The 576,716-nt window shown below is 40.3% G+C and overlaps 11 protein-coding genes and 1 long non-coding RNA gene across 36 annotated transcripts; 6 read left to right on the top strand and 6 right to left on the bottom strand.

The window, feature by feature from the left end:
- Positions 1 to 169,409: 169,409 nt before the first annotated feature.
- LOC135419315 (E3 ubiquitin-protein ligase RNF144B-like) lies at positions 169,410 to 174,268 on the bottom strand. The gene is made up of 4 exons (XM_064665592.1): positions 172,616 to 174,268; positions 171,648 to 171,792; positions 169,859 to 169,948; positions 169,410 to 169,660 (listed from the first exon to the last, which is right to left on the bottom strand). Exons 1-4 carry the CDS (start codon positions 172,870 to 172,872, stop codon positions 169,520 to 169,522), a joined length of 633 nt encoding a protein of 210 aa, XP_064521662.1. The 5' UTR covers positions 172,873 to 174,268; the 3' UTR covers positions 169,410 to 169,519.
- Positions 174,269 to 181,788: 7,520 nt separating this feature from the next.
- On the bottom strand, positions 181,789 to 270,537 carry LOC135419237 (E3 ubiquitin-protein ligase RNF144B). 9 transcript variants are annotated; one of them, XM_064665539.1, is made up of 9 exons: positions 270,214 to 270,537; positions 233,356 to 233,490; positions 211,044 to 211,232; positions 197,688 to 197,792; positions 189,719 to 189,779; positions 184,987 to 185,191; positions 184,020 to 184,164; positions 182,238 to 182,327; positions 181,789 to 182,039 (listed from the first exon to the last, which is right to left on the bottom strand). In XM_064665539.1, the coding sequence occupies exons 3-9, from the start codon at positions 211,206 to 211,208 to the stop codon at positions 181,899 to 181,901; spliced, it is 912 nt and encodes a 303-aa protein (XP_064521609.1). In that variant the 5' UTR covers positions 211,209 to 211,232; positions 233,356 to 233,490; positions 270,214 to 270,537; the 3' UTR covers positions 181,789 to 181,898. The 9 variants fall into 9 exon arrangements, with proteins under 9 accessions (XP_064521609.1, XP_064521578.1, XP_064521601.1 ...); XM_064665508.1 differs by lacking the exon at positions 233,356 to 233,490 and having other exon boundaries at positions 270,214 to 270,536; XM_064665531.1 differs by lacking the exons at positions 233,356 to 233,490; positions 270,214 to 270,537 and adding an exon at positions 265,772 to 265,998.
- An 820-nt stretch (positions 270,538 to 271,357) lies between these two features.
- DEK (DEK proto-oncogene) lies at positions 271,358 to 289,656 on the top strand. Of its 2 annotated transcripts, none has more exons than XM_064665462.1 (11): positions 271,358 to 271,568; positions 273,269 to 273,418; positions 275,108 to 275,209; positions 275,720 to 275,829; positions 277,750 to 277,844; positions 279,707 to 279,827; positions 280,892 to 281,074; positions 283,204 to 283,336; positions 285,600 to 285,748; positions 287,032 to 287,100; positions 288,069 to 289,656. In XM_064665462.1, the coding sequence occupies exons 2-11, from the start codon at positions 273,280 to 273,282 to the stop codon at positions 288,078 to 288,080; spliced, it is 1,113 nt and encodes a 370-aa protein (XP_064521532.1). In that variant the 5' UTR covers positions 271,358 to 271,568; positions 273,269 to 273,279; the 3' UTR covers positions 288,081 to 289,656. The 2 variants fall into 2 exon arrangements, with proteins under 2 accessions (XP_064521532.1, XP_064521521.1); XM_064665451.1 differs by lacking the exon at positions 271,358 to 271,568 and adding an exon at positions 272,028 to 272,052.
- A 3,698-nt stretch (positions 289,657 to 293,354) lies between these two features.
- On the bottom strand, positions 293,355 to 320,299 carry KDM1B (lysine demethylase 1B). The gene is made up of 22 exons (XM_064665393.1): positions 320,224 to 320,299; positions 319,973 to 320,039; positions 317,271 to 317,373; positions 316,302 to 316,429; positions 314,839 to 314,928; positions 313,954 to 314,065; positions 313,110 to 313,226; positions 312,075 to 312,113; positions 310,758 to 310,962; positions 309,464 to 309,648; positions 308,413 to 308,589; positions 307,434 to 307,508; positions 306,726 to 306,863; positions 305,100 to 305,271; positions 304,009 to 304,136; positions 302,436 to 302,567; positions 301,971 to 302,045; positions 300,961 to 301,077; positions 300,000 to 300,125; positions 298,409 to 298,531; positions 296,717 to 296,869; positions 293,355 to 296,550 (listed from the first exon to the last, which is right to left on the bottom strand). The coding sequence occupies exons 3-22, from the start codon at positions 317,358 to 317,360 to the stop codon at positions 296,467 to 296,469; spliced, it is 2,466 nt and encodes an 821-aa protein (XP_064521463.1). The 5' UTR covers positions 317,361 to 317,373; positions 319,973 to 320,039; positions 320,224 to 320,299; the 3' UTR covers positions 293,355 to 296,466.
- On the top strand, positions 320,288 to 332,805 carry TPMT (thiopurine S-methyltransferase). 3 transcript variants are annotated; one of them, XM_064665584.1, is made up of 10 exons: positions 320,288 to 320,400; positions 320,836 to 320,997; positions 321,746 to 321,838; positions 322,908 to 323,040; positions 323,526 to 323,578; positions 327,378 to 327,452; positions 328,183 to 328,268; positions 329,268 to 329,312; positions 330,965 to 331,091; positions 332,062 to 332,805. In XM_064665584.1, the coding sequence occupies exons 2-9, from the start codon at positions 320,858 to 320,860 to the stop codon at positions 331,048 to 331,050; spliced, it is 711 nt and encodes a 236-aa protein (XP_064521654.1). In that variant the 5' UTR covers positions 320,288 to 320,400; positions 320,836 to 320,857; the 3' UTR covers positions 331,051 to 331,091; positions 332,062 to 332,805. The 3 variants fall into 3 exon arrangements, with proteins under 3 accessions (XP_064521654.1, XP_064521653.1, XP_064521651.1); XM_064665583.1 differs by having other exon boundaries at positions 330,965 to 332,805; XM_064665581.1 differs by lacking the exons at positions 330,965 to 331,091; positions 332,062 to 332,805 and adding an exon at positions 330,095 to 330,229.
- Positions 332,806 to 333,616: 811 nt separating this feature from the next.
- Positions 333,617 to 337,225, top strand: NHLRC1 (NHL repeat containing E3 ubiquitin protein ligase 1). Its single transcript, XM_064665437.1, has one exon. The coding sequence runs from the start codon at positions 333,710 to 333,712 to the stop codon at positions 334,856 to 334,858; it is 1,149 nt and encodes a 382-aa protein (XP_064521507.1). The 5' UTR covers positions 333,617 to 333,709; the 3' UTR covers positions 334,859 to 337,225.
- A 14,303-nt stretch (positions 337,226 to 351,528) lies between these two features.
- KIF13A (kinesin family member 13A) lies at positions 351,529 to 458,284 on the top strand. 9 transcript variants are annotated; one of them, XM_064665310.1, is made up of 41 exons: positions 351,529 to 351,661; positions 351,860 to 351,950; positions 392,096 to 392,108; positions 398,734 to 398,794; positions 406,738 to 406,830; positions 407,341 to 407,521; positions 408,523 to 408,610; positions 409,837 to 409,971; positions 410,484 to 410,596; positions 416,167 to 416,278; positions 416,665 to 416,877; positions 417,929 to 418,039; positions 419,165 to 419,299; positions 420,214 to 420,344; positions 422,068 to 422,154; positions 422,261 to 422,427; positions 423,897 to 424,019; positions 427,793 to 428,003; positions 432,712 to 432,874; positions 433,513 to 433,653; positions 435,329 to 435,478; positions 435,996 to 436,160; positions 436,731 to 436,904; positions 437,434 to 437,585; positions 437,700 to 437,832; positions 437,923 to 438,069; positions 439,030 to 439,068; positions 440,379 to 440,478; positions 440,570 to 440,696; positions 441,714 to 441,769; positions 442,803 to 442,927; positions 443,925 to 444,101; positions 444,497 to 444,589; positions 445,425 to 445,577; positions 445,971 to 446,048; positions 446,579 to 446,626; positions 447,070 to 447,181; positions 448,139 to 448,290; positions 448,855 to 448,959; positions 454,770 to 455,874; positions 456,733 to 458,284. In XM_064665310.1, exons 1-41 carry the CDS (start codon positions 351,607 to 351,609, stop codon positions 457,017 to 457,019), a joined length of 6,102 nt encoding a protein of 2,033 aa, XP_064521380.1. In that variant the 5' UTR covers positions 351,529 to 351,606; the 3' UTR covers positions 457,020 to 458,284. The 9 variants fall into 9 exon arrangements, with proteins under 9 accessions (XP_064521380.1, XP_064521434.1, XP_064521407.1 ...); XM_064665364.1 differs by lacking the exon at positions 456,733 to 458,284 and adding an exon at positions 449,341 to 449,385 and having other exon boundaries at positions 454,770 to 454,828; XM_064665337.1 differs by lacking the exon at positions 423,897 to 424,019.
- On the bottom strand, positions 451,870 to 460,686 carry LOC135419326 (uncharacterized). Its single transcript, XR_010432925.1, has 2 exons — positions 460,602 to 460,686; positions 451,870 to 456,981 (listed from the first exon to the last, which is right to left on the bottom strand). It is a non-coding gene; the product is annotated as an uncharacterized LOC135419326 (long non-coding RNA).
- An 18-nt stretch (positions 460,687 to 460,704) lies between these two features.
- SIRT5 (sirtuin 5) lies at positions 460,705 to 471,328 on the top strand. 3 transcript variants are annotated; one of them, XM_064665476.1, is made up of 9 exons: positions 460,705 to 460,816; positions 461,313 to 461,443; positions 463,879 to 464,012; positions 465,525 to 465,750; positions 467,353 to 467,440; positions 468,398 to 468,451; positions 469,343 to 469,466; positions 470,620 to 470,735; positions 471,112 to 471,328. In XM_064665476.1, the coding sequence occupies exons 2-9, from the start codon at positions 461,329 to 461,331 to the stop codon at positions 471,185 to 471,187; spliced, it is 933 nt and encodes a 310-aa protein (XP_064521546.1). In that variant the 5' UTR covers positions 460,705 to 460,816; positions 461,313 to 461,328; the 3' UTR covers positions 471,188 to 471,328. The 3 variants fall into 3 exon arrangements, with proteins under 3 accessions (XP_064521546.1, XP_064521556.1, XP_064521565.1); XM_064665486.1 differs by lacking the exon at positions 460,705 to 460,816 and adding an exon at positions 460,991 to 461,007; XM_064665495.1 differs by lacking the exons at positions 460,705 to 460,816; positions 461,313 to 461,443 and adding an exon at positions 462,562 to 462,675.
- Positions 471,329 to 471,410: 82 nt separating this feature from the next.
- NOL7 (nucleolar protein 7) lies at positions 471,411 to 475,925 on the top strand. The gene is made up of 8 exons (XM_064665579.1): positions 471,411 to 471,635; positions 472,055 to 472,115; positions 472,201 to 472,283; positions 472,428 to 472,459; positions 473,344 to 473,458; positions 474,558 to 474,679; positions 474,760 to 474,837; positions 475,539 to 475,925. The coding sequence occupies exons 1-8, from the start codon at positions 471,451 to 471,453 to the stop codon at positions 475,604 to 475,606; spliced, it is 744 nt and encodes a 247-aa protein (XP_064521649.1). The 5' UTR covers positions 471,411 to 471,450; the 3' UTR covers positions 475,607 to 475,925.
- Positions 475,926 to 476,305: 380 nt separating this feature from the next.
- Positions 476,306 to 517,304, bottom strand: RANBP9 (RAN binding protein 9). 3 transcript variants are annotated; one of them, XM_064665415.1, is made up of 14 exons: positions 516,474 to 517,301; positions 507,913 to 508,024; positions 495,824 to 495,876; positions 493,894 to 494,061; positions 490,782 to 490,804; positions 488,640 to 488,824; positions 487,762 to 487,874; positions 486,331 to 486,439; positions 484,751 to 484,941; positions 482,573 to 482,720; positions 480,824 to 480,897; positions 478,500 to 478,651; positions 477,696 to 477,807; positions 476,306 to 477,279 (listed from the first exon to the last, which is right to left on the bottom strand). In XM_064665415.1, exons 1-14 carry the CDS (start codon positions 516,940 to 516,942, stop codon positions 477,149 to 477,151), a joined length of 2,040 nt encoding a protein of 679 aa, XP_064521485.1. In that variant the 5' UTR covers positions 516,943 to 517,301; the 3' UTR covers positions 476,306 to 477,148. The 3 variants fall into 3 exon arrangements, with proteins under 3 accessions (XP_064521485.1, XP_064521475.1, XP_064521494.1); XM_064665405.1 differs by having other exon boundaries at positions 480,776 to 480,897; positions 516,474 to 517,300; XM_064665424.1 differs by lacking the exons at positions 476,306 to 477,279; positions 477,696 to 477,807 and having other exon boundaries at positions 478,508 to 478,651; positions 480,730 to 480,897; positions 516,474 to 517,304.
- Positions 517,305 to 555,784: 38,480 nt separating this feature from the next.
- MCUR1 (mitochondrial calcium uniporter regulator 1) lies at positions 555,785 to 571,683 on the bottom strand. Of its 2 annotated transcripts, XM_064665261.1 has the most exons (9): positions 571,110 to 571,683; positions 569,983 to 570,096; positions 568,513 to 568,616; positions 566,941 to 567,042; positions 566,191 to 566,232; positions 563,856 to 563,927; positions 560,343 to 560,396; positions 559,193 to 559,307; positions 555,785 to 557,279 (listed from the first exon to the last, which is right to left on the bottom strand). In XM_064665261.1, exons 1-9 carry the CDS (start codon positions 571,672 to 571,674, stop codon positions 557,224 to 557,226), a joined length of 1,224 nt encoding a protein of 407 aa, XP_064521331.1. In that variant the 5' UTR covers positions 571,675 to 571,683; the 3' UTR covers positions 555,785 to 557,223. The 2 variants fall into 2 exon arrangements, with proteins under 2 accessions (XP_064521331.1, XP_064521339.1); XM_064665269.1 differs by lacking the exons at positions 555,785 to 557,279; positions 559,193 to 559,307; positions 560,343 to 560,396 and adding an exon at positions 561,700 to 563,200.
- Positions 571,684 to 576,716: the final 5,033 nt, after the last annotated feature.

Here is a 576,716-nt window from a genome sequence, read left to right as displayed (position 1 = left end):
ATCCCTCAGTCCTGTCTGCTCTGCAAGCTGATGCTCAAGTGGCTGCTTCTTTATTTTAAAGTTGATAACACAATTTTTAAATGCAGAGCCTTCACAGCAGGCAGCTGAATGGCTGGACAGATGGCTGGGTTGTTATTTGGGAGTCCCTGAGCTAGCAACTCCTTAGTCATCAAGGTTCTCCAGTTATTGTCATCTCCCACTTACATGTGTCTCCATTGATTCATATCAGTATCACAAAGGGCCATTTCTTGGACTTAACCCTAAGAAACAACAACAACAAAAATACATGGGAATAGCAATTCACAATGTCCAGAAGTGGCCCCTACCATTGCAACCAAGGTTTGCTGTTGCTTTTGTCATTGCAGGTTCAGCAGTTCACAGTAAATGGCATTCAGTATCACCAGGGACCAGGAAAAGAAAAATCATCAGTAAGGCATTAGTACAGACTTCTATAAGCAAGACTGTCAGGGAACCACTTCTTAATCTCATTTGAATTCAAATGCGGCTTTACATGTGTTGGATGCATATGGTTTTTTACATTAAGATGTAAAGTTTATACAAATCCGAGGTGTGAATGGTTCCCCTGAGTGCTGATGACAAATATTCCAGGATCAACACTTAGCTGCTAAGCTTACCTTAAAACTTGCTGGGGTGATAAGCTGCTGGTAATTTCTCTGCCAGCATTAGATGGAAACAGCAGAGCTTCTGTGCACTTCTCACAGCGACTAACTGAAGCACAGGGCATGTATGAACTTTCCTTCTCCTGCAGTTCCAGCTGGCTGGTAATTTGTGATTAAAGATCTACAACATGAGAAGCTGGAGCCTAGAATCAATGAAGGAAGTTGAAAACAACCAGCTTGAGAGTCCTCTGAGTAGATAGCCATCATCTTATGCAAAGGAACCATAAAAGTCAATTAATCCTCCTTGACTGATTGAGAGTTTTTAAAAATTTTTCTCGTATACTGTCACTTAGAAAAGTTCCAACAAGATTTCTATAAAAGAAATGGCAAAAGAAGTGAGGCAGAAAAAAAATATTAACTTATCTCTACTTTTAAATGTCTCCTAGGTATCTTGGTATTTCACTGATGGGCGTTGGAGAGATAAGAGAATGTCCAGTTTCCACAGATAACTTTATCTGGTATAGTCCCCACAGTGATCTCAGAGCAAACAAGGAGAATAAACAATTGAACTAATAGGGCTCTTCCTTCTGCAACTCCTTTAACTCCTGATGAGCCATAACATTCCAGTGGGAATGACAAGGGGTTTTTTTTGATGGAAATATAAGACAGCTTTGTGAATTAAAACATAGGGGATTTTAGCCAGAATCACAAGAACCCAAATTAATTCTCTGTATCAGATTTCATAACAGGAAAGCTTAGGGAATTTCCACAGTGAAACGTGAAAGAATGAGTCCAAGCAACTGTTTAATATCAAAATGACAGTAGAAGAGGTTTTAAAATAGATCATCAAAATTAATAGTTAATTGCTACATTCATGTGGTGTTACCAACAGCTCCAAAGAAACTCAAATATTCAAAACTGGTCTCGATATCAGAGATGAAGATAGCAGAACTGATGCCGCTATTTAAAAAGAGGCTCTGAAGGGGAGCTGGTCCAGGAAACTAAAGACAATTTGTCTGACCTCCACACCAAATAAATTAGTTGTGACTGTGAATAAGGAAGTAATCAGTTTACATATAGATAAATTTAATATAGTGGCATGGTCAACGAAGCTTTTGAGGAAGGAAGTCACACCACCTATGAAGGTCTTCAAAGCATGAACAGATAGAGAAGGACAATGTCACTGATAAAAAGTTTATTTGCATATCCAAAAAGTTTTTGATGAAATCTTATATCAAAGGATAAGATTCTTATGTGGAATGGTAACTTGGTAAAAGATAGGAAGCAAAGGAATATATGACCAATTTTCACAGTGCAGGGAATTTAAGTGGAATCACACAGTGGTGTCTACTGGAACTATATTCATAAAATAGGATGAAAACCTCAGTAAATAATAAAAGGTGTTGATGTTACTGAATAATTCAAGGCAGCAAAAATGCAATTTGTCTACTAAGAGTTCCGAAAAAACTCATGATATTGAGTGACTGGAAAATAGCTAGGCAAAGTAAAATCTGATTCTGACAGTTGTGAAATACCATGCATTAAGAAAACAACATCTATACACACATCTATACATACACACAGTGTGTTCTGATTAAACTCTAGCCACTCAGGAAAGACATGTTGTGTCATGTGGACAAGACTCTGAAAACATTAGTTCAGTGTCTATCATCTACTAAAACTGCATATAACTGTTATTAATTAGAAGGAAAGAAATCAAGAGCAAAAAAGGAGAAAGCATCAATATGGCATTGTATAAATGTTTTGTGTTGCTCCCACCACCACAAAGAGGAATTACTAGACTGAGACAAAGCACAGACCAGGCAACTGGGATAACTGGGGTTTAGATAAAGCGTCCATATAGGAAGAATAAGGTCACATCTACATTAGGAAGTAATTGGGTGCTGAAGGGTGGACTGACAGATCAAAGCAATTGCTGTTGAGATCTCTACTCCTGAAGGGAAATCATTTCAGGCTAGATTTAGTTCAGTCACCCAGCCTGAATGTCCTTCCCAGAAATGGGAGCCAAAGCTGACTGCAGAATCAGTCACCGGTCAGACCCTTCTCTTACTGGTAGGACTTGGAGCATGTTTACAGCAATCCTGGAGCAAAGCCTCTAATTTGGTACAACTAGAGGCAATCAAGCAATGAACAGTACATGAAGGCAGTTGCTTCAGATCTCACTTTGAACAAAAATAAAAATGTAGATGCAAAGTGGTTGGGTTTTCATTTCTTTGGGTGTTTGCATTTTTAGTTGCATAGGATTTTCTTGTTCAAATCAGAAGAAATGAGGTTGGAAAAGGCTATTAAAGGAGCCTATAAAATTAAAGACTACTTGAGAAAGATAAACAAGGAACAACAATTCCCTCTCTCTACTTCTTCTACCAGAAGTAAAGATACCAAATGAAAGTATCAGGCAACAGGCTTAAAGCAAAAGGAAGTACTTTTTTACACACTGCATAATGAAATTGTGGAACACATTACCCAGGATGTTTGCAAGATCTAAACCATAAATGAGTTCGAAAAGAAATTATACAAATCAATGGAAGTTCCATGATGGGTTAAAATTCATGATGTAGATGCAATTTACAGGTCAGAAAGTCTCAGATTTTCTGAAGCTACAACCACAGTGTATGTTCCTTATTCTTTCTCCTCTACCAGGCACATGATAGTGCACTGAATGTTTTTTCTGGCCTTATTTTCTTCTCAGGAAACTATATCTCAAAGTTGCTGGGAGCCTGGAAAACCCAGTCTGCAAAGTTCAGGCACAAAAATGTCATCAGATTTAACCCCTCAGACATTTGTGATCTCTTGTTGGCAACTCAGGTCTCCTTTTTAGCACCTTCTGATTTTAAGCTCTCTCTGATTTTCACTGATGAGTGTGCAACAGCTACCGTGTGCATGGTCATGGGGACTAACTTGGGCTTCACTTTGGCTGAAACACCCTTCAGATACCTCCATTCAGTTGAACCTTCTGAGCCTGAGAAGCAGTCTCTGAGAAGACTGAAAACAGAGGAAAAAGTAGTAGCAAGCACCTTGGCTGTTCAGTAACAAGTATTGTGGCCGAAAGAGCATCTACAGAGCGAAATAAATGGTGCTGAGCATCCCACATCTGCACCAAATGCCTTTTTGTGGGGTTTAATTTAAACTAGCTTTAGTTTGATCCCAGGGATATGAATATTACAGACAGTAGGATCACACTAAGTGCACTGCTGGAGCACATACTGCAAGTGAGTTTCATTCAAATGGAACCCAGTTTGCACACTCCAAGACCACTCCACAGTAAGAACCAAAGCATAGTATGTGGGCAGTCAGGAGATTTATTGCAGAAATGCATGCCTGATCCAAACTGAAATACTAAAGTGGTACACACACTGACTACTATGAGAAGGCTTTGTAAGGGGTTATTGTCAATGTGCCATAGGGTAAGAATTTAACCTACTGTGAACAATTAAAGTTTTCCAAATTATTCCCCTTCTTCTCCTTTCCCCTCCCTACAATTTGCATTCTGATTGTGTCAACCCATTTACTTAGCAGTTAATTCACTGCTTTTAAGTCAAAAATATGGCTCATTGAGCTTACAGACAATGTCATTTATTTTTCCATTTTTTTTTAAGCAAGAGCTTGAACTGTTTTGTCATCTCTTTAAATAAAGCTTCCTAGACATCATCAAGAAGTCGTATGTGGCAGGGGCACACCCATGAGATTACATGCTGCCATGACCACAACATGTAGCTCACAACAACGTTTGTGCTAGACCCATAAGGCCCTGGAATTCTTGTATATCTTTGCATTGAAAATGTTGGCCCTGTCATGCAAACTGCTATATACATAGGATATATATATATATGTAATAGGAATATGTCTGCTTTCCAGAATTAGGAAGGTGGGGCAAGATACGGGCTGAGCAGCCGGAGCGGAGATGCACCACATTGCCTTAAAGAGCCAGTGTTTGTGCTTGACAAGAGTTTAAACTGGGTCCTGTGGATGAAACTCTTACTGACAATATTTATTACCAACAGCAAACCCTAACAGATCCTGATAAACCACTGGGAATCTGCCCAGAGGTAAATTAACAACATCAAGTTTTAGACCCTATACCAGCAGCATTTTCTCTTTCTTTGCATGCACCGGCCAATACACAACCTCTGTGTCCCAACCTAGTCTTAGAAACAAACAAACAAACAAAAAAATCACCAAATGAAAAGCAAAATAAATGCCAGACTGGCACGATTTCTGCTTTTGATTATAAATGCAATATAGACCAATCATAAGTGCAATATAGACCAATCATCCATGTATTTATTTTTCATGGAAGAAGGAATAAGAAAAACAGATACCCATGTAAGGAAAACATAATCCATAATTTCCTAGTTTGTAATATTTAATATTTCCTAGAAAGGGTAAAATGTGACCAGCATGCCTATATGACATAAACAGTGGTGGGAACTTCAGTTCTGTAATTCAGTACAAATGAGCCTAGATGAGAGGAAATCAACAGCCTCATGAGCTGCAGTTGACAGAGTAGAAGTCAGAGCAACCAATGGGATTTAATAGAATAATTGAAAAAAAATGCTTAACCTTGCTATGCCTCCTCTTCATCTGAATGTAAACACATTCATATACTGAATTGAACAAATGAGCACATCTTTATCGGTGGCTTACACCATAATTCCTAATAGTTCCTCAGCAGCGCACCAGGATATGCAAGCTGAAGACCAGGAGAGGAAAGTTACTAATGCTTCTATGCTCCAAGCAAGGTAAGATGCTGAATTTTCTTTTAAGGTACCATTAGGTGAAGTAAATCACGTTGCAACTGCATTCTTGTGAAGACGAAAAAATTCTCTCTCTTAGCTTAAAAGTCATCACAGTTCTATTAAAATTTTCACAACAAATATAAAATCATTTGCTATGTTAGTGATAATTCAAAGTTCTGATTGAATCTAATTTGAACACTTCCTCGCAGCTGTACATCTGAGTTTCTTATATTTACAGTAGTTCATACTATCACATCAACCTACAATTCAGGTAAAACTAAAGTGGTGGAGCTCAGGTACAGCTAGTCTTCGTTATTTAAAAAAAAATCCAGCTATGAATGATAGCCATGAAAAAAAACTACTGTGGTTTAATAAAAGGGTTGTTTCACAAACTGTTTCTCAGGAGGTGCATTGAGTTGCGGTTTGACATTTTCTAGGATAATAAGTAACAAACTGCCTCATCCAACAGGATTTCAGAGCAAATAAGGGTATACCCATATCATTCAAGCACAGAGAGTAGGAGCTTTCTCTCAATGTATCCTACTGTGATTTCACTTGCAACTGAAGGCTGAGTGTTTCTTGATGCGGAGGACGGCATTTTAACAGTGCTCAGTGTTTACAATACTACGCTAATATCCCGGTCACAGATATGAGAGTTGTGAAACTGAAAATTTGAATAACACTTTGATAATGCAGTAAAATGCTTAGGATGTTGTGATATTTAATTTACATCAAGAACAAAAGCTGCTCTGAGACCGGGTTAGTGATTATCTGCTTCCATAATTTGCTTCCTCCTTTTTCAACCCCTTTCGACCCCAAACCTGCATCTTAACTGAAGGTCAGGTGTTGAATCTGCTCCGTTTTCCTTCTCCTTTTGAAAGTAAATTCTCTTCTGCATGATGTCTAAGTAGATAGCACCAGCCTAAATACCTTCAGCTTTATTATCTCCCTTCTCTTGTTATAGCCTGATCATAAATGTTCACAACAGTGTACTGCAAAAAGGTTGAGTCTTAATGACACTCTGAGGCTATGATATAGGATCACTGATCCCACAGTACACGTGTTTCTACAAATAGCCTTGCAAATAGCCCCAGTGTTAAACATAAACCTTTATATTAGAGCACTACGTTCAGTAATTCCTCAAGGAAGAGAACTCCACAAAATCTCTTACAGAAGTAATGATAATATCCAGGGTCTGACCTGGAGAAAACATCCATTTATGAGAATAACCTAACTCCATGTTGCAAGTAATAGTAAGGGATGGTACACACTCTTTCTCCCATTTCTACATGCAAGTGCCCACATGGAGACAAGTAAATAAAATGGAGACTTACCAAAAACCCACTGCTTCAAGCCTACATCTTATCAATGCTACAGTATACTTGTCTTCCTATGCAGCCAGGTATTTACATGTTTTCAAAAGGCAACATTCTTTTTGCTGTAGATCCTATGGATCTTTTAAAATTTGCAAAGAGATTATTTAAGTTTATTCTTTTTTGCATCTCTGACCAATAAGGCTCTTAATATAACCTAAACTTTTAAATCTATGAAGCAAAGTAAAAAAACCCCAAACAATTAGAACAAAAACACTACCCCATCAGGATTCCCATGCAAGGGTAGTATCCACAACTGTATTCAAAGCTGGCTGGAAGGAAGACCAGCTCATGAAAAATCCAAAGAGAAATGAGTCTAGCAAGCTTGCTTCCTTTCTCATTTCTTATTTTTCGTAATTGACATCGATTAGATTGGATTATAAAGTATACTCAAATTACTGACTCACCAATCCCAAGAAGGTAAGTCTTCAAAGTAATGAGATCAACAACTGTTGCTCAAAGAAAATCACCGTAGATGCAAGGCTCTGCATTCGTTGGTGAAATGTATTGTCAGAGGTCTGGCTGGATCAATGGATAGTTCAGGCTGGCCACCACAGACAGCTTCATGTAGGAGGATTGCTCCTAAAGCAACAGTGACTCCCGCCCATAGGAGAACACTTGGTGGAAGTTCAAAGGTTTCTTCATCTCTTCTTTTAAGGATACTAGACATTGTATTAAAAATAGGCAAGTAACTTCCCATAATAAGCACACTTTATTAAACTAAGCTCATCTCCTTTATTGTTCCAGAAGCTCTGCAAAGGTCTCTGGGCCTACTGGGAAGTTCCATGGTAATATGGGGGGAATTAAAGGAAATGTTCTTTGAAGGCTGTCATCTGTCCCAGAGTTTTTGTCAAACATGCCACAGTAGCTGTGCTAGAGCATCCCCAGGAAGGGGTAGTTCACGGGGTTTCCTGAAACCAGTTTGAATGTCTCCATAGAAAAAGAAACATGAAAATTTTTCCACTATTTTCAGGTCAAATGCCAACATTTCATTTAAGTGTAAGGAAAAGAAAAGGGTCAAGGTGGAATGGGTGCTCTTGGGGTTAAGGAGTTATGGGGAAATGGACAATAAACAAAGCAACCAAGTGAGATTAATTTGAACCCCTTTAGCTGGATGGTGATTAGACTGAACGCATTCTATACACTCATACTTACTGGGCAATAAGTCAATTTGTTGCTCCACATAGCTATTAGCAGGATAGATTAGCTTCATGGAAATACAGGCTGTAAGGTTTGGGATAAGTTTTCCTGGATACAGATAATCTTTAATACTGCTCTCCTGTTTCCATTCTCTTTCCAGAGAAAATTAAGTTAGGCTGGCATACTATATAAACTGTGTGTGTGTAACAGAGAAGTGCAGGGACATTTTGCCTTAGTCCTACTTATATCCACTTTCAGATCCCTCAGTGGAAAAAAAAAGAAATAGAGAAGAAACACAGTTTGAACAAAACGGAATAAAAAGGTCATCTCTAGTATCTAGGTGATTGTTTTTACACTCAGTCTACTTTGACCTTTGCTGATGGGACAGACTCCTCACCAGCAAATGCTGGGAGCAGACCTTTTTAAGGACTGTAAGCGTTCACAGTGTGATGGTGGTAAGGAATTGCGAGGCCCCATTAGAAAGCACTCCATGAGGCAGAGCTTCAAGTGGCTGAATTGCCCTTGCCACAGATTACATTTCCCTATAGCTCAAAGATCAATGTCTGTTTGCTTTCAGTGTGCATTAGAATTCCCCTTTTCTGAAGAAACAAAAGAAATTTTGGGGCAGGCTGTATCCAGAACTGCAAGTATTTTTGATGGAGAAAGAAAGCAAACTAATGACACTGTCCCATCACATATATGCAGACCATATAAACTACAGGAAGAGTGGCAGCTCTCAGTAAATGATATGCTACAGAGAAGCTTATTTTATCATGGCTCCCTCACAGTCTGTGGGGCTGAGAATGAAGAACTCTTATCTCCAGATCTGACTGAAACTTAACTGAGTGCAAATCAAACCATTAATGGACTTCAAAAGTGGAGAATGGTTCTTTTTACCACTAGCTTCTTATCTTTGTCCTCTTGATTTCCATTCAAAAATAAACATTTTTAAACATCAGAATGTTTCTTGAAGTGACCAACATTGGGAATGCTGGGAATATAGATAAGTGACACCCAAAACCAGTTTCTCATACCCATACTATTCAAATTATTTGAATTTCTTTCAAATAAGCATTTAAAAAGCAAAATTCACACCACCCAAATGGATCCAACTTAGATCATCCTTATAATAAATACTTGAGAGAAATATTTACATAGTAGTGTTCCTTCCCCGAGGTCAGTGTTGTTGGTACAAAGTGGAGGCAGATACCATTACCAAGAAGCAAGGGTGATCTTGACCCTCTCTGGAACAGGCTAGGCTATAGCACTTCCTGGCTGGATAGAGCTCTCTAATTCCATTAAGCTAATTCCCATTGTAATGCAGCCTCCTGATCTTACATAGTGCTGCAGAGAGCTTGTACCCAGAGCACAGAGAGTAACCTGAACCCAAAGGCAAGAGTGCACCTAACTGGGTTGTTGCGACCACTGAGTGGTCACTTTCCTATCCACTTCTCTGCAAATCACAAGCACTGAGAATCTTGCACAAAGAAAATCTGTTTTTCTGTCATGGCTGGAGTTACTTTCGTTTCATAAATCTTCCCTTGATCAAGTTACTCTCTGCTATTATAAAGATTTTAAAAGGTTTCAGGCTGTACAATTTTATATGTTTTAGAACAGCACGATCATGAAGGAAGTGACTTGAAGCAGTCGCTTGAATTTTTAAGCATGAATTTTAGCACAGCGATTTCCACATTCATGTCCAGAGAAAGACTGGAACTAGAATCTCCAAATATCAAGCTCACGAAAGCATTAAAAAAAACCCCAACCCAACAAAAAATAAGACACATCAAGAGCAACAGCAGAATCTCAAAGTCTTCCACTCCCGCCCCCATCAAAAGAGGTGAACTCAGCAAAAGGAAATATGACAGCAGGTTATGCTGCTTCAGTTGCAAGTTCACTAGGAGATCCTGAATAAACTTCATTAAGATCTCACATTAACAGGACTTCTGGGCTGAGAGCTTAAAAATAATTTTGTGCACTTCTTATGATGAGATTTGCACCTATTCACACTTAGGCCTCGGTTTGACTTCAGGAAAGACCTGAGCAGAGAGATGAAGAAGAATGCTTAGTTATTGGAGTAGTAAAACTTGGTTGTCAGAAAGAGGGTTCAGATTTCATTTTCCCACTTTGTGTGACTCCTGCCCCATATCTTTAAACACAATAAAATGTCTTGGCCATAACAAGAAAAAAAATTCCAAGTTTAAAAATTCTCTTAAGTACATCTGAAATATGGAAACAAAGGAATTTTTTATTTCCAAAGAGCTGAAAATAAGGCCTGTGTATGTGGAGGAAGAAAAAAAAGACCAGGAATTCTGGGAGTGAGAGGAGAGGCATGTGCAGTGACCTGCAGAAAGTTAGAGAGATGATTTGGAAATATAGGTCACGTTATTGCAGTATCAGCCAGTCCTACTGATGGACTAATCACCAGGTAGGTCCAGTGAGGCTTGGTTCTCTGCTCCATAGTGAAGCTTTATAAAATGATTTCTAAAAAAAATTGCCTGAATACTTAGCAAAAGGCAGGAAAATTCACCTGCAAATGAACCATTTCATGCCAGAGACTCAGTACGTACTTTTGTAAATCACAAACCTTTGCTATAGGCAATGCGTGTGCTCTCCGGGAGTGTAGCTCTGGTTGACAGCCAGGGCAGAGGGCAAGCCATGGAATAAAGCTAAGAAAAATCCTCCCAAAGAGAGCAAAATGGAAAAGAAAAAAACACCAAAAAAACCGCCATCCAATAAAAAACCCCAAACCACACCAACAGATCCCAAATACATCTCTAATTTTATGTTATTACCTGCCTCCATGAGGCTTTGGTCAAGGAAATGAAAAAGTGGCAGTAAGTTTCTATTTGCTGGTCAAGATGTAACTGAGCAAGAGCACTGTCTCAATAGTTTCAGATGCTCTTTTGGGCAATTTGAACACTAAGTCCAGATTCAGCCTCAGGATCGAGCCTTACACTGAGCCTTGTGTGCCTGCTGGCACCACTGACTCTGAGTATTCCTCATGAAATACTATAGGGTCAAAGTACAAGAGAATTCAGCTGAAAGAACTGTTCTGGAGCTCTGTGTGGGAAGTGAAAGCCTCCTGAAGACTGCAATTTCCTTCAATGATTTTGGTGCTATTATATGCTCAATTTCTGCCAGAAATTTGTCTTCTGGCAAGCTCCTAGCTAGCTAGCTAGTATGAGAAGGGGGGAAGATATTTCTTTAACGGATTTGTTTCCTGAATTATACATCACTGAAGAACCTTGTGACAAATTATTTTGCAGAGCATGTTAAATAATATAAAAAGGGGGTTCCAACACATGATCACAGATAATTATGTTAAGAGTAGCTTAACAAGCAACCCTTTCTCAATCTTGCTACTGTAATTCCCTATGTGCACTTAACCTGCCTACAGTGGAGAGGCAAAATGTATCATTTAGACCTTTACTCTAACTTAGGGTATCAAATAAAACCCAATTTTTGTGAAGAGAGCTGGCACTTTTACAGAGAATTCATTTGAAGAACAATTGAGACAGCATATTTCGTACCAGTATAATTTCTGTCATTAATCAAGAGAAGGTATAAAAAAGAAAAAAGAGGAAACCCACCCCTGACCTGGAATTTTTGGTGAATGCTGAAGTAAAAAATGGTGAGCACATGCTGCTTTAAGCAGTGAACAGAGGATATGAGGGAGAAACTGGAATTGCTGGGGTAGCAGAGGGGAAGAGGGAAGGACAAAGGTGTTTCCATAGGAGAAGGCTGTAAGGACACAGGGCACAAATCCATAAAAAGACAGGCTTCGCTGACTCCTATGCTCATACAGCAACTTGTTTTTTGAGGGAGAAGCCATTTCACTATTAGGTCCCATTGTGCTATTTTGAACAAGAAAACTACTTTTCATTACCAGGAACCAACATTAGCCCTCTTCATGTCTGTCAGACTCAATCTCAGATGTCTGGCAATTACTTGAAATTGAACTCAAAACAATACTGAGGTTTTATTGATAGCTTCTCATCAGTTCCTTGCTGTTTCTTGCCTTTCAGCCGATAGCCTGGAGAGCATCCAATTCTCCTACACCATGCCCAACAGGGTCAAATTTCAGAGAGGTTATTGATTGGGACTTGACATTTAAGGAACATTCAACCACTGTGGCATGAACAGCTTTTTACCAGCTCATAAATATTGCTAGGCTGAGACGTCCCCTTTCTCATACTGAAAATTGAAACATTATTTTCCTGTTTTATTTCTGGCTCAGCATTTTAATACTGTAATTTGCAGTTTCCCTGGATTTCCAAACTGTGCAGGGATAAATGCTGCTGTGAGAGTTATTTCACGTAGCCAATCCTGCAGCCTCCACCAGCTGGACTAAACAAAATCAGTCAGATCTTGTCTAGCAAGAATTTCAAAGAGAAGAAGCAATAGATATGTCAATACTTCATGGATTTTTTAATGAAATCTCTCACCAACTGAAAAACTATTGAGTTTTTGTTGTTGTTGTTGGTATTTTGATCAGGGTCTGGCCTTTTGCTTCCTAGGAGGATGGAGGGGTTCTGTCAAGAGAAGGTCTACATCTTGAAGATGTCACTTATTTGTGGTGAAACTGTCCTTTGCAAGGGTAAACCAGTGCTATTGTATTCCCCTGATCCCCACTTTTTAGGACGCCACTTTAAATCAAATGTTAAAGCTTATGGTTTGTTGGCTGATTTTTGTGCTAAACCCTGAATTTCCCAGTGACTTGGAAATTATGTGCCTCCTTAAAAACTGGACACTAAATGAAAAGAGAAAAAACCCCATGAGTTTCACACACTTGTTTTCATCTAAAATTCAACTGTAAGACTTCACTTGCTAGAAATCTGAGATGAGGTCCAGGACAATCCCAAAGACAATGTCCCAAAAGAGGGTAGGACTACTAGGGACCTCTTGGTTCCAAATGTAAGCAGAAGTTAACAGTGATTCTGAGCAAATTAAAATGGTTTTATAATTGTTTCTAGAGTTTTTATTAATAACTGCAATATAAGGCAATTATAAGGCTTTGCCACCTCTTTCACACAAGTCTCATCAAATTCATAAGCTGCATTCATCTAAGATGCACAAAAAAGAGAGCTGGTTAGAAGGACATCACACATACTCTTCCATCAGAAAATGTATTTATGTTAAAATAATAATTAAAAAACCAAATCCACACAAAATCTAATTACATTTCTAAAAGAAAAATGTCATTTTGGCATTTTTGTTTTGTTTTTGTTTTTTTTTTTTTTCACTTATGGTAGAACAAATTATTCCAAGAATATAAAATAGTTTGAGATTATTTTTCACTCTCTGTTACTGTATAGCATGTGTTATTTTCCTTATCTATTAAAAATATCCATAGATCAAGCATCTATTTGGTTCTAACATCTCAATGTTAAAAAAGATAAATATTTTTACCTTATAAAAGAAGATATTCCATGTCTCCAAAAGTAGAAACAAAACATTTTGATGTTTTCTATTTGCTCTTTTCACAGCATTGGTTTCCTGGAAATTTCAAACTTTTGACTTGGAATTCAGATTCAGAGCACCAATCAATTTGAAAAGGTTGCCATTCCCTGAGCAAAAGAGATTATCTACTGTATGTGGGTGTAGTTGTAACCTCTGCACAGAAAACTCCAGCATAAGGGAGATGTCACAGCCAGGTAAGAAAGCTGATGACAGGAATGGCACTTCACAGAGGGTTGGAATTTTAGCTGTACTCCAAGCCTAACAGTCAGTGTGTGGTATCCACCATTCTTATGAATGAGACCTGTAACCTTTAATCAGTGATGAGACTTCCGAAATGAGAAAAAAAAAATCAACCATGAAAATAAGTAAATAAACATCAATCATTAGAAAAACTTGAGTTCACTGCAGTGCTAAATGTTTCTTCTCGATTTTAGCAGTGTAGCTATGTGTTAATTATATGTATTGCTAAACATTTCTCTGTGTGATAGAGCAAGTGCACAATTCTATTTTAGAATAATATTAGTTAGTAAAAACAGAAGTCTGACTCATTTGAATTGAAATTGAGATTTCAAGGGACCTGCAGTGTTACTACTTGAATCAGATGATTTATGTACTAGCCAGGTGAGAACTAACAAGACCTATATACAGGCAGTCAATTCTGAGACATTTGGTTTCACATAAACTTATAAATATTATTTTTGGATGCTTTTTTCACTCTTTTTGGGTAGCAGAAGTTCCTTGTGGCAAACTGGAAGGACGAGGACTGCTGAAAAGCCAGTAAAGGATTTCCAGATCTTCATATTGGTCAGAAGAAGGAAGAGAGTGGAGATCCTCAGCTGTACTGCCATGGTCTAGTGGATGGGGCAGCAGCTGAAGCGGAAAGAAAAGGAAAGCTGACCAATCCTCAAATTACCCTGACCCTCAAAGCCAGAGGGCTGCTTCATGGGCGATTTCACAACTAAGTCATGAATGATCCCAAAAGCCTTTAAAGATTGTCTCCCACTTGTTTTGCTTGTTCATGAGAATATGTTGCTCCTGGGAAGTGATGTGGCCAGCATGTTGTGAGTCATGAATTGCACTGATTGCAAGCACAGCTGGGAATCCTCTTCAGCCATTCCCAATTGCTTCCTTTCTCTAGCCTATTTTATCATTTGATTTTTTACTGGCAGAAAAAAAGTTATATTAAAAATAGGGCTTTGTTTCTTTTTCTGGCCCCAGCACTCCTTGGCAGCTGATTTCACTCTCTCTTTTTCCCTTTTCTTTTAGTTGTTTAAAATCTTCATTTATTTAGAGAGCACCAGACCACCCTTCTTGGTTCAGAAAGCCTCTGCTCTCGCTGGTCTAGCCACCTTCTGTGGCAATTCTTGTTTGCAGCAGGTTGCCCTGGTATCACAACCCTTTTTTTTTCCATTCTGCCTCCTACCCTGCTCTTGCACAACTACGCATTTTGTATATGGACGTGATGTTGAAAATATCTTTAGTTAAACCCTCTTATTGGCTTTCAAGCAGAAGTGGTAGCTGAAACCCTGGCACTGTAACTCAGTAAAACCTTTTTGTGTTCTTCTTTGCTCCTTTTCATACAAAAGCCTAGAAATTTTCCCTGCAGGCTTATAATTGTGCTGTCATTATAGGATAGCTCTTTTAAACCAATCATCTCAAATGCTCATCTTTCTGTGGTCGGCGATATTTTGTGTCAGAAAAAGCAAATCTCCCTCTCTCCTTGCTGTGCAAATATCCCGATGCAGAAATTAGGCTGTGAAAATCTATCTCCCCACAGCCCAAAATAAGAAATGAGCCTCACATCAAAGTCAGTGAAAAGTCTCCCACGGGCTTCAGATGGCTTTGAGTCAGATCCTGAGGGTGAAGCTGAGGTCTATGCACCATTCAAGTTCTTCTTTAAAGAAACTGATTGATGAGAATAAGTATTAGAAGAGTAGTACCAACTTAGGAAAACTTTTCCTCATTCTGGGAACTGGTCTGCAACAGGGGATTGGAACACTGAAACCTGCTCCCTTTCCCTCTCCCTCACATGTACCCGGCAGCTGCCTCTGACACAAGGAGCCCTGTGCTAAGTGCTGCCTTTCAGCTCAACAGTTATTTTGCCTGCAGCCCAAGCCATATTTGACACATATTGTATCCTGTTTCTGCTGCGTCAGCAGTGTTGTGTAAACACGTTAGCTCATCCAGGCATGAAACTCACAATTGTTTTCCCACTTGCAAAACAAACCACGTCCAATAAACCCAGGGGATGAGGAGGTTATTCAGATTTCTGCTAAAGCTGCTCAACACAACAGAAGTGGTTAATAAAGTTACTACTCTCCTTGGCGATCCATCAGCTGCCTCTGATGAATGAAGTGCTGCTGACATGGCAGGAATAATGACATTGCCTTTCAGCAGCCCCATCCCTTTCCCTCTGAAGGGACTGAGCAGGTTGAGGAGACTGATAGGTTGTCTCTCCTGATGGCAGCAGGGGTCTGGCTCCCTTTCTGTTCAGTGCACAGCAGAGGAAATAAAGCACAACAGCACCGCCTACAAGTCCTTCTTAGCTGTGACCAATTGCTGCTAACGCTTGCTGGATCCCAGGCTTGAATATTGTAGGGCTGATCTCACTGGGAGCAGACAGAGGTGAGGCTAGGCAGATAGCTGGAAGTAACCTGGGGAAGAAGGAGAAAAAGATCCCTCACCTTGGGGAATGTGCACAAAACAAACCTGTTAATTCATGGAGGTCTGTTAGTTAGCAGAGCCTGCTCCAGATAGATTCCTATCCATTTCTGAATGTTGAGGAATAGGAAACAGCAGGAGCAGCCAGGAGATGCATTTATCATTCTGCTATCTTTGATACACCACAGCAGACATAGCATTTCAAAATGCCTTTGAGCCCTGCAGGCAATGAAAGCATAGTGGCCTGAATTCATTCTACATACCTGTAAGCACTGAACCCTTTCCCTGACTTGGGAGGAATGGAGACAGACAATGTGAGCTATGCAGACGTAGGGCAGGAAGAGGTGCCCTCTGCCAGTACCTTCCACTCCATTAACAGACTGAAGTTAGGCAGGACATGTCTCACGGGATAGGCATGAATTTTGTCCTCTGTACCAAGTTCTTTGCTCCTGGATTCTGTTATAGGTTCTCCGTGTCATTTATCACGTGAGGTCTCACACAGACTTTACCGAGGGCAGTAGCTGAGGCAAGCCAAGGTGCTGGTGGCAGCATTCCCTTCACTGCCCCTGCACTCTGTTCATGGTAGAAGGCTGCTGCTGGTGCAGCTCACCTAATCTCCTACCTGTTGTTCCTCACAGGCCCTTCTGCACACTTTCAAATTTTTTGTAAAACAAAGAAACAAAAATACTTTGCCAAAGGGTCTCCATAGTTAAAGAGGTATGGTTGTTGTGCAGCTTCAGCCAGGCTACCTGTCCCCTGCTTTCCCAGTATAGGAAGTGCTGTCACTTGCTATAAGTCTGGTTCTTCTCAAAGCCTATGGAAAATATTCATACTATGCCCAGTAGAATTTAGGATGCATTAATTTGGGTCTGTGTTTTGGAGGAATGGTAAAACTTTTAACTTCTGGAAATTATTCCTTTTGTTAAATCTCTTTTTAAATGTCAACATGTATTCTCTCTTATATCTGTCTCTTTTTTATATCAATAAATATCTTTGTATGTGAGCCATGAATATTGAATGAACACCTTTCACCAAATCAATATGAAATAATATCTTAATAAGATCCATTGGGTCTTTTCCCATTGTAATATTTTAAGCTCTGATACTATGAACTAATGAGTTTTAAACAGCTTGTTTAGATACAATCATATATAATACATAATTCCTTAGGGATGGAGACAGAAGCTGCACCAGGTTATTTTTTATGATCAGAAAGCACAGCCCTAGGGTCTGGCTGAAAGGGGGAAGGAAAAACGCTGAACTGTGACAATGCTGTGTATAGGCAAGCAGTGGTTTTCAGAAATGCTTATCCTGCCTTTATCCTCCCACAGTAAACTATGTTGTACACTGTATATAGACTTTGTGCTCCAAAAGTGGAAGGAAAGTATAAAATCAGTTACCTCCTGGGAAACAGTTGTTTTAAATTCCTTCCTGCTTTTATTAGACATTATTATTTATATATCTGAATCTACACAGTATATAAATTCAAAAGTGGATTGGTTTGATGCATGCCACAAAGCAATTAATGCCAAATGACTGAAATTCAAACTAAAATTTAAAAGCAAAATGAAGTTTTCTAAATTAATCTATGAAGCTTTATACATGTTGGACAGCAACAGAATCGGTAGCTTAGGATAGCAGAACAGTATCTGGACTGAATTTGACACATTATAAAATTATTAATCCAACTACTGTCTAGGACAGCGAAGTTCATCAGAAGAAATCAATTTCTCCAGCTAAGGACCATGAACTAGTGTAAGAAAATGTGAGGATTTACACAGATTTTAATTAGGTTTAGGGTTTAACCCATAGGGGATTTTTTGTTAACTGAAAGATACATGTTGTATTTAAATGCCTTTACAGTAATGAGTAATAGCTCTCTCAGTGAATCTGCTAAAAATACACCAACGTGATTTTAAGAAAATAAATGCTATGTTGCCCTGGAACATAAAGTAAGTTCCCTCTTCTCCTGGAAAGTGGTCTGAAGTCTGAATGCCTGAAGGGGACTAAAATAGGCCTTAAAAGGCTGTTCTAAAGATCTTTACACAATTGCTGTAAAAATGTTGCAGTGTCACTAAGAATCAGGTCCCCTACATTTGACAGATAATTATTGAATACTCTGGGGTGCATTTTCCTTCTAACTCCCAGTTTGTTGACTGAATCCTCCTGGAAAGCCACTGGACAGAATTATCCTGCTATATGAGGTAACTTTTATTTTGGGATCTCAAGGTATGCTTCAGAAAATGTCAGGGGGCTGAGCTTTGGGGATTCAGCCTTTTATAGCAAGCTGCTGGGAAACAGAAACACATTGCAGTCAAGTACTGAATCCCCAGCTAAAGGTGTACAATCTTCTGTGATTCTAGTCTTCTTTTAGCCTCAGGATCAACTTCTGCTTTTAGAAGCACTAATGGTTAAAACTTATTGAATCTCAGATGAACATTTACAAGAAGGGAGCATTTGTCCTTAAATACCAAAGGCTTTTGAAAAGCTCTGTCACTTCTCTCAGATGATAGAAAACAGCGTTTGTGGAAGAAATACTATTCTCTAATGACTGCCTGCTTTAATCCACAGCACACCAGAGGCTAAATAAACTGAGTGGGTTAAGCCAAATGTGCATACAGTTCACATAGACCTTGCTCAGGCTAATGGATCATTGTTATGCCAGGATATAATGGATAGATTGGCAAGTGTCTGTCCCTTGCTTGTTTGATGCAGTCTCTGGATGAGCATGTAAGGTCATATTTGCTTGCTTTCTATGGTATTCTTTCTTACAGTCAAAACTTAATTTGTATTCTCAAAATGGTATAAAAAGTTCCAGAAATAATTCAAAGTAATTAAAAATAAAAGGGCAGGAATCCAGTACCAGGGAGGGGAACATTTTCTCTTTTAGCCTCTGTTTGTGGATCCTGTTGTGCCAAGACAGAAAACAGTGAGATGTTCAAATATTAATAAAGTGGTAGCACAGCCAAATTAAAATGCCCCAATTCTCCTAAGTAATGTTTCCAGCAGAGCACAAAAGAATAATCAAGCCCCCAAACTGGTGAAGGAGAATTCATGACCCACCATCTGAGCTGCCAAGAACTCCCTACATGCCGGCACTGAGGATGGCATGGAAGTGCTCTGCCTTTAAACTTCACCCAGCTCTGTGCTACAGAACAATGCAGTGCCATGAAGAGTCTTCTGCTTGCTTCTTGAGTCAACTGGTCCCTGCTTAGCACGTACCTCCATACCAGCACAAAGACATTCAGCTCAGTTTTTCATTGAAATGGCAACTCTCAGAATCTGAGAAGTGGCTCGAGTTGTGTTCAATGTGCAGTCCCACATGATGATACAGGGAAAACCACTAGGTCCTGAGGCAATTGAAAGTGAAGCTGGACACTGAAATTTGTGCATCAGTAGTGGAAAGTGGGATTTGGTACTGCCTTTTTATTTTATTTTTTTGTTAACAGCAGATTCAAGAGACTTTAAATATCTTGAAAGTGCTGCTTGAACAAATCAGACAGATGGAAGAGCAGAGATACTGACCTAGGCATGTTGCACATGCTCATCCTGTGTGTTATACCTACCTAGGGCACTGAACTGCATGTGGACTGTTTGGGGTTTTTTTCCTATATGGTTCAGGCTAGATGTGAAATCTATGTGCTGGGATATCATAAAGCGTTTTGTGGGGTTTGCGTGAAATGAGGAAGAAACTCCAAACACTGTCTTTCTAATACAGGTCTTCTCTGTGCTACATCTCTCTCTACACTATGACATATTGAGCTAACAGGCAGCCATTATGGTCATCTTATGCCATAGCTCTAATGAATTTGAAACCTGACAGTTTTCTTTACATGCCCTTCCTCTGTCATGCATTCTCGTTCCCATCAACTTCTCACAGTGGCATACTGAAGTTTTATTCAAGTGCCTTTTCTTATTGCATTCAACAGTTAGAAAAAACCAGTATCTTTCTAGACTGTTTTTCCATTCCAAAACCTGTCCTGCGTATATTTCAACTGTGATTTTAGTTCAATTTTTGGCTGCTTGTAGCAGTGTTTCCTGATATCAAGCATCATAATGAAAATTTTGAAAGGCAGCACCTATCATTTTTTCCCTAATCTACCCATGACAAACTTCTGTACCGAAGATCTGATCTCTCTAGCTCAGGCAGAGTTTGCCTTTTGCCAGAATTTTTTTCTAGTGCTAAAGATACATATTATCCCTCACTTTTCATCTTGTATTATTTACACATTTATAAACTGTAGTTCTCTGTGCTTCTCTGTCTCTTCATATATAAAAGGAAATTTCAAAGAATCAAAGCAAATGGGCCTAGATCGGTTTCTAGAAATGTAGATTTAAATTCTTCTACTCACCCTTACCAATCACTGATAGTGAGCATGGAACTAGATACCTCCTCAGCTGAAAAGAGGTTAATGCAGAAGTGGAACAAGTGCACCAAGTACAAAAGTAAATAGTTTCAGCCTGTCCTGCTGTCCCTAGCACGTTCAAGCTCAGAACTCTACAGAAGTAATACAAGAGGCTTGCTTGCTCCTCTTTCAGTTTACTAGAAATTTTAGCTGATTAAAGCTAGAAAAATAGAAAATTTAAGAACTAGTTCAGTTTTGCATATTCCAATTCAGGCAGGCAGCCTGACACAGCCATACATGGACAACATTTACAGAAATGTAAAAAGAAAGGTTCCTGGCCTAAGATTCCAGCCTAATTGAGCCAAACGCAATAAACATGATAATTATTCCTTCTCACAGTGAAGTGAACAATTCAATTTGGAAGGAAAGATGTGCCATTGCTATTCCCCAGTCCTGCTGTTATTTTATTTTATATGCACCGTTACTGCTCATCACAGAGATTTTCTGCGTTTAGTTAGGGAGTACCTTTGCCAGAGAGTTCAATTTATGGCCTAAACTCGGGTTAATGTGGCTTCTGAGGGCTTGCCTACATAGAGTAGTTAGAGTGTTATAATGGAAGCTGTTAATTTCCATCACTAAGCTTTTCTGGACACTCTGGGCCAGACACAGACCATGGTCGCTCACTGGAGCTTCAGCTGGCCAGGTTTGATTGTACTCTGGTCTGACAGCTGTATAGCTGCACAAGTGCAGCCCTCTTCCCAAGCTCTGCGAGACATCTGGCTGTGTCATCCCTGACTTGGCATTCCCAGGCAAAAGACTGTCATTTTCTGGGAGAGCTAGCGGGCCAGCCTCACCGCATGGACAGCAGTCCCTGCCACCCCTCCGACAGCTATGAGGGGCTGCTGACTCCAGCCTGAAGAGCATACCTTCTTCCCTGCATCCCTGCTCCCTGGACAGACAGGACACCATGCATCAGCCTCATTGCAGAGTCGCTGGGAAGGCCCCCAATGTCTGCCACCCCACACTCTTTCCAGATCCTGCTTTTGAATGATTACAACTCTTGCAAAAGCAAAAGGACCCAGTCCAGTGTGGGCATTTTAGGTGGGTGGTGTCAGCTATATCTGCCCAGCTGTCCGCAAAAAAAAAGCACCAAACTGGGACCTGTGTTGCTGCACTATATTTCTTGACACTATAATGCAGAAGTGCTCCAGTCTAATAAAACCACATGGTAGTTTAGCTATTTCCTTTTCTCCACTTAGCACCAAATTGTACCACATCTGAATTTCTTGCAACATTACGTATCAGGTTAGAGGGAAAAGGCAATAAAAGGCTTTACTCCCAGAAGAAATGTGAAGTTAATTGTTAAAATTTGTGCAGTTCTTACTTACTTCAGTGTCATGGCATCTGTTTCTCACTTTAGAGAAATGGCATTGTCTACACTGGTCTGAAAAAATTGCGACTTGCGTGGTTTCTGTCAAGGCTGATGCCACCACTTACCTGCTGTCCTCCAACCTCCCAAGCACAGGCCAGCCTGGCATGCACTGCTGCAAGGGGAGCACACTCAACAGGCAATCTGCACTCACGGCTGCTCTGAGAGAAAAAAAAACGAATAAAAAAACGATCATCAGATCAAAAGGCAGGAGGCAGATGCACAGAAAACATTTACCCTATCACCTCAGCACAGAGCAGGCCTGTTGCAAAAACGTGTTGCTTTCTCAAGCGCAAAGATGGACACAGCTCAGGTTCATCTCCTTTTGGGAGAGAGCATGCCTAGGTCTTTAGCATACACCAAATATCTTGATGCAGCATGGGCAAGTCAGGCACAGTTGAGCGTACCACAGGCTAGTCCGTGAGTAGATATCCCGAACTTCACCTCTCTCAAGCACAGCACAAACCTCAGGTGGATTAAGCCATCACTGCAGGTAGAAACATGTTTTGAGTATATTGCTCATTTCACTGTGCAGAAATACCTGCAGACACCATCTTCCATCTTTTTTTTTTTGCCCCATTGGGTTTTTTAATTCCACTAATTAGGTGGTAATTTTTACATCAAAGAAAAGTTATCTCAGAGGTGAGAATGCTACTCACATTTATGTTACAACGAAGCTGAATGAAAGAATGTGAGAGTGTAATTAGTGATTAATACTCAACCATCTCCTACTTCTTAAGGAAGACTGGTGTCTGTTGTGGAAAGAAATCACCAAATGAACTACAGGTTTAGCAAGGTAGTTAAATAAACTGAACCCAGAAAATTGCAGTTTCTCTAAAGGAAGGTTAATAGCTGGCCTGGAAAACAGTCACTAAAGGAGACTAATTGTGTGCATATGTGTGAAAAAGTAAATAAGAAAGACTGTCTTAGAAATCTTCTTCTACACTTCTGCACCAAAATATCTGTACTTCCTCTCTGATCCAAGCAGCACAGAAAATTCCACAAAAAGCAGAGTAACTACCTCCCCAAAGGACTGATGATCAGATATACATCCATGAAACCTTTGCCTTTTGTTTTATAAAGGCAAGGGACAGGAGGAAGCTTCACTTTAATCAGTTGATCTCTGAGTGGAAGCGGAGAATCCATCTTAAAAACTGTATATAGGTTATGCATATGAATACTGATTAAAACAAGAATAAATGCTACTGAATCGAAGATGGCATAACCCCTTGTGTTTTCTTACCAGGGGACCTAGAGTGCATGTAAACACTTTGCCCACAGGCCATGCCTTCTGGGTAAGGGCGAAACCTTTTATTTTTCTCAGACCCTTCCTGGCTGTGGCCCAATACAGGGCTGCTCTCAGCATACTTGCCCCCCAACTGCAAAAGCCTACAGCAAAACTTATGCCATCATTGCCATGGACGTCTGGTAAAAGAGAGAAGGAAATAAAGTTTGGTAATATTCCTCCCCAAACCAAAGGCTGTGGAGTCTGAGTGCCTGCTGCACATGCAAACAATTCAGCTTCAGTAGTGAAGCTACATCAGACTGACTCCCATTTCTGGATTCCCCCCTGCTGGAACCACTTGGGAACCAGGATATGCCTCCCTTCTCCAAGGTAGAAACAGCCTTGACTGTGTTAAATTGGTTTTGTCTTACTCATTCCCTTTTATATCATGCAAACTTTGGCAGAGGAGATTTGGGTGCAAGGTATGTATTTATAGTGTATTTTTTATGTATTTCTTTGTACCTTTGCCATTGGGATAAATGGAAAAGAAATGCAACTCACAGCATCACAGATGTTTTTTGATTTCCTTTTCTTTTGCATTGTTCAGGTGTCCAAGGGCTTCTAACATATTTCATGTTAGAAGGAACTACAGGACGTGAACTTGACTTCATCAGCTCCATTTTATTTTGAGTTGATACTATGCTTGTAGCAAGAAGTCTCTCTCTACAGGCTGAGTTTTCATTAAATCTTGTGAAGGATTTTTTGTTGGTATGCTCATCTCAGACAAACCATACTGCAATCTATCACAATTCACTGAATGCTTAGCATACTTGCCAAGTTGCTTCACAGTTTTGCCATTCTTAGAGGTGCTGATGAAAATGTATTTTCTGTCTGTTTGCTATTACAGCAATCACACTTATTAAGCTATACCTTTTTTACAGTTAGTATGGAAGAAGGCAAAGAAAAAATCCTTCCTTCAGTCACTGACACCTCAGCTGTTTTGACTGCAGCAATTCAATCCAACAGATTTTTCATTTGAAAATGTGAGTGAAAGTTGTGTTTGGCAGAAAAGGGCACAGCCATTTTGAGACATGTGAGATCCATTCCCTTTTAGTCACAAATTCACAAGCTGTGGATGCTCCAATTTTCAAACACGCTTGTTACAGTTAGCTCAGATCCGAAGTGCTCTGGTGTGTATAGTTCCTGAGAAAGCAGTTCTTTTGGCAGATTAAAGGAACAGTTTGCTTTTGCCTCAGGCCATTAACATTTTAATAAAATGGTCGTCAAATGTGATAACAATTTATCTTTAGGGGATTTTATCTATTATTAACCTTATAAGTAACAAGTTTATTTTTTGCTGACATGTAGATTTTCAAATCTTTGTCAAGACTGATTCTATTTTCTAATTTTTATTTCATGTTCCATTATGTAGTGTTCCTTTGCTAAATGTATGTTTTGCATGTTTGTTTGGTTTACTTTTGCACTGATTTTTCAATGCTTTCCATATCATCAGAGTCAGGAGATGATCTTATCAGAAGTGGTTAGAAACAGCCTTTTACTCTTGTCTATCAGTTATTTTCGTACATGTAAAACTCCAGTTCTTCACACTCTGATTTTGCAGCCACTGGATTATCTGAAAATTATTTCTGTCCATTAAAATCAAAATTCAGAGAATTAAAATTTGTCTAGCAGAAGCTGTAATTATGCAAGGTTTCAGATGTCTGCCAACATACCAGGGTTACTATTATTCAGTGTAATTAATGCATTCTCCAATTTAGAAGACTATACAAACATCATGGCCTCATACTACTAGACAATGAGGACTTTCTGTGAGATTATAAATGCCTTTCCCTCCTATAGATTTATCAATATCTTGCAGATTCAGGATCCATGCTGGTCACATATAGGAAAGGTTGAACTGGTTAAGAAAAAAACAGCTTTCAGCCCCAAGTCTCCAATGTGCCAACTGAGCAGAAAACACAGTCTGTTACTGGAAGTGAACACAATCATGATTTTTTTAATTTATTTTTTATATGTTTCCCAATAATTTAAATAAGGGTTCAGTTCATTCCTTCTTTCTATATACCCTCACATACTCGTGTTATGACTGATCTTGCAATGGAATGCTGTGGAAATTTTGCAAGGAAGAAAAGTCCAAATATATGTTGTGAGTTAAAAATGACTTGTTAAACTTCAGGGTGTTTATCTGCATATACATCACATTATTTCTAGCTTCATTGACAACTACTGCTTCTAAATGCAGCAAAAGGGGAGGAAATAGAGTTTGTGTCCCCACTATAATCTCAAAGGTAACTGTAGTGTAGAGTGGAGATATTGCATCTACTTTTAAGTTAGTTTGCTCGAGAGGCAGGCTGGCTGCAACTGTGCTGGACTTGGTGTCAGTGAGTTTACTCCCTTCCACCTGATTTACAGTTGAATGCACATCACTGGAGTAATGTCTGCTGCATGTCAGACTTGGTTCTTCTGGGTGGAAGTCTACAATCTCTAGTAGGTCTTTCTGCTCATTTGTGGAGCCTGCAGTGTAAATCAAGCAGGCCCTCTATCACAACTGAAAAAAAAGGTAAAAAACATGAGTTTGTGAACAAAATCTGCTCTCCTACACTATTTTAGCTTTTTAAAACCTATTTAATAATAATAATTCATGAATCAAGAACAGTGGAATGAACAAAAACAGTGAACAAGTTCCTCCCCAAATTAAAAATAGAGATGCATTTGAAAAGATTTATGGAGGATTTGGAGCTTAAAAATTCACAGTAATAATGATTTGTTATTAAAAAGCCATAAACTGTGACAAATACACTCATTCAAACACATTCCTTTCAAATCACTCTGCATGAATCACTGACTTTGCAGAAGATGGCCTCTTGAGTCAGTAATAAAAAACTGAAAACTAGGATGGCATTCCTAACTCCACCACAAAATATGTTCCTGGCATTAGCTAAAAATTACTGTGTGAGCTTCCTCATCCATCAGTGTAGGGTGAATAAAGTCTCTGCCAACACTTTTATAAGAATATTAATTCAATTTTGTCATTAAAACCTGATCTAAAACCTGATCCCTGAATGAAAAGCATTTGTGACAGTCCTAAAAATCCAAATTAAAAGCTAAATCTTTTCCTCTAAAAAGATTCCCAGAATTTTTTAGGTCTGAACATGTGCCTGTTCCCTCTCAATCTCGGGAGGCAAGCAATGGGTCAGATCCTCATCAGCTATGAGCTGTGAAGAAGAACAAGTCTATAAGCAACCTCCACGGGCTATCGAAACTGCCTATTTCAGTTCTATTATAAAATTACTAAAAATGAAGAGTCTTCAGGGTCCTCTGTAAGAGGACAATTTAGCAGACAGTCCTCTTGGCAGTGCTGTGCCCTAGGAAAGTCCTCAAAGGGAAGCTGTTGAGACTTGAGTGCTTGGCCTGCTTCAGGAGAGCGATGAGCGGAAGACCTCTCTGCCAATACAATTCCAACCACAATTGCTAATTAATATTATTTGCTCTTTAAAATGCAGTACTAGTGAAGCTGTTCTAACCACCATGAACAGGCAGAACAACCTACATTTAGTTCATCTCCTACTTTATTTCCAACTGAAAGGCAAGGCAGTTTGCCCTAGTGCCGTACAGGTGGCTGTGAGACAGCAACCATCCATTTCTCCACAGCATACAAGTTTGATCCTGCTTGGCTAATTATCCCATTAACCTGTACCTAAAGATCTGATAACTGTAGTGGCAGGTGACAATAAAAGGCAGCAGTAGTGGGCCTGGAGTGTGGGATCTTTGCTAACCTTCTCTGGTGCGTTTGTATCTGTCTGAGCCAAATCGTCCCTTAGAGCCAGCAAAACTTAAATTTTTATTATGATCATGAATAAATAGCATCTTTCTCTCTCTCTTTCCTTTTTTTCTTTTTTTTAGTGAAAACTGTATTAGTGTTGAAGCACTCAAATAAGTTCAAAAACCAGGCTTAAGTTCAAAACCAGTCACAATTGATATGCAAGCATGACCCGAATGGCTTTGTGGCAGGGTCTATTTGTCAATACAACTGGAAAACTCCTAGAGGAATAGAGTTCAACCTGTATAAAATCTACCTCGATCTTCTGCAAGAACACCAGTGCATAGTCTGTTCCCTTCAACCACACAAATCTTGACTTTATCCCTACTTGGATGAATAATGATGTCATACAGCTTTCAGAATAACGTTGATGTCACTTGGATAGTAGATGCTGGTCCCATCACTCACACAGAGATACAGGAGGTAAAATACAACGAAAGCACCATGTCCTTATTTTTACACCAAATTCTAGAAAGATAGTGGAAGACAATACAACCTCAAAATGCATGCACTAAAAATTCCAGTGGTATAAAATATTCATAAACATAACCAGTGCTCAAACCTAACCAGTAACAAAAAGGTGACTGGAGGACATAAAGGGACCGTCTACGAAATTAATGGTAACAAGCAATTATTTTGAGTAACACTAGAAATTATACAGAAGTAAAAGAACTTACACTAATTATAATCTATAAGTTCCTCAGGGAGGGAAAGGTTGATGAACAACCAACATTACCTATAAGGACCTCTCAACCAGAAAAAAACAAGGCTGGCAGAAAAGTAAGCTTGGGGTGTGCTTGAATAGTTTTCGACCTTTCAGGAAATATCTTCAACATCTACCTAAAGAATATTTTGAGATAAGGAATCCTATTTCTCCAGATACTGTTCTCCATTTCAAAGGATATTTATGTCATCCATTCAGTCAGAGACAGAGATTATCACTACCAAAAATTTCACAAAAATGATTCTGGGAAGTATAGCCTGGGTATTCAGAATTTGATGGAGTTTTTCTTATTTGGCAGTAAGCCTACAAGGATCAAATTGTTTCACCCTGCCCTATTCTTAACAGCAGAGAATGAAATCCAGACAAAAAGCAGCCTTCTCCATGAGAAACATTTTCCATCCTTACACTGGGAAATATTTTATTTTCTGCCTAAATAGGGAACGGCAAGGACCCAGAGATCTACATGCCAACAAGCAACTCTTTTAATTAGACTTCTTTCCTGAATATCCTTCTGCATTAGTTTCCAGAAAACTTAGTAGACAGTGTTTTTCATTACTGGTACTCTCCCCATCTGTCCTTGTGAACGGGATATTTGTGTATGAAAAGAATTTACAGGGCTGAAGCCAGCGTAGAGCCTGCCTGAAGATCATTATATTGGCAATTGTGGACAAAGGAGAGGTATAATTCCCTTCTGTAGGGAATTATACTGGGTGCTCACCAACAGTTTGATTGACTGATTGTATTTCTTTTTTGGTAATATTTGGTGTAAGTTCTGTGCAGTGTTTCTAATCTCACGTGATCAGAGACTGGTGATCTTCACCCTTGAGTTTCATTTCTTTTGTCTAGAGGCCATAATGCTGGGCATGTGTTATATTACAAAGCAGCTGAGAAACAGGAATTGCAAATGAAACCTCACCCATTATATCTTGTCTGGGTGCTTTTGCTGGGATGCACACAGTGGTTTTGTGACAGCAGCAGTGATAGCAGCAACTGCATATGACCACCATTCCTGTCTGCCAGGGGCTTCCTGCAAACACGGGTGTCATATTTTTCACTCTCACCCTCACTTTCTGTCCTTTGCTGATCACTGCTCAAGATGTCAGTGATAACCCTGAATTTTTCAGAGCCAGCTGTAGGAAGGACACCACCTTTGTCTATATGTCTGCCACTTTCCCCCTCCAGCCTTCAAGATAAGTGCAGCTGAGTAGCTCTTGCTGTCAGTCCCTAGAGCTGTCAGACTCAGAGGCAGTGCTTCCTTAGGCAAGGACTTTTGTCTGGAAGCCCTCCCTTTGATATGCCTATCGATGCACATCTTCCATGAGATTCAGAGGGCAACTTAAGAGAAGTTTATTTGGTTTAAATTTCCATGATTCTGCAGGCATTTCAAGTTTTTTAGGTTTTATTTTATCTGACTGTAAAGCAAACAAAAGGGGGAGTATTTTAACTGTAGCCATTGTGCGTGGCAAGTTTTTGCACTTCATTATTTTCATGTGAAATATTTATATTCAACTAACTTCTCTGTCAACAGGCACTCCAAATCTTTAAATAGCAGTGCAGCAATATATCCAGGTTTCAAGAGCTCTTGTCTCTTTCTGTTTAGAAGCTGAAGAGGTTGGTATATTGCACAGTGTACCAGGACATATCACATCCTACAGTATGATATCATTTGACTTAATATCATAGAAGCTGTGGAAGCTGTGGCATTATCCATGAGCCAGCACAAAAAATTATATGGGAAATTCTGAGCAGTGCAGGACTCACTGGTCTCATAAGTATTAAAATAAGTATATGATAGACAATAGGTTAATAAGTTTACCAAGTTACTCAGCTATTGCTTTAAAAAGCAACTCTGTAGTTTGCCGTGTCATTCCTCCTTTATCACAGATGAAAGAAAACATGATACAATTTGTAACACAAAAGCTGTTCCTAGGCAGGACAAAGGTGAAGCCTTTTTACTCATGTATTTATATCTGACACTACCTTGAACTTTTCAGATCTGGGTAAACTAGAAGTAGGACTGGTCTTTGATTTTGTTTCCATCAAACGACTACACCTAATTGATATAGTTTTGTTGAACTGTAGTTTAGGCTTTATCATTATGTATTTTCACCCTGGGGCCAACACAAGCCTTTAATATTTTTTTGCCAATTTAATATTGCTTGCTGATACGAGACATGCAATAACACTTCCATGAAACAGCTCATACAATGGTTATGGAAACAATTAAAGAGCCCAGAAATATCAACCACAATGGGACAAGCCCTCTTTCACTGAAGCTACTGGAAATGTTGACCTTAGCCAAGTGAAGGTCACTATTGTGAAGCAACAAATTCATGCAGGTCATCAGCATGTCATGCTGTGCCCAGGTGCTTACAATCCTTACCATGTGTGCTTCCATATCCAGATTACCTCTGCTAGGCTCATGGAAAGGGCTACAGAAACAAGCTTGAGGGAATACAAGAAGCTGCACAACTTGCTTTCCTCATGCTCTCCCCAAACACCTTCCTAACTCACACACTTTTTCATCCTTTAATGTCATGGTGCAATCACAAAGATAAAGAGATTCATTCTCATTTGCCTGGAGACTTTTCTAGGCTCTCCAAATCCAAGCCAAACTGTTGTCTGTTTCAAACAATTGAAAACAAAATCCACTCTGATGGAATATGTTTTTTGGTTCAAACTGAGAGACATCTTGAATAAAAATGTTCACTTCCTTATCTACTATGTAAAATACCCTTCCACAGTTCACTAATGAAATAACAATATATACAGTCTTTTAGGAACTGACAACAGACATGCTATTATGGCAGGAGTTGGTGCTGAACCATGTAAGCAGACACCAGTATGTGCAGCATCAGAAATTTTCTACTGAGCAGTATAGGCAACTGATCTGCTGGACATATTCATGTTTTCATCTATTTGGACCTGGGCCACTGAGTTCAGGTAGCCTTGTTAAAAAGGGATTTGCAGGTCTTTGCAGTGTTACAGCCCTGCCAAGCTGCAAGCTATAGACAAGGTCAGTGTCTAGGACTCTCTTGTATTAAATGAGCAAGTAAGCTTATATGCATTGCAGATTCCCTGCCCATGAGATCTCTTGTCTAAAGCAATCTGCTGAAAGGTGATAGGGTTGAAGTGTAGGCTAGACAACATGCATATGGCAGAGGGTTTCTAATATTCTAAATAGCATCCACTGTGTTTTCTTGGGTCAACATACATAGAGTGTTGGTAAATCAATAGTTTAATCCAAGTGTGACAAGACAATTTATCAAACCTCTTTAAAAATTGCTTCTCTGTGAGACAAAGCAGCACTGCTGGCAGAAGCTGTTTTACACCACATGACATAACTCAGTTGCAGCCAGTGAGAGGTGCCTACAACCTAGCCTTTTTCTGCTCAACGAGGACGAGCTGGGCAACCCTACTGTTTGTGCTTGGGAAACACTATGAAGCACACGGTGACGTCTTGCATTATAATATTATAACACAGAAGGGGTGGAAATAATTACTGTGTGTTCAGCCTTAATTTCAAGGGGGAATTTGTTTTGCTTTTGGTTGAAGAACAGGAGCTATTGTTCCCTGGGATTTATAAAGACACGACTCACAGCCCTAAAAGACTTCAGCTCTTTCAAAGGCATGGTATGGATGCTGTAAGAAAAGGGAAAGATATCACTATGTTACTGTGACACCTACAAGAGAGCAAAAGCACAGGGCACTTGCATTTCGCCATTTGATAACTTTTTGTGAACCAAGGTCAGTGTTTGCCAAGCCTGGGTTTCCTCTAGTTGGGTCCTGAGCTGCGTAATCAGACATTAAATTCCCTTGGCTTCTGAAGTCAAAGGGAACAATAGGTACATGTACAAATTAGGAAACGTGTGTGATCACAAGTGTAAGGCCCGCAGGTTTGAATGATTCAGGCTGAGACTTTGCAGGCGTACATCTCCACATATCAAACAGAGGTGCCCTTCTAAATTCCCAGATTCAAAAATGTTCTCAGAGCCCCCATCAGGATACATATATTAAATGTAAAAATTCTTTGACCTAAGGTCTGAATAAAGCAACGAAATTAAAGCCAAAGGAAAAGAACAGTAGGGGAAAAAAGCCCCTATCCCTTTCAAAAATATGTATAGTCCGATGGAAGCCAAAGCTTTTATTCTGAAACAAGTCTATGTAATATTATTTAACAAGAATTCTTGAAAACACTTGTGTGTGTATTAAAAAGGGGTTATAACTTGTGCACATATAGAATATCCTTATTAAAAATAGCTGTTATAAACACAGAATACTGAGAAAAGCTTTTTGCAAGACCATTAGAGCCTTACAGCTACTTTAACCCCTGGTATAATTGCTCACAGGATAAGAGCCTCTATTCATACAACGCAAATGCCTTGCCTCAGCTGGAGACAGTTGAAAAGAGTACAGTGTGCAACAAGACAGAGTGAATAGATCTAACCTTTCCCCACTGAAGCAGGTACCAAAAGATATCAGGCTTGTTTTACTCTGAGGATAATGAACACAGTTCAATCTCTCATTCACTTACCTTCCTTATAGTCCAGGCTATGAGTCACTGTGCAAAGGCTGATTTTTTTAATTTCTCTTAGTGCTTTTTTCACTTTTTCCCTTAGAGAGAAGGAAAAACTTAACATGTATCAAGAAATATCTATTTTTAGATAGAGAAGGCAGGAACTCCATCTAGGAGTTCCTCTTGGTTCTTCCTGGTTCAGCTTTTTAGTTGGAACAAAGATGTTGCTATTTTAGCATCCTGTACTGGGATCAGCCAGCATCAATACACTTAGTCTGAATGTACTCCACTTAAGTATCTGTGTCCACACTGTGGGACGGGTATGACCTGCCATATTCCCCTCAGGCCTGGTCTCTGATCTCCTGGAGGGTATCACAGTTTTTTCCCTGCTTATTCTGTGAATTTCCTTCCAAAGGAAAGTGGGGTGTGTAAATGGAGGCCGGGCAGCGCAGGGCCCCAGAGCGTGTCTGCAAACACTGCAGGCCATGTGCAACTGAAAGCGAGATGCAGTTGCTCTTTACAGTTACTATCTAAAATTTTATAGCTGGTTAAATCCTAACAACACAATACATAAAAGTTCATGGTAGTGAATCAAGAGGTAATGATTAGGAAAAAAAATCCAGGATGGAGAAAAAAAATGCCCTGCCTTAATTTTTTCACTGAAACTCGAACACCTAGTGTAGACAATTGTGATTATCATGACTTTATACGGCCCATGGAAATGGAGGCAGAGTTTTAGGCTTGGTAAAAGGTTATTAAAAACTTTAAAAATAGATGTTTCTTGATGCATGGTAAGTTTTTCCTCTTCCTTTTAGCTCACAAACTTGTATGGAAATAGCCTCTTAATTATTTCACATCAAATTTTAGTTGGAAAGAACCATTTCCTAAACCATACAGTTCAGCTCAGAGCAGAGATAAGCTCATTATCACTTTCATGCTTTTACACATTTTCTCTATAAAGTCAATTCAACATTCATTGATATTCACTCAGTACTGTAGAATAGCATGCAGGAATTGTACTTTTCTGAAATCAAGAGGACAAATATATTCAGTACTTTATTTTGTACATGTTACATGTCTATCACATTAAAAAAATCATCATTTCCCAACAATTTTCCCTCAGAGAAATTTCCAAATTTTCTAGGCAATTTCTGATTGTTTCTTAGTGAACCTAAATATTTAAGTTCAGCTATACTGAATTTGGTGTTGTTTGTCATTGGGGTTGTGTGGAAAGAACCCAAATTAAAGCATCAAGGAATGGAAATACTTAATTTTTATAATTCCTAGTGCATTCAAATATCATAGAGCAAGTGTTCAAATTGGAAGGTATCAGATTCTCATGCCAGCTGTGAAAATGGAAACAAAAAAATAGGCTGGAGAGAAACAGAAAAAAAAAATGGAAAGGTGACATGAGCAGATAAAATGTAAATGGGGAGAGAAGGAACGACAGGGGAGCATCCCATGAAATGACATGGAATTTTACATAGTGGCCTCAGAGATGACCAAATCTCAAGGATGTTCCTGGGGTACAATTCTTCTACAGCTCCCTGCTACCACAGTCCCCTGATAACATGGTTAGCAAAAGAGTTGATACCCATCATTTTTATTTAGTGGTTTTCCAACTCAGTTTGTACGCAGCTGGACCAAAGAGCAAATTCCCTATGAAGGACATCACTGCAGAAGGGCAGAGAGGACTTTTTGAGGACTTAATTAATTTAATTTAATTTAACTCTCCATTTTTTGGCAATATCTTTCACCCCCTGGGTAAGGTTTCCTAAAGAGCTGCTGGAAAGTTTTGCACACAGTTGCTAATGCTACTAAATAGCTAACAGAAAAAGCCCCAGTCACCTAAATAGATCTTATTCTTGACTAGGAGGTGGCTGAAGAGGAAACCACACCAAGGTAAACCACTCTGTCATATCACTCTGAGCAACCTGATCTAGTGGGTGGCATCCCATGACAGGAGGTTGGATCTTTAAGGTCCCTTCCAACCCAAACCATTCTATGATGCTTCTATGATCGCTCCTGAGTTAAAGGGCTGCACTTTCAGAGTGGTAAAAACAAAAGCAATGCTCCATCAGTAACGAGAATGAGCAAAACGCTATCAAGAGAGTGTGAAACAGCAGAGAGGAGAAGGAGAAAAAAAATACTAATCTGTTTCCCTCTAATAGCTTCAGAGTAGTAGATCTTTTTTAAGGAATAAAATAATTTCTGAAAGTAGTTTTCCCTCAAAAGGTTGCAGTAGAAAAGGAGAAATTCACAAATTTTTTCACTTTGTTAAGTAGGACAGATTTTTTTCCTTTCCCTGGACCCTAAATACCATGCATAGTTTCAGCCCCCATGCCTTCCAGCTCTAGAAGCAGTTACTCTAATCATGGGATGTGCTAGAAACCAAGGTCATCAGCAGTGAAAGCCTGGATCTTTGCACTCCCTCACGTGTGTCCCTCCACCTCCAGTAGTTTCCCTTTCCTGGCAGCAGCTGCTCCTGCTCTTCATGCTGCTTTTTAAAGCAGTAAGGAATGGGAAAGTGGGGGTAACGCTGAGTGACTAGCAACAGCACAATCTTGCAAATGAACCATCACAACATGTCCAGCCATCATCTTCTGTGTAGCTCTGTGTTTGATTTGTCACATCTAACAAATAAACTGGAAAATATCTAGAAATACCTGGGAACTTCAATGCCTATGTCAAATTCACTTGAAATGAGCCGAAGTTATTGGAGGCAGGGATGCACAGACAGGTACACAGATGGAACATGGTCCTATATATTATGTGTGTATATATGCACAAAAGTGCATAAAACCAGTATTTTTGTGGAGCTGTTGAAAGGTACTGTCTTGGTTAAACAAATTCAGCTGGACAGCCTCAAGTGCAGCTTTCCATACACTTCAGTGTGACAGCTTGATTAATGCCAACATTTCCTTCAGAGAGAGCTCAGCATCCTGTGTAATTCTTGTTTTCTTAGCTCATTCTGAAAGGGAGCACAAGACATGGCAGGTTTTTCTCCATTAGGTTACAGCTGAGACAACCTTCCACACCTTCCAAATTAACCTGATCTCAGACTCTTCAAATGGATTGAGGGCAATCTGAAGTGTTGCTGACCTGAAATCCACACTGTGTACCTGTATGACCCACCAGTAACAATTTGCCCCCCTCTGCTAGTTAGAGTTCATGCCTCACCTCTGAGGAGGAGGAGAATGTTAAGATAAGGCTGCCAGATAAGATAGGATATAACTCTGGCCTTTTTTCAGCCTAAATAGTGCAGTTGATGTGATGCCCAGGTTCCCTACATGTATTCCTCAAGTCTTTCAAATAAGTGCTCCTGTAAAGGTACAGCTTTCTGTAGCCTGTGCAATGCATAATACACACATAAGAGTGAGGGGGGAGTAAAGACTACCTCCATGAGAGTTAAAGCCTCACTGCCAAGTTCCTGGAAGTTATAGCTTAACATCCTGAAGATTGTCAAATACTGGCTTGGTAACACTTAGGACCTGCACTGATCATTCTGCAGCACTTCCAGCTTAAACCAAACTGCCTTTTAGCGGCACATTGGCCTCACAAGAGCTCATGCTTCCTGCAATGCCCTGCAGCCTCCTCCTTCAGGGAGAGTATTTTCCATGGTCACTGTGTCCCTACAGGTGCATTATGAGAGCTGTAGCCCAAATAGGGAACAAGGCCCTTGCAGGAAAATTGGGATCATAATGCTCCTCATCTTCGGGTTCACTGTACCATGATCAGAAGACATGTTTTTCTGGTGACCCAGTGTGTTTCAGATTTGTTTAATTTATCTCTCAGCTTGTTGCATGATGATACAAAAAAAAGCTCCAAAAGCACTTTTCCAAGACAATCCTTTTGGACTTTTGATTCCCAAAAAACCTCAGTTTCTCCCCTTTTCTTTGTCCATAATTTTCAACAATCACAAACATTAATATCAGATTTTCCTGTGGGTTTTAAATTCTTCTTTTTTCTCCTGCAACTCTAACTACCTGTAACATTTTCTTGCTATAGTTCCATATACTTGTCTTCCTGTAATTAATTAAAAGATTTTTCCCACGTGAATTATCACTAGGACCTAATCCCAGATCCCCAAATCCCATAGTAAAGATCTGTTCTCTACAAACTGACACAACAGTAGTCAATTCATTGAGCATGGACAGATACATCTTTTCTATGAAGGCATTTAGCATCATTGCTAAAAGTGTCTCACTAACAATTTCAGCTAATAAGAAAATTAAGTTAACACAAAGCTTCTGAAAATAAATTCTGCAGAAGACCTCTCTCTGCTTTAATAGAGATTGAATGCAGTCCATTTCCCTTTCCCTGTGTCCCAAACAGCACATCAAAACAACATTTAGCAAGTAAGCCACTTTTCACAACACACTTGCATCATAGATGGATATAAAATAAGTTGCTTGGCAGCATAAATGCCCTAGAGAGAGGAAAGTTGGTTGTTTGGGGTTTTTTTGGTTTTGTCCAGTCTAATTTCTCCCAGTACTGGATTGCCCAAGTTTATTCCATTATCTCACTTGTGTCTCCTGTGGCTGTTAACCCTCTACTCTGCCTAAGAAGTGCCAACACCAGAAGGCTTTTCCCATACCTTTTGAATTCAGGTTGCAGAAGTGCTGGGCAGTATTGCTATTAATTCTCAAGTAAGTTGGACTCAAATGCCATGAAATCACAGGCAGGAGAGAGGAAGAGAGGTGTTTCAAAAAACAGGTACTCCAAGTTCTGTTTAGCCAAGCAATGGAGAAAAAACTGGAGACGTCACACAGATCAGGTCATTGATTCAGAGATTTTCCTCAAGTTTGCTTAATGGTTTCAAAGATATGATTTTCCCAAGTGCACTGGTGGTTAAATGGTATGTGGAAAATGTTATTTAACTTGAGTTTATTCTCTTCAAATGGTGTGGCCTCCATAAAGTGGGTCTTGCTAAGTTCTTCCTGTGCTCTTTGGCAGGAGTAACTGCGGGACAAGTACCAGCATCTTCAGTGTTGCCCATGAGGATTTATCTCAGAAAATTTGGCCCATAAAACTCCTCTGATTTCCTGACTTCTCTTCCCAAGAATATTAGAAACGTGACACTTGATATCTGTTTTCCCAAAACACATGGTCTAGGCAAGCACCTTTCCACAATGTATGTGGCAAACAGATGCAACAGGGACACAAACATGGCTGAGACAAATGTTTAATGATTCAGCAGAGGACGTTTGGATATTTTTCTTGTTTACCACTGCTAGATAACTCCAAACTCCATACGCTACTGGTAATTACTGTATTTTTGGTTTTTTGTTTGCATGATTACACCTTACCCAGTAGCTTTGGCAATAAAAATATTCCGAACATCTTGGAAAGCTTCCTTTGGTTTGACTTGAAAAGGCTGAATTCAGTTCCCAAGGACCTCAGTGGGAGCTGGATTAAGCTCTTGGCAAAATCCTTTACCTCTTATCATGCTGCTGGTGCAGCAGGTGCTGAATTTCCTTTTACTGATTGGTTAATTTATCTTTTTGTGATTGTAATGTACCGAAATCCTCTGCATTTCTTCCCTTATGTAGGGTTTTACTGAGGTCCTACAACTGAAGAGACCCAGACTTTCTGCTCCTTCTCCAGTCTTTAGCCCTTTCACAGCCACAAAGCTTTAGCCTCCACAGGATTTGTCCTGCACCAAAGAGCTCTCTGTGCTAATCAAGGAGATTTGCAGTATTTCTTACTCCTTTTTTTTTTTTTTTTAATATTCTTCATCTCTGGAGCATGTTTATTCTTCCTCATGAATATCTTGCTCATCCAAATCATAGTTCTTGGTAGGACTAGAAACAAGGACAGCCATGCTCTCTGACAGGCCAAGCGGGAAAGAGGAGGGACAAGGGCTTTTCAGGCAAGGTATTTTTTGGAAAGCTGAAAAAGAAGTGGTGTATTTACCTTAGCTAGCATCCATTTCCAGTTTAATAAATAGGTACAGGACATCAGGTAGTAGACATTCATTAAAAAGAGACAGAAATATGGGTATTTCTTCCTCCATAAGGAGCTCTGCCACCCTTTGTTTTCCCGTCTTTCTTCAAACCCACTAGTTTGGTGTCTTTGATGATTTTTAAAGAAACAGTCTTCTATTTCAAAAAACGATATCAAATTGAAAAAAAGGTAAAGCAACAGGGCTCCCTAGAAAGAGAGTGCTGTTTCTACAGAAATAACTCTGATTGATGAAGTCTACATAAGTCACCAAATAAAAATCCTGTAAGATAATTAGAATGCCAAAGAGTGGCAGCTCCACTTCTGAATTTAATAATTACATCCACAGTGAAGATCCTTAGTGTTCATTGCAAAGACTTCCTGTATTACGTGGTGATGTTCCATAAGACATCCAAATTAAATATGCTTTGGTTTGTTATTCTTTTCAGGACATGGTGGTTAATTTAACTTTTGTTTGATACATGCTGAAGTACCCACATGCAGGCACTCCAATGATTTCTACCCTCTGATAGTAAGATGTGAGACAAGGCATCATAATATTTATAACTTGTTTCTAATCACACCCAGACATTGCTACTGAACTGATTTTGATATGGTTACTCTTGATTTATACTGGTATACATGAAAAAAGAACACCATAATTTTCTGACAAACTTACCATCAAAAATGCAATATCACTTTGAGCAGAGCAGTTGGAATCTGTGTGTTTGAGCTTTCTTTGTTTTACAATATTTTTTATGAATACCATTTAACCACAGGCAGCTGTATATCTAGTCCTGTAAATCATTTCAAAATAATTAAAAGAGAAAAGAAAAGTGCACATGTTCCCAAGTTTTGTCATTTTCCCACCACTGGAGAAAGGATTTTTAAAACAAGCCCTCCATGAACTTTTGAATGCTCAAATACCACAGGGCCAAAACAGAAGTTGTAAGCAGCCACCAAGCCTCAAAATAAAGTGAAAATATTCCATTCAAATGGGAAGAAAAAACCCAACAAAATAGCAAAGGCACTTTCCTTCTATGTTACTGTAAAATAATTTTTGAGATGGGCACAAACCATAAAACTCAGATTCAGACAAAAACCTGGGAGCATACAGCTTGAAATGAAGCTGGGTAATGTATCCAGATCACCACAGTTGCTGGCAAACAGGTAATAACTGATTTGTCAGCAAAGCCCCCTATCTCACAGTATATTTCCTGATACACTAATCATCTTATGTCCTGTATTGATGCACCGCAGATGTTTCTGACTCCTTAAATCCTGTGACAGATATAATTAAAAAAACCCAAACCAAACAAAACAAAAAGCAAACACACAAAAATCCCCAAAACAAGAAACCAAACCAGCAAACAAAACCCCCCCACCAAGAGATATTCTTAAAGTACGGAGCTTAGATAAAAATTTTCACCTAAAATTTGAGTCGCATTTATGGAATTTCCTACAAATTCATCTCATTTAGTGAAAGACAGATTCTAGTTTAAAATCCATCAAGAAAGGACATTTAAATAGAGCAACTCACCCAAAATATGACCAAATCTCAGTCTTCATGTTCACCAGTTCCTGGCAATTCCAGTTTAGTTTGGGACTAAAAACAGAAGCAGACAAATATACAAACACGGGGACTTTTACAGAATGCATTCATCCGGGACAAAGACGAAGAAGTTATAGTCATATTTTTCATTTTAGGAAGAAGCAGTTTATTGAAGACTGTCATTCAGGTAATCTAATGTGTTGCCAATATTTGTTATTTGATACCAAGGAAATAAAAAGACTCAACAGAGCAACCCAGGTGATGACAAGAAATAGGGAGCTAGGTCCTATACTGCCATATTGCCTCCTAAATCATAACAGTTCCTACATTGTTTAAAATATAAATCACACAAAGTGGTCAAAATCCAGCTTTAATTCTCAGTCTAATGATTACATTGGTCAATTTCCAAGACCACAGCTAAAGGCCATGAGAACTTTTAAAATATTTTCCCACCCATATGCAAATTGTCCTAAGAATTAAAAAAAAAAAAAAGGCAAGCAACCAAGAAAGAAAAAGAGCAGCAACCACACAGAAAGCACAGTTGTGAAATAAAACATTCAACATAGAGTTATTGCTCTGCAAGTGAGCTTTGAAATTACAAGGAGACATGAAGATTTTTAATTCAACATCTCACTGAATTCTCAGAATTATTTTGGAAAGTGGCAGGGGCTGCATATAGTATCTTAAATCTCTTTACTGTTGGTTTGAGGAGTTTCAGGTTTCTTTCTTTTTTTTCTTTTTTCCTATGTGAAACAGATTGTTCATATAAAATTTCAAGTTTTCCCTTCACTTTTCTGTGCAGAGCTATCACAGAGTACTATTAGCATCTGGCTCTGCATATGCTTAGAAGCCCATTCATTTCAAGCTACTTTCAGAATCAGGGCCTTGACCTGTAATAATTCAGTACAAATTCTGATAGGTATGGGTTTTTTCCTAAAATGTATTTGGAATTTCAAAATACCCCCAAATCCCTACAAATCTCCTCTCAGGAGACTAACTTCCTGGGGAATCATGACATGTCCCAGTACAGAAGCAGCATGACAAATACCTAGTATGATGAAAAAACCTGAAAGATATCAAAATAAAAATATGAATATAAATTTACAAGCTGTATTAATAATAAGTAACCAGTCAGGAGAAATGGCAGTGTATAACGATCTGCTATGTGAAACGTGTTGAATATTTTAGCAATTCTTTAGGAAGGTACTGAACTTTTCTTGCAATTAATTATTCATCCATAAAACTTTCCTTATTTCCTCCTCAAATTACTGCAGAACATTCTTCTCCTCAGTGAGATCAGGAGTGTACTCACATGCGTGTATACAGTACATAGACAAAAACACATACCCATAAAAAAAGCAGCAACAGATACCACCCCCAACTTTCCCCAGTTGTACATTTGATGCTTGCTGGTGCCATTAAGCAAACACAAAACAACAGTAAGCGCATTCTGTTGAAATGTTTAGCTAAATGGAACCAAAACAGTCACAGTTCACAATTTCATAAATACATTAATTAGAAGTGTCTCCAAATAGCATGTGATTTTGAATTATTAACATAAAACACTGCATTATAAATGACTGCAAATTGCATTCCTTAGTGCTCTCCATGCTTAATTTATTATGCCGTAGGAAAATTTGCAAATTACTTCACTGTTTTATATTTAATGGATAGTTTTATATGTATATTGTTTCATTAAGATAAAATTAAACCACAGTGTACATATTATATGCCTTTCCAGTGACATAAATGTCACTAGAGACCCTCAGACTTTGTCAGAAGGGGAGAGTGCTTTTGTTGTCTCCTGGATTTAATAAAGTGAAGAGCAGTTTCGAGTTTCTGCCCTTTCCATGCCCATCCATAATCCTTCCTTCCAGACAGCCCATTTTTCGAAGTTTGCAGATGGCATTGCAGAAAAGTTTCGTGCCTTTTAAAAGTATGGAGAGGGGCAGTGGAGCTGCTCTGGATTCTCTGCCTCTTTGAAGGCAAAGGAGTCTTTTCAGCAGTGGCCTGCTAGGGCAGTGCAGGTGCTGTGCCAGCCATGCCTTGTGGGTGAGAAAGGAGGTGGCAAGTCAGGTGAGCCTCCTGCCCCAAACCCTACAAACGTAGATGCCTCTGGCAAACCATTTTGGTCTCCCAGGAAGAGGGAAAAATGTCTGGCATGGTCTGGTGTGCTACACTGGCAAGGTTTTTATTGTCGCATCTTCCTGCAGTAGGAAAATGATGGAAACAAAACATTTTAGGAAATCCTGGTGAGACTAGATGGGGATAGATGCCTGGAGAAATGCTAGGGAGGGAAAGTGAAGGACCCTATATATAAAAAGAAAATCAATTAAATATGTAAATATAAGACATCTTCTTTGACAACTTCTTTGCATGCTGTCTGTTCTTAGCCATTTGTCTTCTCTATTTGTAAATTCCTCAGAAGAGGAATTGCCTCTAATTATGTGCTTGTAGAGTGTCTGTTACAATGGGGACTCAACTTCCCTGAAAACCTGAAATGCAAATAGACTGTAAATAATAGATATTATTTATGATACATAAATAACATTGGGCCATGAAGATGCACTTATTTGTGTTTAAACAGGCTGTCCAATTTTCCCTGTTTTCTGAGAACTAATAATATCCCTTTAGTGGATGTGATAGATATATCTTCAAACTCACTTTAAGTCCTTTTTAAAAGATAGCAAAGGTATTGGTTACCTGAGTGCACAGGTTCCACGCAGTTTTCAGATGTGTTTTTGATGAATAAAAATATAGCATAATAAAATATTGCAGGATGAGTAGGAGGTGGAATGATGGCATATTTGGGAAAAGCTATAAATTCTGCTTTAAGATTCTGCTTTTTTAAAATTGTATTAATGAAATTGAAGCTACAAGATGAATACAAGAGAGAGAGACAGCCTTCCAAGCTATTCTTTTCAAGTAATGAAGATGAGACTCTGTCAGAGATTGAGGTGTCAAAACTGGAAGTGCTGGAACCAATTCACAAATTAAAGAGCAACAAGTCACCATGACCAGATGGCATACATCTGAGAGCTCTGAAGGAACTTAAGAATTAAGTGGTTGAGCTGCTAACAGAAAAATATGCAGCCTTTCATTAAACTGTTACCATGCCAGAGGACAGGAGGTAACAAATACCTCGTCTCGCAAAATCTGGAAGGTGTGTTCCTGCAAGCTTGATTAAAGCCACAGATTGCTTTTCTCTTTTAATCATCCTGGCTTCAGAGTGAGGTTCAGCACATGCAGCAAAAAGAGCTAGCCTCAGCCAATTGGGAGCCCCTGGTGAAAGTGAGAGCAAGTATTTTGCTGACTCAGCATACACAGGTGACCATTAACCTGGATATGGCTGGGGGGCCTTGCAAGGACTGACTTCAGTGATAATTAAAAACCAACTGCCCTAATTACCCCCTGCCTCCTTAAACAGCATTCAGGTTCCGCAAGTACCTATCCCTGGCAGTATTTTCAGGATAGCTTAACTCTTTCCTGTGTAAATTATGAATGTGATGAGAGAACAAAGCTATAGCCTTACCAACCCAGGAATATCCTTCAGATTTTATGTTCCACTTCTGTTTCCTTATGATACAAATAAGAAGCTCCTTGTGGTAGCAGTCAGAGGAGAAGGCAGAGAGGAAAAAATTAGCTCAAGATCTACCTGTGTAGCACATACCATGTACTTGTATCTTTGTATAGATTTTAAGGTGTGTGTGTGATCACGTAGTCCTGCAGTGCATAGCTGCTGTGCTGTTACTCAGTGTGCACACAAGCACACAGCCCAGCTGATGCACATGGAGCTGTGCAGTCGTGGGCCCACAGCCTCGGGTACACCCTACATTCACAGATCATCGGTGTGGGACACCTGCCTTTTCCTGCCAGATATGCACAGAGAAGAGTCTTGCCTCCCCGAAGACTAGGCTGGGGGATGCAGACGTCTCCGGTCCCATCTTCTTGGTGTTACAGAACAGAGAGTTTTTGCATTATTATGGTCATACCAGATTGACTAAATATATATTCCTGCTAGATACTTAGCCTGTGTCTGTCTGTGACAGACAATATCAAGGTTTGGGAAAGTCATGTCTACTGGTGAAGGTCTCTACTAGTCATTAGCACTATTAAAAGTGTATGTCTCACTTCTAGAGGGAATACACTTGGCCTTCATGTCCAACCACTTGTTCTTGTTGCACTCTTGTGGTTAATGAAAGCTCTCAGGAAACAAGTTATCACTTTGAAAATTATGAATAGATTTCAAGCTATCAAAACAAGATCTGTGGGAGAACAGCTTAGCCATCCTCCCAAAAAAATATTTTGAGATTTAAAAAAAACCCGCACAAACAGAATAAAAGAAGACAGGGTCCTTCTTCCACAGGGGAATCAACCCACGCCTTGTAAAAGCTTTCATGTGTGGCAGCTAGAGACACTCCTACCATTTCAAAATATTCAGAATTGAAGAACTGTTATCTAGGATGCACAGAAGAGGAGGGAAAATATCCGCTTGAGAATAATGAGCCATTTGGTGCTTCAGACATGTATTTCCAACATATAAGAGTGAGATTCACATCACCACTTTGTGTGAACACCTCAAGCTATTATTAGGGGTGAAAGAAGCTCTCTTTCTAGTTTGTATAAGTTCTACCCATGTTGCAAATAAAACATATACACTTGCAGGAGGTTTGATGTTTTAAAAATATTTTTTCACACTAATTAAATGCTTTGTTAGAGAAGACTCCTGGCCATGAGCACTCTTGCTTGCTTAGGGGCTTCATAGCATCCTGTAACTATTTCTCTCACAGCAGAGGATAGCTGTAAAGCAGATGTTGAGAACCTCTAATTTGGATGCATGGGCTAGGCCCATCTCTTACCTTGACAGTATTGTTCGGTCTAGCAGTCAGACTGGAGGAACAAATGCTTAATGACTTCTTACTGAATGCAGAAGCAAGAAGCATGGGGTTTTTTTCCCTGAAGTGGGTGGTCTAGAGAGCAAATCTTTTTCGTCCACAGATGCAACAGAGAAGGGTTGATTAGATCAACTCTACACTGTAAAACTTTGAGACTATGATGCTTTTTAACCCTGCATCATCTTCCAAGCTAGGGTTGATGCACTGGCACAAAGGAGGAGGAGGACTGTTTTGTGATAACTGTTGACAAACCTGGTTTGTCCTTCCAATGCACATATACTCATATTTTAAAGGAAAACATGGACATTTCTGCAGGGGAAAAAAACCCCAAAACCTTTTTTAAACTTTGACTTCTTTTCTTGATATTCCTACCATACGTATCTGTGAGTGAGCAGCAAGGCATGAGAAGAAGTCTGAAACCCACTAGTAGCAGGCTGAATGGGCTGGAGTAGACCATCATCTTTCATGTTTTCTCCCTCAGATGGATTTGCTGGAAAAGATGACATACTTCTCATGATATCTCAAAAGTCCTTACTTTTCTTTCACTACTAACAAAGGGTCAATTCTTCCTCATCTTTATCTCAGTTTCCACTTTCAGAAAGGTAAGTTCTAGTAGATACATCCAAGTTCTCTGGATGGTCAAAGCCACTCAGTCTTCTGGAATGGACAATTGTAGCTTTTAGGTCATGGTGGAAAGTTTCATCATGAGTGACTTTTTTATTTTCAAAATCCATTGGAGGAACCGCAAACAGATGTTCTTGCAGAAATGTGAAAAACAGGATATATGTGGGAGTCCTTGCTGGGACACATGGTGGCAGTCCTGCAGATTAGGTAATGGCCATAGGACTTACACTCAGCAGAAACCAATGGCTTAAAAATAGCTAACCCTCTCAACATATTCCCTGTGCATTCTTTTCATGGCAGTCACTTCCTTATCCTAAATCAGGAAATAAATATGGACAAATTCACAACTTGCTCTAGTGACATATTCTAGAAATACAAGATGCTTTTATGTTTTATCACAAATTAATTCCATGCACGATTATGAAAAACCAAGATTTCCCATCCCTGAGTCAAAATCAAGGCCTATGCCAACATTTTTGCAGTCCCTAGGCTGGAGTAGTGCAGCTTATTCTTCATGAAGCCAACACTGGAAAACTCCACATGGTTCAGAAAATAGATGTCTTTGAAATATTCTGCAGTGGTCAATGGCTGCTTTCAAACAAAGCTTATAGTGATGACCAAGACTGCCAGATTTCTCCATAGTCAGGGACTCCTTTCACAAAGAAATTACTTTCTTTGTGCCCCATTGCAGCCACTGACCTTTCTGGGCTTCTTGCAGACCCTGATGCTCTCTCAGCAGACAATCTCAACTAGTTGCACATCTCTCTGGCTGCATCTGCTGGCTGTTTCAAAGTCAGGTCAGTCTCTACACTCTTTTGGAACCACCAGAAGCTCAATTTGATAAGCTTCAAGTTGGCCTAAAAACATCTGTTGTTCAGATCTCTAATTGGCATTTGGCAAAATTTACCTCAAGCTCTATCTTTTATAGCATCTTTACTGTTAGTTTATTTTCTTCTGGTTGAAACCAAAGGCAGGCAGGCAAGTGTCACAAAGGTGTGAAACTTTCAGAAAGCAGACAGACACACAATGAAACTGAATTTTTTTCTTTTGTATTGCTAAAACAGACTCAAATAATAAAATCATGTTGACCTTGAGTGAAAACCAAGCTTGATTTCTTGGTTCACAAGCTCAAGTGGCTTCACAACTTCAGCTATGAGCGTGCTAAACCAAAAGCACATCCTTTGTAACACCTAATGAAGGCACAATATCCCTCAATATTCTCTTTCCCTAACAGGGTTTGGACAAAAAGGCTTGATGGATGCAGACCATGGGCCCAAGCAGGCAGTATGAAAGTGAGTTTGGGAAAGCCAATGTAATCTGTCTGTGCTTACCACTGGGACAGCTCCTGCCTGCTGGAGTTAATGGAGGCAGAAGCTCTGGTATGATGCCAGGCTTCTCCCCAACTCCCTATCCTTCTCAATCCAGCTGAAACTGTTCATCTGGAAATTTGGGGGTATGATGGCATTAGCCTAAAGCACTCCTCCAGCCAGTGCAAGAGAATTCCACAGTGGGTGGACCAGCTTGCTTCTGTTCAACGTTGCACAGCACTTAGGGTAAGGTCATTAACTTTTCCAGGATGTAATTTCTTTCATTTTGTAGAAGTCTCAAGTCCCTGAGCTTTGCTCAAGACCCAGAATATAATGTCTTTTTCTGTTTTCTCCCTGACAAGTCTCAGAGATATTAAAAATCAAAAGAAGACTCTAAGGAGCAAATAAAGTCTCTTTAAAGTACTGTTCCACTTTTGTGTTAACTCACAGAAGCTTTTTGCTCTCTGCCTGGCTCCAGTCAGATCTTGCATAAAAGGGAAAAAATGCACTTGAAAGTGCTGTTTTCTTTCCACTTCCCCCTGCGCTTCAAATCATTAGTCTTTCTGCATTTCTCTTTTATTCCCAGACTGGCTTGTGCCGAATCAGATTATAATACATTAAACCTCCAAGAAACACAAAGCTCTCCAAAGTGCTCTTTGGGGTCTACATACATGTGTTCTTTTGCTCTTTCCTGAAATAATTACTGCAATCCCAGGGTCAGCTCCTGCATGTAGGTCCCACTCTGACACGCAGCCTCACCTCCTCTTATTGAAAAATGAGTTCGGGATGGGATTTGTCTGCACATCCCTTCTGCTTTTTTGTGCAGAAACAAGGGAAATGCCTTGTCTGCAAGGAAGCCCTGCCCTACTTTTCCAGGCTCAGTCCCTTTTTGCAGAAAGGGGTTTCTTCATCTTCTTTGGAGAAGTAAGGATGGTGGCCTTCCAACAAACTTCTCTGAACACGTCTTAATTCCCTCTACTAAAGGCAAAGCTATCAAATCACAGCCCTGGCCTGATTGACATCTATGCCAAGGCTCCCCTGATTTCAGTGAGACCATCACCCTCGCACCTGTGGAGTTTCGAGTGATGACAGCCAGTGCTGGGAGAAGTTTGATAGTATTTGTGCTTTTATAAGGAAACACTGCTCTTAGCTTGGCTTTTACCCTGAGCAGGAAGAAAGGTTGTATAGGGGTATCATCGCTGGGCAGGCTCATCTTAGGGCAAAGAGTAGATTATAAGGCTATTGCCAATCACATTAACATCAGTCAGAAAGGAAACAGAAATAAATCACAGTGAGACACTACCCTGAGCGTGATCAACCTCATTAATCACAGGAAAGCAGTATCTCTGGTACTCCCAAGCAGTACTTCCAGATCTCCATAGGAGGGACATAAAGAGCTTCAGGAGGGGCTCAGGGGTACAAATAGCCCTCATCTGTGAGGATGCTTTGTCATGTGGCTGCTAAAGTTCCTGAGGCATCTGCTGCTGCAGAGGAAGTCAAGTGAATGAAATGATCCACAGCCCTGGGTGAACTCTGCAGCTGAAAGCACCTGGGGACCACCTCTGCCCACTCAATGCCATTATGGCTCAGCATACAACAGTGATTATGAACTTACAGCAAATGAGTCATTACAAGTTCTGGAGAAAATTTATTATTGGGAAAAAAAATAGATATCAACCTGAACACTTGACATCCAAAGAAGTGCTCTGAAGCCATGCTAGGGGTCTTTTTTTGGCTTACACACGGGCAGAACAGCCAAAAATCCTTGGTATTATCAAAATTGGCAATGTGTTTTTCATCAGACCCTACTCCCAGAATAAATTTCTTTGGAAAGGAAAATATTTGTCTTCAAGCTACCACCACAGTCCCTTTCTTTCTTCTGGAGAAGGTGAGTCTAGATGTCTCCCGAGGGTGTTGGGACAGCAACAGCAAACCAATAAGCACACGCTTCTACTACAGCTTTGTTAGTAAGCTTGAATTCCCTCATGAACTGCTACTCTCCTGTCAGTGTTGATCTCTTCTTCTGAAATAATGCCTGCTTTCCCTTTTTTGTGGTGGTTTAATAATGTGGGAAAATGGTTCTGTGATGGAAAGAGGGAAGGTTAAAATTCATTTTTACTCTTGTCCTAAGCAGGAAAAGAGCAAATACCTCCCAAACTGAAAGCCTGGTTATCTAGCTTGCTGCAACACCATGCCAATAAAGAAGCCTTTTTTCTATTTAAAGAAGTAATATAATAAAATGTTGGTTCATTTCATTATAATAGCTAGGAAGGATTTGCTAGTTTCACAGCATAAATTTAGATTAATTTTTTAGATTTGACAACGTTATAAAAATTATATTGATTCTGAAATTATAATTTTAGATTGGTTCTGTCATTTTAGCCTATTAGCAGTCTTTAAATGAAGTGATCCAATGTTATAATCAATCTTATCTTCCATTATGCACTTCCTGGTGCTAAAAAGTGAGATCGATTCTAATTAACTACACTAGTTCAGTCATTTGGGTAGTTTGTTTGAGAAAAAAAAAAGTTACTGCCCTAATATCTCTAAACAATTTATTATACATTTATGTACTGAATTTATACCCCAAATGAATGTCACTCCTATGGTAAAAACAATACAGTTGTAACTCTCGAAAATATTAGGATGGCAACGTTAGTGCTGTTGTTTCAGCCAGTGCAGCACGTGAAATACTTTCAGGGTCCACTTGAGGTTTAAGAAGCAAAGCAGGGTCAGCAAAAAATACTTCCTCTGCAGCACAGGCTATAAATCTATATATACATTGAAAGCAACTTGGAAAATGGCATTTCCAACATGCAGCTGTGGCTAAGAGGACAGGTTTAAATGCTGCTTAAGAAGCCATGATGGTGAAAATAATGCCATGAAGTAGGCTGATGTGATTTAAATATTAATCAGCTCAAACTTATTTCTTTCAGCATTTTCTAGCTTCAGTTTGCACTGATGTACTGAGTCTCTGGAGACACTGCTTGCAGAGTCCTCGATAGTCACCTTGCCCTGTGCCAGTCTCAAGCTCTGTAGAACACTAGCCTTCTAATGAACTATGTAGATGGTGGCATAGGTGCAAGGCTATGGGTGAACCAATATGCTGTCATCCTGCCTGATATTAACCTGAAAGTCTGATGAACTCCTGGAGAGAAAAGTGGAATCCAGAAAGGTCTGCACACTGGTTTTAAAACAAAGACTACAAAGGCTGACCTCAGATAAAACTTGAGGGAAAATATACATTGCTTACAATTTTATGCCTAGTATGCTTAAATCATTCTCTTAAGTCAAAAACTATTACCTTAGGTACAAATCTGTTACTTTTCTCATCTATAATGCTTGTGCCTGGAGTCTTTTCAAACTTATTGCTTACTTTTCCCCCCTACAGCTTTCAAGAAATGCAGCATATATACCCTCATCACTAAATCATCTCATCTATCTGTCATATTCAATACAACTTAGAAACAATTTGCAGTTCAAGGGGTGCTACACTTGCTTTTCCAATCACTGCCACTGCATCCTTTTGTGTGGAGTAACATGTTGGGGAATGAGTCAAGAATAATAAATATGAGCCTGGCATCCTGCTGCAGCATATTTCTTGACCTCCCTCCCTTCATACACCCTCACACATGCTTTGTTCCTGTCATCCTAATGGCATCATCTTACTAAGAAGCCAAATTGCTGAAAAGAACTGTGAAAGGGAGCATTAGCTTAAAAATGTTTTATTTATTCTTGTTTCTTTGTTGTTTGTTTTTTATTTAATCTCCTCCTTGGTCATTCAATGGAAAAAGATCACAAACTTACTGTGAGCCCCTATGTTTGCCCCCTTTGAGCTGAAAAACCATTGTGGCTACAACAAGAGAAGTCCTGCAGAGGAAAAACAGCAAAGTGGATGACAGGTGGACCAGCACTGTACTTCCCTGTAGGCCCTTAAGTATTGATGCCAGTTCATGAAGCTTGCCAATAATTCTTAGGAAAGGGAAATCTCAGAACCCATTTCTTGATGGGCTCCTTTTATCCTTTCCTTGAACATGTCTCAGAACTGAAGATGTTCTGGCTCCAAAGATTGACTTTGGATTCTGTGGAAAGCCACTGCAGAAATTACCATGGATGGTACTGGAATATCTGTTTTACACCAATGGTTTGTTACTTAATTGACAGACAACAAGTAAAAGCCTTGATTTCACTCTTCCTGCTCTTGCATTTGTATTGCACACCATCTTTAATTATTTGGCATCTTGTAAGAAGCCCTCAGGAGCCTGATTCTCCACTACCTCACACCTCATGTAATCATTTACAACAGTGCAAAGCAAGTGCAAAACACTATCACACATTTGCATGCAGGGAGATCCAACTCAGGCTGCGTTCCACCAGACAGCGCAATGGAAGATGAGGTCTGAGAGGGTCTGAGGGTACATACACACATCACTCTTTTGTGCACAAAACAAATGGGATTCACCTTTTTGCTTGATGCCATTGGCAAACTGAGAGAACAGGCAGGCTCCTACCTGCCTCCCAGCAGTCCCATGAATTTTCCTGAATCTCACAAGGCACTGTTTTGTAATGTGAGGCTGCTACAGACAGCAGCACACGAGAGATGTACCCTTCCTACGCTGTTTGTTGGCATGGTAGGGGTTCCCCTTCTGCTGCAGCCCTGCAGAACTGCTGGGGTGTGCCAGATCTCCCTCTGTGCCCAGGCCTTCTCCCAGCAGAGCAAAGCACCCCTCACCAGCTAGATTTCTAGGTACAAAGTGGGCATCGCTAGCAGGGCTATGGATGGGGAAGAGTCAGGGCCCCAGGAACCTGAAGGAGAAAATGGCTGGGGGTGATATGGAAGGAGACCATGATGCATGGCCAATGTCAACTGGAAAACAGAGTGTGGGAGCAGAACAAGGTGAGAGATACTGCAAAAAAGAGGATGTGGCATTTCTGCAGAAAAACTGCTTTTATTTCTTTCCCATTTCACAGGCAGCATGTCTATTAAATGTGGCTTTTGCTGCCAAAGGACTTGTCATATTACATTAGGTTTAGCAACTTCTGCTGTGGCAAAGTGTGCAGTGTCTCCCTTCACATAAAGAAAATATTTTCACAAGTCTGTTCAACCTGCTAACTGTGATTACAGACAGTTGGCCCCTGACATGACATTTATTGCTCCAGTTTCCAAGTAAGAACCTCACAGCACTGCCCAGCCAACTACCTGAAGAGCACATATGTGTGTGGAGACCTTAAACAAGTTTCTGCTAATGATTTCATTTTGTACTCTTTTAGTAGGTCTTTAGCAGCTTGATGGAAGAGATTATGCTAGAAAAAACAAGAACATAAAGAGTATGTGCAAGCCCCCTCTTTAATGCTCACCTTGAAATGTATGATATGTTACATCCATTCGCTGCTGCAAGTGCTCTTTGCATGCATATTTCTACTCTGCTCAGCAATATTCCTCATAACTAGGAGTAACTGCAATTGTCCACCTTCACTTCAGAGATGATCTCAAGCAGAGTGAAAATAAAAAACAATGAGAAACAACACCAAAACTAGGAATGTGCAACATGTGCTCACAACAAACACAAACAGGAGGTTGACCTAGTAGGGTCTCTACGTTAAGGAGTCCAAGAGATGACTGGCCAGAGGAAAGTTTGACATGAAATGAAAACAAATGAATCCCAAAAAACCCAAAGCAGAGAAAATAAGCAAAGTACATACCTCCTTGTTCCCTGCAGGATATGCTGATCATGGTTACAGCATCTACCGGAAACAACTGCCAAGAGACCAACTTCTCCATCATTGCATCCAGTAACTGCAGGCTTCTGAAAGACCTATCTATATGTTTTGCTGGCATTTGTGAAGAAAGAAAACATAATGAAGGCTTTGTCAGGACAAAAGAGTATCATCTGGCAATCATTTGGTTATTAATAGTTGGGTTTTTGAGGGGAGTGAGTTTTTTTAGATTGGATTGGTTATTTTAAATATTTTGCAGAAGTTTTAATAATTTAAAAATGTGTTAAATGGCCTGGCTTTTTGCCTTCACTTTCCTTTCCCGCACAAGACATTTGTAGGGCCTGAATTCTTACATGACTTGGCCTATTCTGTCTTACTTTTTGGCAGGTCACTTTGCTTTATTCTTCTCCAAACAGAAATTAAACTTTGGCCAAGGGAGAAGCAGAGCAGAATGCAGCCTGCTGCAACAGCTTGTAGTGAGTTGGAAAGAACTCTGTGTTATAGATGAGAGCCGATCAAATAACCTTTTTTTTTTTTGTTAATTTCAATGTCTTATTTTTAAACTTGCATGTGCATCTGCCAGCAGCACTGCATCTTGTTATAATATTCCTATTAAGCAGGTGGATGAATTTGTGAGCAGTGAGAATTTAGTTCCATTTTGGTTAAGGGTATGCTCTTCAGTGATTAAGCTTCTTCTATATCTTCTGCTGAATTGGGAATTAAATTGATTCTATGGAATCAGTCTGAACAGTCTCCCTCATAATTTTATTTCCATCATGTCAAAAAGTTATTTACAAAAACCCCATATAGTATTCAATATGAGGTGGGCTCTCACAACTTCTTTTGCTGGAGTTGAACCCCCCATTGACAATAAAATAACTCATGCCAGGAAAGGATAAGTCAGAGATATGCAGTTTTATTCTGCCTTTTGCATCTGATCTCTCTTTCTTTTTTAATTTTCCCTAACATTCTCTGCTTCTATAGATATCTGAAGTAATCTGAGGCTGGGTAAGCAACAAGAGGTGAGTGTCAAAATGCAGGGATGGAGAGCTCACAGTCTGAAACAAAATAATTTTTTCTCCTTTTTCTGTCCCCATGGTTCAATTCAAAAAATCGTCTCAGAGCAGTCTACCCTGATGCTGAGATTCTTCCCTGGAGATTTCTAATATACTGCAGTAAAAACCATTTCCCAAGACCCTCCATAAGTCCCCAGGGATTTTTCATAGTCCAGTCTTGGTTAAAATTAAAAGCATATTCAGAGGGAATGACTAAGTCCTTGCCTGAGTGCGACACGTTATTTGGAAAGTTTGTGATCTGGTACACTAACTCTCTGATTTGTTTGGCCTTGTGAAAACCTTTTAAGCTGGCTCTGGAAATTCACCCCTGAAGCCTCTTCTGGGGCCTGTATTTTTTATTTTCCTCCCATTTCCTCAAATCTTTCCCTTGTTTCTAAAGAGTGACATCGTCCGTTCCTGAGCCCTCAAATCCAATTACCAAACAATGTACAAATATATGGCTGAGCGTGGTCTATGGGAACAGCTGCAAAATTGCTAATATTAGGTCTAATTTAGCTACAATAAATTAGCAAGTGTGTGGAAGCAAAATGATGACAGCATAATTATAACAAAAGTCGATGTGTTGAAGTATATGGATGACAATACATACTAATTTTAGCGAAAAAATGCACCAAATGAAATGCATGCAATGAACAGACGGGACTAATAGCTCAGACACATATACTTAATGTGACCAGTCAGTGTAAAAACAAAAAGATAGATGAAGCTGTTCAGAATCTAGTGCTAACAAGCAGTGTAGTCTGAAACCATTAACTGTCAGGGGTAATAACACTCAAAGTACTGAAGTGCAGTAAAACAGCAGCACTTTTCTCGGGTTGATGTGCTGATGTACAAGCACACACCTGTGAAGAGGGTACTAAATCTATCCTCGCGTTTATTACTATGGAGGGAGGAAAAACAACACTAATAATGTAAAGTATAAACGAAAATAGCAGACAGCAGAGAGTGACATTTGCATGGTCCCAGTCAGCTTGTTAGCTGAAGTGGGTTTTAATTAGCTATTTTCCAGCAAGCAAACGAGCAAATTAGTGGCAGCCATAAACAAGCAGAGACAATCAGGCCCAAAGAAAAAAAAAAAAAAGAAAAAAAAGATCGGACCTTTTTCTCTGTGTTTTCCTTTTGGAAATACAATACCTTCATGCTTCAGCTAAATATTTCTATTTAACCAAAAGAATGTGGTAAAACAAAGACCTTGGCAACTGCGCAAGCTACCGAAGTGGCTCAAACCATGATGTCAACAGTACAGTGGGGACACAAAGCCCTGCTCTGAAGAAACATTGCTCTGAAGAAACCTACATCAAGAGCTAAACCTTGGGCCTTCTGTGCAGCTAAACCTTGGAGCCTCAGGACTCCAACACCCCTTGGCTCTAGTGTATACTGCCCTCCTGTTGAATACTGCCCACCCATCCTTGGCTCTTGGGACAACAGGGCTTCAGCATGATCCCTCACTCCCACTCTGGATGTGCAGTAGCAGGTGCTTCAAAAAGTGTGATGCAGCGTGTACGTGCCACCTTCTCCTTTGCCACGCAAGAGATGTAAGATGGTCAATGACCATGTTTTGCCAAAAGGATGCCTGAGCCTACCAGCTGTTCCTTCTGCTGAGGAAGAGGGATATGGCTCTTGAAGGGCTGCAGGAGGTAGACCACCAGGATGAGTGTGAGGAGGAGAGAGAGATGAGCAGCAGGGTGCTAAGATATCTTGCTAAGAGAAGATGTTTATCAGTGTGCGGTGCAGCCCTGGGCAGAAAACATGGATTCAGGCAGTAATGAACAAACCCGCTTTTGGTGCTTCTTTTATTACCATGCTATTACTGGCTGAATAATGAAACCTGCCACACTGTTACAGCACCATGAACACAAGATGAGGATCCTTCAAAGCCTGGTCAAGCAGGGCCCAAGGTTAAGTAATTCATTGTAGTACTTTTGCTACTGAACTGATTATATTAATAATCAGCCATAATGAAAAACATGGAAAGCTTATCCCTTGAGTCAGTCATGTTTACCCTCTTGTTCTCTCTGATTTTAAGAAATGCTGATGTGGCAAAGATCAGAAACCCAATACAAAGGACAGATTGCACACTTGTATCTTATGCTGAACATGACCAAATCCTTCAGGTATAAAACCTGATAGCAGTAGCAAAGTCAGGTATCAGTAAACAACTTTTAGAGGTAGGCGCTGGGTGGGAGAATTTGGTGGTTTGAGCACTAATCTAGACCTTGAGAAAGTTGAGTTCATGTTTCACTCGATCAGAGACTTCTCCTATGACTGTGGGTGACCCAGCTGATCTGTCTGGGGATGAAAGTACTTCTGCCTCAGGAACAAAATGCTCATTAAGTATTGTGTAGGGCTTGGATATTGCGGAGAAGGGGCTAATTAGTTGGAAGGAAGGGAAAACAACTAATAAAATTAATCTTATTTATTCATCAGTATTGGTACATGTGGCACTACAGAAAGACGTTGCAGCAGGCTTTCAGTTGCTATAAATTATCAGAGAGCTGCAGGAGAGACTCTCTTGCCTCCCTGTCCTTGTCTTGTGCCAAGGGTATTACAGTCTAATTAATACAGATAATATGAGTGCAGACGCCTACCTGTTGGGCGCTGTTGGAATATTAACACAAGGGGAGGGCTGGGGGAAGGCTCTTAAAGAAGGCTTATTTTATTTAGTTCATTTGTTTAGTAATGTTTTGATGGTCAGAAAACCCTGGCAATGAGTAGAGCCCAAGAGGCAATTTGTAATGGGGCAGAAAATGTAATGAGCCAAAAAATGAATTAACTTGAGCAGCCTAGGCACAGACACAAGGGGCCAATGCTTTTTTCTGGTTTATAACCCTTACCCCTCTGCTGAATTCAAAAAAGTAGGAGGAGGTGTGATTTAGCATAGAAACAGCCTGCAGGACATTTCCTACCACACTCGGAGTAGCTCTGCTCTTCACAAAGCACCGGCTGATGCGGCAGAGGCAAGCTGGCAGCCTGGATTAGCTCTCGCCTAAAGCGAGCCTCTACCCATAAAGTTTCCTTCCATTACTACCACTCCTGAGGAGGGCAGCACCGACCAGATTGCCACCATGTCCAGGAAGAGCGGGCAGCTAAGAGTGTCCTGCCAGACAGCAGCTCCTAGCAGGGCTAGCAGCAGCATGAATGGGGCTTGTGGAGCCAATTTTTTGCCTCTTCTGAGTTTCTTTTGACCCTTTGTTTATTTTTTTTCTTTGATGGCTTTCTATTTTCGCTATTAGCAAACATACTTGCTTTGTATTAGAATTCATTCTTTTCTTCTAGGTCATGGGCTGATACTGTTTTCAGCTTGCATGAAATTGTAAGCACTTTCACCACATTCAAACTTTAAACATTTTGTTTTTCCAATGAATTTGTTTCCCTGTCTCTCACAGCTGTACATGAAAATCAGAGGGAAAAAAACCCAAGCAATTGCACTTGCAGATACACACGTATGGTGACTATCCAGCATCTGCATGAGGACACAAGAGGTAACTGTCACCCAAATTGTCACGTTAGCCATGCTGCTAGCCATTAGAATGAAAGATAGTGATTTGTAGTTTAGAGAGCTGCTTGACTGAATCACAGGAAAACACAACTGCCCCCAAGTGTGTGCTAGGATGATTTTCATCACATGCTGCAGTTCTGCAATGCTTGATCTTATAGGGCCCATAGGCTTTGTCCTAAGGGAGATTATTCCGGCAAAAAAACTAAAGTTGTTATGTGGAGTTCAGGAAGGGAAACTTTGAGGAGAAAAAAGAATGTTCGCAACATTTTAATTCCCTTCTTGCATGGATAGTTCAATACCCAAGGAAAGGACAGGAAAGCCACCAAGCACACACATTTCAACACCGCTCCTTTCTGCCTGGGTCATGCCCAGTGCTATTTCATTATGGCTAGGGGACTTTGGGGGAAGTGGGAGCAGAAGGGAAAGAAGAAAGATGATCTTTAAAAGAACAGAACTGTTGAAAATGTGGAGCAAAGGAGTAAATTCATAGCTTTATCAGCATATAGCAAGTGGAAAAGCAAGATATTCTTCTTCAAAGAGGAAAGTCCCCAGATGGATAAAGGTTAAGATAAAGGGGCAGAATATCTGCCTAGCTCCATGCAGCTCACAGCTGATCTGACATTGGCTGTATCTTCAGTCTTTTTCGGATGAAGTATCATTGAGCATAGGAAACTTATGACCAGCTTCCTGAGCATCCCAATGGAAAAAAAAAGCAAGGGGTCTAATCCAAACCCTTGACACTTTATATTAACAACTGTAAATCTTTGCCTCAGCTCCTACCATCCTCAGAAGTTAAATGGACAGTGCTGTTCATTTCTTATGCCTACACTGCTCCATTGCTTTTAGTGAAGCTGCAGATTGCAATTGAGAGTCTGGTAAGGATCCCTTTTCACTGAGTGATGTTACTATCTTCCTTGCTGGAACTATTTTAGCCTTGTAATAGTTCTTTTTAAAGAACAGTCTGATCTACTTTCCAAATTCTTCTGCAGAAAATAAGTTGCATTCATAACACAGGAAAGAGGTTGAAATCTGAGGCCTTCACCAGCAATATCTCACTGGCCTCAGGACATGTCCTGACACAAAATCCTGCATGAGGATGCTTCAGCAGCCAGAGAAACAGCTTTCAGAAAGGATCTTGACAGATCAGAGACAAGCTCTCAGCAGCCCAGGGAATTCGGGCAAGCAGGAGACAAACGGACACAAGGTTCAGCCCTGCACAGGTCCAGCCTGGCTGGAGTAGCTGGATTACCCCTCATCTGGGCACAAAAGCAATACCAGCAAAACCCATTCTATTTGGCTTCTTTGCCTAAACCATCCCATACAGAGAATAAAGATTAGATGGGAAGGGTTAATCCGCTCACAGTTCACCCCTGAAGAGCTACTGCTCATCTCTGGGGTCTTGTCTGAACAGTGGCAGTGGCAAGACCCTTGGGTTTTCATTACTGCAACAGAGAGACTGCCTCAAGGCCCACAGCAGAACTATATTTCTCCCCTATTTTTCCCTCCTTGTCTCTCTCACTCCTTTATTTGCAATCCTCTTTTCTTTAAGTTAGTTCTGCCATCATTACTTGTACTGAGTGCATATTAGACACTAGGCTTTCAGGAATTAACGAGAAGGCTCAGCAAATGAAGATAACATAGGGATCAGGTTGGTAGAACTGGGTGCTAAAGAGTAGCTTTTTTATGACTGGATTTTGGAGGCATAAATCTACTTTCAGTTCTCACTGGTTTCAGGAAGAGCTTCAAGAAATGAACTCTTGTGATATGACTTGTTTTTCTCTGGATTGCTGTACGAGAAGCTCCAACAGACAGAAACAAATTAAACTCTAAGCAGGTGCATGCTAAAACAAATGGAGGTAAGGTCACATCACATCTAGCTAGGCAGTACCTAGTTTTGCTAGGCCAGCATGGTCCAGAAGGTCAAGCTATGGTTCTGGTTTAGTTAAAAGAAGCAATCATGTGGTGTCTGCCACAATGACAAGGAAATTGCCATTTTGGAATAGGTAATCTTTTTAATAAGGGTTGCTTTAAGCTAACTCTGCAATATTTTTAACAGTGTTTTGCAATTAATTTCCCTTATAACGAAGCAGAAGCTGTATTTCTGTTGAAAGCGAACTGTGTCCAGTTTGACAGGTTAGAAAGGAAAGCATCTGTATTCCTGCTTTCACTATAATAAGGAAGAATGAATCCAGTCACACATTTTCATAGGACATAGACCAGACTGAACAAGTGTCTCTTCTTTCCCTTTCTGGTAGCTCCCCTTTTGAGAAATAGGGGAAGGACCCAAACTTCTAAATACAAATGTTTCCCAGCAGGTAATGAAGAGAAACTGAACATCTCTTCCTGCATCTTCTCCTCCTCTCTGCCTCTTAAACAGAAAAAAACGGACTCATTTCAGGCATCTTACAGGAAAGTATGGAGGATGCCTCAGGTTGCTAATTTGCAAATGAACAATGAAGCCCAGATATGAACTTAGGATCAGACTGTAGTCATAATAAAACTACAGTCTGCATATGTGATTATTGGTAGCAGTGGGAATATGGGAAATTCATAGGCTGAGAAATGATGATCTCCATTAAAGTCTCAGCATTCTTCTGTAATTTAAATTGATTACGTGTGCAAATCCCCCAGGATGTAATCTTAAAAGTACATTTTCCTGGAACTTAGTCGAGAAGTGCTTCCCAGAGGTACCTTTACCCTTCCCAGTATTTCCATTCCTCTGCATATAGTTCTAGCAGCAAGCATGGGAAGAACTGGGCAAAACCAGAAACTATCTTATTTTGAAACCCAGTGATCTGCTTTGCATCTGAAAAATTGGATCAACTGTATGCTGGGGAAAATTATTGACACTCCTTGTAATTATTTAGTCCAGTCAGTTCACTTTTAATGCTTATCTTTATTTTTTTTTGAGCTTTTATCACAGAAAATACGTTCAAAGTTTTCTTGACATTCAGGTGTAACAGTGATTTCCTCAGACAAGATATATTACACCAAAAGGCAGACAGTTCCTTTTTTCTTTTTTTTTTTTTTCAAATCGTAATACAACTAAAAGAGTTTCCTGAAGAATAAATGCAATGTAGGCACAGAAGCACTTTTTCTACATTGCAAATATGGGAGATCATATTCCAAACTGCTGAATATGATGTAAGTACAGCCTTTTACATATTAAAATTAATGGAAATACATACCCCTGTTGACTTCATTTGGCTTTGGATCAGCCAAATGGGTCACTATACATACATATCCAAAGCAAAGATGATTTTGACATAAGCACAAAATTTTGACACAAGCACAAAGGCTAGCCACAAGAACCAGAAACCTGGAATCTGGAAAACAAATAAGCCATCCATATAAAAATATTCAATGACTTTTCATGCTGCAAATATTTGCAATGATTAATTTTCTTAAGTTTTTCAGATGATCTATATATTCCCTAGGTCTAATCTACTTGTCTGTCACGACCTTAATTTTATTTAAATACAGCACACAGAAAACAAACATTGCCTTTTTCCTTGGCTTGATGATGCCATTATAAAACAGACCAAAACTCATGAAAATAGGAAATGCAGAAGAAAATCCAGACCACAAAAAGCATATGTGCAGGAATGATAAAAAAATCAATTGCTAAAATTACTTTCTTGGTATTAGCGTTTAGGCAGCAGTGGGCAAAGAGAAAAAAAATATCTCTCTAATTCTTATCTGAAGATAAGAATGCCTAAAGTATTTGGATTTGCAAAGCTGTGTTGGCATCTTGTGAATTCAGGTTTGCACAGAGTCAGGCAAATCCGTTCTCTTCTAATATTAATATTTCCCCTCACTTTGTTTAAGTGTGAGGGATGATCAAAAAAACAACCCACTTAGGGAAAACATCAGTGCTGTTCCCTCACCAACTCTCCTGCTGCAACCTGGTGTTCATCACGGCTTTTCTGTAAATTTCCCCTGTAAATGCTGAGCACTCACCCACTGCACTGATGAGGCCACGAGCAATGATGCTCCTGGATCTGTGCACAGATCTAAACAGCATAAACACTGCTGAAGCACATTGCAGGTTGCTTCATTTATCTCCTTTTATTTATTTTTTTCCCTTACACATTCCTTGGCATTCCTATGACATACACAACATGATAGAAAATGTGCATATCATACAAAAATCTCAGAGTAAAGTGAGGCATAAAATTTTAGACATTTTACACTAAATTCATAGTCTTCTGCTGTGGTAAACATTTCTACTATGCTGTGTTGATGATGATTAATAAAGGACTTGACACCAAAACAAACAAGATATAAGAATGGTGCTCACTGTCCTTCTCTCAGCATAATTTTCTATAAGCTCTTTCCAGATTAGAAAATAAATTGTTTTTCAGGATGTAGGTATTTCCAGTTGTAGAATCAAGATTATTATGAATCATATTATTAAGAAATATTGATATGTCTAAGGATACAGGGATTTTCAAGCTATGATTAAAGGCAAGAGAGACTTTCTTGCCTAACAGGAGAGTGTGAAGACACAACCACTTCTTTTGAAGGACAGTGTGAAAATTCAAAGCTTCCATGCTGCTATGAATCAGTGCAAAATTAAGTACACACTCAAGATATTCTTGCGAAAAGTATCAGAAAGAGCTGGAAAAAGACTCATCCTTCTGGAATAGGGATAACTGGCTTTCTGAAGGGGTTTAAAGACAGAGATTGATTCACATCCCAAGGCAGTGCACCTTGACAAAATGTAATTTCCTAGACGTTAACAGTTAATAACACCATTAATAGCATGGCAGTGGCAGATCACATCTGGTCATGTTGGAGTAGCTGTGAAATAGAAGTAACAGGCTTTCAGAGTAAAATTTTTCATTGATATTATGTAAATTGGAGCTAAGAGATGCTGTAAAACACAAGGACTTTGCTGCCAGTGAAAGCACCATCCAAACTGCAACCTCAAGACACCTGGCCTCAGTGGAAGAGCTGTTGTATTTTTGTCTCCCAAAAACTCTGATTCCTTTTGCACAAATTGCTTTAGTGTTCATGGCTCCTGTTCCTCTCTCCTCAAACAAGACAAACTGATACCAGATCTCTCACAACACCTTACCCAACACACTTTAGGAAAGCTGTCATATCAAAGACCACTTTGTTTTTCAGTCCTGACTTCCCTCTCTGCACATGAACACACAGAGTAAGGACAGGGACAAAACAGTTCAGATTTTAAATCACTGCTACAAATGTTCTTAACACAAATAACTTCTGTGAGCCACAAATATCCCCAGATTAATATGCTTTAAATCAAATACTTTCATCCTTAGAGACTTCTAGTGGTGCCTTAATTCTGGAACACTGCAAGCTGCCATTCACAGAGTATTCAGAGTTTGGGATGTAGTCGATCCTTCTCAATAAAGACAACAAGGAGGCAGCTAGAATACTTATGTGATGTTTTTTCCTATACTTCTTTTCTTTTTTCTTTTTTTTTAATTTATTTTCTGTGATGAAAGAGATAACCTGGGAGCTAACAGGAACTGAGGTTGATCCAACAGGCAAACACAACTACATATTTGCCATAGTTGTCATGTTTTATTTCCCATATGCATAATAATGCTCCACTTGCCACCATTTTCAGGGATGGAATGGACAAACTGTTGTCCCACTACGTTGTTATTGCTTTCAGCAGCATAAGCTGAGCTTTTCATTATAAGAAGAAATGATTCACGAATCTGTCTGATTTGTCCTTGGCTTGAATGGGAGAATCTGTCTTTTCACAGCAGAAATAAAATGGTCACTATCCTTATTTTTCACTTCTATTATCGATTGTCTCCTTGCTGGGGAAAGAAAGGGATAGAGCCTTTTCTGCAAAACAAGAAATGACCTGTTGCTGGAAGAACTTAACCCAGGTATAAAACCTTAATTGGCAGAATTTTCTTTATCACTACTTCTTTCCTTTATCACTGTCTTTTCAGACAGTGATCTCCTGAGGGTACCCTCAGAGCTGGCACCTGAACCTGAGACCTCTGGGTGCAAACATATGAGCACTACCTGTTGCATTAATGTAAGATTCCTATCAGCTGTCACTTAGAATAGCCCCAACGTGCTCCTCCAAGACTCCTGGCTCTAGGTTAGACACTGTTGTAGCCCTGAACAACAGGAGTCCATTCCTGCATATTTTATTGATCTCAGTATGCACTTAGGCAACACTTATTTTTTTTCATTTAACATTTATTTTACAATTGCTTTCTCAGTCTGGCACAAAGGTAGAGGCTTGCTCTTGTGTCCCCAAAGCAGAGGGCATTCTGACATGGTAGAGTGGATGTAGTGCTGAGGAAAGAAGGCAAACAGCCCTTCTGCATGCCAGGGGACAGCGGGAAGTCTGGGTGGGTTTTCCAACACCAGAGCAGGTACTGGGAAGGTACTGTCAGATTGGGAAGGCTCAGAAACAAAAACATTTTTCTATTTAAAGAATGATCCCATTAGTGAACTGAGGTTTGCTCTGGTAAAAATCTGTTGGTCTTCTACCTCTGTAGCTGGACTGCAGCCATACAGACATCACGTGCATTTTGTCCCAGCATTTTATTTTCACACATCTTTAAAAAGAGAGCTGCTTTAAACTGTTTTCAAGTTACAGAGTATTTTGCTCCCCAGATAATACTTCCATTTCCTATAATCACAGATAAATGAAGAAATATTCTGGCAATTCTACTAGCAAAGAGCATTCACTTTCAGAGATAGATACAAAAATATTCCGGGAAACTGCAGGTGAAGAAAAGAGAAGCTGTGCTTGGTTTGCTCTCCCCTCCCCAGCTCTGGTGAGGGTTGCAATAGCCCCAAAAGCCAATTGTATCCTAGGCTGCATTAAAAGAAGCCTGGGTAGCAGGTTGAGGGAGGTGATTCTGCCCTTCTATTCTGCTCTGGTGAGAGCCCACCTGGAGTGCTGTGTACAGCTCTGGGGTCCCCGGCACAGGAAGGACATCAACTTGTTGGAGAGTGTCCAGAGGAGGGCCAAAAAGATGATTAGAGGGATGGAGAACCTCTTCTGTGAGGGAAGACTAAGAGAATTGGGATTGTTTAGCCTGGAGAAGAGAAGGCTTCAGGGTGACCTAATTGCAGCCTTCCAGTATGTGAAGGAACCCTACAAGAATCATAGAATCATAGAATCACAGAATCAGACGGGTTGGGAAGGACCTCTGAGATCATCAAGTCCAACCCTTGATCCACTACCACCACAGTTGCTAGACCATGGCACTAAGTGCCACGTCCAGCCTCATCTTAAAAACCTCCAGGGACAGAGAAAGATGGAGAGAGACTATTTACAAGGACATGTAGTGATAGGACAAGGGAGATGCTTCAAACTGAAAGAGATTAGGTTTAGATTAGATATTAGGAAGAAATTCTTATTCTGTGAGGATGGTGAGGCTCTGGCACAGGTTGCCCAGAGAAGCTATGGATGCCCCATCCCTGGAAGTGTTCAAGACAAGGTTGGATGGAGCTTTGAGCATCTTGATCTAGTGGAAGATGTCCCTGCTCATGGCAGGAGGGTTGGAACTAGATGGTCTTTAAGGTTCCTTCCAACCCAAGCCATTCTATGATTCTATGATCTTCCTCAAGAAACGCACTGCAGGATGGGGACCAGCACCTCCCATTGCCTTCAGTGGAGCCAGAGCAGGACTGGGCACGAGAGATGCCTGTGAGTCAGCCAGCGGGGCCAAAGCCCCCACACTGAGATGAGGGAGCAGGAACTTCTTCAAAGAAGTCCCTTTTCAGGTGCTGCTTTGTATATCTGAGCTCACACTGACTTTCATTCTCCCTATTCGAGCCAGTAAAGGCTGGTGCTGCCAGCAAGTCAGTAAGTCAGTTGCCATGAAGACTTCCCCTCAGCTCTTCAGCAACGAGCGTTTTTCTGTCTGCACTACTGGGTAATACGGACCCCTCCCAGGTCTAGGCCTTGATTTGTCCCATTTCCACCCACAAGCAAGTGGCCAATATGGCAGCGTGCCATACCTTAACATACACCTTGCACGAGGGAAGGTGGGAGAGGAAACAAGAAGCAAGCCCAGGCTCCAGCAACCTTCCAGTCAGAGAAGCTACTGGACACAGAAGGCTGCTGATAATCCCTTAGAAAAGCCAAAGCATCGGTTAAAAATGCTCAAAAATTCTGGTTTTGCAGATTTGAAGGAGAAGATGGCAGAGAATTTCTGTTAGTCTCTACAGTGTCTTTGCTAAGACTATCTGTAACAGAGTAAAAAAAGGGAGGGCACATGAGATGCAGCCTGGGTGCAGCATGTTATAATGATGCATCTCCTGGAGACAGCATTGCCTTCAGACGAGACATCTCCCCAAGAACACTGTCACTCACAGCTTACTGCAGGTGTCAGGTGCCCCGACTACTGTTATTATTATTATTAGATATTTACTGAGTGCCAGCAGTGCACCTGGTGCTCATCATCAACTCAAACAAGCTGCCGATTTTTAACAGTGGACTGACTGCATTATCACTTGTGAAAATTTGCCTGTTTGCTTCTTCAGGCACTATCTTCTCCAAGGGAAATTATGCAATATACCTTTATTTCCTTCCTCCAGGACTTTCAGTACTTGCTATTTTTTTAAACACACAACAGCCCAGCTCCTCACCATGGTAAGCCAGTCTTTTTATCCGTCATCTCTTCAGGATCAGATCACTAATTCACGTACAGGATAAGACAACTGCCAAAATATTATACTACAAAGAGAAGATCTTCAGACACCTGTCATCTTGATGAAAGCAGCACCATCAACTGACCTTTGCCAGTTCAAGGTCGATAATGAGACAAGTCAGGCAGGAAGAGCAGCGTGTGCTGACTCCATTAACGCTGGCTGTGTGCACACTCAGTAGCACTGCGTCTCCTGTCAATTAGTGTGGGTAAACTAGGGACTGCTGATTGCCAGAGACATGGCATAGCGAGCTGCTGCTACCTTTACTTCTACACCCTGCTGCATTTTAATTAGCTCCGATCCCCTGACTATTTCTTCAGAGCTTCATTACTGCTGTCTTCAAGGAACTCAAGGCGAGCCTTTTACACTGCACATTACTAATGAGAAGAGATGCAAACACCCTCGCCACGGAGTTTGATAATGCCGGACTGTCTGCATGCGCGCATGAGGGTGCATATGAAGATTTAAAGGGCTTCTCAGCATAACACAGCGTAAACATCGGTCAGAGATGGCAAAAGAATAGAATGATTTGGAGCACACAAGAGAAGGTATTCCCAAAATGAGCAAGAACACGGGATGGAAAAACGATGCACAGTCCATGATGTGTGCAGGTGAACATGTGTGTGCTTGCATAAGGTTTCATTTCAGAAAGGATTTTTAAAGACCACTCACATACACTACAGCTCAATAGCTTGGGGTCACATTTGGAAACAGTGAGTCTCCCCAAGGGACACCGCCTCTGCTTTGCACAGTCCATGCAGAAGCAGCCATACACCAGCCGTGAGAGTTGACAGACAAAGGACTCAGAGCGTCACTCAGTCATTTCCAAGATTTCCCATGGAGCACCTCATGTCAACAGAAAGCCAGGTGTTTGCGAGGGGGGTTTTACTGTCTTTTTAACCTTTTTTGCAGTCATTTTAATAGTATCAGTCTAGCTGTTCTAGTTTCCTTGAGTTGCAATTATATTTGAAGAAAATTGTGGTAGAAAATTGCTGTCTTTACAGCCAAGTGCTGGCCAGAACCACTTACAAATGGCTTCAGGTTAAAATATTAGGGTCTGTACGGCTCTCCCTTCACAATGCACGGATATGCTTGGTGCAGGTCAGCTTGCTGAGGGATTCATGTTGACATTTTGAGTCAAAGTCTTGGTCCTGTTCTGTTTTTCCGGCTTCATCAACTGACAATTCCCTCAGCATATGGGTGGTTCTGCTGCTAATACTTGGCTCAGACATCTATATTTCCCAGTTATAATTCAATAGGAATATTACCCGAGTCCCACTCCCACCCTGTATGACCACCAGCATTCACTCCATCCTCACAACAATAGCTCTTTTAATTAACTTCCCTCATACGTCACTCATGTCCTTATAGACTTGCAGCAATGAGCCAGCAAACCTATGCTGGGATTGTTTTCCTCTGTGAGAGCTGACCCAAGTCTTACAAATGCCACAAAAAGTTGTGATGAGAGCATGCATGCTGGAGACGTGATGGAAAAGTCATGGGATGGTCTGAAGAAATTTTGTTTTCTACATGGCTTCAGCAGGTTTTGGATAAGAGGTGGAAAATTAATTAGTCTGGGATTTTTCTGACAATCATTTTATTCTCAGACACTGTCCAGAAATAAAGGATGTGTCTCCTTCAGTTCAGCAGCTGCTTTTACCGCTTTAGAAGGAAAGGTTCCTCAAAACAATTTGTGCCTGGGAAATCTTCTCTCCAATTTGTGACCCAACTTAATTTGGTGTTTATTGATTTCTCTGCATTGAGCAAATTCAGGTCTAAAGAAGGCTGTGGATTTGAAAGTGGTTTCAAAATCCTCAGTTTTTTCCAAACATGCACCAGCAACATCTGCTGTCCTCTAAGTGACTGCCTGTACAACAAAACAGTCCTTGTGGAGGGGATGCTCCCATGACTGTGACATGGAGGGAAGAAATGAAACCCAGGAAAGCTGCCTGGGCACAGGAGAAAGCTCTCATCATCCTGTATGGAAGTGGTGCAGGACTGTGCCTCTCTGGTGAGCCTTTGGCCTTTGCAAACCAGCTGCCCAACCTCTGAGGCTGTGCAACTTCAACCTTCTGCTCATCACAGAGTTGTTCTACAATGGCACACTCTGGCCTCAGCATGTTTCAATTATAAAAAAAAAAAGGCAAACCAAAAAACCAAAAAACACCTCAAAGCCAAAACACTGCCTTCCCCATACACCTTACACCCATTTCCTTTAATTTCCCTTGAAGGACTAAAAAAAAAACTCACTTTGCATACAGACATGAAATATCATTGCCAAAAAAAAAATCACATCACCAAAAGAGTCTGCTGTCAGCCTCCACACAGCCCTGTGCACTTCCCTAGAGCTCACTGGAAAACACTAGTCCTGTCTTTCTTAAGGCAAATAGCCATTATCCAGAAAAGCCTGGACAGCCAGCACTGCTTCTCCTTCTATTCCTCACCCACGAGTAGTCAGATTGCTTCAGCATTTGTGCTGTGCCATCTAAGAAACGCTTGTTAGCCACCTGTGTGGATATCTTTAAAACAGTAACTTTAAAAAACACCCACCAGCATCCAAACATATGGATATGTGCCTGAGGGTTGAATACATTCTGTACATACAGTTATTCTCGTGCCTGATGCAATCTGATACTCCATCTATGCTATTGCAGGGACACCTCCTTGCATCCTCCTACAGGCTCTTACACACTGGTTCGGGATCAGTCGGTGGGTATCAGTGGTAACTGCAATCTAAATTCACTTTATCATCTCAGTGTTAGCGCTTTATCATGCAACCCTCTTTGATAAAGATATAGCTGACATAAAGGATTTGTATTTCAAAGGAAATGCATGAAGTTGTACAGATGATGGCAAGAATGGGTGCATGCCGGTTGCCACGGGGGAGCATTGCTTCACAAACATCTCAGTGGAGCAGGTGAAACCACTTTTACCAACTCTGGCTACGCTATTAAAAATACATTTTTATTTATTTTTCGTAATGCTCCAGCTGTGCATGCCCGCACAGCATAAGGCTGACTTGAGGAGCCTGAAAATATAAGCTTTAAAGCTCAAAATAGAAGCAAAGCACTCCAGGTCCCAAATCTCTTCTCTACAGGTGACAGGATCGCTGCCTAGAAAAGTGCTTCTTTTCCCACGCTTGATTATAGTTTTTCCATTAGGATGAATTAATTTCTTGACAGAAAATAGTATCACAAATAGAGCTAAGCCTACTCATTCCCCCACAAAATTGCTGCATTTTCACCAGGAAAAAAATAAAAATTCAAAACCAAGAATATTTTTGCCACATACTGCAATGAAAAATACAAAATATTTCTGACACATATTTCATTGAAAACCAAAATTTTTTGACTAGTAATATAGCTGCAGTCCCTCAAGAGATGTTCTAATTCATTGACTCCCTTTTCCACAAGGAGTCTGCACAAAAAGAGTGTAGAAAAAAACAAGCCACTCACATTTGCACAGCCTCTGTATTTTTCCCTGTCCCCACACTTCCTCAGACCACATTTACTCACAAGCCAGATAGTGGGCAAACGACACCCTTTCTCATTCCCCAAGCACAATAAAGTGATGCTCACTATGCATCACAAGGTGTCAAAATGGCCATGACAGTTACACATGAAAGACCAAGAAGTCAGAGGAAATTTTCCCATAACTCTCTTTTAACAGGGCTCTACCAGCCTGCACAACAGCATCTAATTCCCTGCAGCACCGACAGGCAGGACTCTCCTCCGGACAGCAGCTATTTTGCCCAAAGAAAACCATCTTGCAGCTTTTCAAACTCCGCATATAGGTGAAAAATTATGGATGCCCATTACACTCCATGACTCACTTTGGGACTCTGGCACATCCATGAAGTCTACTCAGAAATGCCTGTCACTCTACATCTCCTCTGCTCAGCAGACAGTTTAGTAAGGGTCTGGACTCTAACAAACAGAAGACAGCACAGTGGCAGCAGCATCCAGCCAAGCTAACTATCGTGTCTTTAAAGACAGACATGCATAGAAGGTTCCCCTCTTGATCATAATTAAGAGTCAAAAGACAAGCGGCAACTGAGGTAAAAATTTGCTGTAGTATGCAGGTGTCTAAAAAAGTAAAATAAAAGGATTTTTTAAAGCATGTTGGCACCTACCGCCCCTTAGAAATAAGCGGACAAGAAAAGCAGAAGAAAGACAAAGCAATGCTGATCAAAATAAAGGAAAAGAAGGATTTAGGGATTTATGTTTACCCAGTAGTCAGCTACCTAAACTGCTTGTGAATAAGAGTTTAAAATATTTTAAAATGTGTTTGAGGCATATCTAGGGTTGCTTATTTGCCAGGGAATAATATTTGTTGTGTTTCTCTCTGTCCTGTTCTAAATCTCCCAAAATAGACTATAACGTTGCTAATAAAACAATATGAATCCTAAAAGAGCAGGAGCAGAAGAAAACATTCACAGGTGAGGAAATAAGAAATAAAAGACATGGATATGTTTTGAAGCTGAAAGTAATTATTGCAAACAAACAAATCACTAAATGCATGCCAAAGAAGCAGGAGGGAGAAAACACATGGTGTAGTAACTGCTGTATGTCCATAAGAGAAGTGCCAGTGTTATCTGTCTGCTAGTAGTATACAGATATTTAAGTATCATGAACTGTTAGCAAGGTCTCTCCAAACAAAGAATGAAAGAGGAGAGAGACCAAATGGAAACCTGCATGATTTTCTAGTTTTCCCAAGGTTTACCAAATTCCCTCAGGAACAGAGCTGGGAAAGAAGAAAACACAGTGCTTTCTTAAAGGAAAAACAGAAGCAGAGAAACATCTCACCTAAACTTGAGAGATTGAGGGACAGGTTGTGACCATCATTTCATAGCTTGGTGCCCATGCCAGCTGCCCTCCATCCTGCCAGCCTGTGTGGTTTCACCTCCAGGCTCCCAGCTGCATGCCGTGGCTCTTCCTCAGCTTCTCTTTTCTCCTGCACCACAGTCCTGGCACACCTCATGGGATGAGCCAAAGCTGACCAGGCTTCCACAGGTCAAGATGTAAACAAACCAGCAGCACCCCTGACTGCAACACGTGCTCCATCTGCCCTCAGCAGTAACAACATTGATCAGCAGCCCAGTAACTGCAGAGCTCAAATGCAGTCCTATGTCAACATGGCATTTCACTTGCCAGACCTTTCAAGGTTTTGTCACATTGGAAGAAGTTTCCCCTTAAAGACAAATTCAGTGTTTTGTTAGGTCTTTAGCTACAGTTCAGGTCTAGACTGTGAAAAGCCAGATTTCAGCAAGTATTGAAAATATAAGGGATAATTCGTGACACTCACTTTTCTACCTCAGCCACCAAAATTTCCGCAGGGCTCATGCTACAAACATTGGTTCCTTGCTGTAAGGTTAAAAGTAGCTTCAAATGTTTTGTTCAACTCATATTTCAGTAAGGTAAAGATACTAGACTAACAGACAAGTATAAACCACACTCTGCTTTTCCCTAAACTCACATAAATTAGTATGGAGCATCTCCACTAACATCTCTGCCTGTGCCTGTGCTCTGGGAAGAAGGATTTGGCTTTATGGATTTAAAGTTGCTCATGGGAACCAACATTCTAAAGCAACCTTAGGAAATCTGTGTGTAAGAAATGTCCTTAGCTTCTTTCTTCCCTAGCAACAAGGTAGTAAAATTCACGGACAGTAGTCTCCAAAAAAATAAAATAAAGAGGAAAAAAAACATTAAGAGCTATCAAAGAATAGATAAACCAGCAGGAAATTAGAGGAAAAAAAAGAGAAAACAAAGACCTCAAGACTCTAGCAGTGCTCACTAGGGAAAGTGAGAATGGAATAAGTCTCCATTCTTTTACTTCCCATTAAAATGTGCTTGTTTCCCCCTACTGACCATCTTATTTGATTATTTTTTTTTCTTTACTAGATGAGTTTCTGTGATAATTACTGAAAAAAAACAAGAATAAAGGTCCACTTGGTCTTCTGGGCCTTCACAGAATTATTTTAAATTCTGCAGAGCAAAGGGAAGAAGGAGGGAAGGTTTGCGTTTTCTGTTTGAATCTTAGATCTTCCTCTGCTATATGGCACCCCTGCATGATTTCAAACAAGCTCATTAGATGCTGAGCTAAAGGTAACTATAATTAAATTCACTTTTATATCTACTGCCAAGGTGCATAGGTTTCCGGGCAGCCAGTTCCTTGTCACCTTTTCTATGTACTTGTGGCTAAATATGAATATTAATGAACTCTCAGTTCTCCTCACTCCTCCCTTTTCCAATTTATTCACAACTATTTTGTATTTCTAAAATGAAAAAAAGAAAAAAAAAAGGCAAAATATAATTAGCTTCTCTATGAGAAGCCCTGAGTCTGCTCTGACATCAGTGACCGAGCTTTCCACTTTGCTAGTGGACAACATACTCATGAAGAAAAGGACCTTTAATAAGACAGGGGTTTGATTACCTTCAGAAATCCTGACAACCTTCCGACAGCCATGGAATAAAAATAAGATTTCTTGCTCGTGTTCCAGGCCATGTCACTCAGAAAGGATTTTGCCCTGCTAGAAATAAATGTTTTACCCAACTTTGGTCATACGTTTCTTTATTGAAAATCTTCAGACACTCAGAGGGAGTGAGGACAGAGACTTTGGTCTAAAACTACTGGTGCTAACAAGAATAACGACATCTCCCCTCTGCCAACTCATCACTTCTCTAGAGCTTGCAAATTATCTCTAATACTGGATTGGGAATCCATAATTATCAAGCTACATCCTTGCCACAGGCCACACCACTGCACATACCAGCCCCTTGGGCAAACTCTCCTCTCACCAGTCACAGGCCAGGAGAAGACCCCACACGAGGGCATAGTAAGTCGGTGTGTTCCATCACGAGACGACCCCAGTGAGAGAGACAGAGGCAGAGAGCAGACACAACCTGTTGTCTCCTTCCAAAGTTATACCATCTCAGACAACCAGCACCAGTGAAGGACTTGTCCTCCACCAAGGAGGGCAGGAGAACCTGCAAGGGAAAACAGATCACAGGATAAGGTGCCCCGCCACCAAATGGGAGACAACTTCAATGGGGAGGGAGGGACACCAAGGAGGCAGCTCAAAACACAAGTGGTCGATCTCGCTGGCCTAACCAGGGGCTGCCACCTCAGCAGGAAGGAGAGGTGGCAAGCCTTTCTTTTTTCATCTTGCCCATCTTTCCTGGGCTAGATCACCACAGGATCAGGTTGAGTCCTACCAGCTCTTTGGTTCCCAACCCCAACTCCAGTGGGGCTCAGTGCAGCAAGACCTCACCTTTCCTAACTCCGCTTCATTCCCACAAAAAAGGCTGGTCACAAGGACAGCTGTGAAGACCCTCACAGTTGATTCATCATTCATGCCCAGGCAAGTTAAATGGGCTGGTTCATAGCGCACATAGATACACCACCCACTCTCTAAAAGCACACTCCTCTTTTCAGCCCCAACCCCAAAGGTACAGGCTTGCATGGAGTGTGTCTGGGTTTGGATTGAAGAGTGCTCCCCAAAATAGAAGACAAAAAGCTCATTCCAGCCTTATCCAAATTATTTTATATTAATAAAATTTTGCATTAATTCACTTAGACTGTGTTCACACCTCGCTGGTGTTTACTGACTGAAAACATGCTGGTAAATGTGTTTACTGAAGAAACATTCCCTGCACTGGCAAATTTTAGGCAAATATTTGTGGTAAGCCATTTTCAAAACTGCAAACCCAAATATTTATCACAGAAAAAGGATTCTAGAAGTCCACTCACAAGACAGAACCATACTACGCAACCTCTGTCTCCAGCCAGCCGGACAGGCGCCCAGCAGCTCTGCAGACAAAGAATCCTTCAGCAAGGTACCCTGAAGGACAGGGGGATAGCTGATAAAATACCAACTTGTTTATGAGCAGACCAAAATCCAAAAGAGAGGAAGGACAAAATTTATGAAGCAAGCAACTCCTGGCAATTATTTGCTCAGTGTGCCCATCACATTTTCTGGTATGAGGAAGTACAGTCGGGGCCTGACACAGCTCCACCGAGGTTGAGGTGAAATGGGGTTTATTCCCCTCTGTTTCTGTGGCAAATGAGCAGCAGTGGTGCTCACTCAGATTATGTGTTTGCACATAGGAGGGGCAGCTGGATGGTGGCCACTAGACCTCAATTAGATATGAAAATAGCATGTAGATGGAAAATCGTACATAACTGCAGAAATGCCTTTATGTCTGCATAAATCAGAGGAGAAAAAGGTAGCTTAGGAGGCAAATTTTATACTAGATCCAAACCAAGCAACTGTAATACGTGTTTTGTTTGGTATTTACACAGAATTTATCTGAAAACGAAGGTACCTTTAATTGCCAAGGGTAGCAGATGTTCTTTTCTGCAAACTACTGCCAAAAAATAAGTTAAGAAAGGAGAAGTGAAGAGGTAAGTTCAGTTCCTTCAGCATGGAGAGCCTGGTGTCCAAATACTTCAAGTCAACCCACTTGCAATAAAATTTAAAGTATTTAACTAAGTCAGCTGACAATGGAGCTGTTTATTTTTAATCTTGCCAACAGCATGACACCCAAAGAGTGGCAGCAGAGTTCAGCCTTCCTGAAGTGTACCTTTGCCTGTCACCTACAAGTGATCCATGAGAACTGCTAGAAGACAAACCCTGGGCCAAGCCTGAGAAGCTGCAGAAATAGGTTTTGTTTGAGGAGTTTGTTGCTTCCTCCTCCAAATAAACTGGGTGGTTTAGGCTACTGAACAACTTGATCCTGCAGCCCAGTCCTGCCTGACCAGCCCTCCCCCCTTCTCCTTCTCGTAGGCTCACTACAGAGGAGAGAGCCTGATCCACCTTTGACACAATGTCTTCTGAGCAGTCCACAGCTCCTTCCAGTTCAGTACCTTGATGGGAGGACAGGAGGAAATGTATATTGCTACCAACCCAGTGCAAGAGATATGCAGTACTCTTAAAAAAACAAAGGAGTTTATTTTTTTGAGTTTTCAGGCTTTCAGTCTTTCATGACCTAAAATTTCATTCTCAAAGGACTTCCTTGAAGGTGTTTTAAACAGCTACTCATAAAAAGCCCAAATGGCCAACAAAAGATCAATAGTGCTTTTCCCAATGAGACCTGTGAAAAATTGTATTTTTAACATGCACTTTTAACCTCTCTCAGACTCACTATCTCAGTGACTACCACACAGCATATGGTTCTAACTACCATAAGAATTAAACGTGTATCTACAAAGATAATGAAGCACTAAAACCTGCAATAGAGATTAAACTCTCTGGAAACTTGTGAGTAAGTGGAAAGGGTCTAGAACAATGTTTCACTGCAAATTGGAAAACAAACAGAAGATAATTTTGTTTTAAAGCAGAGCAGAACATGAAGAAACTGGAATTGTAGAAGAATTTCTTATGTACATAAGGCAGAGGAGTTGATCACCAAATATTGAGAGGGTTAAACTTTCCTTGTCAAGGGAGCAGAGAGTGATCAGTACCAGCAGCAAAACCTCCAGCTAGAGCCTGCTGGGGGAACAAACTCTTGAGGCCACAGTAAGAGTTTGCCAAGCAAAGAAAATTGCCCAGTCTGGACCAGAGTTTACACTCCTCCAGAAATGTAAAAAGCTCAATGCACCTAATGGGGAGCAGAAATACAGAGTTCAGAGCTCCCCTCTTCTTTTTTCCTCCATCTCAGTCAGTGCAGAGGGCTGGGCAGTTCTTGCCATTTCATGACCACACCACCATAAGTAGCCAGAGGGGGAGAAAGGTTTGCATCCACAGTGTGGTTTCCAGAGGCAAACATAAGTCACCAGTCAGAGTATCTCAAGGTCACATTTGCCCAAAATACTTGTGGGAGGGAGACAGAGTCTGGCCCCTGCCTATTGTCCCTGCTGCAATCTCATGTGGGAGAGAGCAACCTGAACTCCAACATGACTTGAAGTGGCATGCTTCAGACAGAATGCTGTATCATCTGCTGGGGCAGCCTCCGAGCCACAGCATGGCAGAGAGCATCTCTGAGTCTCTATGGATGATGCTTGGCTGAGAATTGCCCTTGTCCTGTTGGCCCTGGCGAGGGAGACATGCACAAGCATGTCTTTGCGAAGATTTTACAGAAACCTACGCACCAGTTGTGCTGTGTGGAAATTCTTGTGTCAGAGCACTGAAGAGGTTGCTTATTGCTAATTTTGCCAAGACTGAGAAGGAAAAGTCACAGCACCTGAATGATGCAAGAGCCACACAAACTTCCTTACTGCAATGTCCTAAAAGCTGTATTTTAGCCCCTGATAAAGGCTTCCAGTATTGTAAAGCCCTCCATATATTAATAAGCTTAATTATTTGTGAGTCTCTGGAGCCTAATCATTAACATTCCATAATTAATGCAAATGTCAGTCACTGTGGTTGCACCTACCTTACCTGCTGAGCTATCTACCACAGAGTCTGGGGGACCTGGGGGATTGTGGTGTACTCTTCTCTCACTGGGCCTGGGTTTCCCTTGCAGAGATTAGTGTGCACTAGAGTTTCATCCTAAGAAAACATGTCCTCAGGCTCAGGAACCCAGAAGGGCTGCTGCATTCAGAAATATGCTATATTTATATGCACAAGTGATACGCAGAAAACCTTACAATCTGCCCTACAAGCCCACACAGAAAGGTGGACTCTTAAAAATGCCTTCTGTTGGAGATCAGCTTCCACCTCCACCTCACCAAAGCTAATGGAAATGGACAGCACCAGCTATTCAAGAAGCTCTTGTTTCTAGAGAAAGAAAAATTATAGGAGAAACATTTATATCAGCACAATCATTTCTTTGGCTCTTTTGCCCTCCTTCTCTCAATCCCGGCTGTAAAATAGATCACTCTAGCTAGGAAGTTACTCATACAAATTCCTTACCTTACACTACTGCTGATTGTTTGATGATGCTGTCACCATCCCAATGCCAAAATGGGTTGTTTTTTTCTAGAAAAAAATGCAGGTATTTTTTCTGATGACATACCATTTAACAAAAGACAACAAAACTCCAACTTCAGATACAGCGGAAAACCATCATCCTGTGACCAAGGACCACAGAATGCCTGAGGTAGGAAAATACTATTTGTTCTTGTAATGGATTTTATGAACAAATCAAATGAGGTGAGATGTTTCTGAAAATTTGATCATTTATCACCAAGGCCTTTTCCCATCTTGTACTCATCAGTTCTACTACCTGCTGCTGCTGGAAATATGTCCTGTACATAGGAAAAGATACAACACACACACACACTCATGTGCACAGACTCTCAGCAACTGCCTGGCCTTCTTTGGAGAGCAGCAGATTTATAAAGATGCTAGGAACATTTAATCAGTCATTTTTATTTGCTTTTCTTTTAATAAAAAACTACTGCAGCTATGGAATGTAAACTTTTGCCTACTTCTTAAACGTCGGAATTAACTATTCTCCCTTCTTCGTTTTGCCTCCATCTCAGAAATAGCCTTCATAAAGCTGCAAAGGATATGCATCATATTTCTTATGCTTTAATTTGTCTGTCAGAATGGCAATAATTTTATAGTTACAGAGATATAAAAAAATCCTGAAGGCTTGACTAAGCTGATAATTTAGATACCTTCAAGTATTTTCTGAGGCTTTGGGAAAGAAGATGTTGTGGTAGCAAAAAAAAAAAAAAAAAGTGGTTTTAATCCTGGCAAAGTTTTGCATGTGTGTATACATGTTTGTATGCGTATTTCAATGTCATGAAATACCAGAGAGAAGTTTTGGGGTTTGTGGGAATAAATTTTCATCATTTTTGCTCATTTAAGGGAGGGCGGCCAAAAACAGTCTATTCACAGAAGCTTGGCAGCAATCCCTCATGGAGACAAATAAGTCCATTACAAGATAGTGCTGTTCCCTTTCCACTGTGCAGCAATGTAGGATTTCACAACCTGTTCACATTGCAGAAGATTGAATGAAATTTATCAGTGTTCAAAAGGATCATTAAAAAAAAGAGCAAAACCCAATCCTTGCTGCATCAGTACTCAAGGTTATCAACTGCTAGTGTGTGGAGGTGCTGTGATGGGTTCAAAGAACAAAGGGCCGCACCATTACGGACTGGTTTGTCTCTTGATCCAGCAATGCGGTCAGTCCTGGAGTCACTCCATTTGGGAACTTTCCCTCAGATTTTAAGACTGAAGGCATATGGTTTTCTGCTATTTGTGGCTCTTGTGGGAAAAAAAAAATGCAGAATTTCTCTTATTTACTTTTCACTACCCTGGTGGCCAGTGATCAAACATGGCAGTTGATAGAAATGATCTTTGGCTATCTACCATCCATCTTTTTCAAGCTGAATGGAAGCAACGTTGCAACGATAAATAATTTCAAAACAACTTACTTAAAGTATCATGAGACTCCAGATCCAGAATCATTGCCCCAAAAATAAAACCAGTGAGGTTATTTTTCTCCTCCTTTACCCCAACATCCTCTTTCTCCTCTTGCTCTGGAAAATGCTTTTACTGCATCTCTCATTCTTCCTTTCCTCCCACGAGCTGTTTTATCTCTCTGGTGCATGTGAACTCCTTCTCATTATCACCTTATAAATTTTCTCTGTCTGCCTCGAACAGCCTTAAAAGATACTCTCTCAGACATCAGTCTCCCTGGCCAGACCCTCTTCAGCTGTCCTGCCTCTCCAGAGACTCTCTGGACTTCGTGGTGCTTACAGGATGTTTTGAAATTCATGGCATCTTTCTGACCCCCTCAGGAAACCGTTGCAGCTTCTGAGGTAGTAAAAGAGCTGAGCTGCAAAATTTGGGAGGGAGAGCATCCTAGAGGGATGCCAAGGTAGATATATTCCACATCATTCTTTGTATTTAATAAAATTGTCTTTGTTAGAAGTCTCACTAAGTCCTCACCGTCTTTCCAACTTTATTATTATCATTGAGACACACAAAGATCTAAACTGAGAAAGGATTCCAGCTGGACTCCAAAATTGGTCAAACATTTGCAGTCATGGCACTAAAAGATAACACAAGTGTGAAAATTGTTTCAATTAATGAAGTGGATTAAATAAAAAAACCCACAACCCCCTGGGGTGACCATTATGATTCCCTTTAAAATCTCAAAGATATTAATGCCAATGGCCAGCTTGTTTCTAATGAATTGGGAAATGATAAAACAGTATATATAAGTCTTATTGAATTAGAGTAGTTTTAAGAAAATGGACCATATCACTTTCCTGATAAGAGATTTGGCTGTGAAAATACTTCTCTCACTGACCTCATACTGTAATATTATCAGGTAGGCTGGTCTGTTCAGGCAGAATTGAAGTAAGAATTTTTTCCTTTTGTTTAAGTGTAATTCTGAAGTGGTTTCACAGACACACTCAAACATTACCAGAGTGAATGAGAGGCAATTTCCAAAGTATATGTTATTTCCTTCTAGTATTGGTATAAGATGGAGACACGGGTTTGAAAAGGCACATTGCATCCCCCATGTGCCATGCTGAGGCAAAGACCTGACATCACACTTCCACATTGTATTCAGAGCTTAGACCAAAAGGGATTTATCTTCTTTTGTGTGATAGTTTTTGGCTTCATCTCGGTCAGATAGTCTGGAAATGGCCATACAGGTTGGAAAGTTGCTGAGAATCTGCTGAAGCTGACGGAACTTGGGTAATTCACTACTATCACCACGTATTGTTGAAGAGATGAATTGCTGTTCTGGGAATTAAATGGAAGCTTTTTAAGACTGCCTTTTTCTAACTGAAGTCATGCTGATTGTTGGATTGAGCTTGCAGAATCACTGCTCTCATGGCATATCTCCCTACAATAGCAGCTACTGCTTTAGAGGAATTTGCTGGCAAGAGAGGTTACATCAAGGATGAAAAAGAAGGATGACCAGGATCATCCTAGGGCAGTAAGACCAACTGGCAGAGAATAGCCTGTGTCCATGCAATTGAATCTTTTCAAAATGCATCCAGGCTGCCTGTTGCCATGGGGGCGTCCTTAGCAATGTTTGCTTCCCAGTATAAACCCCATTATTTAAAACACTTCTTCCTATTGGCATAACAACATCTACCAAATGACAGGGATAGGCCAGTGATGGGAACCTTGGCTGATGTGTACCCAGTTGCTCTCAAAGACAGGTCACTCACATTGGTTCACCTAATGGGGGTGGTGGAAGGAAAGGCGCAGGAGCAACATTGACTGTAGGATAGCTGCAAAGGAAAGCTGTAAAGGAAAGCTATAACGGAAAAGTTTGTCTACACTAAACATTATAGGGCCATCAAGCAAATAAAAACAACAGTATTAGATGCAGCATAAATATTCTTACAATTTGCCTGCTCAGAGACAGCAGCACAAGGATGGTGGCTCCTCAGAACAATGCCTGTGCAAGAAAGCTCTGGGAAAACCCCAGCAGACTCAAGGGCATCCTTATGACTGCAAATTTTTTTTCTATCACCACAAAGCACAACACCAAAGTGAACTTCTGTAATCCTAAGGTAAATGTTAGAGTGCTGTACTTGCTGGTTGTCAGGGGAGAAATTCTCACTAGCATTAGTGCAGACATAGTAGTGTTGTACAACCAGTTTATCATCTAATCGTCCCATGCTTTCTGCAAGTATGGCATTATTTCTGCAGGTTTCACCAGAATAGATGTAGTAGAATCACAGGAGGCAGAGCTGGAATACACCTTGAGATGTCCCACGGTGGGACAAGCTATATCTCAGTGCCATTCCTAGTGGATGTTTGTCTCCCCTGGTCTGAAAAACAGCCCATCAAGGAGGATGGCTCCCCACCTCCAGAGATGTTCTTGGCCAGTTCCTCAATAGCCTCATATTTTTTTCTTGCCTTCTCTCCGAAGTCCTTCTCTCTGCAGCTCATGATCGCTACTTCTTGCTTTGTCTGCAATGGATGTAGAGAACAGATTAGTCTCCTCTCTTTACACTTGAATACTGTTATCCTGTTCAATTTCCCCCATCAGTCTACTCTCCCTTAGAGCGAATAACCCAAATCTTTGCCTTTTTTCTTCTTAGGCTATGTGTTTAGATCCCATTTTCTGAATATCTTAATCTTCACTTCATCCTCTCCAAGTGATCAGTAGTTTTCTTGAAGCACAGTGCTTGACACTGGACATGAAATAGCTTTAGGAGTGGACAGATTATTTCATGTCTTTGTTGTTTACAGGATGGACTTTTCACGGGAGGCTGACATTGTTCACACCTGCTTGGCTTGTGACCCAATGTCATTCTGAGATTCTTTCTGGAAGAAACCAACAGTTTCTCATCTCTTATTTATTGAATGATATATTTACTTTTTTTTTACCTTTCACCAGGCACTCTGGAATGTCATCCTATTTTTAGTAAAAATCTTCAGTTTTTCAGAATCACTTTTAATTTTAACTCTTTCCCTATTGTACTTGCAGTCTTTCTCAGATTGGTTTTAGCTTCAGGCTTACTAAGCCTCCTGTGATCCAAATCATGAAACTGTATGGAGAACAGGCACTTGTGACCTATCCACAAGGCGAGATTTCTAAAAATTGGCACTTCATCACAATTCCCTAATATATATTTTGACATTCCTTTCCCCCTTTTGCTATCAACCACCACTCTTCTGGGTTGTGAGTTTCAAATTCACTCCTACACAAAGGCTGTGATAAGATCCTAGAAAGCATTTTCTAATTGATAACTCTGAACTTCAGCCAGAAATATAAATCCAAGATCTTCAAATTATCCTTATTCATATCTGGGGAATCATATTTACTACTAGACGTTTTATATCCCTTCCAACTAACAAAATGGTTTGAAAATCCTGTGGCCTCCTTTCTGATGCTCTGCATCTCCTTGCTGAAGGTAAGTTTTGCACACATTTTGGCTTAACAACGTATTATTTATCTCTTGCTTTTTTGACAGACACAAACTTGCTTTTCTTCCTCTGTTGTGTTTCTTGCAATCTGAGTCACTTTTTTTGATAAGGCAGATTTGTATGTTAGAGGTCTGTGACACAGAGGTAGGACATGCCTGGTCTGAGCAGAGCTGTGAGTCAGAAACTCTATAGTTTCAATGCTGATTTTGCTATATAGGCAGCTGCACAGATCTAGGCAGATATTTTAGCTCCCTACCTTGTTTTACTACCAGTCAGTGCTAAAACAACCCAGCAGACAACATTGGTATCCCTTGTTTTCAGTAAAAGTCCAAAATTAATACCCGCAGTGAATTGCACCCAGCTAAATACACTTAGCGACAATTATTCTTTCAGGTTTTCAGTGCATATTTACAAGCAACATCTTGGAAATAGGCTACCAGATCTTCAGCTGGTGTAACCGTGAGGCTACACAGATGGCCAGGAGAACTGTTCATGAAGGCATTATGTTATCGAACTCTATTATGTTATTGGGTTCTGTAAATCCTATTTGACAAGATCTGCTATAAAACCAGTTTCTGCACCCCTGAGCTTTATTGCGAAACACCTGCATTTATACTTCTTTCCTCTGCTGAGGGCAAAAATATTTTAGAAGCTGAATCTCTTAATGGAATTGATGTATCAAGAAGAGCAGGTGGATTTCTTAAAAAAAAAATAAATTTAAAAAGCAAACAAAGGGAAGAGAAGCAAAGGCTTTTTTAGCTTCACTAAAAAAGCCTTTCTGTAACAGAATAGTAAAGAAATACTATGAGAAATCAAACACTGAAAGATTAGGAGTTACAGAAACTGGAGGTAAAGAGAATTAGAAGTAAAAGAAGCAGAGCAGGAATACAATCTCAAAGGTCAATTGATAAAATACTTAACAAGCACTGAACCATCACCAATCAATACCGCTCAGTATGAACTGAATCACAGCCTAATAACCACATCACATTCACTTCATGGCGCTTCACAGCACAGCAGGAGGCACTGTTCATTCCACTTTCTGAACACTCAGAGGGACTGGTCTTGCTCCTTGCTCCTTGTGCTGTCTCATGTTGCCATTAAGGCATCAGGGACTCTCCAGGTGAGGCACCAACACCCTTGAATGGGACAGCAAAGACGGAGTGGGAGATACGCAGGAAGGTGAGAATTGATTGTGCAGCCAATGGGATTTGAGCCTAAGTAAGAAGTGGATCATCACAGATTGCAAGGAATGCAAGGCACAGAGCAACATGCAGGGCCACGGAGGAAAAGTGCAGAGAGGAAAGGTATATGAAGTGTGGAGAAGTGCTCAGTACTGAATGGCTCAAAACACCTTAGTGAGGGGTGGGAAATGGTCTGGAGGAGCAAGGTGGGGTGCATTTTGTTCTTGGTGCTCTGCCTTCAGCAACTGAAAAGTGACTAAGAAATGTAACACCACAGATCTACACTCCCCAAAGCAGGATGTAAACAGGAAGAGCACTGATGAACGTAATGCCTGCCAGACCTTCCAGACAGGAGGCAGTCCACCTAGGAGATCACCCTGGTGCAATTCCCTCCTGTGCACATATGCACGCTGCTGATTGATCACCCCAGGAACAGCAGAACCCCCGGAAAAACCTGTCACTGCCCTCTGAGATGATCCCAGGGTTCCTCTACAGACTCCATCTCCTGAACAACAGTCAGGTTGGCAGGGAAATCCCTAGGCCAACAAGATTTGGTTACAGTGAATCCATGCCCGGATCAGCTCTGGAGTAAAAATTCTGCCTTGTCCTTAGAGGAGGATGAACTCACATAGACAATAAGTAGAGACTAGATTGAGAAGAGGCTTAGCATCAAATGGTGAGATCAAAGTCAAGTCTGACCCATTTTTACAACATATTATGGAAAAATCTTGGCCTCTTTCAAACCAGTAAAAATCTCCAAAGTGTTTCAAAAGGCCCTAGAATACATCTTGAGTTTTGATCTAATGTTTATGATATTTGACCCGCATCAGAGTCTACTGTATCTTCCCCAAATTGCAGGTGGATCTAATTCAAAATTTTTATAAGGAATAATTATCAGCAGTATATGCTCCATGAAGAAACCGCATTAGTGCTTGAATATGAAGCACATTTGGGATAAGTTGCAGTCACTACTGCATGCCAGAAAGGGAACGCTGAAAGAAAGAGATAAAAAAAAAAAAAATCTGGTTTTTTTTTTCACTTACCCTTATTCCAGAGAAGTACTGGATGTTTAATATTTTCTTATCTATGCAAAGCCACAGAAAATCACCTCTTCATCCTAAACTCTGCCCTGAGCCTGGAGGCTCTTTAGGCCACCACCATGCCAGCATGCTGGTGCCTGTTGCTAGCAGCAGGGGCGGGAGGGACAGGGCTGGCACTGCAGCTGCCGCCGCGCACTCCCCTGCCCAAGCAGGGCCCGCGGGCGGCACAGCCAGGCAAGGCACAGGGGCGCCTGGCATGGATCCGGAGTGAGCCTCACGCTCACACACCTGTGGATCCGCTGGAGACGACTGCAGCCCCTCTGGCAGCTCTCCTGCCAACGCAACACGTGCAGATGCTATCGAAGCAGTAGCCCTAGGAAAGACTGGGAACTGATTTCCTTGGTTTTCTCCACAACATTTTCCGGTTTTTCAGCTGGTCCCATGCCTGGGACAACATCTTTTTTTAAAGTGTTGGTTCTCTTTTTGTTTGTTTTGATTTTATATTTTGGAGAGGATAATCATCAGTCTCTGGCAGGTATTCAAAATTCACAATTCTGAGAATTTTTCAGGTTAATTTCTTTAAAATAAAATTAAATGTATTTGACAAATCCATGATGAGATGAACAAGTCTCACATTTTAAAACATTTCATCTCACCAAAAAACCTTTCACAATCTTAACTGGTGAAGCATGACCAACCAGCAAAGCAGACCTACAGCAATCCTAAACTAGTACAGTCCTTCTATGTATCATATCAAACTTTCAAAAAAGATGCTCTACCATATTTTTTTTCCCCACTTTCAGTAGCAATGGTGTTATATAACTTACAGACACATTTGAAGAATACCATGCATTGCTTATCTACTATATATATTGATATTGATATACTTCTACATTGCTTATACCAGTATCTCACAAATGTAAGGAAATAAATCTTGCCACATATATTTACAGAGCTGTTTGCAAGGAGTCTAATTAACCAAAAGTTCTCCCCAGATGAGAAAATTAAGAAATCACAGGGAGATTGAGAAGTGGTACAGGAGTGGAATTGTCTCAGGAAATTAATCAAAATGTGCATAACCAATTATTTGACAGATTTTACTTCTTCTAATTATATCCAGATATTACAGCTGACAGAGAAGGTAAGGTGGCTTTTTACATAACAGTAGAGCACAGGACATCTGTCACCAAAATCTATCCCACAGCTAGTTCTCCTAATATCTCAATTAAAACAGTCTCTGATCAAAATCATAGATAAATAACTCTTTACATTTCCTGTTCTCTGACTTTGTAAGCAAATTACATCCACAAGCTACTAAGTCTGGAAAATACTGCTCTGTGTGCTTGACAACCTGTCAAGATGCATGGAGAAATCCAGCTGAGATTGTTATCTTGACCCATGCCCAGCTTGTGCTTGCAATACGCTTTTGTGCTCAGGTTATCCCATGCTATTTCAAAATACAGAACAACTCTGTTGAGTTTCTAACATCCATTATTTCATCATTCTATGTGCTGTTAATCTTCAGTGCTGAAGACAACTTTGTTTTGTTTCAGTCACCAAACTAAACTCCAGTCCACTGGGGTTAATTCATCACCAGCAATGCTGGCAGGATTTTTATGCTGCTCCAAATACCCTGAATATACAGTTCAAACACACACGTATCTATGTTCACACCTGCCCACACACACTTTAAGGTGTGTGTATATAAATATACGGGTACACACACACACAGAAACAACACAAACATAGTTTCATCATCTTTTTTCTTTAAAAATAATTTCAGCCAGTGGCATTGCAAAATCTGCTTGGCCTATAACCAGGAGCCTGCACCTGCACAGATCCCAGTTGCAGAACTCCTCCTGTAATTGTTAAGCAATTTGCCTGTTAAACACCACTGGCAAGAGTCTGGCAGATATTATGCTCAAAAAAACCTTGTATTTGTTTGGCTCAGATGTTATTAAGACACTGCACTATTCTTCAAACCATCTAGAAAGCTGCTGTTGACATACTGGCAAAAGGTTTTGCTTTCCCCTTCAAGTGAATGAAATGTTCCTTCACACGCAAGGAGCACACCCCAGAGATACCAAATCCTTCCTAAACCAACATTCCTATCCTAGACATTCTTCCTATATTTGAAGACGTAGGAAGGAGCAGGCTTCATTGTTCCCTGCTCCCACTCCTACTCTTCTATAGAAGAGCTGGCTGTGGAAAAGGAGATGAGGAACAGTCCAGGCTTTTCCCCTTGTAAACAGTGATTACTTTCTATTTCTCCTCACTTAACTGTTTTGCCAGACTTTTTAGTTAGTCTTTCACTGATATTAGTATATCCATCCTAGTCCATGCAGCCATGGGCAACAGCAGTGAAAATGCAGTTTTATATTGTAGCCCATGCTACAATACATGACAGCAATCAGATTAAAGATGATCCACAGACTCTTGGTCCACACTGTGGTTCCTGTGGCTCTCTGAAAACCACATTGCTCTGTCTTCATTGCTACTACCCTGCTAACACATGCTACTGGGGGGGTGCAGAAAAACGTATCAAAAACCACTGGCAAAGACATAATCTGCATAAGCACTGGAACAGGACTGCAAATAAGGGCTCTCAGGGAGGCCAGGGAAATGCTGGCAGAAGAGCTACAGAGGTGAGAGCTGAGATACATTTTCCATTCATTTGATTCCCCCAGCTTCCAAAAAAGCAGAACTACTTATTTAGAAAAATGTACACAAAAATTGCACCAAAGATACCCAACTCAATTACTAGTTATTCCACATAATGTCCAAGGCACTAAATTTTGGCTGCCTGCTCAGCTCAAAAATGATCAATAAAAATTAGTCATGTTCTCTGTTTCTTTGAGTTTCCCTTTCTTGATTCCTCCCCTTTGGTCCTGGGTAGAACAGAGAAAGAACTGAAATAAGCAAGTGGACAGATCTCTGTTGAAATATTTTTTTCAAAGTTTTCTAGTGACAAATGCAAAATCCCTTCTTGTAAAATAGTGACTTAACTCTATGTGTCTAGAATCACATCTGCTAACCTGAAACGTTTGTCCTCTGTAGTCAGTGGGGGGCAATAGGTTGACAGATCTACCCTCTAGAGGTGCCAGACTCGGATACCTAACTTGGGCAAGATAAAAGAAAGTTTGGAGATGCCTCTCTCTCTCAAAGTTAGCTGTAGGAGGATCCTGGAAAGCTTTAGTTCATGTACATTTATAAGGGTAGTAATATATGAATGACTGGCAGTGAAAGAGCTGAAGCCAGGTGGGCGGGTTGCTGCCTTTAGTATCTTGTGGCTAGCATAAAGCACACACAGAAAGGCACATCAAGCCTGGTTTGCTGATTGCTATAGAAACTATAGTACCATTTCTGTGGTTTTTACCTCGATTTTTATTTCTCCTGTAAGTTTGGATAAGTAGAATTCTAGACTACCCATCCTTTACTTCATGAATTTTTTTAATAGAACAAATTTCAGGCCATTCTTTGTCTTTCTTTACAATTTCTCCCCACATACACACCAGATGAAAAGCTTTCTAGCCATGCCATTAATCTGCAGGTGCTTTAGTGAGGAGATGATGTGCAGGTTTAACAAACTACTGAAGATCAGTGCTTGAAAAATGAGGACCATTATTATTCCATGGCTTGCAGATTATGAACTGATAGCTGTAGTCTCCATCCTTTGCTTGTGCTTCATAACTTGGAAATCTCTGCACATTCAGAAGAGCATTCAGTTAAAAAGGAAATGGATTTCTCTGTCTAATTAGACTAAGTGCTCTCTCCTAGCCTTTGTCCTTGTCTTTCTGGGATCTCATTTACGGTGCTATTTAAAAGGAGCCACATCTGTTACAATGAGCTGTCTGTCAACTAAACATCCCATATCAGACACAATTTTCTCTCACCTTTTCCTTATACTTTTCAATAACAAGATGATAGATGCAGATTTTAGTCAGCAGTTTTTGAAACTGCTGAAAGGAAAGTTTGCCCTCCTCCTTATCCTCTTCCAGCTTGCAATATGGTCTTGATTTAGAGACACCATGAACACAGAATAGAAAACCTGGATTAGTTTGGCCTCTAAGTTTGCTTTTCTTTAGATCAATAAAATGAAAATCATCTTGGTCTTTGCATGTTTTAATTGGAAATAGTGTTAATCGCTCAGTAGCAATAGACATTTGCCTCACTGTAAATTTTACATTCACCCCTAGCAGCTGCAGCTGGTGTTGATTTAGTGTTACCCTGATAACCCTGCTGGGTGGTTTTTTACTTGATTTACATTCCCTGTGAAGGGTGGAGGTAACATTTCCAAGACTGTGAAAACAAAGTGACCTTACAGCTAAACTTTCCTTCCTACAACCAGCAAAGCCATGTTTTTTACCATCTGACCTTTAAAAGTGAAATTCCAAGGGTCATCCTGAGCAACTCTGCTGCAATGAGTTTTGTTTTAATCTACCAGCCACAAACATTCAGGGTCAGCTTTGAATGTTTGCTCGCTCCTTTGATTTTCTCCATTGGTGTGTTTTGTACATGCATCCAGGAAAGCCAACACAGCCCAAGGGAAGGAGACACCCCCTACATAGCCCACTGGTTGCGTGTGTGGATGTGCTACTCCATATGAAAACCGTGACAATAGCGAGCAGAAACACCGCTCACTCTTTACAAAGACCAAGATATGTCTCTGCCTGAGTAAAACGGCTGTGATAAAAGATGGGACCAATACGCAGGGTTGCTAACTGTTTCTCTGTGTTGTTTTCCACCATTTCCACCATTTCAATTTTAGACAACAAAACTCCATTGGGCCCAACTGCTTTTTAACATCTGATGATTTGAAAGGTTTAGCCTTTTTGATTTCAGTAGGATTTAAATTACATTTGGACACATCATCCTGGCATACCCCTTAATACCTCTAGCTCTAGTTTACACAGTGAGGTGGGCATGATAGATGCAGCCCTTATCTGATCTGAGCCAGCCACAAAGCAGGCAGTCTTTGACTCATTTTATCTTACAATACAGATACCTTCTCTTGGATTGTATTTTGTCTTTGCCAAGTTTAGTGTGAAGCACAGTGTACAGCCAGAGGGAACAAAATCTATGTTTTTAAATTAAACAACAAATTAAAACAGCCTCTGTTATAACTTCAAAAACCTTCCTACTTCTCAAAGATACACTGCATATATCTCAGAAGCAAAGTTCATGCCAAAGGGCTTTTTCATAATTTTTTTTGTTAGCTGCCAAATGTTGCATTAACTCACTAGCTGAAATGCTGACTCATCAGACCCTACTTGTCAGAAACGCCTGTGTGCTCTCAAATAGAGATTGTTTTCTTTTCTGAGAGTTTAGATGCCTCTGCTGTGACGAGTTTCAAGCTTTATGGCCTCATGAGATATTTCATCCTTATTTGGTTCTGGATTGCCACCGTAGATTTAGACCTATTTGCTGTCCTTTTAAACCTTCTTATGGCTAGAGTGGCATGATATTATTATATTATTATAATAACTACTGTTATTATTATAAACATATTTTATTATTTTATTTTATTATTATATTTTTTGTTGAATTAAATTATTTGCTCCATTTTTTTACAAAATATCCTCCTATGAAAGCTGGATCACAAGTGTTTCTATCGGTCCATTTTATGGGGGATATTTTTTTCCTAAGGAACGCTAGCTCAGCAGGCACACATTCTTTAATAGAAACTGATTTATGGTGCTATCAGCTCTCTTAATTTTTCAGTTTCACTGAAATCACAGGTTTTGAGCAGAAAGTTGGAATTTGAGACAAAATTAACTCTAGAGCAGAAATAGAGAAGGGCATAGTGATGCAGAAACTGGAGGAAACAGTATCATTTGGGTAGTTCAGGGCAAAATTAATTGCTGGGAAGAGACAGATAATGTACGTTAAAGTATGTCTAGTAGGGGGTAAAATCATCTTTTCCATAAACATAAGAGAGCTGACAGTACTAATTTTCTCACACATTTAGTAAATGCAGTTTAGAAAGAAAATTACCTTTTTCAACCTCAAAAATGCTATAAAATTTACAATACAGCTTATGAATCTTAAAGGTCTGAGTCTAACAGAATCTTTTTGGGTTACCACTCCTGTCAATGAATCTAGAACAAACAGTTTAGATTAAATTCACTGCTAGGCAGACAGCATGTAAGGCACAGAATCTGACAAGTTTCTTAACATGAAAAAAAAAAAATCCCATCTGATTCACACAAACCTGGTGATGAAGAGATTCCAGCAAAATTTCACTTTTACATTCAGAGATACACAACTTTGGCCTGAATCTCTTTAACTCCAGCTCCTGTTGCTATTTACAATGTTATCAAGTGATAGTGGTTTTTAAAACATTGTAATTCCCCTTACACTGGTATTTTATGGGCTGAAGTCCTACAATCCCTCATGCAGCTGTCAAAACCTCCAACTTTCCCAGGACAACTGTGTCAGTTTATTTAAGTGCTGTCAGTGCCAAAATCTGGGGCATTCTGAAAATTTGATGGTAGCACAAAATAAACTGAAGCTGAGTGTCAGAAAAAATGGAACAGGGAATATATTGCTCACTGACTGAGTTGTTAATAAGAAAATGAATTATATAATGAAAAACCTTCTTTGAAAAGAGGGGGCCACCACCAGAATTTCTGGTTTTACTACAAAACTGAATACTGAAAGACTGCAAAAAAGTAGGCACTTCACCCCAGAACTGAGGGCTGGCTTCGCACCACTGTGCAAACACAGCTTTTACCATAGAACAGGCATGTTCTTTTACAGCTTAATAAACATGGCAGTCATCCAGTCACGTCCCATGGATGCCAAACCTTTGCTTTCCCCAGTCAGCCCTCACTGTCAAAGACTTTTTCTCTGTGGAGACCCCACCTTGAACTGCATCCAGTTCTGGGGTCCCCAGCACAGGAAGGATATCAACCTGTTGAAACAAGTCCAGAGAAGTGACACCAAGTTGATCAGAGGGCTGGAGCACCTCTAGCCTGAGAAAAAGCCTAAGAGAATTGGTATTTTTCGGCCTGGAAAAGAGAAGGCTTCAGGATGACCTAATTGCACCCTTTCAGTACCTGAAGGGAGACTACAAGGAAGATGGAGAGGGACTATTTACAAGAGCATGTAGTGACAGGGTAAGGTGAAATGACTTCAAACTGAAAGAGATTAGGTTTAGATTAGATATTAGGAACCTAATATCTAATTAGACACTGAAGGTGCCTAATCTAGGTGAGGCACTGAAACAGGTTGTCCAGAGTAGTTGTGGATGCCCCATCCCTGGAAGGGTTCAAGGACAGCTGTTTAAAGCCAGGATAGAGCTCTGAGCAACCTGATCTAGTGAAAAGTGTCCCTGCCCCTGGTGAGGGGGTTGGGACTACAGGATCTATAAGACCCCTTCCAATCCAGGCCATTTTATGACTCTGTGACTTCAGGTGACTTCTACAGGGCCATTTGCAAGGATGGGAGAGCTACCAAAATCCGTCCCTAAAGGATCCAGGTAAGACATGAAAAAATGAATAGTTCTGGGAAAGATAAGAAAAGCAAGACAAAGGTAATAAAAAAGTTTACAGAAACCTCTTATTTTTTCTCATCGTATGTTTGCATGTGACTTGGTTGAGAAGAGCCTGCCCATCCCAGTGGGAGAGAGGCACTTTGGAGGTTAGGGCTGGAAGGCAGTGATGGGATCAGCCAAGAGCCCATGTATCATAAGGCTTTTCCAATGCATCTTTCTCTGTAGGTTTGCTGGCCTGCTGGGCTGCATAGCTTTTCTGATACGAGATGTAGTATCCAAAGAGAACATGCTGATCAGTCTTAAGGTAAATGCAGGGTTACAGATTTAGTTTTCAAAGTTTCCTTTCAATTTATTGCAAAAAACACTAAATTGGTGCCACCAAATTTAATGACAAGGCTACCCTGCTGAGTTTGGAGCCCAGAAAGCTATTGTCTCCCTGGTCTATGTATCCTAGACTGTGCTAATGTTTCTTATAATGCAGCTAATAACCAACCATCAGCAATAAATGCCTTGTCATCTCATTGTTGCACACAGCAATAGCTGGAGCAGTGATACTGACAAATGAACCTGTGTAATCACTTTAGATTTCTTTGTTACATTTCACAGTGTGAAGACTGCTTCTGCTCAGCACGTCACAAAAAAACAAACAAGAGCTATAGCTGTCTCTTCCATCAATCTCAGCTTATTTTTGTCAGTCCTCTGCCTGTACAGCCACAACCCCGCCACTGCTTTACAGTGAATGGGAGAGCTGAGGGTTTGCAGAAGGGAAGATGGATGGTGGTCAGAGTGAAACGGATGGACCTCTGCACTCTCCCTTATCCTTTGTAAACAATTTTTGCCTTGAGAGAGGCAAGCAGAAGGGGGAAAGTGAACTTTTTTTATACTTTCCAAGGCTGCTTCATATGGAAAAAGAGAAAAGTGGGAAGGGGGGGGACTCTCATTAAAATCCGGTCGAGTTTGCCATTTTCCCTTTTACCTTTTCAATCTTTTTATAGTTTCAAATCATTAACTATCAGCATGAAGCTCAAAGGTAGTGCTAGCCGTCTATGAAACAGTGACACATTTGACAATAATGCTTTTGAAGAGCTTGTCACATCCTCTTCCCAAATCAGTCTCATTAATGCTCAGACTGTCTTCTCTTTTCTCCCTGCTTCTTTTCTCCTGATTTCTCTCTAATTAGCTTGTTTTTTTGTACTCCCTCGTTCCACAGTTTGAGCTTAAAAAAAAAAAAAAGAAAAAAGAAAAAAAGAAAGGAGGTGGATGTCATTTCCATGAACCCCAAGGCCAAGTTAATCAGCAGAATTAATGACTCTATTACCCATTAGACTTGGGGCTGTGGCGCTTATGTGGCAGCACCCAGTGTTCTCCAATCTCATGCTTCTTCACTTTGCTCTCACAAATGTACACTTTTACTGCCTCCTGCAAGTACACTCCCTGATCCAGCCAGCCCTCCATGCTCCCCGTTAGTCGCAGCAGCTGCTGTGACCCTGGAGGGCAGACTAGGCACAACACTGCTGCCCTCCATTATCTTTGTAACAGGGAAGGTAGCAAAACTTACCACCTGAAATACAGGAGATGGGTAAAAGTGAGGGGGTATTACTTTTTCTTCTCTCTTTCCCACATTTACCTCCCTAGCACTGTGCCCAAGATATGTCAGTCCCACTCCACGCAGATGTTTCGGGCCCCTGATTTGGAAAAGTGGCTGGCAGATCTCAGTACTTCAAATCCAGCATGAGGCACAAGGCTCTGCAAAACAAGATGCCAGCAGGACTTGTCTCCTCCAAAGTGCTTTATCTTCCCGTCTTCACAACCCACCCACTGAATGGGCAAAATAACACCAACCCTTTTGTGGAACAAAAATGGAAGAAAGACAGGCTTCAATGCCAGGAGCAACCAAAGGGAAAGATCTATTGAACCCAGACGTGAGCTCACGATGCCTGTGTCATTAGAGGACATGAGGATGGATGGCAGTGAAGGGCTTGCGGTCCCTCTGAACAGGTAGTGGGTTCCCCAAATGCCATTTGCAGGGATATATTTTGGGAATCCTACTGCAGCACAGAGGATCTGAGCTGCCCTTCTCCTGCTGTGCTGAAGTGGGTCAGCGCTGGTTCCTCCACCACTGAGAACAGCAGATCAGAAGCACCCAAGAACCCTCAGCATGGGCAGCAATGTCGCATTTCAACCTGCTCCTCCAAGACCCCAGTCAGTGCGGCACCACTGTGCAGATGAGGCCAGGTCTCAAACTGAGTCATCAGGGTAGTTTGCTTTCAGTTTGTTCCTCAGTTTTGGGAACTCTTTCACCAGGGACAAAGTACTGACATTGCTTGATTCACTGGAAAGAGAACACGCTCAGGCCCTGAGCTGATGGAGAGTCGCCCTTTTTGTGTCATTGAGTTTTGCATGGAAACTTCAGGTCGTTTTTTCCTCTATTGTTCCAATTGCCTGATTCACAGTTTTTGCAAAATTGCATTGCTACATAGGCAAAATACAGACAGCCCCACTCCCCCATACTCAGCTTCCTCTTTTCAGGAAACACTGAGTAAAAAAACAGATATGGTAAGAAAGGGCTTTGCTTCACTTGAAGAATGAGAGGGGCTTAAAGAAGCTTTCTGAGAGGAATGATGTGAACACCTGTTCTAGTCTGTAGCCATACAGCCGTACAAATCAGTGGCAGCTCTACCTTGATCTCACTAGGAGAGAACTGATTTCTGGGAGGCATCCTGTGTTGAAGCAGCACAGCAGGGCATCATCCACTGGACTCAAACCTCCTAGAAGGCACAGCAGACATTGCAAAAATGTCTGTGCGCTTCTGAAAACACCTCCACCCTTTTTAGCCTGGGTGCTCCCTATACTGTAAAGGAAACAGAAAATTGAGCTTTCCCTCACACCATTTGCACATTGAAGCCATTCTGCCAATGAAAACACAGCCTCTGCACAGAGGTAAAGAGCCTCTCCCAACAGGAAAGCCGTATGAGGTATAAGCTGCACAGCAACTAGTGGGATGTTTTTAACTACCAGAAACAGAAATAAAAGGCAAAAGGCAAGTACTATGTGTCAATACATCTGAGAGAATCTAGAAAAGACAGATATCTTTTCGTATATGTACCCCCATTAAATCCCTACAGAGCTTTTAAGTCTCACACACACAAATTGTGATGTAGCACAGATGCAAACAAGGGTCAGACAAGACTGAACCCTCCCTTCTCCTACTTTGCAGAGCACAACATTTAAATGAAGGGGACAAAAATAGGAAGAAGCCTCAAAGTGTCCATGTGTGGCTCCCTGTTCCAACAGAGAGCAAGAAGGCTGGGAGCACAACCTCTTCCAACTCTGTGGCCTACCATGGATGAGTTCAGTCTTTTGCTAGAGTTTTTATGCAATAGCTTCATTATGGCAAAGCCTGTTTCCAGCTCTGTCCCTGACCATTTTTCTCTCTGGGTACTCAGCCATGCTGAGCTCACCCCTGCACCACATTTTATTCCTCTCAGGTATGAAGGTTCACGCTACACAGTGTAGCCAGCACATGCTAAAGAAGCTGCTTCCACAAGTGCTGAGCAAACGCCACACTGAGCCCCAGCGTGCCAGCTCCTTTCTATCAGTTGCAGCCAGGTGGAGAGTGGTCTTGTCTCCCCAGTGCAAGTGATAGGACAAGAGGAAATGGCCTTAAATTGTGCCAGGAGAGGTTTGAGTTGAATCTGAGGGAAAAAAAAAAATTATCAGGAAGGGCTGTCCAACACTAGAGCAGGCTGCCGAGATAAATGGTTGAGTCACCAACCCTGGAGGTCTTTAAAAGACATATAGATGTGGCATTGAGGGACATGGTTTAGTGATGGGCTTGGCAGTGTTAGGTTAATGGTTGGACTTGGAGATCTTAGAGGTCTTTTTCAACCTAAATGATTGTATGAAAAATTTTCTTACATGAACTTCATAATGCAGCAAAAACATTGGCCTCAAATTTCCCTGCGAAATGGGGAGGAAAGTTACCTTAGTGATCACTGAGGCAGAATAATAATCAGTGAAAAACTCCATGAGTAAAAACCGAGAAGTAGCCTAGCCAGTGATTAGCATTAGCATTTATCCCACATGGAGACATTACTTTGCCACCATATCTTTTCACGCACTGTTGTTTCAGATTCACTGGGTCAATATGACTGAGCTATTGCTCCCTTCACCCAAAACTAAACTGACCTGAGAGAACTTCTTTGATTTTATTACCTTACCTTAAATGCCTGTTCAAAATTCAGTGCTTTTTTACATATGGCTTTAATATGCACTTTTCCAAAGTGCTTTCAACAGTAAATATAGCAGAAAGGGAATAAATTTAGTCCAGTGTGTTTAACCGTATGAAATACAACTAAGGCACAGGGGACATCCTTGAGTTCCAACTCATCTGCCCCCCAAAATCCATAATAATAATATTTTTATTTTAACACTCATATCTGAAGGCCTCTCAGTACTTTAAAAAACATATATAAAGTAGTAGAAGCAATTTAGTCCCCAATACTTTCATATTTTAATTCATGGTAGATTATTATTTCTCTGCACACATATTGCTTTAGTCATCTACACTTTTATACCCTTTCTTTTTACTGTACAACTGAGTTCTTAACTATATTTATGGACTCTTGTATTTTCCCTGTACACCTATGCACCTTATTATTTATTCACAATCTCCCATTTCCTCTTAAGTTATTATTTGCAATATACTTTTAAAATCAATAATAAAGGTTAAACTCCAGGTTTTGACTTTTTAAACTAGCGACTGCACAAGGCTAAGCAGTGTTTGGTTTACACACAAAAGTGAAGACAGGATTTGGCCCAAGAATACATCACTCCAGGTAGGAGGGAAACAATTAGAATTCACACTCCATCCTGCCTCTCTTGCACACAAACAATGGGCAGGCACAAGTACCAGCTGACTCCATGTTCATTGTGAGGAGGATGCATTTTACTAGCACAAACATCTCATTAATAACCAAAATTCCTTGCAGTAGCAGGTTGGCCAAGGCCTTGCCAGTGTGCTACACCATTTCCCAAAGCACCTTCCTGGAAGAAAGAATGCTCTTGGCAAGTCCTTCCGAGGACTGCTGCCCCCTCTGACAGCACCAGTACAGGTAGGTTTGCATTCAGCCATTCAATACAGGAGTGCCATGGCACTAATTAGGTGCTTTGTAATCGGCAGTGTTGGATGTTTAAAAACATTGTACTTCTCAGCCTTCTGGTTTTCCATGTCTTGTTCCCTTGAATATTTTTGCCAGAGAGGAAAACCGAGTACAGTTAATCAGAATTAACTGCCAAAATGGATTAGTTAAAAATGCATTAAATCTCCAAGTACATATTCTCCTTCAGAATTAACTTGGCCTTTATGAGACTTATCTTACTTTACCTTAATTCTGAACAAGGACATCTACACAGAGATTTAATGGAATTTAATCAATCCACTTTAAATTCAGATCATCTAGCTAGCTCGAGTTTCTTTCCTTCCACATGCCTCTGTAGACTAACCTATGACTCAACTTATCTGAGGAATGGCTGAAAGTAGGTAGGAATTTGTACAGCATTGCACCCACTTTCCTGAGACATGGTTCCTACTTTCTATTTTCACATATGTATATGCATTCAAAAAGCCTGGCAAAACATCTGCACGCCCTTGCATTTTTGAAAGAAATTTGCTTCTGAAAACAGTCAGGATCTTCTCCATGATAACTTCACAAAGATGTCAAGCAAAGGCCCTCAGGAAGTCAATGTAGTGTTACCAGGGTTGACACAAGAGTGTCCTCCACACAATATTGAGACTTCAGAATGGGAGGGTGCAGCTCTACCATTTTTTGTTAATTCCCTCCTAAGGACCAAGTCACAAGGAGACACAAACACTATTTCTTATAGAAAATTCTATTCACCAAGCTGTTAATCCCAAGAGGACAATACACAGAGTTTTCCTATCTACCAGCTATTCCAGCAAACCAAAAACAGGTCTCTCCCCGGAGTTACAAGAGATTGGTTGATCCCACTTGACTGTGTGTTTTTGGTGATGCTGAAATGCAGATCATTTAAGCTGCTTAAGAGGAACTACCCTGTTTCTCTGACTTTTCTGTTCCAGAAGGGAAGAGAAATGAGCTGTGAATGCAAAAGCTTGCTGTCTGCCTCACAGCTTTCTCTCTTTCCCCATATATTCATACCAATATATCTAAGCCGTTTTCCTCTCTATTCAGTACATTTCTCTTCAGAAGTCACATACTTCACTGTTCATTTCCTAAGGGCAGCCAGAATATCACATGAAAGGAAGTTGTCATTTCTCCACTATTCCTTTGGGTTTCATATCATAATTCAGAAAGGATTACAACCCTGTAACTTGCAGGATTTTGCAAGTTTTTCCTGCATGCTGTCTTTTCTAAAGACAGTTGAAATCAAATTCTCAGTACCAGTAGACTCGGTACATATGAGAAAAATATTTTTGTTGTTGGGTTTGAGATGCAGGAAGAGACACCAGTGAGAACCAGGAAGATGCTGCATTGGGTTAGAAACAAGTGAGGTATAACCTGCATCACTGCCCTCTCACAACTTAGCCACATGCTCTTGGACTGCATGAGAAGAGGAAAGATGGAATTTTTACATTGCACATGTCCAGTCACCGCCATCTAAAAATAATTGGCTTATCATGAACACCTGGAGAAGTCTCACCAGAACTCTCTGTCAGAGGTAGATAAGATTCATAAGCATATGGGTTTGTTCTCGGTTTGATGCCATTCCTAAGGCAGTGGATCAATGTCTTTCCCTCTTCTCTCTCTCCATATAGAGTCAGGCACCAATTTCTCAATCTATTTACAGCATGGCTCTGTCCCTCTGTCTGTATCCACCCTTACATCTTTGGCTCTACCACCATCTTTCATCAAGCTCTATACACTAGAGGGCATCTTCCATGGATTATCCTTTCTCTGACTTATGTACAGTTTTAAAAAAAATCTATTACTACATTTTCAGGTTTTCCTTTTTTTGTGTTCAAATAATCAAAGCATTTGTTACTTCTCTTCTTGATGCCTACCAGGCTCACTTCTGCAAGGGATATCCATCCTTTGCAGTGGCATCACCGCCTCTTCCTTCTAAGCATGTTGCAATGCTGCTCTCCAGCTTCATGTACCTCACACCTTCCTGTATGAACTCTAGCCTTTTGCTTCATCTCCCACCTAACGTCTCCTCCATGCTGCCACTGACACCAGCTTTGCTGCCTGCATTTCAACTTCCTGTGATATTTCAATGTGCTGACTAGTACAGGTGTTTACACAAACACCCTCTCTACATCTGTCCACCAGGTTTATCCACCAGTGATATCCTCATTCTGCTCCTCTCCACAGGGAGGTCCCATTCGACCAGCCCCTCAGCAATGTCTGGAGCAGACATCAGCCAGCTGAGATAATTTGCAGTATTTTTATTGCAATTGTTTCCAAAGCTTAGAATTACTTTGCTCTTCTTTGCCCTTTCTCCCTTCTCTGAGGCTACACAACTTGTAGCCTAAGAGAAGGGAAGGTTACATACATGACTGTATAGCATCAAGCAAGTGATACTATTCCCAAGGCCCAGTTACTCCTACTGAAATGTAGACATTTAAAGATAGCATCTTTGGACACTGGAAATACCCTGGATGTTAAGATAGGTGTTGCCTTGTCTCACACATGCATACAAACATTAGGTGGTCACGTAGACAGCAAGTGAGAGGCACTATTGAAGATATAGTTAGCAAATTGCCCTTTTGCTTATATCTTTCTGCAGTAGGAATATCTGTCATTCTCTTAGTGGTTTGCTGCTTGGAGGGTGATTTTAATTAAAACGTAAAATGTCAAACATTAGTAAGAAGGAGGATAACCCTGTGGGGAGTGAGGATGAATCAAATTTATTAGTCACTGAGCAGCAGGCTGGTAGCCCTTCACTTGGAGAAATTTTAAAAGGCAGTTAACGCAAAAAAAGAATCAGTCTAATCTCCTCCTATTCTAACTAACCTTCAGTAAAACATTATCACAAGTTTCCACTAATTCCAGATATTAAAGACAAATCTGCTACAGAGATCAAAATAGCCTCATTTTGTATGTGCAGGACACACAAAAAGTAAGTCTCATTTATGAACTGTAAAGGAAAATGTCTCTCTTAGGGGTATTTCTCTCTGTTACAAAGAAATGGCTGTGTTAGCACTGTACACGTTGTCCAATAGGACAGTAAGAGCCACTGGCATTTGGTGGCAAGCATGAAAACCAACCTGGAGGACTGTTTTTTAGGGAACAGTTTCCAAGAGCAGAATTTGCCAGTCCACGCTGCTCAGCAGCAAGGATGATTACAGAACCCTCAGACAGGAGCAGAGAAAGTCAGGACTGCAGCACATACAGGTTTTCACCTGTCCTCATACTGGCACGATATTCTCTGCAGTATTGCTTTACACTGTTACTGAATCCACTGGATCATTCTCTCTTCCTTATCATTGACATTAAAAATAGAACCTCTGTTCCCTTGAAAAACACATTTCCACTGTACTTTTGATTTTGCTAGTATCAAGCTAACAAACATTATTTTCAAGTTTCAAATTTAATAGAATTACAGGAAGAGTAGAATAACATCCTTTCTATCCCATAAACAGATTGTCTTGTGAGTTATTCCCCGTACAGATCCTTGAGAAGCTTTTGGGGATGTTGAGCCTTTTATCTAATGGATGCAGCCAAACGACAAAGTTAATGCTGTCTTGCAAAAGAGGGGTTGTGGGTGGAGGTCTCCAGCTAGATTTTCAGCCCCTCTACAATGGATGGTGGCATTTGCTCTGAGCAGTCCTACACGTAGCAGAAGTTGCATATTTTGGTTGACAGTCATGTCCTTGGGCTTATTTCCAGCCCCTGCACACTGTTTAGTCATAGGGCAGGGTACAAGCACTCCTCCCTGGTCATTCACAGTCCACACTTGGGCTGTGCCCTCATGTTTGGCTGGTCCTTAGTTGCACCACTTTCATGTTAGGGCTAGGCTTCCTTGTGCAAAGGGGGAAATTCTTTCCTTGAGAAGGCATCAGCTGGTATGGAGGAAATCAAGGCGGCCGTCTCAACAGAGATATTAAATAGGGGATAATTTTTGCATCATTCTTTCATAATGCAATGATTTATTTTTTTAAGAAACTTACGATGGGTTACAAATTCTGGTGAAGATTTTGAACAGCTTTTAGTTAAAAGTCCTTAAAATGAAACTGTTTTCTTCAGCTTGAAATCTAATTCTATATGGCAGAAAAGATAGGCAGCATTTGGGAGGTGGGGAAAGAAAAAAAAGAATAGAACAGCAATATAGAGCTTACAAATTACAACCAAGTGGAGCTGTCAATAAGATCTTGCTCACCATATTGTCACAGAATTTTCCTTCTGTGTCATGTTGGTCATTACTGTAACACTACATGAGAAATCACTCCATCTGTTAAAAAGAAAAGAAAAGCAGCTGCTATCCTCCTGCAAAGATGGAACAAACACCCAGTAACTGTATCCCTTTAAATTTTTGCAGCCACAATTTTAGTCTCACTTTATTTGTGTCCACACAAGCCACCAAGTAATTCTACTATCATAGTAATTAGGCCCTCAAGAAGTTCATTAACCAACATGAAAGATGCTACCTATGAAAACTGCAATGACTGTGACAGCTTTAATTCTTGCACTGATTGTTTGGAGTGCTTTGGGTTTTCTCTGGTAGCGGGGAAAGGGATGTTAACATTTTGAGGAGGGGAGCACTAATGCAGGAGAACAGCAGAAATCTTCACAGAGAATCAAGATTATTTTGCTGACTTAGCTTGGCAGTTGAACCAGGTGAGTCCCATTACATCCAACCACATAAAATAAAAGCATTTGAATGTGTTAAGTGGAAGAGCCTGGAGCAAGAGCAGCAGGCTGCCAGCAGAGGCACTCAGGCTCAGGAGGAAGCCTGGGTTAGAATTTTATGACTTGCCATTAACACTAAACAACACATGGACCCCCCCGGGAACAGGCTCCTTCAAGATCACAGCTATGCTGGATATACCAATAAAAGGGCTGGGTGTGATGTGCCATGCTTTTTTCTACTTAAATTAGGCTGGAAGGTAGCCTATAGCTTTTGCAGTTCAGGGTACATTGATCCAAGATCAGGGAGACTCCAAATCAAACACCAAACAGAGACCAAATCCCAACAGTCATATTTCTCCTGTGAAGGGCGAGGTCACTAAAAATGACATAAAGAATCACTAGCAAAACCACCCATGACAACCAGTGTATTTGAAGAGCTATTGAAGAACGAAGGCTGATTGGAGTGTGATCAGGCAGGACTGTACTTGAGACAGTATTTTCCAGGTAGATGGAGCCACCTGTTAAATAATGCCTCAGGCAAGCTCCAGCCTGCCTGGGGGACATGCGCTCCTCACATTTGTGTGTGCCTCTTGCCCTTCCCTCCACCCCTTCAGGCTTGGCTCTGGAGTAACACATCCTGCCAATGGCTGCCTTCACACTGCCAGGTCTTGTCACCAGCTTGAGCCCTGATCAGTCATGGTCAAGAGCCACAGAGCAATAGAAGAGTGTTTGGATGTATATCACTATACTCACCCTTCTTACACTCTTCACCAAGCATTTGCTGTTGGCTAGGAATGAGGATAGGAGCCTTGTTAGAGGCAGAATGTTACAGTGAGTACCGCTGCTACCACGCAAGGGTGGCTTGCTTTTCATCCTGGCAGGTTGTTTCAACAAGCTTGTAGCCACATCTATGCTGGGAGAGAAAATACAAGAGGCAAATAGAGGTCCAGCTATTTGAACAGAAACCTCTTAAATTCAAAGAGAGTTCACTCCGGAGACGTGCCTGATCCATTTGCTATCCTGTAGGACTCTTCAGTTCACTGGGGAGTGATTTGCAGCTATTCTGTGGCAGAAGGAAAATGCCAGTAGGCAGCACCATCCCAACAACCTGCAAGATGGTACTCTAATTTTCTGGAAAGAATGAATTTCATTGTTAAGTGCATAAGTTGTGTCTGTTCATCTGGTCTGTTAATTCACCCAAAGGCTTTGCCATTCTAATAAGCTTAATGGCTACTGTAGCTGGTAGAATACCTCAAAATAATTAGAGGTACTTCATTAAATAGAATATTATTTACATTATAGCAGTACAAAGACCCAAGTGAGAGCAGAGCTCCATTTCCTAGCACAAGTAATAAAAACCTAGTTCCAAGGAATTTTTATGGAGAAGGCAAGTAATGGGAGAAGAGAAATTAAGACGCAGAGATTTGAAGTGCTACTTCAGGAGGGTAGAAAAGCAAAGAATAGAATTACATGTTTTAAGCCCCATTGACGCATTTGTAAATAGGACTTTCATGTTAGTATCCATGTAAGGTACTCAAATAAATTGTTCTGCTAGTAAAAGTCACCTAAAAAACTCAAACAAATCTGTGCCTGCTAAAGATGGTCAGGCATTTTTCAGAGCTTAAATCAAATGTCATTCTTTAAGAAAGTAAGATTTTCTTTGTGAAAACCCATTAGTTTCCAAAAGGAAAAAAAAAAATGAAACAAAGCAGGCAAGAAAACCCTTACTGGGAAGGTTTCCTCAAACTCTGGGCGAAACTTCAGGCCATGCCTAGAGAAAGCCCTAAGCAACTAGAGCAACTCTGAGATGATTCAGACCACAACCTGGTTCAAGGTTTCCCTCACACTGGAGCACCTTGTCACAGCAGGCCAAATACTTCTCATTTTCCCAGCACCCTTTTGCAAGTGAATACAGGTGGGCTCATGCAGGAGGTCAAGTTTCCTGTCCCTACTCTGAACAGGACAAGAAGAAACTTTAAATGGGGACTTCCAACCAAAGGATTCACCCATAGGATTTACCTGAATGGCTCTGGAGCCTCAAAATCAGCAAAGTAGCCTCCTCCTGCCTATCTCTGCTATATGCAGAGGCTGGGGGCAGAGTTACTGTCTTAGCATACATTGTGGGTTTTAAAAAACAAAATATGTTGTAAGGGCTGCCTGACCTTCCAGCCCTATTGTTTTTACCAGGGACAGGCCACAGGGTTTGGAGGCATGCAGGCATTTTAAATACCACAAAGTTTATTACTACCATTTATGTGGCTTTGGTTCAAGCCAACCTCTGTTTTGACAAAAAAGGAAGCTCTGTTTTTCTGAGGCAACACAACATGAAGGCATTCAATGCATCTGCCAGGCTGCCATCATGCAGTTTTTCAGTGTAAAGGGTCAACAAAACCATTGCACCACGCATGAACTTTTACATAGCCATATTTATTGTTCAAATGAAAAACTGTTTTACACAGCATGCCTGACCAAGATCTTGGCACCACTGCAAGAACTAGTCTATACAGCAAACTGGATTTTATCACAGGCTGAAAGACTCTTAAAGTCCTTGAATACAAAGAGCTCCATTTAGAAAGAAATTGCAGTGTGTAAATATAATCCACAATCAAGGCTCTCAGAGTCACAAAATAGCATGACTATATCTCTGATTACTAATTTAATCAGGCACCACAAGCACCTAGGTGAAGAACCCCAACCAGACAAAGGGGGCTCCTTACAGCTGTTTTTAGCAGACTGGATTTTGAAATAGGCATGTGAGCACAGATCTCAGTTTGTAAATGATCCCATGTCTGAGGGGCAACATTTACTAAAATAAAGCAAGATTGCAGTGACGTGAATCATAAGAATCTGCGCAGACCCAATCCCACACTGCTAAACTGCATATTCCCCATGTTATGTGCAAGTACTAGTGTTGGCACCACTCACACTGATTCCCACTTAGTCAAAATGCATCAGAAGCTAGAGCTAGCTCAAACAGCTGAAAAAGGTACTTATATTGGAAAGATCCATCATTACTTTTGCTGATGAAGTAAAAAAATAAATACAGTCAAACTAAAACCAGGTTAAGTGTGTCTGCCACAGACACAAGTGTCATCCCAGACTAAGCAAAAGTCTTTAAGTAACCTACACTCAGTAAAACATCTGAGGAGAGCAAGATCTGGTAAGACTTTTCTGACCTGAGACCTCCATACAAACTCCAGAGACATGAGGGTCACTACTGTCCAGCCCAGGACAACAGCACTTTCCATACAGCAGCTGGAAAGTCCTCCTGACTCCCTTTCCTCCAGGACTCAGAACAGTGTCTGGGGTGAAAATGGGACTTAATGTCTCTTTATTCTTTTTAAACTGCCAAAGAGCACACAGGTCTCTCTAGCTATGTATTAGGTGTCTTAAATATATCTGTGGATCTCTGTGCCAGAGAATAAAACAGTGTGAGTACCCAGGCAGCCTTTGGAGTTTAGCCCACTTCCCTTTCTCCCCTATCCACCTTGTTCTGTCCACTTTCACCAAAACCCTTTGGAGTGACTCACCTACCACATGAGCACCTTTTTGAGGTGTTGTGCCAGGCTGCCAATCCCATATGGACACCTTCAGTATAGCAGGGCAGCCAAAAACAATATAACCTTCACATACCTATTGATAAGTCTTATGACCAGCCTGCTTAAGTCCTATGACCAGCCTGCTGCTGCCTACAGACTTCAATTATATCCATTAACTTAATTTTTTGACAATATCTCAAAGTGATACAAAAATATCTATATGACACATACCTTCTCCTCCTCTCCCCACTCAGCCTTAAGCAATCAACGGGTGAAAAAAAAAATTCACAATGCCACATTATGGGAAATCTCTGCTTAGTTGAATGTATTAATAGCTCAACCTATTTTCTGATGTAATTGTTTTAATTGTTCCCATCCCAACTGGTTTTATAGGAGAAAAAGGAAGGTTCGTTTAAATATTAAACACGGAAAATGTTGGGGTTTTTGTTAGGGCTTTGCGCGCAGATGTGAAGCAGAGTGCTAAATATCAGCACTTTGCCTAGTTGAAGGCTGTTGTGTTAGCAGGAATCCTCACCTATTCGTACAAACTAGCGTGTACCAGATGGCTCCATGGGAGTCAGGAGGCTTGAAATGGAGCAATCATTCAGTCTGCAGATGGAATATACGGTACGTTCCCAGTTAAGTAAGGGGCTCATTTATTCAGATAGATTCTGCATATATGGAGCATGTCTCAGAGGACAAGCCAGCTTCTATCTCCAGATTTCTAGCAAAATTCTAAGCTAAGTCCATCCTCCATGATATTTCTGCTACTAGAGTCCGGAAGACAGAGCTCTCTTATTAAAAAGGTGAAATTTTGCTCAAGCTGTGCCAAAGTATAACACTGAACACAGCATTTACATTTTTTTAAAATCTTCTAAATCTGTAAAATAAAAGGTACTCCAATTTTTTTTTCTGTGGCTCATCACGCAAAAATTTGGAGAGAACCTCCTAATTCAGTGCTCCCATCAGAGCAGGACTACATATTTATAGGCTAGCTATGATTATTTATCACCAAAAAATAAACCAATGACTTAATGGCAATTAAGACTTTCAGTAGCAACAACCACTGTTGCCATGCAGAGTCCCAGCAGAGAGTCAGCCATGCCTGCCTTTGACATCTGCAGTAAATGAAGCACAGAGGCAAGATATATGTGCCTTAAGAGAAAGAGGCGAGAAGGATCTTGCCTCTTGAACAGACATCCAGAGAAGTCCAAGCCAGAAATTTCTGACATGGGACTGTTCTTGCTTGTACAATAATATGAACTAGAAGCTGTCCTGAATAGAATTAGGGTGAGACTCAAGCTATTCAAAGACATTGCTTTGCAACATCACTCTCAAGGACAAAGATGAAACAAGCATTCTAGCCTCAGATTCTCAGTGGTCTACTGAAACTTGTCTAGGCAAATAACTGAAGAAAACAATCAAAAAGCATTTTTAAATGTTGGGGTGAAGAATATTCATTCTTTCATAGTGTAAGGCTTGATAGAGCTGATTCTACAGGGAAAGGAGTATGAGGAGGTGTCTGGGTTTTGGTGTGTTTTAGCTAAAGTCAATGAAAATACAAGAGCTCATTATCCTCACTGAAGGAAAACACCTCCTCTTATGCCTTGGCTTCACAAGCAAAGTGACTAAGAACATGCAAAGCTTTTCTCTCTATACAAAGTCTAAAAGTAGGTTCTGAGAGGTTAGTCATGCTATGACCTAGATCCACACCACAGCGGTCCTTCTGGGACACCAGGTTGCTTCAACACACACAGACCACTTCGCTGCTTCCTAGAAGCACCAGCTCCTCCTGGCATGAGCATTTCCAGCAATTATTGGCAGCCTTCACAGAGATAAAGAAGTATCTTCCAGGGTTTGTTTCTTCTGCCCTCTCCACACCCCATGCTGTAGCTGCCTACAGGGGGACCACTCACTTGATCCTTTATTTGGCTCACCATACCTGACACAGGCAATGTAGCATGTGATAATGGTATAGTTTACAAATGTGAACATCACAGGGTACATATTGATTTATAATAACAAGCTGGAGGAGCAGGAAGAGGGAATTGTTAAGGGACTGTCTTCTATCACTTTCCAAGGATGGGAGGAATTCAATTATACCCAGCAGCCTCACCTAATGTAATTGTATTCGCTGGCTGTTTGCCTTTGAAGTACCTCTCCTGCAGTATGTCTTGGCAGTGTATTCTGCCACATCAAAAAGAGTAAAGTTTTACTACCTGTGCTTTTGGAGGGCTCATTAAAAACACACCAAGTAGAGAGATGGAGCAGAAAATTGTTATCAGATCCTCTGGGGTTTTTTTGTTTTGTGTTGTTTTTCTTCTCAGATCATACAGAAGCCCATGCACTTTGTGGACTCCGTTACAGAAACGTTGATCACACAGAATGTTGTTAATTCATCACAGCTTTGCTAGGCTACTTGTCTTCATTTGCCATGAACACAAACAAATTCTACAGACATACCATATCAAATCTGTTCTCCTGAAAAGGCACATTCACTGGTGAAACAAAGAGAAACGTAATGGCAATTAATAAACTAACATTTACTGCACTAATTAGCATCTCCTAGAGGGCTTGATTATGTGTTTACACCAGTTAGATACAGCTCAGTATGAGAAAATACCCACATTTCATACATCAAAAGACATTTCTTTCATATGTCCTCTTCCATTCTTATAGTAGTGAAATGTGAAGATGAGCATGAAGGAAGGTAGAATAATTCATTACCTTGTCTCCTACTGATTTGTACATTCAACATTTTTTTGGAATAAACACAAAGTCATAAATTAGCTTGTAGCAAAACAGAATTAATTGAATGTCTTAGTAGGATCATCAAACCAAGGTTTAAAGTCAATTTATCTGCCTGGGATATTGCTAATGTAGCTTCAGCTCATTAGGGTGAGAGCTGATGCTGTGGATGGGACACACAGGCTCATGAAAATACAGACCAACCCATGTTTTCCCTCTGTAGGGACAAAAATCTTTCATATATGTCATTCATAAACACATGCATACACATGTGCATGTACTGACATTCACAGAGGAAAATAAGTACTCTCAAGAAAGGGAATTCATATCAAGGATTTCAAATGCCTCCTGAAGACATCTAGTTATATTTGTGACTGTCCCAATTTCCACTGGATCCTTATAAGCACCATTTTATTTCCTTAGCTCATGAACAATGCAGAAGCTACAATGGATACCAAGAGACAGTGTGGTTACATCAGCCCCTCTACCTAAGAATCTGGAAATAGATAGGGACAGTTAGGACACAGAAGCCAGTACCGTGGTTTTGGGAGACATTTTGGGAACAAATACTGTAATAATCTCTGTAAATACTTTATTACAGGGAGAATGTTTCCTGTCAGGAGGGTTTTTGACAATAAATGCACCAGCTAAGCAAGGCAGATGGAGTGTGGCAGGAGTGGCCTGACACAAAGTGTGCCATCAGCTTCTTCAGTCCACTCCTACAGGCAGCAGGTTAGTAGGGTTTCCTGAGCCGGTGTCACAGAAAAACAGGATGTAACAAGCACCTCAGATGCAGATCAGGGCTTGAAGCTTGTCCTGAATGCTCTGTGTTCCCTGATGTGTCCTCCAGCAATGGCAAAAGATCTTTATTGGACTGATGAAAAAAAAACCACCAGAGCTCAAAAGCAGCTCCCAGCTCCACCAGGCTAAAGGAAAACTTCAAGTTGACAAGACAAAGTAAAACCACCACGTGCCATTATGTAGGAGAAGGATCACATGCATAGCAATTCAAACAACTTAAATGTTGAGGAAGGAAAAGACAACACTATGCAGAACTTCAGCGCAATTTCAGATGAAGTCCATGATGGTTTCATAGGCTGATGCCAAAGGCCAAACACAACACCTGGCACGTGAACAAAGTCAGTTCACTGAGACAAGCAGTCAAGAAATAAATGGCATTTCAAATCTACAAACATGTGACATACAACTTGCCAGCTGTGAGCCTCTCACTTCTGTCACTGTGTACATACCTCATGCTCTTATTCGTCTTTACTGTTTGCATTTTGGGAGAACTTACAGTCTCAACCAGCTGTGCTGAGAGCCACATAAGTGTATGATGGTAGGAGGTAGTTCCTCACAATCTAGTAAAAGGAGGAAAGCAGCTGCAACAATGATAAGAAGTTAAATGATGAGACCTCTCATAAAGGGTCTTAAGTGACAGGCTGCTCAAGTTACATCTTTAACATACTCTAAACCCAGCAACACATTACACAGTTTATACACCCAAAGATACAGACAGCAGAATGATTCAGGCAGCAATCTCCAAAAGCACCCATGTTCAGATAGTCCAAAATTGGGTACTCTGAATTTTTTGATAATGCCAGTAGATGCCTATGGGTGGTATGCTGAGTAAACATACTTTAAGAACTTCAGAATGAGAGAGACGCTTCAATCACACATTTAGTCCTTTAGTGTAATCAGACCCTTAATGGCAGCTTTAGTCACAGGCTGTAGATAGAACACTTCATTTACCAGCAGGCCCTGAGAGGTGTTGCCAGTAGCCTTACCTTTCTTCAGGGGGAAAGCAGTTGCTCTAGAAGTCTTCCAGCTTGTCACCACTTGGGTTCAGCATGCCTGCCCTGACACAGACTGTAAGTCTGGTGAGCCTGCCACCTTGTCAGTATGGGGTAGACCACCTCACCCATACCCCAAGCCATGAGATCTAGCTCTGTGAGTGGGTAGGAGCAACTTGTCCTAGGCTTGATCTCCATTAGGTAAAAGCAATGCCTGCATTTGGTTTAAAGCACATCACAAAGGCTGCTGGTGCCCTGGTGACTCCACTGGACGTAAAGGCCTGACATTTTCCAGGCTGCTAATTTTCAACAGAACTGTATCAGTTGCTGCTCTGAGATTCCAGTGGACAATCAGAGTAGGAATATCCTTTTTGCATCTCAGGCTGTCCAGAAACTGTCATCTCTGCTGCAGCAGGTTGGATATTTGCCACTTTGAAATCTTTGAAACTTCAACCCTAAATTTCAGAGATTTCCAAGTACAGCAAGCCAGCCCTGAAGTGCTGTGAGCACTTGGACACACAGCATGGATGCATAAGCATGTTTGCTCTCTCTTCTTCTTGGCCACCTATCTATTATCCTACAGTAGGCTGTCCTTCCTTCCCCATTTACTAATCTGTTTGCTAGAGACAACACAGCAGCATTTTAAATGGGATATATCTAGCTGGGACAGGGAATATAGCTGGCAGCACCACTGTCTTCTTCTAATGGTCCCAGCTTTCAGTTGTCTTCTCCCTCACCAGACATCTGTCCTTCTGTGAGCGTGACTGGCTGCAGACCATCTGATATGAAGATGATGTCTGGCACCTCATGCTCAAAATAGACTCTTTGATGTAGCCCCTCATCCTTGCCAAACACCCCAGCACTAGGCTAAGGAAAAGCCAAGGCTAAATCGTGTATACGACTGTATAATAGAGGACTAACACAAATATTTGGCCAAATATTCAGCCAAATATTCAACTAGCATTGAACCTAGACCACCAGTTGTAATGGACCATGCCATTTCACATCAGTCCTCCTAAACAGGAGCAAGCTGTTCACAGCATGTTTAGCTGTAGATACAACCAAACTTCTAAAAATTCTTTATGAAAGGTCTATTTTCCTAGTACCTTATTCATCCCTTTTTCAGGCAAAATTCCACTTTCATTTTATGGAGGTAAGTTAGGACTAACTAGGCTTAGAAAGAGTCAGCAATAAAGTAGAATCAAGACTGCTCTGAAATCCAGTCCATAAACTGAATTATTCAGACTCCAAACTCTCTCGCATCATATAGACTTCTGACATACATCTATGTGCCTTCATAATAAAATTTACGTTTGCAGTTTCGCCCTCTGTGCACACAAGTTACTGCCTTCCTTCTCCCAGAGAACAGATATTTGCCTTTTGCTATGTCCTCCTCTTCTACAGAGGAAAAGGTCCCTCTGGACCATGGGGTATGGCAGTGCACAGGTTCTGTCTACTTCTTCAGCAGCTAATTTTGCAGCTATTTTGAAAAATAAGAATTTCAAAATCCTGGAAATGTGTCTGCTTGAAGAAAATCAACCTGTTTGTTTCTTGCAGTAGAAATGACCCTGCTTTAGTTAATAAAAAGATTGTTTATTTTTGGTGAATTTACATTCGTTGGCAGCTTGAATGTCACTCCAGCTCCACTGCTTCCCTGTCCCTCTCTTTCATGTGATCTGAAAGCAACTTTGGTTTGTTTCTCACTCACAGCAAAGCAGAGCTGCAATAACAGCAAATGGTCCTTGGAAATCACAGTCACATTAGGCTTCTGTTCAAATAGCTTTTAGGGCTGCGATAATAGGAGGCATTCCTAATAACTGGTGACTCAGTGAGACCCTGCACAGAAGGCCTCCAAATGACAGTACACAATTTAGAATTTAATCTAGAAACAGTGGCGGTGATGAGATTCCAGCTGGGGACCTTCTGGTCTGGAGGCCAGTGCTGTACCAAATAGTCTAAAGCAACTGCTTTATTCGACCAGAAAGGAGATGAATCTCTTCTCTTCCCTTGAACTTCACAACAATTTTCGGGGTGGTGTTTGACCCATGAAGCAGAGAGTGCCTTCATTGCCACCTTGACTCTGGAGACTCACAACCCTGAACCACAGCACATTAAACTGCTGATATGTGGGCAGTGTCCAGTCATGCAGCATTAATACTAAAGTTAGTTCCTGAACACTGAATTTCAGCACACTTTGGTTCACAGGCCACCTGTATTGTGCTTTTGGACTGTCCTTGGTCCACTATAAGTCTAGACTGGATGCTTGTCCAGAGAGAGCAAAAATAGCATTCTCCCTGTGCTCTCATTTTCAGCCAGCACACTGCTTATGTCAAAATCAAACAATGTTAGCATGACCTGTGTTTAGCAACCAAGCATTCATTCAGAAAAGTTTTCTTTTTTGAGAGGAGGAAGCCATGACCCCAGTGGCAAAAGAAGTATATTTTATTTCTTAAAATAAAGCCTTCAAACTTTTAGTCTTTGTGATCTGCAGAGAGGGGAATGTGGCACAGACTTGTCTTTCCAAGATGAGCCATGGTTCTTGAGTGGCCACTGGAAAACAAACTAACACAGTGCTTGGAAAGGGAAAAGATGGATGAGGGCCTTCTGGGTACAGGCATACCCCTCCTATGCTCCTACTTAATGTTCTTCTGATGTACTCTGGTAGCATCCAGAAAGACCAGCAGGAAATCTCTCACAATAGAGAAAGGAAAACTCCACTTCAGGAAAGCAGGTTGAGAGGAAAAGTGATTACACTCAGACGGCTGGGTCCCATTTAGTGAAAAAAAATAACACTATGGACAATAAAACCCAAATATCCAGGACAGCATTTACTGACTGGTGGGCAGACAGAACAAACAGCAGTACTTTGGAATTTATTTTTTTTTTACTATCGGTGGTCTTCCAATGAGGTGTAATATTTGCTAACATAGAGTAATTTGAGTTATTCACGGATAGTTCAAAAATACAAAGAGTGCATTGCCCAGATATCTCTATTTAAAATAGATTTGCTTTTGTTCGTCAGTGTAATGCACATGGCTGAGAAATGGCAAGGTGCCAAAATGAAACTGCTCCTAATTTTCAGAGGAGGCCACCGGCTAATTACACAGACTGCAGGTGTGAAGAGAGAAGCTCAAAGTAATCAATAGTAGTAATTAATCTGCTAGACTGGAGCTAAAGAGCTAACAGCTGGACATCAGAAATGGACACATGCAACAAGATCAGCAATAATTACCTCTTTAAATATTGAATTTCCATAGCAACAATTAAGCATATAAATAAAGGCTTGAAATCAAGGCTCCGAGGCATGATGCTGAATTGCAAACACAACATTCTCCAAATCAACCCTTTTAACAAAACAGTAACAATATGCTTGGGCTGGGTCGACTGGTCTCTGGTGCTAGCAAAATCCCAGCTTCTGCTGCCTCCAGATTTTTTGGCTCTTCCACCTTGTCTGCTTCCAAGCCCTCAGGTTCTGCTGTAACTTCGTTCAACTAGCATCTAAAGAGATCTGGTGCAACACATTCCTGCAACTCAACCCTTCTCTTTAAAGGCTGTCCACTTTACAGCTTTATTTTTTCCACTGTCTGGAGATGGTTTCCCTTCAAAATTCTCTGCTGAGGCACCATTTAGATCAGGCTAGCAGTGCCATCTTGACTGGGCAACATCAAAGCACTGGTATACCAGCTTGTAGGTGACCTTGCCACAACTTTTGCTGGACTATCACGGATGGATTAAATGGGACAGATCTACTGGGAGAAATTTCTCCAAGCATCCTGACACATGGAAAGTACTGCCACCACCTCTCCTAGAAGTACCCACAGATCTCTCCTTATGTGGTCATGTTATAGGTCCACAGCTCACACTACCAGCATCTTTGCGGGGTATCACATGCAGAAATGGGTACTCAGTTTCCCTCTTCGCTTGATAGCACATCTTCCTCACAAGAGCACTGTCTGCCATGGAGGCTGGAAGCCTTCGTTAAGCTCAGACTAATACCAGAGTTCAAGAAGCATTTGGTCAACACTCTCAGGCACATGGTGTGATCCTTGGAGCATCCTGTGCAGGGCCAGGAGTTGAACTTGATAATCCTTGTGAGTGTCTTCCAACCCAGGATATTCTGTGATTCTAATCTTCTCAATAAATGTTACTTTCTGGTGTGTGCAGGCTAAAACCCACCTTTGCTTATCTTGGTGGTGATGCCAAGACCATCTTCTCACTGCTCTAGAATTCAGACCAATTGAAGAAGCATAAATCTGCTCTTCACATGTTCTCATGTGTCTGTGGTGCCAGAGGTGGCTTCCATGTATCTTGTCCTCTGCAGACTGTACCTAACCAAGCAGCAACCACAGATCATATCACTGCAGTTTGGATGAGTTCTAGTATTTAAAATGGAGGAGGCCAATCCAACTCTACCCCACTCATAAGTTTACTGCAGGGATGAGGTACCTTCTGCTTCCCAAGAGTTAGATAGGGTCTTTCCAACATGTTTGACAGGACACATATTAATTCACACCCCAATAATAAGACAGAAGAAAAAAAAATTACACTCAGCAACTATGAGCAAAGGTTATATTGAAACACTGTCAGAAGCATTATCCTCCCTACATCTGCTTTAGCACAAAGAAAACTAAATCACACCTACAGAAATCCCAAGAAAAAAAGAAATCCCAAATTACATACTTCATTTGGATCCCTACATTCCCAGAATCAGCTAGAGGAAAACTTGAAGAAGTGTTTTTATAATTTTTAAGTTTTCTGCATTTTAAATTTTTCTTTCTCCTGTCATTTATCACTTCATTTATCCTACTTTCCAGGATTATTTTTTTTCCTTAAAAGAGCTGGAAGAAAAGGACACATTTCTATAGTCTAATACTGACTTCAGTTATATAACTCAGTTGAGGAACAGAAATGCCTTGAGCTTTCCATTGCTTTCAGTAAAACATTATAAAGGTCCACATATAACAGCTCTTAGGGTACGACAGGGACCTATATTTTTTGCTTCAGAAGGTGGTGGCATTTTGTAATTAGCCTCATGTATTGATTCCCCCAGCCGTGCCAGCAATATTTCTTAATCTTCATGGTCTGTAAATATTTCTACACACTGTATTTCAAACACTTCTGTAGTATTGATTTGTGATGTGCCTGTCATGTTATGATATTTTACCAGTACAGTGCTTTTGCAGCTTTGTTACTGACTGTGTTCTCTGCCTTTCTAATAGGTGTGCAGCAGTTCAACTCTCTGTGAAGAACCTTTGCCAAATATTACCAATACATCTAAGTTGAGTTTTCTTTAAAAATACAATTATGTGCTTGGCTGAGAGACACATTTGACTTTTTATCAGACATATACTATGAGCTCAACCCAAAGCCATTAGCCCAAAAATAGCATGATGAGGGTCTCCTGCTTCTCTCCTACACTTTCATCCTTGGAAGAAGGAGCTCAGCTGTCCATAGGAGGGCAACACACGTCTCTGCCATAGAGAAGTGTTTGGGAGACATAGAAACTTGAAGAAAGCTTCTTCCCAAGCTCCACTCTGAGCAGCAATCCCATCTGCTCTGGGATCTCTGTTGTTGGCAGCTGAGGATCAGCATTCAGGAACCACAGAGGTGCCTGGCCCTGGTGAAGATCCAAGTAAAGAACAGAGCAGACGGCAAACTCAGCTGCCCAATAACAACCAGCTGGAAAAAAAATTGCAGATCCAGCCCTCCAGGGACTCACATCTTACCAAAAATTATGCAGTTACATGGTATGAAATGCTGCCTTTCTGGTTCAGGGATTGAAAACAAGGAACTCACAGGAAGGTCAGTACTATGGGGCTGAAGAGAAGGGTTTGTCCTTAGCTCTGCTACAGCTCTCCTGTGACACTTCAGCTAAATCACTTGCACCTACCTTGCTGTACCCATTCATCACTCTGTTGGATAGACACACAAAGAAATGTCGTTTTCTTTCATGAATCACCTAGATGGTTTTCACAATCGAGGATCTCTTTCTTAGGGAAGTTTGTCTAGATTAGGCAGAGAACTCAAAATTAGCTTACCTTGTCCCAAAATTGGCAGACTACACAAATGGGAGCCAAGGTCTGTGTTAAGGTCCCTCTCTATCACCATACAACATCAGTGCTTGCTAGGTCAGGCACTCATGTCTCCCAGCTGTTAGATGATTCCAAAAACAGTACTTGACCCCAGTCTATCCTCAGAGCCTTTTTCCCAGTGACTTTTCTTGTGTCACAACAACAGTCCCCTTCACATATGGAAGAAAAATTGGGAAAAGCCTGAGAAACACCTTCTCTGTCTCCATCATTTGGAATATACCAGGAATCCCCATCTGCAACCTGAGGAAGCAGGGAAGCAGAGAAACCAGTCATCTCAAGGCACAAACATAATAACCAGCAGCTGTTCACTCGGCCCATCTCTAGGCAGTAAATTTAGGTGCCAACGCTGAAGGAGGCAAGTCATCCTAAACTGCCCATGTACTGAGAGAGAAAGTTACTCATCTAAATTTGTGCTCAGAGGACTATATTAAACTTCTGTTTGTCCTCTTCTACCTGGTGTGCTAGGCCTTCTGAAGTGCATGTTACACATAATTCAGAGGTAGATAGGTTTTAAGTCAATGTTAGCATATACTTAAAGGTGGCATTCAATTATAAGCATTTTGATAGAGCACCAATTATTAAAATACAGAATAGAAAAATAATAGATTTTAATATTAATATGGCTGGAAAACACACTAGGGATGGAAAAGGGATTCTTCAGGTTTTTTTCTATATAACTGTCTTTGAGGGAAGAAACCGCAATAAACTGTCAGGTCAGTGTCAGTTCAACAGAAAAAATGCCAAGGCTGCCTTTCTCAGGATATTTTGAGTGCATTTGCACTGGAAATGCACAAGAATAAGAAGTCTCATGGTATTTCTGCCAATTCACGTCTGGATTGCATTATCATTTGAGAAGAGACTGAGTCCCTCCCAGAACTGGGAGTCATTTCCATGAAGAGCTGTGAAACAGAACCAAGGTTTAGAGGGCACTAAGGGGGTAGCTAATGTGGTGCAGTCCCAGGCCCCCAGGTTGCCCTGAGCAAGCAGGGCAGCCCCTCCACATCATGCTGCTGGCAGATGGGGGCAGAGCTGGGAACCCTCCTTTCTTGATAAGGGACAGGCGTCTGTTTCCAGCACTGAGGTGCGAGTTTAGAAGCTTAACTTTAAAGAAGTTTCTCTTCAATTAAATAAATAAATAAATAAATAGACACCTTGGCCTCCTAGTTTATATCTCCATGTGAAGGACATTCACTCAAGTCTCACAAAAGCCTTGGCCCTTTCTGTCAAGACGAAAGCTCTCCTAAAGGGAAATTACCAGAAAAAAATCTGCTTCTGCTGCTTCAGATTGCACCTGGAAGGAGCTTCTCTCTTCCCTTTGACCAGCGCAGGAGCCTAGAGACATTAACCTTGCTTGGCAAATGATAACTTCTGCAAATATCTCTTCAGCAATATGAAAGAGTTTACAAATCTCCCATTCAGGAAAAGCTTGCACACCACTCTGGAGAATCGACTTGAGTCAGCTATGTATGCATCATGTGCAGATAAATGTATTTGCTCACATGTGTGCATTTATGCACCTACATGTGTACAATAAACAATATCATAATTATTGTATCATTATAAGATAGGCTTTCAGAGAAGCATCTCTTTCTTAAAAAGAAAAAAAAAGAAAACAGGTCAAGCTTAACCATCCTTCCACTCCCTGGTTATTCCTGGTCAGATTATGGCTTGCCACTGCATAGCTATCTCATTAATTCCTTCTGTGCTTTCCATGTATCTTTTGACTTTCTCCTCCCACAGCATGTAAGATCATGCACATACAGAGAAGTGACCTTTGTGTGTATGGTTATTGGTTGTCTGTTAGTGGTGGATCCTGATAAGTACATCCTCTAGCAGGGCCCACATGCTCCCTGTGCTGGCAGCCAGCCAGTAAATTCCAAGTCAGGTTGACCATCTGCATGTAGCATTTCAAGACATGCAGTGGATGAGGAATGACAGTGTTATGTGCCAACAAACATGGACCATGTTTGATGGCATGAGAGACAGAAGTTGGCTGCATAAAAAATTCACATCCGTTTGCCCAGCAAATGCCACCCATAGGGAATAGTACTGACCAGACAAAGATTTGCCAGGTGCTTTTGAAGGCGTCTCCAACTCAAAGAAGACACCAAAATGACCCTACGAATTCGTAAGTATCCTTTAGGTCTATTGCACTGACAATTTCGTACAGTCAGTCATCTCCAGAATAAATGCCTGCAACAGGACATCTGTGGGATACATGTATATTGGGTGGAATAGGCGCTGAAGTTCATATTCCTGCATGCCATCACAAGCCACTCGCACATGACTTTGTGTGAGGATATTCATTTTATCAGACCAGCTAGGCAAAGAGACATAACATTACACAGGCATCCGTCTCCTTGGATATCTGTGAATTAGAAAAGCACTGTCACATCAGGGAGCTGCTGTTGAGTGAGTGTTAAGGTAAAAACGTGTATCAGTGTGACACATCGCAGCCTGTAGATATTAAAGGAGACATTTCAGTAAGGTCACGTGTCTAGTGCCAGCAGACAGGCAAGTCCTTGCAACCCTTGGAAATGACCCAGAGTCTAATACAGACAGCCATTTCAGGGAGACTGACATGATATAATTATCCTCTGTAATGAAGCACAGCTCCACAGCTAAACGCACCACTCAGCTCACAAGAACTGAGAATTGAACTAATTTGTTTCCACATATCCTTAGCTGAAATCATTGCATAGAAGTGGAGGGGTTCTCACTGAAAAAAATCAGGTAGCCAAGTCTTTTCCAGACTCAATAACTTGTAAAACACTTAGACTACCATACTTGGAGATTAAAAACACACAAGAGGAGCATAGGAGTCAGCTACTGTGACCGTGAAAATATCTGGCCTATATAAACCCAAGTCCTCATTATTGGTTTCGTTGTCTTTCTTCCAAGTATTATTACATCTTTTCAGACTTAAACTGTAAAATACCCTGAGAGTGGAACATTTCCTACTTTGGTCTCACACAGAATCTAGTGCAATGAGGCTCAAGGTACTGTGCTACCAATACATAAGTAACATCTTGAATCCTGCTGTTGGGTACATGGTTTGTTGCTGCTGTTCTCATTCATGCTGGCACAGAGGACACCCACTTTAAAACAAGATGATAGCTCTAAAGACTTGGAGGTCTTGATTCTCCAGATCTGTAGCCCGACCCCTCCTGCCCCACATTGCCTTATATGTCCCCATCCCAAATCAGTGGGATGCAGAGCAGGGGCTCAACCTCTCCATCCCACCACATGCCACTCATGTACCCATTTGTGACTGCTTTCTCTTCCCACAGTGTAACATCTTCAGTATTTAGTAAAACTACATGCGTACAATGCTTGCCATGCTGTTCACACAGGAAATCAAAATTGTTTATTTTTGCAACAGGCAAATTGTGGGCTAATTTATACAGATGTATTTATTCAGTGACTCATTAACAGTAAGTATCAGGAACCTAATTTACTGCAACATCAGCCCACAGATTGTGGCAAATTATGTTACAGAGAGAAACAGGACCCAGGTCTGTCAGAACTGACTTTTAGAATTGAGGTTTATTTTTAGCATCCATTTCACAGCCAGCTTTACATCAGCAGGATGGATTCTGTTGATACTCTCTGTCACTGCTTACCCACCTATCTTCAAGTCTTTTTTATTAACTTCTGTTCTAGTGACAATTTTTTTGCATGGAAAAACATAAGTGTTCCTGAGGTTTAAATGCAAAAGCATATAGGGCTTGAACACTTTAAAAAGCACTTCAATAAAATGGCATCAGTAATTGATTCCTTATTCCTTTAACAAACCAAATATTGTTGGGGCAGCATAAAGAAAGGAAATATTTAACTTGATCTGGAACAGTTTTTAAAATTAGGATTTACTTTGTCTAGCAAACAACTGCAAGCCAAACCTTTTCTTCATCTCCAATTTGAAAAAAGTTTGTAATTAAGGCATTTGCAACGAAAGAACATAAGAAGTAAGGATGAACACACACACATGCTGCAAAAAGAGACCAGTTTCCTTGCCTGTAATGGTCTAGTGGTCAGACTATTTACCCTAGAGGCAAAAAGTATTTTTCTTCCCTCCACCTGTTTCAAAGAAATTAAGCCATGCTCTCTAACCACCAAAGAAAGTTATAACCATCAGGTAGGCTGCAGGGTATTCAGTTTTTCCTTAAGTCTCTCCTGTTGGAGCTGTTCTATTTCTCAATGAATATGTATGGATTCATTAAGAGATGGGGAAAGAGAGTCTAATTAGTATACTTAGCTGGGAAGGCTGGTTACGCTGTCCCAGTCCCTGCTCTAGTGAATATCTCATTATCCATACAAAGAGGAACCAGGGGCAAAAGACAAGTTATAAACATTTCCCTTTTCAAGCCAGAGCATCCTATAGCTTCACAGGCAGAGCTCACATATGCACATGGTTGAGTGCCCTGAGAAACAGACTTAACACTAAAAGGTGATTCATAATGACTAATCTAACTTCAAAAACTCTTCCCCTCCCCATCTCTAAGCATTTAAGAGACAGAAAAGAAGGGGAAAGGCAAATGTTGTATTCTGATTTCAAGACACACATTCAGAAATTAAAGTCCCTAAACCCAGCTGTTCCTCCCAAAAGCCTCAGACTACAAGTCCCCTTCCTTGCTTCTCCACCTGTTGATCAACACCTGTTAGCTTAGTTAGATGTTCCTAGAGTTTTAAAATAAGAACAATGCATATATTTTGACTGCTGGGTTCTTCCTCTCACCTTGTGTTTCCCAGATTGACACATGCAAGCTTTAGTATAAGCATTCTTTTATTGCTTGCATTTAAATTTATACACAGCCCATAAAATATTAATACATATCTATGAAGAAGACTTTTATATCAGTCAGATCAAAATTAATGAAACCAGTCGAGTAAGTAGGTGGTTGCTTTACATGTTTTTATTCTAACATTATCCTATCACACATTATACTAGCCTGAAAGTGTTTTAATGTATTTTGTATGTGTTGTGAAATACTTTTGTGGTCTCTTGCCACTGCACCCTGGTGAAAAACGCCCCCTGGTTAGAAGTGTTTGAATAAATTACTAAATCAAGCACAAAGGAAGAAAGCCAGTACAGAAATTGGGGAGGAGGAGAAATCAGTGTGAGGAGAGAATATATTCTTAGACACAAAATCCCTTGCATAATACTTTGCTCAATAGATCATATTTTTCTTTAGCACTGAGGAAGAAGGCTTTTTGCAGATTAGAACATTTTAAGCATTTGACTGAAGGCAGAGAAAGTTTTATTTATAAACAGAACTGCAAAGGAACAATAGGCATGAACATCTGTAGTCACTTGTGATTTATACTTCTGAGTGTCAGCCTGCGAATATGAATTATTTCTTTGCAGTCCATCCGGCTCCTCATCCAGCCCAGGTCAATGAAAGTAAGAGCCCCTACACTACCCTTATTTGTCTTCAAGACTCACAAGTACAAGACAAGGACCTTTTTTTTTCTTTTTTTTCTTTTTTTTAACAGGCATATTGTATTTCCGAAGAGCTTTTAAATCATGGGGGAAAAATCATTTCCTCTAACCCTTCTCTTTTTCTCTATTGAAGGTATAAAAACTGTGCTCCACCTGCTAACACTCACAGACCAATAACTTGAATTTTTGGCACTTATTTATAGACTCAATAGATCCATCCACACCTGCTTTTCCCTTAATTAGTTGACTATCCGAAGGCTGTAGACTGGCTGCTGCCAGCTTCCTGTGCTAATAGGAAGATCATTTAGGGCTGATGTAAAAGCATAAAATAAATGAATAAATAAATCTCATGCAGAAACACTAACAAGGGAAATATTAACACAAAAGAGAAAAAATTAACAAAATGTGAAAGGGATGTGCATTGCTGGTGAGGGTTGGTTTCTTGGGTTTGCTGGATTTTTTTAAAGCCAAACCTGAGAAACGTTAAGCCTGTAAAAGGTGTGTAAGGTGATAAATAAGCAGTGCAGGGCCCAGATTCACTACCATTACACTACTTTGAAGGATTTTTGCATCACCAGAGGAGAGATGAAATCTTTAGCCTCCTCCCACTACACATTTTATAAAGAGAGCTATTGTGGTGGTAGGAGTCAAACTATTATTAGATTAGCTATTACTCAGAGGGAGGAAAATGCTTGAGAGAGATTTACTTTTCACAGTGCTATCAGCTGAAACGTTAGAATAGTAGGCGTTTGAAGACCTAAATGACAGGAACATGGTAAGCACCTAAGTGGGCAGGGAATTTTTATTTTTTTTTTAAGAAAACACTTGAGTCCTATTTTTCCAGGCTAGTAACACAGAGGCAGCAGTAACTACATTTAGCCAGTGTACATCCTTGCAAAACAATTAGTCTCTCATCCCCCAGATCGGGACGGTGTCGAGGCAACACCCTTTCTCAACTTGTACCCAACCCATTTCAAAGGATGGAAATAGCTCCAAACAAGGGCTGCAAGTTGTACAAAAGACAGTGTTTTTCTTCAGAGCTCTACTGCTTTTAAATTCCTGCCTTAACACAAAAGGTACAGCACCCAGCACAAGGACACCCTCATCCATCTTATACTCTCCAGACAGAACTGTAATTACAAAATCTGGTCCTACCACTGCTCGGATCATTCAAAGTTTTATTTTTAGGAGAGTAGCTCAAATAAAGCACTTAAGTCTTACTGTTTCTGAGGCTCAAGGAAAAAAATTGCCTGGTGGTGCGTGTTAGGACAGGAGAAAAGGAAAACTGTGTAATTAAATACCTAAGGATGAAAGAGAACAAGTAAGATTGTAAGAATTAATTACTCATCTGAGGGTTTGCTTTGACCCGCTATTCTGCAGGCACACCTATTTTACTATTATGTTACAATAACCCATTTTGTTCTGCTCCAAGGCTCAGACCTATGATATTACATTAGATGAATTTCCCACGTTGTTCTTTTCTGTTTGGAAAGTGGTATAATTATAGTGACTGATTCGGGAGAGCAACAGTTTGAAAATGTTGCCTGAGGCATACCAAAGTCCCATGACTTGTTAATAAGTCACTTCTCTCCCAGGGGCTTTTTTTAACTACTTCTTGCAATAACATTTGCAATTCATTGTGATGTTTCCCTAATGTTGTGGATTAGCCAAAAACCAAGGATAAGAGACGTTCAGGTGTATCTGACATAGCAGAGGGCCAGCTTGGCTCTCTCGCAGGCTGAGAAGTCTTTCCTGTTAAAAGGTTGAGTCTTCAAAGAGGTCTGAAATCTCTGCTGACTCAGACTACCTGTGAGTTTGCCATGCTTCAAAAGGGTCTGTCTGTCATCCAAAGTCAGGGGCTTTTGAGAAAAGGTGGCTCAAGACACCTCTGTGAAACACACAGCCTGGGGCTTCAATGTCCCATCTTCAATGCTACCCCTTGAAGAGAGCTGTGCCAATATCACTGTCAGGAGTTCACTACATCCCTCACCTGCCTAAAGGCTGCCCAGGACAGCCTCCAAGCAAGGGCATCATGGACTCCAGTGCACCCAGGACATCCCAGATCCTCTTGCCTGCTAGAAAGTTGTTTATCACATCCTGCACCCATCTACAAGTGTCTGTAGCTCACTGCAAGCTTGAACTCCAGCAGTATGTGGAGTATGTACTTGGACCTCGAGCCCGAGCTCTTCAAGGTGTGCTGGGGCAACACAAGGGCCAGCACTCAGCCTCAGATCAGCTCCAGAAACCCAGCTTATAGAAGACAATCACAGGGGAGCTTAATAGCCAGCTTCCAAAGTATTAATGTTTTAAGGGCACAGGAAGAAGACCAGTCCAAAGACACGGGCCAGTCCAAAGATACAGGCATGTTTTACACCTTGCTTGAAATGCAGGGAGGCAGTACGGAGATGTATCAGCCTGCTGTTGCAGCCCCCACAAGAGAAAATACTGAAGACTTGGAGAGACAGACCACAGGTTGAATTCCTTTCCTCTTCTGCTAGCCCACAGATATTTCAAAACATTGCTATAATTTCCATTACATGGTAACAAAATTGATCTTATTACACACAAAAAAAGAATATTTCCTCTCTAGTGAGATATATATATCAAGTAAAAACCTATATGTTAGCTTCAACTTCTTAAGTCATCACTATTTTCAACAAAAAAAAAACAAACAAACAAAAAAAAAACACAAAAAAAAACAAAAAAAACCAAAAAAAAACAAAAAAAACAAACAAAAAAAAAAAAACCCAAACCAAACCAATCAAAAAAAAAAAAAAAAAAAAACATTAAAAACCAAACCATTCCTATAACTATTGAATAAACCTAGGAAATTCACTGACAAATATCTTTGCTATCAGAAAGTCTTGGCTGCCCAGTACCAGTCTGGATAAGCAATTCTTTGAAAATAAGAAAATTCAGCTGTACAACTGTTCCTTGACCTCAGTTCCCCTACACTTTGTAGATGCAAGGAAAAGGGGATGACCACCAATAACCATTGTGGGACAGCATCTAACACCTTCCTTGTGCTAACGTGAGCTACACTGTAGGTGTGCTATACCAGGTGGAACCTATGCACATCTAACCCACACCCTGCTACATAGCCTAAGAAGCACATCAGTTCAGCACAAAACCTGTAAGTCAGTATTATCTTATGCTTTTCTGCCATTAAATCCCCATTTCTAGATATGTCTCCTTACTCATCTCAGTGCTAAAGTAAAATTCTCAAGTTCCCCCACATGCATATACACACACACGTATGTGCATTCAGCTTCTTTTCTCACACACCCTGAAAATTTTTTCCTTTTATCCTCCAAGCACTGCCAAACTGGCTAATCCTCCCACCGTTCAATACTGCTCCAGTTAATACAGTGACTGCAGCTGGAGTGGTTGCAGATAATTCCCAGTGAGCACTACCAGCTCTAGGGGGCCAGAGTTAATGTTTTATTGGCATGTACGTTGATTCTCTGTTTCCTGGATTTGAATTTTCCATTTGGAAAGGTCTCTGCTACAACTAGGTCATCTTAACTCTGCATTAATAGGGATTTGTTTGGGTTTTTTTCCTTGTAACCCTCAGAGCTTCTTTGTGGTAAGGTAGCTGTAATTATCTTCAAAGACTTTCTTTCAGAGTTTTTAGCATCTGGTGTTGCATATCACCTCTAGGATCAAACTGAGACTTGTATAGTAAATTACAAATCCCAAATACAGAATGCAGAAAGCTGTAAATGTAATTTGACCAATGAAGACATCTACTTACAAAAAAGCACATCTCTGCAGCATTACAGAGTCAGAAATCCAAGTGCTAGGTGTAGGACAAGAGGCTCTGCAGGTGCTGGGACAACAGGATGGAGCCAGAAGCTTGCTGTTGCTTTCAGGCAAACATTCAATTCCTAGGAGGCATACTCCAATCACTTAAAGCAAGGATGGTGACAGTGCAGCAAGTTTGAAAGCCATGGTGGGCTTGTAACTACCACCACTCCTAGGTATGTGGGGTAAGCATCACTCTCATTTTCTGTCCTCATGGACAGCCCCATTGACTCAGCCCAGTGCCAGGAATTGGTGACCTCCCCCCGCCCCACCAGCTAAGCAGCTCTTTCTCCCAGGGCATCTGGACAGGGCAGGCATCCCCAGCGTCACACTACTCCCTGGATTCTAGCATGTAATAAGCCAGCAGGACCTGCCACAGAGGAAGCCAAGCAGAGCCCACAAGTAGCAGCTCAGCATTGTACAAGCTCTACCAGGCCAGCAGTGCAAGCACTTCACCATCTCAGTCTAGGGACAAGCCAGGCAGGCATGTCACCATCTAGAAGAAACATCTACAAGGTCTGATTGACCACTCTCTTCAATACTATTTCCACCCAGTGTGCCCACGGGAAGGCTTCTTCAACTTTATGCCAAACCAGAGCCTTATGACCTTATTCTGGTGGTTTGGCAGGATTTCAGGATTCTCCCTTGATGCCTCAAGCCTTGTATAAATGTAAACTTCCTGCTGAAACTGAAAAGAGGGTGAGCCGGGTTCCACAGCTTTTCCTTTTCATCATTGCTCAGTTGTAAATCATTATACAACAGGCAATGAAGAGAGCACACAGCCCCATGGTGGCCACAGAGATGAGTGGGCAGTGTCAGACCCCACAGTTGACCCTGTATCTGGCACCTGCCCTCATAAAGGGAATGGCCCTGTTAGAGGGCTTGCAGCATGCCATCAGCATCAGCGAGTGCCAGCAAGGCAGGAGGTGGCAAGACTCCCTTCTCCTCCAGCCTCCATGACCACTTTCTTCCCCGCCTGCCTGCAAACTGACCACCTTTTCAGCCATGTAGGAAAGGTTTCCTCCCACATACCCCGTGAGTGTGTCCTTCCACCCAATGCCTAGAATAAAGTCAGCAACTTGAACCAGCCCAGAGCATTTCATCTCAACATGTGACAGCGTCACCACTGCTATTTCACATGAAACACACTCACCCACACACAAACAGTCAGTCACTTACAGGTGACTGCCTCTGGGTTGGCTAAAAAGTAATTCTAGGTCCAAGCCAACTATGTTATGTATTAAAGCTTGGAGTTGGAGTTTTCCTTTACTGTCACTTAAGAACATGACAGTCTTCGCTAGACCATGCTAAATGATGTGGACAGAGTAGTTTATACCGACCTTGATCAGAGGCTGCTCATTCAGCAGTACAGGATATGTCAAAATTCGGCCATGCAGACATTTCTCCAGAATGACCCAGTTGTTTCAGCAGTGACAACCACTGAGTAATACACTACTTTTTCCTCTTCTCCCTGGCCCCCTGGCTGCAATGGTATTGGGGAAAAAAAAATAAATAAAATAAAATCCTCACTTATCTAGTACATAAAACAACCTTTAGTTTTGACTCCCCTTATGAATAAACAGGATTGAGCAAAGCTTATTTCTTGGGAAAATTCTTTCACGTCCTCTATGTCCTACCCCATTCTGCTGCAGTACAACTTGGATTTTAATTCCTCAACTAAAATGTTTGGCTCCTGCATTTCATACAGAAGTTTTTAAGTAGAGACCACTTTTTATCTTTTCCTACAGCTGCTTTCTTACTATTACATTAGCTATCTATTTATTTTCCTGCTTGGAAAAAAAAATAGTCAAGCCAAGAAACTCACCATTATGTCTCTTAAAGTATATATGCAGTTTTTTATAAAGCTCTGCAAATTCTGCAGCACTTCATCCTCTTCTTCTCCTAATAAGCCTCGTTCTAAAGGGCACCAGTATTCCCAAAGATATGGTGCAGCCTTCTCTTATTGCACCAGAAAACACATTTCAAACATAAACAAGCTAGCAGCAACCATATCTTTGTTTGGCAAATGGAGTAGTCTCATCACTTAGTCCTGTTCATAGCAACACACAAAGGAGTACTCTGTAGCCAGGGGTAATAGCTGATCCCATAATCTGGCAGTAACACTTAGAAAGATTAATTACCCTATTAAGATCTTAGACACTACTAAAAAAATCTTTGTATAAACCTTTTAACTCACAACAAATGCAGCGTATTTGGTGCCATCAGTTTGTTGCACAATAAAGGTTCTCACCCTCCCACACTTGTTCAGTTTTGTCTCTGTTTCCCATGCTATATAAATACACACACGTGCTCACACACACAGCACTTTTTTCCTTTTTTTTTCCTCCTTTTTTTTTCCCATTTCCCAATACAAAGGAATAAAGTACAAGTGTGTTTGGAGCAGATAAAGTAAAAACTCCTTCTGTCCCCAAATTGGCTGCCTCAGAGATTAAGCAGCAAGAGCAGACACTCGCTGATTCAAAGGCTGCTGCTGTGTCAGAAACCAGAGGCACCTAAGCAGATTCAGGTTGTAATCCCTACACAAATTATATATCCAAAAATATGAGGAGGGTTAAATTATTAAAGCGTGTTATCAAAAGAGACCTTTTAAAGTACATGGTTACTGATTAGCGCCATCAGATGCCAATGCAAAATAGCTCGTCACCTTGGCACGGCCTCCCACTTCCACACTATCTCACTCTCTCACTCCGTCCTTCTCCGCCACATCGTCACCAGCAAGAAAAGCTGCAACAGTGTGAACAGACTTAGATAAAGTGAATGTGAGTCATCCAGCAATGTTTAAGATCACCATTACTGCCCTGGCTATCCATAAGGCGATTGCATGTGATTAAAGTCTGGCACAAGAGAAAAATGTGTGCTTCTGGCGCAGCCTGCGGGGAAGCAGTCAGGGGCTTTCCTCTGCTGGGAAGCAAGTGGGAGGATGCAGAGAATAACACTTCACCTGCACCCCACTTCCTTTATTCCCATCTAGGGACTAAGCGCCAGACTTTCCGCTTGGGAAGCACTTGGCCTGCAAGTCAAAGATGTGGTCTAACATTTCACAGTCCTTTTCTTCTTTCCAAGAAGAGCATTGTAAAATCTTTGATGCTTCTATCTCACAAATGAAGTGGTGGGCACAACTCCTACCCTAGATCCCAAATGCAACAGGTACGAGCAGTAACTTCTGATGGACAACACACTGCCCGTACTACAAAAAAACACATCTGCTTTCATGCATCCCCTATGAATGCTTGTTGTCTGAGCTTACTATTTTGATTTCAAAATATATCTGAAGAAAATGACCTTGGGAACATACCAGGAAACAAAAAAATAATAAAATTCACATGCCTAAACATAGTTTTCTTATGGCTCATCGCTGCTTTTCTTGATAATTGCTGGGCCCAAGTTTTGTCGAGAATGATTTCATCTGTCAGCGGATGGTGTGAGTGGGTGAGTGGCCAGCATTACTGGTATGCAGGGAACATCCAACACAGCTACAGTCCTTCACCAGGAGCTGTCTGAGCAGCTTTTGTTATTCACATCAGACAACAGCCACACAAGTAGCTGCTGCCTTGCAAATCAGACCCCAACGCCTGGACAGACTCACATTTCCAAAGCTTCCCCCGTGAACACCCTCAGTAAGGCATAACTCAGCCTTGCTATGCAATTATATTGTTCATATAAGCAGTCAATGACATTATTTGCACAAGCCTACACTAAGGATGACCCATTTCTTCCTCCCTGACATCTGGTATGTTTTGTGCAACTCAGTGGCCAGGACAGAGCACAGTAACTCTAATAATCTTCCACTGCTGTATCCAGGTCCCTTTCAGTGCCTTATGGCCCACACTGCTCCTGCCGCAGCGATTATGGAGACAGCAGTTGTGCTGTAATTAGGATCCTCCTGGGCAAGCCAATCTGAGTTAGCAGCGGAGGCCAGCTGCTCCGCTGCCAGCCAGATCTTTTTGGCACACCCTCCTCTTGGGCACTCATCCCCTCCTGGAACCCATCCTCTCTTCCCAACCGCCAGCAATGCTGGGACAGACTTTTGATGAAGAAAACTGCCTCCTTTCCACCACTGCCAGCCCCATCCAACACTACATCCAGACGAGGTTTTCCCCGAGGAAGGCCGAGTCCAATACCTCCTTGTCCTGTCCTACAGGGATCTGCTGCTGCTTCAGCTCTTCCATGTTGTGTGCATGTGCATGTGTGCACATTTCTTTTTGTATAAAAAATAAGGGGCAGGGGAGAAAAGGGCATATGTTCAGTATATGCCCCTTTTCCTTCCTGACAATGACCCAGATAGTTACGATGAGCACCTCCAAATAACACATCAAGAATCACATTATAATTTCATCTTTTAATTTTCTCCAGAGTTAGAGTCCTGCACTATTTCTGATTCCTTTCATTAAGAAAAAAACTGTTGACTTTTTTGTTTGATTTCTACTGCTGCCAACAACATACAATAGCTTGTACTTAAAAATACAAATAAATAAAAAATAAAAAAAAACCAAACACAAACCCACATATGTGCCTTTCACTTTTGATTTGTTAGTGTCTCTGATTTTCCTCTGTTTGCGCTTGAGCAACAGACAAGCCATGGTCACATTCATTCTTGGTCAGTTTTACTTCTTATTTTTATTGCTATGAATTATTTCCACACTGCAATGAATTATCTTACCTTTTCTTTTTCATCTTAAAAATTATTTTTTAAAAAATACCTGTCCACTATCATCCCTCAAGAACATCCCCTCAGGAGAAAATCTCCCAAGAGATGACAACACCCTTGTCTGCAATGCTATACAGCACAGTGCTATGACCATGGCCATCATAAGAAAGTCTAGAACAGAGATCACAGAATATGCCAAGTTGGAAGGGACCCAGAACAATTATCAATTCCAACTCCTGGCTCTGCACAGGACTATCCCCAAGACTCACACCATGTGCCCTAGAGTGTTGTCCAAATGCTTCTTGAACTCTGTCAGGCTTGGTGCTGGGATCACTTCCCTGGGGAGCCTGTTCCAGTGCCCAACCACCCTCTGGGTGAAGAACATTTTCCTAATATCCAACCCAAACCTCTCCTGACACAATTTCAGGCCATTCTCTTGGGTCCTGTCACTGGTCACCACAGAGAAGAGATCAGTGCCTGCCTCTCCTCTTCCCCTCATGAGGAAGTTGTAGACTGCAATGAGGTCTCCCTCAGACTCCTCCAGGTTGAACAGACCAAGTGCCCTCAGCCATTCCTCACACAGCTTCCCCTCAAGGCCCTTCACCATCTTCATTGCCCTCCTTTGGATGCTCTCTAAGAGTTTAATATTTTTCTTGTATTTTGGTGCCCAAAACTGCACACAATATTCAAGATGAGGCTGCACCAGTGCAGAGCAGAGTGGGACAATCCCCTCCCTCGACCAGCTGGCGATGTTTTGCCCGATTTCCCCCAGGACACGGTTGGCCCTTCTGGCTGCCAGGGCACTGCTGACTCATATTCAACTTGCCACCAAGCAGGACCTCCAGGTCCCTTTCCACAGCACTACTTTCCACCATCTCATTCACCAGTCTGTATGAACATCCAGATTTGCCCCATCCCAAGTGCAGAATCCGGAGCCAGTAATTCATTCCAACATGTCTGCTTTCACCCATCCACATCTTGTAGGGAAAATGGATGGTCCCCTCAGCAGATCAAGGAAAAACAGCACAGCTAGTCTGTGCTATTTTGGTGAGAAAGCTGACCTTAACTAGTTTTTGTAACCACAAGTTTAGGGAGGATTGATAAAGAGCTACCAGGTTTCATGAAATAGGTTCTGAAAGCAGTGAAATTGCTCTGTAGTATTTCCCATGGAAGCAGGTTGAATTTGCAACTGTGTTCCCATGCCTAGGTTGAAAGTGCCATCATCTTTCTCTTAAATTAATTTAAATTTGCTATGCTTTCAAATTTAAAAAAATTAAAAATAAAAAAAAAATTTAAAAAAACAGTGGTGTCTGTGGTGCCCTCCTTCAAGAATACCCACGAGTTTCTATCTGCTTTTGTTAAAGATTGTGTTTGAGTTTTTTTTCATTCAATTAGTTTTCTAATATAGGTGTTAGATGCATTTATCTAAGTTGTATTTTTGTTAGTGGTTTGATTTGTTTAACCACACTAAACCATTCACAGATTATGAATATACAAAGATGTACAAGTGCTGATAGGTATTTTGAAGGAGAATTTATTTAGGTAGATAACGCACATATTCTACCTTAGTTCAGAAGGGCACAAGCACACCACTGTATGGGTATGTGCCTTCACCCCATGGCATGCATTAAGCTCTCTGAGCCGTTCACCCACCAATTCAGTTACCGCAGGAGTGGGATGCAACCTCTTTATCACTGCGCTGCAACTTCCCTTCCCACAAAAATTACCTCAGGGAGCACTGCCAGAACATCTCTGGAGGTGCCTGCAGCCTGCCTTGCTCCTCTGAACCCCCTCCTTCAGCCAGTACTCGGTGCTCTCTGCACAGCATCCCATAGCACGGCTCCCAGACCCTGTGCACAGCAACCTACAAGGCTGCACACAAACCCTGGCTTGGTGTTGTCGAAAGAAAACAGTCCACCTACTGAAGTTCTACCTGTTCCTCATCAGATACGTCCTAAAAGAGCATCTCCTGTCCTCCTGGAGCGGATGGACGGAGCGGGAGACCGGAGAGGGTGATAATTCCGTGTAGTTTCCCTCCCTCTAGCGATGGAAGCCGATATTACGGGTCACTCCTGTGCCGAAAGAGTACGAGAGGCTGTAATGAAATCCTCCCAAAAAAGTTATGCAGACCTCACATCATGCTGAAGGAGCCAGATGACCCTTCAGACCTGCTACCAGACCTCAGCACAGGAGGTATGTGCCGGGAGACCACCAAATCCTAGCCCTGGAGCTCAAAGCCTGGCTATACAATCTCCACTTGGAACTAAACCCTCTCTGCCAGAATTAGGGACAGAATTTTCTGCCTTGGCCCAAGAGGCATCTGAGTGCATTTCCTTACACAGATGAGAACAAAATGGGGTGATAAGAGTGAACTGCTCTGGCTCTTCCATTGGATTTTACCTGGGTTTAACGACTGTGGGGCTCATAAGAGAGCATGTGTGTCCACGCCACCACTTGGCAAGGCTTTTCAAATATTTACAGAATGTATTTGGTATCCCCTGCTAATAACAGCCCAGTAGGTCCCCAGATAGAGTGAGAGAGACTGAGACACTCTTGTTCTGGTTGCTATTTCACAGCCTTGCTTCACAATGCTGAAAGACTTCTCAGTTCTTGTAAAAGGGTAAGAGACAGGAAAACAGATTGCAGAGGTTCCCGAAGTTGTTATTTTAGGAAACACTGCTTCATCAGTGGAATTGCATGCTTCCTCCAACCACAGTTGTGTGCTATCTCTGGTCCATACTTACTTTTGTTCAACTTACTTGTTGAAATTGAGAATAAAACCCCACAGAAGTGAGCAAGCTTGCTGGAAAGCTTTCTCAGGCTTACTTCACTGTAGACAAAATTACTGGGTTTGACCACGCTACATTTCTGATATCAAATGCTAAAACCAAAAAACACCATTTCAAAGCTCCCTGTCCTTGGCAATGAGTCACAAAACTAAAGTCCACCTATAAAATAGACAAAACCAAAGCCTTGCCCTTTGCCATAGGGTCAATCCTAAAATACCTGGAGCTCAGATTGGAGGAAAGCAAAGCCATGTTTATCTCTTATGCTCTGGGCTGATAAGAGCCAAGCAGGCCTTGTGGGAGTGCTTCTCAGGCAGGGACCTATAGGAGAAACCATGTTTCCCACACCCTTCCTTTGATCTCTGACATACACACAAGGTCCCCAGGGGCCTGAAGTTCCCAATGCAGTAGGAAAAGGAAGTCAACAGCATAAACCCTCTACAAAATCTCTGTGGGAACAAGGACAAGGAAGAGGGGTTACTTTGTATTGTCCATTCCCACAACAGCCCAAACACAGTCCCTGTGCAGGGCTTCCATCCCATTCTACATCCTTCCCTCTCAAAACCCACAGCTCTGGTCTCTCTCTGGAAATCACCTAGCATCATCTGGGGATCCAGAGACAGTTCCTCAGCTAAGATGAGGTCCAGAGACAGACCTGTGCAGCTGGATGGAGATAGTTGCTCCTGCCTGCACATCACTGTTGCCCTCAGGGTTCAGGATCAAAAGAATCCAATCTCCTGCCCTAACAGCTAGTCAGCCCACTTTCACTCCTTGTATCAACTGCTAACTTCAGAGACAGATCAGGCCTGCCTCAGCTGCAGGTCTTCCTTGGTGCAACAGGTCAGTTACAGTCTGCACATAACATCCAGGTCCCAACTGTATGTTTCCTCTCTTTAAGCATCATTCAAGTCCTATTCAATCTCAGTGTGACTCCAACATACAATTAAATGTTGTTCTAAGTGGAAACACTCCTGAGAACTGGGCTCAGAAATGCAGTTTTCCTAAAGTACGTTTTAGGAGCAGAATCTGAAGAGAATGGCTGCTGCCAGGCGTGGTGCCAAAGGCATCACCACCAACAAAGGCATCACCACAAACCCCCAGTCAGCAGAGTGGTGAGCAGGTTGGTCCCAAACTAAGCTGGTAGGAGAAATTTTCTTCTTCAATGCATGTGCTTTTGGGTTTTTTACCTTTTCTTTCTTACCTCCCGCTCTTTCTTCCCCCTTCAGGGTAGAGGGTGAAGGAAAAAGCAGGAGTCACTGGCTGTATTTTGGTGCCAGAAGCATTAACAGTAAGGTTCAGTAGTGGTAAGGGTGCTCTGTGGGGTCCATCTGGGGCTCCTGGAAATTTAGAGTGGGGCCAGCCCTAAAGGAGTCAATCTCCCTCCTGTTTTCAAGAGCACCACCACAGGCACACCAAGGACACAAACATATTTTGTACGAAAGTCTTGCATAGGATGGCAAGGCAGCCCAAGCAAGGAGATTCAACGCATGGGACACTCATACATGCTCTTCTCTCATGGCTTGATGCACAGTCCTCATACCAGGCTGTAAACAGGTGCCCTGAAACCAAAATGATGCTTCATTACTTGGAGTGTTCCACACAGCACAGGCTTCAGGAACTGCACAGAACTGCACAAAACCCATCTGCTATGCATTTGTTGTTACCTACACCATAGTCCTGCCCTGGGCTGAGCCCAGGTTCTTGGTGGGACAGAAATGTGTTGACTGAAAAGCCTGTGAAGTGAAATATTCAACAGCCATGGGCCTGCACCCTTCCCCAGAGCACAGTAAGTGGCACACAGGGAAAAGGGAGGAGATTCTTCTAAACAAGTCTAAAAATTACCCTTAACAGCCAAAAGACGTGTTAACATTGGCACCAAAAAGAAGCAAGGACGAGTCCGCCAGTTAAGGAAAGAGACATGTAACTGCAGTGGAATTTCTAGGAATAGCTTCATTTCTCATCTCGTTCAAGAATTCATGTGAAGAGCTGGAAATACAGAGGATGAAGCTAGACACACACAGATGTCCCAAGGATTCACAGAGGGATGTGCCAGGGCAGTTTCTCCAGGCACAGTTCCCTGCAGATGGTTGTTAAGTACATCCACATTAGTCCAACAGTGTCTCTGCACACCATCTGAAGTCAAGGAGATGAAGCAGGGTTACACAAGCAGACGCTATACAGAGAGGCCCCAAGGCTTACCCTGTACCCAGTCACCCCCATTACTCCCACTTAGACCAGCGCTGGCAGTCCCACACAGAACACCTTGGGTCAGCTCAGACAATCAGCACTGTAGAGTTCGCATTGGCTGGACTTTGCTGCATTTGATTCACCAGCAGTAATCTGCCGTAAGCCCTGTTCCACCACGTCCTACAGTGACAACTGCTTGCTTCAGGCTGCTTGTGGCTTATCCTGATGGGAAGGTCCCTTTTGCTTAATCTTTTCCATCCAGTTGGTCACCCTTATCTTCATCCTAAATCTTGAACTCCCAAAAGTTGGCAGCCTTCACCATCTGGGAGCACTCATCTACTGGCATCCCATAGGACCCCTCAAGACCTACAGTATTAGGAAGAACAAAACCAAAAACCTGTGCAAAAGATGCACAATTGAATCTGAATATCATCTGCCTCTAAACTAGCCAAGTTGAATCTTCAAGGACATCATCACAAAGTAAAACTGCCTGTGGCATCACAGACTGGAAGACATCCAGATGGTGTCCATTTAGGTACTAGACCTACTACCCTTTGTTCCCTCTCATCCAAGCCATTGACAGTCTGTAGCAGCGTGGGAAAAAACGCTTTGGGGTGGATCAACCTTGTCCATTCCCAGATCTAAAAGAAAACCTTGGAACAGCCTAATGCTCCATTTCAGCTATTCTAGAGGCAACAGGGATACACAGGAGTGTGAAAGTGAACACACAAGGAAGCTCAGAGCTGCAAAACATACATGACTGCGCATGTGGTTTCTATGCATTTAATTCACAACGGTCAAAGCACCACCAAAGACACCACAGCAGTGTTTAACAAACCAAGACCCACTCCTGGTTCCTAGATACAGTAATTTTCTACACGGATACTGCGATTTGTCCTTCAGAAAACTTCACAGCCTTGTCATGAATCTCTATGATTTACAGTACCTGCTGCTAGCTGGAGCTCACAGATGGAGCGCCAGTACTCCAGACTGACAATGCGCAGCCAGTAACGCTGAGCGGGGATGTGTCACCTCTATAAAGGTTGAAAATAGGACAAAAATATCAGAGAACAGAATAAACTTCTGGTAGAGGCTATTTTAGTCTTCTAATCTGAATATTCAGGCTTAATTTGGTATTTTACATGGGGCCAATTAGACACCCACAAAATGACACAAGGCTGGTTTGCCACTGATGAATGTTCTGGGTTTGTAATTCTTCTGTCAGTACACTTAGTCACTTGTTATTTCATGGACAACTTACGTGTGTCTTTCCAGGAAGGTAGCAAGGAAGGGAACATATTATCTTTAAAAGACATTAATTTAAATGCCATCAAGAGACCCTTTTTTCCCACTTATGTACGCAAGTTTGCTTAACTAAGTTGCCTGCCATTTTCAAACACCAGAATTTCAAGTTATCTACCAAATTAAATACTTATCTTTGTACACTAGGGAAACGGTGAATAGAGGAAGGAAAAGGAGGAAAACATGTATGCACAGGCACACATGCAACACCTTCCTTTCTTTTAGAAATAAGGAATATTTTTTTTGTTATATCAGCATCTGATCACCTAGAAGAAAAAAAATAACAAGCTAATTTAGCTGTTCAGCAAGGGCATAGAGTGTTCAGAAGAGAACATGCAACTGGCTATCACTGCAAGTATCTGCCACATCAGTATTGTGAGCCAGCACTTCTCCATTTGTGGCACAGCCTGAAATGGACTGCATTCCTGTCTGTCATAAGCAGATCACTTAAGAAGTGATAAGAAACATTTCTAAAGGAATGATGAAAAGTGTCAAAACATTTTAAGTGTTAAAAGCAACAAAAGATTTGATTTTGAATTTTACTCCTCTACCCAGCCAGAACTATTGTCATCAAGGATGCCTGAATCTTCTCAAAAAAATTTTACCTTCTTTTTCCCCTCTACTAAATTTAAAAAATATTCCTATAATTTCTAAACCTATGACACATTTAATCAAGGAAACTGAACCCTTCGAGCAGACAATGCAACTTCTGGCAGGCTTGCTGACACAAAGAGATGGGGAAACTACTGACATTAAGAAGCGATAGAAAGTTTTCAGCAGCCTCTCATAGGTGCCATAGAGTCAAGGAGAAGGACACAGAAGCTGATCTATGCATGTCATGCACATGCCCGCTTTTACACACTGAAAATCACAGAAGAGACTAGAACAACTTCCAGTCCCACCTCACCAGTGTAACCCCAGCAATAGCTTAGTTTTAGCATTAATATCCTGAACTCTGGAGAGGACATCCCCACCTAAGGTGGTTCAGGCCATGCAGGGAACACTACACCTGTTCAGCACAACTCTGAGCCTGATGGATCACCTCTGTAAAAGGGGAGCTGTAGAGATTGGTCTCCATCATAGCATGCACATGAGGGTGCACTGGCACAGGCATGGCAACCATTCAGCAATTCGAGGTTAAGAGAGATAATTTAAAAGCATAACAAATGGTCAGGATTTATTCTATCTTTATCAGAACGTATCTAATAAGCAAAATTACCGAGACTACACCAATACTAGCCTTCACAACAGTTGGCCTCTAGCTTTCTCTCAAACACCACCTACCCAAAGGTCAGAGCTTTACCCAGCTGAGAAAGTACACAAGCCAAGTTTGCCCTGTGACAAACCTGGTGCTGACTTGGAAGCGCATTGCCAAGCTCTCACTGAGGGAGCAAGTAATGCTTGTGCCAGATTTGGCTCCTGGGGCACTCTGGTCCTACAGGAGTTTGGAGAGACAGTAAATATCTCAAGGCTTGAGTAGATGATTCAGGTCATGGAAGGGGTCTCAGCTAGAGACAGGTCTTAGAAGAGCTCTGAATCCTCCAAAAAGCTTAGAGAAGCAGGTTTTTCCTTATTTCTTTTACTTCTCATTTCCCCTTGCATGCTGATTGCTCCCATCTAATTAACTTTATTTAAAGAAAAAAAAAAAAAGAAAACCACTATACACACAAATAAAGAAAAAGGCAGCCTTGGAGCTAGTATCATATGCTTCCAAGACAGGCAGAAGGTTTTTTCAGGAGACTAACGGGACTACTACACAGGACTACTCACTTTTATAACTCCCATCAGGAGCCTTCTTGCCCTGACAAGCCTTCATTGTGCTCTCTGCGGGTAGCAGCCAGTGCAGACCTCCAGCATCTGATGAACCCAAAAGGATCGGTGGCTAGAGGGGAAAGGGGACAAGAAGGGTGACCCTTCTAAATAACTTTTGCAAAGTGACTCATGCTTTCACTGACAGCATTAACATCTCTGCTCCTGCCAGCTGGGCAGCTGCTCTGGCCCTCAGAACAGTGAGGGAATGTTTTGTTCCAGAGATGGGAAAAGGAGGGTGCAGGGGGGAAACAACCCTTCTGTGTGCATGTGAGCGTGCATGTGTAATTGCCGTATGATTTCAGCTATTTTGACCTAATAAGAGTTATTGCATTAGTCACCAGCCTTGGTACAAACAGATGGATTTGCAAGAATTTAAAACAGAAGGGGAAGAAAAGAAGAGAGATGAGAGATGCCACAGACTCCAGGGCAAAAGGGCATCCTGACCATGGGAGTTGCAGAGGTCTCACACAGTACAGCCCCACTGTGAGCAGCTGGCCCACAGCACCTGGTGGCTTCCCACCTCTCTACACTAAAGTGCCAGGAGACTCTGTCCTTCTTCCAAACAACTGGACTCAACTGCTCCACTTATGCTGAAAAATTTTCTCATGAAAAAGAAAAAGAACAGCTGACGTTATACAATGGTTTTGTTAAAAACCTCAGTATTTTTGTCGTGTTGTAGGATCACAGCTTTCAGCTCTTCATCATGAAACTGCAGTACAAGTCAGTAAGGCTTGCTTGGGGCACAGATTGTCTGGTTTTGCTCAGGGAGCATATTTGGTGACTGGTAAAAGAAAAAGGCATGGCAAGGCATGAAAGCAGCCTTCCGACCCTCCAAAGCATCTACATTTACCAAACATAAGCCTTGGGTTTGCAGGATTGAGCCCACCACCATTAGGAAAGCAGATTCAGTGCGTCAGGAGCGCTGTTCCCACAGCCAATATTTACTTTTCCAAACTAGAGCAGGAAGGCTTTGCCATCATTCATGGAAACATGGGCAGTTTCTGCTAAAAATACTTTGTAGCCTTCCTCCTTTCCTCCTCCCAACAGCATTTCCCACCTTCCTTCCAAAAGCTGTGTTTTTGCATAGGTCTCTGCTGACTCCACTGCCAAGACGGCCTGGACACGCACACACACTTATCTTTCCTGCCTGGCTCCACCAACATTTCCCCAACCACTCAAAAATTCTTTTTCACCCAAGAGCTCTGTCCAAGTCCACAGAAAACTCCCACTGCCTTCTGCTTTGGAGTAGCAATTCTAACAATTCTCTTGTGAAGCCACTAACTTCCCCACCCTGTTCTTCCATGTCCATATTTGCTCTTTGCCTTAGCTTCTTTCATTAAACCAGTGCAAGCAAAGCAACATTCCATGTACCTGCACCACAGCATTCACCAAAATACAGATTTAGCCATTCCCGTACAGGGTTGAAGGTGAGGGATGACAGCATGGGAGAGGGCTCAGTTCCAAGCACAAGAGGCATATCAATCACAACATCTACTATTTGTGGGACACCTCTTCCCAAAAAGATGGGAGCTGGAAACACTGGCATTAGGCCTGAATGTCAACCCTGAGCCCCAGTGTACAGAGAAAGGGAGGGAGAAGCTTCTTGCACTAAATTACAGGTCTGAATATCAGTGACAGTATCCCCACTCAATGAAAACATGTAAGGACTTGCCCAAGCATGTACATTTTCATTTTGAAATAAAAAGAAGAAATTTGGGAACAAAAAAGGTTTTAAATTGTTGATTGGAAGATTTGCATGTAGACAGAGTATTGTTTTCTTCTCCTGGTTCCCTGGGTAGCAAAACAGAAAAATTATGTGTAATTAAAATGGAAACAGTATCAATTAGCTGTGATTCTCCAAGCTGTGGAAAGAGTAAACCAATGAGGAAAGACTGTTCTTGTCCTCTGGCAGCCTCTTCATGTCAAGATTATTCTGAAGATATCTTAAATCCACTTAAGCATGAACTACAGAAACAAAATTTAAAAGAAATTGGTGCAGGTGGAGGGTTATTTACTAGCCAACGTAATACTCAATCAAACATATCCTGAGGAATTAACTTGATTGCCAGTACTTGAGCTCATTTCATTAACATTACATCCTTGTCGTCCTTGAGTTATGCCCCTGAAGTTTAAAGACTAATCTAGGTAGGGACAGGCTTATCTTTTACCGCTATACAAACTGGCCTTTGGGTCAACACTTTTAGATACTCCTAGAAAAGGCACACACACAAGGACAGCAAAAGTTAACACGTTATCATATCCAGTCACACACAAAATCAGGACCTCAGAAACAGTGAACCAGACCCCACAAAGATGCTTCCTGTAGCTCCCATTGCACAATAACGATTGTAATTCTGATATAAAGAAGTGTTCTATTCCTTCTTAACCACCCTCCCAAAAAAAACACACACACCCCAAAAAATAGCAAAACAAAAATCACACACACAGATACACAAAAAGCACCACACGAAACACTCTTTTGGTTTTGATACAGACTTATCTTCTCCTCTGAGATATTGTTAAGTCTGAAGTCGCATCAGTTAAATCTATTAAGTCACTATAAGAACAGCTTTCTTGTCATTGTTTAAGAGTAGTATATTGAGCACAGATCAGCAACAATAAATATTCCTGGTTTATGTTAGTGTTTCACATGAGGATAGAGTTGGACCTGAACTTGATGTAGACAGATTCTTCCAATAGTTCTCATTCATAAGAATAATTGCTGACATGCGTAGGAGACAATTTAGCACTTTGTGGTGCAAATTCTACATCTCAAGTCAGACTTCCAAAAGCCAGCTATTCACTTAAACACCACTAGCACATTGTTCTTCCATATTCTTCCATTTTTCTATGCGTATTCTTTAGCTCAGACCCAAAGGGGTAGAAATACATACAGAACACATTTGACCAAAAAAAAGTCACTATTTGGTTGAGTCACCATTTGAAGTTGTTTCATAGTACCATGAGCCTTCTGAAATTAAGGCCAACTTCTTCCTTTCACAGAGATGATTAGTTTTGGTTTCCTGGTCATTTTGTCTTGACAGCTTGATATTAACACTCCCCAATTAAATGTTTTTCTTCTGAGCAAAAAAAAAAAAAGCAACTTGCATTCTCTAAAACCCCAGGACTAGTCTGCTGCTGCCTACCTGGGAATTTTTGGTGGTTTCAGGAGTGCAGCTTGGACCTGAAAGTAACTGTGCATGGCTGACAGGAGCCTCTGCTCCAACATCAAGGCTAGCCCAATACCTTGTGTCCTGCCCATTCTCTACTACAGTGTGACCCTTTTGGCCTTCCTCCAGGCAAGGAACATGCCACTTCCACACCACCTGCCAGCACCCTTTCAAACTATTTGTCAAGTAGTTTGTGAATAATTCTTTTAGTGCTGACACATTTTATAAGTTGGATGAAGATAATTAGCAAATAGGGAAAAAATACAATTGCATAGAAGAATAATTCATTGCTAATTATTCTCTCAGGTCTAAGAGAGCTGCTGACCTTCTCAATACACTTCTTTTAGTTAAATAAGTACAAACAGATGCTGACCTTCATCAAAACAACACTGGTATATTTCCTGAGGAAACACAAATGACAGTGTAAAGACATGACCAAACATATCCCAACCAGTTGCACGTTAGTCATCAAGAGCATTTTCCAAAGTGCTCACTAGGTTCTGATGCTCTGTGTTTTGGAGAGGGGTAAAGGGCACATTACACCTCTGACAACTCAAGTACAGTGGTCTTGGACTTGAGCAACTGAAACCCCAAGGGCATAAAACAAATGGGTGTTTCAGATCATTTCAGTCACTTTTTCACACTTTTTTTTTTTTGTCAAGACAGTTTCTGGACCATTGTTACTCATCATTTGCATGAAGTTTTAAACCAGGGACAGGAAGAACTGTGAATTTGAAATGTGACACCACACATCACAATTTAATGAGGCCTCTAGGGCTACGTGCAACACAGCCTCATTCCCCCTGCACATACAAACACACTCAGATGGTGAATCAGAACTGAGAGCATCTTGCAAAGCACCCCAGGGCTTTATTTAAAGGAAAAAACTCTGTGATTTGTCAAAGGCACTACAGCTCCCTGGAAAGAACGAGATAGTCTTTCTGAGTATTTGTGCTTGTGGAGACTTAGAGATCCTTGTCAGGAGTGGAAAATGGAATGGTTCTGATTTTTAATCCTGAGCAGCAAGTCATTTTAACAGCGAGGTTTCTACAAAATCATTTTTCTTGACCTGAAAGGGTACACACATACAGCTTCCAACAGATGTAAAAAGCAGTTAAGTCAGTATAGATGCTCCATTGAAGGCCCTCCTGAACAGAGATGCCAGCGCTACATAAAGACAGCTATTCATAGCATCCTCTCAGAGCAAATTCAGCCATCCAACTTGGACATTATTCACAGCAGCTAAACTCAGAAACACAAGTTTCCCCTGCAGTTCCTGGAGTGAGGAGAGTGACCAAGCCCTGCTCTGCCTGCTACACTGGCTAGGGTGGGATGGGCTGGGTGACGATCACTGCTCCTCATCAGGCACTTTGAGACACAAGTTAGTGACCTGTGTGCAGCAGACCTCATAGAAGAAAACTAGTTTAAATGCTTTATGATGAGCCTCATTTCTCAGCTAACAGGCCTGCAATCAGGTGCTTTAGGTGGCTTTGAAATAAAATGATCAAAACTTCGTGTACCCCTTTACATGGCTGCTGAGGTGAAGAAAGGATCAGAATTACAGTAACAAGGTTTTGCTTTTAATTCTTGAGGATGGACTGACCAAAATCGCTCAGCACAAATTCAGGTCCCAGTTTCCTCCTAAGGCTTCTCAAATCTGTGTTCACTGCTCTTTTCACCTAATCATTTGTGTAGACTCAAAATTAAAAAGTTGAAAACACTAACTTTGATCTAGCATAGATATCATTAATTACAGAAGAGAGTCTAAGCTTCATCTTTCCACCTTCGCAGCCCCATCTCTCTGCTGGATCTGCATCTGTGATACATACATAAACTACAGTAAATCCCTGATTTTTGATCCAAGAGGCTAGACCACTGCTGATGCATCACAAAGAAAGAGTTGAAAGGGCTGATGATACTATCAGACCCCACAGCCCTATGATGGCTGGAAATTCAGTACTTGAGACACAACTGGAAAAGGCAATTGAACATTTGGATGTCTAGAAAAGGCAATTTATGTCCTATACTGCAAAAGAAAGCAAAGCAAGCCTTAAGGATTTCATCATTTAGCCCCACACATTGTTTTGACTCTGGGCATGATGTAATCAGCCCCATCCAAGGGGGTTTAGATCCCCCATCCAGAGCTCTGCTGACCATGACATTTCACAGAAAAATAAAAGCTAAACAAACAGAACAAATCCTGCGAGTTCCCCAAACAGGGAAAAACCCTTCCTAGCAAGCAGGAGTGAAGCTTGACATCTCTTCTGTAGCCTGTGCCCCAACAGAAATCGGCACTCAACCCCATCAAAAGAAACCCTTCTTTTCTGAAGATCCACAAAGACGGTGATGAATGAAGGGATCCTTGTACCAAGAAGTGGTCACTGTGTCCACACACAACCTTATTGCTAAAAAAACCAACCAAACAAACAAAAAGAAAAAAAAGTGGTTTTTTTTTCTTTTTAAATATGCAAGTAAAGCTCTCTTCTGCTGAGCTGCCTCTCTGTTTGCATTACTCAAATACCTGCAGTACCACCTCTCTTACCAAGATTAAATTCAGGGAACTGGTGAGGACTAGATAGCAGCTCTTTCACTGAAAAGGTTGCTCTGGAAAAGGTGACTGCGTCTTCCAAATATAGGTATTTATATGCAACAAACATGTTATCGCTCAGTCTATTTATGATACACTGAGTGCATTAACTTCTTTATATCTCACTTCATAAACAGATTTTCTAACACCCTCACCATCGTACTGACTTTCCCTTGGACTTTCTTTGCACCTCAGAAATGATTCTACTAAGATCTGGACTACGGTCCTTTCAACATGAACTTGACAGTTATAGTTTGGGAAAAAAAAGAAAAGAAAAGAAAAAAAAAAAAGAACATCCAGAAGATAGGAAATTGATTTCCCTGACAGCATAATATTTATATGACTATTTGCCAATTTTGACAACAAAGTCTCTTGCGCAGTGTAGGTACAAGTTATTATCTCCTGTTCTCAGAACATCAGTAAGCAGAAGTCTGGATTAGCACATCTAGTTGAAACAGAAGGAACTGCAGAAGGAATTGCAAAGGTAGAGAAGAGCCTAGATCACCTGAGCACTGCAAGTGAGCACAGCACCGTGTACTTTGAATAACAGCCAGTTAGACTACATTAAGCCAAAGCACAGGAGGAACCAGAGTCTTACTTGAAAGTACCAAAACAAAAACCAGCATGATTTGTACCTCAGAAAGTAAAACACTTTAACTCTTAAGCTGAAGATAAAACAGAAAAAAACCACACAGATAATAGACTCTTTTACTGGAAAAAAAAATAGAAATAGTTCTTCAAAAACTTACATCTTCCTTCACTCGCAATTTTTAGCAAAAGTAAGAATGAGGAAGGCAGTCTTTCACCACTTCACAAACTTAAGAGACAATCAATAACTTCTTTAAAAACAAGCACTTACCTAAGACTTTTCCCAAAACCAGTCTGCTTCCCCCAGTTGCCATGCAGAAAGCCACCCTACTTTCTGCAGCTAGTAGCAATGAAGCTTCTATCACAAATATCTGTCTTGCTCACTACAGACTTTTGTGATCCTAAAACCATTAATTTTCAAATGGAAACCACTGCAGGACTGAGGGAGTGTCAGAACTAACATGCCTTCACTCTCTTTTCTTCTTGCTTTCATCTTAAGACTAAGAGATGTGAGTACTTGCAATGCTTTATCTTTTAAGACTATTCACTTTTCTTCTACTTTAAAACTATACTTTCTTTTGTTACCTTTAAGGTTTTGTTTGCATGTTCCATGTTTGCAGAGCCAGCTTAAGAGGCCTTGGAAGGGAAGACTAAATTCCTCTTTTGCCTCTATATAAATGCTCTTCTCCCTGGGGAAACCAAATTCAACTTTGGCAGTAACACAGAGAGAACACAGGAGAAAGGGGGTTGGAGGAAGCTGAGTCTGACCAAACTTTGGTAATTAGTGAGGTTTGGAGTGAATGTAAGAAATAATGTCTGCAATGGGAGATGCAGGTGGGAAGCTGAGAGTAACTGAAGGTTTTGGGGCAGGAAAGAGACGCAGGGGCTACAAGGTCAGGTTGACTGTGGCCTTTCTGGAAAGGTCCTTTTCTGTCCCCCCAGCTTGCCATTTCTCTAGTCTCTGTGACTACTTTCCTTGCTTCCATCCCTTTCCCTCTTATTCCCCTCCTTTAGTAAAAGCAGGAGAAGCTCAAGAGACATTTTGAAATACTATGTATCAGAATTTGTACACCTTCTCGCAGTCAACCCCTTCACATACTCCCGCGTCCTCATGGCAGCGGTCAAGAGCTGGGCAAGTACAAGGCATGGATACTGTTCCCATCTGGCGAGGGCAAGGCAGGCATTTCTTGTAGACCACAAAGACCATGCATACAGCTTGGGTGCTGCACCTGCGACATTGAAAGCCATGCTGAGCCGGAGAGAAATGAGGGCAGATACAGCCAAATATGTAAGGACTGCTGGGGATCAGCCACGCCTCAGTGATGCTGGATTCTGCTCTCTATTAATAGGGCAGAAGCTTCCTGCTCCTGCAAGAGTCAGAGATGCTTTGAAGTAAAATCAGCTTTTCCGGAGATTGATCAAAATAGAAACCCAAGCTGCCTAAATCTGCAATGGAAATTTCAATCAACACCAAGTTTTTAAATAAAATTTGGACTCTATTCTGGTTCAAAATGAATTGAATAAGGAAATAAGATACACAAAGAAGGCTTTTGGTCAGCTTTTGCTTTACACTTGCTCTAACAAAACTTCCTGTAAAATGAGCATTAACTCTAGGAGATCCCACGTCCTTACTCATGTTGAGACACTGCCAAAGATACCAGCCCAAAGAAAATAAAGATTCACTAGATATTTTGTACAGGTAGAAACCCCATCCTCGAGCTCTGATGACTCCCGGGTAGCAAAACTCAGCCTCCCAAAGAGTTAATGTTCAATGGGCCAATAAAATGTGATTGATTCATTGATAACACATGCTGCCTTTGGGAGAGGGAAGAAGCCATCTCCAGAGACAAGCGAGGCAATTGTTTGCTGTCCCTGGTGCCCGCAGAGTGCCCCGCGGTAACCCTTGTGCTCTGGAATACTCACGTTGGTTATTTGGAAGCGGGGTGCAGAGTTGTGCTTTCCCATGGCTGCCACTAATGACTTGCAGCTGTTGCTAATCCGTGCCTCTGATTTCCTTTGATTGCTGTGTGTATAGATGCCTGTGGTAAACAGGCATCTGCCAGGTGCCAGCACAATCGGGGGGAAATATAAAAAGTTCCCTGTTTCAAATTCAATGTGACATTGTGCTTGTCGAGAGGCAGCCGTTTAACTATTTAAGGGAAATGGTTTCCTGGGCTCTTCTCTGGCCTCCTGGTTATGTAGGGGATTCTCATGCGTTTCAGTGACAGCAATATCCCAACCCCAGCTGTAGGAAATAGCCACAGGGAGAAGCTAGTGTCTACAGGGAGAAGCTGGTGTCTACAGGAACTGTCCCAGCCATATAATTGCCCATGACATGTGAGTTTGGCTCTGCTATTCCAGAGAGCAAGGGCTCTCTGGCTCAACTCATTCCTCCCTCCCCAGGCCGAGCATCCCAGAGCTAACATGAGGACCTCTGCTCCCATGTGAGGACTCAGGCTGGCCTCAGCCTGCAGCCCCTTTCTCCTCACCACTCTCTGCTCCTGCTTCATACCATGTGGAAAGGCAGCAAAGCACCTCCGCTCACAGTTTCAGGCTAAAAACAATAGAACAGAGGCTTCCCACAGCCCATTAGGGAAATATATGTCTTGCTGGAAGCCAAGGCTAATATTAGATTTTCCAGCAGCAACCATGAAGGTCTCACAATAAGAAGCGTCTCTAGAAGTATTTCCCCAGCAGGCTGGTGTAGCATGACCTGTTTCTAGCACTTGTGTTTTGCCTCAGCCTCAGAGCCCCTTCAAGCAATTTCTCTGGGCGTTTCTGATTCCCCTCCTGTCACAGCAGCCAGCTGAAGATGTCACACTGCTGCTCCTTGCCTCCATCCATCATCCTTCCTCCTGGTAGCAGGTAATTATTCCCTGCTGTTCATTACCCAAGACCATCACACCTGACCCATATTGTTTGCCTTTCATTTGCACCTCAGGTGTAGAAAAGAAATACATAAAGGAATACCTCAGAGAGGAACTGGTTATATGCCAGTGCTATGGAAAGGGATAACCTGCTCTCTGAAAAGCTGCTTTTGTGATTCTCCTTTGGTCACTATTCACTTATGCACCAGGTCACATTTAAGTCTCCTGGAACATTCATAGGTGTCCCCAGCACTGGCTGATTTTGGTTTCCCTGCCTGCTCATCTTGCTTCCCTGTATGCCTTGAGCAGCCCCCAGGCTCAGGTTTCAGAGTGCCGGGTTGACAGAGGGAGTTGGAGAGAAGCTGATCCTGCTGCATAATGAAAAAGGCCCTTTATAGGTGTGCCATGGTATACAGACCATTGGAGCAATGGAGAACAGGATTTTGAATGAAGATGTAGCCTCCTAGTTGTTTGATTGCTACTGAGTTCAGGATAACACAACCTTGTGCATGGGAGGTACTCTGGCTTCAGGGAAAACTGAGTTCTCTATCAGCCTTTTCTCATACATGGAATAACCTTAAAGACCTCAGCTTTTGGCTTTGGTCGTTATGTCATGCTTAGCTGATGTAGAAAAAAGCAGACCAATTTCTTTAGCTTAAGGACTGGGTGACTTTTGTCTTGGGGCAATCCCAACCCTCAAGAATTAAGCCAAGGAAGACTTCATACTCTTCTCCTTTTAATCAACACTGACACTCCAGCCTTCCTCTGTAAAGCAAGGCTTTCCACACTCCCAGCTCAGGGAGGAAAAGAGGGACATTGGCAAAGAGCAGCAGAGTGCAGTTCGTGACACCTCCCATTCAGCATATGTCCGCTCCCTTCAGAAAGTCACATATCCTTGTTCAGATGTGGCTGGGGACTCAAGGGGACAGGAAGGTTTTACATTTCACCACTGAGATTCCCAGAGGTTTTGCCAGGTACTTACCAAGTTATTTAGAAGGAAAACAAGAAACCATATGGGCTTATTCTTTGTTTCAGTCCTGCTCTGGATTCAGGCACCTGAGCTGGCAGCTGCATCTCTTTCTAATGACACGAGAGAGAAGGGACATTCATGCTGTCATCCCTGCTGGCATATCCTGTTTCTGCAAGTTCACATCTTGTTACCAGCCTAAGCTAGTCAGCACTGTGTTTTTCAAGGAAAAGAAAGACATCTGAACTTTGGCATCAAAACCCCACTGGAAACTGGCCATTGCCTAGAACGTAACCAAGCCCTTCAGCTCTGCTTTCGTTACAGCAAGATTTCCCAGGAGAAAATGCCCAGAGGACTGACAGCAATGAGTTTTCTTAGGATTTACAGTCTAGGAGTACTGATTTCTGCAGCACTAAAACTCACAGTCACACCACTAATCCCACTAAAAAGCTATTTACAGACCCACATGACCTCTGCTGGGAGCACACTTCTGTTATCAGCCTCTCCGCAAGCAGCAAGGTAGGAGGGTCCTGAGGACCAGCTGGACCCTAGAGGCAGGGAGCAGGTTCTCCCAGGCATCTCCTTCCATGCAGCAGCAGGGAGTACAGAGAATGAAGTGGGCCCAGGGTCCAGACCAAGGCAGGGTGCCATTGTTGCCGAAGAGAGGTACCCTGCCCCAGGGAAGGCAGTTAAGGTCACCCTCCAGAAGTGAAAAGTGAGGATCAGACCAGATGCAGAGTCTGATCCTGCTTTCCTGAGTGGATTTGCAAGGTTACACTCTGTCCCTTGAGCACGTTTCATCCCCTAGGTACACTGGGCAGCAACAGGTCCCAGCCCCTTTTACAGCTGCAGGCTCCACAAAATCATGCAGCAGGGTGAGTGCCTCGCAGTGGACGGATGCGCTGCTCAGTTTGCCACCCTAATCTCTTCCCACCATACCTAGGAACGGTTATAAAGATAAAAGAAAGGCTGGAAACTGTTATTGTATCAAAGCAGATCTGCGGTATCCAGATTCCGTGCAGTTCTATCGTATTCTCCTGTGCTGCGGCTCTCTATTTTTAAAATCTAAGCTACGAAAAATAAATTACTCTCGACCTGAGTGTGAAAAAGAGTTTTCTTTTATACTGGCATCTTAACTTTATCTGATAATGAGACCCAAGTAATTTCCTTGAGTTTCAGCTGCAGCAAGTAATGAAACAGTGATATCTTTCTTTGCTGATTAACAGTATTAAGCTTCCAGGGAACTGAAGCAATTCTCCAGTCTCAGGGAACATTAGAAATTTGCAGGTAATCCTAACCTCATCCATGTCCCATCTGACTCCCCAGCTCCTGTCTAACTCAGTACGTTAGGTTGGCAGAAAAGCAGCAGAACATAACTTCCCAAATCATTAAACTGATTGAAACCTCTTGGGGAGAAAAAGTTCGTGGAATTTGTGTTCTTGTTTTCCACGGTTTCAAATCCTTAAGGGACACATTTCAAGACTTCTTCATAACTAGGAGAGAGGGCCTACTTACTCTCTCTTGGTATTTCTAGCTGTGTCATCTAAGATAAATGGAAACTTAATGAGAGACTTTCTATTAATTTCAGTGGACTCTTGAGCATGTCATAAGCATCTTGGGCTTATGTCAAACACCAGACATTGGTTCCATCCATACAGAAACATGTCTGCCTACAGGCCTATGTCTGCACTCAGGCTGTGCTATGAATCTATGTCATTTTTAATTATACAAATATCACATCTTCTCTTACAAGTTTTTCGATACATCAGCACATACTCCAAGCCTCAACACTTGTATTTCACAGTGATTACCTGAAAGGGGCTCAGCTAATCTACAGTTTTCTTTTTGCAGCCAGGAGACCATAGGCAGTCACAGTCAAAAGTGGTCAGATATTGAAAAGAAGTGTTGTAGCTGTGACCAATTCTGACAACAACCCATAGCTGTGTTACAGAAAGAATAATCTGGAGTCTTTGTAGAGAAGCTTTTTGGAAAATAGCTGGCAACTTTTGTGCCAAATGGGATATAAGCATCTGGTTTCAAAGGACACTGAATATCTGTTCTCTGTTAATAAGAACCTCTGCAAGTTTCACAGGCTAGGCATGAAAAAAAAAAAAATAAGGACACCCCAACGTTTATCGACCACTTTGGTGCAGGTTGCTATCAACTCATTCTTTTTCAGACTTGAGACAATTATGCAAGATGATGAAGCTTCCATGAAGTTTTGCTTTATTTCCACGTGCTTTATCATCCTTGCTGATGTCTGCCAACCTGCTGCTCGTGGTGCCTGTGCACTGTATGTAACTAAGCGTGATATTAATGCTCAAGTCTGTGGCAACCACATGCCTGCCTACAACTGAAGTCAGTTACACGCACTTATGTATAAGCCTACTATTTGGGTATTAATTGAATAAGCTTTCAAAAATAGTTTAGGCAAATTAGTTCCTGACACATTGCACATCTTGAGTTTTCCATTTGTGGCCTTTCATTCATAAGCGATCATCCACAGAGTGAAAAGAAGCACACTTCACACTAATTAGGGAGGAGCTAATTATCCTCCATCAATTAGATCCTACAACACTTATCTGTAAACAGTTGCTGGAAAGGTACATAACAGATTAGTGACTGAAGACCTAATTAATAAGGAATAATGAGCTCTTTCCTGCAGAAGATGGAGAAAATGTGCTCTCACTCCTTGAAAATGCCTTGTGATAAGAGCCATAAAATAGATCATAAATGTGGCAGGAGTCATTTTGTACATAAGAGTTTTCTAATTTTTATATCCAATGTGCAGGCTGTGCTTTCCTGACTTCACTGTGCAGCCATGCCACGACACTCTGCCTGCCACCAATGTGGTTGTGCAACTAAAGTGAAGAAAACGTTGAATTTTCCAGCTCTTATGCCTCATCTTCTATTTGTACTTCTTTTCACAAAATTAAAAGATGTACATTTTCCTCTGTCTATTTATAGAAAAGTGGCATTTTAGATTTTTTTTCCTAATTGGCTTCACATGTGACTTTTTTCCAGTTGCACCCCAGCATGTTCATGCTGCTTTGTTGCAATCACTGTCAGTTATGAATCTCCATTTCTACCTATCACATAAGTCCCTTTGATTTTTAGGTCTTGGCTCCTGGTGCAGTTGGGTGCTGCTCTCCTACTCAGTTTTCTCTTTCTTTCACATCAGGATAGCTTACCATTCTGCTTTTGTTAACAGCACTTTCAGTAACTGACATTCATTTATCTTCAGGATTATCTTCCCAGAAGACACACATTTACCTGTTTCCCAGGCTTGTTGACGTCTGCTTTTTGAAGTTCACTACCTTTTTTTCTGCTCCTTTCACTTCTTTCTTTCCCCAGAACAGCGATTCTGTTGTTTCACTGTTGCTTTCATTCAAATTGCCTTCTACCTCTGGTTTATCTCCATCTATTCCTCCTTTGTAGAGTCAAATCTTAAAACAGACACTGCTCAGAGATTTTCAGTATTATAAACTCTGAGCTTGGATTAACAGGGAAGTTGAATAGATGTGGATGGAAGTGACGCTCTGGTTTTTACTCACCAAAGTGTCTCACCAAGATGCTTCTCTTTCCTCCATCCAATGGAAGAAACACATCAGGCTACAGTAAAACTGAACCCTGGATTCCTTTAAAAATTCTTATCTCTTACAGTATTTAGTTTAAAAATATCAGGAAACACATATTTTGCAGATAAATAAATCATATCAGTCAATGAAAAAATTCTGTGAGTGTCCTATGAAAATTGTTCTAACCCACATCAAACAGAAGTTTAACCTTGAAGCCTTCAAAAAGGTAGGAAAATAAATTATTCCCGAGGAATCACTGGCTGAGGTTACATAGAAGTAAAATGGAAAAAAAAAGTTAATGTCTCAGATGATCTAAAAACCCCAGAAAATGTCATGTTAGTAGCTACCCTGTCCTCTTAGTTTAAGAATCTCCACTAATGATCACAACAATACAGATGGACAGATATTACTAAGAGACACCTGGCCATAAGCTGCTTCAGACTTTATACCAAGAAGATTTTGTAAGAGGTGAAGTGCCAGAAAGCCAAGCCATGATTTGGCTGAGAGGGGAGCAGCAGTGAAAGGACCAGGCCACCCCAGCCTGTTCCTCCAGCATATGCAGCCATTACACACATCAGCATTGTTCCTAAATATGCATAAGCCTGCACATCCAGGAACAGGCGGAACGGAGGGATGGACAGTGATTTAATGGACACAAAAGCCAGATATATTCAAGCTTCAGGGTGGGTTTTGATGAATGAATCGATGACAGAGCACTCATAGTTTTCTGAAAACCAGAAACTGGTCTGAAAAGACCAGTATTAGAAAACTTCAGAGGAAACAGAAAGAAAATTTGTTGCTCCTGTACATAGCAATCTGTTCGTTCTGCTCAGCATGATGAGTAAGGCCTCAACTGGAGTATGATCCCCACTTTTGGGCATCACACTGCAAGGAAGATAAGAACTAATAGGAAAATATTTGGAAGCCACAGGAACAATCAGGTCTCGAAGGGATTACTTATGGGAAAAATTAGGTTAAACAATACCAATTTATTCTGAGAGAACTGAGGGAAGAAATGGTTTTTATGCAAGAAAATCTGTTTCTCATACTGAAGACAAGAAACAGATGTCGTGCAGTACCACATTAGTGAGGGGGGGAAAATCAGGTTAAACAACAGAAATGAGATTAGTCTGAGTAAATATACTCAGTAAATATACCAAAAGGTATCTCCACTGCAGGCATATTCAGCTGAAGAAATCAACACCAGTGGGGGTGAGATTTGTTTTGTCCTCAATAGATGACTACAGTCAAATTCAGCTCCACCGAACACAAAGACTAGATGTCCATTGAACATCATAGTAGCCAAGACTGCTGGGTCAGAAGAACAAGCAAGAAGTTGGCAGAGATGACTCTCAGCTTTCAAATGAGGGCAGTTAGTTCAGGAGCAGACAGTGGCAGGGAAAAGGGAGAGGAGGATCTGTAGTTGTGGCTACAGCTCTGCACCTCCACCAGCTACTGCTGCAGGCAACTGTGCAAATGTCATGACATTTGCTTATGTCAACCCTAATACACACCAGAAAGCTCTGGTCAGAAAACAGCAGGAGAGACACCCAAAAGAGAACAAGGGAAGCCTGGTTTCACAGAGAAGGTTTCATTACAGCCAGAGATCAGAGTTGTGACAATGTCTGGTGCGACAGACGCAGAGCAGCTGGAACTTCTTGGGACATTTGTTCAATTGTGTATCAGTCAAAAGTAAAACTATATTCAAAATACTATTACACCAAAACTGCCCATGTGTGTCAAGATGCAGTTGAAGGCAGCATTTAACAAGAATCTTAGTAATAAATTAATATAAGTAAAATTATCTCACTAGGAATATTTATATATTTAATAATAATGCATACAATGCTTAGCTATAATATAAACAAGTAAAATAAGGTTTCAGTGGGAATATGTTTTAGAGGGCTGTTATTAACTCAGCAAAACAAGGAGCCTTGGAATATGGATATTTTATCAACCAACTACATGCTCAGGTAGATCCTGCAGACATCAAATCAAACTGTAAGAAAGCCATACTTAGTAGGACACAGATAACCCAAAATAAACAGATACAGTAAACCTCTGGTGAATTTGAGCCAAATCCCTGTTGCAGAGTAAATCCACAACACCTAGGGTTATCTCTGCATTTTCCAGGCTTGGTCCCACAAGGCACAGCCGAACAGCACCAAGGCTGAAAGCAGAATTGCTGCTCTAGACCCAGACCTGGCACATCCACACACCCAGTTGTTGTGAAAAGCCAAGTCACCATCATGGAGCCCCTCTGCAACCACAGCTGCTGAAGAGCTGGGACCATGCACATCGGCACGTCAGCCACTTACACCGGTGGCTTCTACCAACATACATGGCTTGAAGGAGGTTCAAGAAGTGTGTGATCTCTGATTTCACGGGTTACCTAAACTAACACTAAATTCCAAATAATTTTTAAATCTACCCACAGTTATAATTCTGAGCTTGTCAAAAAATTCCTCTGGGTAGGGCCAGCTCCTTTCTCAAGTAGCCAGCTCGGATGTTGGTCTGACAGAGCACAGAAGCACAGCTCCCTCTGGACAGAAAGCAGGGACTCCAGCTAGCACTGATGAGATGGGTAGGACTGGTTAGGATTACTGTGTCAGGAACTTGTCCCTCGTTGCCTGCCACAAGAACTACTAGTCAAACCTGATTGCACACCACCATTGATTTCCACCTCAAGGGCACTGGAAGAAAAGGGCAAAATCATCTCATCTGTATGGAAGCAAGCATGCCTTCAGATGCACAAAACCTCAGTGAAGAGTGACAAAACATTATTGTCCAGATAGAAGTACTCATTTTTTAAAACATCTGCAAGGCGTCATGACCCAGTGAAGAAAGGAAAGACAGTCTCTTGCCACCAAGTCGAACAGAAAAGAGAATCTGCATGATTGCAGTGGCCGATACCTCCAGCTGCTCTTTTCACCCCAGGAATTCTCCAGCTGGGAATGAATAGATCACAATGTTTAAAAACAAGGCAATCACGTCTGTTTTATTTCTGCATGTAGCTACCACTAGAGGCCATTGCGTTTCTTCTCCTCTGGGGAAGGCTGCCCTCAGTTAAACTCCCGTGGCTGAACATAACAAAAAATTACATACTTTTAAATCAAACTCTGCTTGAGGAGTTCCAGCCCAAATGGCTGATAAGAGATGACTGGCTGAAACTTTAAGCCTGTGATTTATCCTGCCTTAGCAGCCAACACTCAGCCTGGGGGCATTAAGTTCGATACAAAAACTCCAGCTATCTCACTTAGGTTTCTTGTCCAACTTGTATATTCTTGCATTCTTTCAAGACAGAGACAGGCTAATTTTGTTTTAATCCATCTATTTAATTGAAACAATGTCAGAGGATTATATATATTATATATATATATTTATATATATTATAAATATATTATATATATATTTACCTGTGTGCTTACACATATACACCCAAACTCCAAAAGACACACACAGTTTTCTGCCTGCCATGCAAGTAAAGCAAAGCACTTTCTCAGATGTTTTTTGTTAGTTTTACATGATGTTTTGAAGGCCCAGTGTTGGTCCTGATGCAGCTGGCTGTGAAGCTAATCTGAATGTTTTCCATGTGCATGGTTCCTAACACAAGGAAAGGCTGTGAATGGGAGTTTGTACTTAATATAATAATTTCCTTTTCAACTCTGCCTCAAATGTGACTTCACTGGAGTCAGCTTCCAATTTGAATTTTGGGTTCATTGAAGTCAGTTGGTCATTTTTATGTCATCAGACGTTGGTGGGACAGAGGTCAAGAACTTGAGTGTGACCTCTGCTAGGTCCTGCCCCCTGACCCTTATTCTAGCAAAAGGTAAAAAGTAACACAGGACAGCTCTGGAAATGTAAGGCACCTGAATCCTTTGAAAGGAAGATATTGCAAATATTAGGAGTTGATATCACAACATAAGAGACCCATGAACTATGCTATAATAAGTCTGTGGTATGTGCTGCTGCTCTTACTATGCCCTGAGCTCAATTATTTATGGCTTTGTTACACCATGATTTTGGGAAAGACATTGCATCTTGGTTTGGCAACTCCAAATGATGAAGATTTCACCATACTGCCCAGGCAAACTGTTCCAAGAGTTAAACACTCTCCTGGTTATGAATTGTGTCCGTTTTATAGTCTGCACATGAAGCACATGCGTTGGAAAATGCTCCATGAGAAACAGTCTTTTCCATTCATAACTTGCCATTATTAAACCATTTGGGTGGTACATGTCCAGGATCTGATGTTTGTGGGCTATATTCCTCCAGACTGCCTCACAGGATAAGACAAAGTGCAAAATCCTTCCTGCAGGGTGGGTCTTGGTCTTCAAGTGTGACCAATGACCTCTTCAGTGCTACAGAGGACACACTCACCTCTCCTACAGCACCCACAATTCTACACTGTTCCAGAATTAAAGCCCAGATGTGGTGTGCCCAGATGTTTCACCATGCTGTCCTCATGATGGGAGCAGCAAAGGAGGGATGTGCTGGCCACTAGGAAATGGCTAGGCCCAGCAGCAGCTCTGCTGCCTCCACACTGCATCCTCCTCAGCCACGAGCCCAAAAGCTTGCAGGAACATCTCCCATGCTTCCTATTGGGTACAAATCAGGGCAAAACAGGAGCTCATCAAACCTGGATGGATCTTATTAGTTACGTTGTGTCATGGTACATACCAGAGAAGGAAAAGTTCAGCCTGTGTGCATGTAGCAGGGGTAGAAATGGCACATGTTTTTGTTTCCCACATGTTTCCCACACAGCAGGGTGGGAAAGCCATTCACCTTGTGAAAGTCACTCCTCTGCTTTTTGTGTGCCTTTCACCACCTTAGTCTCAATTGCACCCCTCCAGGAGTTTTTGATTTTGCCTCTGTCCAATTTTGTGCCTCCCCAATTTTACAGGAGTGTAGCAAACCTATCATGGCAAAGACAGATTCATCTTCAGAGTGAGAAAGTACTACACCACCATCCCCTCATAAGGCTGGTTGACTCAGCAGCAGCCCCAAGTCACCACTCACGTCCGCACCTGAGTGCAGCGTCAGCTCCTCTGGGTCACACACGCATCACCTTCCTGTGTCCAAACAAACTTCCAGGCTCAAATGAAGGGGACTGTCATCTCTAATTCCCTTGTAATAGTCTTTAAAACATTATAGATTGATAAACAGTCACCACCTATTTAAGACTATTGCACATTTGTTCTCTTTTTAACAAGAGATCATTAACCTTGTTTTAAAAATACACAGGTTGGAGAGCAGTAGTTTGAGTATTCTATTCCTGTTTGGCTACTCTCACTGCCCTTGGTGCCAACCGTTTACATCCTATCAAGGATTTAAGCTCTTCTGGGATGATGGCAAGGTTTTCCTGATGGCTGAAAGCAAGGGTCACTCTAAGTAATTACTGTGACTGCCCCCAAAGACACCAGCAGCAGAAATGATTTATTGTTGTTGGCACCATGGCTCCCTGAAGTGCCAGGGAACAAAGAGGACTGAAGGTAGTGGGACACCTGGAGTATTTCTAGGCATCCTGCTTTCATCAGCTTAAGACCTCATAGTGGGCTTCCCTGCAAAGCTTCAGTCTGGGAGGAGGGCACAGAAAAAGGTAATATAAGGAAAAGTCATTTTGTAATACACTGTTTCCATCACTGCTCTTGCAAGAAGCTGTTTGGAGGTGGAGGGAAGAAGCCTGTTAGGTGATAAAAGGATGCAAAGATGATTCTTGCCATGGGTATTTAGGGACACAGTAGAAAGGTTTGCATACCTATAACATACTGTACTGGGACGAACAGGCCAGAGCAGCAGCACACACAAAGAAGCTCCGAAAAACCTTCCAAAAAATGTTTCCAACGGAAAAATATTATCTTCATCATGTTACAATTTTAGAAGTAGTAAATGGACTCACAAGTTTAATAGTGATATCTTGGCCTAATCAAAATCCACAGAAGCTTCTTTGACTTCCGTAAAAAATGCACAGATTTTCACCTGGAAGCATGAGAAGAGTCCAGTTTTAAAAGTTAAGATTAATTGCAATCTTATTCATTTCCTAAAGCTGGGAGGGCCAAAATTTCTGTGATCCTAATAAACCATCTTAAACAATCCATTGATGCCTTGTTCACCTGCCTTGTTAGGTCTGCCCTACACCTGTCTATAGGAAAAAAAATAAAGTCTTATGGGTCATGGTCCATCATTATTAAGTGAGCCTGAAGCATTGGAAAGTTCAAAAATAAAGGTCTTTTCCACAATGCAATGAGATCATTCCAGATTCCTCAGCAAAGTTTTCGTCGGGGGCTCCTTGCCATGCCAGTGCACACATCACCAGGGCACCACTACAAGGGAACGAGCACATCCAGGTAAAGCAAACCTGCTCCAAGCCAGAGCAGCAGTGCTACGGAGGAAGAAAGACAGCTTTAATTTTGTCTCTACTTCGGGAAATAACCTTACTCAATAACAAATATGCTTCATGACTTATTACCCACTGAAACCTGTCTTGGCGTGCCAGAGCTTCCCACGGTTTTTTCACAGGAGATACAGAAACCAAAGACCACAGTATTCCAGGATTATTTCCCTGCCGTTTATCTTTGCCAGTTCAGCGCTAAATCCAGGCATTTTTTGACATTTCTAGGTACCCTCGAACGTCACTAGGTGGCAGCAAGAAACTACAGTTGGCAATCAGATTGGCATGTCCGCGCTGAAAGTCCTCAGCTTCCCCCCGCCTGCGGGCGGGGGCAGCCTCTGGGGGCTTGGGAGCCCACTTTGCCCAGGGATATTAATCTCTTTTACCCGGGACACCTGTCCCTTGGGGTACAGTTTGATGTCTGCCGCAGTCCAGCAGCCTTACAAAGCCAATAGCATCCTTAACACACACAAAGATCGCATAGATAAAGGACAAAGCCTCACAAGTTTCACAACGCAGGAAAGTACTGCCTCTCAAAAAGCTGGAGGGCTGTTCCCGTTTCCAAAATCTCTTTCTGCCCTTTCATAACCCCTGCCTCACATGACTTCTTGCTTTCCTAACAGTGAATTTTGTACATCCAGGTGGCGGAGAGGAATTTGCTAGAAAAGCCTTCAGCCTCCTGCATATTCAGCCCATCCCAAATCAGGACCTCCTGCAGGAAATACCTCATCACAGCATCTTTCCACCACTGGCCCTCGGTTTCTTTAGTAGATATTTTCTCAAGCTATGTGTACCACAGCAGGGGTCACACACACTTGGTGTCAGACAGCAGAGCGCTCTACGCTGTGCTTTCTGAAAACCATCCTCAGTTACCAGCCATCTCTCCTTGTCATTGCCTCCCCAATCCAGACTCTTTCCAAGAGGCCCTTCAGCCTTCACTCAGCCCCAGCCATGACTCACTTTCTCCATTTCTTCCTCTCTGATGGAGCAGTTTTCTCACGATGATAATTTGAGGCAGTTTTTCAGGGCTGTTCCCGTACACACGCTTCTCCTTCAGCTCTAAAGCCTCTATTTCTTTCCCCAGTCTCTCTTTTATTTTCTATCAGACCCACTTCTTTCTCTTTATATAACTGTACTGATTTGCCTGACAGAATTGCCTCCTGCTGCATCGTCTCATCCCTCTGTCCTGACATACCTACAGAGATGCCCTCCTCACCTGCCTGATAGGGTGGAAAACCAGAGGAAAGTGCATAACTGGAATAACCCATTGGGTTTGTTTCACTCTGTTTTCAGTATTCACTTACAGGCCACAGATACCTTTGGTCACCTGCCTGGCCATACATTATGCAGCATTTCTCTACACCATATCCCATGGCAACTCTTCTCAAGGTGCAGGAGGGTCACCCATACATCCTGCCTTTGTCAACACATTGGTGTCTCCCATTCAGGGGTAAAATGAGCAACACAGAGTAGGATGTTTAATATGTGTGACAACAGGCTCAAACTCTCCCGTGGCACAAGAAGTAGGAGCAAGGAGGCTGCTGACAGGTTTGCTTTCTCCACTTTTATTTCCCACACACAGACACCCACCTGTGTAGCCTCTCAAACTATGCACCCTTCACAAGCCTCTCAAAGCAATGACAACCAGCAGCTATCTCGGGAGATTATTTTAGGGGCCTTGAAGTGCTGCTTGAGAGAAGCTGAGAAGGTTATACTGGGGTACATCATCTGTCATGCTCCATGCTCATTACTCCTTTAGGTGAAGATGACAGTACAGGATTGAGGTGAATCCTTGGTCTACAACAACACAGTGCCATACAACAGAAAACACATATGCCCTCTATTTACTTCTGCAAGCTGCCTGCCTCTTCCTGAGGGGCCCCAAAGTTGTTAGGACAAACCTTGAATCCCTCCTGCACTCAGCCACAGAACCTAAACAGAGACACACAAATCATTTATTCCCCCAGTCTCATACCCAGAATACCCAATTTGCAAATGCCTTACTGGCAGTAGGAAAGATGATGAACACCTCTTACTGGAGGAGGGATGAGATCTGATTGACAGCCAAAGCTCCAGTTAGAATTCCCCTTTGACATCAAATGCATTTAGTGTCATGTACACCTAATCACCCATTTCTGTCCTCTTCCCAAAACCCAACTCCTGACACCTGTGCAAGAGCAGCCCACATCTGAGGAAACTCCACATCTCATCTCTCCTCTGCAGCCTGCTCTGCCACAGGTGCCTGGAGGAGGAACCAATACCTGCACTAGCAACCTCCTGCAGCTAGGACATACCTGGGCAGGGCTAGGGTGTGAGTGGGGAAGTTCAGCATCCCTGAGCTAGAGTTCCAGTCCCATGGCAGGCAGTGAGTATGTTAGAGCTGTCAGTGCTGCTAACAACCTGAAAGATTCAGAAGACTGCAGACTTGTACTGTGTACCTTAAAGCTACATAAACTTAAAGCAGCTAGCTAAACTGACTTCCCTCTCCCTTCTTTGCTAACAATGCCCGGATTCCTTCCTTCACTGCAGTGTGTTTCTAAAGACTGGGAAAGGGGGGAAATACAGTAAAGTGAAAATAAGGAGTCCTTTCATACTGTCTATGTGTGCTTCTCCCCCCTTCTTAAGGCTGATTTTCTCCTCTCTGGTAAAGCTGGTCCTTCAAAACACACTCTCTGACCTTTGATGCCACACTCAGTCCCAGCTGGTCTGCGGCTGTATACTTCACTGCGGCATTTTCAGATGATTCTGTTCGAAGAGGGCCCCTTTTCCCTCAGGGGCTGCATTTCACCTGTCTCAACTCTTCTTCCTAGCATTTAATCCAACCTGCTGCAGCACTGCCCCACTGATACTTGCTGGTAACAACCAATCTTCAGCCTCACCATTCAATCCAACAGCAGTCCCAGCAAACCCTCACAGGCAGCAGAAGGTAATCACTGGCATTTCCAGACCCTCCAGAGCCCCTGTCAAGAAGAAAATGGAACTGTTAGCAGTAAAAGGGTAGTTCTACTTTCTAGTGCCTACCCAGAGATAAATAGGTACTAATTTTCTAAAAGGCAAGGTACTGGTTATCTTTATCAACTCCATTTGGCAGCTGCTGGGAAGATCACTCCTCAGCTCTTGCCACAGTGGCTGCTTCTCCAGTTTGAGAGCGCTCATGCAGCTTTGGCTGTAAAATGGTACTTGGTTGAAACACCTGGATTAGTCATCTAGTTTTTTCTACAGGAGGGCAGCTGCCTGGCAGAGAGGCAAGAACATCAATGATCCCCCCTAACCCTACCCCTTGCCATTGCCTTGGGTCATGCATGCAAAAAGGGGGAAAGCAGCAAAGTCCCTGGAGAGCTCTTAGGTACACAAGAGAAAGCCAGGTTATTTCCAAACTTGTAAAGGCTCTGTTGCCGTAATTAATAGTGAAATTCCCCATACAGAGAAGTGTCTGAAGTATCTCAGAGACATCCTTTAACTTCTGTGAAAAGCAATGAACTCTGTTTTGCTCCCACAGAGCCTCACACATCACAGCTGAAGTGCACAGCAATTCATGGTAAAAGCCTTATCTCAGTTAATGGGAAGTTGCATCACCCCAGCAAGTAAAACCATGTTTGGATGTGTCACATGTTATGGCATTTGGAGAATGTAACCTACTTCCACTGGCTGAATTTTCTCTTGTTTGCAAAGAATCGCCCACTGCAGCACAACCAGGGAGTGGAGCAGAAGTTGCACTCAGCTGTGTTGCAGGTTGGCATTACACCTCTCCATAGCTGCAAAGGGGAAATTGCTGTGACTGAATCCATGTAGGGCCAAACCTCACTAGTTTATCCCATTTCTATTCCCACCCTTGTTAAAGGTCAGGGAACAGAGAGATGGACACAATCTGGCAGCCTGCATGACTCCATTCCCTCCTGCCCATCTCTTGCCAGATGTGTGGAGCTGGTGCTTGGTGAGTCAGAAGCCGTGGGGTGCCCCATTAGCCAGGCAGCAAGCTCACAGGCATGCTTCAATTTCCTCTGCAACCCATGTAAAACCCTTGTGCTCACTGTGGACAGCCTCCAGACATGGCCCAGATGTGGCTGAGTGCACAAGTGTGATGGGACTACATCTCTGAGAAAGGGTGTCCTACATTCTGGAGCAGGAATGCATCTCTACCAAGTGTCTCAGTTTCACCCTTCCTTAAGGCTGCACATGAGAGATTTTGGGGAAACGGAGGAGGAGAACAGGAAGAGACAAGGACATTAGTACGGCTTCCCATGATTGTTCAAGATTTCACAACAAGGATGCTCAAGTCAGGTGCCTACAAGTCTTTTGTAGCAGACTCCCTTCTATAGAGTCAAGTCAAGGAAGCTGTGCCCTCCTGAAGCCTCAATACAGTCTCTAAAAATTCCCTGAAGAGGCTGGAAAAGGGGGAAAAGTTTAAACACGGTTGTCCAAGATGTCAGCTCAGAGCTCTGTCCCACCCCTGTGCTGGATTCACTAGGCAAAGGCAGGACCTCATGTGACATCCTGTCACAGCAGGGCAGAACAGCCTCCACACACCATGCCTCTGTGGGTAGCTGTACCCATCTCATGCCCTATGGAGCCCGCACCAACACCTAGCTCAGCAATACATGCAGGTTTCCACAGGGTAATACATGCCATAGTCCTCCAAAGTTTGTTAGTGTACCCACATCAACTATTTCCCATCAGAGACTGGGCAATATTCAAAAAAAGCCTGCTAAATCACTTTGTGAAATCAGCTGGCCACAACCCCACATTGTTTTTTTGCCTTCAAGCCAGACAATTATTGTAACCTGCTTTTTGCTTCCTGGCAGCTATTTTACCTGTCCACCCACATAATCTCTCTAGAAGCAACTCTACAAGTTGCTTCCATGCCAGGACACAGGCAGGAGATTCAGAGCAAGAAGCACAGCCAGCAATCGATACCTCTCTGCAGCATTTCTGGCAGCTCCATTGCTTCCCAGAAACAGAGGTGATGTAGCATAACCTGCAATAACACTGTAATGATGGGTATGGTGGGCAAGGAAACACCTTAGAAGTCCAAGACAAATCTCTCTGATGCTCATCACTGTTTCCCTCTTGCTCACCTTTCTCTCTTCCCACACTCACTCCCTCCATTGTGCAAAGTCACTGGTGAGCAGTGGCTGGTCTGGCACTGCTGCTGCTCTCCTCTCACACATCATCCTCTCTGTGCTCCTCAGGGATGAAAGCAGGGTGGTGGGCTGTGTTTCACCTTAGGGCTATCTGCATTTGACTCTCAATATTACCAACATAGCCCAGAGATGCACCAAATGGAGCCCATGGATTTACTGCAGGTACTGCAACAGTAAATGGCAGAATCCTGGATGAAGCACTTGTTTTTTCTTGTTCATCTCCTTTTCCCGGCTTGGACTTGTACATCTTTCCCTCACTGCTTTCCCAAAGCACATAGTGTAAGAGAAACACAAAGAATACAGAATGGTTTCTAGTTAAACCCTGTTTAAAAATAAATGGTATCTTTCCTTTTAGTACATTAGCATCCATTTTTTAAAACAAATCTTGGGGAGGAAGCTATTATACAGATGCTGCTTGGTGCAGTCCACAGGGTACAAAGCAACCTCTCCTTCCTCTGTCTTTCCAGGCCATGGGAATGTTACAGCACAGCAGCAACCCCAGCAGGCCCACATCAGTGTCATCTTTGCAGGAACCTTTGGATGTGCAAAATCCCGTGACAAGAGGCAGAGGGCACAACTTGAACCAAAATCACTGCCATTTCAAAGAATGAGTTGGGGCCAGGGGGAAAATAATGATGGTGACACATGATTTGTGTCTTCATCTTCCCCCAGCAAGTACCTCCATCCTCCTGCAGCAAAGCAATGTCCTTCATAGTGCCAGCACCTTATCATCCCAGGCTTCTCCAGGACTTGGACAGCTGCCACGTATTTTAGTCTCACATGCACCGGAGCATAATCATGTCTGGGAAGAAACTGGTCACTTCAGGTGTTTGAGATCACCATGTGCATATAAATATATAGTTAAATAATGGCAATTATATAAAATTACACTTTGTATGATTTTATAATGATAAGTTATGAGTAATGGGGTTTATAACAAAACCATTGCCAAGGTCTTATGTAATCTTGGTCACCCCTGGTGCTAATTCCTCCAGGGTGACCTCAGCTCAACAGTTACACAGACTGACAGAAAGCCTTGGGTCTGAGAGGAACTTGCCTTCCTAGATGAGTGGAAGTCGGATCACAGAGTTATTCGCTGCTCCTGTACAAATCAGTCTGGGGAAGAAGAGGTGAGTTGCAGACATAGTTCTTTGCCAGGGTACATATAAGGGGGAAACACACTTCCCTGTAGGGCACTATCACAGCCTGTGCTGGAGAAACCCTTCTAGATACTTAGAGCTGCAACCCCCCTACACAAGCTCCAAGATGCCCTGGAGTTACTCAGGAGTGAAGGTGTTCATTGTTCATGGCTGGGTCTGGCCATGCCACAGTAACACCCATGACACAGCACAAGGAGGTAGAAGGTAGGCTTGGGAAGGAAGGGTGGCACCACTCTTCATCCCCTTGGGTGGTATCAGAAACAGAGGAGGCTGCTGGAGGGAGGCAGGCATGCAATCTCATCAATCTCTTTGCCCGAAGCCATACAGGGCTCTTCTCCTGCAGAGTTGTTGTCCCACAAAAGTTTAAGCATGGGCACAAGCTTGGCACAGACCATACTGCCTGCAGTGGGACACACACGAACACATAACACTAAGCACAACCACAGCCCCAGGCCTGAGGCCATCCAAACCCAAGCCACAGCTGAGAAGTGTGACCAAAATCCTTAGAGGGATTATGAACCACCAGAAGCTTAGAACCAGGATTTTGCTTTTAATTAACTAAAAAGTACATGCTTGATTCTTGCTGAGTTACCCCCCATTGTTTACATACATGCTCTCTTCTTTGAATTCTTTTTATTCATCCCATATGCCTCAGCTCTGGCAGCTGGACCAAGTCATCTTACCAAAATTTAAATAAAAATAATGTAGGCTTTCCATGAAAATGCTGCAGAAGAAAAATATACATTGATTGATATTCCCCTCGATATTAATGGTATCTCTGAACCCTCTGTATTTTCTCTTTGCCATCAGGCATTGTGGTTTTGTTTTGTATCATATCGTATTCAGGGTCAAGACTTAAGCTAGTGAACAATGCAAAGTGGTAAGATGACTCAAAGGTACCAGTTCAGGCTGTGTTCAAATATTCCACTCCTAAGGTTTGTTTTATATATAAGGGCAGTCAGGACAGTTGATATAAATTCATGACAAATGTGAATTTGAAGTACAGAACACTAAATTAAAGAATCGTTATTCTTTTAAAAATAACCTTCACATGTAGAGTGTAGTTTATCTAAAAAGTAATACTTTAAAAGCCATGATAGACCAACTGTCCCAAATTGCAGGATATACCTGGCAAATTCTGAAACAATGTTTCTCTTTTACACATACATTACAGGAGTATTTCCCATTGGAAATCTAAGTAAGGATACAAATAAATGCATTACAAAGGCAGGGTCACTGAAATTGAACAGGCCTGGTATTGGAGACTTGGACTGGGAGTCATGATGGCATAGTAGGAGACAACTTGAATGGAGAAGTGGGAACAAGAAACTTAGGCAAAGTTAGGGTAAAGAAACTTTGAGTAAAGAATCTAGGAAGGGAGATAGGCAAGGAGGGAGACTCTGACTTGAGCTTAGCAGGGAAAAGGCATGGAGATTTGAACCAATATGAGAAGTCCAAAGCAGGCTTAGCAGTTAAGGAATCTAGAACTACAGAAGAGATGGCAAAGATGAATGAGGACAGGAGCATAATACAGACTGATGAACAAAAATGGTCCTTTTTGAATGGGTAAAGGAATCTTTGTCTGCCAGCGTACACTCTTCTTCACCAGAAGGCCATTCCGGAGGATTGCCATTTTTTGCAGAGAGATCAGGGGCATTGCTGCCCACAGGGGCAGCAGCGGCACTGCTCGTAGCGGTCGTGGAACTGTACAGAGAAGAACAGGAATTTGTGGACTCCATCCAGGGCCTTGGCAGCCCCAAAGAGGTAACTGTGGCCAGTCGGATGGTGGCTGTGCCAGCATCTGCTGGGAGGGCCTCTGCTGCTGGGCTGCTGGAGGGGTGCTGTCTGTGCAGAGCTTTCCAGCCCTGGTGAGTTGTCCAGGCCCACAGCAGCCAAAGCTGGCTGAGCCAGCCCAGAGCCACCATGCTACTCCCAACCTCATAGGGAACACCACCTCCCACCTGCCCAGGCAACGCCTCCAGGCACCACAAGCCATGTAGGACTGGCCCAGGCCGTGCTGTTGTCGAGGCAGCCCTGCTGACAGTGCTCTGCCTTGCAGTGGCAATGCAACTGTAGCACAGAACTTCTCTGGTCCCAAGGTTACATACAGGATATTATGGGTATTCTCTGTCTTGCTCTGGGTAGACTGGTTGCCCAGGAGTCCCAGCTCTTCTTCTTCAGAAAGCAGCTCCATCTCTGACTCGGCTGTGAGTTACCAGAAAAGGACTCGATCCTCTGCCACGAGCCCTGTAGACTCTGCCAATATCTCACTACTGTGCTTGCTTCTACAGCCATTCCCCAGTGGCAGTAGCAGTTTAAGCTGGATGATTTGGACGACGATTTGGATCATGACTTCAACATCAACGAAGACCTTCCAAGACTCCCAGCCTCCCGGGTGGTTGAGGGAGTCCCCATGCTGTCAGAGACACCAGACCTGGTGAGCAGGGTGGTGTCAGGGACAGCCATGTTGGCATCCAGGGATGTGGGGCTGGAGTCAGGTGTTGGGGTGATTGCTCCAAACACCCTTGCTGCCATCCTGGAGCCTGGTGGCTGACTGGGGAGCTTTCCAGGCTTTCCATGGATCTTATAAAAAAAAAATAAATTGTCTTTCATACAGGCAGGAAAAATGGAGTCCTGATGACTTCAAATCTGTAGCAAAAACCCTCACCAGGCACCTAACCTGGCACTGGCAATAAGGCATGCTCCATAGGAATTAGCCTCTGATGGGGAACTAAATGCACTTAAATCGAGCACTTAAAAATAAACCGAATGGTGTTGTTTTCCCAGGCTTTACAGCTAGGTGTGTGTGCCATGCTTTTATGAAATACTGTTCTTCAAACCTTTTAAACAAATTCCCACTCTATGGAGAGATCTGCATTAACTTTAGAAAACACCTAAAGAACCAAAAAAGGTCAAACTTGTCCATTACTGGATTCTGGGCAAGACAGCTGCCTTCAGTTGCATTTCTTTAACAGAGGGAAGAACTTGACTGGTTCATTAACACAACAGTAGTAATGAAAAAAATACCAGACACCTTCGTCCCATTAGGCATTTTAGCAAAAACAGGCCAAAGGAAAGAGGGAGAGGATGAGGAAAGAAAGTAGACTAGCAGAGGGTGTGTTGGTCATGGCTAAGGTCACAAAACATGAAAAACCCACAGATTTTAACATGCAGAGGACATTGGGACATTGCAACGCTGGTGATGGTTAAAGAGACCGTACAGCTCCTACATCTTTGTCCTTGAGGCTTCATTAAAGTAAGACTCACAACTTCAAGTCCATCAATCAAATGGAAATGACAGAAGTGCTGTAAAAACATAGGTAGAAAAATAGTGCAAAGCCAAGGGTTGGACACCCTATAATCTGTCACAAATACCCCAAAGCACTACCATTAGTGCTCTTGAAGAAAACACACACAGAAAACATCCTTTATTTATTATGAATGGCAGTTGTCTGCATTGCACTCTCTATTTAGAATGTACTGATTACCTTTGTGCTTCCCTTCAAAGCCGTGGATGAAGAATAAATAGAGCCTTTCACACTGGTGAGCACTGCCTGCCCTCCAGTCAGGACTGGTAGCAAAGTCAGACAGCATTTATAAAAGAAATCAATTAAAAAGGAAAACAGACAGCATCATTTAAGGCCTTTGTCCTTGCTAGTCTGCTCAGCAGACCACACTTTCTTCTTAAAAGAAGAACACCTACCACTTTTGTGACAGTAACCAGAGAGCAGAGGGAAACAAAAAGAAGGTCACATTTCCAGCTGCCAAGAAGGCAAAGTTCCTGGGGCTCAGCCAAGCACAACAGCACAGACACTCTTCGCAGCACTCTTCGGGTGACCTGCACTGTGTGCCTGGAGAAGGGCAGCCTGGCAGAGTGTGAGCCCAACACAACACTCAGGCTGAGCATCTCATTTAAACCTTGCAGCCCTTAAGGAAAGGGGTTTGGAGTTACAACCAATTACACAGTGCAAACTCGTATCTGTTCCCACAGATATAAAATGCACAGGCAGGAGTGCAGAACAAAAGCACCACCAGCCCCAGTTGTGAGGAGCAGCAGCCAAGAAGGAAATAAACTCCAGGGAGCAGAGCCTGATCTCGGCTACTCCTGAGCAAGCCTGGAGTAACTCCAGCTCTTTCAGTGAACTTATACAAGTGTATCTGATACCAGGGTCTGAATCAGTGTAGCGGGTTGACCCTTGCCGGATGCCAGGTATCCGCTAAAGCCACTCTCTCACTCTCCCTTTGCAACTGGACAGAGGAAAGAAAAAAAAACAGCTAAGAATTCATGAGTTGAGATAAGAGCTGGGAGAGGTCACTTACTGATTACCTTTATGGGCAAAACAGCCTCAAAGTGGGGATATTACTTAAATTTATTACTAATAGAATAAGAGACAAAGAGCAAAAAATAAAACAAAAACACCTTCCCCCTGCCCCTCGTTCCTTCCATGTTCTGTCTCCTCCCTCCCCAGTGGTGCAGGGGTATGGGGAATGGAGGTTATGGTCAGTTGCTGTTTCTGCTGCTGCTCAGGGAGAGGAGTCCTTCCCCTGATCCCATGGGGTCCCTCCCACAGGAGACAGTCCTTGATGGACCTCTCTGATGTTAGTCCGTCCCTCAGACAGCAGTACTTCCCAAACTGCTGTCCCATGAGTCAGTCTTCCATAGAGTACAGTCCTTCATGAATGAGCTGCACTGGTGTGGGTCCTCCACAGGGGCCACGAGTCCTACCCAGGAAAAACCTGCTCCAGCGTGGGCTTCCCTCTTCACGGGCTGCAGGTCTCTGGCAGGACTCTGCTCCATCTTGGGCCTCCCACAGGGGTCACAGCCTCCTTCACGCATCCACCTGCTCCAGCATGGGCTCCTTCATGGGCTGCAGGTGGGTCTCTGCACCCTGATGGTCCTCCGTGGGCTGCAGGGGCACAGCTGCTCCACCATGGTCTGCACCACGGGCTGCAGGGGCCTCTGCTCTGGCACCTGGAGCACCTCCTGCCCCTCCTTCTGCAGTGACCTTGGTGTCCGCATTGTTGTTCACATGTTCTCACTCTGCTCTTCCCTGACTGTAATTCTTTCTGCATCACAACCTTCTGTTCTTAAATATGTGATCGCAGAGGTGTTACTATCACTCCTACTTGGCTCGGCCTTGGCCAGCAGCAGGAAGTCCATCCTGGAGCCGGCTGGCATTGGCTCCACCGGACAGGGGAAGCTTCTAGCAGCTTCTGACATAAGTCACCTCTGTAGTGGCCCCCGCTACCAAAACCCAGCCAGAGAAACTACAATCAGTTTGGTGGTGAGGCACAAAATTAAAATGAAGGGTTTGTTAAATGACAGCCTTCCAGATTTAGTGTCACTGAAAAATATTGGTAACAATGTTTGTTAACCTTGAGCAGGACGAAACAAATACCCACCAGTGGATGGAGCTCACATTTACACAGCATTTCCCAAGTATTCTCTTCAGCAGGTCCATAAGATTTTAAAGGAGGGCTTGGCTTAACCTGGTCTGAGTAACTTTTAACAGGGTTCCTGCTGACCCCCCCATGTAAACTGTGGAAAAAAATACGCTGACTGCCCAGAAAATACATTGTACATATGTACCCCATATATCCATGCCCATGCAGCCACTCTATGCTCACACAACCAAGATCCCAACATTGTGCACTGAATGGGAACCAAACCCCTTTTCTTAATGGTTTGTTACCTTTAACAGGACACAAGCTGCCAGGCAGAAGAATCTAATCAGGCTTCTCCCTCTCCCTCTTTCGCAAAATACCCAGAACTTTCTGAGAAATCTGAGTGTCACCAAGAACCAACAGAAAGCACAACAGGAATGACTGGGTCTGCAAAGGCAGCGTAACACTGCAGGAACAAGTCACGTGCAGCTGATGGAAAATGGGAAAGTTCCAGCAGTCTTGGAAGGTGTCTCATATTTATGGTATGAACTAGTGAATGGTGTCCTGGTTTCCTTTTCAGGAAGCAAAAGCCCACACCATACATACTGCACAATAATCTAGATCTTTCCCACACTAGGATTTGTTAGTGATAGACTCGCCTGTAAAGAATAGGCACTTATCCCAAGAATTGGCAGACAAAAAGGAGCATTTTTTGGTAGGTGTGGCACCAAAATACAACCAATGTGCTTTCTCACATACATATGCTGTATGGGTGCAGACTCAAACAGACACAGAGTTTTAGGTTGTTGGTGGGCTGTGGTTTTTCTTTTTGCTCCGGCAAGATTTGCAAATGCAGCAGATGATGCACGGAGATGCCACGAGCAGCAAGGGAGAGGTCACCAGTGCTATGATACCGAGTCCAACGAGGATCCCCACAACCTGAAAGACATGGTGGTGAAAAACAGGTATTGAGCTAATGTGGAAAATAAAGGACACGTGTGCATGCATATGTATAGCATAAATCACAAAACAGATAGATGAAAAAACAAAAATAATCCTCTTGGTCCTTCCCTGAAGGGTAAAATCTCTTTGCTTCATGTGTGCATGAGAGCTCTGCCCAGCTGGCTGGGAACACACCTGAGTTCTGTTCCACATCACTGAAGCCCGCGAGTGGCCGAGCTTGTTTCTGCAAGGGCCTCTGTCGTAATGGCGTAAGAAGATATCGTTCTGAAAAACAGAAGGAGAAGCTCTAAGAGCAGGTTATGGTACTGCAGGGAGTGCTTCAAGACCAGACTGGAAACACAACCTGCCTGACACTGCTTTAAAATTGCCGGCTGCCAGCAGACAAGTTCTCCTGTCTTCTAAATCATTACCTAGACAAACTTCTCGTAGTTTCAAAAATTGGTGTATGTTTGGCACCTCAGCTGTCAGCCAGCATCTTTCCTCCCCCACTTTTAAGAAGTGTACGTCTCTGAGTTGCACCTATTGCACAAGAACCTGCTCTGTAATTTAATGATAATAAAGGGGCCTGAAAACATCAAATATCTCTGAAAACTGGCAAGGTGAGGGATCATCTCCCTGAGGTGTTTCTGCTTGCTGTTCTCCTGCTGTACTTACGCTTCATAGCCATTTTCTTCCTAGACTTAAATGGAAAATTTAAAAAGTAGAAAAATCCTGTTTCCCTTCTCTTTTCTCATTAAGACTTACTAAATTACCCATTTTTTTCAGAAGGTGACTCACACCCTCCACTACCCTCCCTCAGCCAGCTGTGCTGTAAGATGATGCTGCTTCCCCTTTCAGTTTTCAGCCCTACTCTCTGCCTTTACACCTATTGCCTTTATCTATGTCCTGAGTTCCTGTAACCCTGCACATTTAGAAAAACCACATTTGAATCCCACAACTACAGTTGCTTTTCCCTTTCTCTCTTTGAACTGACAAAAACACAAAAAGGGCGTAGCTGCAGAGCTCTGACAATCTGACAGTCTTCCACTTCAGCACAGTGTTAAGCAATCACCCTGTACTGTATGTACTCTGAAGCAAGCTGGAAGACTCACGTTGAAAAAGCATGCTCACCCACACGGAAATGGGACACAAGACTAAGTGAAACCTGTTTAGCATGACGAGTAAAGAAAGGATGAAGAATGAGGAAGTCTCCTTGTTTGCTGGCTTCAACAGGAGTTGCGGTACAAAAAAGAGGACAAGAAAAGCCATGCAGCACATAACATTTTGTTTCAAGTGCTTGGTAAAGTCCTTTTCACACTCCCACAGTTATTAGTGATGTCTGTGCCAAAAAGGCAAACTGCCATATACACGAGCACAGTACTTCCGGGACTCTTAATCCTGCTAGGAAACCTGAAGTCCACACGAGTTGAGACTAGTTTGCAACCCTTGAGAAACCAACAGGCACTTCACAATCCAGGCTCATAATCCAACATTTTTATCCTCAAGCTTCCCAGCCAACCAGTCTCTTCAGCAAACACAGTCCATGAGCTCTTAAGCACTCTACCATGGAACAACCTACTTCACCCAGTATCATACCAGGTTTTGAACAGGCTGTGTCCTTTGTTGTTGAAGCAGGTGGAAGACACTTATTTCCCCTCACTCTCAAGCAAATGGGTTTTAACTACTGGAAGAGGGAACAAGAGCAAGGTGTTGCTGGAAAGAACCTCCAGAAAGCAACCAGTCTGTCTTATTTCCCTCAAAGAACTAGCATGGGACCCACAGATGAGGCTATAACCCTTCAGGGGGAAAAAAAGGATACTGATACAAATAAAAGCCCTGGGTGAAAGATGAGAACGAAATTGAGTCAGAAGCTGAAGGAAGCCAAGATATTTGCTAGGACAGCAAGGAATTAATGAGGAGCTTGGACAGGGCCTCACACTAAGCCCAACCCCATTACTCCAGGTGTTTTTCCTGCAGCACTTACATCCAAATTCTGTAGACAGTACCAGCAAAACGTGTGCTTGCAGTTCTTGCACATCATCTGAGCACAGCCCTCGTTTCGCTCAATATAGATCCGACAAACTGGGCACTGCTTAATTGGTGCCTCTGTCTCTGTTCCAATAAGGGATCTAGAAGAGCAAGGAAACATCACAGTGAAACCTAAATGCAATTACTGTTGATATTCCACTGCCTAAAGTATACGGGGCTTATTTTCCAGAGCATCTAGTGGTGTTGTCTTAATGCACTCAAATGTGTGAAGCTTCTTCTGTTCAGTACCATACCTTGACATATACTCACTACTAGGTGTTAAGATATAAATATTACATAAAAGTGAAACTCCAGTGCCTTGTCCTTTTATGCTACATAAAACCAACCCTCACTACACCCACAAATTAACTACCTGTAGCATTACAACTTAGGACTTTGTTACAGACAGCTTGCACAATTCAGTTAACAGGACTGGATTATGCAACTCAAAGCACTGTCCTTGTCTGAACAAAATCAGCTGAAACTCCACCAAAGCCATCAATCAAACCTGGAGAAGAGAAATCATGGCAAGAGCTTTCTAGGAACTGCTTATCCAATGAAGTCTCCAGCAAGCAGAATGCTTAGATTTTATGTCTTTCAGTTCTTGCAAAAAATTATCAAAAACTTTGAACACACAACTAAACAAAATCTGATTCTGAAAATAAAGATGGAGGGCCAGACACATGACATAATCTAAGCACAAAAGTGCTTTCTTGCTGTAGATTAATGAGTTCTGCAAGCTTGTCAATAGGTTATTTGCACCTAAGCAAAATGAGCTAAAATCAGGTTTCCCACAGCGCATGAAATTTACACTCTGTGTAAGAGTTAAGGTTTGTCTACGGAGGGATTTTAGAAATATTAAGCAGGGGCACTGTGACAAAAAGAACCAAAAGAATGTATGGCCTCCACGGACTCCTCTCTTACCCCTGCTCGGTTGGGACTGGAGTAGGTTGGTTTTCCTGGCACAGGTGCTGCAGGTGCCAGGCCTCCTTGCAAGAGGAGCAGAATGTCAGGTGGCAAGCCGGGCACTCCACCGGCACCGGTGCTCTGGGCTCGCTTGCTGCAATGTGGCACACGGTTTGGCAGTCAGCTGTGGGGCACCATGTTCTCTGGGGGTCCAAGTGCACTTCTGAAAGGCAACACAGAGAGAAACAAAACTGTTTATACAGCCTCCTTTTCATTCCAGTGACATGTGCCTAGGCATACAAGACCCAATTCTACAAGCGGGTGTGGAAGCCAAAGCGCTCCACGCCCACGCCCACAGGGATTTGAGCCTACTCTTCCTTAGGCAGGTCTGCAGTTGCACTCTGCTAAGGCAGCTGCACTAAAAGCAGCACAAGAATAGAAATACACTACACAGAGCATATTCTTTGCCTTTTTAGAGGGAGGTCCAAAATACGAACCTAAGTGCTGCTTGCTGACAAGCACGTGCCTTTTGTAACACTAGGCTATTCCGAGTCTTTCGTATGTACAAGCCATGTAGTAACTGCTGTGTCAACAGCAGAAGGACTGTCATTCAATTAATTTCCAGTCGCTTTCCATGCCCTATTTACTCCCCTCTATCTGCAAACTCCAATTAATATTCACTGTATGATGTCATCACTCTTTGTCTGCTAGTGAGCTTAGAACAATAGTCAAGATTTGGGGGGGAGGCACTGAGTTACAGTCATCACCACATGGCAGCAAATGATAATTGTTGAGTCTCTCTCTCCCTTCCTCAGCTTTATTCAAGAAATTTGGACTTGCAACAAAAGACCCAGCGGAAACACGTTCACTGTTGTTCAGTTGCTGCTCAAGTCCGTGAGATGCAGCTGAACACTCACACCCTGCAGAGCCTCCCTAGAAAAGACCTGTTGTGCCTGCAGGAGCTACCCGTCTCTCATCCTCCCCTGGGAGTTCTCTGGTACCACCACTGCGAATAATTAGGTGGAGGGCATGTCTCAGAAGCAGGTGGAAACCCTGACTGTGAGATGGCAAAAGCCATTACAATGTACCTCCAGCAGACAAAATGTTGTCCCTCCTGAAATAAAAGGCTGCACAAGAGCCTCACATACATGTTCTCTGGAAAATTTGGCTGGAACCACAGAAGGATGATCATCTTCTCTGCTGACTGCAGGACACACAGGTACTCAATGCTCTGACTTCAGGTCATTTCTGAGTCTGTGCCAGAGTGCTCCAACAGATGAGGAGAATTTCTATATCCATGCCAAAAGTTGTTACCTATAATTTAGGCAGTGCCAGCAAAACAGCTGTACCACCTACCTTCAACCATTTCATGAATTTAGTTGCATTGATTCCTCTTATTCTTTTGCCCATGTTTCCTTTGCCTCCAAAAACAAACAAGGATTTTGATTTCCACTGAATGAAAGACAGAACAAATTAGCTTGCAGCTTCATTTGTGGGGAGAAGAGAAGCATGGTCAAATAAATAATTTGTCATTTTTACATACTTTTTAGAAGTACTGTCCTAACTGAGCTGAATATCAGTGCTGAATTTATTCCGAACAAACCAGTGGGGGAAAAAATGTATATGCATGACCAAAATTTTGAGCTGTAGGTGACAACAGTAATATTCTCCTCAATCTTCATTCTGAAAACATATTCTCAGAGGCTATACTCTCAAAACCTTTCAGATAATCTATTGAGGTGAAAAGCCCTCAATAGGACATCTCACCCAGTTGGAAAATCCTACCTTCGGGTGCTGAATAATTGTAGCTAAGCTGGAAATATTTAATAGTAAATATCCCTTTAATATGTGATGCTCAAAAAACACAGCTGGGATTGTCTCTCATAAGCACTGCAGGATGTGGATGTTTGGGAAAACTAAGGAACATGTATTTCTGAAATTACACATCAGGGTGTAGCCTTCCTTCAGGTCCTCTGGAAACACAGAGCTGGAGGCCCCATTCTGCTGCAAGGACAGGCAGAGCTGAGGGAACAAGGGAAGAGAAAGCAGCAGACTTTTCCTCCTGCAGCCTGCCACACATCCCCCATCTACAGCCTCGAGTAGCTCCAGCTCATCCAAGTTGCTCCTGGTACACCCCTAGTCAAGGTCTCCAGTAGATTTTGCAGTGGAGCAGATTTATAGTAGTCCTGTATCCCACCTACAGACAGGGAACACCACCGCTGCCTGCACGGTGCTGCAGCAGCACTCAGGAGCTAACCCAGAGCCTGCCCCATGCTCTTTAAAAGGATTTTAATTCATTTATTCTTGTGAAAGTAAATAAGAGTCAAGATTCTGATCCCATCTCCTCTACCCTCTTTTATCCTCAAAATTTCCATTAAGCACCTTCTGATGTATTCAAATTCTTTCCATAAATTCCCTAAGTTATCTTTTTAAAGGCAGTTAAAGATTACAACAAAATGAGACAATGTCTTTACACTATTTTTTTAATGTTGCACATTTTAGAACATTGGAAGAAAAAAAACAAAGTAAACCTTAAAGACAGAAAATAAATACAATTTTTATGAATATATGCAGATAGAGTGCAAAAAATTGCATCTGTAAAACATTTAAATGCTGAATCATACAACAAAAAAAATTTACAAAAGCACTTATTTCTTTGTACATGTCAGCTTTCCTCTTATAAACACAAAAATATTTTAACAAATCTTACAAAGATCAAACCCTTTTGCCCTTCACCAGGAGAAAAGTGGTGAAGAAAGTGTATTACCTGGAGGAAAAGAAGAAAAAAACTCAGATAAACAAATTGTGAAAGCCTGAAGAGGTACCAGGTAAACAACAAGTAGACACTGAGGAGGGGTCCATGACCACTGCCAGCTCACCACAGTGCACAGAAATGCACCTTGGTATCAGACTCAAACACTTTGAACCACGTATATTTAAAACACACACTTTGTCGAGAAATAAGCAATGCTGGAGCACTCAAGAGCTCTCACGAGGCAGCCCTTGGTGCCTGCGATGCTAATGCCAGTGTGATAAATAACAGTTCTGCTTCTTTTCATTCCCAAGCCTTGCCCATTAGGCAAAGCAAATGCTTAGACCAGCTGAGCTCCAAATAGCCCATCTGAATTGAAGTTTCTGTGAAACGGAAACAGCCAGTACCAGAGACTGGAAAACAAAAGGAACAGAGATTTGCTGTGGAATCTGAGGACTTTTAGGGGTGAGTGGGTAGCTATGGAAAGGGCCAGCTTGAGATATGGCCCCTGGTTAAACCCATGAGAAGATGGCCCAGCATCAAGGCTGTGGTGCAGTGCCAGCCCAGCACTACACGTGCCACAGAGCTGGTGGCACTCGAAGCCTCACCCGGCTGAGCCCCCTGTGCACCACATCTACCGCATGGGCCCCAGAAAGCCATAAGGGCAGCTCAGGCACCTTCCTGAAATTTGAGCAACTTACTGCATGTTCAACCTGTCTGGGATTTCCTGGCACTTGGCCACCAGAAGCTGCAGCTTCTGTTTGGACATCCAGAAGGCACAAGCAAATGACTGAAGTCCTTAATTTTCATCCAAGAAAAAAGAAAGCCTCTTGGGAAAAACGAAGAAAATGAGTTAATGTCCTCTAAAAAGATGCTGGACTTTGTCAACCAGTATCATCTTGCATAGCTCAGATCAAGATGGTCAATAAAATTCATTGCCAGGAAACTACCTTTCCTAACAATAGACATTTGCTCAATTCAAAGAATTAATTAAGGGATCACAAAAGTCCCTCTGATATAACTACAAAATAGCAGGAAACATTTACTGTGGACTGCACCAAATCATAGGAATTTACCTTGCCAGGAGCACCATGACCTTCTCCAAAGAAATCAGAACAGGGAAGGCTTCCAGTATGAATGCAACTAAAATAAATCCGTCATATGATAAAAGCAATGATACTTCAACCTCAATATTTTGTAATTACTAATTATAAATTATATATGCATCATATAAATTATAATAATAAATTAAAAACACACATTGGTTCTGAGAAATTTGAGAATAGTGACACAAAACAGGCCTTTGGGCTTCCTGTTCAGCAACACCATTCAGCTCTCACTTCATTACTTTACTAACTAAAGGACAAATAAAAATTAGACTGAAGTTTTCCAGAATCTTAGCAGTAAGTTCATCTTCCAGCAGACCACGGAAGAACAAACTCTTACTGTTCCAGGAAAGGTAAATTTTCACATCTTTATTGCCAGCCACATGAGTTAGGGTCTGATCCCACACTCATATGTGAAAGTTTATAACCAGAGTTAGTTTATAACTGGAGCACTCTGTTCGACTGTTTCAGTGTATTTTTAAAACTATCTTCCTGTACAAGTATATCCTAGAAAGCCTCCAGAGAGTTTGAAGCCCTAAGCTGTGGATCTATACAAGAGAAGCTCTTTTGATTTATATAATAAAAATATGTATATAGGATGTAGATTTTTAATTTTTTTCCCCATCACATTTCCAAAGAAGTCTGCCTGACAATAGAAGCATCTCTCCTGTGAAGTTCAAAAGCTGTAGGGCTCCTTCACCTACGAGCTCTAACAAAGCAGTTCTTATCTAGGTCTTACAAGACAACTTTTAAGCCTGAATGAGTTTTTCTAAACAAGACAAGTCTGAAATTTCTATCTTTGCTCAGTTATCGCAGCATCAAATTTCTTACTAAAACCTGTGAGAAAATTGTCGGAAGGTTTTTATCCTCATACAAAGAAATCTACTAACTTCACTCTAAGAACCTTTGGCCTGAGATAGAGGATGAAAAATATGATCATAAAAGGAAGTAGTTTGAGAAAGAGTGACTGGGAGAAGGAGATTACAGTGCAAAACAGATTTCAAATTTTTAAAGCAGCGAGCACTACAGCACAACCACCCACTGTGATACCAGAGAACAGAACAGCCAAAACTTGATTTCATTGTCCCATTGTGGAAATGCAGTTGATTTCTGTCCACTTGTATATTTCCAAGCAAATATGGAACTAATATCCAGTTTCTCTTAGTTCATTCAAGTAAAATGTATGTACATTTTAAACTTATCTTTGGACTTTATGTCATGCTACTGGACAGACAACAGTACGCAGCATTCAGCATCATTAAGATGCCCATTAGGCAAAGAGAAACATTCATTACTGTTACCCCTCATGCCCTTCTTTAGGGTAGGCAACCCCATGTGGCAATAATAAATCCTCACTTACTGAACTGACCACCTCTCATAGTTCTAGAATAAATACTACAGGGAAGTGCTTATGCTATAGCATGACAAATATTTTTAGGAGTAGATGGGTTTGGGAACAGGTATCATCATCCTCATTTTAACACAAGGACTTGGGATGCTGAGTGGGATCCTCAGCTGTATTTGACACAGACCCTGTTACTGATGAGAAATACTGTGCAATATGTGGCCATGGAGATCTGGGGCCAGGTGAAGTAAAAATCCAGATTTCTAGCACTGGTCTCTAATTTTAGGAACTGACCTTTAGGCATCTAAAGTCCAATTTTCATAAGGGGTGAATGCTCCTAGTTCAGAGGGAATGGAGTATTTGCCACTTCTGTTCTCCAAGAGAGACATCTGTGAATGCTCTCAATGTCACATTAATGGCCTAAACCCCCTCAAGTTCTCTCTCAGTGGTTAAAGGTGCCAGGATAAACTGTTGATGATTGCAGGGTGGGCGATGTGCTCCTGTGTGGTACCCTGCACTGCCACAGCCCTGAGCTCTCCTCTGGCTGCTACCCTCATGTCAGCCACCTGCCATGGGGGGAAGAAGAGAGATGGGAAGGGGAGTGAAGCCTGGCACTGACATGCACCAACCACATCACTAAAATGGAGTTCAGCAGGGTGGATTTACAGATACATTGATTTAGAAGAGTCACAAGTCGTTGGAGTCCTGCTTTTGTTTCTTTCTCCCTAACTTCTATTAGTATTATTTGTCATGCTTGCAATAAATCTTCTACAAAGTGACTCTAATGTTTCTTTTAAAATTAAAAATCCCAAATGACACAAATCAAAAACCAACTCTGCACAAAGATTCTTGCTAAAATGATTCTCAGGAAACTCTGTGAGCATGACCAGCTGGTGTAAAATAGCTGCCTTCTGGAAAAGAAGGCAAGAAGTCTCTACTGCTCCCAGCGCTTCAGCACAGGTACTGCTCTACTCGGCAGAGTTAGGATGTCCTCATGTGCTGGCCAGGTCAGGGTCTACTTAATGCACATGCTCAGTGAAAAAGCTAGGATATATAGGGCAGTGGACACGGCCTTTTAAAGAAAATAATGGTTGTAAAACTTCAATTTTTAACCTCTAAAGTATTTCCAGAACTTATTTCTAGGTCAATTTGCGGCACTTACACAGCCAAAGGAAGGTGTGCCTGCAGTACATGCTCTCCTTATCCAGCTTTTGTGTAAAGACTTCCATTTACAGTCTGTGCCACTTCTACCAATCATACAGATTTCTTAGATGCCTGGACTGGTGCTTGGGTTGCCAGGATGTGTAAACTCCTGCATACTGAATTTCGACTGCTTTTTGTATCCTCACTAGGCACCTGACCTGGCACTGGCAACCAGACATTCACAGGGAAAAGGAATACCTTCCTCCTGCTCCATAGGAATTAGCCTCTGATGGGGAACTAAATGCACTTAAATCGAGCACTTAAAAATAAACCGAATGGTGTTGTTTTCCCAGGCTTTACAGCTAGGCGTGTGTGCCATGCTTTTATGAAATACTGTTCTTCAAACTGTTTAAACAAATTCCCACTCTATGGAGAGATCTGCATTAGCTTTAGAAAACACCTAAAGAACCAAAAAAGGTCAAACTTGTCCATTACTGGATTCTGGGCAAGACAGCTGCCTTCAGTTGCATTTCTTTAACAGAGGGAAGAACTTGACTGGTTCATTAACACAACAGTAGTAATGAAAAAAATACCAGACACCTTCGTCCCATTAGGCATTTTAGCAAAAACAGGCCAAAGGAAAGAGGGAGAGGATGAGGAAAGAAAGTAGACTAGCAGAGGGTGTGTTGGTCATGGCTAAGGTCACAAAACATGAAAAACCCACAGATTTTAACATGCAGAGGACATTGGGACATTGCAACGCTGGTGATGGTTAAAGAGACCGTACAGCTCCTACATCTTTGTCCTTGAGGCTTCATTAAAGTAAGACTCACATCTTCAAGTCCATCAATCAAATGGAAATGACAGTAGTGCTGTAAAAACATAGGTAGAAAAATAGTGCAAAGCCAAGGGTTGGACACCCTATAATCTGTCACAAGTACCCCAAAGCACTACCATTAGTGCTCTTGAAGAAAACACACACAGAAAACATCCTTTATTTATTATAAATGGCGGTTGTCTGCATTGCACTCTCTATTTAGAATGTACTGATTACCTTTGTGCTTCCCTTCAAAGCCGTGGATGAAGAATAAATAGAGCCTTTCACACTGGTGAGCACTGCCTGCCCTCCAGTCAGGACTGGTAGCAAAGTCAGACAGCATTTATAAAAGAAATCAATTAAAAAGGAAAACAGACAGCATCATTTAAGGCCTTTGTCCTTGCTAGTCTGCTCAGCAGACCACACTTTCTTCTTAAAAGAAGAACACCTACCACTTTTGTGACAGTAACCAGAGAGCAGAGGGAAACAAAAAGAAGGTCACATTTCCAGCTGCCAAGAAGGCAAAGTTCCTGGGGCTCAGCCAAGCACAACAGCACAGACACTCTTCGCAGCACTCTTCAGGTGACCTGCACTGTGTGCCTGGAGAAGGGCAGCCTGGCAGAGTGTGAGCCCAACACAACACTCAGGCTGAGCATCTCATTTAAACCTTGCAGCCCTTAAGGAAAGGGGTTTGGAGTTACAACCAATTACACAGTGCAAACTCGTATCTGTTCCCACAGATATAAAATGCACAGGCAGGAGTGCAGAACAAAAGCACCACCAGCCCCAGTTGTGAGGAGCAGCAGCCAAGAAGGAAATAAACTCCAGGGAGCAGAGCCTGATCTCGGCTACTCCTGAGCAAGCCTGGAGTAACTCCAGCTCTTTCAGTGAACTTATACAAGTGTATCTGATACCAGGGTCTGAATCAGTTTGGTGATGAGGTGCAAAATTAAAATGAAGGGTTTGTTAAATGACAGCCTTCCAGATTTAGTGTCACTGAAAAATATTGGTAACAATGTTTGTTAACCTTGAGCAGGACAAAACAAACACCCTCCAGTGGATGGAGCTCACATTTACACAGCATTTCCCAAGTATTCTCTTCAGCAGGTCCATAAGATTTTAAAGGAGGGCTTGCCTTAGCCTGCTCTGAGTAACTTTTAACAGGGTTCCTGCTGACCCCCCATGTAAACTGTGGAAAAAAATACACTGACTGCCCAGAAAATACATTGTACATATGTACCCCATATATCCATGCCCATGCAGCCACGCTATGCTCACACAACCAAGATCCCAACACTGTGCACTGAATGGGAACTGTATCATGACCCTTCTGAAAATATTAGCTTCTTGGTGAGTTTGCTACATCCATGTTACTGACAAAAGGCATGCCCAGTGACAGGGAAATATGCATACTCCTCATATTTCATGGTAGATATGTTGTGTTGGAACCGGAAGAAACAGCAGCTTTCTCAAGGTAGTCTGGGCTCTCAGAAGAGAGCCTGGTCCTAGTTGGAAAGAGTTTTGTTGGTTTTTTGCTTCTGTAATTGAGATCAATAGAAAAAAGCAAATTGATTTCAATGCTGAAAGAAATGCCATGGCAGCCAATTGACAGGGAACTACTAAACCCCTTTTCTTAATGGTTTGTTACCTTTAACAGGACACAAGCTACCAGGCAGAAGAATCTAATCAGGCTTCTCCCTCTCTCTCTTTCACAAAATACCCAGAACTTTCTGAGAAATCTGAGTGTCACCAAGAACCAACAGAAAGCACAACAGTAATGACTGGGTCTGCAAAGGCAGTGTAACACTGCAGGAACAAGTCACGTGCAGCTGATGGAAAATGGGAAAGTTCCAGCAGTCTTGGAAGGTGTCTCATATTTATGGCATGAACTAGTGAATGGTGTCCCGGTTTCCTTTTCAGGAAGCAAAAGCCCACACCATACATACTGCACAATAATCTAGATCTTTCCCACACTAGGATTTGTTAGTAGTAGAATAGCCTGTAAAGAATAGGCACTTATCCCAAGAATTGGCAGACAAAAAGGAGCATTTTTTGGTAGGTGTGGCACCAAAATACAACCAATGTACTTTCTCACATACATATGCTGTACGGGTGCAGACTCAAACAGACACAGAGTTTTAGGTTGTTGGTGGGCTGTGGTTTTTCTTTTTGCTCCGGCAAGATTTGCAAATGCAGCAGATGATGCACGGAGATGCCACGAGCAGCAAGGGAGAGGTCACCAGTGCTATGATACCAAGTCCAACGAGGATCCCCACAACCTGAAAGACATGGTGGTGAAAAACAGGTATTGAGCTAATGTGGAAAATAAAGGACACATGTGCATGCATAAGCATAGCATAAATCACAAAACAGATAGATGAAAAAACAAAAATAATCCTCTTGGTCCTTCCCTGAAGGGTAAAATCTCTTTGCTGCATGTGTGCATGAGAGCTCTGCCCAGCTGGCTAGGAACACACCTGAGTTCTGTTCCACATCACTGAAGCCCGCGAGTGGCCGAGCTTGTTTCTGCAAGGGCCTCTGTCGTAATGGCGTAAGAAGATATCGTTCTGAAAAACAGAAGGAGAAGCTCTAAGAGCAGGTTATGGTACTGCAGGGAGTGCTTCAAGACCAGACTAGAAACACAACCTGCCTGACACTGCTTTAAAATTGCCGGCTGCCAGCAGACAAGTTCTCCTGTCTTCTAAATCATTACCTAGACAAACTTCTCGTAGTTTCAAAAATTGGTGTATGTTTGGCACCTCAGCTGTCAGCCAACATCTTTTTAAGAAGCGTATGTCTCTGAGTTGCACCTATTGCACAAGAACCTGCTCTGTAATTTAATGATAATAAAGGGGCCTGAAAACATCAAATATCTCTGAAAACTGGCAAGGTGAGGGATCATCTCCCTGAGGTGCTTCTGCTTGCTGTTCTCCTGCTGTACTTACGCTTCATAGCCATTTTCTTCCTAGACTTAACTGGAAAATTTAAAAAGTAGAAAAATCCTGTTTCCCTTCTCTTTTCTCATTAAGACTTACTAAATTACCCATTTTTTTCAGAAGGTGACTCACACCCTCCACTACCCTCCCTTAGCCAGCTGTGCTGTAAGATGATGCTGCTTCCCCTTTCAGTTTTCAGCCCTACTCTCTGCCTTTACACCTATTGCCTTTATCTGTGCCCCGAGTTCCTGTAACCCTGCACATTTAGAAAAACCACATTTGAATCCCACAACTACAGTTGCTTTTCCCTTTCTCTCTTTGAACTGACAAAAACACAAAAAGGGCGTAGCTGCAGAGCTCTGACAATCTGACAGTCTTCCACTTCAGCACAGTGTTAAGCAATCACCCTGTACTGTATGTACTCTGAAGCAAGCTGGAAGACTCACGTTGAAAAAGCATGCTCACCCACACGGAAATGGGACACAAGACTAAGTGAAACCTGTTTAGCATGACGAGTAAAGGAAGGATGAAGAATGAGGAAGTCTCCTTGTTTGCTGGCTGCAACAGGAGTTGCGGTACAAAAAAGAGGACAAGAAAAGCCATGCAGCACATAACATTTTGTTTCAAGTGCTTGGTAAAGTCCTTTTCACACTCCCACAGTTATTAGTGATGTCTGTGCCAAAAAGGCAAACTGCCATATACACGAGCACAGTACTTCCGGGACTCTTAATCCTGCTAGGAAACTTGAAGTCCACACGAGTTGAGACTAGTTTGCAACCCTTGAGAAACCAACAGGCACTTCACAATCCAGGCTCATAATCCAACATTTTTAAACTCAAGCTTCCCAGCCAATCAGTCTCTTCAGCAAACACAGTCCATGAGCTCTTAAGCACTCTGCCATGGAACAACCCACTTCACCCAGTATCATACCAGGTTTTGGATGGGCTGTGTCCTTTGTTGTTGAAGCAGGTGGAAGACACTTATTTCCCCTCACTCTCAAGCAAATGGGTTTTAACTACTGGAAGAGGGAACAAGAGCAAGGTGTTGCTGGAAAGAACCTCCAGAAAGCAACCAGGCCGTCCTATTTCCCTCAAAGAACTAGCATGGGACCCACAGATGAGGCTATAACCCTTCAGGGGAAAAAAAGGATACTGATACAAATAAAAGCACTGGGTGAAAGATGAGAAAGAAATTGAGTCAGAAGCTGAAGGAAGCCAAGATATTTGCTAGGACAGCAAGGAATTAATGAGGAGCTTGGACAGGGCCTCACACTAAGCCCAACCCCGTTACTCTTTATCTAGGCGTTTTTCCTGCAGCACTTACATCCAAATTCTGTAGACAGTACCAGCAAAACGTGTGCTTGCAGTTCTTGCACATCATCTGAGCACAGCCCTCGTTTCGCTCAATATAGATCCGACAAACTGGGCACTGCTTAATTGGTGCCTCTGTCTCTGTTCCAATAAGGGATCTAGAAGAGCAAGGAAACATCACAGTGAAATCTAAATGCAATTACTGTTGATATTCCACTGCCTAAAGTATACGGGGCTTATTTTCCAGAGCATCTAGTGGTGTTGTCTTAATGCACTCAAATGTGTGAAGCTTCTTCTGTTCAGTACCATACCTTGACATATACTCACTACTAGGTATAAGATATTAATATTACATAAAAGTGAAACTCCATTGCCTTGTCCTTTTATGCTACATAAAACCAACCCTCACTACACCCATAAATTAACTACCTGTAGCATTACAACTTAGGACTTTGTTACAGACAGCTTGCACAATTCAGTTAACAGGACTGGATTATGCAACTCAAAGCACTGTCCTTGTCTGAACAAAATCAGCTGAAACTCCACCAAAGCCATCAATCAAACCTGGAGAAGAAAAATCATGGCAAGAGCTTTTTGGCAACTCCTTATCCAATGAAGTCTCCGGCAAGCACAATGCTTAGATTTTATGTCTTTCAGTTCTTGCAAAAAATTATCAAAAACTTTGAACACACAACTAAACAAAATCTGATTCTGAAAATAAAGATAGAGGGCCAGACACATGACATAATCTAAGCACAAAAGTGCTTTCTTGCTGTAGATTAATGAGTTCTGCAAGCTTGTCAATAGGTTATTTGCACCTAAGCAAAATGAGCTAAAATCAGGTTTTCCACAGCGCATGAAATTTACACTCTGTGTAAGAGTTAAGGTTTGTCTACGGAGGGATTTTAGAAATATTAAGCAGGGGCACTGTGACAAAAAGAACCAAAAGAATGTATGGCCTCCACGGACTCCCCTCTTACCCCTGCTCGGTTGGGACTGGAGTAGGTTGGTTTTCCTGGCACAGGTGCTGCAGGTGCCAGGCCTCCTTGCAAGAGGAGCAGAATGTCAGGTGGCAAGCCGGGCACTCCACCGGCACCGGTGCTCTGGGCTCGCTTGCTGCAATGTGGCACACGGTTTGGCAGTCGGCTGTGGGGCACCATGTTCTCTGGGGGTCCAAGTGCACTTCTGAAAGGCAACACAGAGAGAAACAAAACTGTTTATACAGCCTCCTTTTCACTCCAGTAACATGTGCCTAGGCATACCAGACCCAATTCTACAAGCGGGTGTGGAAGCCAAAGCGCTCCACGCCCACGCCCACGGGGATTTGAGCCTACTCTTCCTTAGGCAGGTCTGCAGTTGCATGCTGCTAAGGCAGCTGCACTAAAAGCAGCACAAGAATAGAAATACACTACACAGAGCATATTCTTTGCCTTTTTAGAGGGAGGTCCAAAATACGAACCTAAGTGCTGCCTGCTGACAAGCACGTGCCTTTTGGAACACTAGGGTGTTCCAAGTCTTTCGTATGTACAAGCCATGCAGTAACTGCTGTGTCAGCAGCAGAAGGACTGTCATTCAATTAATTTCCAGTTGCTTTCCATGCCCTATTTACTCCCCTCTATCTGCAAACTCCAATTAATATTCACTGTATGATGTCATCACTCTTTGTCTGCTAGTGAGCTTAGAACAATAGTCAAGATTTGGGGGGGAGGCACTGAGTTACAGTCATCACCACATGGCAGCAAATGATAATTGTTGAGTCTCTCTCTCCCTTCCTCAGCTTTATTCAAGGAATTTGGACTTGCAACAAAAGACCCAGCGGAAACACATTCACTGTTGTTCAGTTGCTGCTCAAGTCCATGAGATGCAGCTGAACACTCACACCCTGCAGAGCCTCCCTAGAAAAGACCTGTTGTGCCTGCAGGAGCTACCCGTCTCTCATCCTTCCCGGGGAGTTCTCTGGTACCACCACTGTGAATAATTAGGTGGAGGGCATGTCTCAGAAGCAGGTGGAAACCCTGACTGTGAGATGGCAAAAGCATTACAATGTACCTCCAGCAGATAAAATGTTGTCCCTCCTGAAATAAAAGGCTGCACAAGAGCCGTTCACCAGCACTCTCTGGGCCCGGCCCTCGAGCCAGTTCCTGACCCAGCACAGAGTGCCCCTGTCCAAGCCATGGGCTACCAGCTTTTCCAGGAGTATGCTATGGGAGACAGTGTCAAAGGCTTTGCTGAAGTCCAGATAGACCACATCCACAGCCTTTCCCTCATCCACCAGGTGGGTCACCTGATTTTAAAAGGAGATCAGGTTGGTCAAACAGGATCTGCCCCTCCTAAACCCATGTTGGCTGGGTCTGATCCCTTGTCCATCCTGTAGCTGCTGTGTGATTTCACACAGGATAATCTGCTCCATAACTCTGCCAGGCACCGTAGGTTCCGTATGTTTTCTATTGATATTAAGCAGTTAAAATGAGATAAATTGTAGGTCCTGCAGTTAGTTGTTTAACATACTTAACTTTGGAAACCTAAATTTTCCTATCTTGTTTTTGGGTAAAAGACAGGATGTCTGGTTTTGACATCTCTGTGAGAAAGGGAGTTGAGTTTTGCATGTCACTGTTTTTTAGCAATTTGTTGCAGTAAGATGTAATTCATGAGATAAAACTCCCTTCTCTCCCACTTTCTCCATTTTAAAAGAACTTACAGATAGTGTTTTCCAATCCATGCTGTCTCATACAGTTTGGTTTGTCATGGAGTACAAATGAAACCAGAAAAATCTAAAAAGACTCAGTCAAAAAAAATTGAAAAGGCTATCATCCTGCTCTGACAAGTTGCTCCATCTTTTGGTTAGGGCCATTTCTCTTCCAAGACTTTCCCCTGCTTCCCCACAGCCAGTTCAGCCACAATGCACTCCACTCTCAGGAGGAAAGTCTTCCCAAACAGTGCCAGCACTGGGCAGAGATATGGCCAGTTTTCATAAAACATGTGAGCAGGCAGGTCAGATGTGGGAGGCAGACAAGGGAAATGCAGCACTCTGAAGAAAAGAATTTCTATCTCAGGAGAGCTACTCATTAAAAGGATGAGTCTATGATTCTATTTCACAGAATATTAGGAACACCTCCTTTTAAAATGGACTACATTTCCATCAGGCATAAGATGGAGATTCTCATCATCCACCGCTCAGCCTATTGGACAATTGTCACAGAAACATAATGCATGTGTCCTAACCACATACTATTCCTCTATTTCTTTACTTCTGATAGGGGCTGACATCAGCCCCATCCTTAATAGACATAGAGCAATTCCTATTTCTTCTACTAAAATATTCTGTGCATAAGCTCTGTGGCTTGGCCCTAACCGGATGCAGAGAAGATACAGATATGTGAGAAAGCTTGTTTTAAAGCCTGAGAATATTTGCATTCTAAGAACACAAAACCCACAAGAGAACAGCATATTGTCAGTGCACTCTGCAAAGAGTCCATATCTCAACTGAATAAAGCTGAGAGAAGGGTCTAAATAGAGGAAGTTAAAGGGCTATGTTGATCAGAACAAAAGTCATGAAGGACACCCTAGCACCTCCCTATTTTAAGGGAGAAGAGGGCTAGGTTTGAAAAAGGCTAGGTTGTGCTAAGGCTGACACAGACATAAGACACACAACAGATCTCAGGCTGCTGGGAGTCCCTGCGCAGATTCCAGGTCAGAATTTCTCCCCAGCAGGAGCCATCATCAAGGTTTATTGCTGGCTTCAGAAGAAGACTGGCAGACAAGTGTTCTCATTGGTCAGGGCAAGCAGGCTTTGGCAGGTGAGGCTCAGGTCTGAGAACAGAGCTTCAGGCCAGCGGAAGCTAATAAGCCAAGTCCAGTTGATGAGTCCAAAAATGGGGTCAGCCTTGGGGACAAAGCTAAATCCAGGACAGGCAAAAGGTCTTGGCCAGGGCTGGTATTAGTGCTGGGTGCCCAGGTCAGAGCTTTAGCTAGCAGGAATCGTTGGTCCCAGACATCAGTAAGCTGGATTTATTGTTGGGGCCAATAAGCAAGGCAAAAAGCTACGTCCAAATCTGCTGCTTAGATACGAGTTTTACTCACTATAAAGGAGCAACGACAGATCTTAGAATCATCATGAAGAGAGGTAGCGGAGGTAGAGGAGAATTTGTCAGACTTAAGCAAGAAAGAAAAGGGAAGGAGGATTTTAAAAATAGACAAGTTTCAGGCTTCTGTGTGTGGGAGACAGTAAAAAAAAGAGATGTAACAGTGAGTTGGACAGAAGATCATGAGTTCAGCTTTGGCTAGTTATAGAGGAGGAGATACCAGAAAACATTTGTTTTAGAGTCTTCAGTTAAAAAAGGTTTTACATAAAACAGATTAGTGTACTGCAAGAATGTCTCTCTTCCTTAACTCTTTAATATGGTAATTTAACAAGCTCCGATTTCCATTGTCTAGGACTGTAGATAAGCCACCAATGGGCTTAGGGACCAGAGGGACTTGCTAAGGAATTAAAGATAAATGAGAAGGTGGTATAATAAGAGAGAAGAATAAAAAATTATAGCAAAGACTGGGATTTTTTTTCTTTTTTTTTTTTTTTTTTTTTTTGACCTGAGTGCCTGCAAATCATAGCTAAAATCTGCACTCTCCTATGAATTCTGGGGCATATTTGAGCATGCCCCATTTTGACGTTTTTGTACTTCGTGCTCATGAAGTCATCTGACTCATGTCAGATTAGATCCTATAAAAACCTATATGTTCTTCTATATGACCATCTTTTCAAGTGCATTACTTTGCCTAATTTTTATAAACCCCTGCACTGTCTTACACATTCCTAGTCCACCCGCATCTAAGCATGCATGCAAAGCAAGAATATAAGCACAGTCTTTCAAGGAAAGTTTGAAAACAGGCAGAGTTAGGGCAAATCAGTCCCAGACACACCACTCTGCAAACTACCATGAAGTGAGTCCTTTGAAAAACACTTCAGCTTCCAGATGAGACTTTCAAGTTGGTATCGGTCTTTAAAAGCAGGAATGGGATCTCATCTTTCTAACTAGCAAGTTTCTTCTTCAGCCTTGGCAAGGAACCATCTCCAGATGCAGAAGGCTGACCTCTGGGAATAGGAAAGCTTGGCCCCAGTGAGACCATCAGTTTCAAATTTCTTTACTAATAGGCTTTACTCAGTAATGAGGGAACCTATTATTCCTCTGGAAAAAAAAGAACAACTATACTAGATGAACACACATGAGGCTTCTACAGAATAAAATCTATTTTTCAGTGATGCTTGCAAAAATCCACATTGCACTTCAGGGTATGTCTCCCCCAGAAGTTCTGAAGATCCTTATGGATATATAAAAGGACTGTGTGCTCCGCCCTGCACGAGCCTCTAGCAGCTTGTCTAGTTCTAACAGTACAACCACCACCTCAAGGACTCAGGATGAGCATGCTATAGGAAGAACGATGGAGCCTCAGGCTCACAATCTGAGAGTGTTCCCCACAAGCTTGAGTAAAAGTCTGATAATTCAGTAAGATGCCACTTTATTGATTCTGGAAAACTGAAAGAATTTCAAATTTGTCTTGGAGCACAGTGAGATCTAGTGAAAATATTTCAAAACAAAGACATCTTCTCTGTCTGTTCCTCAACTCACTCAACAGGCTTTGTCTTTGCAGTATGTAGCAGTGCTACCTCCACTGACACTGTAAAAAGGAAGGTAATAGAAACAAAAACATTCACACCTCGTTCAAACTTCAACCTCTTGTACAACTGAAACTGGTCAACAGGCACCAAACAGGCAATCTGAAATGAGAAACAAACACACAGAAAAATCATTAGAAACACAGACTTAAAAAACTTAATAAGCATGATGTTCTACACACCTGCTTTCCTGAGCTGGCTCTCAAATCCACCTTTTTTTTCCTGCTTGCTTTCAGCATCACCTTCCTCTGTACTCTGGCTTCCTTCACCAAAACTTAAAGCAGTTCTTGACCTCCCCTATTTCAGCAACACAGCCTAGTAGATGAGCCCACATCTTTCTTATCATGCATAGGAAAGCCTTCTCTGTGGATTCAGTATTTACTTCAGGCTTTTCAGTTCCGTGTTAGTTTAATGTAACAAAGGGTGACATGTTGCCAGCCTTGGAGACTGTAGCATGTTGTTCGTGCACAAGAATACTGCCCAAATGAATGGTTCTTCATTCATGTCTCCCGGTCTTAATGGTAGAGGTCAGTTAGCTCTCAGGAACATAAAAGCCAGTCTGGTTTCCATTTTTCATTCACTTTATGGGGTGTGGGCTGAGGCAGCTAATGCCATTGCTGTTGGAATTTGACTTAGACACACATCAGCCTACTGGGAACTGGACTGAAGATAACATATTTAGCTGGCATAGACAAGCAGGCTTTGCTGATACATTTTACACATTACCATAATTAAACTAGCAGCCTGAAAGGCTAAATGGTCTAATCTCCAATTAACAGTCTGCGTAAGAAAACCAAGTGCCCTATTTAAAACTAATAAGCAAACCTGCACACAGGGTAAGGAGGGATTCAAAAGAAACTTCATAGACACTTCAGGAGCTACATGTTTGTTGGATTCAGAATGTGGGATCATTCTCTTTGTCTGATCCGTTTGTAATATTGTACCAGCACTGAAGATATCTTTCTCTTTTACTGAAAATAAACCCAGACTGATACTGATACAAGACCTGATCATTTGAAGCACTGTGAGGCAGTGTGGAACTTTGAAGTCAAGGGCTCTCATTCAGTGGGATACTCTCATCCAGTAACCCACCACAATCCTTCAGATTACTGCAAAAGGCAAAATTTGCCTTCAGTGAAGTGGACACTGGTCCTTGCTCCCCTTCTGGATTGTGTGATACAGTATTCATGAGAAGAAATATAATGACAAAAATCCAATATATATTCCATATCATACTGTGAACACATTTCCTTTCATAGATTAAAAAAAAAAAGAAAATAATAAATACATTTGTTAATAAATACATTAATTACAATATATAAATATATAAATAAATAATTATTTAAACATTTATTAAATATGAAATTGCTTTATTAAGATCTCGAATCAATTGGACTTGATTGCACAACATTGCATTTTGTAGCAGATGCTTGGATCATTTATTTAACCTAAGCCAGTATTATAGAAAAATGAATACAAATTATGTCAGGATTTAAGTGTTCAAAGATGCTTAAAAGATGCTTATAGTTGGAGAAATCAAAGGATTTAATAACAAAATAGGAAACACAAACAAATCTTTACAGAGTATATTCTTAGTCTAGTAAATCTGCCCACAGTCAAAGTACTGTCCTCACTCAGTTTCTGAATTTAGCATGTAAACTGTTTTTAATATGAAACAGTATTACATTAATATGATTGTAAACACAGAGAGTTTCCTGGGAAACTCTTCACCTGTTCATCAGAAGTCAGCTAAAACACTCTTGGAAAATAAACAATAACTAAATGAAAGGGTAAAAGGAGTGAAGTTTGGCAGTTTCAGCAAAGACATATTATTCCAGTATTGCCCACTCCTCCCCAGGGCAGCTTCAAACCTAAATAGTTTGGAAAACAATAAGAGTCATATGCGTTTCTCTAGCTGGGTGAGCATTGGCAACTACTTCAAATTTTCCTTCATTAGGACTAAACTAAAACAGCAAGTCTCGATGCTGTAAGAGCCACTCAAGTGAATTGTTTAGTTGTCTGGGGTCTTTCTGTGCTTGCTTTGGCTTTTAACAAACAATTTTTTCAAGAGCAGATCTATCAAGCCCAGAATTTCCCATGTATTAAAAATCGGCCTTTTTGATTACAGTGGGAGCAGACGTAGGAGTTTTATTGTAGATTTCAATAGGAAGCAGAGCCAGTGCTGAAGGCTTCCCATTCTCCTATGGAAAATTTGAGCTTACCATGCCAGCCTTTCCCACTGGTTTCACCTGGCCCCACTCCTCTTCCTACATACCCTCTTCATAGCTCAGCTTCCCCCTCTCTGCATGCAGCTCTGGTATTGAACACATGCAGCCTGTCACTAATTTTCCCCAGATTTGAAAGACCAGGTCCTGATAACTCCCACACAGACATCAACCTGAGAGATGCTGAGCAGAAATCTCTCAAAGATTTAGTATCTTTAGGCACGAGGAAAAGAATGCGCAATTTGCTGCTGCATGAATTCAGTGCCACATCAAAGCTGTACACACAGATTCAACTGAAAAAAAAAGAAAGGGAGAAGGAAAGAAAGAAACACGAGCATCAGGTCCCCATAAAAAACCAAACCAAACCAAACCAGCAAATCCTTTCCTCAGTGAACTTTTAATCTCACTTACACTTAATCAAGAAGGACAGCCATAAGCATGATAAGGGGATTTGGTGTTTATCTCCTCCTACTTGGCATCAGTCTAAATGCTCATCTCCAGACAATTTCTCGAGCCCTACCTGGGTGTCCATTTCTCTCCTGCACAACCACAAATGTCTCTGGGCTGGTCAGGGGATGGAAATCTGGGGAGGTAGCAAAAGAGCAACCCAGCAGATGGCAAAGGGCCAAAAGAGAAACACCACAAGCACATCAGAAATGGAGGAAGAAATGCTACAGGACAAGTTTGGGGGATTTTTTTTTTTTTATATTGGGGGTTTTAGTGAAAGATTAGAGACAAGGACTCTCCTCTCCTGAAAATATCTTGAGACTAATCAGACTGTTAGGAGTTGAAATAAGTTTTCTGATTTTCTACACCCTATAAGCAACATCTGCAGCTAAAATACTTTGTTATAGAGCACAAGAACACACAAGAGCTCTTGCTAAGAACAGCAGCATTTACTGAAAGTAAAAATATCCATGGAAAAAAGCAAAGTTTTGAAGGCTTACTACCACAAAGGGCTCCAGCTGGCCCCTTGCCAAGCATCCAAAAAGATCACCCAGCATGGTATGATAACCAGGGGTGCTGTTACTACACAAGACAAAAGAGCAGAGAAAGAAATATGAAAGGGTTCAAAATAATTTTGTTCAGTTGACACAGGCGCAAACTGTTACAGGCAGTGCAGCAACCAAGACCCGAGGAAGAACTCCCCTGTTTTTAAACACTGGCTACCACGGTGCAAAGGGAAAATCACTACTCCATCTATTCTCAGGCTTTCAAGGGAGATGTTAGGAGGCAATCAAGAAAACTGAATAGACCTTACTTCCTTTCACACCCACATGAATCAAACCTTGATAATGTCAAGGGAGAGAAGTTGACCAGGACAAGTGCTTCTCCCTCTCACTTGAGCAGACAGGGAGCAAGGACAGATCCTGCACTGGCAGCAGCAACAGCAGTTTGAAAACGGTGGCATTGTCCACCTCTACCAAAATCCTACTCACAGAGGCACTGTCTCTGTGAGCAAGTGTAAAAACACTCTTTTGCAAGCAGTGTAAAACAATTTCAACAGGGGCTGTGGTTTGCTTTTGAAAGGGGGATGGGAGTTCAATCTCTTTACTGTTAGAAATTACACCCACAGCTTTCTTCATCAGCTACCATGCTCACTAGAGTGACAAAGAAATACTAAATTATTCATTTTCTCCATTAAGGAGTTCTTCTCTTATTTAGTGACAAATAAAAACAAAATTAAGGTTCTCGTTTGCTCTCCTTCATTTTATTTAAAAATGAGTAAATACGATCAAACATTTTTATTTTGACTCTGAAAAAGATAGGTCAGCCTGCAACATTTTCTTACATTCCTTCTCATTTTACCATTTCAACCTCCCCCAGAAAAATGTAAACCAATTTTCAAATTAAAAATAAAACTGGTATTTTAAACCGACTCCCAGTGGGATTTTTGTTCGGCTATGTATGGAATATAATGCAATTAAGAATTCTAAGATTTGGGTCACTGTACAAAGTGACCCCAGCATCACTTTACAAAGTGCTGACAACCCTCTGTCAGGTTAGCACTGGTGTAGATCCTGGATTTACACAGACAGAGGGACAATAAGCAGAATCTGCACTGCATGCAAAGGGGTAATTCTCTACAAACTTAAGAGGCAAAGGGAGGGCCCAAATCAGTACCTCCTTTACTGACTACTTCACAGTTTTGATCCAAATCAGAAAGAGCAAAGCATAATCCCCTAGACGTTATCCAAGTGAGTACTGCATTAGAAACCCCTGAATGCAGTGGAGACTTATCTTGGTTCATAGCTTACACTGGTGATTGGACTCACATCGAGCAAAACCATTTCAAACTGTGATAAATTACCCCTTATTTAGATTAAGGGTATTAACTGGTCCAATTAAATCAATGGAGCAAGTTCCCAAGAGAGACAGAAATATTCCAGACAGAAGTCTGCACGATTTAAGAGAACTGCATTAACATAAAACGTTCCTTCTACCTTCTGCTTCCAGGAAGGAATCCAAATCATCTTTGTTTATTGTACCATTAGAGCTCGAAAGGACAAACATTTCATTTAACAAGACTGTTTTTAAACTTTTTTTGTGTGTAACCAGCTATTTGAAACAGAGCCTGTAGCCAAAACCACTGTCTTACCATGACTACCCCTCATTTATTTCTGCTTAAAGACAGCTATACTACAAGCAGCTGCTATCTAGATGTAACAGGTCAAGATATGACCTAGGATTGCACTTGATTTCAAGCACTCTAGCAGAACAATTCCTTCTGTTTGAATGCACTATTTGTCAAAACAAAAGGACAGCTGGGGAATATACCAGTTTCAATTAGATTGTGTTAAAAGAAAAAAAAAAAAAACAAATCAGAGGAGTTTTAGAGAACACATTTTCAAAATACTGAAAAGCACCATTTTCTACTTCAAATGACTTTTCACTTTCAGCACTTCAAGAATAAAAACCTGGAATTTTTTTTTCTTGGGTCCTGAGGGATGCAGAGACTGAAAGTAAAGCCTTAATTCCCAACATCTCCAGTACTCTATGAATAAGCAGTTTACTCCCCAAACACTGAAGAAATATTCAACTGTATTAGAGAGACACATTCCTACTATTTACGCTTGCTCATTTCTTCATGTGACATACAAAAAGAAATTCTATCCTTTGTTTAAAATGTTAACCAGAATTTTGCCCTGCTCTATTCCCCAAAAGCAACAGAAGAAGAACATGAACCAGAAGCAAGGCAAGACCTGTGAAAAAGCTCCAATAATTTAGTACCAAACTAGATTTAAACTCTTAAAAGTTTTACTGAGAGGCTAAACCAGACTTAATTCTGGTTTGTCTTGATGAAGACAAACAGGTCACTGGAAAGCACTGAAGAAATGTCACAACTAGAAAAAGGATCTTTAGAGAGGGAAGAAGAGAAACTTTCATAGCTATACTGTGTTATAAATGCTTATAAGCTTTGTTATTATTGGTCAGTTTCCTTCTTGAAGAAAGCTCGATCCAAAACCACAAAAGTCAATGAAAAGGCTTTCCTTCACTTCAAATTACGCCTAAATTGACCTTTATCTCTCTTGTGCAAGCTAGGGCAAAAGGCACTTTAAAAAGCAAACAAAATAACTGGGCTAGCTAACATAATTAAGAGCATTTAGCCCGAAGTATAGGAACTAATTTAACACCATGTCCATGACAAAGACAGTGTGAACTGCTGTTTTTTCTCCAAACTGTAACAGTACCTCATAAACAGCAGTCATAGCATAGTCTGAAATGAACATAACATGAAAAATACACCTTTTCAAAACACTGATGCTATCACAGAGTCGAAAAAAGAAACTTTTCTTTTTTTTCCCCACTGCAGGTAACTTGTCATTCCTCACAGCACTGTCCTGCTGAGGAACCTTGTCCTGCCAGAAGCCAAAGAACAAATATCCAGACCCTCCAGACGTGAGAAGCCTCATACTTTCACACCACAAGTCCAAGAGTGTGTAATGAGTAAACTGTAATTCTAACTGGTACTCCATGCCAAACAATAGCCACATTCTCTACCATGTGATAAGGTTATAGGTTTTTAAATAATAGCTTTAAAAGGCCACGTATTCACAAGGAACAGCCTTTATAGAGAAGAAAGAGGAATAGAGAGTTCTCATACATAATCTATAGATTATATACTTGCAGATTGTTAATGGAGTCAATCTTTTCTTTTTGTTGTTCACACTTTTTTCTGGGTGGTTTTCTTCTTCAAATAAATAGGTATTTGTTAAAATACATAAGCAATAATTTTAACCAGGTTGGGGACTTTTTTGCTATTTAGGCAGAAGGCTTCTGTTTCAAGTACATCACCAAAAGGGAGTGTCAGAACATTCATTCATCCAGGGGACACTAATGCACATTTGGATTGTTTAGTCATTTTGCTTTCAGCCCCCAAAACACCCTAGGATTAAGCTAGTGGTCCATTTATACATGCCCTGGAGTGTTCTCCTGTTTTACTAAGGGAAAATATATCTCTCCTAATTCCTACAGCATCATAACCCTGGATTAACAGAGCAGAATTCCTTCTAGCATTTGTTAACTTTCTTTTAAAAATGCATTTCAATAGAGGCTAGATGGCTCCAATCTGGTGTGATGGATGGGAGGGACATTGCTACACCCTCTGTGTGTGTGTGTAGAAAGAGGAGGAAAGGGAAACAGCTGGCTACTTTCCACAGTAGCTGGATTCAGCCAAAAAAAAGCTCCACCATATGCCTGCATGCCATAACAAACATAGTTGCAACTCCCATGCTAAGCACAGCGTTCAAAATGGATGCTGGAGAGGAAATTCTGAATTTTTCTGGAGTAAAAGACATTTTTGGTATCAGGAATCACACTGTCACTAATTATATACTTCTGCCACAGTTGTGTCATTTGTTTACACAGGGCTCAAGGGAACCCAGAAGGCAAACTCGTTTTCTTCAGTTCAGGGATGGAGATCTAATTCTCCTTGATTTTATTCCTGCAACCAAATGCTGAGAGAACACACAAAACCAGCCAAAATCCCTTAGCCACCTGGAAAACTGCTGGGAGGCCATCGGACAGCCATCTACAAGCCCACTGTGACAAGCATTGCAAGAAGGTCTGAGGAGCACCATTTTCCCTCCAGTTTCTCTGCCTTAACTTGCAAACTGAACCTTCCAGTTACTCTGGGAGATTGTGAACATGCCAGGTGTGCAAATAGCTCTGCCTAAATCTCATTTAGCTCCTGAGCTCTCAGCCTCTCCCGTATCTCCCTTCAGAACAAAGACACCTTTCGTATCTCTTAAGATGTACTTCCTCCTAGTGCTATGCAGATACTTTTCTTTCCATACAACTACAGATCCTTGTGTGTTTATATTGGGCTACAAATTGGTTGTTGAAGCCCAATATCAACATACACAAAGAAATTCTGGCCTTGTGTACCATCACTTTGAGTTCTTGTTCTTGAGTTAAGAAAGAGGCAAGAATTCCGGTGTTTGCAGTCAAATCAAATATGATTTAACTGACAATGCTAATGGAGGCTCAGCAATTCTGGGATACAGGGTATTCTGGTTAAGTCACCTGCATGTGTAATACAGAGGTTGTCCAGGTGCCAAGTAAACCTTTCCCCAAGGCACAGAGGGAGGGAACGAAGAGCAAAACACTTGGAAAACATCTGTTTATTTCTAACTCTGCTTGTCAGTCAGGCTTCTTGCCAAAAGCTCATTAATGGTAATTAAAGGGATGAAAAAGTGTATGATCATATTCATTATACAGATAATTTGGGGGATTTAAGTTAAAAAAAAAAAAAAGAAGAGAGAGAAAGAAAAATTGTGGATACCTCTGCTTCTTGTAGAGTCCCATGGTTCAAGCACACCATGTCTGGACATGTGATAGGAGAACCACAGCCTTCTTGAATTGCCAGCTGCATGTACTGTTTTAGACACTAGAAACAAGTAAAGGAAAGAAAAAAAAGGTTATAGCACACATGTTGGTAACAAACAGATGCCAGAGATGCCGCACAGTTACCACCTCCACTGCCTTAATTGGCTGTCCTGAAGCTCCAGTACACAGAAAACATCAATTATTATAAGCTTGAATGCTACAAGTAATTATATTGGAAAGAACGCAACAAAGAACAATTAATTATGCATGACTTCATCTGCCGAGCATTGCGTTTACCTAAGTCAGCAAGTCAGACCTTTCAGCTTTAACAACCCCTACACTCTGCTAAACTGGGATTGGAGGATTTGAGGGGGGAGTTTCTTTCATTCTAATTAAACAGGCTTCGTTCTTTTGTTTCTCCTCACATGTTCTTAATTCAGACTCTTACCCAACACTCTTCATTGAAGGAGACCTCATTTACAAGAAAGAGACTACTGTTCTAAGCTGCATAAAAGGGGAAGGAGGTTTATAATCTGGTTGGGATGTTATAATCTGCCCTAGAAGACGATGCCATCAGTTCTACCCCTTCATCAGCCCCCCACATAGATTAAGTGATTTCCGTGGTTTACCATGATTTATCATCAGCCTCTACTCTTTCCAAAGTCCACTTACAGCATGGAGGCCACCTTATGAATGTTTCCAAATTGTTTCATTACAAAAATGACAGGCCTCCCCACTCCAAGGAAAAAAAGCCTTCTGTTCTCCCAATACTTTATTTGGCATACCAGTTTCAAATGTATTCAGCTTCTCTATATGACACATATTATGGAGTCTTCAGTAAAATCGTGGCATAAAACTGATGCAATGGAGCAAAGAACAGTGCTTGAATAGTACCTCCAAACTGCACAGGTAAGTAAGTAAGTTTACTTCTAAATCAAATAAAACAACAAAGTCTCCTCAAAATAATGACAAAACATACAGTCAATTGCAAATCACCATTAAAAAAATAACAAAACAACAAAACATGTAATTTTGGCAGGGTTTTCTTGCTGACTTCTTCCCTTATTGCCCCACCAGTTTTCAAGAAATATGTCAAGGTGAAATATGTCTTCGAGATCTCTGTCTCTCTGCCAATTTTTAGAACAGGCACGGAGTTCAAAAGCTACCAGATAGGTTATGGGGAAATCACAGCCTTTTAGAGCATCAGCATCCCTGGACTCTTCAAAACCATTATTTCATTATGTACAGGCATTTTACATTCAAGTCTGCATTAGTTTGGACTATTCTGAGAAGGCCTTGCATATTGTGCTCTGATTAAAGAAATTTCCTCATTTGTTTTTTTACTGGAAAACTGATTCCCTCTTAATTGTCAGGATAATTAGGACTTTTAAAAATGGAAATGAGATTTCCTTATTATTCTGTCTGTTTCTCTACTGAAACATCCATATCCACATGTTTTGGTTAAATCTGATGAACTATACAGAGATATTAGTTCAAGCAAGTAGAATCAGCTTAACTTAGTGGCATTTTAAATTAACTTACTTTTCATTTGTAAATATTTTAAGTAGAAGAATGTAGGGGTATAACCTAACCAGTAAGCTTTAAATATCTAGCTCACTAAGCAGTAATGGATTCAGATCCAGCACGCATCCCTATAAGAAAGCAGCAGAGAAGGTTCTAAGGAATTGATGGTGCAAGTAGTATGTGGGAGGTGAGGGAGATACTCCCAGGTGAAGCAAAAAAGAAATCATGTAACTGAAAGCAGTATTAGCTCCCTAGGGATTATCAGCACAAATTTAACCAGAGGCTATTCTTCTATTATTCAAACAGCATTCTCAGTGTCCTGTCCCATCTTCTCACCCACTTCTCCCAAAGGCATCTAGGCACAGTGCTTATAAAAAGTCAGTTTAACCACTGGATCAAATCACCCCAGCAGCACACACAGCTCCATCACAGAGCAGTGAGCAACGAGGAGGAGGAGGTACATAACCATGGTGGTGCCTGGGACCTGGTGACACCAGAGCTGCCCTGTCCACATCTGCTGCCACCACGGTCTGGGCAGTGACATCAGGTGACACAGGGAAAGCCAAAAAAAGTGTGCCCAGAGCCCAAGGTGGCTCCCAGTGCCATTACTGATGCAGATGGAGACTCCTCCTGCAGCCCTGCAATCATTAAGCACCTAGGGTTCTCAACATGCTTCAGCCCATATCACAGGAGAAACAAGGTAGCAAGTTCTCACTCTTTGCAGAAATTTCCTCCCCGGTTTGTAGGTGTCCCCAGCCTCCGCCACGAACACTGTAAACACAAAATTCTTCCCTCCAAGTCCTTTTCCTAAGGCCTGCACGCACTGTGTGTTGAGTGCACTTCTTAGATACATGGGCAGAGTCTCATTACATCTCACTCTGTCTCTTCACATCTCACTCTGTCTCCTCATGGGAGACCTGATTACTTTCTGGATCAAATCTCAGGGCAGCATTTGGTGAAAGGCGAATGTTTCCCTCCCACCAAAGCATTTAGTTTACTTTAATTCCTCAGCAAGCATGAGAGAGCAACCTTTTACTTTTGTTAAGATCCTGGCTTCTGTCTCCTCTGTGGCGCTGCCTGATATTTAGTAATTTGTTTTGACAGCACGGTACAGTGGATTTGTATTCTGGGGGCAGCTCAGGTCAGCTGGTTACAGAAGGAGGACAAAGCCTGAGAAGTTACTGCAGGCCTAGCAGCAGCCCAGAGGCTTGTTCTTAATTTAGACTTCCAGGACAGAAGCTCAGAGCACTGACAATTACCCTTCCGTGCAAGGATGTGCATGAAGCTCTTAAGGAGCTTCGATTCACGGTATGGATTTTGCAATCAGTTTCAATACACAGTATCTAAGTCATTTGCGGTACCAAGCAAGGGGAACAGAGGTTTCTGAGGATTGCTAATGCATCTGTGTTCTTCTTCTCTTCTAACCCATTGCTTGGTTGTAGGTGAGGATAGCTGGGCAACCAAAGCCATCTGTGATACTTTAAGAGGGTGCTGTGCTTTCAGAGGGTGACTTGGATAGATTTCGTAATTGTGCTGTGCATTGCTACGGGTCTTCAAATACTTCCCAGAAAACCTCCCTGTTAAATCATTTCATTTCATTTCATGAAATCTTTTGTGTTTATCTTCTGTGCTTGGAGAAGGTGCAGTGGGTGCAATTCAAGAAGTTGATGGAAGGACTTAAAGGTGCTGGGAAACTCAAAGAAAGCATTTAATATTTACCACTGAAGGATTAAGCTTTTTACCAAAAGCATGTACATGAACGAAGATGGGAATTCCTTGTTCTCTCTTAGCACTAAAGAAGGAACAGTGGAAAATCACTAAAACTTTAAAATATGCCTTCACTTTAACAGCAAAATTGTTTTTAGAGGGGTTTTACTATTATTTACAGCTCAGCTACTAATTTAGCTGCTTACTTGAGAAGTGGCAACTAAGAGTATATGAAAAGACACAAGCCGAAAATGTGATGGAAAGAAGTTTCAATGTCTATATAATGAATCATGATTGACCTTCTCAGCAGTATGTTCTCCCACATTATGGAGAATACGCATTTTTTTGTGAATTTTGTCTAAAAAAATCAGCAGTATGTCAGGAAAACTGCACATACTACATATGCTACATAATTGCTCTTTAATGTGAAAGAAAGATCAAGGTACTCTGTCTTCTGTGGTACTAAGTGTTCCCTGAAAGGATCTTAATCTTGATATCAGAGAAATCATGAGATCTCAACACCCTGGGCTACACTCTCCCACCAATTTCCCACGGTGTGGTGACTTTCGAGAACGGAGAGCAGTCAGTGGCTGGAGAGGCCTCACCACAGGACCTGTGGTTTACAGGGACAGTAATATCATACCCTTACTTTCCATGGCCAGAGCGAGTCATCAGCACTGACCCTCTTACTAGTACAGCAAGGTTTCCACAAATGTGGAAAGGCAGAATGGTTGAGGCAACCAACTAAAAATCCTCTGAAGTCTTGCTGAACAGATTAGAACCCTGCTGACTACAGATTAAATTGGAGGTTTGACTCCATTATGTTCACTCCTCAAATAAATGGCAGACACCAACACAAGTAATTTTAACTTCCATATCTGCAAGTGTACTCTAATCAGTTACATTCAGTTTAACCAGATTTTCCCCACCGAGCAACTATATCACGTACATATCTGTGTTGTGGAATACACAACAAAATCCTGATGCTTTCAAGCAACAGGGATCAGTTCAAATGTGACAATGTAATTCCACCAGTAAAATTCAGTACAATGTTTTAGTGCTGATCTGGCTTTGCCAAGCACGTTTTGCTGCTGCTGGAATACTGTCAGCTTCAGTAAAAAGAGCACTCCAAGTAGTTTTTTCTTTGTCTGAGATTCATAATGCATAATGACACTTTTTTTCAATAATTTTCTGTTTAAGCGTTTTGGGGCAAGATTTTTTTTTTCCCACTTATTCTGGTTTTGTCTTTCAGGCTTGAAAAACAAGATCAATATCTGCTTACCTACTTCACAAAATGCTGCTCATCAGTATATAATAAGTTAAGACCTGTAAAGTACCTGGATCAAATTATCATGCAACATATATGCATTTCTTTTTTATCTTGCAGGACTTCTAAGAAAGATTATGATTAAGGCAAATACTTACACATTCCTCTCCTGGACCTAAGGCTTTGTAGAAAGAGTATGTATGTTGTAACATGATGGAGGCATCTTTAAAAAACTGAAAAGCCTAATCCAGGAATGTACAAACTAATAATATAAAAAATTCCTCCTTCAGTAAGAAACCTTTCCTCTAATCTTTAAAAGTTTTTCTATAGTCAACTGTGAGCTCCAGGAATAGAAAACTCTGTTCAGGCTATTCATGGATTCTTCATTTCAGCACTTCCCCTGCATGCTGCTCTAACTTCAACTTCTTTTTTTCCCTAACTATACTGTACAGGGGAGATTTTTAATGTATTGACCAAGAAAAAGACATCTGTTTGGCAATGTATTTAATCTGCAAAGGAACCATAACAGTTCTGCATTTTAACATAAGAATGAGTTCAAAGTATAATTTCAGTGTTATGTTGCTAGGTAATGATGTGCCAAAGGCACTATATCCCTCTCATTGTGAATCTTAAGTTTCTATTCAAATCTACTTTCAGATAATTTATGTATCAAAGACAAAAGATGGATCTCAATCATTCCTATATACTGCTTTTTCAAGTACCTGGACTTGTTCCACTACTTTGCTCCTCTCCCTTCTCCTTCCAGCTCTTCAGCTCCCAAAAAGCAGCCTCATTAGTTTGGATGCAAAAGCATAAAAGGAGACCTCATATGTGATATGACAAAACTGAACAGGAAGAAGAAAGAAAAGAAATGCACTGGCTTATTTTCCTGTCAAATGCCACAGATACTGCTGCTAGCCACTGTGTAGCAGCTGGTACAGGGTAAACAAGGATATTTGTCATTAATTCAGCTATGGAAAGGGAAAAAATAGATCTACAATATTTCTCAGCCAGTACTAGGGCATGATCTACATGAAATGTGAAAATGCACAAAATAATTCAAGGCATCTTGCCAAAACAAGGTCCTTCCTACTAATATATAACTTGAATACTATTTCCATTTCAAAAAATTTTAGAAAAACTCAGGTTTCCATCTCAAAATCCCACAGCACTGATTTAAAATGTTGACTCTCTCTTCCAGATTTGTCCTCAAAACTGTATTGGCTTGTATTTGGTTTTGTTTAGCTTTAGCCTTTTTAAAAATTCAATAATTGAGGGGCAGAAAAAAAATACTCTAAATGGAGAGAAGGCTTAACTTTTCAGTTGACATTCCTTAGTGTCTTATGATTCAGAACAGATCAACATATATGCACCTAGTTATAATTTTAGTTCTGGGCCAGGTTTATGTATTTTTTATTCAATAAGATATAACTTTCACTTCTTTCTTGTCATTTAGAAATGTTACCTGTTCTGCAGTGCATACACAAGATAATGTAGCAGTCATGAGGTTTTAAATGGAATATGTAGTATTACTGATTTTGGTGAGACAGTTCATGTCAGAACTCTAAATCTAATCACATGATCTACCCAGCATCTAATCAATTTTGTGTGCCCAAATAAATATACCTCCCTAAAAAGTACTCCCTAAAAAGTGTTTATTACAAATCTACATAATGTTTAATAATATGTTCATCATTGTCATGATATCTGCAATTCTGCATGTTGGTCTAAAACATTTGGCCCATTATAAAATGGACCAGTCACTTTCAATGTGTGGTAATCAAACTCCTGGAATCTCTTCAGTATCTCTCAACAGATCTTAAAACTAGATGAATCAAGTCCATTGGCAATTAGCTTGGAGGCATTTGCACTTCACTTGGAAAAAAATGTGAGGCTTTTCCAATTAAAGAAAATTTTTAAAGTTTAAAAGTTTTTAAACTACACCACAGAAATAACCATTTCTTAATTTGCTACAGATAAACTTATGACAGGCACAGTTTAAAGTGAGAAACAGAAGTTCAATGAAATATGCATATTGTCCAATCTATATTTTACCTGCTAAGGACCAGATGCAGTGATAAATAAGTTGCTTTCAAATGGATAGAAGATCAGGCCACATAAGAGTCTTATTAAAAAAAGACACTTGAAAGAAAGTTTAAAAATGTGATTGTAGCTTCAGAGGACATAGTCAGCTCATGGCTTAGTATAAGGGAAGGAATAACATCACTAACAAGCATTTTATTTTGTCATGACCAAGTGAAAACACCAAGCAAACGTGACAGTGGACCAGAATATAATGGCCTCCTCCTGTTCCACAAGCCTATTTTTATGGGGTCTTTCAACTGTATTTGAGAAATATATTGTCATCTTCCTTATCTCAAAATATCTACCACCAATGGTGATAGATTCTGCTCAGAAACACAATCTAAAATGAATTTACAAATGGCCCAACACATCCTGACAGTCCTTCATTAAATCAGGATAGGTTCCTGGTAATCATTGCCATGAAGTGGTACCACCAAACAGAAAAGGACCAGAAAACAGGACCAGAGAAACTCACCCTTCACAAAATGGAACCAGCTGCAAATATCATTTCTTTTGCCAAAACCTGTATCAGGCCTTACCAACAGCTACAAAACTGACATGACCATGAGGCTTATGTCACAGTCTGGATCAGTTACTGCAGCACTTTCAGGCACTGACAACTTACTTCACATCTGTTTCTTCATTGGTTAAATGAAGAGAAAATCAACTTTACCAATGCAGTGCTGTCATTAATGTGTTAGGTTCCTCTTCCTCACCTGTCTTCTCTTGGCCACCATCCAGAGGCTGCCACCTCTATTGGCTTCAAAAACATGTACCCCCTCCTCTTCCTGAATAGCAGTATCCCTCAAAAGGCCCTAGCTTACATTTGTTCTCTTTTGGTATCCCTACTAACTCTGTCTTTGCTGTTACTCTGCACAGAAATGCATGCAGGAAGTTCTTAAACCATCTAGATTACTATAAAAGTGCTATGTGTTCAGTGTTAGTATTAGCAGGTGCAGGAATTTTCTTTTTTATAAATTTAAAACAAAATTATTCTGGAACATTTCAAATGTTAAGTTGGGGAAAAAAGAATCCCAAATGTCAACACTTGGAAGCAGAAAACAACCTGAGGTGAGCTTTATATAAAGTAAGTGGGGCACTGCAGCACAAGGTCTATTTAGGAAGAGGAGAAGGTAGTGTTCTCCTGCAGCCATGAGCACATGCAGATGTCTCTCAGGATGGGGGAAAGAGAAGGAAAAAAAGGGGGAAAAAACATCTTAAAAATTAGCACAAAGAAACAGAAGGGATACTAAAACCCAGTGTTGGCTAGATGATTGCAAATCCAAATATTCCCTTACTTAAAAGTTTTATAAGTAGCCTTTAAGTTGACTACTCATGTATATTTGCTCCACTTAGCAGGCATCCCACACTCTTTGTCATCTGCCTCCTTCTTGTCTTTGATCTACTTAGTCTCTCTCCTCTGCTCTCAGGCTTTTCTGCCCATGCTTTGGTTTTTCCATTTCACATTGGTTTTTCCAGCTTTCCAGTGCTCCCCTGCACAAGCAATCTGAAGCTTCAAAACACTAAGGGCAAAATGTTGATATTCAGCCACCCAAAGGAGGCAGGGCAAGACACAGCTGCTCTTAAAAAGATTAAGCAGAGGAGCCTAAGAGTGTCCTGCTGACGAAGTGCTAACAGAGATACTCCTATCTCTGTAAGAGTTTCTCCTTCCCCTCTAGCAAAAGTAGCTGGTAGCAGTCTCTCTCAGAAGCTGCAGCCTCCCAAGGGCCTGACTTGCCAGGCAGGCAGCTGCCCAGGGCACCAGAATGTCCACAGCAGCAAAAAGAACCTTTTCAGTCCATGTCTAGCCCTAGCCGTGCTGTAACACATAGCTACAAGCAGAATTTTTTTTCTCCAAATGTCTTCAGAATATCTTCTATTTACAGAAGCATAAGACAGCACGGAAGTTACCTGGACTTCCACACCCATTTCTGCTTTTAAGGCTACATTAAGTTTAATCTCATTTTGACTTTATTTTGTGCACCAAAATAGCAAACAGGTGGATCATCATGGTATTTGTTTTGCATGTTTGTAACCCAGTTGCCTCACACATTTCTCAGAAGCACAAGACTGAACAAAGAATCCGCTTGGGAAAAAAGAAGGGTGAATCATGCTAGTTCTGCATAAACCTGTGCTGACAACAGAATAACATACTTGAAAGCATCTTCTGTTTTCAATTTGTTACATGTTGTCTTCAGCATCTCGAACCCTGTGCCAGTAAATAACACACAAGTTAGATGGATGTAAGCTGCTACTTGACATAAATAGTAGCAATGCCATTTATTGCTCACCTGGCTTAGAAGTAGTGGAAAAAATAGGAAAGACAAAACCAAAAAGAATAGATGTGCGGGGAAAAAGCTGACATCAGTTTTTTTACTGACCCCCTAAGACCACCTTCTTCATAACAGCACTGCACTGGTTCTCTTTCATCATCACCACCAGGGCAATCTTATCACATCTGCTAAAATCTCTCACAGGGCCCTTGGTATTTCCAATATTATTGCAGTCCTGCACTCCTCACTAGTGCTTCCAAAGGGTTAATTATGCTGCGCTAGACACCAGGGCACTTCCAGCAAGAGGACGAGAGATGCATGTGATCCCACCGCTCATTGTCTCTCCTTGACATTTTCCCAGTTTCAGCCAAGTTTTGAAAAGGTGGGAGTCTCCAAGATGTATACCTTCCAGCCAGTTTAATGAGCACCAAACCTGGGCAACACTCAAAGGCAAAGCGGGGAGGATGGCCCATCCATTTTTGGCACTACCCCACCATGGTGCTCCTGAGTCCTATCTGAGTGAGGTAAGAGCACTGCTAGAGCTCTCTGGGGAAGGAAGAAGAGCAAACATGGAGGAAATCTGATTAGAAATAAGTATAATATTCAAAATATTATTTTGTAAGTGGATCAATCAGGATGTAATTATCATTAGTTTGCTTTGGATATAAGTGCACCAAAATACTGCAATATTGTGATGATGTAGCCAGACACAATGTATAATTATTTTATGTACATATATAAGCCCTGTGACTACCACAGGGGCAAAAATCTGTGTAGTTGCATATCCAAGGAAGAAAAAATTACAACACCAGGTAAACACAAGGGACTGTTGATAAGAAGGACATCCCCCAAATATACAAGGATGAGTGGCAAGACAAGAAACGAGATAAGCAGTATGAGGAACAGATGAGACCCCCTCCATTTTTTTGAATGGGGCAAGTAGCATAAAACCATGCAGCTTAAGCAATACATATATTGCTGAAGATCGGTATGTAAGAGAGTGCACCACAGCATGGCACTCTGCAAAGGTTTTACAGGTATAGGAAATGAACTGAATAATGTAAAGTGCAGTCCTCTAAAACTTTTGCACATAAAATATACCTCACATCCTTACCCAACCCTCTGCAGAGACCAGCCTTTCATTCAAAACTAATATAAATCCAAACACAATGAAATCAAGTAATCCGGTACACTATAGCCATTTCCAGATTCTTGGAATGTGTGAATGTGTGCTTTATCTCACATTCCAATGGAGTCCTACACCAAGTGCAAAAAATGCTGAGAAATACAAAGCTGAGGCCTCTTCAGACCTGGTTGGGCTACCACTGTCAGATGGTGCCGCAGTCCGAAGGAGGGATGGGGCCGTGGCACAGCACGGGTCCAGGACACAAGGTGGGGTGCAGGTAAAATCCTTTATTCCAGTGTGCACGCGGGTTTTTATCAACTCAGGAGGGGAAAGGGTCAGAATATGGGGCGGAGCATGAGACAGACAAGCAGGGGTACAAACCAGGATAGGGACATGGGCAAAAGGGGGAGGAGAGCAGGAGGAGCCGGGGAAGGGAAGGGTAAATGGGGGCTGTCTCCTCTCTGCAGCTTCTCCGGCCAATCAGCAGAGAAACAGGGGAGCAAAGAAGTGAACAAGCCGGGACATGCCCAGGAAATACAAATTCTGGGGAAACATACAATGAGTATATACATAATAACTGTAAAGTCTGCATCATAAAGTCCGTTCAATCGCTGTACATATTTTTCCACTTCTGAAATCGTTCCCATTCTAATTCTTGGTTCTTGACAAGATGGCAAGTGTGTTCTGCAAATCATCTGCTTTCTCTGCTCTAAACAGAGGGAGTAAAAATGTTTATAGCTATTTGAAAAACTCCTGTCTTACTAGCAACATTCCACCAAAATGCAAACATACACCTTCTTAAACACAGTTTGCTTACTTTGGCTAGAACACAGCTTTTACACTGTATAATGTTTATTGCAAGAGTTTCTGAGCTGAAAACATAGCTGTACAAAATTCCAACTCATTTGATTGCCTTGGTTTTACAGGCTACAAATGAAAAGGAAATATAATCTCACCCCCTGCAGATGTCTAAATAGTAGCAATTTCCAGTTATTTCCAAAGCCACAAATGCTGTAGTGAAAAATAATCATAGTTGCAGAATCATTGTTATTGTTAGAAAAAAAAATGTAACAGAATGAAAATTTAACGAAACTAATTGTTTCATCTCAGTGGAGCAGAACCCATTATGTCCACGTCGAGCCCCTTTGTACTTCAAATTTAATACTACTCTTGGATCTATAAAATTAACCTTAGTGACAGAAAATAAGAATAAGCTATACAAGCTGAAAGCATTGTCAGCCAAAAAAGATATGGGCTCGATCCCATAGCTCACAGCTGACACTCTTACTCCAACATCTTTCTTAAGGGTAGTGTGAAGGTATCTAGGTGCCCTAGCATGAGTGGGAGGAAATTTTGGGCATGGCACACCAGTGTAGCTGCTGCAGGCTGTGCCCCGAGCAATCTCCCATGCAAGCCCCAGCACCGAGGCACTTTGTGTCAAGCTGCTTCTGACACTGCTCTATGGAGGCTGCTCGAGTAAGCAACTCATATGGCCTCACAGAAACTGCTCTGGATTCAAGACAGAAAGCCATAAAGCCAGGTTAAAAGTTTCCAGAACCCCTCTTGTTACAGGATGCAAGTTCTACACGTCTCTATTTCATCAGCCCAGACATGTCCATCGGGAGGACATTCAGACACAGACAACAACAGTCAGACAAAGGGTAGACGTGGAGCATAAGCACAGTCGAGACATATTACACCCACTGAAATAAATAGAGCATGTCTAAAGGCTTCTCCCAGCTGCATTCGGTGCTCACTCATGGCTGGCTCTTGGTTTAGACAAAGTCAGTGAAGTTTGCACAGATGGCAAACAACTGTGACTGCAGTTTCCATGTCACTGTCATGGCACTGGAGAGCCAAGCTCACAGGAGATGCTCTTCTTGCTACTGGCCAGGTAAGGAGTGTGTGGATGGGGTGGAAGCTGTGGCACCAACAGGGAACAATAGGTGGGGACAGCAACAACTCCAACCCATCACCAACCTCTCCCTTTGGCCAGTGTCCTGGAGGAGCAGAGAGTCCAGCTCCTCCTGGCACAGGCCTCAGCAACTCTCCTTTCTCCAAGGGCAGAAGGATTACTCCACACAGCTAACATTGAGTTAATGTGCCATTAATGATACTAAATCAGAGACACTGAGTTCTTAGAGAAGAATGGGACCACTGTAGAAGTATCAACTTCTACATTTATTTTTTTTTCAATTTAAAGCAGTATCTTCCTACCTAATCTTTTAGGTATGTGCTCTTAAAATTTTTGTTACGAACTAAAATACAAAATTGTTTTGTGGAAGTCAGTATGGGAAACAAACTTCATGAACGTCAGGTTGAAATGTATATTAATCAATCTTACCCTAGTTTCTTGAAGCACACAGCTAGATTGTCATCCTATTTAAGCTACCCTGAGTTCAGCATAAGTGAAGATATTTTCACTCAAGATGGCTTCACAAATATCAGATTTCTTCTGTGAGTTCAAACAACCAAGGATAAAACTTAAACATACTTGACTGATACTTATCCAAAATTCATTGTTAAAAAAATAAAGCCGGGTACATTTATTTGGGAGTTAAAAAAAAAAAAACAACACCAACATCCTCCAGTGACTTCTGACCTGTTTCCAAAATCCATTAGTCAGCCACATCAAAGTCACTATCACCAGAGAAACTACACCCATTTTTGCATGCTGACAAAGAGACCAGAAGACTGTTACTATCTGTAGGGCTCTTATCAGTTCACTCAACCTCTCCCTTTATCATTTCCACCAGCTTTATTTGATCTGAATTTGCAGGACAGAAAGTCTTTACTTACAACCATAGGCAATGCATGACCTGGGCAACATCTCTGCAGCACAGACTGCAGAGAGGCAAAGGTTCAATAGGCCAAGGTTCATTTTTGTTTAGGTTTTTTCATTGTCCTTAAAAGTTAAGTAGAAGACTTTAAATGTCTCTGAGAACTCAGAAAATGATAACAGGGAAACAACACCTCACAGCTATCTTATGATGTTTCAAGATTTTGCTTCAGAAAAAATAAATACTGAGATTACATACAGACTGTGTATGTTCTCCAACAGTCTTAAAATGCATTTTTTTTTCCCATTTATTACTGGGATTTGTTATTATTTGCTATGGGACCATCTGTTAGAGTTATGAATTTTCAAAACCAGAATGACAGAGAAATCTTTTAAATAAGGCAAGACAGACTAACACCACATGCTCTTTAGAAAAGCATCCTCTGTCAGCATGGGTAACATATGCTTCTTGTACAAGACAAACAATCACATTTCACAGTTTTATCTTCCATTACCCTGTTTCTGTAATGTAAAGGCATTGTAGATCTTACCGCTGTACAAAAGATGCAGCTGCATTCCTGAAGAGTGGTCATCTTATCCAGGGAATATTCACAGAGACATAGCTTGCAAGTGAGTAGAGGCTCCAGAGCTAGCTCTCCAGCTTCTGACACATCAGCTGTCATGGTGTGAGGACAAGCCTTCCCAGCAGAGCCCATTCAGTCATTAATAGTCCACTCAGCCTGAAAAGAGAAATTGATAGCTGAAACATCACACAAGCCATGGAGTCATTTCTATAGGCCTGTGAATTTACATCTAAAACCCATAAAAGCACCACCACACCCAAATGTACTACTTGACATCTTAGGGCCAGTCTCCCACTTCAGGCCACTCAAAATTTATAAAGAAGGTGACTGAGAGCCCACCTCATCCAAAGACCTGAACTTGGCTGCGTTCTCGGAGAACATTCATCTTACTGGCACAAAGCATTGCAGTCAGGCTGCTTAACATCAAATTAAAGAAAAAACCAAACAAACACAAACCAAAACCCATACAGATGGGGCATTACCTATATTACATGCAACAGTATAATGGTCAGAGCCCTTACCGAAGTCCTAGGAGCAGGGACATGATTTGGGAAAATAAATTGTTAATTAAAAAAATAAACTGATTCATATGTACATAGATATATATCACTCTGCCTTTTCAAATGAGCTTCAGAGTCATTCCCCTCCTATCCCTACGAGATCCTTCAGTCTTCGTTGCACCCACACAGTTCCAGTGAGTGTCTCTACTCACACTATTTCATCTGATGGCTCAGGAGCTTCCCTGAGCAGTGCAAGACAAGAACAGATTCTCACTTTCCAGGCAAGCATTTCAAATATTCAGTTTGTAATGTAAGTGGTGGGTACCATGTACTCCACCTTCTCCATGAGTTGTCACTGAGATAGCAAGATAGATACTGCAAGATGGATAGTGAAAGCATCTAAACCCAGGAAAAGGTTTCAGATTGCATGTCCTACTTCATACAGGGCTGAAGCTTAAATACAAATGAGTAAGAGTATTTCATGTGCAGTCCTCTTTTCTGCTTTGCCTTGATGATGCCAGACAGTAGCTTTTGTGCATCCCACTCCCTGGCATCCAGATCTTCTATTTATTTCATAGGGCTCCTAGGCATCTAACTGAGGTTTGTGAACCAAGAACTAAGTGCACTAACACTTTGACAGGAAGATGCTCAGAATAGCCATGTTTTCACCACACATATCACAGCAATGATTGGGGAAGAAATCTCTATTCTTTGATGAGCAAAAAATGGAAATATCATGCTCAGAGGTAATGTTTTATGGCCTAAGCATTTGAAAACACTGCACCATAATCATAAAAAATTTCAAGACCCTCATACCTTCACAGTAACACTGAAGAAAGAATTAAAAAGAATATCCTCAAGCTTAAGCTGAAACAATGCAAAGCACATTTGCAGATTTTATTTGCCTCAACATAGACAGTGGGGTTCACTGCAGCATTTAAGGCACAGGAAAATCTATTCCTGTCTCTAAGAAACTTGACCCAATTTTCAAAGACCTGCTTCTGAACACACTTTGGTGGTGGCAAGCTGACCTTCACACCTACTTGTTACAAGCAGAGACGTGGTGGCCAGCTGTACACAGCTGCTTGCAGCGGCACCAAGAGTGCATCTCCACTAAACCTAAAGATCTATATCACGAATGGAGGTTGCCTGAACACGAAACCGACAAAGACCCATCCATGTGCCTGTCAGATTTGACATCTCACAAGATAAACAGGAGACTCAAGCCCTTTGGTCCACTTCTGCTGGCCTTCCCTGCAGTCCTGAGCGTCCTCGTGGCAGGGCTGTCAGGTCACATTTGGCAGCATGTCCCTGCTGCCATTCTGTGGCTCCCAGAGCAGCCAGGCCAGCTGCAGATAGTCAGTGTGTATGTGACTTACTCACTTGCAGTACCTGCTGAATTCCTCCATAGAGGGAGAAATAATGAGGCTCATGGAGTTCAAGTGGTCTATGCACATGGAACCCTTCCCCACAGTTTCCATTTCATAATCTGATGCACAGCGAGCCCCATCCCCAGACCTGTCCCCTAAGCTTCATGACTTGTGCTCCCACAATCTGCAGGAACACACTTTCCTTTCAAATGTCGTGCAACCACAACAAATCTGGGTCAGAGCACACTTACTCCTTCCTAACTTTTTCACTTTGAAGATTTTTAGCCTAGCCTGTCAGAGAAGCCACCAGATTTGTACCTTGGGATGTCTTTGCTGTAAGCACCCAGTTTCAAGAGATACAAGAGTCATAGCCAAGATTCTGGCAACCAAATTCCTGATCACAAATCCAAAACAAACTCTCCATTTTATGGCTTCCTATCACTAGTTCAAAAATGTGCCAGTCCTACATTATTGTTGGTGCAGTCCTGGGATCTGCTACCATGATGTCCCCCACAATTTTTCCATACAGCTGCAGAGCTGGAACTCCAGCACAGGCAAGAACCTTGAAAGGAAGCCTCCCTCTGAGTCAGGAATTACAATACTCCTCTGTAATTACTGCAAGGGAGTGGGGGGGGGGGGGGCACACTGAGTCACTGGAAACGCTATGGCGGATCAAGAACTACCTGTTATTTAAAACTACGTGCTAGACATTATCTCAGTATTTAGGGGAATTTTAACATTTTTACTCAGGTTGCTTTTCAACATGAGCTGCATCAGTACAGGGAGCTACTCATCGCCACCCTGCACAGATCTGAAGTTTCTTCATTTACACGGTAAAAGGTAACAATGTTAAAAGGAGGGATGCACAAAAGGACAGGTAGGAGTATTTCAGGATGTGGGAACAGATAGAAAATGGATACAGCTCCTTCCCAAGTCAGTGTTCTTTTTATAACCAAGAGGGTTATGACCCTGCATGCAGGCAGCATTAAGGCAGCCGTAGGAAGATTCAGGTGTATGACTGAGGTTTAGGGCTGGGGGCTAATTTTAGATGGCCTAAATCCAGGACTCAGTGCAACAGCAACAGTGACAGTGAAGAGCAGGCTCCAGATACACCACTCTGCCCTAGTAGCAACCACATGCCACAGTATGATGGCTGTAGGGACTCATTATGACATCCCATTGTCATTATGATAACGCTTGTTTCTGAAGACTGTAGGTTAAATTCAGTTTTGCTCCCTGTCCCTCCACACACTCATCTTTCCCTCACACCAGGATTCCAGAAGAGAGCTGAGATTCTCCTTAAAACAGGCAGAGCACCCCATGGAAATCTCCAGCAGACAATACCAAGCAAACCTGGCAGACCAGAGGATCCAGTCCCCAGACAGGCCAGGCTCACCTCACCGCAGCCTCAATAACCTCATTGGAGCTCATCAAACAGAGCAAACAGAATCAAAGACAAGGAGACAGCTCCGTGTCCTGCCTGCTCAGCCCCTGAAGGAGAAGCACCATGGCTATTAGGAACAAAATTCCCTCCATACTCCCTGAGAGACCAGCTTGTCCACAAGCAGTTTTCTGGATCAGGCTGGCACAGGCAAAGCCATCCTGTTAGCACTGAAAGCCTGCCTGTCCAAGGGGGAGTAGATGCATGGCCTTCATGGCCTGTTCCTTTTCCCAGGGCAACCCGACCCACTGGTCTCTGTGTCTGCGCAGCAGAGTTGGGACTTCTGCTACTGCTGCCAATGGACACATGCAGGGGGAAGAGTTAAGGGTTATGGAGAAGGGTAGCCCCATCCAACAGCATCTGGCCTCTGAAATCAGATCTGCATAGGAGGTTCATTCTCATTATGAGATCACAGTGGAAAAAGTGGGGAGAGAAAGATGCAGGTCTTCCTCCAGTTCTCACCTTCTTCTCCTTCTTCTGCTCTTTACCAACACTTCAAGATGATTGTCCTCCCCGAAGCTCTCAAACTATCTCCTCAACTTTACCAGCCTGGCAGAACTCACTTTTCCATGTGCTGCAGAGAAGGCATGAAGTTTTACCTCAGTTGCTCTGAACTTTTATGGCTTTCACTTTGCTATGCTTAGTCCCACAGACTGTCATTAGTTAATTATACAACCATCAGTTCTCTTTACAGTGAATTAAAATTCCTATTGTAATTACAAGTAAGTTGCCAATAGGTTAGGCTGAAAAAAAACTCTGCTGTAGATGTACGTGTTGTGCAGGGGAAGAGGGAGTCACTGAAGAATGAGTTGGGGACAAAGAGGAAAAGATCATTACATATTTGGTTAGATCAATAAAAGTGGCCTGAAATAAAAGTAAATGAGAAGTCTCTGAGAAACAATGGATCCTCATATAAATAAACTACATTTTTAAGCACTAAAATCTTCCCTTTCATGCTTACAAACACAAATGACCCACTTAGGTTAGCATCCCAAGCAAAGGAAGAAATGTGTTACTGCAACTGTGATGCAGCCCCTAATTGATCACAAAAACCTCCCCTGTACAGCAACACAGGCTCCATGAGATGTTGTGGAATATGGATAAACACATTTCAAGGACATTCTAACCCAGAGAATCCTGCACCAGCATAAATCAGTGGCAAGGAAGGGTCAAACGTACTCCAGTGTGCGTACTCAGGACCTTTAAAGATCCACTTTTTTAACATACTTGTATCAGTCACATGCATGCACACAAACACAAATCATGCTCCTTTATTCATTGCACAGGATTTCCAGGAAACTGGACATCTTTCCTCAAATTGTATGTTACCTGCCTCATAAGAGGACTCATACTTCCCTGGCTCTGACGTTAACGGTATTGATGCCACAGGATAAGGCAGGACCAGAAAGTCTGAGTAAATGTGAGCGAGCTACGTGGGGTCAGCCCTAGGAGGGCGTAAACTGCACAGTCACCAGGACCACAGATTGCCAAGTGCTCAGACCTGTTAACATTTCCTTTTCATTTGTCTGCCTGCGGACACTTTTGCTTTGTCTATGGAACGTGACAAAGCTTTGTGCTTTCACATAGCACAGAAACATTTCAACACTATCTGTAAGCAAGGAAACAGAGTGTGCTCAAAGGAAAAAGGGCTAAGAAGGATAATTACAAGCAGAAACATTAACACAAAAGCAGTGGAGACTTTGAATGAAATATGAAAAACAGAACAAGAGCACTGGAAGAAGGAATACAGAACTTGTATGCCTTCAGGGCCTCCTGACACCACAGTGTCTGATGTCTAGTCTTGAAAATTACTTCCTAACAGCAAATATTTGCTGTGCCTGCTTCTAGACAGGTACCCTTTGAAATCCTGGCGTTGGTGTCCCGAGTGGAAGCTACTAACCCCCTGAAATGGGGGTGAAAGAGCAGCTGGGTGGGTGTCTGGCAGACAGCCAAGGTCAAGCCACCATAGCTCCATTGAGGTGTCAAAAATCAATGCAACCTAGGGCTGAAACTTTCCCTATAAGCATGAATTGTAAGGTAACATCCTTGTTGCAGTCACACAAAGGCTCGCTTGAGTCTGCCCAGCTGCCTCAAACCAAGACTACTACCAAAATACAGAAGTTACTCTGTATTTGGGATAGAGCAAACAAGCCAGGCAGCCTCATGAGCTGCAACATCAGAAAGACATTGTCCATGTGCCCGCAATCAACTCACTGTATTTAGCTAAAAAAATGTGTCTGAATGTGACTTTTACTATTTAGAAACATCACATAGAATCATTAAAGCCTTCTGTACTGAAGCTGAAGGAGAATGAATGGATTTTGTTCAGTACCATAAGTCATCCTTTCATTTTTCACCTGCAACAACAGAGCTCTTGGAGAAGCTACTTCAAATCTTGTGTTTACAAACAATTCTGCTGAAGTTAGTCAAGCTGTATGTTTTTAGCTGCAATCAGAGTTTAAAGGAAGCCAAGAAAGGTACAAATATGAGGCACATTGTTCCAGGAAACGTTAATGAAACAAAAGTGGTCCTTCATGTGTTTTCCCTGTGGGCTGGCACGTGCCTGAGTCTGTCCTGTGGGCAGGGTGAGACCTGACAGGTCCCTCTGCCCCAGTATACCCTAGGCTTGCCATAAACCAGCACCCAGGTATGTGGACTTGCATACATATGGTGGGACTGTAAAGAGGTCTAAGGACACCTGTGGGCCTAACACGCAGCACAGCACTTCCCCATTTTACAAAAAACATTTTAGTATCAAAACAAACTCAAAGCACGTGTGCTACACTCCTATTTAATATACCGGCTATTACTGAACTTTCTTGAAGAATCATTTGCAAGCACTGCAAGTAATTCTTTCTCATGCCCTAGAGATTTTTAAAGTACTCCACCCATTGTGAAATTACTTCAGTGCCCTACAAAAACCTGGTTTGCCATTGTTCAGCTCAGGATTCTGTTGTTTCCTGTAACTAAGGTTCCCTCCTCAAAAAATAAAATAGAAAAAGAAAACTACCTGAAAAATATGAGTGTTAAAAACCAATGCTAAAAGTCAGGCCCTTGGAGAAAAAGAGCAATTATAGAAAGATTTAAAAATATAACAGAGTGGAATTAAGATAATGGGGTCATATCACAAGAAATACACTGAGCTATGAAATTAGGACATGTGAAGGCAGCTGTCAGAAACTTACACTTCTATCAATTTCAACAAAACCCCATCAATACCAGTTTTGGTTACAAGTCCTTAGCTGTCCCAACTCTCTCAAGATAATGTTATTCAAAATTCACTTTTAAGACAGCTTTTTTAAACTCGGCAGATCTGCACAAAGAATTAGTCTGAATCAAGTGCCTTAGTACTTCTGTGGTCTAACAGACAGACCACTAAACCACAATGCATTAATTAAACTTTTTGATATGCACTGCCTACACAGAGTTACCTCTCTAGTCCATATAGCATTACTTATCAGGCAGTGATTCAGTTACGCTGTAAAACACATGATTAAAGCTCCAATTTCTGAAAGCCTTCATCTTCAAGAAGGACATTTAATCATATGTTTAAGTGCTCCTCTGTGTCAAAGCCTGAATGTTCTGCTTTATTGCAATGAGATTATTAACAAGTTAAACGAGTACTTGGATTTTCTGAAATTATGGTCTCAAAAAAGCCAGCCAGATCCACAAATAGAAGGTTTCATTTTAAATACATTTTTAATATACTCAGAATTACTGTATTACATCTGTGCCTTAATACAGCAAGCACTTGATTACACGCATGTACAAGGAAAACCCATTTCTGGATTACCATAATATGCTACCAAGCTGAAGCATTAGAGAGAATGAAAGTATTTCAATATCTGTTCTCTTTGAGCAGGGCTTAAGAAAAGTCAGATGTATAATATTTCATGACAGACTTCTGCACTGTAAAATTTTTATTGCCAGAAAACTTGTTCACAGAACAAGCAGCCTAAGTAAATGTGCTCTCTGGTACACGAGAACACACCGAAGGCAATTTCTCTCACTTGTTTTCATTGGAATGCCTGGAGAAAAAAAATAAACCTTGAGCCACTGTTCAAGAATCAGTAGCTATATGGAGTATTTTCATATCATGCTAGCAACCAAAAAATAAATAAATCAAATGCTTTTAAAATAACGTAGCGAGTGGGAAGCCTCTTGCACACAAAAAAAATGTTAAGGGATAGACTATGGTAATTAAAAATATCATCCAGCTTCCTGCTAGGAATTTTTATACCAGCACTTCAGGATACTTAAAATACACATTGAAGAGCTTCCCAAATCTCACATGCACCCAGTAATTTCAAAACATTCTAGTAAATCTGAATGTCATTAGGGCACATACATATCAGTCTCCAGAAGTCTTTGAGAGTACAGTTGTCAGGTAACATCTCTACTGTACTGTAGTTCTGTGAGGTATGAATAACTTTGAGATTTTAGAACACCAGTTCTTCCCAGTAGCTTCTAGGGACCTTACATCAATATGTCCTCAAGGAGGTTTGTTTTGGGGGGTTTTTTATTTTGTTTTGTTGTTGGGTTCTTTGGGGTTTTTTTGCAAGAAGACCATGGATATTAATTGAATATAACAAACCACTTTTTTTTCTTTCCAAGACAGATGTGACTGCAGTTGTGGGAATCTATGTATTTCCTTGCACTACTGCTTTAGAATAAGTGGGGGGGGGAGTGGGATTTTCCTCCTTCCATTCCTAAAAAACTAGGGAGTCCAAGAAGATGGAATCTAATAGCAAATGGTGAAATAAATGTTACCCCAAGCTGAAAGGCAGCTAGGAAGAGCACTTTCTGATCACTTAAAGAAGAAAACATGTAAACTGAAAAATAAAAATGCAACCTGTTACTAAACTGAAGTGCATGATCCAAACAGGGTCTTCAACTCTTTTCAGTACTGACAGGAGCCACACAATGGCAATATTCATTGAATCCATGAGGATGGGAATAAGCCCTTCTGCATGGGATGTGGTGAGACCATCGTATCACAGAAGCCGCCACCTTCACTCAGTTCTGTGCTTGAACTAGGACATATCAAAGGTCAGGATACAGCTCTATCAACACTAACAGGCTGGAAAGCTACAGCTTCCTGAACCAGATCTACTGAATATGAATCCTGGGCAGGCCTGTGGGCAGTCTTGGAGTTACCCAGATGTATCAAACTTACTATGCCTGAGCAGTATGACGGTGCCAGCCATAGGCACGGGCTATGGTGACACATCTAGTCCCACAGGGAGGTCAATGGTACGATTCTTCTGAGGTTTTATGTTCACCCTGGTCACAGAGCTAAGCAAAGTTGATCAGGACAAAATGCAGTGCAACAGATAAAGTGCAGTCAGACGACAGAACGTAAATGTTTTGGCATCAAACATTTCCAAATATTTCCAAAACACATTCAAACAACAGAATGTTACCAAGTGGAATTCCAAGTATTGGTTACCAAGTCTAAGATTAAACTCTAAAGGTTTTCTAAGTAACATCCCCCATTCTTAATGTCACTATACAACATTTCATAATGCTAAGCTACAAGGAATTTCCACCCAAACTAGTTTGGTGCACTTTAATTTTAACATCCTGTTGACAAGATTACCACTATTAAATAAAAGCACATTCTTCTAAACATTAATGACAAAGTGATAGATCTTCCTTTCTGATCACATGAAGGCTTTTGGTAACTGTAGCGTTTACTAAGTAACAGGAATTGAGCTTTTGGGAGGTCAAATGGGTTGATGATTTGGCTAGCTGTCCCTGCTGAAACAGGAATAGGAAGTCAGATGTAACAATTTGCCTTTGACACAGAAAAAATGTTTATTTTTGTTAATCGGATAACAAAACCTTGGGATATGCTAAATCCTTGAGCTGAAATGTTTACAGTTTAGATAGGGTGTGTTCAGAAGATATTTGTGACATTGGCCTGTTCTAACATCACAGATTTTTAGAGGATATTTGTAAACACACTTTGTTAAAGTGAAAGCAATGCAACTTAATTTGACAGAGAGATCAGCTTTATCTGAGTGTTCATAGTGTGCACTCTTCTTTTAACAGAAACTAATTGGGCTCTCAGGGTCCCCTGTGTGGAGACAGCCAAAGCTATGTCTGGAGCAAGCAGAGTCCTGACTGCAAGGCAAGCAGGTCAGGGCAAATGGAGACATGATACAAAGCTGGGCTTCAAAAGGAACAGCAAGAGACTTCTTACGGCCAAGAGAAGCATGCAGAGTTTGCCAGAAGCCAAAGAACAATTCAGCTGACTGAAACAATGAAACTGATCCTTCACTGAATTCTACAAAATGTACTGAAAGACATCTATCAAAAAAAATTAATGTGTATTTATTTTTAGCAGGGATGATCTGAGAAATGTTTTTTTCAGTGCTTGCAATAAGATGATACTTTCAACATCTCTGCCATTTCATTTTGTCAGGCCACAAAAACTGCAAACTTGCAAGAATATGGTCCTACAGTTTCTGTTCACTACAAGTATTGAAAAGAATTTTCATGCAACTTTAGATTGACATCAACAGAAGTCACAGAATAAGTTAATTTTCCTATTATAGCAATTTCTGTGTGACTGCTCAGTGAACAAAACTAATACATGTAATGTTTTAATTTGCCCCTATCTAATCTTACAGTCAAATACGCTGCTTATTGTTATAGAATAAATATGCTACTCAAGATAACCAAGATAAAACATTTAAAACATTGAAAACTGCCCTTGATCCAAATACATCTCCATGACTTAGAAAGCTGGTGGAAAACACTACCCAGAGATAACTTTTAAGTCTTAGATACAAGGACATTCAATGAATCAAAGACTGAGAGTCAAATCTCATGATTTGACCTTGGGGAAGCCAATCACTAATATAAACATTTGCTATTGAGAAAACAACATGAATAGCTACTGACTATACTGAAATTTTACAAGAAACAATACAGTCATCAAGAAACCATAGTAGAGCTTTGGATCCAGACATGAGGCTGCTTTGAAACTAAGCACATGCATTCACTGAAGTAACTACTACTACTGCTTTTCACAACTGGTAATTAAACCAGAGTGTATACCTAAGCCACTCCTATGCCAGTTCCTGAAAGAGCCCTACGAAAGTCAGCTGGAGATGAGGAAAGGACAGAGCACCGAACACAGTTCATGTCTTGCTTGATCTGCAGAGGTGAAAAAGAGAAGTAAACTCCAGTAACAATCCCCTGACTGAGCTTCTGTCTGCTTGTTCTGTCAGTATCCACATTTCCTCTCCCTCTTTTCCAGCCCACGCATGGGAAGAGGAATGAGCCCGGCATGCTGGGAGACAGCTCCTGGGAGTGCTGCTTCAGATGACTCCTTCCATATTACCTACTGTCCCAGTGTGAATGAGCCCCATGCACCCACCTCATCAATCAGGATGTGAATTTGGGGCACTTCTGACCTCTGATATATGCTCCTGAACATACAGGCCTCACGTACAGGCTACTGAATAGAAGCCCCAAACTATGCTGAAATAACAATAATAGCTTCAATTAAAATTAGTCTTACACTCGACTATAGCAGTCGTATTTTTAAAATAACTGTATATTCCCACTTTCATCAGTAAACATTTTTAACAGAGCATGATTTATTTTGCTCTGCTTTTTATTAACTATATAAGACAAATATTACTTTTTTTGAACTTGAGTAAAAAAGTTTGCAGCAGTTTGGCTGATTACACTGTCTATCACGCAACTGCTGCCCTGCCCTCTCCCACCTGATTTTCCACATCCACCTTCTGTTTCCGTGTTTCAGACTTTAAGCATTCAAAGGAAGATTTTTGGCTGTACCATGTCAAGCACAAGGAACACAGTTTCTCACGGTCTCAATGCAGCTACTTAGAAATCCAGATGTTAGTACAAGACTTATAATAAACCAGAAGTGTTCATCAAATGCAGTTAGAGGTTTGCATTCATCATTCCTTCACTTCAATTCCAAATTTCAACCTTCTTTACAGAAATAATTACAATGGAGAACAGCAACCTGTAAACATGCAAGATTTCAGCCTCAAGTGTCTCAGTATCTGGTAACAACTGGCTAGTGTCTACATGACCTTAGCCATGAAGTCGAAGCCATGCCAGTGGGAGTGTTCCCAATTGCTTCAATGGACCTGCTTATGTGTGCAAAGATAAGCAACTAGGAGCAGTTGAAAGAAGTTGCCCCACCTCCCAAACCCTCAGAAAAATGAATATGTAGAACAGAGCACTGAAAGAACTCATAGACATATTATAGGATGACGATCTTACAGAAACCTTTCCAAAAACGCCTTTCTGCTAGCTGGTCTTTTAATTATAAATAACCATGACAACTAATGCTCTCCAATAGGCATTTTGTCCTTGTTGTTGCAGAACTAGGAAAACGGGCAAGAATTCTTGACTTTTTCTCAACTTCTCTCCCCACAAGTTCACGTTCCCTTCATTTGTTGGTCCATCCTCCCAAAATGTGGAAAGCTAAGTCAACAAGGGGGTTGAAATTGGTCAAGCCATGCACACTGCTTGGGTATTTGCAATAAAAACATAACCAATCCAAAAAATACATGTCCTTAAAGTAGTATTGGCTAAATTATATATATATATGTGGCTTCTACTTCACTCCAGGCAAATGGCATGATTGCTCTTCCCACAAATCCTCTCTGGAGACTGTGATGAAGAATCCTCACCATTCAACCCATCAGTGCAACTGTGAAGAGGTCAAGAAGGTTCAAGATTGCATCTTCTCCATTGTGAAAAACTTCAGTAAGCAAGGTATTGCTGGCCCCATGGATGCTATCTTGGACCCTACGATGGGTAAACCTCACGGGGAAGGCTTCCAGGATCAGTGGTTAGCAGAGAGTCTGCTGCTGTGAAAAATCTTCCAGCGAGTGCAATAGTAAATAACCCCCATTTTCCTCAATAACTGTGTCTTTGTAACCTTTTTTTTTTTTTTTTTTGAAAAGGGGAAGACCAGCTTGTTTTTCTTCATTGTCTCCCCAACCTCCATCAGAATGTTTCAAAAATTAAGCACAGACGGAACACATGAACTTTCCCATCTACTGCTCAGACACAACCAGTGCCAGCCTGGGTGTCACTGCTTCTACTTAATTCTGGAATTTTCTTTGCATGCAAATGATTAGCCTGTGTTCTAGATGGTATGGAATGTGTTTTTCCTTCAATGTACATAGGGGTTTAGAGCATGCAATTTTGAGTGATTCATATGTGCAAAGAATTCTCCCCTAAGCCACAGCAACATATAGTACATAAAAGTGTAAGCAGAGGTAGTCTTGAAGGAATTGTTTCAGTCCCTGAACACAGATACAGCTCTTTGTTGCAATGATTTTTCCATTTGCAAACGTATAGGGCACATAAATATTTTCAGATCTCCATGTTTCATTCCTGGCTATCTGAAAATACAATAGTTTTTAAAACCAAACATGAATGTCTTCAAAGCTTCTGTCAGATATCCAGACACCAGTCATTCCTTGAGTAATGATTCATGTCTTACACTTTCCTCTCCTCATTATTACAACAAAGCAAAAGGCAGAAAAGCTTGCAATAGACACAAATACTGACAGTCTCAGTTAAAGGGGAGAAACATGAACATGACAGCAAAACAGTACTTTTTTCCTTCTAACAAAAAGTAATTCTTTACTCTGTCTCCTAATCTGCATCTGGACAAACTAGAGAAGTGGTTCCATGAGAGGTTAGTGAAGTTCAACAAGTCCAAGTGCAAGGTGCTGCACAGGGGTCAAGGCAATCCCAGACATGAATACAGACTGTGAGAAGAATTCATTGAGAGCAGCCCTGCAGAGAATGACTTTGGGATTCTTGTGGATGAAAAGCTGAACATAAGCCAACAGTGTGTGCTTGCAGTCCAAAAAGCCAGCTGCATCCTGGGCTGCATCAAAAGAGGGGTGGGCAGCAGATCAAAAGAGGTGATTCTGCCCCTCTACTCAGCCCTTGTGAGACCCCACCTGGAGTACTGCATTCAACTCAAGGGTACTCAGCACAAGACAGACATGGACCTGTTAGAGCAGGTCCAGAGGAGGGCCACAAAGAAGATCAGAGGGCTGGAATGACTCTCCTGTGAAGACAGGCTCAAAGAGCTGAGCTCAGCCTGGAAAAGGGAAGGCTCCAGAGAGACCTCATTGTGGCCTTCCAGTACCTAAAGGGGGCATGTAAAAAGAAGGAAAGTATTTTTTGCATGGGCAGATAGTGATAGGACAAGGGAGAATGGTTTTAAACTAGAAGAGATTTACATTAGATATTAGGAAAAGATTCTTTACTCAGAGGGCAGTGAGGCACTGGAACAGGTTGCCCAGAAAACTTGTGAATGTCCCTTCCCTGGGAGTGTTCAGGGCCAGGCTGGATGGCGCTTTGAGCAACCTGGTCTAGTAGAAGGTATCCCTGCCCATGGCAGGGACGTTGGAACTAGATGGTCTTTAAGGTTCCTTCCAACACAAGCCATTCCATAATTCAATGATCTTGTCTCTCCTTGCAACAAAAGCATATATAATAACTCCCCACGATGGCTGTGTCTACAACAAGATCTAATACACAGGAAGAAACTCCATGCAGGGGATTTTTTTCTAGTCTGCATGAACCCCCACACACAAGCTTGACTTTTCCACAGTGCTGGCTATAGTTTTCATGAACAGCATATCTTGACTTCGCAGTCTTCACTGATAACAGATCCAGACCAGCACCAAAAAAAATACACCTTATCAAGTTCCAGTTCTGTAAGTCCTACTCTGACTCACCCAATTGCCCTTATTTATGGTCTTTGAAGTCTGTCAGACAGGTACAGAATTTCTCATTAAGTTTTATATAAATATAATTTAAACAAACTACTTTGACTACAGCATGGGTGAGACTGTCTTAGTTCAGAGAGGTTGTCCATTCTGTAGCAAAAGCCAGATTTACATGTCCCAAATCACTGTGTCTGGTGCTGGCTGGCTTTGGGACTCCAGAGATGTTGACTCGCTCAGAAACACAAGGCACAAGGACACTCATACGTTCCACAGTTAGTTCGGTCAAACTCCACCAAAGCAGAAACTGTACTTGCAGGAAACAAGGACATTCAAAGAATCAGGTAGACTGATGACATTACTAATTATGAATTCTGGGTTTCCCCTTGAAGACTGAGCAGATTCCCCTAAAAGTACAGTAGAAAGCCACACAGATCTTGGGCAACTCATGACATTTTTTCATTATTATAATAGAATAAAAGGAACAAGAAATGGGGAACACATATATCATAGTGTACATGTATCAACACATACAAAGAGATGTAGAAAACTCCAACAAGAAAATATTTTTTGTATAGCTACATTTTTCATTTGAAACTGTGTTTGCAATGCTGTTAGTCTAGTCATGTTTTCAAGCCTAGAAATTTCTCCTTGGCACCTCTGTTCCTCCTTGGAAGACTAGGAGTTGGAAAAGTCCTACTTCAGCAAGAAGGGAAGGATGGGGTCCTTTGCAATTTGAGATACCTTCTCTTTTTTTTTTTTCTTTGAGTGGTTTAGTATCTGCTAGCAGTGATCTACTTCATGAATGTAATCCCCACTCAGTTCCCACTGAGCTGAAATCATTTAAAAGAGGCAAAGTAAAAGATTAGTGAACACTATTTTCTTACTGATCAGCACAAAGTTATTTGGCACAAGCATTTCTGTAAATGTTTATCCATGACTGAGTAAATTTGCAGTGTACAATGGCCCTCAACCCGTGCTTCTGTCAAGTGAGAAGGCTCGTAGTCTAGCATTGGAGCTCAGCTGTGCTTCAGCAGAAATACAAAATGCTAGAGGCTGAGCTTAGTATCATTGCTATCTTTCTCTTTGGATCCGTTCTTTTTTGTTTTGTTTAGTGTTTCTCTTTGCAAACAAAAAGAAGATTAATTTTAAGATGGAATGAATGTAAGGTTATTCATGGCTATTGGGTAACGAGGAGAATTTGTGAAGTGCATTACACAGGGCTGCACTTTGGCATGGAGAAGCCAGAAGGAGAGGAGAGAACTGTAATCACCTCCAGGAGAGCATCCAGAAGAAGAGCTCACACCTAGAACCACTTTCAGCCTCATGAAGCTGAAGGCAATGTCTGCTTTAGGATACGCAAGGAGGTCCGGTGGACTCAGTTTACAGAACGCTGGCAGCCTGCCACAGTATTTTGTTCATATGTGCCTGTGATATCCATGAGCCCAGAGCTGTAATTATGGTCTCAGATATCACAGTACTACTAGCCTAGGAGATATTTATGGATCTGGAATATACAATCTATAGGCACTGTGTAGTTTCAGACACATTCAAGAAAACTCCCCTCTCAGAAGAGGAACAGCAAGTCTGTAACAGTTCTTTTGAGCTATATCAAAGCAATACACTCCACTAGGTCTCACCACTAAAAGGCACTGAAAGGTCTGGACACGGTAAACTGCAGGCACAGGACTCAGACTGACACCATAGATATTATCAGAGGCATACTAATGAACTGCAAACTGGGTTAAGCAGTAGCAATGCTTGTTTCCCTATGAAGTGACTTGCTGCTTCTCACAGTTGCATTTTAAACTTACAATGATAATAAGGACAAGTACATGTTTTCTTCTCCACCAGAAGGGAAAAGCCAGACAACCACTTCCACACCGTTGTTTTATTTCTACGAAGCTTATGAAGCATTTAGAGAATATAGTGTAATCCAAGAACCTAGCTAGAGTGGAACAACTCAATATTGTTTGCTATTTATATTACTAATTTTGCCCCAAAGTGTACTGTCACACAAACAAAATCACCAAAATGTCACCATCTACGGGAAAGAAGCCCACGACCAGAAGTGAGGTGCTTGCAGAATATATTTCAGAGTGGCAAACAGAAACTACACCAGGTTGACAAATGCTATTCCCACATGAAGCCTAGGGAGGTTTCTGTGTCCTTGTATGAGCAGACAGGACTTTATGTTAAATATCCCCATCAGACAGTAAGATGCATTGGAGAAAAGGAATCTAATTCTCATCATACTGGCTTGGCTCTGGAATAGCTCCGGTTTATTTTGAAAGAATACCTTCCACTTTACCACAGTTTTAGACACTCTGCAAACACACACTTCTCAATCCATAATCTAAAGCATTACTCCAGCAGCATAACTGCAGCCATCCCCTTATCAATGTGCCGTATTTTCTCCAACATAGCTTATGTTCATTGAGGGAAGGGTTTCAACTGCTTTCATGCTATGGCAACAAGCCAGACACCCACTCACATTCAGGCACAGACAAGTCCTATACAGGACAAGAATCAAGACAATATATTTGTTTTGAAAAATATTTAAGGACAGAGTTTTGAAATTTCTGCTTCCACAAATATTGGAATCCCAAATCCAGTGCCTGCCCTTAACTGGGAGCACTTGCCCTTCAGGCTGAGGGTAGCCAAACATATCATGTTGCTTTGCCTGCTCACAGTCAGTTGGAAAGCTGCATGGGGTATTTCAGTCATGGCCTGTCTCTCTGCTAAAATTTGCTTCTTAAAAGCATTCAGTGTCTGTTTACCAAGAGGATAGGAAGTCACCCTGCAGTGCTTCCTTAACTATAGTAATTCTAAATATTTTACAACTTACAGCGCTCTGTGAAGGAAGATATTTGATATTGCTCTATACAGTTAGGAAGCAGAGTGCTTTGTATTAGAGAAGATACAGAGCTTTATAATAAACTAGACTGAAACATCTTCATTACCAAAGCAGCTTTGCACTGAGAAAGTCTTATGATGAGAAAGTATTAGAAACATACAGTAAATGCAATTGGTTATCTTCAGTGTAAAAAAGAATTTAAAAATGCAAACTAGAAAAAAAGTATTGTATATTTTATATGTGCTTACATAAACCAAATAACCCTAAACCCTGAGTAGATTAGAAGTTAATACAAATTAGAAGTGTATGTTAACATTTACAATACAGATCAACATATTTTTTCCTCCCTGATACCAGCTGTATAAGACTGTGGCAGAAGAAATGCCTTTAGACCAGGAGGAAACCTCTGTGTTTTAAACTCAGGCTTCCTCCAGGTTAATCAGGTATTTTTTCAGTATGAAATGAGTTCTTGTATTTAAACTAAAACATGCTGACAATATGCCATTTTAGCAATTGCCTTCCACAAGATATGTCCTAATACTGCAGCATTTTCAAACACTCCATACAGATATTTCTTTAAAAGTTACACTGACAAAAGTAATTTCAGCCTTTTGGGCTGTACTTGATGCCTATTTATTTTCTGTGCCTTTAATAGTCACAACTCCAGGATTTCCTTTTGCCTTAGCTCTAAGCACCACACAGTCTGATTTTAGACAAACCACAAATAACATTTATTTTAGCTGTTTAATCATTCTAGTCCTTACTCCTTTTTTTTTTTTAAATGCCTTTTCTACTTTCTTCCATTAGAAGCAAATGCTGGCCTTCTGTTCTTTTAGGGTATCCTTTGCTTTTAAGGAAAAAATAGACAGAAAGCTGTATTCCAACATACCTTGAAAGGAGAGTAGCATTCACTGCTAGCTGTGTGACTTTTCAGTAGCTGCACTCAGACTCCAGCGTTCCCAAGAACCACGGTGTCACAAATCCCTGAAGCTTGCAATGAGGAGCAGAGGCAGATTGCTCTCACACGCCCTTCCTCTTCTCTGGGTATCTGACAGCTGTACACTTTTTAGGACTGCAGCAGGACTTGTCTCTCAGCCCCTTTGCCACCCTGATAAATCATCCCCTCCCTGCTATTAGGGCATGCTGCCATTATATCTTAAAAGCACGTCACAGCTTGCATGCAGTAGCTGTGGGAAAGCTGCATTTATTTATACAGGAAGCTTGAGTACAGCACTTCCTACTTCCCATCCGAGACTCAATTCAACTGCAGGTGATTACTTAAACCCTGTCAGCCAGCCAATGCACACCCTACGTCCTGATTTGGGTATCTGTGCTGCTTTTAATCACAACTCCCATCTGAGCTCTGAGAAGGTAAAACTGAAAGGAGCAAGGCATTAGATGTGACACTCATAAAAAAACCCTCCCAAATTAACCTGTTTTAGGGTAGCAGTTTGCATAGCAGCTGCCCTACTGGCAGATGATGTCTGAAATATTGCTGGCTTCTGCTTGTGAAAAATGTCATCTAAAAGAAAAGTGATTTCTTCATGTTGGAGGGGAAGGGAGCAAAAAAATCTAACTCACAAGTCAAGTATCAGTGTAATTTCAAATCTGAATGCTTAATTCTGTCCATACAAAAATTTCACTCTTTAAGCTGGGCTTGTGTGCAAGAGGGACTGGGAATTCTGCAGTTCTGTACTCCAAACTTAAGGGTGTGATTCACAGCAGCTGAGCAGCAGAAGGTATTATTGAGACACATCACATCAAACCCTCAAGAACTTTTCCTGCTGTAGGAAATGCACCGCACCCACAGATAAGAAGTGCAGAGTGTGCAGAAAAACAGAGGGGGGGGGGGAAGTACAGATGCTAATCTATAATTTTCTCTTTATGATGAAATCAGTTTACTTTGTAGTTCATGCAATTATTGCTGGTGTTTTGCCTTCAGTACTTAGATATATAGGCATTTCTTCTGGGGTGTATAGAAGCTCACAGCTGAGTTTCTAGTTATTTTCAGCCAATTATACTGCATCAGAGTAACTTAAGAAAAAGGCAGAAATCTTGTGCAACTTTAATTCAGTCTCCTTATACCTATACACTACAGCTTTGCTTGAATTACCATCATATACTCTTTTCCTCTCGGAATAAGTACAAATTTAAAATCAATCTATTTAACTTTGAGTGTTACATATAATTTTATATTTAGAGGGGGAGGGAATAATCACCAGAAAAAATGTAGCTGTTCAAACATGTGGAATCACGTTGATCCCTACAGTGTTCATCAATAGTTTTACAACAATATTAGGCAAATTAGAGCCATGTCACATATATTGCCACTTGAGTTAGCAGAGTATTTCCCAGCAGAAGCAGACTCATATCCTCGGCAGTGACCAATCCTAGACGGTACTCCAGAAACACCTAGGGCTCAGAGCTATTTTTCAGTATGCAGAACAGTAATGAAAATGTGGAATTCTTTGTAAAACTTCATGGTTAGAAAAGGATTCTCCTTCAGTGATTAGAATTTTAACCTAGTATGAAATATCTTGAGCTTCTATCACTACTCTTTTCAATAGTTCCCCTCAGTTTCAGTTCCTATATTTTCTTCCTGCTGCTGCTACCTTTGCTACTCTACCTCCATCACACAAGTACTTTTTAGGCCACAAAGCTCAACAAGAAAAATCTTCCTTCTCTCAGCCCCTGTGCTCAGCAACACAGCACTTGAACAGAAAAGGGACAATTATCTCAAGGAGAGTAGTGAGAGAGTGAGGAAGAGGAAAATCAAGTAATTTATGCAGGTGTGGGGAAAATGGCAGGGCAGTAGATTCAGAAGTAGAGCAGGGCAGCAGCCAGTAGCAGAGCAGCAAAAATAGCATCTGGTTTGGTATTTACTCCTTGATGGCACAAAAAAGCAAAACCAAGCTTCACTGAAGTAACCTCCAGCAGTCGAGATAGAGCTGCAAACAAAGGTTAATCATCTTTCCTTCAGATAAATGATGAGGCCAGCTTGTATCTGGGGGTCTGTTTTTTCAAACTATGAAAACTAGATTAGTACATTAAAATGCAGACCAATTCCGGACACATCAGCTGCAAACATCCCATGATATTTTTATCCCATTATCTAGTAGGTATCTCTATGCATGAAAGTTATAATGTGATTGCACAAATGTGCAAACTGCTTACAGTAAAATTAATTTCCCTTAAACATTACAAAATTGGTGAGAAATATGATTAATGTTTCCCAAGAGATTTAATTATTTGGAAATGTTAAGATGTGCTCATTCCAAGCATTCCACTTCTTCAGTATCAAATCCTAAACTGTGATCCGAGGATTTACATGTAGGACAATCACTTACTGATGTTCTGTGGACAGCTGGCTATACCTCTGCTTTCATCTTCTCTTCTGTATTTGTCCTTGCTTCTGTGCTTACCCAGGATCTCAACAGCAAAGAGGAGCTGAAGGTGACGTTGCACTGCGCAAGAGTTCAGGCTATAAGGACTTGAGATGATCAATACTGATGGTTCTTTTCATTGCCATCACCTGAAGATGTGAGCTGGACTGTTACAAGCTCTTCTGTCAAAATGATTTCTCTTCCAGCTCTACCTCGAGCCCAGGTACTTCACAGTTTCACAGAAGCACATCTTCTTGCCAAGCTAATTTTATGAACTATTATGAGCCATGCTAGAATTGCTACCCAGCCCAAATCCCTGAATTTCTTAACCCAGATTGATTGGTTTCCTTTTTGAGTCACAAATAAAAAAAATACAACTTCAGAATGTCACACAGTGCCAGACAAGGCACAAGCTAAGTCCTCCCCGTTTGCTCTTTTCTTCAGTAGCAGTGACATAAACACAAAACTGAGAGGGTCCAATTAATCTTTTGGACACTCTCAACTGAAGCCTTTATATCTCCAGGGCTGGGGGAATGGCTGAGCCTTGGAGATGATACATAGCGAAATGCAGCATCACTGGGAACTTTTAGTTGAGTTACTAGTCAGAATACAAATAAAGGCTGGCATAGTTAATTACTAACATTGCTGTGTCATTCTTGCAGCAGCTTGAAATACTTACAAAATGACTAAGCCAGTCTGCATTAACTAAAATTACTCATTAGTTTATGACAGAAGGGGGTAAAAAAGTAATAGCATGACCACTAAAAAGATGTCTCATATCTTACAAACAAAATACCATTAGCAGCAATAAAAACACCGAGTTAGTCTATAACAGTTTCATTATAACTCTATATAAAGAATTAGGATTAGCTTGTGAGGGGAAAAAAAGAAATTTTCACTACTCTGTTTCAGTTTTCAACTAATAAAAAACAAATATCCTGAAAAGTAATTGCTATCCAGAGGTGTAATATAAAACGAGGTTTTGTAACAAGCTTTCTAAAACCAGAGGCTAACTAAGAAAAATGAGTCTTTATCCACTTCACTTACTGTACATGCAAAATATCCATTTCCTTATAGGAAAAAAATATTTGGATATGTAAGAGACAGAGTTTCACAACAAAAATAGATACTAATGGGTAACATAACCAATGCTGAAAACAAAACAGGAAGGGGTTTTGCACAGTGAGTATACATATATTTTCTGAAGTTACAAGTATGATGCCCCTGATGTCATGGACTATTAATAGTTCTATTCAATGGGAACTGTTTTAAAGGAGGATTACACCATCAAAAGTCATCTGTGGTACCTTCATAAACCAGATGTTTTAAAAAAGGAATCTTTATTCAATATATGTATTTATTTATACAATCACAGAATGCTAGAAATCAGATGTCAATGCAAAAAATACAGAGCTATGTAATATTTTGCATGCAGACAAGATTTACTCAGTATTAGCTACAAGAAAATCAGCATCACGTTTTTCCCTGTTTGAATAACCCTATTGTTCTACAGTTCTGACTTAGTATGCAAGTCACTCACTGACACTAGGTTTGAGATCTTCATTATTTCCTTTACCTAAAACATAAAACTTTATTACAAGGTGTTTTCTATTGGAGTAAAATAAGTCAAGTTAAATTATTTTGAAAGAACAGTAGGTACAAATCCAAAGAGCTTTTTATTTTACAGTGAAAAAGGGAGTGGGATGGCACACTGTCTACTGAACATGTATAATGATTACGATCTCAAAATGTGTGTGGTAGGTGACTTACACTCATCCTGCTCTATGAACAAGGCAAAATGCAATATTCATTAAACTTTATTGGCACAGCACACCATCTCTAAACAAAACATAATGGCTTCCATAAAACTCTGTATTTCTTCTCTTTTCATATTTTTTCATGTATTGTTTATACTGTGAACTAGCTTTTGGTATTTGATCCATACAGAACTGTGCTAGAGGATTAAAAAAAATAGAGTCTCACCAGAAAACAGTGAGAAAACAGCCTTCTACCCCAGTGGGTAGGTTTCAGGCGCTTAGAAATCTCATCTTAAAGATCAGTGCAGATGATTTTGACAGTATGTTGCTGGAGTTCCAGTGCAACTTGTCTTCTTGGAACCTGAAAGCATTAAGAGGTGTATTTGCCCCTGTAGCAAAACTTGCTGGTGACAGAGCTCTACTAGCAATGTCACCAGGAGTGGGCACTTAGCCACCAGCAACCAAACAGCTCTGTAATTGCTCTACACAAATTTTTTGCTTTTGCAAACTCCTGCCTGTTCACTAAGTGTGCAAAGAACCAGCCTGCAAAAAGAAAAAGAGCCAAGTTGCTATGAGTCTGCCACAAAAAAGATGTTGATGAACTGCCACTGAACATCAGACATCTATCCCAGGGGCAGCCAGCGCAGCACCTTCAGACCAGGACATGTCCTTAGCCACCTCTCTGCACTCAAAACACAAGGAAGAGGAAGGTTTCTGTCGCAATCCCCCTTGACCTCCTCCTGTGACATGAGACCTGCCAGCCATCAGTTCACAAAGTGATCATCAATGATGTGGTGGTGCTGCTTCTAGTGACACGGCAGCAGAGGTTGCAGGACACCTCTCAGGCTCAGAGGACCTGTGTCAGCAGGTCCAGTTCCCCAGACGGATAGCACATGTAGCTTCCCCCAATGTCATGAATTGATGACAAAAAAAATAAAATAAAACCAAACAGGTTGTTTTGCTCTCATGTTCATGTGTTACACGTACAGAAGTGGAGTCGCTCAGTTCTTATGACCATCGGGTAACAGATGAGACTTTCTAGCTGCAAAAATAGTAACTTATAAAGTAGCATTGAGGGAAACATATTAAATACATGTGAAAGAGGAGACACTAAAGTTGTCCACTTCTCCTGCTTTCTCTTAAAGTCAGCATACATTCTTAACAAAATTGTATAAAGATTGCATGATTGCATAGGGAAAACCTAAGGCTCAGTTCAATTAATTTATTTTCTATTAACTGTATTCACAGTTAACCTCAGAGCATGTCACAGACTTTCAGTTATACATGGATACTTTTTTTCCTATTGACTGTGTGCCAAAAAGTGACACATTCTGTTGACTTTTAACCAAGTGTTTTGGTAATGTACCTAGAAGCAAAGTGATTTCAGACATCAGAATTGCCATCAGTTTAAAAACTGAGAGAGCAAAACCATCCTGGCAGCCAACACAGGAAGCTCTCTCTGTAACAGAGGAGGTCACTCACCTGTCCTTGTCATGAGATAAAAATGTGCACACTATTTTCATGTCTCTAATTCTGCTTTTTCTGTCCTGCTTCGAGGTCTTAACTGCCTTTTTCTCAGAAATATTAAGAGAGGGCTTTATTCCTTCCAACCCAAGCCAGTCTCCTAGGTGATAGTTCTATCTACTGGCTTAAAAGACAGCTAAAATTTGGAGGGGAGGGTGAAAAGAGGGGGTTACCTAATAATACATTTCAGCCCAGACCTTCCTGTTTTAACTAACTTCAGAAGTCAGGGATGGGCAAGTCAGAAATGAGACAAAGTTGAGGCTCCTAATTTTATGGCTATAAAACCCAACAATAGGACTTTCATAGGCATCTGGCAGGCAGGACCAAGGTGAGGAGCTAAAGCATATCTTTGATTCATACCTCTTCCTTAGTATTTAGGTATGACACACTTACCCTTTGATTAATTTAGGATGAGAAATAATTTCCAAGTTGAGAGAGGTTACTCCAATGGATTGGCTATGCAGGGAAATAATGGAATTGAAACATACCCATATAGGAAAACCAGGAACTTGTTCCTCTCTCCCAGCATCCCTCTCCTTACTCAACTTCTAGGGAGGGTCCCCATACCATTCCCCTCCTCCTTATAGTCTCTTCTCCCTATCCTAGTTTACATTTCATCCATTTATGGTGAGGCCAGATGTGAAAGTTTTGTCCAGATCCACTTTTCTCCCTATGAAATTTAATAATGTGGTTAGATAATCTCAGCTAATAGTTTTTAGGGATTTCAGCCTCTGCCACATTAGGGCTGTTTGAGTGAGCCCACTTTCTCCCTGCTGGACACATTTGCAACGGCAGCATCGAACAAGGACACAGTACCACCTCCCAGATGAGAAGCAGCAACGTGTTAAAACACGTGCAACTGTTTGCTGGCAGTGCTCTTATCATATCACAGCTGTAGTAACAAAATCCATGATTGCTTCACATTCTGATCCCTTGTTAGGATAGGGATAAAAATTTTCTTCCTCCTCTGCTCAGAGTAGAGAAGGCAGCAATTAAAATAATCTCCTTGAAAGGACATCTTTAACATGCACTACCCAGCAAGCAGTAGTTAAATTCAACGATCCCAAAATTAGTGTAGTGGGAACTCAAAGACAAGCACATTGCTTGCTTGCTAAAAGTGACGTAAGGATTTATTCAGTTGCACTGGAGTAATTAGGGAAGTTTTAACTTCATGTTGTTTATTTTTGTGTCTGATTAGAGACACATTCTGTTACATTCAGGTGCCAGGTAACAATTAAAAATATGTGCTTTTTACCTAGTAATTTTTTTAAGTTTCTTATAAAACTAGGTATATCCATTTGGGCAGAGAGAATCTCTAGGAAAAGAAACATGAGTTTTACAAGACTAAACAGGGGCAGAAGGGCAAGAGACATACCAAAACCTCTGCTTTTCCAAACACTGACAACATCCAACCAAATATTATTTTCTACCTCAGTACTATCTGCAGTCATTGAAGAAATTACAAGCAAACTCATCTTTTCATTAAGCACGACTTCATCTCTGAAAATCCATTGGCTCCATTTAACTACCCTGTATTTCTCAGGAAGAAATTTAAACAGATCTGGGTATATCATCCCAACTTTTGATTTTATACATACATATGTATTTTCTGGGATATGAGAAAACATCGTCGGGGAAAAATGCATCAATAAATTTGTTCCCACAGAGAATCACTTTGCATTACACAATATAAACAAAGCTTTGAAGTGTGAACTCTGAATTTGTAGTTTCCATGAGTTCTATCTTTCTTACTAATTCTATCTATCTTACTAGGGTGTATAAATTCAAGCTGAAGAAAATGTGTTCAGTGAACTCTGACTATGAGTAAATATTTAAATTTCTCCTTACATTGTCCTTCGGATAACTGTCTATATGATTGCAATTTACAAATCTAGGGAAAAAACAATATCCCAGAATGCTGCGTTGTAGAAGAAGAGAAAGAGGAGAAAAAACTGGCCTACTTGCACCATATGACCAAAGTTAGGTCAGCTCCCACCTTCAGAAGGCAGATGGGAAGAAACTTCTTCAAGACTGCAGGATCTTGAGATCTGCCAAGGAGGTATGAGAGAACATGAAATTTAAGAAGGAATTTAACATGAAGTTTAAGGAAGGTTTGGTGGATGAAAGGCTGGGCATGAACCAGCAATGTGCACTTTCAGCCCAGAAAACCAACTGCGTTCTGGGCTACATAACAAGAAGCGTGGCTAGCAGGTTGAAGGAGGTGATTCTGTCCCCCGTCCTCTACTCTCATGAGACCCCACCTAAAGTAGTGCATCCATCTCTAGGGCCTCAAACACAAGAAGGCCATGGACCTGCTGAAGCAAGTCCAGAGGAGGGACACGAAGACGCTCAGAGGGCTGGAGCACCCCTTCCATGAAGACAGGCTGAGAGAGTTGGGATTGTTCAGCCTGGAAGAGAGAAGCCTCCTGGGAGACCTTATAGCAGCTTCCAGTACCTGAAAGGGACCTACAAAAGAGCTGGAGAGGGACTTTTTACAAAGTCATGTAGTGACAGGACAAGGACTAATGGCTTTAAACTGAAGGAGCATCCATTAAGATTAGATATTAGGAATAAGTTTTTTTACGATGAGGGTGGTAAAACTGGAACATGTTGCCTAGCATAGTGCCCCATCCCTGCAAACATTCAAGGTCAGGTTGGACATGGCTCTGAGCAATCTGATCCAGTTGAAGATGTCCCTGCTCATCACAGGGGAGTTGTACTAGATGACCCTTAAATGTCCCTTCCAACCCAAAATATTCCATGATTCTAACAGGGGCCAAAGGCAGGGAAACCATTTGACTGTCCTGAATATGAAACTGAGAGCATGAAAAGAGTGGGCATAACAATCTCCTGTCTCTGTGTTTTTGGTTTATGCATAGAGTACATTTGTTATGTGGGAAAAAAAAAGGAAGTGAAAAGGAGGAAAAATCATATATACTACACAATATTTTTAACATTGCATGAAAAAACATTAAAAGAAAAAGAGAAAAGCTATATCAATTTTGCTAATTGATTTCTTTCTTTCTAAGACCAGCTCTTAAAAAACCTTTTAGCTTTTCATAGCTTTTTAAACAACATAAAAAAATTACAAATGGGACTTCCCAGTAGCCTTGCAGAGAGCAAACTCGGTGTCAGAATCCAGGCATGTAGCATCCCCAGCATCCCTGTTGGTGATCACAAACATCTCACCAGTCTCTGGGTGCCCCAGGAAGCAAGCTGCCACAGGTCTCAGCTGTGAAAGCAGCAAAAAACGCCTCTCTCTGGAAAAACTGGAACAGACAGGCTGCTTCCTACTGAGCAAACCTCAGAGAAATTATCCAGCACTACTTGGTAAGAACCAAGAACCTCCATCTGAGATCCTTTTGAAATATGGTGATCATCACACTATGCCACAAAAACAGTGTTTACAATAATGGTTTCTCATCTTTGGGTTAAAAAAAATCGTCAGGTCATGATGTGATATATCACACTCAAACTTTGTGCATGGAAACAGAATTTGGACAGCAGGAGAACATAACTTATTCCCACTATGGATTTATTCCTGATAATACTGGGTTAAGGATTTCAAGAGTTTCTGGCAGTTCTGTTTAATTGTTTATTTAGGAACAGTGGTTTATCTCCCCCCAAACAAAATGATAGGAAGTATGAATCAAGACTGTTCAAAAACTAAAATAACAACTTCCTTTGTCCTTATTGATATCATTTCTGTTTTTGTGACCTGAGTGGGTATGTGTTGACTGTGGGAAATCTTTTTCCAGTGAATCACTAGGAAGAATAGATAAAATTAATGTTTTACAAGAAATCAGATGAATGTTCTGTTGTAGTTAATCTCCACTAAACATAGCAGAGTATGACGGGAATGGAGATAGTGACAGTGAAGGAAAAATTCCAATAATCTGCTTTCGTTCTTTGATTTTCTTTCCGGGAAACAGAGAAGTTACTTCAGCCTCCTTCAACTGGCAACAAGTGTACAATAAATCTTTTGTCATTTAGGGATAACTCAAACGTGCAACACTCCACATACTATGATGTTTTGAGTTTGAATACTATTATGGGCCAAGAGGCCCATCCATCACTCTGTTTAGACCACATAAAGTCTGTTACTGGCACTGCATCAAGGTTAAAGATTCTCTTACATTAAAGTGTACCTAAACTGATGATCAAGATCTCTGATGTCTCTATACCATCGACTGCCAAACAATTTTATTTTTCTATAGAAAAAAGGTTACAAAAAGGTGATGAATTTAAAATAAGGAAGACTTTGATTCTTGTACAAGTGTTTCCAGGTATGTTGCTGGAAAAAAGTAAATGAGAAAATTACTTTCCTTATTCAGAAAGTATTGTAAACTATCCTTTTCCTCAGGAATGAAGATTTATTAATTTGGCAGATTTTATGCTCCAAACTTGTATGTGAAGAAATGGTTGAGCGCCAAAACTAATAAAGCCTGGTTTCTAAGGATTTGCATGCCTTAACACTACTAAAACAATAATCCTAGATCCCTGACAAAGCTCTGGAAGTGCCCCTAGACCAGGGGCAGAACAGATTATGGCTTGCACTGACCCACATGCACACTGATTAGTAAGCCTCATCTGTGATGATGGTTTTATGACTGGATGCTACCAGAAAATACACAACAGGAGAGCACTGCCTGCTTTTTTACATCAATGGCTCAAAAAGTTTTCAAGTGTACCAGCAGACAAACAGCGTAATCCACATGAACTCTATTTCCCTAAGAAGTTGGCTTAAGCAGAAGACTTAACTCAAACCTTTAAAGATTAGACTGATCATTTCACAAAATCATAGGAAAAATCAATGTACTTTACTGGGTACTCTTCAGATGTGTGACTAAGTACAACTTTTCTGTTTCCTTATACATAGAAAGAAGTAAAGAGGAAAAGTTTTCATTTGACATTCTGGTTTTGACCACTGGAAACCAGCTTCAGGACTTCTGTGATAGGCTTTCCTGCTCCTTAATGGAAGAGGAAAAAAAACCACAAAACAAAACAAAACAAACAAACAAACAAAAACACCTGCAGCAGGGGTGAAAGATTTAGATTTTTTTCTAGGCTGTGCCACGAACTTCCTCTGACCTTGGAAAAGTACATAACTTTATAATCTGTAACACCACAAAAACCCCTTACTTGTATACAAAGTATACAACACATGCCGCAGCTGTCTTGTATACTTTGTTACAGACCATGCATTTTCAGGCTAAATAGATTCAAGGACAAAGCAGCAAAACAGCAATGTTCAACAGGGAAATCTGATGCGAATCAAAAGATGAAAAGTCAGTCACTATAAAAAAAGTTTTCTAGAGAACATCACTGATGGGATGAACTATATTTGTTTGGAAGACCATACAAATGATCATTCAAACAATACGAAGTGTCTACATGTGCCATGCTTCTATCAATCTTGCTTAACTAAAGTAGAACAGACAAATGTCATATACACTTTAACTGCTTAAATACTAGATGCTAATAAAAATTAATACAAAGTGCCAGCAGAGGAGTCATGGGATCACGGGGGGGGGCCATGGATACCTTTCTGATTCTATCCCTGTGGTCTTCCTTTCACCTTTCCACTATCTTCCCTTTGACCCTTCAATGGATGCCATTTCTGTCTTGTTATCTCAGCCACACAGAGACTTTGGCAGACAGTTCGTAATACCACCTGCCTGGTCATCCCTGCACTACCTGTCTGAAACCTGTCTAAATCTACTCTAAAAGTCAAAAATCTCTTTATGTTTTCTTCAGAATAGTTAGTTCCCTCAGTCAACAAAATCTCAAATATCCCACTGTGAATTTGGCACTAGCTTATGACTTTTTGTGTCTGTAGAAGTATATGACATGCTCCAGTGTGCTTCATCTTGGTTTTGCCTTAAAGGCTTTCTTGTGAAATGTGTTGAACCAACAGTTTTTCTTTTAGCATATACATCTGGGTCCCTTTCAACTCAGCATATTCTATGATTCTATGATCTGAGTTCCTGTTTTACTGGAAATGTAATATGTATGACCATGATATTTTTATGCTTGTCAATTAATGTGTGCATAGGATTATCAGAAGGCAACTCCTTCAGGTAACACCTATTTAACAATTCCTAACTGCTAGCATTTCTACCATTAAAAGTAATGATAACAGGCTGTGCTTTGCAAGACTATGAGCTAAATTAATTAAGTAGCCTGGTATCGTTAGTTTTTATCTTATAGATTTTCTCTACCCTACTTCAGACTGCAGTCCCCCTGCAAGGCATAACCCAAGCATGCAGGAATCTACACTGTCAAAAAGAGCTCATAGCCTGGACTGCAATCAGAGGGAATCAGAGGAAGAGTTATGAAACAACAAGGAAAAGTGTGACTGCAAGAAGACACAAGATACCTTTGTACACAATGAATTTAGTAGAATATTTGATATTTCCTCTTCAGCCTCCATTCTGCCTCATCAAGAAAATAAATAACTGCAATTCTTGACCAATGTTAACTAGTTACCACTGTTGCTTAGCCACAAGTGCAAGTCATAGAGGAAGTAAAGAAGCTGAAAGAAGACATGTTTCTCTTGTGTTGATTTTCTGAATAATAAGGCAAGGTGCTTTTTTACAGACAGGGCCACATAGAAGTTCATAACAACACAAGCAAGGCTGACATCACTGACAGAAGACAAGGGAGTAGCAGTGAGTTGTGGAGGAACTGAAAGGTCCTCCCTACTGAAGGGCTGTGGGAGAGAGGGCTTTCAGCATGAGCTACAGACCAGCACAGGATCTGAACAGACAGTTGGACAGCCACAGGATGGTTAATGGTAACACCTAATGCCTGAAAACACTAACAACAAAACCACACATTTCCTTTCACTGTTTCCAAACTTGGTCATTTTGTCACTTAAAAAAAAAAAAAAATCCCCAAAAGAGCAACAAACTTTTTCAAGCAGTTTATATGCATTGGGACAGAATGCTTTTCCAGATTCAAGAGTCACATGAAACACTCCTGCATCAGTTGATCTCAAACATTTTATCACAAAGTTGATAGTTCCTGCATGTCATTAATTGAATTATAACTACTGGAAGGATTTCCAATCCTCCTTTTCACCTTTTCTTAGTTCAGCCACCAACCCCTTCCCCACTTGTCCTCTCCCCCTCAAAAATCCTCACTGTTTCAGACAGGCCTGTGAAGAACCTGTTTTAGTAATCTGTAAGGTGCTCAAATTGCTTCATCATGACACAGATATTGCCAACACTTCAATGTGGAGGTGTTTCTAGTGGAGTTTCTATTTTGCCATGCATTCTCTCTCCACAATTGGAGCCACCTTAATAAAAGAAGCCATTTTGCTGACACTCACAACTGAGAGGAGCTTTCCCTGGCATTTGTAATTGGAGCTTCAGTAACTGATTGTCCTGAAAAATGATATGAAGAAACTATTCTAGGAGGAATTACCTCTTGGTTAGGAGCTAGAAACAACACGAACTGTTTAAATGCCATGAAATCAAGGAGTGCTCCACAGACCAGTCTGGAAGAACAGTTCTGTATGGATCAGCTTCCTGAAACACAGACACAGAAGGATGCAGAGACCAGGTTCTAGAAAGCTTCTGCCTGTCTGTCTCTGTATCTATGTGTTACTGGGGTTGGTAGTGTCCAGGTAGACGGGTTAGTGATCCCCTGACTCAGCTCCCTTGCAAAGTCACACAGAACTTCATCTTTCATCAGATACAAAGTTCCAAGCCCTACTAATAAAATCAGAAAAGGATCAAGTAACCCAGTCCTTAGCCAGACACATTTCTCCTTTTCAAAGTCCATTTGAGCCATTTAATCATCATGAATGCTGTCTTTATCAAGCCTATCTCCAGTCCAGATTCTCAATACTACCTGGCAGGGTAATTGAAATCCAGTGTGTGCAGAATGGTACTCTGCTCCACCAAAGCTCAGATCTCCTCTTGAGCACTGCCTTGCCATGTTTTTGGATCTCCTCTTGAACATTGTCTTGCCCTATTTTTAGACTTTAGGCAAAGCTTTTTGCCTTTGAGAAATGTCATAGGCTCCAGAGGTTCTCCTCCATTTCCGTCTCCACCTCCAAGTAAGAACAACTTATCTGTTTTGCCAGCCAGCCCCAACTGAACAAGCTCTCCTCTTTTTTATTTTTTTTTTCCAGTCCCTTCCCACCATATTGACACCCACTACAAGAACACCATAATGGTCCATTTGTGCTCCCTGCAGCTATTCGGCCTTTTCTGGGCTTTTCTACATTTATAGACTTCTACTCAGGACAACTGCCCCATATTGGGTAAAACTACAGTAAAACCAGCAACAGTTGACAGCAGGGTCTAACCTGAAAGTCAAAAGGTTCACACAGCATGTTATCAACATTTCTGGCATTAGACAACCTTTAGTCAAGTACTTATACTATGTACTGAGATCATATAATTGCATTATTTGTCTTAATATCATGCACAAAACAAACCTGATGGTATCTTACAAGATTTTCAACTTCTGCGAAGGCAAAATCACTAATCCATGCTAGCACTGTGTGGGAATTTCCAATAGGCCTCCCAATGGGAAAAAAAACAGTGATAAAGAGCTCTCTGCTCTTGTAACCTCTCTCCTTTAAAACATATCTGAGCAAAGTGCTAAATGAACATGTTGAGGTCACTTGAAAACCAGCTCTGACCAGTTATTCAGTGGCTCTTCAAGAACAAAATAAATATTGAACACTTCAAAACACTAGTCATATTTATTATTTACCCTAACTTAAAAGGGGAATGGTCAACATAGGAGAACTCTCGGTCAAAGATACCACAGTAAAAAAAAAAAAAAAAAATTAAAGAGAGGGTGCAAACTAAGAGTTGTTGTGGTAACTGGACAGTGTCTGGCACCAGTAGACTGAAGAAAAACACACTATTGTGTAAAAGGTGAATAATGTCTGAAAAAAAAGTGAAATTAGCACCAGCTATCACAGGGTTTAACACATTATAACTTTAGACCTTAAGCAGACAGTTTCATGAGGATCTTTGTTACCTGAAATCAGATGGATGCTGGTGGAGAAGGAAGTTCGTGGTGTTCCCAACTGCCCACTTGTAGGATAAATGCCTTTGAGACCCAGAGCACCAAACAGTGCACCAAACTACGGTTTACCTCTTTTGTTCGTTTGCTTTGCCAGACTGACTGTGGCTTGCTCTCTAGGCCTCATTCACTCCTCTGCCTTCCTTTTATTTTGCTCTATATTACAACGTGCAGTATAATGTTGTTAAACAATTACATTTGTGAATGTTAGAAAAAAGTATCCTTTTGAAATCATTCAGTGGGAACCAGCAGAGGAGTGGCACACAAGGACCAAAGATGATTCCCTCTACCCACTCTGTAACTGAGGCACTTTAGTAGTGCATCCCAGGCTAGAATTTCCCTTTTGTTGCAAATACATGCCACTGTCAATTTTAAAGATCTGCTTCAGTAGAACTACTGCCTCCGCATTCTTTTAAACTATTGTGAAGAAATATGAACACAGAAAGATCTATTTTTATATCAATATTCTACAGGCACATAAAAGGGAATCTAGCTTTGCCCTCATGATTTATACGGTCAATAGAAAGCTTTAACTAATTTCCAGTAATATTATCCAGTTGAATTTGGTTTATTGTATAGCAAACATATGTGAGCTATAAATCTCAAGAAACAAAAGAAATCTATTTAGCTGTAGGCGCTTTTATATCACCAGTGGGCTTATGTATGTTTTCAGCATTTTGTCTGTTCAGTGCTAATGCCAATGGATTAGGCAGATTAGATATGCCTACCAGTGCAGCTCCCTGATAAATTACAGGCTTTCTATCCACAGCAGGCCCTCAATAATTCCAATTTCTGTGGAAATGAAAGTGTGTCTTTGGAACAAAAGAAAGCACTCAGTCATTGAGCCATTCACAGAAAGTCTTGTTAGTATACATGCATATGTCAAAGCATGCCTGCAGTTCTGTAAGTCACCCTGGGAATAGCAGGACTAATGAAGCCTGGTTTCCTACAGAGATATATCCTACATTTAGCACCCACAGTGTAATACAGACCCTGAGTCCTCCAGTGCAACACAGCTGTATTCCCTATGCTCCCTCATAGCAATCATTAATCACAAAATACCTGAACTTCTCCATCACACACACACAACTCTCTCCAAGTGTCCTCCCACAGCATTTTTCCACCATCTCCTCACCACACCTTACCCCCTTGCTAGGGTCACCACGTTCATCCTTCCTCTTCTATCCAGCTCTTACCAGCCTAGTGATACATCTGCACTGATGGGTGACCAGCAGCAGCTAAACATAAATTAGACCTGAGCTCTGTCACCTGCAGTCAGGCAGGAACCTCTGCAAGTTGGGCAGTGAGTCCAACATCCTTAGAGGGAAGATGGACAAACAAAGGAATACATAGGGTGGTTGCACATGCTGTGTTTTCTTCAAAAGCTAAAAATCTACTCTCTTCCAAAGGCTACTGAGATGCTGCTTGGTGCTACTTTTCAGGAAACACATTAGCATGACAGACTTACTAGAAAATTCACCTTTCAAAAATGTCCCGAGATAATTATTTTCGTTGCACAACTTCTGCTTTTGGAAGCTTATTTGCACAGCTAATTCAAAAGAGAAAAAATAGCCAGTAAGTGTGTTACTGAGTTTTATACATTTTATTGGATCCTTTAAGAAGCCACCTAAAAATATCAGTGCTGCTTCCTCAAACTGACGTCCTCAGCCCTATCTTCCACCTATAGAAAGGCCTTGGCATGACAGAGCATGGTGCACTATGCAATTCTTCAAAAAAAATGAACTTGTGGCAAGCTTTTCGGTTTCCTCTAGCTGTGAGAGACCGCAGCGATATCAGCAAGAGATTTAACAAGGTTTTGGCCACTGTGTTACGAGAGAGATCTCAATAGCAGTCAAACAGTTTTTGTGTTTGTATTTTTATCTGTGTCATGGAGCCTAAAGCAAAATTTGCTGTGTGGAGGAAATATGAAAAAGTATGAACTCTTGGCAAAACCAACGTAGATAGTTGCGGGCAAGCCTACAGGATCTAGCCTGTCTTTCTGTATCTGTGGACAGGCTGTCCCATGAAAATTAAATAAAAAGCAGGAGCAGAAAAATAGGGACACAGTCATGGATATGCTCAGTGTGCCTGTATGCTTTGCATTGGAATAAAGGTTATTTTTACCACCACCCACATAAAATTTCCCACTGCCAGCTGAACTACTCAGCTGAAAACTGGGAGCCATCAAATTTACATAATGGGTAGAGAGAAATATATCTACATACCTATCACAGAAAAGTATTTATCTGTGATTACAGTGGCCACCACCCACTTTCAGAGATTATGAATAAGCTGCATTTCTATGGCAAGCTATTAGCACTAATTACTGTTGCTTATAAGGCTTATTAGGTATCTGTGGATTTCATAAACTTCATCAGAACCACAGCCTTCTTCAGCACTTCCACCCCTACTGGTACACAAGCAATGGGAATTGGTTTTGGCCTGTTATCACCAGTTTCTACTGGCAGAAGTCAGAGCTTGAACACGATGTCTGCCCTGTTCTTTCTTCCCTTCCCTTACTTTCATCCCCTCTCTACAATCCAGGAAGACATTACCTTTTCCTCTAGAAAAAGCCATGCCTTTGAAGGACAATATTAAATAACTTGTTCTAAATTAAAAGAGGCATTAAGGCAAACAGTACTACATACAGTAGAGGATTCCCCACATTTGTTAAGATTCCCAGTTGAATTTTTTTCATCAGAAGAAGAGTTCTGAATGTGTTCTTAATTTTTGTTTAGTTGTTGATGATTAAGCTTGGCATAATTATTTCTTTATTTTCCAAATGTCAAAATTATACATTTAATTACTTCTTCAAAATATTTTTACCAGAAATATTGTCAAATGTTCCTTGTCTACAACAAGTTTTTGGTTTAGAATTTATGTAATACAGAACAAAAATATTCTCCTTCAAAGAGTCCTGTATCAATCTTAATGATAACTAACAATAGTAGTTTATAATATATGCTCAGATAAGTTAGCATTTTAGAATTACTTGATTCTTATAGACATAAATTTTGTCTACTAATAATATGAAAATCATCCATTTTTTAAATTTTTCTGACTCTATTTAGCACAATTTAACTTCCTCCTAAAATATTGCAATTCTTGGTAATTTTTTTAATCTTGCCCTGAAACCTAGAATAGCAAGAGCTAAAAATATTAAAATACACTATATCAAGAAAGAATTATATATATATATATTAATTCACACTAGCAAAAACTGAGTAGAGTTAAGAAATGAGCTCAAGCTTTCCAGAATCACAGTATTTGTATTCTATTTTGTATTCAAACAAAGCCTTGTCAAATAGAACTAACCATGACACAGAAGGCTGAAATAATTTTTAAATGTATTATCTTCTTTTCACTGAGCATTCAGTCTGTTCAGCTTAGTGCCAGCACAGACTCTCCTTAAATCCTAGACTGCACTCATGGGATAAACTGCTGATTATATCAAAGGAACCTTCTCCTTGCAGAGTATTTGATACCTGGCTGGCATTTTCCCTAGGCAAGTGTGTTTTGCAAGCTCTATAAACTATGTTGCAGCCTATGCTATTTTGGTTGTATGATAGTTAGAAGCAGTAGCTGAGACAGATCCAAGCCTGTCGTTTTCTAATCTAAGTCACCACATGCATTGTACTTCAGCAGTGAGGAAAAATAGAAATATAGCAGCCGGATGTGTCTAAGGCTGAACAGTCTCTTGGCCATAAAGTGTCCAGAACACATTTTAATGAAGGCTAATGTCCATAGCCCTAATTCTCTTCAGCAAACTGAACTACACATACAGACTCGATACAGACAGTGCATTCATCCTCAAAGAAAACTGAAATTATTCTGATTTTGGTAACTGTTAGGTGTAACATTGGCAGCGCTTAGAGAAAGAGAGCCATGCTATCCTCCATGGAATCAGTTCAAGGCACCTCAGCAAGACAAGCAAAACTAATCTTACTTTGCTGAAGATGAGAAGAAACTAAGTACTTTTGTCCTCGTTCCTGTGCCAGCAATATTTGGAACAGCGGCAGAGCCAGGATGCAGCAGCAGAGCAGGGATATAGGTAGGGCAGGGGTGATAGTAGGGGGGTTGTAGTAGGTGGCAAAGTTATGCAGTGGAGAAAGGGTGAGGACCTGAAAGAGGTCTGGAGGGATTCCCAAATGTCCCCAGGGAGTGGCTACCAGCAAGGAGTTACAGGGTTCTGAGTAGGGTATAATGTTTAGGAGCAGTCAGGGATGACTGGTCCTGTAACAGGTTTTCTTCCCCTCCTTTCCCCGCAAGGCCCCCCTTCCTCCTCCCACTCTGACCTCAGTAGAGTGGATGCCTCAGCCTACTGCTTTTCAACACTGTACCTTCTTTCCCCATCTTCCCTGGCAGGAAAAGCACACTGATTCCACTCCCACCACTCCCAGATACCATTCTCCATGCACTCCTTTTCTCCCATTTCCCTTGAGAGCTTTTGGCATGTAAGAACAATAATGTGAGCTTGATGGGACTTGGAGGAGACAGAACTATAAAATGGACCACAATGTTCTTTCCTTGCTCTCTTTGCAGGCTGTTCTGGTCAGTTAACACTTCACTCACCATCAGTCAGAATTTTGCCTGACCGGTTTAATTCTTCCCTGTAAATTCATAGTCTCCTTTTGTATAATGGATATCTTGAGTCACCAGGTCTCAGGAGTCCAAAAGAAAAGCCAAATGAAAATATATCTCTCTGATCTTTGAAATGGTTCAAATAGATCTCCTGCTCTTGTGCCCACTACACCACTACATTTCTTTACTTCCAAAAATTCCACTTGGAGGCAGAATGTTTTGTACAGAACAACACCACCAAGGGCTAAAAATAAGTTGCATATACCTGTGACTGGAAACAGTACATGAGAGCCAGGAAAATCCAAGAAAATGGGGAATGTTTGACAACTAAAGAAAGTCTCTCAAATAATATTACTCTGCAGCTGCCAACATTATTTAACATAGAAAAGTCTCCACTGGTTTCTAGGACATTGGTCCTACAAATCATCTGTCTCTCAGCTTATATTTCAAGACTCATTTGCTGCTTTGATGATTGACTTACTATGAGGAAAAAAATGCCCTTCACTTTTCTAAACAAGCAGCCTACTCGTTCTCCACCAAATCTTCTTGAAACAAGTGTGTACATTTGTTTGTATGTAAAAACTTTACATTGAAAGCACAGTTGTATTAATTTTGGTTCATAATTTCACGCTTCCCTCTGACAACATAAAATTATGCTGCCAATAGTGATGTAAATTGGGTACGATAATAACTAATTCAATTTTTTAATGCCTCTCCCTTTCTCTAACATCAATTATCTTCTGCAAAACACTAGGATAAATTCTGCACAAGGATGACTTCACAAGGAAAAATCAAGAGGATGTACGAAAAGAATATATCTGATTACAAAGGCTGTGTAAACCAAGACTTTGTAAACCAAACCAAATGAGATCACTGTTCCCCTATAGCTTACAGAGTGGTCCTCTTTTGTGTTTTTTTCCCATCAACATAGAGCAGGTTTTACAGCTCCACACTCCCTGAAATAGCATAGGTTAACACTGGAATAAACAGGTTGGGTCCAAATTTCAGCCAGTGTAAGATAGCAAAGCCTTTTCAGGCTGCACTAGAAATTCAGACCAGCTAAGAATCACTCTTGACATCCATGAAATGTATAATGTTTGACCGTCTTTTGAAAAGCAAATATAAAGTGACTGAAAAATGCTTCCAAACAAGCATAGCTACATTTTACATTCACATCTGAATACAGCGATCATGTACATTACACTGCAATGTAGATTTGGATTTCATAATACAAGGGTTACTATAAATTAACTACCAAGTAAGGAAATAAATTTAAAGGTAGGCACACAAGCAGAAGGAAACATAAACCAGGCACATAAGATAACATAAGTTGTCCTAAAACCACTTGGAATGGGAACATGAAAAAAATCTTGACTGTTAATCAGAAAAATGTGTAAAAATTCAAACAAGTTATATGACTACATAAAAAGCCCACACTTATCAAAAACTCAAACACTTGCTACCTAGCAACAGGCTATACTCCTCTTCTTTTAAAGACACTGATTTGTTTTTTCTTGAGAAGGAAAGCCTTACACTATTCTGATGAAAACAGTGGGTTTGATTTTTTTTAATTCAAGATAACAAAATGCCTCAGATAAATCCTCAGTTATAAACATGACATTGTATTCTTTCGCATTAGTCTAAAGAGCCCTCTAGTGTTCACCAAGCACAGCCATAACACGTTATTTCAAATGAATAAAGAACTTAATTGCAAATCCCTGCCTATTAGTTCTACCAAATACCTCCAGCTAAGGGAAAGAAAGTAAATTTTAGGCACTGGGTGATACATCTGGATGAAGAAAATAATTTAAACTCCATAGTTCAAATTGTTATATTAGTTTATATTACTTTCTGTATAAGTTTAAAGGACTCATGGGTTTAAACAGCATTTCAGTCAGCCATTAATAATATTCATTGGTACATGTTTATTTACATACAGAAAAAGAGTCTTCGGTTCTCAAAATTATCTGGCTCTCTCATTCAGTCACCACTTGTGGAAGTCAGTGACAAATGGGTCATGCTGCAATTATGTCCAAAGAGGTGGACATAATTTTTCTGTAGAGGTTCTATTAAGTTAAGTTCATGAAGGACGACTCCATTCCAGTTTAAGCAATGAATTCCTAAAACCTTCAGACCATGTCGTGGAGAAAAGGCAATATTATCTTAAGGTTTCTTATTCATTCACATGTCCCACTCCCTCATCTGGGTCAACAAAACTGCCTGTGGAGATAAGTTATGAACCACACCACGACATACCTCAGTGCTACCACAGGCTGTAGAAAAAACATATAGAGAATATGCCTCCAAGTTCTCTATCCACCATCTGAGAAAGGATTTTAACCCATTCCTCTACTGAAAAGAGATGCAAGACAGAGATGCATGCAATCCATAAAATAGCACAAAATATACCTACATTTTGCCTGGAGGGAGTCTGCTGATAGACACACAGTATGTGTACCTGAAGAGTGACATATATTTTGGACACAAAGAAAGAACAATCTCAGATATTCAGGGATTAGACAGCCTTTAAAGGTCCCTTCTAACCCAGTCTATGACATGATTCTATATACACCTCATCAGAGCAGTGCCTTTACCAGGTAACAACAATTGGTAACATCTATCATTGTTGCATTTCCATGCCAAAAACATACTTCCTCAAGTGTGGTGTTACTGGTCATTCAGACACACTAAAATGCATCAAACCTCCCACATGAGCTATTTTCCCTGTTCTGAGTCTCTCTCTGGCAGGTATTCTGTGCTGTTACTGAACATCTGGAACCCCTTGCTCTCACCTGCTGCCACAGACAGTGAAATCAGGGAATTTTCCTGCTGAATATTAACCACCTGGATCAGATCAGGCCCATAGCATGACTATTATGTGGCCACTGAAGGGACAGCACTGACTCAAAGCAGAATCCAGAACTCGTGGATAAGGAGAAAGGGCATAATAATTTCATTTGGTAGCACACTGTCCCACAGGCTCCACCCTCAGCATCCTGGCATCTGATAATGGCTCCTGTCCTTGCTGTGCACCAGTCATAGGTAATATAACAGCCCCTGCCGCCATTTCACTTGCAGGTCTTTCTTTCTCTCTGGACAAACAGAAATATCTCAAAAGAAATGAAAGGCTCTCCGAGTACCATCTCAAGCAGGAGCTCAGCAGACTTGTACTATACACATCTTTTGTGAGATTCACAGAGAAGCAGCAGCATCTCACCATGAGGACACTAAGTGGAGGAGGTAAACCAGTTTTTCAGAAATATTCAGCCCTCACAGTTTTTAGAGTGAACTGATGGGTCCAGGGAAACACCTTATTTAAACGCACACGTAAGAACAAACCTCGTCATCAGACAATCTTGACCTTATATTTCTAGCTTTTGGAACAAATCCTGCCCCTTAAGCTCTACACTTTCCTCTCTAGAAAGTAAGTCTTGCATCTTGGGATGGAAGGCTGCACTGGGGCCTGGTCTGAGCTAAAGAAAGACACAGTGCCTATCTGAGCGTGAAACCCTACAATCCTACAGACGCACAGACTCCATGATGTAAATGTAAGAAAACTGCCTCTTCATAGCCTTGCACAGATTAACAATCTTTCCTGTAAATGGGTTCCCCAGAATTAGATAACGCAGGATGAGTAAACCTTCCTATAGATAAAGAAGTCTAATTTGATCCACTCTGTAATGTCCAATACCTTGAGTTCATGTTCCTGAAAGTGTTTCGCATTACAGTATTTGTTATTGAATCTTCCAACTCCCACCAGTAACAAGCACAGTGGATTTACCAGTAAAGGGTGAATCCCAGCTACCAGAGAATGAATCAGTTCCCCTTAAAAAAGGGGAACTGATTCCTATCCAAGTAGCTGCAATATCAGAATGAAGTTAGTACAAAATTGAAATTTATTTCCTTTTCTTATCCTAATGTCAGCAAGCTACTGTTAGTTACACCGTAGAAACATTATTTTGTTGACTGTAGTCACGACACAGATGTGAAAGAAAAATATAGTCTCTGCACTTAAAATAAGAAACTAGTTGTACATCTACAAATTCCCAGCATCATGCAGAATTTCATATCGACTCCTCATGTACCTTTCAAAAAATCAAATCAAATCAAACCAAAAAAAAGGAAAAAGAAAGAAAAAAGAGAACCAAAAACCTGCAAAGCCCCCCAGACCTCCTCTCTAGTTTGTCTGAAGTTTATCTATCTTGTATTTACAGAAGCACAAACAGAGCAAAGGCAAATGATTGGATATAACACTGCCATTATCAGAGACTTTCTCTGATAGGAGATTATGAGTTTACTTCAGCTCTTACAATTCTCTTAGACTGCACTGTGCACCCAGAATTGTCCAGGACATGGTACCTCTAACCTCTGACACCTATGACAGGAGTAGGGAATATATGTCTCTAGAGGATAATGCAATAGCAAAGACAAAATTACGATGTTCTTTAAGCTGTAAAAGCACAACTTGTGTGCACAGAGTTGTCACACTGGTACTTCTACATCACTTTAACTAGCTTTGATGCAGCTCTTGAAGTGAATCTAAAAAAGATCCTCAACCTGCAGGATACTTGTTCTCAGCAAGAGATGTAATTCTTCATCTACACCAAAGCATTTTCTTTAGGGAGATAATGCAATAAATACCAAAGTATTTTGATATTTTATTCCTAATACTTTCTATCAACTAATAATTTATAGCAGATTTTTATACCCACTTCATGGTTGCAATTGAAAAAGGGCCAGAAATGTAATGTTGTAGTGAATCAAGACTAATATATTAAATATTTGCACAAAAATATTAGATTTCTATAACTTCTTTATTTTTAGAAAGTCTACGTAAAAGTTTTGAGAATCAAGTGTGATGGCTTAGACAAGACTGATATTCATCCTCAAGATGTGCCAGACTATTTCAGTCTCTTTAGATTTGCTGTAGACTAATGACGTATTAGGTACAATCAGAAACACTGGTAAAATAATGGGATTAGGAGGCATAACATCAGCCTTTGTCTGAGATCTATTAAGCAAGTTAGACATATGAAAAGCCATTTAGTGACTGCTTGTTCACTCTTCCATTAGGAAGACTACAGAATGTGTAACACATGTGTTTATTTACAAGATTCTTACTTCATGAACTTGAAAGGATAATATTGTTGCAAAAGGACAGAAAGTGTAAATTATTTTAAATATGCAATGAAAATGTTAATTCCTTTATCTCAGTTACGGAGCATTTGTACAAAAACTTTAGAACTGTATATCGTGTTTATAATGTCCTAGCACAAGCTGAGGTCAAGGTAAGGAAAAATATATGCACTACAGATCCCTATTGAGAGGTGACTCTACAGAGGGCAATTCAAGTAAGCAAGCATATTTTCTTCACCTGAAAACTGAAAATCATAGTACAAATATGCATCTTCTGCAAATGCTTTAAAAATAACTCTAATGCTCTAGTTACGAAGGTTACAAGTGGTTCTGTCTTCATCTTTTAAAAGAACACTGAACAGAAATAATTTGCAAAGTGTAACTTCATACTTTCTGTTCCATATTTGATTAATAACCTATTTTCCTTTTCCATTTCTCAAGAGAGATTTCAGAAATGAACACAATTTCCTTCTGCAATCAAAAAGGTTTATGAATCTCGTAAGACTTTACTTCTCTTCAAATGCTCCTAAACATGGCATGTCAAAAGATGAGGAGATTTGAATACTTGCCCAAGATTCTTTCGACCCATTTCAAGTGAAATAAAAGTCAGACATTAAAAATTTTACAACTGTTTCATGTAAAATCAAGCATGAACTGAACTCCCAGTTGAAACCAAAGCTACTCCAAATTCTGTGGAGCCCAGAGCAAAGCAGGGAGGTGTTGCACAATGGCAGCATGTACTACTACCATCACCCTGCCTGGCAAAACCAGTTTGTAGTCCTGTTACTCAATGATCACCTCCAGTTATGTGGCCTTTAAAGATAGTGGCCATCAGTCCTTCATAGACTCCACAGAGGAAACTGGTTAGATTATATAAAATTAAGAATGATGTGACATTAAAATTCAGATCTTTAGAGCAGATAATAATAGTAAACCACCAGAAAACTTGCAGCCAAATTCTTGGACCCTCCAGAGGCAGACGGAATGCTCACCAGCAGTGGCTGCTGTCCTGATCCAACAATGCTGTTCTGATCATGTGTCCAGGGGCTGCCCGCAGCTGTTCACAGACTTCAGACAAGTGCAGTTTTAATTCCTTGCATTTACAGCACTGTTCCTCATGGTAATATATGATATGATATGATAAGCTATATTTGGCACACAAATCTCTAATCTGTAAATAACATTATGAAGCCTAGTTTTAATCAGTTATTACTCGCAGACTTGTACCTATGCTTGTCCTTCCTACAAAAATACACTCAAACCTTTATGATCATGCCTTCAAACCATGCATTTACCAACAGTGACATAATAAGAGAGAAAAGAATGGCTAGAAATCAAAGCTCTGTACATGAGAAACAAGTTATCTCCATTAAAATAAACATAAATGGAAGGAAAATAAGATTTGGGAACTTTTAAAAGCGTTCTTTGTAAAACTTATACATTTAACTGTTTGCTCAAAGTTTAATTAAAAAGTAAAAAATAAACAAACAAAAAACCAAACCAAACCAAACAAACAAAAAAACCAACTCCTCTAGAAAGTTGTTAAGCTCCACAATGCTTCCCTGGGTACTTTAATATCTGTGGTTAATGTGGTAGAGTTGAAGTACTGGAAGACTACTATAAGGTCTCCCCAGAGCCTTGCCAAGCTGAGCCATTCCAGCTGTCTCAGCCTGTCCTCATATGGAAGGTGCTCCAGCCCCCTGATAATCTTCATATCCCCTCTTGGACCTGCTTCAACAGATCCATGTCTTCCTATATTGGGGGCCCCCAAGCTGGGTGCAGTACTCCAGGTGGAGTCTAAGAAGAGCAGAGCAGAGGGGCAGAATCACCTCCTTCCCCCTGCTGGCCATACTGCTTTTGATGCAGGCCAGAACATGATAGGCTTTTTGGGCTGCAAGCACATACTGCCAGCTCATATTCAGTTTTTCATCCACCAATACCACCTAGACCTTCTTCACAGGGCTGTTCTCAATCCTCTCATTACCCAGCCTGTATCCATGATTGCCCCAACCCAGGTGCAGGACCTTGGCCTTGTTGAGCTTCATGAGGTTTACACAGCCCCACCTCTCAAGCCTGTCCAGGTCCTCTGGATGGCATCCCTTCCATGTCAACCACACCACACAGGTTGGTGCCATCTGTGAACTTGCTGAAGGTAGACTTAAGCACAAGTAGTAGTCCTAAACCTAAAATAACAGTAGTGAGCAAACAACTCACCATTTTCTCAGAACATGTTCCTCATCCCCTTGCTGCTAACGTAAGCAGGTTGTCTGAGTTGAGCTTGAACTAACAGCTTCATATCCCAAACTCTTCTGTCAGAGGGCCAAGGGGAGTGAATGGATAATGAATAGGCAAAGGAGAAATCACTGCTCGGTTGTGCTTACCCAGCAGATGGACATAAAGAGGCATGACCTCAGTAAATCCACACACACACCCCAATATTCAGGATGAGGGGAGCCCTTAGGGGACATGTATTCTTTCCTGCTACCCCAAGGGTGTCATATGCATGTTCTTAATCACTCTATACATTGTACCAGTCCAGCTTCTCCCCGTTCTTTAATTTATTCCTGTGCCCCTTCATAAACTAGTGGGATCTCCCGAGCTGATGGAAGACAAGAGGACCATCAGAGCTCCCTTAATTCCTAGGCAGCAACTCAGTGCAAAGTAGCATATGGCATGTGTCTTCTGAGAATAAGGAACCAGGATACAAACCACAAAAGGGGAGTAGGAGGTAATGAGCATGTATTCAGTGCTTAAGGACATGCTGCACAGTCCATGACTTTTTTTAGTGCCTGCCTTTTACAGCTTTTATAAACTAACACACTTAGCAGGCTGATGGGAGTCTGAATCATCTATAACATAAAATCAGTGTATTCAAATGTTAAGAGCAACCAAGAACAAGTTCCAGATTTTAGGAGACATTTTTAATAACAAAATAAAATAAATTACAATTCCAGTATGTCCACTTTTACTATGTAAAAGAATCTAATGTTTTATTCAATAAATAAAATGTAGAGCTGTTACTCATATACCCACATTTGGGTTCAAGGCCACACAATCAGCTAATCTGTGTGGATACTGCAAAATCCTGGGATTAAAATTGGCTTTACTGACACACACAAAAAAGAGAAACATTTCATAACAGAGCTAAAATAACCCAGAGGTATTCAAAATAATTAAAACACAATGTTTTGTTTTGTTAATAGCAAACTAGTTCTAATTCTTATTAAATTTTCCCCTTTTTTTTTTAAGAAAGAAATGTACTACTGAACTGAAACTTTATTCATAGCATAATTTGTTATTTTTAATTATTTATATGTAATGTAATACAATGTCACCAACATCTTCCAATCTGGTGCAATTGTGGGCTTCCCCAAATAAAAGAGCTCCTGCTTGCCTCCCCCTCACCCCTCCCTTCCTTAGCTTCTTCTCCACCAGACCTAATAACTGTGCAGCCACAAAGTAAGACGGTCCAGCAAGCTGATCTGACAGAAAATTTAGTCAGTCTTCTGCCAGCCTCCAAAAAACAAAGAGTAGTTTTCATCAGACCAGTTTACTGAACTTATCTTGCCCCAGGAACAGAGGAAGTGTGTGAATTGGTACAGAAATGCAAGAGAAATTCACTTCTTTCTATGGGAGTGGCAGTTGTACCAGACAGCATCAGATCCAGCCACATGCTCAGGGCATATTTTTAAGTTAAAACTGACCTAACTTCATCTTGTCCCGCAAAAGAAAGATGGTCCTGACTTCTCACTTGCACCAGAATACCACTGGTGTAGACATGTGACATGGGCACTGATCAGAGCCTTAAATGACAAAAAAAACCTGATTCGTTTCCAGCTGATCCATGTCTATTATCCAGTTAATCATGCTACTAATGAATGCCAGTAGTAGCATAAGAGACAGCGGCAGTACTTGGTGGGTGGCCAGGAGGACGATAGGGACACTCCTTCCAGTAGAAGTATATTCTGTAGATATTTCCATGCAAAATCGAGGACAAGGGCAATTCCTCGGAAGGCCCAGAGCAAGCTAAGGAAGGAGAGGAGCTCCACCTTGTGAGGCCGACAGGCATCGACCAGTACGATCACACACTGTAATCCTTAAGCAATCCCTGTTGCAATGGATGAACACCCAGTCAGATGTGAAACTTTCCTATGTTTGAGTGGGTTTTACAGTTTCCACATCCTTCCACTCGCCACTAGTGCTAATTTTCTTCTGGCAGCTTAATGAATGATATAGAGTGATCCCACTAACACAACACCACTTTTGCAGTAAAGAAATAGGAGTTCTCTTCCTAGTCCACTGCTATTTGCTAAATAAAACTAATAATTTCAATTAATCTGTTTTTTGCTTTTTTTCTTCCCATCATCATCTTACAGTACACTGGAAGCATCTGCAGATCTATTGCCATACGATTGTACAATAACTGTACATGCAACACTTGCCCCTTCACCCGTCTCCTCATCAGCTATAAACATCAATTCATTTTTTAAATTACCTATACATTTTCACTTTAAAATATCCTGAAACACTTGAGTACTATTGGACTTCTCAAATGTATCTGAAAATGTTAATTGTCATAAATAAATACAGAGAAGCATACATATTATACAATATTTGCCATGATAAAATGCAGCACAGAAAGCAAAATAGCCCAGTTCTCAGTTTCACAATTACAGTGAGAGAAATCAAGTAAGAAAAAACCTGCATTCTAAAAAACAATTTTGAAAGTCTCAATATACTTTTGTATATATGTAAGAATGAAATGTTTCCTTTACATGAGAAAAAGACAGAACAGAAATGATTGCAAGTCTATGAACACTGCTTATGCTAGCCTTGACAGAAGAACCCCAAGCACAGAACTAGGTATTCTCAGAAGAAAGTGGAAACCAACACATAGTTCCAAAGAAGCTATTTCGAACTGCTCTGAACTGTTTGAATTAATTTTCATGACTGTTTTTCTGAGGTCAGGAGCAGAGCCCATGACAAAGAATGTGATCTGTTTTGTTAGTCAAAAGGGAGTATCTAGTTTGGGAAGCATCAGGAATGTTTAAGGCGGCATATTTTGGGGCTTTTTGCAGGTTACTACCAGGAGAATTCCAGATTATTGGTACTAAATTACAGGAGCAGAAAGAGATGTGTGACTACCTATAGATTATAAAGGAGTTCAATATGCATTACTACACACCAAGTTTGAAAAGCTATCAGTATTCCTAGCCAGAACCACATAAATGAGAAAGTTTCCACATGTTCATCCAAATCAGTCTGTACATAATGTAATCATAACTCCAGAGAAGGAAATGTGCCTTATCCCACCACTAACTGCATTCAAAATTTCCTCTTGTACTGTTTCTCCAGGATGGCCCAACTGCATGAGGACCTTTGATATCAGGGATGTCCACATGAGAAGCAGACTTTGGTACTGTTGAAAAAGTGTGGAAAGATATTCAAGCATACATGGTCTTGCATGAATGACAAGAGGATTCTTACAGCTTATCTACATGAGGAAGTTACTCTGTATTAATTGAGGGTATGAATATACAGTGTAAACTCAAATGCTCGACAACTACTTCCATGTGCAATTAGCTGAACGCTCCAGTATAATGAGCTACTTTACATTAAATAAGAACATTCAATAATACCCAAAACAAGAGCCAGTGTGGAGCAATGGGTCTTGTGTACCTCCTACCTTTTTCCCTGGTAACTTCTCCTGGCATTTTCAGGATCAGTAAAATAGAAACTTAAAAATGAAATAAAGTAAAATAAGTTCTAAACAGTTTAACTCAGCAGAGATTTCCAGGAGAGAGCACACTCTCACTTCGCAGTTCGTAGACAGCTCATTTACAGAGACGTTCATGCTACTGACATCCTGCCAAATCCTGCAACTGAATATGTTAGGGAACACTGAAGATGTTACCCCTTTTTGCTGCCTGCCTCACTTTCTGCCAAAGATGGCCATTGCTGCAGCACAGTAAGCAATCTGCTCATGCCTTGCAACTCCCCAGTTCACAGTTCACTGTACTTGCTCTCTCTGAACATAAGTGGGCTATGTACCATCTGTGAACCATCCTGGCTGCCCAGCAAGTATCCACGTTGTTCTGCTACTCTTTTGTCCAGCAGACTAAGGAAAGGAGCAGAACAGAGGACCAGACATAGCAATAACCCTACCAAAACTTAACAGGTTTTATTAGCCAGAACCTTGAGGAAGATTAATTTGAATATGCTTTTAAAATATATTAGTTAAACTGTAACTGGAGCTTAAAAGTGATGGTAAAATGCTTTTGTTTAATTTACTTAAGAAGTAAATTTAACTTAATTTACTTTAGAATTCACAAACAAAAGTCATTTCCAAATAAAAGAATCTGTAACAGATTTGAATGTGATTTAATTAATATACTTTTGAAGTTAGCTACAATTCATATTCCAGAGTGTGCATGTCATTAATTTGGAATACTTTTCCTGAATGTTCCTCTGTATGCAAGCCTAGAAACTGCTATTCATTTTTTCTGAGATGCAAAATGCAGTGAAGACAGAGGGCTGTGTTTAGCACTGGGCAGGAAGGTAGCTATGAAGAAGTGTGAAGTGAAAATATTTCAAATAAGTATTTTTGTAAGGCACTTGCAAAAATGACAAAAATGGCTCTGTTGCTTAGCTCATTTTCAACCAAATTACTTAACCAGATGGAAAGCCAAGATATGTGACCTTCTGTGCCAAGTAAGGTCATACTGTTGTGTTTTTTTTTTTTTAAATAAAGTTTGAAAGTAGAAACTACTCTGAAAATACACACTGAAGTTTTGGGGAAAACTCAAGGTGAATACATTTTCTAAAGGATAATTGGTTAGGCAGCTAGACACACAAAACAGATGTAATCTAACAGCATTCAGATTTCTAAGAAAAAAGCGTGTATGATACCATCTCTGTATTATTGATCATTCTGATGCATACTGCAGGCCAAATTCTTCCTTGGTAAGTCACCTCATAAGCACATCAGAAAAAAAAAAAACAACCCAGAAAATTACATACCTACACGTTTTAAAGAAGAAATAGTCATGACATAACTGAATTCTTACTTTCATGAGAGCCACAGAACTTGTTTTTAATAAGTTTTAAGTTCTGTAGTTAATGCTAGATCCTGCTTCACTTTTCAGCATCTGCACTCTCAGCAAAGCCTGTAGTAGATTAGAGAGGGGCTTAAAATTACAAATTGAATTGACATTTACAAGTCAGAAGTGACACATAGAAACCCTCTGCAGTTGAATCACTCAATCTGTGTGCACTCCCAGCTGGCTTCAATAGGCCATCAGGCCACAATTCACTGTGGACAAAAAGGCTTTTCTTGGAGTTGCTCCATTCAGGACTTCTTTAAAACAGTGGAAGGACTTAAAGAGGCTTTAGGACCTAACACCTTATACCAAATTTTAATGAAAATTAAGCAAAATATTAATGTTTTGACAGCTTTACTCTTCAAGCCTCAAATGAGAAGTTTTACAGAAAAAGTAGATCTAATAATAGTATATAGTACAAATTTCTATAAAGCTTTAAGACCTGTTACAGAGATATCAACTATCTTACATTATTTAGGTCTACAATCCTGCACAGAACTGTGGAAGTCTTGAGTATATGAATGATCCATCTTTATTTGGCTGAGCAAATCAGATAATCACTCTCATAGGTATTTTTAGCACTGGGATTTCAGGACCTATTTCTGAGAGGCAAGAGGCAACTACTTCCAACACACCAGAGTGTTCAGGTTACAGAGCTCATGTGTGATCAAGGATCTTGTAATCCCTGCTGCAATCCATCACCAAAAAGTCTAATTCTCATCAATAATAAAAGCTGCTTTACATAGTGGGTATTAAGTATTTCCCTTAAGGCCTAGCTAAGCATCCAAGGAGGCCTCATCCCACCAAAGGCAGAAGCAAGTGTAGTACATGTTAATTCATCACAACTTACAGCAGTTTAAAAGAACAGTGGTACAAGCCCCATCACTTAGTAGCAACCAGGGTAGAATTCTTTCAAAAAACAAACAGCATAAAGCAACTAAGAGAAAACTAGAAACAGACATCAGATTTTTAAAATATCTTTTCAATCTTTTATTTCCAAAGTAATTAAATTCTCAATGAGAAATGATCAGACTAAAACTGTCAAATTATACAGTTGTGTTTATATAACACTCGTCTCTTTCCCCAGCTACATTTTAAATGTGAAAAGCATACCTTTTTTTTTTTTAAATCAAAACCAGGGAAAGTATTTTCCCATAAGCTTTCCAGGAAAGTCAACCACAGGAAAGGGCAGAGTAAACTGATCAAACTGTACAATCCCACCGACTTCTAGGAAAGATGTTGTAAATTTCCATTATTTTTCCACTGCCCACACAGTATGGATGGGAATCAGCAGACTTGTAGTCTATTTCCAATTCTGCTATTAAATAATTATTATACCATGTTTATCCTCATTTTACTACCTCAGGAAATGGCGAAAAAACCAAACAAACAGAAATGCAAACAAAAAAGAGAGAGAAAGGGAGAGAGAAGGAACAATAGACTTTACTTGAACAGCTAGCCCAAATTTGGCGTCTTGGAGGTGCTTTCACTTAGAGACATGAACTGGCAAATTCCAGCTAGTTTAAGAATATTAAGTAGCTAGCCTGTGAATTTTCTGGAAAAGCTTAGCGAACACACACAGATGCATGTAGGTCATGATGTCTATTTGTAGACTATTTGTAATGTCCACATATCAGAAATGGCATCACTCGTCCTTAGGCAATTCAATACTCAAATTCTGTGACATCCTTGTAACAATTTTGACTTGCGACAATTTTGAATTGCCGTAACCAAAGTATTTTACAGAACAACCTAATTTTTATAGTTACATCAAGTAAAATAGCATCTTGATACAAATAGGATAACTAAAGTGCTGATTTTGGTGTAAGTGGATACTCTTGTGTTTGGGTATTTTAACCAGGAAGGCTTAGCCCAACCTTCTAGGCATGACTTAAAATACAATATACAATTTCACTAACCATTTTGAGAACTTACATAGCTTCCATTCACTAGGCATCACACAGTGTTCCCTTTTTTGGGCAAGCTTCAGAATATCCCCAGAATTATTTTCTCCATATTATGCCTACAAAGCCCAGGTACAGCAACTTTCACTAAATTGTCTTTGAAGACACAGGAGATGACCATCAGATTCACTCACACAGGACTGGAAACTCATCTTCTGGTTCCATACTGAAAAAGCCTTTTCGCTTTATTAAAGATAAAAATTTAAGCAATATTTGGTAAAACACACTTAAATCTTGAGCAAAGGTTTTCTAAAATCCATCAACATGTGTAAACATGCTACTTTGCACCAGGAAGACTTCAGGATGCATCTCTGTTAGGGCCATGAGAAAAAGACTTAAATATGAAAAAGACTGTTTAAAGGAACAATAAAATTTACAACTACAAGCTTCTCTTCTGTACAGAAAACTAAAAATAAGTTGAGCAGCTGTTCAAGATCAGTGAGTTTAAATCAGTGTCTTCCTCCACAAAGAGTGGCTAAAGTCCTAGGAGTAAAATTAGGGACAACTCAAACTCTGCAGAATTGGCTGAAGCCTTCCTGGTAAGTATCAGCCACCTTTCCTTTTGCATGGTAGCATCTCTAATCACTCCAGTGTCAACATCTTGGTTCCTTTATACCATATCAAAGTAATGAATGCCCTTGAATTTCACTTTTGCTTGTTATGAGAAAAATTGTCCTCCTGATGTTTTATCATGGGGAATTTTCTCTTACCTATTCAGGCAAGCTAGATTGCTTTGTCTGGTAATTATCAGGATGCAGTCTTTATTTTAACCTCTTGGAAAGGAAGAGATTTTTATCACCGTGTCCACAGTCAAGAAGTATTAGTTTCACAGCTTTCAGACCTTGCCACATCATTTGAATGTGCTATACAATGGCACATTTATGAATTATGGGCTTCATCAGCCAGCTACATCCACTGGAAAAAGTGGTGAGTGATCCAGTCCTCTCAGCCTAAATGCAGTCTCCCTTTTATGCTTTTTCTTAAATGTTATTGCATATGAATTCTTCTTGGAATTATGTAATGTCTGCATGTCTGTGCAAATCTATCATGCACCAAACTTTAAATGAGAGGCATCAATGAAAACTTACTTGGAAAAATGATAAATGAAAAAGTAACATGGTGGAGAAATGTAGTGACAGAATCTACAATTACAAACTTCTAACCTTTGCATAATGTTTAGATTAGGCTGCAGTTCAGCAGAAGCTTCAGAATGTTTATGTTAATTTTGCCCTTCATCTGACAAATGGTTTTTTGAGTCCCACATTCAAAATTAGGTGTTAAACCATGTTTTCTCCAAAATAATGATACTGCTATCATAAGTGATATTTCAAATAAGCAAATATGCTTCTACTTAAAAGTAGCGACTATACTTAAGTAAGTTTTGCTAATCCATTTCCACTCAATCATACTTACATAACAAATTTCTGTATGATAAAAAAGATGGGGCATTTTCCCTTTGTACGCTACAATAATTTAAAATATATCTTTCTAGGTTCTTACACTGCTAACAAACTTTACCTAAATGCCCTCTAAAGATGCATTAACACAGGACAGGAATAAATCAAGACCTGACTTACAAAACAGTAAATCTTCTGTCCTGTGCTAAAACCCTGCAGCTCTCTACAGGCTTCCTGCAACTTTCCATGGTGTCCTAAACCATGGTGGGGCCCACCTTACATGAAGAGGAAGCTATACGCAGAAATCTGTGAAGCCTCTGAAGTCTAGCCATCAGAGAGAAAAATATAAATTTCCTATATTTAAATTGTGCCTATTTCAAAATGTCATTGCTGGAATTCTTTTAAGACTTTTTTTTTAACTTTAAAAGTCTTTCTCATCTCGACTTTGCATGTCTATTTATGTGTGTACACATAAAATAGTTTCCCTAAAGCTGTTAGTTCTGTCATATCAGAATTTCCTCTAAAAAAGTCATCAGAACTGAAAGCTTGCAGCTTTTAGCCACACAAAACAACACTGTGGTTTCTTGTCTCTACTAAAAACATGCGTTACAACTATACTTCCAATTCTGCAAGTCCTATTAAAGTGATGAATCAATTAAACTGTGCATTATCCAACTTGCATACAAATCCTGTATTAAGAGTTTGACTCGAGCTGATAAAAGTCAGCTATCAAAAAAATTCAGGATCCAATTATAGTCAGGTAAATCTAGAGTAAGAGCTCTGAAACAAATAAAGTTACCATGGTGTAAAGTTTGAAGTAACTGGGAACAGAATTTGCTCACCTGGCATTTACTCACTTCACTAAACCTAAAGCCCTGAAAGGGTCAAACAATGAATAACTACATAATTTGTGAGAAGAAATGCCTAGAGACCCAGGATACAGAGGTGAAATGAGGATAGGTGGTTTGCTTCCATACTGAACTTTCTGGATTTTGTTAGTCTAAGCCAGACCATGGATATTGCTTTAATAAGCCATGAATACTTTCCATGTAAAATTACATTCATTTAAAAATAAGACGTGATTCATGCAGAATTCGCATGGCAGACCCTGGAATTTTAGAGCAGATTGAATATTACAGCCAGATGTATAAACCTTTAAACAACTTCAGCTGGGATTTCTTTTTCCATATAATAAAAGTAATTGTTTCAAGTAAGGACTGTGAACACTTGGATACTTTAATATTTCTTTCTGCATCTAGTTTGTGTATTTCATAGTAAATACTAAGGACTTGAATCTGAAAAGTGCTAAGATTAGTCATAGTAGTAGTCTCTTCAAGGATGCTTTTGCTTTTGTAGAGTTGCGCTTGCACCTCACATGTGGCAAAGCACACGTAAAGAAAAAGGATGTGGACAATAACTTAAAACACCTGTCAAAATTACAGAGAGCATATGCTTGAATGAATGTTATCTAGAAAAAAAAGAAACCTTAATTAGGCTGCAGAATATTACTTGTAAGTATGCAAAATGAAACCAGCACCAAATGCCTTTACCACGTTATGTTAGCCCTGGACCAAAACCGCATTCAGAAGCTCCCATTCGAGAGGACTCACAGGCAAATCCCAAAGCTAAGTTCAGTTAAACTTAAAAAGTTTTTGCAGAAGATAATGCAATGAACACACGCCCGGAGACAGCAATCACTTGCTGTTCACCTGGAAGGCGGGGGTGAAGAAGCTCGCCCGCCCTACTTCGGGAGGAGGAGGAGGGAAGCGGGCTCAGCTCCCTTCCTCGCTCTGGCAGGTGCCCGTCAGTGTCCACCCGGGCCCCCGGGGAAACGCGAGCGGCCTCTCGGGACGGGGAGTGCGGGGCAGCCGCCGCCGAACGCCGCTCCTTACCTTTGCCTGGCGGCGATGTCCTCCCAGTTGCGGGTCGAGCGGGACTGCGGGGGCGGTATCCCGCGGGAAGGCTGCCGGGGAGCTGCTCCGAGCCTCCCGTCCACACGTCCGCGTCCTCCTTCCCTCGCTGCTCTTCTCCCTCCCCGTCGCGCATCTGCCTCCGGCCGCGAGGGTCGCCGGCACCCCCTGCGCGGCCGCCGCGGGCGGGGAGCGGAGGGACCGGGGCTGTTCCGTGCGCCGAGGCCGCCGCCGCCGGCGGTCCCTGGCGTCCAGCTGCAGGCGGCGCTGCCGCCGCCTCCCACAAAGGGCAAATTCATCTTCCACGTCCCGAGAGCGGCGGCGGAAGGGCTCCGTGCCGAGTGGGTCCCACGGCTACCGGGCGGCTGCGGGAGGAGGATCTCTCTCGGTTAAAAAAAAAAAAAAAAAAAAAAAAAAGCCTCTTGTGTTCTGGAAAATGTCGAATTATATCGTGCCAGGACGACAACTTATGCCAAGATCACCTTAAATTATTAGAAAGCGACAGTGTTCTCCTTTTCCTAGTCTTCGGTTCTTCGGTGGGGCTTTTGAAACAGAGGTTGTTGCTACCTACACGCAACGCGTGTGGAATTCACAGGCGTGTGGAATTCATCAAGCTTTGTAGCCCAGCTGGATGATGTTCTAAGTACAAACTCTCCCTAGTAGAAGGTAGCGATACCCCGGCAATGTTTTCCATTTACAATGGGTTTAAAAATGTGTAATTGTACATGACAGACTGTTCCAAAACCTATAGACCTGTCAAGCAGAAATTCACAGACTCGAACCTTTAAGGCGTAAATGAATTGACAGTGTTTCTTTTTCTAAAGTGTGAGTTACATAACGTTTGCATAGCTCACTGGCACATACACGCACTATTCATTGCAAAGCTCTCCCAAGGTAGCGGGAGGCCAGGAGTGAACATTCACCACAGGTTAGATTCTGTCCTTGCCGTACTTCGCTACAGAAACAATCCTGCGAACAGTTCTCCCTAGAGACAAGCATGTGAAACCCCGAGGGGAGAGCGTTTTTACCATCCCGCTCCTCGGTGTCAGCAGAGGGATGCAGGAGCGTTTTACAGGGCTGCTGCCTGCGGGAGCTACAGTCATCTGTGCAGAGTTCCCAGGCTCTTCCTGGAGATCTAAATACTGGATCTAGCTAGCACTAGATCTAAGCATTTCATAAAATGCATAACAGACATGAGTGCTTTGACTGAACATACAGTTGTAGGTGTTACCAATCAAACAAAGCTGTAATTCTCAAACCATGCAGAGTAAGATTTGACTTCATGGTAAGTAGAAGGTTAACAGAAATCCCAAGATGGAGCTCAGTCTGACAACACAACAGTGTTGTCATTCACACACAAATGGAAAATGTAACTTTATATACTGTTTTGATTCGTTATCTATCTCTGATGGTTTTTATTACTTTACAATTTTGTTGCATTTCCATATACTTATACTGAATCATGGCACATATAGGGATTTCCAAAACATAGTGAAACTGTTTAGATTGATTCATATCAACTATACATTTCATGTTTGAGAGTATTTGTATTTATAGGGATAACTTTTTAAGCTTCCTAGGGGTAAGACAGAGATGACAAGTGTGGATGATGCAATAGCCTGCTAATGCTGAAACACTTAGATGGGGTATGAAAAGGGGAATGAATGCAGGATTTCAGAAGTCATCAGGACCCTCTTAGGAAACATTTCACTAATCAGTTGCTCTTATCAGTCAACAGATGTAAAATATCTTGCACAAAGATGCAGTGGAACACTTGGAGATACTCAGCTTATGTTATTCATCACACCATAACTTAATTGCATACTGCTCAGTTTTCAAGTTTCTCTTGTCTTGGAAATTGTATTAATTAGCTAGTTTATCAGTTCATATTTAGATTCCTGCTTTCAGTAGCAATTAAATAACCCTTAGATTCAAAAGCCACATTCTGCTTCTAGTGTTAATAAAGATGTACATGGCATTTACACAGGACTTTTCTCAGTATTTCATAGACTAGGCAGTTTGACATTTCTAGGAAACATGTTGTCGCATGACTGTTACAGAGAAACTGGAGTGCATACGTACATATTTATAAGACTCATACAAGAACACAAAACAACACTACCTACATTACTTAAAAGTAGCATCCCATCATGTGTTGTTCTGGTATTTTACTCTGTGGATGAAATTCCTAATGAGAGGTACTTAGTATCTACTTTCATGAAGGACACCTTCTCTGCAAACCACAGATGACTTTTTCTGTAGTTTTGCCCACAGCAGATCTGCTGTTTTCTGCATTGATGGCGGGACACTGCAGTAACCAGTCACTTTGGAAATGCAAACCTGGGGTACTTTGTATACTCTGGAAAGCCTACACATCTGTTTCCAAAACCTTCTCATAGACTGTAGTAAGCTCTACACCAAGAGCCAATAAACATTGCTTGCTAATACAAGCTGCTTTGAACTAACTGAAAAGAGCTGTTTATATTAGTTAATAGTGGCTGGTAACCACGTTTAAAACTGCACTGCCTGGTGCACTCCAGTATACAATACAAGCTTGTAATGTATCTTCAAACATGCCAGCTGCTTCTTTTTACAGCACCTTCAAACTGTTTTCAACATTTAATTCTATTGAGCTATGATGTCTAAGAAACATACCCTTTGATATCTAAAAGTGAGCCCTAAGTTCCTCCAGGATAACTATGTTTTATGGAACTGGTGTTTCCAGATGGAGCTAGCTGCCAAAACTATGAGTGTCCCTAACATTAGGATTCTGGCAGTCGAAGAGCAGCCTCTCTGTGATGGAATAAGAAGAGCAGGCTGTAGGAAGCAGCTCTTGCACGAACATTTAAGAACCTCTTAGAATGACTTACCCCTTTGCAATTTGTCCTTCTTCCAGGACCAAGGTTTTTAAGTTGCATTTAGAACCCTTCACTACACTGTCTAAGCACTTTAGATAATGTTAACATTTTATACCAATATAATTGTCTCATCCAGGTCTTTCACCCCGCAGGTGAGATTGTATCATTAAGTTAACTTCATCTGACCGGGAGAAGGCAGAAATATAGGTGTTGATACAATGAAGCACCCAAAGCAGTATATTGAGAATGAGCATTCTTACTCATATTCAAAGTGAGAAGATAACCAGTTTGAATTTGTTTCCTTGGATTTAGTGATTTCCCTTTGAAACATATCTGATTTTTTTTTCAAATTGCTCCCCTCCTTCTCTCAAATTCGAGCTTTGCTGATTTTTTCCGAAAGTCTTTTTAATCCATATTGTCTCAGCCTTGTCTGGGAGATGCAACAACCAATTATTAAACTGTTGACAGCATACTGAAACTACTCCATAAACTTGTAAATCATAAAGATACTATGAAAGGCAGAGAAGGTTTCAAAAACCAAACTCGGAAGTTAGTTACCACAGCTGTTGAAGTTCTGCCAGAAGAAACCTGTGACAAAATGAAATTTACTTGTATAGAATATACCAGTTTCTAAAATAATGGATTCAGTCTCTGTTTGAGGGTCTGTCTGCTACTAATGTGGTATGCCTTCATTAAAAGGATCAACAAAACCATTATCTTCTATTTCTCCTCAAGATGCAGATACTAGTCTAATGTGTAGAATATTAACATAGGTAATACAACTAGGTAAAGCATCTCCATTAGGTAAATACATCCCTCTTTACAAAATGACAGTCTAATTTATCATCACAACCTGAAGCACAGCCTTTGGATGTCTTCTGTCATGATTCTGAACTAATTCAAACCTATTCATCTTATGGGAAATAGTGTGTTGTATTCAAACATCTGTGTTCTGCCATTTGTGTAGCCCATGGCTCAATGATATTTTTGTCTCCTTATTGCGTGTTAACAAGAAGCTTCTTTAATTATGTATTGTTGGCAAATAATTTACATTTTCCCTTTTAAAACGACCACCATCTGTGATTGCACCAGCCTTAAAATAGCTTTAAAATAAGGAATCTGCATCTCTCTTGCCTAAATTGGGTGGTGATTAATATATGCTCCCCAGACATTTCTTTTTTACACAGTATATGAATTGTAGTATTTCCTAATACCTCTGGAACTGGTTGCCCAGAGAAGTCGCGGATCCTTGGGAAGTGTTCGAGGCCAGGTTGGATGGGGCTTTGAGCAACCTGGTCTAGTGGAAGGTGGCCCTGCTTACAGGTGGGGGTGTTGGAACTAGATGACTTTTATGGGCCCTTGCGTCCCAAGTCATTCTATGATTCCATGATTCTAAGTATTTTGTAGTATTTGTGTCACACATATTTTCTAGTTTTACTACCAATTCTACAGGACTATGCTTTACACTCTTCAAAGATTAAAAATTCCCAGGAGCGTGACACTCTTTCCACTTCTTCTCTTTTACTACCCCTTTACCTGATCCCTGCCGAAGTAAGAGCCACATACCTAGAGCTCTTCACACCAGCCAAGAACCTGCTGACGGTACAACACAGCTTTGGGACAAATTATCAGCACTGCCTAGTTCGGGCTGCTTTCCTCTGACGTTTTGTCCGAGTACTCCTGACTCCTGCTGCAGGCATGTGAGCCCAGCCTGGCCTCCTCTCAGGTTCGAAGATTAGGTCTTAAGTCTTAAACTCGGGGTACAGTAGGAGTGGAACTGGGCCTCGGCTCTCTCGGGGTCCTCCCGCGACTCCTACATTTTGCAGGAACAAGGAGGAGAGCTCAGCCCTCGTTTCGGAGGCCGTTTCCCGCCGTTGGCCGCAACCCCTGGGCCCGCCCCGGCCGTTAAAGCCCGGCGGGACCGCCCAGCCCTTCCTTCATCCCGCCCGGGCAGGACCGCGGGGATGCGGTCGGGATCCCATGCACGGGTGCACGGTGGGGAACGGGAGCTCCGCACCAGCCCCCGCGGGGCGGAGCCGCGGCGGAGGGAAAAGGGAGCAAGCGGCGAGAATGTCACACTCCTGTGAATTGTTAAACTTCGGCGTGCGTAAAGCGTAGTGATGTAGAACGGGTGGGAAAACTAGGAAATATATGTGACACAAATAGTACAAAGTACTTAAAATCACGTAATGGTTTGGGTTGGAAGGGACCTTAAACATCACCTAGTTCCAACGCTCCTGCCGCGGGCAGGGACACCTTCCACTAGATCAGGTTGCCCAGAGCCCTATCCAAACTGGCCTGGAGCACTTCCAGGGATGGGGTATCCACAGTTTCTCTGGGCAACCTGTTCCAGAGGTGTTAGGAAACGCTATCCTGCGTACGGAAAGAAAGTCTGAGGAGTGCATATTAATCACAGCCTAATTTAGGCAAGAGAGGTGCAGATTCCTTACTTTAAAGCCTTTTCTAAAGCCGGTGTAATCACAGACGGTGGTCGTTTTAAAAGCCAAAACACAACGTTCCCCCATTCCCCGCTTCCCTCAGCGGGGGGGCGGGCCGGGCGCCGCACGCGACCTGACGTCAGCGCGGGCGGGCGCGCCGTCACGCGCGCCCTCCCGAGCCCTCCCCGGCCCTGCCCGCGCCGGCCGGGCCGCGCGCGCTGATTGGCCGCCGCCTTCCCGCTTCCTCCGCGCCGCCCGAGAACCCGCCATTTTGAAAACCTTGTTGATTCCGGGAGGGAGGGAGCGAGGGAAGGAGAGGGAGAGAGTGCCCGGCGGCCGCGGGGCTGCGCCGCGGCGGGGGTGCGTGTGTGTGTCGCTGCGCCCGGACCCGCCCCGTCCGCCGGGAGCTGCCGCCTCCTGCTGCTGCCGCCGCCGCCGCATCCGCGCCCGAGGAAGGAGCCGGGAGCCGCGGCTCGATCCGAGGTGGGTCCCGCCGCCATGGCCGTAACGGCGCCCGAGAGCGGTCCCGCCTCGCCGCGCCCGGGCCGGGCGGGGACGGGTTGTGACGAGGGGCAGTGGAACGCGGCCGCCGCGCCGCCGGGCTCCCGTCCCGCCCTGGGGACACGCCGTGTGTGCGGGGCGTTGGTCGCCGCGGCCACCTCCCGGCCCGGCCCCCGCCCCGGGTGTCTCTTGGGCGCTGCGCTGTCCTGCGGCGGGAGCGGGCGGAGCGGTCCCCATCGGGGAGGCGATGGAGCCTTGTCCGCCGGGCGCTGCCCACAGCCTGCGCTTCTCCCTGGCCTCCAGATTGCAGGTCGGGAAAGGGGGTACAGGCAGCGAGTCCCCGTCTGAAAAGTCCCAGGCGAGGGTGAGGGACCCTCTCCCGGCCAAAAGTATCCCCGAGTTGAGTCTTCCTAAAGGTGGATCCCAGAGCCCTTTTTCTCTGAGCAAGCCGTTCTTATGAACCCAGGTGATAAAAAGCTGAAAAGTCTCTAACTTGCCTATTTCCTCGCTGCTCCCGTTAAAAGGGGAGGGAAAAACGGCTTGTAGTGCTTCCCATGCTTTTACACTCGTGCCTTCAAGTAAAATTCAGACTGTAATGCCGTGAAAATGACTTCTATGTGTCAAATGAAATATTGGTAGTAATACCTTGAATGGGTTTTTTTTCCTCCAGTGATTTAGCAAAGAGCAGGAAACTACTTTTCCCCTTACTATTGGTAATAAATATTAACTTGCACTTTCTGTCACTTGGAGCACTGCTGCTCTCTGCCACCTGCTAGTACTGCATATAAGCAGTTGATTTAAATGTTATTTATTGAACCTGACCTCTTGCAGATAATATTGGCTTTAACATCGGAAGAAGAAAATGCTTAATTGTGTGATACTTTTCCACAAGTGCTTACAGCATCATTTGTGTATTTTGTTCCAGACCTAAACAGTGAAAATTTTTGAAAGCTGGAGTTTTTCTAAAATGAATCATATGATTATCTTCCTTTACTGGATAGACATTTTCTCTTAGCATGGCAATGGTACATGCAAAATTAAGATATTTTAAAGTTAACATTTAAGTCACTTAAAATGCTAAGAAAAGACTCTTAAGTATGTTAAGTATGAAGCATTTATTATTTTCTGTTATAGATCTACAAATTAAAACCAAAAAGCATTTTCATGCCCTAAGACGCAGCAGCTGTCTGAATTATGAATGCAGTGTTAATTCTTTTCTGTATTGCTTGCAACTTTCTTTTTTTTATCACTTTTCTGTTCCCATTTCGCATCTAAATATGTAACCTGTTTAAGTCACTAGGAAACTTGCATGCACAGTTAATCAGGAATAAGTGCAGGGCGCACTAAAATAGCGATATCTTAAAACACTGCAGTTTTTAATAGATAACGGTATCAGCTGCTTTGAGTGGGTGTTTCCGAGTGCTTCACAAACAGCTTGTGTGCGAAAAAAAATTATAACCTTTTAGAGTGTTCTTAACTGGACTAGTTGCAGAATAGACGGCACCTTCTCCTGAAAAATTTTCTGTATTGTGTGTATGCAGAACATTTTAGTGATAAGAGAACGTGAACAATCATAGTACATTGTTTCTACTGCACAAGGAGATTATTTTAAAAAGCAAGATTCCTGTATTTTTCATGTATATTGCTGTACTGGTGATGGTTTTCCTGACTGCTTTTTACAGAACCATACACCATGTCTTCTGTTGATTCCTCAAAAGAAGATACGATGTCACCAGAAAAAACGGATGAGAAACAACCTGAAACTGAAAACAAAGCTGAGGAAAGTGATGAAGATGAAGAAGAGGAAGAAGAGGAGGAGGAAGAAGAAAAGGGTGCTTGTTTTTCCATTGAATAAGTTCTCCTTTATTAAATGCCAAGCTGCTGAATGCAGTTTCCTGTGATCTTGGCTAATTGTACAATTATTGAGATCCCATGGTACACCTGTCTCATGGGTCATAATAGCTTCCCAGTAGACTGGAAACGGTGATGCTGATTTATCTCAAGAAAGATTGAAGGAATTGCCAGCATCCTGGGTTTCTACACTAGGGTTGTTTTGTTGTTCTATAAATTTTTCAATCATTATAGGAGGTAGTATCCTTTATCAAATTATTTTTTGCCAGTAACACTCTGAAGTGATCCATGTTTGCAAAAGAGAAGCTTGTGAATGTGCAGTACTTTTGGAAACAATACAGATGACTTTGCTTAACTACAGTTATTAATTTTCTGGGTACCCAAATGTCATTATATTGGAGAGGCAGAAATTTCATTAGACCAATTTTATCAGTAAAAATTGTGGCAATATGAGAAGATGAGCAAAGCAGGTATTGTGTTGTGGTACGTAATTGAAGAGGGTAGTCAAGGAGTACAAAACATGATGAAGGAACTACTGTGCAAAAATGTTAATTTCCATTGTGAAGTCTCCAGGCATCTGTTTTGCAAATGAAAGCATTCATGGAAATAGAGCTGCAGTATGGCACAGTGAAACCCAAGTCACTGATGGTCTTGGATTCTTGAAAGAGAACAAGTTGGTCTCTAGGAAAGATAGTGGAAAGAAAACAGATTATGCTGTTTGGAAAATAATAGAGTAATCAGAATTAGATTTTTAGTAACAATTTTTCTTTTGTACACACAAGTATGTTTTGCTTTGTTTTTGGCAGACACATACCAGTTTTGATTGTGTTCATACAGGTTTGAAGCTGCTTTCAGATGTTAAAGCCAGGGCAACCCATCTGTTTAGTGCTAAGGATAGTTTGATTTGAGGTGAAGTATTTTAGGATGAAATGTGTAGGCAAAGCTTTAGGTGTTTCTCCTAAAGTGGTATCATTGAAGTAATGATGTGCAATGTATACTAAACATATTCATTAGTAATCAGTACCAGAATTATTTGGAATAATATTCTTGTAGTATTTGTGATACTCATATTGTGCCATGAAGTGCTTCACAGCATAGACACGCACTTGTGCTTCTGCCTCTCCTACTGATATCTGTGGTTCTTCCAGTCCAGTAGTGGGAAAAGAATTTGTCTGCAGGCATCCTGGACTCTCCTTTTGCCCATCTGGTGGCATTATTCTTCTCAGGAGTGCTATGTGTGGAGCTGTGCACCGTCCAAGAAGGAGACTATGCAAACAGTGTCACTTCTGTACCTCAAAAAGGCCATGAAGGGAGAGAACGATGGGTTTCTGAAAATGCTGTATCCTCCATTTGGGTGGATGTGAGGGAAACTCACCCCCACTTCCAATGGGGTGAATTTCCTTTTAGGAGATACCTAGTCTTGTCTTACACATACCTTAGGTTGGATACAGGATTGTGGTTAAGAACTAGAGACTTCTAGTTATGTATATGTGGCTCCATAGAATCACGTTGATTTATTAGCCAAGGTCTGAAAGCGTCATAGCACTTGCTTATATCCTCATCCATTTTTGGTTTGTCATTTCAAAGATTCAGTGTCGTGTTGCCTGTCTCTGCAGTCAAATCTGCTCATGCAATGAAAAATAGTGTTTTAAGGAAGCTGTCTTTTGCAGAGAAGAGTCTCATCGTTGAAGGAAAAAGGGAGAAGAAGAAGGTCGACCGGCTGACCATGCAAGTGTCCTCATTGCAGAAGGAACCTTTTACGATTACACCAGGTGAGCTTGACCTCTCGCATAAGAATGGTGGGTGTTGGGAATGATAATGAAACCTCTAAAAAGATAAAATTATTAATCTGTTGTAGATGAGACCTACCTTAAGAGTCATGATCCATTTTAAAATAATTAGGCTACTATAATTATATGAAAAGCCTCTTTTATTTTGTGGCATCAATTTAAACTGTAAAAGTTACATGATATTTAAACTTACTTAGGATAGGTAAGTACCTTTAGTACCTCACCAACAACAACAAAAGCAGGAGCAGCTAGAATAGAAAGAAATGCCAAATCCTTGTACCCTGATCTAGGTACTATCAAGTAAGGAAAGTAAAGAGCCTGTCAGGATGACTAAGTGATAGGAAGAGGCCTGCTTAATGTTTGACCTATTATAATATCTCATTCTATTATGAAGTAACATCTTTGCTTCTTTAAAAAACAGATATTTAAAGTTATAAACACATAGGTAGATATGAATGTAATGCATAACATAATTGATTTTAATTGTTTCAGGAAAAGGACAAAAACTGTGTGAAATTGAAAGGATACAGTTCTTTCTGAGCAAAAAGAAGACAGATGAACTAAGGAACCTGCACAAACTCCTCTACAATAGGCCAGGCACTGTAAGAACTTCAATCTTGTGTATCTATTAATTCTCATGAATAGTGAAAATGTAGTGTAGTTTTTTACGTTTACATGTCAGTCATTTATTACAAACTTAAAAAATTAATATTGCAGGACCAGTTAAGCCCATAATTTTTTTAACTCCTTTAAACTACTCTTCCTGTAAAAGTCCTATGGCAAGGTGCTATTGTAAGTCTGCTCAAATGGAGATTTTTAAAAAATTTTACTTTTTTTAATGGGGATGGTTTATCTTATAGGGTCGAGTCAGAAATAATTTGTGGTTCACATGCTAAAAGCTGCTGACATGCAGATGACAGTCAAAATATTCCACATAGTTATTCTGCTCAATGTAGCTTTTTCTTAGTACTTTCTTAGTACTTCTATTTCTTTTATATTTGAAAACTGTTAGTGAGTTTAGTACATTGCTGCTTATGTAGTCATTTTCTCCTTTTATTAGCACAAAGCAGTAGAATGTAAAATTACATTATATATAAAATCCTAATAGTGATTTTTTCGCGTTTATATAAGAGAATTAAAATATTACTTAAAAACGGATATGGCCCCTTTTGTGTTTAAGGATGAAACTTAAAGAAAATATAATAGCAAATCTTTCTTGGAGCCCTTTATGTATCAGTGGTTGTGCCTTAAATTTCAGAGTAAATATGACCCATTTTCATTGCTAATGGAGGTAAAATGAATACAATGAAATTAAGGTATATTAAATTTCAATATTTATATATATATTTACTATAATTATTGGAATTTGTTTTTAATACCTTTGTGTATTTTGGAGGCTTGAACAGCTAGCCCAGAACCCAGAAACTGAAAAGTACTAGTACAGATGCATGCTAGCTATAATATCTCAGATCACTGCTTCAAATGCAATGCTTGTTTAAATGGCAAAGAAAGACTTGTTGCCTCAAGTATTCAGAAAAAGAATATATCAGTATGGTTTCATTCAAAACTATATTTAATCAAAATGTATTTGGGAACTCAGAGTGCTGTGTAATATAGCAAAGGTCAGATCTTGTCTTCTATGTAAATTCTTGTATGTGCTTTGGATTGTAATTAACATTTTTAATACAACATACCAATACTGCAAACATACCAAATCTGCAAATTTTCTCAAGGTGCTGGGCAAAGCTCTTTGGAAAAGGAGCTCAGCTTTGGTAAAATTATAAACTCATGGAGAAACAGCAGGAACAAAATTTGTAGGAGTATTGGAAGTGAGTTCAAATTATTCTTGGTAGTGTTAAAAAGACCTCAGAAAATTGAAAGATTTGGGGTTATTCTTTAATGTCTTTTATTTGGTAAAAGGAGATGAAGTGAAAACAAAGAACTTCAATATGTTTGGAATCTTGATAGGAGCAATTTTCCCATTATAAAGGCTGTTGCAGTTCAAGTTCAGTCCGGTTCAGACATCAGGTGTAATGGTAGAAGTTGTAAATTGGGTGTAAATACAAAAACTGGTCCTGCTAAATAAAAGGTTCAAAAATGGTCCTATGCAAGACTTCAGAAAAGCTAGTAAGCAAATTAGAGAATAAAAAAATAAAATTCACTATTTTATAACAAATTACATGATTAAAAGCGTGCAACAGGCTTCATATGATCGAAGTTTTCCAAACCTCTAAATAATCATGCAGTACATTCTGAACAAGCCTGAAATGGCAGGTGACTTTATCTAGTGAGTTATTAAAAGTAATTAAAAGTACCAAGATCACACAAAGTCAGTCATTGTAGTTTGTCTGTCATGATATAATTAAAGGCATAGTCCATGTAAGTTGTAACAATGTAACTTTTTGTCAACAGAAAGCTAAATGCTAGAAGAGATTTTTCATGTATGAAAAGTTTAAAACATTTCATTTAATTACATTTGTTAACTTTGTGCAATGGAAAGTAATCTGTGTGTTCTGTTCTAGGTTGCATCCCTAAAGAAGAATGTGGGCCAGTTCAGTGGGTTTCCGTTTGAAAAAGGAAGTGACCAATACAAAAAGAAGGAGGAAATGTTAAAAAAGTAAAGATCTCTTTTGATACTTAACATAGCTTGACTAATACTATACGCTCTTTTTTTTCCCAGAATTTTACTTAAAATTAAATTGAGTGACTCTACGATTTTTTTTCTGAGTTCATTTTAATCACACAAACTGGTCTCTTAAGACAGCTTGAAATGTATTAAATAGTGAACATTTAATTCACAATTCCCACATTCCTGGCTTTAGCTATTGCATGCTAACTAGCATTCTTCTGCCAAGTGAGAGGAAAACATTATTTCTGCAGGGCAAGCATAGTCTTGTGAATACATTGTACTCTATTCATGGTACAAACTTGCATCGTTCTATGCATCAAAACCTTCCTCTTTCAAAATCAAAGCCATTTCTGCTTATTATATATTAAACATATTAGAATTGCTGTAGCAACTAGTCTAAGGAACTTTTTTTTTTTCTGTTTTACTGTCTCCCTTCGTAAGCTGCTTCTCCATTAACAGGAGAAACTACTATAACCTAGTTTTGACTGGATTGAAAGGGTTTAAAAATGCCCCTGTTGTAAAACATGAAAGAACTAATAAAACATCTACAATGTTACAAATTAACAAATGCTTCCATTTACAATATTTACAAATTTACAAGTCTACAATTTGTACATTTGATTTTAAAATGCTTTTTTTCTTAATGCCTCTTTGTTGATAGTAGGAAGGCTTCCAGAATTTGGAATTTGCAAATTTTTCTTTCTCATATATGCAGTTTTCCAAGAGTAGGGTTTGTCAAATACATAGGAATCTACAAGACAAACTCTGTCTCCTGATGGGAGTTTTGACTGTTTCCCACTGGCTTAATTGGATGATGGATAATTGAATAATTCCCCTTAACTACACAAGGTCACAAAATAATTGCGCACTTTTTTTCCCGTATTTTCCACATGAAACAACTGCTAGTTTAGCTTTGTTACCCTTCAGCAAATATTCTGAAACCTGGTTGCATTGTCACTCTTATATCAAGGTATATCGAGCCCTGTGTGCTTGCATTACTTTGCTAAATGCCGCTGCTGTTCGTATCTGTGTGTGGAACACTGCTGATTAGTCTGTTAATTTGTTCTGACTATGTGGTTGATTTCTGCCCACACTGTACACTTGCATCTCGTTGTACTTTAACAGCATCAAACAAGATGAACAAAGGTCAACATTTATTTTACAGAATCTTACCATTCAGGTTATAAATTACAAAGAATGAGTGTTGAGGTTGCTGTGTGGGTTAGAGTTCTTGGATTTTTAAGTCAAAACTACTTGCTGTGGAAGTTACTGACTCAAAACTTGTGTGCGCTTGTTTATTCCACACTTGAACTGCATCTTAATAGTTCACTATAATTGCTATTACCTGCAGATCTACCTTCAAAGCATTAAAATTAAGAAAGATTCTTTTGGAGTAAAAGGGGTGGATATCAGAGTTTCTCTTAGTGTTCTGTCTTCATCAGATACCTCTGTAAGGGGTAAGGAACCAGAGAAAATAAAGGGAGACTCCCTGCCCCCTTAAAGTTCCAGTATTGTACACACTGGATTTATTTTCTAGAATTGATTTTTTTCCCATTATAGTAGATTAGGAGAGATTCTACAGAAGGTACTTTTTTTTTCCACTAAGATTTTATAACATTGTGTTTTATATCCTATTTTACAGACACGTGGATTTGAGAAATTTTTTTTATTTGGCCTTATATAGCATGGTGGTGATTCTTTGCTTAACTATAAATAAGACTGGAAGTGTAGTTAACTGTGTATATATATTTTCAGGTTGCAGACACAAACCAGACAGCAGCTTCTAGCAGTCAAATGTTGACTGTTTAGGATGTGATACTGAATCTTTTTTTCTTTTTTTTTTCCCCCAGATTTAGAAATGCAATGTTGAAAAGTATCTGCGAAGTTCTTGACTTAGAAAGATCAGGAGTTAATAGTGAGCTCGTAACCAGAATATTAAACTTCTTAATGCATCCAAAATCTTCAGGCAAGGTGAGATGCAGGTTGTTACGCTTGCTTTTATAGCTCTGTTCTGATGGAAAATGTATCTGTCTCTGTTGTTATTTGCCAGTTACTAATGGTGATACAATTACTGCTCTGAGTTACTGAAGTGGGAATGTCTTCTTGAAAGAGAGTAGCTCTGCTACTGCAGGCATCCATAATGGGGTGGGGACTGTATATTTACATGCAGATGTACCCATTATACACAGCACACAGAAGTGTATGAGGTCAACACATGAAGCTAATTAAGATGTCCAGCCCTAAATACCCTAAGTAGCTTCTGCTCTGTGGGTGAATGGAGTAGAATAGACATGATATGAAAGGACAGGAAAATAAACTGACAGATGTTACCTGCGTATGCTACATTTGGACATCATAAATGGAATTTTTTGCAAGGCTAGGAAAACTTGATTTAGCAAGTATATGCTAGTGCACTAGATTCAGCTGCCAAGGCTACTAAATTCTGTTGTTAATCTTCTTGGACTTTCAGTTTTTAATCTAAAAGTAATACTTAGATAGTTGCTTTGTTGCTTAGAAAATTAAATTTATTCCCAGCAAACACTGGCAAGAGATGTGAATAAGGAGTCTCTATGCTGCTTTAGGGACACAGGTACTGAGTGACAGCAAAATGCAGTTTGTCATAAGACATGACAGAATTCCTGCCTTTAAGTCTTCTGAGTTGTCAGTTGATTTGTTACCAGAAGTAAAAGCTTGCTTTTATGGGTTGGGAGCGCACAGATAGAACAATCTAGAAGGAACCTTTTACCTTTCTTGCTTCCCTTCCTTAAACCCCAGCTTTTGAAGATCTGTATGCTTAGAGAAGGGGTGCACTTAGCTTAGAACTGAAATTTCTTTTTGCACAGCTCCATCTCCATAGTGAATGTCTGCTTACTGCAAAATGGTATGGCTTAAGTGTAGTACATAAAATAGTCCTGGGTTTTGTTAAGAGACCTTTATATTTGTTTGCCATTCTTTCATGTGAGTTGAAAGAATTTATATTTTTGAAATTCACTTTTGAATTCCTACTTGGATGACACTCATCTCTTGTCTCTCAGCCATTGCCAAAGTCAAAAAAAACACCAAGCAAAGGTGGCAAAAAAGAGCGCAGTAGCTCTGGAACAACAAGAAAAGCAAAACGCACCAAGTGCCCTGAGATCTTGTCAGATGAATCCAGTAGTGAAGAAGATGAAAAGAAGGAAAAGGATGACTCTTCAGAAGAAAAAGAAAGTGAAGATGAGGTAATGAGGAGTTTTGTTTGGTTTTCAACACAGGGCTTAAAACATTTGTCATTATGTTGTTGTTATCAATTGGTAATTCTTGGAACATGCAGAGTTGGGGAGTAAGTGATATTTAACTGAATGAATGGTTTGAAAGAAAAGAGAACACATCTGCAATTTATAAGAGGTTTTCATAATTTCATAGAAAATTCCAATGTCTGTCCCTCTGTCTGTCACATCTGGTCCTGTCTGTCTGTCGTTTCTGTCTGTCTGTCTATCTATCTTTTTCCTTTTTTTGCTACCTAGGAATTCAGATTTGATATTTTGAATTCAGTTGGTGTCCCTGACCTACCTGACTGCATTTGGTTTGGATCATGGTTCCATATTTCTCCTGGATTTTATGTCCTAACCTCTTTTCAGCTTCTGTGTTTTAGATCACAGAGATAAAGTAAGCAACATATTAAGCAGCCTTAGAAACATCCCTGCAATCTCTGAAGTGTTCTCATCTCACTGTATTTTCTGTTTTCTTTGAAGCTATTTGTGTACTAGGAGAGAAACATCAAATCATGGAATAGTTTGGGTTGGAAGGGACCTTTAAAGGTCATCTAGTCCAGTCCTTCTGCAATGAGCAGGGACATCATCAACTGAATCAGATTGCTCAGAGCCCCATGGAACCTGGCCTGGAATATATCCAGGCATGGGGCATCCACCACCTCTCTGGGCAACTTGTTCCAGTGTTTCATCATACTCATCACAAAAAAATTTTTTCCTTATATCTAATACAAATTGTTCCTCCTTCTGTTTAAAACTGTTACCCCTTGTCCTGCTGCAAAAGGCCTTTCTAAAAAGTCTGTCCCTATCTTTCTTACAGATCTGCTTTAGGTACCTGAAGGCTGCTGTAAGGTCTCCCTGGAGCCTTCTCTCTTCCAGTCTGAACAACCCCAATTCTCTCAGCTTCTCCTTGTAGGAGAGGTGTTCTGTTCCTAATCAGAAATTAGATGAACCCCATGCATTCCCTTTCAGCCCAGTAATTATTCACAGCATAGACACAGTGGAGGACCAGTACAAGTCTGCAGCTGAGTTACTGTCCAAATGCCTGAAACCTGGGAAAAAAGACATTAAAAGAAGTTACAGGCTCCATTTTAACCTGCATTTTGACTTAAACTGTCTTTCCAGCCTTAATCAGACCCCTGCAACAAGCAGCAATTAGTCAACTGTTGGTGTCCAAGAAAAATTTTATGTAAGCTTTGGCTGTAATGTAAGACCACTATTTACTTGGGTTACATTCTGTCTGTTCCAATGAAGTGTGACGGGCTGTTAAGTCAATAGTCTGAGCTATAGAAAATAGTAACAAAAATCTTTTGTTGGAAGGCCCTTTATGTAACTTTAACAGTTTGTTTTGCCAGGGGTATTTTAATATGTGTTCGTTTTAATGTAAAAAGATAGTTCGAGGAAATGCCCTATGTCTCCATGAAACAAATTTAATTCTTAGTGTGCGCTTTTCTTTACCCATAAATGGAAAATTGAAAGAGGGTTGAAAATACTAAAAGTTGACATATTTCTTCATCTCTTCCAGAAGACAGTGTTTCTGCTGTGAGGAGAGGAATGTCTGTTTCAGAGGCAGGAGTTGCCTTTTAGAAAATTCTTCAAGAATTCAGTTAGTTAAAGAAAAAAAAAATCCCAAACCCCCAAACAAAATTCTGACAAACAAAAAGGCCTAACAGTAAACCCCGTTGATATAAGTGGGTCATCTTTGCTTTCTTTCTGAAGGTAGGGGTTAGATATGTCTACAAGGCAATAGCTGAATGGACTGAAGTCTTTAGAAGCTGAAGTCGACATGCATCGAGTAAAAGCTTAATTATGACAAAAACACTGGTCTGTCAAATTAGTTTGAATATAGGACACAGTGAAATGGAAAATGTCTGTGTACAGCTTTAAGATTGCAGCACTTTTTAGGGTTATGACAGCTTTTAATATACTACAGGTGGAAGGGTGTAGGCAGTATATTTGTTTTTCTGCATCAGCTCTGTAGTAATCTTAGGCATGGAGTGGCTGGAGTAAATTGCCCTCAGAGTGGACAGTTTTCCTTTGTGGAAAAGAGGTATGAATAAAAACCATCATTTGAATTTTCTCATTTTTTTTCTTCACAGCCCCCTAGAAAAGCATCTAAAAGAGAAAAATCTAAAAAGGTGACTTCCAAAACCAAGAAAGCTGTGAAGAGTGCGAATGTCAAGAAGGCAGACAGCAGCACCACTAAGAAAAATCAGAACAGTTCTAGAAAAGGTAAATGCTCTAAATCTTTCATCATACCTTGTCTTGTAGTTTAATGGTCATGCTTATTAGAAAGGAAGCTTTTGCACCTAATTGTGAAAAGAAAATGGATTTTGGTGAATTGTTGGCTTGCTACTTGATGTTTCTTTCCTTGAAACGTTAATTAAAAAAAAAATTCTTGGTTTGGGTATACTTCATGTAATTTCTGCTGTGTACATATGTATATAGTTTTTATTTGCATATAAACTGAAAGTATCAGCCTAGATCTCCATTCTGCTGGGTGACAAAATTCTGTTGGGGCCTCTATGGTGGCTTCATGCAAATCTTGTAATTGATCCAGTGGTGTATATCCCACTACTGTGTGTCTTTGGTTCAGCAGCTTGATGTGGTTTATATGGTTTCTCCATGTATCCCCTTGCTATTGATTTTCTCATATCTCACAATATGCACTGAAGTTACACAAACATCGAGTTTCTTAACAGCTCTATAAAGATTCCATAGCAGTGTGTGTAGGGACAGTGGTGTCTTTCTAAGCAGTTTTGCAGAAAAGGACCTGGGCAGGGGCAGATGGTCCTCACAGACAATGAGTTGAGCCCAGTTCAGCAGTGTGCCCTTCTGATAAGGAACACTGACAGCACTTGGGGTGTACTGTTCACCCTGTACAGCACTTAGTGAGCCCAGCTTGGCAGCACTGTGTCCAGCTTTGGGCTCCCTGGTGCAAGGCAGGCATGGACACTGTGGAGTGAGTCCAGTGGAGGGTCACTAAGATGACGAGGGGGCTGGAGCACAGGGTAGAGGAGGGAAGGCAGAGAGAGCTGGGCTTCTTCAGCCTCAAAAAGAGATCCATGAAGGGGGATCGTACTGCAGAGTGCAACTACCAAATGGGAGAGTATGGGGAAGGCAGGGCCAGGCTCTGCTCGGAGGTGCACAGTGAAAGGACAGGAGACACAAGCTGCCACCAGGGAAACTGAAGTTATTTGTTAGAGGAAGAAAAACTTCGCCTTGAGGGTGGTCACATACAGAAATGGGTCCTGGAGGAGCTGTGGAATCCCTGTTGTTGGAGATATTCAGAACTCAACCTGGCAGGGCCCTGAGCAACCAGTTCTGAGTTGGCCCTGTTCCAAGTAAAGGTTTAAACCAGATGACCTCTAGGGGTACATTCCCACCTTAAATTGTCTGACCGTCCGTGAGATAGCGGCCAAGTCTCTGTCACAATTGTAGTATGAGTTATTGATGCAGTGTATATCCATACCTCAAACATACTTCATTTAATGCCAGCATTGGCATATATATGACACAGCACAAGCATCAGTTCAGATTAATTACCCTTCTTGTCAGGGTATTGAGAAAAGGCTGTTAGGCAAAGAATTATGCTAAATTTCTTTCATAGCTTTGTTTCTCAGCAGAGTAAACTGGCCTGTACTGACATCAGTGTATTTTCAGTTTGACTGCTGAATATGGCTCTCTGTGTTTTGTATACACCTTATTTTCTCATCAGTATATGTATATTTATACACAAATGCTACCTGTGTGGTTTTCATATAAGTTATGCAATATATTCATAATTTCTTATTTATTCCTCCTGCATTTCTGTTTTGAGTGTATGCTTGCAGTACAAAAATCAAAATGTTAAGTAAGTCTTTCTGTAAGCTCATTATCGAGTTTGTTTGGCATTTGCTCTGAATTTTGTCCTGTTGGCAGTAGAGAAACTGAGTGGATGTTGGAGCCATTCAGTCTAATTCTTTTTCTGCTGGAAAAGACTGTAGGAATATCCTGTGACCTTTTGCTTAACTTCATTTATCAAGTTCTCTTCTTTTGTTCTCATGGTGTTTCTAATAGCATGTTCAGTAATACAGCATTACAAAATTGTGTAATGCACAAAACTACTGGGGGGAAAAAAGAAATCCGAACTCCTTTTTAAAGCAAATAAGTACTTTTTATTTTTTTAGGACCATAATACATCAATTAGAATTGTTGTAATAAGCTTTTTTTGTTTAGTTTGATAGATTAAATTTATCAATCCCATACTTTTTAGAGTACTTATTGATCTGTAAACTGTTTATCAACGGCTATGCAAATTCATAAACAAATGTAGTACTGAAGTACTGATAGCATTAGCTTTGTTTTTTAATGGATGATCTGGCAAGATGTCTGTTGCAAGGGAGAACATCTGCATCAGAAGCTTGTGGAAAGTTCTGATGGCTTCTGTTTTGATGGAAGAAAGCAGAGAAATTGAAAACCTTCTATTACAATTCCAATTGTTCTTCATATTTAGAAAGTGAGTCTGAAGACAGTTCAGATGATGAACCTTTAATTAAAAAACTGAAGAAACCACCCACAGATGAAGAAGTGAAGGAAACTGTCAAGAACTTGTTGGCCAATGCAAACTTGGAGGAGGTCACAATGAAACAAATTTGCAAGGAGGTAAGCAAATATGATTTTTCAGTCTGTCTTTAGGCAGTGTATTGTTTGTGAACTGACTTTTATTACAATTTCAGATGGAGGCTTGTATTCTGCATCATGGTTCAGAAACTAAGTAGTTTTGCATTGATTTACTTAATTGCTAACAGCTGCAATGAGAGCTTTAATCTTAAGGTATACAACACTGATACAAACTTTAGAAAGAAAATATCCAAAGAAAAATTAGCTACATGGAAAGTAGCAGTATTACCTCCAAAACAACTGCCACATTTCTCAGTGAAAATACTTGAGATGTTGAGACAGTGGAGCAGCTTACTGCTGTCTACAGGGGAGGGCTGTGTCCTGCTCTCTGTACATTTCTGCTGCCCACCTTGCTCTCATTCTTTGTATGTCCTCTTTGAGTCTGTTCAGCTGCCATCTGTCAGCAAAAATTGAATAGTTCTCAGCTGAGTTAGTGAGTTGGATCAGTTCAGCAAGAAATCCATTATTTGCCAGGACACGTAGGAACTATGTGGCCAGAGAAGGGAAAGGTGGGAAAAGTGACCAAAACAGAGAAAATGCATTTACCTTGATATTTTCTGCAGTCAGTTAGCTCACGTTTGGGTTTCCTGGTATCAAGAAGTAGTCTTGAGAAAGTTAAACCAGAAATTATTCTTATGAGAAAACTGCATGTTTATATTCTGTACAAACTTTTTGTCATGTTTATAGTAATTCTAGAAGTCTGAAATTTGGTATAGTATAATGAAATGCCCTGTGTTGGCATCTGTTTTTTGTTCGGTTAGTCCTCTAGCATCCTGTTAACCAAAGAATAGCTGTAGAATAGCACTCAAATATGCTGACTATTCTGTTAGTCTCTTGAAAGGATAACAATTCTACTTATTATCAGATCCCAAGGCTTACTTATTTTTTATTAACTGTTTAGCTTCCCACCCTAATGTAGGGATATGTGACTACTTAGAGAGCACTTAAAACAAAGCTCAGAGAATTCTTACTTGTGTAACATGGCAAGCTAGGCATTTCAGTTTGTTGGTGTGAAAAATTACAGTACCAGTTTAATCAGTGACCAAATATAAAACAATACATGTATTTAAATATTTATGTGGTCAAAATAAGGACAGGAAAATAAGCCTGTCTCTTTCAATAGCTAACAGAGGGTATTTTGGCTGTTGTAATACTAGAAGTACACACATCAGTTTTTGCCCTAATTTCATTTAAGCTCCTTCTATTCATACAATGCATTGAATGAAAGTAATTTGAGGTTTGTTTTTTGTTTTTACTTTTTTTAGGTCTATGAAAAATATCCTAGTTATGATTTATCTGACAGAAAAGACTTCATTAAGAAAACAGTCAAAGAGGTAAAGACTTTATCATTTAGAAAACGTTCTGGGTTGGGTTTTTTTAATTCAGCCTATTAGCAACTGACCTGGCATCTTGTTACACTAATTTTAATAGCCTCCTGTATAATACTGGAAGTTTAGTGCTCTGCTAAAACCTAAACCTTTGATTTTTGGTTTTGGGGTGTTTTTTTCCCAAACTTTTTCCCAACTTTTGTATCCCTCTTTAAAAAACACAATTGCTTCATACTCTATTTTCTTAGCATGCTACTACTACTCTTGTGAATTTTTTGGTAAGCAGAACTAAAAGTATCATAATTTTTGATAACTATTACTCTGAAAGCTATGAGTTTGCTTTAAATTACAATCTTGGTTGCAAAATACACTCTTAATTCATGCACCAGCCACATACATTCATACATAACAATGCATGAGGTTGTACAGGCTCTGCAAGACCTGTAAGTTAAGGCAAAAGGGACAGATAGCTTTTCTCTCTGTCTGTGCTCCTGGCAAGGTCAGTTATACTGATCTTGCCTTTGAGTTTGCTTTGCTGAAGATTAGGCATTATCTACTGCATTCATGACACAGGGTTTACTGTCCAATCTGTGGTTGGTAATTTGTAAGAAAAAATGTGCTTACTTTTGCTTGCCCTAAAACTAAAAATGGAACTGTAAAAGTGAGGCTCGCTTAGAGAAGTTAATAAAGTAACTTTTTCTTTTTCCTGTGGGTTCATTTGCAGATGTTGATATATGGCTGTCTAGAATAGATAGCCATATGGGATGTCTATGGGATGTGTATACATGTGTCACTATCATGAGAGAGCAATTTGTCTGCTGTAGGGATGTTCTTGGGTTTTTTGTGATAGCAAAAGCAGAGTGTATTTTCTTGATAGTTTGATACAAAAGGAGAGGTTGTATGTAATTGGATTGAGAGAAAGGAGGAAACTAATACACTTCTACACTAATACACTAATACACTTCTCTTTTCAGTTGATCTCATGATCTGATTTGACTGTGGGCAATGAAGATTCCTGGTTTAATGTTCCCATGGATTTGAAGATCTGATAGGCACCAGCAAAAAGAATGTGTCTTACCCTCACGGTATTTAGTCAGAGCTAATTCTGCTGATCTAATGTTAAGAGTGTTAATGTAAATTGCTTTGTGTATCTTTTTTTTCTTTTTAAACAGAACTGCATTTGATGCAATTTTTAGTTGAACATAATTAAGTTTCATGCATGGCAGTAAATGTTCCCTTTTTTATAGTTTTGTACATTTTGAATTGCGTTGTATAACTAGATTCATTAGAAGCCATCATAGCTTTTTAGTGTGGATTACTAGCTTGCAGGAGACTTTAAAATCAAGTAAGATGAAAGCTGCTTATCTACATGTTTACATGCAGAGACTGGAATATTGCAGTATTGGTTGCAAAGATATTCTGAATACATATTCATTCTGAAAATAACAAGAGTTAATCACATGTTAATCTCTTATATTCTGATACATTCTACAGGTGCAGAATTATTCTGAATATAGATTACAGTCTTGCATGTGTAGGCATTGAGAGAACTATCAAAGCGTGGTAACTAATTGGCATATAGATGTTATTTTTGTACTTTCAAAAGGCTTTTTGTTGTGTATATAAAGTTATTTTAAGTTTCTTTGTGGAAATCAGTTTTTTAATCTTGTTGTCTTTGAATTTGTGACATGAAATGTCAATGTTCAGCAGTGAGGCGTGGATGGAAAGTGGTATGCAGAAGTTTCATGACATTACAAATGAGCCGAGGTTTCACCATGTTTGTCCCATCTTACCTTGTACAGAAACTAAACTGTAATTTTATACCTGTAGTTTAACTTTGTACAGAGCCTACAGACATTGTTTCAGTGTCTTGGATGTAATAAATAAAATCCCTCCAAAGCTGATAGGAAAATTTCTAAAGTTCACTTCACAAAAAATCTTCTACGTTAGCATCTTGACTTGGTGACCCAGCATCTCAGAAGTGGGTATCCGAAATGTACAGCTGGGAGGCTTGACAGCTTTGGAAATCCACAATGGGGCTTCCAAATCAGACAGCGCTGATGGATACATGCGTGGTTAACCTCTCCTTTGTATGGGAAGGCTTTTCTGAACCTGAGCCTTGGTGCCTCAACATGGACAATGGTACTTTTAAGCCTGCAGTCTTGAACTTTGGCTGGCAGCTTTTAGGATCGAAGTGAACGCATTGCATAAGTTTTTATTGTTTAGGTTTTCTCTCCTCTACACCTTGTTGCTAATATGGGAAGTCCTACACTTAAAATCATGAAACTAATAGTTGTCGAAATGTGGGCTGCCATTAACACCACGAGCACAGACTCCCTCTGACTAGTATTGCTGGAAAGACAAAGTGTATTTTTCTGAATTTTGTTATTGTACAGTTGAGAAATAAGGGTTCATAAATGATCTAAATTCTGAAATTGTTCAGCCAGTTAGACTGTTCATCTTCACAGACTTCTGAATTTCTTTATGTGTAATCATTTATAATAAGGCTGAATGTAACGGGGATCTTTTGTATTCAATAAATGACTTTCACAAAAATGTAAATCAATTTTTATCTTATATTTGCTTACATGTATAGTAAAAAAAACCCCAAACCTGTACATAAACAAGGTTGTTTGTCTTCATCTCATCTTCTAGAAACTATTGGCTTCTCTGCTTGGAAGATAATACTGGTGAAATGTATGTCCTTGCACCAGGATAAGAGTTTGATCAGCCTCTTCTGTGGGGTTGATCTTGGTTTGGTTTGGTTTTTTGCTGTTTGTTTTTCTCTGAACTGTCTTAGCAGAAAGAACACTTTTTCATTTGCAATTAAAAACATCAAAAACTTCCAAGTCATGCTTAAGAGCAGGAAGTTACTTGTTTTAAGTTTTGTTGGATTTTCAGATTGATATTTTACAAATACTTGAACTGCCTTTTGATTTTAATGTAAATATACTTGCCATTTTAATTATGTGGGTCAGGAAGTGTCTTTAAGATGAGCAACTCCCAAGTATAAACTTTTTTTTAATAGTGTAAATTCTACTGAAACTTACAAAGGGATAGCATACTTCTGTTTATGCCACTTTGGAATTGCACAGATGGAATGGGAATGAACTTGACATCCTTTAAATGCTTTGTTTAAATCTCTTAACAACTCAATATAGTCCTCAACAGAGAAGAAATGTGAGCTGTTTTCCTGATAATACATACCAGTCTGGATGCAGCTGATACAAGATTCCAGTTCTTTCTGCAACTGGGAGAAAGGATGCAGGACAATACTAAAAGGTAAATAAAATGCCCTGCTTATCCTGATTCTATTGAATTAGAAACACAGATTATTAAGGATTTAAATCCTGTAAAAAGAGGTTGATAAAAAAATAGAAATAGGTTAACTGGATAAAAGGTAACTGAATAAACAGTTATACCTCTTCAGGCATTCCAGATGCTTAAGGTAATGTCCTCACCATTGACTCTAACAAAAATAGTCCCAACATCTTGATTTGATTGCTTACAGCACAATTCCTACAATCCAGTGTATTGGTTCCTCTGTTTAGTTAAGTCTTTGGTATTCAGTATTTTAGTTGGTGACCTGCAAACCCACATAAGTTAACCTGAATGAGTTGCTGATACAAGGAGCTGTTCTTAGGAGTGAGCTTGACCTTTGAGGTAACAGCGTATGGGCCCTGTAGGATAAGGAAGATAGAGAGAATGAGGGGAGGAGAGAGAAAGATCAGAAATTTTGAGTGAAGAGAGGTTACATGTCTTTAGGAGCTATGTGGTAACCCATGGTATACTGCTCAGGGTTGTCTGACCAAGATGAAATTAGGAAGACACAACTTTAAGTGCCATCCCACTTTTGTCCAGAAGCTCTGGACTAACAGCCCTCTTGTACCTGAGCAGGCTGCTTATAGGATCTGTGTTCCTTCTGCATTATCCTGTTATAAGGCACATGACAAAACAAGATCTAAGAATTGTCTGAGTTTATATTAGCCACTGCTAAGCTGGACTTAAAACTAACCCTTTTGGAAGGCCAGTGCTTAATGTAGACAAATAATACCCCTGGCTGTCAGCATGGTGATTCCAGTAAGGTTTATTAGCTCTGTTGCTGATTTAGAGAGAGGATGGCTCATGACCACTGTGCAGATCTAATCTTTCCAAATCAGAGAGTTAGCTATAATCAGCTGTATTTGTTTGACCTGAGCTAGATGAAAGCATTGGAGAAAATAGTTCTGGTGGTAGTTTAGGGAGAAGAGTGGAAAAATCTATAAGGCACCTGAATACTGTCTGAAAAACTTGCAGTAAGACATCTAGTATAATCAATATTGCAGTTGCTGAAAAACATCTTGAATGTTGGCAAGTGTGGTGTTTTCCTTTTGCAAAGAAGTGTCTTTCCTGCCTTTGAATTCAGAACTATTTAGTAAAGCAAGAAGGTGGAAATTACAGGTCTAAAGATTTATTCTTGACTTGCAGAAAAATGGGCTGACAGGAATCTCATAAAGGTCAACAAAAACAAATGCAGCATCCTGCTTCTGGAATGGAGTAATTCCATAGCAGTGTATGTAGGGACAGTGGTGTCCTCCTAAGCAGTTTTGCAGAAAAGGACCTGGGCAGGGGCAGATGGTCCTTGCAGACAATGAGCTGAGCCCAGTTCAGCAGTGTGCCCTTCTGATAAGGAACACTGACAGCACTCGGGGCTCCTTGAGCAAGTGTGGAGCCAATAGGCTGAGGGAAGGGACGGTACAGCACTTAGTGAGCCCAGCTTGGCAGCACTGTGTCCAGCTTTGGGCTCCCTGGGGCAAGGCAGGCATGGACACTGTGGAGTGAGTCCAGTGGAGGGTCACCAAGATGACGAGGGTTCTGGAGCACAGGATAGAGGAGGGAAGGCAGAGAGAGCTGGGCTTCTTCAGCCTGAAAAAGAGATCCATGAAGGGGGATCGTACTGCAGAGTGCAACTACCAAATGGGAGAGTATGGGGAAGGCAGGGCCAGGCTCTGCTTGGAGGTGCACAGTGAGAGGACAGGAGGTGACAGGCACAAGCTACCACCAGGGAAACTGCAGTTATTTGTTAGGGGAAGAAAAACTTCACCACCTTGAGGGTGGTCACACACAGAAACGGGGCCTGGAGGAGCTGTGGAATCCCTGTTGTTGGAGATATTCAAACCTCAACCCTGAGCAACCAGCTCTGCGTTGGCCCTGTTCCAAGAAGCAGCTTTGGTACCAGATGATCTCCAAAGGTTCTGGGAATAAGAGGATGGCAGTATTATGTAACATGCCTTGCCTTTTCACCTGACCTTGTTCTGGACTGCAGCTAGTATAGATTCACTATTCCACTTTTACCTCTGAATGAAGTTTTAGACAGCTGGGCTAAAAGGAAAAAAATATTCCCTCACACAGTTTTCTTGAAGGATTGTCATTCTTTGAGGAGTGTAATGACATCTCCTGATTTGTAAATTATTTTAAAAAGCATCATCAGTATTTTGTTTCTACTTTAAAGATTGTTATTCTTAGAATGAAGCTAGCATTTTTCAAAACCAGTATCAGGTGTAATGAGTTAGCATTTCAAGAAAAAAGCACATCTTCAGATACAAAATTTTTCAACTGTTCACCAAGTATGACAGGGTTAGGGGAAAGCAGTGCATTTCTCCCCAGTAATGCTTTCACTAGTTCAGACCTACATGTGGGTGAAATAAACTGTCAAAGCAGTAGGAATACTTTTTTTCAAGGCCCCTGTAGTCAGACTTAGACTAAATGAACACCTAACCTCCCATTCAAGAGGAATAATGTAGCATCAGAATTTGTCATTGTTTCTATTTTAAATATATTGAGTGTGAAGTCAGGGGTATAGTGCTTATAGTGATCTGTGCTAGTAGGAACTTTCGGGACCTCAATCCTACAAAGTGTTCACACTACACTTAGTCTATGAAAAGCGTTAAATGGTTCCCTGGTGATATTTTTAAATTCTGGGCAGTGCTTCTAAATAATTATCACTTTAGCTTAAATTTCCTCTGGCTAAGGAAAATAGTCTAATACAAGCTTAGGAATTGCTTCATAAAACTTTGAGGCGAAAGACACTGAAAGCAGTATTGTCCAAAGAATGGCAGACTTAGTACTTAGAGCTCAGGGAAGGCTGTAATGCAGCATTTCTGAGGAACTGTCTAGCTGTAGGAATATACTAAAATGAAATTTTAAGTCAGTATCAAATGTAACAAAAAAGGAGGCTTAGCCACTCGTTAAAGGAATAAAAAACAACCAAAACAGGGGCATCCTGTGAATACTTTCCAGTTTTATTCTGCTGCCATAACATAGTCACACAGAAGAATTGTAACAGATCATGCTCTGCATTCAAATCTTTTTTTTTTTAATAACATTTAAACAAATCTACTCAAAGAAAACATTCCCCAGTTCTTTATTTGAGGGAATAAATTAAACACAAAACACATACATGCTTGAAATAAATTTTAACATAGATATGAAAAAAAATTTTGGGCAACATTAAAGAATGAAGTCTCAGAACCAGCCTGATGTTCTTATATATTTCAAGTGAATGTAAATTAAAATGGAACATATTTTATTTACTCCTCAAAATTAAGTGCGGCACAACACAGTTTAAGTGCCCTGGCACCAAAATAATATACAAATAATTTATAAACTAGGCCATTGATTAAATTTATCATTTGTTATCTGTTTTTGTAATGCTGTAAGTGTGCATCATCTAAAGCCAAATATGACAGTATTTGTTCATGTTCATGTCCATGTCCATCTCTCTTCTCTAGGATATAGCATTTATCTACCTGCAAAGTTGCTGGTAGATTGAAAACCCCAAATACGAATTAACAGGATGACATTAAGCACATTCACACAAACTTTGGACTGCGGAAAAGGATGCTGAGCTAAACTTTTAAGACCATTCCTACCTGAAATGTGACATGTTTATATGTTAATAAGCTGAAGTTTTGAACAAGGTCAGCTGAAGCAGCCATGGAATATAATGTTTTGGGCTTGTAGTAATAAGTTTTTTCCCACCACCAGAAGCTTCTCTGCTAATAATTTCTCATATATGGTAAAGAGGGAAAGAAACTTGATACTCAAAACATACATAGCTCTCAATCTTTCCTAGTTATGCCATAAGGTGGCCCGTAATATATGAAACTAACAAAGTGCAAATGACTACCAAAGGAAAAATTTGATGTCTGATTATCTTTTATCATCAGAGGGCTTTGTCTTGCTTCTTATAGCCTTTAAATTACAATTTAATGCTTGGAAATGCTTTAAAACTGTACATACTAGCATTTATGTAGAGGAAAATTATGAAAAAATTCACTTTTCCTAGTAATTCATATAACCCAGCTTTAAGAAGCAGAACAGAATATATATCTGAAAAACATCTAGTTATATAAACATCTTCACCTTGTAAATTAGAGATTAAATAAAGGGGTTTTAACAATATCATAGCTACTCTAAAACAAAACATTATGTATTTGAAAAGAAGAATTGCATTTATTCAGTAGAACCCTGGTGGTGATCAAAGCCAGGTTGGGTAAGGCCTTGAGCAACCTGGTCATGTCAGAGCAACCTGCCCATGGCAGGGTGGGTTGGGACTAGATGATCTTTAAGGTCTATTCCAACTCCTTTAACATTCTAGGATTCTATGATTTTTAATCATAGAATCATAGAATAGATTGGGTTGGAAAAGACCTCCAAGATCACCAAGTCCAACCCCTGATCCAACTCCAATTCCTATATCATGGCACTAAGGGCCACGTCCAATCTCTCTTTAAAAACCTCCAGGGATGGTGAATGCACCACCTCTCTGGGTAGGCCGTTCCAATGCCTGATTACCCTCTCTGTAAAGAATTTCTTCCTAACATCTAACATAAACCTCCCCTGGCAGAGCTTGAGCCCATGTCCCCTTGTCCTATTGTTAAGGTTGCCTGTTTTTTTCCAAGGATACAGCTTTATGGAAATAAGCACTGGAACTCAAAAAAAAAATAAAAATTGCTGTGTCATTTCTAAATGAAGGGATTAAAAAAAGACAAAAGACAAAAGCCTATGCAGGAGAATGAGGGTGAATAGTATAAGTGCTTATGTTCATTTCAGAAATCATGAGGTCTGAGGTCTGTATAACAGTGAATTTATAGGGAAGGTATGAGGGAAGAGATCTAGAAGTAGATTTTAATTTTTTTTCATTAATACTGTTTTACTGGAGCAGTATTATAATCAGGATCTCTGTTGTATCTGTCTTATTTCTGTTAAAAGTATTTTCTTCCCTGTCCCATGGAAAAGCTACTAGATAGATGTTTAACCTTTACTGAATTAGTCCCTCATGGTTTTTTAATAATATTCTAATAATATAAGAAAAAAAAAAACTTCAAGTCAAAGTGCAAGCCACCATCTTTCAGCCCTTCATAAACGTGTTAATATTTTTCCTCATTCATCTTCACTTATTTTTTAATATAAAAGTTGAATGAGTTTAGTCCTTCCCCCCCCACTGTACACTCAAATCAGTAGATCCTTCCTCTACTCAGCCCAAATGAATTTGGAAGTTTGTTTTCAAAATAATCATAGAAATACAATGTTTCTACATGACAAAGAAGCAATGAGCAAATCTAAACTACTAGCCTATTACTGTAACAAGAATTCCTCTGAATAAGTAGCAGAGAATATTTCAAAGTTTTTAAAAGTAATGTAAAAGTTAATTTTTCAAGTTTTATTTAGCTACAATAACCTTTCTATGATTGCACTGTAAACTGTTCCAGCTCATTTATTAAAGGAACAAACTTCATATTCCAAAGCCCACTCAGTGAAACTAAGAATATGAAAAAATATTATAGAAAAGTTTATTGATTGCAAGTGGGAAAACTGATCATTGAGTTCCTTCCTACAATAATTCTAGAATTTTTCTAGGCTATTCAGGCTCTTGGACGCCAATATGAACTCCTATGAGCATAATCAACCTGAGAAGCACAGTTAGTGGAAAATTCCCATCATCATAACTAACTGCCAGCATTTTTAATGCTGTATGTAACTTAGTCTTGTTTTAATTTGACCTTCTGAAATGAAGGTTCACAATAACATGACTTGAGCCATACAGAAGAAGACTCTCGACAAAAGTCCTCTTACTTAAGCTGTGGTCAGGGATTCCAATGTCACTCCTGCTAGTAATACCATAGCTGGAAAAAAGCCTCCAACAATATGTATCATCAGGGCTTAAAAATGGGGTGGGAGGAGAAAGAGGAGAAGATGAAGATTTTATCTTCAGGTACCATATACTATTTCAAGTACCACGTAGGAAAAAGGCAGCAATAGGAAACTTGAAGATAATTTTACCCACAGAAAACAATTAAAAATATATCTATAAACACAAAATTTCAGTACTTAAAATGCTGCTATTTTGCTTGCTTCTCGAACCCCACTCAAGTAAGCTCCTGTAACTGTCTGAGGAAAGTGCCTATTCGTGGCCTGTGTTTAAAAAAAAAAGAAACAAAAAAGGTTATTTGTTTCTAAAACTATTAGAACAGGATATTTATATACTACCCCTAAGTTAATAGTGTTGATTAGCAAAACACGATCTTCCGTAAGAAGCTGCTCCCCGATAACCTTAATTGCCAGTAGCAAAGATACTTACCTCACCAGCAAAAAAAATTTTTCCTTGTATGTCTTCAGCTATAATGTCATAAGCTTCCCCGCTGCCCCCTGTTTTCACAAAGCTGTATGCCATCTGGAGCCAAGGGTCGTTGCTCCATCGAGTAACAAAAAACTTCACTGGGTCAGGAACCTCCTGCATAATCAACACAGAAGTTATGCACTGCAAAGAAAAGTTCATAATTGCATAGCTTTTTCTCACTAACAGTTTCTTGTAATCTTTAGAGTATACAGTAGTATAAAGCACAGATTAGATTGCCTTTGGGAATTAAATTCTGGGTTTTTTTTATTTTAGTACTAACCACAAAGATAATTTATTTTTCTAGACTTGCCTGATGCCTGAAACATCACAACTGCACTGTTCTGAATGCAACAAATCTGCATATTGTAATATACCTAGAACTACACATGAGAAAAAAAAAATCTCAAAATACAGACATACTCTTGCAAACAAATAATACAGATAACATCATTCAACATGTTTATATGAATAACAGAAGTGATTTTGCCTTGGTTAGGCATAATGCTTTGCTACTTCTAGCTTGTTACATCTCAAAATGCAGTCATTTTGGAGATAATTTTATTCCAATAGAGAAATAAGATAACTTATCTAAGATCGGGAAAAGCTGTCTTGAGAACTAGGTTCAGGAGAAAACAAAGACCAGAAAGTCAGTGTCCGTAGCTGAGCCATGACAGTAACACCGTGTAGTCTTTGTCACATTGCAGCATCCAAATTCCACACAGTTCTACCAAAAAGAGCCTAGATAACACTTGTAAGAAGGCTTAGTCAGCTACTGCTGTGGCCCCCTCTGGAGGAGCTCATGACAAGTTAACAGAAGAACCTCTGGTTGCCTGTTGCAGAATATCTGGTATTGACAAACACTGTTACATTCAGGCAGCACACAAGAGACTAAAGCTCAAGGAATCTAGACAATGACTAGCCAAGTATGGCAAGTTTCACAGGCATCCCAGAAGAAGTTCTGGTACGCCCCTGGACACCATCTTGTCTTTGAAAATCCTGCTGCGTTGTTGACAGGTGACTGAAATTCACAACTGCTATAAACCACAGAGACAAGCATCAAAATCACTCTTCTAGACCAGAGTGGCACCAAAACCAAAGACCCATTTGCTACATTCTCATGAGACCAAAATAGCAGGTATGTGGACTTTCATTGCACATGGTTCTAGTAACAACAAAGCCATTACCAAAAGTATGTTTTCTAGGAATAGTTTGAGTTTTCAGATGCTGAAGTTCCTCCAAGATCATTAATTCTAATATCTGAACCATCAGTAAAACTTGAGAGATCACCCCTGAACATTATTAACACAATCATTCCTTGGGATCTAACTGCTCTGTTTAAATTAACAGAAGCATTACTATCTCTAGAGTAGAACGCAAATAACATTGCTAAGTGACAGTGTTATGCTTGCCCCAGATTTCTCTGATTTTCCTATTAGTTTTTATCCTAAAAATGATGATCTAGGGGAAGGAAAAAAGGCAGAAATTTTTGTCTAGTGTTTTTTTACAGTCAGGATGTAGGGCCCATGCTAGATAATTTTGCCTATACCTCAAGGTAAAATGTCAATGGTTTTCCTATACCATATGAAGTAATACATTTGAAAGCTTTCTGTCTGTTGGCAAGTTAATCGTCTCTTAATAAGAGGCTTCTCTTACCTGCTCCTTAAACAGCTCTCTGAGTACAGTCATACACTGTTGCAGTACTTGTTGATCATCTAAATTCTTAATGGTTACCACAGCATCTCCAGTGACCACTGACATTAAAATGCTTTCTTTGCCCTAAAAACAAGACCTTATTAGGTTATTAAGTATTTCTTGAGGAGTCTCTTTTAGTTGGTATTGCAAAGATATTTTCAGCTGCAAAGTAACTTTTGTTCTAGAGAAAGTGGGTTTGATTCCTCAGAATAAGGGATGCATATTCTACAGTATTTATGCTCAAATTACTACATCTTCTGATGTCTTGTTCACAGATCTGATACAGTCAGCCCCTTTTACAACTTACTGAATTAACTAAAACCTTCCTTTCTGCCTATGTAAAGGCTATACAAAAAAAAAATTACATTTATAGTGTTATTCTTTGTGTGACCTCTTAAGCTCCAGTTCCTTGCCAAACTTCTACCTCAGCTGTACTCCATTTTCAAAAGGTGGTGACAAAGAGAATCTATTTAAATAATAGTTAGATATGTTTTGGATTAGGCCAATACTAAGTTCTTACCAGCAGATTTTGGACCAAGAAATGAAAGGTCAAGTCTACTGATATTTTGTTCCACTTCAAGACATCTGCTACCATGCAGAAGTTTTAGAGGTGAAGTGGTGACTAGGGAAGAGCACACAGGTTCTCAACTCCTTTAAAGAAGTCTCCCTCTCTTGTTTATATAAGGCAATTCTTCTGTTACGTAACTTGATAACTAGCAGGGAATAGTTATTAAGGAAATTAAGAATTATGTCTAGTGTCTCTGGACAGCACCAGCACACTGAACCTCATGTAGAATGAGCTTAAAAGTACCGGAGAGAACTCATTCAAGCAAAGTTGTATGCAAGTACAAATAATGTAGTAACAGAGCACAATCTTCACAGGATAGTTTCCTTCTGGAGTAAAACATAAGGTTATAAAATGGCCTTTTGATTGATGCCAAGTGGTAAGCAGCAGTTGTTGTAAAAGTATGTAAAGGTATAATATAAATGTGTGATGTATCTGCTTGGAACTGGCAGGGAAGAGAAACATGATGTCAATGCACTAGTTTGAATTTGCTTTGAAATTCATGAGCTTGGGACTGAGCCTAGACCTCAGTTTCCTACAAAACTTGATGTTTGTCTTTTCTTCTGCTATTGCACATAGTCATTCAGGCTACTGCAAGCCTGTAAGTATTAGTAAGCTAGCATGATCTTTTTAACAGGGTTTTTAGCTGATTTAAATAAGGGAACAGAAGTCCTAAACAGGAAGTGAGTGGTAGACTTTTTCTCACTTTGGTAGATCTACAGTAAGGTATTAGAGACTTGTTTTCTGGATAGTTCTAGAATATACTTGCTTGTATATTACTTTGTATCCAAGCAATGGAAAACATATCCATTTATTACAACAGAGTATCAATCAGCTTTTCCTTGATAAACAGCACTGCTTCCACTGCTTCTAACAGTAGCAAAGGTGGAGGGAAGAAGAAAAATTTCGTTTTTCAGTAATTATTGCACCTAGAATCCAAAGTGGATTTCTGAAGGGCCAACAGAAAATACAGCTAGCCTATCATACCTCTGGATCCATGTCATAGAAAACACTAAAGAGCCCACGTTGGCTAGAATTGGGTGGAACATGACCAAAAAAATCAGCTCCTTGAATTTTACTGTCCCAAAATCTGTAAGGAAACTGCAAGGCAATCTAGAAGGAGAGAGAGAAAGATAGAATTAAACCTTTTCATACCACAAAACTCATAATGGGGTATGGTATATGTTCTTCTAAATCTTTTTCCTTCCTGTTTCCACTCATTTAGAGACACACCGTTCTGTAAGTGGGTCTCAACAGAGAACACATGGGCCTGTCCTCCAAGGGAGACAGGCAAAGAAAAAAAAATTGCTAATCTCATAAATTGCAAATGCACAGACGATCAAATTCACAATGGAATTCACTGTGTAAAATGTCCAAGAAATTCAGCAGATTTTTTTGCACTTAAGTGATCCCCATCCTGTGTTGGGAATTTCTGAATCTTGCCTTTAAATTTCAGCTTTGCTATAAATCCTGTTTCTGACATCACTCTGTTACTGTTTTGTTCTAAGCACAGATCTTACTAGGGATCTTTTCAGGAAAGGCTGTGTTTTTGCACTGGGAAAGGGTAGGAGATTTTACACTGGTCAAATACACAACTTTCAGTATTCTTCGTAAATAGTTTATGCATTTATTAGGTTAAAAAATAAACATATTATTGGAATTTTGGAAGATCCAAGACCAGGATGAAGGTTTGCTCAAAATTAGGCAGAAAGTGTTTAAGTCTTGAAATTATTCTGCAAACAATTTCTTTAAAAACACCATTAAGTTGGGAAGTCTAAGAAACAGAAATACATGTGATCCTTGATAATATTTTGCTCTTCTTGGCTACTGTATAAAAGTAAACCCAAATGCATCATAAATCCTGAAAAATACACTGCAAGAGCAACAGGGCCAAAAACAGCCAATGTCTCTATGAAAAGAAAACTAAAGATAATATGACATCACTTACCTTCTCAATGACTCCTGCTCCCAAACTATTAATGGCTTTAATTTTTTTTTCTGACAGTGGAGGATTAAACTGAATGGCATTTTTCTGAAGAAGGGCCAGTGGTACAGTCACTAATACCTGAAAGAAATAGCTACAATCACAACAGTAGCAAAACCTGAACACTGCACCTAAGCCTCACAGCATCCTCTTAACTATCTTGGATTATTCTTGTAGGATGCAGCATAATAACTCACCAAACATTTCTAGATTAGTGTCTGGTGTTATTTCCCATTAATTGGAAACACATGCCTTACATTCAAGTGAGAACAGATCCCACAGTTCACCGATTATAAGTTGTATTCTGTTGAATTGCTTGTATCAGAGTGGCTAATCATGCTACTAATACTTCCTGTAGATGATAGTCAATGGCTTTCAGATTAACAAAACTGTCTTTGTGAAAGGAGAGAGAGATGGTCAGTGTTTTGGTTTGGTTTTAATTCCTTCACAGATCCCTTCTCTTGAAAATATGCTCAGTAACACTGTTGATGTCAATCCAATCTTTATCAAGTTTATATATAATTTTAAAAATTACTAAAAGCTAAATTATGCACCATGAAGAAGGTGGGGATACAGGGAATAAAGGAAACTGAGATATATGGATTGTCAAATCCTGCACACCGAAGTGCAGATTTTAACAGGGCAGATTCACATGCTAAATGGGGTAAAACTGAGCAGGAAATGCAACCAGATGAGAAAAATATCACTTCAAAAACCAGATAAAAATCTATTTGCTTCACATTTTTAGTATTAGCTTTATAGTACTTAATTCTTCTAATCAGCTTGTACTCAAAAACTCAAGCATGCTCACCAAAAATTACGCTCTAGGACACTCAAATAGAGGTCACTAGAATATGTGAGTATTCATCTTTGAGTGGGGACAAACTGGACTAAATAGTCTTCTGAGAAGGAAAAAAATAGACAAAAAGGGCATGTACTGTGTATTCCCTAAAATCTTGAAGCATATTGGATACCTTTTGTGTTGTCCACAGTGTTCCATCTGCAGTAGTGACATGCACTTCTTCACCAGAATAGTCAATGCTCTGTACCTGTTGAAAGACAAATAGAAAGATTATACTACAAAATGTACATATGCAATGCAAATTCCAACAAGAATAGCTAATATAGCATCAGTCTGCAAACTAGAAAGTGGGGAACTTTCAGTATTTCCAGAGATACTGAAAGACAAAAAATAGCCTCTATGGAAGCTGAAAAAGAAAAATCAGGATTCTAACATATAAGATCATCATATCATAGTATTTAAGTACTGACATCCTCTAAGAGGATTTCCAGATATGCAGAAATTGTCCTCTTTTTTTTTTTTTTTTCAAAGACCAATTGACATAATCACAGGCCCAGATTTGCCTGGTCCAAAAGAATACGTAGATATCACTGAGTGCTTCAAAGCAATTCAAGACAGGCACTGCTTCCAGACTCACTGGGAAATTCAGCCGGATGTCCAGCCCTTCTGCCAACTTCTCAATCACAGTTGAATATCCCACAGTTAGAAGAGTGTGATCTCCAGCAAATTGGGCAAAAAATTCATTGTGGTCCCATGAGCGTGCAGATACCTGTGAACAGAACATAACTAGCTGTTGCTACTGGTGAGGGGACATGGGTAGTAGCAAAAGTCCCACAGTTTAGAAGCCACCCTAGTCCCCTTTGCAAGTGGGAAAAGAAGTGTATCACCAGAATTTATGGCAACGCTGAAAAAATCAAATTGCTTATTTACCTAGTGCTACTATACAACACATGAATTGCTGGATTAAGAACAGTCATAACATGGGTTGGTCACTAGCAGGTAGTTTATAGTTCTGCTTGGAAGAGAAAACAAGGAAAGTAGTACAAAAATCCAGGTGGATTGCAGTGTATTTATTTCAGTTGCCTGTATCTAGCGAAGAAATCAGATTTAACAGTCTTAGGACTTCATATAAAAATGGAAATACCTTATTTCTGAACATGAAGGGGAAAATAAGACACAAAAAAACTCAATGGAATTTTTCTGTCACTTTGGAGGTTCTTCCATTATAGCTTTCATTGGCCTTCTCCTTCAACCCCTGCAAACTTACAGGTAGTAAAACAGTGGTATTTGCACTAAGCAATTAGCACTTAGCAGTGAAAAGTCTGAAGCAATTCTCAAATTGCTACTCAAATGCCAATTCCTATCACAGCAGTTGCATTTACTCCATATTTTAATTTTAAAAGTGAAGGTAAGATAGATCTTTCTTATTTCCCCTGAGTGCTCATGGAGTATGAAAACTTGACATGTCAAAATATTTTCCACTGACTGCCATGGTACAGCACTGTCTTGCAGATTTTTGTTAGGTTCTTATGGCCTTCTCGGTTCAGATCGGATTTGTGCATCTGCACGTATCAACCAACTGTCCCACTGCCACAGTACAATTGACCCTAAATATCTTTAAATGTGGCAAAAGCGCTGAGTAAATAACGCACTGCAAACAACGTCATACTTTGGTATTTCCTGAAGCTGCTTGGTTAAAACTGAAGTCACGAGGAGAGCCAAGGATCACACGGCCAACAGAATACCTAGGAGTGGAGAACTGGGGCCCACCATCGGGGTGTTGGAACACTTCAGAAGTTAAATGCATTTATTCTCAAGATACCTAGCAGGGTAGAGAAATACCTCAGTTTTTAAATGCAGAACTGAGAAGCAGAAGTCACACATAGCATCTGAGGAGGAGTAACTCCTGTGAATCCTACCACCCAGCATCTTGGCAAAATGCCCTACTCTGTACTAACCAACTACTCTCAACTTCTACATTAAAGAGAATCTTGGTGGAAGCACATCAAGAGCTCCCATCAGATTACCTAAGGCAGTGCTGGAGTCAGTGTCTTAGTGCTTTTAAAGAACAGGTTAGGGATGTAGGAACAGTAGGGATAGCTGATTCTTCCTCTGGGGCCATGGAATGGATCAGGTGACTTCTCGATATTACTTCCAACCCTATTTTCTATGGAGCTCAGCCACTTCAGAACGCAGCTGTCAAAACTCACCTGAGAGAGATTGCTGCCACAGGCATACTCCAAATTACTGAGATGGAACTGTAATACTTTTTCTTCCAGCTCACTGAACTGGATACCAGACTCCTGAATAAAGGCTTTATAGATTTCTTGTATTTTTTCTGTGAAAGAACATGTTTAAAATAAGAATATATCACAATTCATCATAAGTCCTACTGCATTTCAACACACTATTCTCTGGATCACAAGATTTTCAAGCTTGTTGCTAATTTGTACTATGATGTTTTTCTTCCCATAGAAATAAAAAAAAACAAACAGAACAAAACCAAAACCAAATGACAAAAAACCGCCACCCACAAGATCTTTCCAGTGATAAAGTACAACTTTGTTGTTTAATCACAGGTTTCCCTAGTAAAATCTTGTTCGAGAAGGAAACATACAGAGCTTCAGGAAAAATAGAGGTTAAAATTACAGAGAAAAAAGAGAAAACAAAACATACTGTGCATCAACACAGCTGAGCTAGCCAGTTGAGACAGAAGAGAAATTAACTGCTCAAGTATCATCAATATACAGTTAGGATATTTCAGGTAAAATACACTTTAAGATAATGGAGGATACTTGCAAATAAACCCTGATTAATTTTTACAAAATCAAAAGAGCTCAGAAATTGGATCTAGAGTTCACTGAAGAACATAGAAGTTGCTAATTCTGTCTTACAGAATCTGTGCTGAAGAGATTTGGGAGGCAGACATTTCTGAGCAAGTTTATTTTTTGCTGATGAGCTTGCACGCTGTAAGTGTAGTGGGAGGCGTTACCAATGGAGATGGGACTATTCTTGCCAGCAGAAGGCTTTGATCAGGCTCTTTTTTAGGCAGATTAGTCAAAAAGTATAAGAGTTACAGCTAGCTATGGCCTGCTTCAGCCAGAAGGAAGTCTTTTGAACTGCTAGTGCCTCTACTTGTATTGAAAAAGCTCCATCATGAAAACAAGATACTACCTGAGAAGTCTCTGTTGGATTTAAGGTCAGATGTGCACGTTGAAAAATGTCTGATGTAAGAGCCAGTTTAACATAAAAACTATGAACTCAGCCAACATCTTCATTTTGCAATGCATCTCCCACTTACCACCAAGAGGAACATCTTGATGTTGGGTTTTATCTTTTCTCCACTCAGAGACGACATCTAGGATGGCATTGAAATGAAAGTCCATACGTTTATCAATAGTGGGATCTGTTATCCTTCCGCCTTCCTGGATCAAGTCACATTTCTCCCCTAGTTTGTGCATTTTAATGCCAAGCTTAAGAAAAAGACATTTTATTGCTTTTTTAAAGATGGAAAAACTACAGTGCCTATCCTGCTCAAAGTTATTTAAAGCAAGATGAATCTCTCAGATTTAAGTGATACCACTTAAAACACATCCACAACTTTAAACAGTCAGATTAACTCTTGTCTTCCTAAAACTGGAATACCAACAATCCTTCTATCTGTTAATTGTTCACAAATCATTTTCTCCCACTTTTCCACCCTTTTCTTTATTGGGGATTCACAGAAACCTCCTCTCCAACTTTTCTATCAGGCTAGGGGCTAGTACAGAGATGCAGAGTCTGGTAATCAAACATGATGAACCAGTCTCCTTTATTTCTACCTCAATTTATTGTCTAAATTACAATTAAAGTCAGTTCCTTTCTACAACTTCCTGGTGCCTGAGGCCTAAACAGTTCCCTGAATTCAGGAACTGACAGGATATTGCTTGCCAGTTATCACTAATTTTATTAACAACCAAGCAAAGAAAGAAATTACTTGGAATTAAAGCTAATACCTTGCTTTGCTTGTCCAACTTGCATTGAACACAACAAAGCTAAATCAGAATAAAAACGTTTTTATGTTCTACAGAGTCAGCCTGGAGAGAATAGCTCAAACATAGTACTAATTTCTTCCTAGTGCCTTGTTACTTAGGCCGTGCTCCACTGTCTGTTACATATCCTCACATCTCTCTAGGCTGTTGGTCACCCCTGCAGATCTCAAGATACAGTTGTACTTCCAGTGAAAGATGACGTTAAATGATCACAAAAGGAGGAGTACCCAAAGTGTATTACAGAAGTCATTGTTCCTCACCTAATAAATAAAACATGATTTTTTTTTTAATAAAAATAAAAATTTCCTCATGACACTATAGGGCAAAATGTCATGGGCTGGATTTGCATGCATCTCTGAACAAAGTCCATACTCAGCTTCCACTTGGAGAAATTCGGCTGCCTGCCTCAAAAAAACCTAAACCAAACCAGCAAATAATAATAACTTTTAAAGAAATTGAACTGCAGCATATTTACATCAGTAGTTGTTAGGCATATTAATCTTAATTTGCATGGAATTCAACTAGAAATATCAAGGCAGAACAAAGGCAAGTCTGTCACAGAAGCAATAGCCTCCCACAGTAAAGCCTTTCTCAGCCCTAAAGAACTCTGCTGGGGACCTTTTACATTACTATCTCTAGAAAAAGGAAAAAAAGTGGTTCTGAAGCTGGTGCCACCTTGTTTTACTTTACATAATGTGCTTGAAACCATTCTACATCCCTTCTCCATTCCCAACTGTTATCAAAGATATAATAGCAATGTGGAGTTTACTTACAAGGCAGGACAGTGTTTAAATCATGTCACAAAAAAGGACTCCCACCCTTGCCCAGCCAGCTGAACCTGGCTTTAACAACAGTTTTTCACTAGTGATAAGTTATGACCACTGCAGAGAACCCACTTGCTCACACATTAGTGCCACTGGGTTGTTGACACATCCATTGACGATTTGTGCACCTCTTCCAACAGTGACTCCTGTGAATGTCTTATCATCCCACACTCGGCCACCAATTCTGTCTTTAGCTTCTAAGATAATGACCTGTGGCAAAAGGCAGCTTAGTAAATTGTAATATTTAATTATATTAAACATATTTGTTCAACTCCAGAGCAAAGGAGAAAACAAAACACAAAAAAACCCCTGAGCAATCCAGCAATGCTAATAATCTTAACACTTTATTTTCATTTGTGGATCCTTTGTAGTTAATTTATGCATTCAAATTGTCTTTTAAGGGTTACCCTTTGGGATATACACATACAAAGATAACTGTTACTTTAGAAACAACCCTTCTTTTTAAAAAAGCTAAAGACCTATTTAGGAAATTTCAAAATTTGAGCTTCAGGCATGCTACAGGCTACTAAACACAATAATCTGGGTACAGTGTCTCTATAAAATATATGCTGCATGCTTTGTTGAATTTTAGATACAAATAAATGCTGTTTTTAAACATCAGATTTACTCAGCAAACCCCCAGATTTTACAAATTAATTAGGATGCCCTATACATACATGTTTGTAACAAGAATGTAGGGTTTTTTTAATTTTGATGAAGAATACTTTAAAAGCAGAGGAAGTCTGATTTTTTAGAGTAATGTACTCTAAAGCTTCTTACCTTAATTCCAAAGTTGTGCAGTTGTCGGGCTGCTGCTAATCCTGCTGCACCAGCCCCAACAATAATAACAGATTTCTAAAAAATATTAAAATATTTAAATAAATAAAAATAGTTAGAGCTAAAATAGAAATCATCATTTCACTCTCATTTCTCTTTTTGCTAACATTAAAAATATCTTTAGGTTTCAGAAGTCTGGGCTCTCTTGTCCTGTGAAGTAATCCATGATAACTTTTAAAGATAACACTACATTTAATACAGAAAAAAGATCAATGGTAGCTTTGAAAATAGCTAAAAGTTTTTAAGGACTTCAAAAGAAGATGCCTCAGTTTCTCTTAAGAGAAACAGATGAAGTTATCAGTAACAAAAGCAGTAAAATCTAACTGAAGATAACAGACAAGAATCACACTTGCCTTGCAATGATTTCAATCACAGATTGGGTTGACCAGTAAAAACTATCTTATAAATTAAAAACATATAAAAATACACTTTCTAAATGTAATCAACTTAGAATTTCTAGAAGGTATTCCATTACAGAATACATTCATCTGATAAGTTTTGGGTGCTGTCAACCAAATTGCTAGTCATCAACATGTACCCTTTAATCATAGTTCTTGCAAACCGACATAGAATAGGAGTTGCCTCATCTATGGGAGCAGAGGTGTATTACAGGGTTAAGCCACAAGAAGAACGTAAGGATATTGTGCATTTTTCACACAGTTCTCATCCATCTGAACAGCTCGTGGGAAGCACAAATCCATAGGACTGAATTCCACAGATTTTAGTGGGAAAAAATCCTTGTTTAATGTCTGTAGCTTCCATAACCATTGAAGGCATTGCCATGTGTTAGCTTTTAGATGTAATTTTACCTGTCATTCCAGCCATTTAGGCAAACGAGAAAAAAATCCAGAACCAAAAAAGTATTATATATGCCATGTAGTTTTATAACATTAATAATGTAGGGATTATTACAGCAACTTACGCTGTGGTATTCCTTAGGAAGAAGGTACTGGTCAGGACCGACTGACAAAAGCCCTGTATTGATTAGCCCTTTCCTTGTCATAAAATAAAGTATTCTCTCCATTTCCTGTACACAGCGAATACGCACAAGCCCCCGAACAATGATATGATGGATACATTTTTGAGGGGTAAGAGCCTCCTGCAAAGAAGAAACAAAGAGTAGAAAATGTCGATTTTCTAATATTCCATTTTTTCATGTGTTTACATCATATTTAAACTGCAAAGCATGGTAAAAAAAAATCATGATTCAGGCTTCTGAGAGCATTTCAAAACCTGGAAATTTCTTGCTAGCCAGCTTTACAAAGCAAGGGAACAATTTATTGAGATTAACATGGAATAAAAACAAATGAGTCCACAAGATACTCCCGCAAACTCCATGGTGTGTTTCATTAGTACAGGAATGGTATTGAAATGGATTCCTGCTTGCAAAACGAATCTACCTCGTGGCAATGCTCACAATGACATTCCAGTAAAATCCATTCCAAAATGGCATTCCAAGTAAAAAATAGATTAATATCCAAAACCTTCACATAAATGCAGACATCCATATCAGAAAGCTGTGGTATGTGAAACGTCAGCAGTCCTACTGAAGATGGTGTCATAGAATTAGCCTAAGTAAAAAGACACCTGTCCAACAGTCAGGTGAAAAAAAAAAATCATAAAGCATCCACAAAACACTGTTTGGAAGTGCTTAAGCATCCCTTTAAAAAGTTAGACAGCTGGGCAGACAGAGTAGAGTTTTAATACTTCAAAAACTTTTGTATTTTACTGCAAAAGGATCTTCTATGCATTAAATCTAAAAAAAAAAAAAAAAACAACCAAACAAAACCAAACAAACAAATAAAAAACCTCAACCCCAAACTCCCCCAGAAAATAGCCAATCTTAGAATGGATTCTCAAAAACACGGGAGCAATTTTTCTGTTGCACAAGGAGACATCTAAGAAGAGAGTTCACATCCCAGAAAAGTTGCTATTATTTTTAAACAAACAAATTAACTATCAGCATCTCTTACCTTGCAGTTTGTGTACCACAGAGCCAAAATCAAGTTTCTCAGCGCCAAGTACATGGTAGGGTCTCGTGAGTATTCTGGGAACTCATAGAGCTCATCCAGTTCCATGACATCCGGCCTCACACAAAGTGCTTTCCCACATTCATTGGGTTGGTAAAAAGGCTGGAAATACTTGTTCATGCCTGCAACTGAATAAGGACACACCAGGAGCTAGTCATATTCCATCATATCTTCATTATATCCTTTTCCCTCTAAGATGAGCCATTGACCTCATGCAGATAAACAAGTAGGGAAACTTTCCAGCCTCTAGCCACCTCCAGAATGATATCATTTATATTGCTCTCCTCTCTCCTGCCCTCTAGGCTGTACAGCATTAATTACTGTCCTGCTGCCTGATGGGTACACCTTGGGACCTATCAGAGCTGTTTTGTCAAAGAACAGTATGTGCGCTCCGATGCCAAGAAGAGTCCAACAAAGAACAGGACCTAAATTCAAGTCTGAGGTCTACCATCACTGTATAGGCTCAGGCAGCATTCTGAACTCCTTTCTTCTTCAACTCCCAATACTACCCAGAGTGGATAGTAAATAAAAGTAATCATTTCCACGTGTAGCTTTGATAGCTCTGTAAAATGAAGTTTTCTGCTAAGCAGATAAATATCTGTTGAACAAATGAACTGATTTATTTTGAGCCCCTAAGGAGAGCAAAGCCTGCTAAGACAACACAGAAGCTGAACTTCCCTCAAAGCACTCTCTCTGAGATGAGTATGGGAATCCTGAATTACCTTTCTCCTTACCTGACCTATTCTGCACATCCACACTCCCAAGTGGTCGCTCTCAGAGCTGTCACTAGCAAAAAAAATAACCTAAACAGAATCTGAGTGCCTTAAGAAATCAAATCCTTTTTTCCAAAGCCCCAAAGATCCACAATATCAAACCTAGCAGAATCCTGTTTTGGTTTTTTTTCATAGATCTTCATTTCCTTAAGAATACAAACAGTCTTTAAGTACTCACATGTTAATTTCCTGTTTCTATAAACAAATTACAGGTGGTACACAAAAAGACTTTGCAGTCTATGCTTACTCCCTAAAGAAATGCCATAGGAAATGTATTACCTTTATCTTAGAAATTAGTAAATGGTATCAAAGAAATACAGAGGGAATCACATAGAGTGTGTATATTAGTGCCGAGAACAGAATCAGTATTCTGAATCAGAAGAATTATGTGCCTTATGAACTCAGCTATATGGCAAAATTTATCACACCTATTTAAGCAACAGAGCCCTGCAGATGGCCCTTACCAGTCAAATTAGGCACGCTCTTTAAGTGCTCTAACTTCACAAGGTTGGATTCACCAGGTAACCGATTAGTGCTGGTACAGGATGGACTCATGCCCACGCAGTCTGGATAATATGCAGCTAGAAAGGGAGCTGCCACACTGTCTTTCAGCAAAGGAGGGAGTATGAGCATGGAGTACCACCAATGGTCTGAAACTTCAGCCACTCTCTGGCCAAGCGGAGAAGTGAAGGAAAGAGGGGAGAAGAGAACACGTCAGTACTTTGAAAACGTTGGAAAATGAACCATTCTCCCCCCTCCCTCCAAAACTGAGACCAAAAAGCACTAGAAGTACCAATCTCAGAATTGCAAGTCATAAAGACATTTTCTCTCCCTCTTTCCCCTTCCTCAGCCTGACACAGAAAACCTCTAGTATTGATCTCTTCCTCAGAAACGGAGCTGACACTTCACGAACTCCACACCCGTGTGGAAAGCAAACGGATGAGACACGCCATAACACATCTATGCCTTATGCCTTTTATAAAACATTTGCAGTCATTTATGCATCCAGAAATCTGAACTTAGGAAAGTCTACACTAACTGATCAATTTAATTTAGATTCTATTATCCCCATCAAAGACCTTTTAAAACCCTAAGAAACACTATTGATTCAGCCTTAACTTACAAGTAAACATGCATTAAGGACACAAAGCCAGAAAGCCTCGACAAGAGTCAACAAAAAGCCCGAACACGTTCCCTGGGATAGAGGTACCTCAAGTACACTTGTCAACATTGGCTTATTGAACATCAGATCACATGAAATCTGAAATGCAGGGTTACATGATCATAAGCCCCTTGAAAACACCAACATACGTCTTGTATGCACATTTCGTATTATGAGGGAGAGGAGAGAGAAAACATGTTTAGATGTTCTCATGCAGTATTCAAAAAGAAGAGACTAGCTTGACTAAAGATAGAAACCACCTGAAAGACAGGGAAATTTTACGATGAGGAATTTTATTTGAAAGCTGGCAACTGAATACTGTTTTGCCTGATCAAAAATGAGAATTAGGAGTAAACCTTGAATCACAGGCCACATCTCAAAGACACCATGAACCACTTGAAAGCTAGTTGGTATGGTAAGGAAAAAGAGGAAAAAGATGAGAAAGTAGAAGGCCCTAGGCTCTGTTGCAAAGAGTGTCTGACAGTTTCCTGAGCAAAATGCATAAATACTGACATAACTGGCACATGGACCAAAAAAAAAAAAAAAAAAAAAAAAAAGAAAAGAAATACAGGATTGATTTCATATTCTAAGACAAATGAGGAGGACAGCCACTACTCACCAAGTCCTCAGGCATGGAACATTGGTCTGAGCCCTCAGTCTGAAAGAAAAGTGAATGGTATCAGAGCTTTTCTTAAGCTGTACAGCAAAAATTAAATATAAACCAAAGTAATTTGCTATGGCATAGTTCTTTAAACTAAAAAAAAAGTGTTAGTGTGAGCCTTCTGTAGCAGAGCTGATTGTAAACAAAAAAATAGTAGAGAAACATATGGGTTAAAACCACAACACACCACAAAGCAAAAGCACCCAAGAAAATGTTTCTCCTTTTTTAAGTTAGTTTCTACTGATCGGACATTAAAATATACATTCTATTTCATAAAATGGGGTGGAACACTGAAACAAACAAATTAAGAAAAAAATACAGACTTTTATAGAAAAATTCTCAAAATATCTCAGATTTTCCACAGTGACTCTTCCAGTAGAGACTACAGAAGAGAGTTTCTCATTTATTTAAAGAGTATGTTTATAACAGAGTTTCAAGATTAAATGCTGACCCTTCAGATTTTCCACATAGTCAGTATTTTCAGGTTATGTTCTTTCATGCTATAAGTGCCATATAGATTCTATGGCGCTTTAAGGACTCTTTAAAGACTCTTTCAAATTTCAGGAGTTACCCTCATGACAAAGCTGAAACTTTTCATGTAAAGCCCATGAGAGACTTGACAGAAATTCAGAAAAGCTCACTGAGCTTTTCAAATGCTTTCCTCAATAACGAAGAAAGGCCAAACATAAATGAAATGAACATTTTGGTGTACGTCTATTTTGTACATGCTGACAATCTTTCCATAGGTTCAGAATGAAGGATTTTACAATTAACTGTACAGATAAAGATATTTCAGATACTTTTTTCTTGACATTTCCAGTCAGAAAGGTCCAAACAGTATGTAGGCCTGTCACTGCACAGCTCTCCAGGCCATCAGACTCTCATTTTGACATTTGAGACACTAAGCAGCAAACAAGAAGAAATTAATTTCTGCAAACAAGAAACACTAACTTGTTGTTATGTTTCAATATGAGCAAAACTGTTCTGTGTTACCTTGGTGGAATTGTTCAGTTTCATACCACATCTGTATGTTTTTGCTATTTGTGGTGTCAGCTGGATTTCCTTTGTCAGCTGACGCCATTTACCACAGTCTGGCTTTGTGCACTGCACCTACAAGTCAAGAAACAAACATGTTTTTACTTGTTGCTGTCTGATTACAAATAAGATTAATGCAACCAGTTAGGAAAAAGTAAGATGTGAGAAAGTTGTCAAATATAATTGTTAAATTCATTCTCCTGTAATCATCAGGTCATAAGTAAGGCATTTGATATACAGAAATCTTGTGCCCATCTCCAGCAAGACTGAATTTCTGCACAGAACCTAAGGCCAAAATTGATCCAATGCCCAGTTACTATGGTTTTCAGTGGATTTTGCAAATATTACTTCAAAAACATATTCTTCACCACTTAAAGAAAAAACCAATTAAACAAAAAACTAAATAAAATACCCCTACCACCAAACTTCTTTCCACTCCCATCTTTCTTCTTCTCCTCTTTTTACCCAGGAAATACAAAATCTGTTTTTGAAGTCTTTCACACTCACACTTTCCCATAGCTGGTATGCTCCCTTTCTCTGCCAAATCTTATTCTACCTGAACATCACACATCATAGCTGCTACTTCACAGAAAGGTAACAGAATGTTGGTTTTTGTGAGGCGTGGATAAAGTCTCCAATAGTGGAGGAGCTGATCAGAATTATTATCTTGAGCTTTTCCACAGTCCTCTAATACTAGAAAAAAAACCCATAAAAATTCAGCTGACCTGCTGGTTGAACAGCAGAATACCAGAAACACATCAGAACATCACATTCTTATTAAATAAATGACCTTTTATCTTACCCAGTAAGGAAGCTGTTGATCAGCCATAAAGGCTTTTGGACTGGGCTCACTTTTACCATTACTTGTCCAAATCCTTTTCCAGGCAGTGTATTTCTCATAACCATCTTTATGGCTAAGAGAAAAGAAAACAGCAAGCAGTCAGAAAATTGAATGTCTAGTTCACTTCAAGCAATAGCAGCTATCCTAAAATTGAAGATTTTAAAAAGGACAGATACTGTATTTTTCCTGTTAAAAAATGAGAAAGTCATGGTTCTTATGATAGTAATAAATTGCATCGTGACCATTACGTCTTCTTGCTTACGAACACACTTCCTTGTGTCTAAGGCCTGGACTGAGTGATGGGTGCTGCTGAGCACATAAGCACACAAAAGTCTTCGTAAGGACTTAGGCTGGATGTAACGCCCACTCAAACAGGAAGGAGCGTGAAGCTGAAAGCACTCTGTGAGCCTGACAAGAGTCTTCATGGTCACTGAACCGCAAGAGTTAAATCTCCTTGCTGATTTGATGTTACAGAGAGGCAAGGTCTCCTGAACTCACATTGTAAAGTTAGTTTGCTTTATAAAGGAAAATAGATTTACTTAAAACTGTTCTCATAATTTTGTATTTTCTAACATTGTTTTTTAAAAAGACAAAAGCTTCAGAACAACTGCACATACAAACCAGCCTGCCTAAACCAACCAGTTTTGTTCACGCTGCTCTGTTTCAATTGATTAGTCCATACAATACTTGCAGTTTCAGCACCAATATCTAAGCCTCACTCTGACTAAAGCAAGCACAGAAAACAGGTCTTTGTATTATATTTATGTACATGATGTTTCAACACTCGTAACATCTGCCAAATTTTAATAAGCTCTGAAAAGATGCAACCTGAATTGGCAAATCTACCTTCGGTAATAGTGGTCAAAACATTCATTGCAGAAGTGTTCCCCACAGGAAAGATGATACCATCTAGATGTATACCCATTTTTAGCACATCTGTAATGCAGGAGACATAAAAATAGCTTTAAAATACATTTAGAAAAATAAATCTATTAACAGTAGCACATTCTAAAACATGAACAAAATATTAAGAACAAGCCAGGGCTTTATGTTACATTCATGAAAGCTGACTTGCATAAAGCACTACAGTCATACAAATAACAATAAGGTCATTTCAGTTGTCTCAAACATTTCCAGTTTCCAAACTAAGCAACACCAGATGCAAAGGAGGCAACATGTACATAATGTGCAGTTATATAGCTGGCTTGGCTTCCAGCAGCCTCCCTCTAACAATGGTCAGCTGAGCCTGTCTTTAGTACCCTTTAAGCAGGCGTTTCCTGAACGTGAAATATGTTTGCTCTTAGAGTAGATATGTGCTGTGACACACAAAGTGTCCTGCAAATGTATAACATGACAAAGTCCCTCTCACAAGAACTTACAGTTCCTTTACTTTGTTCCATTTAGTTCTAACATTAGTGCAGGGGTGGGAGGGATCATTTAAATTAGCATTTTTCTTGTACATGTGATCAATTGATTCATAAGTCATTACAATGTTCTGTCCCCAGAACAACTGACAAAACCATAAAGTCAAATCTGAACACAGAACAGATGTTGCCTATTATTTTCTCATGACCGAGTTGTAATTTTAACCCAGTGATAGAAAACCCTGAGGAAGGAGTTAAACATTCTGGGCATTTGTTGTGTATTACTCTCAAAAAGAAATATCCATTACAAATGTTATTTTCATCAGACGATGCAATTGTTCCTCCCTCAGAAAACTCTCATTAAACCTAATGAAATGGTTCAAGATAAATGCACAAGGTAAAAAGCAGTGACCTAAGCTACTAACTGAAACAGCCATGAAATGATTTCATCTCAAATAAAAAACATTGAAGTATGTACTTGGGGGGGTGGGAGGGGTGAAAATGAAAATATTAAAATAACAATTCAAAAAGATGAGTAACCAGTATCTATTGTTTCCTAAACAAAACCAGTACTATCACCAATGCTGATCTCACAGGTGCTCACTTCATTTTCCATTTTGAAAGCAAGTTTAGCCTCCTCAGCTTACACTAACGCTCTCACTTTCACAAAAGCAAGGCATGTTCCAGAAGACACCATTAATAACATAAGTAAGCACATCCTAAAGATGTTCTATATCTGAATAAGCAACTTGCCCAGTAGAAAGTCATCCACAACAGGAATAACTTGTGACACTTTCCCGTCATCTTAAGACTCCTATTAATAGTGTCTTTCAATTCTCCCTCTACATTTAGAAATTAAGGAATTTTTCAGAATACAGTTAGGATCCTAAACTTCAGCTGTAAGTTTAGAAAGTCCATGAAAAACACAAGTAAAAAGAAATAAACCTTTCAGCCGCACTGGCAAAGCAAACAGGACATGTTGCAGTGCATCCAGCTTTTTCACACTTCCTATATTTCTTCTCTGATGCTTCATCATCATCATCTGCTGCTGCTTCAGCCGCTTTTTTCTTCACCTAATAAAGAATAGCTGAAATCTGACCAGAAATTACACAAATACATCTTCTACAAAGTGGCGTTCAGACAGTTTTTCAGCTTGTGAGTGGCATCCAACAGTTAAATGAAATGAAAATCTTTGTATCCATTGTGAAATAGCTGCAGCATGAAACAGCTGTCAAATTAGGTCAGTTTTTTCCTACCCAAAAAAAAAAAAAATCACAAAAAAGCAAGCCACAAACCCACAGCAAGACTGGAAATATCATTTAAAGCTAAAAATGTCTTGCCTTAGTCTAATTGATGCCATTGAAGAAATTATAAGCAAAAATTCCAGTTTAAATTGTATTTTAAGCTCCATCACGTGCCAATGAGTCAAGCCTAATGCATTCATTCTATTTCTCCTTCAGAAAATCTCCTCTTTGCATACTTATTGATATAATTTAGTGGCAATCCTATCTGTGCCTCAAATAAAATATTATAGCAGGCTTAGGGCCTTTTTTTTTTATACAAAACTGTATACCAGATGTCTCTCCTGGGCTTCAAAGGTACTGTGCATTGTGTTGCTTTAGGCCTCTGTCTGGATGGCCAGACAGCTTTTTCTAACTGTACAGAAATCTGTGATTGTATTTTTAATGTATTAAGCATTAACAGGCTACATTGAGTATTTATCTTTCTTGAATATCGTTCACAAAATGAGACGCTTTGCCTGCTCGTTCACAGAATTACCTCATTCTCCCCCTCTGTGGGTAAGTACTCTAAGGCCTAACTTACCCACAATGAAGCCTGCTTTCTTTATGAATGTCAACAGAAAATAAAAAATAGCAAAGTACAAACCCACGTGTTTTTGAATTTTATAAATACCTGTCTTCCAGAACTCCTCACAGGAAGATTGTCTGGAGACTGATCTGAAGAACATGCCTTTTTTTTCGTTCGTACCCTTCCAGTTGACATTGTATTGTTAGATCTGAAAAAAAGTAGGCAGCAGTTAATAAAAAAGATTAAATTGCTTGCTTTTGAAGAGCTGTCTAATCACCTGGGCAGTACATTCACTTATAACACCACTTTTGACAGAGTTACCTAGGTAAGAATCTGTTCAGCTTGACTATTAATTCAGGAGGAAAATGAGAAGGAGGCATTACGGGAAAGGAACAATACTACTATTTTAAACTAAATTCGGAGTTAAGATTAGATCCCTGAGTACATCTTGACAGGCTGTTCCAGATCAGCATATCCTGGATTTCAATAATCTGATTTGCATTACGTGAAGACCTGGACTGGAATTTGGGTTGGCAAAGTGAACAGACATCACTTCAATGCTGGTGCAAGCATTCAAATACCACTCAGAGCAACACTCATCCTGCTAACTACTGGTTTATTGGTAGCAAGAGATTTGCACTCTAAAGCGCTTTTCCAAACAGTGTACTGAAGAGACGTTCAATATCAGGTGAACAACCAGTTCCAAGACTTGCACATGAAGTGCAAGTACCTCCTATGAAAGTATATCAGAATTTAAAGTCTAAACTGCAGTTGCATTGAAGCTTTAGGTGACTGGAATGTGTACTATAGGAGGAAATAAAAGATTTACGGCACGAGAGAGCTCTGTGGCTGTCTTTGACTGCATTGGTAGGAATGCAGAAAAGACCACAGTTTATCATATAAACTGGAAAGCATAGAGTGTGAGAAACTATGCAGCAGAAAATATGAAAGCATATTTAAAATGGTATTATCAAAGGCATTCTTTTCATATGGAGTAAAGCACAAATAAAGAGAGCCTAGCGGAAGAATTAAATCTACGAGTGCTCTACCACATACAGAAAGGAAGTGGAAATAAATCCCTTGTACAACAGCACTGAATCTTGAATGTTATCTTGTTATAATAGGGATCTGTTTGTAATTATGTTTCTTTTTTATATACGTTTTTATATATATATATATATACATATATGATACTTCTCAATTCTCCCTATTTCAGGCTGCATTTTCGTTATTCAAGCTGTTAGTGATGGACACGGCAGCGGTATCTTCGTTCAGAAATTCTGCTCAAAGTAAAGGTAACAGGAGGAGAAAATGGGAATTTTCAAAAAATTTCAAATTAAGCTGATGCAAATCAAGTAAACTGGTGCTTCATTCGCTTCTCGAGACAGAAGAAATTATTTGGGGAAAGAAGAGAAATCACATGATATCCACATAAAGTGGATATATTTTACATCAGTAAAAAATTAGTTCAGACAACCCAATATAAAAATAAACTTTTTTTTTTTGCATGCACCCCTTCCAGGGAGTAAAAAAAAATTAAGTCAACCTTTTTTACCTAAGGAAAAAAAAAGCATCACTTCACCATAACTTACCACTGTGTGGGGGTGGATGGGGTTGGAGAGTGGAGAAAACCAACCAGTTTCATTTACATGAGATTTCCCCAAACTGCTGTTTAACACCTCAGAAAATGGTAGGTTTTTTCCCCTAAAGCTTCCCTTCTGGATCAGTGGCACAAAGTATCTCTCTGTATCACCTTAGCTTCTGACTGTAGACAGTCATTCCGACATGACTGTCCTTACAGTTGGAGGCTACGAACTACCTCAGCACTGAGCAAGGCACCAGGTGACTCATTTTGGTGGCCAGCAGGTGATTACAGTCTGCTGCTGCTGCCAGGCCCTGTATCCAAGAAGGTAAAATAACACACAGCTGTTTCGTTGCACATAAGGGGATTAGAAAAAATAGCACTTACCAATCACTAATAAGTTTGGTAAAAATATTTCACATTGAGAGGCCTCTCATTTTGAAAGGCAGAGGCCAGTTGTACAGAATCACAGACATATTTTTCTGTAAGTACTGTGGGAGGATGAGGCAGAAAGTGGGGAGAAAGGGAGAAAAAGAGATGGGCTTAAGGCCATTACTTGCAGTTGTATGCCACTTAGTCCCCACTTTCTCTCAGAAACCAAAAAACACCCCCAGAAAAACCCACAAATTTTTAGAGAGCAAGTAAACGTGACAGTCTACTAAGCTTTACATGACTCTGCATCCTAACCTACAGATGTTACCTTACTGGCAGAGAAAATAAGCCTTTTAAAAGGAGAGAGAGAGATGCATAATACACTGTCACATTTGATAACGTTTCATCCATCCATAACGCATGGCCTATACTGGGAAGCTTTGTGGGGTTTACCTGCAGTTGACAGCAAGTTTGTCTTTGGGGAAGAAAAAAAAAAACCAACTTAAAAAAAAAAAAAAAAAGAAACCACGCACGTTGACAGAGAGAGAGAGGAAGCGAGAGCAGCCCGATTAACACGGACAGGAGGGACCGCGAAACGAGCACATCTCTAAAACTCAGCCCCGAGTAAAGCGCCGGCGCCCAGCCCCGCGGCCGCGGGTGACAGCGCCCGCCCCCGTCCCGGACCGCGCTGTGACAGCTGGTGGCGGGAGCGGGGTGCCCAGGGGAGCCCCGGGGCAGGGCTGTCCCCGGGGCAGGGCTGTCCCGTCAGGGCTGTCATCGGGGCAGGCGGGGCGGTCCCTGGGGCTGCCGGCCGGCGGCGGGGCGGGCGCTGCGGCCGGAGCCTGGCACTCACCTCGGGGCCGGATCGCTCGGGGGCCGGAGACCACATCCACGCGTGTCCGCGCCGCCTCCTGCTAGAGCTGCAGCGGGGGGAAGAAGGGTGGAGAAGAGGGAAGGAAGGGAGGGAGGGAAAGAGAGAAGGGGGAAGGAAGGGAGAAGCGGGGAGGTGAGGGCGGGGGCAGCGCTCGCACCTGCCCCGCCGCCCCGGGGAGGGGGCAGCCGGCGCCGCGGTGGGCGCTGCAGCTGAGGGAGGGAGCCACTCACCGCCGCCGCCATCCCCAGCGCCATCCTCCTCCCCGGTGCCGTGCACCCTCAGCCCGCCTCCTCCTGCCGCCGCTTCCGCTCTCCGCGGTGCGTAGCGAGGGGGAGGGCGGGGAGGCGCCGCCCCGGCCCCGCCGCCTCGTGGGACCCGCTGCTGCTGCCGCCGCCGCAGCCGTGCAGGTACCGCCGCTGCTGCGGCCGCCCGGGCGGGGGGCGCGGAGGGGGCGGTGCTGAGCTCCGACGGGTCACCCTGCGGGTCCCCCCGGCTGCAAGCCGCTGGTCCTCCCGCCGTCTGCCCGCGGGTTTCCCGTGAGAGAGAGAAGTGTCGACATCTCCCTCCTCACTTACGGAGTAGGGGGGCTTCCAGATGGGTGCCAAACGACAGGCCAGTGGCCTGGACAGGGCGCGCTCAGCCGGCTTCGCCCCGGGAAACGGGGTCTGTCTGAAGCCATCGGTAGCGAGAGTGTGCTCTTTAGCGTTCTGTACAGCTACACTGCTATAGTCGCCAAACAGTAATCTCTTAAGATGCACTAAATTTTTGTTCGATTCGAGGAAGTAAGAGCCAATTCCAAACTATGCGTTGGGTGGGGGTATTTTTTCTCTCGTTTTTCACAGTTACTAGCACTCCTTGGAGACGATGGACCACTCAGCGAATGCATCTGGGCTCCTGGAAGGCTCTAGTATTGGGTCACAGAAAGAGAGAGTGGTGACTGAGGAGGAATGGCTACAAAAATGGGAAGTGGGTAACATCGGGTTTCACAAGGAACAAGGACATCCGTACGTGACTTCACTCTTCTGCCTAAGCTGTTTTAAGAAATGCTGTGAAATTAATTACTTGACTCATTTGAGAAACTCTTAATTGAAAATGGAACATTTGCAAAAGGAAAATTATTTTATACGGGCACAGCTTGAAGCTAAAATAAATATACATATTTTTATGACCTACAATTGTCAAAAAAATGACAGAGAAAAGAAAATATTGAAATTAGCTTAGAACTTTTGAATCAGGTTTTAAAACTTGGATAGCTTGGCTAAAAATCTTAAATTTTCTGATGCAGAAGCTTTGCACTGCTTTTCATAAGTTGTGAAACCGAGGCCTGAAAACCATATGTGGAGGGCATCGGAGCAACTGCTGTGCACTGGAAAACAGGGACCTAAGAAAGCAAACCTGATTATATAGTCTTTCAAGTCCTATGGGAGTGACTTGATTAATACAGAAGTTCAATAATCATTCTGTTTAAAAATTTCTGTTATGGCCCTCTTAGAGGTGGGTGGGTTGGTCTGCTTACTTGAAAAGACAAACAGAAAATAGAGCAACCGTAAATGTGTTAATTTCTGACAGAAATGAAATTTACTTTCTAAGTAAATGGGAGGTGAATGTTTTCATTTCTAATGGCATGAAGCAGGTTGAGCTAAGAACCTGTGTTGCATCATGCAGTTTGTGTGCCACAGCGTGTAGCACTTGATGTTTAATGTGTCAGCACAAATACTTGCAGAGTTAAGTAAAATGTGTCTTCTTCTGCAGGCTCCTCCAGAAGTATCTGGATGTTCTTTTAAATGGCAAGAGTGGACTGAGGATATTTTTCCCGCTTTGTGGTAAAGCAGTAGAGATGAAATGGTAAAACACAGATTACAACAGCAAAAATCTCATTTGATGTGGGGAGGGAGAGGGGGAATTCCCAACCTTATACTGGCCAATGGAAATGTGCCACATCTCCACTGGTAGGAAAGCAGCGTCACTGGAAGCTGAAGGGAGGAGGAAGTTTGGTTTTATTTGCTGGTGTTTTGTATAGTAGCATAAATGGGATGGATAAGGATTAACCTGAAAGTGCTCCTCACTGTCCCAAGTTCAGCTTGGGGAATGCTGAATTTATGACAGACAGAGTGACTGAAGTCCTTACCATTGCTGGTTTTGGTAGAAATTCCATCTTAAATTGGTTGGTTGTGCCAGAGCACATTTTCAAGAGACCATGTAGCATATCATGCTGGGAATTTAAATGATTTGGGCTAAATATAACTTCCTCTTTTTTTATATTTATTATTTTCCTTTTTACCTTTTTTTTTTGGTGAAAGTTATTTTTTTAATTAGGGCCTATATAAGCCAGTGTTTTTTTCTTGGAGAAGGTGGCACAAACCGAAAAACTGTGACTGAGCTGCATCCTCAAGGAATCCAGTTAGTCCCAGTTATCAGATTTTATCACGGTTACTACTTTCCAGGCTGACTGCCGGCTCTGACATATGTTGCTGTTGCACTGAGCTGCAGCAGTGCAGAGGTTACCACACCTCCCTTGCTGGCTGTTCTTGCCAAGCCACAGAGCCAGCTAGGTGGACAACGTGCCTCAGCTGCCATAGTTCAGAGCAGAACACGTTTTGTAAATGGACAGTTTCTCTGTGTGACCACCTGTTTTCATTGAATCCATAGAAATAAATTAATACTTCATTGAATTTAAATAAAGCCTCTAAGTCCTTGTCAACTGTATGTCAAGGGGTGCTAATTTAAGCTCAGATCATGGAGGGGAGGTGTTCAATATAATGTGAATGGTCCAGAAAGTCAGGATTAGGCATACCAGTGCATCCTAAAACCAGGGTTTCCCTAGTCAATAAATGCTGCATGAGAGAGACACATTTGGTAAAGGCCCAACCTGTGGGCCTCATGTAAACTTGGCACCTCTCTCTTCTCTGTGCAGGTTGGCAGACATGGGACACAACGTTGTTGGTGTGGAAGTAAGCGAACAAGCACTGAAGGATTTTTTTTCAGAACACAGTCTGCCTTATTGTGAGGAGCCAGTCCCAGAGATTTCAGGAGGAAAAATGTTCCAGGTATGTTTCCTGCGTTATCAAATGATCTGGTGTCATTAATCATGCAATGCAGGCATAACTGAGCAAACAAGGTGTTCTGCTTTTATGCCTCTATTTTACTAGTAATTATTCACCTCTCCTGAAGAGGTCTGAAGGGAAGCTCTGAGTTGTAATTTTGGACTGAGAAGTTGTTTGTTTGAACTTACAACTTTGGCCTTCTTTTTTTGTGACAGTGAAGCACCTGAGGGAATGTAAAGGGAATGTATTTTAAAATTGGACAGTTGCATGTCTTGATAGGCTAGAACCTCTCTGGAGGGGATAGGAGAGTTACCTCAGTAAATTAAAACTAAAAATATTTCTTACAGTTTTCCCCCATTACACATAAGTGTATATTTAAAAATAATATATGTGTATGGTTTAAGGTATAAAGTATAAATAAATACTTATGCATGCATATTTAAAGATAGTTTGCTCATAAATATTGTTTCCTTCGCTTTTTATTGTAGAGTACCTCTGGCAACATTTCCCTGTACTGCTGCAGTATTTATGATTTGTCCAGGTAGGAAAACACTGTGTTTTACAATTCTCTATAATAGAACATGCATTAGTACTGTCATAATACTGCCATTATTTTTCTTGAATCAGACATAAAGATTTGTCAGGTTCTCTCAAGAAAACTCCCATTAATTTGCATGATAAATGTAAATAGCCAGTCTCCAACAGAAACTTAACTCTGTTGTTGACCATTAGGGATGCCAACTAATTATCTTTAAATGGGCTTCTTGTTCTAAGCCATTCTGTGAAAGCTATAGAAAGACATGTTTGCTTTTACAGTAAAACCAAATTATCTTTGACATTATTGATGAATTCTGTGGTGCAAAACACTAGTACTATCCCTTTATCAGAGTAGCTTTGTATAAGTAAAGAGGATATACCCAGAGGTGCCTTAGCATGATAGTTCCCTCCTCTTCCACTTCTTACTCAGTCATGATTTTCCCTAGATTATAAGATTTTGGTGAAGTTTTTTGTGTTGATTTGCTTTTCTTACAAACAACTGTCAGGAACAAGAATTTGTTCCATGTAAAAAGAAGGAGGTCAAGTCTTAATCTTTACTTCAATGGGCTTTCCAGAGCTAGTAGATATACAGGCTTAATAGGTAGTTTAGGACACCAGAACATGGTGTTTACTATACAATCCTTTTTTTTTTTTACCTCAATCTGCATAAAGTGGAAAAAAAGAGCGTTCATTACTAGAGTCCAAAGTGTTTCAGACCCTAGAACCTTTACTAAGACTTCTGCTCCTGCAGCTGACTCAATTTGGTTTGAGTAGTGTATGTGTAACTAGGCCTGCAAAGTGAGTGCCTGGGAAAAAAAGGGCTGTATATGAACATGACTTTGTAGATACTGCCTGATTTCTCCCCTACCTTGCCCCTGCAGTGTAGCTACTGCTTCATAGATCCCTATAAATCCTTCTTGCTCTGAGTTGACAAGTTTCTCGGGGATTGCTTAAGCTTCTCAGAAATTTTTGAAAAATTCCATTATAAGTTTTGTAGCTAGTAGTGTGGTGAAACCTGTAACTTCCATCACAACATGGTGGAATTATACTTTGAAATTAACAAAATTAGGTAATTAGTGACAATTTCAGTGCATATTACTAGATCCAGTACACAGTTTCTCGTTGACAAAATAAATTGGCAGATTGATGTTCTGGGATGCAGAATGAACTGCATTCCCTAAGCAGTCAGCAGATACCCATAACTAGAAAAATGCACACACTCTTCCAATTTCTGTGCACAGACAATTTGATTAATTACCCAGTAATTATGGAAATTAAACTTATTTCTCTCTTGCTGAGCTTGGCCTATTAACAGGTCCTTTTGATCTCCGTTAGCCTAGCATTCTTTAGAGGAGAACTCAGATGTGCTGTTGACTTTTGTCAGAATGGGACATTTCATAGACTCTTGCTAGTTAAACAGTAACAGGAATTACTGCTCTTTGTGGGAACTCTGGGACGAATGTAAAACAGTTATATTACACAACCATTGTACCTCCTAATACAATTATGGCTACAAGACTTTAAAAAAAAAAAAAAAAGTAAAAAAATCGCATTGACTGAAACTACTAAACATATGCAGAGATATAAATTCACAAGTCTATTCCTTAAATCCAGTGGGTTTTCCACCAATATGTGAATTTCTGATTTGTGTGTTAAATTTTGTTAGTTGTAATAGTACCTAACTACAGATGTGCAGATGGGCAAGGAGCACCCAGATGCTCAGCAAGTCCTGAGATCTGGGCAACCAGGAGATCGGGGCAAGGCCACAGCATGAGCCTGCCTCCAACCTGTGATGACTGTAGGCCCTGATGAAATCTGCAGGGAGTAGAATACATGAAATGCCCGTATGGAGCCACCGCCACCATTCCAGTTAGACCAGATTAAAGTTGGGAAGAAAAACCAAGTGCAGAAAACTTCAGTGGCTGGCCTGAGGTCATGCAGCAGACTTGTCTATGCAGAGAGGAGAACAGCCTCCAAGCCTCAGAAGATCAAGTTTGTCACCTGCCCCACTAGACTTCCCTTTGTGCTTCACAGGTCCGTTGCTTGTTTAACTGTCTCCTTAAAAATCTCCCTTCAGTTAAGGGGGTGGTTATTTAAATTAGATGCTTAGACTTGGCAAACTATAAAAGAAATCAGCACTTAAAAGTGTTATCATGTCTCATCTCAGTAGAGTGGGAAAGACAGGATCAGCTTCTAGGTTAGATGCCAGAGACTTAGCAATGCCATTGCAATGAAAATAGCAGTGAGCAGAGAGAAGTTGTCGTGGTTTAACCCTGGCTTGCAGCTAAGCACGACACAGCTGCTTGCCCACTGCCCCTGTCATGGGATGATAGGGACAATCATAAGGGTAAAAGTGAAAAAGAAACTTCTGGGTTGAGATAAAAACAGTTTAATAATTAAAAATAAATTTTAAAAAAAATTGTAAGAAAAATTAAAAAAAAAAAAAAAAAAAAAAAAAACCAAAAAACCAACGATGACCAAAGAGAGAGGAAAATAAAACCCCAGAAAGACAAGTGGTGCAAATGAAAACAGTAGTCCACCACCAACCAACTGATGCCTAGCCAGTCCCCAAGCAGCGACCCCTCCTTCCCCTGCAGCTTCTCTCCCAGTTTTTTTTGCTGAGCATGACAACATATGGTCTGGAGTATCCCTTTGCTCAGTTGGGGTTAGTTGTCTCAGCTGTGTCCTTTCCCAGCTTCTTGTGCACCTCCAACCTACTCACATCATGCCGTCATGGTGTGAGGAGCAGAAAAGGCATTGATGCTGTGTAAGAGCTGCTCAGCAGTAACTAAAACAGCCATGTCTTATTAACACTATTTTCAGCACAAATCCAAAACATATCCCCATGACAGTTACTAGGAAGAAATATAACTCTACCCCAGCCAAAACCAGTACACAAGTGAAGGCAGAGGTGGTGCAATTGGACTCTGACACCTTCCCAGTAGGCCAAAAGGTATTGCACAATTCCATGCCATATTTTTCTCACTAAGTAAACCTATTCAAACTTTCCTTAAAGTTATGCAATTTACATTATTACTACCTTATTATCTAAACTCCTTTTTTAATAATTACCAGAAACAAGACTCTTCTTATGCCCCAAATATTCTTATCTTAGGGTCACCCTGACTGCTCTTACCACCCCTCAATAAAGACACTTCTTGATAGTCTTGCCCACTTGCAGGTTTTGGGTGGTCACTGAAGCCATCTGCCAGCATAACCAGAAGCAAAATTAATGTCAGTGATAGTGTTACACTGAGGCAAACAGCAGTGTAACTTACCTTTTCCAACATCAAACAAATTGAAAGCTGAAGCTAACTGTCCTGGGCATGTAGCTGGGAATTGAGGTGTCTAAAGTTACTGGATGTGCTGAGTTCAATGATAGTAAAGCAATAAGGCACCTTCCTTAGCCTGCATTTGAAATCATGCATGGGCTTTAGAAGGTGGTCAAAACTGTTGATGTGCTGAGTATATGTTAGTATTACTTCAAGGGTGACAGCAGGGTGTGATTACCAAACACTGAGATGCGTTGCCTGAACGTGTTAAAGCTACATTCCTTCCTCTCTGCCTTGTCTCGGCACCCTCTAATGATGGGGAAACACCAACCAGTTCCAGCACCTTTTTACTATCGCAAGGCCAGGTACCAGGGAGGTTTTTTGTGTTCCAGATCACATTAGTGTGGATCATGAAAATGCTGCACCATAACAAAAAGCTAGTGGGGAATCCTTGTGAATTCACAAAGATATCTGATCAAAGATGAAGATGCCTTTTTACTATTTTTAAGCCTTTTCTTTATCTCCCTGTAGCTCAATAGTTGGCAAGTTCGATGGAGTTTGGGACAGAGGAGCTCTTGTAGCTGTGAATCCATGTGACAGACAACGGTTAGTAAATTGCACTGTTATTGTCTTTATTCTGCTGCATGCAGCGACAAGTTTTTCCTCCTGCCACTTGTTGATGAGTCCTCTTTTGTTTAAAGGACTAACCTACACAAGTTTTTCTCTACCGCAAGCATCTGCTGCAGTCGCAGAATGTCATACTCTAGATTTGTGAACTTCCTTCAGGAAGCCACTCTGCCTCTTGGTGGGAAAATATGTGGTTTGTTCCGACCAATTAGAAGCAGAGCTGCAAGTCTCATCTGAATTCTATTATTTCCCTTTCACCACATCTGCTTCTTTTCTCTGTGTTCTTTTTCTTCTCACTTCCCTTGATTCCAAATTTTCGTTCTTGCCTATAGCCAACCCAAATTTAGTTTGAACCTACTCCCATGATCTTTTAATTAGATACATAATCTTGAGTTCACAATAATTTTAAAAGATCAGTACTGTATTGTGCACTGTATTCTAGACTGTGACAGATGAATACTTGGTTTGTTAGTTTTGAGTTGAATATGCAAAAAAAAGGATAAATGCTTGTTTGTGAGGAGTAAACATAACCCTTTGAGGTTTTCCATGTGTAGCATGAATTTCATGCTCCTGAAATTCAAACTTTGTTTAGTCTTTGTGCAATTCAGTTCAAATGCACAGAAGTGCACGTTGCCTCTTTTGTTGAGTATTTTGAATGCTATGCTTGAATGCTTTACAAAAATAATAAAGTATAACTTTCTCCTTTTAGCTATGCCAGTTTGATGATCAACTTAATGGAGAAGAATTCTTCTTATCTCCTTGTTACGGTTTCATATGATCCAAACAAACACAAAGGTGAGAGCTTTGTGCTGTTCACATTATGATTTTGTGTGCTTTAATACAAATTGTAGGTAGGTGTAATATATATATATTTGTATCTTCTCCAAGTTTTTTATCTCTATAGCTTTGTTAGCTGATCACGCCAGTATAACTGTATGTTAAAAATTTTAGATGTTGACCAAGCTTGAGACTATATTTGGGTTCTCTCTAGAGTTCAGACATGCTAAGGGTAAGTTGAGGACAGACATGGTATATTAACAATAAAATGAAACTGGAAGTGTGGCTGTGACAATGAAGCTGGAAGTGTGAATACTTAGTAACATCCTGTCTGGCCTAGGGAGCTTGAAACACTCCCAAGAACATCAGCTTTGCGCTGTTTACCCAGTGCTTGCAACCAAACGTGTTGCCCATATTGTGCCTCTCTCCCAGCCGCTACCACGCTCTGAATATACTTGGAAGAGGTGGAATTTTATAAAATCATAAGGTATTCTTTCCTTTTATGTTATATACTGAAGTGTGAGGTATTTTAAAAGATTATATTTTTGTTAATATTAACACACAAAAGAAAGAGATTTCTTGCTGCTTTTGGGCCCCTCAACATAATTATCCCTGAAAAAATTAGGTCTTGTTTTCATAGGCAACAATAGTTTAATTCATTGCTTTCCCTCTTGCGTTGTTCAACTTTTAGCTTTAATTATGCCATTGTAGTATAAAGAGATTGTAGGCTAGATTCACACAGCACACTGAGAGTGTTGTATCCACGTCACATTCATGATTCCCTGGTTGTAGCTGGAGATGATGCAGCAGCAACACCTGAAGCTGTCTGGTGGCCCACCAAGGTGTCACAAGTTCTTGGACATGTTGTTTTCTGGTTGTTGCTGATGGTGCTACATCCTGGGGCCCAATTACAGGCCAGGTGTTGTGAGTGAGGGGGCTGGCTCTACCACTGCAGTGTAAATGTTTGTCTTCTTCCAGCATCTTCTGTCTGATTAGCTTCACTCCTTTTTTTTTCAGGCCCACCATTTTATGTTCCTGAATCTGAAATTAAAAGCTTGTTTGGTGAGTAATATTTCAGCTAACCCTTAGGAATTTTTTCCAAAATGAGTAAACGTGTTTATATGCCTCTACCTTGCCTCTACCTGTGACGAGTGATACAGTCATTTGCTTCTTATCTAAGGGCTGGAGTCATGGAAAAATACCAGGAAAAATAAATACCATTTAGCCACAGGGATTTTGCAGTCAAGGAAAATTCTCAGCTCTCCAAAGGCTATGAAGAAAACCCAAGAGACAAGGAGACTCTTGTCTCCCTGTGGCATCTTTTTGTTCTCCCAGGATTCATACTGCACTCAGTGATCTTGTAGATGCTGTCTTAGTCCCGCTTGACCATTTTGTCTTTGTCTGCACCTCATCAACCAGCTGCACTGGTTTTAATATAAGGTCTACCAGTGCTACATCATCTGCTGTACTTTTGTGACAAAGAAAAAAAAGTAACATGCTACACAAAGAAAATGCTAAAAACATACAACTCAAATCCATCAAAATAATGAATGTTGGAGTTATGGCAGGATTTTAATTTTAAAAGTTCCTTCTGATATGCTTTAAAATTGCACTTTTAAATTTACAACTTTTTGAGACTCCTGCAGTGTTTGTGTGCAGTGAGTCATTGGTAAAGACAGTTGCATCCCAGTGCAAAAGAGACAGATAAGTTTTCTCAAGTGCCTTTATGTCACTGCGTTAAGGACTGTAAGGAAATCTGTGGATAAGATTTATTTTTTTCTGGAGAGTTTTCATTTTTCAGTAACTAATCATTGACTAATTTGTTACTCTTTCCTCCTTTTCAGGCAGCTGCTGTGAAATTCAGTGTCTTGAAAAAGTCGATGACTTCTCAGAAAGGCACAAACAATGGGGATTAGATTATTTTCTGGAGGTGCTATATATGCTAAAGTTTGTAGCTTGATTAAAATTAATTAAAATAACTTGCCTCCCATCTTCCTTTTATTTTTATCTCACATTTTAAAATGGAGCATTCTTAAAGCAGGCTGTAGTGTACAGAAAAATACCTGTGGAACATTTTTGTCCATTTTTCTTACCAAGTCAGCTCTTCTACACAGCTGCCTTCACTGCCTTGATATGAGCACAGATTTTCTTAAACTCCATGCACAAACAATCATTATTAAAGTATATCTTTTTCTTACATATCAATTCAAATCATCTGAGCTGGGAGAAAGAAACATTCCTGTTCCTTTTTGGCTGTTGCCGCTGTCTGCCCAGCACTCTGTGGATCAGCCTCGTCAGCTGGCAGCCCTGGGAGCAGTGGCCAGCTGCTGTTCAAACACTGTTTTCCGCAATGCTGGCCTTGCACCAGACCGGGCAGCTGGGCAAGAGAGGTGGGAAACTGCTACTTTATGTCCCTGTTAGTTGTGAATATAAGTCCAGTGAAGAGCTGGCAGTAAGCAGGCAAGGCAAGGCAGCAGCTGCCAAAGCGGAATTACCATCAAGCAAGACTGGAGGGAAGCAACCTGGGTGATAGTAAAGGGGAGAGTATGAGGAGAAAATGTCCTGGCAGTTGTTCAAAAGTGTGCTACTCCCTCACTGAAGAGCACAGCTATGAGCTCGCAAACCAGCACAGGGCTTGTAGGGTGAGAGGGTTCAAAGAGTGCCAAGTGAGCTGTGGGTGTTATTACTAAGCCATTTTCCATCATCTTCGAAAGGTTGTGGAGAACAGGAGGGGTGCCTGAGGACTGAAGAAAAGACAGTGTCACTCCAGTCTTCAAAAAGGGCAAGAAGGAGGACCTAGGAACCTGCACGCCAGTCAGCTTCACCTCAATCCATGGAAAGGTGATGGAACAACCCATCCTGGATGTCATCTCTAAGCATGTGGAGGAAAAGAAGGTTATCAGGAGTAGTCAACATGGATTCACCAAGTGGAAATCATGCTTGACTTATCTCATAGCCTTCTATGATGGAATGACTATCTGGGTAGATGAGGGAAGAGCAGTGGATGTTGTCTACCTGGACTTCAGCAAGGCTTTTGACACTGTCTCCCATAACATCCTCATAGGTAAGATCAGGAAGTGTGGGTTGGGTTAGTGGACAGTGAGGTGGATTGAGAGCTGGCTGAATGGCAGAGCTCAGAGTGTTGTGGAGAATCTAGATGGAGGCTGGAGCAAGCAGTGTTCCCAAGGCTCAGTACTGGCTCCAGCCGTGTCCAGCTTATCCATCAATGACCTCAATGAAGAGACAGAACATACCTGCAGTAAGTTTGCAGATGATACAAAACTGGGGGAGTGGTTGACACAGCAGAGTGCTGTGCTGCCGTCAGCAAGACCTGGACAGGCTCAAGATCTGAGCAGAGAGGAACCTAGTGAATCTCAGTGAAGGCAAGTGCAGGGTCCTGCACCTGGGGAAGAATAAGCCCGGGCATCAGCACAGGCTGGAAAGTAACTCTGCGGAGAATGACCTGGTGGTCAACAAGATAGACAGCAGTGTGCCCTTGTGGCCAAAAAGGCCACCACTGGTCTCCTGGGATGCATTAGGAAGACTGTGGCCAGCAGGTCAAGGGAGGCAATCCTGCCTCTCTAATGAACCCTGGTGAGGCCACATCTGGAGTGCTCTGTCCAGTTCTGAGCTCTTCAGTACAAGAGAGACCTGGACATACTGGAGTGAGTCCAGCAGAGGGCTATGAAGATGCCTAGTGGACTAGAGCATCTCTCTTATGAGAACAGGCTGAGAGAGCTGGGATTATTTATCCTGAAGAGGACAAAACTGAGAGGAGATCATTAATGCTTACAAATATCTTTAATGTCAGGTGTCAAGAGGATGGGACCAGACTCTTTTCAGTGTTTCCCAGCAACAGGACAAAGAGCAACAGGCCCAAACTGAAACACAGGAAGTTCCATCTGAATATAAGGAAAAACTTCTCTACTTTGAGGGTAACAGAGTACTGGAACTTCTCCCCTTTGCAGCTTGTTTTGAAAGGAAAGTATGATTGCAATGTAGGTGTATTCATCAAGAATAGAAGGCAAGTAAAAGCCATGAGGTTTTTTAGACTGTTGTAGTCCTAGAGCTGCAAATGGGTCTAATGATTTTAGCACAGCAGTCCTCATGCCTACAGCCCATCGCAACACTCGATATTGCTTGTAGATACTCATGTTTCAAGGTCAGGTCGACAGAGAGAAGAGATGTAGCCAGCGGGCCAGGGCAAGCTCAGAGCTGTTATTTTTTTATGTTTTCACTTCTGGTCACTACCGCAGCTACCAGGATAAAGCATCTCCTTTCTTTGAATCCAGAATTTTTTTTCTAGATGCAACGTGAGAGCTGCTGAATTTTATCTCAGACTTCCAGACACATGATATCCTCAGAAGGCCAGGTGCTTGACATGAGGCTGCTGCATGCTCTGTGATGTCCTGTGCAGGACTCCCATGTGACAACCTGGCAAGAGCAATGCCACGTGCCAAATGAGCCATTTTGGGATGTGTAAGATGCCTTTGCCATGTGTGTACCCTGCAGTTACTCTGAGAATACACCGTAAATACACCTTGCAGAACAAGCACACGTTGTTCATTGTACCTTACAAGAGGTGTGCACTTACTTGTCTGAGAAAGGTGTCACGAGTGATGAATGTAAATATTTTCATTGTGTTTTCTAAAGTTTTCCAGAACAGCAAGAGAAATCTGATGAAATAAAGATGGTCAGAGGGACGGAGCACCTCTCCTATGAAGACAAGCTGAGAGAGTTGGGGTTGTTCAGCCTGGAGAAGAGAAGGCTCCAGGGAGACATTATAGCGCCTTCCAGTATCTGAAGGGCCAGCTGGAGAGCTGGAAAGGAACGTTTTACGAGGGCATGCAGTGACAGAACAATGGTTAATGGCTTCAAACTGACAGAGGATACTGACACTGGCACATGTTGCCCAGAGAAGCTGTGGATGCCCCATCCCTGGAAGTGTTCAAGGCCAGGTTGGATAAGGCTCTGAGCAACACGGTTTAGTGGCAGATGCCCCTGCCCATGGCAGGAGGGGTTGGAACTAGATGATCTTCAAGGTCCTTTCCAACCATTCTATGGTTCTGTGAAGCTGTGGCTTACTTCCTTACTCTGGTAGGGATATAAATAGCACTAGCAGTGGTGTGGTAACCCGGTAACTGGATGTCTGTGAGGATCTGGTGGATATATGAATAATCTGGTGAATATATGAATAATCCGCTGGAGACAGGAAGGCTCGGGTGGATATTTGAACATTCCGCTGGATATTTGAATACTCTGGCGGACACGGGAACGCTGCATGACCCCGGCAGGGCGGGCAGCCCGGGCCCCTCAGCGCCGTCCCGCCGCAGCGCTGCCCCGCCCGGGCTGGCCCGCAGGGGGCGCGCGGCCGCCTCTGCCGCGCTGAGCGCCCGCCCCGCTCGGCACGGGGGATCCGGGGCCCCTCCGGGTGATCCGTCCGACCTCCTCGGGCCGGGATGGCGGCGGAGGACGAGGCGGAGCTCAGCCTGCTGGAGTGCCGGGTGTGCTTCGAGCCGTACGGCCCCGACGGGCAGCGGCGGCCGCGCAACCTGCCCTGCGGGCACGTCCTGTGCGGGGGCTGCGTGGGGGCCCTGAGCCGGCGCCTGGAGTGTCCCTTCTGCCGGCGGCCCTGCGGCCCCGCCGAGACCAGCGACTGCCGCCCGCTGCTGCAGCTGCTGGAGCTTCTGGGCCCCGCCGGCCGCCTCGCCCGGGCCCTGGGCGGGAGCGGCGGCCCAGGGGCGGCCGCGCCGGCCCCCGCGGGGCTCGGGCTGCGGCTGTGCCTAGGCGGCTGGGGGTCGCTGGTGAACCCCACCGGGGTGGCGGCCTGCCGCGGCACGGGGCGCCTGGCCGTGGCACACGACGGCAAGAAGAGGATCCACGTCTTCGGGCCCAGCGGGTTCTGCCTGCAGCGGTTCGGGGAGAGGGGGGACGCGGGCAACGACGTGAAGTACCCGCTCGATGTGACGGTCACGTCGGACGGGCACGTGGTGGTCACCGACGGCGGGGACCGCTCCGTGAAGGCCTTCGATTTTGAGGGAAGGGGGGTCCTGGCGGTCCGGGAAGGCTTCCGTTTGCCCTGGGGCTTGGATGCCACCCCCAAGAGTGAAGTAATCCTGACCGACTCGGAGGCAGGCGCTCTCTACCGCCTGACGGCCGACTTTGGAAGGGGGGAATTGAAGAAGTGTCAGATGATCCGGGCTCAGCTCGTCAGCCCCAGAGCGGTCGCGGTCTGCCAGACCTCGGGGGCTGTCGCGGTAATAGAGCACCTGAAAGCTCAAGGACTGAACAAGGGCAGCACCCGAGTGAAGATATTCAGTGCGGAGATGGATCTCATCGGCCAGCTGGATAGCTTCGGTCTGAACCTCGTTTTCCCCTCCAAAATGTATGCTACGGCTGTGGCCTTTGACAAAGAAGGTCGTGTTATAGTAACGGATGTCTGTAGCCAGGCCGTAATATGCTTAGGGAAACCAGAGGAGTTTCCCATGTTTAACCCTCTAATTAGCTATGGGCTTTCTTATCCGGTCGGACTGACTTACACGGCAAATGATTCCCTCGTCATTTTAGACAGTGGTGATCATTCAATAAAAATATATAGCTCTACCTGAATGGTTTAGATGCTTACTACTACAGGTTCAAGCTGCTTTTGGCCATAACGCATGGAAAGTTCTGGTGCTTGTAGGCACATAGAGAGGAGGTGGTTTCTGGGCTTTATGGTGAAATTACCCCCTGACCAACATGCCGTGCTTCCTGCAAAACTTGTGTTGGATCTCTTGCCTACCTGTGGGAGAAGACCTAGCTGCTGCTGGCTGTAGTCAACAACGAATCAACCAAACAAATAATTTGGCATTTTAAAACTAGTCCAGATCTTGAAAACCAAACGTTTTTCATCCTTTTTGATGAGTAATCAAAGACCAGCACCTGCGAAAGTGATACATCATTTATTTACATTTCCCAGCACATAGTTTTCATTGTTCTTAATTAAGCATATATACACTCATGGGGTTGACAGATATTCTGTTTCCAGGAATTCCAGCTTTCTTGTTTCCACAAGAAAGGAGTTTGGCTTGACAAAATGATAGGAGAATTGGAAGCTTCCATTCAAGGTTGCCTAAATCCAGCTAAGAACATTGCGATTGAGGAGCTACCACTGATGAGTGAGTTATATGGTGTTCAAAGCCTATTTTTTCCATACCAGGAAAACACATTTCTGGGAGCACCCTTCAGTCTGCTATTTTTTTTCCCACCTTTATTAGGGTTGTACTGGAACACACTGTCTTCCTCTAAAATGCCCAACTCTGTGTCTTTACCTAGAGATAATCTGGTGTGTGGTTCCACAGCATGGGCAGCTTTCCCTAAAAGCTCCTTGAAGTAATGGTGTTTAGACCACAAATACTCTTGCATATGTAAATTTGAGTTGGCTGTGCTGCTAACACGACTGCACTTAGGAGGTTTTCAATACTGCCTGCTCCTGCTTTGTCATTAATACAGTGCTTTTGCTCCCAAACTGGAGGATTCCACTGCAAATTGAAATGTTAGTGAGAAGTAATAGAGAAAGAGGGAAGTAAGGCCCATTTTCTTCCTAGCTTCCAAATGAGGTTTTGTTGATTGTGAATACACAGAAGGTTTAGATCAGTTTATATTCTCTTAAAGATAGTTTCACTGTGGACACAAGTTCTCTTGCCTTATTGCACAGTGGAAATTACGGTATATCTGAATTCTGAGAAGGATTAACACCCCTGCTAGAAGTCACTGCTGCATTTTTAGGCATTTACCTGCTGCTGAAATGATTACTCAGGTGCTTCAGTGTTAAAATGAAGTTAGATATGAATGTAAATGCTATCTGAGGTAGAGAGAAGTAGGTTAAAATGGCATAAAACTTTTGGGGTAATTTATTTAGTAACTGAAATCATTAACTCATGTAATTGGAAATTCAGAGGCAATCTTTCTATCACTAAATTTTTCATCTGGCTTTTGGTCTGACTTCAGGGCATTTAATAACTGCATGTATTGCTGCACCAGTGATTTACCAAATACTTACCTTAAATTGGAGCAGTTTAGTCCTCTAATTCAGACAATGTATTAATCTGTTTTATGTTAACATTTGTATAAACAACACAAATCTATTACATGCAGCTATTTGTACTGGCTAACTGAACAGTGACCTGCCAATAAAGTGTGATTTGCTTATTCCTATATTTGAATAATTTAGTGAAAATTCCTCATATATTTTCATCATGGGTTTCTCTGTTACAATACAATTTCTCTAATACAGTTAGATGGTTTCTTTTTCTGTCTGGAAATATCCTGCTGAAGTTGTTGTAGGGCCATCTGTTGCTATTGAAAATTATATGGACCTGTAAATTTGGTCTTTTTTGGCATTCTCTGCTGCCAGGCCAAACAGTAAGTGCCTTTGGAAGAACCAGAAATCCTCCTTGGTTGTTCTGCAGCAGGAGGGTGTATGGTCCTGAGCAGGAGCCCTGTTGAGAGATCAGGAAGGAAATTTACCCAGAGGAGCATCCACTTGGATTATATATATTCCTTTCTAGGTACCAAGGAGACGTCTGTCTTTGAGGGATATAGAACCAATTAGAGAACACTTCCTTTGAGGGACTGCTGTGTGTCAAAATGCACGCAATGCCATCAGTGTCATCAATGCTGTATTCATACATAATTAATAGTTTGTTGCAGTAGCAATTCACATGAACCACGGGCTGTGAGCTTTCGTCTCCTCAAACCTTCATGTGCACCAGAAGCTTGGTTTTGCTACTGAACTCATGGATGGGCAACTTTCCTAGGACCTACAACCATGCAGGCAACTTTCCAGTAGCTGAAATGCTGATTTTTAAACATTTGGCTCGTATTGTTTTAAAATCTCATTGTTAGCCATTTTGCTCCTGTCTGCTTTGGTATATGACTAGAAATCACTTGATTTTTGGGTTTGCAAGCAAAATAAACCTTGTGCCTTTATTCTACCTAGTTTGCTGTGTGCCATCTCCTGCAGCCTCTGCTCAACCCACCTACTGAAAGCAAATGTAGACTTCTTCTGTGGATGATGCAGCTGTTTTCCTTTTACTTTATAGCTTGGTGCTTAGTGTTGTACAGCCCTGCATCAAAGGAACCATTACATTCCCTCTTAATTCATTTGATGCAGGTGCCTCAATTGAGAAGCCATAATGAACTGTTATAAAATGAAATTAAAATTCGGAGTTCTTCATTGTGTAAAGGAAAATGCAGCAGTAGAGCTGAAAACTTTCTTTTGACACAAAGGAGAATTTAAGAGACAATGAGAGAAGGAGAGACCCACCAATATGCTGATAACAAACTAAAAAGCCTCTGACATTTTTACTTACTCTTGCCCTTTCCTTTATGTGTATATGTACATTTCCCCTATAGCTACTGCAGATATCCGTTGCCTTCAGGATGACATCTGCTTTTCAAAGCCCAGGGGTCACATAGTCCTGTGAATCTGTTGGAATTTAGTCATAGATTTCAGCAGAACAAAAACTTGTGTTCTGAGAGAGGGAGGGCAAATGATGAGGGGACCATACTTGAACAGATATCCTTAGGTAGGTATCCTTAGACCTTTTTGGGGTCTGACTGGTTGTGCTTGGAATGGGGATAGCTAGATGTGTGCTTACCTTTGGTGGCCATTTCATCTAGAAAGTAATGTGGGACTGTGTCTAGTTGCTTCAATGATAATTACTGTTGAGTTTATTTTTAAAAAAACACCACATTTGCATGACTCTCTATACCTCATGCTTTAGCCATCTGGATTAAAACCAAATAAGCATAATGGACAGTATCCTTCTAATGTCATCTCTTCAGCCTCTAGTAGAGATTGCTGTGTCTGTTGCGCACACACACATTGCAATTCCTCTTTGGTTTATTTTTAAGCACTGATCTCAGGTTGCTACCACTGCATATAAATATATCAGGGTATGTTTACAGTGTTAAGGAATTAAAGGAGTCAGAGAAGTTTCAGAAATGTGTATTGAAGCAGTGTTCTGTAATGCATATATTTTTTGGCTTGCTTGTGAAGAAAGTAGTTTTAAATAAAGAATATAATCTATTTTTCAGATTGATTAATGAATAGAAGGGAGAAAGTGGAAAACAAAAAGGAAAAATTTACTTTATTTTGGCCATTGTCCATTTGAGCATCTTTCTATTCCGTCCAGCCCCACTGCTGTGCACATCAGTTTGGTTTATATTTTCTCAAAGCATGGATGTAACACCACCATAGCACTTTTTTAACATGGACTGATTTCAGGGGAAGAGAGGACCTCCTGTAATATCCAGCTCCCAAACTCCTAGGAGTTTTATAGAGCAGGTCCATCAAAATGATGGCCTTGAATAGAGAAGACCTTTCAATTCTGAAAGGGTTGATGGAGGTCAAAAAGCAGCTTTCTCCCCTGGGCCCCTGTGAGTCATGGTGCTGTTGCACCCTGCACAAGAGGAATTTGCTTTCTTTTCTTTCTCTTCAGTGTTTGAGGTTTTTTTATTACTCTTCTCAGATACCTATCCTTATAGTTTACAAGTCACCTGTGAGTCACAGCTTGCCTCCACAGGAGCAAAAAAATACACATATTTTGCAAATGAGTTTTAAACCTCACCCTTCATTCAGGCAGCTCAGGAGAGCTGACAGATTGTTCAGAAAACAGCAAGTGCCTATTTGATACAGTTACATAAACATCCAGGCTTTCCCTAAAGTGCTTCCTTCATGTAATATGTCTGATCCTCCTGGACAGCTTCAAAGCTCTCTGATACTGGAGAGGTTCTCAGGGGGCAGATGATGCATTTACACCTTTTTCTCACTACTGCTTTCCAAGAGATTTACAGATATTTCTGAACTTGGCACTTCAACCTCTCTTTGAGGCAAACACAGTACAAATGTCTTGGCCCTGCAGCTGCAGACAGAACTGAGAATCAAGGGAAGCCTTTGGCTAGATCTCAGAGTTCCCATTACAAGGCTGGTACTTGAACAAAACAGGGAAAGTCTGTGTTTAATAATCCTCTTGTCTGGGAGTTGGCTTTCTGATTTTGGAAGAAGTTTTGACATTTTGCTGATGATCTTCTAGTTGCTAATTCCTCTGGTGTTTCCTACAAATCATGGAAATTAATACTTTTCTAAACCACAATGTATTCCTCGATAATTGCTTCCACTGTGCTCCACAAAGGTGTGTGGTTTCAGAGTTTTGAAATGCTCTGTAAGGAGGTGTACTGCTGTGAAGCCCCATTGCAGGGATCAAGTTATATATTTCACACTGAGGATAGAAAGGAGGAGAAGAGATGGACTCTGAAAAGGAGAAAAAAAATTAATGAAAGGTGTCTGTGGTTTTAAGCAGTGGGCAAACTCCACCAAGTCAGAGCACAGAGCACACCCATCATTCCAGTAAAGGGAATGCATTCTTAAGAGGTGAAGCATTTCAGCCTGGAAAATGGACAAGATGATAAGGGCTGTTGCCTTTTGATTAGTATTTACCTCTAGCAGAGGAATAACCTACATTTGGACAGATTTCCCAACCACACTTTTCAGATTGCAATCCTCAGGAGAGTTATCTGTGACTTAGCTTTTACTATCTGTTAGTTTGGAGCAAAAATCTGTGGGAAATTAAGATTTGGAGAAATCTAGGCATTTTTGGGAAGTACACTCCCTGTAATTGAATAAACATATATAGCATTTTTCTAAAGATCCCTCTTAATGTAGATAGTTTTTATTCTTTGTTCACAGGTGAGCACTATATGGATACTGAGTTGAGGTGAGAGAACAAATTCTACTTTCATGGAATATATTGGTTTTTTAAATCAGGAAAATATTGCTACTCACAAGATTCCATAAATATATGGAAATATATTTAAAATTCTCTAATTAAATACTCTAAATATAGTTATAGGCTTTGTAATGAATAAAAGGTAGGCAATTTTAAGGAAGACATAGGATAAGAGATATAAATTATGCTGGTAAAAATAAAGAATTTTTTTTGAGAAAAATGTGAAGATGTTAAAACCCAAAACAAAGCAAAAAAAGATAAGATGTCCTTTATCAAAACTTGCTTTTAAAACTTGTAATACAAAGAAGATGATCTTGAAAGAGCTACACACCTATATAATCACAGGTGGTGAGTCTTACTGGGAATTTTTCCAAATATAAATAGATGAGAGGTCAAACCCATTTGATGCTCACCCAGCATGATTTCATGAATAATATGGACTGTGGAATTTAACCACTATTAACCAGTATTTAGTAACTACTGATCTGTATTGAAAGTAAGAAACAAAGAACAATTTTTTTTTTACCATCACAGACTAGGGTGCTACCATGAGAAGAAATATAATGTCATCAAAGATATGCTTCAGAAGAAATCTATCAAAAAGAGTCAGTGAGATTAAGTATTAAAAATGCATAATCGTCTTCATATGAAAAGGATGTGCCTGGCTCCTTTATCTGTCGTCCTTAATTAGGTAGGAAATAGGGCTCTTCACTGAGTTCTCCGCCAACTTCCACTCAGCTTACAGCCTGATGTTATGGAGCCAGAAGTATTTCAAATACGTGTATTAGTCTTTTTCTGTTCCTATTATTACTTGAAGTGACTTGTTTGAGTTGAGGCCTGCTCTGTCATGAATAGTTTATCTGTGCAGTCACGAGTACTGCAAATGGAATTGTCCACATAAATAAACGCTGCAGGACTGGGCTTGAAGTCAGGGAGATTCAGGCTAGTGTAGAGGTTTGCCTGGGAGAAGTCTTTGCAGTGGACTTTAGGATGACAATTTCTGGGAATGCCGCTTTGGGTTTTAATGTGCTGAAAATCCTGTGCGTATTTAGAATATATTATAAGTAATTATGACTTTCAACATCAGAACTCTTTTGTGAAAGAAATCTAACGTAATAGTTTAGCTTTTCTTATTTATTCTTTCATAACATTATCAAATCTTTGCTTGGTTCCTAGCAGTCCATCAGACTAATTGGATCAGTACCATGCCTCCCTTTTGGGATGTGCAGTTGTTCAGTAACTAGCAGTCTGGGGCAAGACCCACTCCGGACTGGCTTCAGTTGAGACCTTATACCTAAATGGTCTTGCAGATCCTCAAGAGGAGGTTATTGGTCCTAGTCAACAGGTTAGGAAAGTTATGGTGTTTTCACTGTGGTAGAGATGACGCTATAGATTCTAGGTCCCAGGAAGACTATGTGAAAGGATTTCTGAGATCGCAGAGTAGTTACCCACTTTTGGTTTAATTTCACATGGAAGATTGCTGCCTTTTAAAGACCAAGTGAAAAGTACACTGTTTCTTCCCTAGTATGGCAAAGTGAAATTGAAGTTATCCCAAGCCCAGCATTAGAGATACGAGTCTTTTTAACATTTATTTTGTGATGTTCATAAAGCTGTTCCATATTTGGATGGTGTTACCATTAAAATGCAGCTGATATTATATTTCACATATTTCCACTGTGTCAGAGTTACTGAGATAAAAACCAAAACCAGCCACTTAAAAAAAGTGTACCCTGAAGACAGATGTAAATCTTGTCTTTCTTGTGTCTCTTTCACTGGAGAAATAACAGCCATACAAGTGAATTATTTTCATTTGTATCAAGCAATGGACTTTTACCCTTTTGCTTGACTTGACTTGAATCTCAAGTCTATTTTCTTGATGATAAGGCTAAATTTTTGATTTCTGAAATTCAATCACATTGTTTCTATTTGTGCCTTTTGCACAAACCTTACCCATTCTTCCCAGTTGGTTTAGTCCCTTCCAGAACAGTATTTCTCATTAGCTGTTGTTCAGACTCAAACTGTGTGGTGTATATGTGTGTTCACACCACTTTGATTTCAGAAGAAAGGTTAATTGCCCTGGAAGTTCTGTCCATGTTTTAGTTTTGCTGTATTTCTTTTCTAAAACTGCCTTTCATCTTTGCTGTTAGATTAAAGAGAGGAAACCTCAGATCACAATATGAATGGTGGGAAAGGACTTAAGTCATTCAAGGAATGCATCTGGGAGACAGGCAATGCAAAGTTTATTACAGGAGAGAAAAGGATAAAGGACCTTTGTGTGTGGACTAACAGTTTTAGGAATCCTTCTACCCTGGCTCTCCTTGTACAGCTCCATTTGTAATAGTGACTGTGGGAAAAATTAAATCAGTCACTAACTTGCAAGTCACTAGTTTGTTGGGGACTTTTCTTGTAGTTCTCTGTAATAGCAGCAGGCTGGTCCCAGTGATACAGAAGTCCTCCTGTACTGGATTTTGTGGATGACTCCTATAACTATTCTGTGTTTTCCTGTCAAATACTGGTGTAGACAGTAGCTTTTCTTATTTATTCTTTGGAAGGCTGTCTTTCTCTCCATATTTTTAACCTGAAGAGAGCAAGCCTTTTGCCATGAGTCAAAGAGGATGAAAAAAAGGATGCCCAATGGTTGCACTGTTTAAGAGTCTTCATTCTAAAAATGAGACTAGGATCTGTTGCTGATAATTTTGTTGGTGGTGATTATGAGATTATTGTATTTGGTATGTTTTCTTCACACTGGGGAGACTGGGAAGAGAAGTGATGAGGTGTTTTATTTCCCAAATCTCATTATGCACCTTAATTAGCACCTTCAGCACTTGTTTCTACCTTCATCAGGAGCTGATGAAACCTGTTGAACTTAATGTGAATCTTCCTGTTAAATTTAATAGATAGCAGATCTGTGCTGAGCTGTCTTCTGGATGTTTTAACAAGCACAATTCCACCTTCTCTCTCAAGGCTTTGTCTCACTCAGCTTCCTTACTCCTTGACCTACCAGTGTGTACTGTTCTGCTTTCTACTGTCTTTCAAGCAAGGGCATCTTTTGTTCTCCACACTTTAGGAAGATATCACGTTTGGCTAGAGAATGTATTTGCAGGCATCAGAAAAAAAAGTAATTGCATCAGAAAAAAAAGTAGTTGCGTAAGGAAAAATTTTGGCTTGGCCAGCATGGTTACTATCTCAGCTTACTTAGTAAGCAAGCTTGGTGGATGCACTACTCCCTCCCCACCCTCCTTCTCCTCCCAGGGGCAGGGCCCCGGTTCTAAGTCTCACCCAGGGTAGCCAGCAAAGTTCAGCTTCTCTTTGAAAGCAGGGAGTAAACCAGCAAGGAGACTGTGACTGAGTGTGGAAGGGTTAACAGGAATGCTGCTCTTCTGTTCCAAGAGGCTGCTGCCACTAATCACACTGTTTATATTTACAGCTTTCCCGCTCCTCCCTATTGTGCATAAAGCACGCCTCTGAAAACAGAGCCTGAGCACTGCTGTAAGTTAGTCAGACTGTGTGTAGTATCTGATTGCTAACTGAAGAGACTTGGAGGCTGCAGACTCACTTTTTTCTACCTGTGGTAAGGCACACACCTGCACTTAGCAAATGCCTTATAATTAGTGATGCTCTGGAGAATGTTCATGAGCCAACTTCCTGCCCACAAGTGCCCTTAATCTCAATTTGGGACTTGCAGTCACAAGGGGACTGCATGGATGTGCTGGAGTGATGCTTGCATACCAGACATTCTTTATCATAAAGATGAAGAGGGGTGAGAGCTTTCTGGGTAGGGGGAATAATGGGAGGGTTGTCCTTTCCTTCAGTTCACTGGGGCCTGCCGCCTGATTTAAATTGTAAATAGTGTTACAAACTAGCTGTGGCAATTTGTTGTTTCTTAGGAGAATTATCTGATTTCTACTAATATAGAGTAGAAAAGGGAAAGAATAAAAGGAAAAATTATGTATCTCTACTAATTTAACATCAATCCCTTTTCATAACTTAAATAGTTATATTAACCACATGTAGGGAATGTCAGTTCCTTTGGGACCCTTTGATCTTACTTTTTTAACAGTACAAAACTCTTTCCTTTCCCTTCTCTTTCCACTACCATAAACTATTATCACCACCATGATGTTTAAAGACTGTGTAGTGGCATGTGTCTGGTAGAGTCAGCAGGAAAGGTTCCCTGCTGTCATGTCATCTAACCCAATCAAGTTTACTCTTTAAAATTCACTGGATTTAGACCTCTGGTCTCATGTGCAGGAAGCCATTCATTTGTCTGGGGGAAGAAGTCAATTCATTTCCAGCCTGAGTGTGCTCCAAGACAGAAACACAGAAGGGCTGAGGCTGGCAGGGACCTTTGGAGTCCATCTAGTGTAATGTCCCTGCCCAAGCAGGGCTGCCTGGTGCCAGTTGTGCAGGACCATATCCGGATGGTCCTGATTTTGAGTATCTCTAAGGATGGAGCTTCCACAACCTCCCTGGGCAACCTGTGCCAGCACTCAGTCACCTTCACAGTGAAAAAGTGTTCCCCAATGTTCAGAGGAAACCTCCTGTGTTTCAGTTTGTGCTCATCACCTCCTAGTCTACCACTGGGCACCACTGAAGAGAGTCTGGCTCCCTCCTTTTTGCACCCTCCCTTCACATATATCTCTACAGTGATAATATTCCTTCCCTTGAGCCTTCTCTCTTCCAGGCCAAATAGTTGCAGTTCTCTCAACCCTTGTTCTTAGGAGACGCTCCAGCCCCTTAATCACCTTTGTGGCCTCTTCCATGTGTTCCTATCTCTCTTCTACTGGGGAGCCCAGAATTGGACACAGCACTCCAGATATGACCTTACCAGTGCTGAGCAGAGGGGAAGGATCACCTCCCTTGATCTGCTGGCAGTGCTCCTCCTAATGCAGCCCAGAATAAAAGGGCTGCATGAAAGATAGTTTACACCCATTTGTTCTTGCGCTAGTGTTTTTCCTGAAACTTCAGTAGCACCATGCTTTTAACTGCCCTGAAAGGAAGCGTAAACAGCCATATCCCTTCTCAGTCTTCATTTTGCTAGACTAAACAAAATGAACTTTGTTAGTCTGCTCTTTGATAATATTCACCATTCCCCAGTTCTCCCAGTAACCCTTTTATGGGTCTGTTTCATTTTCAACTCCTTTTCCTAAATACTGTACTGAGTTTTCCAGGTGACCATGTCATCCATACCTCTTCTTTCCCTGTAGGAAATAACTGAAGTGATAAGAGCCCCAATTACATAGATTTTGATTATGATATCAGTTCATTGTGAATTGAGGATGAATAACCACAGCCCTGCTCTCCCTAGTACAAACAAATTTCCGAAGGTATTTGAGTTGGGGGTGGAGTGTTTCCTGAAGTGATAAAGGGATGGCATACAGATAATTAACATGAATAGTAACAAAAATCTAAATAAATCCACCATTTTTTTCCTGAACAGCTAAGGAACGTGAGCTACATAGCACATGACTAGCTGTCAGAGGAGTACAGAACTATGGCTCATATCTGAGGTTACAATTGCAGGGATGTTAAAATCCCTGCCATAAACCAAATCCCTCCCAAGATGACTGACTCAGTTTGGATTCAGTAAAAACAGTAGTCACACTTCCAGAGTGTAGGGAAATGTATCTGAATGATATAAAGAAATTTTCTTGCACCTTTTTCACCTTTTTTACTTCCCCTCGGTTTCTTTGCTATAGCTGCATTATTCTGCTTCTAAGCTCATTTATTTCTATTAATAGGACTTTTCATCTGTAGGTAGTTGTTCACCAGTAGTAATGACCATTAAAGTTCCCACAGTAATTTAGAACTATTTCTCCTTTCTAAGTGATAGGAGATGGGGAACAGAGCTCCCTGCCCTTCAATGAGTGGAGCAAAGAGATTATCATCTGCAGAATGGTCATGGAGTTAAATGTAGCTAAAATTGAGCAGCTCCTCTCACAGATGAGTTAGTTGCATCTACTGTGTTGAATCTTGGGATGAAGTTTCTAAAAGACTATTGCAATATTGCATCAGAGGCAGGGAGAAAATATTGTTTCTGCCCATAGCAAGGAACTTTTCAGCTTGATGAAGATGCAACTGCACCTGCCTTGGGGACATTCGCTGTAATTGGACACTCTCAAGCGTCCAGGGTGGGTGTGGAGGCAGAGGTAGGGTCCTAGCAACAGTCAAGACCCCAGCCACGTAAAGCAAATCAGGTAATTCAAAACATAGGTAAACTAACCTGTAAGAGCAGATTTAGTTCGTTCATCACTGCAAGTGCCTGTAAGCCAACTCTGTTCAGAGCTGAGGTGGGCTTAAACTGCAATGCCTGTTAAAAGCAATATACTGTGCATCAATACAGGGCTGTCAGCCACCTCGTGTAGCTTTGAGCAGCATCTGTCAGGCAGGATAATGTTTAGGTGCATATATTCTGCATTTGTTCTTAACACTGGCAATTCAAGCTACTGTTTTTTTTTTTTCTGAGTGTCAGAAGAGCATTTGTCACCGCAGCCCCTTTCTGGGCCCAGGGTGTTGCCATAAATATGCTGGACATAGAAGACAATTTTCATGCCTCCTGCACAGCTTTAGAGACAGTCAAAACAGATCTCTGATAAGAAAGAGGTGGCAACAATCCAGCCTGACTAACATCCAGCTTGAATTTGAAGCAAGAAGGAAATAGAAAAGCAGCCTGAAAAGTGCCCTCAGCTAGGTCATTGGCTAAAATCCTGCCCTCGTATCCTTTTCTAAATTCAATGTACCTCTCCAGCAGGGTTGTTTGCAAAGCCTAGTGATGTGTGTGAGACAGATATTTGGTTCCCAGTGTACAATTATGAGCAGGCACTTGCTTCCTCAGGTGCTCTCTAAATGCATTTTATTCAATGAAAAATTCAAGTTTGTCTGTATAACAGGACACTCATTTGTGTCCTGACGCAAATACAGTCATATTTCATCGACCCCTTCAATAAGAAATATTTCTCCCTTTGTGGTAGTTTGGCCTAGGCCTTCCTTGGTGACCAGTTTGTAACCAAGGAAGGGTCCAGATTTACCCAGTATTCCCTACGATTTTTATGTAAGCCAGATTATAAGAAGAAAGGAGGAGAGGCCTTCGTTCTCTCTTTCCTTCCGGCGGCTTGGAGGTGCAGGTTCCCTGCTGTTGAGTCTGCCGTGTTGGGGAGCGAGGCCTGGTAAGGCCTTGCCGACCTTGGGAGACAGAGGTTGCCGGGGATCGTTCCGGAGCGACTCTCAGTTGTCCCAAGGAGAGTAGTGAGATATTTCTTTGCTAACTCTTTTAGTTGTTAGATATTGGGTCACTAATCGGGATACATATATATATATTTTATTTTGGTTTTGTTATTTTCCCTTTCCCCTAACCTTTCCCTTGTGAAATTGTATATATTTCAACTGTATATAACTGTAACAAAAGTGTAAATATATTTATATATCTCACTTTAGCTGTCTCTCTCTCATTTTGGTTTTTCTTGGTTGTTTTTCTCCCTCTTTCTCCCTGAGGTTTGGGGGGGGGAAACTCTTGTGGTAGGGTTTGGAGACTTGGCAGGGAGCCAGCTTCAAACCATATCACCCTTATAGAATGTCCCTGTCTCTTTTTCAATATGATAAATGCTATTTAAAAAAACCCAAACAGAAATTATTATCCATTCTTCTTTTTCACCAACATCAGTTAAAGATTTATCAATTATTTTGTTAGAGCTACGATTTCTTCCTATGGTTTTTCCCTAACGTAAGTGTAATATATTAGATTATTAACCTTAGAATATCTGTTGGTTTCATTATACAGTATTTTTTCATTTTACCTTTTTCAAGCTGGATGATGCTGTAATGTGTTTGAGTTGACAAAAACGTTTGTTTTCTCTGTTAATTTGAATTAAAAAAAACTCAATAAAAATTTGGAAACACAGAGAAAACTTTTATTTTGGTCAATCTTATGAAATACAAACCTTGGGTTAAATTTAGTAAGCATCTCTTGGACTTCAGGTGCTATAAAATTAAACACTTCTTCTTTTATCACTTTCAACACCAAAAGAAAAACACTGCTTTGGTTCCCATGTTCTCGCTGCCGCCAGCTCCTTCTCCTCTCTGGCTCCTGTGACACAAGATGAAGTTAGACGTGCCAGTGACAGCATGCATGGTAAGATATGTGCTGGGGATGCTGCTGACAAGATGGATATTCTTGGCAGGCTCTGTGACATTTCTCTCTGTCCTTTGCTAAGGAAAAGGGGGTCAGTGGAACACCATCAGGGCTTCAGGCATCAACCTGGGTGCACAGCGTCGCTCCTCCATTTCCATGTCATGAAGTAGAGCTGTCGATCCTCCTGCTCAGAATATATAGGAAGACATGGACATGCCTTCATGTCAAATCACATTATCTGTGTTATGCCTTAGGAAGATGAGGAGCAGAATAAAGTAAGGAGCAATGTTTTCTTTATGTTCTTTGCTGAATGATAGATTGATGGACAAATGTACAGAAATGCTCGAAGGCAAGAAAGAAGAATGAAACGGATGAAAAACAAGAAAGAGACAAAGATTCAAACCTGGCCCTAGTAAAGATCCAAAATTGCTGTTGACCTCAGTGATAGAGAACCAGAACAAAAGAGCAGGTGGATGAAAGCACGGACAGGAAAAAGAAATCAGGGAAGGATGGCTTCAGATGATTTCATCCTCGTGTTTCCCTCTCAGTTCCTCTCACCCACCATCAGTCTCCACTTTCTCCAGCTCTCATCTTTTATCATTGCTGAAGCAGTAAGTTGTCATTTCTCATCTGGTATCTCCCATCCATCCATCAGCATGTCTGGGATAGCTGGCAGCTAATTCCGAGGGGTGAGCGACCCATCAGTATCCCTTGCCAGTTCCCACGGCGCATGTAAACTGATCAAGCTAACAAATTCTGACGGGTGAGAGACATCTATCCGTAGTTGCTACCGGTAGCAAAGACAGAGACATAAAGGGTTCCATATGGTGTTCAATGGGGAGATACAATGCCAGAAGAGAAACATCTCATTGTCCTGAATTCACAGATTGCTCTTTGATCTACCTAATGATCTCATGGGGCCTCTAAAACATTACCCTCTTCCTATTGTGCCCTAATGCCAAAGGTTTAGAGGAGACCAGAAATACATTCTGCTACATGCAGGCTGCCTAATAGATATTGTCAGGTCGTGGTACAAATGTTGCCAAAAGCCCTTTCTTGAGAGGGCAGAAAACCTTGGTGGAACCAAGACCTCATTTTTAGCAGCTGTTTTTCAGGGCATGCTGATGTAAATGAAAGAGCAAAAGTCCTTTTCTCAATTACCTAACACTAGAAAAAAAATCAGAATTTTACACGAAGTGAACAGCTACAGTCTGCATTACAACAAACTAGGCCTTTTCAGACAGTTTTGCATGGCCAGCTTTCTGTACCTGCAAATGGTGGAATATAATTCACAAGCCTAAACCAGACATTTGTAAAAACTTCTTCCCAAGACTCTTCCCACAGCCAAAATCATAGTCAATCTCATAAAGACTTCCTTCAGTTTCTCTTTAGCTAAAATAATTGTTTTTATTTAATCTTGCAATGATGTAGTTTTTCCACTAAGAGGTGGAAAATTGAAACGGAAGGGAGTATTTTCCCTTACATCTGCTGGCCGCCTTCTCTTCCCAACAGTGTCCGAGTTTCACTGAACAACTCCCTTTCTCCACAGCCATTTCAGACCTCATGCCTTGTCTTGAGCCAGCGCTTACTTTGATCTGGGTTCTTGCAGTCTACAGCCATAAGTAGGATGTCTCATTTCAATATCGCTCCTTTTCTTTACTTGTTGAGCCACATGCTTATGATGCCTTTCAAAAGGAACTTCATCTCTTATGCCTACTTCCACAGGCAAGAAGCCCACACACACTAGCTTTTTCTGTTGATGTTCTCCAGATGCCCAGCTCTGTTTGGTAACCTTTCTTTTTTGCCATGCTAACTGTGTATCATTTCCTTCCAGCATTCCTGCAAGTCGTAGCCATTTGGGACAGCCAGGCCTTCTCCAGAAACAGTCCTCTCAGTCCCTTTGCAGGAGTGTTCTTGTTGGTGTGCTGGCAGCCAGGAGGGGGACGATCTTCTAAGCTCCATCTGTTGCTTTCACCTCTGTTTTAGACGTCTGCTCTTTCTCAGTGCAGCTATCTATTCATCATTTATTGTTTAATCCATTCTCTCTACACTGGTTTAGCCCAAGAGTAGACAGAATAATCCCTTTTGGGGTTGAGCCTGTCTTTTCCTTAAAGAAAACATTACAGACATCGCTCTTTTGCACTGGAATTCCTGCCATTTAGCTGCATCAATGATAAGGCTTGATTCTTTGGAAGATATTTTACTGAAGCTAAGAAAACACTTCTGGGGATAAAACAAAGTTTTAACAGGACACTTTGAAAAGAAGGCTATCCCAAGATCCTAAGACTATTGCAGTTTTAACTAAAAATCTTTCTTGGCTTGCCCACTGGAAGGTCAGCCATCCTTGGAGCTTGCGGTTGCTGAGTAAAGCACTGCTGTTTGTAACACTTTATCCCAACACTGAACTCACCACAAGTAGATGGACACAACTCCATCCTATGGCGTTTGGGCAGGCACTAGGCAATGGTTGCCCATCGCTGTGTGGAAAAGCAAGATGGCACAAGTAGTCCCAGCACTTCACAGGCAGCCCTTCACAGCCAAGGAAGTGTCAGGCAGGTTGAGGCCCAGGCAGGGCTCCTTGCTCCATCACCTCGAGGTGCTGCGCCGCTTCCAGGACTCCATACCATGCAATGCACACATTTCGCCCAGGTCACCCGTGCTGGTGCCAGGACCGTGCCAGGCAGGTCATTGCTTACTAACGTTGTGCACTTTTTGCCAAAAAACATCCCCTGGCATCACAACATTTTGTTTTGGGGCACTTTGTGGCTTTTCCTCTAGGGCCTTTCCTTGCCACAAGGAAACTCGGTGTCCAGTCGGACAAGCCGGTGGCTTTGCGGTAACAGCACACACCTGCGCTAGGAGCGACGGTGGCTCTCGGGCAGGGGGTGAGGGCACAGTCCTGGCAGCAGCATCCCCACTCCCGCCAGCGCCACCTTCCCGCGCAAAGCGCATCCCGCCGCGCGTGCTCACTGGGAAGCAGCGCCTGTCCGAGGATGGAGGGGGGGAAGTCTCCCCACGCCCCCCGCGCCGAAGGCGCTCGGCTGTTCCCGTCGCTTTCCGGCGCCGCCGCCTTTCCCCGCCCTCTCGCCGCCTGCCTGGGCGCCCGCACTCCCGGCGGCGCGGCGGGAGGAGGAGGCGGCGGAAGATGGCGGTGGGGATTGGCAGGGAGGCGGCGGCGGCAGCAGCTCTGCGAACGAACCCGTGGGCAGCCAGCGCCAGAACCGGTGCGGGCCGCGGCTGAGCAAGGAGGCGGCTGGGGCTGCGCCGCCACCGCCCTCCCCGGCGCCGCTCCCTCCTCCTCCTCTTCTCCCTGCCTCCCTCCCTCTCTCGCCTTCCCCGCCTGCCCCGGCCCTCCGCCCTCGCCCCGGCCCGGCATGGACGGTGGCGCTCCGCCGTGTCGCTGCCGCCGCCGGCGCTGAGCGGGGCCGCCCGCCCGCCGCTCCCGGGAGCGGGGAAGATGTCGGACACCAAGGTGAAAGTTGCCGTCAGGGTCCGGCCCATGAACAAGAGAGGTAAACGGAGTCTGGGGGCACAGCGGGGTGCGGGGAGGGGGCGTCCCCCCGCGTTCTCCCCCAGGCTGGCGGCGGGACGAGCCCCCGCCGTCGCTCGCTCCGAGGGGGACCCGGCGGGGGCCGAGCTGCCCCGGCGTGCCGGGAGAAGCGGGGGTACGCTCGCCCTGGGTACAGCCCCCCCTCCGTGTCGCCTTGCAGAGCTGGACCTGAATACCAAGTGCATCGTGGAGATGGAAGGGAACCAGACTGTGCTTCACCCTCCGCCTTCCAACACCAAGCAGGGAGAAAGGTAAAAGCCCGAGTCGCCGTGCCCCGAGTGAAAACCAAGCCCCAGCTCCTCCGCCTCGCCCTCGCAGACGCCTCGCCCGGCTTTGTCAGGGCAGCGGCGGGGTCCCGGGGGTCTCGCTCGGTGCCTTTCGGGGTTTGCGGTGGGTGGGGAGGAGCGGGCGAGGGGCGAGCGCTGGCCGGGGGTCGCTGCCTTGGGCTTGCATCCCTGTGAAGGAGGGATCGGTTCTTTACCTGGCTTCCTGGCGGGGTCGGACGTACCCAGTGTGGAGACAGAAGATCCCTGTTGGCCTCCCGGGTTTAGAAGTTGATTCTTGATTGACTGCTCAAAAAATAAGCTGTTGAGTAGGTAAGGACTTAGACTGTGTGTGCTGTTTTCAGAAATTTTCCTTGAGTGCAGGCTGCCACCAACTTGATGTAACCTTTGGGGGAGCAAGAAGCAGAATCTGATTTTTATGCTAGTGATGGACTTTTTTTTAATAGGTTTGTTTACTAGGTTTTAATGTATTTGCATTTGAAAAGGCTGTAATTGCTCGATCCTTTATTAATTCAGTGTTGTTCTGTGAAGTAGCCTATGAGAATATGCTAAAATAATTTTGAAATCTGGCATTTAGCTGTGATGCCCCAGTGAAGAATACCCTTGGAAATAATCCAAAATACCAATGCACTAGACTGTAAAAATAGATCAGAACAGGAAAAGATTTCTTTCCTTTGAGGGAGTGTGGGGAAAGACAGGGAGGTGCGAGGGGAATAGTTACGTTGTATGCTTGTGCATTCAGTTACATTGTATTCTTATCTGTTCGGTTACCTGTTGACTGCTCAAGTTAAGTTGGTCGGTTAAATGCATTTAATACCAAGGAGTGTGAAATCATATAGAGATTTTAAATCTAGAACGTTCCTACCACTTAAGTTTTTTTAAGAATGTTTTTGATTCAGTTCATGGTAGTTATGAAGAAACGGTAGTGTGAGAATATTCTTTTTTCCAAAGGCAGTGTTTTATAAAAGCAGGAAGCTTTTATAGCTTTCCAGCAGAAGAGGTTGAGACCTTCTTTATTCTTACATGTTCAAGGTGGGAAGGTGCTTCTCACACTAAACCATGTCCTAGAATATAGCTGTAATCACACCAGTTTGTTTTAAATCCAGCTTGCATTGTCTTCAGGACCATCGTTGTGGTTAAAATGCTGGCCTGGGTCTTGAAAGTTCTGTGCTTGTTTCCTACCCCTCTCAAAGATCTTTGTGTAGTCATCTATAAGTCATGCTGTCTCTGTGGGTCTTAGCATCTCATCTGTGAAATGGAAATCTTAGTTTTTTATTAAAAATTATTCTGTTTTAGAAAGTGTGGAGGTTTTTTTCAATCAACAGGAGTTGAATAAACACTACTATAATAAGAATGACATTAACTCTTCAAAGTGAGTGGATTTGACAGGTATGAAACACGAAATACACACAGAGTGTACAAAGCAAGAACAGAATTAAGATTTAAAAATCACTGTTTCAATAGACTTGAGAGACTAAGAGCCAGGTGGTTTAATGAAGAGCCTTGAATTTGTCAATTTTGTGTTGTGCACATCGGCCTGCAGTAAGACTATTCAGTGACTCTGTCTTTTGAGAGCTTCTGTGTCTTGTGTTTGTCAGGCTTTACTATCTATAATGTATGTAGATTCTCTTGGTTGGAACTGGCTTCTGTTTCTACGTTAGTATCCTTCTGGATGAGCAGTGATGCTTGTGTGCAACCCCACTGATGGCAGCTGTGTTGGCAAGTAATAGGTGTCCTGCTTGCAGCACAGTGTGAGGCTAGAATTTGGCTGGCTGTTAACTTGTGTTTGAGACAACTGCCAGATTTATTGGAAGTAACAGTCAGAAACACTGATTGGAAGTAACTCTCACTAATGCAAACGTATAGTTTGGGTGCCTGCTTAAATGGCAGATGTTGTATGTAACCTGTTGAGATGCCTAATGGACTTTTTAGTGCCTTGTGAAAATCCTTATGCTTTCTTCAGTCTGAAACTGCTGATTTCTATTTTTTTTCACTCAAGATAAATAGTTTAATTTCTCATGAAGAGAGATGAATTCTGTTCTTCTATGTGTACCCACCATAAAATGTCTGTATAAACTGGCTCTGAATTGCTGAGTAGCTGCTGCTTGCACTTGGATTGATGCCTTGGCAGGGTTAGGGATGTCAAATGGATTTTTGGTTTTCTTTGTGTAGCTTGTTTTTATATAGCTTAACTGGATTTTTCTTTCAGAGCAACCATGTCATTGCAAATATGATTTAATTTGTTAGGGTGATTAATTGGTCTTTCCCTACTCTATGTATTGTTTTAATATTCTGTTTAATCTTACCTTTCCCTTTTTAGGTTTTATCTTTTTATATGGAAATTTCCCTTTTCTACATGAATGGAAGTACAAGTTTGTATTGCACTTTGGAATAAGAATAAGTAGCCTTCTAAAGCAAATTTGGTTTCCAGGGCTGCTTTTTTTAATTCAGCTGAAGCCAAGAGACTGTAGGGTGTGGAGAGTAGAATTCAGGACCACGCTCTTTATTTGCTTTGTTCTCTTAGTTAAAATTTAAAAGGTAATGACAGAATTTTCTAAAGTAAGATTAGGTAACTCTTTAATAATGATAAGATTATAAAATTTGCTCTTGGAAGAACATCCAAAGTTAGGAAAATCAGATTTTACTAGCTTTGCCGATGCTGTAAGGAATTCTTGAATTAAATTTTAAGTTCAGTTGCATGATAATAATTAGTCTCTAGGCATTATGAAGAATAGTTCTAAAGGATTTTAGATTGGCAAGTAATGCTAGTTTTACAAGTGGTGTAAAAAGCCTAAAATCCCAGACAGTGCTGTCATTTGTCCAACTTTCATTATTGTATTACGGGTAAAGCTGTAACCATAAATTAGAACAGGGTTCTGACTGCATCTTCTAACTGCTAGACCACACAGCATCCACACCGTAACAACCACTGCTACAAAATAGCAATTGTTATTAGATACAAGTGTTCTGTCTTTTTATAAGCAGCAGGCCTGCTGTTGCCCACAGGCACATGACTTCCAGCCTTCTAAACTAACGAAGGAGGAAAATCAGAACATAGTAAAACTGAATAGTCTGTGTCTGAAAGACACAGGAAAATCTTTATCAACTGAAGTTATAGGAGGCAGAGTTCAGAAAGGAACGGTTTTCATTAGCTGCTATCAGGTATAATCTCCGGTGCTGGCAAAGTTTTTGGAAGTTCGTTGTTGAACTTCATACCTTTAACCCTTGTTTTACTGTTATTGGTAGCAGTAGCTTCCTTTATACCTGCTGAAGTGTGCTTGTGTGTTGCTTAAGTTCCCCCTCCCATCTCTAAGCCATTTCCTCCCCAAAACTAATATAAGATTTCCATTTCTTCCCCCCAAAAAATTCCTGGGAACCCTCTGTTTTTTTTTTCCTGTCTTCGCCTGGGAATCTGAGTTTCCTTTCTCAAAGTACACTCTTCCCAGAAAAAAACCTGTTCTTACTTATAGTCTTTTAGAAATGGGTATTATGTTTCTAAGCCAACTGTATACTTGGCAATAAGGTGCAGTGTTAAAATGTAACTATGAGATAATTAGAGTATGGAGTCACAGTCAATCTTGCAAAATATTTCAGTAACTTTTTACGATGGAAATTTCACATCTCTATGTCTACGAAAGATCTCACTTTACATTAAGGATGGTATTTTTTTAGTAGGACAAATGAGGCCTTGCTGGGTTCCTCCTCTGTTTTTGATTGTTAAAATATGCTTTCCTCCTTTGCTTTCCTTCTTTCTTTCCTTTCAGCTATGCTTTTTAACGCATAGGATCTGAAAAGTTTTATTTTAGTTCCCTGACAACAGTTCTTCGTGACATGATTTTTCCTTTAGTAAGCAAAATATTTGTCTTGACAGAAATAAACAAGGAACTATGGAGACAGTAGAACTGAAGTGCTATTTCATCTGTAGTTTTAACTGAAACACAAATTCATCTACTGGGCAATTTATTCCATTAGAGCTCAGTAGCCTGGTGCATATTTTGCCTTATTGAAAAATTCAGTGCAGAAAACAAGAAAGAAGTCCTCAGACTGTAGAGCTGAACTTCAAATCTCCACTTTTCTCTGAAAGTATCTTTCTTGGCTGTCTTAACTCTTTAAAAAAACCCAACATGTTGTGACTTGTTTGTTCTGTCGTCTTCCATCCTCATCTTGATAAGACAAGTAGCACCAAGGCCCAATTCTCATTAAGTAAAACTCTTCCTATAGTTCTAAATTACTAAAGATTAGAGAGTATATGGGGGCTTTTTGTGTGTGGGGGGGGGGGGTTGAAGCTCTTTTATAAAATAAATAGCTAGGAACACATGTGTCTGTGTGTGTCTATCTAGTTTTTGTAGGTCATAACACTTTCAAAGATTAATATCTGAAGCACAGATTTCATCCCTAGGCAGCTTGTCCTAGAACTCTTGTTTCCAGAAAACAGCTGTTGCTCCCCTTGCTTTGGAGAAAACATGACTTTGGATGGTCTTTAGTATGTAGTCCTTCCTGTGGTATTTTGTCATTTTTGATACGTTGCTTTGAGTAGCATCAAGGATGAGAGAAGAGCGCTGTTGGTGGGCGAGGTTACGTGTTTCTGTTAATGGTAACTTTTTCAAACTGAAACTTCTAGAAGCTGAAACAGGACAGCTGATAATTTTCTCCATATCTGAAGGAATGATCGACAAAATCATGTATTTGAAGTGTATACCTCAAATTATCACCTGTCTGAGGTGGAGCATAAAATAATAGAAGGCAGTGACTTTTATCTTTGCAGGAAATTGTAAAAGTAATCTGACTTTGACCTCTCTAACTTTCCTGTTAGACATCAATGTTCAGGATGTGAACTGTTAGCTTTGAACCTTTGCGGAAGAAATGTATTTGAATTATGAAATGCATGGTTGGAAAATGTCATTTTGGGAGCTATTTTTGCATTGCTTTAATCCATTCATGCCTCAGATGGGATAGTAGATGCAGTTCCTTGAAATGGCTGTTCTGAAATTCCATGTAATTTGAAACAAAATGAGACAGAAACTTGTAATCCAAAATACTGTGTGGCATGGCTCTTGGTTCTTCCTAAGGTGGCCTGAACTGTGAGTAAATGCAACATCCATTATTTTACCATGTTTATGAAGTCCAGACAGCTGTTAGGACCTTGTGCTTTGGTCCGTAAATGTCATGGCTGGAGGAAACTACCGTTTGAGGCTGTTGGGATTGTGGGTAAGCAGCCGTTTTTAGCTGGCAAAATTTCAGAACAAAAATAGATAAAGTGATTGGGGAGAAGGAAAACTGTGCTTGGTATGACCATGTTTAGGCAGTCGTTGCTTTGTAGCCATTCTCTGCTTTTGGACTACTGAGTGTTATGTTCAAATATTTCTGTGTAGAACACTGTGGAACGAGGTTCAGCTTCAAACTTGTCCACTTTCTCTGTTTTACAGTGTTAGAAGTGCCTTCATTGTGGGATATGAAAATATGAGTAAAAAGATTAGTCCTTTAGACATGTTTAGCTTCTGTGTTTAGAAGGGGCAGGTATGCATGCACTTGTGTCTTTCTGCAGCCAGAGGTGTTTTTGAGGTCTGGATTACTAGTCAATACACATTGAATATGTTGTCTATTGAAATGAATTATGAATTTAAAAAAATTACAGCTCTCTTAAAATGTGGAGGGATTTTTATCCTTTTTGGGGGGGATGGTAGCACTAAAGGCAAAATTTTATTTTCACATCCTTTCCTCTTTAGTGTAAATAGATACAGATTTCTTGTTTTGAAAACAAGATTCTTTGCTCTGTTGTGCATCTAGTATGCTTATTAAATGTGCGTATGGTAAGATTCCGGACTTAGATTTGCTGTAATTTAATGGTTAACAAATTTACAGTTAAATGATGCTTATAAACATGTGATCGAGGTGTGGATTAGATTCAAAATACTTCAGGAAGTGCTTAGGAAGTCCCTGTTCTGCAGAACTTGAGCTCGAAGAGGAGCAGCACACACCAGGTGCCCTTCCATGCAGGTCTGAGTACGGCGCAGAGCTGGGGTGTCAATCTTGGCACAAAGTTTTGGGGGCAAAGCCAATCCCTTTTTGGTCTGATCGGGCCTTCAGTGCAGCATGTGTGAGCAGGCATCTGCTGCTCAGGGATTCAACATGGTAGTACTTCTAGTAATAAGATTAGAGCTAAATCTTTAAATTGGCGAACGCGCTTGTTGCTATTGTGTTTGAGACATTATCAGATTTGAGCATTCCTCTATACCTGGGTGCAGACTGAGCAGCACCAGTGGTAGCTGCCTCTGGCTGTGGTGCCAGTGTCTCTTGCATGGGCAGACTGTCCTTGGTGGGAAAGTTGTGCAGTGCCTTTTCTTATTTGGCCTTTCCTGGGCATGGTTTGAATCTATTAATGGAAACAATTACTGCCTGCTGTAGCAAAATGCCTACTGCTGCAGCAGGGCTGTGCAGATGCTGTTGCTTAACTGAGTAACTTCTCTGATTGCTTGATTCCTTGTATTTTGTGAGGATGTCTGGTACTGATGGCAGCATGGAGAAGGCTCTTTAAGGAAGTGTGAAAATGTTGGCTGGAGACAGTGAGTGCAGCCTACAAAGACATGGTCCCTGCGTTGCAATGATGTGCACCACAGGACTCAACTATCGAGTTAACTTGTGACCCAAAGCAGCTAGTTAACTAAAACAGTTACCCCATCACCCGGAAATAATGTTGCTGTGTCTTTTTACAAGAGACCATAAAAGGGCTATAAGTTTTTCTGGTTAGTATCTGACTTTGTATGTTCATATGAAATTGGTCATCAGAGTTTGAGGTTTGATGGAGCATGGGTTGATTGTGTGTGCCTTTATGGTCCTTCTGTGTGAAGCATGAGATGAGTGTTCACGGCAGGGTGATGGAGGTAAGTTAACAACTTAGAGTATGAAGGTCGATCAGAAAAATGCATTGCTGACAGGAACTGAAAATCAATTACTTGAGCTCAAGATATCCATGTTGATGAAAAGTAGGAGTTAAATAAGCTGTTTTCTATACCAGGGGAGGGTGTCCTTTTGTGTAATTTCTGGTTCGGGGTGAAAAGTGAATCAATGCCTTCTTGTGCTTGGTTAGTGTTATCCTCTGCAGTTCTGGCTTTTATTTTTGATAGTTGCCTTTTAATCTAAAAGTAATAATTAAAAAACCCAACCCTCAGCCATCAAAACATCTACAAATTCCTAACCATATCCTGAACTAATATATTCTTTAGTCATCAGCTGCACCCTTCATTTGACATTTTGTTACATCCTAAATAGAGACATCCTCAAACGTGTACATGCTTACCAAATACTCCTACATCATTTTTAGATAATGTGAAATTAGTGGCTTGTAAGGTGTAACTTTTTCACTAGGAATTAATCTGAATGTTCTGTCTCATTTTACATGGATCACTATAGGGAAATCTGTACTTTAACAGACCCTCATGAAGTCCTTAATGGCTTATTGTCCTGTAGTGGCTTATTTGCTATTTAAGAAGTGTTATAACTCAGGGCAGAAATTTACACCACAACTACTGTTTTGACAGATAGCCATGAATATATTTTGGTGTTTAGTAGTGTTACAGGACTTATTTTGGGGTACATCATTCAGCACAGCAGCAGAAAGGTGTGTCTGAAGCATTGCTGGGTGCTTGTGTTAATGAATGGTTATGATGGTGCTGGATATGGGTGCAAAGAGGCTCACGGTGCACTAGCAACAGGTTAAGTGCTTATGACCTACTTGTTAGATGCTAGCCCTGACCAAGCCTGTGCTGCTGCCTCTTCACGTTTAGTAACAGCACAGATAGCAGGCTAGTAGTGACTGACTGGGATTCGTGGTGTCACTGCCTCTTCTTTTTGCAGTGTATGTATACTCCAAGAATTTTAAGCATTTCATAAACATGAATCAAAGCAGCTGCTGTGGCTGGAATGGCATGCTTATCTCTGCACGTGTTTATGAAGATACTGTTCCATATGTTTAAAAAAGTGCCAGGGTGCATTGTGAACTGTAAACTTTGTATAAAGTAACTTGATGCTTTGTTTTAAAAACACATTTCTGAAAATGTCAACACTTGAATATTTTTTCTGATTTTTTTTTATATTAGAGAATACTTTAGACTTACAAACACAATGAAAAAATACACATGATATCTTGTTTGTTGAGCTTACATTCTCTTAGTTTTTTCCAGTCTCTTTTTAAGCATAAATGTCAATCCCAAGTAAATAGTGTACAACAGCCTCTAGGCAAGATTAAATTTTCTTTTAGTTTAAGGCTTCAAAATTCTGAATCTATCACTTGAGATACTGCAATAATTTTACTAGTGTTAAATGCAAGTATATGGAGCTGTCTGTTTTGCTTAATATTTCTTGTCAAGGCAAGGAACAGCAGACCTTAGATAAAAACTGTAGTATTTGATACTTCTTTGCATGTGGTTTCTACTTTCCGTCTGTCTTCATGATTAAAATCATGTCTAGCGTAGCTAGATGGCCTTTCACAAATTTGATTCTTCAGAGTTGGAGGAAGAGGGATCGTGTGAGGTGGAAGGGGAAATTTATCTGCAAAACAAATTGATTTGTACCATTATTAGCACTGGCTTCAATGTAATTTTTAAAACTTCAAAGTTCTTATTTTTGTTGAATATTTACTTTACATTTAGTTTTACTTTGTGATTCAAAAGCCAAGGCTTGTTTTACAGTTGATGAGCTTTTGCTAAAGATAAGTCAACAGAGCATTCCAGTGGAGGCACAGAGCTGGTGGAAGTTTTCTACTGGCAAAGCTGCTTTATGGCTGTGAATGAGCAACATCCTGGTCTGCTCTGGAAAGTTTCTCTGTCAGCATCTATCAGTGTGAGTTTTTTAGATTTGCGATGTGATGTGAGTCTGCAGTGCTCCAGACTTGTTTTGGCTCAGTAGTGCCACCTCCCTGAATGTTGCAAATCTTAGTATTTTGATGGGTTTTGATATTTTTTCCTTCCTGTCACACCCTGTTGTCATTCTCTATTTTGAGATATTTCTAAATTTCTTTTAGATTTCAAATATGTTTTCAGAGAATTTCATCTAATGAAACCAGACTGAGATAGAAATTGGCCATTTGGTAAAGTAAAGAAATGTTCATATATTCACTCTATCTAGCTGAAGATTTTAATACATGATTTATGTATCCTCTGGAAGCTTAGCAACAAGTAGTTGAGTTTGAGCATGTTTTTTTAAGAGAACTTCAAAGTTACGTAAGGGGGTGAAAGCATAATGCATTTGCAGAGCTCCTACACTTTGCTTTTGTACTGTATTGAGATAAATATATAGTTCTGAAAGTTTTGCTAGAAGTGTATCATTAAACATCATCCCACCACTCAGGTTTTGCTGTTTCGGAGCTTCTTACATAGCAGATATGCTGTCCTGAAACAAACTGTCTGGAAGGCAATCTGGTACTTTCTACAGTGCCTATTACATTTAAAAAGAAGGAACTTTTGAGTAGTTCTTATTCTTCTGGTGTAAATCTAATCCTTGTACCTGAGTTTTTGATTGGAGTGCCCTTGAGAAACGCTGCTTCAGTATCTGAGAAGAAAGTGACACAGAAGGAAACACGAAAGATGTCTTGTTAATGGATTTGCTGCTGACAGGGTAGAATATCGGGAAAGGATACTTGGGGACCAGGACAATGAAAGGCAAAAGAAAGGTGCAGAAATGGTTGTCTAACAGCGTGATGAAACTCCAAATACACATTGGAGAAAATCAAACCAACCAATCAACAACCTCTCCCCCCTGCCAAAAACAAACAAACAAACAAGCAAAAAAACCCCCTACAACTGGCATTCTGTGGGATGGTACTAATCTTAATGGGTGTTCTGATTGAGATCCAAGTTGAAAACAAAAAGGAAAATCAGTTATTGTAAACAGACCGTTGAACACTGGATAACTTGCTATGTAGCTTCCTTGTCAAGAGCTTCCAAGTCCTTAGAAGATTTATTGTTTGAGGTGTTATAACATTGTAGCTGAGTTCATGTATAGTTATAACCCATATTTTAACCCTGAATTTTTACTGTGTATTACATTCAGTATCATGAATGAGAATCTTTGTAAGGCTGTGAAATAATCTAATTGGAAACAACTTGTATGTCCATCAAAAGGATGATGAAAGTCTCTTTCAAGATGAAGCATTTAAGTGTTCTCCTAAGGTCCCTTCCAATGGAACAGTGTGTTGATTTTTAAAAATAAATTTAGTAGATGTTCTGTCTCTCTCAGCATTCTGGTTCCATGATTGGATTCCTCCTTACTGTCAGAATTGCTGGGTACTGAAGGAGGAGGTTGTCTGACTTCGCCATGGTGAAAGTTAGAAGTTAGCTCTTGCCAGTTCTATTTTCAAGTGCTCTGCAGTGCATAGTAGATGTAGAGCCTGAGTAGTGAGCTTGGATAGACATCAGTCTAATCCCTCCTCCCTTGTTTACTCTCTGGAGCAGGCTGCATCCTCTCAAATAGTTTTTGAAGTTTCAGTTTTGCAGATGTGAATGGGGCAATGGAAAATGTTTTGTCAGAAATGCTAAGGATATGCAAGCTTTGTGTCCTTAATGCCATTTACAATCACAGGCAGAAGCTTTGTGTATGCTCCAAGGAACACACTGTACCTCCATTTGGAATTTCAGCATGGTCTCTTGCAACTTTGAGCTAGTTTAAACACAGAAATGCAGATTCACATTGTTGGGCAGGCTGAATGCCTTTAGCATTTTGCAATGCATGTGTGTTTTCTGAGTTATGGTTCCTCTGGTGCGTGGTATGACCTGTATTATTGGTTGCTATTTCAGAATTTCTTACCTGAATAAGGTAGAAATTCATGGCTCGTGTGCAAGATCAATCAAATAGACTTTGAAAATACTTTTGTATTCACATGACCAAGGTGTAAAATGAGTTTTATTAAAATCTCTCCAAGCCAAAGTGATCTTAATCTGCCATCCTTTGTCAAGGAGGGTGTTGTAGGATGACTTCTGGAGGATCTCACTGTTCAAATTGTTATGTTTTTCTCAAGGTATCTGCATCTTCATGATGGTTCAGAAAAGACAGAAACAAGGGAGTCACACAGTGACCTCTTGCCTACTTACCTTTGCTGAGATGAAAAAGGGAAGGTAAATACTGTATCTTTGAGGACTTTGAAATGGGATTGCAGAACTGAATTTCAAATTTTGAGGAGTTTTTCATCAGTAGCATGTACAAAGGGAGGAAAATAGAAAATATGAATGATGACAAGCAGTTGTCATGTAGGAAAAGAAGAAACTAAAATTAGCTCATTTCCTTAGTTTCCAGAAACATTTGAGAGTGATAGGAGTCTGACAGTCTGTTGACTGGCAGCTGTAAGGAGCAATATCAGAGTTCAGTGAGCTCAAGGCGAGTGTTTGGTTTGACTGGGAAACTTGCATGTTTTTTCCAAATAATGGTGGAGAAGTTTTGTAGTTGAAATACTTTTATAATTATCATTCTGCTCTGCATCCAAAATAGAAGACAAGTTATACATTCCCTGCAGAACATTTTCTCTAAACAGAAAGAGCAAAGAGTGCTATGTGTTGGTGTCCTTTGTTTTTTGTCTGTTTGTTTGGATGTTTTTGTAGCTTTTCTCTCAAAGTACTGTTAATCTAACAGTATTTGAAATGGGATGCTGCAGCTGCAGCTTCTCTTGTAGCGAATATTTTAGTCATGCTCTTTAACTTTCATGTCTCAGTTTGCAGATCCAGTAGATGTAAATAAATTAAACTGGTGTGGGATTACTAATCAAACAACACGACTTTTAGTCATTTTTTGAGTAGAATGTCTACTAAGTAAAAAAGGAAACAGTCGATTCCTTATTACTTTGAAAATTGAGAATTGAGTGCTCCTCTGACTTATAATATTAGTGATAATGGTCAAAGTGGGAAAGCTACACTGAAGAATCAATGTGATTAACTTTTTAAACAATTTTAATTCTGTATTTGTCAAACTTGAATTGAAAGCAGTATTGCTCTTCACCTACTTTGCTCCTTCACATTCTTTTCCTAATGTTACTAACTCAAAACTGCTGATCTCCATAGTATTTGCCTGCTTGGGTCCCTAGCTAATGTAATGCTTATCAGAGCTCAGAACCTCTCTGTCCTTTCATATGACTTTTTCAGGGTGTTTCAAACTGAACTACTTTCTTCTTCCTTAATATATGGCTTCTCATTCTCTTCTAAGGATTTTTGTCAACTTTTTGTCAACTTTTTGAGAGGCCACATGTAATTCTGCTTTATTTCTTCTTGCTTGTTTTGTGTAACTCAATTCACTATGCAGGCAGACCTCTAGGTAGATCATTTAGGCTGTGGGTTATTTATGACAGAGATAATTAGCTGAGTTGCAGCTCCTGAAACAGAAGAATTGCGGCTCGGTGTCGTGGAGGTTTAGCTGATAAGCTTTGTGGGGCCTCACCTCTTCCCATGCAGAGTCAGATCGGGAGACTCAATGCTGGACTCCCACAGCCTGGTTGCACAGTGCAAACACTGAGTGTCTGGCAAGGTGTCATTAGCCTGTGCTTCCCATGCTGTACCTGGTTCGTGGCAGTCCTTGGAAATGTGAGGAGGTGGCGATGATGGAGTCAAGAGCATTGCCAGGGATAAGAAAGGACAAAAAGTGATTTGGTGTGGGCCTCCACTATTGTTCTAATAGTTCAAATGCAGTGCAGGATGAGCACATGTTCAGGTAATGAGGCAAAGCTGATCATGTTCTCCTAAACCTCAAGAGTCTGAGGACCAGCTGTACAGAGATACTGTGACATCAGTTAGTTGTTGATTTGATGTTTGGGAATATCTGCAACATGCTTCTGAGTGTGCTTTCTGTTATCTGGGATTTTCTGTTGTCCAGAGTGTTTCAGCCTGCTCCCATCATGAGTTGTAGAGCTGACTGCAGATCACAGTGCGGAGGGTACTAAATGGAACTATAAAGCTGTGTTTTAAATAGCATTTGAAGTATTCCATTACATATTATAAATAAAGTAGTTGAAATACTTTTTTGAAGAGTGGGGTAAAACTCCCAGTTTGATTTAAACACACTTATTGGTCTCACTGATTGAGTGGAATGTTAAATTTAAGGCATGGTTATTTGCAGTACCAGGGAGAAAGCAATCATCAGGAAAGAATATGTTTTTCACTGTTCTCTCTGTGGAAGAGACTTTCCATTGTGTAACTGCAGTACAGCATCACTTTTGCACACTTCATATCCCATTGGAGAAACCCAGAACTCCCTTCTCAACAGCCTCTGAATAGATGCCAGCATGGGCCACAGACTCTACTTCACTCTCTGTCTTAGCATGCAGGGAGCTGGGCCCAGTAGCCAGGGCTGATTTATCAGCATGCATGCTCTTTAAACAGACACAGCTAATCTGAGTACTAAACCTTGTAATTTCTGTGCAAGCATATCCATAGATAAAGTTGATGCCTTTCTCTATTCTAAAGTTTAACTTTTTCTTCATCTGCCTTTCATTCTCCTGACCTTCTTCCCGCATTCTCCTGTGCTCTTTAAAGATACCATTTAAAGTGTTATCTCCGGTAATGATGGTGTTTCAGAATAAAGAGATGGAATGCTGTTAGCAACTCCCAGCAGCACTCTGCTGCTTGTTCTAAATTGGAAGCTTTGATTACATTTAATCATGTGCAGTTGGTATGGTTGCGTGTGTGTTGCTTGTGTTTCTGCTCTTTTGTCTGCTTTCCGAGTCTCACTCCTCTGAGTAACTTCCCTGTAGTAAGTAGTCACTTACAGTGGTTGGCGTTTTTATCCAGTTATTAAGTGCTTTGTGTTTATCTTTCTGTGTGATAGTTTCTAAACATCATTCTCCTATTCTGAAACTTGTCAGGGCTGGCAGCTTGATTTCATTGTAAGATGTTTTCTAATTCAGAGTTTGGGGGGTTTCTGTTTGGTTGTTTTGTTGTTTTCATGTGTTTTTCCTTTTTTGTTGTTGCTTGTTTGTTCTGGTTATTGTTGTTTTGGTGTTTTTCTGTTTTCCACTATTGCAATAAGACAAATCTTATAAGGGAATAACTTTTTTTCATAGTGCAGCTTAGTATGCTGCTGCTGAATAAAAAGGCCTCAGTGAATTTCTGCAGGGTGGTACATACTCCCATGTTCTCCAACTCTCCCTCTCTTAACCTGGAGTGCTCCTTTGCTCACTGGATCTCTGCTGGGGCTGTGCACTCGCTTGATACTTAATCAGGTGCTTTCCACCACGTGAAAGTGTCCGTGTACCTTCTCTGTTTTTAGACATTGGCTCGTCTCTTTGCCACTTTTTAACTTTGTTTTATGCCTGGGCTAATAAAAATCTGGCTGGACTCAGTGTCTGGGTTTTTTCTCTGCACAATAAACCTGCAACATTCTCACAGGTAATGGCAGTGGGAAGATATTCCAAACTAATTCTACCCTTCAGTATAGTAATACTATTCCATTCTTTGTAAACAAACGTTCATAAAAAAAAAAGAACCTGTGTCTGCAGTCTGAGATCACAGCTCAAAAAACATTTTGAGGGGATAACACTGTTAGCTGCAAGCCAGTGAGTTGAAAAAGATTCCAGTAGGAGTTAAAGAAGAATAAACAATTTTTTAAGAAAGAATGATTATCATATCTTTAAAATATTTGAGCTGTATGTAGACTTTGGGCTATTTGAGTAAAATTCCATTGAGAATGCTGCATGCTCTTTGAACACATGTTTTAAAAGTCAGAGTGTACATAGAGAGAGAAACTAATTGTTTAAGGAAAAAACTATATTCTGACAGCAGTATGCTGTTCAGGCTGCTAGTCAGAGTTCAGGATGTCTCCACTTGTGTATTTTGTAAAGATTCTTATGTGAGGATGTCTGCTGTCAATAAATGTGAAAGTTACATGTTGTAGGAAGTCAGTTTGGGAGGGTGATTACGATGACTGGCAATCTTTGACTAAACTGTCTCAAGAATTAGGTAGCAAAGTTGTTTAGTTTGTCATTATGGCCTTTAAACTGTGATAAGTCCTGAAAGATGCAAAATCAAATTTTTGTTAATAGAATTTTAGAGGCTAGATTCTTCATCTCCTTATTTCCTCTTGTCAGCTAACTGTGTCAGTGTTGTCCATCACTGTGTCTCTTGGAGCTTAACACCAGTTGCTGTGTTGGAAAGGAGTAGATGTATCAATCTTTCTTGTAGTGGCTTAGAATATGGGAACAGTAATTTTGCCACCAAAGTCAGCATGTTTATTTTTTGTAACAAAGACTGCAAAAGTTTAAACACTTATTTTCAGAGTTGATAATTTTACAGGTCAATAACCAAAAAGGAGAGTCTAGAGATTTTAATAAGCAAATGTAGTAGTAAGTTACAGATCTCAGTAGGTCATATAAAAATTTTGATTTAAAAAGATTGTAAAAACAGTGCATTTCTAGTTTTAGTTCCAAGGTTTTTTACATGATACCTGATGTAGTATTTTTAAAGTAGACATCAAATACCTCCTGTTTTCTGTCCCTTTGTTATAATTGCTGTTTCTGAGAACTTAATTCCCTAGGACCTCATAGGCAGGTGAAGAATAATCAGTTCTGAGCATGTTCTTGCTATCAGAAGGTTATTTTTCATCATGTTCCCTATTTCCTTGAACAAAGTGTTCCAGCTGTCTTCATTCAGTAAAGATACCATCAATTACAAGTAATTAACGGGTCAAATCAGATTATGATCTGTGGGTTTTCTTTTTGAGAGGTAAGATGATTAAAATGTCTATTGTAATCTAATAATTCTGCATATGGCAGATCCAACCTGAAGTTCTGTTTCTGAAGAAGAAAAATGTATTGTGGATGCTATTTCATATTGAACATTACAGTTTAAAAGGTCAAGATATGAATGAGTGCTGGAATTCAAAAAGCTGATGAGAGGTCAGATTACTTTGGCATAGTAGCTAAATCTCTCCCATACATGTTCTTACTTATAGCTTTCTGAAATGAAATGCTGCATAAATTAGGACTGACAGTTTCAGGGGTTTTCTGCAGAAAAGTGAGTGAAACTGCAGACAACTGACTTAGACTGGACGAACAACTGACTTGAACTCAAGAGTGTGATCAGGCACATCAGGTGTGGTGACATCAGAAGTTACTACCCTTCAGCTGTTTAATACTGTGCCCTGAAAATTAGTGCCAGTGTTACACAGTTCTCTTGACAAAGACATTCTTTGTAGAATTTCAGTTAATTTTTTTCAGTTGTGATACTTGTTTTAATCTTTGCTTGCGAAGACTGGCCATACATACAAATAATGATATTAAAAATTAGATATTTTAGTATTGCTAAATGTAGATTAATATCTTCACAGATATATTAAACCAGAAACAGAAGGTTTCTTAATGTACTAAAGACTAATAGCTAAAAGCTCAAGTCCAGTGATGGGTGGGAGGGCACAAGTGCACAATTACTTAATTATTGGAAGAAACTGCTAAAGGAAAGAAAGAATATATCTGCTAACTTGGGGAAACAAGATAGGTCTTTCCTTTTGCCTTCAATTGCCTTGTGCTTCTCCTGTTTCCAGATTGTATGGTGGGTGAGACAAGTCAGCCTCCTTTCTGAAAGGTGGAAGACTTTGACCTTCTGCTGCTTGGACAAAGCTGGGATGATGGTTACCATCTTCTGAGTTTCTGCTATCACAGAAAATGTCTTTTGTCTTCAAAGCCTGCAGTAGGAACTACACCTGCAACATTTTCTTCTTTTAATACTGTGTCCCGGGTGCTGGTGGGGGGGGGGGAGTTTTGGCCAATCAGGAGAAGTATAGTAAGAAAATTAAAAAAGTGAGCAGTTTCATCTGAGTTACAGTATGGGATTTCATAGGTTTGATAGGAAGTATGTGATAACACATTTTGGGAATCATCAAATATAAGATGGTTAATTAACCTTTTTTCATTGTCCAAGTCTATCAGCTAGTATCAACTTCTTTTAACAGTAGCTTTTTCTTTGGTATTTGTCTGCCCTGTGTATTTGGGCTTAGCAGTTTATTAAAGATAAGAATCAGAGATGACTTCTGAATATGAAAAATTGAAGTTCCATGCAGGCAGAAGAAGGTTGACCTCTCTGAGACAAGTACTGCTTTGAACAGAAGGTGTAGAAGGATAAGAGAGCATTGTGGATTATGAGCTGTGCTAAGAGGGTTTCTTACAAAATGTATAGATGAGGAAGAAGAGTTGTTTAGTTTTGGGGGAGCATGATGGAGTCAAAAGCTGATAGCAGTTCATAAGGGAATTTCTACTGCACTTGTGCATTTAGTAAGATAAATTAAACTGTTTAAGTTGTGTTTCTTTGGGTTTCATCCTTACTGATGCCATTGCTATGACTTCAGAAAGAAGGGAGAATGGAAAGCCACTAAAACTGTTGTTAAACTTCATTTTTGGTATCTCCCAGATCGTAGTCCCAAAAATCTGTAATTTGCAAGCAGAGGAATATAAAATTCTCTGGTGTATATTTAAGATGATGAATGGCTTGAATATTCTCCAGTAGTTTGTCTCATCTGTTTAAAATATAAAATGACGTTTGAAATCTGAATCACTATTCAATTACATGCTGGTTGAGTGATAGAAAAACTTTCATTGATGCTCATTCTCCAAATGCCTCTTGCAACATTAGAATCGTCTCTGATTTTAGATATTTATTTTAGTTTGTGTAGAGGAAACTGCATACTGCTTTGATAGAGCAACATTTCATTTTTTTGAAGTAGTTTTAGCCTAGTGGATGGATATATTTGAAAAAAAAAATGCTTTTTAAGATTGTTATTAAAAACAGGTGTCAAATAAATAGGCTTTTTTTTTAATGGTGAAGAGGTTCATGGAGATGCTTAGTCACTTCTCTGAGGTAAACAGAAACTTTGCTATGCAAGGTTGCTGTTAATGAGCTTGACTTTTATTATTGCCAGCTGAATAAGCAGCTCAAAGCAGCTAACAGAACTTTATATTAGTCTTATACCAGCTGGAGTCAGCACAGATGGCATTAATAGTTTCCATCACTGGGCAAAGATAAATGACTGCTCTGCTGCAAACATGGAGGAGTGAAATAGAAATCCCAAGTAATGTATTTGCTAGTATTTATTAAGACATTGAGTATCTGTAGGACTAAGTCCTGAAGCAATGTTAAATTTCTGTGAACTTCATTATTATGGACAGCCTTGATGTGAAGAAAAGCACCTTTTTAATAAATAACAAACTATTTTCAGGAAAGCAGAGAAGTGAAGTGTTTTTGAAGAGACAAGGTTTATGGATCAGGTAATGAGTATGTGCAGTTACAGTAAATTAGAATCATGGATTTGGAAGAAAAAGTGGAGACTGAATTGTTGGGAAATATTTTTCCTCAGCTTGTGGCAGAGGTGCAGAATAGAGGCAATGTTTCACATAAGGGCTGCAGGAGGTTGCAAATAGAATGGTCAGTGTTTAGCATTGGAGGAAAAAAATCCTGTCATACAAATTGAAGCTTAGATGAGGTGATTTAGTTGGAATTGGGTCAGAAGGCAGTACGTGCTGTTGGGAAGGGAAAATTGCTGTAAATCCCTTATCACAATTTTCTGAGATTATGGAAGTAATTTACAGTAATGAAGAATAGATGGCTTTTAAAAGCTCTTCAGGAATTAGTTTGGAAAAAAAAAGTTCATGAAAGTAACTTGTCTGTTTTGGCTTTCTGGAAATGCAAAAATCATTTGCAGTGTGTTCTCTGAAGAAATGCATCTGCTCGTGTGTTGTGGTGGGTGTTTTTTGGTTTTGGTTTGGTTTGGTTTTGTTTTAAAGTTTATTCCATTTCTTTCCCTCCCCAAGACATGAGAAAGTAAGTCCTTTTAATTATGCTTTATGGTCTTCATAGATTTTGGGGGTTGTATTCTGTATTTTGTATCCTTGTCCTGTTTAGCCCCTTCATATTTTTGTTCTACATTTTTTTGCACAGATAATACCAACAATTCAAATAACTTTTTGTACTTGGTGGCGAGACAGCTGTGCAGGAAAGATGCTTTTTTTTTTATCTTTGAAAAGTGAGGAATGAAATGAATGATAAAAACATAAAAAAATGACTAGTGTAGGAACAGTAGTAACAAACCCCTCCAATCTTAACTATTTTTTCAGTTATGGCATCGCAAAGAAGAAACCATTAAATAACTGCTTTGACTGTGGAGCTCTTTGCAGGATGTGGGTAAAGGAAACAATTGAGCAAGGCTGGAGAGCAGGGATGGGCTCTTTCATTGTTCCCAAGCCTTCCCCTGCTGTAAAGCAGCATACAGAATCTCCAGCACCTCACTCAACCTTACAGGTAAAATGAAGTGAGCATATGTCTTTGGGATTGCTTTGAATTGCAGTAATGGTTTGGATGATACATTTGGAAGGCTACTTCTAAGGCTGAGATGTTTAAGAATTTTTAGCATGTCTCCCAGTGTTAATCTAGTGTTGCTGTTGGGAGTGAAAGAGGATTGAAGGTAAGCTGGGTATAGGTATGTCTGCTGTTGTTGGGTGACAGAAAAATCAAACATTGCCATGTTGTGCCTTCCTTCTAGAGGAGAGTTAGTGTCAAGGAATAAAATTCTAACGTTGGTTTTATGTTTATGTTCCAGACTGTGCCAGGTTTGTGAGGTGTGTGAGAACAATAATCTTTCATTCAGGGAAATCTGGTATATATTTTACTGTGGCTTTCTGGAGGACAACTCAGGTTTGATCATGAAAGTACAATTGGCACTTGCAGATTGCTAAAGTATAGTCAACGTATAGAGTACATTTTCTTTTTTTGTGATTTTTTTTTTCTTTTTTCTCTTTTTCTTCATGTACAAGATGTGGTTTTGGAAGAAAATTGCTATTGGGTGATGAAGAGACCTCTAAGAAAAACTATTTTGAGACAGCTCTTCAAGTGGGCCATACAATTAATTTTTTTTGAAAACAAGCTTAGCAAGATTTTAGGTTTGGAAAATCTAATTTTAAGCTGCTCAGTTTGTTGGAAACAACCACTTCACCCAGATCCTCCTGTATTTTTTTTTTCCCTGCTAGTGGCTCCCCCAATTAAAACATATATTTCCAAAATCTCTCTTGCAGTTGTTTGCTTATGTGTCCCTTTGAAAGCTTAACTAGGAGCTAGTTACTTGCATTGCAGTAACAATAGATTTAGATATACTAAGCTACTCTCCAGGACTAGCATGGATGGATTTTATTCCTTCTTTGGAAAATTATTGACCAAGATACCAAGTTTACCAAGAGTGCTGTAATTTGTCCATTGTAGTTATTTATCCCAAAACATGAAATTGATAAAATATAACTTTAAATTCAAGTTGATGCTGTTATGGGATCTGATACAACACATAGAGTTTCATCCTCTTTTGCAGTCCTGTAGTTTTGTAGACACGTGTTTGTCTCTGTTGGAAGACTGCACAACAGTAATGGTAGAAGCAGAAGTAATGCTGTGTGCCTGTACTTCTTGTACTATTCAGAACTTAGACCCTTTCGTGAGGTTCTCTATTCTTTGTTTCTCTGGCTTGTAAACAGAGAAATTAACAATCTCTGTTTTTTATCCCAGGTCTTTGATAGTAAATATTCTTGAGTTGTATCACTTGTTTATACAGGTCCTAGGACTTTTTTCACAGGTTTGCAGCATTTCCACAGGGCTTCCCTTTTACTGTAATTCAGTGTTATGTTTGACCTGAAGTATGAAACTCATGGGAACAAAAGGTCTGGAAGATTGTTCAAGGACTGGGTTGCTTTTGAAACAGAATTCCTGGTTAGTTTTCATGACAATAGTTAGAAAATGCCAATAAGGAAACAATTGCTTTTGTTGATAATTGTTCCTTCAAATGCTGATTTGAGGCAGTTCCTTCAGGAGGAAGGCACGTGCCTTGATGGAGAATGTAACAGCATATTTTTGTCATGGTTTTTTCTGAGAAGAATCTTCTGGAAAAATATTAATCATCTGCAAAGTATTAGTACAGTATAAGAAAGAAGAGCTCCTCTCCTGTGTCTTCCATATCTAAATGATGCTGACTGTGCAGTTTTTGTGTTGTCTGTGCTGTGGGTTGAGCATTAATATGCAGTGTTTACACCTAATGTGCCCCAGGACACAGACACAGGAGTAGGTTAATCCATGGCGTTTCAAGCACTCTGTTTTGAAAGATTGCAGACACCTCATGAAACCCCTAAAGGTTATTTGTCTGTAGATATATGACTAAGTATATCTCTGGATGAATTCAGACTGCATTTCTCATGCTTAAATTCCTGCCTTTCAAGGCACAATCCTCTGTTTCTTATATTTCAGACTGTGTCTGTTTGGCACATACACCTGACATGATCTAGGGTTATTACTTAGACCTTGCCTTTCTGCTCTGTATTCGTAAAGCATTATGTCTTTAAGTTCTTGGAAAATCTTGTAGCCAAATACTGAAGGATGATGAGTCTAGCCAGCCATTGGATTATCACTGACATTATTGCAACTGTAAATGCTTTGTTACAGTAGCCTTTTCTGCTTGGTTTTTATACATTGTATTTTCCCTGTGGAACAGAGCAGATGATTTAAATATTCTTTTCAGGTATTTCGGGAAAAAAGCATTCTCTCAGCTTCTATATCTTTAATGTTGATCTAAAGTCTGATCCTATTATATGAAGCTATTCTTGCAGAGTATGAATTTTGCAGAATGTTGAGTTTCCCATCAAGATCACCGGTGGGTTACAGAGCTCTCCCGTGCACACCCTTATCTTCTGTTCATCACATCTGACTGGACTGTTGCTCTGGAAACCGTTGTAATGTCGCAAGTGACTTCATTATGATTAAATGAGGGGAAAAAAAATAGAACAAAAGAGCACATTCCTGTTTCAACATGCAACTTGGAAACTGAAACTGTCTTACATACATGCTCTGTATTTCAGAGCACTTTTTGGTGACAGGGCACAGATCTGTCTTCCTAGTCAGGAATAAAATCTGTAATTTGAAATTCCTATTCTTTATTTTCTTTAAATAGAATCTGTCATCAACTGATGTAGTTACAAGGATAGCTGGTTTAGACTCTATTAAAAGCTGTGCATGGTTCTGTCAAAAAAAGAACCAATTAGTATTTACACTTCTGTCTTTGTCCATCACAGAGTCTTAATTAGTTGTCTTTAACACTGAGAATGCTTTAGTTTTCTATTCTATCTGGTTATTATTTTCTATTTATTTCTAGTATCTCTATAAATATTTGTGTTTCTGAAGCAGTTCTGTAGCTGCAACTAAACAGAAGATTATAAAAATGTGCCAGGATGCTGCAAAGAGATTTCTATGTCTTTTGTGGTTATGCTGGGGTTTTTTCTCAGTTCACACTTAATAGCTTGTCTGGTAAGTTTAAATCTTCAATGCTGTATGGTAAATAAATAAAACTCAGTGGTGACTGAAGAAGTGGAAAACAGAGTTTCGGTTTCCTGCCTCCGGTCTTTTTTTCTCCTCAGTGCTCTTTAAGCTGCTTGGCTAGAGGTTACTCAGTCTCTAGTTTTCTAAATAGTAAACTCTTCTATCTGTGCAGCTTGCATTCAAAACTATATAATGGTAGAGAGTCAGATGAGTGATTCTTGCTTGAGGGGAGAGGGATGAGAACAGGAGGAGTCTCTGCAGGGGTTCCACCGCTCCTTGGCACTGTGGTGCATGTGTGGTGCTGGTTGGATGTCCCGCTGGCCCTCAGCTGTGGGTCTGGGTTACTCACTGGTTTCTGTAGGAGCACAGTGTGTTACTGGTCACGTGCTTTGCTGGGAATCTCTCCAGAACTAGTTTCTGAGGTGCAGCAGCCGGGCCTTGTTCTGGGCCTTACAGTAAAAGGGGCTGCCTGCCAGTCAGAACACTCCTTGCTGCGCCTGCTTCTGTGCCAAGGTGAAATCAGTAATAGGTCTGCAAAAGTTTTAAAAATGCTTGGCATACACAACTTCATAAGTGACCCCACAAATTAAGATAGTTTGGGAGTTGTTTAAACCTGTGTTTTTCTTTTTTATCTCCTTCATTCACTCAACTTTATTGTCACTGGTTTGCTATAGTGAATGTAGTTGATGTGTGAGATAGTGTAACAGAAGTATACTGAAGTACCGAATGCAAGTGGGGTGAGGCATGCTGCAGAAACACAAAAGTAGGTTTTTTTCTTTGGCTTTATGTCCATCTGAATTGCTAAAATTGACATTTACACCCATTGATAAACTTTAAAGTCATTAATACTTTGAAGATGATTGTCATTTTCTTCCCTAACAGTGTCCAGCACCTTCCTTTTTTGGCAAAGCAAAATGAATAAGCCTGTCCTGAGTAATAAATGAATTATCTTTTCCATTATCTCTCAGGAAGTTCTGATTGTTTCTGAAACCCTGAATACTACTGATCTGCTACCTGAGGAATGTGTCCACTCCCTCTATTGTATAAATACGTGGTGTAACCATTAGTATGAATCTGTTGTTCTGTTGCTCTTTCTGGAAAAATAATTAATGGTATCGAAATAGTATGTTTTTTGTACAAAAAATAATTTTCTCTGAATATATGTTCTAATAATTTGTGTAGGTAAATGTAGATGAGCATCTTATCCCTAAGAATCTTGGCATAATATGTCTTTTTGCTTTTGTTGCTGGAATCCTAAGTTAATTACTGAATCATAAATTCTAATCTTGATGTTGATCAAGACAACCACTTAGTCATGTGTTTCTGAAGAAGCTCTGAAGTAGAACTTTATTATCAGGGAAAGTATTGTGAATTTGTCCTGTATAAATCACATACTGATAACACTCCCATGCAAAGTATACACTTGTTCAATCAAAAGTCCATCACAGTAGTCCAATCAATTATCATCAGTTTAACATATGAGACAGGATGTGTAAATAGGTATTTAATTCACAAAATTCAGACAGACTTATGTTACTGAACTTATTTGGTATTTTTAGCAGATACACGTTGTACTGAAGCACCGTATTTGTGAGAGGCCAGTTCTTTCTGAATTCTATTTATAGACTGGCCTGGAATGCTCACATGATGATATTGTTTGTAATCTTGGGTATTTATATTGCCAGCGATGCTATGGCAAAGAGCTTCTCAGTATTTCCATTATACAATTCTGTTTCCAAGCTGTATACCTAGTGCCTAACATAAAGCTTGGCTTGGAGATTGAGGATGTGCCTTCTCTGCAAGTGGAATAAATTCTGTCTTCATGTTTTTGGAAGAGCTTTGTGATTGCAGTGACTTGTATATTTCATTATCATGTTGCTACAACAAATATTAAAACACATGAAATTTAAAAAAGGATCTGAAAAGTATCCATGGAAAAATGGTCAAAGAGTAGACAGAAAACTGAAACTTAGATGTTGCAGTTTGTGAGTTCACTCTAATACAGTAGAGTTTAATCCGAAATGTGCAAGGCACAAACTATTTCGAGCTGGGTTAGTGAGACCCTGTTAACAATACAGCCAAAATTTATGTTGGCAATATATCAGCAATTTGTTTCTGTGTTCTTTAGTTTTATTAGGTTCAGTCCAGCTCTTTAGCACAGTTATTTAAAAAAACCCCAACATTTGAGGAGAGTAGAAAAGGAGGAGCAGAAAATAATCAAGCTGGCAGGAGAAGAATACCATTTTGAGGGGGGGGTCAGGTACTTAATGGAATTTTTCTGTCTTCCTGTTTGAATCGCTTATTTTTTACTTCATGATATTGATCTTTGGTTGGTTAAGTGAGATAAGGCCTGGTAGTTATTGTCCTGTAAAGTATTAGGAGCTGAATTTTGTGTTTTCTATATTTACTAACCTTCAGCTTTATTCTCTAACTCCATTTCAGCAGCTTAACTTGCAATCCAGCAAGGAGTGAAGCAGCAACTCTCTATAGCAAAGAGTATTTTTGTATATTGAAACTTGGACTTTACAAGCAAGTGAATCTGGTCCTTCTGTAATTTAACTTTTGAGAAATCTCACTGCCAGCTTTTGGATCTTGAGCACTTTCTGCTATAAAGAATTTGTCTGTATTGCCAAGGTAATCTTAATGAGAACAGGAGGGAGGAGTTGAACACTTTTTGGCATCTCCTATTATTTCTTCTAATTGTTTTTAATAAAGCTCCAAAAGCATCTTTAAATGTTCATCTGAATTAAAACAAAATAAATTAAAAAGACTCATTTAATATACTTTCTAAATTGTCAGTTAGTCAAAAGATATTTTTTCCTACCAGTGATGAGTAAAATCATATTATCAGACTGATGTATTTTTATAACCCTGAACAAATTGTCTTAGGGAAACAGCAAATGTGACACTTGAAAAAAAGGGGGGTTTTATAATTAGGCCCAGGCTTTTACTGTAGCCTTTGTGAAGATTTTTTCCTGGCTACAGATGTGCAGAGCAACATCTCGCTGCTCCGTTCTTGTTTGCTCAGCATCGCACTGCTGTGACAGCATTGCTTGTCAATGCAGATTTTGAAGAGGCTGTTTTATGGTTGCTCTTTGCATGTCTCTACTGTTAACAAAGAGAAAGGTGGTCCTCTGAAGGAGCACACCCTGGAGACAGGAGAGGCAGTAGCTATGCTTGTGCAGGGCATGTGTCTACAGTGGTGTCTTGTGTTGAGGTTTCATCTGAGGGGCTGTTGATGCCTCTGTGGCCCTTTATACCTTCAGCTGTGTACATGGGGACCTTTTCTTGCTACTGCTTGTGCTGCTGCACCAAGATGCTGTGGGATAAAAGTTGGAGATAGAGTACTATCCGCTTCTGCTGTCTACCACTATGATACATGGAGAAATAACCACTGGTTATTTTCTTCTGTAAGGAAAAAAGAATCTTTCTCTTCTATTTGCCCTCCCTCTCCCTTCTTCCTTTTCTACCTTTGGGGTAGAATGTGATACTAATGATTTTTGTGTTTGACAAGCTGAGGTTGCATTTGATTTTATGTATACAATATATATATATGTATACAAAATTCCAGAGGATTATTTTTTTTTAATGAGAGAGGATTTAAAAAACTCTTGATGCTTTTTGCAGTGCTGTACAGAAATTGTATCTATTTGTAACTGCTCAAGAGTAGAGTTACTGTTCTCATAGTAACTGAAGTAATTACCCTAAATATCTTATACAGATTAAGTGCCATTTGGAAAACCGATACTTCTGTTAAAAAATTACCAATTCTATGTACCTTTATGTTGTGCAGTTACCTTATTTTTGGCTGAGCTTGACAGTAATTTTTATACAAGTGATCCATAACTAGAGTAAATGTTATATTGACCTTTTGGTTTTATCTGTTGGGGTAGATTCCATTACCAAAGTGAGGCTGTTTAGATTATGGAAGACACATTAAACATGAAATAATTGCTTTCCTGCTTTTTTATTGACTAGTTAGCTACAGGTGTTGCACAAAGGAGAAGGTACAGGTGTGTTCAATAGGGCATGCAAAGAACATCCATTTTTGTGTGAGATAGCGCAATGGACATTAAATGAAAACAGAATTGCAATCCTAGAATGTAGCCCCTCAGTTTATGCTATAATAATAGATGTGGAAAGCTGTATTTGAAGGAAGCTTTTGTATGTTATATTTATCTTGATTCTCAATATTTGGAAACTGAGGGATAGAAAAGCTAAGATGTTTGTCAAATTTTCCACTGTAACCTGTTGAGAAGAAAACTGCAAATAAAGCAAATATTTTTAGTCCTTTAGATTATGCAGCAAAAATACTGTCTCTAGCCTTGCTTGATGATGCCACAAAATCTGTTTGCAACATATTTAAACAAACAAACAAAAGTACTGAGTATTGTTTCGTGTCCCAAGCTTTAGATTTGATTGTGCAGACAGGTCTTGAGGTAGAAGGATACTGTACTTTCAAAGGATATTTCAAAACTCAGTATTGTCACTTTGGTCTTAGGCTTTTGTATCATCTCTTTTTAAAAAATACTGCGTTCTTTTAATCTGCATCTTTTTCTGCTCAAACAACCATAAAAGGTGTCCTAATAATGGCATAATAATTTCAGATAATTACAAAAAGCTGACCAAGGAGTTCTGTAGTTAACGTATCTATTAACTACATTGTTAATTTAGTTTAAAAAACTAGTGTCTAGCAAAAGTATTGATAGCATTTTTAAGAATCAGACTTAATTATTTTCTACAATGCCTTTCAGCTCTTCCTATGTGACTAGTATTGGTTGTGTAGCTTAGCTGTGATTTCATACGCAATTTTGTTCCTTTTGGAAGGGACATGCTCTTTCTGCAAGTTTCCTTAGCTTCATTTTACAAAGACTTCTGAGAGATTCAATATTCAGATTAATTTTACATGTTTCAATGAGTTATTTTAAGCTATCAAGGCACTTATACTTGTGCTTCAGGTTTTTTGGAGGAGAAGAAGCCAGTCACAGCCTCCCAGTTAATTAAAAATGGCAGACTGAATAGGGATGAGGCATATGTCTAGCTAAAATCTTGTCTTTCACCACTGCACATCTTGTGTGGAGTCCTGAAGAGATGTCTGCTTGGTCTGGTTTTTCTTCTTTTCTAAATGAAGGGCTGAATATGGGTAGGGTGGAATATACTGGCAGCGCGATGCTGCTGCGGCCGTTGTTAGAGCGCGGCAGCCACAGAAAGTCGTGGGAGGACCTTCAGGTGGGTTGTGGCTGGATGATAAAAAGGTACATGAAACTTGCCGTGAAACACAAAGCTCTTCTGACCTTACATACCCAGCCGTGGTTTCTGGACTGCCTGTTCCCAGATGAATCATTTTGGAGTTTTCCTCGTTCAAGGAAAACATCAGCTTAGCACTCAGCAAATGGGTAAAAAATGGTGAGAGACTGTCATGACCTACTGGAAAACCATGTCGGGAAAGAGCAGGGAATGAGAGGAAAGTTCATGTCTCTGTGCAGCTGCAAAGTGCTCTCAACTGCTGTACTTTATTCTGGCCCTCCTGTTTCATAAAGGTGTGCTGGGACTAGGAAGAGGTAGAGAATGGCAGTAAGGGTGGTGAACTTATAGAACACTTTTACATGAGGAACCAATAACAAATTAAGAAGTGTCTGGTCTAGAAGAAGACTGCTGAGTAGGAAAAAGGGATATGGTTAGAGATCTGTACACCCATGAACAACAGGAGGAAGGATTTACTGCCTGTTATCTTACAGGAATGGTGGGACTTAAATTATCTTGAGCTGGATTCAGAACAAGGACAAAGATATGCCCATAATTAAACTGTGGACTTTTGTCACAGGATGGTGTCACTTTTAAAAGTCCATCTGATTTAAAAATTGTTAGATAAATTAATATAAAAAAATAAATAATTGAAGGTCATTAAGCCTGAACATACCAGTCAATTCTCTCTGTAGTTTCTCACTGCCCATGGCTGGTGAGAGCACACATGTTCTGCAGCTGATTAGGCTGCTGCTGAGTTTTCTGCTGTACATTCATCAGGTGGCTTGATTAAAGGGTCTGATGGCTGTTAGAAGCAGGGTCTGCCCCTCCTGTGATGTGGCAGTGGCCTGGCAGTCAGTACAGCTTCACCCCTTTCTCCCTGGTTTCGTGTTTCCCAGTTACACATTGACATTTACTGTTTACATTCCCTGTATTGATACAGCTGGTTTCTGGTTTTGTGAACTAAACCAATGAAGATAATTTTTCAAATAAAGAATGGCAAATCAAACTAATGCTCCCTCCTGACACTCCCCTCGCCTTGCAGCTGTCTGGCAGAAGCATAGCTGAATGTGACAGACTGTGGCATGGAGCTGGGAACAAGAAGTTGGAGAAGAGCAGAAACTTCTTAAACTGGCTCTGCCTCTTGAACAATTACAGTGAGGTATTCTTAGAGCAACTGTTGCCAATGTCTTTTAGTCTGAAGATTACTCATTCTGCCTCACACCTGAAACAGAGCATACACAACTGAAACCTTACCTGTTTTTCCTCCTCCCCCATCCCCTGCAGAGATAAAACCTGCAGCCTAATTAAAGATACAATCTCTGCTTTCAAAGTTTTTCTTTCTCTGTTTCTGATCAGAAAGAATTTGCTAGTTAAAGCATTTCTTCATGTTTCAAAAATAAAGCAATTTCTATGGTTCTAGCCTCCTTTCTGATCTCTATTGCAAACTGAAATGTGTCATGATTCCTCCTTTTGCAATGCATGGAAGACCTAGGCAACGGCGGTTCAAGAGTACTGAAGGAATACAGCAAAGACTGGAAAGAGTTATGCTTTCTATGCCAAGAGATTTTTGTTTCCATGTTTTCCAAAGTTTTTAAATATGAATGTTTCTTCATAAACAGTTCAGTATGAATGTGACATAGGAACTATGCCATTCTAAAAGACTCTTGGTAGTACTGGATTTTGGAGTAGCATCGGACTTGGTAGTGTCTTGGACTTTTGGAGTATTCTTTACATTTGAGATTCACTGTGCTTAAGAAATATGAATTCAAACTGATTTGAAGTCAAGATGGCTAGAGGACTGCAGAACCTCGTACACAGAAGTGTGTATGCTTAGAGCTAGGAGGGAAACGTAACACATGAGAGCATATGTAGAAAGTCGAGTTCGATTGAAGGGTTAAATTATAGGACAGTGTTGGTACAAAACCAAAAAAAAAAACGAGATTAAATTTCTTCACTGTCAAAATTTGGGAAAGCTTTCTGGCCAGTAGGACCATAAATAGCATTTCATGAGGCAGAACAACATTGAATTATTCAGACTCCATCTCAAAAGACTTCATGGCGTCATTGCCTGTGACAGTTGTGGACTATATGACCTGGAGATTCTTACTCTATGTTTTATTGCTTTGTTCAGCCAGCTTATATATATTGGCAGATGTAATCTCACTCTTTAGCTGTAAGAACAAACACAACTAATTTTTTGTTTCTGTCTTTTCAGGAAATACTGAAAACGCATTTCAGTTCTTAATAACTCTGATCACATTAATGACTTATGTGCAATTATATTGTGACCTCTTTCTAGACTTTTTAAAAGCCATCAATGTCTATGAAGTCTGAGATGACTTCTGTTTCTCTTATGCTATCCTGTAGTGCTCCCTAAAACTGCCTTCTTGCTGTGGTTGTGATCCTGTGAGTCATGCCCACGTTTTCTTTTTGAAATCAACATTTCTTATATTGAAAACTGCTTGTAATACTTTATCAGGAATTTTAATTAACCTCCCTTCATCTGCCAGAGGAAACTAGAATTTGCTACTGTGATGTTAAAAGTAATCCTGTCCCAGCTCGTTCGCTAAAAAATCAATAGGTGAAAGCTGAATGCCAGTCCTTGCCTGATAACATCACTTGATGGGCACAGTGAATAATATTCTTCACAGGAAACTGCCTGTATCTCTTTGGAGATGTGAAAAAATTTTGGTCATAAAAGCCAGGTGTGAAACTCCACTGAAGGTTGCTGAGCTGCCACAAATTTTATACTACATTGAAAATTTCTTTTTATAAAACTACTGTATATTGGTTGGTGTGGGGAGCACATCATCTAAGGATTTCTAGAGGTGGTTTTTAACTGACTTTTTTAAATTGGAACAAGTTTGGTATGAAAGTAATGGTTACAAATTGCTGAGTCGCAAACCTTTCAGATCATCTCTTATATTAATGCTCATGCTACTGCTGTATGCCACAATATCTTTGAAAAATTTATTTTAGCTTTTTTCGCAGAAGGATTGAGATTGGAGGCCATCTGTTTCAACCCCACTGCTCAAGCAGGGCCTCTAGGGCAGGTAGCACGAGACTGTGACCAGAGGGCTTTTGAGCATTTCTAAGAAGGGAGAGTCCAGAACCTCCCTGGCAACCTGTGCCAGTGCTTGGTCACCCTCCCAGTGAAAAAGTGGAACCTCTTGTGTTTCAGTTTGTGTCTCCCTCCACTTTAGGTCCTCCCTTCAGATATTTATATACCTTGATGAGATTCCTCTTGAGCCTTCTCTTCTCCAGGCTGAACAGTACCCGCTCTCTCAGCCTCTGCTCATAGCAAAAATACTCCGGTTCCTAATTTTTAATTACTTTTTATGTGATTTTATCATTCTTCATCATGTAAAACCAGAATAAGAATATGAATTCAACCGTTTAGAATTAAATTAGATCTGGCAAAAGAATTTCCTTAACACTGGATCCACATATAATTTGGGTCTTTTAATCTGTTATCTGTTAACATAAAATCATGCATTAAGATGATCCTTGCTTTTTCAGCCTTGTAAAGAGGTTAGACTTCTATTGTTACTGCAGGTCTAAATATTTCCTATTTTGTTGTACATAAGCAGCGTGTACTTCATTTTTCAGTCCAGGAAGATTTAGGAATCTTGTTTATTTTTCCACAGTGCTCATTGTAGTGGTTGGAATAAAGTCTGGTGTGTTTGTCACTCCTGTAATTTATGATTTTACCATATGGCACCTGGCAAGGAGGTGGTTGTCATTTCTACCAAGTACTTTACATACATAATTCCTGCTAGAGAGGTCTTGCCTTCAAGCTTTGCTGTAAAAAAAGGAAATGCTTGTGGCTCGAAGTAACATAATGATTATATAAGTTGTCACAAATTCACAGCTCATTGGAGAAGGAGCAGGGACGCTGTTAAATTCTCTTTTTTTCTCACCTCTTTTGTTGTGTAGGATATGTAGGATATGTTCTCTTTTACCTTTCTGCTGTCTACTAGAAAGGCATCTAATCTCTTGTCTGAGGTTCTCAGATGAAAAATCTCTGAGTACCATTGCAGTTACCACTCTTCTCTGCTCGGAATGATATATTCTCAAATTCTAGAAATGAGTTCAGGTTGCACCTTTCCCTGCTAGGTTCAGTAACTTAATGCTTGATGTCTTCTTTCTGTAAAGATTGCTACCTGCCTTGGCAGTTGTTCTCTTTTTGTTAACTGATAAACGTGGAGCACACACTTTGAAGAATTTTTCTAGCCTTTGGGTAACTTTTGTGGTTCATTTCATGGTTACTGGAGCTGACTAGGCTACTGCCTAAGCTTAGAGAACAGTGAAAAGTTCTCTAGAGGTCCTGCCTGTATGACTTCTATACAAGAATAGTCTCAGTACTTTTAAGTGTTGGTGCAGCAACAGCTCAATTCCCTATTTATGTAGAATTGGTTTGAGTTTGTGTTCCTGATACTTTGTTCCACACAATAAACCTTGTTTATCCCATGAATTATCATCATCTTTTCTGCAGAGTGTCCACTTTCTGGCAAATGGTAGTAGTTGTTAAGTCTGTCTGTTAAGCAAATAATGTCATCTCAAAGTCACCAAAGCAGCTGGTATTGCAACCAGCTGAGATAGAAAATGTTTTTGAGTGAAGGGATGGAATTTGCTCTGCTAATGTGTATTGTCATCAAATCTAAGTTTTAATTTTAAATACAAATTAATGAACAGTATTTTTCTTTCTGACAAGTTCATTTAATATTCATGCCACTAAAAGCACATGCTAGTATGAAACAAAAGTAGTAATTTGTGAATTTATCTGAATCTGAGACACTTTTTCGTACTGCAGTTACGTTTAAAGAATGCTAACATACGTTTGCAGAGCTGTGTGAAAGGATGAAGTGTCAAAGCCAATTAGCATCTCTCTTGAAATCTCGTTAGTAAAATAAAGTAGATGACAACTGAATGATAATTTTCCATGTTGTGGTAAAGGAATGTGACAGTGAGACCTGGGGGTTCTTGTCTGTTGTCCAGCTTGAACACATGGTCAAGACCGGTGTACCTCCAACTTCAGTAACTTCTCAAATATATCCTTGTCCTGATTCAGTAGGAAAAAAATATGCTTACCTTCCATAAAATGAGTTATTTTTTTCCTCTTTTTTTCTGTTTACTGAGGAAAGTAATGTGTTAAAAACAAGGTTCAGATCCAGTTACTTGGTTAACACTTACAATTTAGTTCTTTCTAGTCCACAGTCTTGCCACTGACTAGAGATCTTCTGTCTTGACCCTTTCCAATGAAGCTGTTGATTGCTCTGTATATGTCTTTCTAGCAAATTGTAATGCCTCAGTTTTGAACCAGCAAACTAACAAAAACCAAATTTAATTTATGAAATACTGTGTTCCTTATCAAATTTCCTTCACATGCCCTTGAAGGCAATCTGTCGTGGATTAAGTACTGTATATAGTGATAAAATAGCAATGTATTTTTCAAATAGCTTTGAGCACTACCTCCACAGGGGATATATCCTCACTGATGTTTTGATGGTTCTTACAAGCATTTCTGAAGGAATTTTAAAGAAGTTGTAGTGTTGAAAGGGAACATTTTCCATTGACACTGGAGACTTAGGAGGTGGTTAATAGCTGCGAGTAGCTGACTCCAGTGACTGCTTGGGTGTGAGAGTCTCAATAGAGTTTGTGCAGAGAGTTGAAATGCCAGTTAATGCTTGGGGTGTTTTCTCCTCAAGAGCACTAGTAGCAAATACAACAGAATAAGAATAATGGGTGCCTGAGAAATGCCACTGCAGTTTTATTAACATTCATAGAATGTGTTTTCACATACTTTCCAGAACTCTTAACAGCAGTTTCATTGCATTCAGGCTAAGAACCATTCATTGGAGACTAACCTTAAGAGCTAACAGATCTTGGGTGCTGAGATCAGATTCTTTTTCCCCTGCCTCATTTCCTCATCTTGATTAGCTAAACCTGATTAGGTAGCAAAAATCTCCTTGTTTAGTTTCTTGTGCATTCAGTTTTATTGGAAAGGAGGGGGAAAGACTTGTTTTAAAAGAATCAGGAGAACTTGGTAGTGTATCTACCCTTGCTAGGAACATTAGGTAGACTTGCATTCTTTTGCCTTTTTGTTATGAGTCTAGCTGGATGTTAATAAGAACAAGCTTGGTATACTTGTGATTGTGGCTACGCTGCAATTGTGATTGGGGTAGCAGGTTTTCATTACAATAACTAGAGTCTTGGATAAGTTTTGAATGAGTATATGATTAAAGACTTGGGGAAAATAGAGTATTTAACGCAGTAGGTTCTACATGGAGTCTAAGAAGTCAGGATTGCAGCAGAGCTCTTTGATCTCAGAGCAGAATGACAATTTTAGTTAGTTTTTGCCTTTTCAATAAAACTAAGTAAATTAACTGAAATGGGATGTAAAAAAGAAACCCAAACATACTCCCCCCTCCAACTTATTTTGTATAGGAGAGCATTCAGATTATTTTTTGGTGAGTTTTTTAGCAGAGGGAGAGATGAACCTTTCTGCTATTGGGTGGTGACTGTTCTCCTAAGCCAACTGCTGTTTGCACAGTGGTGTGCTGTTGCATATAGGATAGGCGTCAGCCCTTTTTTGGGCTGTCCGTAGTTGTTTTTACATGACACCAAGGCTTGTGTGTAAAGATTAGAAACACTTGAACTTCATGTCAACAAATTGCTGGCATTGGAATAATAATGCCTTGGGCAGTAAAAATAGTCAGAACTTGGGAGCAAAGGTAAGTAGTGACTAATAATGTTCCTGGACAGTTGTCACTTTCTGTTTTCCTTGTTGTAAATGTCAGAATATAATGCCTTTCACTTACTTTAACAAGCTTGTGTTGGTTTCATAACCTGTAGTTTCATTGCTGTAGTAAATGAACTTCAGTGCTTGGAGTGGAACGCTGCTATGGTGAAATATCCAGGCATTTTCTTCTTTTTTGTCATGGAAGTCACTCTGCTACTGTAATGTCTACTTTGTTTAACTTGCACTGCAGTATTTGTCATTCTGATTTTGGTGTCTGACTTTTCTAAGCATGTGAGAACAACTTATTAGAATATGCATCTGTTTCTCGTGGTGTTTCTAATTATGATCAGCTACTACCTTATTATGCAGGCACTTGCTCAAATTGCTTTGCTTGTTAAAATGCTTTCCTTTTGCTGTTCTTCAAAGGATTATTTTGTCCATAGAGCAGACTTTTGCTGGGTAGGAGGATTAAATAGATACCTTGTGCAAGAATATAAAATAACTAATTATCTATATTTCTGTACATATGTGTGCTCACACAGTATGTAAAGTCACTCTTCCAGGAATCCTGGTATTGAATTGTGCCAGCTTCGTTAGTTGGCTGTACAGGAGGTGTCCCAGACAAGCACAAAGGTGGGATGCTGTTCCCTTTAAGAGCATCGCCCTTGCCATCTACTTCAGTCTCCTTCTGCATTTAGAAAATTCATGGGGGAAATGGGCAAATAAATGTCCTTTTTCTGTGTTCTTTGTAGAGAAAATGGTATACTGCCAGTAGTTTGCAGTATATAATCATCTGAAAGTGTTACTGTGGCAGCCTGTGATCTTTTCCTAGGTAGTTTAGTACAGTGTCCATCAATAATATATAGCCACACTTTTTAACATGCTTGGTATCAAGCCTGCAAGTAACAGCCTGTAGTGATAAACTATGAGACAAGGAAGGGTCCTAGAGCTATATGATCTTACTGTGAAAGATAGGAGAAACAGTATCTCTCTGCTTCTACATAATTTACATTGTTTGCAGTTAGGAGTGCTGAGTGTCTGCTGTCTGTGCTGCAGCCACCCTGAAAGCTTCCTACACATGCATAAACAAACAGTGCTGTTACTTCTATCCACTTGTTCTGATGGTCCTGCCACTGGTTTGTTTCCTTGCACTCTGCCTTTGAGTGAGGCAAACGCACACTGCTGTGATATACTCAGCCTGAGTTGTAAGGCAGCCTGATTTTAGAAAACAAAACAAAATTTAAAACCACTTAATATTACTGCAGTATTTGTTTTGACGAACTGGTCTTTAGATTCCAGAGGTGCTAAAGCAGTGAAATGTAAGAAATAATATTTTTTATCACAATGATCTTTTCAATTTGCTCATCTTTATACTTCCAGAGGAGAGAGGAAGACTTTTTTCAACTCATCATATAAAAACCTGAAGACTTTTCTCCCTTGTCTCGTATACTGATAGTTGCTTGTAATAATTCTTTTGACCAGTTACCCTGAAGAGTGCATCAATGACTATGTAGCCACTTAAATGTAAACAATTATATATTTGGGAAATCAGTGAGTACCATGAATTTGCTGTGGTTGCACATGTGGTGAGAGCAAAAGGGGATTTCAAACTCAGTCTTAGATGATGACTTTTGGTATAGTCAGCTTACAAGAGCTGCAAAGTCATCTGATTCATTCATTCGTAGATACTATGTGTGGTTATTTAACATAACTGGTTATGATTGCTTCATCTTGATTAACTAATGTGAGAAAGGAAAAATCCCACTAAATACTTTCCAAAATCTGAAATCATTATAGTATGATTGTGACCTACTTGGCTTCTTAGAAGAACTGAATTGGAGATGAATTTGGCTGTGTGAATGTTCCAAATAATCTGAGACCTGTTTTTCAAAGATGCCCTGGTCTCTGTCTCCTTTAATGTGGAGAACCAGGTTTTACACCCACGTTCTTGTTTTTGATCGTGCCTTGTCCCTACTGAAGGTGACTTTCTTAACCGGGGGTGAGAAGCGGGTGGGGTGATGAAACCCCATTATATGCAATAGAGAGAAAAAACAATTCTGCCAAGTTTTTTTTGATTTATAAAAGGTTTTTCCTTCTGGTAGAAGTGACATTTGCTTGGAAATGCTGACAACACTAGCTAAGGGACAAGAAAGTTCTTGTTCTGAAAGTTATGAAGTCTTTAAGACGACAGTATCACACATTTCTGGATGCTCACAGTGCAAGAGTGTCTTCTATTGCTTCTTATTGCATGGGACTAGTTTTCTATATGACAAAAGAAGACTCCTAGGGGAGAATGTAGGTAGTTAAAAAGATAAAAAAGAAGAAACAACCTTTGCTGTTGTTAAACTACTAGCAAAGTGCACTCCTCTCACGATATGCTGTTACAGGCAGTGGGGTAGTTGTTAAGGAGAAACTGTGAATGCAGTCAAGAAGGCTTCTCGTTCATGTTCTGACATAGAACATGAGAACTGACGTTTTGTGAGTCACTTCTCTTGGCAAATGTGAGAAGCATTTTTAATTTTAGCAAGGGACAACAGGAAAAGAAGTTTACATTCACATATTCTATAAATTGTTTCTCTTTATCTGGCTTAAAATTTTAGGTAGCTACACAGTCTGGGGTCTTCATGTGTGTTAGCCAAGCAAGACAGGAGAGGCTTAGTACTGTTGTGAAAGATAAAGCCTGAGTAGATACCAACACCAGACACACTACTCGGTAAAGCTGGAAAATCATTCTAGTGATATTTTACTAAAGTCATGATGGCTTAAGGACAAAGGCAGAAGCAAGTTCAGAAGCTTTGTGGTCATTGAAATTCATGCTTTTCTCCTGGCCTATGAGAATATTTTCCAGGCTCTTGATGGTATTTACTTGGGTTTTGAGTTCCAGGCATGTGAGAAAAGTCAGTCTTCTGTCTGAGAGTGCAGGTTGAAGATGCCTATCAGGTTAACCCAAAATCTGTGGTTGTGCAGATGCATTAAAAGGTTAGGTAACTCTGATAATGTCCTGAAGTGTATACTAACTGTCCACTTTAGAGGAGATTTTGTTGTCACTCAAAAGGTACTACTTACATCTTATCATTGACACCAAGGATGATTAGACATGTAATTAAAAATTCTTGGAAATGAACATTCTAATTGTTGTATCTTTGGTCTCTTGTCCATACATGTATTGTGTGTGTGTCCCTGCCTCCCCAGCCCCAGCTGTGTCACTGAGTCACCATGTTTCTGTGGTCACTGGAAAAAACTGAGACAAATTCAATTACCTTTGAAGCTGAAAGCTGCTGGTTTCTAGGAAAGGAAAGAAACCATGAAGTACATATTAAAATAAAATAAAAAAACAGACCAAAAAAAGTATGTGAAAAATTGATCGAGGGTAATGCAGGGATTTATAGCACATCTTTAAGCTGCCACAGATGTGATTTCTGGTAAACTGTACACGGTTCTTTATTTATTAGTCTGAGTCCTTTGATTGAAGTAAGTATTTTGGAGTGTCTCCACCTGAATCACTGCCAGGATAATGGTTACACTGAGTTGGTTAGCTGGAATTTCCAAATAGCTTAAAAATCTATCTTGTGAGATAATATAGCTGACTTATTCCAGAGGCCTTTGATCATATTGCTCTTGGTGATGCAGGGAGTTGTTGGGAGTTGCTTAAGTTGGTCTTGAGAGTTTGGAGCAGCAGGATGTGACATTATGGTAGGAAGCTGCAGCTCCCTGTGCTTTGAAACCCCTGAGATCAGTGATGCTACCGGGAAGCTCTGCTGTCCACCAGGACTTTAAAAAGTGGCTATTACGCTTTTTTTGAAATGGACATCAAAGCAGAGTAAGATGAGACTTCCAAAAAGGTAGTGGCTTATGTTGCTTCAGTTAACATTTTAAGAAATGTGTCAAACCATTTGTTTACTTCAGTTGTGTTCCATACCTTTTCCAATTAGGGCTTATAAGAATGATCTCAGAAAAGAAAAAAGAAGTTGATAAACTTTGTGTTGGTTTTTACTTCAACTAAACTGTTTAGGGCTTCCACTGAAGCCGTACAGCAGTCTTATCAGGAATTCTCTAAGAGAGCTGATGTATTCTGGAATTATTTTTCAAGATATGAGTGTATTTAGAAGCTTTCCAAAAGACCTTGGATGACTTCTTTCAGTAGGAATTTCATTTCAAAGTTTTGAGCTGGTGCTGGGACTCTGTCTGGACAGGCTGATAACGTTGGACTTGCATCATATCTGAAAACGATGATTAAAATGAAAATATGCAGAGTACAACTAAATGTATTTTTCAATTAGATAAGAGTGCATTCTGCACAAGTTCTGAGCCACCTGTACATGAGCTAACCATGGACTGAGCCTGAGTAGGGACCAGTAATGAAAGGGTAAAGCTGCAGCAAGTGGTTTAGCTCAGAGGCAAACGATGTTTGCATTACACCAGTACTGTGTACCAGATATGTAACTTCTGGTTCAGGCAGACGTGTCATCTGAGGTACAAGCTGAGAGTAGGCAGAAAAGATTGCATAAGATGTGTTTGTGGATTTGCGTCGCTTTGGCATCTTTTGCTGAGCTCTTGTATTGTGGGTTGCTGAGAAAACTGCTCAAAGTGTTTTCTGTCTTCCCCCCACCTCCACCTCCCGACTTGGTGCAGTTGGTATGCATAGTCTGGTGGATGAAAGCATGGCTTGGTCCCACGTGTTTCTGCAGTGAAAGTGTAGCCTCTTGATATCTTTGAATTTTGTGTAGTATGTCTGTTGCTAATACCTTTCATCCATACCCTTATCTCATAAACCTTACAGTGTTCTCTGCTTGTGTTGTTTGTCTGTGGACCTTTCTGGTTGTGTTTTTTGTCTTCATCCATATTATTTTTCCTTCTTTCTTCCATGCTTTTTTCCCCCTTTATGTGAAGAGCAACTGGAAATTTCTTCTGTGTATCATACCAGGCTTATTTTAATATATAATTTAAACATATGCCTCAGGTTGTGGTTTTGATGAATGGCTTGTCAGTCTAATTCTGCACTGTATGTTCACCTCCCCTCTTGCATTGCCATTAATGAGGACAGGGCAGCATAATGAAACAGTGCAGTGATCTCACTTGAAACCAATCCCACCAAAAAATCCTCAAACTGATTTAATTTACAATGTGACCATATGGCTGCCAGCATAAGCATAAATGCATTTAAGGACAAGTTGAAGTACTCTGAGCTGGTGTCTTTAGACTAGGGGTTTGTAGTCCCTGTTTTATTTCTGACAGCACTCATTATAGTTATGTGCAATGAAAGATAATGGTGCTTTTGCGTTGGTTTCTTACGCTCTGTGTAGGTTTTCTGTGGCCAGGGAGAACACAGGTTTATTTTTTTTCACACCTCTATAATCTCTACAAAAAACATTTGTTTGTCTTTTACCTTGGTCATGCATGTGTAGCACTGCTGAAGTCAGTGGGGCTTCACCCTGGCACCTTGGTCTGCCAGTTTGCAGGCTCAGTTTACTTGCCACCAAAGATGGGCTGTGTGTCGACTTCCATGACAAAACAGATTCTCGTCTACTTTCTGGATTTCAGTTCTCTTTGATTTTTATATCCATAAAGAATCTGACCTTTTATTTTTAATGTGGGACTGTATTAGTAATTAAGTACTTACTGGTTAAAAATCTGTGATATGTCATTTAAATATCTTCTGATCTGATTATTCTTAAATTCATTGTGGATTAAAAAAAAGTTCAGATAGTGATGACATTCACTGACTTTGTTTCTTTTCTTTTTTTTTTTGCTGCCTTCTCTTTATGTGAATGGTATATTCATGCTTCTTGTCATCATTGCTGATTTTCTTGCCAATCATCTAGAAAACCACCTAAGGTAAGTATTTTGTCTCTTTATACATTTGTAACTGCTTGAAAATGTTGAGCAATGCAGAAGAGTTGGGCATATTGCTGTAGTATAGGTCAATACATCTTCGATATTTTAAAAAAATTATCTGTTCCCCATAATTCCAAGTTAAAGACTTAATAATTTCAGAAGAATATATTTTAATCCAACTGACATGCAGGCAAGGCACATGACTTGTTAAAGCTGCGACAAGGACAAGCCATAATTTTAAGGCATTCATAAAAATATTTGAAAAAGTAAACAAGTATTGTGTGTAAAACATTTCATTGCACGCAATTCTGCTTAAAAGTTAAAATACTGTTCTTAAAAGGTGACAAAATGCATCCAATGAGAAGCAAATAATTTTTATTTGTACTGGATGATAGTCAGAAATTAATAATTAGTGTAAAAGTTGCCAAGGTACACCAGAATTCACCTAGAAAGGATTGTCTGTGTTGACTGTAGTGCAGAGGAAGGGCAGGAGAAAAGTATTGTGTACCTATATTAAGAAATTAATAAAGTTCTTCTAACAATGCCAATTGATATATTTAACACAAGAGAGTTTGATCACTGTTAAACCTTTCTTTTAAAAGGAAAAACCCGCCTCCTTTCTGTTGTAATTTCACCTGAAAAAAAGTGGTTTTTACAAGAGCCTTCCTTTTCTGCAGTACATTATTCATGTTCTATTATAGGCAAATAAAGTTATTCTCAACGTTACATAAAAGCTCAATTATGGCCTTATATTTCTTTGACAAAACCAGAACAGCTGCATACTTGTGCGTAAATGTCACATTATTGTTAGGTATAGTTGGATGGTCACTAATATCCTCAAGCTATAATGCTGAAACTTCTGACGTTATGTGAAATGTTTTTCAGTTTGAGACAGAATAAGGTTCATGCCATCAGTGGAAAACAGACTTTGTTGAGTTTGTGAGGGTGTGATATGAGTTGTGAATGTTACTTGATTTATACAGTTTTTAGGGTACTGCACGTAGTTGATCTTGAAATTAGGTTTATTTAAAATAAAATTTTAGAAATATTGGAATTCTCTTTGTCTTTAATGAACTAGCTTATCGTCAGCCATGGATGAATTATTTTGCCACTTCAATTTGGTACCTCAGAAGCTGTGATAAGAAAATTTATTATAAGGATATTAGGGTGTTTTGCTATTTCTACAAACATCGCATTTAAGTATAATTTTGTGACAAAGGTAAAATGATTGTTCTGACCTGAGATCTGTGAGCTGTGCCCTAGGCCATCTTCTTTCCATACTTCTTCAGCCCTGTTGTAGGTCTTGTGTTTGTCATACAGTGACCAACTTTTTTTTTTTTTTTTAATCAGTTCTTTAATGGCATCCATTTACATTAAGCTTACTGGTGTAGACTCTGTTTGCTGTTTCCTTGTGGATCTCCTTTATTACTTATCTCCATCAGCAGTTGTAATAGGCATGTAGGAACAGCTGCCCCATGAATGAAAATTTCCCTTCCTCAGTTATCCCTTCCTTTTCTTTTTAGGAACCAGGTAGTCCCATAAGTCACCTAACAAGTCAGACTGACTGCTTCTCAATGAAAGCAGAATGTGATTAATTGGCTGTCTATTGGTCAGCTGGCAATGGCTATTAAACATTAGCCATACATTTGCAATATTTTATAGCTGCATAGACAATACGTTAGGGGTAATGTTCAATCTGGGTAATGCATTGCTAAATTCAAACCCCAAACTCTATCTAGCCTATACTGAGAATTAGGCTTCAAAACAATAATGAATGTGAAATTAAACTCCTTTTTAAAACTAATTATGTAATTTGGCTTAGTCTGGCAAGCAGTTAGTATTGGATATGGTACTCATTACCTATAAGTAGTTCGCAGGAGTATACTTGCATACATAAACTCTTAAAATTATTAATTCCTCAAGCATTGATTAGGGGCTTAATGAAAATGAGTTCTGCAGAACATTGTTTTGGCTGTTCAAAATGTGAATACCCCTTTGCTGTCTTTTCAGATTCTGTGAGAAGTTACTGCTGTGTAGCAGTCAGACACAATGACTCTTCTAGTTTAAGACCCAAAATTTCATTTTTAAGCCACAGGTACAGGTGATTTTGAGACAAAACTCCAGATTTTTCACTGATGTGCACAATGGATGCATGGACCTGCATCCCATTTTTCAGGAAGCCATAACCTCTAGCTGTCTCCTTAGCAAAATAACCAACATCTGTCTTAAACTGCTGTAAGTGTTTGCTGAAGGAATCAAAGCCACATATCTTCCACTTTTCTTAAACTTTGTGGTTACCAGAAAAAGTCTTTTGTTTAATTTCCAATGTTTGCTAGCACTCAAAGTACAATTCTCTCTAACCTGGAAATGGCCTACATAACTCTTTTTACTTAGGGTAATGTGAGCACTTACAATGACTCTGGATACAGTAGTACCAAGATCTAGCACTCCCCAGCTAATTCTTTCTCATAACTTTTCCATTTTTATATGTTTGTGCTGTAATGTTTGTGAGGTAAAATTCTTATAATGAATATATAATGAGTACCTACTCTAGCTCATATACTTATTTTTACTGTGGGCTTCCAATTGTGCAAGACTGTGCCCTGGTGAGTCATGTTGCATTACTTGTAGCTCTGTCTGTTACTTGACTGTTTCTGAGATGTCTAAAATAATAGTCTAAGCTTTTTTTTTACAACTGTCATACAATACAGACTAAAAATACTGTGCAATGTCAAACATTGGAATAATAGAGCTGGGAGAAAACCTACGCTATTCATCCCTCCATTCAAAATTTTTTGTTTATAAGCTCCTACTCTAGCGTGGCAGGTTCCTGGCAGCTTCCTTTTATCTAACTTTCTCTTTTAGATGCTAGGATGAATTATGACACATAGAATCTTGCAAAAATAAGAAAATTTTGAGGCTTGTTTGTTAGTTCCCTATATAATTTAAAAGCCCAGAATAATTTTGGGTCTAGTTGTGAGAACTGGCCAACACCAGTGCGAACTTAAATCTGCTTGTAGTTGAATGCCAATACAGACATATGAGGTAGATGTATACCTGTCTTTCGTGGGTTTCCCATTTTGCTTGTCTTCTGAAAATTGTTAAGCTTCCTGGTACAATGGCTATGGAATGGACATCAGAGCAGTAGGAAAGCAGAAATACTCATCTGTATAGTCACAGAGATGTAGAGGAATAACTGAAAGTTCATGAAATCTTAGTGGAAATAAAGGTAGCAATTTTAAACTTTCAATTTCATACAAAAATACTTGCCTTTTATTTTTCTTCTATATTAAGCACCTAAATGGAATAGATTTTCCAAAATGTAGTTAAAAACTAGTTCATATGAGGTGCTTGAAGTTTAAAGGTTCTGTTTGTGTCACAGATATCTCTGTTCAAATATTTCTCAATAGTAGTTTTGATATAGTTGGTTGATACGGTTTTGATATAAGCTGGTAAAAATCTTTGCTAAAAAGGCATTTTCAATGCCCAGTAATGCCCAGTTTGAGTATTGGCCATTGAGTCTGAGACTTGAATGTTAACAGAAGTTCTGATAGCTTTGATAGTCATGTTGACAGGGGGTTTAATACCTTCTTCAGGGAAAAAAAATAAGAAAAAAAATTATTATTATGCATACTTCTGTCAGAAGAAAAAGTAATACCCACAATTTCTGTTTTCAAGGAAGAATAATCAGTGAAGATGAGAGAAGGAAGGGAGCACATTAGAAAAGACTTAAAAGGTTTCTTTTTCATAGCATAGATTCTGTGTCTTGACCCTGAGTATGCTTGCATGCTCATCTTGGGACTGCATGTTCTGCCATTCCTGCACTGGGGGTTAGAAAAATATAAAATAGTTATCTTTTTGATCATCTTTTCTGTAGAAGGGTCACTCTTCACGTAGGGCACTGTTCTACAGGTATTTCCTGTAAAATGCCTTCCTCACGTACGCATGGAAGAGCCTTACTGATTGGGACCAAGTATCTTGCTCTTGTATGCCTTATCTCTTACCCTGTTAATTCTTGCATTTGCAATCTGTTTTCCCAAAGGTCTGAGTTGCCCAGAAAATTGTTTTGGTTGGGTGCTTCCTTAAAGTATGGTTGCTGGAAATGTTCAAGGTAGCTGTTTTGTCATCACTAATCAAAGTAATTTTTAGGTATTCTTCTGCCAGTATTAATGGAGAGAGGAATTTTGCTGCAGCTGCTCTACATGTTTTACAGATAGTGCATACCCTAGCAGTTTCTGCCTTTTTGCCTGACTCTTTAAAAAAAAAAGTCATCTTGTTACTTCTGTTAGAGGGATTTGGCAATTTTCCAGAACAGATTTTATAAATAGACTAAGCCATGCCCTGGCTTTTTATGTTTGTTATGAAAACATACTAAAATGCTATATTTACATTTGTTTTATCTAGAGGCAGAATTTTAATCTTCCTATTGCATAATCATTTTTGACCTTTTAAAAATCAGTCTGACCAATTTTTATCTCTTTTAAAAAATCCCAATAAAAACTGCTTTTCTACAAGAAACTCTTGGCTATAAGCACATATTTTAGTTTTAAGAGTCTCTTTGCAAGATGAGTGTTTAAATTAGAAGTCACTGAATGATCCTGACATGATTTTCCGTGTTAACCAAGGGGAAAATGCATAGGACAATAGATTAAATTGGCCTACAGTACTGCTGTATTGACATTTAAGTCATTACACATGAGCATGTGTAGCTGGGTAACCTTTTTAACTGGTCTCTGTGATCCACTGCAGATAATGCTTAGTTTTAAGGGGGAAGAATCGGTATCTGGTAAATTTGGATCCTTATAATAGAGTTCCTTTTTTGTAATTGAACTGCTTGCCGTTTGATCATCGGAGAGATTAGGTATTGTTACTAAGTCCTGTGAGGAAAACTTCCATAGAATATGAGATGAGAAACAGTGGTTCTTGGACTACAGAAGTTAGGAAAAGGGTTAGAGGGTTCTTATTGATGGCAGGTTTTTATGGTTAGATTTGAAGTATGATGATCAAATGCACAAAAGTAATTTAAAGTGCCCCCTACTTATGCGGATGCCTGAAGACAAAGTGAAGTAACTGCTGCATTTTACTTGCAGTTCAGTGGCCAAATTTCATCTTTGACTCAGTCACATCAGGGAACAACCTGACTCATGAAGTTGTCTCTTTCTATTTGTGCTGCAGTAATGACTCAGGCCTCCCTTTAGATTATTATTATGGGTTTGTTTGTTTTCAGAAGGGAATTCCAGAACTCATTTCACTCTTGTGGACTAGGTGTTGTCTCAGTATTGAGTCCTCTCTCAGGCCATTTGATGTGTTTTCCATTAACCTGGAGGAAAGGGAAAGAGTTGAGGTTACTGTGCTAACCTGGTTTTATCCTTCTGGAATATTTGCAGCAATAGACATTTTGGGAAGATGTCTTAGATTAGATTACAACATATCTGTAGATTAGATCACATTGTAATTTTGAATTGCAGGGAGTTCAAGATGTTCTTGATTCCCAAAAGCCAAAAGAAAATTATCCTTCTTCTTCCTCACCTCAGGACTTTTCTCTAGTGAATTTGTGTGTTTCTGCTAACAGAACCTGTGGCTATTGCTCTACATTGACATGCATGGATTGTCTCACTAAGGGGATCAGCTATTGGAAGAAAAGAAAATTTTGACCCAGGCAAAGTTTTATTGAAAAGGTGGTTTGAGATTTTCCCCACCTTTTGTGCTCCCAAAGCAGAAAGCTAAACCAGAATCTATATCGTTAACTCATCCACAGTCAGTTTATCATGGCAAAATGTGGAAAATACACTGCAGCTTAGGTGTGTTTGTGGCCATATAAAGCTGTAAAAAAACAATGTTAAATGTCTACACCATGATGTTCCCAAATGTGCAGAAAAAGGAACTTGGATGAAATCCCAATGTGTTAAGTGGTTTTACAGGACACTGTTTCAGCTCTGCAAGCCCACTGAGCACAATATTGAACCTCATTCAATTTCTGCCTAGCTGGAACTCTTTACTGAAGTGATTTTAAGTGATCTTTTTATTAGAGCAGGCTCTGAAAGCTTGTCTCTCTAATAGAGCTACATTTTCTATTTGTAGTTTCTGAGCTTCCTCTGCTGAGATGCAGAACTGTAATCTTAGTTTAGGCAGGTAATCTAATACTGTTTATTTGCTCCTTAAGGCTTGTAAGTAGTAATGATCTTCACTGAGTATTAGAAGTCCATCCCATGGTAAAACTTCTGTGCATATTGTGTTGATGTCTGCCAAATAGTCATCTCACCAAATTCTTTATATTTAGTCCTTGTGGTGCTGTTTCCTTACTGTTGGCAGAAATGTTTGTTAGTGTTAGTGCCTGGAGAAGAGTGGAGTTAGTTATTTGGTTTTGGCTGTGTTTTGAAATCTGCATTAAGGGATAGAGTAAGGAGTATTTAGTATAGCATTATACAGATAGAAAAGAAGTATTGTGGTTTGCAGCTCTCAAGATTTCATGAAAGTATTCCTGCTGATGAAGCTTTTTTACAGTTCTGATTTAGGATCTACAGAAACAGTAGAGACTAATTACACAGTCACAGATATGTCCTGCTTTAAAAGAAATGTCTTGTAGCCAGAGGATCCTAATTTCTCTCTTTATGTGCTTCTGCAGGTGTTTGCCTTTGATCACTGCTTCTGGTCCATGGATGAATCAAACACCACAAAATATGCAGGTAAACTCTTTTTAATACATTGGACAGTGTAAATAATTTGAGAACATATGAGAGTTTGGGCCTTTGTTTTGTGAAGTTGGTTTGGGGTTTTTTTGCATTTTGGAGTTGGTTTGGGCTTTTTTTCTGCATTTTGTACTGTGATGCTCAATTGGCTTCTTCACAGAAGCAGGAATCTCATTTTTACAGGGTTGATTCATCTGAGTGCAAGCCCCTCAGCTGAGAAGGAATGCAAGTTTTAAAGTACCCAGTACACTGTTCAGGAGGGATGCTTTTACATCTAAGCTGTAGTGTTCTTTTTTTATCACCTGAAAGAGCCTTTTGTGGTGATTGTTTCTGCTATTTAAAATTTCATTTCTGCATCAGAAATGTCTTCTGATTGGTGCTAGTGATGAACTTATGTGTTTTCAGTGCTCTGAGAGGGGAATAAAGCGTGTTCTCCTCAGACAGTGTAGTTATTTCAGGTCTTTTAAGTCAGTCATAGTCTGATTGTTCATTCCTACTGTGTTTTAAACAATCAGCTTTGTGACTCCTTCCTTCCGAAAGCTGGATAATCCGTGCAAGATTGTAGTTTTCTCATAACTGGATTTGTGTGTTAGCATATTCATATTTTATAAGAAGATTTCTTTTGGTGGAGAGGGCTCTGAATGCTGCAATCTCAAAGCTGTGGTTTATGGAAAGGAAAAACCCAGCATTCAGCTTAGGTATTCATATTATGAAGTTTTGTGGCCCATAAGATCTCGAAGGTTGATATCTGATGTCAAAGTTTGACATCAGAGGTCTCATAAATGAACTGTCATATATGTGTGTTAAAATATATCTCTGACTGCTGTAACCTCTGATGTGAAATCCCAGATTGCACTTTATCATGGATTCCACTACATTTCTTAATTGCCTGAGCAAAGAGAAGCTTCTTCAGGGAAAAAAGTTCTTCATCGGTTCATATTTCAAGAGCTGTGTTTGCACTGAACAGGTGAACTGTACAGTAGTTCAGGCTGCTAGAGGCATTGGAGCACACATCACATCACCTCCTTATGTGCCTACACACCTCTGTTTCCTTTTAAAGGAAGGAGGTGATGGTGTGCACCTCGATCTTGGCCCCATGTGCCTCTAGTGTTCACATGGGAGCTGCACCTGTTGGGTAAGCCATGGTGTTGACCCACTTGCAGAGAAGAGAGAGAGCAGAGAAACACCCCTAACTGGTTTCTCTCTCAGTTTAACCCATCTCCAGGTGGATTCAGTGGGGTTCTACATCTGTTTATTTTTAATTTGAGTCAAAACAAGTTCTCTCCAGCCTGTTTCAGAAGCTGTAATTGAGTATGTCTTATCTGAAGTTTTATTATCTGTATATAGAACAACCTCTTGTTGGGCTGGTCTCTGGAAAGCTGTGGCTCACATCTCTTCCATTTTTCTTACTGTCCAAAAAGCTATGAAGTGTTTTTTTGCCTATTCCAGTTAATGTTCCTGTGTGGAAAAAAAGAAAACCAAAACAGGTTTTTTTTGTTGGGTTTGGGGTTTTTCATTGTTTTGTTGGGTCGTTTTTGTTTTCTTGGGGGGGAGGCCTTGGTATTGGTGTTTTTTTTCCCTTTTCAGAAATATGCTAAGAATGTGAGTTAAAAGACTTGCATACAAAAAACAATGCTTTCACTGATTTTTTTTTTTTGTCGTTGTTGTATGGTCTTGAAGCTAACTTGTGACTTCCAGCCCTCATGTTCTGGAACATAATGAATTTGACACAATATCAAAATAAAAGTAATTAAAAAAACACCACCAAAGTGTTTCAGACCTAAGTTACTGGGTTGTTGGCTTGTTCACCTGCTTGTGCATGAACTGATGTTATCCTATACTTCAGTAATATTTCTTGGTTTAGAGCCAACAAACCAAATGCTGAAATGACAATATTTCAGTTTTTATATATTAGTAATATTAAGGCTGCCAAAGTCTGTTTCACAGCTTGGCCTAAGTTACTGTGCGTTTTTATAAACAAACAAAAAAATCTATGATAACTGGTTTTGGTTGGGGTTTCTGATGATTTCTTTGCTTTGTGGAACAAACCCCAATTCTCCTTGCAAATATACATGTTGTCTATGTCCAGAGATTGTGCTAAAGACTATTACAGAATTAAAAACCTTAAAGAGTCCAAACAAGCCATCTAACCACCTGAGTTTTTGAGCTAAACTGTAACCTCTTGGATGCTGTACTACAGAAGGGTAGCTAAGTGTATTAAACATTCCCTGCCCAAAGTAACTCTCTGTGGATGTGTTAAGTTTAATGTCATTGACAAGAGCAGGGATTAGTTGCACAATTAAAAAGAAACATGTGTAAAGCTTGAAAGCTAAGTCCAGAGTGCTTGAAAATGTAAGTTGCGTGAGCTTCAGGCTTAAGTAAAATTCTTAAAATAAAAAAGCTATGTGCAACAGATTTAATTACTTGAAAAACACTTTTACCTGTCTCACAGAAATACAGTGGAAGATGTGACAGTGAAAGGTTTAACAAGAGATTCTCAAGTACTAGGCTGCCCTATCAGTCATTGCTCTCTGTGCAAAACCAAAGCATGTTCATCTTGCATTACGTTGAAAACATACATTGTGGGATATATTGTACTATATTAAAGATTGACACATGTGACATCAGAAAACACACAGAATGCACCACAGACAACATATGCCTGAGTCCTGTGTTGACTTATGTGGCTAACTCTTCCATGTTGTTATTTTGTTTTTAATGCCAACAAACCCAAAGTTTATCCGCTACTGGAAATGCATATTTATTACAGGATCTATAAAACTATCTCACATGATTGGGCTGGTTTTATTTTTGACTTTGTTCATTTATCTGCAGTAGTACCAGCACTTATTGATATCGTTAATATTAATAATTAATATCTTGCTCAAGAGCGAGATTCTTGTATGGATAAACTTAATTACATGGGTAATTGGTAACAATTCTCAGGCTGTGGGGAAGCTAGGCTAACCCTGAGATGGGATTAGCCATCTCTTTCTTTTACCCTAAACTTATTCTGTAAGATATCTTCTGCTTCTTTGGCTGAACATAAGGTTTATTTGGTTGTACTAATTTTCTTTCTGTACTCATGTTCAGGAAGTACAAGTTTAAAAGTACTTACCTTATCTTTCCAGCAATTGAAAACATGGGAATTGTTGCTGTCGGTAACAGAATTGCTTTTTTAGCAATTTTTTTTTTCACTTAAGTGGAAACTAATCTAAAATGATCCAACAATATATCTGACAGAAATAGTGCAGGCTACCTTCATATGATGAAAAGCGTCCTGAGGGCACCTTTGCAGCTGTCCTTGCAGGACTACCTGATAAAGACAACAAGGAGTCTGGAGCACAGAATAGGAGTAAGCTCTTTACAAGACCTTTGTGGAAGTGATACTCTGATTTCAGATACTGCAGGAGGCTCTTTAACAACTTGATATCTTATGTTAGGGATTGCGGGATCATAGAATCACGAAATGGTTTGGATTGATGTGACCTTAAAGACCATCTAGTTTCAACCCCTTTGCCTTCAACAGGGACACCTTCCACTAGACCAGGTTGCTCAGAGCCCCATCTAACCTGGCCTGGAAGACTTCGAGGGATGGGGCATCCACAGCTTCTCTGGGCCAGTGTCTCACAACCCTCACAGTAAAAAATTTCTTCCTAATATCCCATCTAAGCTTTCAGTGAAAAGCCATTACGCCTTGACCTCTCACCATATGCACTTGTAAAAAGTCACTCTCCAGCTTTTACATGGGCCTCCTTCAGGTACTGGAAGGCTATAAGATCTCCCTGGATCCTTCTCTTTTCCAGGCTGAATTACCCCAGTTTCCAACCTGTATTTGTACTTGGGATTGCCTTGACCCAGGTGCAGGATCTTGCACTTGGCTTAGTTGAAATTCATGAGGTTTACAGGGGCCCACCTCTCAAGCCTGTAGAGGTTCCTCTGGATGGCACCCCTTCCCTCCAGGGTGTCTAACACACCACATGGCTCAATGTCATCAGCAAATTTGCTGAGGGTGCTCTCAGTCCCACTGTCCATGTTGCCAACGAAGATCTTAAACAGCACCAACCCCAATACCAGCTGGCACAGTCCTCTTTGAATTTCAGAACTCTCTCTGAATTGCTCTTAAGCCTGAAAACTAAGTGTTTATAACCTGTGTTAAGTGGGGGTTTTATTGGGAGGGTGTTTTTGTTTGATATTGTTGTTTCTTTGTTGTTGTTTTTTGGGTTTATTTTTTAATCCAACCAGGTAGCAGGTAGAGGGAGGATTACTCTGAATACTGATGTTGTGTGTTTCTGAACAGTTTGGGGCTGTCATTCCAAGCAAGGAATGGTTACAAACCTCTGGGTTTGTGCTGATCATCATGTGCTAGCTTCTGCACCATTTTTCTGATGATTTAATTCTGAAAGACATAATTGGGTATTTAGTGAGAATATGGACCTCTTACTGGAAAGGGGTGAAAAAGAAGTCAATGAAATAGGTTTTGAGGAGGAGAGGAATTTGATTAAAGGACAGAATGAATTTGCCTTGATCTGGAAGAGGTATGAGCTTTGTGTATAGGCTATAGTAGAAGTGTTTTGAGTGTAAGCAAAATAGCTTATTACCATTTGTTCTTGAATGGGTCAGGAGTCAGTTCATGTATAAAGGACACACCTGCTTGCCTTGAGAAGCTCACAGAGACAAATAACTGCTTGGCATTTTGTTCAAGAGGAGGATATTGAGAAATTCTCAGCAATGAGAACAAGGAATTCATTTTACAAGCCTGGACAACAGTAAGAGCGTATTGAAGTCTGTGATGAAGTGGATTTTTAAAAAGAAGAAAAGAAACCCTTCAGTTTGGGAAGGATTCAAGACATGGCATAAATAACCACTTTAGCACTTAGGCAGGCCCATTCCAAGGACCCCACACTGTATCAACTTGCCCATGGATTTTTCATAAACTTCCTAACCTGCATCATGTTGGGCCTGACATCTCAGCTCTGTTTCTGCAGGCTACATTGTCCTGAAAGGCCAAACACCCAGCTTTGAGCTAAGCTTTAATTGAATAAGAAATATGTATGCTTTCAGCACTTTCAGCTGCTGTATTTAAAAGGAAGCAAACCTGGCAATTGGCTTAAAGAACTGTAAGGTTCTACCCTCATGAGAGATTGTGAGTTGTGGAATTTGAGCATGGGCTCCCTGACAGCCTTGGGTGTGCTTTCCCCAGCCTGACTGACTCCATGTCTGCCAGTCACCTAAACCTTGCCAGTGTTCTGAGCAGAAGATGGGAGAGGGGATGGGTATTTGTGGCCTTTAGTTCCCTCTGTAAGAGGTTATATGGTTTTTGCCAGCTGGAAGATCGGGAATCCCCATCTTGAACACAATAAGGGTTGGTGTAGGGGAAATTCTTCTGTTAACTAATTTTTTTTCCTATATTTCTCCATTTTGCTGTAAATTAAGTCAGAATCAAGTTAAATCCCCTGCTAACCTTTTTAAACACTAGGCATATGTGGAAAAAAAGTCCTGTAAATAAGGAAAAGTATGCATTGCAGGCAGTATAGGTTTGTTTAACAAAACAAAATTGCAGCAGTGTAGATGATGGATCTGCATTATTTCTTTTGACAGTAAGTGCACATGGACATAATTCTGTATATTACAGATTTTGTAATCTGTTGGCAAACCCACTAATAAAATTCAGGGGGGAAACAGTGAGGTTTTGTACTGAAAAATATCAAAATCTCATGGATGATAAACTGTTGCCCTCAACAGTACACTGCATTAACAAATTAATAAAATATCCATAATTGAACTTTAGCATTTTCTATTCTTTTCTGTGAGTGCACTTAAAACCAATCTTATTTTATTCCATGATAATTCAACTGGATACTATAAACAACAGTCTTTAATGACCCATTTGTCTATGTTGGTATTGCTGAGTTCTTAGAGTATGTAATAAAAATATAATTTTAAAATTATATATCAGTGTCTAATTGACTTTCAGTTTGTGTTGACAGTTTGAAAATTAAATTTGTTCTGAAAAATAAATCCAACTTTGCCTATGAGATTCAAACTGTGTTCCTTCCCCACTAAGGAGTTCAGTAGCTTATGCTTATTATAAGCATATACAGTTTTATAACATTTTGGTATCTACTTTTTTTCCTTATGAATCATGGAGGAGGTTACTGGTTTATCGCTTGGTTTTTCCTCTTCTGACAAATGGTTTTATTCTTCACTAACAATCATGGTGTACTCTTTTTTTTTTTTCTCATAATAATTATACTCAGCTTCAATCTTTGGTTGATTTTGTGTTCTTGCTCAGCAAGTTAGTATGTGGCCTCTTTGATGCTTGGTAACTACAAAATGGGCCCTCAGGAGCAGGTTAGAAAGCAAATTTTTCTGTATTGTACATTCTTAATAAAATCTTTTGTTGATATGTTTTCTTCATTCATCAGTAGTTTAACATTCTTTATAGCTATTTCCAGGTTGTTGAACAGTGCTCTCTCAACATAGGTATTATCAAATGACCAAGTGATTCCTACTTAAATGAAAAGTGACTGAATGTGCATGGGGAAGGAAATGGAGTTATTCCAGAGTACAGCAGATTCTTCTCTGTTTTTAATTCCTGTATTCAGTAGGATTAACTGTGTTAATCCAAGACCAGTGACACTGGAATTTTAGAAATTCAACTGAAAAGATACACAAAGACCATTGTGTATGGTCTTTGAAATTAGGTATAGTTAAAGGAAAATAAAAGTAATGTACTTTCTTGTCCTATTTACATGCCTCTAAAATATTCTGCAGTCATTCCAGAGGTTGTTCTGCAGGAATTTTCTGGGCTACCAATTACTTGAGGATCATGAAGTATAGATATCCTCATGAAATGTATAACTGTATAGCTAGATTATTTTTTATGCCAGTATATTCCGTTTTGAGAACTACAGAAGTCACTGTTGCATTCACTGATAACCAGAATTTCTTGTAACTGACAAGTGCTGAAACTCCCATACCCAAATGAGAGATGCAGCTGATTTTAGCTGTTCAGAAAGTCACCAGCAGTGAATGCAAGTTTTAAACGCAAACACCAGAAGGTGAACAAATACTGTTCTTAGCTCAGCTCTGCTTGTTTTGGGTGTACACACAGCTGGTGTAATTCTCTGATCAGAACTCAAAGCAGACAACCCATTGACCCTCTTTGTGGTGTACAAACTCTGGGTTTTCCTATTAAAAAAACCAAACAAAACCCAAAACCCAAACCAAACAACCCAAACCAGCCACTATCTGAAATCCTCCTGGCACAGGGAGACAATTTTCAGACTATGAAGTTCTGCAGCTGACATTTCAAACTATGGATTTGGCAAAATACATCCTCAAACAGTTCTGTTGAAGTCTGACAGCCTCCTAATGTGCATTTCCTCACTGAATGTCATTGGAATGCTTTTATCTTGGTTCCACTATCACCTTGCCACAGGGCAAATTACAGCAGCTTATGGTGAAATTTGAGGCCAGTTCCCAAAAGAACAACTTCTAATATTCCTAGCAAGATATCTGTTGTGCCTCTAATGTCCCAGTTCACTAATGGGTTTCATTGCAGTGCTGTTACAGTACTCTCTTGGGCATAGTTTGTGATTAAATAATGCATATTACTTGCAAAAACTACACTTAAAAAATAAAAAATAAAAAATTTAGACATCTATGTTATTTTCTAAGCTTTCAACTTATATAACACCTTTCAAAGAACTGCTCCTTTCACAAGATAATCAACAATATATTTAAACATGGGAAGCTGTTACACTGTGTTCAGGCAACAGTTGTGAATTTGTCACTCAGTTGTGCGTGAAATCACTTGTTCATTCATCAGTGCTCTCAATAGAAAAAAGTAATGTGCAAACCTTTTTTTATTCATGTTTTCAGTGAATTTTAGTATGTTATTAAATTTAAAATATACAAACCCAATTATTTTCTAGGTCAAGAAGTGGTGTTCAAGTGCCTTGGAGAAGGAATTCTTGAAAAGGCCTTTCAGGGATATAATGCTTGTATTTTTGCCTATGGACAGACAGGTGAGTGTCCTGTGCTAAAGGGAGGAACACTTCGTGCATATGGGAAGTGAGAAGAACAAAACATAAATATTAAGATAGATAACATTTCAAAATTGTATTTTGAAATATCATACTATTACATATCAAGCGTTTGGCACAGCCATTGACAATGTAAAGTTCTTAAACGCAGCTCTGTCAATATGATCCTCGTTGCTACCTTTTGGGGTCACTTTCAAAGCCTGAAAGCAGTAGTTCCTACTGAAGGCTCATTCAGTCTTTTGTGTTCGAGTGTGTTCCAAGGGGTCCCCAGTAATGTTCCTGCTGAAAGAAACCTTTAAGATAATTTCTCTTTTTGTTTGCCTGTGCCTTGTAGTCCAAAGAGAAAGCTATCTATCTGGAATAGCATGTCATGTTGTTCTGATATGTGCTTCTGGAGGAATAAAAAGAGGATTAAAACATGTGCTTCTTGAACAAATGAGTAATTCAGAAATTACACTCAAAGCATTTTCTTCTCCTTTTTTTTTCCTTTAGGTTCAGGAAAATCCTTTTCAATGATGGGCAATGCAGAGCAGCTGGGTCTGATCCCACGGCTCTGTTGTGCTTTATTTCAGAGAATCTCTGTGGAAGAAAATGAATCTCATACTTTTAAAGTAGAAGTGTCCTATATGGAAATCTACAATGAAAAAGTCAGAGATCTGCTTGACCCAAAAGGGTGAGTAGCTTCACTCTCCCCCACAGCCTTCCTTATTTTTGTCTAAAACTATAAAAATAAAAATCAGTTTTGCAAGTCCTTGAGAAGGTTTTTTGAGACTGTATGTTTATATGACTTCTCTAGAGAGGATTAGATACTAAACACCAGAAAGAATATTCATGTGAAGCTTTTATATACTGTTGTGGATCAGTTTAAACATTAGGCTATCATCCTAATAATACAAACAAATACTGTATGAGGTGGTTTACCACCAGCAAAACTGCGTACAAGCAAATTCTGGAGTATTTCTGCCACATGATCCAAACAGTATTTGGGTAATAATTTTCATCAATTATAAGGAATTTGAAGCTTATTTACTTGGGTTTCATGGTTTAGATGCTGAACTCTTTGAATATAGAAGGGTGACACTTCAGAATATACTCAGGCATTCTTTCTTCTGTTTTGTCTACGCAGAAATACTGGTTAGGCTCTCTGACTTGGAGATTTCTATATAAGAGGTAGTTTGATAGGATTTTTTCATCTGAGCATTAATATATGTGGTATATATTTGGATTCTTGAACATAATTGCAGAAGGTGAAGAGGTATGCAAGTTAGTTAAAAAGGTAGATTTGAGACTTACTTGATATGTGTCAATAAAGTGTAGAAAATGCAAGATGAATTGAAGCTTTAGCAAATTGCTGAGGGGAGGATTTTTAGTTTCCTCTCTTTTCTCCTTATTCTTTTTGCCAAATAAGGCATTTCAGGTTTTGTTACAGTCACAAATACCAGGGTGGGAGGATGCATTAAAAATAATTCACGTATATAGAGTAAAACCGATTAGATTGGTTTGAATCTTCATTGTTACTTTGAGTTACAAATTCTGGAATACTTTCTTCCTCTTGTTACAATGAAAAGGACATAAACTGGCTTCTGCTATATAAAAGATACCTATTTCATATGAAAATTTTTGGATATCCATGGTAATTAGTAGATTGTACATGAAGTCTACTTTATTCCATAGGAGTCGGCAGTCCCTCAAGGTTCGAGAGCACAAAGTGTTGGGACCATATGTCGATGGCCTGTCTCAGCTGGCTGTTACAAACTTTGAGGTAAATCTAAACCCGTGACAAGTGTATAAATAACACCTATGTACACAAGCAAGAAGAATCTTATAAGAGGTGTCTATCCAGATATTTTGGTTCTTGAGTGATTATGGTCTCTGACAATTGCAAAGGTCTGTAATGCTTTGGGAGTATTTATTTCTTGTAGAAGCACTGGTTTTGCCTTTATGTAAGTTAAAAGTATAATAGTGGTATCTTATTCTTTTGCAGTTTTCAATGCACATGGTTTATGCCACAAACACAATGTTTGCTTGACATGGAAAATATGAGGCTTCTAAAATAAGAATATTAGTCTTCCAGCATGAATTTCTTTGATTTTGTTATTGAATACTACCTTCTATTTTATATAGGTGTGTATATAGGTAATTCATAACTTAAATCACAACAACATCTGAGTCTACTTGATTTACCAAAACATATTGAATTAAATCAATATTGTAGAAGCCAATGAACTACTACAGCTCCAATGGAAATAAGCAGAGCAGTGCAGTTTGGAAATGTTTTTAAAAAAATGTTCATTCTTTGTGTAGTATTATGTGGGAACCATTTTGCTTTTTTATGGGGGTTTTTATTTTTCTGAAGCATCTGTGTATATTATAGAGATATAAAAACTGCTTTTGCAGCTTTTATGGCAAATTGCTTACTTTGAAAGCACACTTTCTTTGTTCAAATTCTAGTAAGTATTGTTCATACTTAGTTTTTGGCTGATGACTTTTGAAACTGTTTTGGAAGACTCAGCAAGCACATATAGCAGTCTTGGCATAGTCATCTTTGTTTTACACATGTGAGAAGGTACAGGCTCAAGCGAGCTAACTTGAACAAATTAAGTGAAGATAGTATTAATTCAGTAAAGAGATGTCCTGTGTTCACTGTAAGTAGATCTGTGTTGGCTTGATTACTGCCATTAAACAATATGATTTGTGATGTGGATGTTACCAATGTATTTCAGCAGCAGATAAGGAGAAGGTGAATTGACTGTAGTTGCTGGGCTTTTAAGAGCAGCATTTAAAACAGAGATATGATTTAATGTTGTTCTGTGGACTTACCTACCCTCTGTACCACCTCAAATACATCTTAAAGAATTTTCTCATTGCTTTTACCTTCCCTTCTTCCTCTCTCACAGGTACACACCCTTCCATCTAGATGGGAATTTTGTTCAGCAAGCACAATACTTGCTTTTATCCTAACATCACTTTTTACTCTTTTTGCTCTAGGATATTGAGTCACTGATGTCAGAGGGAAACAAATCACGAACAGTTGCTGCAACCAACATGAATGAAGAAAGCAGCCGCTCTCATGCTGTATTCAATATTATAGTGACTCAGACACTTTATGACCTGCAGTCTGGTGTATGTATTTCTGTTGATTAATTTATGAAGTTATGGTGGATTCTTCTTTTTTCTGTTTCTTACACATACATTATCTGTTTAGCTGTACTTTGACCTTGTGCTTGATGCCATGGGGCCCAGTAATCAAGATTGAGAGAGCCCTGGAAGAATGAGGAAGCACATCAGATAAAGCAACCATTTGGATCACTTTTTAAGATTATATTGCCACCATGAAACCTTTCTAGGTCTTAACTGTTGCTGGAGTTGGTATGTTTTAGTGTCCTATTCTGCCAGTAAAGTTATTGATGTTACCACACAGCTGAATCTGGTTCCTTAGTGCCTCAGGCCTTTACTATAAAATATATGGGTGACTTTTAAAGAGCTATAAAAACTCATGACAATTCCTTCTCCTCTCATATCTTGAACTTGATACTTTAATCCACATTATTATAAAGAGCAGTTTCATGGTGCCAGTGTTAGTGCTTTTTGCCAATGTTTCTTAGCTGTTGTTCTCCCATGTCCCATTTGTGCAGAATTCTGGAGAGAAGGTCAGCAAGGTCAGCCTGGTGGATTTGGCTGGGAGTGAGAGAGTGTCCAAAACAGGAGCTGCAGGAGAACGCCTGAAGGAAGGCAGCAACATAAACAAGTAAGACATGGGTATACACAGGATGCAAATCCTGGTCTTGAAGAAATCACTGTTGTTTCCTTGGCCTCCTCTCTTGATGTGCTAGTCACAAGTCAGCTCAAATGAGCTTCATCAGGAGCTCATGGTTCAATATGGCTCTTTCAGCTGCTCTGTGCTGAGCACCATGTGTTTCCTGACATTGGCATAGGGATCCTGATTCATACTTGACTCAGATGAGGGCTATATGAATTTTATCTGGAAAAAGTGACAGCAGTGCTCTTTAATTAAGCATATACCTTTTGTGACTCATATATACACCCTGTCCCCAGGCTCATGTGTTTGTCTCATCATCTGCTCAAGGAAGAATGCAAAGTTGCAGCGTTGAATGGCTTTGTTCCAACATGAATTAAAATATGTAAGGGTGTAATGTACAGTTTAAGAAAATCGGATCAGAATGAAGCTGTGTTGGTTTAGGATTGCCTTGGGCATTTTTGCTCAAGCAATGACAAGTTTCAAAGGATTTTTTTAACCGTAATTACTGTGTTATTGTCCAAAAGCAAGAATTTAGCACACTATTACCGCTGTCTTAAATATACTAATCTTCTGGGAAAGAAAGAGTCTAACTGTTCCATTAAAAGCTACTGCTTTTTCAATTTAATTTTAAAATGTTACAAAATATTTTGGTATTTAAGTTAACAACGGCGGCACAAAGTGTGTATGAACAGCATTCATACTTACAATGATTTAAATTTACCTCTTGTTGAGTTTGAACATGTTTGCTCTTTCTAGCTTAATTTCTAATCTGCTTTGCATTTAATGCATCTTAGTGGTAGCCACAACCGGCGTAGTCTCAATGAAACAAAATTATGTGGCTCTGTTTGCCTAATGGCAAATATTGTAACCTTACCCCGCAGGTTACTAGTTAAATCCAGATTGGTTTTACTAGAAATTCTATTTGTATTTTGCATAAACAAAGATGAAATTAAGTGTTTCTTTCTAAGTCTTGTGAAAGAGTTCAAATGCCAACCCTCCCAACAGCAAATCGCAAGTGTAGCTATAGATACAGAAAGACTTTCAGCGGGTTTTTTCCTATTAGGATGTTTATTCACTGTTAAACTTGTATGGTATCAATGCAGCTGGGAAGGCCTGTTTTGCCCATGCTGAACCCCTTTGACAATACAGGACTTCAAATAAAAGTGCCAAACCTTTATAAGAAAAGAAAAGATTTTAGAAAAAAAAAAACTGGATAGCTCTACATTTTCTATTCAATTAAATTCTTATATGTTACAAGAATATAATAGCTTATATGCTATTACTTAGTCCATTTATTAAGCATTCTCTATGAAATACCTTTTGGAACTGAAAGGGAAAAGAGGATTCCTAGTGCTGTGCTTGGTGTCTGTTGTTAGATTTTTACTGTTCAGGCTTTAATGAATGACTTTTTAAGCCTCAGAATTGATGGACATGTTTTATCAGACTAGTTCTTCAGAGAACATTGTGTGCGATCTTCTTTGGGGTGTGATGCACCTTAGTTATTAGGGAAAGATAATCATCTTTTCTGGAGTGATACTATATACTTAAACCATAAACCATATACCTTACTACGTCAACCTCTTTTCTTCTTATTTTTCTTTTATAAAAAACCCAGTAACGTGTTGGTAGCATGTGTTATGTTTAATGAGATCAAAAATGGAGCTGCTGGCAAGTAAATTTGCTGTTTGTGCTGTGTTTTGTTGCCTTGAAGAAGAATGTGGAAATAATGTACCTGTTTATTTACAAAGAAGGGAAAATTTACACTCAGCTCTGTGTACCAAAATTGCATAGTGCAATATTTCACCAATCTCTACAAGTGTCTGTGCTGTTTGTTTCTGATGAAAACTGGCTAGAGCTGTGGTAGATGCCAACTTGGTCCCACAGCTTCTCCTGTTAAGAACACACTTTCCTATCTTGGGGACAGTGTGTTGCAGAGCAGGGGTGATGGATTGCTCTCCCACTTACTGGCAACGAAGAGGGTGAAGGGCCTTGGGGGGAAGCTGTATGAGGAGTGGCTGAGGGCACTTGGTTTGTTCAGCCTGGAGAAGAGGAGACTGAGGGGAGACCTCATTGCAGTCTACAACTTCCTTGTGAGGGGCAGAGGAGGGGCAGACACTGATCTCTTCTCTGTGGTGACCAGTGACAGGACCCGAGGGAATGGCCTGAAGCTGTGTCAGGGGAGATTTAGGCTGGATATTAAAAAAAGGTTCTTCACCCATGGGGTGGTTGGGCACTGGAACAGGCTCCTCAGGGAAGTGGTCACGGCACCAAGCCTAACAGAATTCAAGAAGTGTTAGGATGATACTTTCAGGCACCTGGTGTGACTCTTGGGCATGGTCCTGTGCAGGGTCAAGGGCTTGATTCAATGATCCTTGTGGGTCCTTTCCAACTCAGCATATTCTGTGAAACAACAGAGAGATGTGTCATTTTGTGTCAACATCTTCATAAAGTTGTAACAGAGATGACTTCTGTTTTTTTCTCAGAGATGACACAGAGTTGTCTTAGTAAAGGAGGTTTTTGGGAGACTTGCCATACCTCATAGAAAAGCTGGATGTGCATGTTCCTCTGCAGGATGTGCTGGTTCCCATACCCAGCGTAGAAAACGAGGTGCTTAACAACTCTTTGTGGTGTAGTCCAAGAATTTCTAGAACACAGTAGTAGGAGGAAGCAGAATAAACAAGCTGTCAATTAGTGGCTACAAAAAAATACTTTCTCTGAACAGCCTGCAGATTTAACTCTGATTAGTAAAATAATAGCTGTTGCCATTTTAACTTGAGAATGCGAAAGGAAGACTTTAAATTGTAGGTGGGGGCAAGGAATGGGCTGGGACAGGTCTGGCTGCAAGCTGCTCTGAGGGAGGTTTTTTTGTATTCAGAGTTAACAAATAGAGAAGTGGATTCTCCTCATTGAAGAATTTGGTTGTAAATTGTACCGAAGTAGCTTGAACGGGTGTCATTTAGGGACAGAGATGTTCCCCTGCAGTGAGGAGGCACCACTTCCCTTTGAATGCTGCTGACTCAGGCCAGTGGTGGGAGTGTGCAAGCTTCCCACTGCCTGCTAGCAAGGGCAGTCTGGTCATGCCTGAGGAATAGGGAAAAGGAGAACACTGTATAGAAATGGCACTTTCCTGTAATCTTGCACCATACAAGTCCAGTCTGCTGCTTCTGAACTCTCTCAGTCTGCTGTGCACTGTGAGCTTAGGCCTTCTGGTTGATTCATTATATATAAGTAGCGTGAGATAGCATCAAAGTAATGACAGATCTCTGATGCATCATTTAGCATGAAGCAAAGCAGCCTATGAGCCCTGTAATTACTTTGTTGGGCAGCCATTTCTTTTTGCTGCTTTCCTTAAAGTCTTTAAACAGCTTTGTATTTTGAAATCTCAAGCAGAGGGCATAAATGATTCCAGTTTGGCTTTTATTGCAGATGTTAACAGTTAGTCTTAACATAAAATCACGATTTATAAGGAGGAGTAATATTTTAATGTTTTTTAATCCCATGTTGATAAACCGTAGCTTATAATTTCCTGTTCATTAAAATGCAGTGCCCATAACTCAAATTGGTATTGCAGCCTTGCTGTGAAATAGTTTTCAGTCATAGGTCCTTTCGAAATCCCTGTTCTTCCTATTTCTCTTCTGACTTCTGACAGTCTGTTTCTTCCCCCACTCTCAGGGTTTGGCTTTGGTTTTCAGATTTACCTTATATAAAAAGGGAAAGAGGAATCAGAGGAAAATAGTCCTGAGTGGTTTTTTATTTTATGCCCCTTGGAGGTGGACTCCATTGGGAGTGTGCTGGTTGTGCTGGAGGAGGTTGCTATAGAGCCCCATAGAGCATCCTACTGTTTGCTCTCACATGTTTAGCAAGCTGTCATCTCTGTCTGTGGAGAGAAGAGACTGGAGACAAGAACTAATTCTCCTTTTCCTGTCTTTCCCCCACAAATTTTCAGAGGTTACTAGGCTTTTCTTTAGGTCATAAAACTAAAACTAATTGTCTTTTTCTTTTCTGTGAATTTCTCAGAGGTGAGTTGGAAAGTTATCCTATAGACAAATTTACTGAATAGAGTGCTCTCTTGAGAGATCAGATTACCTAGCCTCCCCTCAAATTTCTTTTTCTTTTAATTTTCCTCTCAGGTCTATACTATCTTTATATGCAATTAGGGACATCTTCAGTGACACATGTAATGGTTTTTGTTACCTTAGCCTTGGATATGTTCCTTGGAATATTCTTCTGCAATATTTTTGTCATTTTATAAGTCTTATTTCTGAACCACTGGCAGTTTCAAGCAGCACTATGGCTCTGTTATAAAAATTATGCAAATGCTGCCTATTAACTAAAATAGTACTACCCTTTTGAAAAGAAAAAGCAAGTGGATGTAGTGGAACAATACAATTAAAGATTTACTTGACTATCTAATTGCGATGCTGATGAAGTTTTCTTTGGTAGTTACAGAGAGTAGCCAGATATTTGAGCATGAGTATGACAAACCAGTATACTCTTGGGCTTCAGCAATGTCTGTTTTAAAACCCTTTGGGTGTCTGTTTAATGTTCTCAGGCTTCTCAACCAGCTCATTATCTTAAACATACTGACCCCAAGAGCCCTGATGTCACTTAAAATTTACACAGGATTGTATAAGAATTGGATAATATAATGCACATCTGCTTTGCACAGATTACTAATATAGTTACCCCTGTTGGTAGAAGTTGTATATGTACCAAAATGAACAAGTTAGCTATTTTTTTTTTCACTGTTCTAAAGTGTTATTTGGGATGTAGCTTTCTGCTAAGCAATTTGGGGCTTTTCTCTTTCACACTTGTGCAGCACTTTTGTATCTGGGAGATTGTTTGGTCTATTTCCCACACAAGAAGCCAGTGAGGCTCTACCTCAATTAGAAGCCAACCCATCTGTCAAGGGACCTCCTAATCAGTTTTTTCTGATGAGCAGCCTTCTATTGTTGTGTGATGGCTGGCTGGTCACTGGTTCACCAGGGCAGACTAGTTATCCCGGGCCATAGCTGGATTTGTTTTGAGGATGCCTCCTTTTGGCTAGAGAATTGTTCAGTTTTAGTCTCCATTTGAGTCAGTGTTCTTAAAACATTGTTCCCAGAGACAGAAGTTCTTGTGCTTCCAGCGCTGACTTGTAAGAGTGTCATGAGACAGTGTCCAAAACAGAAAGATTTTTATCCTCTGAGAAAAGGTAGGTGTCTAAGCAAAGGGAGTGGTTCTCCATGTACTGTAGCAGTCTGTTTTACACTTTTCAAACTATTTAAATATTTCAACATAGTCTCAGTCTTTCTGGAACATGGTCTTGGTACCAAATGAGATGAAACACCATAGATACAATTTTTTTCTTCCAAATATGTAACTTTAAAGAAATACATTGCCTTATTTGGAACAGGGCAACAAGCTGGCTGATCTCCTGTAGTCATTTCCAACTTAAATTATTCTATGATATTTTATAATTGGATGTAAAGTTCTGCAGAGCAATCCCTTTTTCTGTGTTTTAGTAAATCTACATTTGAAATATGTGTTAAACCTGTTCTGCTGTTTTGCATTTATAGATCACTTTCAACACTGGGCTTGGTTATATCATCACTTGCTGACCAAGCAGCAGGGAAGGGGAAAAACAAGTTTGTGCCTTACAGAGACTCTGTACTCACTTGGCTTCTCAAGGTAATTTATATTTTCCGTTCACCACGTTCACAAGATGTCAGCTTACTAGTTTGTAGGATCATTGTAGTATACCCCTGTGTACATGGACTTCTCGTCCTTTGAGTGAAGGAACTCTCATAGCTATAAGTTATTCAACATAATATGGACAGCTAAGTGTATCTTATGTTAATTCTGTGTAAAATCCTATTTGCCTATTTTCAATTGAAATGGAATCAAAGATGGTAGAGGTGGGCGGGAATGTTTTCGGAACATACTAATTAATTTATACTCAGAGTACTTTTCGGTGCCTAAATAGTAAGCTTTAAGTATTTTAAGTCTCTTTGTAAAGACATTGTATAGTATCAGAACCATTTTTAACCCTCAAACTTTCTGTGGATGTACTACAGGACAACTTGGGGGGAAACAGCCAAACTGCCATGATAGCCACTATTAGTCCAGCAGCAGACAACTATGAAGAAACACTCTCAACTCTGAGATATGCAGACAGAGCCAAAAGGATAGTTAATCACGCTGTGGTGAATGAAGATCCAAATGCTAGGGTCATCAGAGAATTACGTGAAGAAGTTGAAAAACTGAAAGAACAGCTCTCACAAGCTGAGGTAACATTATTCACAGTACAACGTAAACTGAGTTTCCCAAGGAAATGTCAAATTCTGTTTGGAAGACTAATTTTCTTATGAAATGAGAGAAAGTCTTGCAGCCATTCTTTTTTATTTATTTTTTTTTAAATAATTAACCTTGTTTCCTCAATCCAACATAATGTGTGCTTACTTTTAATAACTTTTAAATGAGAACAACATTGTACTCATATGTTCCTCATATGAACAGTTTCTTACAGAATGAAATGGGAAAATCTGCTATAAGAAAAAGGAGCCATTCACTTTATTCATAAATAAAAAACTGTTCTGTTTCCTTATTTTACATCAGAAAATATTATTGTAGCGTGTTGTTAATTATGTTGGCAGGCTACAGCTGAATACAATCAGTAGGAAGGTGTCCAAAGTCTTACTAATTATTTTTTTAAGTGTTTTCTCATCTACCTTCTGTTAAAAACAGTTATATAGAGTTATAGGCCAGCCTGTTGAATTGTTACTTGGCACTGGATGTATTCAAGCCCTTTGCTTCTGTTTCCTGTTGTGAAATGAGAAGCCTGTGTTAGCTCCAGAGCATGCCTTCCTTCGAAGGTAATCAACAGGGTCAGTCTGAAAGCTTTAATGCAACTCTAGGAGCACTTACAAAACCAAGATAGAATGGAAGGCTAAATGTCAGGAGGAATTTGTTTTTTAAACTACTGTTGGAAGAAAGACTTTGCAGTTGAACTTCAGATAGCTAGGACTTAAAAGTTTTTAAATACTCACATATTTTTATACAGACACTGAAGTATGAGTGGCCAGGCACAGAGATTTTTTTTCATTCCATTAGCCTCTGGAGCTGTGTTGATCTATAGCTATTTCAGATCTGGACCCATTACAGTTGTTTCTGCCCTCTTCCTTTGCAAGTGACCTATTTCTACATCTTATACTACAAAAAACCTGGGAATATAGTAGAAATCTGTACTTATTGCATTTGATGTTATGTTGATGTCTTCGGGTTTTTTGTGCAAGCATTGGGAAGAATAGCTGAGAGTTTTAGCTAATTTCTATCTTTTAGGCCATGAAGGCACCAGAACTGAAGGAAAAATTGGAAGAATCTGAAAAACTAATAAAAGAGCTAACAGTCACCTGGGAAGAAAAGCTAAGGAAAACAGAAGAAATTGCACAGGTATTTCAGAAATTTTGAAGAGGAAAGCCAGATAATCATACAGTGCAAGTCAGCTGAATTTCATGAGTTGACTGTTTATTAGCTGTTTTCCCCACCAGCTATATAAAGTTCTTCTGAATTTTTGTCTTTTCCCCTTGTTTCAAGGGGGCAGATTGGTTTGTTTGTTTGTTGGGGTTTTTTTAAGTCTAAATTTCATTAGAATAAATCTAGCTGTGTCATGATATCATTGATAAGAGCTAATATTTGATTTTAGAGTAAAGCATCAAAATATGTTTGAGCAGCTCATTTATTTATTAAGTCCACAATGGGATCTTGGACGTGTTTCCCTTCAAGTAACTAAGAAAGTGAAGGAGTACAAATGGATCAGAACTGTGGGTCGTATTTGTTGCTTTTCCTTGTAGTGATTTTTTAACCGGAGAATGAAAATGTGTACATGTAGTTACTAGTGTTTGTTTATTGTTATTATTGTACTTAAAATAAGACTTCTGGATTCCAGTGTACTTTTCCATAATTCCCACCATCTATAGCTTGTAGAATAAGCATTTTTGGTTTTCTTTTCTAGTCCTAATGTTCCAGAAGAATGTTTTGGTGCAAACGCTGTTAAAAAAGTTTTTAAAAAGGACAAGGGGAAAAACTAAACCCGACCAGTCAAACAAACTGTAGCAAAAGAAAAGGCAGATGTGGCATGATGAGGTAGATGCTTTAGCTGAGTTAATAATAAAACTGCTAAACAGTCTAAACTGTGGCATACTATTTTCTAAATTATTTATGACTATGATTATCTTTGAACTAATTGGAACTGAGACTCATTTTTTACTAACACAGAGACTCATGGCCACACTGTGTTATTTACAAGTAGCTCTAATAACAGAGCTGCTTGGGTAAGGCTAATAAATTTAATAGGACTGCTTAGATAAATAAGTTCCACTTTGGGGAAGCAGGTGATTGAGAAGTAGATATAACTTTTTATGGTTAGGGTGTAAAAATAAATTCTGTTCTCCTTAAACAATGTCTGGTAGTGATACACAGAATGCATTCTCAGCACGTGCATCTTCAGCTTCCGTTGCTCTGTACTTGCCTCTACATACTGCAGCAGGCAAGATTAACCTATTTTTGTGTTTGCAGGAGAGGCAAAGGCAGCTAGAGAGCATGGGAATTTCCCTTGAGTCTTCAGGTATCAAGGTTGGGGATGACAAGTGTTATCTGGTAAACCTGAATGCGGACCCTGCGCTCAATGAGCTTTTGGTTTACTATTTAAAGGTAAGGATGTGAAAAGGTAAGGATGTTTACACAGAACGAAAGGACACTTGTTTTGAAATTCTGACTCAATTTGTTACTTGGAGTGTATGTAGATTTTTTAAGAGTAGTTGCAGCAAAATAGGATAGACCTCCTCCTACTGTTTAGGCTTTTGTTCTCCCTTTGCAGTTCAGCTTTGCTGTTTTCCTAGTTGATTTCCTGATTGCCAACAGTGGTAGAAGGTCTCAGTGTGTGCCAGTGTTGAGATCAATTCTAGTTTTTCCAGACAGAATGTGCATAGAATTGCCTTCTAGGCTGAACTTGAAGCACGAGCCTCAGGTTAGATGCTTCGTTTTGTTAGGGAGTTGAGGATTGCTTTAAATATTTGATGAATTTATCATAAGGAGGTGATGTTTAGTAGTAATCAGTACTCAGGAAGAGTAATGAGGTCTTCAATGACAGAAAGCTTATGAGAAAGGGGTTTAAAAAAGCACTGTTAAAAATTTACAGAAATCTATTTTACTGGTATTACTAGCTCTCAAACTATTTTGTTTAGCATAGTCTCATGTCAGAGTGAAGTAGTATGAAATACAAACCAAATAAGTTTGTAAGGGAAATGTGAGCTTCCTATCAATAGTATATGAAAGACATATTTTCATAGCTTCTTTTCTGCTTTAGTGACTGAGGTAGTATTTCAGTTTGTATGTCAACTGCTTTATTTTGCTTTATCTAAAACTGTATGAGGTGCAGAGCAGAACAACCATTTGTGCATGACTGTTACAGTCTTCAGATCTGCTGTGGCACCTCTTCTGCTCTACAGAAGTGCTTAGCAAACGAAAGCACGCAGACTGTGCAGTCTCAGTGCTTTAGCCAATATTTTCTTAGTTATATCAGCAGTGGTATTTTGCTTGTCTCTTAGTAACAATTTGTTTTCTAGGATCACACAAGAGTTGGTGCAGATACCTCTCAGGATATACAGCTCTTTGGTATAGGAATCCAACCAGAACACTGTGAGATTGATATTGCTTTAGATGGAGAAGTTACACTCACACCAAAAGAAAATGCAAGGTAAGGAAGATCAGCAGCACTTTCCATTGGCATGTTTGCTGTTCTTTGCCAGAAGATAACTTTCATGCATTTTATTTTACATAGGCAGAAGTATCTTACGTTCTGATCAATGAGTAGCTTCAATATAGTTGACTTAAACAGATACTTAGAAGTGAAATTCAGCGATTAAAACTAAGATATCCCCACACATGTACACACCCCCCCACCCACTCTGCAGCATAACAGGCTATCAGTGGTTTGGCTCAGAGTAAGTCATCACCAGAAGGTTTTTGGTAGGAGTGAGGGGCCACTGCTTGTCTGTATCACTGGGATACTGCTGGCTATCCCAGCCTGTGTGATGGGATAGCAAGCTGTCTTGATGGGGGACAGCTGTGCCTTGTAAGTAGTTCCTGTTGTAAAGTTCAGTATTTTGTGAGAAAGAGGTGTTTTAGAGATCTGAATTCTTTTCTAACTCCTTAATTACTGTTGTGTCTAGTTAATATGCAGTGTCAATTCACATTTCACCTTTTGTTTCTACTTCTGTATTTTAACTGTTTTTCATTCCAGGGGCTCTGTGGCTTCTTGAGTGGAATTGTAAATGTCTTTGTCACTTCAGCTCCAATGGCATGTGATAAGCAGTACCTTTGTCCTAGTTAATAGTCATGCTGCTTCTCTGAAATTTGAATATCTAAAGAATGTACAGATTAGTATCAGAATGAGAAACTAAAGTTTGAGAGACACCTTAAAAATCCAATCTCTATCATTCTGCCTTTAGTCAAATGCATTTTTTTTTTCTGCAGCCTACAGTACAAAATTTCGACAGATGGGATTCAGACCTGTGGTGATAAGAGTTACTGTACTGGAAATCAGTCATTTTGACTGGCAAGAACATAGGCACATGTTTGTGGAAAATACATATTTTCTTTTAGTCACACCTGATCTTCCATGATTAAGTAACTGTTCTTAACATACTACTGTCAACAGAAATTTAGTTACCAGAATTTCATTGAAAAGAAGTTAAATAAAAATTGGTTTAAAATTAAATGCTTGCATGTTTGTGTTGATTTACATGAGAGAGACAGCTGAAATGAGAACACTGCATCTGAAAAGGCTTTTTTCATTTTACAGAAGATTTTTGTCCTTTCAAATAAAATGCTCTGCTTTGTGAGTCATGTATGCAAAAGTTCAATTTTTCCCATTTTGTGATTGAAACTTAAATACAAAGAAACCTACAAAGAAATACAGCAGTATACCAGATGTTCACAAAAATAGACCATTGTTAATAATAGAGACTCCATTTGTTGAAAGAATAAAACTTGGATCTAAGAATCTTTTCTTATGCTTGAATGCCAAATATGTTAACAGCATGTTTTACAACTTTGTGTTAACTAAGTTGTATCTTGGAGAGCTTTGTCAGTAGGATTTGCATGCATTCAAGTTTACAGATTGTTTATAAGAAACAGGCAGTGACCCACTTTGAGAAATGGGCATTTAAAGAAAACTTGGCAAACAAAAGCAAACTTGTCTGTATGTTTACTGAAGAGTTGTACCAGCCAGAGGAGAGGGGAAAGGTGCTAATTCTGACAATAGAAGTCAGAGCAGTAACTTTCCCAGTGACCCTTTAATGAGAACTTGGCAGATTTGTGCATCATATGATACAAGTGACTGTTGGCAGATGGGAGAAACAGTAGCTCTTCAATCTTTTATTTAAAGATTTCACTGAAATTGTATTTTCTCCTTTCAGATCCTGTGTAAATGGTGCACTGGTATGTTCTGTCACTCAGTTATGGCATGGAGACAGAATATTATGGGGAAACAACCACTTTTTTAGGTAATAGTTGATATTTATATTCCAGGCACTTTGCATTCAGCCAATTTTTTTCCTTTTCTGTTCCACATAATCTTGTCTATAAACTGAATTTTCCATTTTTACACAGAATCAATTTACCAAAGAGGAAACGTCGAGATTGGCTGAAAGACCTTGAGAAAGAAACTTCATTGGGAGAGCATGATCTAGATGCAGCTAGTGAAGCTTCTTCAGAACCAGACTACAACTATGAGTTTGCACAAATGGAAGTTATTATGAAGACACTGAATAGTAATGGTAAGACCAGATAAAAATGTTCCTTTGTTTTCCTAACAAATTCAGCACAGAACTCAATATGTGGGTAAAACAAGCAGTACACTTGTTCCAGGGGCCTTTGGAACATTTTCAGGGTAAGATATTTTGCAGAAACCATGTTAGGTGTGTGCATATATATATAAATTAAACATATATGAATATATATATGTGAAAGAATGTTTGCACCTAGGTATAAATACATACACAAATTAGCAGTTGGTTTGAACCCTTACACACAACTCTATCTGTACCTCTGCTCTCCTTTATAGTGCAGTTGTGTTGTAATCCTATGTCTGTCTGTAATGGGTTGACTCTGGCTGGATGCCAGGTACCCACTAAAACCACTTTCTCACTCCCCTCTGCAACTGGACAGAGAAGAGGAAAAAAACAGTAAAGGATTCATGAGTTGAGATAAGAGCTGGGGGAGGTCACTTACTGATCACCATCACAGGCAAAACAGACTTGAAGTGGGGATATTAATTGAATTTATTACAAACAGGATCTGAGCAAAAGAGTGAGAAGTAAGATAAAAACACCTTCCTTCCAGACTCTACCTCCTCCTCCCCAGCATTGCAGGGGGACAGGGAATGGGGGTTGTGGTCAGTTGTTTTTGCCACTGCTCAGAGAGAGGAGTCCTTCCCCTGATCCCATGGGGTCCTTCCCACAGGAGACAGTCCTTGATGGACTCTCCGGTGTGAGTCCATCCCAAAGGCAAGAGTTCTTGCCAAACTGCTGTCCTGTGGGTCACTCCTCTGTGGGGTACAGTCTTTCATGAATGAGTTGTTCCAGTGTGGATCCCCCACAGGGGCCAGAAGTCCTTCCTAGGAAAAACCTGCTCCAGCGTGGGCTTCCCTCTCCATGGGCTGCAGGTCTCTGGCAGGACTCTGCTCCGTCTTGGGCCTCCCACGGGATCACAGCCTCCTTCATACATCCACCTGCTCTAGCATGGGCTTCTCCATGGGCTGCAGGTGGGTCTCTGCACCCCAGTGGTCCTCCATGGGCTGCAGGGGCACAGCTGCTCCACCATGGTCTGCACCACGGGCTGCAGGGGCCTCTATGAAGAAATGCTGAAAAATTTGGTAAACTACTGAATGCTTCGTACAGTCATAATACACAAAATTTGAGAGGCACTTTTTGGTCACTGACCAAAAAGACACAGTAGATGGTGATTCATTGCTTTCTGTTCTCCTTCATATCTTCACAGTATTTCCATTGCTTGCTGTGGTTTACTTTTTTCTTGATGTCCTCTTATTCTTTAGGTTTGTCTGTTTTGCTGTTGAGTACAGCATGTTGGTTTTGTATGCTCAATGTTGTAGCAATTTTTTGCAGAGTTTTTACAGTTTTATTTTTAATGGAAGTGTGTGAATGAGTTGCAGGGTCAGGTCACTTAAATTGATGTGAAATTGCTGTTTGATAACAGAAATATTCTCATTATGGTTCACTTGTACCAGGAGACGAATTTCAGATGAATCTGCCATCCTGGTGGTCATCAGTGTTGTCATCCCTCGTGAAGATTCTCTTGCCTGTATTAAGGCCTCAAACCATCCCATATCTGTGCCAAAACTGGGACAAAGGTTTTGAACTCAATTGGCTCGTGCATGAGGCTGCTGGAGAAGTCTGAAAGCATTAATTTATGCTTGATCTGCTTGCCACTAACCAGGGATTTGACTGAACTGTAGCAGTCTACAATGAGTCAGTGTTCTTTGAACAGGGGGTCACATTTTTTGGTTTTCATGTGCTGTTATCTAGCTGATTGAAACAATTCTTCACAATATTCCAAGTGTCTTTATATCTTAGTTCAGTAGGCTTTTCTGACTGTGGTCCAGGCCAGTTTTTGTCTTGGTTGGTTGCCTTCTGCATCTTGGCCAATAACAGTACAGACTTTGCTGTTCCCTTTAAGCTCTTTCCTCCCTAATGCACAGCAAATGTTTGCAGTTATACATGTTGCACAGTTTCAGAGGTGTCATATCCCAGTTATTCTGCTTGTTCTACTCACTCCTACATAGATGTTGCTTAACTAAATTGGAGTAGTGAGTGATAATAAAACCCTGACAAAACAAGTGACTGAGGATCCCAGCCTTTTGATTTGAAGGTATATGGTGCTGCTAGGTCCTGGTTCTCTCAGTGGTATAACTAAACCACCTTTTTTTCTGACAGGCTTCCAGTTTGTTGTGTAAGAAGTAAAGCAGCTTTGTTACAGTTCCCTTTATTTATTCTTCCTTAAAATGAAAAATAAATGTGGATAAGGAAGAACAAATAGCTAAATGACTGAAGACAGTTAATTCTATTACCCATATTCTCTGGAGAAACCCTAAGGGGGGAATAAAAAGGTATTTTAAAAATTTGATTAGGTAATTATTTTATAGGCATGTATAGATATAGCCCAAAGCAAGAGGGTTTAGTTTCCTTTGTTCTGGTTTTTTTTTCCCTCCCCTTGGTTTGTTTGAGAATTGTAATCCTCTTTAAATAAATAGCCTGGCTTCTCCAGGGTGCAAACACATTTGTTTTTATGGCACGTAACTAGTACAACAGTGTCACAGACTCCATCCAACTCCAAAGAACCTCTGAGGAAAATGTGTAACTTTGAAAACTGCTGTAAAGAAAACACCCAGATTCTTTCCTTCCTTCAGCATGTTGACTTTCTTTGTGGGATTCTGTCAGATCAGCTTTGTACTGCTAATTTGTGATGCTGGTCAAACACAGAATGCATCAAAGAAGTTTACTTTATTCTTGTATACTGTGCAGTGGTTAAGTAAACAATGTGATTAGGTTAGGCCACTTCTCATTTAAGCAAACAAAACTGTTACAGCTCAGGGAGGGGATTTTGATGAAACTTAGCAAAGCAACCTATGTCATAACCCTCTTCTAGCTTGCTTAGAAAAATACACTTACATGAAATCTCAAGGAATTTATTCAGCACTGTTGTTACTGGACTAACAGATTCCAGATGTGAATTAAGTGACATTGTAGCGAGGTAATAGATGCTGTTCATCCTATAAAGAAAAAAGCATCCTTATGTTCAGTGTTAGTATTCTATGATTTTGCAAAAGATTAACTGGATATGAATATTTTTTCAGGGTGATTGAACTCTTATCACATAAATATGTGAAGGATTGGGACTTGAGACTTTTAACACTCTATGGTATTTGCTGTGTATTTGGCCAGCACTGGGAAGAATCTTCCTTAATTTATTTGACTTTGCATGAAGAATCCAAAATTGTAGAACATGGTGTTTATTTTAAACACTATTATAGTTCTTCTGAACTATGAAAAACTTGTCTGTTTATTTCTTCATGTTCTACTGAGGTAGATTATAGTTCACACCATATTTTGCTTTTTTCCTGTGACAGGCTTAGGGTTTTCTGTGTAAACTCTTTCAAAAGTTAAATGAAAGTGTTTTCCAGAAGTGTGAATTTACCTTTTGCATTACAATACAAGCGTAACTCACCTTTCCCACCCCCCTCTCTACCCCAAGCAGTAGAGGATTATGTTGAAATTGGGAAGTTTTAGACTAAGGTCTTGCATCTTGTTCCAAATATTTTCCCTGGTATAATTTGATCCTGTGTTGGTTGTGATCCTGTAAATCTAAGTGGCTGAAAAGATATCTTTTATTAAGGAAATCTGCTCCTTGAACTCGTAGCTGTTCTTTGGCCAGTTTAGGAAAGTCTCATCCTAATGAGTCAGCCTTAGATTCATTTCCTGTGTTTGCAAACACAATAGAAGGCTTTTAATTTCTTCCATGTCTCTTCACTATCGTCTGCATAATACCTGATTTCTCAAACATTCTTACATATAACTAAAACTGGTTTGAGGATTATGCATGTGAAGGTAATTCTGGTATTATCTGGAGGAGTTATGAGGATAACAATGATGCAGATCAACATTTATACCTTGATTTGTAACCTAGAATATTAGAACTTGGTTCAGTCAAGGTTTTTTTGTTGCACTGTCTGTTTAAAAGCTAATAATAGCTAACTTCTTTCTGAGAATGTCATGTACTAAAAAGTAATATTTCTCGTTATTTTAAGACTCTTTTATGCATCACTAGTTTGCTATTTGATTGCTATTTATATGGACTGATTTTTAACTTTGTGCATTATAACTACCTTTGTGGTGTTATTTTATTATGCCCTTGTGTGAAGCCAGTAATTTTTTCCAGGGATAAGGATAGAACCACAGTAGCAACTTGCAGAAGTATTTGCAAGAAGCGAAGGCAAGATGGTTCTAACTAAATCACAGCAGCTCTTTTTGTTTGGTTGGTTGGGTTTTGTTTGGTCGGTTTTTTTGTTTATATGTTGATGAAATGGAAGAGGAATCACAAACAATTATTTTAAAGCTGAAGTTTTTTGCATTTGAAAATCCTGGTATGTCATAGAGCTGCAGTATTGCTTCCCCTAATAATCCACCACTCCATCTTTGGAACTCCTCTCCCTTCCTCTGTGGTGTACAGAATCAGCAAACTGTTAGGTGGCATGCTGTCACTCAGTTATCTTGAGAACTACTTTTTTGCTGTATTTGAGGTTTCAGATATGAAGCAGATATACATACTGGTAGTGTATAGGAGATTATGCCATTAAATGGCTCATGCAGAGGCACAGTCTGGCACTGGACCTAAATCCAGGAATAGACAGAGTAATGTTTCTTTAATTTCAGTGCACTTCAGATTTATCCATAGCTGATTGACACAAGCAGATTTTTCAGGATAGAGTAGCCAAATGGGTATTTGTTCTGGGTTGATACTGAGATGAAATGTGGTTTGTAAAGCTAAACACAGAAGTTCCCTCCAGGACATACTCTGTCTGCTTCAGTGCTGTGCAGCATATTAGTGCAATCTGATGCGTGACCAGTCAGACAATTCATTTGTCTCGGTTTCCATCTGCAGCTCTCCAACATGTTTCATTCTCTGCCAAAATGGAGAAAGTAAATTGCTTTTTACTTCCTTAAGTCGTTTCCTTCTCTGGTTAACATCATCTTCCCTTTTGTTTTGCTTTGTTTTCGTATTAATTTGTTTCCTTTTCCACTATTCCTTTTTTTCCTACTGGGATTCTGGAATATATTATAACTTCACAGCACTGAGACATGCAATAGGCAAGAGTCCTTAACCATTGTTCTAGCCACTTTGCATGACTTGTATTTTATTTCCTGTTTGGATATATTTGTTTAATGCAATATTTATTTTTTTTGGCTTTTGTTTTGGGGGGCAATGAGCATCTTTTGTTTGCAAAGACTCTGGGATGTGTTAATTGCTGTTACCAACTAAATAATGAGTGTTCTGTAATGCCAAAATGGCATTTTCTCACAGTTCTGGATAATTTTTTCCTCTTTTTTTTCCTCTCTTCTCTTTTAGACCCAGTACAAAATGTGGTCCAGATCTTGGAGAAACAGTACCTGGAAGAGAAGAGGAGTGCCCTTGAGGAGCAGCGGCTGATGTATGAGCGTGAATTAGAGCTGCTGCGGCAGCAGCTCTCCCCGGAAAGGCAGCACCAGCATGGCAGCGACAGGCTCTCCTACACTGCTCAGACTGCACAGCAGAAAGTGAATCTCTGGACAGAAGAGAGGTGAGAACACTGGAGTTAAAACAGAGGAATTAGTGAGAACTACAAAGGGTGAAAGATGAGGCTTGAACCTTCTGTCAGAAACCGATAATACTTTTTGTGGAGTTTGTGTGCAGTATAAGATCTGCTTCCACCAAAGTGTTGGCATTTCATTTAGGACTAAGTTCCGATGTGTAACATGTGCAAGATTTAACTCACAAAACACAGAAAAATATAGCTTTTACTGTTATCAGTAAATAATCAATATTATAGGTTGGGGGGGTTGTGGGTTTTTTGTTTGTTTGGGTTTTTTTAACTAGAAGAGTGCTTATGAAATGTTTGGTTTAGTAACTATTGTTCTAGTTCTTGAAATAAAGGGAAGGATAATGCAGAAACATAAATTTGTCAACTAAGACTACAGAGTCCAGTAAGGAGCATTTTGTGTTACAACTATACAGTGACAGCATGGTATTTTGCAATCTAAAAAAATATTAAAAAATACAGAAAATGGTCATCCATATATGTTGGATGTATGTGTTTCTAAAGGTAAGCCCAGCTTTAGAAGAGAATTGCTGTGTTTGAGCTGTTGAGGAAGTTAAAGGAAGTTCACCCATGAGGTGAACAGGCCTCTTTGCAAAGGAATAGCATGGCACCTGATTGCAGCCTTGGTGAAAGATCATCATGAGATTTGCAGGGAGAGTTAAAATGCGGTTTAGGAAGATGTGAGCAGAGTGTTTGCACTTTGACATTGAGAGAAACTTGTTCTTGGTATCATTGAGGAGAGAAGGATGCCAGCTCCGTTGGGAGAAGTTCAAGGGGCAGCAAACAAGATGATTTAAGTTTTCTGCATACAAATGAGTATTATGTCATGGGGCTAATTCATCAGGAAGAACGCCTAGATGTAGTAACAGGTTTCTTATACATTTCTTTTTCATCTGTTTCTTTTAAAACAGAAACTTCCTTATTCACTCAGCATTTTTTTTCTATATGTAGTGAGTTTGAATGCTCTTTTCTATGTAATTATTTCTGCTTTATGCTCCAGTGTTAAAAAAAACCAAATCCATTTATAAGACAAGTCTAAAAAAGGATAGCTAAGACTGCGTTGCAGCTTTCAAACTGAGTGTGTTAGAAATAGAACAGAACAGATCTTGGTTTAGTTTTTGTGCAAGATTTTGTTTTGTAATTTCTTCCCAGTTTGCCCTGGGAAAAAAAACCTAAACAAATAGCTAACTGTTGACCAGCAATGACTAGAATGTTTTTCATGGCAAGTATGGGAAGAAGTAGTTCAGTGATTCAACATTAATTAAAATAATTGTTTGCCCCTGTTAGAGCTAAAAACAGAACCACTGGGAACTGAATGTGAAATGTTGCAGAGTCATGGTTGGGATTTTCAGGCTCTTTTAGGGCTGCACAAGGAGTGCAGAGTGAGAAACACACTAGCTGTAGCCCTTGCTATTCAGAATCGCTTTGAGCACAGTAAGGCCACCAAGAAATCACTGATAACCCACTTCAGTAGCAGAAATGAAAATGGGGCTTACTGGCAAGGCATGTCTAAAAAGATGCAATTGAAGGGAAAGGGAAGTAGTAAAAAACTTGCCTGACCTTGAGAGTTGAGAAGAAAAAATGGTAATTGGTTAGCTTAAAGTTAACCACCATAACCATGTGATCACATTAAAAAAAAAAGAGAATCTGGACTGATATCAAGGCTGGGTATTCTGCCAGCCTTCACTTCTCAGTAGTTGTCAAATGTTTCTTAGGAGGAGCTGTGCTTTGAACAAGCAGTTTTGCCTCTGGATTTCATGGGTGAGTGCTTTACTCTATATAACTATTGAACTGCTTGAAGCCTGTACTTTTCTACATTGTAAAAATGAGAAGAATGAGTGCTCTTTGGAGCAATCAGTGAGGAGTCTATAACATTTTGGTGGCACTGACATTGAGTAGGCAGTTTTCTGAATTATCAGTTTCCTGTGCTTCAGAAGATCCTCTTAGGTATACTTTTTATTTATTTATAGTTCTAGAAGAGGTTTGAGCTTCTGAAAAAAGGGAAAAAAATTGAATCTTCTTAAATAACAAACCAGAAAAAAAATCTTTGAGTGATATCTGCTGTAAAAGCATGGTTAAGTGTTGCTGAGAGGATGTTTACCAGCTAACTGGCCAGAAGGCAAGAAATCCAGGAAAGAATGGGAAGACTGGACATGAAAGATGTGCAAAACAGCCAAGAGTCTGGATTGCACAGAATTTGATTAGTGCAGTTTTAGCTGTTGCTCAGTCGCTGTTGCAAATGAAGCTGAATTCTACCAAATCAGCCAAGAAAATGAATTTGAGAGGTATCAGATGTAGGCACGTGGTTGTATCTGTCAGATCAGCTGGAACACATTGCACAGAGTCTATTCCAGCTTTCTGCTGACTGTGGAAGGACAGATACCTGGGCTGGTGTTAATTCCTGTTGGCAAAAAGTTAACCCTTTGTAACTTCGAACAAATTTAATTTGTTGGGGCAGTGCTGTACTGGACCAGAGGTTTAGTTCAGCTTATTCTGTATCTGGCATTAGGAGTCCCAGAGACTTGCAGTGATATCTTGTGTCAGTTGTTTCCCTTGTTTGGCTAAAATGATTGTTTCAGGATTTCATGTCCAATGAGTATTTGCTCAAGTTTTTTCCTTGTTTGGCTTAAATTATTTTTTCGGTATTTCATGTTTAATGAATATTTGTTCCAGTTAATACCTAATGGAGCTTGTCACATGTTTCATGTTGTAAGAATTAAAAAATCCTCTCTGAAGCTTTTTTTTTGTAAGTTTCTGGAAGGGTTCTGGCACAGCTGTATACAGAAAAACACAACTGTAATGAGAACTGCCCATAATAATTGGTTGAGTTACTCATAAATTCTCTTTACAGTCTTAAACCATTCCTTTCTCAAGAATCCAGCTAAGATTGGTACAGGAGCCTCCCCAAAAAGCTTGCCAGACCATGACGTCCCAGATCAAGGAAGGGACTGGCTGTAGCAGGATCCAATGGCTCTTACAGCATTTACAGATCAAAGCTGCCTTCTCTTTCTCAAGTTAGGCAGCGCTCTCACAGTGGTTGCAGGTGTAATGCACTCTCATATTTTAGTACTTTTTAGTGAGCAACTCCTGACTCTAGCTGCATTTTCTGGGTGAATCCAAAATTATAGCTGTCTGTGGAATGTGTCACTAGCATGGTCTGGAATTGCTTATCTAGATAGCCTGGATAACAGAAGCAAGAGGCAGTGGGAAAGGAATTTCCCATACAACACTGGGAGCAGATATGGAGGAAGTTGACTAAAAATCCAGCTATCCAAGGAAACCCACCACTGTTGCAAACCTAGGCCAGATAGGGCAGAGAGACAAAATTGCATGTTTTAGCATGTTGAAGGCACTAAAATTCAGGGCTGCTTGCTAATTAATGCTGCTGGCTTTTTACCACTTTGATATGGTACCAGGGGACCCAGACAGTGCAATTTGAATTAGCCAGGCTGCTTTTTGGGATATATTGGAGAAAGATAGCCACTCAAGTAGAATTCTGTTAGTGACTGAGAGGCATATTAGCAGTTGTTTGTGGTTTGTACTATAAAGACATGCAAGAGATCTAAGCATATTTGAATAAAGGCAAGTAGACAAACTTTGCCTGTATTCACAGCAAGCCCCAGAAGTTTACTTCTTCCTACTAGGTTCATCCATAATATAGGGTATTTTGTAGAAATAAAGTGTATGTGCACAACATGTACCATATTTCAGTAGGACTTTGCACAGAAAAGCTAAAAAATTCTACAGGGGAGTGCTGGTGACTGAAATATCTGAAATTTGATTATGAGTTTTATGAAGATGGTGAGACACAGTAAGTGCTGTTGAGATTACAAAGAAAGGCAGAATGAATGGGGGCATTTGTTCAGAGGATAATCGTGATACTTCTAAAAGGTAGATTAAATAGGAGAGTCCCAGGTGAGAGTGTATCTTAGTACACAGGTGTATGTATACGGTGTGTGTCAGAGCATGCTTGCCAGGTGTTACATTAGAATGGATTTGCTCAGACAGGCCTAAAAATCCTTTTTGGAATTTGTCCAGAGACTATTAACTGTGCAGAGTGCACAAGCTTTAACCTGTGTTCATTCATCTGTTACTTAAAAGATACTTTGGGTACATAGGATGTAAGATTTTTTTTATTTGTAATTTTTTAACATGTTCCCTTGAGATGGCTTAAGTATGTGGAGGGAGGTCTGGGGGTCTGTAGCACTGCAAAGCTGCAGTTGTGATGTAAAGCTGTGGCCTGCAGTGATTGCAGGTTCCAACATCATGATCTGAGGAAAAGCAGGTTTTATCAAGATGAAGTCTTACGTGTTGGGACTGATAGTTTCTGTGGAACAGGACTCCAGATTAAAGACAAAGACAGCTGCAATTATTGCATTTCTTGAAAATTAGAAATGCCCCTAGGGCTTTAAGCAAATCATCACTCTAACAGCTCCCATATTACTGTGTCCTTTTATTTGGGCATCACTGTGCTAGACTTGCCTTGACAGTAATTTGTTTGTTTAATACGTGATCACTGCTTTTCCTCAATAAAATTGTCTGACAGTGTTTCGTGTTTGCTGACACAGCGCTACAAAGCAATTCTTCTTATACCTGTTTCAGAAAAGTCTTTGTTAGCACCTTTATTTGCAGCTTTCCAATAATAGAAATAGGTTTCTGTGTATTTTTCATGTTACCTACTGCACCACAGGGATGAATTGTTTCGACAGAGCCTGGCTAAACTTCGAGAGCAGATAGTAAAGGCAAATACTCTGGTGAGAGAAGCAAACTTCTTAGCAGAAGAAATGAGTAAACTAACAGATTACCAAGTAACACTTCAGATCCCTGCTGAAAACCTCAGTGCCAACAAAAAGGTAATAATAACAAAGAATGTTGAAAAATGTAGCTTTATGGCTAAACTATGTAGACATATATAGCATCCATCTAACTTGAAGTGATAACATGTTACTTTTGTTAGATTATGAATAGGCAAAATAAAGCTACTATCTGACTAATACCTTGAAAGCGAATAATTAAGTAAAAATGGGAACATAGCATTAAGTATGGCTCTTGCTTTTTTAAAGTGTATAATCACCATATGTGCATGCATCTTGTGAACAGACATTTGTATTCTGTTGCTGCAGAACCTGCATTTTAGTTACATTTGCAAAAATTAATGGGTTTTGTTAGAGTTTCCTGCAATCTTTGTGTCATAAGGGTTTTACAGTGCTACTGTAAATGTAATAGCAATTAGGACTATATGCTTGTCATAGAGGATTTGATTGTGTTAATGTTCCTGTGGGAATGGTCATTGTTTGAGAAGGATAAAGAGATCTGGATCCTCAGAGATGTATAGGGCATTCAGTGTCTAAGGACAGAGGTATTATGACTAGCATGAAGAGAGAAGCTCCATGTCCTGTATTTTATTCCATTTTAGGAATGCAATTTGAGTGAAGAGTTAAACTACTTATGTGCACCTTTCCTGCAATGATTGTTTTTTCTTCTGATTTAGAGAGGTGCGATAGTAAGCGAACCTGCTATTCAAGTGAGAAGAAAAGGAAAAGGTACTCAAGTGTGGACTATTGAGAAACTAGAGAACAAATTAATTGACATGAGAGAACTCTATCAAGAGTGGAAGGAGAAAATTCCTGAGGTATTTTATATATTTTCTGAAATGGATCAAAGATTAAGTTTGTTTTCTTTTAATCCCTTTTAATATGTTGTACAGAGAAAGTGCAATGACTTTGTGTATGAAACATTAGGGAACTGTGTTATATTTTTAAAAACAAACAAACAAACAAAACTCTAATACAAAACCAATATGACTAATACTAAATATTCAAAATGCCCATGCATAATAAAACGCAGCTGTGTCCTACCTCTCTTGTGTTCTCAGATGTTAGCGTGCTGAGGTCAGATATAATTGTGCTGAAGTAGTGACTCGTGATACCACTAAGAGCATATGTTTTCCTGGCATAATATAGGTGCCATGCAGATGACCACCAGCTCTGAATGGAAGCAACAAGCTGCACTAGAAATAAAATTATTAAATTGTAGTCAGTATCAAAGCTAGTAAGGATACACTGCTTATATGCACTCAAGGTGCAGAACATATGAGTGGGGTAAAATGTGATTTTGAAATATGAAATATTCTTTAGTTTCATTTGTATAACCTCCAGCCTTAAAGCAGTGAAGAAATCAATTGAAGATACTTAGTCTGCATCAGTATTTCCATCAAAACCAAAGTGGAGTTTCCTGAGAATTTAAGTAGGACATTAGCCTTGGCAGACAAGTGTGAGACTTGTCAAAAGCTTGCTTGTTTACTGGCAAGAGACATGACATTTGGTGTTACAGGAGACATCATCTAAGTATCCAGGTAGAAGTGCATAGGAAGGATATCTTACTCTCTTGTGGCTGATAAGGAGCAACCTAAATTACTTGTATCAAGAATCAATCTCAAATGTTTGAACAACTGTTGTGCCTTTGTTACATGCTTTGGACGGGACAGTGGGAATCTCTAAAATCATAACACAGGGGAGGTCAAGCACTTCATCTGTGCCATTGAAGACAACGATGATTTTGCTGCTGACTTTAGTAAGAACTGATAGCACATCCTTTGAATACATTATGTCTGCCTGAGCCAGGATCATCCTTTCCATGACCTAAGTCATCCATAATGCATGTGTTCTATGTGCTACATAGAAACACGTAGGTCAAATGCATGTGTTGAGGGTGAAAGAGGAGAAGGGAAGGAGCTAACAAATCCACTGAGGAGTGCATATTGTGCTAGGAATCTGCATGAATTCTTTGTGGCTCTGTTTGGGGTATGTGCACAGAAAATGCTGCAGGTGTGATGTCAGCTCTATGGGAATAGTAAGAACACTTGTAGGCTTAAGTGGGAATCATCCTGCACCTTTTCTTTTGCCCTTGTAGTGGTCCCCAGCAGCCAGATGAGCTTTTCAACCTGAGGATGATTTGTCCTCTCATTTAAAAAGTATAAACGGAGTAGAAAAGTAAGATGAGATATTTTGAAATCAACCGCAACTGTGCTTGCTCACAGTTAAATCTGCTTTGTCTTGACATTGCTAAAAAATGTAGATCATCATATTGCTATATCCCTTAGGATCATATGATGTCTTATTTCAGAGATTTAATTTCAGATTTGTAATACGCTTCTAGTTTCTTTCTACTTGTGTAACAGGAAGGAACAGAAATGATTGGTAGTGACATCATTTTTGTGCCATGATCTTGTAATGCTATGAGGTTATTTGATTTTCTGTTCCCACGCTGATGATTTTATGACATCGCTTTTATTATCTCTAAAACAGATAAGGAAGCTGATTGGCAAGAGAGGTGATCCCTTTTACGAAGCGCAGGAGAACCACAACCTGATTGGCGTCGCCAACGTGTTCCTGGAGTGCCTTTTCTATGATGTGAAGCTGCAGTATGCTGTGCCCATCATCAGCCAGCAGGGCGAGGTAGAGCTGGGCTGGGCACACCGGGGAACTCCTATCTGGGATCACAGGGCCCTTTGTGCTGGGAGGCTTCATGTACACTGATGCTTTAACAAGCAAATGGTGCTTGCTGTCTTGTTTCCCAGTGAATAAGTGTGTTTCAAATCACCACATATGTTTTCCTGTAATTCTTTACAATTGCCCAGCTGCTAAAATAGTAGAATAAAATTCCTAGTATAAATGTAGGTAACTGAGCAAAACCCAGTACACTGAAGTTCTGAAGTACAGTCCTTACACTGTTACAGTTACCATTTCTGAGGCAGTCCTTACCGTTACCATTTCTGCTGTGTGTGCATTGAAAATTTTTTATTATTTTTTTTTATTATTACTTTCTTCTCTTTCTTGACATTGTTGCTTTTTGTTTGGTAGTCAAAAGTTGCTCAGTGCTGTTTCTGCACACTTCCTAGAGTTAGACATTAAAATGGTAGATATCTAAGTCCCTTGTGCACAGGTTCTTAGTATTTGTCTGGCTTGCCTTTAGGTTGCAGGACGGTTGCATGTTGAAGTAATGCGAGTCACTGGGTCTGTCCCAGAACGTGTAGTAGAAGGAGATGACTCGTCTGAGAACTCCAGCGAGAGCGGGAGTCTGGAAGTCATGGATAACAACGGAGAAATTATTCACAGAGCAAAAAAGCTCTCCTGCAGGGTAAGTGAGAACATGATGAAGTTAAGTTTCAGGCCTCTGTAACTATGTAGTCAGTCTGAGAGTTACCAAGCTATGTAGACTATTGCTTCCTGAAAATTCTCAGAAAAGACATCTCTTGTTCCAGTTCAGTGTAGGTCAGTCTTTGGTTGACAGTGGCTGATTTAATTAGCGTTAGTTTCTAGTATATGCAGGCCTACATCTTAAATACTGAAGTTACAAGGACTGTCCTTGGCAGACACAGAGGGAGAAACAGTTTTTCCCTGTAACTGTCTCCTGTGGTTTGTTTGATCATGTAATGTAGTATCTATGGGTGGTGTATGGATTTCATTTCTTCTGTGATAAAGCATTTCTCTCCACTCAAGCTTATCAGCTTCCTCGAAGAAAACATGTACATGGGTTAGATGCATGTAACTGCTTTCCTTGCATCTACATTTCTGTAAATGCAAAATAAGACTTCCTAAATGAGGAAATCCTTACTGTCCTTAAAAATTTTTCTTGGCTGTTGGTCGTCAATTTGCAATTGAAGAAGAAACAATCAAATTTATGACAACATCTGTTTTGTCTCCTCAGGTAAAAATAAAAGAAGCAACTGGACTGCCACCTAATCTCTCCAACTTTGTGTTTTGTCAATACACATTTTGGGATCAATGCGAGTCAACAGTAGCAGCACCAGTGGTAGATCCAGATGTGCCTTCACCTCAGAGCAAAGATGCTCATTTTACAGTGACTTTCTCTCACTGTAAGGTAAGTTTTTTTTATTATGAAACAGTGTTACCAGGAGGAAGGTATGTTTGATATAAACTGTTTAGAATCTGAGCCTTGTTTTACTGGGGGAAGAAGGAGGGAGTCAAGTCATCTAACCAATGACTTTTGACTATATTTAAGAATGCCTTAATATTTCGCTTCATCACTTCTTCGAACGTAACAAAGGGGAAAAAGTCTTTTAATTAGTGATCTTTTAAATTCAGATATTGTCTTTAATGCATGGAGGAAGCTGTAGTTTATATAATGACATCTGATTAAATACTTGTTTGGTAAGCTCAGTAAGTTGTGACATCATTTTAATGGAAATTTTCAAAGCATGAAATGCATAAGCAGGAACTGCTGACATGATGATGTTTTACAACTTTCTTGTCCGGAGTCAAGCTTTATGATGCAAACTGTATTGTCTTACCATGCAGGTAGCTCGTTGTTTGGCAAGTCCTTACAAACTAGTTGAGGAGATACAAATATATAATTTGATTGAATGTGGTTTGGTTTTCCTTACTGCCAGGACTATGTGGTGAATGTCACAGAGGAGTTCTTGGAGTTCATTTCAGAAGGAGCTCTTGCTATTGAGGTGTGGGGTCACAGATGTACTGGCAATGGCAGCTCTGTTTGGGAAGTTGATTCTCTTCATGCTAAAACTAGGACACTGAGAGACAGGTACAAATAAATTACAAATGAATGCTTCCATCAACTTTCTAAAAGCTTTCTAATGCTTGTGGTGCACAAAATACTTTGAGGCAACCATTAGTTTTTGTGGGGATGTCTTTTTAGGTGGAGTGAAGTAACTCGAAGAATAGAAATGTGGATTTCCATACAAGAATTGAATGAGATGGGAGAATATACTGCAGTTGAACTCCATCAGGCAAAAGATGTAAACACAGGAGGAATTTTCCAGCTTAGGCAGGTATGTATCTTTTCCTTGTCGTCCTGTTTATGCTCAGATTGATTCTTAATTTTATTCTTAGTTTCTTTCTTTTCTCAATTTCCTGTTCAGGGTCATTCTCGCAGAGTTCAGGTGACGGTGAAACCCGTACAGCATTCGGGGACGTTGCCTCTCATGGTAGAAGCAATTCTTTCAGTCTCTGTAGGTGGTGTGACTGCCAGATCAACCAAACTGCAAAGGGGCTTGGACAGCTACCAGGTAAGGCAGTTAATTTCTCAGTTTGGTTTGGTCTTGTTGTTCTAGACCAACATAATTCCAAAAGGGACCTTAGCACACTGGTACATTATTTGCAGTTTTACACGTGTTTGAGGTTAATACATATAACACGAGCATATGGTGCTAAATTTGCTTATTTTTTTGCTTATAATTCAACATGTAACTGATAAAGTACTGAGTGTGGTGTTCTAATATATATAAGACAGCAGGAATATGGAAATTGTTTTTACCTTTCTGTGTAGAGGTGATTAATACTAGATTCCTAGTGCTATTAGTTTCCCTTCCTTCCAGAAGGGAAAAACAGGAAAAAAAAAATTACTGGAGTAAATGTCTTGTCGTGAGATACTATTTACTTGTTCAAAAAGCACTGAGTTATTTGATCAGAATCAAAAATAGTTGTCACTGAATGGGAAAGGGCTATTTCACGTAGTAGAAAAGTCCTTAAGCAGCATAAATGATTTCAAGCTGCTACTGGACAAATTCATATTGAAAATAAAGCATTATTTTAACAGTGATGGCAAAAAACAAGTGGAATGGGCAACCCAGGGAAGCAAGGTGCCTTTTGTCAGAAGGGTTGCATTCAGTACCACAAGTAATTCTAAACTTAGATTCAGATGAAATTGTAAAACTTGCAATTAGTGATCTGCTTGCTCAGTCCTTTCTCTGGCACTGTATTCTGTGGGGTCTTTTGTTTTGTTTTGTTTTTTTTTATGAATATATTCACTAATATTCAAATCACAGCTGAGCTGCTATAGTCTGTAATGAAAAAAAAATCTTTCTACGTGATAATAAGACTTTGGTTATTTGAATGTTGTAATTTTAACATTTTAAAAGTTTGTGGCAGAAATGTTTGTATTCGTGTTCTGGGTTATTTCTGTGAGTTTCTGTTGAGAGAAATGCATGTTTTTTTTGTGTTTTACAAAATTTATTTTCTCCTACCAGAAGGAGGAGGATGATGGTGGTGATATGGATAGTTACCAGGTATTGCTGCTGTTGCTGTCAATCCTGCGGCATGGGGCACAGCTAATGCTAATAGCCAGAAACTTTCAAATGAACAAGCCTAATGGAGCAAGCAAAAGCAGCTTTGAAATACACATGTGCTGTGCATTTAAGAGGCTACCTGGGCTATAAAACACTGCTGTTTCAGTTTACCTTGTGACTTTATACTCTTACAGTGTCCTCTCTTCTGTAGTACTCTGCAGTCAGCTCTCCTAACTGGCTACATGAATTGCTATGGGAATAAAAGCTTAAAAACTTTAGTTTAGAATGAAAACAGTTTACAGTATCACAGGGAAAAGAACAACCACCTGCAGCTGCAGGCATCTTTTCCAACCAAATTGTGCAGCTTAGGCTATTTTGTTTGTTTTCTAAAGGAAACATAACCTTTTAAGTTGTGCAATTTTCTGAAATGCTTGTTGGGAGAGAGAGGGGAGAATGTGAATAGGGGGGGTAAATACAGAAGCTTCAGTGAAGCAATTTTTTTTATCTGCACAAAACCTGACCTTGAGCCTGTTTTTCTGTGTGATAAGGCAGTCAGAATTTAGGCAGTATAACAGAAGAGTCATTTTAAAAGGTGACAAAGAGCAGAAGAGGAAATGCCTAAAAAAGTAAAATACATTTCAGACTTCTTCATAGAAGACCTATTTCTAATAGGCAGTCTTACAGAAGTAGAACCAGTTAGGTGAGAATGCTGACATCCCTTGAGATAATGTATTAGGTTTCACAGCAATCTCAAAAATATCATCTAAGGTACTAACTTCTTGCGGGCTGTTTATGCGCTTCCTGGCATATCACAGAGAAGAACGAACTAGATTTTCTGTGATACCACAACGCATGATTGCATGATGGGTTTTGTTTGCATGAGAAATCTTTTAATTGCACTGATGGCAGCTGCTAGCAATGGAATTTTGTGCAGGTTTGAGGGAGTACTGGCCTGTCTAATCTTCAGGAGAATTTACGATCAACTGATGATACCTGATTTTCTTATTCCATATGCTGTTCAAAAGTTTGATTGCCACTTCTGTGAGTAATTAGCCTACGGTGTATAATCTGTTCAGCAGCAGAGGCAGTCACATTTTCTTTTCCTCCTATTGGAATTTTAGACTTGAAAGCAAATAAACTTCCATTCATGGGTGATGAGGTACTTAATCAGCGTGCATGTCATTTGGGGAAAAAAGTTTTCTGCATCGTGCAAGCCATTTAATATAAATTCTAATTAAATTACCACGAAATCCACTGCCTTTATTCTTAACCACATAGTCTAATAACTTTCTTATCTCTTTCCATGTTAGGAAGAAGATTTAAACTGTGTACGAGAAAGGTGGTCTGATGCATTAATAAAACGCAGAGAATACTTAGATGAGCAGATCCAAAAGATCAGCAACAAACAAGGTTTGCACCTTGAAGTCTCTGTCATAAGTACTTTATGCCCTATACTGCAAAAATTGTGTCTCATATGTAGTCCTAATATCTTCCACTGTAGAAAAGTCTGAGGAAGATATAGAACGAGAAGCCCGGCTGGTCGAGCAGTGGGTAGGGCTGACAGAAGAGAGGAATGCAGTGTTTGTTCCAGCACCAGGCAGTGGAATTCCCGGTGCCCCCGCAAATTGGTATGTTCAGAAAAACCATTGGAGCTGTTAGCTTTTTGTACATAAACATTGCACACTACAAGGTAAAAATCTAAGGATGTTTTAGAGTTTTCTATGTTCTCCTGTAGTACTGTAAACTCCACTTACTGGCAGAAGGCTTAGAAGGTCAGGTGCTGGTTTGAATGTGAGAAAGGTTTGTTTAGTTAACATATTGCATAAAGTAGCTTTGAAATAGCTTTCAAGGTTTGAAAATCACTTTTGAATATAACATAGTATTTTTCAGCTTTATGCAGTTCTGAGAAAATTATTTTGCAGTTTGATTCGTTTCAGAAAAAGAGGAGTTCAAATATTGATGGTAAACCACACGATAATTTCATTGGTAGGGGGTGGGGACGGAAGAAACTCTGATTCCGAAGGATGTGTTCTCTCTGATTCATTTGAGTTTATAATATATTTTTCTTTTAGTTTCACTTAAATCTGTGTTTTAACTAAGATCACAAAAAATGAGGAATGAAACGTTAGATTTGGGAAAGTGTGGGCGAGAAATACGGCTCTAGTGAAGGGTACACTGATGTCTCTGATAACACCCAATATCTCTTCTTCAGTGGGTGAATGATGCAGTTATACTCTTTTTCTCACGTTTTTTCCTCTCATCCACCTGTGGTCATGTAGCTAAAAGTGTGTTCATTGATATAAAGACTATGCCTTGCCATAGTTACAGCTTGAAAAGTTGCTGACCTTTATGTATGAGATGACTGCAACCAGTTACCTTTGTAAGGAACAGAACAGACCATTTAAAACTTTTGTCCTCACAGCAAATGACATGTGTTGTGCAGTGTGAATTAAGTTTTGGCAAAGCACTTCATTTAGTTCTGTGTGTAGACAAAATATTTTCTGTGCCACATAGACGTTCAGAGTAGCCATCAAAATGTTGACAGCTTTAGCCATTGGTTACAGTTAATGAATATTGCATGGAGACCCAAATTAGCTTAGGTATGAATTTGCCTTCCTTGTTGCCAGCAGTTTGTTTTGTTTCAGGATTCCACCTGCAGGAATGGAAACACACATACCTGTCCTCTTCCTTGATTTGAATGGTACGTTGTAACAGCAGATTATGAAACTTGGGGAGGGAAAAGTGGGGGATTAGTTTGGGTCAATAAATTGTTAAATGGAAGAATGAATCTGAAATGTGTAAGAAATCAAACACTGTCTCATATGGCTTGTAAAATGCTTTTTCATTTGGTCCTGTATGTTGGCATAATTAAGCACAACTGTTTTAAAATAAAGATAAAAATCAGGGAGCACATGAGTACAGAGATAGGCCATATATACAGAAAATAGCATAAGAAAGCAAGCTTAGTTTGAATCAAACAGTACATAAGAAAATCCTGTAAACATTTTGATGTACAAATTCATGTGTCATCAAAGCACAGATGGAGAATCTCCCAATGCTTTCAGAGCTCCTTTCACTGAGGTATCTGTAGAGTCTTAAACAGCTGTTTTAATGAAGAGCATGTTTAGGATTATAGTGAGCATTTTGTTTTATATGTGAGGACACTATTGATACATATTCCTAAAACACAGATACACAGTGTAAGTAACAAGAGACCAGAGGTGGCACCACATTTAAGGACTGTTTAGGAAGCAAGTCTGTAATTACAAACCTGAACATAAAGCAGAGGAGGATCCACAGGCCTTGTCATGTCCAGCACTGAAGTGGGCTACTAGACATATTTATATAAGCAGTGCATTAATACCTGCTTTAGCAGATGCTTTTGGAAAGTGAAATACCCTCTTCCTTCATCTATGTTCATAAGGAATGTTTTTATTTGTTTGGGGTTTTTTCATTATCAGTAGAGATTAGCAGACAAAAGATCAAATACGATATTTAAACAGATTGATGGATCATTGCACAACTTTTGTTTATTTAGCTAAAAGCCTATTCTCATTTTCTTTTGTATGCTGAAATTGCCTTCAAAATTCTGCATAGTAATAAGACTAATTAGGATTAAATGTACTATGAAATATGAGTAGGACTTTATTACAACTTTGTATTACAACTTTGCCTCTATAAATTAATATCCTTGGTATAAAACTATTTCATTCTTTGCACATTTGTTTCATTAGCTGATGACCTCAGTGCCAATGAACAACTTATAGGTCCCCATGCATCAGGAGTTAACTCAATACTACCAAAGGAGCATGGGAGTCCATTCTTTTATCTGCCGATCATAAAACACAGTGATGATGAGGTAAATTGTTAGCAAGCCTCCTTCTTGACAACTGCAGCTTATGTTAACGCTTTCTTCTTATGTTTTTTTATTTATTTTCTACTTCTGTGTATTTAATCAGTAGCAGTAGTACGTTTTTGTACCATCTGTATCTAGTGCTGCCTTTATTTTCTGGTCTATTTATTTGGAATTTAAGAGGATATGACTTGTTAGCTCTTCTGCCTTAATTCAGAGAAGATAAGTCTTAGCTCTTCTTGGCAAAAGAATAATTCACCTGTCTGACTCAAAATCCCTTCTGCTTTCCTCATCCCTTCATCATTTCTCTCATAGGCTCTTAATTCAATAGAGAAAACTACTGTGTTTATTGTGCACTCTGGGCAAAGTTTAATGCTTAAATAAAACTTCTTTCATTTGGGAATTGATTTTCAATTTGTGAATTGTTGGAAATTAATGGTTCAGAATCCATTTTGGAATTTCTTGACTCATTTCTTGCATGTTCTGTGCCTACTCAGGCCATTGCTTAAGAGACTGTTTCCAGAATAAATGGGACACCAAAGCTGGGGAGGAGGCAGGGGGAAGGAAAAAAACATTCTACGGAATGGGAGCATGTTTATTCTGTATGGGCTGTTATAACCTGATCCAACATAGATGGAAGATTTTACATTGAAATAAATAAACTTCTAATACAATAGCAATAGGATTTGAATTGCTTCTTCCAGTCTTGCTTCTGCTTTCCTTTCTGTCTCCAGCTGTGTGAAGACTTCCTTTTGGAGCAGAGTTTGCACAGTGCAGGGATTGTGGTCATGATTGTTTTCTCCAGCATCTTAATACCCCTTTTATGCTTCTTCTGGTAAATTCCTTACTATGTAAAGGAGGTTTCACTCCACTTTGTTCAATGATGCTGATTTTTCTCTCATTAAAGAATCATTTTACTTCATGTTAAATCATTGCAAACTATACCTGTTGTTAGAGTAATTGAATCTTCGATTTCCTTCCTCCACTTACTTTGTCTGCATAGGTTTCAGCCACTGCTGCCTGGGACTCTTCTGTCCATGATTCAGTGCACCTGAATAGGGTAACTCCTCAGAATGAGAGAATTTACTTAATAGTGAAGACCACTGTGCAGCTCAGTCATCCTGCTGCAATGGAACTGGTATTACGCAAAAGGATTGCAGCCAATATTTATAACAAGCAGGTAATAAGTTTCTATTTTTTTATTCCTTAATTTGTTTCATAATCTTAATTTAATTAATATGTTTTTTTAGCTGCTTACTTAATTTTTAAAGTTTGGTCTCTCCAATTCCTATGAAAGATAATGCAAACTAGGTATTTGTAAGTTGCAGTGAAGCTGTGTACTTCTGGTATATTCCTTTGAACTGGCCATTTCACAACTGATTGAACTTAGTAGTGTTTTGTACTGAGCACAGAGCTGTGAAGAGTACTTAAAGTATCATTAATGCTAAAAAGGAACTTAATGAATTAGTGTCTTGTCTGCTTTCACAATCAAATTTTTCATTGCGCCTTTGCATTTCTTGGGATGTCATAAATAACAATTATCAAAACAATAACTGAAAATTAATTTGTTTCTAGAGTTTTACCCAGAGCCTGAAAAGGAGAATATCCTTGAAAAATATATATTATGCCTGTGGAGTGACCTATGAAATAGTATCCAATATACCAAAGGTAAATTATACCATATTTCTCTGGCAAATTCACAGAAAGAAACAGAACTGATCTACTACAGTGGTTGGTACTGATTAGGAAGTAAATGTCCTGCTTTGCTGATATGAGGCAGCTTGCCAGAGTGTCTATAGTGAAGTTCAGTGGTGAGATCATGTTTATCTTTAAACAGTTGAAAACTGTGGGGATTTTATTTTCTCTTCTACTGTGTTTAACTTAGTTTTTGTAGTAGAGTTATTTTTGAAATCACATTAGTGTCTACAGGGAGAATAAAGAGAGTACTCAGAGGAGTGTTCTTGTCAATGAAAACAGAATAGCTGGGAAGCTGAGTTTCCAGGAATATAAATTGCTTTTTTATAGAAAAAGCTCATACAAATCGTAAATGTACTATAAGATTTATTTTAAAGGTAAACAAACTGGATGAATGAAAACATAAATAGTCTTGTCACCATGTAACTGTCACTGTTTTGCAGTAGTACTTAAATTTTAAGCTCCAGAGAAATCACAGCATATTTTAAGATTTGGAAAGGAAATTACATTTCCTTGCCTAGGAAGTTGTCATTAGTTAATCCTGAACATATGTGATTTCAAGTTATATATGCATTATTTCTAGAAGTGCATTTACTACAGTAAATGCACAAAACATCTCCTAAGTGTGATTTCTTCAGTATCATTTACATCTCTATTGAAAACCCCTGAATCATTGATTATAATTAAGTTTACTGATTATCAATTCAAATTAATTTGTGGATTGAGCTTGTCCAAAAAAGTGAATCAATACATGAAAAGTAATAGGCTTCACTTTTCAAAAGCTTCAATAGTGCAACTTGTAATTTAGGCTACAGAAGAAATTGAGGATCGTGAGACCTTAGCGCTGATGGCTGCGAGGAGTGAGAACGAGGGCACATCCGATGGCGAAACCTACATTGAAAAATACACCCGCGGCGTGCTGCAAGTGGAGAACATTTTGAGCCTTGAACGACTAAGGCAGGCAAGGAAAAAACATTTCTTGCACCCTTTGCACTGGATTATGAGAATTCAAGAAGAGATGATTGCTCTTTTAAAAATACTGTGTTGCTTTTCTAGAGAACGTTGCACAGATTAAAGTAAGACTAAGATACTTCTGTGAAATACAAATTTCCGGTAGTGGTGAGTCTAGTAACTATAGCTGGCAATGGTGCAGTACTTGGAACCTGAACAGGCAGAGATCAAAGAATGAATTTCAGATAGAAACTTTGGTGGTTGTGTGTGCAAATTCAGATTTGTAAATGCAAGCCCTGATTGCTGCTGTTAGCCACGCTGAAAAAAAGTACCTATCCTGCTTGATCATTTCTCTTGAGGAGACCATGACATTGTTTTTTAGTGTGTTGTTTTCTTTAAACAGGCAGTCACAGTCAAAGAGGCTCTCTCCACCAAAGTGAGAAACATCCGCAGAAGCATCAGCACTCCAAATGTCCACAATGTAAGGACCCTTTATTGTCTGGGAAGTTAACACTAGAGGGAAAGGGAGCTGCTGTTTGTGTGCTGATAATGCTTGCACAATGTGATATAGTAATGACTGTTCTGAGCTAGGAGTAACCAACCTGTGGGAATGTTGCCATGAATTGAAACCCATCTTCACAACTGTCCATCCTGGGAGATAATGAAGTTGACAGGGAAGTGGGGGAGGTTGGTTGAAACTCTTCTCCTTTCATAAGGATATTTGTTTTGGAAGTAGTTTAGGATGACAACTGCCCTGATTCAGATTACTTTTACCTCCAAGTCCCTTTAACTTTTTTCATAATGTAAGGGATAGTTTCCATTTTGTGTGCATTTTATGTGCTCTTCTATAACCCACTCAAACAGCAGAAATGTAGCTCTCTTTATACATAATCTTATCTGAAAAGAGATAGCAGAAAAGTTGTTAGGAGTAAATGATCACAGTGTTTCCTCAAGGCATTATATTTTATTCATAAAAGGCATTTTGTCATTCTGTCTGTTGATGTTCCATAGGTATCCTGTAGCCGACTGGATCTTTCTGCCTGTGATGAAGATGATAAGGTACGTAGATATGACAACAAACATTCTCAGATTTCCCACTCTCCAATTGAAGCAAGAGGTATTTGAGAATAAAAAAAAAAAAAAAGAAAACCAGTATTTTTAAAGCAATGTGTTTACATAATAATTTTAAAAATGCTGCACCAATTATATATTATTTTGAATTAAACCTTCTTGTCTTTCTCTGCTTTTCATATAAGAACTGTATAAACTGATATTTAAGAAAGTTAAAGTTAGAGCAAAACTCTATATACTTCAGTGAAAAGCTGATTAGCTTTTAAATAACCCATTTGTGTGAGACAGGAAAATTATTTGAAGTCAGACCATACCTTTGGTTTGTGGTTTTTGTTTGATTTAAAATAAAAAAAAAAAAAAGGAGTTTACCTATAATTTTTTCCATGTTTACCTGTATCAGCATGCAGATTTACGTATTTTTGTTTCTTTAGGGTTGGTCTGAAAGTCACCTAGATATATCTGACTGCTGTTCCAGTTATCAAGATGTATCATGCTATGGTACTTTACCCAGGGAGTCACCTCGCAAGAGCAAAGATGGCAGTGGTGAGACTTCACACACGTAGTGGCAATGCTGGTGGATTTTTATTTACTGCATTAAACTGAAAATTAAATTCTCAGTGCTTTTTTCCTACTAAAGGTGTTATCCAGCTTCTTGTTTTAGGAGCTAAACGTAATCTGGAAGTAGGGGAGAAAGGAAGAAATGCATAAGATATCCAGGAAAAGGTGTAAAATTGTGGATAACCAAAAAAAGCAAGAGAAGGGCAGAAGAACAAACTAAATATGAATCAAAACACTAGAACAAAAAAAAGGAAAAAACCCAAACCAAAAAAAAAAACCCAAAACCACACAAAAGAACAAAAAGCAGGTGCTGTTATTTTATGAATTTGAAAACGAAGATGCTTCTGTTAAAGTGGGAAGTGTCCTTTCACAGGTTCTTTCCATGATTTGGATATTTGCTGTGCCACCATGTCGGTGTGTCACAGTGCCTTCTTTTCTTTGGGTCACATTGTAACATGCTTTTCTAGATCAGGCAGTACAGGTAGAGATACTGCTGCAATAAAGTGGGACTGAGAGTTTATTGCTTCCTTGCTTATAATTTCCTTTTTGATCATCCTGGCTGTGCAGGATGGCTAGCTTGGATACAGGGCAGATTTGCAGTTGGGCAGGTCAGGTGAGGCACAGGAAGCAAAGAGCTTGCCAGTTCCATTTCAAGGACACTTCCCACTATTATGACTGAGATGGAAAGAAATATTGGAGCTCAGAATGAGGGGGCAGATACTGCTATTCTCTGCTTTCCTTCCATTTCTAGACTTCTCAGAGGAGCTCGTTTTGCTCTGTGCTATTTCATGCTTAGGCCAGTGGTTGAATACTAAAGTATTGACATTTTTCTACAGCCAGCAACTTGCCAAATGCGTGGCTTAACCTCCAGTTTATTTGAATTATGCTCTGGCAATCAAGATATGAAGAACTGAAATACAGTGGTTTTGCTTTTTTACCTAGGTGTTGTAGCAGAGAATTCCCATGCTTTAATGGCCAGCCCTTTTAAAGCATTTTCTCCTCAGCCACCAAAATTTTTCAAGCCCTTAATGCCAGTGAAAGAGGAACACAAAAGGAAGACCCCACTTGAAAGCCGGCCTCTGCTTAGTCAAGAGGTAATCTTTGAAAAGCTATCTGCTTTTTTAAAGGAGAATGAGTGATTTTGTGTACTTGGTAAATCATTTGCATCTGTTGCAAAAGAATTTTCTAATTCTCTGGTGAAAATTGTTCAGGCCAATCTTTATATGTGGTGGGATTTCACTGTTTGCCTTTTACCTGAAATACCAAATTTGGGTTTTGGGGCGGTTTTTGGGGGTGTTTTTTGATTTTATTTTTTTTACTTCTTGGTAAGTATTCTCTTTTACAGGATACTTCTAATTTAAAGTAGCAGTAACCTACATTTTTTTTCTCTCCAGCAAGATGTTGGTGTGTTTTTTCATAGATAAGACATAATTCTGTGAAACAGTATTCTAGGGTGGTTACAATTCTGACCTTTATTCCCTAACCTAAAACTCTAGGAGGAGCGCATGAGTTTCTCTGCCTATTAACTTGATGTATATATGGTCAGCATGGATGTTTCACTTTCATCACGTCCTAATGCCTTTCTAACTTGGCACGCATTTAGCACCGTGTTCAGAGCTGTGGTTTGTGTGATGTATTGTGTGTCTTAACCTTTGCAGAGCATGCCTCCGCCTCGGGTGCACTGTGCTGTCTGTGTTGTGCCTGCAGGAAGCAGTGCCAGCAGCATGCCTGTAGACAGCAATAGCATACGTGAGGAAAAGATTGTAAGTTCTGAACCAGTTTCTGTTTCGAGGCCTGATGGTGGGCTTAGGGCTATTTGGTGGTGGGCTTAAGGCACTTACGCTACTGCAGCAGGAAAAAATAGTTGTAAGGTGGATTTAACCCCTCGTCACTGGTAGTAGGTAATGGTTATAGCAGCTGCTTGCCTGGCTTGCAAATGCAATCTGTCGTTGGAACTAACTCATTTGGGTTCCTGTGTTTTGTTTTTGTTTTGTTTTGGGTTTTAATATTTATATGTGATTTGTCTTGGGGAGTGTGGGGGGAGAGGGGAGGCTTTAGTTTTTACAGGTAACAGATGATCCAAGTAAAGGACGGTTTAGTGAACCATGCTGTTGTCGCTCTAATATACCTTGTATGTTACCTAGATTTTGTGACTATACCCCAGAGTAAATGGAATGACCCCATTTGGTGTAAGTAACCCTGCATTCAGGTGTGGGTACACTATAAAAAGCTTATAATTGCCTGATGTGGAAGTAATATGACTAAAATAAGATTGCCGCTCTTAATTAACCTGCAACCTGTCTTCATCATAATTCAGGTGGAATTGAGGTGGAGGGCTTTTATTTTAATCTTCACCTGACAAATCCTTTTCTCACTGCTGCTTCAACAAAAGATGTATCATCATCTCTGCTGTATGATGGTTTCGGTTTTGGGGCTGTGGAATATGGCTGGAAATACTTGCTTTAATCAGAGCTTTAGATTTAAAATTCAGAACCTTCAAATTATTTTCTCTAAGTGTTACTGGTCTCTTTTCCACAAAGTGCTAGTGAGGGATTCTTCCTATTCAACAGTTATTTTCATTCCTACCATATAGCCAAGCCTGTAAAAAATCTGTTCTGGATTTCTAATGCTATTTTTTAGGTTGTTAGACTAAAGAATCCTGAGTGTTCTGGTGTATATATTTGAAACTTGGCTGCTGGTTTGGGGTGGCAGCTGTTTCATTCTTGATCATGTTAATTTTCCATAAGGTAGCTGACATGCTGACTTGCACTGAGTCACTGATACAAAATAGCGTGAAGGTATTTGGAAGACAAAATCTTCTAGAGGGTTGAAAAAACATTCCCTGGAAAATAAATTGTTACAAAATTTTCCATAGCAACTTGAGGGCAGTTTTAATCCCTTGAGTGAAAACAAAGTCCCACCCCGTACATGCCCTGAATTAACCCAGGTATTTGCTTGTGCTGCTTTCCAAAGATATGCAGAGGCTTTCAGAGCTGGAAAAGGGCAACATCCTGCCACCAGGCTTTTCCAACTAGAATGGAACTAATTCACTGAACACTGTAAACCTGCTGTAGCAAACAGGACCCTGGAAGGAGCTGTTCTTTCAGTTCTCAGCTGCTTGTTCCAACCTTTGCACTGACTTCTCCCTTGCATGAACATAGCTTTTTGTTTGGTTGCGTAGGGAGTCAGATCAAGGGAACTGATCCATCCGGTCGATGTCTAGACTATGATGGAGTTATATTTCCTTTGGATCTAGCCCTCTGTCTCATCACCTTATAGACCCTTGAGCTACTGGAGAGACAGGCAAGAACTAGCAGCTACTAGTGGGGAGGAGGTTGAGATGGCTGCTCTGCGTAACCCTGACAGCTTATGGCATTGTGTTTACCCAAATGGTGGCTTCTGGGGTTTTTTTATCACTTTAGGAAAGAAGCTTTTGTGGAATGTAGGCTTCCCTGGCTACCCCATGTTTTTCAGAGCTGTAGCAAGTCTTATGTTTTAACTGGGCTGGAGCATACACACAATTGGATGAACAGTGCTCTCAGAATGAGTTCAAGGATTACACCAGGGCAGCATCACAGCTCCACATGAAACTTCAGCTGTCTGCTCCTCTCTATCTGATGCAAAGTGAAGTTTTCACATCATTAATCAATACTGTAAATGACTGCTCCAAGGTACAGAGCCTCAGTCGTACTCCTAAAACTGGATGCTTGGTGTTGCTTCAGGTGGGATGCTCACTTGCATCTTACAGCATTTAAAAGATGCCATAGAAGTAAAGCAACTAAACATACAGGAAACTAATAATATTAACTAGATTGATGTTCTGCATCTAAGTAGGTGTAAGAATGATGTTGGGCCTTTTTCTCATGTTTCTCTGAGATCTGTTCTTAACTTTTCTTGAGTATTCAAAACACATCTGTTGAAAGGAGGAAAAAAAAAAGCAGTTAACAAAAATATTCAGTTAGCCTGAAATAGGGCATTCAGCCTGAAATTTCAGACAGTACTTGCACGTGTTTGATATTGAAACTCTTTCAAAACAGCATGATAATAAGGGCATGTTCTATATAATAAATGAGTGCAGTAGATTATGTTACAGTCAGATTAAATGTTTTCATATTAAGTGTATTTAAATCCTGCCTGTAATTAACATGTCCAAGGGGGGTTTGGCTAAGAAGAAACCCTCCTAGCAGGCAATGAAAATGGAAGAACCAGTGGTGCAACCACTAAAGTATTACTGATTTTCAAATTAGTAAAATGGGAACTAATGTCTTGATGTTACTTGAGAGGTATAATTTAGGGATTTTAAAACTCAGATATTTTAACTTTTAACTACACAGTATCTTTATTACAAAGCAGGTGTAGGGAAGCTGCTCTGTGTTCTTGCTTGTTTTGCTTCTGTTACTGTTAAAACTTGATATATAGTCTCATCTCCTGAGTTCTTGCTGTCAGGTTCTTACTGTTACCAGTTCTTAAATCTGTTTTTCATTATAGTCGTTCTATTATGTCCCAGGGAAGTGGCTGACATTTCCTTACCAGTTTTTCAAGGATTTTATCTTTATTTCTGCCAATAGCCTGAGCAGTACAAGGCATTTTCTTTCTTTTTTCCCCACATCTTACATCCACAGAAATTAGAAGAACCCTGAAATTGCTTTTTTTCTGGCATTTCCCAATCTGGAAACTCAAGAGAAGCTCTGAAAAAAAATATGTCTTGTCCCCACCAGGGGCATCTTTTATGTGTCACAAGGTGGTGTCTCATCACTTATTTGCAGCATTCTTCATAACACATGTTCTAGTAAGAAGACTGGTTCCCTGTACCTTAGCTTTTGTACTTACAATGACAGAGAACCCTAAAACAACACGACTGACGATGTGTTTACTTGTTGGACTTTTCCTAAACAAGTAACCAATGTCTGTGTGTCGGTACATCCATTTCTAAGTTATAGCCTCTTATCCAGTCTGACTCTGAACAGAGACCCCTTGTGTGTTAAGATTTCCTTTTTTTTTCAGTCAAATGAGGAATCTTGCAAGTTTCAAAGGAGATACAAAGAACTTTGTTATAAAATGCCATCCGATCTCAAGTGGATGTTTAACTAGTATCACCTAGAAATACTTCCTTCATGAAATATTTATTACTTTGGAGTTCATATCTTAAAAAAGTGTGTATTTGATAAATTCTTAGTTTGTAATGTTTTAAAACCAATAAACTACAAGGTCCTGCATAGAGCAGAACTTATATTTGCAGAAGTGGAAAGGGTGAAAGGGAAGGAGCAAGTAGGATAGTTGAGAAAAGGGCCCTCAGAGATGAGGGGTATACTGCAATATGCAATGAAGATGTTTCATAATGCTTTAGAGCTTGGAAGGGTATTCTTAGTCTCAATAAAGTGGATATTGATTATTTCCTTTACTTCCAAAAGGACTGCCTGTAGATTTTAGAGGTAAATTACAAGATTTTCAATAATATAAATAATTCTCCATAGTCTTAGGTGATATTTCATAACACTGTAACTCCTCTTCAGAGAAATAAATAATTGCAAACTAAAGCCTTTATCCAAATTCTGTATGAGAAATAACTGAAGCAGAGCTGTAAAAGTGATTAAGCAAAGGATGCAAAGCCTTTATTTGAGCAAGTTTTAAAATCTGAAATATGGTTGGATTTGTCAGATATACTTAGACAGGCAGAGGCATCTTCTTCAGATACTGATTGGTGTGCCAACAAAAATGTAATATTACTGAAAATCTTGAGTCAGCTTAAGAGGCTGTTCTGCATGGGTAATATGATTGAATTATATCTGCTATGAGCTTGAACACGGTAGGAATGAAAATGAGACTTTGTTACAGATAAGGGCCATCTGACATACAGGCAGAGGCTGGAAGGTCTGGGGCTGTTCAGCCTGAAGGAGTCCAGGCTCAGGGGCGTCTTATCAATGCATACAAACACCTGGTGGGGAGGGGGTGAAGACAAGGCAGACTCTTCTCAGCAATGCCCAGTGACAGGACATGAGGCAATGGGCACAAATCAAAACACACAAGATTCCATCTGAACACAAGAAAACAGTTTGTTTACTGTGAGGGTGGTCAAACACTGGCATGAGTTGTGCAGGAAGGTTATAGAGTCTCCATCCTTGGAGATCTCAAAACTCATCCAACAGGACACTGTTCTGGACAGTCTGCTCTGGCTGACCCCTGCTTGAGCAGTGGGAGATTGGACTAATTCACCTCAAGAGATGCCTTCCAGCCTAAACAATTTTGTCATTATTCTGACATGGGCAAACTGAACAAGCCTGTTTTCTTTCTGCACATATGAAGCCTTGTCGTACAAAGTTATTTGAACAGTCTTGGCTATTACAAAGTATCATAAACATTTTCAAGAGGCTGTTTATCCTGATGCATTGGTTCTCAGTGGTCATCTGGTTAACTATTATGCTTTTCCTTTTACATTGGTGATTCATAGCAGGTGCCTGAAAGCATCAAACTACTTTAGGTACCACACAGGATGTGCCTTGATCAGTATTTGAAATCTATGATGCAGATAAAGGAACTGAGATATAATAGGAGCTTGAATTTCTCTGAAGTACTTCAGTAGTTTTCATTTTTCTGAAAATACTATTCTTTCTAGAAGGAATTCCCTGTAAACTAACCATTTTTAATATGTATATGTGTGTATACATATATGTATGTTTATACCTGCACACATACATTTGTAAATAAACCCATATGTATAAGAAAAAGGAAGAACTTAAAAAAGCATCCATGTGGAGTCCTGCCTGCAGCATTTTATATCACCATTTTTATATTTTATATCAGCATTTTATATCCTGGTGGGAGCAGCACCACCGTGTTGCTGGGGTCTTTCTCAGATGCATCTTTACAGACTGAAGTCGTCAGCTTCTGATGGACTCTGTGAAAGCCACATCTGCGGGTCTGCTCACAGTGCATTCCCACTCATTATCAAAGGGAAATTCAAGGAGGTATCTCCAAATTCTGCCAGGCTGATTAGTGTCGCTTATTTTCCTCCAGACATGTACATGTATGCACACAAATGCTTCCTTGAAGATTCACTGTAGTATTTGATAATTTTGCCTTTATTTTCAAGCATTGTGAATGCGTTCAGGTATGATAGCCGTGGGTAAAAAAGGTTATTTAGCTTTGCTGATATCAGTTTAATAGAAACCTGGGTATTGCAGCAAAGACTGTGGCTCCCATTCATATTTATATTTATCTTGTTAGGTGGTCAATTAGTTCTATAGAATGCCTTCAATAGGTTTAATTAGTCACAGTCATGGGGGTAAAAGGTTTATCATACATGGATGAAAACATGTAAACATAACTTTCCATTTATTGTTTTATATTTTCTGAACTATTTAGAATTTATTTTCTAAAAATTAAATAGCTCAGTGTAGACAGGGCACATTCCCAGCCACTCTTTTCAATGCTGTCTTCCATTCTTCAGTTAAAGGATATTAAAGGTACATATTTCTCCACGTTCAGAAATAAAAAAATCAAGGAAAGTTAGCTTATTTTGAAAACCTCACTGCCATCGGTTCCTAATCCCATTCAACTCTCTGTTCTTTTGCAGGACTCTGAGGAGGAAGACAGTGAGTTGGAGGCCATTAATAAGAAACTGATAAGTCCACAAAGTTTTCAAAATTTCCGGCCTTATGTACCGGAGGAGTTTGCTGACTTCAGTATTTACAATGCTAGCCTGGAGAACAGGGAGTGGTTCTCTTCTAAATCAGACTTCATGAGTTCACGTGTTCTTGAGAAAGAGGTATCCCGCAGCCCCACCACTAGCAGTATTACTAGTGGCTACTTTTCCCACAGTGCCTCTAACGCTACCCTGTCTGACATGCTTGTTCCCTGTAGTGATAGCACAGACCAGCTAGCCAGTCACACAAAGGAGCTGGACTCTAATGATCCCGCAGGATCATTCCTTGCACATGATTTAAGATCTTCTTCGAACAAGGAATGTCGAGAGTTAGAAAAGGAGCTAGCGAAAGAAAAGTTACCAGTGTTACCACTGAAAGAAAACAGTGCCTTAACAGAGCAAGTACCACCGTCCCTCAGTGCCACTGACAGAGACTCTCAGCGGTTACCCAGAACTGGATCACTTTCAGCTCTGAGCTCCTTGGATAGCAAAAATACCTGTTGTACAATTGAATTTTCAGCACGCGAAGTAACAGTGGAGCACACGACAGACATTCTGGAAGATCACTCCTTTACAGAGTTCATGGGCGTCGAAGATGGGAAGGACTTTGACCATTCCACGGCTCCGCAGTCGTGTTCCCTTCTGTCCTCTAATGGAGTGAGCGCCTCAGTGTCACCCCAAGGCCCTGACAAGGAGCAGAGCACTTGTGTGGGCCAGCAGAGCTCTGCAGCAGCAGCAGGCGACCGGCTTGCAGGTGCCGTGGAGAGCCCTTTTTGTTCTGTACTGGTAAAAGAGACTTCAGATCCTGAGACTTATCCTGATACTTCCATAGACGATTTTATTACGAAGGACCACTTGGATGGTTCTGATTGTGAAGAAGGTGCTTCTGCAGATCAAGCCCAAGTCTTGCCTAGCTGGGTGGCTGTGGGCGAGCAAGTCTGTGTTGGAAGTAATAAGATGGGCACAGTGAGATACGTTGGAACAGTGGATTTTTCAGCTGGAATCTGGGTTGGAGTAGAACTAAATGTTCAGCTGGGTAAGACCAAATATGCTCTGGGTTATCTGTGCAGTTAGCGTGAACAATTTTTAAAATTGCAGTACAGTTCATTCCTATTCAGTCCTGGGAAGTTTCTCCAATTTCATGAAGCTTGGTATCTGATATTCTCCACTTTCTGTTTATAGGGATATTCTAATCAACTTTTATCTGTCTTAAAGCCCTGCTCTTCTTGCTTTATGCAGAATAATGTTTTTGCATGTTGTAGTAGTTCCCATTGGTACCCATCTGTTTTTACAGATCAGAGAAATAAGAAAAGCCTAAAATGGGCAGATTTTTTTTTAAAAAGCAACATGCACACACGTTCATGGGCATTGCTGACAACGTGCATCACTTGTCAAATTGGTTTGCTGTCAGTGGCTTTCAGAGATTTATTTTTGTTTTCCAGTGGGGAAAGCTGAATTCCAGGATACAAGTTTTCTTTAATTTCAGTTCAGAGGGGTCAGAAAAAGTCAGTGTTCTGCAAGCATTAAGATGATGTTTTTAGTAGTTTAGATAATACATATTATCACTGATACCAGAAGTTTGTCTGGCAGCTAAATTTTAAGCTTTGCAAGCAATTGGTTTGCTGGACAGTTCACTTTATGAACAAGTGCTTGACTTTTTAAACTGTTAGTTAACAAAGTAATATTTTAGAAAATCATCTTTTTGGTTACAATTCAAGCCGTCCTTTCCAAGTTTTGTTCGCCCTAGTGTATTGTGAGCATCTGGCCTCATGACTCAGCATGAACAATCTTGAGTATTTTGCAGATGACCAAAGCTATTCACGCTTCAGCACCTCAATTATATGTGCTAATGAAAGTACCAACATTTAATCCTGTGCATTTCTTTTCGTTGAAGGAAAGCACGATGGAATTGTAAAAGGCAAAGAGTACTTCCACTGCAAACCACGACACGGTGTCTTTGTTCGTCCTGGGCGCCTCAGTAAAGCACCAGCTTCCACAAGGAAATGGAGTAGCACTTCACGGTGTCAGGCATCTTCCACTTCGGAGAAACGGAAAAGTTCTGTGCTTCAAGGCTCATCAGCCACTCCTAAGACAGGAGGAGACGTCTTCTGCCATTCAGGAGATGCAGCGGCTTCTGCTTTTTCTAGGAAACAGGAAAACAGGAAATCTTGGATTAACTAAACTGCAGTATTTTTGCACTTACTACACGCATTACTGTGTAGAAAACTTTATGGATTTTTGAAGCTATTGTACATTTTAATCTGTCCATACGGAATGTGTATTCTCTAGAGTCCTTGACTTAATTCTCTAATTTTTTATAAATAATATATATATTATATATATATGAATGTGTATCTATAGTTTGTCTGCCAGTGGGCAGATACGGCTGCACACTAAAATACAGTTAAAGCTGATCTGTAGATAACTGAGGTACTGGACTATTTGTTACGCAACAACTTGGGAGATATATTTTAAACAACAAAAGATTATTTTATTGTGGAAAAAAACAGGATGTAAATCCGTATTTGGGAAAAAAAAAAGCTACAGTTTGCTGTTCTTAATTACCAAAGAACTTGTTTTAGACTGACATATTTGCTGTTTATATCTTTCTATTGTAAATGTTTTAACTGGTAACTTGGTGCCATGTTTCTTTTAGTCACTGGGCACCGTGCAGCCTTATGTTCCGTGTTTAAGCACACTGAAATATCCAACTGCTACGTATTTTTTGTCTTCCTAGAGGCCTGCCACTGTGCTGACTTGGCATTTGATTGGAATGACTAATGATGCCTGAAGCTATATACGTCTGGCATTTCACGTGTTAACATAAGCAGCTGGGCAGTTTGACTGCAGAAACAGTATTACTGCAAGGGTGTGAGAGGACAACATTTTGGATTTTTTAGGGGGTTTTGGGTTTTTTGGGTGTGTGTGGGGGAAGTGGGGAAACAAAGAAGCAGTAAATGGATCATGACTGCAAACTTTGCACTTGTTACTTGCTGGTTATTATCAAGATGAAATAGAACCTGCTAAAGTAATTTTAATCTGTAAAGTTTATTTTAATAATGGGAATGATGGAGGGATTTATGTCTGGTGCTCATGAATTCCTAAGAAGGTTGTTCCACATGTAGATACTGTAGATGCCTGTACAAGCGTTCTGGATATTTGTAAAGTAACATGGTAAAAAATGAGTGAAGTGAATGGCCTGCTGTATCTGTTCTTTGTTCCTTAGCAAGCGAATGATTGAGATACCTGGGACCTTACTGAAAAGCTGCTGTTCTTTCTTTGATTGTTGTGTACAGTAAGCGGACTCTCGTATTTTACTATTTACTGTAAAGAACTGTAATTTATATACTGCCATACTGTATTTAATTGGTACAGACCTACTGTGTGTTAGAATACAGACTGTTTACTTGGGATTTAAAAAAAAGAAATGTTTTGCTTGTATTTGATACGATTAGGCTTTGTGGTCAAATAGTAAGCTGCTTCTAGCTGATGGTGCTCAGATGCAAAGAACTTTGTAAAAATGCTGAAGAACAGTATGATTGGAGTGGAAGATTGGATGGTGTTAGCGTGTCTTACCACTGACTGGGTCATGCAGCGTAAGAGGAAAATAGCAGCCCCTGTGGATACACATTCCTCACCTTCTGCTTTCCCTGTCCCTCACAGGAGAGGGAGCAGAGTCAGGGAACTCCTGACAGAGAATGGTGCTGTGTGGGTCAAGGGGAGACAAGACAAGTTCCTGGAACACAGACAAGAGAGAATCATTGCTAAATATGTAAAGGCCTCAGCTGCCTACAACAGGGTTGGCTGCTGGGAGAGCAGTTTGCCGGGGAAAGGTGGTGCAAGGAGGGGCCCTGAAGTTCAGTGCACTTGCCCTTGACATGGCTTTTGGCTCTTCTGAGACAGGATTCTTATGTGTTAATTGATTTTGGTGAAATGCATATCCTTGAAGAACATTTCATATGTCTGTTGTCTACCTAGAGTTGCTCTCACTGCATTAATGACACTGCTGCTGGAGAAAATTACCATAATAGAAAAACATTTTATGCAGAATTATTTTATCAGGCACAAATGACTGTAGAACACTGCCACATATCTACACCCAACACCCCACTATATTGAAGTTAATTTTAGATGTCACTTTAATCTTTTATAAAGCTTCTTAGAAAATATACATACACATTTGCATAAACATATTTGTTTGAGGCCACTACAAACAATTTGGAAAGTCAACATGGCCATTTTCTTATGGCAGGTTAGCATCAGCTGAGCTGGGCTCTTTATTGTTTCAGACCTCTGAGAATACAGAATGCATGATTGATTGCTTCTGAAACCATGGGATCATTGTGCCTCTTGGGGTATGCAATCTATATGTGCCAGAGAGACCAAAACAAGCCAACCTTGTGCTGTACCCATTTTGCATAACCTGTGCTATTGTGAGTTCTGTTGTTACTAAAAGACCTGTACTTCTGCAAACCTTGCATGTTAACATGCCCTGCCCTGGGTTAATGTAAAGTTAGAAGGAACATATCTAATGAGCGCAATGGCGTAATGAGAAAATGAAAGCTTTTTGGTTGATGTGCTTTTCAAAACTCTAGTACATTACTCTGTTAGTGTAATGTTAGACTAGGAGTTTGCTGTCTTGAACTTTGGAATCAGTGGGGTGAAAAACGTGGTGATAGTGCAACTGCAAATTGCCTTTTTTTTTTTATATTAACCAGCATCAAAATACACAGCCTAATAAGCAGGGTGTCCAGTCCATACCAAGATCTCCATTTAAAAAAAAAAAACCAACCCCAATCGTGATACTGAATAACCTTCAGCAGAGGCAGTCCCTCATTCAGCAAATCTGACCTCAGCAAATCTGACCCAACACTCCACGTAGCATTACCAAATTCTGACCATCAGGGTAGTTAGAATGCTAAGCGAGATCACACTGGCCTTCATCTTGTTTTCCGAGTTTTTGATGTGCTGGTTTTCCAAGCACAGTGGGGCCTTTATGGAGACTCAGGCAGAGTGCTCAGAGAACAGCCAGCACGGTCCAGTTTGATCAGCAACACGCAAAGGTTCCCCCACCAAAGGCTTCCGTCGTGTTTGCAGCTGGAGGCAGCCAGAGTACGACGTGCTGGTACTAAGTAAACAATAACAAGTGCCAGGGAGCAGTGTAATGAGAGAAACATCGCCCGCAAGCCCTTGGGAGCAACCTCTGGGTGTTCTCTTCCCCTGCCCTCGGGTAACTCTATCAGGTAACAGGCCCTGTGCCAAGAGGCCGGGTGGGAGACAGGAGCTGCCCCCGGCCTGCGGGGATGAGCACATCCCACACGGTGGGACTTGCCTTTCAGCCTTTGCCACCTTTGGGTACGTGTTTTTGAAACCTCTTCATCTGTTTAAAGCTGGTAATTTACGGGAGCGGAGGGGGAGGGGGGGAATGTACGCCATCTCTGAAAAGGGCTACGGCGCTTTAAAAGGTGGGGTTGGGGAAGGGCGGAGAGGAAGAGTCTGCATGAAAGCAGCAGCAATCTTCTTTCCGCAGAAGAAAAACAAACTACAAACAGCTTTTCTTATTAAAAAAAAAAAAAAAAAAAAAAAAAAAAGCAGCTAAAAAACCATCTTTTCTCGTAAAAAAAAAAACTGGAAACTGCGCGCTGTCCAAGCGCGGCACCATAGGTTTTTCATCAGCGGGCGCCCAAAACTGCGAATGCCTGAGGGCGGACCTCAAGAGGGATGACGCCGGAAAAAAAAAAAACCATCTCGCTTTTTTCCGACCTGTTCGCGTACAATTTAAGCTAATGCGAGGACACGCCACCAACCATCCATCAGTCCGTCCGTCCACACCCCCCTCGCCGCCTTAACACCGCTACCCTTTCCCACCCACACTCCGTGTGGGGAAAGGCGGAGCGGAGCCCAGGCCCGGCCCCGTCGCCGGGCGCGGGGCGGGACGTGCGGAGACGCACGGCTCGGCCTCGGTCGCCGCCGGCGAGGTGAGTTGGCGGCGGCGGGGCTCGAACCGGCGACCCCGGCGCTTAGAGCGAGGGCCCGGCAACCGCGCGGGCGGACGGAGCCCCGGCGAGGGGGAGGCGGCGGAGGCGGCCGCCTCCGCCGCCTCCCCCTCGCCGGGGCTCCGTCCGCCCGCGCTGCTCCCCTTCGCCCTTCTGCGGGAGGGCAGATGCACGTAGGCTCTGCTGCCCTCTGGGGCTGCCGCCGCCGCGGCGGCTTCGTCCCTTGTTTTTCCCTTTTTTTTTTTTTTTTTTTTTTCCCCTCCGCTTCCTTAAAATGCCGGTTTGACAGAGCCGGGTCCCGGGAGTTGATTCGGCGTGAGGCAGCAAAAAAACCCAAAACAACAAACCCAAAACAAAAACAAATCGCGGTTGACATTTGCACCTGGTTCTTTGCGGAGAGCTCCGTTGCCGGCGAGCTTGCGGAGGAAATTAACGCGCCTCAAATAGGCCGCTGCTTTTCCGTCTCTTCTCTTCCCAGGCGCAGGTGCTTCTCGATGTGTCTCTTCCAATTTACCGCCAGGAGGCTGGTTTCCCAAGCGCACTGTGGGCTTAAGGCTTCGTCGGCAAAGAGACAGAAGTTTTGCTTGGAAATGGCTCGTCCTAGTTCAAGTAAGGCATCGGTTTGTTTGCTTAAGCGGCCCGGACAGGCTTTTAAGGTGTATTTGGAAGTCTAGAAGCTTTTGGGTGCTGGATGAAATCCATAGGTTAATTCAGAATGTTTAGAAGAGTATGAAGTTGCTTTTTATTCCTCCAGCTGTGTGTCTGTGTAGTTCCACAAATCCATGCATAATTGCAGTCAGCATGGTTGCCCTGTGACTGTGACGTGTTTCTAGTGCTTGTAATTTACGCACATAAACATACACTAATTAATTGCATTTCCTTTTCATAATCCTAGTGAGTATTAAAACTCATTCCTCATTTCTTTGTACAAGACTTATGGAGGGCCTGGAGCATTTGTGACGGCTCAGGAGCAGGCTGTTGGGTAACCCCAGCAGCCCTGTGTAGGCTAGCAGTAGTAAATATTCTGCTTTTCTTTGTATGGGGATGTTTTGGTTTTGTTTTTTTAATTTGAGAGTGTACCTTAACTTGAAAACTGCACACAGAACTTAACAGGTACAAAGCAAACCCCCAAGTGCTGAGGTGCACTTGCTTTTTCTGCCACCTTGAGCATCAGCGTTTTGTTGCTGTCAGAGAGCGGGCTGGGAGGGGTTTTGGCTTGTGCTTTACACATTCAGAGCTTGTGAGGTTTTGTTTACAACAGTGGACTCGGCAGCAGAATAGTAGCGTTCTCTGCCCAATTCTGTGGCTCTTGTGGTGTGGGTCTTGGGACTTCTCCAGGAATTATTTATCCTTACAGGAACTTACCTGCCTTTGGATGGGGTTTTGTGGGGTCTTTTTTTGTTTTGTTTTGTTTTATTTTTAAGACACATAGTAAATTGTGGGGATTAGGTTTGCGATCAGCAGCTCTGAGTTCAACTGGAGAGTCATTAGTGTTGTACTGTAGGAGTCCATCCTGGGGCCAGTATTGTTTAACATCTTCATTCATGATCCAGATGACAATGCAGAGTGTACTCTCAGATTTCAGAGGGTATGAAGCTGGAAGGAGTGGCTGATACTCCAGAGGGTCCTGCCCTGGGGAAAAATAGCTCCAGGAACTAGGACCAGCTGGGGGTGACCAACTGGAAAGCAGCTTGGCAGGAAAGGCCCTGGAGGTCTTGGTGGACACCATGTTGACCATAAGCCAGCGATGAACCCTTGTGGCAATGAAGGCTAATGAGTGTCTGGGCTGTACTCAGTAGAACATCTCCAGAGGGGTGATCCTTCTCTTCTGCTCAGCCCTGGTGAGACACATTTGACATGCTGGGTCCAGTGCTGGGCTCCCTGGGGCAAGAGAGACATGGGCATACTGGAGAGAGGCCAGCAAAGGGCCACAAAGATGACTTGGAGAATCTGACATACGAGCAGAGGCTGAAGAGATGGCATTGTTCAGCTTCGAGGAGATCAGGCTCATGAAGGGATCTAATTAATGCATAAAAACAGCTGATGGGGAGGGGGTGAAGACAAGGCAGACTCTTCTCAGCAATGCCCAGTGACAGGACATGAGGCAATGGGCACAAATCAAAACACACAAGATTCCATCTGAACACAAGAAAACAGTTTGTTTACTGTGAGGGTGGTCAAACACTGGCATGAGTTGTGCAGGAAGGTTATAGAGTCTCCATCCTTGGAGATCTCAAAACCCATCCAACAGGACACTGTTCTGGATGGTCTGCTCTGGCTGACCCCTGCTTGAGGGGGGGAGCTGAACTAGATGATCTCCAGAGGTCCTTTCTGATTTCAGCCATTTTGTGATTCTAAAATATGTTGCCTTAAAATTAGTGTCTGAAGTCAACTGGAAGAGACATTTTGGTTTTTCTGTAGCTAACCTGTTCCTTTTTAATCTTGTTTTGACTCATAGAAAAAGGCAAAGGAAATTTGCCATGTATTTCCCAAAATACTTTCCTGTGCGTGGAAAAATGAAGGGAATAATACATTCAAAAATAAAAAATAGTCGTAAACCTATTTCTTAGTTGCAAACCTAGGAAATGGGCAGGATGCCTCAGAAGGAAATGGGTTTTCCCAAATTACCTCAATTTTGAAGGTGATACTTCGTGAAACAAATTTTTTTTTTTCATCTTAGGATCTTACCTAACAATAAGGAAGCAACTGTTCCTGAGTGGTGGTAGCAACAGTTGTTATCGAAGTAGCATCTAGTGTGTGGTTTCAGTTAAAGGCTCTGCTTTCAAATCTTGACTATATTCGTAATTTAGCACACATTGCCCTACTGAGCTTGCTCATATGCATTTTTGAGGATCCCCAGGAATTGCCCTTCAAATTCCAATATACAGAAACTCAGAAACCAATTGGTATTCTGAAATTAAAGTCATGGGAGGTGTACCTTGAAGCCATTTCTGGATGCATAAGTGTGCCAGCACTGTCTGTGTTGCTCTTATGTAAAAGTGTAAGTGCTTGAGCAGCTGTTTATTTTCCCTCCCCACGCACAGATATGGCTGATTTTCGAGAAGTGTTTGCCAAGGCGAAGCACATTGCCATTATCACAGGAGCCGGGGTCAGTGCAGAGAGTGGCGTTCCTACCTTCAGGGGGGCTGGAGGTTTCTGGAGAAAGTGGCAAGCCCAGGTAGGTACTGGTGGCCCCATGCCTGTGCAGCCGTGCTTCTCTGTCCATCAGGTAGGTGAGTGTGGAAGGTCAGAAGCAGCTGAGGACCTGAGACAGTGGAAGTGCTCCCATAGCAGTTTGGCAGGGACAGAGCTCTCCCTACAGCTGCCTCTGCAGCTCTTCCCAGCGACCTGGGAGTCTGTTTGGTGCAGCTGCAACTTCTTTTCTGTCATTTTATCAGTTGCTTGGGTAAAACAGCATTCTTGCAGGCAGCTCTGGGTCTTTCTACTGTCCTTGTTTTGTTGCTGCCTTGCAGTTCAGCTGTTTGCTCATCTTTTAATACCCTCGGGGTTTTTCCTACATCGTGGGGCCTTTCCTCTTTTAAACTCCTAAGAGTTTTGCCAAACTAGCAGAGGAAGAACCAATGATAGTGACTAGTTGTTTTCTTTTAATCTTGGTGTCTCATAATACTTCTTAAAAATGCTTTAGGACTTTTTTGTTCTGTTTGGGGGCAGGTTCCTCACATCTTTAACTCTTCCACAAGCTCTGTCTCTCTCACTGGAGTGATCTTGCCAACACTGGGAGCCACTGGGGTGGGAGAAAAGGTGGGAACAGACACTGAGGGTGGAGTGGTGCAGCTGCAAGCACCAAACTGTGCCAGCTTTACAGGTGCCAACATCCTGGTTGGTGCCGCAGATGTTTCAAGCAACTGTTATGCCGTCAGTACTTGCTGCTCCAAACACTGCAATCACATTTGCCTTTTATATAGTTTTTAATAACAACATTCCTGAAAGATTTGTTAAAGTTAAAAAGGAGTCAAAGAGGTGAGTTTTTCAAGGTGGTTTGAATCTAAAGATGAGCTGTTTCTTTCAAGTGACTAGCAATGCAGATAAAACCTGTGTGTGTATAAATGACTGGTCCTGCTGCAACAGAAACTTGCATTCACTGTTATAATGTTAGCAGAACTGTGCTTTGAGATGTTAGACGGAGCTTACTTCCTGATTTTAGAAAAGATAAGGCAAAGTTAAAGTTGCTATGAAAAGCAGAGATTCAATTTTACCAGCACATAAAAGACAAGACATTAGACTTTGGTTTTGACAATGTGTGTAATTTAGCTCATGTTACACTTAAAAATGCAGAAAAGAAATTTCTAGCAAAAGAAATATATCCACATATGTGTTTTATGGTTGCTGTGGAAAAGAGAGTTTTCAATGTCAAAAAATTGCGTGCATTGAAATATCTCTGTTTCCTTTGGGCTGTACTAAACTCCTGATAGTTTGGTAGGGCAGCACAGAATAAGGTCCAAGTGTACTGTGTAAACCCACACACCACACTATTTCTATAAGTTATTTTCTGCTTTGATAAGACACCTTGACTTGTCATCCTCGTAAGGGATATTGATCTATATTCTTATCAACTGCACATGGTTATAAATACAGTAGCAGTGTAAGTGCCAGTGGTCCAGCAGGCTTCATCTGGGGAAGGGATTTTCTTGCCCTTTTTTTGTAGAGTGACTTGTTGCATCTTTTCCAGGAGCTGGCCACTCCCGGGGCTTTTGCGCGAAACCCTTCCCGTGTGTGGGAATTTTACCACTACCGACGGGAAGTGATGTTGAGTAAACATCCAAATCCAGCACATATTGCCATTGCAGAGTGTGAAAAGCGTCTGAGCAAGCAAGGAAGGAGCGTTGTGGTCATTACTCAGAATATTGATGAACTGCACAGGAAGGCAGGCACAAAGCACCTCTTAGAAATTCACGGTACGAGCTGGTTTACCTCTTTGCTACAGGCCAGAAAACCCAGGGTGGGCAGTGGGGAGAAGATAAAACAGGATAAGTACTGGGACAAAAGAAATTTGTCTTTAAAATTATAAGTTGCATAAAGTTATTTACAGTCACACCCTGTTCTCTTTTGGAAGCTGTTTCAGGTACTTCATATCCTCTTTATTTCTCATCTTTAGAATCTCAGAACCCCATCTTCCTTTTTTTAATGGATTTTTGGCAATAGACAGGAACTGGTTCTCCCTTCCCGCTTGCTCAGTTTTGCCTCAGGTCCACCTGAATACATCTGACTGTGACACTTGGCTGATTTCACTTTAGAAATGGGGAAAAAAATCCCCAAGGACTCCCACTGCGTGGTAGTGGTGGTGCCAGACCGGTACTCCTACCAATTAAAAGATGTATTGGCAAGACTCACCAGCCCTGGTAGTTTCCCTCTGTCCTGTTCTACCCTGTCCCCACCTGTGCAGTCCTTGGCTACAGGAGGACAAAGGATCTGGAAACAGATGAGATTCTCTAACCTTTCTCTCCTACACACAGTGGTACTCCCTGTCTTTTTCCTGTAGTCAGTGGCATTCCTCACTCCCACCCTCTCTCCCACAAAGTGCCAGAGCAGAAGGCAGGTGCAGCACCTGGAGGTCACTGGGGCTTTTGGATCTGAGGAAATGTGCAAGTGTGGAGAGAAGGAGGGTGGGGAAGCCCTTCTCCACCCTTAGAGGTGTCCCACTCCTCTTTTCTCCACTCTGCAGGCCTTGCATGGAGTGGAAATCTCCCAGGACAAAGACCCATCCTGGCCCTCCAGCATTACAGTGCTTTTTAACTTGAGTATCACAAAAGGTTTAAATGGGATTTCCCACTGCTACTTTTGTGACTTGGACACAAGAAACCTGCACAAAATTTTTTGCAGTTGTGGATCCAAGGGTGAAGCCTTGGGTATAGTTTAATTTTGGTTGGTTATCTGTATTTTTTACAAAATGGAAACAATTTAAAACTCTTTGTAATATTGCTCATCTCTACAGCATGTTACTAATGCTACAAAAGTCTTGAGGTTGGGGAGTTTTGCATGAAACAAAATGGTGTTAATCTGTGTATTTCTATTTTCTTTTTAAAGAAAATGTTTCTGATCTGATGGGAAAAGCAATAAGCAGAAATAATCTCCCTCAGTGATATTTTATATTATGATTTTTCTCTAAAATACTGTTACAGGACTGCGTATAACTCATGTCCTGAGGTAGAACAAGGTGATACATCATAGCTTAGTGGGACTGCTGCTGTTTTCACTGCGGCTTTTCAGCTGACAGTGAAAGTCTACCTTTGCTGGGCTGGGTGTATGATTAATGGTGATACTAGTCACCTTGGGTTGCTCAACAAAAGAGTGTGGGTATGTGCTGTGTAAACAGCATCTCCTTCGTAATGCTGCCAGCTTTCAACATTTGGCTGTTACGTCTATGTAGTAAGTTACCCACCAGGTGTGGTCTTCAAAGTCAAATAAAGGCTGCCTGGGATAAACACAACTACTTGCTTGTACAGCCACACCTTAGAGCCATCGCTTCATCCCTAATGTTTTCTCTTTGTGTGTTTCAGGTAGTTTATTTAAAACTCGGTGCACCAGCTGTGGAAACGTAGCTGCGAATTACAAGAGCCCCATATGCCCTGCGTTGGCCGGGAAAGGGTAATGTGTCTGCTTTGCAAACTCTCTGTGCTTTTTACTTTGTCTGCTGTTCAGTAGCAAAGGAGCCATTTTAAGAGCATATGGGAGTTCCAGCCAACCACCCCGTTTTACTTTAGTATTAATAATGCTTAAATTTTAAGCATTATGAAACATGAGGATACTGTTTGGTAACTCCAGTGAGCGCCTATGGTGCCATTAACTCCTGTAAATGACTGATTGTTAACCTCTAAGTCATGAGGTTAACATGATGTAACATTATACATGGTCAACATGATACATTATTAGAACAAATTAGAACAATTTCAGCTGATCTGCAACTCTCATATTGGACATCAACTAATCATGAGAATGCTTCTTTACTCCCATCCTCTTCACTTTCAATTTTTTTTATTGTCAGATTCTTATTCCTTAAATTGAACTGTCATAGTCTTATACATGCATTTTCCTCTTCTGCATCTCTTGAGCACCTTGTAGCTTTTGACCTTCAACTTCTCAGTAAGATTCTCCTGATTACAGATCTCAAAATACAGATGCGTGAAACAATCAGGATGAAAGCATCAGTTCCCAGTATCCTTCAGTCTCCTTTTTCTAGCCATCTTCTTTCTTTCACCATTTAAAATGGAAGTGGGCAGGGGTACGGGCCAGGCATATGCTCACAGATTTCTAGTGGAGTTTTTTCCCTTTGCATTTCACCAGATCTTTAGATAGCTACATAAATAATTGTTGTGCCTTTGACAGTCTTGAACAGTCTTGACAGTCACTCAGCTCTGGGATAATTCTGGACCAATGCCTGCCTGCCATGTGTGTAGTATTTTAGGGCTGCAGTAGGTGTTGAAGTTGGCTGGAGTTGCAAAGATTGCTTGATTGGAGAGTGTGCTTTAAAGAAAACTAAGTTTTTATTAATATATAAAGTGCACTTTTTATGATTGGATGGGTATTTCAATTTTGTAACTTCAGGGCTCCAGATCCTGAAACAGCAGATGCTGCGATTCCAGTTGAAGACCTTCCTCAGTATGTATGGACTGATTTGTTTTTTGCTGTTACCTCTTCATGCTTTGTGCATCTCAAAGGCTTGTATTACTGTTCATGTTGTTTTGGAAGGACACAGAGACATTCCACCGGAGAGAAAGATGTGGAACTTTGCCCCAGAGAACTGAGCCTAAAGTTACAGGGCACAGCTGCCAACAGGAGCGTGTACTAGAAGTCACCACGATGCCAAAGGCATCGCAGATTTGTGTACTTGAGCACCAAGATGAAACATGCCTAAATTCATGGGGCTTGTAGTAAGTGAAGTAGTAGGAGAATTGCAGCAAAAAAATGAGGACTACAACAGTAAACGTTTTGTTACTTTGCAGGTGCCACCCACTGTTAGTCTGGAATACTGTGCTGGGGTACAGCCACTGCATAGTCCCTCCCAGGCATTAAATGTGCCACGGTGCTTTTTTATTCTGGCTGAAGCTTTACCTTAGCTAGTTGCAGATGCAAAAATCCACTGTATTTTTCATCTGGTTCCTAAGAAGAGGCTAACACGATGCTTCTGTTCTTTGGTTCACTTTGTCCTTAAAAACCTGTTAGCCAATTTGTTAAATGGAGGCCGAGGTTTTAATTTTCATGCATTTCAGGAGATGAGTGAGGGGAAGACACAGTTAAGTATCTGCACTGAAAAACTGTGCAGCAGCCTGTTCCATGTGACCAGGCAGCATGTGTGTAATTCCAACATGTGTAGCGTGGAATCAGCCCAGCACATAGTAGGGGAGGGTGCGGGGAGGGCTGTGAAAGAGAAGGGAGAGAGTGGTGGAAGGTAAGACATGCCCAAGTGAGTATGAAAACTGCTTTGACGTTTTGCAGCCCGCAAGGTCCACGTCGGTAGTGTAATGCTGTCCCTTGGTGATGTTTAAACAGGTGTGAGGAAGATGGCTGCAATGGGCTCCTGCGTCCCCACGTCGTGTGGTTTGGTGAAGCCCTGGATCCTGATGTTCTCACAGCAGTCGAGAAGGAGCTTGATATTTGTGACCTCTGCTTGGTAGTGAGTGGCACTTTCATTACCTGTCCTCTGAACCGGCAGGGAAGCCACGCTAAGGAGGTTGCACCTCCTTGGTAAAGCAGATGTATTTGTGCTTCTCTGAGGAGCTAAAAGCCCCTGAGGGACTCTCTAGTGTCAAGTGTAAAACATTAAAAGACCTTGAAGTTTGGACATATACAGAGACTGCTCAGAAATTAAGATACACAGGTGTTAGGGGTTAGCCAATATTGTTTAGCTGTTGAATTTCACACCCCCTCTACTCTGCTCTCGTGAGACCCTCACTTGGAATACTGCATACAGTTCCGGTGCCCCCAGTGTAAGAAGGACATGGAACTGTTGGACTGAGTCCAGAGGAGGGCCATGAAGATGATCCAGGGGGCTGAAGCACCTCTTCTATGAAGACAGGCTGAGAGGGCTGGAGAAGAGAAGGCTCTGGGAAGACTTTATAGGAGCCCAGAGAATTTGTAGGTGCCCAATCCCTGGAGGGTGTTCCAGGCCAGATTGGATGGGGCTTTGATCAACCTGGTCTAGCAAAAGGTGTTCCTGCCCATGGCAGGGGAATTCAAACTAGATGATCTTTAGGATCCTTTCCAACCCAAACCTTATTATAGATCTAATTTCTCAAACAGTGAAAAATACAATTATTTTGATGCTCAGTCTAAAAGAAAAGAAGTGACTAAATGTTGTAAGAAGGTGGTAGCTAGCTGTTATCCTCTGCTGCCCTTTTTGTGAGGTAGTTTACATGCACCATGTAGGTTCCAGATCCCTGAGCAAAACACTTGCTCAGAATATTGTGTTCTCTTAACTGAATAATCTCAAGTAACACAAGGAATATCTTGGGGGTTTTTTCCCTGGAGACAAAGTTTTGTTTCTGGGATTTTTTTTTTTCATCTAGAGTTCTAATGCACAAATAAGCTTCTTTGGGCTGTATCAGAGAAACAATTCCTGATTGTTATGCTATGTTAAATAGTTACATATGCAGTAACACTGATTGGAGATACTGGTTTGGTTTAATTTCTGTAGGGATCTTCCATGCTTTAGTGGCTTTTGCACATAGAGTGTTCTGAGAAGGACCCTCACCCAAGGGGTTGGGTTGGTTTTGTCTGTTTTAACCACTGTCCTGCTACACTTGTGATTTGTTTCCCTGTCCCTGCAGGTCGGGACCTCCTCCGTGGTTTATCCTGCAGCCATGTTTGCCCCTCAGGTCTCTGCCAGAGGAGTGCCAGTTGCAGAATTTAACATGGAAGCTACTCCTGCCACAAACAGATTCAGGTGAAGCTGTTCAAAGTAGCTGCCTTTAGGCCCCTCCATCTTCATTGTCTTTTGCATCCAACTGCTAAAATGCTGGTTTTAGACAAATATGGTATAGTTTTCTGCCCAACGCTTAAGAAATATTAATTTATTTTAATAAGTAAGAACAGATGATAGTTTTTTCATGGTGGAATTAAGTTTTACTAAAGACACAACTGCGGTTTCCTAAGTGTGGGGGTGAAGTCTGTCCCTAAGCCCCAGAAGTCCTACAACCTTCTCCCCTCTTCCCTCCTCTCCCCCCCTGCCAGAGGTGCTCGGGCGCTGCCAGATAAGGAAGCAGCAAAAAGCAGGATGCGCTGGTGGCTGCCCGCGCCTAAAACCGGCCGCTCCCTTCCAGGTTTCACTTCCCGGGCCCCTGCGGGACTACGCTGCCGCCGGCGCTGGCGCGACACGAGACGGAGATCATCTCCTGAGCTCCGGGAGCGGCCCGACGGGACCAACGCAGCGGAGGCTCGGCGGGCGGGGAGGGAGCGGGCGGCTGAGAGGAGGCGGCGGGTCAGGCCGGACGGTCCTCACGGCAATAAAGGGGCGGTCGGGACCCGCCGCCGCCACTTCCCGGTGTCCTGTGTCTGTCGGCGCGCGCCCGGGGGGCGGGGCACGCAGGCGGGGGTTCCCTGGCGCACGGCATTCCCCGGCGGAAGGCGGGAGCGGTTCCGGGGCGGGCGGCGCAGGGACCATGGCGATGGCGCGGCCGAGGAAGGCGGCGGCGGCTGCGGGCAAGCGCAGGCCTCCCGCCGCGCTGCCCAGCCCGGCCTCCTCCTCGGAGGACGAGGCGGACGAGGCCCCGGAGCAGGTGTCCTTCGGCGTGGCGAGGGAGGCGGCCGAGGCTGAGAGGAAGCTCGTGGGAGAGGCGGCCCGGAGGTGCGGACACACACACGGACCCCGAAGGACCATTCTCGGGCACTTCACCCCTCTTGTCCCGTGCTCCCTCTTCGCCCCTTTTACTCCCCCCTTACTACCCCTGCTCTCCTCTTACGGCTCTCCTTACCGTGCTCTAGTCCTCCCTTTATTCCCCTCTTATCCCCCCCAACACCCCCTTACCCTCCTTCTAATTCCCTTCACCTGTCTTACTCCGCCATCCCCTCTCTTACCTGCCTTCACCCCTCTTACCCTTCGTTATCCCCCCGTTATTCCCCTTCACCCTTCTTGCCGTCCTCCCTTATCCCACCCTCCCCCCTCTTATTCCCCCCTTCTCCCCGTCTTATTCCCTTCCTTCCTCTCCCCCTTTATGCCTCTCCTACTCCGCAGCCGTGCTGACTGCACCTCCCGCCTCCCCGCAGGCACCGGGAGCTGCTGAAGGAGAAGCGGCGGCGGCACCAGGAGCTGTTCGCGGAGCAGAAGGTACAGCGCCGTCCCCCTACCCTCTCCCACCTGGCTGCGGGCGGGCAGTGGGTGAATTCCCGCCTGACTGCTCTCTCCCCCGCAGAAGCGGAGGCTGCTGCCCGAGGCCGTGCTGCAGGAGCTGCAGGAACTGCAGGATGTGGCCGCCACCCCTGCGCCGCCCGAAGGGTGAGGGGGTGTGGGGGGATCTGGGGTGTCTCGGTGGATGCTGCCCAGCCGGGTCCTGGCATTGGGAGGCCGGGCTTGAAACGGGAGTAGACGAAGTGTGTGTGAATTGGAAGATTAACCTGTTGCTTTTTCCTTGCTCCCCAGACCTGCTGAGCAGGCTCCAGCAGATGACCAAGGTATGCTACAGCTCACTTTGCTAGCGTGGAGCGCTTCTGATATCTCAGGAGTTCATTTCTGTGTAAGAGCTGCAATGGAGAGTGCCCTGGTGGAAGTCTGAAACATGGACAGACTCTCTTTTCCCAAGGGAAAATCTAAAGACACATTTAATCTAATTCTTGGGCCTTTTACAGAAGTTGCTTGCTGTACAGTGATTTCAGTTAAAATAGCCTGAGGTGTTTAAGGAAATCTTGAGAGGTGTTATAGCTGAAAAAGCAAGGATTACCAGAGGTGGGTTAATATTCAGCACTTGTGTAAATTATAAAGGCTATTCCTGGATAGAGTTGTTAAATCATCTTGATACTTTACGCATCAAACTACAATTTAATAGCATCTGTAAAATATGAAATAACTTTTTTCAAATTCAGAACTACACAGTCAAGAATGTTTATCACTGCTGTTTTCATCTGTACTTCAAAGTACTTCAGAAAACCCCTTTTATTTAAACAATTCTCTCATCCAGACCTCTCCTAATTATATTGCTGGATGGTGTAACTGCTACTTTTTCTTCCTTTTATTGAAAAAAGATCTATTGGCATAACAAAGAGATGAGCTGAGAACAAAGTGAGACTGAAGCTGAGGCTGGACTCCCGTTTGTGGGTTACCTGTAGCTGTTGTGTTGCACTGAATTTTTGTCCTGTAATGAATCCCATTTTGTTGATGCCAAGGAAGAGGAAAGCTGGCTAGCAGCCACCAACTTTGGGTTGCTCCCTTGAGGCATGTTTCTTCCCTTCCTTCTCACAGCCCTTCTTACTACTCAGTGCTTCTGAAAAATGCTTGTTGTTTAATTCCTGTTCCTCTTATCAGTTTTGATTCATAATGTTTGGGAAATTTTGTTTTAAAGTTACTTCAGGTGAAGAACTTGAAGATGAGGCTGAGAAAGAGAAACAAGGCCAGGCCCAAGGGCAAGGCCAAGCCAAAACGCAGGTGAAGAAAGGCAAGGCAAGCAAGGGTGCCAGGTAGGAGGAGGAAGAGATGATCCAGGGTGTCTGCCCCATGTGGCTGCTTTTGCCTGGGGGATGGGGCATTGCAGCAGCTGTTCTGTCACTGCATGGCTGTACCCTCTTCTGCACTTCATGTTTCCCCTGCTCTTCCTCTGACTGAAAGCATAGTTATGTGCTATAAGCATCTTTAATATCTTCTGTTATCGCATGCTTATGTAGAATCATAGAATGGATTGGATTGGAAGGGACCTTACTTAAAGATCACCTACTGCCAACTCCCCCTGCCATGGGTAGCAACACTTTCCTCTTAGGCCAGGTTGCTCAGAGCTCCATCCAACCTGGCTTGAGCACCTTCAGAGATTGGACATTCACAGCTTCTCTGGGCAACCTGTTCCAGTGCCTCACCACCCTCACAGTAAAGAGATTTTTTCCTAATATCTAATCTAAACCTCCTCTCTTTTAGTTTGAAGCCGTTCCCCCTTGTCCTGTCACTACATGCCCTTGTAAAAAGTCCCTCTCATCTTTCTTGTAGGCTCTCTTCAGTTACTGGGAGGTTGCAATTAGGCTGCCCTAAAGCCTTCTCTTTTCCAGGCTGAACATCCCCAGTTCTCTCAACCTTAATGTGTGCATGCATATATATATATATATATATATATATATAAACAAAATCTATAATGTAAATAATTTTTATATGTTAGGTATACATAACTGCTGTGAGATCACTGGGCAGTCATAAGCACAGCAGTACACACTGTGTTACGTGCTGCTACAAGTGGGGTGGTTGAGCACTGAATTCCTGCATTTCAATCTTTTTTTCTTTTTCCTCTTTATTTCTTTGTCACTGATGTCCCTAGAGAGGAATTGCACTGGCTTCTGGGAGAACTAGTTCAAGACTCCCAAGGAATGACTCAGGGCACACAAAGGCATATAACAACAGCTTCAGAGTTTTGGTCCCATTGTTAATTTTTTTTAATACTGCCACCAAGCTCATCTGAGCATCAGAAACCAGCAACTGCTGCAGTTGTGCTCAAGTAGCAAAGCTTGACGCCAGTGTGTGTGTTGTCCTGGGTTCTGTAACCATGGTAAAGGGATTTACATCTGTCTTTTTAACTAGGTCAAAAGGAAACTACGCAGCTGTGTGCTTAAAAGATCAGAGTTTAACAGGCCTCCACCAACAGCTCGCCAAAGACTTTCTAAATGCTCAGCTCTATGGGCCACACACCAACCGGGTACAGGGTAAGCAGTTTTGGTTAGGCAGGTCTGCATCTAGTCTTGTCTGGCTTAAACTTGGTAATTAACACTCATTTCCATTTCAGCAAATGAATTTTTTTCGCTTGCAAACAAGAAAGACCCAGTTAAAAAAGCTGCAGTTCAGTTTGTGGACAAATCTTGGGGTGAGTATAAAAAGTCAAAGTGGGTGCTACTTTTGCATATGTGGTTAAAAGTACACTTGAGTAAAACCAGTGTTCCTGTGTTAGAGGCCTGCAGCTTGTGACCCTCTAACCCAAGACTGATAGTAAGGGAAGGGCAGCACAGCATTACAGCCTCAGTGGGTGTCATGAGCATGCCCCTGGAGAGGGTGTGAGAGACACACACAACTTGGAAAAAAATTGCCTCATTTTTGGTACATTAAGAAAGCACATTAAGAAAACCACTGTTTCAGCCTCCAGCCTCTGAGCTGTTCGAAGGTGTTCCAGGTATGTGTAAAACCTAAAAGCAGGGATATCCAATGCCCAGAACTTCTGTGTGAGCACAGAGAAATAGCCCCTGTTGGGGACAGACTCACACCCACACAGTCTGTGAGGCTCTCGAACACCAGAGACAAAAGTTACTGATCGTTAAAGCATGCAGGATCTGCTTTTCACTTGTGCTCCGTCACTGAAAGCACCGCTGTACCTGCATCCCCCTTCTGAAGGAGCGTGGTGCAGGCTGGTACCCCTGGCCAGTTGAAGGCACCTGGTGTATGTAAAATACCATAGGAAGTTTATCAGCCTTCCAGTCAGTTATTCTGTTCTGAAATGCTGCAGCAGTCAATGGATTGCTGCTTCTACAGCAGAGGGGCAACTAACTAACAGCTATTTATTTTTTTCTTAAGGGCAAGAAAAAAAGGAAAAAGCAGCAAGGTTTAAGAAACGTTGGATCGCAACGCAGACTAAAAATTGAGTCTGAAAACAGCTTTTTCAGAAGATGATATTAAGGACTTTTACTGAAACTTAATCTCTCAAAACAACACTGGTTTTTTTTCCCCATTTCATCATCACTTTGCTTTCAGCTCCACCTACCAGAAGGCACTGACCTGCACCAAGCTGTGCCTGATCAGACTTTCCTGTTCTCTGACCCTTTCAGAAGTTCTTGGGGAAGCTACAAAGCGACGGGAGCAGGGCAGTGTTGTAGAACAGCTGGTGTTAGGACCAGGCTTGTTGAGCTGCCTCTGTGAGGCAATGCCTTTGCAGAGAATAAAGATGAGCCATGTTGTACCTACTGTTGCGGATGCTGCATTTCTTACAGCAGCTTCAGTTACTTGCATCTCTAAAGGGAAGTCTGTACCCTAATAGCAGAATCACTAAGTCAGCTCACACAGCAGGACACTTGCTTCCCTTAAGCCTGATGGTTACTTTCAAGCAGTAAAGGAAAATCCCTTACTGCTTGAATAAGATTCTGTCAGTGCATGGACTTGACCCCCCCTAGCTAGACTCACTTTGTGGCAAGAACACGGCAAGCCTTTAACTTCTGACAGCCCAGCTGCTGCAGGGAAGGGGCATTCTTGGCTAGAGCCACATTCACGGGTCTATGTAAGAACTGCTGTTCTAGGAGGGAACTCTAGAACCAAGACAATGTAGCATACAACTCCATGCTACCATGTATGTAGAAGTAAGTTTTTAATGGCTGGTTAATTATGATATCACTACATTTTATTGCAATATAGTACTATTTAAGCACTTTTAAAAATGCAAGGTGTACAAAGATTAAATTAAGACTGTAAATTGACTAAATATTTGGTTTTTATATAAATAGGTCATAACCACACTGTGTTGACATGTAATACTGTTATAATACAACAGTTAAACTGGTGAGCCTACACAACAGAAGCTGTCTGTAGTTAAACAAGGAAACAAAGTTGAAAAGACCATGTTAAAACAAAAAACTACTAAGATCAACAGGTTGGGATTGTAAGTAGCAACAAACATATTCACTCAGCTCCTGAGTAATTCAAGTTTTACAGTACACATTAAAAAATATCATTTCTTCCCATCAACACTATATATCCAAACCATTTGCATTTTGCAAATTACACTGATTGAACTATGTAACAATGGGGGTGGAGGTTGGCAAGTCATCCTGCTTGACATTTACATCACCCACATGCTAATACATCCATGTTTTCTAGTCTTCCGTCCCACCACAAGGTAGCAGGATTTTTGGTTTGTTTTGGACAATCGTTTAAAGGATTGGTACTTGTCAATTTGGATGTCTGACGTTACCAGTGATATTTTCAACTCTTAGTTGTCTAAGAGGTTTAAAGATGGAAATTTTCTCCTAACACTAAGTTAGAAATCATTTGCATCATGCTGTAAACTAGGAAGCAACATAAAGCGACAGACTTGTCCTTAGTACATAATTAAAATTCCAAATTCCAGTCAGCAGAGCTGGTCTACTTTCCATGTTGAATATGCCACAACACCTTTCAGACCTTCAAATGCATAGCTAGTGTAGGTAGTCTTCCACTGTGGCGAACGCACAGGATCCAATGCCTGACCGAGCCATCAATCCTAGACACTGTGATGCCTGTCCCATGGCCAGGGCAAGCGGTGGTTGCTTTGGCAGATTGTGAGTCTCTGGAAAAGAATCACAGTGGCAGTTAAAATACCTGATTAATTTCATAGCAATACACTGAAACCTTGATATTTAAGCCTGCTTCAATCACTCATTTCAAAATTCCTGTGTTTACTTTCAAAGTTTGTTGCTCCTCCACTGTCTGGCTCTAAGAGCAAAGTGACATTTTCAAATTCCCTGCATAAGCACCATTATTGAATAGGCCCATTTTTGGGCTGAACAATAAAAACAGACAAGCACCTGTTACATTAAAGTGCCCCCCAAAACTACCCCGTCTTCCTGAAAAAGCGTATCCTAACATTGCTATCCTTCATTACTCACTCAGTGAGTGTGATGCACAGTGAGCAGTAGGGTCATCTGTGTGGGACGAGAAAAAGGCACTGCCCACCACACATGGCAGCCTCCAGGCCATACCTACCTAGTATTGCACTATTAAGTACAGAGCACACTGGTTCTCTTTGTATCGGGTCAAGCTGATTTCCAACAGGGCTGCTCCAGGGATCGGAATACGCGAGTAAACTGAATGCATCCTGTGGGAAGATGATTTTTATTACATTTCACAGCTATATGCTACTAGTGAAAACAAGGACTATTCACTTATTTTGATTCAGTATCATGAAAGTAACTGTCAGTGCCTATCAGTACAAAAGGATAAAAAAATTGTGACAGGGCTTGTTCCCCTTGGAGCAAGCAGTGTTCTTCCCAACAGCAAGACAAAAGGTAGCAGTATTTTAGTAAGTGATGGGGTAAGAGAAAACAGACTGAAAACTGCATGCAGTCTTTGGCCGGAGAATTCTTTTCCAGAGCAGTCTCAAATCAAGGTAAACTAATTAGCATGCAGAGTACTGAAGAGACCACATGTTGGGCATCTCTACCAATCCTCATGGGGTTCATTATCATTAGAGCCCAAACCAGCACTTTGATTCAAGAGGCCAAGTTACATGGTCAGAAATGAGAGTAAGGAAAGTGCTAAATTAATTTCTGGGTTTAATTGTACTACAGCACAAAATTATCTTCCCTGTGCATGTGCGACACAGACAAGACAGGAGACAGTGCTACACCACAGCTGACCAGAATACTGCTCTCAGACAGACACACACATACACAAAAAAAATGAGAGAAGTTAAAGCAGAACAGCATTCCAGCACCACATGCTGTGGGAAGTTCCTGCTGAGCAGCACAGTTATTCACCTTAACACCACAGTTTCAAGATTAAAAATACCTTGAGCATTTTCTTATTCACTGTGTTTTTGCCACATTCTCTTCTTAGTTGCTCACTCATTGCTTGCAATTCTCTTCCAAAATGGATCATCCTTTCAATGGCTGCTTGGCTGCCACCACAGAGCTGACGTCTTAACTGACTTGAATCTACTTCTGCAAAAACGATATCGTCATCATCACCACTAATAGAGCTGAAAGTAACAACCTGTGGATCTACAGAATCTGCACTGATTTCACTCAAAAAAACCATCTGCCTTCTCAGAGAGACCTTGGCACCATATACTTCTGTACTGAGCACTGCTAAATTGCTCATTTATAAACATTTAAGAGACTTCATTAACTAACAGCAGAGGCTGTTGACATGTGCTGTTTATTTTGCAATGATTAATTTAAAACTAACTAGACTATAAACCAAATTTTATCCTAAAATTTTACGGGAGTTTAAAAAACAACAATAAAAATCCACACAGTTCTACTTTTTTAATTCTCTGGCATTGCACTTCTAAAGATGTGCCAGATCCGGAACTGCTAAAAGAGGGTAAAAACCCCTGAACCTCCTGAACAGCCATGATGGAGTCTGCTACAAGACAAGCATTTAGACTGTTCATACTCCTTGTAGAATATATTATCTTAATAATTCAGACATTTCAGGCTTCTTTTGTAATCAAGCAGAACATTACCATTGATTTCTTTACTGTTTGCTACAACATTCCCCAACACTAGTGATTTTAAAAAATATTTATGCAAATTATGAATAGTAAATTAATCCTTGGCTTCTCTGAAAGTTCTGTCTTTTTAAAATTTACAATTAAAGCAACATATTAAAAAAAAAGGCATTTATCCATTCCTTGCCTTTTTTTTATCAATGAAATCAAGTTTTAAATGTGCATTTTGAGGTACACTTCAATTACAAAACTATTCTTCTTTCTGACTTTACACCGCTATCTAGTGATGTATTCTGACTACTATTTCAAACAAGGATTTTTAACTGGCCACCTTTATTTTTTTCCTTAGATGTAGGCATAAAACCTCTGGAAAATACTTGCCTACTGGACATTACATACACAGCACTAAGGAGAATATATAAATATTTCAAAAAGTGAAAAACCACCAAACTCAGACTGGGGGCAGTAAATAGTGTAGGTGGAGGAGCCACAATTCTTTTTTAAAAAGGTGAAGCACCCACAAGTCTTCAATTAGTGGTGCAGCCTAATCTAGGACATCAGTTTCCAAAGGCAGAAAAAAACTATGTTACAAAAAGCACAAACAACTCTGTGCCCTGTGCAGCCGCTGCATGTCTGTCACAAGTCTCCGAGGAAAAGGCTCCAAGAGAGTAAAGAAGTATTTTGGTTGTTCTGTCATGGAAATGAGGCCCTGTTATTATCCAGCTCCAGAGCATAATGCAGGGAAAACAGCCTGGCAACTTGTATCTCCCCGCTTCATGGCTGTAACAGAATTACATTTGCTGTTCAACAGTTACCTGGTATTTACCAGCAAAGCTGCAGGATGAGCAACACACTTGCTCCTGGAACTGCGAAGCAGTCACAGACCTCTGCATGTGCTTGACCAGACTGCTGCATTCTGGAAGCCTCGAGTTTCACATTTCATTTAAACTACCTATTAATTGATGTCTGGTTAAATCAATTGTTTGAAAACCTAGTTCTGCAGCTGCACAAAGGGCAATCAGAGAGGATTTAAATATTCATTTGTCATCAATGTCAACAGGTATGACTGAGTATAAAGCAGGTTAAGTAAAACAGAGGTAATTTTTAGACCACAACTATACAAGCAGTAATTTTTTAGTGGAAAAAAATGAAAAAATTATTTTAATTTTTTTTTTACATTTCCCAAATATAGTGGTTTCCTTGAGCATTAAATATTAGCACTTCGCATTCTTCAGTATAAAGATTTAGAATTTCTACACTTACTGTGAAGCGCAAAGATGCCATGAGAACCATGAATGGGAAGAGGGAGAAACAATCTGCCAACCCAAAGCCAGGGGTGCTACACAACAGGGTGCTTCTTCTTAAAGGTACTTCCTTAGAAATTAATGCTAGTTTCAATAGCCACAAGTTACGTATTTTCCCTATTCTCACACTGATACTGGACCACCTAAATCAGTGGTTATAAGATTTACATCTTGTAACAGCAAAACAAACAAACAAAAAATTAAGATTTGAGCTAATAACCCTAATTTTCAAGTTGGGAAGCATTGCAAGTAAAAACATAACCTTGTTGCCATCACTTAATAAAAATGTAAGAAATATCACTGCAGACCCATTTCTGTGTCACATTCTTCCATTTCGTGATCATGTTTAGAACTACCATTTAGGAAGCCATTGGACGAAGTCTCAGCAACCCCATTGGAGTAGTGATCTGTTTCCATGTCTACATCATTGCTGAAAAGAGAGTAATAAATACAAGTTTTACTCATATTTAAGTACCTAGGTTATATTCACAACTTCATCACAGTACTTCCTCATCTTGGCTACTGAAAAGCTGCCTTAAATATTACCAAATTAGACCACAGTTTCTTCCATAGCAACTGGTGGTACCAGAGCACCATGGAAATTTTAAGGCTGTCTCAACTAATGTTAACATTTGGTAAAATAGTACTTTCAGATGCTGAAAAATTAAACACATCCCCTATTATTCAGGAGTAAGGAGTAACACTTACTAGATACACACAAAAAATTTTTTACCTTGTTTATATATCTTTATATACACAGAGTTGGAGAAAATGCATTGTGAAAATATACTATTACCACTTTTTTTTAAATATAGTTAAGTCTATATACAGCCTACTTTGAAACTGTATTTAGGTAACTAATTCTTTCAAAAATGCCTTGATCTCTTATTTATTCTCAGTGGAATGACAGGGGAGAAACGAAAAAAAGAAAACCCTAAAGCAAATGCTGAGTAAACCAAAACACTGAAGAGATACTCAGAGGCAAATTCAGAGCATTCAATTCCTCACCATACTTTGCTCGCAGCAGGTCACAGAAGTGCTTTCAGAAAATGCCAGTACAGCTTTGGGGACTGAGCTTTGCTGACAGTTGCATCCTAGCCTGTTCTATTTTGTTATGGAGAATAACAACCTAAAACCTCTGTCAAGACCACATATATCAAATTTAGAAGTTTAATATCTTGCTTCTAAGCAACCAAAAACACTCAAGTTTCCTTTGAGGAAGGAAACCAAAAGGCCTTTCCAACTGAGCAACATCACAGCCAAGGAACTGTCTTCTTCCTGTGAAAAATCTCCAAGTTGCTTGGACACTGCCAGGCTTTTTGGCAGAGGCAATGCTGATGCAAACAGAAATCATGAAGTTAAAAAGTAAATTGTTACTCTTACTTTTTCACCCCAATTATCACTATCCAATTGAAATACTTTTGGTTATCACCACTGCATCATTACACCCTACATGGTAGTTTTGGGAATCCATTTTGGACAATGCAGCCAAGTACTGCTGCATTTCACATCAAATTAGGTTCTGCTGCATCAACGCAACCCAGAGTTACTGGTGATGAATAACCATATTAAACCTGGTTAATAAATTTATTTTTATTCTCTGAATTGAATGTATTTGCACAAGTGACAGTGATTGGAATATAAAAACAAAAGGGAGTCCACATTTCATATGCATCTCAATGTTTACTTTGCAGATAGTAGCACAAATGGAGAGTATCTGGGAAACTTTTCATTACCTACATGCAACAAACTTAAATCAATGTCAGTGGCTTAAATTAAAATCCCAAATGCCAGAAAGCTAGTTAACCTTCACTGTACAACTTCAAAACTGACCATAAATAGCTATAACCCAGATAATTTATTTTTGTCCATTGCATTTCTTTAACCCAAGAGGAGAAAACAGTCTATTAAGCTTGAGTCATCAAAATAACACAAAAGCACACCAGAGTGATCACAAGCTGTTGGCCCCTTACACTATGTGTTTCAAATGTCCTTGGGGAAAAAAAAAAATCACATCAAATTCCACTGAAAATTCTTCTCTGTAATGCAAGCACATAGACAACACAAGTCTTAACATAAGTTAGAAGCATCTGAAGTTTATTCACCTGGAATAGCTGTTAACCTGCTGTGATCTTGATACATTTATGTTGTTTAGCTCTGGTACATTCAAGCTGGTGGTCGTGTGTTTACTGTGACAGTAAGACTGATGTGCTTTATTTGATATTACTCCATTACTGCAACTACTTTCAAACCCTGAAAGAAAGTTTTAACAATTATAACCATCTACAAACTTATTTGTAAGTACCAATTTATAATAGTGAAATAAGTAGAGCATAATTGTTCCTGGTCAGTAAACGCTAGATTTGCTAAACTAACCCAAATACTTTGCCTCCATGTTTCAGGTACTCGAACCTTTAAATTTTCTACAGTGCAGAAGTTAAGCATTATTATATATAACATATTATATATATATTTGTTACATATTATTAATATTATTATATATAACAATTACGAACATAGACATGAGAATGTTTTTCAGTTGCACTAATATACCAGTAAAACAGAAAACTGCACCAAAGCAGAATAATTTCTTTTAGAACTGATGCATTGTTTCTGAAAGATCCAAAAATCTTTTCTAGGCCACTGTAGTCATCATGAATGAAAGCAAACATGCACCTTACTAATTGTAATCACATAATTCTTTTGATAAATGTGCAGTAGAATTTGATGCTGAATATCTTGCATGTTGCTACACAACCTGCCTCCTTCACCACGTAACATTTATTGTTGATATTGTGCTTTACTAAATAAAATTAGACGATGCTGTGAAATAACAATATCTGGTTAAAATCTCTTCTGACCCTTGTAAAATAAGATAAAAAACTATTATTTGAAGCACATATTGAACCAGGAGCTCCCTAGTATCTTCTAATACAGAAACAAGTCACAGAAAGGGCTTATTATTAAGAAAACAGCTGCTGCCATTTAGGAAATCCCAAACCTCAATTCTAATAATACATTCATCAACTTGCTTATTAAGGGGTGTCTCTATTTTCAAAATTAGAAAACTTAGAAGTACTTTCATAGAATCATAGAATCATCCAGGTTGGAAAGGACCTCTGAGATCATCGAGTCCAACCCTTGATCCACTACCACCGTGGCTACTAGACCATGGCACTAAGTGCCACATCCAGTCTCATCTTCACGACGGAGAATCCACCACTTCCCTGGGCAGCCCATTCCAATGCCTGATTACCCTCTCTGTAAAGAATTTCTTCCTAGTATCTAACATAAACCTCCCCTGATAGAGCTTAAGACCATGCCCTCTTGTCTGACTGATAGCTGCCTGGGAGAAGAGACCAACCCCCACCTGGCTACAACCTCCTTTCTACAATACAACCAAATAACCACCTGAAGAACAACGAGAAAATCTGAGTGGATCTCCACTGACACATGTGATGGCACTCCCTTGACACAGAGGGAAGAAGAGTGAAGTTGCTGTCCCTTCCAAGGGCAGCAGTTATTCTGGTGGCCAGGCTACACTGGCTTCCCACTCCATCCCAGAGAGAGAAAAATAAGTTAAATAAAGCACCCCCAATCGGCTCCAGTATGGATTTCGAAAGTAAACAGAAGTGAAAGCTGATGGTCTCTGCTATCTTAAGTCTTGCCTTCAAGGATGACACGTTCACGTACTATTTTAACATGCTCAACTTCTTCTCTGTAGTGGTGCTCTGGAAGGCACGAGGATCTCCCCATTGGCAGCCTCAAACATTCATGGCTTCCCACTGAAGATTTCCGATTACCTAAGAGCTCAAAGAACTGTTTCAATTGTTCAGACTGAAATGTGGCTGCCAGCAGAAAGTCTTTTCCCTACTCCACCACCGAGCTTTCAGTGTTTCCTACATAAGCGCAGATGTTCCTAATTCTCCATCAACACCATAGGAAAGGTATCATATACACCACTTACTGGATTTAAACCACCCCGCCCAAGCCATAAATTATCATCAAAAGGAAAATAGAAATTTTTTATCAGAACCTTTCATCTCCCAGAGAGAAGCATTTCTTAGAAATTGGTGACAACCTGTTTTGCAAACCCATAGTAAAAACAACAGCACATGCAAAAAACATATGATGAAACTTTCACTTTGCCCAGTGACTGAAAAATCACATATTTTAATCATTAAAATTATACTGTTATACAAAGCATTCAGTATAAAATCTTAAGTAAAATAAACAGGTGTGGTATTTCCAAATCTATGTGTACATCCTCCACGTCAACTTACCAGTAAAGTGTGTGCTGCTCCCTTTGCCTGTTGCCAAATTGTGAATATTCATTCCATGGCTGGGACTCATGCTAGGACTACTGAATGATCGTGGGCTAACAGGGTAACTATCTTGAGATTTTGGACTGTGGCCTCCCAAACACCGCACTTCACTGTCCGTACCATTCACCATCTCTATAAACTGGCGCACCCTAAACAAAAGGCAAAAAGTTAAGCTAATAAAACAATTTACACATTTCAAATTACCAGTGATAGCAATGATTTCATTTTAGTGTTAAATACAGAAAAGACTGACTCAACAAAATGCTGGATGTCAGTAACCCAATCGTCAATGAGCTTTGGAGTATTCCACCAAAAATAAGCAATTACAAATTTGTGAGGGAGGAGAACAGGAATATTATCCTTCAAGGACAGACTTTGTCAGCAAATCCTCAAGGTTTAGAGAATTAAACTATATTTTCTTAACTGTTTTGTTTTATTGGCAGGGGCAAGGTTATTTCTTGAGAAAGATATGTTGTTATGTCTGTCATTTCTCTCAAAGTAAATGAGAATATAGTTTGACTGTCTGAAATAGCAAAGGGTAACTCTTAACATTAAACATTTGCACTAGAAAACAGTTTGAAAAACAAGCTCGTATACAAACCTTCCCTTTAGAGGCTGTTGCTCTTTGTCAATTGCATTTTAGATAAGAAGGTTTTAGTATGGACTTTAAGAAAGCTCAGAACTACTGCTTTATGCTTCAGTAACAAAATTGAATGACAAAATTTAAAAATTTAGAACAACAGATTGAGAAAAAGGTAACATACAACTGACGTTATCAAGTGAAGTGTTTCATCAAAATGTTCACATTTTGTGAATTCTGTGATAAGTCTGGAGTACTATCACGTGAATTCTGTTCAGCACTTGAGCATGACAGACTTCAAACACATTCCAAGTTACTTAACTGAACATAAAACTAAAGTGCTTTGTTCTTACAGGAGATAACAGATTTTTTCGACATTCAAACACTGCAATGTGATACAAAATTCTGGAGGAACAGCCCAGCTGGCAAGCAAAAATGCCAGAATGAAGGTAACTATTGTGTGCTTGGGAAGCCAAGAGAACTCTTTGGGATTATGGAATTTCCACAGTTTTAGCCAGAGGTTTCTAGTAAAGTGACATGGAATGAAACCCCTCATTTAAACTGATCTTTAAAGTCAGTCACCCCTTTGGAGGAACAGACTAATTTATGCCAACAGGATTCTTAATCTTCTTGAATGTGATACTGTATCAGTTTTCATTTTAAGTTTTACTTGACACCCAAATGAATTAAAATTGATTTAAAAAACTACAAAACTTAGTTCTATAGAACAAGTCTACAGGGAGATGTGAATTATGCTGCAAACCAGGAGCTTGATGACAAAACCTAGTTAAACATGTAGCAAATAAGAAGAGCATAAAAAAGTGAAATATACACATTTTCTAAAAAGCGCTGCTTAACTTTGTTTAAATTTCTGTGAAAGCTTTAAATGAGTAACTGTCTTGACTCAGAAGGTACTGTGCCATCTATAAACACACATCTGTATAATTTGAAGACTCACTTTAATGCAAATAAGAGATTAGGATTTCTTTCTAGTAAACTTGGATACAACTGTTGTGTTGTTTCAATGGCTTCTCCCATTCTTCCTGCTAAAACCAATTTCTGAATTCCTGTTCACCAAAAAACAAATAAGAGATTAGGATTTTTTTCTAGTAAACTTGGATACAGCTGTTATGTTGTTTCAATGGGTTCTCCATTCATCCTGCCAAAACCAATTTCTGAATTTCTGTTCACCAAAACCAACATCAGTTAAATGGACAGTTTATGGATTAATACACATACATTAATGATTAAAAGACACTGCAACCATCAATCAACAAGATTTTTTTTCTCTTAGAAAAAAATAGTGTAAAGAAAGATCATGCTTCCTTAAAACGTTCAAAAGGAAAATTTAAGAACTGCACTCCACCTACACATATCTAAATGAGAACTCAGTATATTTATTGCCAGCATCTAACTGCTTTGTAGTCAGATTGTCCATTTAGAGCTAGAATAAGACTGCAGACACTCTCTACAATTTACTTCTCATTTTCACAACTTTATAAATAAGCACATACCAAACTATTGTCACTCAAAAACATCCAAATTGCATCCCACTCCCACAGGTTCAGTTTTGACTGAGAAAAAAAAAAATTTAGTCTCTCTCACCTACAACACATACTTCCAGTCAGGTTACAGTTGAGTAAAGCTTTTCACAACAGTCCCTGCTTTAGTTGATACTTTTGTGGTTGTAACTTGGCACAAGTTGCAAACAGTCTCACCATTCTATCCACTGACAGAGAAACTCATCCAAATGAAAAACGGCCCAACAAATGGGATATTTTACAACCAGAGCAGTTTCCCCATGTGGTATGTCATGCAGTAACACAACTGCTTATGTTCATAGAGGAGAGATTTAAATGGATGAGGAAGGCACTGTTTAATCGGGCTGCCCAAGAGCCCTGCCACGGCAAGTTAGAACTGAACTGCTGTTAGATCTCCTTGTCCTCTTCCCCCTCACATCTGTAAACAGGAAAACTCAAGTTTAACTAATAAAGCATTCTCTAAACTCAATCTCTTTTCACAGTTAAGATAAAAATCTAAATGTTTGTCAAGATTGAGTTTTACACTCCTGTTTGTGACTGACCGTTAGCTCTCACAAACACTCATTTAGAGACATTACACACATTTGTTTAAGACAGATCACATTTTTCATTCAAGAGAAAAAGACAACAATGTACTTTACCACATTCTGCTACACCAAACACCTTCCAAAGCGTTACTGAACAAATTTTTTGTAACCAGCTGTTCATACCTGTGTAACTTTATATGACAGCAAAGAACCGTACTATGGAGTAGTGCTGCAAGGAAATTCTACAATGGTGCTTATGAGAAAGCTTCATGTAATTTTTAAGCGAGGAAAAAAGGGATGCAACATGCTTTCCAGCCTTACTTTGTCTATTCTTAATGGAAGCTAATTCTTCTAGCACAGTCTGGTCTGTGGATCTGGCGAATGCCTCTGCTGTTGCACAGTATCCATGGTGAACTAAGTAAGATGATACCATTCTAAAAATAAACAAAATCCAGAAATACTCATTACATACAGGTAAGAAACCAAGAACTTCTGAATGTAAAAAATCTTCTCTGAAAAAAGTGATTTATTTAAAGAATTCTACTTGAAATTCAGAGATTTCTGTGCAAGTCAGACAAAAGTAATTCACTTAAGAACCAGTATCTTCTTCAAAACTGTACAGAAAAATCAATGTATAACTTTATTATGATGAATTTTAACAAAAATTATTCATCACCCAAAAGTAGGGTCAATTCAAATATTAATTGTTAATTAAGTTTCTTTTTTTGCTCATTAGATACACTGAAGTGAAATTTCTTCACAATAAGTTTTTGTTTACACTGAAAAAATAAAAAGATGCAAAGTCACAACCCCCATTTTTTCCAAGACACATAATTAGGCACAACTTAACCTGGCATGCGAAAGGCTGAGAACACAAAGGGAAACTTTGGGCATTAAACCCACCCAATATAACCGCAGCAACTTTTCTAAACTCCCCAATCCACATCAGATAGGTCATATTAGAAAAGAAGCCTTACACTCACAGTTATAAATTCCAAATTAACAACACAGACAACTCTTCCACAAAATCTATTCATGTTCCATTTTACACTGTTATCAAACCTGTTAACAAAACTATTTGTACTAATTTTTAATACTATCTATCATTTTTTGCACAAGACAATAGACGGAATGTTTAAAGGGTCTCTGAAATCATGCAAGTAACTTGTTTTTTAAATGAACAATATTCAAAGTCTTACTTCTGAATCATTGTTTGCCACTCTCCTTCTCGATCTCCTATTGGAAATCTGTCAATTTGTGCTTGAATTTTGGTTCTCCATTCTCGCATATAGTCTTCAATATCAAATACAAATGGGTGTTGTCCAAAATTAGCATCCACAACCTCTCCTGGTGTTTGAAGCCCTACTGTAGGGTACAAGTTTGGCTGCAAAAAAATTTTTAATTAGTTTCTTTCCTCTTATTCTGAATTCCCCACTTTCTGGGTTTTTTTTCATCTCTGTAATAATACCCCCACCGCTACTAGTAGTGTGAATAACAAAATACCTCTGGACCATCTGTCCAGCAGCAAAAGCAGTTTCTGCCAATACAGCAATACAATGACTGATTAATTTTATTCCCAGTGATCATAATCTTTTTTAGTTTGAAAGAAGAAACACTGATTGTTCTAGTCAGAAAATTCACATTTTAAACTGTGCTAAAGTTTACGACTTTTGGTTTTAATTTTACAAAATATTAAATAACAATTTTTGGATGATTTTTAAAGACCAGTTTTTTTCTTTTAAAAAGAGAACAAAAATTAAACTTACAAAGTGGGCCATTTTCCTTTTGGGGTGAAATAGTTAAAACATCGCTGAATTTTAGTGGTAAGAACTGACAGGATAGAAAACTCAATAGCCCCAAAGTCCAAGTGTAGCACCTAAAAAGAACTGTAACAGTGCATTGAAGTTCTCGTGAATTCCTGGACTTGTATCTAGAAAGAGACTTTAAAGCATTTATTGTTGTCTCAGTTTCATTTTCTGCTTGGAGATTAGGTCTCCATCCAAATTTGAAATACGCCAAATACGAGTAAAGTAAAATCTGCCTGTTGAGATTAAGGTAATTTTTCTTAAATGCAATGAACATCTCAGCAGTGGCAATGCAATCAATTGGGTGAATGGGGTTTTGTTGCTGGGGTCTTTTGGGGGGGATTTTTAAAATTTTTTTTAAAAAGTTATTTATAAATACACCTGCATGATATTTATAATGCAGACAATGGTGGAACAGTATAATGGTATGCTGATCTACAAAGCTATATGCTAAATAAATTATAGCTATCAGTAAGAAGCTATCAACATGCAGATGAAACGAAAGAAAAATACTCTATTTTCAAACCATGCCCAAGCCAATCTTGCCTCTATTTTCACACATACACCTCTCTTTTTTTAATAAACATTGCTCATAGTGTTACCTAGTCTAGTCTAATCAACAAAGTAGAAATCTGAAATCTTTAATGAGACGAAAACAATCAATTCTAATGAGGAGGGGTCCAGCTTCATACTTCAGATTGTAGTGTCAGTTTTGCTGGGCTGGCACCATATGGTAGCAAGGAGCCCTGCTAGCATCCCAAAGATCCAGGATAGTGGCAGTGGCTTCCTGCACAAAACATTCAACCTTGTGGCAGGACTAAGAGGTTCCTTGGGTTACTGACTTCATTTTTCTTTAATATTTGTCTTTGCCTCCCAAGGCCACAGCAAACGGAGTAGCTGGCCAGTATGTGCATCACACATTGCACCTTAACCAGATTAAATCAGAAATGAAGTGAATGAGAAAAAAAAAAAACAAAGTAAGAGCAGTATTGTGCCTGTACCAGTAGCATAGGGAACACATACCAATTTCAAGGAAAGCAAAATTTAATTGACTCAAAAGCTACAAGACTTCAGATATATGCAACTTTCTTTAAAAAAAAAAATTTGCTATGTCTGATCTTGTGAAGCAAAGATTTTTGAAAATCAGGCATCAAGCATGAATTACAGTAACCACATCTCAAACAGCTATGCACTGTATTGGTGTTTAATATAGCTTTGACTTTGCATATAAGGCTTGAATGTGTCAAAGTATGTATTAACTAGTTGTATGTATCATTTTCTCCTAAAACTTCCATTAGAACTGCTTGTTAAAAACCTGAAAAGGAAAACCCCTCGTAAAGTATTGGTGTAAAACAAAAAAAACTTTCTGCTTCAATTAACGAATCACCACTGAAGTGATGAAGAGAAATATCTGATATTAAACTGGTTAAGAAAATTATCACTGTATTTCCAAGAAGCATAAGGTAAATGCCAGTTTGATCTGAAACTTCTCTTTATGGTACAAAGGAAAACTGTTTGAAAATGCACTTATCTTACCGGTAAATCTGTGAAAGCGATGCCTGTAACGAAGAGAAAATTAAGATTAATTTCCATGTGTCTGGATTTTAGCCTCATTTTCTTATTATATGTTCAGAAAACTCACCCAAATCATCTCAGAAATAAAATAAGTATGGCGAAATTCACGATGCTTAGGTACAACTCATGTTTTTAAGTAATAAAGGGCAGTATTTGGCAAAAAGAAATTGTCATTCAAAAATATTCAATCTGCCCTTAATTTTTCCAAAATAGGGCATAAGAATTAAAAAACATCATACACATATGCAGATTAGAAAGTATGAAAATTCTAGCTACGTATTAAACATAAGAAGAAATGTAAGAATATCTGAAGATACTTCTTCACTTGCATGTCTTGATGCTGCAACATCAAAATTTAATGGTGTCTCTTCTTGATTGCTCTCACTGTTCTTCATAAGTACTCAAGATCTTTACACAAGGCACATGCCTACAATACTCCAAATCAGCCTGGTAAACGTTCCACTCTAATCCATGCCAGCATGTTTTTGTTTTCAAACAGAAGAGCTTAATATGTTGTTACATAATTACAAGCATCCATCTACCCGTAAAACCAAGGGAGTGCTTTTGCTGTCTCAGGATTAAAGAAACATCTGACCTCTATACACCTCAGGAATTTCAGGCAATTTCGGGGGCCGGGAAGCTTTCAGTTAAAAACTAAATATCAGGAATCACCTTCTGACAGCCAAATAACAGTATTTCATAATTTCCTTTATTGTCGCAAGTATTTCTTAATTTATTTTTTTTTACAAATGCATAATTATTCCAATCCACTTATCCCTTCAAACTCTTATTTATTTTGTATCACTGCCTTTTCAAATTTAGGATGAAAACAAAGCTTTTAATCTTTTGTTCTAAATTACACCCCTGTTTTCAATCTCCATTCTTCACCAAGATTTCAGATCTCAGGAGTATCTAGATTCCTTACTCACATCTTTGAGACAAAAGGCTGACATACAGAATCAATCTCTTTCCTTCCATCACATCTCAAAGCTATTATTTTATTTATTACCTGTTCTCACCCTAACTTTTCCTAAGCTATTACTACTTTCTCTGTTTGGCACATTTTAACATCCAACCTGCTCTTTTCCAAAATAGTCATGGCTGTAGGCATGACAGATGAATGACAACTGAGTGATACGTAGGTATTGGGGGCTTGGGGGGGGTGGGTGGGTTGGTTTTGTGGCTTTTTTTTTCAACCCAGGATTTCAAACTTGCATGAAAATTGCTTACTCCTTTTTTTATCATATCCTAGGCCAAGCAAGAGATTTCCTATACTTCAGAGAGCATCTGTGGCCCAGAGAAAAAACATAAATGTCCTCCAAGTCACAATCACATAAGAATTCTGGACAACTAGCAGCAGCAACAACTTTGCAAGACAGCCAAAATTTCTGATTTCTTTTTCCACTCAACACAGAATCAATTTTCCTCTGTCAGAAATTCAAGCCAGCAAAGCCCACAACAGCAGAAAAGCTGTCAGTTTTCCTTCTGAAATCCATGAAGTGTTTGTCAGACTCTGTCTATGACAGATGACATTTTATTAGCCTCTCCTCACCTATGCCATTCTGTTCTCCTTTAAAAACAGATTGTAATCACTTGCAGTGTTGTTTCACAGTTGGTCTAATCCAGTCTGCTTTAAGTCTGCCACTGAAAAAGAGGGTTCTGCACTTCCCTTTTAGCTCTTTCATGAATGTGACCATAAGGGTAGTCACGAAAACTAGTGCCTCTTTAGTTGATCAACTGATCCAACCCACCTGCAGGCACACTGTTGCTAGTTTCAAAAACGGAATAAGTAAGATGACCTTTCTCTGTTTAACTCAGCTAAAGATTAAGGCAAACACGAGCCCATTATCTTTCACTCAGACATACCCTGCAACAGGGCCAAACGAAACAACTCCACAGTGCATGGTTCAAGTGCCCTAGGTGTCACCTACTGCCCTAGGTGCCAAGACACTGAGTCCAGGTATACAGACTCATTCAATTTAGAAGGAACACTAAATCACGATAAAATAGAATCCCAGAAGTGATTACTTGGAACCGACCTCAGAAGACACCTAAGCCCTGCTCTGGGTAGGGGCAGGAAAACTTCCAAGTCAGATATGTTTGCTCAGGGCAAACAAACTGGCAGTCTTGTTCAGGGCAAACAAACTGGCAGTCTTGTTCAGACAGACTAGGAAAATAATTTAAACTGTGCCCTTTCCCTTACTACTTTCCAAACCTTCTTCATGTTTGCCAATGTAAGAAAATAGAACAGCAACTTCAAGAATACCTGTCTCAATAACTTATTTCATTTCAAGCTACCCTCTCTTTTCCTTATCACATTTCTACCCATGACAAAAGCCTTATTCTTCTTTGGGCTTTATCCCTTCGAAATTCCTGTTCTGCTCAGCACAATTTCAAGATTTCTTCCCCCCCCCCCCCTCCCCTAAATGCAGGAAGGCAATGTTTTTCTTTTTAATTTTATATTGTATCTTTGCTCATTAAATTGCATTACGGAACTGAAATAGATATTCCATGAAAATTTTTAACTCTACCCACTCCCGATATCTCCAAACTCAAACTTATCTTGCAGTGTTGCTTAATACTACAGCTTACCACAAGAATTTAATGGATAATTTATGTATAATTTATGGCTTTAGCCCAGCTATGAATGGCTCCAGACAGGGAATCCAAAAGACACTGTTCTCCAACATATGCTCAAAATAACACCCATCCAATGTAAGGTTTTAGTGAAGGCTAGGTGTCCCCCGTACAGCAGAAATTAATTTTAGCTATTTCCACCTCCCTTACTATCTATTACCTTATAAACATCAAGCATTATTTGTAGATTTAGTAGTGGAGTTCCTTAATGCAGATCCTGTAGAATGAGATGTTATATGAATAAATCCTCCCAAATGCACAAGGAATGTTAGTGCAAGTGGCACACAAGAAATTATTCTTCCCAATTCTTTTATTACTTTATTGATGATCAAACTATCAAAGGAACATCTCAAACACTGCTCCTGGCATGAAGAGAGTTTCATATTTACAGACTTGAAGACATACTGTTATCATTAATGGTAATGTTTCTCCATACCCAAGCTGTGTCCGTTCTTTGTGTAGAAGCAGGTGTTATTGATAAGGTTGACACAACAACCAATGACATCGCCCGTAGTAAACGTTGGGCCGTAGGGTTGTCCAGTTCCAGAGGAACAGAACGAATGTCCATCATCTCCATGGTAACCATATGAATGTTTATCCCAACCTAGAGAACAAAAGCATTTGCAATTTATTCGCTTCCTTTATTAGTTAATAAATTAAAGACTACGCAAAGCTGGTATAGTCTAACCAGGTTCATATGGTTAATTAATATGCTCAGCTTCCTACTTTCTAAGATTTCTTATCTAAGAAATCTGTATAATTTAAAAAAATGACAACTTCTTTTATCAAAATGGCCGAACAAGTAATTCTGTTTGTAGTACATAACAGATAATGCAAATTCAGATAACATATTTTTCTCTTTAAATGAACGTACAAAATTACCAACACCAAAAATATAATCAGCTACAATGCTGAAATTTGAAAAGCTATATACAGATCTGACATGTCCCAGCAAAGCAGTGAAGATTCTCCTGTTCTCCCTTTCATTTTGCAAAACTATTGCTACCATATGTCATAATCAGATTCTTCCTGGCTAAACCCCAAACATGCGTCTCTGGGGAAGCACATTTCTACTCCTGATCATTCTCAATGACTATTCAGTAGCAAGCAGCCTCTGTATAATAGCAGAATCTCCAGACTAAAGTGCCACTATCTTTGCTGCCCCTAAAAATTAAAATAAATTAAATGAAAAGGAAAAAGATTATCAATACAGGTCAAAGTCACAGCCAGGAGCAAATCATTATGTATGCAAATACGGTGCTGATTTTAGTGGTGAAGAAGCTGCAGCACCTCTAAGAAGCTTCAGACTATTACAGTACTCAATGAAATTCACAGCAAGCAATTTTAGTCTGTGATCATTTAAAAATACCTGTCTACACTCTTTGCAATTCAATACTGAGCTTTTTCTGTCAAGTTGCTGCCTAACAGGTTAATTTGAAAGTATTTTCCACACTTAGACCCTTAATCTGTACAATCAGTAGCTTCAGCTAAGCATCTCTCAGTAAATTAAAGATCCCAAATTATTGTAGTTACTTTGATTAGTAGTATCTTTAATTACTTGCAGTGCATCCTAAATCATACTCAAAATAAACAATGCTACCCACTAATAATCCATCACCCTTAGCTGGACACACAGCGTAACTGAGACACTGCTATCATTGTAAGAAGCTTTATGAGAACAGTTGGGTTAAAAAGTTATAATGCAATGCAGATATTCTAAGGTCAATTCAACATAATTTTATACTTTGACAATTTCAAAAAAGTTTGTTGGTTTTCGTTTTAGGGTGGGTATTTTTTACACATTTAAAGATCTATTTAAAAAAAAGGCAACATGTACACACACACAAAACTTCTGTAAGTGTTACAGAGATACTGCAGACAATTGTTAACAAGACTGTCCCTGATCATGCAGGTCAATGGAACAGTCAAAACTGAAAACTAGGCCACACACCCTCACTTAAGGTTGGAAAGGTAACTATACAGAAACTGCCAGTAGAAGAGCTCATCCATGTTTGTCAAAAAGTTTTTATCACAGTAGCTCATCTTTATAGCTAGAAACTCAGTTTGCAGAGCATAGAAATCTATAGCTTCGTTTTAATCTGGAAACATGACAAAAAAATTTAAATGTATTTGTTTGCTAAAAAGTATCTGCATAATGTTATAAATAACACCAAGAGCAGGGAAGTAGTACAGGAGCAAATGTGCAGTAAAAGTTAAACTTTCTAGTTGCAAGTGTTACATAACTCCAATAACAGATACAACACAGAGATGTCATGCTACACTCTGTTGCTTACCAAAACCTTCCCATCAAGGTGAAGTATATTTTTAAAAAACACAGTTAACCGATGTAAGTAACTGGAACATACCTGGTAGTCTGTTCATGTTCACACCCTGTGCCGAAAGCCCAATTCCCATGTAACTAAAAATGAAAGAACAAAAGAAATGTATCTGTCTCTTACAAAAATACATATGTACGTGAGACATTGCCCAGAAACACTGTGCTGACTAATCATACACCAGTTAAGCTGCTGAGAGGTCATTTAATAGTGGCATAACAGCAAGGGAACTGAAAAGTAATTCTAGCATATATGGTTTAATACAGACAGATGCTGTCTATGCAGGAGGTAAGCACAACTTTCTTCTCTTTTCAGCATCCTGGGTTATCCATGGAGAATACTGGTATTAGCCATAATATTTAAAGCACCAACAAAGAAAGACAAAGGCCATGCCTTATTTTGAAAGTAGGGGTAAAGCAATACACATACCAATTTCATCATCTTCAACATACCTAAATGATGTTTTGCAGACAATCTGGAAGGAGTAATTTTATAAAATACATGCAAAACTGTGCATTATTTCAGCAGCAAAATGCATCCTTGCCCAGCACTGATGAAAAGATCACACTAAAACATTAAAGGCCTGTATTGCAGAGCAGAATGCTATCTTTAGAAATTTACTGGCAATGTTACTTAGCTGTTGGCAAACTGATGGCAAACCAAAGAGGGAAAAATATTTCTAACTACGCTAACCAGTAATCTTAAGTCTAAACAAGTCATTGCTAGGTCAATAAAGTCCAAAAGTCAGCTTTACAAAACATGGTTTTAATGAAGTTAGTGTTCAGTACAATTGTTAACAATTTAGTAGCAAATACTGAAAAGTTGAAATGAAGAATTTCCTCCCCCCAATAACACTATTAGAAGTTAGCAAAATCAAATTTGCTTGTTCCTTAAGCAAAACTAATGTCATGACCAAGACAACAGGAATACAAAAAGAGAAACAGCAAAATGAAAAGCTAGGCTTTCACCATTCCCTCATTGCCCACAATAAACTAGCCCCCCCAGATCAACTAAAGAAAGCATCTGAAAAATCACCTCACATGCCCTAGTTATCAAAACATTCAAAGCATTTTGACACTAGTTCACATTAGTGACATAAATTTGTCATGAAATAATAAACTGTAAGAAAACAAAATATTCACCCACGGCAATTTGAGAATAGTTTAAGTCAACAAACATGACTTCTGTATTCTCATCTCATAAAATGCAATTTTTAAGCAACTATTTCACTTAGAAATACAGGTTAATCAGCTATTTTAAATACATTTCACATAGAATGGAAATTGAGCAGGAAATCTCAGAAGCGATATGCTTAATTGTGTACTAGGCCTGCTTTTTCTATGGACCATTTCAACAATCCCCTTACCTGCTTCTATGTTTGATAAAAAAGCCCTGCTCTGGTAATTTCTAATGTATAGTACCATCTTCCTCTCCCTCCAATACATCATCATGAAATGGAACCTCAGAATCATATATAGCAGTTATTACATTTAGAGATACTGAAGAGCTGAAGCAAAGGGTAACAAACAAAAGGATTAGTCTTTGCTGCATTGCTAATTATATTACTGAGGCTCCACTGCAGCAGCAGATTCAACAAAACAATTATAAATGAAAGCAACAAGTGGAAAATCCTTGATTTTGTCTTAAATAATAAAAGCAGAATTGTTATAACTATAGTCTGGAGTTCAATGCATGAAGGATACTCATGCAAAGCCTGAAAATCTCTTGTTGCACACTCTCCTGTTCAGGTGACCTTATTAAAGAAAGGACATTTATTTTTAAAAATAACTTCAGATAACTTAAAAGAACTCCCTGAACTGCAAAATGCCTTTCAGCACAAGTCATATTAAAACATCCTTCATCTCAATCAAAGTTTTGTTTCAGTAGTCTTACAGAAACAAGATTAAGGTTACACAAAAATGTAAAATGCTAAATAGAACATCATTACCTAGGCAACATTTTGGTACCACCTGTTTTTTCTCTCCCTTAGATATCCTAACTTCCAAGCCTCCTTTTTAATTCAGCAACAGTTGTAAACACAGACCCACTGTATTTAATACAGCTGGGAACAAGGATTCTTCACCCACAGGCAATGACCAGAAGGCACTAGGCACTGACATGATCTCAGTAAGAAGATGAATTCAACAGTATATATTTTTCTCTGGGATTCACTTACATCTACCTGCAATGTTAACACCATTTCATCAAGGACAATTGCTAATACTAGAAACTCAGTATTAAGTTAGATTAAAACATGTCAAATAATTAATACATTTACTATAGACATGTTTCACAAGGCAAAAGTAATACCTACAATTTTTAGTTTGGAAGTGAGTGAAATTAAAGACTTGTTAATTAACTTAATTCATTATTTGTTATAGTTGATGGATAGCTAACCTCACGTTCAACTAGATTAGTACACTATAAATTAAGGGGGAAAACAGTACCATGACAGATGGGCTTTAAATGCTCTAAAATTTAGCAACAGGAGTTGCACGTATGCCAAACCACTAACTTTCTTTCCTCTTCCTCACACCTATAACCTTCACAGGCTTAAAAAGATCTTTTTGTTTGTTTTTTGAAGACACAGGAGAGGTCCAGAGTCATTGCTTCAGTGGCAGGAATTACATAAATTGTCCTCCCATTTGCTGCTTAAGGTTCACCTTTCACACATCTCAGAATCAGGAGAATAATGGTGGCAGAGCTATGCATTAAAGTTTTCCTCCCTTGGTCTATGATAAAAATGCAGGGCAGCATAACAAGCAGCCCAAGTGCAATGCAGGCCCAGAATGTTCCCAGTCAGGTCATGATACATTTCTTGCTGTCCTGTCACATGAATAGCGTTGGTCCAAGAGATTGCTACAGACAGAAAGAACAGGTCCACTTAGACTATGTCAGGCCATAAGAGTTGTCCTTCGGAAATGGAGGTGTCAACACCTGGAAGCAGCACACTCAGTCCATCCTGTAGCACCTTCCAAAAACGGACATGACGCAGAGTGGTTTGGGAGACCAGTGAGGGTGAATAATAGTGGTTCTCATGCCACTTCCCTTACTGCTTCCCTCAGCACCTGAGGCCTGTCCCTCCACCTCAGTTCCCCACCCACAAACATCCCTGGCTGCTGCAGTGGGAAGATCATTTTCCCTGGCAAACCAAACTAAGTGGCCTGGGACCCATTTTATTAAGTAGCCCCTCTCTCTGAGCAATTTCAGTCCCACTGGTTGCTACTCATCAACTCATTAAAGTGCTCAAGTCTTATAGGAGCTCCAAAAATTACAAACAACCACTCATGGAACACATGAAATCAACCCATGAGAGACTGAAATAAGAGACTATAGCTGGAAACCAATTTAAAGTGCAGCCAAATTGGTATTAAGGACCAAGAAAGCAAGTGCATCTTAGAGAGTCTTGATTTTTCATTTCAAATCATATTTATTTTTGTTCCAGTTCAATTAAGATATAGATTACCATTTTAGTATCTCAGCACATCTTCTAGATTACATTTCACAAAAAGTAACACAGAAATTTTAGAATACTACAAAACTACAGAGTTTAAAATTTGCTAAAGATTTAATTTTTTGCCACAAAGTAGAAGAGAAAATGTCAAAAAATACAGCCTCTATGGTACCTATTTTTTTCTTCTAATGCATACTGAAAAGCCTAGGCTTCTCTGCTGGGAGATGCATAAGAAGGAGCAAGGTCACAATAAGTATTTCCACCTCAAGTATCTTTCTAGTCACAGAGTCTAGTCGAAAACTCACATTTTTGCTGGAGCCTAAAGTTTCTACTTGGAATAGACTAAATGTGAGAAGTAAAAGAAAATAGAGCCAAATAGAAGGAAAAAATAGCAGTAAGAGATGGTATAGAACTGCAGACTGCTAAAAGATAAAAGAGATATTAAAAAACTCAGTAGTTCATATAAAAGATACACAACTCTGATTTTTATTTATAACTGTTCCAGTAGAATTTTCAGCCACTGTGTTGAAGGTATAAGGAAGATCTTTCGATATGAAAGTTGATAATAATCAGAACTCAAGTTAATTATATCCTATCTTGCCCATTCCATAAAGAGGAATACAGAATCTCAAACACTATACCAAATCACAGGTACCTCAGAAAGCTTATCAGTGGCTAAAGATAAATGTAAGTATTAAATAACCACTTCTCTAGTTAAAAAAAAAAACCAACAAATATTCCATGTTGTATTTATAAACACAAGTAAAATAACTGAGCATAAATTTATGTAATGAAAAAACCATAAAAGCCTCCCTACTACCAAGATTTCATTAGTAACCTGCTATATGCAAAGAGTCAAATGCCTTCTGACTTTCATTATGCCTATATATTCAACTGAAGATCTGGGGAACTGCTACATGATGCTTTAAAAAATAAACTCTTTTGGTGTTGAAGAAAGTAAGTAATCAACATGGTATCTTACCCCCTATGTGCTATACATTTAAAGAAAGCAACTTTAATCATACAGTGTTAAAACCTAAGTTATCAAGATATCTGCAAGGAACCTAAGCCCAAGCACTAAGAGATGTCTACACCCATAAACAGGACAACTGAAAACATCCTACTGTTTTGAATGCATTAACCATTAAGAAAAGTAGAATTAACACTCTGGGGAAAAAAAATGTTGGGTATACAACAGGTGCAGTTTGTTTTACCATCAAGTTTGTATCTCAGAGAAGAGTATAACTAGAAAAAATGGCAGTGTCTGTAAGAATAAGACTCAGTGATCTTCTATAGGGCATTCTCAAATGACTTGCAAAGACATAAAAGGCTTGAATAATGTTCTCTAATAGATTTCTACACTGTCTTCACTGACTCTATAAGGTCAGAAACACAGCACACTAAAAAGGTTCCCACATTTCATCTTTAATATAGTTACTCTGCATTAAAATTTTGTAGAAACATGCCAATACAAGATCCTTATTGTCTGCAAAATCACAACAAAAAATGAGATGTTAATTTTTTCTCTATTTAAATGTTTCAAAATATGCCATGGACAGTTAGAGTCTTTCATTTCAAATTGAAAACAAGTTTAATTTTAAGGAAAATTTCCAAGGAAACAGTATTTTGAACATGATAAACCCAGGTTTCAGATTGATGCAGTTCTTCATAGAGAGGGAAAATCAAAAATAAATCAGGCAGTCATCTTGCAAAGTGCTCAAAACTGTTACTCCTGTAATGTTTTGCTTATGATTCCTATAACGTTCCTAGAAAGATCCTCATTTATTGACAACCCTCTCACTTTCTGAGGTTGTGCCATTTCATCCTGTGACACTTCTCCCTAGCAGTAAAGCCTTTTTGGGGACCATACTGTCAGAAAAGAATAGCTGCATAGAAAATAATATAATGTAAATATGGGCTACACTAAAGTTATCATCTATACACTATGTGAATGAACTTCAAAAGAAAGAAATAACATAAAAGACTTTACAAGAAGCAGGGACCAAGAAATTAAATATATTCTGTTGTCTTTTTAAATTAGAAATCTTAATTTCTAGCAAACACCAAAAAAGAAATAAAACTCTTGCTACAGTTCCAATATTTCTGATCAGTTAAACAAAAACCTCAAATAATCCTCTTACATATTTAGTTGCTGTTCATTTTTGTCAAATGTCTGGTCTCATACGGTCAGATAAAAAAATAATTACTGCTACAGTTTAAGAAAAGATACACTTGCTGATTCACAACCCAATCTCTTCTTGCAGCTGCTAAAATTCAAATTAAGACACTAATGAAAGAAAGATATTTCAGATGTTACCAGATTCTACTCTATACACAAGTACACTGCTAACAGTGCAGCAAGACCTACTTGTATGTAAATAGAGACTGAGTGAAGTTTGCACAGTCTTTTAACAAAAGCCTGTTCTAGTAACAAATAACTGCTGAGGACATATCAAAGCCATAAAAATAGGTCTTGAGATTGCACGAACTTTTCATATTACATTATCAGTGTACAAAACAAATACAAACAAACCAGCAACTGACTATGTTCTATATTTTGTTTATTGGTTTATGCTTTTGTTGTGAACAAGAAAATGGATATACTGGATGCTAAAGGAAAAGCCAACTTACTGTAACAGAAACAATTTCCCAAGAAAAAGTACGGATTCTGTCTAAAGAGCTATGCATACATGCTCTAGAAGACATATAATAATAATAATGGCCAGTCTTCGCAAGCGAAGATTTGGGAAAGGTCATAAACCCTTCGAGCCTGCGCAGTGGATTTTTTAGGTGAGACACAAGACAACCAAGCACTTATATTTCACAAACATCACTAATACATGCCAAAACAGCTCAGGCAAACCATAGGTATAGGTGTCATGAAAACTCAAACTTAATTGTCATGGTATTTTTGTTCTGGATAGTTTTTCCTCTTACTTCTCTATCCACTTCAGCATATACACAACACGTACTACAAGATACTGCCAAAGCAACAGATGCCATGCTTGTACATCCAATGTTAAAAAACAGACACACCGTAACAGGTGTCTAAAGCCTTATTAACACTGTTTTACCAAAAACACACTGATTACTTGCACGAGTTGCTGTACTAACATTTTGGTGCAGAACATTCAGCAGAACTTGCACATGCACTATAAAGCATGCCCGTGAAGATCTGCATCAGTACCACCACACCACAGACTAAACAACCATGCTTGCAGAAGCGTGCTATCTGCTCAGAGAATACAGCCTTTCTAAACTTAGCTTTCATTGTTTCTTCTATATGGCTTACCACTTCCAATTCTTGGTTTCATTCTTCTTTTAAAAGAAAGTGTGGATGTTCAAGGACAGGTTCGGTGGGCTTTTGAGCAACCTGGTCCAGTGGAAGGTGTCTCATGGCAGGGGGATTGGAAGGAGATGATCTTTAACCCATAGCACCCGTTCTATGATTCTATAATTTTGCATTTTAAACATACATCTTCCTCAGCTGTTCTCAAAGCACTGAAGACTGTTTAGAAGTAAGTGGCATTACTATCATTTGCCCATTCTTAGTGATTCTATTTACAAATCAATGAATAAGAATGAACAGAAATTCAAGACACTGAGGATAAAAGCATTTTCCCTACAAGTTCATTTTCCTTGGAAAAGAAACGGACAACAAGTCTCTTCTGGTGAAAGACTTGAAAATCCAAAAAGCTGTATTTAAACTAAAATTAAGTGGGCATAAGCTAGTGCCACGACCAAAGTAGCACTCCCATCCTCCTGGGCCCAGATACTTGTTTCTGCCACTCTCTTTTGCTGCCATAGCTACTTATGAAGTGATACAAACAGCCATGCTGGGGAAGGAATCTGGATGAAAACTAAATCATTCTTGAGGTCAACTTTTAAAGCATGGGTTACCCAATCAAGTTTACCATGAAGCTGACACAGTCACAAATTGGGAAAAGGGACATGAACTCAATGAGTGTTCAGAGACTGCTTCATCTTGTGGTGAAATCACTACAGTCTTCAAACTACAGTTTACAGTAAGAATTGCAAACACTACAGAAACACTACTCCGACTGGAAGCTAAGATGTTAATTACAAAACCAGCAAGCCTAAGACATGAATTTCTACAATTCATGTAGAAATGGATGATTGCTCAGTAAGTCATACACACATAAGCTGTTTATAACATAAAATAATGAAAGGTAGTTTGCTTCTGAAAGCCAGGTAGGCCAGTGGATACCCTTGAGACTGCCCCTTGGAAAGCAGAACCAGAGTATGCTCGTGGCCAGTATGAAATGCCAAACAGTGCGACCTAAGCTTACAACAAAGCTCAGAGGTTCTCAACTGAGAGAGGTTATAGATGAGACTCCACCATTAAAGAAGGACACCAGCAGCAACAGCAGAAAGTTTCTGGACTTCTGTTTACATGAACTATGATGGAATCACGCAAGTATCTTTAGTTGTGTAAAAGAGGGAAACACTAACAGGTAGCTAAAATAAAATATTAACTGGGAGTCTGTAAGGCAGATGCATTACTGCCTTACATAAGACAGATGACCAAAATATGTAAAAGACTAGTACAAGTGAACTCAATAAAAAGCAGCATGATAAAACTGAAACCAAGATCTGAGAGAAAGACTGGAAAAAGTCTCATTTGGATATACCTACCTAGCTAAGAAAATGGCTATTCAATTTTTTTGGAAAGTGAGGGAACAGTACAGTATTATACAGATTTAGAGACTAAGGCTTATATCTCCAGATCACAAGAATAGGTTCACAGGACTTAGCACACCCTTGTTCATTCCCATTCCTAGACTGCCAATGTAGTTTGCTTTAATTAAGATCCTATTCTAGAAATTTAGATGAAACTAGAGTTCTATGCAAAAGGCAACACTGTGCATATCTCACTCCCTTGAGTATTGTATTAAGAAATTACAGAATAAAAACTACATATGTTACTTCTGGTTCTCTGATTGATCTATTACAAATGAGGGCTGCAGTAAAAGGTTAAAATGGTTTAATTTAAAACTAAATCTCTTAGGTGCCTCATCTATGCCAGAATTTTTGAAACATATATGTGTTTATTTATTTTTAAATTAACTGGACATTTCAACAGAGATGCAGATATAATCTACTGCAGTTAATATTCTCCTTCCTATCATATTTTCTAATCAACACCTTGGTACTGTTCCCCATACTTACACCCATTACTCATCTCCTGTTACCATCTCCACTCGCTCACATCACTGTCCACAATGTTCCATGTGACACCAAACAAAACAAAGCAAAAGAGTTTAAAAGGAGAATACAAATAAATAGAGGCTCTTAGACTACAAAAGACAACATGAAATTAAGAAAGAAAATTGAAGAAATAAAGACCAACAGAAAATATTTAAGAAGCAACATGACAATTTGTTAGCACTTTTAACAAGGATTTAAAAATAATTATTTCACATACGTGTAATAGAGCTGTAGTAGAACTTAGGACTTCTTGTGCCAAACACTGTACAAATACCAAGACAGTTTCTGTTTGAATGCTATTTCAACCTTATTACTTTTATTGACCTTAATGCTCACTTCCCTTTTCCTCATCTGTTACCATCAGCTGCTGCCTGACCCTATCACACCACACTGAGGTATCAAAAAGTAACTTCACTCTTCATCTGCTCTGCAGCACCAACCTCCATACTGGGTTCTTAATTCCTAGTAAAATTCTTTTCACACCTTCTTCACTGTGTTCATAACACCCTAAAAAGCTGGTCATGAACTTTGCAAAATTAACATGTTATGCACCTTCAAGACAGTTACCTCCCGATCTAGGTCATTAGCGTGACAAAAACAGTGCTGTTCTCGCTCACAGACTGCCACAACAAGCCATACTGGAAGCCATGCCATATCCATGCCCTAAGTGCTGTGCTTCTTTAGAGAAGAAGAATTTTTGTATTTTTGTGATTGCCCTGCAACTCTGAGATATGCAAGATCAGATTCCAGGAGCAGCACCATCAAGTGCTACAGTAGCACAAAAAATAAATCTCCTGGAGTAGGTTTTTAGTAAAGGTTTTTGATGATTTAGGGCAAGTCATGCTAAGTAGAGAACACAAGCAAGAATGCTGTTAGACTTATTCATATTATATAGTAGCACATGGACTAAATACTTTTAGCTGAGTTTATTAAAAAAAAAAAATATAAGTAGTAAAGGCTATTACCAAAGGGAACTCCAAATAAACACCACTAAAGTATCAATTGACATTTATGAAAGTTGGAAGCTGTACTTCAGCTTGCAGATAGATATCTGGGTTGTCCCAGCTAGTCTAGGATTTATTTTAAACACTACTATGAGATACAGCTGTAGTGCTTCCACAGTTCGTCTCAGACCTCGAGAACAGATGATTTTGCAACAGTAAGGCATTTTAGCTAATTGACCTATTAGTTACATGCTGGTCTTCTACAGATATGGTCTTCCTGAACTCTGTTCCCATTACCAGATGCCACATAAAGGGCAGAGGGAGGAGGAAATACGTACCTGAGGCAAGCAAGGTGAAGCACAACAGGCAGTGAAAAAGAACTAATAAATCCTATCAGACACAAACTGGTTTCTCTAGTCCTACTTCTATTTCTCTGCAATAAATTCCCCAGATTACTTATTACAGAAAATGTATTAGTTTGAATGCAGCATAACACTGAACTGTAAGACATTCATCCCGCATCTCATCAAAGACCTCTTGGATCTGGAAGGAAGGTCTAGAGATACACACATCCAGTGAGGTTCCACATGTTGACTCCTGCTGTTTATCAGCCTAGCTAGATTTGGCTTTGGTTCTGTGCACAGTATTTCCCAGCATCCATACTATCTTATACAAAGAAAAAAATTAACATCTCAGCTCACTATGCAGGTAATGTTTCATAAAGTGACATTAAAAAGGTCATAAGGATGAAGCAAGGACAAGGCAGTATGTATTATCATTAACTGTAAAACGTACCCTCCATTTTTTAAGCAATCTCAGCAGGCAACTTCACAAGTCTTAGCTATGTACATCTCACAAATAACCATTTAAACAACAAAACCTTGAAAAAAATTACTCAAAGGTGTTTTCCTGTTTTGTAGGATTCCCCTGATTAGTCTATTCAATTAGAAATTGGACAAAAATATCTAAGGTAAAGTGTTAGAGGAGCTATGTAAAATGATATACACACACACGGACATTTTTTGAAATCCACTGCTTCAAAAAAGGCAGCTTCCAAACTAAGCAGGCAGAAACCTATTTCAAGAAGAGATGAACATCACTAGCAAATCACAGTAAGAACTTCTCCTTAACCGCCAGCACCAGGGTAATTTTTGTAAAATGTTCCTAAAATTAAAAAAAAAAAACAACCCAACACAAAAGGCGTTTCTAAAATCAATAGCAAAATATTACTCGAAACACTAATGTCTATAATTTCAATTTAAAAATAATTAGGTCTTCAAGTGTGACAAAAGTAGCTATGGAAGTAAGTTTTTCATAGCAAAGAAATCTACCACAGATAACTTTTGGGAACAGAAATAACAACAAACTCATAAATGCCCCTACAAAGCAGCAGCAGTGATAGGCTATTCTTTTCAACATACCTCTATACAGTACTGTAAGCAAAACAAAAAAGTTTAAATACTGCTTATGACTTACAGAAGGCTTGTGGAACACTGGAAAAACAAAAGAAACAAACTGCAGCAAGACAAAGGAAAGACAAAGGTACTGAATTTCATCCAAAGAGCTACCAAATCTTTCTTTTCTCTCAATATCTATTTTCACAACAAGACATAAGCATCTGCAACATTCTTGTACAGTACTCAAAACAGGGACAATCAGTCCTGAGTAGAACCTTGAAGTAGAACCAGACAGCATACTACAGCAGATTGGAAAGACCTACTGCTTTGGTAGTTCCACACAGCCAACACAATCAGAGTGTCGAGATTAAAGCAGACATTCTACCAAAAGCAGTGAAAGATGAATTAAGGTGGTTTAGCAAGGATTTCATTAGCACTTCAAGACCTTCCCAGGTGAGATTCTATCTGCCTCCGTAGACTTAAAAGTATGGTATCCCTTGTGCTTCAATAGATTCATAGTTAGATGGATTTCAGGAAGCATCAGCTTCTTACTCATCAACTCCTCTTCTTTCCATAGGGTGACAAATTCCCACACACCTATTCAGACCATTTCCCTTTATTCTTATTACTGTTCAACATATACCCTTAAGAATAACTTTCTGTTTCAAAATTGATATGACATCCATGAAAAGACCACACTGAAGGAGGTAAGTTGGTCCGCTGCACACCCTAAAATCTTCCTAAAAATTATATGGAAGTCTGTAAATCCATACAGCTAAAACCACAACATCTTTAAAGGTAAGGACAGGGTCAAACTATGATTATTCAAACCCTAACTTTTTTTCAAATTAAAAATGAGATGATGTTATGGTATTTATTGTGTACACTGATTTGTGGACAATAAATACTGCCATAAATACCACTCTCTTAAAACAACCAAATATAAGATTGCAACTTCTCAAGAATAAGGAATCAAGCTATATAAAGTGGTAAAACATGAAAATATGTTTTGATACCAAAGGCATCTGTTCACTGAAAGAAAGATGGTGCGAGACAGTATTTCAAGCAATAGTTAATAATATACTCAATGCTTACCCATCTCTTCCCTTACTGACAATTTTAACTTCAAAATAGTATATGCCACAGGCTGCAGGTATAGGATGTGTAGCTCGAACAGAAGCAGCATCTTTTGGAGTTTTTCCATGACCTGGAAAAAAACAGCATTCAAAACTCAACAAAAATGTATATAATTGCAGAAGGTGACTCAAAGGTATGCATGCCACTACTCAAAACAAAGGGCTTATGTAATGAGCAAAAAATACACGATATCAAAATCAGCCCGATTTTGATGCTAGAATATTTTCTTCCAACATTAAATTTTCATTGTAACCACCTGTATTGCAACTAAGCATGCTATGAGAAGTTCTGGATATAGTATTCTAAAAGGTCCAACAATTATTTGAAAGGAAACCAGAGAAAAGTTTCACCACTGTAAATAACATACTGGACAAAAGCCCCCCTGGGTTTGAAAGAATGGTATGATTTCGCAAATGCACAGGGCTTACTCATTTTTATAGACTGGAACATGACATGAGAGTTTAATCTAATACTTAGTGCTTCTGACTCTACAAGTTATTTAAGATATTTTAATTCTAATGTCTTTCAGAATAAACATAAGTCATTACACAGAACATACTAATCGTCGTTGATTTCCACATTCTGAATGTTATTTCAGAAAAGCATGAAGTGTTAAAGCCTGCAGCTGAGCTCATACAGCTCCTACTCCTTTTTCTGTCAAGGCTCACAACGTATTAGCTCTGCCACAAGAATGCCCAATGCCAGCTCTTGTCTACTCTCAGGATTTTCAGCCTCTAGGCTGGAGAGCCACTTGCACTCCACTACGACTACCTCTTCTGAATGTGCCACCCTCTTCAAAGACCTTTGTTCCAAAGGCAACTTCGAAGAAGGCTTTTGACTGTATGACTTGTTATAGCAACAACCTATTCAGGCAAGCTCAGTGTCTCCCAGGTGAAGATCACGCAGGGCATCGTTTAAATGGTTTCAAAAAGCAAGTTGGAAAGTATTTTGGATTCTGGCAAGAGATAAGGTAATTCAGTAAGATGGCAACCAGCAACAGACCCTCATTGCCATAAGAATATTTCAGACAGATCCCATGCCTACTTCTCCATGTGGATCTGCGGCACAATGAAAAGAGCTGCCTGTTCTGAGTGTGCTGTACAAATCACTTGTGCTGCTGCACTCCAGCTGTCATCTCCAGTCCAGACAAGGAGGCCTACTGCACCTGCACAGCAACTGATCTGCATATGCAAAAAACCCTACAACCAAACATGCTCCTTCCAGTGGCATTAACACTGAATTACTACTGTTTAGGCTCAGACTAATCATGTCTGAGGTGCAGCAAGTCAGGTCACACAGCAAAGAAGAAACTGCAGAATGACAGCACAGGCAGCCAGAAAGATCAGGCCCAGCTGGCCTGCAGTACTGAACCTCCAAGCACAGAGGTCAGGCACTAACCTGTACAGACCCTCTAAGCACAGCACTCTCCAGTGTAAATGCTCATAAAACGGTCAACGCTTATCAGCCTCCAGAGCCAGAACCAACCAGCTCCTAACAAATGGCATATGTTCAGCCAGGGAGAACTCTCACCATGGCTGCACCTGCAATCAAAACTTTATTAGCACACCACAAATTCTTCACTCACTGAGACTAGGTTTAACCTACAAAGTTTTTCTCATGTAAATAGTTCACCCCAGTGTGCTACTAACTTAGGGCAATAGGCCAACTATTACTTTTCTGGGTGCAAATCCAATGTCCACTTCAATGTGTTATTAGTATTATTAAATATTTTGTATAAAAATCCTTCAGTCACCTCACAGGTTTTACAATTTTAAGCTTATTGCATACCTTGCGCATGTTGATTTCTGAAGTCTCACACGAGGAAAAACCAGTCATTTACTCCTCCACACACAAGACAGTGTACATGTTTTATTGTTCACTACTTCTAAGCTATTTCCTCAGGCTGCGACAACCAAGACAATAATTAAGTACATAATCTTAGAGCTTCCATGGGTTTGCTTGGTTTTCGAGTGCTGGTAGCTCACTATTTAGCTAGTATAAATTAGATTATTATTTATAAGTATGCAGAAATCCTTCAGCTAAAAGGGCAGAACATTAAACTCCTAAGATATCCCTTAAATTCAGATAGGTCTGATTAAATGATGCATTAGTTAGAGGAAGGTAAGAGGAAGGAAAAATACTTTCCTTTTAAACGTCCTTAGGTTTTTATTTTAAAATAGACCGAAAAGAAGTTCCCTTGGTTACTCTATGCTCTTGACAATCTGTGTAGTTTCAGTCTGAGTCACTCTCCTTATTTGGGAAAGTCTTCCACACAGAAAAAACTAAAGTAGTAGGAACTAGCCAAATATTATTGAAAATGTACATCTATTACCCAGCAGACTTTGCTTTGTGAAAGCACAATCTAAGTGTTTGGAAACAATATCTATTTAAGGTATTCTTAGCACCACTTCCTGAAACTCCCCTTCTCTCACCCCATTCCCAAACCAGGCAGCTATTTCCAAGGACATACCAGGAATCAGATTGATTAGCTGATCAGGCTTTAAGAAACCTACCAGATTTTTTTAAGCGGCAGATCAGTTCCCTGATCCAGTTCACAACACAGCCACACACAGCTGTCACACTGCAAATAAGAGGTCAACATAGGGGCAGAAGTAACAGGATACCTCACCAGTATCGACAAACACTTCATGTGGTGAAGCAACATGCTTGGGGAAGTCAGTGCCCAGAACTACTTTCATCCCATTAAAACAGAAGACATCCTAAATTTAGAACTGCTGTCCTTTTAATATAACCTCCTATGAATCCTGTTTTACTACTTGAGTATGCTGCTTTTATTTGTAGTTACATACAATTATTATGTCTAACAGAAAATTCAACATCATCTAGCAGTTAAATACTTTCAGATATTCCAATCTCTACATCATTTAAACATAGAAGGTGAGACTTTCAGTATCACCAAGCTACATTGGATTATGTGAGGAATCAAGAGACACTAGTTATCAGCCAGCTTTAAAACAAGAAAAGGCTCTTTACAGAACAGGTAGTTGAACTACAAAATTTCTTACCAAAGGATACTATAGATGTTTGTTTAGGAGGACACTGGGCAAACATCTAGAAAAGAAGTTAACTGAGACACTGCCTTGAGCTCAGGATGTCCCTCAGCTTAAAATGGCTGGAAACCGAAAGGGGAAACACACATACACCATATATGCCCAACATGTTTTTAGATTTTTTCACAGGCACTCACTTATGACCAGTCACCAATGGGACTCTGAGCTGAATGGCCCATTAGCTTGATGTTTTAAACTGCTGCCACATTCTTCGGTAACCTGAATCCTCACTTCCTTGCCTATGAATAAAAAAAGGAGTTCAACACCCAGCTCTGAACTTCTGAATCGGAGGTTCCAAACACCTGAAGTAGATCACATGAATATTGCCCTATGTTTCCTCAAAACATACCTCTTTCATAGTCACAAGCTATAGTTAGAGCATGTAAAATAACACTTTTAAAGTCTGTCTTATTTAACACTAAAAATTAATAATGTTCAGCATCAAAAAAAGAGAATTCTGCAAACAGATGCATTGAGGCAAAGAAGGGAAAACAGCTCTACACAGCTCAACATTTACAGTGCAAACCAGATCATAGCTAAGTTCAGTTACCAGAACTGTTTTCATTCAGGCTTTCATTAGAAGCGTTTAACAACCATGAGCCAGCCATGCTTTATTTCATTTTTTAAGCATTCACACTGATGATTTTTAGTAAAAATAGTATCACCGGTCCTTTAGCAAAATTACATTGAAATTAACCTAAATTTAAATTCCATTTATTTCGAAAAAAGCTAATTAAGACAAAAACATGTTTGGAGATGCCATTTCTGCTTTCAAAAAAGATAATGTTTGAACCTAAATGTAAGTGTATAATGCATATGCACCAAATAGTCCAAAAGAAGTCTATGGGAGTGCCTACCTAGACAAAAGTAAGCGTGTTTATCCAGTTTAAATCCTTAAATGAAGTTTACATAAGCTGAACTGCAGTTATTTCCAACAGGTGGTTCAATGACTTGCTCACATTGCCAAAAATAAAATAATCAAGGCCTAATCTTCTGCTGAATTCATTAGGAAAGTTTCACTGAGACAAGAATGGAACAGGCTGCCCAGGGAAGTGGTTGAGTCACCATCCCTGGAGGTATTTACAAAACCTGTAGATGTGGCACTTGGGGACATGGTTTAGTGGTGGACTCAGCAATGCTGGGTTTGTGGTTGGACTGAATGATCCTAGAGCTCTTTTCCAGCCTAAATGATTCTGTGATTCTAAGAAAAAAAAAAAAAGACACAAATTACTAATTTTAACTTTTTCCCCAGTTTAAAAAAGCAAGACATTTCAAAGCTACTAAGGTGTCCAAAGCAGGCAAACTGTACTGAATGTACCGTGTTTTCTGCCAGAAAAATTGACACCATCCTTGTATCACTGAGTGACAACAAAGAACTATTACTGTGGAATCCTCTTCAGTTTGTTATAGAAAATGTAATGCATAGTTTGCACTGAAAAGTAATTTATTTTTGTTTTTTAGTTTGGCACTACAGACAGTTCAAAGGCAACTGCAGTGTAAATAAATGTCTGGCTAAGATTTCCTGGCCTGTGATACATTAGAAAAAGTTCACACAATGGCAGCTTACTCAAAATTGCACAACTTTCCTCAGCCCTTTTTGGACAATTGTCACATGACTAACTTAAGTGAAGTTACTATATGATTTTCCATGATTTTACCTAATTCTGTACATAGTTTCTTCCATGGTTACAATTTGCATTGAGTCTGTGTTTTTGTCTCCTCATACTACATAGCATAGATCACTATCTGCTGGAAAGCTAACTTGTCTGTGTAGTGGAACGTTCATATTACATACAGTATTTATGAAATCCCTGTTTTTCAACAAGACCCACGTGTTTATTCTGAATATTTTAGAAATACATAGGAATATTTTTTAAGATATCTCACTTTAATAACTATGCATTTTATGTGGTAATTGCTTTACAGGTAGCATATACTTATGCTTTCTTTACCACTTACCTACTGCTCAGAGCTGCAAATATTATAATTAAGTGAAATGACAAATTTTTTTTTCTAGTACTGTTTTTCACTGTCTCACTTACATAGATATACCATGAACAACAGTCACTAGGACAGTGTTAGCTTTCTATCAGCTTGCACAGCTAACTGGCAGCAACACAAAAATGTCTGTCCATCTGAAAAAGAAAAATACTCTAGGTATAATCTTTCGTATATTACAGTATCACTGATGCCACTGTATATGTATTTCATATCCAGATTTTGACAAAGCTTCCTAATCAAGAATTAGAATTTGTAAAAGCGTAACAGAATAGCTCACTGTGGAAAGAAATTGGCTTGTTCTGGTAAACAGCAGGGCAGTCAATGCATCTTCCCTTCAAACACTTCTCCATATAAGTTTTCCTTTCCTTTTTTAAGTAACACTATGATTCTGAGAGAGAACAAAAAAGAGCACCGACCCTTGGGTTTTGCTGACCTCCAACAAAAATTAAGGAGCTGATCCTAGACTACATTCCTTTTTTTTTAAACCTCTACCACTTGATCAATGCCTGGTTTTCTGGCAGTTTTCATTTTTAAGCATTCTTTAGGATGCTTGCAAAATTCTTGAGGTCCAGAAATGCAGTACACACAGCTGTAATGGTAGAAAGAGATACCTACTCCTGTTCAAGTTTTCATACAAGTTGTCCACTGGTTAGGAAGAAAATGAAAGGAATCTTCAGAAATTATATAGAGAGGATCATCATTCCTCTCACAAACCAATGAAACAAAAATATCACTGCTCACAATACATCAGCACATTAAAATTATGAAGCTATTTATATGAAAAATGACTTTGAAAAAAAATGGGTGGGGAGGAACAATCAGGGCAAAAGCTTTCAGAGTCAACTATCCCCAGCACATACAAAGTGAAAGGAAAGCACTGATGTTACTGCTTTCTGCCCCCTGTCAGTCACAGACAGGAGGAAATTACTCCAGAAAAACAGTTCTGAAGATAGAAATCTACAGAGGCAGAAAATTTAAGTGTACAAGGTACCTACAGTACACTAATAGAAGACAGTAAGAATTGCTTTAGGATACTGGCTTCTTTGGACAGATCTGTCTTCCTTGAGTATTTTGCTCAAGAATACAACAGATCTTTACCCCTGCTCAATATATGATTCAAATTTCCTTTCAACAAAAACATCCATCCTTCTTCCACTACTACTTAGATAACTTCAGAAGCACTGAAAGTGCCAATATTCCACAAGAAGATGCTTTGAGACCTCTATTTGCAACTGATTTGTAGAAAAAATATTGGACAATGCTACTTGTAGTAGCAATGTAACATGCATATTGTTACTTGCTATCTTCCCTCATTTTCTTCCCTTTAATTGTATTCTGAAGGGCTGAAGGGTCCAGAAAGGAGAAAAGGCAGCAAATGCTTTAGTGGGTTTTCCCCCCAGTTCTCAGGTAGGAATGCCCTGATACTATTCATTGCTTAGCCCAGTTAGCAACTCCAGGTGCCAAGCCGGTAACATAAACACGGAGTTGCCCTAACAGCCACCTTCATTAAATTACCAGGAAGAAAAGATAGGCCACTTAAGAAGCATTCACTCCCACCTGCACTTAGGAAAAGCAAAGCATAGACATGTTATACTGGCACTTCTCCTCTTCATGGTCCTCTGGGCTAACCTAGGAACTCTTCAACCTTCATCACTTACCATTATTTAAGAACTAGAGTAAAAGTATTTTATTGTTATAACCTTCTAACCGTGCTTTATGTCTTCTGGTGGAGCGTCCACACTATTTCCTTCAGAAACATGCTGAGCCTCCTGTAATTTCTTTGAGGTAATGAATTTCTTTTTTTTTAACACTATGGCAAAGGAGGTAAGTGAGGAAAAACAGGGACATCACAAGGAAAGCTTAAAAATATACTTCTGCAATAACCCTGACAGATCAGAGAGGTTCCATGTCTAAATTCTATCTCATAAGCAAGAGGAGTTGGCCAAAACAAAGCAAACCAGCAGAAGGACTTGACGGCCATAAAGCTATGACCATCTTAGAAGACAAAAACAAAAACAAAAAACCCACCGCTACTAAGCACCAGAAAACACAAAATGCTTCTAAAAATACAAGGTCATAAAACACTGATCAAAAGCCAGGAAATTCAGTGTTGAGTATTAAATTACACATCCTTAAATCACTTGGTGCCTCCCAGAAACCTGCTCTACAGTCATCAAACTCCTTTATTATCTTTGTATGGTGCATCAAACTTAGCACTTTTAACCGAGTATTTTGTATGTAATAAAAAAGCTTCTCTATTAAGAAAAAAAAAAAGTGTTCCAAAGTACATTTAATCTTTTCATGGCAGCCAAATCCTGCCATGTGTTTGTGTTGCCGTTTTCCTTCTCCGATTAAACAGTTACATGTTTATTGAGATTTCCCTTGAATTTCACCACTGCAAACTCTGAGAAAGGGTAATTGCACGGGTGTTTTTTCCCCTCCCACTACGTTCATTTGATTACAGACTGACAAAAGATCCAGTTTTTCACAGCCAACCCAAAAGTGGTTTTGAATCCACAACACTTCTACTTCAGGACTTCGGGCCTAGAACACCAGATGTGTCTGTGTTTTTTCAGGTCAGAGCGTACACTTACGTTTCCAGCTTTTATGATATTTCATAACAATCAACACAAGTTTTTCTTCTATTGCCTTTCACTGATTTTTCTTTAACAAAAGCCTACTCTGGGGTTACTACCTTTTATTTGGAAACCTGTAACTTTAACTGTGAAATGTCTGGCAGAAAGTTATTAAGTCACCTTTATTAACATAAGCCCTATTGTCATTCCTTCCCTCAAATCACTCTGTGCAATAGTTAGGCAAGACTGTTAACAGTGACTTTTAAAGCCATTTTTTTCGCAGTTTAAAAATAAACCGTGTTTTTCTCTGTGCTTTCCCCTCCCGTCATTTCCGTGTTCAATAGCTTAACGCTTGCTGCTCTTAACTCCATTTAACCCTTGCTCTTCTCGAGAAGGGAAGAAAAAAAAAAAAAAAGGCAGCCACTTCTTTTTCTCGCTCATTACCATAAACAGGACACGTCATGCCGAGCGTCCTTTATTCTCCTGCCTCAGACCCAAACGTTCTGGCGATACCTGAATCCACGGAGGAAGTCTCGGAGTTTACATAATGCCCACTCCAGAAGCATAAGGAGGCGGGGGCGGCCCCTTGTGTCTCCCCCCCTTTCCCCGCACGGCGACAGAAACGGGGGGAGGGGAAAGGAGAGAAAAATAAAGCTGAAATAAGAGAAAACAAGACCCTTCTCTCCACGCTACGGGGGGGGTGGGGGCAATTTACGGGATCGGAAAACAGGGAAGAAAGAGGGAGAGGAGCGTGTGTTATTTCCTGTTATTGTTACTCCTGTGCCCACTGCCCGATGGAGGGATCGGGGGGGGGGGAGCCGGGGGGACACAGACAGGGGGTGTCGCGGCAGCCCGGGCCGCCCGTCCTCACCTTTGTAGTGCACCCGCAGGTTGTTCTGCGAGAGGCCGATGTAACTGAATTTGTCCTTCGGGCTCCAGGAGCGGGGCAGCGGCGTCTCCTGCTCGTCTACGGCCGGGTAGAGCCTCTTCAGCCGCCGCTTCAGCTCCTTCTCCTGCTCGTTCAGGGCCGGGTCCCCGTGCGGGAAGGGCGCCGGGGCGCTGGTGCCGCTGCCCACCGGCAGGCCCAGCGCCGCGCCGGCCCCGCCGCCCCCCGCGCCCGCGGGGCCGCCGCCGCTCCCGGCGGCGGTGGCGGGTGGCGGCGGCGCCGCGGTGGCCGGAGGCGGCGGCGGCGGCGGGTGGAGCAGGAGCGCGGCGGCCGGAGCGGGGCCGGGGCTGGCGGCGGCCGAGGGGGGGATCCCCGGCGCCGGCGGGGGCACGGCGGCCGCCAAGGGGAGCTGCGGCGGCGGCGGCGGCTGTTGCTGCTGCTGTTGCCCGGACATCCCGGCTCCGGCCTCCTCCTGCTGCTCCTCCGCCGCCACCTCCCGCGGCGGTCGCGACTGTCACCGGACGGGCCCGGGGGCGGAGCGACGGGCAGGCCCGGGGCGCTGCGGAGCGCGGGTCACCCCCACAACCGGGGCGCCTCGGAGGAAGACGGGGGGCGGGGAGGGGTTGGCGATGACGGCAGCCGGTGGAGATGCCCGATGGGAGGGAGCGAGGGGCGTCGCGGGGCGCGGCGGGGCCGGGGGAGAGGCGAGAAGAGCGGCGGCGGCGGCAGGCGGAAGCGGCAGGCGGATGGGGAACGAGCGGCGGGGCTGCCTCCGTCCCCCCGCCCCTCCTCCGGTCGGGGGCGCGCCCGGCGCGCACACGCTCCGTCCGGCCCCCAGCGCGCCCCCGAGTCAGCTGAGCCCGCGGCCTGGCCCCGCCCCCCCGCGCGCGCGATGGGGCGGGGCCAGGAGGCGGGGCCTCCGCCCCTCGGCGGGCGCGAGGCACTGAGGGAAGGGAGAGGGGAGGGAGAGGGAGGAGAGGGGGAGTGAGTGAAGGGTTGAGTTGGCCTCACAGATCGGGTCGTAGTGAAGTCATCGGTGTGGTCCAAAGCTGTCTTAGGGTCTTCTGACGTGACCCAGACCTGTCGCGAGGTTTTCTCCAGGAGAAAGTCAGACTGACCCCCCTGGGGTAGTGGGGAAAAGGACATTGGCACTCGGTGGGCTGCTGAAGGGTGTTACCCCCGAGGGCCAGTCAAATGGGGACTGTCCCCTCGTTATGGAATTATTGTGGAATCATAGAATATGCCGAGTTGGAAGGGGCCCATCAGGATCACTAAGTCGAAGTCCTGGTCCTGGACAGGCCACCCCAAGAATCACACCATGTGCCCGAGAGCATTGTCCAAACGTTTTTTTAACTCTGTCAGGCTTGGTGTTGTGACCACTTCCCTAGAGAGCCTGATCCAGTGCCCAACTACTCTCTGGGTGAAAAACCTTTTCCCAATATCCAACATAAACTTCCCTTGACTCAGCTTCATGCCATTTCCTCAAGTCCTGTCACAGGTCAGGAGATTATAATGATAATGTTTTTCCTCTTGGAATTGACCTGGGAGCATCAGACCCATTAAAAGTTTTTCTGGTGTAACCCAGACCTCTTGAAAGGTTTTCTCCAGGAGAAAGTCAAGCTGACCCTCAGAGGGCTAATGGAGAGAAAGACACTAACCCTCAGTGGGTTAATGACCAATTCAAATGGAATAACCACCTGGGGTGAGTCAAATGGGGACCGTCTACTCCTGATGAAATTAAACAGCTATAGTGCTGACCTTTCCCAGCCCTGTATGACCTGGGCTTATAACAGCTGGCATGACCAACAAGCAGTGGCAGATTGAGCTACAATTCTTGCAAGAATGTAAACTCCGCATACATTATCATCATCATCATGGCTAGGCTTTGTGAACGAAGATTTGGGAAGGGCTCTACCCACATTTGCTATAAGCGCACTGGTGGCTAAAAAGGCCAATGCGAGACAGACAAGTCCGGTTGCAAAAAGTGTAGCAGAAGGACTCTTTAGGTGGTGTCAGCAGGACACGATTCTTTCTGCATTGTCTTTTCTCCTCGAGAGTGATCCTGCGTGTGTTCTCAAAGGAAACAGCAGCGTTATGAATTGTATGTCTCCAGACCTCCTGATTGGAGGCCAGAGTAGACCAATTATGTTGATCAATATGGCCAAGGCTGAGATGTTGTTTCAGGGAGTCCTTGTATCTTCTCTTCAGGGCTCCTCTCTTGCGGCAGCCGCTGGCAAGTTCACCATAAAGCAAGATCTTAGGGAGGTGGTGGTCCTTCATCCTTGAGATGTGTCCTGCCCAACGCAGCTGTGTTCTCAGCAACATGGCCTCAATACTCATAACTGCTGCCTGTTCTAAAGCAGACGTATTGGTCACATAATCTGACCAGTGGATGTTTAGAATTGTACGGAGACAGCGTTGATGGAAGCGTTCTAAGAGTCTAAGGTGATGGCGGTAAATGACCCATGATTTGGATCCATATAAAAGAGTAGACAGCACAATGGCTCTGTAAACACTGATCTTTGTACTTTTCTTCAGGTGTTTATTTTGCCAAATTCTTTTATGGAGTTTTCCAAAAGCACTATATGCCTTTGCTAACCTGTTGTCTATCTCTCCATCAATCTTACCATCTGAGGAGACGAGGCTGCCTAGGTAATTAAACTGCCGAACTGATTTGAGCTCTGATTTGCCAATGGTGATATGGGGATGATGGAAGACTTCCTGAGGTGCAGGTTGATAGAGAACTTCTGTCTTCTTTAAGCTGACTTCCAGCCCAAAAAGCTCAGCAGCCTCTGCAAAGCAGGATGTTAAGTGCTGCAGAGCTACTTCTGTGTGGGCAACGAGGGCGACGGTGTCAGCATAAAGCAGTTCATGGACAAGATGGCTTACAGTCTTAGTATGGGCCTTCAGTCGCCTTAGGTTGAAAAGGCTTCCATCAGTACGATATTGAATGTAGATACCATCTTCTTCATCAAGGTCTGCCGTGGCCCTTTGGAGCATCATGCTGAAAAAGATCGTGAATAGGGTTGGTGCAAGAACACAGCCTTGTTTCACACCATTAGTTATTAGAAAGGGCTCAGAAAGTGCATCGCCATGTCTGATTTGGCCGTGCTGATCCTCATGGAGTGAGATGATCATTTTAAGGAACTTGGAGGGACAACCTAAGTGTTCCAAAATCTGCCATAGACCTTTTCTGCTCACAGTATTGAAAGCCTTGGTAAGATCAACAAAGGTTACACAGAGACCTTTGTTCTGTTCCCTACACTTCTCTTGCAGTTGTCTGAGGACAAATACCATGGCTGTGGTACTCCTGTTGGCTCTGAAACCACATTGGCTTTCAGGTAGAATTCCTCCTGCTATAGTGGGTATTAGTCTGTTCAAAAGTATTCTTGCCAGGATTTTGCTGGCAATGGAGAGCAGAGCAATACCACAGTAATTTGAACAGTCTGATTTATCTCCTTTTTTCTTATACAAAGTGATGATGACTGCATCACCTAGGTCTGATGGTAGTTCGCCTAGTTCCCAACTGCGCACCACAAACTCGTGAAATTTAGCATGGAGTGCTTGGCCCCCATGTTTCCAGACTTCAGGTGGAATTTCATCAACCCCAGCTGCCTTGCCAGTTTTCACCTACGGTATGGCCTTAAGATTTTGTCCCATAGTAGGGGCAATATCTAATTCATTCTTCACCGGTTGTTGTGTAATGTACTGAATTGCGGAGTCTTGATCTACACGGTTGGTACTGAAGAGTCTGAAAATGTTCAGACCATTGATTCAGAATGGAGGTTTTATCTGTCAGAAGCGTTTGCCCATCTACTCTGAGTAGAGGGCTTTGGACCTGGTATGTAGGCCCGCATGCTGTTTTCAAGGCCTCGTAGAATCCTCTGTAATCACCCGTATCTGCGCATAATTGAATTTTTTCTGCTAGATTGATCCACCACTTGTTCTGGATGTCACGGAGTTTCTGTTGGAGCTTGCTGCATGCAAGATGAAAGGCTGCTTTTCTTACATGACAGGATGGCAGTGCAAGGTGTGCTTGGTGAGCAGTTCTCTTCTTCCTCGACAATTCCTGGATCTCTTGATTGTTTTCATCAAACCAGTTTTTGTTCTTCTTGAAGGATAACCCTAAGGATTCTTCAGAGGACTGCAGGATGCTATTTTTAATATGTTACCGAAGTGTTTCAGAAGGATCTATAGAATGATTTTCAAGCCTATCCACATATATATGTGTGTATATATATATATACATCTCAGTCATACGGTGTTGTTTCACTCTAATCATCCTAAGAACATCAGTTACCCTGCCTTTGGGGGCAGGTTGAAACATTACACTGGAGAAGAATTGAAGGAGAAGGAGGTGTCATGATGGACTCTGCCACCATTGGTGATGGTGATGGGGAAAACAGATGTCAACGGGCCAGTGTAGCACCTGGGAGGTGCCACCTCTGACAGGTGCGACACACCTCTGCTGCCCACACCTTAAGTCCAGTCTCACATAAGGGTAAGGAGAAGTGCCACTGAGAGCGTTCCCCAGAGGCAGGAAAGCTTGGGAATGACTCAGCTGACAAGGGCAGGAGGAGCAGTACAGTGTTCCTGGAGCAATGGCCATAAACGAAACAAGAAGTTTCACCTCAACGTGAGGAAGAACTTCTTTACATTGAGAGTAGCACAGCATTGGAACAGGCTGCCCAGGGAAGTTGTGGAATCTCCCGCTCTGGAGACATTCAAAGCCACCTGGATGTGTTCCTGTGTTACCTGCTGTCGGTTACCCTGCCTTGACGGGGAGGTTGAACTAGATGATCTCCAGAGGTCCCTTCCAACCCTAATGATTCTGTGCTTCTGTGAACCTGAAGTGTTGGGCGCTTCACAAACCCATTTCCAGCTGTCAACATGTTGGAGAATAAATACAGAAGCAGGAAGTAGAGAAGGTTAATTATGCTTCACCTGTGTGAAATGGTGGGTGAGGTAATGCAGGTGTGACACTCACAAAGGCTTGTATGAAGCTAAACACTTCTCACCTATAGTTACCACAATATCCTGTCGCTGCTCCGTGATGACTAGTAGCATCTATGGCTGGACAAAATGCAGTTATCTAAAAATACCCTATCAAAGGGAGCTGCAAATTATACAGGAGTAGAAGTGCCTAGGATGGATGTCAAAACACATTCTAAATTGTGCCTGAGAATCAATTACCCTGGCACTGGTAGGCTATCTCCCACTATATGTAAGTTTGCTTTCTAGTGTCTAGAGGTTGTTGTAAACCATGATGCTTAATGATTTAATTTTTTTAAAAAAATACAGTATTTGCCAACTATAGGCATTGGGAAATATATTCATTATGTTTGTAAGTGTAGATGTGTCTTAACTCTTTCTTGCATTTCAATAAATTTTCTGCCATATCCACTTCCTGAGTCATGGCTCACTTTTAGCATTTGTGCCAAAAGACTTCATATCACCCATTTCGAGATTGCCACCACAAAGTTCCTATTTCTTGTACAGTAAGACAGGAGAGCAGGTGTTTCTGTGCTTACTTCTTGACATTATTCCCTACTTCACTACTCTGGTTGATTTTATCCCATCTTTTACCACGTTCCAAGAATAAATAATCCAAGTGTAACAAAACACTGATTTTTATAGAAATCTTTTCCCCCAAACATACCCCCAGACAGACACATTCACATCACTTTTTTTGAGTAAGGCTTATACTGTACACTATGCCAGAGGTTTTGTAGAGGTATTCTAACACTTGATATTCACCAGTATGTTATTTATTCCTCTTGCCTTCTATTATTTTCTGACTACAGCTTCTGAAGGATTAGAGATAGCACATAGATATTGACATAAAGGCCCAGTTTCTATTTTCTGGATGATGTAAATGAATTGGAGCTTGTCAGATTTAGAAGCAGTACTCATGTTCCTCCCTAATGTGCGTCGTTTTCCATTTTCAACATTGAACTTAATTCACCATTACATGATCCATTCTGTTTTGTTAGGACTTCCTCATCATCACAGTCCCCTCTTGTCTTGCTTAGCTGAAATAATTATGACAGCTGCAAATGTTGCCATCTCACAATACAGCCCTCTTTCTAGATCAGTGGTAAATACAGCAGCAATATGAGACTTGCTACGGAGCTCTGAAGAAAGCTGTCCTTAACCTTCCTCCATTGCAGAAACTCGCAGTTGAATTCTGCTCTTTGTTTTTCATCTCCCAGTTTTTGAGCCGTGATAGTACTTTTCTTTTTGCCCAGTGATTCCTTAGATGCTTGAGTTGTCTCTGGCTTAGGAATTTAGTCAGAGGCCTTTTGAACCACTGTAAAACATTAACTATCCCACTAAAATCCCTTTGGGTTTTTTGAGTGGGTTTTTTTTACACTCTCGAAGAATTTCAGTGGATGGATCAACAAGAAATTATTTTGCTTTGCAGACAAGCCTTGTTAGGCCCAATTTCATACGCAGACATTCTCTTCTGTATGCATGGGTTTTATCTATGTTTACTTTTTGGTGACCATTTCAACCAAATAAAATGCAATGCAAGTATTCCAGACACTGAGGGTATTTATTTAGCCTCTTGTTGAGCATATTAATAGTGAGTCAATGTGTCATACGTAGGTTTTAAAGTGTGTGCAGATGATCACACCATCAATCCAGTCCTCTAGGCAGGTGAGCTGCATGGGCATCAGCTCATTGCTGTCATGCCCATCGCTCTCCTTGGGGAACCCAGAGCCAGAGGAGAGGGGAGAGCAACCCCCAACTGACACCTTATAGGCAGTATCAATAAGAATGAAGCTCTCCCAACTGCACAAGCCCATCTTCTTCTCACAAGTGAGCGTTGTGCATGGCCCCAAAGTTGCAGAGGTTAATTTAGCTCCTGGATCCCGTGTTGGCTGCTCTCTGTGTTTTCATTAAGAGTGAGTAAGTGGGCTATGGCCATCTGTGCCAGTGATGCCGATAGCATTCTGTCTGTCAACAAGAAACAGAGGCAGGATTCTCTTTGGGAGTTTATTTCTGTGTGTGTCTTTTGTCCCCTCCGTGGGACAAATCCTCCTAGTTACACATGAATTTAATGTGTGTTCTATGGCTGCCAGCCTGACAACTTTCCAGTTACTTCTCTGAAATTTAATATCTCCCGTTTGTAATGATGGTAACTGTTTGCTGTTCTTTGTTTAGTACTTCTCCCAGTTAAGTTTTTCCAATGCATAGTTTCTTTGTAACTGTTTTGGAATTAATTTTCCCTGCTTCAAGAAGCTGCTTGGAAATCAGCAGTGTGTTATTTATTGTTGTGCCTCTTGAGCTGAATTTCTGCTCCTAAGAAAAGAAAGCTACTAAGAAGTAGGCGATGATATTTCACCAGTATGAAGGATAGATCTCTTCAAACTACCTGGAGGATTTTTTTTTGCTGAGCCCTTTGCTATTTAGTCTATTTTTTCCCCTGCTAATTTAATTGCTTATATATAGGATAGACTTGATGAACTGACAAATGGAAGACTTGCCAAAATGAATCATATATGAATTATAGGCAATCATCAGCTTGGTTGAATCAAATGGTTATCCGGTTGCAATTTACTGTATAACTATATTGCTGCTCACACACCACACAGTGCTCCTGCTTTTATAAAGCTGAGCAATCTGCTAATGAAAATAATTTTGTTGTATGAGTCAGCTATATGTGTGCTATCTTAGAGCAAGAACGATTAGAAATCTCACTTGTTTGCCAATGCTTTAGTTGTGGTATTTATATATATAACAATATGTAGGGAGAGATATAGATATAGATATAAATCTATATATATGGTTTTGGTAGTTGAACACCAGCATGTATGGACAGTTGGGAACAGGCTTGTTCTCTTTATTCTGTTTTACCTTTCTGATCTGTACATGAGCACTGTGATCTACAGGCAAACCAAGTTTTATAGAAGTATGATTCACTCTTTGTACGAAATCTTATGAAATTTAATCTCTACAGTCCATTAAAAAAAATTCTTTGCATTTTGTTATTGAGTTTAGAGAGTTTTATTCATAGTTAACTTCATGCTTTTCTTCCAAAGTTACTATTCATAGCTCTTTACCATATCCTCTTAATACATTGAAGAACAATTATTTTTGATCATTTTCTGGTGCATAGAGTTGAGATTTTTTTTTAATATTAAAAGGCAATTTAAGGAAAAGTGAAAATCTGTTCATTGGGATAGATCATAAACAGAAGATTTTATAGTCTCTACTGCCTGGGCTACTGTACAAGCATCGTATGCTAATTAAATGTCAAAATATGCACAGAAATAAAATGCCCTCCAAGCTGAATAGAATCTGTTTTATTCGCAACACAAATATATGTGGGGGCAGGATAGAAAATATGATGAGACACATTGATTTATTCTCTTCTTGAAAACAGATATCAAACCACAGCACTATTAGAGAAGTGATTCCCAGTTAGTGGGTCAAGATCCATTTCTGAGTCATCGTGAATTTCTGCCGAGGGTGGAAGCAAATTGGCATGATTTAAATGTTGAAATATAAGAAAAATTATTGAAGAGTGACTAAAAAAAACCACGGTGGCCAAAATTTCTACAGGAAAAGAGTTTGTTTGGCCAGATCAGCCAGGACTAAAAAATCCTATTGCGGTATGTAACCAAGTGAAGTGAGGCTGAAGGACAAGAAAAGATGAAATGAAAGAAGAGCTCACCACGCAGCCTTCTTGGACTAATGGATGGAAACACTCTGCGTTCCCTTTTCTCTTACCCTGGCTGGGCGCATCAGCAGCCTGACTCCTGCACGTGGCTGGAAGAGTTCCAGCACCCTTTTAGCTAACAGGGGGCAGGTAGGTCACAAAGCTGCCGCGTTTGGAAACTGCCCTGTGACCAGGCACCATAAGACATCCTCTGTATGATGTTTAGGATGGAAATTTAAAAGTTATGCGCTTTTGGTAAACATTTTAAAGCTCCCCTGGCAAACCAGGCAGTGTTTTGTTTCCAGTCCGTGCATTGGTAGGGTGCCCATTACCATAGATGAGCAAGCTCAAAGACTGCAGGCTTTCAGAAACACATGGGATGTGTCAAGCTGACCCACTTCTTGAAAGCCAGGCTAGGCCTTTGTGAAATGTCCTGTACTTGTTAGATGTTAGGATGTCAAGAATGTTTAAGTCTCCACTGACGCAATAATTATTGTTATGGTGTTTATAGAGGTGGGAGGGCCCTAAGGGAAAGGAGGCCAAAAAGAAGAATAAGGAAGTGAGATGAGTAAGGCTCCAGGAATTGCATGCAGATAGAGTTTTGTCATGCTTTTTTCTTTAACTCCCTTGGCTCTTCAGTAAAATAGATGCTTATTTATGAGAAACTAGTTTTTTCATCTCTGCATCTGTCACACAAATTCAAATGCTCCACGTGTTAATCTTAGTAGCAAAAGTAGGTTTAAAACGGACTTTAGCAGTGTGAAATTGTCAGGTCAAAACACAGAGTTCTAATAATTTTTAGTTATTGTAGCTCTTCCCAGTCCTACTATCAATCTGTAGTTTTCCTCTTTCACATCTGTTCCAGGGAAACAAGTTAACATCGAATTCTGAATATCTGCTGAAATCCTGAAAATCTGCTGCCCTTGTTAGATTGTAGTATTTTATTGTGCATGACTGATCATTATGTTATGATTTATGGAATACATTAAATATACAAGAAGCCTGTAGGATGTACACACAGTTGCCTCCTTTTATTTTGAGAGTATAAAAACATATGTCTACAGAGCATATTGTCTGACAAAATGCAAAATATTTTTCTGACTTTAGTCATAGTAACCTTGGAGAATACTTGCATGACAAAGCAATTAAAATATTTCAAACAAGGTCATGATTTTGCAGGTGATTGTTTTTAAGATTAACTTGCCATTATGTATGCTGTCATGATTGCAATGTATATGCTCAGAGGCTTGGAGGAAGAGTAGCTTCCTGTTCTAGTACATATTATGATGATGATGATGATCAGCAATTATTGTTGTTTGCCAAGCCGTACCTATACTAACCTCTGTCATCAACAATATCATTTAACCAGCTTAAAAATACCTGAATCTTATCTACTTGACAATTTCTTTTAGCTTACCTTATGAATTTACCTGTGTAAGGATGCTGTGGAGCATGATATAAAAATCTTCAGTATACAAAAGCCACAGTCTCATCACTGATTTGTTACAGCTGCATGGTACTGCTTCCCTTGGAAGCATGTCAATAATAAAGTCAGTTTTCCTTTCTAAGATTCAAATGCTGAGAAAGACTGAGAGATTATCTGACCTCCTCTCGCCACCATGGCTGGACCTGCTGTCGCATGAGCATTCCTTACAGGCACTTGCTTAAACTCTTCATTAAACCTCCTGTGACGGAGACACTAAGAGCTTTCTCCTGTGTTTTGACTAGTAACAATGCCAATGACAGGCAAATACATGTTTAATTTGGATAGTCTGAAAATTAAATGGAAATACAAGCATTTCTGTTGCTTTAAAATTTTTTCATGCTTTTGGAAGCATAAAATATAAGTTTTGATTCAGATTTGCATTGCCACAGTAAGTGTTCAAAACTCATGAGTCAATGCCCACCCACAAATGAATCTGGCTTAAAAGCCCAGTTTCTTAAAAATAAGGCATTTAGAGAGGATGGGTAGGTGGTTGGTTATTTACCATCTGTTTTATGAACTTTTAGGAGACCTTCCTTTCATATTTACGAGCTTTGACATACAGAAAAATTAAAAACTTGCTTAAAAAAATATGAAAGCTGGGATTCTTACTGCAGTCTCTTGACTTTGACAGCTTAAAAAAACCCAAAAAACTAAACCAACAACACAAAACCCCCAGCATATTGAAGGATTTGCAATGAAATAATGAAAATCAGCAACACCTAATTTGACCTGACAGCATCCTTCTCTGTGTTACAGCTTTGTAGAGAAGCAAACAGTATATATGGGTCTCCTCATATTTAATATATTCGGTATATTTTGAGAAAGGTTGAGGAAAAGTGTGGCGTGCAAATCTTTTCCATCTCAAAACGCTCTCCCATTGTATATTGCTAACTTCAGTTCACCTTTCTGTTTCTTAAGGCAATTAATGTATAATAATGCTTGTTAATAGGCAGATGCTGTCTATACTCCCAACTCTTAGTAAGTTAAGTCTCATGGTAGAGAGGAATTTATTTTAAAATATAAAGTTTGCAGTAAAACTAACAATTCAGTGTTGTCATGGATTTTTCACACTTGGCTTGTTCTTGGTAATTAAAGGAAGGTTTTGATAAACAAGTGGTTTACTTAACTTTAATGGTCTGTGACTAGGAGTTCTAAACTTGCTTGTTAGAGATTCTGCATGTCTTCCAGTGAATATATTGTGTCATTATGTTAGAGAGTCCTTACTTCTTCTAGTGAATATGTTACATTGTTGACGTGCCAAGCAACTTTGACTAAGCTCTGTGAATGCAAACACCTCCTTTTGTATTAGGCCTTGCAGTGAGTTGCTGGACTTTCTGAGAGCACAGTTCTAGCAACTCGCAAGTTTACTGAAGTGCCATATTAAATTCATATGACCAGTAGCATTTATTCCATGCTCTGAACTAACCCTTGTGAAAGTGCAGTCTGTAGGAGGTTGTATGTTGTGGAGAAGGTCATTCCCTCTAACACTAACCAACATCGTGAAGAACCAGCTCATTAGTGAGAGCAATGCAAATCCCATATGAAAATGCTATCCTTAGGTTAATTAAGTTAGATTTTTCTTGTCTGATGCAACAACCAGCCTCGACTTTTAACTTAGGGTCCATGCTAATTAAAAAATAATGAAGTTCATTTGAGACTCTGAAGAACCCGAAAATGCATTTTCAGAAGTTGTTGCCATACTGCAGGAAGGTACAAACTGGTGCAGAGAGAGACATGTTTCGGTTCTGATTGACATAAGGTTCCTGGGTCATCCAGGCCTCTTAGCCATTGAGTGACACGCTGTAGAAGCGCACCAGAAAACGTCGAGCACTACAATTTCTCTCTGTCCAAAGGCTTGCGCTGGTCATGGATCAGCTGGTGGTGAGCTTTACTGGGAATAAATCCAGCATGTTCAGTAAGAGTGCTCTGTGTCAGTACCAGAAACATGAATCACTTCACTGACCAGTGCCTGAAGTATCTCACCTAACTTCTCACCTCAGCTCTGTCAGCAGTTAATGGAGAAAGGCAGGTACCTGGAGACATCCTTCCATTCCAGTTCATTTGACAAAAACAGATGAACCAGTTCTGGCTTAATCAAGCATTCTGTGTTCTTTAATAAGTTACATGTGATCATACAAATTAAGACTACCAGGATGCAAGTGCACTCAGAATTAAAGCTGCAAAGCTTCATCCAAATTAACATGTTTCTAAATGTTATGGGTGCTTGACTTTGAAACCTTTATAACGTCTTACAATATTTTTACAAGCATGAGATACTTACTTTAAACTCACTGTATAGGAAATTTTAATCAATGCTGTTTTAAATAGTTTATTTTGGGGGAGGGGAGTTGTTTGCTTTTAGTGATTTCTCTTAGTACGTATTTGGTTTCTAGAGACAGCATATTGTTCAAACTGTGTTTTTTTTCTCCAAGTCCTCTGCCTGCAACATGTATTCCTTTATTTGATGTAATTCAACACAAGGGTCTTTACCTGGCCCCTGTAAGTCCCATATGAGGTGCCATCAAGCAGCCTGGTCAGCACAAAGACAAGCTGTGTGAGTAGACCAGCCCAGCACATGTGACCCAGCAGAAAAAGCAGCAGTGGATATGGGCTAGCTCACTCTCCCACTTCTCTGCCTGAGCTTTGTGCCTGAGCAAGGAGAACAGGAGGTACCATTGGCAAAAATGCTGAAGATGTAATGCAGCTGAGATGTGACTCAGTGACATGTCAACCTTGGCTCATAGAAAGAGGTGAGACAAAGCTTGGGCAAGAGGAAATACACTGACAAAATTAAACATTTCATAAGAAAAGTAGCCTCTTCTTCCCAATTTTCGCCGCTCATCCAGGAATTACTGTATGTATTATGAGACACTAATGCTGGCCCTAATTCTGTTGACTGTGCCTCATCTCTAGAATAAGATTTGACCTTTTGAAGACTTACTACTTCTTTGCAGCATTTTCTCTCTGCCCTCCAAACCTCAGTCTGTTTTCTGCATTGAACTTTTCTGCTCTGTATCTTTTCAGCTCTTTTTATGCAGAAGTAAAAGTTCCTTGTGGGCAGAGATGCTTATTTGTCTGTTATAATTTATCTACTGTATGGGAATCATGAAGTTATATAAAGCAGTAATACTATTAATAGTAGAGAAGGCAGCAACTTCTCTTTCAAACTTCTAATACAAGTTCTCTATCAACTTAAATGGAAGCACAATCCATGATTAAAGTGGCACAGTCTAATGTACAGAAATATTGAATCAGAGTGAAAAATACAGGAAAAGGAACCATGTCTACTCACAGAGAATATAAATGCAGCCCCACAAATCTTTTAAATGTTCCTTGGTCAGGTATGTGCTTACAGCTTGGAATTGGCTCAGGCAGGATTAATGTGAACTGTAAAACAAAACCAGCAAACATTGTTGGAGCAACAGTGCAGGAAAAGCTTAGGCCATGCCCCCAGTGTAACAAGAAACTGACCATTCCTCATTAATGAACCGCTGGAAATAAATGTGTGTGAAAGCAGCAGTTAAAAATTGGCCAGCAAGAAGTGCAAGTGATAGTTATCTGAGCTTATACTTTCTGATTTTGGCAACCAAGGGTTCTCTGCATTTCTGAAGAAATGAATGCTGCTGATTACATATCCAGCAACATCTTTTCAGGAGATATGCTGAAGATGGATGTTGATGCTACATGAAGAATAACTCTTCTTGCTTTTAGTATGGATCCTAAAAGCAGGGGAAGATGAGAAGAGGAAGAAGAGCTGTATACCATGAGAATTAGCCCTGCATTTTATCAAAACTCTTTATAGTTTCTGTGTCTGTACAAGAACGACCTTTAATTTTTAACTGAGAAGAAAGGACATACTGTACAGGTATAATATCTAGCCTCCAATGTTTAGTGCAGAACTTTAAAAGTGTGGTAGGAAGGGGCTAAGTGTCTACTGCTGTATTGAATTTAAAGACATTGTTAAATTAACAAGGCCAGAATTGCTATTCTATTTATTTACTCATCATTAAGTGATAGAACATTCTCTTCCACATCCTGAAGGTCATTACCACAGTACATTGGTTTTGGCTCCTCAGTGATGTCAAACATCCAGTACTGTGCCTTTTACAAACACGTACATGAAAGAAATTCACTATATCATGCTCCTTCTGTGCTGCCAAGGACACAACAAAGTGTAACCAAGCTGCATATGATTTGACTGTGGTAAAATGTCTGCACCCTGCATACACTACAGGTGCAGCTCTACTGGAAGAAATATTCCAACTAGATTTCAAGGGTTGAATAAAATACTCCTAGAGGAAATTGAGTACCTGGTAGAAGAGATGTCCTCAGCTGGCTCCAGTTTGATTCCTCTCTCTTGTATCACGTACCTTAAATGAGAGTTACATTCATTGTTGTGGTGCACAATTCCACTCCACTTACATGTTTTCCTCCCACAGTTATGAAGTTGTAGGGAAAATAATTTAACCAACGGTGCTTTAGTTACAAAATAAACAGATGCGTGACTTGACTTTGGCACTGCAAGATGATACACTTAAAATAAACATCAAAATATTAGGCACTGCACAATTTTGCCTTTTTTTACTAGGGCTCAGATGATGGACAAAGCATCGACTCTAATACTGAAAAAATCTTTGACCACCAGCTCCAAAACAACAGTCCTAGTCCTGGTCCTCCAATCTCTCTTGTGGATTCTCACTGGTAAATCAAGCTTCACATTGGTGCACGGCGTATTAGGTATCAAAGCCAGGGCCCCATATCCAAAGAGGAATGGAGATGTTTGCTATGAAGGGGCACGCAATGTTTGAACTATGCAGTGTGTAATTGAGGAAATAAAGATGAGGTAACAGACAAAAGGCAAGCCAGTAGGAATCTGACTAATATCCCCCTTCAGGAGGATGGTTTTTTTTGATACACGGTTGAACTCCAAATGTGAACTTTGGAGATAAGATACCCTGATTGCTATATAAGACTATTACAGTATCGTGATTATACGTGTTATAAAGAACCTTTCCAGTAGTTGATGCTTTGTAAGAAAATGTATTTAGTACTAATTGACTTATTTAAAGAGAGAGTCACACAAAAGGGCAAGAGAGGAAACATCTTTTAAAATTAACTGATGCATCTCTAGCCAAATTACTTGGCTGCTGTGCTTGCATCTCTTTAGAGACTCTGTCTGAGGACATGAAAGTCACTGTAAGATGGATTTAATCTGGCTTCTGGGTACTTTTTTGAAGGAGCAGAGAGACTACAGGAAACTTTCCTAAGTTGACACAACTTCTATGTGGACTTCAGTGAACTCTCAGGCAGGACTGAAAAGTAAGTGTCACAGAGAAGCTTTCAAATTTAAGCAGCTCTTCCCTATTATGTCCTGGTGCTGCTGCAATTTAAGCAGCATCCCTGCCTGGCTGAGCCAAGGGTGCACATAGTTACAGGTATAAGAAAGGTTGCATTTGTTCCCCTCACCATCTTAAGAAAAAAGTCCAAAACAATGAGCAAAGTCTGCACTGATTGTACATGTTCCAAATAGGTCACAAACGTCTAATTTAAAAGCTTGTCTCTATTACTGTTGTGCCTGTTTTAAGCAGGCTGAGGAAAAGAAACACTCAGCAATCGTCTGTTTTTGTCAGTTCTGTTGTATGTTAATAAGCACTTTGACAGGTGCTGGTCTTCGAGTTTTCATCTGTTAAAAACAAAACAAAATGAAAGAAAATTGTGTACATAAGTCTGCTACATCAGTGAAATCATTGCTGTAAACAGAGATTATAAACTATATAGCATTTCATCTGCAGAACTCCATGTGCTTTCAGAAAGGGTTATTACCCCACTCTTACTCCTGGGAAAACAGTGATGAAGAGATGCAGTGACTTGGCCAGAAGTCACCCAGCTGGTCAGTGTCAAAACTGTGGATAAATCCCAGGACTAATTCTTTATCCTAGAAGCTGCCTCAGAATAAATAATACAGAGAATTGTGCAATGGAGAGTACTCTCGGGAACAATGGCAGAACATGAAATGAAACTACATATAACAAATTGAAATACTGTGAAGTAATTAGATTTAAGACAAGAAAATAAATATGGAAGCATGTGGTAAAGGAACTTTGCTTTGGCCAGGCAAAATTTTTATTATTATAACGTCACATTTTCTAGATTATGTCTCTATGTCATGTCTTTTCTTTTTTTTTTTTTTTTTTTTAAATGATCAAGAGTAGCAACAAGAGCTACAGCCCTGGAAAGATAATTTCCTGAAACACAGTTTCTGAAAGTAGAATAGATATATATTTGCAGACCCTGAATGTAACTGATGGGTTTGACTTGTGTGTACTAGCTAATGAGTTCTGAATCTTGTTTCATCAAGTTTTTCCATGCTCTCACCAATGGAGCATTCAGGTGGAAGTTAACCACTGCAGCAGGCATTATGGCATACAGCCCTCTTGATCTACAGGTGCCTTGGGGCATCCACAACCCAGCTGACATCCCCAGGCCCTTGTGTTTGCAAACTACTATGTACACATGCACTTCAGCTCTTTGCTCTGCCTATGCCATGTGAATGACCACACAGTCCCAGGACTAATGTTTGATAGGTTTCCCACAAGCTTATTTTGTAGCTTTGGTATTTTGAGTACTCTCAACTTCATTCACCCCTTCAGAAAATCAGTGGAAGCAGTCAGTCCCAGAGGAGTTAGCTCCTTCAGCCCTCGCCAGTAGAAGAAATGCATGGATAAAGTAATTAACATCTACTTTCATTTGTCTCTCCTGTTTTTAATTTTTTCCTCATGCTTATCACCATAGTTTTCCATGAGATTATCTTGCAAACTCCACTGCATTTAGGCTACTGCACACAACTGCAAATCACAGTCTCTGATGATCATCCTGTTTCTTCTGTTTTTCTTTCAAACAGCTCTCAAGATTTTCTACTTGTCTCTTCAGGCCAGTCATACCTTTAAAATAACCTCATCATGTGGCTGAAATTCCTCAATATGGAATATGTTGCTTAGCTACCTCCAAGCTGAAGGTCAGGCTTAAAAACTACTTTGCCCTGGGTTGCAGCTGCCTACCTTTTGGGTTCTCTGTGAACAGATCATTAAGGTTTAATAACACCTCTGCCAGAAGCACTCGGAAATCCAGCCCAGCAGGAGGTTGTACACCAAGAGCAGAGTCACTCCAAGCAGAGTCTACCTCACACACACAGAGGTATGAAGGTCTGAATACTGAAGAGACTGGGATGGATTCATCAAATCATTGCATGTGTTATCCCAGGGTGTGGAGCCAGGTCCTTCAGTGACTCTTCCCCACAGCAGCATCATTATGAAGCGCCAAGTCTCCCAGGGCTACACTCCCCAGCCCTGTGCTGCACAGGGACACCAGTCTCTCTCAGAGGCAGTGGGATGGCCCTGCAGCCAGCCTGAGCACTGCCAGGTTACCTGGGTGAAAGAGGGCCAATTGCTGCCCACGTCTTGCCGAGGAAGCCAGGCCTCTCCCTTGCAGGAGTGCCAGGGATCCCACTCCAGTACACACGTTCCCTGGGACGCCAGATGAATTATAGATGAGTCAGCCAGAATTTTTCCATGCGCTTCCGCTGCTGCACAGCACCGATCACCAACTGAACTGTGGTTTTCAACTGCTGTCTGGTCCTAATGCTTCAAACACTAACAAAAAAAAAAAGTCTCTGTTTTCTGACAGGATGCTCCATGGTGGGACACAGGGAATCCCAACGCTTGTGCAGTGTCAGTACCCCACATGCATAACATTTTGCTGAATAGCTTCGCACGTGTTAGAAATCATTTGGTCCTTTCTGCCTGCTTTGCTCCTCTGTCCCTCCCACTAGCTAGAAGTATTGACAGAGTCAATTAGAAGAGACAGCAGCAATGCTGAAACTGATTTGAATTTCAACCAGGACCTGCTAGCAACAACAGCTTTGTACAGAGAGCTGAGGGCAGGCAGTTACCAAGGACCTGGTGACCGCCCATAAATGCTAGAAGTTTTTTCTTTTAAATTTTATTTCAGTCATTACCTAATTCAGATTAGTTGCTATTTAGCAAATGTTGATTTCTTTTGCTCTTCTTTGAGCACGAGATCATGGAAAAAAAGCAATTGACGTTCAGAAATATTTTCTATGAGACAAAGCATAAAATCCTCCTACCACAGCATTTGATGAGTCCTCTCAGAAAGACTGTAGCTTTATAAATGCTCACAGTAATAAAGCAGCACTGATGTCAAACTACACAGCATGGGAGACTAAGCATTAATTCAAGCCTTATTATAAATTTCTATTATCTGCATTCAAGTTGCATCTAGAACTCCCAATCAAGACAGGCTTCAGCTGTGCTAAACGCTACCTCCATAGAAATGACAATTTGTGCTTTAAAGCACTTAGCATCTAAATAGACAACATGAAATAAATTGGTGTGAAGTCAAAGACATGAAAGAAAGATCCCCACTGGCTCTTTACCTAGGCACAATCAGTAGGCTACTTGCTTCATTCAGGGAAGACTGAACTCTGTGTCTGTCTTTCGACAGCCTGAAAACTCATTGGTTTTAATGGGAGAGAAGCATAGGAGTCTTTTTCCCTGAATACACGAATGGCCCCTGAATCCAGCACTGAGGAGGAATTTGAGGATGAATGACTTACTGTTTTACAGGCTAACATGGCAGAGATGGCACAGGAACAAATACAAGACAATCATGCTTTTGGGAAGGCCATAAGAAGTGTCTCCTGGAGTTGTCCGTAGCAGCAAAAGAGTCCTTGATTTGCACAATCCCCCCTTAAGAGCTATTCAAATGCAGATGTCCCAGTCAGCCCTTTTGAGTTCTGCGAAGGGAAGTTTTATTTGGCCCTATTTACACAGCTTATCATCTCAATTATTAATGCACACATTTCATGACACCTTTGCCATATTAATTAAAAGGGCTCCTGTGGCTGTTAAACCAGAATATAATCCAAGAACAATACTGTGCTGACATTAATTGATCTTTACCCTGAACTACTCTATCCAGTTTATTTCTAGCTTTCACCTCCTGCCATGGGATGTGGCTGTGTCTTTGTCAGTAGGACGACAGAACCCCTTGCAGTTAAGAACCTGCACAGCTTGCTGTTCATCATCAGGTTCCCTCTTAGTCTTCTTTTCAATAAACTAAAGAGACTGATTGTAAGTCTTTTACAACAAATCAGCTTTGCTTAGATATCATGAAACTCTTATTGCTCCTTTGTGAAGCCTGAATTGTCAACATAATTTTTCTCAAGCGTGGGCACCAGAACAAGACACATAATTCCCTTAATGTTACTTCAATATCACCTCTTTACTCCTACGGAAGGTATTCTACATCCAGGGATCACATCAACCTCCTTAGTCACCACTTTGTTCTGGCAGCTCCTGCGCTGCGGGTTGCCCACGTGACAAAGTTTGTTGCTAATTCTTGGAATCCTGTGATTCATTCAAAGCTGTCTGTGCTACTGCGGTGAGCAGAAAGAGAAGAAGTCACTTTAAGTCACCTAGCACCTGCTGAGGTGGCCACAGGCAGAAAGGTGTGCAGCAATTCCTCTGCAGACCACTATTTAAACATTCCTGTCATTCTATTAAAAAAACCCGCACATTTAGTCGCGTGCAAATAGTCACTGAGCAAATTTCTGTATTGGTCTGAAATACATCCATTTTGCCATTCTGCGAAGGCCCCAGAGCCCAAGGTTTCCTGTGGGACACAGTAATTGCGTAACTTCCTCGTAGAGGAGGAGGATCTTTTCTTTAGAGATATGAGTATATTTCTAAGTAAATAAACAGAGCTAAAAGGTGATGATTAAAGAATAGTTGTCTATTTTCCTTTCCAAATGAATGTACGGTGCTATGTTTAGAAACCTATGTAACAGTGTATGGTTTCTGTACGCACATTTATTTACCCAGAAGATTTTGTTGTATTATTTAAAGTCTAGACAATAAACAAACAAAACAATTACAGAGGCAGTTGCGCTGTATGGTACAGGTATTATAGCACTATTATATAAGCCAATACAATAGAATGCCTTTAGTTTCACAAATTAGTTTTTAATTATCAGATTTGAAGGTAAAATAGTTGTTCTCATTTCTCAACTATTGTATCTGATTTTTCTATCTGAGAGTCTATGTGGGATCTGAGTAACATGATTTATACTAACGCATTTTATAAATATATTGCAAAAGACTAGAGTGTGCAATGCTTTTCACTTTTCTTGTCTGATGTTACAGAGCCAGGATCCACAAAATTAAAAATTAACAGTAAAAAGACGGTAAGTTGTCTGTTTAGCCCTGGAAACACATTGATGAAATTTGGATTTAGCTCTGTGCCAACTGGTAAAGCATGAAGGAAAAGAAAAAAGAAAGACACACAGAAAAAAATATATCAATGTAGGGTCACTGCAAGCCAGAGCAGCGAGTGACAAAAATTTTCTAAGGGAACTTTCTTCAAAGGTTTAAACCATATGACTTTATTTACACCAATAAATCAGAACACAACATATGGCATATTTTACATATTTTAATTTTAATAATAGTGCTGGAAACTGAAACATATGTCAGTCTCAATATAAAATAGACATAAATTAATCTCCATTCAGTATCTGCTTATCCCTGTTCTGGTACCAGAGCCAATATAATCAGGAACAAACAAATTAACACATGCTCTGGGTCAATGTGTAGGTTTTTCATCATGCTTGACTGTGACAATCTGGAATCTGTACCTATGTGTAATTTTTTGCATTCTGATTTAAGCTAAGAAGTTGCTGATTTACTGACTGTATTGGTGGATGAGAAGTCAAACTGCCAGGCCCTTGTCATACGCCTTCCAGAGATGAGAAAGCAGAGATTTTGGAAAGTCAGATAGCTGGAGGATCAATCAGTCTTGCCAAGTTGGCCTGATGTCCAGGAGTCAGGAATGGAAGAATTTTCTCAAATGTGGAGCATGGACTAGCATGGATTTTTTAATGCTGTGGGATATGGCGTGATGATGCAGCCAAGCCTCTCTGACAGTTTTCTGACAACCAGTGGCACAGTCCTACCTCCCCCAGATTGTGTTCATGGGATCCTGTGGTGGGATGGTTCATCTAGGCAATCCAGCAAAAATACTGCTCATGGTCTGTGGCAGAGTTAGTTTTTGTCTGCACTGGGTCCCTTGAAATCCTTGCTGTGAGACTAGATGAGCTCCAGTGCCACAGAAAGGGAAGCTGCTGGGGTACACGGCTAGGGAGGAGGTGGAGTGGGATCACCCCTTTTGGCAGCAAGTAATTATTGGATCAGGTGAAACGAGCTTCTAATCCCACAGTGGGCCTGACAGGCTGGGGGTGCACTCAGAGGCAAGGAAAGCTTGAGCAGGAGAACAGAAAAGACAACACTCCTTTCATAGCACATTGGTTCAGCTGTGAGATCCAACTTACAGCTCAAGAAAAGGTTTTCTGTGACTTGGGTGAGAGCAGAAAGTTTCAAAGTCCCTGATCCCAGCCCCCAGAAAAGATCAGAAGCCTCTGGCGAGGTATAACACATAGATACTGATTAGTTTGCACACAACTGTATGTTACTTGAGCTGCCTCAGTGAAGCAGGTTCGGTGCTAGTACCCCTCAAATGCATGTGCCTGATTGCTTCCACAACCAAAAGGCCATGAAGAGATTCTCTGTACTCAGTAACTGTGTTACTCTATAAGAAGGGAGAGACAAAAGCTGTGCTTGAGCTAATGGGAAGCGTGGAGTAAAGGGAGGAACAATTATGTTTTGGGAGATTAGAGGAGCCAAGCTGCAAAAGGTCTCACTCCTACAGAGGGCTAGCAGAGGTTTTCTGTGCAAGAAACCAAGGATAGAGCCAACTCTGTGAGCTGCTCAGATTAAACATAGTGGGGGAACACATGGACCCAATACAGCAGGCACCACCTAGGAGCAGGACTATGTGATAACCACATGGCCTATCCCCACCTCTTCTTTCACAGAATTTTTCCTTGGTATAATATTTAAAATCTTTTTGGTCCAGCCTACATCCATATTTCCTGACTGAAATTAAATATGACACTCCCCGCCAAGCCCCCCCACCTGCAGTGCCTCATTTACTTTACGGGGAAAAATGATTTGCAGCCACTGACCCTATTTTTCTGGTTACAAAATCATTTATCAGTATGCTAGATTTTGCCTGCTGAGTTAGTCCACACTAATAAAGCAAAATGCAAATTATGTGCTCGTCTTTTCTGACCCTGACTTCCAAAATTGGTTTTTCTTTTTCTGCTTCTCATCTTTGACAAAAGAAAGACAGGCATAAGCTTAAAAGTCAGCAGGTACATCTACCTGTCTGTCAAGTAACCCAAATCCTGCTTGCCATTACACAGACTTACAGTGAATACTGAGAGTGGGTGATGCTATAGGAAACAATAGATGATGGATGCCAACTAGGTTAATTAGATAGTTCCATATTCCTCAACCAAAATCTTTCTCTCCTTTCTCTTAATTCTCTTTTCTTATGGTTAATTCTTCCCTTCCATCTTGCTGGTTTGTCTGAAAGCCAGCCTTGATGCTAAAAGATCTATGCACATCCATCAGGTTTCAGACGGTGGAAAGAAAAGCCTCTGAAAATATCTTCCCTACCCATCCTGGCAAACTTTCTCCTATGACTTCCCCTTTTTGCAGTGAAAGACTGCATAAACCAATTCCTAAAGATTCTAAGACTCACACCACTTCTCTTCCACATGGTCTTAACACTTGTTTCTCTCATTCCCCCTGTCCTTCAGAGGCTTCACTAACTTTCCTGTAGTGTGCACACTGTTCTTATTCTCAATAATCATAACATTTCCTCATCTCCTTGGCGCAACTCTCACCAAGACTCATGCACAGAGAGTCTTTTCTAAGCCTCTTTTCTACTCTGTCTTGCATATTTGACATTCTACTCTCATTGCACCACTGAAATTGCTCGTGACTTCTGCTTCTTTAAATGATGTTGCCTTTATTTATATCTTCACCAATCCCTGTCTCTTACTTCTGTCATCTCTCTGCCAACTTTATCTTTCCTCTCAACACTTTCTCTCCTTGGCTTTCACAACTCCTTCTTCACTTCTCCCTTTTGACAGCTGAGTCTTCCTTTTCCATTCCCATTTGCTGTGGAAATCTCAGCAGGCTTTCACTCTTCTGCCTTTCCCTGTGTATCAGTACCCAGTCACGTTGGCAGCATTCTGCATCAGTGACATGTACATTTATCTTGGTCTTTTCATCCATCCAGTACTACATTTTAGCCACTATGTCTTCTTGGGTAAGTGTCTTTGCTAATTCAACTTTCACATGGCTGCTGCTGAACTTCCAAAGAGCCCCTTGAAATGCTACTCCAATTCCTCTAGTCTCTTTATAAGCATTTTCCTTCCTTTTGTCCTATCTTGTTGCTTGGACTAATCAGGCCTAGTCCTACCTCAAGGCAGATGGACCATGCCCAGGATTTGCAACATTTTCTCTCGAAGTCATAGCGCTCCTGTACGTTCCCTGCGTTTTCTTTTCCACTCTATCCAAATGGGAGACATCTATAATTGCCCCTTCCCCCCTATTACAAACAGAAGTCAGTACAATCATTCTTGCTTATTTTCTCATCTGTTTAGATATTTTCCCTGACTCTCTCTTTTACCATCATTCAACTTCTATATTCCTTTCTCCTTCAGTCACAGCTTTTTCTGACCACTTTTATCATGCACGTCTCTCTTCTTCTGCTTTATCAGTGATGCTAACACTAATCCTTGTAAAATCTGTTGAAACTCCTTTTTAAATACTTCCTTCCTTTCTACTTGAACGGCTATAATACAAATCATAAAACTTGGGCAATCTCTCTTCCCCCTCCACCCTGTCCCTTTTAGGTAAACTTGAAGAAACTAGCAAGGAAACTGGATTTTTTTAGCAGCCAAAAAGAAAGAAAAAATGTCCAAAAGTGATTAAAGGACAACTTGATAAACTGAAAGAAATGGTTTTAGTGGTTGTTGATTTCTTTCCTTCCCTCCACTAAGGTATTAAAAATTACAATGAACAAATAAGTGTAAGGTGATGAAAGCCAAGCAATCATAAATGTAAGAATCTATTAACTGCCTGAAGTGCACTGAAACAAATATTAAAATATTTTAAAGGTCATCTCCCCTGCCTGTCCTTCCTAAAGAATCTGTATACTTCCATTTCAACACTCCAGTTGCAGGATCCATCCCACCATGTCTCAGTGATGCCAATAAGATCATAGCCCTACAGGCATTCACACACCTCTGACTCCTCTTGGTTATTCCCCATGCTACATGCATTTGCATAGAAGCATTTAACTTGGGCTCCTATGAAGCTGACTTACTGTCTGGGGTGGCTGGAATTCCTTTGTGTTGCTCTTTAGGTTCTTCCTGCTGGCCTGTACTCCCTCTCCAGGTTCAGAGCATCTGTTGCTGGCACTGGCATCAAAGTGGTAGAGGTGGGAGGGATTGAGGTTCCTCTCCCCAAAGAGCGTTAGTTTAAAGCTTTCCTCACCAGCTTGGCAAGCCTATGGCTGAAGATGCTCTTCCCCTTCTCTGACGGATGGACCCCATCAGTTCCCAGTAGACCGGGTTTCTTGGAGTGAGTCTTGTGGTTGGTAGGTTTTTTCATGAGCAACCACTCTTGTCAAATGACAAATCAGCCCATTGTAAACCAGAGCTTCTCTTTTGTACAGAGAATCACAGGACACCTGAAACAGAAGTTATGCATGTGAAGGTTTTTCTCAAGCTGTTCTGTAAGATTTCTCTTACCTAGGGGATTTTTCTTATTATATTTTTACATGGAGAACTATGTATTGCTGCAACTACATCAATATAATTAAAACACTATGAGTAAATTCCCTATTAGGGAGTCTGATAAGCTTATTCACCAGCTTATTCACATTGTATGTAGTATCACTGTAACAGGATATATAATATACACATTTTTATAGATATGAAATGCTCTACTTGGGGCTCAAAGATAAAACAGGAAAATCAAACACTGCCTCAGCAGGGGCTGATAGCGTTGCAATGCCTGCAGGGAGAAGAAAGCTGCTCTCCCTGGAGAAGAGGGCTCCCAGCAGTGCCGAGAGGTTCCCCTTTACCAGGGGGCTTGGGGAGGCCCCAGGTAGCTCTTGCAGAGGGAAGTCCCAGCCCAGAGATGGTGGAGTGGGAGGCAGGGGGGCCCCTGCTGTCAACCACATCAGAAACTGGATCCCAGGGAAAGCTGTCTCACCCAACATTAGTGGAGAAGCTAAAAAGTCTGGAGGGCTTGCAGGGCACTGCCTGAAGGTAAGGGAGATCTGGAGAGGTTTGGCTAGAGAACAATGGCTGATGGCATAGAGAAGGCTAAAAGGAAAAGTTCCTTTTAACTCTCCAAGTTAGCTATGAGGGGTGGCCCAGGGAACCAAGACACTCCCTGGCAACTTTACAACTATTTTGGTCATTAAAACTAAATCTTAGCCACCCTCTCCCTATGACGTAGGCCAAGGCAAAGTGACTCAGACTCACTCTACAGTAGATCTCGAAGCAAAGCATAATCTCATTACCACAATAACCTAGGTTACTCATGCACACTTTCTGCAGCCTCCTTCCAGACCTCCTACTCTCCCTGGTGTGCCATTTATTTAGTCCAAAAATGCTTTACTCCAAATTCTCACTTCTGTCACAGCTATTCAGAAGAGTTTATCTCCCCAGAGTTTGCATTCCTGGATTGAAAATTGCTGCAAGTCAGCCTTTCTCCCCTTGTGAGCAAAGGGAAAGGTTTCAGCTCGTGCCATTCAATAACCACTTTCTTATTTCTCACTGGGCCCATGCCATGATAGAAAAATGTAGTTACTTGAACCACATAGGGAAGGGGTGGGAAGATTCTGAAGCTCTGCGCTGCACTCAGCAATATATATTACTTACTTAAATGAACATATAGTATATGCGAGTGATATTAAGCAGTTTAATCTGAATTCCAGACAAGGTCTCTGAAGGCCACTCTATTTTTTCCACCTTGATACTTTCTGATAACAATTCTAGCACAACTGAGAATTAGCATAGTAAAAAATAAAGACAACCCCCCCCCCAAAAAAAAAAAAAGAAACAGAGAAAGGATTATTTACGAATGATGGGCAGGAGACAATGTAAACCAGTTTGACTAGGTGTGACTGAACATACAGCAACAGACTATAGCAAGTTACTGCAAAAATTGTATGAGGCAAAACCCATCCCCTTTGATACCGCTCTGGGCAAAGTGTTGCTTTTAGCAGGATCCCCTTGACTCAGCCTAAGACTCACATGGCCACATTACTGGGATGTAGGCCTTACCCAGTGGGTGTATTTTAGCCTTTTAATGACACATTTTAGGTGTTTGTTTTGAAAGCAGATCTGAGCTGCAAGATTGTGAGTGTACCAATGTGTTAGGTTTGACCCAGTGTAAAGTTCCTTAGCAGTTAAGCTGGTGACAGCAGCTAATTCATTAGCCACCCTACATGTGCAACACAAGCTTTATTTTAGCCTTGGAACACATAAAGGCAAGGTGGGCAAAATCAGAAAGTCTTAAAATTTGGCTTCTCTGTTCCTCCACCAGACATGCCCAACTAAATTAAACCAACAATGTACCAGGAACAAAAGACTATTTTTCATCCCCATTTTTTGTCCAAGATACCTTGGAATACTAATCCGTATCATGTAGAAAGAGCCTGTAAAAACTTCCTTCTAAAATTATAACAACAGAAGAAATTAGGTCAGCAACTAAACAGTAGGTTGGATATAATCAAGTTATAGTTGCCCTTGGGACACAAAAGGTAGTGCTTTTTGCATTTCCATTTTGTCAACTTACGCAGCTTATTGCTGTGGGAGGAGTCCAAGGCAAATAACACTAAGACAGGATTTGCCAAAACGTTGGAAAACTGTTTGATCGTTAATCGCATTTGCTAAGACTGTGATTAGGGTAATTGCTCTGTATTTCTTTTCACAAACCCGTTGTCCATGGGGGGATCAGGAAGGACTATCCTCAACAGCCATGAAGTTCAGCACAGCTCAGCTGGCTCTTTGTGCCTTTTTTTTTCCCCCCCTGAAGTATCAAATACTTGCCCGTGAAAAGGCACAATACCAACCGTTGGATGCTGAGCGGCCTAGTGTTAGCATCTACTGAAGTAATTTCTGTTTCAATGGAGTTGTATCTTGTTTGGTTTCTAGGTGACTTGTTATTCCTTGGAGCGAATTTTCAAAGTGGTTAGTTAGCAGTGGGAACATGGAGCTGGGGTTTGAATGGACTGCCATAAAAACTGAGTTTCCATAATGCTATCTAGTGTTTGAAAACACTTCCTCAGTGGTGGCTACTGGCAACAATAGTGCATGAGGCATGAGGTCTCATACTGTGTCAGTGGCTGTGTAGTGTATTAATGCCACCCCCAAGTTTGCCTCTAGCTTCCTTTTTTTTTTTTAATTACACAACTGCATAAAAAGGTTCTTGTCTGAATCTGAAGCAATGTTTTAAAACTGTGTTTTAATTACTAGCACATGCATTTCTGTGACACATATCCCTCTGGAATCTGGGTATTGCCACTTTAATTTAGAAACACTGATATCATTATAATGAGCATAATACGGACCTTAGACTACATAAGACAGAAAGAAAAGCATAGCTCCTATTCTCTCTCCCTGCAGATTAAAACCTCCCTTGGATACTACAGCATTCTTTTGTACAGTGGCTGTTAAAGTTTTCTTGTGGTTTTTTTTTTTTCCATGCTTATTATTTCAACAAGTATGTATAAATTGTGTTCAGTTCTAAAGAAAACAAAAAAATTCTGTTTTTCCTGTCAGTACTACAGACTGATCCCTGTGTTTCAGAAACCCATTGGATTCTTTCCCTCTCAGATCATCAGCTACAAGGGTTCTGTAGGATAAGTTTACATCTTGCTTGCATTGCACAACAGTGCTGTCTCCAGGTTCTGCTCTCAGTGTGTGTGCACAAAATGGAATTGCATCCAGCTCATTTGCTCTCTCTCTGTTATGTTGTTTCTGAAGAGCCAAGAGGATTAAAAAAAAAAGCAGCAAACATTTGATGTGGTTATTAAGTTCATCTGACTTTAAGTAAACAAAGTAATAAATCTATTAAGAAATAGGATGCAACTTTTACAGTTACTTTCCAGGAGAGACCCATGCCTTAAGGAAGAAAGAGAAATGAGGAGTTCTGTGCTGGAGGCATTCCTGAGAAAGGTAAGGAGGTATGCAAATAGAAATCTAATCTGGCTCTGACGTATGTGCTTGGGCAGAAAGCTATTGTTAGACAAACATGTTGTTCCTGAGCAGCAGAACTAACGAAGCTTGATTTCCTACGGATTTGTGTCCTTTGTCCCACATCTCTTTCTCTTCACCACAATAATCCCAGCTCTCCTCATGCCTTCAGTAACGCTGCCACTACCAAGAGACAACAAACTGGGAATGGTCTGGAGCTATAAAAATAGTCATTGTCGACACGTGTGTGCTGACTGGCCAGCTGGCTGGAAGCAACATATAATAGCTGAGATCCTTTTCTTTGGTCAAGGCAGTAACTTGACTCTCTGTCCCTTATCCTGCTGCCAGACTTCATGAAATGTTTAAAAAAACATAATCATGTCCAACACTATCACTCTTTCAACTTGAGTCCAAACCTGATTTGCCAGAGGGTTACAAAAATTATTAGGTACAGGACAAACACTGATTGCGTAAGCTTTGTTTCCACAGGAAAATGGATTCAGAAGGTTAGCTACTTTCCTCTTCTTAAAAACCAAAAAAACCCAACAGGGCTAATTAGGAAGTTTTCCCACAGTCATTTTCAGCTGCAATACTTCGTGTAAGAAATAGTAACTGACCTGCTCTAATGGTTAATGTCTGATTAATTTTTATTCATACATAAATTTGCGAAAGCTTCTATTCTGCTGCTAACACTGAGACCTTTTATATGACTAAATATTTCCAGCCTACTGTACAATCATTATTGATCCTTTCCAAAGGAAAACATGCTGCCTCCTCTGTGGTCTGCTCTATGTGCACCTCTCGTTTCCCAGCTTCAGGAGAGCTCCATTGGACTGCATTCTCACGCTGTCTGGACTTTAGGCTACATTGAGCAATAAACATTGTCTGCTCTGAGTGTTCCCTCTGGCATATTTACTTGAATTGTGACCTTATGTTTTGGTTTTGTTGTTTATTCCAGTTTCTTCAATACACACTCCCACTGCTTCTTTACCAAGCTGCCAACTAAGAACCTGCTTTAAAGGATCTTATCTATTTCTCCTCAGGAAACCTAAACAAAGAAGTAAATAACTGAGCACAGGCAAGCTGAAAGCTTGCACCTCCCAAGTCACTTAATTTCCTGTCCCCATCACACCTGAACACCTCCTTTACGGCAACTCTTCTGTTGGTGAAAGAGGGCAGGATGACAGCCCTGGAGGAACAGAAGTGTGTCATTTCGCCAGAGGCAAAACACGGGATTTCCAGCAGCAGCGTGAGGCTATGGAACAAAGGATGGGAACACAGAGGCTTGCAGTGCAGTGTTGCAACATCTTAGAGCTGGATGGTGACCCGCAGCTGTAGTTGGTGAACAGAAAAGGAGCAGAGGTTACTTGAGTCATCAAGACACGAGGAAAGGCTTCCAATTTATCTGTTCTCAAAATGCCTGCAACTTCATATCTATCTCAGCTGGGCTGAGGCTAGCTATTGGAATACTACTCCAGCAAAAGGCGGTGCAGGACCAGGACAGCAGGGAGCAGCAGAGGTACCCCTGTGAGGTGCCCGGACTGAAGCAGGGCAAGGCACCAAGGCTGTGGTGAAATGAGACTTCTGTGGTTTGGGGTTGATTAGGGAACAGAAGGTACAGGTCATAGAAGGAGATCAAGAAGACTGTAAAACAAACAAATTGATTGTGGGCCTTGGATTCTGACACTCAAAGAAATGACTTTTCATAGCAATGTGGGAAACTTGTTTTTTCATAGCAGAGCTGTGTATACAGACATAACTGTGCATAAACACTTGGACTGGACACAGTGAATGTAAAACAGGGCAGACGTGTCCTTCTCTGCCCTCCCTGCACATGTGCACATGTATTACACATTTATATACATATACACATATATGTATATACATATATGTATACATACATACACACATTTACTCTTTTTCACCTTTGGACTTCTGGGAGCAGGAGAGAAGATCCATCAATGTGTGGTGAGATAGAGAGTACCCAGGCTGAAGATTCTTTTTGGGTTTGTTCATCTGCTGAGGACCTAGCAGGAAGGGAGTATAATTGAAGTACAAATTATCTTTAGCTATAATTAGATGTGCACATATATTAAAAATATCTTTTAAGAAATTTAGAAAATGATTTCAAGATGAAAATGAGGCGTAGCACACTTCAGAATCTAGACGTTTCCCTTTTCAAACTCACGTTATACTGAGGGGAATAGCCCTGTAGTGATACTTTGAGTTTCATAGTAAATTATCTCAGATGCATTGGCAGAAGATTAGAAGACTAAAAAAACCCATGTCTTTAAAAAACTGCATTTTTCATATTCATTGAACACTAGGCCATGACATGTGTTTTTTGATCTACTGAAATTACTGTAAAAAATGCTGACATAGACCTGACACTTGAACCAGTGGATATAATGTTGTAGTTACAACTCTGGTAAAAGTTTCCAGATAGCCAAAAAATAAAAAGTGTTTCCCTCCAGTGTTTATATAAACCTACAACAGAGGTAAGTTCCCTGTGGAGTTCCCTTTGCTAACATAAGCAGCACACAGTATAACATGACTCTGTTGGTTCATACTAGTTTTTCAACCACATTTCTTCTTGCTGCTTCTACTGGACTCCTATTCCAAACCTTAAATTATTTGGTGGCCAGGAACATCTTTATAATTTCCGTCCTAAATGTACTTATGGCAAGTCTGTGTCCTTCACCTTAGATAATTCTTTCCTTTTTCTAGTGCTTGCTACTAACATAGCACCCTTGAGAGCATTCCTAGAGTCAGCTTGGCTTCAGTTTTTATTTGTTAGGCTAAATGAATTATATTTCTGAACATCCTAGCAGCCCTTCAGAACACTTAGAGTTTGAATTGGTCTTTCTTGAACACCAGTGAACAGAACTCTTTTTGTCTTGCCATCATGAGGTAACTTCTTAACAGCATTATCTTTGTGTCTTCTTTGAGTGAGATTATATGGAACCTGAAGATCTATTAGATCTATTGTGTTTCTCTTGCCTAGAAAGTCTGTTATACAGTTACTACCGAAGAAAGCTGCCACATTAGTCTGGCACAATCTACCCTTGGTAAAACTATACCTTTTGTGCAATTTTCCTTTTACGTTTCCAAGTGTTCTTTCTTTCGTATTAATTGAAAAGCCCCCTGTACTAGTGGAGGTAGCAATCCACAGTAAATTAAATTAGATGTACTAGGGAAAGAGCTCAAAGAATCATAATTATCATACAGATCAAATGTGATTTTGCAAGTCTGGCTAGCTGACTAACATTTATCACATACCAAAAAGACTGAAATCAAGATTCTGGCAACAGCCTGTGTCAGTCCACTGCATCAGTGCAAGGAACAAAGTCTCTGTAATACATAGCTGTACTTAGCCATATTTATCAATCTCCATCACAAATGGCAGTTACATATTTGATAAGCAATTTCATCGATCTGAGCTCTGTAGTAACAGAGACCACAAATAAAAAAAACGCAACCCACATACAGCTCTCTTGGGACCAGGTTTAAATAGAGTGAATCTATTACGCTGGCTAGCTAGGGACTCATTACTGAATTCACTATTCTTTGTCTTTGGAAAGGCTAGAATCCATTCTGGGAGAAAAGCCCTTCAGCCCTTGGGATCCCAGCAAAAGATTAGAGTCTCTTTTTATCATTCAACAGCCCTATTTCATCCCCACTGCAGAAAAGATTATGCCAGGGGCCATTGTTTCCCATCCTCAGGCAGGCTGGGAATTCTTCTGAGAGGGCAGAATTTTTAAGTGCTTGCAGCCCTGGTAGGAAGTGCTGTGAAAAATAGTCAGGAACTACCTCCCTGCTCCCAAAAGCTGGATTTTCCTGTATAATTATCTTAGTAGGAGCTGGAATTTGAAGAACTCATCTGAGTGTGGGACAGGGTGAGGCACAAAGGCTGGTGCTGTCCCCCTCCCCCAGACCTACATGGAACAGAAAGCAAGGCAGCTCCTTTCCCTGGCAGCCCAGATATCCTTACCAGCAACAGAATCACTGTACTCTGTGTGTGATGATCTGATGACATAATGCTTCCATATAATCTCTGGCCATGGGAACTTTGGCATAGACCCGTTAAACCATCCTTGCCTACATAGCTGCTGCCCAAAATTGCCTCGTTAACTTAGCAACTAACTTGCTACTTGCTATCAGGTCTCCTTTAACATTACCATTTCTTGAACTTTTCCATTTCATTATGTATATGTATTTCAAGTATTCCTCCCCTTGAGGCAGTGCTTCAAGAAGCAACTCACTTTTCTTGGTTTTGGCCCTCTATGGGCTATCTCTCTGTAATATCTCTAAAGAAATCTCACCAGCATGGCTACAGCTCATTCTGGCTTAGATATATCACCCCATCACCTAGCCCATCCCTTACTTCAGTAAGAGTAATCAGCAAGGAACAATCATCCTTTAGCAGCTAGCAATCAGGACAGTGTGCTAGAACAACACAGATAAAAGATCTAAAAAACAACCAACACCCACCACCACACATTTAAGTTATGATTTTCACACCAAATCTAATGCAGTTTATATAAAACGTCGTGTATTTGCAATAAAGTTTTTCATCCCAGGACAACAGAAAAGCACACAAAATAAGCTTCCATTTTAATAGAATCATAGACTGGTTTGGGTTGGAAGTAACCTTAAAGATCATCTAGTTCCAAACTCTTTGCCGTGGACAGGGACACCTTCCACGAGACCAAGTTGCTCAGAGCACCATCCAACCTGGCCTTGAACACTTAAAGGGATGAGGCATCCACGACCTCTCTGGACAACCTGTTCCAGTGCCTCACCACCCTCATAGTAAAAAGATTTCTGGATTAACACACTGCTACCACCAGTTAAAGGAATAGTCAGATACATTTGCTGCAAAGGCAGTTGTTAAACAGCCGCCTCTCTCCATTGCTGCATTTTGTCCAAGAGCAAAGAGGAACTGCATGCCTTAACCTTCATTTATGGACTGAAGAGACTGGTTTTGCTTATGTTCTCTTTTGGTGTTGCTACAGTCATATCTATTTGGAATCTTAGATATTCGTACAGTATACATACTTCTAGCACCTTGCAATTTTTCCCCCCTATATTTGTATCTGTTTATATGTGATCCTGTGGCTTGTTTTATTCAGAGATATTTGAGTACCTCAGGGTCTTGTGGTTTTGCTGCATGTGGTGATGTACTAACAGTGTACAAAAATATTTAAATTGCTACTTGAAATACAATTTGTACGAAAACTTAAACAAGCATCAATCAGAAGACTCATATGAAACCTTCATGTAAATAAGCCTTTAATTTTAGTGAACAAGCAAAGGCTTGCAAGAGAGCCTTTGGTCATATTTTAAAGCATTGAATACAGTTTTATTAAGAAATACATTAAACACCTTATGAAGAACACACTGAAAGCCAACCCCTCCCTCCTCCAAATCTTTCTACATCTGGGGTGAGGGGGCAAGAAAGCTTGGAAACAACGTTGAAATAAAAATGGCATATAAAAGGATCCAAAAGAATTTATTAAATGACATATTGAAAATTCAAAGTTAGGAACTGCAAAGGACAGCGAGCTAAGAGTGCCCAAGTACAGAACCATGGTTTTTTTTTGTTTGTTTTCTGTTAGGTAACAGCAGAAAAAGAAAATACCTTTCAAAACATTGGCCTTTATGTAAATGGAGATGAGGTTTCTATTAAACATTTACCTTTCACAGTGAGCATAGTTTTGCTTTGTTAGCTGATGACTACCACTGTTTATCAAACAGGATTAGCTTCCTTAGAAATTCCCAACCCCCCAGTTAACAGTACCTTATGAATCATCAAATTTATAACTTGTCAGGCGTGGCCTGATACCTTAGGGCAAACTGGGACCCTGTTGAAAACAAGACACATTAACTGCTTAACAGCTCAGCAGACAATACAATGCTAAATTTGCTGAACTCCTGAATGCATTTTTACTGAATAGTAAAAAGAGAGAATAATATCTTAGCATAACTTTTTTTGAGAGCTGTGGTCATGAATCAGATAATTAAAAACGAAACAATTTCCATGGAGGAGCATGCTGCAATCTATAGACTGAAAAGTGTCTAGGAGGATTAAAAAAAAAAAAATCAACTCAGAAGTTTCTATAAAAAAGCTTTATTTTTAAGCAAGGCTCCTTTTTAGAGGGAATAAAAATACTAACATATCTGATGATCTTCCTGTGGCCTTTTGGAAGTGTAAGCCTTATTTTGCACTTCTTCCCCCTCAACTTCCATAGTATTTCAGCTTCTTCTTAAAAGCTTTCCAGAATCCAGTACTTTTGAATGGTGCTATAACCTGAAAAGGTAACTAACTACATCAAAGAAAAATACTGAATGAAAATGTAAAACCCACGTGCACGGTCCACACTAGGCATGCTCAGTCTCGTGTGTGCATCAGCAGTGGTTATTTTTTTTAGAATAGGCTCATGCCTGTTGCTTTATTTGGTCTCAAAGTCTGAAGAGCTCAGCAGCTCAGAGAAGAGGTGGTTAGTTCCTTGGCTTAGCTGGCATCAAGGAACACAAGGGAACTCTGCATGTAAATCACGAGGCATTGGAATTGACTTCTTGTAAAAGATTTTTTAAATCTTTTGCCCATATCTGGTTGTGGTAAGTAGCCTTTAAACGGAGCTTCTGAAATAGCCTTTGTATTTATTCATTCTATGCATCACTAGAAGAACTTGTAAGTGTATAATGCATAGTACACCTCTGCCACAAGAAAACAGATCCTGGGTAAAGACAGAATCAAAAGACAGGAAAATTACTTAAGTGACACAAATTACTCTGGACAAAATCACAATCAAAAGTGGCACATTTAACAGCTGCCTATTCATGGAGTAACATGCATTGCCAACAGTAAAATCTTAAGAGGTCTACGAGATTTCTACAAGAAAGACCAAAGAATGCTGGAGATTAAAGTATAAGCAACATAAATGCAGTTTTGCCTTCATGCTGAGAAACCTGCCCTGCTTCCTTTCCCAACCCCTGCCAAGATAACTATTACTGTCTCTATCAATTCTGAGCAAACCCTGGAGCCCTGTATACAAGTTTTATTTGACCAAATTCAGCTGCTTGCTATAAATATGCCACTGTTATATCCATGTACCACACAGTTCTGTTTAAAGTTCTCACAGAACATGTGCCACTTACCCGCAGGGAAGAAAAACAAACCACAATCAAAACAACACACCACCCTTCTTTTTTTCCCTCACTACATTTTTACTCGTGCAACAAGAAGAGACTATTCACGAGTAGTACTAGTCATGACTTGAATCAAGCTGGTATAATTTCAGAATACAACGGGGAACCTCGTGAACTTCTAAGAGTTTGATAAGGGTGCACACTGGAACAGAAAAGGGACATGGGATATTTGAAATACTACACCACATTAACATGTCTCACTATGGGGATAAACACTGGCCCAAGGTTGATATTTGCTGCAATATTTTGTTACTCATTTCCAGTATTTTGTTTTTGATACCAGCGGGCACCCTCCCAAGAATACTGAAATCTTCTTCCTTGGAATCGACAGATTTCAAAGAAACACTATGCAAGCACTGGCTAATCTTCCTCTCTGTGGTTACAAAACCCCATGTTGAGGATGAGAGGCAATTGCTCTGACACAGAATTTAAGTGTAAAATAGAGAATCAACAGTACTGCTTTAAAATATTTGGCAATAGGGTAAAAAATATGTTTTAAGCCAAAGGAAGCTTTCCTAACAAAGACACAGCAGGCCATCTAACTCCAAGGGTGTGCGTATTTGTTTCGATTGAAGTAATCCCCAATATTCCAGGCACATATTTGATTGTAAATGAACTTTCTATCTAGACACTAAAGGAAATAAATTGCTTATACAGAAAGCTTTATTCTAAAATTAAAAAAAACCCTAAGAACAACAAAAACCCCAACAAAAAGAAGCCCTAAAAGTTCAAGATTCAAATAACTAAAGGAAAAACAATTAAAAAGAAAACATAATTTTCAAACCAATAAATAATATATTAAAACATTAAAAATATAATTTTACTGTGTATTTATTCCATGAACAGAGACTTTATATAGCAGTTTTGTTAAACATTAAATTGTCTTGTAATTTTGATAATTTTTAGAAATCATAACAAAGGTAGTTTATTCATTTTCTGAAAACTCAGTGGGAGATGCAAAACTGCTCACATCTTGCAGTAGTTCAAATGAACTAGTTACAGGAATTTACCTAACTTTGCTGATTAAAAACTCCAAAGAACCAAACCACATGAAAAACTTCACTGTTTTTTCTGTGTGATGTCTGCAGATGGTAGCAAAAGTAAGAAGAGAACAGTTCACTGAAGTAGTATGACTCAAAACATCTTGAAGGTAAAAGCAAGCCAGCCTTCTCCAAAGTCAATAGGAACTGTTAATAGCTGCACAGAGCTAGGATTTCACCATTTTTGGAGAGGTCAGTTAAGTGAACATTCACAAGTAGGAGAAGGCTTAATCTAGTAAACCAAAACATCTGTGGTTAGTAAAATTGAAGCAGATTTCGTACCTACATTAAAAATATGTTTCCATTTGTCAACTTGTGGTTTTAAGTACAACTCGGCAACATTCTGGGAAATGAATGATGCAATCAACACTTCCAATAGAGAAGGGGCTAGACAGCATGTGATTTAATAGCAATAACATACTTGAAGCAAACAATTTAGCTAATACATACCAGTGAATGGGAGACTGCTCCTTTAAGGATTTTTGCTGAAAACAAGAGGAAAAGCAAGATAGACAAGCAGTTAAACTCAGGATACTCTCAATAATACATGACAAGTAAATACAGTCTTGTAAGAACTCTGGATCTCGATTTGGATTTCGGCAAAACACAAAGACGTTTTGGAGCAACTTAGGAATGATTCTAAATTTCCTTCACCAAAAGGAAACAAATCCTTAAAGAACCTTCTGTCTTTCCTGTGTGAATGGGGAAATTCACAGGAAAACCTCCCAACTAGTGTTAGTGTAGACAGAATGTTACTCTTACATAGTCTCAATAGAAATGGGCTTTTCCTGAAAAAAGTTAGAGATGGAGCTCATCCTTAGATTGCAAATTGACTTAGAGAGCTGAGAGACCTAACAATTTTAATTCTTTTTCCTTTTATCCTTTATTTCCTGCCAGGGAGGAAATGAACAGATACATTTCTAAATCAATGGGGAGCTACTGCAGATTTTCACAGCTGAAACAGTTTTATGGCAAAACAGCCTAATTTATTTTTCGCTTGCATGTTTCAAAAGAGCTCTGCAAATTAAAAATCAAACTACAAAGTCAGAGAACTGGAAAGTATCTCTCTACATTCAGAGTTGCTACTGATTCCAATTAGAAACAATATACAGCATCGATACAGAGAAGAGATTTACAGAAACAAATTGGGAGAATTGCCAGCTTAGGTCTCCTGTTTATGAATTTAGTGATCATTTGACACTCAACTGTTTCTTTTCAAGAGACATGCACTTCCAGCCCAGAAAGCCAACTGTATCCTGGGCTACATCAAAAGCAGCATGGCCAGCAGGTCGAGGAAGGTGATTCTTCTACTCTGCTCTGATGACACCCCACCTCTACTGCATCCAGCTCTGGGGTCCCAGCATATGATGGACATAGGCCTGATCCAGCAGGTCCAGAGGACCACAAGGATGATCAGAGGGCAGGGCCACCTCTCCTATGAAGATGGGCTAAGAGTGTTGGGGTTGTTCAGCCTGGAGATGGCTCTAGGGAGACCTTAGAGCAGCTTTCCAGTACCTAAAGGGGCTGCAAGAATGCTGGAGAGGTACTTTCTACAGGAGCATGTAGTGACAGGACAAAAGGGAATGGCTTTAAACTGAGAAAGGGTCAGTTTAGGTATTGGGAAGAAATTCTTTATTGTGAGGGTGGGGAGGCACCAGAGAAGCAGTGGATGCCCTGTCCCTGGAAGTGTTCAAGGCCAGGTTGGATGGGGCTTTGAGCAACCTGGTCTAGCGGAAGGTGTTCCTGCCTATGGCAGGGGGGTTGGAACAAGATGGTCTTTGAGGTCCCTGCCAATCCAAATAATTCTGTGATTTAATATTTAGTAGCACATCCTGATATAATAGATTCTCACCTGTTCCAAAAGGCTCATTCCTAGAGTTTAAATGTCAGATTTGTACTTCAAAATATATAGAGGATTTTCTAAATTTCTGGAATGCCACTAAATACATGTGGTACATATGATGATACTGTGTTAGAAAGACAAAGGAAATGGGAGATTTTGTGTCTCTGCACACAGGAGTAGCAAACTTTTACACGACACTTAAAGACTTTTTGGGCTAGGGGATAATAATTATGTTCTCTTTATAGTGTATTTTTCCTGAAGGACACATTAACTTTATTCCTTGCTTAAAACCACTCACCAAGTGCTGGTTTGCTGACACTTTGCTAATTCCAAGACAACACTTCTCTATAATCTTTCACTTCCTCCTTCCACCTGCCCAAAATAGAAATTTACTTGCACAGTATCTGTTCTTAGCAGGATAGAACCTATATTTAAAATTAGTCTTAAATAGTTATTTGTCAGATGCTCAGGCCTACAAGCAAACACGTACTGATTACATAGAGATATACAGAATCCCCTACCCTGGGAAGTTAAGACCAACAGCAAAGTCATTCTAAAAATTGAATTATCGCTTGTCTTAACTGGAGAAAGTGTCAAATCCTGTAAGTTAGTGCAAAAAATATTTTTTAAACAAAAAACTGAAGTTCTTGAATAAAGATTCATTAATTTAGAGGGGCTGTTAAGTTTGAGTGCATTAACAGTTTTCCTTACGTTATTCCTCTTCAATGTCTTGGAGGGGCTGTTAACTTTGCAAATTCCTAGCCTAAAAGATGTGCTATTAGCAGTGACTTACCTTCAACCAAAGAGATTAATTTCAAATTAAAAAGTTGCATTTATAATGAAAACTCGTGTTCTATGAAATATTCAAAATTCTTTATTTCAGGCCAGTATTTTTACAGGCATCCATCTTTTCCTCCATGCTTGTACATGATCAAAGTCTAGCACTCCCAACCACAAAAAAAGTTAAATGATCATTACAGTATAGGCACAAAGTAGCCAAAAAGCTTTACTTTCATTAAGCAAAGCCGTGATTGTGCTCTAACAGCATTTATCATCAGTGCATAAACTGATTTCCCCTCCTAAAAGCAAGCAGGAAAGGGAAATTTCCCTTAACTGAAGGAACACAGATGGCAGCTCTGCTACTAAAGCAGTCACTTCATCAGTGGAAGAATGATAGATATCTGGATACACTGGACACCTTTCTTCATTGCTTTCAGTCGCTCTTACCGGTTCAGGTGGGCTTGTTCAGAACTGGATTAAACATCTTACAGGGGTCTGTTACTGCTTTCATTATTATAATCACTATCAAGGTTCCACATTTGAACAATCAACATGATTTTTTAAAAAATAAAGCCATAAAAGCCCCAGAAGTCTGTTGGTACTGCAGTTTTCTTGCAAAGACCCTGTTTCATAACTATTTAAAATCTCTTTCCTTTCTAGAAACATCAATTTCCTTTCCCCCAAGAAGGCAGCACCAGAGACACTTTGTATCACTTAAACACAAATTAACACAACTAGCGTATTTTACTGCATTTCAAACTTCCAGTTATAGTGGTAAGGTTAGCAATGAGCATATGGAATGAGTATCTGATACTTACATGTACCAAAGGCAAGTTAGTCACAAAAGTCTCTACAAATATCTTACAAATAAAACCAGCAGCAAACACTGCTATCATTACACAGCACTCATTAATGAAACACGAGTGATTGGGCAGCCATCTGGAAAACAAGCTGATAGCTATGTTATAAAAATAGCAAAACAAATATCTGATCATAGTAACTGTATGAACAAGTGTTAGCAGGAGGGAAGTGAGCATGATTCAGTTAGCACAAACTCTAGTTATACAACAGTGCCTCCAAGCCACAAAACGTGTAGTTTCAGTTTTACATTAACAACCAACACTTCAGTCCGACACATGCAACCGACTCTGGCAAGCTTGTCCAAAGAGGCAATGGAACATAATTCTACTGGTTCTTCAGGCCCATCCGATTGGCATGAGTGCCAGTCTTTGCTTCTGTATGACACTTGGCAGTGGCAAGGTGCACTACAGCTCAGAACAGAGGGAAATGGCAGACGTGCTGTTGTCAGAGGTAACATTCAACATATACATGATATGTGTACAGTTTGTTTCTAGGCACATCTTTGGTTACATTCTCAGTACAGTCTGCTTTATAAAATAATAAATAAAACAGTCAAGACTGGTTAAAATCCAGGCAAAGATTAAAATCGTCTTTTTTTTTTTTTTTTCAGAAACCAAGACAGTAGAAGTCCCTTTAAATTCATGTCTTGTTATATCCATAAGCGGTAAAATCCCAGTGCTACAGTAAGGCATGTAAATACTGAACCTGAAAGGAAATAAAAATGGGGAGGAAAATGGCATTAACATTGACATTAAATCATTAGCTCTCAGAACATCTCTTGTGTCTTACTACAAAACTAAAAGTGTAACCACCACCCCTTCCCCATGCAAGAAAATAAGGATTTTGGTTTGCAACAAACAATTTCAAGGTAGGAGGAGTATAAAAACGACAAATAAGAAGGAAGGAAGGAAGGAAAAAAAAAGAATGCAGAGAAACTGGGCTGGAGAACTCTTGAAAGGCTGAAAGAAACCCTTACTTGCTTACCATTCAAAAAAAATCAATATGGCAAGTTACAGATGCAAAATGAGGAAATAAATAACAAGATTAATAAATCGCAGTCAAGTATTCAGCAAACAAATAAATGAAAGCCATCTTTAACAAGGGTTATCAGTTTTCAATTTTTAAAATGTCTATTTAAATGAAATCAACTTTTGATTTCTAGATAGACACACAAAAGATTTTTGCCATTGTTTGCAATAGGAGCACTTCAAACACAATGCAAATGATTTTTAATTACTTTTTCTTCCATGTAGATTTCAACGTCTACTCTCTTATACAGATCTGAATCATGGGCCATCTACCACCACCACCTGCGTCTCCTAGAACGCTTCCATCAACGCTGTCTCCGTACAATCCTAAACATCCACTGGTCAGATTATGTGACCAATACATCTGTTCTAGAATGAGCAGCAATCACAAGTATTGAGGCCATTTTACTGAGAACAGAGCTGTGTTGGGCAGGGCACGTCTCAAGGATGAAGGACCACTGCCTCCCTAAGATCTTGCCTTATGGTGAACTTGCCACTGGCTGCTGCAAGAGAGGAGCCCCGAAGAAAAGATACAAGGACTCCCTGAAACAACATCTCAGCCTTGGCCATATTGATCACCATAACTGGTCTACTCTGGCCTCCAATCGGGAGGCCTGGAGACACACCATCTATAACACTGCTGATGCTTTTGAGAAAGCACACAGGATCACCCTTGAGGAGAAAAAACAACGCAGAAAGAATCGTGCCTTGCAGAATATACCATCTAAGGAGTCTTTCTGCTGTGCCTTCTGCAACTGGACATGCCTGTCTCATATTGGCCTTTTCAGCCACCAATGCGCTTGTAACAAAGGTGGGTAGAGACCTTCCCAAATCTTTGTTTGCGAAGCCCAGCCATGATGATGATGATGAGTAGGAATGGTAGGGAAAAGAATTTCTTCTCATTTTAATAAAGCACCTTTTACTTTCCATTTTATTGGTTCTCTCTAAAGGGTATGTCACAAATACAGGACTATGAATAGGCTTAGGTGATTTTACTTGTGACAAAACCCATTGTGAAAGAATAATCAGAAAATCTAAATCAGAAGAATAATTTTCTACTCATTTAACAGTAATGCACACTCAGTAGCAAAATGTCAACATATTAAAGTTACCACAGACCATAATGCAGGCACACATATGCTTCAAGGCATATGTAAAAAGGGAAGTTTAAAGAATATGTAGAGCTGAACAGTCAGAAAAGCTGAAATGTTCCATTTTGCACATAGATCTCCATCAGATGGATGAAGAAATCCTAGTAATGCGCACAGCAGGCTGCTTTTATAAATTAAGTCAGGCACTGAAGAACTTTTTGGTCCTTGTTAACATGCAGTCTTTTAGATTTCTCATACACATTATTATTACAGTATAAAGCAGGGCAAAACCCAGAAAAAAGCCCAGGCAAAATAAAGTTGCAAATCAAGGAAACTTTGGGTTAAGTACACAAATAAGGCTGCTAATCTTGCCTAAGACTATTTCAAGTATTTTTATTTTTTTTCAATTGGGGCCTTTATGAATACAGCTCATCGAGAGTTTGCCAAATATTTAACAATGTTTAACAGTTTCACCCTCAGAGACTATCAGATTCCTTACCTGCTAGGTACTTAATATTATCAAGTTTGTGTGATTCGAGCATTGTTTTCAGATCTGCAACTTCTGTATCTATTTTTCTGTCTGTTTGGGTAAGAGCCCGATCTTGCTGTGCATGCTAAAAAACAAAGCAACAAAATGATGTAATTTTATCACTTTCCAGTTTATTTAGAAATTCAACCCATCCCTTCAAGTTGTATTTTTGCTTTCTCCTTAAATGCACGTTAATTTGCATTCAAAGAGAGTAAGTTCCTTCTTAGCTGATTATATCTGAGGAATTGAATAATTCGGTGAACTTGGGAAATTTGTGATTACATGGTCCTTAACACATAATCTAGAAACTGGCAGAACTGGATGCCTTCTTATCTCGATCTAACAGCATAAACATTAACTTCAATCTGTTGCTCGGCCCACTGATACAAAAGTCACTGCTGAATTTTAAGAGCTACTGAGAAGTCAAAGAGCCTCTTGTGACAAAATCATACTGGAGCATAAGGATTTATGGATCATTAGAAAAACTGAGAATTGGCCTTCTGTTGTAGAAAAGCATGTCTTCATCTTGTAATGAATTCTACCACAAAAACAGCTCCAAATTCAGAATCTGATTATGACAGAGGACAGGACTTCTGTTAAAAAATATGGTATAGAATTATTACTCAGAAGAGACTGAAAAATCCAACTTGTAAACTGAGAACAACAGCTGCTGAGCTGCTTATATTTTCAAATCAGCACTACTGAAACATTGTGAATCAGTTAATGATTTACTGCTAGACATAATCCCAGAAATAATTCCCTATACTACAGAAAGGAAACAAAAGGAAGTAGTAGTGCTTGGTAAAAACTTCCTCTAAAATGAAGACAAATCAATCTAACAATAAGTTTCTCACTGAATGTGGGGGGAAGAATTAATTTCACATTAAGAGTAGAATTTCATCTAGAGAAAATATGACATGGATCAAGTCTCAAGACAAAGTGACTACTGGATAGTTCATATATACATGCAGAAGGTCTAATAATATATACGGAAGCCTTTTTATTCTGTAGGCATTTACATTACAGTGCTTGAAGACATGAACAAGTCCAAAAAGAATACCAGGTCTATAACACGAGTACAAAAGATTTGCTGTGTAATAATCAGCTATCAAGTTCTTACCAATTCCACTATTTCTGTCCTCATTTCAAGTAGTTTTCTTTCATTAAGCGAGTACTAGAGGAGGGGGAAAAAAAAAAGTTAAACATGATACTGTCCTTAAACTCCCCCCCCCCTTTTTTCCACTTCAAAGTATGTTTATTTGTTTCCAAATTATGCAGAACACATAATCTGGACAAGACTATTGACTGACAACACTTGGGAGACAGCACTGTAGGATAACTGCTGTCCTTTTGAAAAGCACAATTCAGACTGGTGTTCATCCACACCTCTGAAATGTAAAGTGCAACGAGTTCATCAGACACTCATCTTCTGCAAAAGCTACATATTAGTGAGCAGCTGGAAGACAGGCTGGCAGATTTGCAGTTCTGAAAAACAAGGGCCTATGATTCTAAACAGTAACTCTGGAACAGTTAACTAATCCATTGAGCATACAAGCACAACTAAGAGCGAACCACCTACTTCCTTCAGGAAGGGAGAACAGTTTTAAAATATCGTATCAAACTCAGTTATCAAAGAAATGTTTAGCCAGCACTGTATAACCCACCATTTGAGTTGTTCTGACCATCATTTAATGATATATTTGTTAAAACCAGAACATTTGTATCTCATGTTAAGCCATTCATTAGTGGATCCTCAGAAGTGGTGGCTTATTTTTAAGTTACAGCTATTGGGTTCAAGGAAAGTTAAACCCAAATTAAAGAAGCATACCTTTAAAGCAGACTACCTTTCTGAATCATGAACAGGCATGATTTACCTTGACATCTATAATGGTTCCTGTCCCACTACTGGAGCAAATTATTAATTTATTATTAAATTATTCATAGACAGTTGCTAAACCACCAGTAAATGGCACAGAGTATTAAGGTCATCAGGCACCCATCTCAGAATCCTCAGTTACACAGCAATAACCTCATCTGTTGACATTCTCACATGGAAGTCACCTTATTTTTCCTCCACTCTGGAAGCTTATTTCGTTTTAATATTAAAATCAGATTAATCTACATAAGTGCCTCAGCATTGAAAAACCCTCATGAAAGATCTAGAGCTCTATTTGGATGTTTGACTGATCTGAAGTTGAAGCTAAAAGTCAGCAGGCTGCTACAAATGTAGAAAATTACATAAAGACAAATAACAGCATGTCTACAATTAATGAAAGAGTCAGTAGGTTCTGCAAAAGGAAAAAAAGGATAAAAAAAGAAATTCACGTATTTTATATAAAGCTACATTTTTTAAAGTGGCAAGATGGCAGAATATTTATAAAAGAATCTAATTAAAATTATGTTTCGGTAGAAATGTAAGAATTGGACCCCACACTGATAAACTGATCATCACTATCAAAAGAACCATGACAAAATAATTTTATGGGCTGAAATAGTTCACCTGTTTTACTTTAAACAGATGCAGTTAGCCAAATACACATCTTCTGAATAATTTATATTCTACAAGCTTCTTTCTGGATGTTTCTTAAAGTTTTGTTTTGTGGCTAGAACTCTCTAGGTCAGACCCAAGGATTTTAATCTTAGGTTTAAGACAGTGAAATTGGCCTTTTACTGGAAGGCATTACGACACATTCGTAACAACAAGAGTGCATTAAAAAAACAAAAAAAGAAGGAAATACAAGGCTAAACTGCCCCCCCCCCCCAAATTCAACAGGGAGATTTAAGTTCACATTTTTCACAGTGCAGAGAAAATTTATTTTTGTCAGATGCATCTTGAGTTTTTTAACACCAAGCTTATAGGAACTGTGATGCATTAACACACAATAGATATGGATTTTTGTACTGTACTTCAAGTTTTTAAATCACATCTGTACACTGCAGATGTAAATCACAGCATAAAGAGATGTGCATTGAGTAATGTAGGATTCTGTGAGAAATAAAGAATAATTAAATAATAAAGCATTCAGAGTTTGAAACATTAAAGACTGCCCACATCAGTGTTGACACAGTAAGATTCTCTATCAGTACTTATTCCAAAGAAAACTGAACAATAAGAACATTTTACTTTGTGCTTCAAGTTAAAGCAATTTAAATGTTTTTCTCTTCTGAACAGTAACTTAGTAAGAATGCACAGTAACCTGCAATTATCCTGAGTTTTATTCTCAGAAAGCTGGATATTCAGTCCTTAGTCACATTACAATTGAAGTAAATATACCAATGATGCTCTGCCTACTATAGAAAATACCAGATAACATCTCTTCCCCAAGTCAGTGTATGTGCTACAACCTGCTCCGCATTCATCTGCCTTTTTCCTTTTCTGTTCATGCATGGCAGAGCTGACATTAAAGTGGGGGAGTGGGAGGAGTAAAAAAAGAGAAGAGCAGTTTCCATAGAAACTATGAAATTATTGTTGCACAACAGACTACAAAGTTGGTTAACTTTTTTAAGAGAAAGTTGACACGCATAGTTTGCTTTTCCTGGGAGGCAGTCAAAATAATGTTGTGTTCTGCACAACAGACAAGAGTCCAGATTCCAGGATCCTACATAAATATACAAGAAAACATTGGTGCCTAATTTATCACTGGTGCAGTGGTTTTATATAGGTTTTGTAAGCCTGAAATATTGCAAAGCTTATGATCTATACAAGGAGTACATTTCATATGATGCTTTTTTAAAAACAACAGCATGAAGTATTAACCTTTAAATAAGAATTCTACCTGCTGAAATTGTACTTTATTCAAGCATCTACCATGAGCTAGCAGACTGTTAGTCTTTATACTAAAACAACACCAACACAGCTGTTACCTAAACTAATCACACTGAAAAATGTCAAGGGGCACACACAGAAGATAAATGACATCTACTTGAGCAGTTCTTATTGCCAGGATTGGAGATAAATATTACGTCTTCGTTACACACCTGGGAAAAAGGACTGAATAAGAAATAATACTAATAGAAAAAATGTAATTAAAAGATCTTTCAATTTAGAAGATGCAATTTCACTGAGATCCTAAAAGTTACTGAAAAAAAAATCTATGAGAACAGAACTCTAAATAAAGTGCTACAGATAATGCAAAAACTTGTTAAAATTCTACATCTACATTACTCTAATTTAAGATTACATCAATTCAGATCTACCAGATATTTCAAAGCTCAAAACAATCTGAATCAGCATCATTTACAATTAAAAAAATAAGACAGGGAAATGAAACATCTTCAAGGATGATAAATTCGAGGAATGTGTAAAGTTCATTAAGCGTGAAAACAGAGAGATCTACTAATAAAATAGAACACCTCTAGGCACCTGGTCAGCATGTTGAATTAAATAATATATTTAAGTGTAATGTGTTAATCTCAATATTAAAACAATATCAAAATAGATAAGATATATAAACCTAAACAGGGCACCTTGCACTATACCAGCATAAGGATGAATAACTTAGATTAATACCCTCTTGAAGCTGAGTGATACTATAGGTCAGTATGAAAATGCTCCTTGGGTGAGATGCTCTTACCCAAATTTGGAAATTACTCAGTGTTGACATGCTTCTAGAAGAAAGTTAACAAAACTTACCAGTTCTTTTACTCTGCTCTTCTCTAGGTTTAGGTTTAACTTGTTATCTGCTCGAACTTTGGTAATTTCATCCTAATGGGAAAAAATGATAAAGTAGCAAGATTTTCTGTTTAATCATAAACAGAAAGAATGAGACAAATATATTGTATCTTACTTTACACATCTCATTAATAAAGCTTCTCTCCAATTAGTGTATATAATTTTCAAAAGTATAAGTATTTCTAATCTTCCCCTGGGAAATACTGATGTTCTATTGTATGAGTTGGACCTCAGAATCAAAAACTAACAACTACTTTTAACACTGAAACAGCACTTCATTGAGAGCACTTCATGTGTTCTCACTTCAATGAGAACACATCCTTCTATAATTGCAGGGAATGTTTCCTGTATCCCGTAACTCTGATTTCTAGAAACCTATGCCTAGGTACACCAGTAAGTTGGATTTCTTCTATGAAGCAATCTTGATGCTCAAAATAACTTTTAAAAACAGTTTCCAACTTTCCTTTGTAAAACAAAATCTGTTTCTAAAGACTACATCTAAGGCTTTCAGAAAAAGCTAAAGACATTTTAGAAGTCAGGAAACATTTATCAGATTTTTAAGCACCTAACTTTTAAAAACTACCATAAGCTGTACACTTGCATTTTACTTTATCAATAGCTGTAAGTGATTCCTGCTTTTCTCAATGACACCTGCCATTTTAGTGCAACCTCCTGGCAGGAATTCCAGCCAGCTGACAGTTTGTCATGTGGCAAACTGCTGATCAGATGAATGTGTGGGAGAAGCAAAAGATGGCTGATGTTCTGGGAGATTCTAGTTAGAACCAGATAAGCATTTCTCAAGTAGGCCAATGTCTAGTAGTTAAGAGTTGATTAAGTTAGTATGAACAATAATTAGACTCAATTTCTGTGTTTGAATTTTGAACTTTAATTGGTTCAACAATCATTAGTTGTCATTGCAACAGAATACATTACAATTTAATAAATAAAAATTAGAAATAATTTTTCTTGAACTTTTATATTGCCTTTTTGTATAAGCAAACATAAAACAACTTGCCCTTGTGAGAATTACATTTACAGTTAAAAGTAAAATTTAAAGACATTTAGCTTTTAAGAAAAGATGACTCAGATCCTTGATGCTCTACCAGTGGATGACACTAGCTCATTTACATGCGACTAAAACTCTAAAATAAGTTACAATTCAAAAATTAGATGCCAAATGCATTTTAAAATGGTATTCTGAAAACCCAGATGCATTAAGCACTTCATAACAGTGTGAAACACATGGGATTAGGCTTGAAAAATTTATATTTTCCTTTTGGAGATGACAGTGCAAAAAGAAACATAAGAGAATAGGAAAGAAATGGTAAGGAGGCACTAAACCAAGTTTGAGCACACTGTCAGCTAGCTCAACAAGTCCAACAGTCTGATAGTTTCATGGAAAAATCCTAGGGAAGGAAGAGTGCTCCATCCTTTCAACTAAGAAGGACATCTCAACAGCCAACAGCAGTTAGGTCAGATGTCTGTACTCCCTACAAACAGTTAATGTTTCCCAGTTTCCAATCTTAATCACTCTTTCAAGAATGTATGTTTCTGTGTAAAGCCTGCTTATGCCTCCACACCAATTGAAGTGATAGATTTAAGAGGATATTGGTTTTGATGATAGAAGTGTGTTTGGAGTGCTCTGCAAGACACACAAAGCATAAAGAACAGAAACACAGCACTGATGCTTAAACCTGATAAGAGTAAGAATCTTGTATGATAACTTAACAGAGTAAGTTTCCTATACAGAGCCTGTTTTCTTGCAGTGGTCATTTACTCCCAAACAAATGGGACCAAACAAAATGATCCCAATTGGTGGCCTAAAAAGGCCATTTAAAGACTATTTTAAGTTCTGGACAGTTAACTGGTAAGTCTTCAGAGAAAAAAACCAAAACAAAACCAAAAACCCCTCAACAATCAGAAAACCACAATTAGGAAGTGCTGTAATTTTAAAAGCATGTTGCATTGTTAATGTAGAGGCAGCCCTAAATGCAGAACTTCACTCAGCCTTAACCATCATATGGCAGTCACTTTCTGAATCTGAATTAAGGACAGGTAAGTAAAAACGCCTTCACTTATATTTTTCTTCAGGCCTTGTACTACTCACAGTTCCTTGTCCCCATAAATGAAGTATGCATGAACTGTCTTTGCTGCAGCCCTCAGTGTACTATCAACAGCAATTTCAGTATCCTATGTATCACAACAATTAAGCACCACTTTGAAAATAAAACTTTGAAAGCAACACCTTTTATTTTTTCAAGCAAACTAGACAGGTGTTAATTCTTAATTATCTTACCATGACTTGCTTCTTTATCTGCTGGAGTTCAAGTTTTATTTTCTGGAAGAGTAGGAAAAAAAGTGTGCACTTTATTACTGTATATAAAACCATAAAATCTAGAAATCATACTGGATTTACATGATCAGTAACAGTGGCTGTAATCCCTAATGTGAAAAGGCAGGCAAATCAAGCATGACTCAGTATGTGTATAGATATATACACATGCATGTTTACTCAGTACTGTGCACTTCCAAACAACAGCACAAGGCAGAAATTAGCAATGTCCCACTGGCTGCCCTCCTAACACAGCCCAGGAGGCTGTTGGCTGCTTTTGCCACAAGGGCTCATTCCTGGCTCGTGGTCAACTTGGTGTTTACCAGGATCCTTAGGGCCTTTCCTGCCAAGCTGCTTTCCATTTGGTCACCCCCAGCCTGTCCTGGTGCCTGAGGCTATTCTTCCCCAGGGGCAGGACTGGGCATTTCCATTTCTTCAACTTCATGGGACTCCTGTCATCCCATTTCTCCAGCTTGCTGATATCCCCATGAATGGCAGCACAACTGCCTGGTGTGTCAGCCACTGCTCCCCGCTTTGTATCATCTGCAGACTTGCTGAGGGTGCACTTTGCTCCATCGACAAGGTCATTAATGAAGGTGCTAAACCATCCCAGCCCCACAGTCATCCCCTTGGCTACAACGTGCTTTTTAACATCATTAGAAAAAAAACAAGCAAGTGATAGAATAGCACTTTCCAAGACAGGGATTTTTTTACCTCATTTTCTGAACGAAGTGCTGAAAATTCACTTTTTTCCAAAATAATCATGTCCTTTTTCACACCACCAATATGGGACATTACTTGCTGAAGTGCAATTTCCTTTAAAAGAAGGAAGAAAAACCTCAGGACATATCATAACTATGATGCTTTTTCTCATCTGTGCCTACAAGTATGATAGGCTATTTTGGTACCCTGAAATTTTTAATTCAGCCATTTCAGGTTGATTATCCGAGTTTTCAGAAGGCAAGATAAAGTGACAGTGACAAAATAAGCAAGTTAAGCTCAAATGTTGGTAATGTTTAACAACGTTAACGTTCTGATCAGTGCTAACACAGATCAGAATAATTCAATTAATAACCTAGGAAACAGTTTCTTCCAAGTCTTCAAATTCTTAAGCTAGCAAAGGCTTTAGGGAGAAGTGTCTCTGAGCTAAATAAGCAAAGCTGGCTTTCAGACCAAAACTCCTCAGCACAACCATGCTCTGTAATTGCCTCCTTTTTTACCTCTCCCTGCAAGGGAGCCACTGTGTTTCACTTCTCAGAATCATGCGCTAATACTTTTAATTGCTCTTCTCAGTCCATTACACTGGACTGACAGAAGACAAACAAGAATCCTCTGTAACTTTCAAGGATGGAAAAGTTTGCAGACGCTGTTCTAGATCCTACACTATCCACACATGCAAACAGGGGCTGTCTTCTCTTCTCTGAAGACCTTCCTCTACTAAGTAGTCCCTTACTTTTGATGCTGGACTAAGAGCCCTACAAATCTGACACAGCACTCTACCTTCAGTTTTGTCATGAAATGCTATTCTAACTTACAGCATTGTATTTCTAAGTGGCATCGGAAGATGCCTCTCCAGGCTGACCATAAGACTTAGAAAAATGGGTCAGAGTACTGGACACATTAGAAAAACCCTACATAAACAGTGCTGCATGGACACCTATTTTCTTACTCCCTGGTGTCTCCAGCTTGTTCTTGCTCTCTCTTGTCTTCAGTGAACTCAGCAAACAGAAAACAGAATCTTCCATATTCTTTCTCTTCTTCATCTCTACATATACACACACGTGTACCTGTTTTTCCCTAAGGTGTTATCTAACCAATGTAATATTTCATCTTTTACATATCCAACTATGGCCTAATGACAATAGCTCATTCAGAACACCCCAAATCTTTCTTCCAATTCTTCATTCTCTTTTTGCACAAGCCCTTGTGCAATCAAAGACCATAAGGATGTACAGGTTTATCACCTTGCCCACAGTTCATGGGCTTCCTGAGCTGCTGTACAAATACTGAATCTTAATGGCAGAAAGTTACCTGAGGGGTCAAATCCAACAGTCTCAGAAAACATCTACCACCAGCAGCAACATTTTAATTCAACAAAAAAAAAAAAAAAAAAGAAAAGATGTTTACTTTCATTCAAAAAAGCTGGGCATAGGAGGCTGAGATTGCTTGCTGTAAACAACCATGGGAGAAAAGGACCCTCTAACATAATACATAGCAACACATATTTCATTAGCAAGCATATTAGGCTTTTATTTACTTTAACCCCACCATTGTCTCTGATCTAACCTGCTGTACTTTGGTGACCATGTCCTTGTAAATCATATCCAGGTTGGTGTTCATGATTTTCACTAATGCAGATACAATGACCTCTGACTGCTGAGTAGTGAACCCTGAGTAAAACAAAATGCAACAACATTCAGAGAGAGATACAAATCTGGACAGTTTACAGAAATACCACTCGCTGATACTCAGCACCGAGGTAAAACAAATGTCAGTTATTCAAGACAATAAAACATATACCTCTTGATCCGGCACTAACAAAAGAACACAACCAATCAGTACAGTCAAGTTTCCCCACCCCAAAATTATGTCTGACATAGTACGGCTGCTTCTGTAGTAGAGTACTATCAGCAGGATAAACACTGGGAGCTTTCTAGAGTTATTATGGAACGTCATCTCTCACATGTGGCTACTTCCATGAGCAAAAATTCTGACCCTGAAAAGCAGATACTGACTTCTTTATACTATAAAATTTCAGGGTCACTGAAGATGTACAAAACTCAACTGAAAACAAAGCCAACTGCCCTGACTTCAGGTCTACCAGCTTCTGAGTGCCTATTAGAATAAACTGAATATATTGGCAACTATAGTAAAACACTGTCCCTAAAAACACTCTCACCTTTTCCACTTTGAAAATGCAGGCATAAGATTGTCATGAACACAATTTAACCATTATGAAAAGAAACACTGGCAAAAGCATGATTGTTTCATAGTAACCAGCAGCTGAGCATCAGAAATCAACCTGAGAGGAAGCTGCTTTCAGTAGCTGAGCTGATATAATAGTTTACTACCACCAAAAGGCTCCCTCTCCCCTTATCCCTCCTCCTGACACTTTGAGCTGCTGCTCACTCAGCTGTTCCATGAGCTCATTAAACTAGCATCTCAGAATACCAATCAAGCAAAAAAACCTGGAGAGGTGACCTCTCCTTTTCAGGAATGGAGAGCTGTTACAAGTCAATTCAGCTGTACTGAACTCCACCTTAAGGTACCTCCCTCCCACCAGCAAAAGTAATATAATCCATAATAATCTATTCCCTTATCTATGTTTTAGCATAAGAGCAGCCATATTTTATATGGTATTCTATGTTGCATCCTAAAGGCTGCATTTTACAAAGTAGTCTATATTCAATCCTATTGTGATACATTGTTGCATATTCAAAAAATACATTTTCAACCACTACCTTGAAAACTCTAGGTTTTTTCAATTCTCAGTTCTTAAAATTTCATTTTTCTTTAGCATTTTTAAGTGCCAGTAGGGTAATAAATTATTCCAAACAAAGTTGTATAAGCTTACTGTTTCCTTTTTGAAGAGAAGACAACCCTGTATGTTCTTACTCAGTATAGAGAAAAGCCCCCCGAAAATCCATAAAACTGAAGCTGTAACATCGTGTGTCTAGGAAAAATAACAAACTTTGTAAAGTAAAAAACCACTCGGGACATGACATTAAAAACAGCTACTTGTTTCAAACAAATTACCATTTTCTTCCAAGAGGCATACCAGCGCATGAGTGTCAAAAAAAAGCCTCCTATTTCCCAGTAAGGATATATTCCCTTTGCCTTGCAAAGATGGTGATGCAGAGACGCTTACATCTGAAAAAAAAAAAAAAGTAAACCTAAGTTATTTTTTAAGAAAGAATATTTAACCAACGTGTTTGCTTTCCATGAGTTTCCTTACTACCCCAAATGTTTCTCATTTATGACAAAATATTTTGTGTTGAGATTATCACAGCTTGCTTGGAAGTGAAAAGGCATCCCACTAACAAGTTCTATGCCCTGGAGCTGGAAAACAGAACACTTTGGCACTGCTGCCCTTCTGAGATGCCCTCCAAGAATATAATCTTCTAGGAAAAATCCCACCAAGGACTAGGGTCCTAAATCTGTTCCTTTACCGTAATCACCATGGCTGGTGGGAGCTGTGAGGGTTAAATCCACGCTCTGTTAAAGAAGCGAACCTTCATCACTTGCCCTTTAGACGAAAACTAATCACTCACAATTTGCCATTTACTGTTTTTGCAGATAATACTTCAAACACTGAATGCCAGATTAAGACAGGGAGTAATTTCCATTGGGAGAGGTGGTGTATAAACTATCCTGAAAGAACGAACGCGAGGTGGGGCATGAGGTGATTCGTCAGGAGGCAGAATCACTTGGGTTGGAGAAGACCTCTGAGATCATCGAGTCCAACCTTTGACCCCAAACCACCCTGCCAACTGGAACATGGCACTAAGTGCCAAGTCCAGTCTTTCCTTAAACACCTCCAGGGACGGTGACTGCACCACCTCCCTGGGCAGCCCATTCCACTGCCTAATCACCCTTTCTGTGAAGAAATTTCTCCTGATGTCCAGCCTGAACCTCCCCTGGCACAGCTTAAGGCCATGTCCTTTGGCCCTGTCGCTTGTTGCCTGGGAGAAGAGACCGACCCCCTTCTGGTTACAACCTCCTTTCAGGCAGCTGTAGAGAGTGATAAGGGCCCCTCCTTTCCTCCAGGCTAAGCACCCCCAGCTCCCTCAGCCGCCCCTCATGGCACTTGCGCTGCCGCCCCCTCCCCAGCTGCGCTGCCCGACCTCCCTGTCCCCTCAGACGGTGTATTTCAGAGCGCTCACCCCTCTCCCCGCGGTGCCGCCGGCTCCCCGCGCCGCTCCCGCCGCACCTTCCCCACACGGCGCCGCCGCCGGGGCCCGGGGGCGCTGCGGGCGGGCGCCCACAGTCGCCGAGGCAGCGACGCGGGGGGGACGGGGTCGCGCGGCGGTCACGTGAGGCGCCGTCCGGGCCGCGCGGCCGCAGCAGCAGCAGCAGCAGCGCGCGCCTCCCGCCGCTCGCGGCCGTGGCCGCCTGGCCCCCGGCCATGGCCCCGCCGCCCGGTCCCGACCACGGAGAAGGGGAGGGAAGGGAGGGGAAGGCCACCGCTACTTGGATGCCATCGCTGCGCACACGCCGCCCCGGTGCCTCGCTTCCGCCGCAGGCGCCGTCCCGCTTCCGTCTCCGGCTCGTAGTGAAACACGGCCGCTGACGCCGCGAGCCACGGCGATAAATTCTATGGCTCACGCGGCGGCCGCAGCGAGAAGAGCGGCGCGGGCGGGCCGGGCCGGGCCTCTGGGGGACGGTGCTTGCGAGGGCGGTGCGGACACGGCACGGCGGAGGCGGAGTCTCTCCTGGCCGCATAATCATAGAATCGGGATCCTCAAGGTCGGAGGAGACCTTTACAATCATACAATCCGACCGTCAACCCAGCACTACCACCGTAACCCCTAAACCACATCACCCAGCGCCAGATCCCGGCGCCTCTTCAACACCTCCAGGGATGGTGGTTGCACTGCCTCCCTGGGCAGCCTCTTCCAATGCCTGACCACCCTAACAGTGAAAATTTTTTTCTAGTATCTAATCTGAATCTCCCCTGTCTCGGTTTAAGGCCGTTGCCCCGTGTTATAGGTAAATGAAAATAGATTGAAGTATAGCAGCAAAAATTTATTAAAGATTTATATAAAATGCAAATAAGCAAAACAGCGCGCTGGGCTGCCAGGGGGACCCCTGCTCCACTCACGGCCAGCAAATGCACTGGGCAAAAACAGTAATCTTTATACTATTGTCAATTCCCTTCCCATAGTCACTTGTTATCCTTCTATTGGATCCAAGTTTGCAAGTCTGGATCTGGTTGGTTCTTTTCAGGCTCACTTCAGTTGCCAGGTGCATTAGTTCATCCGTCCTTGAGGCCTAGTGTGTAGGCCTCTCCAGATGTTCATTTAGATTCCCTTTATCATACCCTTTGATCCTTGTCCTTCTCTTCGTTACTTTAGGCATACACTTTTAGACAATATACAAAAGACTTATTCAGTAAGGCATAATAATTTGTCTTTTCAGTTTAAGAACTGCCAGCTGCAGGACTACCAGCCTATAATACTGACAGGTTAATTGCCCATTCTGCAGCTTGCAGTTCTCCAGCCTTAACAGAACATTGATTACAATAACATATATATAGGAATATAACATGTAATATAATTAAATGAGTAAATTACTTTACTACTACTAATTTGATGAGTAAATTACTTTACTACTACTACTTATTACACCCCGCATCCTCTCCTTGGTGCCCACTGCCCTGCGGTGTGCTGGGCTGCCAGGAGTTAGCCAGGAATGGCACTGACTGCTGGGCTACTCCAATCCCTAATTTTAGGGGGAAAAAATAGAGCATTTGGCAGGGAGGTTTGTCCCAGTGCTGCAGGACAGGAATGATCCGGTGCCTCCTATCTGACCCCTGACTCCTTCCTTAGTAACGTTTCTCTTCCCTCTGGGCAAAGACAGACGTTCAGCAGAGAAAAGCGCATTTCATAGAATCACCAAGGTTGGAAGAGACCTTTAAGATCATCAAGTCCAACTGTCAGGCGAGCACTACCACTGTGACCCCTAAACTGCTGAACCAGACACAAACAGTTTGAGACAAAACCTGTTGCTCTGAAATGGGAATGAGATTTCAGGGCTCAAAGTTATTAACCAAGTAATGTTAATTGGGCAACTCAGTGGGTCTGGGAGTCTGGAGCCTTAATCGTTGAACAGTTGCCCTAAGCATTAGAGTAGATCAACTGTGCAATGTGTTTGGTTCTGCCAAAAAGACATGTTTCCAGAAAATACAAGAAAAATCATATGTTTTCCTTATGGGCTGTTGTCAAGACACATGTACTTAATGTTTGTAGGAAATTAATAGGAGAAGAAATCAGTTCATCCCACTGATGTTTTCTCCAGGAAGCATTTATTTTAGAGCAAGTTGATTTTTTCTGTTAAATACATATTCACACACACACAAAAAACCCAAACCACCAAAAACCACACCTTTTCTTCTTCCTACCAGAATCAATAATTACAATAAATCAGTAACATCAGTAAAACAGATGGAATCCTTCAGGTGTATCTATATAAATGTAAAGGTGAGTGACCCACCACAGGACATAGCAGTGCCACAGCAGCACAGCTTGTCATTGCAGCTGGGACAGTGCATCTACACAAAGCCAGCGTCTGCAGCAGCACCTCCCTCCAGCTGCTGCGGTGATAAAGCAGAACAGTAGAAGCCATGACTGTTTTTACAAAATAATCTATAAATATTACTCCAGTATATCACAAAGATATTATTATATTCTCACACTATCTGAACAGCCACTTCTCAAACCACTTCCACCATAAACATTCAGGAACATCGGTCCCTGCACAGCTCTGTTTGTTCTCATGGCAAGTAAAAGCAGAAACTTATCTAACGTGCATTGCATGTGCTTGGCTGTTGTACGCACATTGCCTCGCATTACCACGGCAGTAATGCTGACGTTTGTGAGCCCGCAGGCAGTTGTCTTTTCATCTATGAGCGATTCAGAAACTAGCACAGTGTATTTTCTTTGATACTTTCTTCAATGATCCCTTTCAAAGTCCTGCGCTTGCTATGGCAATTGAAAGGCAAAACTATGACTACTGAAGTGTCTTCTTTTTTATCGTCTGCCACTCTGCATTTTGCAGTTGTCTTCTGTGTTTGGACACAATGGCAGATAATGTGTGCAAGAAGTGCCATACAGATGGAGGCTCTAACTGCAACTGGAGCCAGCCCATTCAGGGTCAAATGCGCCCACACATGCTGGTTATCACACAGTGCCCCTTTTCATCTTCTCTATTAAAAGCAAAGTCACTATTATGAGCTAGAGAGATCTTCTAGTGCCACTGACTTTCTATCTTTGTGTCAGAGATCAACTTTTTAATTTTTTTTCTCTTTCCGATGTAATGTTGCCAGGTTAAGGGAGGTGATTTGCACCCTCTACTCGGCTCTCATGAGACCCCACCTGTAGTACTGCATCCAGCTCAAGGGCCCTAAACATAAGAAGGACATGGACTTGCTGGAGTGGGTCCAGATGAGAGCCATGAACATGATCATAGGGCTGGATCAGTCCTCCTACAGGAGAACAGGCTGAGAGAATTGGGATTGTTCAGTCTGGAGGAGAGAAGGCTCCAGTAAGACGTTATAACACCTTCAAGTACCTAAAGGGGGCCTACAAGAAAGACGAAGAGAGTCTATTTACAAGGACATGTAGTGACAGGACAAGGGGTAATGGCTGTAAACTTGAAAGCAGGTTGGTTTAGATTAGATATTAGGAAGAAATTCTTTACTGTGAGGGTGTTAAGACACTGGAACAGATTGCCCATAGAAGCTGCGGATGCCCCATCCCTGGAAGTGTTCAAGGACATGTTGGATGGGGCTTTGAGCAGCCTGGTGGAAGGTGTCCCTGCCCATGGAGTGGAACTAGATGGCCTTTAAGGTCCCTTTCAACACAAGCCATTTCATGATTCTGTGATCTTCCAGATCCCATTTGGACCTTTTCCATGTCAAAGATTGTTATGTACTAACCAGCAGGTAGATTCACTGAGGTCTGGAAGCCCCTTTAGTAGGCTGCAGTAGCTCCAGGGCTATCCATTTCAGTAACTGGGCATCAGGGACTAATTTCTGCACAAAGAGGCACAAATGGTGTAGTACCAAGCCAGGAGAGGACAGGACAAACAACTTTCTGCTATCTCATGATTCTAGGTTGCTTAATGCTTGGCTTTAATCTAGCCATTGCCCCTTGAAAGCCATTAAGTCCTGCCCAAAGACAGGAAATGAAACAAATGCTTAGTGTCCTGAAAACTTGATCCCTGCAGGCACACAGTGTTCACTGATCTGCAGAGTTATAAGCCCCTTGGTTGTAACAGTGAGATCTGCAGAGAAAGATTAAGAAGTGGTGAATGACCTTAAAAACTGGGGTAACAGAAATGGCAAAGTAATGCAGAGTGCAAAAGAAGGACTAATTACAATATCTGCTGTACTTTTAGGTGAAAAGTGACGGAGGGTAAAATGAGCTCTGGGACATTATTAGTTGACCCACCAATGTGCTATGGCTGCAAGGAGAGCAAATGTGTATCAGGTAGGTGTATCAAGTGTATCAAAGGTGTATCAAGTAGGATATTTTCAGTGGTTCACACAGAAAGTTTCATTGACCCTTGAGTATAGTGTAACTTCAAATGCAAAATACCGTTCTGGTCACTTCAATACAGTAACGTTGAATTCATATTCAAGCTGGAATCCTTGTGTAAACAGGAAAATGAAAGGGAGTGAAGTGTCTTTTCTGTTGCAGGTGATTAAAAAGAAACTGGCTCTAACAGCTTTCAAGTGAATATACAAATGATAGGGTGCATTTCGAGTAATTTCAGTGCTGCTATATCAAGGATGAGTGTGCCCCAATGGTTTTAAAGCAAAGGCAGCACCCAGCATACTGAAGGTGGAAAATAAGTTATGCCATTGTTTTCCTTGTCTACAACAGATAATAATTTTAAGTGTTCAAAATCTTCTCCCATTCTTTTCAGGGGGACGCATAGGTGAAGTCCTTCCTCTGTTATTTTGTTTTCTTTTTAGAGGAGAAATCAGTGATGAGTATGTGATTTCTTCCAGTATATTTGTTTATGCATGAGAACAGGTATATTGCTTGTAATGAAGAAAGAATCGCTGAGGAATAAAGCCAAAATGATCCTACCCATAGATGGCAGCAGTAACTGTCAGTGCCGCTCCAGTTCAGTCTTGGGACCCAGACAAGGTTTAAACCAATTGACCTGATCCTCTGAGTTGCTAAACAGCCATTCCAGAGATCTTAAAATGGGGTCATGCACTGAACTCCTTGAAGAAACCAACAGCAGAATGTATCTCACTGGAAGCTGTTTCAATTGCCAGAAATAACCCTGCTGTGAATTCTTGAAGGAAGGAGGTATAATATTTGTTCAAGTGCTATGGTTGACAGCAGTAAGAAATGGCATCTATATTAGAATATTAAATCTTGCTAGGTTCTCATCAGACATGTTTTTCCTGTCTAATAAACAGATAAATACCGTTTGTGTTTAAAGCTATCAAAACCGAGTGCCTTACAATGGAGGACAATTTGGACCAATATCCCTTTCTGCTAACCCAAGACTTACCTTGTATACAAAATATTTATGTATTCACTGCCTTTGGCTGAAAAAAGTCAGGAGGAATCGTTGTCATGACACAGAAGGGCAGCAGCAGCTGCTTCAGATTGCCGTATGCAGGAAGACGGAAGGGAGGAAATTGTCCATAGGAGTTACTTATTTTTTATCTTTACACACAGGGCATCATATAAGTTATTAATAAGAATTTCATGTCCCCACAACCCTAGTCTTACTTCTTTCCTAAAGGA

Source organism: Pseudopipra pipra, chromosome 1 (assembly GCF_036250125.1).
Source record: "Pseudopipra pipra isolate bDixPip1 chromosome 1, bDixPip1.hap1, whole genome shotgun sequence".
NCBI lineage: Eukaryota > Metazoa > Chordata > Aves > Passeriformes > Pipridae > Pseudopipra > Pseudopipra pipra.
This window is presented reverse-complemented; position numbering and strand designations above follow the sequence as displayed.

Coding starts and splice junctions, on each gene's coding strand:
- LOC135419315 (XM_064665592.1), bottom strand. CDS start 172,872: ATGAAAAGGAGGCTGTATAAACAGTTTTGTTTCTCTCTGTGTTGCCTT. Junction 171,793..172,615: donor CCAGTCCCAACCGAGCAGGG/GTAAGAGAGGAG, acceptor TTGCTCTTCTAG/ATCCCTTATTGGAACAGAGA. Junction 169,661..169,858: donor TGATGTGGAACAGAACTCAG/GTGTGTTCCCAG, acceptor CATGTCTTTCAG/GTTGTGGGGATCCTCGTTGG.
- LOC135419237 (XM_064665539.1), bottom strand. CDS start 211,208: ATGGGCTCTGCTGGGAAGGCTTGTCCTCACACCATGACAGCTGATGTG. Junction 189,780..197,687: donor GGACTCTACAAGAAGCAGAG/GTATCCACAATT, acceptor TTCTCATTTCAG/ATTGCCTGTTTGGTGCCTGT. Junction 182,328..184,019: donor ACTGTCTACAGAATTTGGAT/GTAAGTGCTGCA, acceptor TCTGTTTTTCAG/AACGATATCTTCTTACGCCA.
- DEK (XM_064665451.1), top strand. Junction 277,845..279,706: donor AAGGAGGAAATGTTAAAAAA/GTAAAGATCTCT, acceptor TTTTTCCCCCAG/ATTTAGAAATGCAATGTTGA. Junction 283,337..285,599: donor TCAGAACAGTTCTAGAAAAG/GTAAATGCTCTA, acceptor CTTCATATTTAG/AAAGTGAGTCTGAAGACAGT.
- KDM1B (XM_064665393.1), bottom strand. CDS start 317,360: ATGTCAACTGGAAGGGTACGAACGAAAAAAAAGGCATGTTCTTCAGAT. Junction 314,066..314,838: donor TTTGACCACTATTACCGAAG/GTAGATTTGCCA, acceptor CTTTTCTCTTAG/CCATAAAGATGGTTATGAGA. Junction 312,114..313,109: donor AACTGAACAATTCCACCAAG/GTAACACAGAAC, acceptor CTTTTCTTTCAG/ACTGAGGGCTCAGACCAATG.
- TPMT (XM_064665581.1), top strand. CDS start 320,858: ATGGACCACTCAGCGAATGCATCTGGGCTCCTGGAAGGCTCTAGTATT. Junction 321,839..322,907: donor AAAGCAGTAGAGATGAAATG/GTAAAACACAGA, acceptor TTCTCTGTGCAG/GTTGGCAGACATGGGACACA. Junction 329,313..330,094: donor TGAAATTAAAAGCTTGTTTG/GTGAGTAATATT, acceptor CCTCCTTTTCAG/GCAGCTGCTGTGAAATTCAG.
- NHLRC1 (XM_064665437.1), top strand. CDS start 333,710: ATGGCGGCGGAGGACGAGGCGGAGCTCAGCCTGCTGGAGTGCCGGGTG.
- KIF13A (XM_064665310.1), top strand. CDS start 351,607: ATGTCGGACACCAAGGTGAAAGTTGCCGTCAGGGTCCGGCCCATGAAC. Junction 436,905..437,433: donor TGACTTTCTCTCACTGTAAG/GTAAGTTTTTTT, acceptor CCTTACTGCCAG/GACTATGTGGTGAATGTCAC. Junction 455,875..456,732: donor AGAACTAAATGTTCAGCTGG/GTAAGACCAAAT, acceptor TTTTCGTTGAAG/GAAAGCACGATGGAATTGTA.
- SIRT5 (XM_064665476.1), top strand. CDS start 461,329: ATGTGTCTCTTCCAATTTACCGCCAGGAGGCTGGTTTCCCAAGCGCAC. Junction 461,444..463,878: donor AATGGCTCGTCCTAGTTCAA/GTAAGGCATCGG, acceptor CCCCACGCACAG/ATATGGCTGATTTTCGAGAA. Junction 467,441..468,397: donor CCTGCGTTGGCCGGGAAAGG/GTAATGTGTCTG, acceptor TTGTAACTTCAG/GGCTCCAGATCCTGAAACAG.
- NOL7 (XM_064665579.1), top strand. CDS start 471,451: ATGGCGATGGCGCGGCCGAGGAAGGCGGCGGCGGCTGCGGGCAAGCGC. Junction 473,459..474,557: donor AAGGCAAGCAAGGGTGCCAG/GTAGGAGGAGGA, acceptor CTTTTTAACTAG/GTCAAAAGGAAACTACGCAG. Junction 474,838..475,538: donor GTTTGTGGACAAATCTTGGG/GTGAGTATAAAA, acceptor TTTTTTCTTAAG/GGCAAGAAAAAAAGGAAAAA.
- RANBP9 (XM_064665405.1), bottom strand. CDS start 516,942: ATGTCCGGGCAACAGCAGCAGCAACAGCCGCCGCCGCCGCCGCAGCTC. Junction 487,875..488,639: donor TGGCAAACAATGATTCAGAA/GTAAGACTTTGA, acceptor GTTTATTTTTAG/AATGGTATCATCTTACTTAG. Junction 482,721..484,750: donor GAGCAGCACACACTTTACTG/GTAAGTTGACGT, acceptor ACTTTCTTTCAG/GGTTTGAAAGTAGTTGCAGT.
- MCUR1 (XM_064665261.1), bottom strand. CDS start 571,674: ATGATTATGCGGCCAGGAGAGACTCCGCCTCCGCCGTGCCGTGTCCGC. Junction 570,097..571,109: donor GCGGCACCGCGGGGAGAGGG/GTGAGCGCTCTG, acceptor TTTTTTTTTCAG/ATGTAAGCGTCTCTGCATCA. Junction 560,397..563,855: donor AGAGCAGAGTAAAAGAACTG/GTAAGTTTTGTT, acceptor CCCCTCCTCTAG/TACTCGCTTAATGAAAGAAA.